This window comes from Microcebus murinus, chromosome 1, assembly GCF_040939455.1.
Source record: "Microcebus murinus isolate Inina chromosome 1, M.murinus_Inina_mat1.0, whole genome shotgun sequence".
Classification (NCBI taxonomy): domain Eukaryota; kingdom Metazoa; phylum Chordata; class Mammalia; order Primates; family Cheirogaleidae; genus Microcebus; species Microcebus murinus.
The window spans coordinates 131,809,149-132,385,864 of record NC_134104.1 but is presented as its reverse complement, the minus strand read 5'-3'; the positions used below and the strand labels follow the sequence as shown (position 1 = coordinate 132,385,864).

At 38.8% G+C, this 576,716-nt stretch overlaps 2 protein-coding genes and 3 non-coding genes across 5 annotated transcripts; 1 reads left to right on the top strand and 4 right to left on the bottom strand.

The window, feature by feature from the left end:
• Nucleotides 1–28,639: 28,639 nt before the first annotated feature.
• LOC142875322 (U7 small nuclear RNA) lies at nucleotides 28,640–28,701 on the bottom strand. Its single transcript, XR_012922715.1, has one exon. It is a non-coding gene; the product is annotated as a U7 small nuclear RNA (small nuclear RNA).
• A 76,741-nt stretch (nucleotides 28,702–105,442) lies between these two features.
• On the bottom strand, nucleotides 105,443–105,546 carry LOC142875490 (small nucleolar RNA U13). The gene has a single exon (XR_012922849.1). It is a non-coding gene; the product is annotated as a small nucleolar RNA U13 (small nucleolar RNA).
• Nucleotides 105,547–179,152: 73,606 nt separating this feature from the next.
• On the bottom strand, nucleotides 179,153–512,840 carry LOC105860521 (ubiquitin-conjugating enzyme E2 E2). The gene is made up of 6 exons (XM_012745322.2): nucleotides 512,599–512,840; nucleotides 507,019–507,202; nucleotides 498,145–498,195; nucleotides 260,797–260,929; nucleotides 226,249–226,396; nucleotides 179,153–180,006 (listed from the first exon to the last, which is right to left on the bottom strand). The coding sequence occupies exons 2-6, from the start codon at nucleotides 507,192–507,194 to the stop codon at nucleotides 179,909–179,911; spliced, it is 606 nt and encodes a 201-aa protein (XP_012600776.1). The 5' UTR covers nucleotides 507,195–507,202; nucleotides 512,599–512,840; the 3' UTR covers nucleotides 179,153–179,908.
• LOC105860518 (glycine cleavage system H protein, mitochondrial) lies at nucleotides 281,824–282,255 on the top strand (the record flags this gene model as incomplete). Its single annotated transcript, XM_012745321.2, has 1 exon — nucleotides 281,824–282,255. A coding segment is annotated over one exon (432 nt), but the record flags the coding sequence as incomplete, so codon positions are not given.
• LOC142875311 (U7 small nuclear RNA) lies at nucleotides 402,303–402,364 on the bottom strand. The gene has a single exon (XR_012922705.1). It is a non-coding gene; the product is annotated as a U7 small nuclear RNA (small nuclear RNA).
• Nucleotides 512,841–576,716: the final 63,876 nt, after the last annotated feature.

The window sequence follows — 576,716 nt, the reverse complement described above, 5'->3', positions numbered from 1 at the left end:
CAGCCTCCCAAGTAGCTGGGACTACCTGGGGCCTACTAATTCTTTTATTTTTTGTAGAGATGGAGATCTCTATGTTGCTCAGGCTCGTCTCAACCTCCTGGCCTTAAGTGATCCCTTCCATCTCCCAAAGTACTAGGATTACAGGCATGAGCCACTGTGCCCAGCCTGTTTTTCACCTTTCTGGGACCCAGTTGCTCGTCTACAAAATAAAGATGGGCTCAAGATTGTAAAGATTGAAACTTAGCAGCAACTTTCTAAATATCTCTATATAGGACTTTTCTGACGTTTGAATAAATGGCCCTGACATAAACGGTAGCAATAATTAAACATTGGTTTTCAAAAAATTATCTTTAAATGATTATAGATGAAATACATACTCAGTACAGAAAATTTTAAAAATAAAACATAAAAATTCCCCCATGCATCCACCATTCTGAGATAACCTCGGACACATTTAGTTGTGTTTCCTTTCAGTATTTTCTCTACATATATGTGCATGTGTATAAACATATATATATATATATATATTTTTTTTTTTTTTACCAAATTGGGATGATTTTGTATGTATACATTGGTATCCTGATTTTTTTTCTCTCCCCATTTATAGGATGAGCATTTTTGAAATAGTTTAAACCAGTGAACACACAAGCTGCTTTCCAGGGCTCAGATCTGGATCAGAAAGTTCTTTCCATTTAGTTTTAATTTCTTCAGTTGCAATTTAAAACTTATGACTGGACTTGCCCGGTGCTTGAGTCTTTCCTTGACAGACCCTGTGGTTTAGGGAGAGAGAGCCACATGGGGCCTGGGGCTGAAGGCGGATCCAGGAGACCCTCAGGGCTCAGCAGCAGCCGGGCCTGCGGAGGGCTCATGTCTGTTCTGGGCAGTGCAGCCCCTTTCTTACAGCAGCTTTGACCTTTGGAACACAGAATGAAAAGTGGCATTCCAACTGTACAAGCTCCTTCACAGTAGGAATTGTCTCATTTTTTAGTTTTTACTTTTTTTGGGGGGGGAGCAGAGTCTCACTTTGTTGCCCAGGCTAGAGTGAGTGCCGTGGCATCAGCCTAGCTCACAGCAACCTCAATCTCCTGGCTCAAGTGATCCTCCTGCCTCAGCCTCCCAAGTAGCTGGGACTACAGGCATGCACCACCATGCCCGGCTAATATTTTGTATATATATTTTTTAGTTGGTCAATTAATTTCTTTCTATTTTTAGTAGAGACGGGGTCTTGCTCAGGCTGGTTTTGAACTCCTGACCTCAAGCAATCCGCCTGCCTCGGCCTCCCAGAGTGCTAGGATTACAGGCGTGAGCCACCACGCCCGGCGAGTTTTTACTTTTTTTAATACAGAGTCTCACTCTGTTGCCTGGGCTAGGGTACAGTAGCATCATCATAGCTCACTGCAACCTCAGACTCCTGGGTTCAAGGGATCCTCTTGCTTCAGCCTCCTGAGTGGTTGGAACTATAGACAGGCATGTGCCACCACACCTAGCTAATTTTTTTATTTTGTTGAGACAGGCTCTTGCTTTTGCTCAGGCTGGTCTCAAACTCCTAACCTCTATCCTGCTCGTAAAAATGTGATCCAAAAAAAAAGGAACAAACTCCTGATCTCGAGCAATCCGCCCGCCTTGGCCTCCCAGAGGCGTGATCCAGGCCTGTAATCTTAGCCCAGCCCTGTTCTCACTTTTGTTGCTAAATCTCTGTACCCCAGTGCTCAGAACTTGGCCTGGCACGTAGTAGGTATCCAATAAAGTTGATGAATGAATTAATGGATCAACAAGTTAGTTCGTGAATGAATGAATGAATGAAGTGGAAAAAGCAGACAGCTACCTAATGACATAAATTGGACATCTTCTTCCAATCCTACTTCAGCCCAAAACACCTCTTCTCCATGCCTCAAGTTCCACCATGAGATTATTTCTTTGCACCAGTCTTCAGGGGGCCTATTTTCAAAAGCATGGATCCCTAGGAGGGCTATTTCCATGCTGATATTGTAGGAAACAGTCTTTCTACAGTTTGGCATAGTCACTACTATTTTAGGTAAATCAGCTCCCCTAGGCCAAATTCTCTGTCCTTTTGAATATTCATAAATCAATGGAATGCCTATTAAGGGTGTTTTCCCCAGGAGTGAGGAGACTTTGCCCTTAATAGCTCAGGGAAAGGAGAGCAGAGAAAGCAAGAGAGAGGCCCAGCACTTCCCACCACCTTCTCAGCTACCCTCCCAGTCCAAACTGCTATCACCTCTTACATGATTCTGAAGTGGACTCCTAAGGTGCTTCCCTGTTTCCACCTGTGGGCTCCTACAGTCCCGTATCTACACATCATAACAAAGATCAGGTCACTTCTCTGCTCAAAACCCTCCACTGGCCTTCTAGCCCTGAGCAAAATCAAAACTGAAATCTTACAAGGTCACCTATGATCTGGCATTGCCTGCCACCTTTCCAATTTCATCTCCTGTTATCTTTCCCTTGCTCATTCCACTAGAGCTGCACCGGCCTCTAGCCATTCTGTAATCTCGACAGGCACGCTTCTGCCACAGGGCCTTTGCCCTTGCTGGTTCCACTGGCAGAGCCCATTCCCTTGTCCCCACCTCTAGCACCCCCTCCCCCATGTGTCTTCTGTCACCCCTCACTTCCTTCAAATCTCTGCTCAATGTCACCTAGCCTCCCTGACTGGCCCATCTAAAATAGTTACAACCCCCCCCCAAAAAAAAAAAACAACTGGCTCTCACTATCCATCCCATAATCTGGATTTATTTTTCTTTGTAGCATCTCTCACATGATATTCTATATGTTTATTTATCTCCTTTCCGACTAGAATAAGGGTTCCATGAGAACAAGGATGCTTGTTTAGCTTCGCTCACTTCTGTTGCCTAGAATGTTTTCTAGATCCCATTTTTTCAAAAGTGAATCTTAAAGAACAACAATGGTATAATTTATTTGATTTTTTTTTTTTTTTTACAGTTCCATTACCATTCTTCCAATACAGTATCCCTCTCTTTTATTTTTATTACAGGGCTTTTCATTTCAAAGGAAAATCTAAGCTCAGAATGACTACACAGTAGTAAATAGATTCTGAGGTGTAATAAAACATGTAATGATTTTTTCATTTGCTCCACAAACAAGGCTACATAATAGCTGGGATCTGATTCTGCTTCATGTGCCTGAGTTTCCTGGTTTAAGGAGGGCAAAATACCATAAGTATGGGAGAACATCTGACATTGTCATTTCAGGTTTAGCCGTAGGACTTTGGGGCAGGGTCCGGGATCTAAAGGTTAAACACCAGAGTTCAGAGCAGTCAGGGATTTGAGAGATGGCCTTCCTTAACTTGACTTTCAGAAAATATTTGGAAATCCATTTAATTTCATGTAAAACTCAAAATAACATATATCATATTTTAGTTAAGCTTACATTTTTAAAAAATTTGTCTAACTTTAACAACAATGCAACAACTTTGGCCTGACAATTTTCTTTACATCTATTTATTTCTGTATTTACAAGACAGGGTCTTGCTCTGTCACCCAGGCTGGAGTACAGTGGCATGATTTTATCTCCCTGTAGCCTCGAATGTCTTGGCTCAAGGAATCCTTCTGCCTCAGCCTCCCAAATAGCTGGGACTAGAGGTGCAACCCCACTACAACCAGCTAATTTTTAAAATTTTTTATAGAGATGGGGTCTCCCTATGTTGGTCAGGCTAGTCTCAAACTCCTGGCCTCGAGTGATCCTCCTGCCTCTGCCTCCCAAAGTGCTAGGATTATAGGCGTGGGCCACCATGTAAGACCACATCTCTATATTTATTAAACCTACAATTTAATTTAATGAATGGCATTTGTCAAGTTACATGCCAAAGGAGGGAGCATATTCCATGAGCTGCACGCATGCTAATGGTTATGCCTCTGAAATGGCCCTTCACACCCTCACTCCAGCCCCTACAGCAATGCTTTTCAAACTTGCCTATGCATAAAAATCACCTGGGGAGCTGGGCGTGATGGTTCACGCCTGTAATCCCAGCACTCAGGCAGGCAGTGGCCAGAGGATGCTCAAGGTCAGGAGTTTGAAACCAGCGTGAGCAAGAGCAAGACCTGGTCTCTACTAAAAAATAGAAAGAAATTAATTGGACAACTAAAAATATATAGGGCCGGGTGCAGTGGCTCACGCCTGTAATCCTAGCTCTCTGGGAGGCCAAGGAGGGTGGTGGATCCTTTGAGTTCAGGAGTTCGAAACCAACCTGAGCAAGAGCGAGACCCCATCTCTACTATAAATAGAAAGAAATTAATTGGCCAATTAATATATATAGAAAAAATTAGCCGGGCATGGTGGCACATGCCTGTAGTCCCAGCTACTCGGGAGGCTGAGGCAGGAGGATTGCTTGAGCCCAGGAGTTTGAGGTTGCTGTGAGCTAGGCTGATGCCACGGCACTCACTTTAGCCTGGGCAACAGAGTGAGATTCTGTCTTTTTTTTTTTTTTTTTTTTTTTTTTTTGAGACAGAGTCTCGCTTTGTTGCCCCGGCTGGATTGCCGTGGACCTTGAGCAATCCTCCCACCTTGGCCTCCCAGAGTGTTAGGATTACAGGTGTGAGCCACCACCCCCAGCCCAGACTCTGTCTTAAAAAGAAAAAAAGCTAAATCTTTTTCATTTTATCAAGATAAGTTTGGTGATGATAGATTCATAATGACACCTTTTAAAATTTGAGAATGTCTTGGTATCCAGTCAATTATTGAAGGGGCCCTCTGGACCTATTATGCTTATTTTTTTTTTTTTTGAGACAGAGTCTCACTCTGGTGCCCGGGCTAGAGTGCCATGATGTCAGCCTAGCTCACAGCAACCTCAAACTCCTGGGCTCAAGCAATCCTCCTGCCTCAGCCTCCTGAGTAGCTGGGACTACAGGCATGCGCCACCATGCCCAGCTAATTTTTTCTATATATATTAGTTGGCCAATTAATTTCTTTCTACTTTTAGTAGAGACGGGGTTTCACTCTTGCTCAGGCTGGCTTCGAACTCCTGATCTTGAGTGATCCTCCTGCCTCGGCCTCCCAGAGAGGTGTGAGCCACCGCGCCCGGCCCCTTCCTTACTGCCCAATTCTGGTGTTACCACAGTGACAAAGAACATGAGCATAGCTCTCCCACCAAAGAAGTCTAGTTGCTGATTCTATAGGATTGAAAGAACCCAGTAATGCCAACCCATATGCTCTGAGCCCCATTGTTGTCTGTGAAAATTATTCTGTTAAGAGGTGTGATAGGGGTGGTATAATGTTATGTTGCCCCCTCCACCCATTAATCCAATCTTCCATTTTGTTTTAAAAAGGCACAAATCATGCATATCAGCTCTCTCTTTACAAACACAAAACAAAACAAAACAAACCCAAACAGAAGTCTATGAGTCAAAAGAGAAAATCCCCTTCAATCCTTTCCCACTTCTAGTTCCATACTGAAAGTAGCCGTGGTTACTAGGTTGGTGCATGTCATTCCAGACCACTTTCTTTCTTTTTTTTTTTTTCGAGACAGAGTGTTGTTTTGTTGCCCAGGCTAGAGTGAGTGCCGTGGCGTCAGCCTAGCTCACAGCAACCTCAAACTCCTGGGCTCAAGCAATCCTCCTGCCTCAGCCTCCTGAGTAGCTGGGACTACTGAGACTACTCGGGAGGCTGAGGCAGGAGGATCGCTTGAGCCCAGGAGTTTGAGGTTGCTGTGAGCTAGGCTGACGCCACGGCACTCACTCTAGCCTGGGCAACAAATCAACACTCTGTCCCAAAAAAAGAAAAAAAAAAAAGTTAGTTCTTCAGAGAGGCCTTCCCAGCCCACTCTAGAATGATTTCCCCAATCACTCCCTTTGACCACCCACTTCATTCTTTCATAGCGCTTATCCCAAGCTGGGATTGTCTCGTGATGTATTTATTTACTCATTTGTTGTCTAGCACTCCCACTCGCTTTACCTTCCCTGCTCAATCCCCATACTCTATCCCAGGACCCACTGCACAGCCACTGGTCAACGTGTTTGTTGAATGAATAAGAGAAATGGGAACACACCAGTTGGGACTTTTTCATTTTTTCACTAAATGCAGTTAGAGGTCTTTCTATGTCAGAATATATAGCTCTGCCACTTTTAATAAGGAATTGTCATGTACATTGTACATGTATTATTACCACATGTACCTAATCATGCCTATATTATAGGACATTTGGGTTGTTTCCATTCTTGTTTTTTTTACTATTGAAAAGACTGATGAAAGAAACTTCCTCTCACGTGTATCTTTGTGTGTACATGCAATTATTTTTGTAAGTTAGATTACTTGAAGTAGGACTGTTGGGTCAGAGACTATGAACATTTAAAATTTTGATGGGGGCCGGGCGCGGTGGCTCACGCCTGTAATCCTAGCTCTCTGGGAGGCCGAGGTGGGCGGATTGCTCGAGGTCAGGAGTTCGAAACCAGCCTGAGCAAGAGCGAGACCCCGTCTCTACTATAAAATAGAAAGAAATTAATTGGCCAACTAATATATATACAAAAAATTAGCCGGGCATGGTGGCGAATGCCTGTAGTCCCAGCTACTCGGGAGGCTGAGGCAGGAGGATTGCTTGAGCCAGGAGTTTGAGGTTGCTGTGAGCTAGGCTGACGCCATGGCACTCACTCTAGCCTGGGCAACAAAGCGAGACTCTGTCTCAAAAAATAAAAAAAATAAAATAAAAAAAAATAATAAAATAAAATAAAAAAATAAAATTTTGATGGGCATTGCCAAATTGTCTTCCAAAAACAGCTTTGCTAGCTTCTACCATTAACAGCATATGAGACCTGCTTACCCACATCTTCACCAACACTGTATTTTATCAACCTTTTAAACTTACCAATTTGATGAACAAAAATGCCTGATTTAATTTGTATTTCCCTAATTGCCAAAGAAACTGAGTGTTTCTGTTTATAGGCCATTTTTATTTTTTTCCTATGAATTGCCTATTCTTATCTTTTGCTCAGTGTTCTACCAGGATGTTTGTTTTTTATTTATCAATTTATAGAGACTCTTTGTATAATATGGATAATAATTCTTTCTTTATGTAACTTATAAATATTTTCTCTATTATTGGTCTATTATTGGTCTTCTAACTTTGCCTCTGAGGAGACTCATAATAAATAATTTAAGGCTTTCTTCTGTTTCTTGTATTAAGTTAGATGACTCTCTTCCATGCTATTCATTTTCCTCAAGTATCTGATAATGTTTGGTTGCCTGTTTACGTTTGTGGCTGATGGTCTAAATGGAACAGTACACTCCTTGTACTCCTCTGGCCAATGCATGTTCTGACAAGATGGGCCTTTGCCCCTGTAATTGTGAGAAACGGAAGAGGTAGTGCATGCAGCCAGGTGGTCTCTCCTTTCCAGTGTCCCCTAGACATGGAGCTACCTGGTCCTCATGGCAGCAAAGGTCACCTGGGGTACCACCCAAGGAGGAGTGGGCCCAACACCCATTCAGGGAGTTTCCTGAGGGGAACTTCCTTTGTACAACCAGGTCTTCACAGCTTTAGTCAGCTTCTGAGGAGCAGGATCTAGTTTTGCTGCCTTTTCACTAAATATCCACTTGATAATGACTCCTGCTGCCTCTTTTCTTGGGGATTTTCCATGGCTCTGCTGGGAAATTTTACTTTTGGGGGGAACACTTTTTCTGGGTTATATAGGGCTGAGACCTTCAGTTTCGTGAGATTTTGCTGTTCATCTCAGCTCAAAATTCCTCCCTGGTCTCATCTCTTGGTGGCATTCCACCTAGCTCCCAACACTGTGACAGGTTAGTGCAATTGTTATATTTCCTCTGCCATTTAAGTGGGATTTAAGTAGTGAAGAGACGTAAACACACGTTTGGTCAGTCATCTTGAACCAAAAGCCCCTAGATGATGTTGAAATTTTTAAATTAACCATTTTCACCTAATGTAAAATAGGGAATATTTAAAAGTACAATTATGGAGGAAGTGTAACCACGGTGAATTTTTTTTTAATTAAAAAAATTCCAGCTTCAGGAATGAAATGAAATTACTTAGTAGGAATCCCATTTGGTACCTTTCCCAAATGGCCATGCCACCCAAACTCTTATCTACATTGTAACCAGCCCTCTGCCTCACCATGGCTCTCAGGTTCAGTCAAGTACAGTCACTGATGCTATCTGGATTCACAAGGATTTCCTAAAGTGTGGCCTCCCTGAGCAACAGAATGGCTAATGTGGGGGAGGTGAAGCCATCACTTCCATGGGAAGATTTCTACCAGGTTCTTGTCTCCCTGGAGGCTGGGACTCTAAATCTGGTTCATTTCTGTGTCCACAGAGTCTACATAGTGCCTGGCACCAAGTAGGCATAAAACATAAAACACCTCTCAAATTTGGCCATTGAATTTATGCCCAAGTTGCAGATTTGTGAGCAAAATAAGCATTGTTGTTTTAAACCATTAAGTTGTAGGGTCATATTTATGCAGTAATGGATACCTGAGATAGACATATTCCATTAGCTTAAGCATAGAAAGCAGAGCTTGCAAGGCAAAGGATAGGGGTGGGGGAAGGATTCCTGGGTATGAGAGGAGGAATGTGGGGTTGCCCTGAGTGAGTGCAGGGCATGGGGCAAGACTGTTGATGAGAGGAGGAAGTGCCCATTTCAGGCTCACAGACCCAGGAAACAGTCATTCACCTACCTACAGCAGAGAAGTTCAGCCTAGTCCTTTCTATCAGAATAACCAACATTTATGAAGCCTTTTGTCTGTGCCAGCCACTTGATAGTCCTCCACACACATGATCTCTTGTCCTTGCAACCACTTTTAATAGAAGGTGTTATTTTATCTGTTTTATTCCAGTTATGGGGAAATTGAGGCTAAGAGACTTCAAGAAAACTGTCAGAGGTCACAGAAGTAGGAAGTGGCAAAACCAGGATTCAAATAGGATTCTGTTTAATACAACCATGTTTGTTAATGATCACTTTTGTCAAGTTACCTAAGTGCTCTTAGCCTCTGTTTCTCTGTTTGTAAAATAGGAATAGTAATCGTTCTCATCTTGCAGGGAGGATTAAATACAACATGTTAGAACTGAGCTGTCTAATAGGACAGCTGTTATCCACATGTGCCTATAGAACACTTGAAATATGGCTGGTCTAGATTGAGACATGCTCTATGTGTAAAATACATACAAGATTTCATAGACTTAGTAAGAAAAAAGATTGCAAACTGTCTTAGTCTGTTTTCTGCTGCTATAACAGAATACCACAGAATGGGTAATTTATAAACAACAACAGAAGTTTATTTGGCTAACAGTTCTGGAGACTGGGAAGTCCCACTGAGGGACCTGCCTCTGGTGAGGGCCTTTGTCCTGTGTCATAACATGGCAGAAGGGAACATGAGCACTTGAGATAGAGAGAAGAATGGGAGCCAAACTTCATCCTTTTAATCAGTAGCCCACTTCTGCAATAACTAACCCATTCCCACAATAATGGCATTAAAGCATGACTAATCACCTCCTAAAGGCCCCACCTCCCAATACCATTACATTGGCAATTAAATTTCAACATGAGTTTTGGAGAGGACGTTCAAACCATAGCATAAACTACCTTATTAACTTTCTATATTGATCACATGTTGAAATAATAATAGTTGGTTAAATAAGATATGTTATTAAATGAATTTTACCTGTTTCTTTTTACTTTTTTTAAAAATGTGGCTTCTAGAAAATTTTATTACATATATGGTTTGCATTATATTTTTATTGAATGTTACTGGGTTAGACCCTAAGAATGTGAACATTAACAGACGGTTACTATTCATGAGATAGCTTAGCTTAACATGTCCTACACCAAGACTTTGCTTTGCAATTGTACTGATTCTTTTATTTCCTTGGGTTGGAGACTTTTTCAATATGACTTCATTTAATTCTTATGATAACCATTCTATAATTTTATTATTGTTTAAAAAATTCTTACTCCCCATATTTGTTTACTTTCTTTCTCCTTGTCTGTCTTCCTGCAATTAGTGGGAAAAACATTCTATGAAAGGGGCTCATGGGCTTTTCTACAAGAGCCATAGGAAAGGGAAGACAGCACCTTGAGAAGAGGGGAGGCCTTAAGAGCTGGAGGGGATGATGCCAGGGGAAGAGAGGAAAGGAAAGTGGTCTTAGTTGTTGGGACTTGGGGCAAGGTAATGGAGAGATGACCTCTTCCCAAGAGGAGGGCCTGGGCACCCTTCAACGAAAGCTTTCCCTGAAGATGCTTGGTCTTAGAATGTCACAGGGGGCTTCCTGGCCTCTAAGTGAAAGACAGCCTACTGCTGCATGCTGACCTGGCTCTTTCCTGCAAATCCAGTTAAGCCGCTGTGAAAGATAAATGAAGCTACCTCTGCTCACATCAGGCTCACTGTTGCCACAACAGATTTCAGGTAATGACCTATGGGTTCAGGATGAGGGCTAAAGTAGATTTCAACATAGAATAGAGATAATGGTTCTTCTACAATCTGAGATAGTAAATTTTTTTTTTTTTTTTTTGAGACAGAGTCTCACTCTGTCACCCTGGGTACAGTGCAGTGGCATCATCGTAGCTCACTGTAAACTCCAACTCCTGGGCTCAAGCCATCTTCCTTCCTCAGCCTCCCAAGTAGCTGGGATTATAGGCTGGCACCATGACACCTGGCTAATTTTTCTGTTATTAGTAGAAACAGGGTCTCACTCTTGCTCAGGCTGGTCTTGAACTCGTAAGCTGAAACAGTCCTCCTGCCTTGACCTCCCAGAGTGCTAGGATTACAGTTGCGAGCCACTGCGCCCAGCCTGGGATAGTAATGTTAAAACAGAGCAGCACCAACAAATTGCCACTTTACAATGAATAAATCTGATTTTTTTTTAAGTGTCAAGTTGACGTTATGTTAAGCAGCATTAAAATATTTAAACTATTCTGCATCAGAAAACTCAGAACACCATTATCTCTCCTATTTCATGAAGTTTTACAATTAGGTTCTTTTTTTATGTGATAACGGGAGTTTTTTCCATTGATATGTTCAAGATACTGATTCTAATTCCCTGTCACTAGCAGAACAAAGTAGACTTTTCTGAAATGAATCATTCCTTACAGAAAGTAATCACATGCTTTGCTTGGGAAATTTGCAACCTCACACTGGGTCCCAAAGGGACAAAGGATAATGATTTCATGTTGTCTGGCTACTTACTCCCTAGTGGTTCTGAAACACAGGTTTTCCTTTGAAAGGAAAGATGCCTCGTCCTTTTTAAAGGGTATCACAAGGCTCTCTGTGGCACGGTTCAGCCCTGGCGTCCACCACAAAGACATTTGTGTGTCCTTCTGGGGCTTTGAGCCAAGCATACAGACTGCCCAAACTTTCTGCCCATCTGCCACATGGAGGGCAAATCCCTGGCTTCTGCCAGGCCACAGTGACAGGAACACTATTTGGGAAGAAAGACAGCCATTGCTCCTGTCCCAAGCTGCGGGTGAGCTGCCTAGGAATGAACCTTCAGGCTACTCATGCCTGACCCTGGGCATTAATGTCCAGTGCAGTGAGGTTAGAAAGGCTGGTACAGGCAGCTTACCTTGACAGATGGAAGGACAGCGTGTGGTCTGACAAGCGTGTGACATGGGACTGACAAGGAACGTCTCCTTTGCTGGGGTAGCCATGAAAGTGGTGGTGAGTTTTATAGGCTGAGCAGCAGAGAGTTTGTAGCAGCACCTGAGAAAGCTACCTCCTCCTCCTCACCTCTTTGAATCCCTATCCCTGCAAGCCCAGAGTTCAGGGTCCCCATGGGAGCTCCCAAATCGGGGAGGCAATTTGGCTTAGAGGTTATGAGAGTTGGCTCTGGAGAGAGACTTCACAGTACCAGTCTTGGCTCCGTTATCTACTACGTGTGCAGCCAAGTTGCAAGTTGCTCAACCTGTCTTTTAGTTGAGTCCTACCGTAAGATGAAGATTCAGTGCTGTCAGTTATTTGGGAGGTGAAGGAATAGGCTGGGAAAAGGGGAAGGAAAAGGAAGGCAGGTTGCATTTTTAAGCCAGCTACCATAGTGGTCAAAGGAAGCTTAAACCTGCAGGGATGGTGCGGAACACACAGCTCATAATCATCCCAGCCAAGTGGAGAGGGAGGTGGGGTATTTATGCCCCACACCTGACAGGCACATGTCAAGGGCTTCTTGAGGGGCAGTTAACTCCCAGACACTTCTGGGCCTGACATGTTCATTAGTGAAGTGGGTTTTTACTGCCCAAAGGCAGCTCTCAAGAAGATGGTGAGGATGGCTGGTGGGAGCCAGTGTGGGGTGCACCAAAATGGTAAGGGGATATGGCTGGAGCAATGGTGGCACCTACTGCACTCTCTAAGCCTCATGTACTACTTTGAAAAGTAAGAGTAGCTGGGTGCAGTGACTCAGGCCTGTAATCCTAGCACTCTGGGAGGCTGAGGCAGGTGGATTGCTCGAGGTCAGGAGTTCGAAACCAGCCTGAGCAAGAGCGAGACCCCGTCTCTACTATAAATAGAAAGACATTAATTGGTCAACTAATATATATAGAAAAAATTGGCTGGGCATGGTGGCGCATGCCTGTAGTCCCAGCTACTCGGGAGGCTGAGGCAGTAGGGTGGCTTGAGCCCAGGAGTTTGAGGTTGCTGTGAGCTAGGCTGACGCCATGGCACTCACTCTAGCTTGGGCAACAAAGTGAGACTCTGTCTCAAAAAAAAAAAAAAAAAAAAAAAAAAAAGTAAGAGTAATCTTAGTTTTTAGCTTATAGGAAGGATAAAATAAGGCCTGGGTTAGATCCTCAGCATAATGAGCCACTTGTAGCAGCATTTGTTAAATGTTGGTCGTTATTATTGGAACCCCTCAGCTGCTTAGCAGTTCTTTTGTTTTTGTTTTTGTTTTTTTGGGACAGAGTCTCGCTTTGTTGCCCAGGCTAGAGTGCCGTGGTGTCAGCCTAGCTCACAGCAACCTCAAACTCCTAGGCTCAAGCAATCATGCTGCCTCAGCCTCCCGAGTAGCTAGGACTACAGGCATGCGCCACCATGCCCGGCTAATTTTTTGTATATATATTAGTTGGCCAATTAATTTCTTTCTATTTATGGTAGAGACGGGGTCTCGCTCTTGCTCAGGTTGGTTTCCAACTCCTGACCTTGAGCAATCCGCCCACCTCAGCCTCCCAGAGTGCTAGGATTACAGGCATGAGCCACCACGCCCGGCCATGCTTAGCAGTTTTTGCCCTAGGATTTTGTTTGCATTTTTACCATTTCTTTTGTTTTCTTGGGAGTCCCTGACAAAAATGTTCAGATCTAAAGAAAGACCCTTATACTTTATTTTCGTTTGTTCACAGAATGTTGAAGATGTGACTGCCACCTTGTTGAATTGAGATGCAGCAAGTCAAAGGTGCAGGATAGCAACCAGCAAGAGGTGTCTTCTGCCTGGCACCCCTTCTGCCTACCTAGCAGGTGGGTTGGGAGTGGGGGTGCTGCTTAGGCGCCAGTGGGAACAGCCCCTCATTTATACACTGGGAAATCAAAGGGTAGAAAAAGCTGTCCTTGCTTCCAAACAACAGAGGGCATATGTAGAGGGCAGCTCAGAGAACCTGCAAAGTGGTTTGACCAGGGAAGGGTAGAACGTGGGCTTTACATTTACTCTGAGTATTGCTAGTTTCTTCATAGTACAAGTTTACAAAGCCTTGGCTTAAATATTGTGTGTGTGTGTTTGTACTATTCTGTACACAGATGCTCCTCCACTTATGATGGGGCTATGTCCTGAGAAACTCATTGTAAATTGAAAATATCATCTTGAAATGTATTTGACACACCTAACCTACCGAATGTCATAGCATGGCCTAGCCAACCTTAAATGTGCTCAGAACACTTACCTTAGCCTACAGCAAGCCAAAATCATCTAACACAAAGCCTATTTTATAATAAAGTGTTAAATAGCCCATGGAATTTATTGGATACTGTACTGAAAGTGAAAAACAGAATGATTGTATGGATACTTGAAGTATGGTTTCTACTGAATGTATATCGATTTTGCACCATCAGAAAGTCAAAAAATTTCAAGTGGAACCATCATAAGTCAAGGACCGTCTGTATATATTTCAACATGCAAAAGGGAACTCAACATGTCTTCAAGTTTCATATGTACAGTTATTTATAGATAATTATTTCTGGATGAGATCTATGAGTAATTTTTTCTTTTAAATGTGCCATATTCTACCTTTTCTATGGTGAGCATGCATTACTTAGGCAATACAAAATTGTGACTATTTTAAAACTATATCACAACTGACAGATCTAGAAATGTGAACAGGCCTAAGAGAAGGCAAGCTGATAGCAAATAGGAAGCATGTTTTGGTCTTTTTTCCTTTTTTTTAACCAATCACCTGAATATAAGATTCAAAGAAACATTTTTTTTAAATTTGAAAAGCAATGACTTAAAATATCCATTGACCCCCCTTCTCTGGACTGCATGCTCATGTGTTTTTGTCAGGTTTGTGGTCAGTGACACAGGTCTCTTCTAGAAAAAGGCACTGAAACATGACTGGGCAGTGCATTTATTGCAAGCTGCTACAAAATGGTTAGAAACTGAGCCTACAAGCTGTTAGGCAATGGAAAAAAATTTTTTGTAGTAAAATCAATTTGAAATCATGTAAATCAAGTAAAAACACAATGGGAACTCTCTTTTCAAAAATTTGAGATTTTACATATATATGTTATTCTTTAACTCTACATTACATTTTTACAATTGTTCCAGCACTCAAAATTAATAAAGTAACACAGTATGATAAATACTTGGAAGTTGCACAAGAGATATATTTTTGTCAGTATGTTTTTTTTCTCCCTCTTTTGACAATTCACACTGGGAACAATAAAAATTAATCACACAAGGGAAAATAAGTAAGTGAAAACAAGTACATTGGCAGTCATATAATAGCAGTTTAACCATGCCTCTCAGTTGCATCTCTTGGTATTCCAGGAGAGGCATGGTTAAATAGCAGTTTATAATGAGTGAGATGTGCACCATCTGGGGGATGGTCATGCTGGAAACTCAGACTTGTGGGGGGAGGGGGGGAAAGGGCATTTATTGAAACCTTAAAATCTGTACCCCCATAATATGCCGGAAAAAAAAAGAGCTAGTAATTCTTGCCACATTCTTTAGGAAAAAAAAAATAGCAGTTTAACCATACCTCTCTTGGTATTCCTTTTAATTCGAGTTTTATTCCAACAATTCAAAGAATCAGTCCATTAAAAATATTAAATGGACTTAAATAATTTCTTTTGAAAGAAATTATTATTTTAAAAGCACAAAATATTGAAACCGAGTTTACAACAAAACTCTGAACATGACCCTGTATATTATTATTTCAGCTCTTTGCTTGATCCAGCTGAATATTCTAGACTCATTAGTTTTAGTGTTTGTAAGAGAGTTTAACAACTGCTTGGTTCTCACGGCCAAAATGATTATACTCTGTTCTTGGTTCTCAGACAGCTCTCTTTTGCTTTCAGCTTACAGAATTGATAAAAGAAGTAGCTACTATAATGGATAGAATCAGTACTCCAGATTTGAGGACTTGGGAACCTGTCTCCTCAACAAAGCAGTGAGCAAATTGAGGGCAGGGACTATCACTCATGTATATATAAAACTTTATATCCTCCCTGGACTAAGTAGAGATCGAGTCAATGAGTGAGTGATAAAAATATCAGCTGGCACCAAAAAATGATTTCATGAATTAGTTTTGTTATACCTTAAAAACAGCATACTCTATCATTAAATACAAAGAGAGAAAAGATAGCTTCACAGTGGAGAAACGTGGCAGATAGCACCTAATCCAAGTGATTAAAGTGGACATCACCAGCAATGAGACAGATTGATGTGATGCATCAAGAAGGACAGTGTCACTTCTGGGGTATTCCTGTCAAAGACGTGTAACCTGACTCTAGAAACCTCAGGCAGAGCCAAAATGAGAGATGGCCTACAAAACCACAGGCCTGTACTCTTCAAAAATGGCAATGTCAGGGAAAAGAAAATGTCTAAAGGCTGAGGAACAGTTGCAGATTAAAGGAGAGTAAAGAGACTTGACAGCTAAATGCATTGTATGATCCTAGATTCTGAACTGGCAGGAAGGAAAAATGCTCTAAATAACATCACTGGGAAATTGGAAAAATTTGAATATGGACTATAACTTAGGTAATAACATTGCATTAATGTTAATTTTCTGAATTTGATCATTTTACCGAGGTCCTTGAGATAATGTCTTTGTTCTTAAGGTATACATGCTGAAATATTTGGTTGGCCTAAATGGTTCAGGAAAAAAATGTATGTAGGGTCCCACAAATCTTAGTGCAGTTTTTAAAAATTGAGATGAAATTCACATAACACAAAATTAACCATTCTAAAGTGTTCAATTCAGTGGCATTTAATATGTTCACAGTGTTGTACAACTATCACCTCTATTAGTTCCAAAACATTTTTATCACCCCAAAAGAAAACCTCACACTCATTAAATGGTCACTTCCCATTTCCTCCTCCCACGAGTCCCTAGCAACCACCACTCTATTTTCTATCTCTGTGGATTTACATATTCTGGATATTTTGTATAAATGGAATCATATGCCATGTGGCCTTTCATGTCTGGTTTCTGTCACTTAATGATTTTGAGATTCATCCACATTGTAGCATCTATCAATATTTCATTTCTTTTTATGGTTGAATAATATTCCATTATATGAATATACCTATTCAGTTTTCCCATTTGTTCATTTTGATGGGCACTTGGATTTCCACCTTTCTGCTATTGTAAATGGTATTACTATGAACATTCACATATAAGAATTTGTTTCTAGGAAGTTTCTGGGTCACTTAAAAAAAAAGAAAAAAAAAAAGAATTTGTTTGAATCCCTGTTTTCAATTCTTTTAGGTATATAGCTAGCAGTGGAATTGCTGTTATGTGATAAATTTATATTTAACTTTTTAAGAAACTGCCAAATGTTTTCCAAAGTAGCTGCATCATTTTACTGCTGGTACTATTCTTTTTTTTTTTTTTTTTTTTGAGACAGAGTCTTGCTTTGTTGCCCAGGCTAGAGTGAGTGCCGTGGTGTCAGCCTAGCTCACAGCAACCTCAAACTCCTGGGCTCAAGCAATCCTGCTGCCTCAGCCTCCCGAGTAGCTGGGACTACAGGTATGTGCCACCATGCCCGGGTAATTTTTTCTATATATATATTTTTTAGTTGGCCAATTAATTTCTTTCTATTTATATTAGAGATGGGGTCTTGCTCTTGTTCAGGCTGGTTTCGAACTCCTGACCTCGAGCAATCCGCCCGCCTCGGCCTCCCAGAGTGCTAGGATTACAGGCGTGAGCCACTGCTCCTGGCCTACTGCTGGTACTATTCTTATAACTCTTCCAAAAGTCGGAAATTATTTCAAAGCACCACAATAAAAAAAAAAGAAAAATTACTGAGTGCACTCAGGCAGAAGGAAACCTAAGTTCACAAAAGGATGAAAATGATGACGAAGCTTCCTCCAGCTGGGCAGACGTGTGTGTGGGACGGTTAGAGTGACCACCAGGGGCAGCTTGATGGGAGATTCCAGAGTGGAAATTTTTATAAAGGATGACACAGTGTGAAAGTGCTACCGAAGCTCTCCCATGATCAGATACGCAGCCCCAGGCAGGTGGAGAGAACGCTGGTGTGCCTAGCCTTCTTCCTCTCCTTTGTGGATACCGTCAGCAGCTCTCAGGGTGCACAATCCGTTTGCTGACTGCAAGCACAAGTGAGCATGGGCCTGGAACTCCCCTTTTACAAGTGGGCATCCATGGGAAACCGCAATTTTCCTTGCAGAAATCCACCTGGCTGCCATGTCGCTGTGACCCCCATATGTTAAAAAAAAAAAAGGATGATGTCCACCTCAGATGATTGTTTTGATGGTTAAAAGAGGACACACAGGTGAAAGTTCTGCAAAGCACTGATAGACAATGAGGATTATAACTAAGGCCTCTGAATTCGGTGCACATCATTGTTAGTTATTCTTGCTGCTCAGAGTGTGGATCCCCAGCTACTCGGAGTTCCTCTGGGAGCTTGTGAGAAATGCAGACTCTCAGGCCCAGCCTTGCTGGCCAAACCCTGATCTGCACTTCAACAAGATCTCTGGATTGTCATGCCATTAATGGGACTCCTTGTTAGAGAATTCCCATTTCCTTGCTTCCCATAGTAGAGATTAATGCGGTGAGGCCCTAAGAAAGTGAATTGTTAACAAGCCTCCAGGAGAGTCTTCTGGTCAGATAATTTTGGCAAGCAAAATTATTGGATACCTTAATTGCATAGTTTTAAAGACAAGCAGAAACCTACTTCCTGGAGAGCGAGAATCTCTGAAATGCACTGGGGTTCTGGAGGGACTGCCACCCTCATGGATCACCACTTTCATTTTCTCATGTAGTCTTTATTGTCATGCTGCAAAGGAGTCTTTAGCTCCACTGCCATTCCATGGAGGAAGGAATCAGGGCTTACAGAGGCTAAATTACTTGCTCAAGGTCACCTGGCTGCCAAGAACAGCACCAGAATGAGTCCACAGCCTTCTCTACTGCCATTGCTCTGTCATGGCTGTTCTCACGAGGGCCAAGCATTAGTCACTCCCTTTGGAAATCATGTCTGAGTTAATTTATAGCTAAGGGCACCGTATCAGGAAAGGGAGGCCTGGATTTTGTGGAACTCTGATTTGGAATGATGATACATATATGCATGGAGAGACGGATGTGTGCAAATCAGTGCTGGGGAAAGTTACCCACTCCGGCAAATGTATTTAAAATCTCACATTCTAGGTCGGGCGAGGTGGCTCACGCCTGTAATCCTAGCACTCTGGGAGGCCAAGGTGGGCGGATTGCACGAGGTCAGGAGTTCGAAACCAGCCTGAGCAAGAGCGAGACCCCCGTCTCTACTATAAATAGAAAGAAATTAATTGGCCAACTAATATATATAGAAAAAATTAGCCGGGCATGGTGGCGCATGCCTGTAGTCCCAGCTACTTGGGAGGCTGAGGCAGTAGGATTGCTTGAGCCCAGGAGTTTGAGGTTGCTGTGAGCTAGGCTGACACCACGGCACTCACTCTAGCCTGGGCAACAAAGCGAGACTCTGTCTCAAAAAAAAAAAAAAAAAATAACACAAAAACAAACAAAATGTTAAATTCCAATGTGGCAAATAAAATAAATAAATAAATAAAATAAAGAAAAAAGAATAAAAGAATAAAATAAAATCTCACATTCTTATATACAATCATTTTTTTTCTCTCTTCTGGTATCACTGAGGGTTTATTACCTATAACACATGTGAGGGAAATTAATTCAAGTTATTTATTTTCCCCAAATCAGGGACGAACTGTGGGGGGTTCTGGTGGAGAGTAGAAAGGACCCTCATGGAGCTACAATATCCCTATAAATATTCTGAGATGCAACCACACGGTTTCACAGCCAGGAATGGGAAGGAAACCTCTGCATTAGGGAGCAGTGAATTACCAACCCCTTCTTCAGTAACTGAGAAAGCGGCTCCCCTGGCTGCAGGGAGCTGGGCTGAAGGAGCCCTCTGAGGCTTCCTGGAGGAATGTCCCTTCCATTCCTTCCCATTTCCCAGGCTCGGATCAACACCACCATTCACGGTTGCGGGAACCCTCAGGAAATAGCTGGTCTGGGAGCCTTCTCTTTCCCCAATCTACCATGTACACCCTTAATTTTCAGGAAAAAAAAATTAATTTTGAAAATAATGAGGTAATCTTTAAAAGAAGTATATTTCCAGTGGGCAGCCCTAGCTTGGTACAGAAGCATTAGGGCCACACAACCCGGCTTCTGAATCATCACCTCTTGGGTCTGCACCTTTTTTTCTTTGTTTTTTTTGCATGCTTCCTATATATCTTTGCCAAAGGAGATTTGAACTTGGGAGACATGTGAGCGCCTCCATGGGCCTGCTGGGCTCTGTTAGCTGGGTGTGCTAAAAATAACTGGAGAGGTTAAAAAAAAAGTTGGAGCAGATTTAGGGGCTCTTCTGGAAAATGAAACACAGAAGCTGGGCCCTGGGTGGTTCTATTTAAAGCTGATCATCATCCCATCCATTCCTGTGGATTTACATGTGAAGGCTTTATTCCCCAGGGGCGGCTGAGGGAAGGAGGGCCTGATCTGCACGGGGACTCACCTCCTCCCACGACCCTCTCTGCAGAGCAGCAGCTGTCCAGAGAAAGAGGAGCCTGATGGGGCTGGCAAGTGGCTCAGTGCTTTACTTCCACAATTACCCCTTTGAATCGAAGAAAGCGAAAATGAAGTTTTCAAGACCAATTTCACAATCTGATCTTCTGTGAAAAGCCAAATCAACGAAGCTATGAAAAATTACAAGCAGTTAAAACACTTTCCTGTCATCTTTCCCAGAGAGAGAGAGAGAGAGACAGAGAGGAAATCAGACTGCTTTGTTCAATGCAACCGGCCAACACAATCCTTTTTTTCTTTCTTTTCCCTTTTTTTTTTTTTTTTTAACACATCTGGTCTCGATCTTTATACACCAGTGGACAAAAGCAATTAGAAAGCTCTGCTTTCCACGTCATAATAATGGAAGTCATATATTTTCCATGGCTGTCTCATTTGGTTACCCAGCCCTGCAGAAAGAGCTTAAATGGAATTTAAAATGCAGGTCTTTGCTTGACAATCCTGTGAGTGCCCCAAGGGATAAGTGCTCCAGGATCTTCCAGAACCCACAGAAGAGAAAGTAGATGTTACAGGTGTGCTAATAAACCTCAACTGTAATATACATGCCTGTGGGATGCTATTAGAATTGGTTCAGATGCAGAAAGATCTCTTGAGGAATCTACTAGAGGATGCTAGAGGAGCTTGCATACACAGTAAAACTTTGACTTTCTCATTGTATTGGTCAGGACTCTTGGTGGCAAGGGATAGAACTCAACCCAACCCAGCCTGAGCAAAAAAGAGAATTGGTTCATATAACCAATTTAAGGGCCTGAATCTGGTCAGACTCAACTGATTCCAAGGCTTCACACACAATGCCATCTTCTTCCCCTCTCCCTCTGCCTCTTCCAAGATTAACAACCCCAGGAAGAGGGCTGGCTCAGTACCAATAGTTTCAGCAATAATTCTGGAGTTAAGGCTCCTTGAGTCAGGTGCCCATCCTTACACTGATTACAGCCTGAAGTCACTGGTCCATTCCTGTAGATGGGAGTGAGGTCTGCTCCCTCAAACCACGGGACTGAGATTGGGTAGAGGTTAGTTCCACAAAAGAAAATTGTGTTTCAGCTTTAAAAGAAGCAGATGCAGCATGCCATAGCTAGCCCATGTGAAAACCCTGTGAGTTAGAAGCAGGCACCCCTCTGGGCTGAGGCAGCCCTGTGCTCCCACTACCTGGGGAGCAGATGGCATCGTTGGCCCACCTTCCTCTGGGCAGAAGCAACCCCACACCCAGTACACATGGCTGAGCGAACAGAACTGAAAGTGGATATTATCCCACTTGACTCCTTGGCAGGACACCGTTGTGCTGTGTGACATCTAAATACCTGTAAGGGGTGGCACTAGTGGACAGGCACGACCAGCACACATCCTCCACACTGACCCAAACCATCTTAAAATTGATACTTCGCCCCAAAGCTTCTTGCCTGACATGCGTCAGCTGTGGTTTATGCATTAAAACATATGGATTAGCCGTTTTACCACTTAATGCTTGGGTGTGTAAGGCTAACCTTAGAGGCTTGCATGCTGGGGTGGAATGTGGGGCTCCGGAGGCCTGGGTCTGACTGCAGCTCTCTGTTTTACCACCTGGGCATGCTTAATCTAGTCCTGATGATTGTTTGGGTATCAGCTTCCTCATCTGTGGGACAAGAGACCCTTCCAAAAACCATTCCCTCCTACCCAAAGTCCAGATTGGGAAGAGGCTTGTGATTTGGGTGAGGGTCTTTCATTTCTCCCAGTTTCCCACTGTTTGTGTCAATAAATACAATTCTTCCTTCTCCCTCTGCCCCCTTCCCCCAGCCTGGTCTCCTCAGATGTGTGAAGTTGGTGGTTTTACCACACTTAGTCATAGCCAGACACCTCCAGGGCATCTGCAGGTTGTAATTTCCCTCCCCAAAGACACTGGTGACACACAAACCCCCTTTATGCTTGTTAGGCAAATTAGCACCCACTCACCAACCTGGGCCCCTGCAGAAGCTGGCTGGGGACAAACACAATGTGCCTGAAAGAGTGAAAATGCAAAGCACAGCAGCGGCTGACTTCTGTCCTAGGAGAGTCAGGCCCTCTCAGCTGAGCAGAGAGGACCATTAAATAAAGGTGTCTGTGGCTGACACCCTGGGGTGCCGAGAACAGACCACCGCCAATAGTGTGGATGGATTCTTAATCATCTTGGGTGTTTAAGAGCTCTGTTTGCATTTGCCAACAATAAATTCCAGTGCCAACATGGAACCCCACAAATATCCTAACTCCTCTGTGATCTATCAGAAACCAAACTTCCTTTTAGGTGCATGGAAGAGCGAGGGCAGAGTGAGAACAGAACTAGAGCTGCTAGGGGAGGGCTTGGGGCCCACAGGAAATGTCCTGTGGGGTGAGTTAGTCCACTTTGGTTTTACTACTCACAGCCACCTTGGTCTTTCAAGGCCAATAGCTTAGGGTCCTTGGTCTGAGTGGGGCTAAGCAATGCCTGTGGGTGCCACTGGGTGCCAGTAGTGGAGTATTTTGGGGTCCAAACAACTCATCACACACATAAGGAAGATCTGTTAATAATTTCTGCTCTATCGTTCAATGTCTTTGGGAATTCAGAGCATACAGGGGAAAGGATAAAAATAATGATGCCTATATTCACAGAACACCTTTCAGTCCTCAAAGCCCTTGTATATCCAGGATAGTTTAGCAATTAGCTTGAACTACGACTGGATTCAAATCTCAACTCCTCTGAAGACTGAAGAAACGTCAGTACATTTCTTAACCTCCTGGAGTCTCTGTTTTTCTGTAAAATGCAAGATAATAATAGCCTCTATCTTTATAAGTCTGGGGGGAGTTAATTGCAATAATCTATGTAGAGCTCATAGCATATGGTTAGATGTAGAATAATGGTTCAATACATGTTAGTGACTGCTGTCATTATCCATGAACTCATTTGACTATAAGAACAACTTGTTGTGAAGTTGGTTGGGCTGTGGGATATTTTCCTCTTTTGATAAATGAGGGAAGTGAGATCAGAAAATACAAAGCAAGCATGAGGGCAGGGGAAGCGAGGGAAAGGGAAGGGGATGCTCATGGGACGACTGGGAGATGGGTAACATCTCCCAGTGTGCAGTGCTGTTTCCTGCTGTATGCACAGGAGGGCTGCAGATCACTGGCACCATGTAAGGCCACTTAAAGGAGACCCAGTTACAGAAGGGACTGAAATTTTACAGTAAATAGAGAGACAAAAATTGATTAGCATTTTATCCCCCAAAAAAGGGACACCAAGATTTTGATAATAACTTTACCCTCCAGCAAAATTTAAATTATGGTTTTAGCTGCTGTGTGCTATTTCAGAGAACAAAGAGTCCAAACATTTTTTTTTCTGGTAAAATCCTACGGTATCCTTCACTTCATTTTTTACTTTTATGTCACATTCATAAAGAAGGTCATTTTTTTCCCCCACAAAAATATTTGATGGCCTTATTAATTTTTAAAGGCCTTTTCTGAATCCTTGTTATTCACAGCGTCTCATCATCCTTATCTATTTTCTCTTGGGTAGTCGTTATCTGGTCTCACTCAAGGCTTTGAGCAGTCCTGCTATGGTACTTTCACGAACTTCATGAAACTCTGAGACTCTGCAAGATTTGCAAGTTCACCTGTGAACCAATTTGTATTGAATTCAAATTGTGATTCCACAGAAGTGTGGACGAGATGGATGGGAATGGTTGCTAGTGTGGAACAGAGAGAAAATTTGTGTGCAGATTGTGTTATGATCCATTAGCAAATAGTTTCATGTCATGACAACTTTTGCTTCATAAGCAAGTCAGAACTGTAGGCCCTTGGGTAACACAGATTCAGATAACAACCATCCTCCTGTGTAGGAATGCAGCACAAGAGTTTTCTTTCTTCATCTATTTCTCTTTTTTTTCCTTTTATCTTCTCCTTTTTCTTTTTATTTATTTTTTGTCTCCTGAAATAATGCAAGCACAGCACAAGGTTCTGATAAACACAAATTTCTGTGGCTATAAAGCTCTTTTCATAGGCAACTGTAGTGGGATGGCTGAGATATCAGGGAGAGCAAACAAGCATTGATAGTAAAAGATTATGTATGTCACACTGGATAAAATAAGAAACCACTAGTTCATTCCGACATAAATAAATGACTAGAAGTTTGATGAGGAATGAAATATTTACATAGTTTCCAGGGTTTCCACAAAGTACTTATGAAAGGGAAAGGAGTCACTGTATAGACGAGGAGTTTGGCAGACATAGCTCCAATCTAGGGTTCCAAGTGAACTTTAGCGGGAATGGAACAAATTGGAACCACGGACGGCACAGTGAGATGCAACTCAAAGAATCCCAGGTCGTATCCACAGTATTCCTGCCTGAATCTACTCAAGAGGAAAAAATCAAGTCAAACCAAAATTGACGGACATTCTACACGTCTGGCCTATAGTCACCAAAAATGTCAAGGACATAGAAACCAAGGAAAGAATGGAAAACTGTTCCAGTCTGAAGGAGCACAAAGAGCCATGGCAACTGGGTGCAGATGGGATCCGAACTGAATCCTCTTACTATAAAAATCGACATGACATATGTAGAGAGCTAGCAAAACTCAAATGGACTCTTAGGAGTCATTGTAATATACCAATGTTAATTTCACAACTTTTACAATGTATTGTGTATGTAGGAGGATGTGCTGGCTGGTAGGAAATATATACTAAAATTTTCAGGGCATCATCAGGTCAGGTCTGCAACTTACACTCAAATGACTGAGGAACAAAAACTCTGTACTGTACTGGTAACTTTCTTGCAAGTTTGAGATTTTGTTGTTCAAAGAGCAAAGGAGGCCATTTTGTACTGAGCAGTTGGCAAGTTCACTCAAGGGACAGGGATGGAGTTGAAGGGCAGCGTCAAGGAGTGGCAGAGGCCAAGCTGCATTTGGGAGGGTGCCTGTCAGCTGTCGGGGGGTGGGTATGGAGGGGGGCAGCAGAGAAGGGGTCCAGGAGACTGGAGGTAGGTAAGAAGGGCTTGAGCTTAGACAATGATAACGTATAAAGCGGAAGACAGATTTGAGACCAGTTGAGGAAGGAGACTCCTTAAGATTCAGAGAAAGGGAGGAGAAGATGCCAAAGTTTTCAAGCGTCCTAGAGAGGATGATGTGGGGTCAGGAATGAGATGGGGCCTGGAGGAGGGGGCTTGGGAGGAGATGATGGGTCCTGTCTGGGGCGTGCTGAATATGGGGACAGTCTGGCTGCAACATTGGGCGCCTCTCTGATCTCCAGGGTGTCAACTGAAGTGGCTCTTCTTCCCAGATGTGGAATTTGAGATCTTGGCATGACATTGTCACCGAGACACTGGGAAACAATGAAATACGATCTGGAATCAAAAACAAAGATCACAGCAAGCAATGTGGATTTGAAGGCGATTTGCCTGGAAGCCAAGAGAATGACCGGGATTAGTGAGGGAGGGAAGAAAGCCCTTGGAGAAGGCTGAGGGAAAGGATATTATGCTAAGTGAAATAAGGCCATCACAAAAGGTCAAATACTGCGTGATTCCCCTTATATGAGGTACCTAGTCAAATTCATAAAGACAGAAAGTAGAATGGTGGTTGCCAGGGGCTAGCGGGAGAGAAGAAAGAGAGTGACTGCTTAATGGGCATGGAGTTTCAGTTGTGCAAGATGGAAAGAGTTCTGTGGATAGATAGTGGTGATGGTTGCACAACAGTGTGAAAATACTTGATGTCACTGAAGCATACACTTAAACTGGTTAAGGTGGTAAATTTTATGCTATGTGTGTTTTACCACAACTAAAAAAAACTTTTTTGAATGCAGATTCTGAGTCGGTAGTTCAGGGGTGAGGCCTGAGATTCTCCATTTCTATCAAACTCTCAGGTGAGGCCGATGCCATTTGAACCATACTTCTTCGTGCTAAGGAGACCACACCTTGAGTTGCAAGATGCTAGAAAGCTAAGCCAGGTTCCTTTGGTTCCTTTTAAGTAAGCCCAGCACCTGCTTTGCATTAAAGCTGTAGTAACTGCTTGAATGAAATGGAATTGGGCTCTAAGCCCTTTGAGAACTCTGGCCTCCTTATCCCACTCTCAGAGAACCTGCCAAGAAAGCCCTCATCACACCAGACACAATCACAGCAAAACACTTCTATAGCCAGAATTATTTTCTGATCCTCTGGGGCTGGCCTACTCACCAGCAAATTACCTCCAGCTCAATAGCACATCTGGCCAGTTACTAGGGAGTTCTTTTGCTGGGTTTTAGCCTGCAGATTTTCTTGGTTAGCCCGTGAAGACAGGGATCAACTCTGTGATGCTCATGGCTGTATCTTTAGTCCTAGCCCAGCAACTGGTCTGTAGTAGGTGTTCAATAAATATTTGATGAATGAAAATAGCTAACACATATAGATTGCTTATAAAACAATGTTCTGAAAATTTTATGTGGTAGATTATATTTTATAAAGAAGGCCATAAAAGAAAATATCTCTCAGCTTACATGTTCTTCTTACAATGTGACTTTGATATTCTCCCATTGAAGAATGCTGTTTATGTCCCCTCCCCTTGAACCTGGGTAGGTCTTTGTGGACCAAATTGGCAACTTGAAGGAAAAAGCATAAGACTGCTTACACGAGTTTGTGTATGCTTTATCACTGGAGAGAAGATCTTCCCAGTATTGGAGGGTACCTTCCTCTTGTATTAACCAACTATTGCCACAAAAATGCTGCATAATAAACCCCTCGTCAGTGGGGTTGGCAATACTTCATTCTCTAGGGTTCACTAGGGCTTGCTGAACCAGGTCGTGTTCAGCTGGAGTGGTTTGGTTTAGCTGCCCTTGTCTGGTATCCTTCTTTGCAACCAATAGGCTAGGCCTGAATATGTTTTTCCCATTGCCCTTTGCAATGGCAAGGGCTCAGGGGCGCAAGCCACATCATGCAAACAATTTTCAGTCTTCCCCTTGCACCACATTTGCTTATTTCCCAGTGCTCAGAGCAAACCTCATGGCTGAACCCAGATTGAAAGGATGAGGAAGACAGTGAGTATTTTCAACAATAGTCACACCTCTTTGCAAATACTAAAAACATATTTACAGGTGTTTAGAGGTCTTAAAATATACGGTGACCATTTCCTTATTCCTTTCAAGACACTTAGCACATCATTTTCAAAGGCCGTGTGGCACTTCATCATATAAATGTGTCATCATGCATTTCAGCACTGCCCAGTGTTTGAACATTTAGGTTGCTGCCTTTTATTGTTGCTGTAATTAACATATTATAATGAACATCTATACACATAAGTCTTGGTTCACACACCCTTATTATTGTCTTAGGACAAATTCCTAGAAGTAGAATTTCTGGATCAAAGGGACTGAAAAATTTAAGGCTGTGGACGGCATCAATGGCAGAAAGCTTTATTTGAACTCCCTACTAGAAAGAGCACACTCTAACTGGTCTATAGGAAATGAAACCTCGCTTGCCAATTAAACTTTTCGATGTAAAACATTGAAGTGACTTTTAGCCACTTTAGTTCGAGTTTGGTGGCCTATGCCAGTTTTGCCTAGGAGTGATCACATCAGGAAAATGGAAAGACTTAAGTTTTACTAGGGAGAGAGATTTTGTGCTCACACTTACATTTAGAGTCAATATATTTATTTTAGGCCATGCGTGGTGGCTCACGCCTGTAATCCTAGCACTCTGGGAGGCCCAGGCGGGAGGATTGCTCAAGGTCAGGAGTTCAAAACCAGCCTGAGCAAGAGTGAGACCCCGTCTCTACTATAAATAGAAAGAAATTAATTGGCCAACTAATATATATAGAAAAAATTAGCCGGGCATGGTGGTGCATGCCTGTAGTCCCAGCTACTTGGGAGGCTGAGGCAGTAGGATCGCTTGAGCCCAGGAGTTTGAGGTTGTTGTGAGCTCGGCTGATGCCACGGCACTCACTCTAGCCTGCGCAACAAAGCGAGACTCTGTCTCAAAAAAAAAAAAAAAAAATATATATATATATATATATTTTTTAAACACTATGGAGGAGTATAGAAGGACAAAAGATGCTTTCTGTCCTTCAGAAGTATATATTTTTGTAACAATTTGATTAATAAACCACATTTAAGGAGTAAGATATATTACATTTATTTTTAAAAGTTAAAGTTCTGCCCCCTTACTCTCAAAGTTGGTGAGAAGTCCAAAGTAGTCCATTTGAGAGGCTTAACATACACACACACAGTGCCCAGTCAGGGCCGCCATATGGATGGCACTCAGGTTGTGCACTTACAGCTCTGCACAACTGCAGGAGGAATTATACTGTAGACTGTGTTATAAACAGTCCCTTCCAGAGTTGCTGTAATTCAGTGTAATGCTCTCTACCCCACCCCACACAGGCTGTGCAAGAACTGTGGGCCTTGTGTCAGGCAAGGACATGAGGTAGGCTAGGCCTTTGGTGGATGTGGTCCCTGCTGCTGTTTGTATTCTTTTTTTTGTAAATTTTTAAAATAATTTTTTTTTTGGGGGGGTCTTCTGGTGAGGACCAGAAGACCTGCTAGACAAATTCTAAAAGAGCCGTAACACTGATGCTATTTTTATTCTTTGCCCATTTCCATTTCAACATGGGTACCTCTGTGGGCAGCTCTAGGGGTGCCCAGCTCAGCCATGGGGGTTTTCACCAACACTCTCAAGGCGAAAGCACTTATAGCCCAGTCCTTGCAGGCACCCACAGAACCATCTCTATCCCTGCTCCTGCCCCCTTGGGAGGGTAGGTCAGAGTAGGCCCAGGTTCTCAAGACCCATGGAGTAGCCATGCCCTCTTTCACTCTTTAAAAAAATATTTTTTTTTCTTTGAAAGACTCTTTTACCAAGGAGATCCTCTTTCACTCTTGAAGCTCACGACCACTATCTCCTTTCTCTTGAATGCCTCAGATCAACTGGTCTAAGCAGAGATTGAAAACTCAGATGCTTAGGAGAACAGGCAGGTAACCTAGGAACATTGCAGGTGGTGTGAGCCTTAAGGAGTGGTGGGGACAGTGGCGAAATGGGAAGCACACGGCCCGTCTAAAGGGGACCAGCCTGACTCAGATCCTACCATTTTTTTTTTGCCATGTGAAAATATGGGCCCAGAGATGCTAAATCTTTGAGTTTTTCCAGAGAACCCAGAAATTAGATTTTCTTGGGAAATCTCCTACTTTTAGAAAATTGCAACTAATATTTAAAATTCCTACAAAATACTTCCCAGGCCCCATAAAAGAGACCCTGAGTCACCAATTTTCAATTTTGGAAAACAAAGGGGGAGTCCATCCCACCAGGCAGCTTCCCTTTTTCCCACAGCAAATACACAAAAAACGCTGTTAACCCTCCCTGGGGCTGAGGAAAGTCAGACTTCCAGGACACAAAGGCCGGGCCACCTTCTCTCTGGGGAGGGAGGCGGGAGGGGGTGGGGGAAATACTTTTCATTCTTTCTGAAAGAGCCAAGGAAGAGACAAGTCCTTTCGCAGCCTATGTAGTTAATGGAGTGCGTTACAGTCCTGATAATTCGGAGGGCTATTAGTTGGGGAGTCAGACTTAAATAACTACGTGCAGTAATTACACGGTAGCATTCAGATGGGCCGGAGCACAGGCCTGCCAGACAGGGGGCTACGGCATAGGAGCAAGCCCTGAGGTGGGGACGCCGGCTGCCTGGGGGGTCACAGGGGTGCGGTTGGGCCAGAGGCTGGAGGCTAGACTGGGCCAGAGGGCCTGCATGTGAGGCCAAGACGGCCTTGGTTTTTATCCTCTAGGAACAAAGAGCCACAAGGCTATTGTTGTGAGAATCATCTCGAAGATCAGTGCTTGTGTGCGGGTGGATCAGGAGGGAAAAGAAGGGGACGGATGGGGGAAGACAAGTTTGGAAGCTGTGGAAACTGTCCAGGTGTGAGCCAAGGGCTGACCTGGGTGCAGGCAGGGAGAACGGAAGGGGCACGGGAAGTAATCAGAGTGGCAATCTGTAGACTCTCTCTCCCTTACTCAGGCCTCTCAGGAGGGTGCACAGACGAAAGGGACAAGCGACAGTCTCAAAGGGTTTGTGAGTTGCCATGTTCATCATCACCAAAGCAGAGAGAATGGACTCTCCCCTTTCCAAGCCAACCACAGCTTAGCAGTTCTAAGATGCCCAGTTACTCACATTTTAATGTCTCTGGACAACAACCTACGGCACGTGAGAGTTTAATTGGTGGGTGGCACATCCCTGCAAAATCCAATACCTCATAACGTGACTGCATTTGGAGATGGGGTCTTAAAAAGAAGTACTTAAATGAAAATGCGGTCTTTAGGGTGGGCCCTAATCCAGTCTCATTGGTGTCCTTAGAAGAAGAGATTAGGGCACAGACACACACAGGGAAGACCACGTGAAGACCAAGGTCAGAGGCCTCAGAGGGAACAACTCTGCTGATAGATATCTTGTTCTTATACTTCTAGCCTCCAAGAGTATGAGAAAATTCGTTTCTTTTTTTCTGGAGACAGAGTCTTACTCTGTTGCCCTGGCTAGACTGCAGTGGCATCATCATAGCTCACTGCTGCAACCTCAAACTCCTGGGCCCAAGCAATCTTTGTGCCTCAGCCTCCCGAGTAGCTGGGACCACAGGCGTGTGCCACCATGCACGGCTAATGGCTAATGTTTTCTGTTTTTGGTAGAGACAGAATCTCACTTTTGCTCAGGCTAGTCTTGAACTCGTGACCTCCAGCGATCTTCCCGCCTTGTCCTCCCAGAGTGCTAGGATTACAGGCATGAGCCACCGCGCCTGGCTGAAAATTAGTTTCTGTACCAGTCCCCCGTGGTATTTTGTTATGGTAGCCCTAGCAAACCAATACGGTGGGTTTGTTTCTTTTTTTAATGGTATGTGACATGTGGCCGTTCATCTTATAAATGGATGAAATCTAAGCATCTGAGAGTCTGTGAAGTAAGAGTATGTCATCATTTTCCTTCTTGTGATTTACTGTTCTTGTTCCTATAAACTTCATTTTGATTAAGGTAATTCTGTAATTCATCATCCAAACTAGGATAATTTTAAGAGTAAAAAGAGAGGTGCTATTAATAATTACTCAGGGACGACAGGGCTATGCTGGCATTGTCCCAGGAAATGGACATCTAGTCACCCTCACTAGGACCCATTTGAGAATGTCAGGCAAGTAGTGGGTCACTCACCTCAGAGGGACCTCATGCCTAGATTTCTCTCTGAGTGCTGTGTCCCAGGCCACGACATCTGCCCTAATGACAGCATGAACAATAACATCACCATCTGAACAAGCCAGGAGTTGTTTGGTCACAAATAAAGCCCCAGATTCAGGGTGGATCTTATTTTAAACATTGTACCAGAAAAAAATCTCTTGGTGGCATGATTGTATAAATTTCCTGAAGGCCCTGGTGCAGAAAGGCCCACGTCTTTCTCAATTGATCTGCCACAGTGTGGGAAATTCCCAACAGGGCTTCCTCTTTTGAGTTAAAGCATCAGAGATTCTTGAGAAAATGTGAAAGCAAAAAATTACCCATGAAAAGAGACAACACATTCAGCTATTAAACCTTAACTTACGTGGGCTCATCAGAAAACCATTGATTGAGCACTAACCATGTGTTTTATATATATCGTCTCCTGTAACTCTTACAGCAAACCTAATAGAGTAAACACTATTATTCCATTTTTTTCAGATAAGGAAATGGAGACTCAGAGAGATCCAGTGTCTTGCCCAAGGCCATACACTTAATGCCCAGTGGAGCTAGGATTCTCATGCAGGTTCATTGACTGAAGATATGTCTTTTCTGCTCTGCCATCTGATGTCTTTTTTCTTTTCTTCCATCCTTTCTTTTTCTTTCTTTTCTCTCTAATTTGTTTTTGTTTATCCAGCTTGCAGATATTTCATATATTTATCATATTTAGTACTTTATAATAAATAAGGAAGGGTTGGAGGGAAGATGGAGAAACACACGTAATGAGTTGAAAAGGAGAGGAAGAAGGGACAAATTTCCTGGCTTTGCCTAACACTGGCTCAAGATTTCTCTCTGCTGTCACGTTCTACCAGAATTAGATCTTCTTCACCTGATTTTCTAAGTGGTATGTGTACAAAATGTAATGTTAGCTGACGTTCCCAGAACCTAGTTCTGATACCTTTCTTTGGTACTGAATTGAAGAAGACAGGCAAACACTCCCCACGCTTTCCTTTCATTTCAGAAAGCAATTATCTTATAGTTAATGGTTTAAATGTTATTAGGGTTACAAGAGGCCCAGAAAAAGACATGCAGAGTAGTAATCAATCACTTTAATACAGCTTCACCTTATAAAACTAGACAGGATTACTTTTTCCCCCTTATGCCCATGCCCTGGTGAAGCAAGTTTTTATTCTATTGGAGCAAAAACATCACTCTAACACACTTTCAGAGTTACAGCAGCTGATAATAAAATGCTAGGGCAGAAATCAAAATAGATATTTTAAAATGCAAAATATAGGCTTTTCTACAGTAAGGCAAATCTCTCATTATTCCCACATGTTCACTCTGGAGCAAAATTGCCAGACAACTCTCGTATCATATGGGTTATATATACAGTTCTGCACTTTTTAACATACTCAGGTTTAAGGGCCCTTCTACTTACATCACCTGAAGAATCTGCATTCTGCCTGTATTGTTCTTTCTCTTGCTCACTTGTTTTTTTGCTCACTTGGTGTTCTGTTTTAGAGACAGCGTCTGGCTCTGTCACCCCAGCTGGAGTGCAGTAACATGATTGTAGCTCACTGCAGCCTTGAACTTCCCAGCTCAAGCGATCACCCTGCCTCAGCCTCCTGAGCAGCTGGGACTACAGGTGCACACCACCATGTCTGGCTAATTTGTTATATTAATAGGGACGGAATCTCAGTATATTGCCCAGGCTACTCTTGAACTCCTGGGCTCAAGTGGTCCTTCCAGCTTGGCTTCCCAAAGGGCTGGGATTGTAGGTGTGAGCCACCTCGCCCTGTCTGAACTTTAAGAAAATATTTATTGGAGAAGCAGTTCCATTTTGTTCATTCTTTTTTAAATTTTTTTTTTATTTTTGGAGACAGAGTCTCACTTTGTTGCCCAGGCTAGAGTGAGTGCCATGGCATCAGCCTAGCTCACAGCAACCTCAAACTCCTGGGCTCAAGCAATCCTCCTGCCTCAGCCTCCCGAGTAGCTGGGACTACAGGCATGTGCCACCATGCCCGGCTGATTTTTTTTCTATATATTATATATATTAGTTGGCCAATTAATTTCTTTCTATTTATAGTAGAGACGGGGTCTCGCTCTTGCTCAGGCTGGTTTCGAACTCCTGACCTCGAGCAATCCGCCCACCTCGGCCTCCCAGAGTGCTAGGATTACAGGTGTGAGCCACCGCACCTGGCCTCCATTTTGTTCATTCTTTAGTGACCATATTGAAAAACACAAGGTCAAGCTTTCACATGGAAACAATATAGGCTTTCTAGTTGTTAAAAAAATCTCTCTCTCTCTCTCTATATATATACATATATTAATATATTATATATTAATAATAGTTACAGGCTGGGCGCGGTGGCAGAGGGCGGATCACTTGAGGACAGGAGTTCAAAACCAGCCTGAGCAAGGGTGGGACCCCGTCTCTACTATAAATAGAAAGAAATTCATTGGCCAACTAATATATATAGAAAAAATTAGCCGGGCATGGTGGCGCATGCCTGTAGTCCCAGCTACTCGGGAGGCTGAGGCAGGAGGATTGCTTGAGCCCAGGAGTTTGAGGTTGCTGTGAGCTAGGCTGACACCACCACAGCACTCACTCTAGCCTGGGCAACAAAGCCACACTCTGTTTCAATAATAATAATAATAATAATAATAGTTACAAACAAAGACAAGTAGCCCAGCTTTGAGTTGTCTTTTCCTCCTGGAATTTAGTTGGAGCCCTGAGCTCTATTATTTGGTGGCAGCTTTGAAAACATTGGTAGTTTCATGTCCACTTTCAATCCCCTGGCATTGCAAAGCAAAACTGATGGTGTGACAGACACTTTGTAAATGCTCAACCATGCTGCTGGGAAGGAAAGGGGGGAGGAAGGGAGAAAGAAGGGGAAGGAAGGGAGGGAGGGATAGAAGGGAGGGAAGGAAGGAAGCAGGGAAATATTTTCCGGAGGAGTCTATTTAATTTGCATTTTTAATGACTAATGAAACCTGGAGAAGTAAAACTTAAAACGGATTTGGTCACAAGTCCAGGCACTTGAGTCACCAAGGGCTAGATCACCACCAGCCCAGGTGGTTTCCCTGTCCCACTCTTCCTTCCCCTAATTTCTTCCTTCCTGTGGGGCACATCATTGCTCATTAGCACCTTCTCCAGATGGTAGGCTGTGAGCAGTGAAACTCAACTCAGTAATTTATTTCTTGGTGTTTCAGCAGCTCTTGAATCTCCCAGTGAGGGAGAAGTCTGAAATTAATGGCCAGAATTAGTTATTTGGATTATCTCAGGTTTCCACATACACATTTTTTTACTAGCTAGATGGGCTATTGAGAGTTATATCTTATGAAGAAAGTTTCCCTATTTTAAATGACTTGAGGGAAGAAGAAAGTTTCTCTATTTTAAAAAACTTGAGGGAAGTGGGACCTGATTAAGATACAAAAAGGCTTGGCGGGGTTCATGCCTGTAATCCTAGCATTCTGGGAGGCTGAGGAGGAGGGAGGATTGCTTGAGCTCAGGAGTTCAAAACCAGCCTGAGCAAGAGGGAAACACACCCCCTCTCCACTCCCCCTCCCCCGATGAAAAACAGAAAAAGAATTAGCCTGAGAGAAAAGGAGAACCCTATTTCTACTAAAAATAGAAAAACAATGAGCCTGAGAAATAGGGAGATCCCCGTTTCGATGGAAAATAGAAAAAAAATTAGCCTGAGAATGAGGGAGACACCCATCTCGAGTAAAAATAGAAAAAAAAAATTAGCGGGGCCTCGTAGCATGGGCCTGTAGTCCCAGCTACTTGGGAGGCTGAGGCAAGAGGATCCCTTGAGCCCAAGAGTTGGAGCTTGAGTGAGCTCTGATGACACCACTGCACTATACCCAGGGCAACAGAGGGAGACTCTATGTCCAAAAAAAAAAAAAAAAGAATTGATGCTGAGAACTTCCAATCACCATTTCTACCAGGAAGTGAATTAGTTTGAATTTGACTACAACTTATGGCAAATTTTCACCAGAGCTATCCAATTTTACCACATTTTTCTTTGTGTCTTGACCTTAGTCTTTTTTAAAAATATTATTATTTTTTTATTTCGGCATATTATGGGGGTACAGATTTTAAGGTTTCAATAAATGCCCTTTCCCCCCTCCCTCCACAAGTCTGAGTCTCCAGCATGACCATCCCCCAGATGGTGCACATCTCACTCAAGTCTTTTAACCACTGGAGGTGTCACAGACAGAGGTGGGAGGCTAGGGACTCTATAGCCAACGGAGAATGACCCAGGCAAAATCTTAAATATAAGACCTTTGGGTTTTAAAGCACTCTTTTGTCTCCAAAGAAAAGCAATGTACCAAACTACATCTCTTGAGCGCTGGATTTTAATGAAACTACATTATTAATTCTGGGATTCGGTTTCCCATTTTTGTAAAAAGATGAGCTTGCTCTCTTTAAGTATGACATTTTGTTAGGGTATTGGGGGTGTGTGCATGATTTTTATTACTTGAGTGATGTGCTTAAAGATGGGCCAAGCAGGGCACATTGGCTCCACAAGCCTGTAGTCCCAGCTACTTCAGAGGCTGAGGTGGGAGGATCACTTGAGCCCAGGAGTGTGGGGGCCAGCCTAGGTGATATAGCGAGGACCCAGCTCTACAATATATATATAAAAAACAAAAAATAAAGATGGGACAAATTAAACGTTTTTTCTCCCCAACTCCATTTGTTGCCACTGGAAAGTTGAAGAAAAAAAGGACTAGAAGTCTGGGTAAAGGGAAAAAGGCAGATCTTCCCATTTGCCTTTTTTCATCTCTGTTATCTCCGTGTACGCTCACACGCAGTTTCATCCAGACTTGGAGAATCAGTCTTGGCTTTCTGTTCCTCCTCATGGCCATTTACAGCTGGTCTTTATTTATTTATTTATTTATTTGAGACAGAGTCTCGCTTTGTTGCCCAGGCTAGAGTGAGTGCCGTGGAGTCAGCCTAGCTCACAGCAACCTCAAACTCCTGGGCTCAAGCAATCCTTCTGCCTCAGCCTCCCAAGTAGCTGGGACTACAGGCATGCGCCATTATGCCTGGCTAGTTATATATATATATATATATATATATATATATATATATATATATATTAGTTGGCCAATTAATTTCTATTTATAGTAGAGACGGGGTCTCACTCTTGCTCAGGCTGGCTTGGAACTCTGGACCTCGAGCAATCCGCCCGTCTCGGCCTCCCAGAGTGCTAGGATTACAGACGTGAGCCACTCAGCCACAGCTGGTCTTTAGAATGGAGTCCCTGGCATCAGCCCACCCTGCCTTTAACCTAAGCCCCCGGATTAGATTGACACTGACAGCTGAGGAGTGACTTCTCAGAGGGCAGGGACTTCAAGGGTTTGGGATGATGGGGGTAGGAGAGGGTGGAAGAGGGAGGGAGAGGGCGGAAGGGGACTCTGGAAGTTCCAGCCTGTCCCCTGAGGGTGAGGCCACCCACAGATTCTTATCCACCGAGCTGGCTGGAAATCTCAGCCCATAACTCTGATAGAAGATAAACACAACCTAATTTAAAAAACAACTTATTCATTTCCATTTGAAGTCTTCGTTCTAGTGTGGTGGGACCTCAATTTGCATCAAGTTTCTCCCTTTCCCATGGGAGTTACATATCATCAAGGTATGGGGAAGGGTCACAGGGTCCTGTCATCACTCTACTCAGGTCGTGCTGGGACCCCGAGCTGCAGCTGGGTCCCTGTTGGTTGGAGGCCCCATTCTGCTGCTCCCGTGCCTCCCCGTGGGGTGGAAATGCAGGGGACACAGAGACTGCTCTGCCTGGACACACTGCAGAGCTGGCTTCTCCATGGGGTCTCGCCACCCGTGTGGCGCTCCGGGGGAAGCCGTGCACTGGAGCCCGCACCCCCCTACTCTTGAATTTCACCAACCTCTCTCCGGCTTTGCTGATTACCTAGGCTCTGCTAGGACCCAGGGCATATGGCTTCTCTCTCCTCACTCCCCGCTCTCTCCCCTCCCTCCAGCCCTGGAAGAAGATCCCCCTTCAAACACCCAACCCTCTCACTTCTTGCTTCTGCAAACATTTTCTTAGCTCCTGGAGTTTAATCAGGGAAGAAGCCTTTGTTTCTGCTTGGCCCAGACACACCCTTGCCTCGGGGGCGATGAGCTCCCCCCACCTAGCCTAACCGGCCAGAAATGGTGAGGGGTGGGATGGGGGAAAAGGCAGAAAACACGGGTGGGAGCCAAAGTTACTCCTCGGCAACTTTAAGCCGCTCCAACGGTAGCGGAATTGGCCCCTTTGACCCCTTCATGTGTCTATCTTTGCATCTATCCTTAATGTCTCCCTGACACTTGGTGTGACTAACCATCCGAGTTTGGGGTAGATGACTGAACTAGTTCCTGGACAAAAAGTAGCCCTGAATCCCAAAAGGCTCATAATTGTGCCTCATTGTCTTAAAGAAGGGGAGGGGAGTTCCCTCCCAGCCACTCTCCAAGGGCAGGAGAAAGGGCAGGCTCCTGGAGCCTGCAGAGTGCAGGGAGCCTCTAGGGAGAGACACTGGAGGGGTGAGGGTGGGGCCATGGCGGAGCACCGTGGATCTGCATTTAATAAGTGCTCCCTACCAGTTTTTTAGGATCTTGGTGACAGGTTTATTACACTGAGGACTGGAAATTTCAGCGGACCCAAGCGCTCCTGAGGGAAGTCTCACAGTGGTCCACTGAAAACGAAGTGAGTGAATGAATGAAAAAGTGCTTGAATCCCATTCCTTAAGCCTCTGGCACCAGCTGCAGCAGCTGCAGCGCAAGCATTATCCAGTATTCGTTAGGTATTTTGTGAAACAGAATCATAAAATTTTGCACATTTACTTAAATATACATTACAGTAAGACAAAACAAATAAAAATTTAAAAACTGAACGAGTGACTATAACTGAGATAACAACTGTCTTTGCTTTTGCCTGGGAAGATAGCCAAGTGATAGGTATCTTGGATTAATTTTTTAGAAGGGAAAACAAATTAATTACTTAGTAAATACAGCATGCTAGATAAGATCTCTCAAAATGTCGGACAAAAATGCGAAAAAAAATGGTCATTAGTGATTCAAGCAAGGTCTATTTATTGTTTAAAAGTTGGTTACATTAGTGTAAGAGGCAAATATTTGCCTTTTATGTTGGCCTTAAAAGTATTGATATATTTGAATAAAGATTAAGCTGACAATTAATCAGTGTTAACATCTAAGGTTTGCTTGAAGCCGGAATTAACTGAAGTCACTAAACTCTGGGTCAGAATCAAAAGCCTGACTCTGGGAAATTACTGAAAGGGTTAGGGGGTCGCAGTATTGGTAGGTCTTCCTGGTATGGGGATCCCGTGCCTGGGAGCCCTGATTTGGCTGAAAGGATGGCGAGACTCAGTTATTCCACTGTTTGATTTCACCTATATGCGTTTCTTAAGTATTTGAGGAGAGCAAATTTCCGGATTCTCTTGAACTGCCACTTCAAAGTTTGCTCTTGACCTGCAGCTGAATGTGAGGGAAGCAAGCTGGGGCTGGCACATTTGTAGACAAAGGTTTATTTCCCCCTGCGACCCACCAGCAGAGGGTGGTCACCAGTGAAAGAAAGAAGAACTGAGTCATTAGGGCACTTGCGTCTTACAGCTGGAAGGGTCCTTAGCTTCATCTCGTCCAGCCCCCTCTATTTATAGATAAATAGAGTTGTCTGGAAACAGGCCGAGTAACAGTGCAGAGTCCCGTTACTACTGAACAGGCTTAGCATCCAAGCCTCCTGTCCTAAATCCCATGCTCAGGCTACTCCATCACGGTTTCCAGAACTGGGTTCCTCGGAACACCATTTCCGCACGACGTTAACATATGTCCCCCTTTCTCCCCAAAGGGACTCTGGGGTCAAATGCTGGTTACAAGTGTAAACAGACTGCTTTTCCCTCCTCCAGGAATTCTCGGAAGCTTTCACATATTAATATACACTGAAAATCTCTAAGAGGAAAGACACGTAACCTTAAAAACGTTAAGACGATGTCATGATTTTTCACATATGTAGCATGTGCTTTCCTTCCAAATAGCTTGTAGAAGGGCTGCTAAGAAACAGTTCGTATGTTAAAGATGAATTAGTTCCCAAAGCTGAGGAGTCTATAGTAGCGGTTTCAGGGATACAATTTTCAGGAACTATGAGAAGAGTTCCTCGTAAAGTATGATAGAAAAAGAGGGCCTCATACCCACTTTTAAGTCATTGTTCACTCACTCCCCTCTCTGCCCTGTTGCTTGCTGTTTTCAGTAAAACCTCCTTGCAAGTGGAGGGCTGGAAGAGCTGGCCCCTGAATACATTAGAGCCCTGGTACAGCTGGCTGTGAGGCAGCCTGCAAAGGTCTGAGGGAGCATTTGAGGAAGCGCTCACTCTCTGAGTTGCACAAATGCCAACCTGCACTTCCAGGAATCCAAGAGTGAGTGCCTCCTTAAAGCAAGCACCCTGGGCTCTGTCCCTTAGTTTTGGCTGGCTTGAGTGGTGTGTCCACTAGGGCATTGAATGAGTTCCTTTGGGACTGGGTAATCAATCCAGGACGTGCTGAATCAATCTGGTGAATAAAGAGAAATCTGGCTGTTAGGCCAATTCCCTGGGACACACAGGAAAAATCATGGTGGCAGGAAGTAGCCCAAACAGGAGGCTGGTCTGGGTCTTATACCATCTATAAGAAAGTGACATTGTTTTAAAAAGTGCTGGTCTTACTTTGTGCCTCTGTGGACCCATTATCGGAAAGGGTATGAGACAGTAAATACCTGAGTCAGCAAGGAAGGAGTTGGGCTACCCGGAAGAAAGACTGGGAGTTGGGAAGAGAGGGTGGACAATACCAGGCTTCCTGATGCACAAAAAATCCACCAGTAGATGAGACACAAAGTCTCTCTCTCTCTGTCTCTCTCTTTTTTTTTTTTTCTTCAGAGACAGGGTCTCCCTCTGTCACCCAGGCTGTGGCTCAATCATAGCTCACTGCAACCTAGAACTCCCAGGCTCAAGCCATCCTCCTGCCTTGGCCTCCCTCCCAAAGCGCTGGGATTATAGGCATGCACCACCTCGCCCAGCCAGGGGCTCTTTTTCAAACTCCTGACCTCGAGCAATCCGCCCGCCTCAGCCTCCCAGAGTGCGCTGGGATTACAGGCGAGAGCCACCGCGCCTGGCCAAGGGTATCTTTTTCTATGAAACAATTTTTACGGCTTCCATATGGGGAGTCTACTGCTTAGATGATTCAGAAGTGGGCACTGTGTGTAGATTTTATGAGATACCCTCAAAGGCTTATTTTTATAAACTAGAATTTAGCACTTTGCATTTGCAGAGCAATTAATAGTGTATGTGTTAGTTAATATCCCTTTTTTGGTTCAAGAGCAATATTTTGTTACTTAAAAATTAATAGCAATATCACAAAGGGCTTATAAAAAGAGATATATTACTCCAATAGGCAATTCCATATAATGGTAAGTTTTTATTTGCCATTACTTTAATTACTTAGATATTATTTTATATGTTTTCATTATTTTAAAGTGCCTTGGGAGTATGAAAGATGTCTTACAGATAATGTATTCCATTTTAGCCAGAACAGCCTAAACATAAGTAGCTGTAGATTAATGCATTTATCACTTAAAATTTCTTTTTAATGTTCTGTAAGCAAGTGAAATTGATGTCTTGGAGAAGACTGATACCTCCCAGGCCATGGAGCTCCTCCTCAGCAAATATTTCTTCATTAGATTATGAATATTTCTGGAAAAGGAAAAGAATAAAACTAACAATAAGTAAAAAAGAACCCTACAGCAGCATGATAAACATTAGTAAGAGCTAGTGCTTAGAAAACACTTCACATCCTCTGGACGTGGAATATCTATTTTAAACTGAATTGGGAATTCAAATTCCACATGCTTCTTCTCTATTTCCTCATCGATGGGTTGATGTCCCTGTGTGTTCTGCAGAGGTGGCAATGCTTCAGGGAGGGTTGAAAATGTTCACAGAGCCATGCGGTTTTCCTTCAGCAGGCAAACTCTGGAGATAAATGTGACTCATGGTCACGATCCCTCAATGAGGATTTTTAAAAATAACCTATAGCCTCTATTTTTAGAGAACCTGCCAAGCTGCAGTGCTGCGGGCTCCCTTTTTTTTTTTTTTTTTTTTTTTTTGCAGAAAGTAATTAACAATCTCGAATCCCTCAGGAGAATGGATATCACTGAAATTCCTGGTACGGAAACAAAAGTGCACGGTCTTAACCGGAGGACACAGCTCCTGGCACAAAGAGGGCCACCCTCTTTCCACTGCGTGCCCTGGAAGAAGACAGCTAAATCCAAGGAGCAAATCAATCAGAGAAGAGCAAATAGTTTTAAACGTCTGAGAGGTCTTATAAATAAGGACGGAAGCAAAACTGTTTAAAAGCAGCTCAGTCCTTTCTTTTCAAACAAGAGTTTCCCCCTGACTTGGGCTCATTTGTTATTCAATTTCACTTCCCAGTCAATGCTAAAGGTCTGAAAGCTTTCGGCAGGTTTCAGTGGAATAATTTAAGTGCTCTAATAGAAAGACCAGAAGGGCAAATTATACAAATTTATTCCGAGTCGACTAAAAGTTTTACAGAATAAGAGAACCTGTGGTTTGAGAAGAGAGAATGTATTAAAATATCAATGGATATCCTTCTAATGGACAAGGACTGTTGGTCCAGTTGACAAACACCTCAGGTACGTGGCTCTGCCCAGACTCTAATTTCACACCTTCATATAAATTGAGCCATCCCATCATGACTGTGGTGGGATGATTTCTGTGCATGTACTCATTTTCAGTGAAGTTCATTAAAATGTTACAGAGGTTATCCATTTGCAAATGTTCATTGGTTGACACTTTCTTTGAAGAGGATCAGAAGCAAAGTTACTATTTGTTGCACATGCACGTTACAAGTATTTGCACAGTAAGTGTTCAATAAACGTGAATCATGATTAATACTTGTTTTTCTTAATATTACATTCTACCAGTTTACTCTCTCATTCCTGTTTTCTATTGCTTCTCCAGGCACTCCTCTTCTTAAATGTCACTTTGTTAGAATACATTCTTTAGCAATCTTTTAAAACACGACTTGTGAATGGTACAAATTCTGAGTTCTTCCTGTTTTGAAATGCCTGTATTTGTTCCCAGGTGAATAGGAATGATATTTCCACTTGAAATTTATGCTCACCTTTTCCCATCAGAATGTTAAAGATCTAGCTTCATTGTCTGCCATCAACTATTGCCATGAGAAGTATGAGGTTAGTGTGATTCTCTCTCTCTTTTTTTCCTTTGCAAAGTCTACTTTTCTCTCAGGAAGACTTAGGACTTTTTGTCCTTGGTGTTCTGAAATTTTGCCATGATGTCACCACGATTTATGTGACATTTTTCATTTTCCCACATGGGTCTTGTTGGGTATTTTTGTTCTGTTGATTCATGTATTTCACTAACTTTGGACATTTTTCTTATCTCTTATTTTCTCCCATCTGTCCTCTTTGTTCTCTTTCATCCTGAAAAATGTTGCTAGCTAGATGTGGGAACTTATGAAATTATTTTCCATGTCCCTAACTTTTCTATTGTACTTTTCATCTCTTTTCAGGGAATTCTTTAGTTCAGTCTTCTAGCCCACTAATTTGTTCCATGGTTGTTTCCATTCTGCTATTTAGTTCATCTAGTTTTTTTTGTTGTTGTTGTTAAATGTCAGTGATCAAAGATTTAATTTTCAAGATCTCTGTTTCAATAGATTCAATCAGCAGATGTAGTATCTGCTTCTCTGTCCACGAGGATATTGATTCAACTTATTCTAGAGTCGTTTTCTGTCTTTTTCAATTAACTTTGTTTTCTCAGATGTTTGTTCTTTCACTTGTTAAATTTGATGTCTCCTTTCATGGGGTTAGTTTTCACTGAGGTTCCTGTTGTGAGCTTGAAGCAGGAGCTGGCAGGGCTCCATCCACCTGTCCTCAAATCCCTTCACCATTTCAATCTAAATAGGCTCCCTGTATAGATCTACTCCCAGCAGCCAGCATCTGTGTCTCTGTCGTGGCCCAGACCTCAGCCTGCTGGATGGCACTTTGCCAGTATACACCAAGAGCCAGAGTGCCTGGGAGTTAATGTCCCTGGAGACAGTTTATGTACTGAGAGGTGCAGGGGACATAAATCTTCTGGGTCCCTCATTGCTTGATGGGACACCCTTGAAGTGTGACCTATACTATCTCCAGAGTTCCTGGCATTAAGCAAAGTTATCCTCTGAGAGTTCATCACACCCTTGGGTGGCCTTCTTCTTCCCTGGTCCTACTTCCCCACATCCCTACCCATTCTTCCTAGGAATATTTCTCAATAAATTAGCTTCCTACAAATCTTCATCGCAGTGACTTATTCATAAGAACCCAGCCTAAGGCTGTGCTCATCTTTAAGTGCAGGCCCTGCAGGGCTCTCTGTGAAGGCTGTATTTGTTTACCATGGCCTAGATCCAGTGACCTGGGGGAGGGGCTGGATAGGGTGTGCGAACACACACATATAAATGGACATATAATGGAAGAATGTGTATCTTTTACGTCTTTTCTAGGAATTGGACAGGGAGGCTTAAACACACGCTCAGCCTTCCTTCTTGGTCCGATCTCCATAAACATCTACTTAGTTTTTGTTCTTTTACTCACAAGCCAAAACTACAAAGGGAGAGTGATATAAAATATTCACTTCTGACTGGCAAATTTCTGTCCTTTGGAGCACAACAAATTTAGTTGCAAATCAGTCTTAAGCTGCAAAGCTTGAACTTGGAAGGTAGTTTACTCATTCCCTTATTGAGCTCCTACTGTGTGCCAGGGCTCTGCACTTACAACAATTAGCAAAACAGATAAGTACCCTACTTTCACAGAATGTTATGGTTCATATTTTTGCCTGCTCATATTCTTACGTTCGTATCCTCTCTCTCCCTCCCTCCCCCTCTCTCCCTCCCTTTTCCCACCATTATCTTCTTTCCTACCCCTTTTGGAAAACAACTTGGCAATTTGTTTCGTAAGTATTCCCTTTAACACAGCAATCTTCCATCTCAGGGAAATTTATCCTAAGGAAATTATACAAAAGAAAAAGGAAAAAAATGTGTGTGTAAAGATGTTTATGCTTGTAAGTAAGCATGAAAATTTGTAAAGCAACCTAAATGTGCAACAGGGGGAAAGTTAACTACTCTATGCTAGGCCCACTGGATGGACGATAATGAAGAAATTGAGAATTATAATGGTCAGGACTACAATGGTTATCACAGAAAATGTTTATAATGTGAAGCAAAAGGAACTGACTACAGAATTGTACATGCAGTTGATTATGATCCATTATACAAAATACACTTGCATGCGGGCCCAGGCTGAAGGGAATACACTCTAACTACAAACAGAAATGTTGCTAAGGTAGTAAGATTACAGGTGAATTTTCTCCTGTTTTCAGATCTCTTTGTTTTCCTACTTAGATTGTTTTTTTAAGTTTGGCTGTAAAAATGTTACTAAATGATTGTTAGAGTTAAGGACCTGGAATGCTGTTCTTCTAGAATCTAAACCATTATACTTCTGGCTCCTCCTTGACCCAGGTCCCAGGTCAAATACCACCTTCCCCGAGCAGCTACCTACTTACTTACCCCTGACTCCCAGCTCCCCACCACTCTCCCCCGCATTCCTGCTTCCTTTTCCTTCAAGGCTGAAGAGCTCTATCTAGAATTCTATCTTATTTATGCACCCTGTGTACTTGTTTACCCTTGGTCTCACCCAGCCAGACTGTAAACCCCATTAGAAGAAAGACTCCATGATCTTTGTTACCTATAGCCCCAAGGTCTTCAGTGCCAAGCTTTGGAGAATATTTGTTGAATGCATGTATCCACCCAATCATTCATTCCATGGTCTTGACAAGCTAAAAATAAAATACCCTTCACTTCATAGACTGTAATACCTTCCATGATCTGACCCTTGCTTCCTCCCTACTTTCACCTCCTGCTGCTTCTGGCCTCCGATTTTAAGCTCCAATCACGCTGACTGCTCGAAGTTCCTTCATATGCCCATAGACACTTCTCCCCTCTTACCCAGTGGCGTGTCTGCCCAGTGTGCTCTTTCCATCTCAATTCACCTGGCCAACTCTTCCTTGAGGTTCAGCTCAGTGGTCATCTTCTCCCCCAGTTGCTCAGCTGAAACACGTGCTGCCCTGACTCTTGGGACACCCAGTGCCCTGACCTCCATCACCACATGTTACGAAGGACTTTGTGTTGTGCTTCTGTCAGAATGGGGCATCTTGTCCTTAGGATGACCTACTTTCTGGTCTCAGTCTCTGGCATACAGTAGGTGCTCAATAAATGTTTGTAGAACTGAAATAAATTATACTACAGAGACAGTTTAATATGAGCCAGGCATAGTGCCGGATGGTGTGGCATATTAGCAAGAGTAACTAGAAATAAAGCAGATTATAAGAAGTTAATTAGCATGTGCCAGTTTCTTCTGGAGCAGAGAGCACCAATCTTTGGCTAATATCTAAATATTAAGAGATTTTGCATAAAAATACACGTTTGGCTTCTTCTAAAAAATGAATAGTTCTGGTGACAGGGCAATGACTAATTAGAACTAAACGGAAGTGCTTTCCTGATTATATGGGCATGCAATTGTCAGTTTTCCGCTGGCTCCACCACTCCCCATGGTTTGCCATCTGAGGTCAGCTGTGAATGTATTAAGAAAATTTGGAAAGAAGGCGACAGCATGTTTTTTCAACATCACACTAGAGCACAGTCTATTAGGCCTGGTAGGGATTATTTAGGACTGCACCATCCAATACTGTAGCCACCGGCTACTTGTGGCTATTTATATTTGAACTTAAATTAAAATTAAATAAAATTTAAAATTCTGTTTCTGAGCTACACTAGCCCATTTCAAGGGCTCATTAGCCACAGGTGAGCACTTGAAATGTAGCCAGTGTATTAGACAGCACAGATTAAGAATATTCCATCATTGCAGAAAGTTCTATTGGAGAATGTTGACCTAGGAAATGTATTAATACCTTTGTTTGATTTACTATTGATTAGGGCCTGGCATCTGTGAAGTCACGTGTTAACTTATAGATTTTTGCTCAGAAATATTTCTGTCTGTGGGAAAAGATAACCCCAAAGGTTACAGTTTTATTGCCCTGTGAGACATTAACCATTCAATTTGTGCAAAGCTATTTCAGCATGCCTTTGTTCAATGACTAGGTAAACCTCTGTTCCTCAAATTTTCCTTTGAATTAACTTTACCATCCCGTTGGTTCTTTCATTAATGAGTGCAATGGGTTGAATGGTGGCCCCTGAAAGACATGGTCAATCCTTGTGAATGTCACCTTATTTGGGAATTGGGTCTTTATAGATGTAATTGAGTATCTCGACATAAGATCATCCCAGATTACCCATGTGGGCCTTAAATCCAATGATAAGTGAGTGCCCTTATACGAGACAGAAGAGGAGAAGACAAAGAGACAGAGAACAGAAAGATGTGGCCCTATGTCCAAGAGGTGAGGGAATGCTGGCAGCCACCAGAAGCTAGAGAGGCCAGGAAAGACTCTCCCTTAGAACCTTTGGGTGGAAGAGGCCTTGTTGACACCTTGATTTTGGGCTTCTGGCCTCCAGAACTGTGAAAGAATACATGTCTATTGCTTTTTGTTACAGCAGCCCTAGGAAACTAATATAATCAGTTAACATTTGGTATGTGCTCATTTTATATTTCTATGAGAGTCATGTTTTTAACTTTTAAACATTTTATTGTGAGATTTGTCATTTAAAATATTCAAGTTCATGATGTTCTTTTCTCTCATACGCTTGTACTTATTTTTATCTTCCTGCCCCTCACAGTGTTTAAGAATGAGACACGATCCTTGACCTCATGACCCAGCCTGGCAGCTACAAACAGCCCGGAGACATACAGAGTAAGGAGAGGCTGTTGGTTCCAGCACCCTGGCCACAGTGGCTCTCTGTGGCAGAGGCCATCTCTGAGCAGGCTCACGGCGGGGGCTGCCCACCAACAGGCTCCTCCCAGCAGCTGCACACCAAGTCCCTCGCCGCCGGCTAGTCCCTGGGCCACGTGTCACTGGTCCACCATACTCTGTAATCCTCCCCTAGGATGCCTTCATGTTTCAATATCCAGGGAACCTTGAGAACTGAGAGATTCTGTCCCAGTATAGGCAGAGGGTGGCATCATCCTTCCTCTCCCTGACTCTAGGTCACCTATCAGTGTTAATATCTTCGGTCCATTCCTCCCTCCAGCTGACAGCCACCCCCAGCCCCTTCCTCTTGCTTTTCAAGGTTGTTCTTGGTGGGAGAAGCGGAGGGAATCTGGGGGAGGGAAGCCACTGTGAGCTGAGAACTCCCTTCCCTAGAACAGCCTGAGCTTGCCACATTGTGCATTCATCAGATGTGTGTCCCCGCAGGGCGCTGGGCCAGCCACCCCACCCCTGCAGGAGGAAGACCCTGTGTGCATGGGGTGGCCCTGAGGGCTGCCTTTCAAATAACCCAAGGAGCAACTCTTTAAAAGCTTAAATTCCAAAGGGATTAATCTTGTCAGGGGAAAGGAATAAAAGGAATCCACTCCTGTAAACATGAAACAAAGATCAGAATAAGGGTTTAAAGTAATGCTCAGCTAAGCCATGGAAAGACATGGAAGGTTGTACCATGCCCTGGGCTAGGTTTTTGTTTCTGATCTGAAGAAGAGAGAAATGGTTAAGTGAATGGGTTAAATGTAGGATTCAGCTGGTTGGAGAGGGGAGAGGTTTGAGATGGAACAATCTCAAGCTCCCTGGTTGGCCTCGTTGGAAGCAGGAGAGAGCCGTGAGCGGATCTGTGTGTTCCTCCTCATGCTAGTGAGCCCATGGCATCCCCTAGGTGCAAAAGGGTGGAGACAGGCTGGGCACGGTGCCCCATGCCTGTAATCCTAGCACTCTGGGAGGCCAAGGCGGGAGGATCACTTGAGGTCAGGAGTTTGGGACCAGCCTAAGCAAGAGCGAGACCCTGGCTCTACAAAAAATAGAAAGAAATTAGCTGGACAACTAAAAATATATAGAAAAAATTAGCCGGGCATGGTAGCACATGCCTGTAGCCCCAGCTACTCGGGAGGCTGAGGCAGGAGGATCGCTGAGCCTTTAGGAGTTTGAGGTTGCTGTGATCTAGGCTGTGGGCTAGATTGCTGTGATGCCCTGGCATTTTAACCTGGGCAACAAAGTGAGACTCTGTCTCAAAAAATAAAAAAAGATGGAGACAAAGTCACAGTGCTGGAGGGAGGCTGATGTTATTAATGTCAGTTCTGATGTTGTCTCTTCTCCCTTTGCCTGGAGTGAGACTGACTGGTTCTAATCCTCATCCTGCCACCTAGGAGCCTGTGTGACCCCAGGAGAGTTACTGACCCAGGGCCTTGGTTTCTTTGTCTGTACAATGGGAATAATACCTGTTGTATCAGTCACGGCACGTGTGCAAGTACAGAAACCAAGTCTGCCTGCATTAAACAAAAAGGGAAGTTATTGGAATTGATGGAAGCCTGGAAGCGTGGAAAACTTGCAGGAAGGTGGGAGGCCAGGCAGGAATCCTGGCAGAGGCTACACAGCAGGAAGAATCTTCTCTGTACCCTGCGGTTCCCCTGCACTGGGTCCTTACCTCACTCACTCAGGCTTCCGGAGTCCCTGAAGAGAGCATCAGACTGGCCAGGCCAAAGTCACCCCCGGTTAAGAAGGAGGAGACTCTGATTTCTTGTGCTTTGCTTCTCACTTAGACCACAGAGGATGACAGAGCCAGGTGTTAAGACGACCAAGGGCTGATACTGGACAGCAAAAGACAAAATCACAAATAAAAGTCCCCCACCAATGGCCATCATACTCTCCTCTGATGGTTCTGAGGCATGGTCTGGGAAGTGCTTAACATGGTGGTGTTTGGCAATAGCGAATGTTCAATAAACAGAAGTCTCTATTAATGGATTAACAAGTTGTGTTGTGTTCATACAATGGAAATCAGCCCAGCAATTAAAAAGAATCAACTATTAATACAAAATCATGGATGATTTTCAAAGACATTAGGCTGAATGAAAGAAACCAAAACCAAAAGAGTTTGGTGAGGCTAGACGTGGTGTCATGTGCCTGCAGTCTTCAGCTACTTGGGAGGATGAGGTGGGAGGCTCGCTTGAGCCCATGAGTTTGAGTTTGCAGTGAGCTATGACCATGCCACTGCACTCCAGCCTGGGTGACAGACTGCGACCCTGTCTTTATTTAAAAAAAAAAAAAAAAAAGTTTGATGATTCTAAACTATGCGATTCCATTTATATGAAGTTCTAAGAGTTGTAGAGAACTTCTAGAAGAAATCTGAGCCATGAAGACGGAAGTGAGAGCGGTGGCTCTCACTTGGAGAGGCTCTCTCCTCTGGAGCAGGGACACAGGTTCAGGAAGAATGCCTGGAGAGGGACAAGAGGGAGCTTTCTGGGGTGATGAACGTTTTCCTTAACTTGATGAAGGAGGCGGTTACTCAAGTACAGGCATTTGTTAAAACCTATCAAAATACACATTCAAAAGCTAGGCATTTTAGCATATTTTAGTGTATCTAAATTATGCCTCACGTAAGATGTTTTAAAAAAGTGACATTTTTCTTATCATCAACTGATGTCCACCGCCTTCCCACCAATGTCATTATAATGAAAACATATCTGTATAACAAATTTGCTTCAACCCTTTACTTGAAACCACAGGTGAAAAGTTGGAAGAGTTTGTTTTGATGGGTGCTATGGCCTGAATGTTTATGTCCCGCCCCCCCCAACATTCACGTGCTGAGACATCATCCCCAGTGAAATAGTATTAAGAGGTGGGGCCTTTAGGAGGTGGTTAGGTCGCGAGGGCAGAGTCCTCATGATGGGTTTAGTGCCCTCACAGAGGAGTCCACAGGGAGCTTGCCTGCCCCTTCCACGATGTGAGAACACAGCAAGAGGGCGCCATCTGTGAGCCAGACACTTCCGCTGGTGAACTCCTTGCTGGTGGACTTTTTTTTTTTTTTTTTTTTTTGAGACAGAGTCTCACTTTGTTGCCCAGGCTAGAGTGAGTGCCATGGCGTCAGCCTAGCTCACAGCAACCTTAATCTCCTGGGCTCAGCGATCCTACTGCCTCAGCCTCCCGAGTAGCTGGGACTACAGGCATGCGCCACCATGCCCGGCTAATTTTTTGTATATATATTTTTAGTTGGTCAATTAATTTCTTTCTATTTTTGGTAGAGACGGGGTCTCGCCCAGGCTGGTTTCGAACTCCTGACCTTGAGCGATCCGCCCGCCTCGGCCTCCCAAAGTGCTAGGATTACAGGCGTGAGCCACCGCGCCCGGCCGCTGGTGGACTTTTGAGCCTCCAGAACTGTGAGCAATAAATTTCTGTTGTTCATAAGCCACCCAGTTTATGGTGGTTTTGTTCCATTAGGCTGAGTGGACCAAGACAACGGGTTTGGCTGTTTCAGCAGGATGATCTCTTCCCCCCAGAAACTGACAGCAGGCGTGTAGAACATATTCATAGCAAGTTGACACAGTGTAGGATTAGAGGACTCATCTTTTTGAAAAAGGAATCGACTAGGTTGGGTATGGCTGAACTCCTGTGGTTATTACAGTGGAAACACATATTAGTCTGCTGTAAGTTGGAAAAAAATGTTATGTGAGAAGCACTGTTCTAAGCTACCTTACTAGCTTCAAGCCACTCAGAGAAGAGCTTCCCACCCCTCTCGATCCTTTGTTATCACTGTAATCAGTGTAGCCCACACGGAGCATGCGCAAGTGAATCCTTGTGCATTTGTATTGATCTTGGGCCTGAGGCTTCTGGACAAATAAAGTTGTCAGAACCAGCCTACTCCAATCCTTAGGATTGTCCTCCACCCAGGAGAAGCCTGGACAGAGCAGGGAAGCCTAGACTAAGCAAGCATTCTCTTTGGGTCCTAGAAGAGCTTCAGCCTCAGCTGTTCCAAGGCCAGTCCTATCTTCACTTTTTTTTTTTTTTTTTTTTTGAGACAGAGTCTCACTATGTTGCCTAGGCTAGAGAGAGTGCCGTGGCATCAGCCTAGCTCACAGCAACCTCAAACTCCTGGGCTCAAGCGATCCTGCCGCCTCAGCCTCCTGAGTAGCTGGGACTACAGGCATGCGCCACCATGCCCGGCTAATTTTTTTCTATATATATTAGTTGGCCAATTAATTTCTTTCTATTTATAGTAGAGACGGGGTCTCGCTCTTGCTCAGACTGGTTTCAAACTCCTGACCTTGAGCAATCTGCCCGCCTTGGCCTCCCAGAGTGCTAGGATTACAGGCGTGAGCCACTATGCGCGGCCTGATCGTCACGTTTTGCTGAGTGAGGACCTGGCTAGTTGCCATCCCCAGGATCCCTTCTCCACTGTCTCCCTACTTCCTCTTTACTTGCTGGGCACGTTGTGACCAAGAATAAAATACTGATTTCCCAACCTCCCTCACGGCTAGATATGACTGTGTGACTTGCTTCTGGCAGGACAGATTCAGTGGGACTTCCAGAAAGGCAGCCGAAAGAGAGCTGAGTCAGCAGGGAGGGGCCTCTTTTGGCCTGTCTGTCTGTTCTCCTCCTGGCTTGCAACTCTGGCAGCCCATGTTGACCCTGAGGCCACCGTGAGCACAGAAGCTACCCTGCTAGAATGTGGCAGCTGAAAGCTCAGTGAGGTCTAGGTCCCACTGGCTCTGGATGCCTGCTCTCTAAACTTTCTCTGTAGAAAGAAGAAATAGGCTTCTAGCATGTGTAATCCATTCTTGTCTTAGATTTTCCTATTTCATGCAGCCAAGTATAATCCTAATTCGTGCATAAGCCAAAATTGGCCTTTTCTCTTTTATTCACTGACAGTCATCTAGAAAGCAGCCCTGCCTTATCTGTCTTTCATCCTGGAAGTCGCTGAGGAAAGCAAACAGGTAGGCCGGCAATCTGATTACATACTGTCTCCGGCATATTTGCGCTGACAAGAGGACCACCAGAAAAAGCAATGTGTCACCCAAAAGGAGCATTGTGGTACTAAGTGATAATGAAATTCAGAACCTTTCAACTTTTCTATATAGATCTGAATACATGTAGGAGCTCTGAGAAACGTATAAAGTGCATCCTCTGGCCTTTGGCAGCGACAGGCGGGGATGTGGCCACAGATATGAGAAGAAAAATAAAAGTTAACTAGTTACTTTTAAGATCCAGCAAGCGTGTTTGGAAAGGCTATCTACGAATGACTTGTTGGAGGGCGATATTATGTCAGTTAATTTTCCACATGCCTCAGAAGACATTTGCAAAGGAAAATTATATATCTGCAGGTTCACAAAACAACTATTTCCCATATCAAACATTTTAAAGAAATGTTTCTCTTTTCCAGAACAATTACATATAAACTTTTTTTTTTTTTTTTGAGACAGAGTCTGGCTCTGTTGCCTGGGCTAGAGCGCTGTGGCATCAGCCTAGCTCACAGCAACCTCAAACTCCTGGGCTCAAGCGATCCTCCTGCCTCAGCCTCCCGAGTAGCTGGGACTACAGGCACGTGACACCATGCCCAGCTAATTTTTTCTATATATTTTTTAGTTGGACAATTAATTTCTTTCTATTTATAGTAGAGACGGGGTCATGCTCTTGCTCAGGTTGGTTTCAAACTCCTGACCTTGAGCAATCCGCCCACCTTGGCCTCCCAGAGTATTAGGATTACAGGCACGAGCCACTGCGCCTGGCCCACATTTACATATAAACTTGAACTCTTCTCAGAAAATAATTGAACATTTTACAGAATTAATAAAGAAATTGCTTCTGAGTACAGAAATTGAAAGTTCCAAGGTTTACAAATGACTGGAGAAATTTATTCACTGAGAAGTTTCTTATACAACTAATATAACAAAAGCCATCATTCCTCTAAACATTGTAATTTATATACAGCATCTGGGTTTGGTATTCAGAAACTGATTTTGAACACCTGGATAAGGATCAGATTGGAACATATTCATAATTGAAAAATAATGCTGCAGACTTCTCTAGCACCTCACCTCCCAATTTAATAGGCCAATGAGTCCCTCCTTATAGGTGGACTTCCTCCATTTGAAGAATGAGAGTTACTGTAAAGAAAGGGACAAAGAAAGTAATTTTTGACGAACTACCGGGTAGAACAACTTGCAGCAACATTAGGTTATTTACATTCAACTTTTCAAATTCATTTACAAGACATTTTTTTGGTTGGTATAGTTTCCTCTTGAGCTTGCTATTTCTTATAGCCCATCTCTATTAGGAAAGGAGTGAGCTGGGCGCAGTGGCTCACGCCTGTAATCCTAGTACTTTGGGAGGCGGAGGCGGGAAGATCACTTGAGGTCAGGAGTTTGAGACCAGCCTGAGCAAGAGTGAGACCCTGTCTCTACTAAAAAATAGAAAGAAATTAGCTGGACAACTAAAAATATATATAGAAAAAATATTAGCCGGCTTGGTGGCGCATGCCTGTAGTCCCAGCTACTTGGGAGGCTGAGGCAGAAGGATTGCTTGAGCCCAGGAGTTTGAGGTTGCTGTGAGCTAGACTGATGCCACAGCACTCTAGCCCAGGCAACAGAGCCAAACTCTGTCTCACAAAAAGAAAAAGTAAGGAAGGAGTGGTATAACAAGTTAAATGCCTCAAAGAAGCATTATATAATATGTTCAATGACAGTTGACTAAGAGAAGTCTGAAAAAGTAGTTTCATTTGTGGTGTTTTTCTTTTCTCTGATAGGCGCCTTTGGTGCTATGAGCTGGTATGCTTAGGGCCCAGCCAAAAATACAAGGCCAAGCCTTCAATTGCTAATCAAATGAATAAGCCTAGATCCTGACTGTAAACTCCATGTCTTTTACAATAATCACAGTTGAACAGGCTTGGCTGGACTTCAGTCATTTATTACCAGCAGTTTGCACTTGCACTTGGGAAGGTTTTGCAGATCCAGTTCCCCCATCCTCCTCCTGGCCCAAGCCCATCCCTTGGCACTTCCTCTCCACCGACTGTGGTCAGCGCAGTGGGTCCAAGGCCTCAGCTTGCCGCGGCTGCCACACCCAAAGCTGGATTGGCAAGCCTGGCAGAATGAGTGGATGAGTTCTTGGCAACAATCACAGGGATCCTTCCCACGGACACCTTCTGCTCTGGCTCTTTATTGCTTTTTAAACACTTCGTCCATTGTTTTTGTTTGGTTGTAATGTTACTTTGCAGAAATAATACAGGCAATGTATGATTATATTCCCTTTGTAAAATAGGCATCTGAACTCAATGGCATCATTAATCAACTGGATAGAATCGACATCTATAGACTACTTCATCCCACAACTGCAGGGTACACATTTTTCTCAAGCTCACATGGAACATGCAACAAGATAAACCATATTCTGGGCTGTAAAACATACCTTAACCAATTAAAAAAATTAGAGATCAACATACATAATGAGTGAGATGTGCACCATCTGGGGGATGGTCATGCTGGAAACTCAGACTTGGGGGAGAAGGGGAAAGGGCATTTATTGAAACCTTAAAATCTGTACCCCCATAATATGCTGAAAAAAAAATTAGAGATCATACCACGTGCACTGTCAGACCACAATGTAATTAAACTAAAGATTAATAATGGAAAAATAGCTGAAAACCCCCAAATATTTGGAGATCAAACAACACACTTATCAATAACACCTGGGTTAGAGAAGAAATCCCAAGAGAAATTTTTTAATATTCTGAATGAAATAAAAGTGAAAATATAATTTATCAGAATTTGTGAGATACAGAGAAAAACAGTGTTTAAAGGGAAATTTATAGCATTGAATATTTATATTAGAAAAGAGGAATATCTAAAAATCACTAATATAAGTTTCTATCTTAGAAAACTACAAAAAAAAGAGCAAATCAAATTCAAAGTAAGCAGAAGAAAATAATTAATGAAGAGTAGAACAGTGATAAATCAGTGAAATTAAAAACAGGAAATCAATAGAGAAAATCAATGAAACCAAAACTAGTTTTTTAAAAATATCAAAAAAAATGATAAGCTTCTCCAAACTAAGAAAAAAAGAGAAAGGATATAAATTACTAATATCAGAAATGAGAGGGAAGTCATCACTACAGATCCCATGGATATTAAAGGGATAATAAAGGAATACTATGAATAACTCTATGCCCACAAATTTTTACAAACTAGATGAAATGGACCAATACCTTGAAAGACACAATCTGCTAAAACTCACACAAGAAGAAAGACAATCTAAATAGTGTTACATCTATTAAAGAAATTAATTCCATAGGTAATAATCTTCCAAAATAGAAAGCACTAGTCCCAGATTGGTTCACAGTGAATTATACCAAACATTTAGGAAACAAATTGCACCAATTCTCTACAACTTCTTCCAGAAGAAAGAAGCAGAGGAAATGCTTCATAACTCATTTTACAAGGCCAGCATTACCCTAATACCAAAACCAAAGACATTACAAGAAAGGAAAACTACAGAGCAATATGTCTCATGAATATAGATGCACAACCCTCAACAAAATACTAGCAAATTGACTCCAACAATGTATACAAAGAATTTTACAACACAACCAAGTGGGATTTATGCCAAGCACACAAACCTGGTTCAACATTCAATAATCAATTAATGTAATCCAGGCTAAAGAAGAAAAATCACATGATCATATCAATAAATGCAGAAGACATATTTGGCAAAAATCCAACATCTACTCCAGATGCAAAACTTTCAGCAAGCAAGGAACAGAGAACTTCCTCAACTGGTTAAAGAATATTTATTTTAAAAAACCTACAGCTAATATCATATTTAACAGTGGGAAACTAGAAGCTTTCCTGCTAAGATAAAGAATAAAATAGGGATGGCCTCTCTCACCACTCTTTTTCAACATCATTCTGGAAGTCTTATGTGATAAGACAAGAAAAGGACATAAAAACTGGGAAAGAAGAAGCAAAACTGGCTTTGTTTGCAGGTGACATGATCGACTATATAGAAAGTCTGCAAGAATCAACCAAAAAACTCCTGAAACAAATAAGTGATTATAGCAAGGTTATAGGATACAAAGTTAATATACAAAAGTCAATTGCTTTCCTATATATCATCAACAAAAATGTGGGATTTGAAATTAAAAAATTATCATTTACTTTAGTATACTTAGGTATAAATCTAGCAAAATATGTATAAGATCTATATCAGAAAAACTACAAAAACCTGGTAAAAGAAATCAAAGAGGAACTAAATAAATGGAAAATATTTCATGTTCATGGAGAGAAAGACTCATTATTATCAAGATGGCAGTTCTTCCCTACTTAACCTACAGATTCAATGCAATCTCAATCAAAATCCCAGCAAGTTATTTTGTAGATATTGACAAACTGATTCCAAAACCTATATGGAGAGGCAAAAGACCTAGAATAGGTAACACAACATTGAAAGAGAAGAACAGAGTCAGAGGACTGACACTACCTGACTTCACGACTTACTATAAAGCTGCTGTAAGTAAGACAGTGTGGCATTGGCAAAAGAAAAGATAAATAGATATAAGGAACAGAAGAGAGAGCCCAGAAATAGATATATATAAATATAGTCAACTGACCTTTGACAAAGCAGCAAAGGCAATACAATGGAGCAAATATAGTCTTTTCAACAAATGGTGCTGGAACAATTGGACATCCATGTGCAAAAAAAGAAAGAAAGAAAAAAAAAAGAATTTAGACACAGACCTTACAGTCTTCACAAAAATAACTTTAAATGGATCATATACCTAAATGTAAAATAAAAAACTATAAAATCTAAAAATTTTAGGGATTGCAATGACTTTTTAGATACAATACTAAAGGCATGAACCATGAAAGAATTGATAAGCTGGACCTCATCAAAATTAAAAACTCTGCTCTGTGAAAGACATTGTCATGAGGGTAAGATAAGACATAGACTGGGAGAAAATATTTACAAAAGACATATCTGATAAAAGACTGTAAACCAAAATTTACAATGAACTCTTAAAACCCAACAATAAAAGAAGCACGATCTAATTAAAAATGGGCAAAAGACCTAAACAGATACCTCATCAAGGAAGACATTAACATGGCAACTAACCATATGAAAAGATGTTCAACATCATATGTCATTATTGCAAAATGACATATTTTGCAATTATGAATTGCAAAAGAAAACAACAATGAGATACTGTTACACAAACCTATTAGAATAGCCAAAATACTAAACTCTGACAATACCAAATCCTAGCAAGGATGTGGAGCAAGAGAAGGTCTCATTTATTGTTAGGGAATGCAAAATGGTACAGCCACTTTGGAAGACAGTTTGGCAGGTTCTTCTAAAACTTAAACATTATTTTACTATATGCAATCCAGAAACTGTGCACCTTGGTATTTACCCAAAGGAGTTGAAAACATGCACAGAGATGTTTATAGTAGTTTTATGCATCATTACCCAAACTTGGAAGCAACTAAGATGTCCTTTCACAGGTGAATGGATAAACAAACTATGGTAATCCAGACAATGGAATATTATTCAGCACTAAAAAGAAATGAGCCAACAAGCCATGAAAAGATTTGGATAAAACTTAAATGCAGATTACTAGGTGCAATAAGCCAATATGAAAAGCCTACATACTGCATGACATTCTAGATAAGCAAACCTATGACGACAGTAAAAAGATCAGTGGTTGCGACGCATTGGGAGGAGGGAGGGATAAACAGTTGGATTACAGAGGATTATTAGGGCAGTGAAACTATTTTGTATGATATTATAATGTTGGCTACAAGTCATTATACATTTGTCTAAATCCATAGAATGTATAACATTAAGAGTGAAGCCCAACGTAAACTATGGACTTGGAGTGATAATGATGTGCTAATGTAGGTTCCTTTATTGTGACAAATGTACCATGCTGACATAAGATATTGACAGCAGGGGAGGCTGTGTGTGTGGCAGTGAGCAGGGGGATATGGAACTTTCTATAGTTTCTGCTCAATTTTGCTATGAGCCTAAAACTGCTCTAAAATAACAAAGTCTATTTAAACAGAAAAAAAACCAACATTATAGTTAAAATTCCTTTTAACCACCGTCTCCAACTTCAATCCTTCCTGGAAGGAACCACTGTTCATGGCTGGGTGTGTATCCTCCCAGAATTTTTTCTATGCATTGACACAACATTAGATTGAACCATAGGAAATCACCATTTTTGTCTGTCAAAAATGGTTGAATATTGGCAATTTCATATGAATTTTATGTGATGCAACCAAAAACATATACTGATAGAAAATACATGGTATCAATGGGCACTGTGTTTATACAAACTGGAGCACACTGGTCATATTAATTTTAATTTTCCATTTTTTTTCCACTCAGTTTTTCTTGGAGTCATTTCCACATCAGTATGGTATGCATAGTTCTACTTCACTCCTTATAATTGTTTTAAGATACTCCATAGTAGAAGTGTTTTACTTCCAAATAACTATTTGCAGATCTTAGACCTACTTTTATTAATTAATTTTTAGGAGCATGGGAATGAATGGGCAAACCCCAACAGAAAGGAAAAATATATCCTGTTGTTCCATTTGGGCCAGGAAGATTACTTAGAGGTGATAATGTAGATAAATGAAATATAAAGAATGCTTTAATTCATGCATTTCTATAAAAACTCTTAAAATATCTTATATATAATAATTGGTTTTTCTTTCTCATCTTCTGTAGGAGAGGAATATGCTGTTTGAAGCCATGAGCCTGACTTTAACATCAGGTATCCTGAAGATGGACTTGATCTGGATCGTATCACATGCACCCATCATTCTACATGCCCTCCCTGCACTTGAAGTTTAAACCCATTCCTGATGACATGGTCATCATTGTTCTTAGCATCTGCCCAGAGCTCTGCTTTTAGTCATCTTACAAGGCTCCTCCTTGAAGGGCTGGGATAGACCTCCTCCTCCTCCTCTCCCTTCCCAAGCCACGACCTGCACTGGAGTACCAAGGGCAGACAGAAGGTCCTGGGGCCTGCCGGGTCCTTTAAACACTGCTTGTCTACACAACCAACCTTTTACAAATGGAATGGTTGTGGCCTCCGGCAAGCAGCCAAGGATTTTTTTAGAGGTGAAAGATCACCTCTGACTTCTGACTAAATATGGCAGATTGAACATACACTTTTTTTTGAGGGGGGTGGACAGGGTCTCACTCTGTTGCCTGGGCTAGAGTGCCGTGGCATCAGCCTAGCTCACAGCAACCTCAAACTCCTGGGCTCAAGCGATCCTCCTGCCTTAGCCTTCCGAGTAGCTGGGACTACAGGCATGTGCCACCATGCCCGGCTAATTTTTTCTATATATTTTTAGCTGTCCAAGTAATTTATTTCTATTTTTAGTAGAAACGGGGTCTCACTCTTACTCAGGCTGGTCTCGAACTCCTGAGCTCAAACAATCCACCCGCCTTGGCCTCCCAGAGTGCTAGGATTATAGCCGTGAGCCACCGCGCCTGGCTGAACACATACATTTTTAATTAAAAAAAAATTTTTTTTTATTGGGAGGTTGTGAGGAGTGGTGCTCAGTTGCCTTGTTTTTTTTTTTTTTTTTTTTTTTTTTTTTGAGACAGAGTCTCACTTTGTTGTCCAGGCTAGAGTGAGTGCTGTGGCGTCAGCCTAGCTCACAGCAACCTCAAACTCCTGGGCTCGAGCGATCCTTCTGCCTCAGCCTCCCGAGTAGCTGGGACTACAGGCATGCGCCACCATGCCCGGCTAATTTTATATATATATCAGTTGGCCAATTGATTTCTTTCTATTTATAGTAGAGACGGGGTCTCGCTCTTGCTCAGGCTGGTTTTGAACTCCTGACCTTGAGCAATCCGCCCGCCTCGGCCTCCCAAGAGCTAGGATTACAGGCGTGAGCCACAGCGCCCGGCCTCCTTGTTTGTTTTTGTTGAGACAGAGTTTCACTATGTTGCCCTGGGTAGAGTACAGTGGTGTCATTGTAGTTCACTGCAACCTCCAGCTACTAGGCTCAAGTGATCCTTTTGCCTCAGCCTCCCAGGTAGCTGGGACTACAGACACGCTGCAACACCTGGCTTGGTTTTTTATTTTTTCTTTTCTTTTTAGTAGAGGTGGCGTCTCACTTTTGCTCAGGCTGGTCTCAAACCCCTGAGATCAAGCAATCCTCCTGCCTCAGCCTCCTAGAATGCTAGGATTACAGGGGTGTGCCATCGTTCTCAGCCAAACACACACATTAATTCTGTCCTATCCCCACATCCTACTAAAATGACAGCAAATTAAAAACAATGATATAAACCCACATGGATTAACAATAGGAGAACAATAGGAGTTAACAGCAGATGAACAATGTCAATAAAATTTTGGAAAAGCAAAAACAGATTAAAAAAATGATAACTGACTTAGCAGAACAGAAAAACTGAAACCTACTTCCTATGAACTGGGGACAGATTTGCTTCGCAGAACTCTAGAAAGTCTCAGAATTTAGAGGACCAAATACCTCTAAATGCTGCGGTGTAGGGTGGGACTAAGGCCAGGATTGGTTAGAGATTTAATTGATGAGAAGTTAGACATCTAGATTCTCTCCTCCAACCCATCCAGCCAACAATTCTTCCTGTGTTAGTTATCTATTGCTGCATAATAAATTACCTCATGGCTTAGTGGCCTATAACAAAAGTAAACCTTTATCATCTTGCAGCTTTTGTAGGTCAAGAATTCTGGAGTGGCTTTGCCATGCAGTTTTGACTCAAGGTTTTATGAGCTAGCAGTCAAAAGGTTGGCTGGAGCTGCAGTCATCTGAAGGCTTGACTAGAGCTGGAAGATCTACTTCTGGGATGGCTCACTCACACAACTGGCAAGTTAGTATTGTTTGTAGGCAAGAGGTCTCGGTTCCTCACCACACGGACTTCTCCACAGGAGGAGGACTGCTTGAGCTTCCTCACAACATGGTAGCTGGTTTCACTTCGAGAGAGTTGTGCCAGACAGGGCAGAAGCTGCAATGTCTTTTATGATCTAGCATTGGAAGCCACAGTCCATCATTTTTGCAATGTCCCATTGGTTACACAGGCCAGCCCTATTCAATATGGGAGGGAACTACACACAGGAAGTACAGATATCAGGAGGTGAGAGTCACTGGGTGCCATTTTGAAGGCTGGTTACTCCCTCATCTCTTTAATGTCTCACTCTTTTTTTTTTTTTTTTTTTTTTTGAGACAGAGTCTCGCTTTGTTGCCCAGGCTAGAGTGAGTGCCGTGGCGTCAGCCTAGCTCACAGCAACCTCAAACTCCTGGGCTCGAGTGATCCTTCTGCCTCAGCCTCCCGGGTAGCTGGGACTACAGGCATGCGCCACCATGCCCGGCTAATTTTTTATATATATATCAGTTGGCCAATTAATTTCTTTCTATTTATAGTAGAGACGGGGTCTCGCTCTTGGTCAGGCTGGTTTCGAACTCCTGACCTTGAGCAATCCGCCCGCCTCGGCCTCCCAAGAGCTAGGATTACAGGTGTGAGCCACAGCGCCCGGCCTAATAATGTCTCACTCTTTTTAAAAATTTTTTTAATTTTAGCGTATTATGGGGGTACAAGTGTTAAGGTTACATATATTGCCCATGTCCCCTCCCCCCTCCAGTAAGAGCTTCAAGCGTGTCCATCCCCCAAATGTTGCACAATGTCTCACTCTTTAACATGAACCTAGAGCCAAAGATCACTAGACATTTGGGGAAAGCGTCTTATATATATATATGTATATATATATATATATATATATATGCACATATATATATATATATGCACATATATATATATATATAAAAGAAGAGACCAAAACAAAGGGAAACAAAGAAAAGAATTCAGAGAGAACAGAATATGCAGGAAGCAGAAGGGAACGTTAAAAAAAAAAAAAAAAAAAAGAAAAAAGAAAGAAACAAATTTCAGAGAGAAAAGCTAAGATATTACAACCATGAAAAAAGACCAGGATATAATAATGATAACAAAAATAACAATGAAACCCACAGAACCCTTTACCCCCAACATCACTTAGAGAGTCTACACAATGTGACAGACTTTCTTATAGACAGGACTGTTCATGTATTAACTCATTTAATCCTCAAAACAACCATCTTGGAAGGCAGGTTCTATTACTGGATTTATTATATAGAGGCATTAAGTAACTTCTCCAAGGTCACAGCTGATAGGTAGAAATGCCTGGAGTTGAACCCAGAGCTGGGGCTCTTAGAAAAGAAGGCTTTGGGTCCTATAAACAGATCGCTTCATGGGAAAGGAAAGAACATTGATTTCAGAAGCAGACCTGTGAGACACTCAGCCAAGCCTTCGGAACAGTCCGGGTGCAGCTCAAGGTTCGGGGTGAGCCCATACGTGGCCCCACCATAGTGCAGGGCAACGACACGGGGTGGCAGCACAGGCCTGGCCCACCATGCAGCCCATCCCCCCCACACCAGTCCCTTAGTGGACCCCGTTGGGCACATTCTTTGTGGAAACTTGGGAGCAGAATGAGAAGTCTAAGAGGTTAGAGGTGAGAAACTGGAAGTCATGGCTATGTCATGGCCTCCCTGAATTACATCTGCTCTTGACCACAATAATAGCTACCATTTAGTAATGGCTCAATCAAATCACTGTAATCTTCACCACAGCCCTATTTTGTGGATAAGGAAGCAGTGGCTCAGAGAGGTTATGTGACTTTTCCAGGGTCTTCTATCTGGTAAGTGGCTAGGTAGGTGGAGGCCCTCGGCTTACCTGGCTTTTGTCTGTGCCTTTTTCCAGTATGACACATTGTTTGGCCCAATTCTTCACCCCTCCATACCCCTTACAGTTCTGTGTCCTGATTTTGTGTTTGACCACATGACTCACTTTGGCTCATGGAACATTAGCATGTGTGATGTCACCAAAGGCTTGAAAAGTACCGTGCATTGGGTCTTCCTTTCTTGTACCTTTGCCATCACTATGACAAGGGCCTGCCTTGGCTAGACCACGGGTGTCAGGAAGAGAAAGAGAGACACATGGATTGGAGATGCCCCAGCTGCATCGGCCTATATTATCAGCAACTTCTTGGCTGACCCACAAAGCCACGAGAATGAACACTTAAAGTTTTAAGCGACTGAGTTTTGAGGGGTTGGTTACACAGCATTTCTGTGGCAATAGCTAACTGATATACCATGTCATGAAGATAAATGAACAGATGATCAACGATGACATGTAATAAAAAAAAACTCAGGGTCTGTCTGGCTAGGGTTGTCAGATTTAACAAATAAAATACAGGACCCAGATCAATTTAAATTTTAGATAACATCAAATAATTTCTTAGTATAAGTGTGTCTCATTAATATTTGGGAAATGTTAAAAAATGGTTATTTGCTTTCCACGTTGGGCATCCTGTATTTTATCTGGCAACCCCATTCTGGCAGATTTGCAAGAGTCAAACTGTGCAGAAAGCACCTGTGTGAAAAATTGCGTCTGGGCTAGAAAAGAAAAGATGAAAACAAGAAGTTGTTTCCTCTGTTCTCCATCAGGCAATAAATGTATCTGTAGGGCAGGCTTTTTAGGTCTCTCAGGTAGCTGCTGGTAGAGGGACGGAGTCAGAGAAAAACCTGCCTGAAACATTAAAACGTTGCCAGTGGTTCAAAAGAGTCTCTTTCAGCTGTGGTATTCAAGCGCTCTACAATCAGGGATTCACGGGGCGCCCTGGCTTTCCCGGTTCCGGCAGCATGAGGTGCTGCAGAGAGCATCTCCTGGAACAACCCAAAACCTGCATCCCTTAGCCTGGATCCGGGAGGCGTTTCCCGGGCTACTGCGCCATCTGTCTCCCAGGTGCCCGCAGGGGAAAGGCGCTGTGGGAGTGGGGAGAGCAGGGCTGTGGCCCTGGGCTCTGCAGGGGACTGTCCAAGAACCGTTTGTGGAGAAGTCAGGCCAGTTCCCGAGAGGGACCAGGGAAGCCAGGGGGCTGGATGATATAAGAGAGAACAAACCGAACACCGCGGGGGGGCGGGAGCCCCGAGCAGCTGAATGTGGGAACTTGGTCCACCCTCTGCCTTCATCTCTCTCTAACAGATTCTAGCAAGCCACTGTTTTTGGCTTTGCACAGCCTAACTGGCTATTTTTGTGAGTAGTCGCCAACTCGATCCAGGAGGAAATTCCGTGCCGTCAGCCAGCAGCACAGATTGTTGCAGGAAAAATGACACAACTCATCCTCTGGGCAAACTTGCAAATGAGTACAAATTTCCCCATCGCTCTTCCACTCACACAGCTGGCTGGAGAAGGGTGTAAATTTTTCCATGGCAATAGGAGACTCTTCCTCCAAATAATTTCTTGTGATGAAACGAATCCCTGTGGCTCTTGATTTACTTTCATTTCTGGTTCCCTTTCCCCTGACATTGAACTAGAACCCACTCGGGCCACGCTCCAGGGCACTTCCCAGGACTCCGGCACCAAGCTCTCCCACGAACGACCTTGCTACAAAGTCACATTTCCGACAGGGACATCGGCCGGCTGAAATTCTGTACCTCCCGATAAATGGCACTGTGAAAACCAAACACGCACAACGTGGTCATCAGTGCAGAACAGTTTTGACATAAACCACAGCTCACTCATCTGAGGACCGAGGTTGACTGCCTCTGCCTCTCCCTGCTCACAGTGCTGCTTACTCCTGACCCAGGCTCTCGCTCAGATGCAGCTAGTAGATTTCATCCACTCTTCCACTTGGATTCAATCCAGTGGATAATTATGGAGCCTCTGCGGTGCTCATCATACTGCGCTAGGATCCAGGGGAATGCAATAATTAATAATGCACAGGATCTAGCTTCAGGAAGTTTGTTGTTAAAAGGAAAGGAGATCTACAAGTTGCTATAATGGGAGAGGTGACCATGAAGGACCCGCATGGTAGCAGCGACAATCTGAGGAGGGGATTTGAAGAATTGCTCTTTGGCAGGGGAGGCCCGGAGATGTCTTGTGGAGGGGGCAGCATTGGAGCTGGGCTGTAGAGGGCTTCAGTGATGGCCTCTGGGGGGGGTGGGGCATCTGGAAAGTCTAGTCACCAGGACAAGAAAAGAAAGCCACCCCAAAGAATAGGGTTTGCAGGGAGCAGGGAGAGAAGGTGGGGTTTAGAAACAAGAAGCTGAAGCCCAGATGCACTTCTTTGGAGAAGCCAGGCTCTGTTCTGTGATCTTAACTGGACTCCAGATGCTGGGGACATCTCCAACCCACGCACACAGTCCACTGCTCGGCCGATCCACTCTTATTGAGAAGGCCAGATTCTAAAATACCTTACTCTGATAGCTTAAAGGATGAATGTTTTGCATATCAATGTTAAGTTAAAATCAGGATTCCTTAGGCTGTTTCTTTAGGAGACCTCGAATAGTTCTGAGCCCCAGCTGTCTCTGTGGATAATGAGAAAGTAAATTCTCCCTGTTGCAAAAACTTTCGGAACAGCAGGAAACCAACCTGTCAACTGAAATTGATTTATTCACTCAACTGGAATGACCCGACCCACTTAACACGTCCCCTGAGAGCTCGCAGTTTACTTCGTTCACCCCATAGGATCAGGCTGATTACCATATAATAACATGACATCTTCATGAGTAAGTCATAGTAGAAATGGCCATTCCCACTTAATAAGCAGAGAAAATTAAGTACAACTTTCACAGTCATACAAGAGAGGTACTCACTTTTAGCCTATAATGTGTTCGCCAGATCATCACAGTGCATCGTTTCCTTAGGTGCAGGATGAATTCCAGACTCCCTTTGCATCTCTATGTGCATATTTCTCTTAACCAGAAAGCCAGATGCCAGGGCTTCTTTAGGTAAATTTCATAGGTAAATCTGGCTTTGGACGTTCTCTGGACTCATTTCTAAATACCTGTTAGTCTCTGTTTTCTTCCCTTCCCTTCAGTTCCTTCCAACCTCTCTTGCTCTTGCTTAGAATAACTCTTTGTCAGTCTTTTCTGTTGTTTACAGCCTGTAGGCTGAAAGAGAGCCTGGAGTCCCAGGAAGCTAAGTTTGATTCTGTAACAAGCTGGCTCCAGGCATTCGGTCCCCGAGGAAATGACAAGTGTGCAGCCACAGCAGCCTCCAAAACATCCACCTGGCCTTGATCACCCAGGGTCTCCAGACACTTGTGTGTGTTGATCTTGGGATGCAAAACGGCTGCTGGCCTCTGAGGCGTCTCGGTAACTATGGAGACAGGAATGTAAACAGCAGTGAGTCTGGCGGGAAGCAGGTGGGCAGTCTTAGGGCTGATGTGTCATTGTCGTTATGTGCTGCACATGATGAAAACAGGGCTCCCAGGTCTCTCTCTTAACGAATGGGGTGATTGTAGCTTTATAGTGAGACTCCTCAGCATGGCTCCCTTTTCATCCAATTGCCTAGTTGTTCATCCATTTATTCCACAAATACGTACTGTGGGGTTACTAGGTGCTGGGCACTGGTTCAGAAGTGAGTAAGGCAAAGTCCCTGACCACAGAGAACTTCCACTCGAGTGGGGTGACCAACTGCCCCGGTTTGCCCGGGTCTGAGGGGAGACCCAGTACGTGGGACGGAGCTAAAACCGGGAAAGTCCTGGGCAAACTGGGACACGTTGGTCACCCTACTGGGGCAGGCACACATTAACGAGCACACAAACAAATATAACTATTTCAGATAGCGGTAAGAGCAATGAAGGAGGTAATGCCGAGTGAGGCAAGGCTGAGCGGCTGGAGGGGGCAGGAGGGGGCAGGTTTTGCTGACAGCTGGGCAAGGAGGGTCTCTCTGAGGGGGTGACTCTGAGCTGGTGCCTGAAGGGGCATGGGGGAGCCTTGCAGGTTGAGGGGACAGGGACAGACTTGACCATTTGAGGTAAAGAAGGCAGGCCAGTGAAGCGGGCGTGGAGTGGGACGAGAGAAGCTGAAGTCAGGGAGGTGGCAGGGCCTGGGCAGGCCATGTCTTGTAGGCTGTGGTCCAGAGTGGAGATTCTGGAACAAAATGAATCCAGCAAACCTCGCCTCTGCTATGGACCAATAGTCCTCACAACAAAGGGAGATTTGTATCATTATCCTCTTGTGACAGGTGAAGAAACTGAGGCACAGGGAAGCCTGAGGACTTGCCCACGTCCACATAGCAGGCTTCAGGCCCTGGGCAGTCTGGCTTCAAGGCCTGTCCTGTTAACCATGTCCCCTCATAGCCCGGTTCTAGGCAGGGGGCACCACGATCGGATGCATATTTGGGCCAAGCACTGTCTGTAGCTTCCCTTTTTGTCTTCCCTGCCCCCAGACCCGTCAGATCCCAGCATCTCCTGGACTGTGTTCAAGCCCCAGAATTTCAGCCGGCTGTGCCGCTTTAATATTTTTATGATGGGCTTTATGTATAAGAAACCAGGGAGGTGAAAATATTATGGCATATTGCTTAACTTCCTCTGTGCTGCTCTATAACCACCCTCGACATATTATTCTTACCCCTTGTTGAATATAGAAAACAACATAACCATCCGACTGCAAAGGCTGTTTTATCAGCTACCAAATTGCTTTATCGGGAGTAGTTAACAATGGGTTTTCTTTCTCCCACCATTTCTGATAAAATGTTTGCACAGCATTATGTGGGGAAATATAGAGCTACGGCAATAAAAAGAGAACAAGGATAATTTGTGTGTTGGCATTTCCACAATAGAATGTCAAATATTTCATACCCCAGTGATATTAAGCCTTTCTGCGCTTGCTGCTACTTTTAAAAAACATGCTTTATGTTCATTTTATTATTAATCTTAAACTGCACATATACATTATATATACTCTTTTTAAATGATATGTTTCCCAAACAATATTTTAAAGCCTGTCATAAAAATAAATATGTCTTGAGCATTGAAAATGCTATGTCAGGTACACCAGCAGGCAGTTGCAACTGAGAGGGAACATTCTTTCTAAAGACCACCCTGTCCTTGTTTGATGTCATGTCCCCAACCTTTTTCAGAATTCCATGCAAAGATCATTAATGCAAAGGGAGTTTGTTGCTTTTTTAAGAATGTGGTGATTAATCCATGTGGACTCATTTTTTCTCATTATTTGTAGAATTCTTCTTCATACAGAACTTTCCAGGTGGTAGATATGGATAATCAGATCCCAAATTAAACTAGAAATCATCACATTTTAAGAGTACTCAACACATCACATATTGTGAAATGAATTGGAAAGTAATCTGTATGCATCATTTGAATTTTAGGGCTTTTGTATTCTTAAAAAATAGCTTTTAAATTAGACCACAATAAATATTTTATTTTATTTATTTTTTTTTGAGACAGAGTCTCACTTTGTTGCCCAGGCTAGAGTGAGTGCCATGGCTTCAGCCTAGCTCACAGCAACCTCAAACTCCTGGGCTCAAGTGATCCTACTGCCTCAGCCTCCCAAGTAGCTGGGACTACAGGTATGCGCCAACCATGCCCAGCTAATTTTTTCTATATATATTAGTTGGCCAATTAATTTCTTTCTATTTACAGTAGAGACAGGGTCTCGCTCTTGCTCAGGCTGGTTTTGAACTTCTGACCTCCGCCTGCCTCGGCCTCCCAGAGTGCTAGGATTACAGGCGTGAGCCACTGTGCCCGGCCCACAATAAATATTTTAGATAAAAAAGCATTAAGAGGGACAAAAAGGCAGAGAGACCTGTAGCTAGCTCTGGATTTGTATTTCATATTTCCAAATGCAGAAGGGCCAGCTGCCAAGTCTCCCTGTGGTGTCTAGGAACCTGGTGAAGATCTTGCATGGTCCATGGAGACATTTGCTCTCTGGGTTCAAAGTCTGAGGGAGCCAAGATAGAGGTTCCTGAAGCCCTCCTGAGGGAAAGAGTTCTGGAACCCAGGGTGACATGTTCTTGGGAATTGCCAACAAGACTGAGTGATTGCCTATGTGAGTACAGACATCACATTTGATATCAAACAAATTTTTTATTTTCCTTTTCATGGCAAAGAGAGAGAGACAAGGCACCTTCAGCATCCCTGAGTGAGCAATGGGGAAAGATGTCATAAACACCTGTCATCTGACAATTGGACACTTGGTACCCAGACCATGGGAGTGGGGAATAGAGATAGTGGGTATGGCAGGTTGAAAAGGGCCTCTGAGAAGTATGTCCATGTGCTAATTCCCAGAACCTGTGATTATTACCGTATATGGCAAAAAGCAAATCTTATATAGCAGAAGATGTGATTAAGTTAAGGATGTTCAGGGGAGCCCATCCTGGACTATCAAGGTGGGCCCTAAATGCAATCACACATGTCTATAACAGAGAGGCACAGGGAATTCGGCACAGACCCACACAGAAGAGTAAGGGTTGTGATGACAGAGGCAGGGATGGGGGTGACACAGCCACAAGCCACCAAACACCTGCCCCACCAGAAGCCGGGAGAGGTGAGGAAACTCCACGGAGTCTCTGTAGGGAATGCGGCCCTGCCAACACCCTCATTCCAGACTTCTGGCCTCTAGAACTGGGAGAGAATATATTTGTGTTGTTTTAAGCTACCACATTTGTGGTAATGTGTTACAGCAGCCACAGGAAATGAATACGGTGGGTAACAGGTATAGGGAGATAAGGAGAAAAGGAAATTATTTTTTAGCTGCATACTCAAGACTAGATTTTTCCATTAAGTCACTGTACAAAGATTCTGGGAGTTGGCAAACAGCCCCTGGTGTCACTCTTGTGGTTTGTTATTTTACGTGGCAAGGGGGTTTTGCAGATGTAATTAAAGTTACTAATCAGTTGATTTTAAGATAGGGAGATGATGTGGTGGGCCTAACCTAATCACACAAGCCCTTTAAAATGCAGGATTTTCTCCAGCTGGTAGTGGAAGAAGACGCAGCAAGACTACTCCAGCTGGCCTGGAAGACAGCAGACATCCATGTTGTGAACTGTCAAGGGAGCAGGTGGACTCTAGCAGCTGAGAGTGGTTCCTGTCTGACAGCTAGCAGGAAAATGGGGACCTTAGTCCTGTAGCCATAGGGAAGTGGATTCTGCTAACAACTAGTGAGAGTGGAAGAGGACTGTGAGGCCCAGATCAGAAACTAAGCCTCAGTCAATACCTGGATTTCAGCTTTGTGATACCCTGAGAAAGAATCCAGCCACAATGTGCTTAACCTACAGACATGCAAGCCAATGAGTGGGTGTTGTTTGAGCTGCTAAGTTTGTGGTTAAGGAGCAGTAAGTAGCTAACACACATTCCTGGGGTATTGAACTGATCTGGGATGGGCAGGGAGGGTGCAGGTATGAAAAAGTTCCCTCCAGCATCCTGCCTCTACTCATCCCATCTTCTTCCACCACCCATCATATACACACCACTATGTGCCCGGACTGTCAAGGGTCTACCAAAGTCCAGGACACATTTCTTATTATCTGATTTATCCAGGTAAATCCTGATGAAATCGAGTTCTTAGTCCAGCAGAGGTTCCAGAAGGCAGGAGCTAAAATCATACGATATGGAGAATAAACTTGCTCATTTCCAAATGGGGCTCCATGTTATTGTGCAACACACACACACACACACACACACACACACACACACACAGGTACAGCGAAATGCTAGCATGTATTTTGCCCATTTTCAAGGAAAAAAAATCTATAGACATTCATCCTCTAACCAAGAGAAGGAAAACTGCACTGGACTCAAACCTTATCTCTCTCCACCAGCTCCAGCCCCACTAATGTCCTTTAGGTTTCTGGAATATGCTGAGCTCTTCCCTCTGCCTGAATATTTTTCCTCCACTCTTCAAAGAATCTTTGGGGAGGTAATATTTAAATTGAAACCCACCTGTAAGGTTTCAATTTAAATATTACCTCCCCAAAGACTCTTTTCCCTGACCACCCAATCTGAAATTGGTCTCTATTACTTGTCTCTCCATAGCTCCTTGTTCTTCTTTGTCATGGCACTAAATCACATTTTGTAATTATATATTGATTTCTCTGTCTACTTGCCTGACCACTAGACTATAGCTTTATATATTATTCAGCACTCTTTGGTTGCAAGCAACAGAAACACCCCCTCAGCTTGCTTAAACTATAAAAGAGAGGTAGCTTGTGGAATTACAAGAAAATTCATGTCTCAGCAAGGACAAGAATGATGAATATCGTAGGAGTTTTTAGATCTTCTCTCACAATTCCAGCCACTTCAGAAATCTGGGAGGCCTCCACTCGTATTTCAAGTTCCTGGGGGAGAGATTCGATAGGTCAAGATGGGCTGAGCTTCTGCCCCTGGATGTCACTGAGAGTTCCTATGATGGGTCAGTCTTAGGTCAAGAAAGCACAGTTTGACAGTTTGTTATCAGAAGGGAGGAAGTGGTGAAAGTGGATGGTTCTGAGCAGGGAACATAAAAGCATCACCAATTTTTTTTTTTTTATTTACACTAAACCCCCCCCCCTTTTTCTTTGTACAGACAGACTCCTGGGCTCAAGTGATCCTCTTGCCTGAGCCTCCAGAGTAGCTGGGACTAGAGGTAAGCACCACCATGTCCAGCTAATTACTTTTTATTATTTGTAGAGGCAGGGACTCTATATTGCCTATATTGCTATATTGCCTCTGGTCTTGAACTTCTGGCCTCAATCAGTCCTCCCACCTCTGCCTCCCAAAGCGCTGGGATTAGAGGCATGAGCCACTGCACCTGGCCACCAATTTTTATTGAACATGGATTCTGCGTAAGGCTCTGGCCTCAGCACCCACACCGTATCTACGGGTTTCCAATTTCTTCGGTCCCCGCAGGCCGTTCAGCATTTGGATGGCACAAGTCCCCAGCAGGTGTTGCCGCCATTGAAAAGCTTTGTGCCACTGTGCCTAGGTGAACCAGACACCGTAGGATAATCCAACCTGTTGGGTTTCACAGAGCTGGAGGGGTCCAGACACACCCTTGACAAGACAGTCAGGACATCAGGATATAGTGAGAAAAACTGGGGCTCCAGAGAGAATCTTGAGTGTGGATCTTGCTTCGCTACTGTGAATTTGGCCAAGTCACTTAGCCTGTCTGAGCCCTGATTTCCTCATCTATAAAATGGATATAATTATATATACACACATACATACACGTATGTATGTGTGTATACATATACAGTTGACCCTTGAACAACATGGGTTTGAACAGTGCAGGTTTCAACCAAATGTGGACTGAAAAAATACAGTATTTGTGGGATGTGAAACCTGCTTAAATGAAGGGTTGACTTTTCATATATGTGGGTTGCACAGACTGCAGGACTTGAGCATGTGCAAATTTGGTACACACGGGGGGCCTGGAACCAACCTCCAAGTACACTGAGAAATGACTGTGTATATATATATATATACACACACACACACATATATACACACACATACACATACACACACATATATATATGTATATGGATGCATACATATATATGTACACACATACATATATAATTTTGAGGGCATTGCTTTAAATGGCTGGCTAATAAAGACTTTCATGGATTCCTTTCCACCACATTGTCTTATTGTATTTTCCATGTACCTCCTATCACCACGAGGTTATTTTATATGTGTATTTATATATTTGGTGCTGTCTCCCCACTAGAATGAAAGTTCCAGGAGTGCAGGGACTTATCTGTCTTGTTCAAGGCTATATTTTCAGTTCTTGGCACATAAAGTAGCTGCTTTATAGATTTTTTTAATAAGTGAATGTGCAAATGAACAAAAAAATGGGGACCCAAGAAGGGAATACAATAGGGGTCATCCTTCTCTGGAGTCTTATATGGATGGAAGGGACTTAGGAGTTCCAGCAAATGGGCTGCATCCTATAGCCATAATTTCCAGGTTCATGTTATTCTATTTTCCTTTTATTATCTTTCTACCTTAGTCACTCTTGTTTAAACACACCATCCTTGTGTCAGCAGTGCTACTGGTAATAAGAGGAAGGTTGAGGGTCAGAGGAGCCCCCACCTCTGAAGATGCCAGGACTCTAGTGACAATAATAAGTCAGGAATTTTGATGGAGGTGCCCCTCTCCATCTGGAATCAACCTGGGAGCTTCTTGGTGGTCTACTTAAAGAAAGCAGCAATTTTCTTAACATTTCCTTACAAGCGAGAGGATTAAATGGCATAATGTGTAAGTAAAGCACCTGACACATAGTAGGTCCCACAAGAATGTCAGTTCTAGGAATTTTCTTTTAATTCTACAAGCTACCTCTTTTTTATAGTTTAAGTAAGCTGAGGGGGTGTTTCTGTTGCTTGCAACCAAAGAGTGCTGAATAATATATAAAGCTAGAGTCTAGTGGTTCCTAGTCTAGTCTAAGACTCCACGAGCCCAGCCAAATACATGTTTTTCCTTTGGAAATTGCTAAACATTGCTGCTGAGTGATAAAATGCACTTTCTCAGAATGACTGTCAGCTGGGGGCCGTGGCATTCCCTCTTTTTCAATAAACATATTCCCTTACTTTTTAGCAGCATGGCAAACTCAGCTCAAGAACAGGAAATGCATGTTGCACAGGGAGCCGCCAACCTCCAGTGTCATCTAGTGGCTCCCCTGTAAAGAAGTTCCATAAACAGGGGAATAGCTGACCCTTTATTCTGGAGTTTCCCACCTGCTTTGTAATTAAACACCTGTTTATGGACCCAGGGGAAGGACAAGTGAGCTGCACTATGCTACAGTAAGTTTTCAGGAAAAGCTTCTTTATAAGAAGCTTTCTAAGCTGGCAAGAAGATTGCTCTGAACAGTCTGGGCACCCCTCTCCCATTGTTCTGGGCTCAGGGGAGACCCAGATGGATTCATGGCTGCGAGGACGCTGCCCAGACAGTATGCGAGGGGCCAGGAGTGTGGTTTCCTAAGCAAACTTGAATAGATGCAGCATGTCACCTAGCAGCCAGGAGATTTTACTGGCTGAACCCCCTACTTGTGAGACCTGAGACAGGAGAATTACTTTGCCTCTCTGTAAAATGGCAATAATAATAATAGTAAGCATCTCATGGGTGTATATGATGGGATGGCATGATTTAGAACAGTGCTTGAAACACTGTCATTCAATAAATATTTCTTCCCTATTATCTCTTTCTCTGTTTTACAAAATGATTATCTTTATTGATTGCATGGGAAATACATGAAATGATTTAAAAAAAAATCAAACTTACATGTGGATTACAGTAAAAAGAAATTCTTCTTCCTATTCCTCACCTTTATTCCTCTCCAAAAAAAGGATTCCGTTTCTTGTATATCCATCTAGGTCAGGGGTCCTCAAACTTTTTAAACAGGGGGCCAGTTCACTGTCCCTCAGACCATTGGAGGGCTGGACTATAGTTTAAAAGAAACTATGATTAAATTCCTATGCACACTGCACATATCTTATTTTGAAGTAAAAAAACAAACGGGCAAAAACACCCACACGTGGCCCGCGGGCCGTAGCTTGAGGACGCCTGAATTTTAGATAGTCAATATAGATATATATTTGTGCTTGTAAATATGCACTTTTAAAATGACAAATGGTTGCATACGACACACTTCTGTGACTTTCTTTTTGAAAAGAATAACAGATTTATTAAGATATAATTCACATCCCATACAGTTTACCCATTTAAAGTGTGTCTTGCTTTTTCATGTGCCATTTAGCATGGAGATTTCCTTATCAGTATGGCTGCATCCATCTCATTCCACAGTAGGGATGCCCCATAATTTTATTAATATTTACTCAGTCCTATTTTGTTGGACATTTATTTAGGTTGCTGCCAGTGCTGCATTGAATAATGAATATCCTTGGATGTAGGTCTTGGCGCATGTCCAAATATTTCTTTGAAATTTCTTTTCCCACCCCCATCTCTTCGCTGGGAGTACTGGCCTACTCTTCTATTATCGTCAATAACAACGTCACTAACAAACCAACATGTACACAGTGTTTGGAAAATATACTTTCACATGGTTCTGTTGCTGCCATTAGCTTATGGTTTTAACATATCCTAGGCAACTCATACATTATCATCATCATTATTATTACTGTTATTAATGAGACTGTGCATTATGACAGGGGTTTGGCAGAAAAGCGACAGGGAAAATTGAGGGGATATTTGTGGTATAATTTTGATGGAACACTATTTACTAATTGTCAAGTCTGGGTTTGGCAAGAGATAATTGTGGACGCAACATGCAGGTGGTAAAGCCAATTTCTCTCAACTTCTCTTCCCTGCTGCACTCAGAAATTAACTTATACAGGCATGCATAGAGCTCGTCCTTAGTTATTGGAACAGTTCTTGACAACCTGAGGCTAAAATGAAGACTCCTGAGAACTTGTCTGACAAGAGACCGGAGGCATTTTTCAGTCTGTCTTATAATAATAGCAGGAAATACTTAACAAAAGCTTTTATCACTGGCCAGGCACAATTCTAATCCCTTTTCATGTATTAACTCAGTCGTTCCCTATGACAACCTCAGGCGACAGGGGCTATTATTATCACAATCACCACCATTTTACAGATGAGGAAACAGAGGCACGTAGAGGTTCTACAACTTGTCCACGGTCTTCCTGCTAGTGAGTCGGGAGCCAAGAATTACCTGGCGACCTGACTCCTTCATGTGGCTGACTGCCCCTCGCTACTGCTGTAGAGACTGCAGGTGCCAGGGCTTTTGTGTCTAAGTAAAACTATGTGAGAGAATCCAGTCCCTAGCACAGTGCTGGGCACACAGAAGACGTGTGATACATATGATGATTATTATATTATTCCCAACACATTCTCCTGCTTTATAATCAACTCTCCCATCTATTTTCTTGAAGGCTTTTAGGAATGTCCTATGAAAACACAAATATACCTGGGAAAAAATAAAGAGTCCCTGGGAAGAGTTCAGAGAAAGGAAAAGGCACTGGGCTTAATTCTCAGCTCTGCAACTTGCTAGTTAGGTGGCCTCAGGCAGGTCCCTTCATCTTTACTTTAAGTTTTAGTTTTCTTTTTTCTTTAGAGATAGGGTCTTGCTCTTTTGCTCAGCCTGGAGTGCAGTGGCACCAGCATAGCTCACTGCAGTCTGGAACTCTTGGGTTCTAACGATCTTGCTTCAGCCTCCTGAGTAGCTGGGACCACAGGTGGGTGCCACCGTGCCTGGCTAATTTTTTTCATTTTTTAGAGACGGAGTTCTTGCTTATGTTGCTCAGGCTGGTCTGGAATTCCTGGCCTCCCAAAGCACAGGCATGAGCCACTGCACCTAGGTGAGTCTTAGTTTTCTTATTTGTAAAAGTGGGATAATAAGAGTGACACCAATGTCCGTGAATTGCTGTGAACACTAAATAATGAACTTCAAGTATTCACATGGGGCTGAAGCAGGGAGGCTGTGGAGAATGGTGGTTCATCCACAAACCCTGGGCTCTAACTGCTTGGTTTCAAAACTCACCTCTATCATTTGCCACCTGGGCTGAATTGGGCCACTCGTTTCTCCTCTCTCAAAGCCTCAGTGCCTCATCTGTAAAATGGGCTTTTAATCAGACCTGCATGGTAGCATTATTAGAATAGGCACATGAGATATACTTGCAATGTAACCTAACAATGAATATTGGATAAGGTGTGGCTATCTTTACTGTCTGGATTTTCTTTTTCTTTTCTTTTCTTTTTTGAGACAGAGTCTCGCTTTGTTGCCCAGGCTAGAGTGAGTGCCATGTCATCAGCCTATCTCACAGCAACCTCAAACTCCTGGGCTCAGGCAATCCTTCTGCCTCAGCCTCCCGAGTAGCTGGGACTACAGGCATGCACCACCATGCCCAGCTAATTTTTTCAATATATATTAGTTGGCCAATTAATTTCTTTCTATTTATAGTAGAGACGGGGGTCTCGCTCTTGCTCAGGCTGGTTTCGAACTCCTGACCTTGAGCAATCCACCCGCCTCGGCCTCCCAGAGTGCTAGGATTACAGGCGTGAGCCACCACACCCGGCCTGGATTTTCTTTAAATGGTTGTATTAGGGTTGTCCAGAGAAACACTTTGTTGCTCACTGTATTAGTTTGCTAGGGCTGCTGTAACAACGTCTCACAGATTGGATAGCTTAAACAACAGAAATTCATTTCTCACGGTTTGGAGACTGGAAGCCCAAGATCAAGGAGCTGGCAGGAGGGTTTCTTCTGGGGCCTCTCTCCTAGGCTTGCAGGCGGTTGCCTTCTCCCTGTGTCCTCACGTGGCCTTTTCTCTGAGACCCTGGGGTTTCTGGGTGTCTAAATTTCCTGTTCTTATAAGGACATCAGTCAGATTGGCTTAGAGCCTACCCTACTGGCCTCATTTTAAATTAATCACCTTTTTAAAGAACCTATCTCCAAATAAGTCATATCAACTGGTTCTGGGTGTTGCAGCTTCAACATATTAATGGGGGGGGGCATGATTCAGCCCATGGTCTAATATCTACTGGAAAGAATTATTCTGAGGATTAAGGAAACAAGGCACATGACAGGTTTGTGACAGTCTGTCCATAGCAGGCACTCAGTATATGTTATTTTCTTTCCCTCCTCCTAAAAAGCCTTCAGGGTTATAACAGACGACGAGCTTAGCCTTCAGCTGGTGGGGACCGCAAGGGAATTTGAAAAATTGATGGAAACCCTAATCGGCTGAAAAGCAGAAAGTTTTCTTCCCAGTATTTGCCTGGTGGTTCTCACACTTGAGCACGCATACAAATCCCCCGAAGGGCTTGTTACTACCCCAATTGCTCACTCGGGGCATCTGGACGGGGGCCCAGGACTGGCATGGGTAGCGAGACTCAGGTGATGATGCTACTGCTGGTCCAGGGGCCACACTTTGAGAACCACTAGCCTAGTGTAGTTCTCGTGCAATTAGAGGCTAGGAGTTAATAACACAGGGGCAGGAGCGTGCAGAGTGCTCCAGGAAGTAATGTTCACACAGGTGTGCTGGACTGCATTTCTGGGGCGTCCATCGAGATGACCTCAAGTTAGCTTCTGCCCTATTCCTCCACTGTTCCCAGGACAGGAACTAGGAAGATTCTCCAAGCAATTTGCAAGGAGTTAATCCTGCTCACTCCTGTTCTCCCCCTTTGCTGCCTTCCTGTCCTCCTCCTGCCTGGCCCATGCGGGCTAAAGCCCGGTGGGTCAGCAGCTTAGCTCCCCTCGCCTGTCGGAGCACCTAGGAGAGAGGGACTCTCCGAGCAAGCTGGCCCTTTCAAAGGCAGCAGCTCCTGGGGAGGGGACAAAATAGGAGTCTCGAGAAGTGTCGGCTTTTTCTTTCGAGTTGACTGGATGGTGGCAGAAGGGAAAGATTTTCTCTTTCTCAGTTAAGTAGTTTTTATGTGTCTAAAGATGTTTTATGGAAACAGAAATTGTACCTGATAAAGTGCCAGCATTAATCCATTTGATGTGTTTAAGGAAGGCATTTTCACAGCAACATATCATATTAATGTAATGCTGATGGATAAGAAATGGCAGAGGCTGATTTCAAAAGATTTTCTTTTTAAACACAATGAGAAAAAAGAGACTTTCTATTTTATTTCTTCCTGCAAATAAATGTATCTTTAAACCTAATAGCATTTGTCGAAATACAGTTTTGGGTAAAATCCAAAGGGAGTTTTCAGAGTGGGGCAATTTTGTTTTACGTATGCCTTACTGACTCAGCCATCAGACAACCAGTTCTGTTCAACAAACATTTACTGAGCTCCTGCTGTGTACCAGGCATTACACTACAGTCTAAGGAGCTCAGAGGTGGGCCAGGAACCCAACGAATGCCAATGGTGTGTAACAGCTGGGCAGATCCTCCCCTCTACTCTCTCAATTCATGAAGTAATTATTTCATTAAATAATTACTGAGCTTCCAGTATGCTCTACACTGTGCTCTACCACAAGGAATTACACCATTTACTCAGCTTGTACTAAAATCTTGAAAAACTCTGTATGTTTAAAGGCATGTCTATCCCAAGCAAATCCCTGAACCTCTTCATGAAAGGAAACATACACTAATTACATTTTCAAAGGTGTTTTATATGCATGTTAAAGTTTGAGGTCTCTGGTTTAGAATATATGCAATGCATTTTATGCATTTTGATTCTTTTTTTTTTTTTTTTTTTTTAGATAGAGTCTCACTTTGTTGCCCAGGCTAGAGTGCCATGGCATCAGCCTAGCTCACAGCAACCTCAAACTTCTGGGCTTAAGCAATCCTTCTGCCTCAGCCTGGACTACAGGCATGAGCCACCATGCCCAGCTAATTTTTTTCTATATATTTTTAGCTGTCCAAGTAATTTCTTTCTATTTTTAGTAGAGACAGCGTCTCGCTCTTGCTCAAGCTGGTCTCGAACTCCTAAACTCAAATGATCCACCTGCCTTAGCCTCCCAGAGTGCTAGGATTATAGCTCACTAGGTGAGCCACCCCGCCCGGCCCTTGATTCATTTTTAAGGAAACTAGTATCTTACTACTAACGACCCTTAAAACATCATAACTGTCAAATGATTGGCTTCTGTTTTCTTATATCAGAGGGGACTCAATGCCACTGTCACTCACTTGCATGACAACGTGCCCACTGGGAACAGCCCACGGCGCCCACTATACTCATGGGAGTGGCCAGAATGAACCTCTCATCCATCGTGGGCAGTTGTGGAAGAAAATCAGGCCAGGGGCAGCTGACCTAGGCAGGGCAGGGTGTGTTCCAGGCCAGGATTTTCAAAGCAGGACATGTGGGCATGGGTAAAGGAAGGCTAAGGCTCTGAGTCAAGTTACACCAGGAAACACTGAAAAGAAACCAGCAGCGTGGAGAGAGAAGGTGGTAGAGTATACAAGGACAGAGGAAAGGGAGAACAGAGAGGAGAGAGAAAGGTCACAACTGAAGTAACTTTTTTTTTTTTTTTTTGAGACAGAGTCTCACTTTGTTGCTCAGGCTAGAGCAAGTGCTGTGGTGTCAGCCTAGCTCACGGCAACCTCAAACTCCTGGGCTCAAGCAATCCTTCTGCCTCAGCCTCCCGAGTAGCTGGGACTACAGGTATGCATCACCATGCCTGGCTAATTTTTTCTATATATATTAGTTTGCCAATCAATTTCTTTCTATTTGTAGTAGAGACGGGGTCTCGCTCTTGCTCAGGCTGGTTTCAAACTCCTGAGCTCGAGCAGTCCACCCGCCTCGGCCTCCCAGAGTGCTAGGATTGCAGGCGTGAGCCACTGTGCCTGGCCACAACAGAAGTAACATTTGCAGAATCTTCCTTTGGGTTTCAACTCCAGCGTGGCAGAAAAGCCAGCTCCTAGAGATACAGCCTCCCAGAGTTTGGGATTCAGTAATCATAGCAGGGTACGTACATTTTCATTTCCAGTGAAAACTGTTTTCAATCTTTATGGAGCTGGGCCATTCTTTTTGAATTAGGACTGGGTCTTTTGAGCAGGGGTCCTCAAACTTTTTAAACAGGGGGCCAGTTCACTGTCCCTCAGACCATTGGAGAGTGCGCACTGTGGGCCCGGGACGAGTCGGCTGCTAAGCAGGACAGGCAGCGGCGGCAAAAACACCCGGAGGGCTGGATAAATGTGCTAGGTGGCTCATATGTGGCCTGTGGGCTGTAGTTTGAGGATGTCTGCTTTTGAGAGTTACCAGACATAGGCGATGTGTCTGGAAAGAGTTTGTTAAATCATCTTTCTATTTTCTAGTGACCCTTCAAGGAAACCTGAAGCCTGGGCCAGAGCCACTGTCCGCTGTCGAATGTTCTGCAGAGAAGGAACAGCCATCCTGAAGATCCAGAGTGCAACGACCCTGTAAAGCTCTGAATGAAGTTGGGTGTCTGCAGGGTGGACACCTCAGGCCCCTTTCCTTCTTTTTCTTTTCTTTCGGTAATTTTCCCCTCTCCACTCAAATGCCCAATTGATTTCCTTCCTCCTTCCTCACCAAGCACTTTGTGAGCACAGTGCCATGCACCGTGGACACATGGAGCAGGTTAGTAGGGTCACGGGCCTGCCATCGAGGCTGTGCTCCTCACTCTGACGACTGGGTTTGGGGGACAAGGGTCAAGGGCGCTTCCTGGAAGGGCCAGTTGGGCTGAGCCTTGCAAGGGAAGTTGGCCTCAGAAGCTAAGGAGGAGCAGGAACAAAGTCCAGGGGAGCTGGGCAGGTTCCAGGGCTGCGTGGAAGCCAGTGGCTGGTAAAGGTATCGGGCAATGGGAGGCTGCAGGAGGGAGAGATGGGCTGGAGTGTCTCACAGAAAGCAATGGGAACCACTGGAGGGTTTAAGCAAGGGTGTAATTTGATTTGACATTTTAGAAAAAGCCTTCTGGCTGCATTTTGGAGATTGGATGGGGGACAGGCTAGTGGGAAGTAGGAAGGCCAGGTAGGAGCATTTCACGGAGATTTGTTAGAGATGTAATGTGCTACCATTCTTAGGGATGTTATATTCTTAAAAGGACCCTGAGGAGAGAGTGATGCTCACCACGCAGAGAGGAGCTGCTGATGGTGGAAACCATTGTGCCTGGAGAGAGATGTCTGGGAGCCCGGATGCCTTCCCCGCTCTTGGCAAACCACGCTAAACACACTAGAGAGCTGGCTCACACCTGTAATCCTAGCACTCTGGGAGGCTGAGGCGGGAGGATCACTCAAGCTCAGAAGTTCAAAACCAGCCTAAGCAAGAGCGAGCCCCCTTCTCTACTAAAAATAGAAAGAAATTAATTGGCCAACTAAAAATATATAGCAAAAAAATCAGCCGGGCATGGTGGCGCATGCCTGTAGTCCCAGCTACTTGGGAGGCTGAGGCAGGAGGATCGCTTGAGCCCAGGAGGTTGAGGTTGCTGTAAGCGAGGCTGATGCCAGGGCACTCTAGCCCAGGCGACAGAGTCTCTGTCTCAGAAAAAAAAAAAAAAAAAAAAAAGATGCTAGAGAGTATCAGCGAGGAAAGGGGGTGGAGAGGATGCAGTTAGGGTGGAGGCTGTGGGGCTGGGGGAGAAGCTGGAGGGGAGACTCTGGGAGAAAGACGAGAGCAGTGGAATTACCTGAGGGCCTCCCGATGCTGATGCCTCCATCTAGACCCGTTGAATCCAAATTTCTAGGACCGTAGCTTGGGCATCAGCGATTTTCAAGCTTCTGCAATGATTCTGATGTGCAGTCAAGATTGAGAACCACCGCCCTGAAGCAGTGACCCTCAAGGTGTGGTCTGTGAGCCAGGAGTACCCGCACCACCTGGGAGTTTGTCAGATGTGTATGTTATCAGGCCCCGCCCAGCCCTGCTGAGTCAGAATCTGCACTTTCCCAAGACCTTGGGTGATGCTGTCACCCCAACTGCACATGGGAGTCATTTGGGGAGCTTTTGGAAAAAAGAAGAAAATCTCAGTACCTGGGTCCCACCTCCAGAAATTCTGATGTTCTCCCATCTCTCTCCCTCCCCGTCAGACCTCCTTATTCCCTGAGACACAAATATCAAAATTAAGCCAGATAACAACCCTACAATGGCCTCTAAGTGTTGAAGTAAAAGGAAGAATCACAAATCTCTTACTTTAAATCAAGAGCTAGAAATGATGAAGCTTAGAGTGGAAGGAATGTTGATAGCAAAGACAGGCTTAAAGCTAGGCCTCTTGCACCAGTTAGTCAAGTTGGGAATGCAAAGGAAAAGTTCTTGAAGGAAATTAAAAGTGCTACTCTGGTGAACACACGAATGATAAGAAAGTAAAACAGCCTTACTGCTGATATGGAGAAAGTTTTAGGGGTCCGAAGAGAAACAGCCACAACGTTCCCGTAAGCCAAAGCCTAATCCAGACAAGGCCCTGACTCTCTTCCATTCTGTGAAGGCTGACAGTGGGGAGGAAGCTGAATTTAAAAACTTGGAAGCTAGCAGAGGTTGGTTCATGAGGTTTTAGGAAAGAAGTCATCTCCATAACATAAAAGTGTTATTCTTATTTATTTACCACTACAAAAATCCTAGGGCCCTCAAGAATTTTGCTAAATCTACTCTTCCTGTGCTCTATAAATGGAACAGTAAAGCCTGGATGACAGCACGTCTTTTTATAGTATGGCCTATTGAATATTTTAAGCCTACCGTTGAGACCTACTGCTCAGAAAAAAAAGTTTCCTTTAAAAATATTATTGTTCATTGACGACACACCTGGTCGCCCAAGAGCTTTGATGAAGATGTACAAAGGAGATAAATGTTGTTTTCAAGATCTAGTGGACGAAGTAGCTGTAAATGTGGTAGAAATAGCGAGAGAAGTAGAAGTGGGGCCTGAAGATGTGACTGAATTGCTGCCATCTCATGACAAACCTTCAATGGATGAGGAGTTGCTTCTTATGGATGAGCAAAGAAAGAGGTTTCTTGAGATGGAACTTGCTCCTAGTGAAGATGCTGTGAAAATTGTTGAAATGACAACAAAGGATTTAGGACATTACATAAACTTAGTTGATAAAGCAGTGGCAGGATTTGAGAGGATTTGACTCTGACTTTGAAAGAAGTTCTACTGCGAGTAAAATGCTATCTAACAGCATCACATGCTCCAGAGAAATCTTTCCTGAAAGGAGGAGTCAATCAGTGCAGCAAACTTCATGTTGTCTTATTTTAAGAAGTTGCCACAGCCACCCCAACCCTCAGCAACCACCACCCCGATCTGACGCAGGCGTCCCTATCAAGGCAAGACCCTTCATCAGCAAAAAGATTATAACTCACTAAAGGCTCAGATGATTGTTAGTATATTTTAGCAATAAGGTATTTTTTTTTTTTTTTGAGACAGTCTCACTTTGTTGCCCAGGCTAGAGTGAGTGCCGTGGTGTCAGCCTAGCTCACAGCAACCTCAAACTCCTGGGCTCAAGCAATCCTCCTGCCTCAGCCTCCCGAGTAGCCCCATGCCTGGCTAATTTTTTCTATATATATATTAGTTGGCCAATTAATTTCTTTCTATTTTTATAGTAGAGATGGGGTCTTGCTCTTGCTCAGGCTGGTTTCAAACTCCTAACCTTGAGCAATCCTCCCGCCTCAGCCTCCCTCCCAGAGTGCTGGGATTACAGGCGTGAGCCACCACGCCCAGCCTGTTCTTTAAATTAAGATATGCACATTTTTTAGACTGAATGCTATCACACAATTTAATTGACCACAAAAGTTAGTGTAAACATAACTTTTATGTGCACTGGGAAATGAACAACTTTGTGTGACTCACTTTATTGGTATATTTGCCCTGTTGCTGTCATCTGGAAGCAAACCCGCAATATCTCCGAGGTCTGCCTGTCTAGACGTAGATATAGATATCTCTATCCATATACGTCACAGCATGGGTCATAAAACCCCCTGGAGCAACTCCTCAGATTTAAAGCAAGGCTGTGTGCGAGATGGGCTAGCTCCCACAGAGCAGATCTCTCCCACCAACACTTAACAGCTCTGACAAGGGCTTTCTGTGTTCTATTTAGTTCGTTACCCATCTTTGCAAAGGCAATCTGCTACAAAGTATTCCCTGCTTCTATTATTATGGTTATCACCAGGAGTAGTAACAGTTGCATCAGTATCTCCACCACGTGGGCCTGGGGTTGGAGGGGGAACAGCATTCCTGGCACAGGGATTTGGTGCAAGATGGATCTGGGTAGAATCTCAGGACTGTCTCTTCCATGGGTTCACCTTACACACACCACTCCCTCTCTCACTGTCTCAGTCTCCTCACTTGTAAAATGGGGACTGTAATACCTACCAAGCAGTGTTATAAGCGTGCAGGGATCTATGAAGCATCTAGCTCTTGGCTAGCATACAAAACATGACAGAGTCATTTAGAAAATGCACTTCCTTAGGCCAAGCAGGGAGGAGAACTTGAGCCAAAGGCCTCCCTGCCTTCCTCCCCCACGAGGGGGGGTGCAGTCCAGGCTCACCGGAAGGCTGCCAACTCTGGGCCTGGCTAAGTGTAAGCCTCAAGCATTAAGGAGGTCTGGCTTCAGAAGCGAAGGGCTGAGGGGAAGGGCCCGGGCACTATTAGCATGCAGCTGGTAAACGCTGCCCACCGATCCAGGCTCAGCTGTTACTCCTCTTCCCAGAGCCAAAGGAGAGGATGAAAAACAGTGGTGAGAGCTGTTGGTGGAAGGGGTCTCTCTGTGGGAGCTGTTCCATCTCATATACAGCCCTGATTTAAATCTGAGAAGGAGCCCCTGGAGGCAGTTTTGTGAGCCCTGCAATGCTAATTAACTCCATTGTTATATTTCAACATTACAGTCCCTCTAGGATTGGAGCACGTCTTTCTCTCGCAAGAATTTTAAATTTGCACCAGTGTATAAACATCGTTGCCAACACTGTGGGCACGGGGGCCTGGAAGTGGTGTCTGCAGAATGCTCTGGGTGACAGTTCAGGTGGAAAGTCTGGTCTCAGTCAAGCGAGAAGTTGACAACACACCATAACCACAGTCTTTTGATTTTTCACTTTATTTAAACCACCATCCAGCTTCCTGAGTTATGTTTTAATGGTTAGAGCTTTTTAAAGGAAAAACGGGGGTGGGAAGGCAGGGTGGGAAATCCCAAACCAATGAACTAAACTCTGAGAGAATGGAAGCCACGTGAAGGGCCCGGTTCATTTGTGCCAAATTCCCTGCAAAAGCAATTCCAGAAAATTTAAGTTCCCTCTGCCAAATGCCGGGACTGTCTGGGAGCCAAAAAGGAAAGGAGGGACCAGATGAGAGATCTCAGCAGGGCGCCCTCCCTTGCCTGGGACAGAACCAACGCCCCCAGCTTGATCTGATCCCGGAGAGGATCAGGTGATTCAAAAGCTAGTCAGGAAGACGATTGTTCCAGGGCCTTCTGGATTACTCATAACTCACGCTCTGACTCACCAGCCTGGCCTCGCTCCAGGCAGAGAGGGAGTGAGAGGTTCAGGCGAGTGCACAGGACTGGCCATCCAGACAGTGGCAAGCCAAGATCCTGATCTAGACAACAGGGACAGGGTCGGTGAAACTTGGATTTTTGTCCATGGGGTGAAAGATAGTTGCTGTTTATGAGGGTGGTGATAAGCCCCTGACCCCAAGGCTGAGTTGGCAGGGGGGCTCAGACAGATACTGCGATAACTGGTATCCTAAAGGGGGCATAGCTTGGCTGCCCCTGACTGGGACGGTAGGGGGTTTATTATCAATAGGAAATAAGAGCAGCCTGGCCATTTCATTGGCAAGAGAGAGACACTGAGAGGTCCTTTACACCTGTGTCAGCCAATATGGTTGTCACTAGCCACGAGTGCCACTGAGCACTTAAAATGTGACTAGTCCGAATTGGGAGGTATAACATAACAGATTTGAAAGAGTATGAAAAAACAATGTCATCCTTATTTATGTTGATTACATGTTGAAATGATAAAATTTGGGCTAGGTACAGTGGCTCACACCCGTAATCCTGGCACTTTGGGAGGCTGAGGTAGGAGGATCACTTGAGGCCAGGAGTTAGAGACCAGCCCGAGTAAGAGCAAGAACCCTGTCTCTACAAAAAGTAGAAAAATTAGCCAGGCATGGTGGCAAACGCCTATAGTCCCAGCTACTTGGGAGGCTGAGGCAGAATTGCTTGAGCCCAGGAATTTGAGGCTATAGTGAGCTGTGATGACACCACTGTACTCTCACCTAGGTGACAGAGTAAGACCGTGTCTCAAAAAAAAACTAAATAAATTTTTTTATATACTGGCTTAAATAAAATTATTGAAAATAATTTCATTTTTCTTTTAAAATATAGCTATTAGAAAAGTTGAAATCACATATGTGACTCATATTTTTGTGGCTCACCTTTTATTAGTATTTTATTGGACTGCTTTCAACCCATTAAGGCTCATCCCTTCTAAGGCAGAGTGATTAAGAACACAGGCTCAGCCAGTCGCAGTGGCTCACGCCTGTAATCCTAGCTCTCTGGGAGGCCAAGGTGGGCGGATTGCTCAAGGTCAGGAGTTCAAAACCAGCCTGAGCAAGAGCGAGACCCCGTCTCTACTATAAATAGAAAGAAATTCATTGGCCAACTGATATATATATATATAAAATTAGCCGGGCATGGTGGCACATGCCTGTAGTCCCAGCTACTCGGGAGGCTGAGGCAGTAGGATCGCTTGAGCCCAGGAGTTTGAGGTTGCTGTGAGCTAGGCTGATGCCACGGCACTCACTCTAGCCTGGATAACAAAGCGAGACTCTGTCTCAAAAAAAAAAAAAAAAAAAAAAAAAAAAGAACACAGGCTCTAGATCTTGACTATTTAAGTTGGAATCTTGGATGTGCCACTAACTGGCTGTAAGATTTTGTCAAGTTACTTAAGATTTCCATATTGTAGTTTCCCATGTCTAAAATGTGGCTAATATTAGTATTAGTAGGGGAACCTTAAATGAGAAGATATACTGCAAAACACATAGAACAGTGTTTGGCATACAGTAAGCATTTAATAGTAATACGTAGTTGCCTTCATTACTACCTAGTCTTAAAGGTTTCCCATATGATGTGGCGGAGTAAGGGGTATGGAGGCATGAGATTGTTGCTCATGGTGTCTATCTTTGACCCACTCGTCCCACCATATTAACTCATGAAGAGAAGCTGCCTCCTCAATGGGCTTCATTTGTAAATTTGGAGACTGAAGATCAGAGAGGCTCTCCGCCTTTCTCAGTGAGGCAGAATAAGTCAGCCTGTTCAGAATGGGACATGTGGGTTTCTGCCCTGAAACTGAAATGGGAACCTGGAAGCCCTAGGCGTGGGGAGAAGACTATCTGACTTGGTATTAGAAGACCTGGGCCTAAATCCTGCTGTTTGACTCTCGTGCAATTGCTCACCTGCACATAAGGGTCTCTGGGAATGCTTCCGGTTCTCTACATCACTTAGAGAGGCCACAAGGTCTCTGTGAGCACCCACTATGTGCCTGGCACTATGGGAACACTAGGACACCATGAAGAGCTTCTAGTCCAAGAGGGAAGACATTAAACAATTAATTATAAACATTCATATTTTTTAAAGTATACCAAGGATGGGAAGGAAAAATACAGCAAGCTGGGTATGATCATATCAGGGGGTCCTAACTAAGGAATCAAGCAGGGCTTTTCTAGGGTATGAGTCTTAAGCTGAGACACCAGGTAAATAAAGAGAGGGGAAACATTGCAGGCAGAGGGAGTACAAAAAACAAAGTTGCCAGAGACTAACAGAATGTCCAGGCAGCCAGGGTACAAGAGAGGAAGAAGTATGTGATGGTTAATATCACATGTCAACTTGGGTAGGCTATGGTGCCCCATTGCTGGTCTAGATGTTCTGTGGAGGTATTTTGTAGAGTGATTAACATTTAAATCGGTAGAATTTGAGTAAAAGAGATTCCTTGCCATAATGTGGGTGGGCCTTGCCCAATCAGTTGAAGGCCTTATGAGAAAAAAAACCCCGAGGTTTCCTAGAGAAGAAGGAATTCCATCTCAAGACTGTAACATAGAGATCCTGCCTGAGTTCCCAGTCTGCTGGCCTGCCCTGTGGACTCAAGACTTGCAACACCAACTCTTGCCTAAATTGTCACTCTCCAGGTTTTGAGCTTGCCAATCCCCACTATCATGTGAGCCAATTCCTTAAAATCTCTTGTGAGCCAGTTCCTTAAAATCTCTCTCTGTATAGATACACACATATACACATACATCTGAAATGCATATGCATATATATGCATGTGTGTACCCTATCGGTTCTGTCTCTCTGGAGAACCTGACTGATATGAGGGTCACAGATGAGTTAGGGCAGATCAAGGGGGCTTTGCAGGGTGAGGGGAGGGGTGGGAGGTGCAAAGACAATGCCCGGGCTTGTGGCTGGAGCCAGGAGTGGCGATGAAAGTGCCGTATTACGATTGGTTTAAATATATTGGGGCTGTGTGTAAATCATGAATGCAGCATTATAAATATTTATTCTGTGGTCCTCACAAAATACCTGGGGTAGACTGATAACATTGGCGGCCTCTTTTTTTTTTTACTTGTATTCCATGGTCTTTGCCAATTCTTCTCACTAAAGAAGCTGGTCTTCTTCCCCATCCCTTGCTTCTGAGCTGGCCTTGTGACGTGGACAGGCAGGTGTAACGTGGCGGACACCCTGGTGTGCCAGTTCTAGGCCTGGGTCTTAACAGGTCTTGCATGTTTCCACTTGAGTCCTTGAGTCTCTGTCTTTGCCGGAAGAACATGCCCAGGCTAGCCTTGTGGAGGATGAGAGACACCTGAAGCAGAACACGGTTGCCCTTGTCCTCCCGGGCAAGGCCAGCCTAGATTAGCCAACCACAAGCTGACCTCAAACATGTGAACAAGTTCAACCAAGGTCAGCGCAACTGCTAGCCAAGCACCTCCGCCACTTGAGCGATAAATGTGTACTATTGTGTGCCCCGAGGTTCGTGGTTGGTTGTTATGGATCATTGCTGTGGCAAAGGCTAGCTAATACAACATGTAAATGTACCTGTGAAGTAGGCACTTGGGCAGGGGTCCTCAAACTTTTTAAACAGGGGGCCAGTTCACTGTCCCTCAGCCCGTTGGAGGGCCGTTGGAGAGCGTGGCACACATTCCACACATGCGCACTGTGGGCCCGGGCCGAGTCGGCTGCTAAGCAGGACAGCCAGCGTTAGCAAAAACACCCGGCGGGGATAGAGGTCCTCGGCGGGCTGCATGTGGCCCACGGCCATAGTTCGAGGACACCTGCACTTGGGTATTCAAGTCTGGAGAGCTTAAGAGAAGTCTGGGCAGGGGAAGGAGCTCTGTCAGCAAGTGTGAAGCAATGGCAGCCGCATTTCTGAGGAGAAAGTATACTGTGAGCAGAGGGAGCAGCTGAGGAACTTGCAGAGAAGGCCGAAGGTCAGAAAGGCAGGAGGAAAATGAGGAGAACCTAGAACCAGAAAGCTGAGGAACTCAGTCGCTGACTCCGTTGAGAGAGGCCTGCACACAAAGGCCACGCCTGTGTATCCTACTTGCGGATATCTGACTAGTGCTTTCCAAGGGAAGTGCCTTCTCATCCACTGCCATTATTACTGTCCTCTTCCTGTACAGCCAGAGAGGAGAACCTTTCACCCTCCGCCTAAGGCACGGCCTAGGGTAGTAGACTCCAGTGGGCCCAATTCATTAAAAGAAAGTCAGTCTTCCCCTTGACTCTGATACGTTGCTAGGGGACATGAGCAGGTCACTTCATGAAACTCTGCCATTAAGTGCTAACCCCCAATAGGGTCACCAAGCCCCACTGATCCCATCTCTGCTGTCTCTCTAATCCACCAGTTATGGACTGATTGTTTGTCATCGTCCCCGGCAGGCATATGTTGAAATCTAATCCCCATTGTGACAGTATTTGGGAGTAATTAGGTCATGAGGGTAGGGCTTAGTGCTCTTCTGGGAGGGGGCCAGAGAGCTAGTTCAGCCTCTTCCCACCATGTGAGGGCACCAGAAGGGGGCAGTCTGCGACCTGGAAGAGTCCCCTCGCCAGAACAGACTGTGGGCCTCAGGAACCGTGAGGAATAAACATCTTGTTTAAGCCACCTCGTCTATGGCATTAGTTCTAGCAGACACGACGCCATCCTCTTTATCCACCGCCTGCACCCAGGTTTTCGGCGCAGGCTGGCACTGCCATGACACCTGAAAGTGTCCTGGATCTTCTCACACCTGTGTCCTCTCCTCAGCTCAGGGCCCCACAATGCTGCCAGACCAATGGGTTAAAGTCATAGATTCGATCACGAAGCTCCCTGTTAGAAATCTTTTTTTTTTTTTTTTTTTGAGACAGAGTCTCGCTTTGTTGCCCAGGCTAGAGTGAGTGCCGTGGCGTCAGCCTAGCTCACAGCAACCTCACACTCCTGGGCTCGAGCAATCCTGCTGCCTCAGCCTCCCGAGTAGCTGGGACTACAGGCATGCGCCACCATGCCCGGCTAATTTTTTATATACATATCAGTTGGCCAATTAATTTATTTCTATTTATAGTAGAGACGGGGTCTCGCTCTTGCTCAGGCTGGTTTTGAACTCCTGACCTCGAGCAATCCGCCCGCCTCGGCCTCCCAAGAGCTAGGATTACAGGCGTGAGCCACAGCGCCCGGCCCCTGTTAGAAATCTTTAATGGATCCTCAGTGCCCAGAGCAGTGACCGTCACTGTTCTGTGACAGAGCTGGAAGGGAAAGGAGGAGGAATGAGTGTGGGTCAAACCACGGCCTTCAGAACAGAACATGCCATTCTTCCTGCTTTGAATAACCTCTCCACCTATTTCTACCCACAGCCCTCCTTGTCCTGCATAACCTAGCTCAAATACCACTCCTTTCAGGGGCCTGTGCTCAGTGCCTCTGAGATCATCTAGAGCAGGGGTCCTCAAACTTTTCAAGCAGGGGGCCAGTTCACTGTCCCTCAGACCGTTGGAGGGCAGGACTATAGTTAAAAAAAACTATGAACAAATTCCTATGCACACTGCACATATCTTATTTTGAAGTAAAAAAACGGGCAAAAACACCCGCATGTGGCCCACAGGCCATAGTTTGAGGACACCTGCTCTAGCGTTTGAAACCCTCTCTCTCCAAGCAGTGGTTCTCAAAGTGTAGTTCCCAACCAGCAGCAGCATCAGTGGGGAACTTGCTAGAACCACAAACTCTCAGGCCCTACTCAAGACTTTCTGAATCAGTGGCTCCGGGCTTGAGTCCCAGCCAACTGGGTTTTAGTAAGCCTTCCAGGTGATTCTGATGTACACTGAAGTCTAAGAATCCTTTTAAAGCATTTATGACAGTGTTTTGGGACCTTGTGTCCTGTTTTCAGCCTAAGAATCTAATCTTTTTGAGGACAGGGACTGTGCCTTATTTTATCTTTTTATTTCTGGTGCCTGGCACTGTACCCACCAAGGGTAGAGCCACAGTCAGGGTTTATGGTTGAATAAAGACAATTTGAAGATGAATGTCATAAGTTCCTTTTCATTTTCCTGTCATTGAGTACTTACTCTTGAGATCAAATATAGTTCTTATAGGCTAGACGATTGAACGCAGAAGGAAATAAAACAGAAAAATTCATCAACTCTCAGGTAGTGGGGAGGGTTGGGAGGGGGAGAGTGCCAGAAAACTCCTAATCATAGTTTTTAAAAGTTATTAAAATGTAGCACCAAAATAATCTTAGTCCAGTGTGTGTTAGTTTCCTAGGGCTGCCGTACCACAAGCTGGGCGGTTTTATTTATTATTTTTTTTTTCTATTTTTTTTAAAATTGTGAAACTTCAAGCTGGGCGGTTTTAAACACTACCTTATTCTCTCACGGTTCTGGAAGCTAGAAGTCCAACATCAAAGTTGTCAGGGCCATGCTCTCTCTGTAGGCTCTAGGGGAGAACCCGTTCCATGTCTTTTAGTTTCTGGAATTATTGACAATCCTTGGTGTTTCCTGACTTGTACACACATCACTGCAATCTCTGCCTCTGTCGTCATATGATGTTCTATGTGTCTGTGTCTCTTCTTACAAGGACACCAGTCACATTGGATTTATGGTCCACCATGCTCAGCATCTTGACTTGATTGCATCCGTAATGACCCTATTTCCAAGCGAGGTCACATTCATAGGTACAAGGGGGCAGGACATGAACATATCTTTTTGGGGAGATACAATTCATCCTACAATGGCATATGAATTTTTTAGATGAAATTACATCCTGTATTTAGGGACATATTTACCATTCTCCAGAAATTTAGAAGTGTCAAAGAACAATAAAAATGCAATCATTTCGGACTCAAAATATCACGTAAGTTACTTGCCTCCATATCTAAAAGGTATACTTCTGATAAAATCGCTGTTATTGCTGTCTGTTTTAGCTGAACGTTAATGAATACTGGAACAAAGCCCTCACAACTTTCGTCTGCCACTGGGAAAGCTGTCCTCATTTCTGAATTGTCAGCACCAGCCGGGTCTGGGTTTGGCTAATTGGCCCAGACACTTATTCTCTGTGAGCACCTAGGCCTGGGCGTGCAATGGCTAAACAATTAAAAGATATCTCAAAATTTCCTTTCCTTCTAAGAGCAAGACAAGGAAGTTTTGGCTGCTTGCTCCCACTTGGTTCATACTCTGCACTCCCAGTGATCCCTCATGGGCTCAAGGTCAGTCATCTGGGGAGATTTTTAACACTTTTTAAAAATTCATTTTCAGTCCACTCAGAGAATTTTACTAGGGAGTAAAATTCATATTACAAATAATATGGCTTTTCATATCACAAGCCATTTATTTGTTTTGGTTGATTTTCATTAAGCTAAATATTTTACATATTAGTTCATTTAGTCCTTACAACAACTCTGATCTGGGTATCAGTATTAGCTCCAATTTACAGACAGGAAACTGAGAAACAGAGAAGCATTTGCTGTGGGCCTCTCAGCCAGTGAGCGGGTAGAACTAGTGTATGAATATAGGCCTACAGGACTTTTGATTCCTGTCCTAACCATTTGACTTTACTGCTTTTTCCTGTTCCCCAGGTCTTAACTGCTGGCTCACAGGCCAAACCCATCCAGTAGAGAAGTATTGGGCAATGGATTTTTTTGTTTGTTTGTTTAAATTGAATACTCTTAGGCAGGCTTTGCTTTCCAGTTCTTTCTCATTCCTACTTACTTACACTGTATTACTTTATATCTTTGTGGTGGGACCAGGAATGTATTTGATTTTTGCCTGTATCTGCCCCTTTATTCTAATACAATTTCAACCTAAATAACAAACAGAGAGGGGCCCTCTAAAAGAAAATGATAGTTACCTAGGAATAGGGCATTGCAATGGGAATACACTTGTCCTAGTAAACTATGTGTATACACAGGGAGGTAAAGGAAGACAGAGTTTAAAGGAAAAACGAGGAAGATTACATAATTAATTTGAAATAATTATCCCTGGCTACAAAGATCAATAACAATGGTTACCCCAGTCTGAGGTTGAACAGGCAGTTGCTGGGCAGATGTCCTTCTAGAAGTATTTTCTTGGGTAAGGAGCAATGGCCTTTGTGCAAGGTTAAAGTTTTTGCAGAGTCTTTTGTGATAATTCTTATCATCAGGAATTCATGCATGGGAACCCTCCCTTCATGGCCCGCCTCAGCTTGATTTTTCAGGGCTTTTTTTTTTTTTTTTTTTTTAAACACAAGCGACTTCACTCTTTTCATTTTGTATTTTTAAAGGGGAGCAGTGACTTCATTCTGATTCCAGCAATGTTTGCAGCAAGTAGTTCAACATTTTTTCCTGTTTTTTCCCTATTTGTTTAGCCATTTTAAGATTGTGTTGAAGTGAAGCATTTTTCCTCTCGAATTGTGACATCTGTGACAACTAACATCACTATAGTTACAATTGCTCCTTCTGATGTGTACATATGTTCACTAATTAGCAGGTAGTTTCATTTTCTCACAGATGTATTATCTATTTTTTGTTTTTACCTGGTTAATCTGTTATGTGGCAATTAAAATATCTAGTTATATTTAAAAGAACATGACAGGAATTTGAGGGGGTACCAAATCCTATGTTTGGATTAGGAAGCTAGTATTCCACACAAGCGGAAATTTTACACACTCAAATATATAACCTTATACAATAATCTTCCAAATATCGCTTGAGGATATTGGGGAAACCTGTGTGAAACTACTTTTTAAGCTCATAGTTGTCTTTCCAAGCCCACTCAGGTTGAACCAAGCATACACTCCTTAAAATGTACTCCACCCCACACCCTAAAGGGGAACAAAAGAGTTTGGTTTGGTGCTGTTTATAAATAAACAACTCATTGATTTTAAAGATTTCTAGGGTCCATAAGGCCAAATGCCCTATATCAAGCAGCCCATGATCTGTGTATTACATAACATATAGTTCTATATTGGCTATCAATAAGTTTGACATAAGTTAATTATTTATTATTGGCATAAATAAGGTGTAAAGAGTGTGGACATAATAAAAAAACATATATTTGGTCTCTGCCCCTGGCTCCCAGCACAGAACTCCTGAATCCCTTGAAATTTCCTGGATGATAGGAGCATCTTTCGTTTTAATAAGGTGACTCTGGGTGCACTCCTGGATGGGGGGTGGTCACTGGAAAGACCAAGACATGATTAGAAGCTTAGAACTTTCAGCACCCTCTCTCCTCATTCTCCAGGAAGGGGAGAGGGGCTGGAGAGTGAGTTGATAATGGATCATGCCTATGTGATGAAGCCTCCATAAATATCCCTAAAAGACAGGGGTCAGAGAACCTCTGCATTGGTGAACGTACCCACATGCCACAAGGGTGATGCACCCCAACTCCATGTGGGCAGGAGTTCCTGTGTTTGGGATCCTTCCCGACCTTGCCTGATATATTATCTCTTTCATCTGGTTGTTCATCATTTGTAATATCCTTCATAATAAGCCGGTAAACAAAAGTACGTGTTCTCCTGAGTTCTGCAAGCCATCCTAGCAAATGATTGAACCTGAGGAGGGGGTTGTGGGGACCTCTGATTCATAGCTGGGTGGTGACAACCTGGAGTTGCAATTGTCGTCTGAAGTAAGGGCAGTCTTGTGGGACGGAGCCCTTAACTAGTGGGATGTGACGCCAGCTCCAGGTGGACAGCGTCAGAAGTGAAGTGTTCTGCAAGTGTTGGATGTTGTGAGAACACAGAATCGTTGTTGTTTCCTTTATAATGGTTATCTGAAAAGCCCCAAGGTCCTGAACACTTACCAGAATGAAAACTGCCTTTGAAAGCCATGACAGCCATCTTGTGGAGAATGAAGTGTTCTGGGATGCAAATGAGGGGGAGGGGCTCCCCATAAACACCAGGAAAGGTCACGTGATGAACCCAACATGGAGGAGAAGTCACGCTACATCCCCCGCTGTCTTGGGCGCAGGGCCCCATGTCCTTCACGCGTCCAATCGCGCATTCACAGCGCTCGGGATGGAAATTACTTCCAAAACTTAAGCTATGTACTTTCCCTTGCCAATTACATTAAAAATCAAACCAAAAACTAATCAGCTTCTCTGCCTTCAACGAAACACATTTAATATCTCATTAGCCTTGGAAAGTTTCACAGCAAATTGGCGTAAATAGACACTCTAGAAAGAGAATTATTATCTTTCTGTCTAAATAGCTACTGAAACTCTTTGTTCTTTTTTTCTTTCTTTTCTTTTCTGTCTTTTTTTTTTTTTCCTTTTTTCTTTTTTTGACAGTGCACTCTGCATAGAGGCTTTATAGAAAGAGTGCACGTAGCGGTGTTAGCTCACTTGCTTCGCTCTCTCTCATGGCCAAGATAGACAAATAGGGTGTCAGGCAACTGCATTTCCTCCTACTGTTCTCCTGTCTTCAAACAGTACTGTGGAAATTAACTTGAAATATTATCAAGACCTTTTTTGCTCCTTTTAATTCCAGGTAAAGGAGTTACGGCTCATTGTACTTATTCATTCCAAACCCCGAGCTCCTTTCCACAGTTGTTAGGTAAACAGTAATTGCTCAGCAGTAACTCTTGTGTACACACCCATTGCAAAATAAAACCCAGAGCAAGGAGATCTCAATTTCAGAGATTCCTTCAAATCCAGGAGTCTGCCCAGCAGAGATATACCACTATACCTAAAATAAATAAATAAATAAAATAAAAATTAAAAGTCAGACTCTTCTCCAAAGAAGAGCAAAATGAAAAGTAAGAAATGTCAAGTTAGAGCTACAGTGGAAAGAAGCCTGTTGGGGTTGCAGCAGATAAGGTTTTTATTCTCCTATTGATTACTGTAGGAGAATCATAATAGATTTAGGGACCCCTGGCAGAAACCAGACAGGCCAAGACCACATCATCTAGTAAGATGGTATCTACACCATCTTCATTCAGCTTCATTCACAAGTATTTCTCAGAGTTTAATATGTCCAGATTGTTCTGCCTGTTCTAAAATTCTTCAGTAACACTAATGCTCTCAGCCACTGTTGCAGCAAACCATAACTCTTACAAAGCAGCAGCTGTGGGTGATGGAAGGCAGCCTCTATGGAAGGCAGATAGAAGGAATTTCTGCCTGAAGCATGTTGCTACAGTTATAAAACTGGTTGAAGACACCACCTTTTATGATATGTGATGTCTATTAGTTTAAAGTTTATAAGATAAATTTCTACTTAAATTTGGAGACAGGAAAAATGTTGCCTCTTCAGATAATCTTGCATGCTTCCTTTTTAAGGATAAAAGAAGCTGTATTTGCAACATTAAGTTAAATTTAATGTAGAAGGAAAATAATAATCTATTCCAGGAATCTGGAAATACCTATATTTTGTTCATTTTACTTAATTTGTTTTCTGCTTCTTTTTATATCCCATTTCCATGCCATTAAATATTACAAGCCATCTCATTTTCTCGGGCACAGAGTTCCACATTTAAAAAATAACTCCAATTAAAACAATTGCTTATCATTACACATCTATTATTATAGAATGGCTAAAAATCCAAAAAAAACAACACTATGAATTATTGATGTCAATGGAAAAGAACCCAAACTCTATAAAATAATTTAAAGAGGTTTATTCTGAGCTAAATATATGTGACCAGGCCTGGAGAACAATGCCTAAAAGGCCTTGAACCAGTGGTCTTGTCCTGGTTGGGTTACAGTTTGGTTTTATACATTTCAGGGAGACAGGAATTACACATAAAGTCATAAGTCAATATATGAAAGACATACATTGGTTTGGCCCAAAAAGGAAGGACACATCTTGAAGCAGAGAATTGTAGGTTATAGGTGGGTTTAAAGATTCTTCAATTTGTGATTGGTTAAAGAAATTAAGCTTTGTCTAAGGCTTGGAATGTTGTCAGTTAAGGAAGTCTGTTAATCAGAAACAAGCCATTGGACAGATGTATACACAGACTCAAGTGATCTGTTATGTAAATTAATGACCTGCAGGTGTGACTTAAGCTTTGTCTAAGGTCTGTTAATGAGTTACAAAGGATATCTTCAAGAAGGGAGGGGGGCATGACCTCCATTCTCATGGCTAGCAACTCAGCTTTAGACTATTTCTGGGGTTTAGTCAAAAGTGGGGATGATTTCGGTCAGCTGAGATTTCATTTTAGTTCACACTGGTGAGAGTATGGAGCAACAGGAACTTTTTATTCATTACCATGGAAATGCAACATGATACAGCCACTTTGGAGGACAGTTGAGCAGTTTCTTACAAAGGAAACACAGGCTTACCACATGACCCAGCAATCGTGCTGCTAGGTATTTATCTGATTTGAAAACTCATGTCTGCATAAAAACTTCCATATGAATCCTTATAGGAGCTTTATTCATGCATGCCAAGAATTGGAAGCAACCAAGATGCCCTTTAATAGGTGAATGGATAAACCAAAAATCATGGTACATCCATTCAAGAGAATATTATTCATCAATAAAAAGAAATGAGCTACAAGCCACAAAAAGTCATGAATGAATCTTAAATACTAATTGCAAGAAGCCAGTCTGAGATGGCTTCATTGTGCATGATTCCAATTATATAACTTTCCAATTATATTACAAAACTATAGAGACAACACAAAGATCAGTGGTTACAGGAGACATGAGAAAGACTGAATGAGCGAAGGACAGGGGATTTTTAGGGCAGCGAAACCACTCTGCGTGGTACTGTAGTGGTGGGTGCATGACACTCATTATGCATTTGCAAAAATCTACAGAAGTTTACAGCACAAAGAGTGAAGCTTCATGTATGCCACAAGCACAAAAAAATCATTTAGGAGGCTGGGAAATACCTGGATGGAATGTTGAATGTGACTAATCAAACTCACTGTATCACAAATCTATGAAAAACCTTATTGAAAAGGCTGGGGGGCCGGGCGCGGTGGCTCACGCCTGTAATCCTAGCACTCTGGGAGGCCGAGGCAGGCGGATTGCTCAAGGTCAGGAGTTCGAAACCAGCCTGAGCAAGAGGGAGACCCTGTCTCTACTATAAATAGAAAGAAATTAATTGGCCAATTAATATATATAGAAAAAACTAGCTGGGCATGGTGGTGCATGCCTGTAGTCCCAGCTACTTGGGAGGCTGAGGCAGAAGGATTGCTTGAGCTCAGGAGTGTGAGGTTGCTGTGAGCTAGGCTGATGCCATGGCACTCATTCTAGCCTGGGCAACAAAGTGAGACTCTGTCTCAAAAAAAAAAAAGAAGAAGAAAAAAAAAAGAAAAGGCTGGGGGGAAAAAGTACTGACCCAAGTGACTTTGGAAATGAGTGGAGTCTGTAAGACTAAAGGCGAAAATAACTATATAAGCACTGTGCTCTAGTTAACAAAATTGTTTGGGGTATATTTTATTTCTGATAGTGCTATATTTATATGCTGAATTGAACAATTAATTAAATGGGTGGTAGGAACGAGGTTTCTCATTGTCACAGCCAAGAAGTTCCTAAATAGACATATCTGTGTGTTAATGGATTAGAATGGGAGACATCAGTATGGATTCACATTTGGCTTATAATATAGTTACCTATAGAAATATTTAGAGAACTTGTGTATGCACAGGTGAGCATGCACAGGTGAGTATGCACACATTTCCTTGCTCTGTTGGCTGAGAGGGCCTATGAAACTCCAGTTGCAATAAGCACCCCTAGCAGCCAGATCTTGGGTTCTAAGACCATTCCCCAATAAAAGAATCAGGGAAATCACTGATTCTAAAACTGGGGCAGGAAATGGACAAGACGAGTCTGGAGCATCTTGGAACATCAGAAAGTAAGGAAATGCTCAAACAAAAACAACTGCACGGTGATGAGGACACATCAAAGAGACATAGGAGCTGAGTAATAGAGTTTTCGATGGCCAAAGCTGGAACAATTTGAGCAGTAAAATAAAGTAGTATTGGATTATAACCCAAAATACAAATACCCATGAGTCTAGACTAGTATAAATAAATGACTCAATAAACAAATAGAGAATAGGCAAATCTCCCACAAGGAAGAATTCCAAATATTTTACGTAAATACTCTGCTTTTGAGGTATGGAGCATAACTCCCCACTCCTTCAGTGTGGGCTGCACATGTGCCAAGTCATGTCGATAGTATGTACCCTTGATAGGATGTGATGAAAATGGCACTTTACCTCTGTGGTCTTCATCTCAAAAACGCGTAAGCCCAGGCTAACCATGAGAAAAACAACACCCAAATCCTAACTGAGGGACACTCTACGGAATACCGGACCAGCACTCCTCAAAGCTGCCAAGGTCATCAAAAACAAGGAAAGTCTGAGAAACCGTCACAGGCAAGAGGAGCCCAATGAGACATAACAATTAAATGTAATGCGGTGTCCTGGATGGGATCCTGGGACAGAAAAAAGGGCACTAGGCAAAAATAAAAGAACATTCTGAATTCTGAATAAAGCATGGACTTAATAATGTCTCCATATGGATTCATTAGCAGTAACAAAGGTACCTTTCTCATGTAAGACGTTAAGTGAGGAAACTGGTGCTGGGTTTACAGGACCACAACTCTCTGTATTATCATCACAATACTTCCAGAAATCTTAAACTATTTTAAAATTAAAGGTTCATTAGCAAAACCATGCAAGTACCTCCAAGAGCACAGGCTTGTGTTTCAGAGGCGAATCTTGTGAGGCCGTCAGGCAAACACTTGGAGCAGCCAGGACTCTGAGCAGCGCCTCAGGGAGCAGAATTCACACGTGCCCTCCCAATGGGGGGTAGAGAAGGGGTGCTGTTCTTACCCCACACGGTGTCAACCCTCGACTTCTCCCTCCTTTCCAATGGGGAGAGTTCACACAGCAGGGAATTATTATAATTTAGCCTGAGCGAGTGGAAGAGACTTAGGGAAAAGGATTGTTAATTCACATGAAATCAGACGCAGCCCACATGCTGCAGCTCTTGTCACCTTTCCGGGTGGTGGGCACGGGCACCACCCCCTGGGAAGCATTTGTGTCAGGCTGGCAGTGCCTTCCCCTGCCTTCCGCTCCCTGAGGTGAGACTCTGGAGAGCGGAGGGCATTGAGGGCACCTGTGAGTCAGACCTCAGTGAGGTGATTCCAGACGCCGTTCCTGGGCGGGGCTGGGAGCTTCTTGGGGACTGCAAGGCCCATGTCACCGTGGACCCGGCTGTAGGACAGGAGGCAGCCCTGCCACCAGGCCTTCCAATTGTTCATGAAAAGCCAGACACGCTGCAAATGCTACATGAAATCGCACCCCTTTTAAATGCAGGCAACTCAGTCAACATCTTTTTAAGAAAACACCAAGCCGGCTAAACAAAACACACCTGACAGCCTTCCTCAGAGGGTGGGCGCCCAGCGTGAGGCTTTTGAGAAAGAAAGAGAAACTGTCTCCACAAGGCTGAGTTCTTACATTATTTATTTAAAACCCAGGAAGATTTTGAATTTAAGGTGTATGTGCTGTTTGTAACCTTATGTAGAATGCAGGTAGGGTGTTGACATTCTGAATCTTACATGTAACAATTAAAATTTGGAAGCTACTTCACTCACCTGTTTAGTGTGGGGTTGGAGAGAATTTACAAGTCACTCATTGGAAGAATAATTGTTTGCAAAAATATATTGGTTCTACTTTGCCTGGGGGAAAAAAAAACCAGGAAGATGGAACAGAGCTGGGGTGAGAATTTGACATATAGCTGTGCTGTCCACCATGTTAACATATTAGCCTCATAGGCCGGGCGCGGTGGCTCACGCCTGTAATCCTAGCACTCTGGGAGGCCGAGGTGGGCATATCGCTCAAGGTCAAGAGTTCAAAACCAGCCTGAGCAAGAGCAAGACCCAGTCTCTACTAAAAATAGAAAGAAATTAATTGGCCAACTAAAAATACATAGAAAATATTAGTCGGGCATGGTGGCGCATGCCTGTAGTCCCAGCTACTCAGGAGGCTGAGGCAGAAGGATCGCTTGAGCTCAGGAGGTTGAGGTTGCTGTGAGCTAGGCTGACGCCACTGCACTCTAGCCTGGGCAACAGAGTGAGACTGTGTCTCAAAAAAAAAAAAAAAAAAACAACTCAAAATATATTAGCCTCATGGGACCTGTGGCTATTTAAAATTAAATTAAATTAAAAATTGACTTCCTTGGTTGCACTGGGCACATGTTAAGTGCTCAGTAGGATTTTTTATCTTTGTGGAAAGTCGTATTCAACAGCACTGTTAAGTATAAGGAAATATTGGACAATTGGCAAAATTTCAGTACAAAGTCTATATTTGTTGGTAATATTGTACCCGTGTTAAATGTCCTAATTTTGGTCACTATAACGCAGTTATATAAAAGAATGTCTTTGTTCTCAGGAAGTATGTGTGGAAGTATTTAGGAGTAAAGGGGCCATGATGTCTCAACTTAGTCTTAAATAGTTCAGGAGAAAATACGTACGTAGATAGAATGATAGAGCAAATGTGGTAAATTATTCACGACATTTGGTGAATCTGGGTGCTGTTCTTCCAAATTTGAAATTATTTCAAATATTTCATCTGACATTTTTAATCTAAAAAAAAAAAAAAAAGAAAAGAAATTATTTCAAATATAAGAATTAAGACAGGAAAAAGGAAGAAATATCAAAACCTCCAGGGAAGCCAAGAAAGTTACAAAGGTGACTTTAATGAAACACTAAGAATGTATCCCAAGTGGCAGTCCTCGGCTTTTGGTGGAGACGCCCCATCTCACAGCACACTTCTATAGGTTTAATTGCACACAGAATTATTCCTGCTCAAAACCTTGGTGGCCTTTCAGAACTTCTCACTGCCCTCCTGGTGCCTTCATACTCACAGGGGAAAGTTGCCTAAATTCCAGCAAACTCAATTCTTCGTTTCCAGGTTGACATCGTGCTACAACTCTTCCTGCTCAAAGTAAGGCAGGACCCAGCTCTAGACCCCGTCCCTTGAACCTCAGTGGCCAACATTCCACCTGGGAGAGAATCATGGCAACAGTCCCTGTTCTCAGCCGCCCCCACACACTTCGTGAACACTGATTTCCACTGGGAGGCACACCTGAGCGCTTTGGCACCAGGGTGCCTCCACCTACCCATCTGGGGATCCCTGCGCTAAGAGTTTTTAAAAATTGGTTTATGTTTACATCCTCACGTATAGTTTTACTTAAAGGTGCAAATGTGTTGACGTATGTGGATTTAATTTCAATGTAATCGTTTTCTTTTGCCTCCACAATACCTTCCTCTCTTCCCTGCTCCCCTCACCTCTGTGCGACCCCCACGAATCCCCAGCCTCACACACGCAGGGCGGTCTGTCCACGCACCGTACTCTTATTAACCCTGGTTGAGTAGCGGGGCACGGGGTGTCATAGCGGCCAAAGAACCTGCATGATGCTGTGATCAGATTCAGCAAACATTTGGGTCCAGGCACTCTGCCAGGTGCTGCTGATAAAATCATCGTCAATAAGACCCTGCCCTTGAGGAGTTCCCAGGAGGAAAAAACAAAGACTACGATGATAAGTGCTGTTTTTATTAGTGCTAGAAGCATGGTCTCAGCTAGGAGGGGGAAACCCCATCTTCTTCACTGCAGCACACTCCTCTTAATGTAGTTTCTCCTCCTTGAACTTGCACATGTAGCGAGCATCCGCGATACTCTCACGCTCTCCACCTTTCTAGCTCCCGACTAAAAGCCAGATCCAAGGCAGACCAATCTGAGGCCCAAATAAAGGACCCAAGGCGTCTGCTCCCAGAAGCTTCTCTTTGTATAAATAGAAATGGTTTATTGCTCTAGCTCTCTCCTCTTTTGTGAGAGTGCCGTGCTTTCTTTTCAAAATAGCTCCTATCCTTTTCAGAGTTTTCTAGTAGCTCCCTCCCACACCCACTCTCAGGCTTTGAAGTTTATAGATAATTCAACACTCCTTCTCTGTGTGTATAAGAAACATTCTGAGCTGAGTGTCGGGGCACACACCTGTAGTCCCAGCTACTCGGAGTCTGGGGTGGGAGGATCTCTTGAGCCCAGAAGTTCAAGGCTGCAGTGGGCTATGACAGTGCTTATGAATAGCCACTGCACTCTAGTGAGTGAGACCCTACCTCTAAATAGTGAGACTCTACCCCTAAATAAATAAATGCATAAATAAAATTAAAAAAGAAGTACTTGCGTGTGACATCAGATGAAATACCCAAGGCTTGGCACGTGCATTTTCTACACCAGATCAGCCAGCAACAGCTTAACTATACAAGGAAGTGACTGTGACTTCCTGTGCACATCTCATTAAGCCCAAATTAAATGTATTCCAAGCGTAACAACCCCTTAGCAGAATTTCCAAAAATGCCCTAGGGCACTCCGACACCCACCACTTGATAGAAGGGGAAGTCAGAAAAAGAGACAGGCATCCTAGGAAATCCCCCCAGTCCCAGAAAAACTGGGCTAGTTGAAGGTCTTACCTTGGGTTCTCAGAGGGGGTGTAGACTTAATGACACACAGGCTTTAGGACCTTCATCCCCTGCCTGCCTTCCCAGCACAACCTCGAACACCTTGACCTTGTAAGCAGTGGAAACCATCTCAGGTTGACGTAACAGAAAAGGGATTTACTGAAAGGATATTTTCCTCTCTCCACTTCTTTGCCTCCCACCTTGAGAGGTAAGGCCTGGGTGGGGACATCTGATTGCCATACTGAGACACATGTCAACAGACTCACAGTTGGGGCGGGAATGAAGCAAGAACTGCCTTCCTTTTTGACTTCTGTGATGGGTGGTGGGCCCACCGATTCCCAAACATATACAATGTTTGAGTCCATTCAGGCTGCTGTAGCGAAATACCTTAGGCTGTGTAGTTTATAAACAACAGAAAGCAGAAATGGATGGATTGCTCACAGTTCCAGGCTGGAGAGTCCAAGATCAAGGCACTAGCAGAATCAGTGCCTGGTGGGGACCCGTTCCTTGTAGGTGGCACCTCTTGCTGCATCTTCACGTGACAGAGGGGGCAAAAAGGCCCCCTTTTTATAAGGGCACTAATCCATTCATGAGCGTGCGGCCCTTGTAACCTAATCACCTCCCCAAATCCCCACCCCTTAATACCACCACCTTAGAGGCTATGTTTCAACACATGAATTTTGGAGCGACACAAATATTCAGACTAGAGCAGTGGGGAATCTCTCACATTTAGGAATGGGGTTCAGATGATTGCCATGCAAAGAAGCCACAAAATCAAAATGTTGCATGGTCCTGGACCACACGATGACATTTCTGTCAACAATGAACCACATTTATGACGGTGATCCTGTAAGATTATAATGGTGTTGAAAAATTCCTATCACCTAGTGACATTGAAGTTGACTTAAACGTCATAGTAGGATGCATTACTAACGTGCTTGTGGTTATGTTGTTGTAAACAGACCTACTGTGTGGCCTGTTGTATAAAAGTAGAGCACATACAGTTATGTACAGTACGTGATACTTGCTAATGGTAGTAAACAACTATGTTATTGTTAGATATTTACTATATTATATTTTTATGATTATTTTGTTTTTTTTCCATGTCAGACAGGTAATGTGCTGATGTCATAGCAAGGTTTGAGGGAAGCACTTCTCACACGTGAGCATGAATACCCAATCATCACACTGATGAAATACAGAAGGGTCTTTTAATCATTATTTTAGAGTGTAGTCCTTCTACTTATCAAAAAAAAAAAACAAAAAAACCAACAACAACAACAACCTTAACTGTAAAACAGCCTCAGGCAGGTCCTTCAGGTAGGTCTTCCAGTAGAAGGCATTTTTATCATAGGCGGTGACAGCTCATGTGTGTTTTTGCCCTTGAAGAACTTCCAGTGGGGCAAGATGTGGAGGTGGAAGGTAGCGATATTGATGATCCTGACCCCGTGTAGATCTAGGCTCATGTGTGTGTTTGTGTCTTAGTTTTTAACAAAAAAGTTTTAAAAGTTAAAAAAAAATTAAAAATTTTAAAAATAGAAAAAAGCTTATAGAATAAGAATATAAAGAAAGAATATTTTTGTACAGCTGTACAATATGTTTATGTTTTAAGCTAAGTGTTATAAAAGAGTAAAAAAGTTAAAAAATGTTAAGTTTATAAAGTAAAAAAGTTATAGTAAGCGAAGTTTCATTTATTATTGAAGAAGGAAAACAATTTTTTTGTTTTTGTTTTTTGAGACAGAGTCTCACTCTGTTGCCCAGGCTACAGTGCCATGGCGTCAGCCTAGCTCACAGCAACCTCAAACTCCTGAGCTCAATCTATCCTTCTGCCTCAGCCTCCCGAGTAGCTGGGTCTACAGGCATGCACCACCATGCCCAGCTAATTTTTTCTATATATTTTTAGTTGGCCAATTACTTTTTTTCTATTTTTAGTAGAGATGGGGTCTTGCTCTTGCTCAGGCTGGTTTCCAACTCCTGACCTTGAGCGAGATGCCCACCTCTGCCTCCCAGAGTGCTAGGATTACAGGCAGGAAAACAGTTTTTAATAAATGTAGTGTACCCTAAGTGTACAGTGTTTATGAAGCCTACAATAGTGTCATGTCCTAGGCCTTCACGTTAACTCACCACTCACTCACTGCCTCACCCAGAACAACTTCCAATCCTGCAGGCTCCATTCATGGTAATCGCCTTATAAATGTGTACCATTTTTTATTTTTATAACATATTTTTACTGTACCTTTCCTATGCTCAGCTGCACAAATACTTACCATTGTGGTACAACTGCCTGCAGCCTTCAGTACAGTCACGTGCTGTGCAGGCTTGTAGCCCGGGAGCAATAGGCTGTTACCACGCAGCCTAGGTGTGCAGTAGGCTGTCCCACCCAGGTTTGTGCAAGTACACTCTATGATGTTCACACGATGAAATCATCTAACCATGCATTTCTCAGACCGGATCCCCATCGATAAGCAACACATACTTGCACATGAGTCAAGCACAAACAACTGCGGGACAGAGGATGGGAGGCAAGCTACGTGTGTCAAGGTCAGTAAGAGCAGCTTTCTGGAAGACTAACACCTGCCTCATAATCTCTGGATGGCAATGTGGGGAATCCGGGCTGGGATCCACGTGCTGGGATCCGTGTGAATGCAGGAGGGCAGCCAGCCTGGAGGCTGGTAGGAGAAGGATCAGGAACACGATGACAATGTTCTGATCATAAGGTGCTCAAGGGCTTAAAGGCAGGGGCACTGAGATCCTCAGGGACTTAGGGAGGAAGAAAAACAAGATCCCTGGGTTTACTTCAGAGGTCTGCTAAATTGCTTGGACATGTTAGATAAGGATTTTGGACCTGGCTCATAAAGATAGTGTCACAGGGGACATCAGATTGGGGAACTTATTAATACATTTTTCTTTCCAAGGGAAGTAGGTGTTTAGTATTTTTTGCTACTTTGAGATTGTCAATTTCTCCCCCACCCCACCCCAAGAGTATTAGCTGAAGTCTGAAATTCAGTGTTTCCCAAGCCCCAGCTGGCTCTACTTATTCATTCTATTTTCACATCCAAAAGTCTTTTAGTTTGCAAAGTCCTCAATGCATAACTGCCTGGGTCTGTTTCTATCGTTAGCTATTTAGTTGCACAGATAGGTCCCTGGATGTTTCCAGAGAGTAGCAATTCAAGCCAAAACCCCCAAGGCAAGCTGGGGACAGTTGTGCACACCTGTAGTCCCAGCTTACTAGGGACACAGAGGTGGGAGGACTGCTTTAGCCCAGGAGTCAGAATCTAGCCTGGGCAACATAACAAAAACCTCCAGGGCTTTGCAGGGGCAATTTAAGCCTAAATTCCACACATACTTTCTTAGCTCAGTGTTTTCCTCTGGTTTCTTTCCAGCTTCTGCCCTTCACAGGGAACCTCTTTTTCCCAGTGTGCGATGTTTCTGTTTTCTGTGGGGACAAGACACGCTTGTTTTCCTGTTGAAATGCACTTTTGCCCTCTCACCCTTTGAAATCCCTCCTGTTCTTCCTGCCCCTGCTTTGCTGTTTCCTCTTCCTGAGAGACCTGCTCTTGGCCTCCCAGCTGGAAGTAAACTTTTTAGCCTCCAAAAACTCTAAGAACTTCACATAAACCAACGATAAGCAGGGTCTCCGTGTCCCTTAAAATCTAGACCTTGCTACTCTCTTGACCAGCGACATCAGCGTCACCTGGGAGCTTGTCAGAGCCGGGGAAGCTCAGCCCCACCCTGGATCCGTGAAGCGGAATCATCACTTTAGCAAGATCGCCGTGTGGTTTGTACGAATGTCAAAGTTTGAGAAGCACTTCTCAAGACCACCGGTTTTCAACCGTAACTGCATCAAAATCCCCTGGGAAGTTTTAAAACATCCTGATGTCTGGGTCTTATCCCTAGGGGCTCTGATTTAAATTAATTTGGGGCATCACCTGGACACTGGGATGTCTATACGTTTCCCAAGCGAGTTTAACATACCATAGGGTTTGAGAACCACTGGCTTAGGCATGATCTGCCCAATCCTTGTCCACCCTCCCTGAAATTCTGGAGCTTTCCTTGACATTTCGGCTCTGAACCTGTTTTGGGGGGGGGATATGGGATGTGGGCACATTCTCCTCACCATCATCTAACCCACATAGCACATGCTAGCTCTGTTCATATTGCATCAGCCTGGCCACTTCTGTGACCACCCCACCGCCCACCAGCCAAAGAAAAAATCGATGCATATAAGACATCAGTGAGCATGGTAGGCCACAGAGCCGGGAACTTGGTAGGAACAGGGCAAGCACTTACATAGCAGCAATGCAAGCAACCTCCAAGGGGAATTGTCAGTGGCTAAGACAATAATATGTTTCCTCAATAATTTTTTTTTTTGAGACAGAGTCTCGCTTTGTTGCCCAGGCTAGACTGAGTGCCATGGCATCAGCCTAGCTCACAGCAACTTCAAACTCCTGGGCTCAAGCAATCCTCCTGCCTCAGCCTCCCGAGTAGCTGGGACTACAGGCATGCGCCACCATGCCCGGCTAATTTTTTCTATATATATCTTAGTTGGCCAATTAATTTCTTTCTATTTATAGTAGAGATGGGGTCTCGCTCTTGCTCAGGCTGATTTCGAATTCCTGACCTCAAGCAATCCTCCTGCCTCGGCCTCCCAGAGTGCTAGGATTACAGGCGTGAGCCACCGCGCCCGGCCCCTCAATAATTTTTATGTACACAATAATCCTTCCTTGATTTTACAGTTCAATGGGGATATATATCTTAACTAAATTCAAACTCCCTGAGGGCAGGAACGGTACCTTGTTAATGAAAGTGTCCCTCCAGCTCTTACCCTATAGTTGGTTCTCAACCAGTGATGACTGAGTAACTGAATTAATATCTGAGATATAGAAAAAAATTAGCCAGGCACGGTGGTACGTGCCTGTAGTCCCAGCTACCCAGGAGGCTGAGGCAGGAGGATTGCTTGAGCCCAGGAGTTTGAGGTTGCTGTAAGCTAGGCTAACACCATGGCACTCTAGCCCAGGCAAGAAAGTGAGACTCTGTCTCAAAAAAAAAAAAAAAAAAAAAAAAAAAAAAGAACACAGATGTGGGAGAGGAACTGTCATTTGATCTGAGATTACTCTTCAGAAATAATCTCTATTTCAAGGACAGAAGCAGAAGGAATGAGGTTTCTGAGAGAGCGGCATAGTTTAGGGACAGATATATCTTTCAACTTACACTGTCCAATATGGTAGCCACATGCAGCTCTTCAGCACGTGAAGTGAGTCCAGATTGAAATGTGCTGTAAGAGTAAAATACACACCAGATTTTAAAGGCTTAGGGTGAGAAAAAAGCGTGTAAAATATCTCATTATTGATTGTATGTTTTCAACATACAATCAATAATGATAATTTTAGATACATTAGATTGAATAGGAAATATTATTAAAATGAATGTTACCTGTTTCTGTTTACTCTTTAATGTGGTTAAGAGACAGTTTAAAATTACATAAGTGAAAAAAACTACATATGTGGCTCACATTACAAGTCTACTCAGCAATGCTGCTTGAAACACTGCATTTCAAGAGAAGCCGGACAAACCAGGGGGTGGCAGGGGACCGGCCCAGGGACCTGCCATGCTGATGGGCTCCTGTGCTGTCCCCACAACCAACTGTGCAGTCAGTGGTATCATCTCCACTTTACAAATGACTAAGTGGAGGGTCAGGAAATAGCTCCATACCGCATCTCCAACCACACAGCTGGTCAGAGGAAGAGCTTGTATTAGAGTTTAGGTTCACCAAATTCTAAAGCCCAGCGTCGGGTCTAATCTCAGGAGGGGAAACCCTCTGGGGAGAAAGTCAGAACCAAGCCCCACGGGAAGTGTTTCGGCAATGAGAGGACGTTTAGTTTGGGGAAGAGATCTCAGGAGAGACCCATGAGCGCCATCTTCCAAAACCTGAAGGTTCTCGCTGGTGGTTAGATGGTCTTTGTCGCTCCAAGGGGTAGGAGGAAGAGTCAGTAGGAAGAAGCTGTAAGGAGGAATATTTCCACTCAGACCGAGGATGAATTTTCCAACAGTCAGAGAGCTGCCCAAATGCGGCTACTTGGAAGGCAGTGAGGGCCGGGTGCTGGGGGAGACCAAGCAGAGGGGCCGGACACCACAGCCCTGTGAGGTGGCTGTCCACGCTGTTCTGTGGCATGGCTTCATCACGATCACCTGAGTGTTATTCAGAATAGGCAGGCCCATCCCAGGCCCAGTGATTTTTATTTCAAACAAGCGCCTCCGTTATTGTGACGCGCAGCCAGGTCTAGAGCCACTGGCACCTAGAGGACGTCCAAGCACCCGTTCGGTGGCTGGGCCATATAACTTTTTAATTTTCTTCCAAGGTTGAAATTCTAGTATTCCATGTCAGCTAAAGCTTGCCAACAAAATCATGGTGAGTGATCTTGGCAAGATGAATCGGTTCCTTATTTGGCCTGTTTACTACTTAACAGTTAAAGTGCCAGTTGCCCACATCCATCGAGATGCATTAGATTTTATTTCTCCACCCTTGGTGAGACAGGAGTTCAGGGGAAGGGGCAAGGTAAAAGAATAAATGTTTTGTCATCTTTTTTGGTGAGTAGAAATGTCAAATTTTAGCAACTCTCTGCCAGGAATCAACTCCAGGCTCTTTTATAAAAGCCACTTTAGAACCCTGGGTTGAAGGGGACAGCAAAGGGCTGCAAACTTCAGCCTGTGGAATGAAGCCGCGTTAACAATTTCCACGGAAGCGGCTTTTACAGGCTTGATTCGTAACATGCCATTGACTAAGAGAAACGAGTGCCAAGTCCCATCACGTTGAGGTATTGTTGAGAACACAGCTGGGACACAGACCGAGTTGGAAAATGCAACCAGAGAAAAACCAACAGCAGCAAACTGAGAACTAGGAAAGGGGCCATTTATTACCGAAAAAGAAATCTGCGGCACTCAGTCCAAATAGACAGAAAGCCTTGAAGACCGAATTTGGGGTCACAGCACATCTGCATCACCAAATCCAGGTGTTGCACGCTGCCCTCTTGGTCACAGTGAGGACCATAGGAAAAGCAGAGGGGCCCTTCTTCAAAAAGCAACTGAAATTGTTGCTGCTTTGCCCAGAAGGGCCGAGAAAAGCCCGTCATTTTTTGTTGCCTTTTTCATTAAAAGATTGCCTGAAGGACAGGTACTGAACTCAAGAAATTAGCTCAGGAAGCTGACGTGAGGCCAGGTAAAAAGAAAACGTGGTGGTTAAATGTCTTAACTCGATTAAGTTTGAGCCGATAGCTGCTCAGTCAGGAAAAGTCATAAATGTAGAGTAGGCAGTTATTGGCTTCAGCTTCTCTATTTCTCCCTGAAGGGCATTATTTTGTTCTTTGCTTCATTCAGCCATTAAACATGGTCTTTTGAGAACAATTTCTGGATTTAAGACACGTGGAATCCATTTTTCCCCCCTAGAACTTCAATCAAGTCATTTGTCTCCACTCTTGCTGGCTTATCATATTTCTGGCACAGTTACAGCGACTGTTGTATTGTTTCTTACAGGATAATTCGATTCTAGTCCTCACAGCTCCTTCCAGTTCTACATTCAGATGATCTCTTTCTAGATATGGGAGGGGGCCGCAGACTCTGCAGATTGGAAGCTGTGGTTTGTGTGCCCAGACAAGCTGCTGCCATGCGGACACAGTTCCGAAAGCGTCCACGTCGGGAAAGATTGGGGAACAGCTCGTCTTGCGTATGCAGTTGGTGATAAACGCTCCCAAATATTCCCATACTAGGATTTCTATTGGGAATTCAGACAAAGCCAATGTGTTCTGACTTTTCTTTTTGTTTAAGAAAGTTGCTCTCATTCATTTTCACTGTAGTTAGCTAAAAAAAAAAAAAAAAAAAAAAAGAAAATTGCTCTCAAAGTCAAGGCTCTGGTGGCTGTGAGCTAATTAAAAAATGCAGCTCCATCATTGACTTCCATTTTTATGTACCATTCAGGTCCAATCGCTAGTAATTTATAAACGTAAAATTAGCACCATACTTGAGGAGGCAGAGAACTCTACTTTGTCCTCTCCCAAGATGTCCAGCTGTGACAATACTTGGCATCACTACTTTGTCATTTTTTTTTTCTTAATGAATAGATTTCATGCATTGTGGTTCTGAATTAACCAGAGCTACAGCAAAATAAAACGTATACATCTCCATGTATGTAGTAATGGAGGAATGTAAGTAACAATTCCTTATTGCTGTTATATCTAGTTGTTCTTCCATTGGAAGGTTGAAATAGGTGGGTTATTGAAGTCTTGTGTCCCAACCAAATGGTCAGGAACCAGGAAATTTCGTAAGGCAGTAGTCTAAAACAATGGGGTGTAGGAGAAATAGAATGCATTTTGGGAGTCAGATCAACCTCAGGCCAAGCCTCCACATACCAGTAGGCAGGCTGTTGTTGCCCAAGAGCATCTGTCTGAGGGGTTCAGGGAAGTCCAGCCTGCACACTGCCAGCCCAGCCCCTTACGTGGAGCTGTGTCTACCCTGGGAGAGAGGGTAGGGGTAAGGAGCTGTCTTTCTCATCTAATATACACGAAGCCATGAAGACCAGCTGCGGCCCTGGTAGTACATCTTAGCAGCAGCGTGACTTTGGGAAACTGCTTACCCTCTCTGTAGTTCAGGCTTCTCATCTGAAATTGTAGACTAATAATTCCTACTCTGCAGGACTGTTGTTGGGGTAACTAGATCAAATATGTAAACTGCATGGTGCGTGGTAACCAACACTCCTACAATGGGAGTTCTGCTGAAGGTCACCGTCTAGTCCCAGCCTGAACTCTAATGAGTTGGGGTGGAGCGACTTCTACATAGAATGAGAAAATCAGTTCATCATTCTTTAATTTATGGGGCAAAGTAGAGAGGTCAGGGTCTTTGGAGACAGACAGGCTTTAAGTGTCAGTCCCAACTCTACTACCCACTCACTATGTGACTTTGAGCAAGTTACTGAATTCCTCTAGGTCTCCAATTTCCCCATCTGTAAAATGGGAACAAAATAAAACTTATTTTGAAGTGCCACTGAGATTAGGTGATCTAATAAGCTAAGCCTATGATATGCCTGGCACATTTTAGATGCTCAATAAACATGAGTTCCTTTCTCCCACATGCCCAACCCCTCTTAATCTAATTCTTTGTTTTATTTAACATTTACTAAACTGTCCAAAAGAGAAGTGCAGTCCCCACCTTCATCAGTGCTCTTCCCTGAAGCCAAAAATTACAGCTTTCTGTATAAATGTTGATTAAATCAAATAGCCACTTCATTGATGTGTTGTATCCTGGCAATATCTAGATAAACTAGATAGAAAAGTCAGGAAAAAGATTTAAAAAAAAAAATGGTACCGAATAAAGAGCCCCCATACCATCCTAGATATATTTGGGACTTGGGGTGGGATAGATTGTCCCAAATTAGATATCGGGACAGCTGGCTATCCAAATGGAAAAAATAAAATAAAATTAGATCTCCACCTTGCCCACCATATGGAAATAAATTCATAGTGGGACCAAAGACTCATATGAGAAAAGTAAAACTTTATGATATTTTTATAACCTCAGGGACAGGCAAGGGTTTCTTAGACACAACACAAAAAAAGCTGAACTCAGAAAGTGAATACATCTGAGTTCATCCAAATGAAAAACATCTGTGGACGCATACAGCAGACACCATAAAAGTGTTAAAAGACTGACGACAGGCCGGGCGCGGTGGCTCACGCCTGTAATCCTAGCACTTTGGAGGCCGAGGCGGGCGGATTGCTCAAGGTCAGGAGTTCGAAACCAGCCTGAGCGAGACCCCGTCTCTACCAAAAATAGAAATAAATTAATTGACCAACTAAAAATATATATACAAAAAATTAGCCGGGCATGGTGGCGCATGCCTGTAGTCCCAGCTACTCGGGAGGCTGAGGCAGTAGGATCGCTGAGCCCCGGAGATTGAGGTTGCTGTGAGCCAGGCTGACACCACGGCACTCACTCTAGCCTGGGCAACAAAGTGAGACTCTGTCTCAAAAAAAAAAAAAAAAAGACTGACGACAGGCTAGGAGGCGATATTTGCAACAAATAAAACACATGAAGGGTTATAGTCAAAATACACAAAGAACCATAAATTACTGAGGAAAAGACAACGTGATAGAAAAATAGCAAAGGTCAGGGACAAACGGCACACGGGAGGACACCTGAGTGACCAACACCCCAGTGGAGCGTGTGCTCCATCTTCCTAGTCACCAGAGAAATGAAAGTTCGAACCCCAAAGAGCTCCCATTGGATTATCAGAAATCAAGAAGTCTGACAAGATCAAGTGCTACAGGAGCTGCTAGTGGGAGGGTAAAGCGGTTACAACCACTCTGCAGAGCGATCTGGCCGCTGAACGCACAAAAGTTGAATCCATGTGCACTCTATGCATTTGCGGCATCGCTTGAAATACCAGCAAATTGGAAACAACCTGAACAGTCATCCAGATGGGAATAAATACACCAAGGAACGTCCATGTGCTGAGTACCTCCAGGGCAGTTAAAGGAATGCATGCCGTCTCTATGTACCCACATGGCTCGCAGTGCTGAGTGAAAACAGCAATTTGCAGAAGGATGTACATTCATGTCAAATGTAAAACAATAACACAGCCATACTCTGCACTTTATGATCCATATGCATACAACAGATGAATAGAACAAGAACTAGGGACACACCAGGTCAGTGCTCACCCCTGTCCTCAGGAGGGAGGGGATGAGATTAAGTCAGGGACCAAAGAGCCTTTCATTTGATCTGTAACATTCTGCTGCTTCTAATTTTTTATTTTATTTTTTATTTTTTTTAACATCTTGCATATTTTTTATTTCTTTTTTCTTTGTTCTTTTTCTTTTATTTCATCATATTATGGAGGTACAAATATTGTTAGGGTTACAAATATTGCCCCTGCCCCCTCCCCCCCCTTTTTTTTTTAATAACAAAGTTTCAACCTTTTTCCATTCTGGGTGGTGGGCATGCTAGTGTTTTTAGTCTGTTTCATTAAAATTTTTTTTTCAAGCAAGTAGAAAGTATTACTTAGAACTTTTTTTTTTTTTTTTTTGAGTCAGAGTCTCACTCTGTTGCCCAGGCTAGAGTGCCATGGTGTCAGCCTAGCTCATAGCAACCTCAGACTCCTGGGCTCAAGTGATCCTCCTCCCTCAGCCTCCCAAGTAGCTGGGATTACAGACATGCACCACCACGCCCGGCTAATTTTTTCTATATATTTTTAGTTGTCTAGCTAATTTCTTTCTATTTTTAGTAGAGATGGGGTCTCGCTCTTGCTCAGGCTGGTCTCAAACTCCTGAAAACGATCCACCTGCCTCGGCTTCCCAGAGTACTAGGATTACAAGTGTGAGCCACCGCACCCAGCCTATTACTTAGAACTTTGAAGATGAATGATGAAGATCAAGTTTGAAGATTGCCTGAGGGGATTCAATTTATTAATAGAATGTTTATGGGGTTTTTAAATTATTTAAAAAATTGCTTGGGGGGAAGAAAAGAAAGGAAAGGAAAGAAGAAAGAGAAGGGAGAGGGATAAGACAATCAGAGGCAGTGTCAGGTGAGGACTTGCTTTGGCAAAGCTGCTGAACACCGGGAGTGACAATGTCCCAGCTGGGGACTCAGGCCCTGAAGGACACTTCTCTGCTTCAATGCCAAACAGGGGTGTGATCATTCACAATCTCTTGTGTTTAACCGATATGTGTTTACCCTAGTTCCCCAAGAACTTTGCTTCCTCTAGTCTGTGATCAGCTCGTGGTGTCATTTAGTTTCTCTCTCTTCCTTCTTTTCCATTTAGTAATTGAGTTGAGGCCAAAATTCACTTTTTCTTACCCCTGGAAGTTTGTGACCAGGGTTTTTATAACAGCTTGTATAAAATGATCCTATTATTTATTTTATCTCAGAGTTTCTTAAAATATCATCAATTTATCCTGAAAAATCTTTGTATACCGACTTAGAGCCAGGCTGGGTGGATTCCATGATGCTCGTGATATAAAATCCCCATCCACACCCATGTTCCTTAAGCACCTGCCGGGTACCAGCGCTGGGGGGCTGCCCGTGTAAAACACCCTGGCAGGCCAGCTCATGCACTTTTATTGTGTTATCTCTATTTATATGAAGCTCTTCTCCTTTAAAGCACCCCGGGATCTAATTACATGGTCATAGCCGGGGACTTAAGTATATAATAGATCCAATAATTTGTTATTAAGTACGTGGATATGCTAACCACTTGCATAGATTAGAAGCGCCATGGAGGATGAAGTTAGAGGCAGTGAAAATGAACCCAGCAAGGTGCAGGCATCCTCAGAAACCACACTTGAATAATCATGGCCTTAATAAAGTATTTTATGCTTCAATACATTTGTAATTGACCAATGATTTGTTTCTATGGGCTATAATACGCAATAATGAAATCCAAAGACTAGGACCTTTATCACATAATTATATATCTTTAGTTCTGTTGTAGATAGTTCAGAGTGGGGTGTGTCTGGGGGTGGGTGGGTAATGCTTAATTTTAATTTCTCATAATTTTTAAAGGTTATTTAATAGAAGCAACCCAACAGTCTTCTTTTTATGCATTTTCTCCCTGAGAAAAGCATAAATGCTACAGTTGTACACCTTTCCTATTCCCAATAGTTGCATATATCTAATGTATAAAAAAATTACATTTCATTTATTATTTAAGAATCGGAAACTTTACTTAAAGGGTATATTTTTATTTTACTTAAAGGATGTATTTTATCTTCTATCTTTTTGCTCATACCTGATGCTTTTTTTTTTTGAGACAGAGTCTCGCTTTGTTGCCCAGGCTAGTGTGAGTGCCGTGGCGTCAGCCTAGCTCACAGCAACCTCAAACTCCTGGGCTCGAGCGATCCTTCTGTCTCAGCCTCCCGAGTAGCTGGGACTACAGGCATGTGCCACCATGCCCGGCTAATTTTTTATATATATATCAGTTGGCCAATTAGTTTCTTTCTATTTATAGTAGAGACGGGGTCTCGCTCTTGCTCAGGCTGGTTTTGAACTCCTGACCTTGAGCAATCTGCCCGCCTTGGCCTCCCAGAGAGCTAGGATTACAGGCGTGAGCCACCGCGCCCGGCCATACCTGATGCTTTTAAAGAAAAAAAAAAAGGAAAAAATGGGGAAAGAAATATTAAAAGTTACCAAGAGAACATGTTTCTTCCTGGAATCTGTCAAGTGATAAAATATATTAGGTTGAGCCATTTTTAACCTACAAAGGCAGCTATTTCATACTTTTAATATTTCATACTATAGCTATGGCTCAATTTCTGTAAGTGCACAATGTTGAATTGCTAATTGTAATGTGTTTAGCTCAGCGCCCCGACCGTGGGCTGGGGAGCCTCCCAGGGCAGAGAAGTGGGGCCTCTTTATGGCTGACAAAAAGAAGGCTTCCTTCCAGCCCTCTCTGAGGTGCCTCCTCTGCAGAAACGGGTAAATCCTTGCGGTACGTGAGCAACTTTGTACCTGGCACAATTACCATCCCTTTATTCTTTGGGAGAGAAGTTTAACAAGGAGTGTTAGGACAAAGTGGTTCTCAGTCTCAGAGGGTCTTGAGTCAGTAGTTTCTCATAAGTGTCTTCTTGCTCATAACAGTCGGAGACCGGAGTTCTGCACAAGCTGTACTTAAAAAGTGATTGGAACAGAGAATAGGGTCTCCTTCAATGACAACCTCGCGCCAGTGTGCCTTTTCAAAGGAAGACGGTCTCTCGCTTGTCCTAGCCACAGCACAGGCCTTGCCTGGTTGTGCCTGCACAGGTCACCCAGGGCGTGTGCCAAGGCAGGAGAGACTGGGACAAGCCTGAACTCGCAGCATTTGAACTTTCCATCTGCTATCTACGCATTACTCCTACTTTAAACCTGGGGCATTGAGACCTGAACAGGTTAACTGACCCTGCCTGAGGTCACAGACCCCTGAGGGAAGGATCACATCAAGCCTCTCTCTCTTTCCACCACCCCACCTTCACCTCCCTGGTCAGCTTGGCCACAAGTGGGTGGACTCTAGCTGTGTGCCAGGACCGACTGTCCCTAGCTGGGGCTGCTCACCTCTGTTCTGGGTCCTTTCTGCCTGAGCACCCTCTTTTTCCCATCGCTAATGGCCTTAGCATGTGGTGAGGGGTGCAGGGGTGTGGAGTAGGATCTCTTTTTCTCACCTCTTCCTGCATTTCCCCATCTGATGGCATGAACAGTTAGATAGTTGGCAGTTAGGAAGACCTCGATTTCAATTCTGAAACTGCTACCTACCAGCTGTGTGTCCTTGGGACCCTCTTTGTGTCTCAGTTTCTTCCTTAGTAAAAATGAGACTATAAATATCTTCTCAGAGTTGTGACGATTCAGCAAGTTAATGGAGATGAGTGGCTGCAACATGATAAAGAGTAATAGATTTGATTTCTCCATTCTTCTCTTCTGAATATTATTCGTTTTTTTTTTTTTTTAAAGGACAAGTCTTCAGACAAAATATTATTCGTTTTCATATGCACCAGAGGGAAAAGTAGTCTGTAGCCATATAGTATCAGTTGCTTTCTTATACAATTCTAAATAATAAAGACTTCATTAATTTGGATTCCATTCGACCTTGGTAGAAATTCATCCAGGACCGTCCCCTGTTATATCCATCAAGAGAGGGATTGCTGAGCTGAAGTGTATCAGTCAGGAATGGCTAGGCTTGTGCTGCAGTGACAGACAACCCCAAGTCCCAGAAAAGGTTACTTCTCAGGGACATGGAGCCCATGGCAGGGCAGTGGCTCTCCCAGGCAACTGCTTCCACGCGGTGAGTCCGTGGCTGTGCCGCCCTCCGGGGCTGAGAAGTGTATTTTCCGTGTTAGAAAGAAGGAACGATACACAGTAGGGTGAGGCGACCATATAGCATCGCCCCTATTATAGAAAGGTAATCAGGAATTCCTGGAGAACACAGAATATTAAATCAGGTTTAAGTCCCTATAAATATGCTCTTAATATCTGTGTACATAGGGAAGTTAAGATACTGAAAACAACCACCAGCAGTGAATGAATTAACAAATGGTGGTCCATACAATGGAATACGGCTGGGCAGAAAAAGGAACTGTTGACATGTGCAACAATGAGGATAAATCTCACAGTAATTATGCTGAGAGAAAGACGCCAAAGGAAAAGGACCTATACGGTATGATTTCATTTATGTAAAATATTAGAAAATGCAAACAAATCCATAGTGACCAAAGTAGATCTGTGTGTGGTTTCCTAGAAACAGAAGTGAAAGGAAGAATGGATTGCAAAAGGACACAAGGAAACTTTATAGGGTAATGAAGATGTTATCTTGATGTGGGAGTGATTTCACTGGGGTATACACACGCCAAAATGGACCAAGTTTTACAATTAAATGTGTGCAGCTTATGTGCTTCAAATGATAGCTCAGTACAATTGAAAACATTAAGATACTGATTCAAAATTTTATCTATTATTTATACCAGGAGAAGGTGCTTTTCTTTTTTGGTGTTTGTATTTAAAAGCAATAAAAGGGAATTTCAGGCTGGGCGCGGTGGCTCACGCTTGTAATCCTAGCACTTTGGGAGGCCGAGGCGGGCGGATTGCTCAAGGTCAGGAGTTCAAAACCAGCCTGAGCGAGACCCTGTCTCTACTATAAAAACAGAAAGAAATTAATTGGCCAACTAATATACATATATAGAAAAAATTAGCCGGGCATGGTTGCGCGTGCCTGTAGTCCTAGCTACTCGGGAGGCTGAGACAGGAGGATCGCTTGAGCCCAGGAGTTTGAGGTTGCTGTGAGCTAGGCTGATGCCATGGCGCTCACTCTAGCCTGGGCAACAAAGCGAGACTCTGTCTCAAAAAAAAAAAAAGGGGGAATTTCATTCACTACTGAGTAGTCTACTTGCCACCTCCATGCTCTTGCCTGCTCATCCTGACCCACAGTGCAAGGAGTCCAATGCCCAAGGATTTGCAATGAAAAGAAAAATCAGATTCAAATCCAGGCTCACCACTTGCCAGCTGTTTGGCCTTGAACAATTTATGGAACTTCTCTGAGACACTAGTGTATGGCCTCACAGAACTGCATGCAAGTGTGTCAAGTTCCTTCCGGTGGCCCAAGCAGGTGCCCAAACCTCAGTTACCTGCCCCAGGTGTCTTGCTACCTTCCTGCCACGCCATTTGAAGCTTCCTGTTAGGGTTGCTCCTCTTGTTCTGAAAATGGTCATCTTCAGTGATTTGCCTTGTATTAAGTACAAACAAAATTTAAGGGCTTATCAAAAAATTCAGTAATCAAAAGTACTATTTAAATAATCATAACCTATACAAAATTCACAATGAACAAGGTATCAGAAATGTAAATAAAGGCAGCTCAGTTCCAACCTAAATTCCTTTTTAAGCTCTTTCTCCAATTCTGCCAATTCTTATTGATTCCAATTCCTTCATGCTTTGCTCTTGAACAATTACCTGAAAGTCTTGAGATATAACTCATTTATTTCAGGGGTATTTACATTTAATACCTTGGGTGTGAAGGAATTAGATTCAATAAGAATTGGCAGAATTGGAGAAAAGGCTTGAAAAGGAATTTGGGATGGGACTGAGCTGCCTTTATTTACATTTCTGATTATCTTGTTCATGAATTGTTGTATTCATTTTGATTTTAAAAAATATTTCATTAAACTATTATTTTTTTTTTTATTACTGAGGTTTTGAGAAACCCCTTAAGTTTTGCAACTGAGGTGCGTGCACCCTAGTTCTAGCCTGCCAATACAACTTACAAACGTGATCGTCCTAGTTTTGTCTGGGTAAGTAGAATAGCAAAAGGAGGTGTTGTACCTTGTAGGGTTGTACAGGACTTGGATGTAGAGGCCTGAGTTATTTTTTTTCTGCCCCTCTCACTAGCAGTGTGACTTTCTATGTGACCGGCTATGGGGTGGGAAGGGAGTAGGATTGTTACATTGTGGTCAAGAGTGTAGATGCTAAACCTGGTCCCTGGGGTTCAAACCCCTGCTCGGCCACTTGTTATTCTTGTGCCTTCGGTTTTCTTGTCTGAGGCAATAAGAGGTGTTGCCAATAATATGGACTTCAGAGGATAAACTGCGTGGATGAAATGAGTTGACACATGTAAGGCTGGCAACTAGGATCTGGCACAGAGTAAGCACTCAGTAAATACTTGCTGCCATCCTTATCGCTATATAGTTGTTTTAAGGATCAAATTCTTACTTGTTCGTAAAAATCCTTTTGCAGGCTGCAGATTTGCTCTGTTAGCTGTCATTATCCCATGGCCTAAAACTGCACGTAAAATGGAGTCTTGAGTCACCTCTGCTGCTTGGCTGACTTTTGGTAGAGCCCAATGACTTGCCAAGGACAAGCTTTAAATATGACAGGTTGTAACTGAACGGAGGTACTACAGGTCTCAAGTGGTGTCATTTCGTTTGACTTCCTTTGTTACAATGGTAAGAAAAAACATCAGCTCCTGGTAGGGCTGCTGTCCCGTGAGCTTGCACGTTCTCCCCGTGTCTGAGTTTCCTCCCGCATCCCAAAGATGTGCACGCGAGGTGACTGGCACGTCTCAGTTGTCCCAGTGCGAGTGTGTGCAAGTGGCCCTGTGGCGGGACGCCTCCTGCCCGGGGCTGGCTCCTGCCTTGTGCCCTCAGCTGTCAGGATGGGCTCCGGCCAGCTGTGGCCCTGAACTGCAAGAGGTGGGCTTGGAAATGAATGAACGAATAGCAATTACTGTCCAATAAAAATCTGTGAAGTGTGATAATCACACACATGCCCGGCGACAATGGATGCCCTACAAAAGCACACCGCATCTGCTACCGTTTGTTTCTGAACTGCCTGGTGCTCCCTGCAAACTTTGTTTTGCAAACACTTATTCCTTGATTTACCCTACCTCCGCTACGACCGCTGGCACTCACTGATCCCCCCCCCAAAAAAAAAACTGGGTAAATAACTCTCTTACTTGTTTAGATCTTTCTTTTTTTTTTTTTTTTTTTTTTTGAGACAGAGTCTCGCTTTGTTGCCTAGGCTAGAGTGAGTGCCGTGGCGTCAGCCTAGCTCACAGCAACCTCAAACTCCTGGGCTCAAGCAATCCTGCTGCCTCAGCCTCCCAAGTAGCTGGGACTACAGGCATGTGCCACCATTCCCGGCTAATTTTTTTTCTATATATATTAGTTGGCCAATTAGTTTCTTTCTATTTATAGTAGAGACGGGGTCTCGCTCTTGCTCAGGCTGGTTTCGAACTCCTGACTTCGAGCAATCCACCCGCCTCGGCCTCCCAGAGAGCTAGGATTACAGGCGTGAGCCACCGCGCCCGGCCTAGATCTTTCTTGAGCTCAGATTTATTTCAGTATTTAATATTACAAGTGCTTTGGTCTTTATTGAGAAGTTTAGTGATATTTGTGTGATCAGAAATACACCATAGGGACTTAACGCTTGTTTATATCAATTAGCCTGTGGTGAAACTGGTTTCCTTATAGTCCGCGTGGCTTCAAGGTGCAGTTTCCAAAGACCCATGGGGGCCGCTGAGTGAGGGCGCTCTGCACGTTGGTCTCTAACAGAGAAAGAGGGGTCTGCCTTCTCCCCACTGGCTCAGCTGGCCGTTTTCCACAGCCCTTCCTGGCTTCCCCCTCCTTTGAAGACAGCACTTGTAACCGCCTTTGCGTAACTGAATCTTCCAAAGTTTACAGACCCATAAAAGCAAGCAAGCAGCCAAAACGGAACCAAGTTAAATGAAGCTGCCAAGGAAAGTCTCTGTGGCAGTTTTGGAGGCGGAGGACTTTCGTCGATTAGGAACTGAAGCTGAACACTCGAAAATGTGAAGGACACTCAGGTGCTTGTTTTTTGTTTGTTTTTGTTGTTTTTTGTTTTTAAGTAATTGGAACACTCATATTAATAGGAAAAAAGAAAGTTGGTGAAGGTTTCCTCAGCTAGCTTCTTTCTACAGATCTTGAAAAATAACCCCTGAAATAGAATTTATCATTAAATCTCTCTAGATTTATATATTCCCATGAAGGGACTGTGTACTAAAAACTCAGTGACAATAAGGAGGACTTTTTGGGGCAGAAATAAAAACGATAGATGCATAGGCTGTAACTCATTATACAAACACATATGGGGACATTTAATAAGTGGGAACGTCCTACAGATTAGTCTTGTTGTATTTGGTAGAAATTTGAGGATTTAAGTTTGGATTTAAATTCCTAATCCTTGGGAAAGTAGCAACATTTATGTTCAAAATAAAATCAGCAAGAATGTGTCCCCGGGGCGGGGGGGTGCACAGGCACCTCTGTCCCTGTCAGGCAATGGCAGGGGACAGCAGGCAGAACAGCCAGGGGTTGGAGGGGCCGGGAGCTGGAGGGGCAGGGTGGCCGGAAGGGCAGTGTCTCAGAACACGCTGCAGACAACCAGGAGCCTGCAGAGCGGTGATGTGGCGATGCCAGGCTTGGTCCCCTTGCCCATGCTATGACACCAACTCATGACAAACGCAAGGTGGTTTGTGAATCACAGAAGGATTACGAATAACTGGAGAGAACTGCCTCAAAGGCAAAAAGTATTTAACAGGATGCTTAATGTACGTGACTTTAGAGTCACGTCCAAAGGCAAAAAAATCAAGCTCTTCAGAAAGGTTCCCACATGGGTTTATGGCTTTGTTCTGCCACCTTGGGGTCACCCTTCTTCTCCTCTATTTGTGCACTGCGCAAAATCTTCACACTTTCACCTGCTTAGGAAGGAGAACCTCACCCAGGCTCCCAGGAGCTAGTCTCACCTCAGCCTGTTCAGGCACAGGACGGGTGACCCCAGTGACATGTCCCCACGGTCCGGACACTCCAGGGTAGGGCTTGGCACCCGTCACAGCCACCTCCTCTGCTGGGGAGGTCAGGCTGTGCCTTTTTATTCTTTTTGGATTTCATTGCCTGCCTCAGTTGTGAGCAAGATTTACATTGTCATAAAAATGTAAATAGTAAATGTTTACCCGGCCAAAACTCATGCTGTAACTATGTTGGGAAGATGGGAGAAGGGAGAGTCTGTGTGTTGGGGGGAGACCACGCTAAACCCTCATTTTCTGCAACAGGAAGAAATGGGATGATATTTATTATAATATTGAAAAATCAAGAAATAACGGTATCACATTATTTAGAAAGATAAACACCAGAAGCAATAGCCGGAAGATCTTGCCCCTGAGGAGCAAGCTGAGGCTAGAGCGGTCAGGGAGGAGAAGGCTGTTTCTCATCATTGGCCTTAGAGCTCTACTGAACTCTTAAAGTGAAACAACTGTGTGATTTTGCAAATAAGAAGTTAAAAAACAAACCCATCGTCTCTTGAAGGTCACCTTTTTGCTACAGAAAACCTTGAACTTACCCCTTGTCTCTCTCTCGGGCCACCTGGAAGTCACAGGCAGGATGTGTCTTCCACTTCCATCCCAAGTGAGTTAGGGTGCCACCCTGCTGGGGGCGTCATTTTCTTGGGAGTAGAAAGATAATAACGGTAACAATGATACATTGCCACCATGTGTCTTTTAATGAGCTGGTATCCATTCTGCTCTGGAGAACAGGGACTTTGCGTTTATAACAAAAACATAAGCATGACGTCAATGCGGTAGGAGGAACTTCCTAGCAATGAGAGTGGAAAAGAGTGACCCCCTCCCTGGAGCATCTCCAAGGGAAAGGTAGATGACCACGGGCAGAGGGTATTCTAGAAGGGACCCTGGGTGGGGGACTAGACCAGCTGCCCTCCAGATTCTGTTCAATGCTGAGATTTCAAGTTGTTCTAGAAGAAGGTCTTAGACTATTGTTCATTATACTGCTGCATTCACAATCCTTTAACCCACAACGTGAAAATTCACTGATGGCTCAGTGCCCCTTCTTAAATACACTCTTCCCCCAAGGTATGGGACATTTGTCAACTGTGATAAGAGAAAACTGGAAGCCACGAGCTGGTATATATTTGTTTTATTTGCTGTCGTCATTACTGCCCCCCCCCTTTTTTTTTAAAAAAAGGAGGGAGAAAAAAATACTGATGTCACCTTGAAAACCAGTAATAAATCTGCCTGATTTGGCATGACTGTGATTCGCGAAAGCTTCTGATGTTCAGGATATCCCTGTTACACAGCTCCGAACTCACAGAGGAAGTGTGAAAAGTTCAATACCAGTTTCTTATTAAGTTAAGCATGTTTGAGCTGTTCACATAATCTTGAAATGCACGGATCAGCTCTCCCGGTGAATAGCCAGATTAATTGCAGGGTGTGGCACCAACAGTCATGCCTTGCTTGGGTCCAAGCCCAGCTCTTCCATGCAGGCTGTGTGACCTTGGGCAAGTTACTTCATATCTCTGGACATCAGCTTCCTCATCTCTAAAACGGGCATAACACTTGGAGCAATTAGCAGTTTAACATTAAGTCCAACCACGTTGGCTTGAACAATAAGGAAATTGATGGGCTCCTGTACAGACTGTGAGGCCTTCGGGGTGGGTGGTTCAGCATCTCAGTGATGTCCTCAAGGACTGATTCTCTCTGACTCTAAGGCTGCCGTCCACACTGCTGGCTTCATGCTAAATGAGGCTCTGCTCTGGGTCACAGGGTGGCAGCCAGAGCAGTCAGCGCTGCTGGTTTTCTTAGATAGGGCTAGCTCTTCCAGTGGTTTCCTCTTTAGCCCGAGAAGAACATTTCCCAGAAACCCCAGCAACCTTCCCCTGAGTGGCACTGAGCCAAATCTGTTGTGAGCCCATTTCTGGGCCAGTGACTGCCAAGGGGATGAGATTACTCTGATTGGCTTAGATGCTTAGATTCATCAGGCCCACCCCATGGACCTGGTACCCACATCCCTAACCCTATGGCTGCCACACGGGGGAGTAGAGTAGACGCAGGGAGAAGAACATCAATGCCTGGAACAACACCTGCCACGTGCACAGGCCATTGGGAAGATTAAACAAGAAGTCACAGTAAAAGCACCTGGTACAACAGGTAAAACAACAAAAGTCATGTCCTGTCCAATTACATAGTGTCAGCCCTCTGAAGAAAATGTAAATACTTTTCTGGGATGGAGAAAATGAACTGCACAATCGGTATGATAAGATGCACCAGGCTGAGCTATTAGGAAGCATTCCAGGTGACCTTCGGGGACTGTACCAAGACTTGATGACCCCAAAGTACCAGGATGCTTCTGCTGGTGGCATAGCGGGCCCAGGTGTAACTGCTCAGCACAGCACCTGTGTGAGCCTGAAATGCCCATCTTAGGGTCCTCCTCTGGGGCTCGGTGTTGGACCTCCGCAGTGAGCACACAACTGTGGTGGCTGACCCAGTATGCCTCTTCAACTTTTCTCTAAGTCCCCTTGCAGGGGTGCCGGGAGCCCCAGCCCTAGCCAGTGAGACCCCAGAGAAGGCTGCTGGGATTTCATTCTCATGGGAGAACTCAAACCCCTACTGGCTAAGCCATGTGGTGGCCATGACAAGGTGCCACTCACATCTCCTGCTGCAGGGAGCACAACGGGTGGCCCTGCTTGGTCTCCCCTTGATGCACCACCACAGTGACGCTGAGACCACGCTCCCCACAGGTTGCTCCTGATCAGAGACTAAGCACGGCCAGAGAGCAGAGGCGGCCCAGTACTTCTGTGAGCCCTGGGGTCCACCGACGGGCAAAGCAGCAGCAAGGACTCCCCATCAGCCGTGGCCAAACTCTCTTGGACCTGCACTACAGTCAGAGATGTCTGTGTTCCCTCCCACCTCATCTCTCTTTTCTTCATAAGGGTCAGACGGTGGCTCCCTCCTGTCCCTCCTTCACTGGCATCGCTCTGATGGGTCACTTGCACATCTCACCTGTCTCGGCATCTGCTTCTCAGAGGACCCTCCCAAACTAGCATAGCCACTGTGGCCTGTTTTTTGGTTTCTTTTCTATCACAAACTTTCCTAACTGAGATGGCTTCAGAAGACCCCCTAGTTTAAGAATAAAAATATTTATGTGAAAGTAAATCCTTAGTTGAAGTTTTAAATGTCAAAAAAAAAAAAAAATCACACCCTTTGCTTCCTGATTGTGAACTAAGAAACAGATCTATCAGTCAGTTTCAGGATCAAAAATGTCAATTTTATTACCGTAGAAGCTGGACCTGAAGCCCAAATGGTTGCCCCATGACTTTGCACTGAATATTGTTCTTACACATCTGAGCTCACCTAGAACAGCTGGAGGACTTCAGGCTCCTACACTGTGCTCCCGGCCCAGGGCTAGGGCCTGCCTGCAGGGGGGAGAGCCTCAAAGTCACTCAGCAACAAGAGAAAGAGCCCATGAGCCAGACGGCAGCAAGGGGAGCAGGGTCTTTTAAAGAGTCAACCTCACCCTGCAGAGAAAGTGGGTCAATGGGCTGCCTCCCTTGTCAGCTGAGTCACTCCTCTCCCCTCAGGGTGGAGCCGCTGGGCGGTGCAGAGAAGGTAGCTAGCAACTTCTTCTCCAGGGCCTCAGAGAAGTAGAAATTCCTGTTTCATGAGCTGGTAGGATAGAGGGGACAGAGAGAGGGAGAGGATGCACGCTCCTTCGTAATTATGTTCGCACAACGAACAGTTGTTAGATACAACACGTGGGAGAGACAAAGACACTGACAGTCCCCGGTGCCCTGAAGTAGCCAGCAGTTCAGTGGCACAGATAAGATGTGCTCAGAAGCGACTTTGATACCAGACAGTCATAATTTTATAGCTGTGGCACAGACAAAATGCCGCTGGCTCTTTGTGTACAGAGATCTGTGCTGGCTCCACTCAGTCTTTCCTGTTCTCATTTTCCTGTTGTCCTGATTTACCCTCCTGTCGATTTCACATTTTATCTTATCTTTATGTGTTTCTGTGAACCACTGTGAATACTTCCTGGAACAGGTGTGGGTTCCTATAACTAAATGTGTAAGTACATCCAATAAGCAATTCATGTAAATACATGTATGGCTTTAGGTCTTTAGGGTCAGGCTGCTTTTGTTCTTTTCCACTGTGCAACCTTGGGCAAGTCTGTGCCTCCGTTTCCTCATCTGTAAAATGGGCATAATAAAAAAATATTTACCCCGGTGCCCAGAAGTGAGAGTTCCATGAATTAGGCCATGCAAAGACCTTCACAGTGCCCAGCCCACAGTGAAGCCTCTACAAATGCCAGTTATGGTTTTTATTATCGCAGGCACTGTCTGGTGTCTTTCCCCGCCCCCATGGATTCCTGCCTGCAAGGGAATGAGGCAGAACTTCCAGAAGATGGCACATGCACAACAACTATCGTCATATCACTGATGGATCTTGGACTAGACTGGCCAGAGGAGAAAAGCCATTCTTGAGAAAACGGTGGCATGAGAAGTGGATCAAGGGTATTTTTCCAGGGAGGGCAGAATGTGTTTCCTCCAGAGCAGCTGAAGAGCATAAAGAGCCGTGTGTGAGGGGGTGGAGGGGTGGAGGAGTGGGGGTGTGGGGGTGGAGGAGTGGGAGTGCGGGCGTGGAGGAGTGAAGGTGGGGGTTGGAGGAGTAGGGGTGTGGGGTGGAGGAGTGGGGGTGTGGGGGTGGAGGAGTGGGGGTGTGGGGGTGGAGGAGTGGGGGTGTGGGGTGGAGGAGTAGGGGGTGGAGGAGTGGGGGTAGGGCATGGAGGAGTGGGGTGGGGGGTGGAGGAGTGGGGGTGTGGGGTGGAGGAGTGGGGGGGTGGAGGAGTGGGGGTGTGGGGTGGAGGAGTGGGGGGGTGGAGGAGTGGGGGTAGGGCGTGGAGGAGTGGGGTGGGGGGTGGAGGAGTGGGGGTGTGGGGTGGAGGAGTGGGGGGGTGGAGGAGTGGGGGTGTGGGGTGGAGGAGTGGGGGGGTGGAGGAGTGGGGGTAGGGCGTGGAGGAGTGGGGTGGGGGGTGGAGGAGTGGGGGTGGGGGGGCAGTGTCTGAGGAGGTGGCGTGGCTGCAAAGGGAGGGTGTCACTTAAAGAGAATGATTTGGGGCTACGGCAGGGTGGGTTGTGTGTGGGAGGAACAGGGACGACGGGGTGTTCTCCCACGCAGCCCAGTCAGGAGGCCTTGCCATCACGCCCTAACGGGGTGCAGGTGTGAACAGCCTGCTTCTGGAATCAGCCGCCCCAAGCAGACATCAAGTACCCAGTGCACAGGAAAGAGACTGCAGCTTCCCTGACTGTCTGATTTAACCTGGGAACAGGGAGAATCCTCTTTAAAATATGCAAAATACCTCGGAAGAAAGAAAGGCAGACTAGCTCAGAGCAGTAATTCTGTTGCTAATTCTGTCTGAGATATTATGTATAAAGAACATTAACAACTGGGAGTGTTGTGAGTTTTTCAAAAGCCTAGAAATTCAATCAAGGATCCCCCAGCAAGAGTAACCAGGCCTCTCTTGTTTGATGTGCAAATTATAACGAGATTTTTCATTACACTGAAGTAGAAACTTACAAGCTGCCGATGCATATCTAAGAGTGTCAGGTGAGAAGCGATTTGAACACACACGTACACTTAAAGCTATTTCCAATGTCTTCCGGAAATAGAAACACCTATAAAAACACTGCTTAAGATCACAGAAACCCTTTAAAAGCCCTACCTGGAATATGGGAGGCTTCCACCTCTCCTGGATCCGGCTAATTATATAACTCCATCCACTGTAAATCACAGTGAACGGAGTCAGGCGGGTGAATCACACTCTTTTCACTGTAATGACAAGACATAAATTACCATAAAGACTTTCAATTCCCAAAGTGATGCAATTTGATAGAATGTGCTTGTCTCTTTTCCCACTTGTTATTCACAAAACTCCTGTCTCAGAAACGAGTTTGAATATCCATTGTCTCACTTTGACAATGGATATTCAAATAAAAATCAAGTCCCAGCCCCTGTACCCATGGAGGTGTCTGGAACTAGGATAGCTAGGTCTTCTAATTTTTTAAGAGAAGCTGGAACTCCTAGTTTTTTTTTTTTTCTTAAAAGAGTAAAACTTTCTGATTTTTAAGTATTGGAAACTTATTACAATTTCTATAAAAATGTAGTAGGGTCAACAAGACACACCTGGGGCTGAGTCTGGAGTTTGTGGTCTGTCCGTAGGATTTTCTTGCACGTCTGCCTGCCTGGCCCCAGAACCCTGGGGGCATGTCACCATGTCCTAATCCACTTCTGGGCACCTCCGATTTAGAGAGACACGGAGCACTACTGTTGTTTTAGGCCTTCACATGTCTATGTGAGTTTTGGTTTTACTGGCCCCTTTAGTCTTAGGTTTTCCCCTTCTGTGTTGGTCTGCTCTGGCTACCATAACAAAATACTGAAGACTGGGTGGCTTAAAGAACAGAAATTTGGCGGGGCACAGTGGCTCATGGTTGAAGTCCCAGTACTTTAGGAGGCTGAGGTGGGAAGATCACCTGAGACCAGCCTGGGCAACATAGCAAGATTCCATCTCTACAAAACATTTTTTTTTTTTTAATTAGCCAGGCATGGTGGTGTGTGCCTGTCATCCCAGTTAATTTGGAGGCTGAGGCAGGAGGTTCACTTGAGCCTAGGAGCTTGAGGTTGCTGTGTGCTATATGATCATACCACCACATCACTTCAGCCTGGGCAACAGAGCAAGATCGTGTCGGAAAAAAAAAAAACAATCCAAAAATAAAAAACAGTAATTTATTTCTCATAGTTCTGGAGGCTGGATGTCTGAGATCAAGCTGCCAGTAGAGTTGTCCTCTGAGGCCTCTGTCCTTGGCTTGCAGATGGCCACCTCCTTAGTCCGTCTCCACAGGGCTATAGCTCTGTGCATGTGCTCCCTGGTTTCTCTCTGTGTGTCCTCATCTCCTCTTCTTCTTCTTCTTCTTTTTTTTTTTTAAGACAGAGTCTCACTTTGTTGCCCATGCTAGAGTGAGCGCCGTGGCATTAGCCTAGCTCACAGCAACCTCAAACTCCTGGGCTCAAGTGATCCTCCTGCCTCAGCCTCCCAAGTAGCTGGGACTACAGGCATTTGCCACCATGCTCGGCTAAATTTTTCTACATATATTAGTTGGCCAATTAATTTCTTTCTATTTATAGTAGAGATGGGGGTCTTGCTCTTGCTCAGGCTGGTTTCGAACTCCTGACCTTGAGCAATCCATCGGCCTCAGCCTCCCAGAGTGGTAGGATTACAGGTGTGAGCCACCGCGCCCGGCCATCATCTCCTCTTCTTATAGGGGGACACCAGTCAGATTGGATCAGGGCCCACCCTAACAGCCTCCTTTGAACTTAATTACCTATTTGAAGAACCTGTTTCCAAATGCATTCCAAGGAACTGCAGATTAGGACTTCAACGTAAGCATTTGGGGGGGGGGAGCACAGTTCAGTCCCCAACACCCTCTACTTCATTTCGCCTGGCCCCAATTCCCACTTCTCCCCAGAGGTGAGAAGAGTGGGAATATGGACATGACTTCAACCTGCTGAATTTCTAGAGAAGTTGCATCCAGAATTACTATTACCAGATCACACCCTCACTAAACTTGCAACACTGAACTGATCTCTTTTTTTAAAAAAATTTTTTAATTTTTTATTTTATTTTATTTTTTGAGACAGAGTCTCACTCTGTTGCCCAGGCTAGAGTGCCGTTGTGTCAGCCTAGCTCACAGCAACCTCAAACTCCTGGGCTCAAGCGATCCTCCCGCCTCAGCCTCCCGAGTAGCTGGTACTACAGGCATGCACCACCATGCCTGGCTAATTTTTTCTATATATTTTTAGTTGGCCAATTAATTTCTTCCTATTTTTTAGTAGAATCAGGGTCTCGCTCTTGCTCAGGCTGGTCTCGAACTCCTGACCTTGGGCTATCTGCCTGCCTCGGCTTCCCAGAGTGCTAGGATTATGAGCATGAGCCACCACGCCCCACCTGAACTGATCTCTTTACCACTGGCTTGGACCCTCAGAAAACCACACACAGCCAATCTTTCACCTCACCCCCCCTCCTCTGCAGGTCTGAAGTGTCCAGGTAGAAACACAAGGCTCCTCTGTTATAACTCCCTCGGTGGTAGCCGGCCTCCAACAAGCCATCCGGTCTAGAATGAGCACGTCCCTTCTCCCGTCTAGAGGTGGAGCCTGTTTGCCCTGCTCATAAATCCCAGTTGTCGCTTGTGACCTGCTCTGACCTGTGGAAGGCAGCAGAAGTGAGGTTGTGCCAGGTTAGCCCTCAGGACGCCTGGCAGCTTCTACTTTTGCCCCGTCAGGACCCTGAGGCCGCCATGCTTTGTAGAAGCCCATGTGGAGGACAGCCACCTTGCCCCAGACAGCAGCTCCAGCCCAGCCAGCAGCTCCAGCCCAGCCAGCAGCTACTTAGAGTCACAAAAGTGACCCCAGGTAGGAACACAGAGCAGTGAGAAATAGCTAACTGAAACACCTCTTCCCAGTTACAACCCTCCTCTATCCTTTCCATTCCTTATACCAAGATTTCAATCACTGTGGTCAGTTCAGTGTAAGGAAATTGCCTTCATAGAAAAGAGAGGTAAATTGCATTGCAGAACAAAAGCTGCGTGGGAAATTTGTTACAGCTCATGTCTCCCCTTGTCCTCCTAGCCTTCATTCTTAACTTCCATGCTGTTATGTGTAGACAACATATGACAGGGTTGTTGTTCATACAGGAGACACAAGCTACACAGACAAAGAGTGGAGACAATATTTATTATGTGGGAAATTTTATTGTAACCAGACTCCCAATGTGCTGTGCTTTTAGTCCATCTATGAGGATATGAAGATAATTGTTACATAGAGACTCTTGGGAGAAAGGTGTCACTAGAAGTACCATATACCACTCTTGCTCTTTAAAATTTTGTATTTATTCTGTAGCCAGCTGGTCTTTGCTGTGTCTTATCGAGGTTGGAAGGTGTTTTGTTTTGTGTGACGTGAAAACCACGGTACAGAGAAACTGAATAACTTGCTCAGAGGCAAAACACCGGTAGACATCAAGCGGGGCTGTTACATTCTTGATGTCAATGTTGAGTCAGGGCTCAGTGGGGGGCCGGGCGTGGTGGCTCACGCCTGTAATCCTAGCCCTCTGGGAGGCCAAGGCCGGTGGATTGCTCAAGGTCAGGAGTTCAAAACCAGCCTGAGCAAGAGTGAGATCCCGTCTCTACTATAAATAGAAAGAAATTAATTGGCCAACTAATATATATAGAAAAAATTAGCCGGGCATGGTGGCGCATGCCTGTAGTCCCAGGTACTTGGGAGGCTGAAGCAGGAGGATTGCTTGAGTCCAGGAGTTTGAGGTTGCTGTGAGCGAGGCTGACGCCACGGCACTCACTCTAGCCTGGGCAACAAAGTGAGACTCTGTCTCAAAAAAAAAAAAAAAGACTCAGTGGGGGAGCAGACACCATGTGCAACAGGAAGGAATGCAAGGGGCCAGGAGCTGGCATATAAATGCCCTAAGACAAGGCCTTCTCTTGTTCGTTTTGTAGCTCCTGAAACACCTCGGCAACCAGTGTGCATTAAATCCCAACTGACTTTCACTCTGTCTGGAACACAAATTTGTATGGATATACCTGGGTTCATTCCCTGGTTCTAGAACCTACTCCCTGGCTGTGATGCTAGTCAAATCAGTATGTTCATGGAAGGCCCAGTTTCCTCACCTCCAAAATGAAACTACTGATACTTTTACTACTACTACTATTAATGCTACCACCACCACCACTACTGTTACTGCCTCCTACTTCAAAGGATCGTGGTAAGATAAGATCTAAAAAAGGAATGTGAAAACCCTATAAACTGAAAAGTCCAAAAATGTCATTGTTATTTTAAATATCCTTTTGCCTATCTCATATTCTCAGGTGTAATTTCAGCATGTAATGTGCCTTATCACAGAGGGAGGGGCATCCACGTAGAGTTGAGAGACTTGGGTTTTAGTTTTATCTCCATCAGTTATTGACTCTAAGCATATTAGAAAAAAATCATTTAATCTTCCTGTGCCTCAGTTTCCTCAGAGGTTACAATCTTAGCATTCTATGGTTTTCTAAAACACTACTCCTCCTGCATTCTATGGTTTTCTAAAACACTACTCCTCCTAATTGTTTTTGCAGAACGCTATTAGGCATTATCAGACAGTTGCCCAGTCGCCTGTGCTGAGATGTATATGACCATGGCAATGGACAAAATTATTAAAATTATCTTCAGTAAACTATACTCATATCTATATACTACATTCTTATGTAGGTAAAAAAATTGGAAGCTCTGTGAATGGAAATATGTTAAAATATACCATTAGAGTTATATTGCTTTTTTAAAAATGAATTCACAACTTATGAGACTCAGTCACTACTATCCCAGTGGAGCAAGTATGGCATAGATTATCAAATATTGTGGTTTTGTTGTCCTCAAAGAATTATTTCTTAATATGATTCATTTTTTTAAAAAACAGAACTGACATGATAACTGTTTTTAAGTAGAGAATTATCTTTCTATTTTAAAACGTTACATCTGAGTGCTTTAAGACTGCAAACTGGATTTGAAGAACGTCAAAATCGTTGCTGATGTGAGCGGATGTCTTAATTCAGCTCTCTGTCTAGGGCCCTGTGTCTCAGGAAAGAAAACACATTCTTCGGAGAATATAAAGCTTGCCGTGATCCTGCTGAGTTATAAATAATTCGTGCTATCCAGAAACAGCACTCCATTTGAAAATACCATTTTAAAGACATCATTTGTTGTTTGACTACCATTTGCTAGTTCATACAAGATTGGAAAACTAGAATAGCAGGCGGTGTTCTTGTGGGACTTATATCCTCATTTGTTAGATGTCTCCCTCTAACTTGAAAGTATTGTATGTCACCTATTTGTGATAGGAGATGATAGTGAGCTACTGGCATTCTGTCTTGATAACTCTGCAGGTTGGGGTGGCGAGGAGGAGGAAATACATGACATCATCTGAAGTTTTAAGAGGCAACCAGAATTTGCATTAAGCAACTGCTGTTTTCAGGTGACATCCACAAGTCATCACTTCTCATCCTCATCCCAGCCCTTAAGGACTTTCTTAGCTTTCAGTCCTCCTGCAGGGAGCAGTCAGGGATCATCAATTCAATTAAATATGGAAGTAAAAAAAAAATCCATGAAGGACAGGGCGTGGAGAATGGTGAAGTAAGGAGCTCAGCAGACCCTCTCTCATGCAAAACAACAACTTAAGTGGTGACAATAATAAGAAACCAATAATTTAAAGTCTTTGGAAATTGTTCAGAGAGCATGCAGGAAATGGAGAAAAAGTCATTCAAGAAAACATATTAAAACTTATAAGAAGGGTGAGAGTCTGTGGCATTTGAGCCACATCCTGCTTCCTAACCTACTGCGTCCACAGCTCTCTGTTACCGCGGTGCTACCTACCCTGGGTGCAGGGGGTGCAGCCAGGAAAACGGGGGCTCCCCCTTCCCCCAGCTCCCAGTCTGAGGCTGTGGTTTCACCCTAGTGGGCAGGCCCAGGCCTCCCAGGCCCATGTTGCAGAAGCTCTATTCTAGGCAATACAGCCAAGATGACCTTGCCTTCCCCACCCTACCCCCTCCCCTGCCCCCAGGGGAAGCAGGCTGAGAATACTGGGGCCCCTGTCACCCGGCCCCCACCTGGCTCACTCACTAGTAGGAGGTGGTTCCATGCTGCAAGGGATATGCCAAATAGAACAAGGGCTGCCATAGCCCCCAACCCTGCTACCCACTTGTGGAGAGGGTGCATGTATCACGCTGGAAAAAGTGGGTTCCTGACCCCAGCTCCTGGCAGTGGTGCCAGGGTTCTGCCCAAGCGGGAGGACGGGCTGGAAGACAAAGGGACTGACTGTTTTTGGGACAGAGGGTGGAGAACTCCGCACCTAAGAGTGTTGTCAAAAACAATGCAGGTCTTGGTGGAGAGTAATTAAGAGGAGGCTGGTAGCTCTGATACAAGCAGAGCAGCTAGAAGTTTAATACAAGCAGGAAAGAGACAGCCAAAGGGAACATCTCAGGGTCACAAGTCAACTCTATGGTTGGGAAGGCGAGTGGGCTGGGCTGCCCCTACTCAGGCATGATCGAGCAGGGTGTGGAGAAGACTTGGAAGAATTCCCCAAGTTCCAAACAGACCCTGCAATGGGGAGCCACACAATTCCAGTTTTCCTGGCAGTCTGGAAGACCGTGTGTGCATCCAAGCCAGCACCCTCCCAGGGAGCAATCAGAGAGGAGCAGTCACAGAACTCTAAGATACTGGAATGTGGAACCAAAAAGTACCCCACCTCTGCAACTGTGCTAGCAACCTCTGAGCCTCGTACTTATACCACAGCAAAGGGTAAAATTCTAACTGGCTACAGAGGCTTCAGCACAACTGTTAACCAATAGGGAAGTGACCCACCTGAAGCGATTCCTGGCAAAGTAGCCAGGATAAAAGAAAATAATAAGATCAGAGACATCTGAGGTCAGATGGCAGAGGCTGCACAAGGCAAGGGAAACAAGACTTCACAGGATGATTTTAGTTAAGTCGTTAAACAAACCAATAAATAATAAACCCCAGCAAACAACAAAAATAACAACAATGCCACAGCATTGGAGTCACTATCTATAATTGCTACAAAATATTATCTAAAATATTCAGTTTCCCAAAAAAATTGCAAGATATGCAAAAATTAAAAAAAAACAACCAAAAAACAGGAAAGTGTGACCCATACATAAGGAAAAAAAAAAAAGCAATCAATAGAAACTGTCTTTGAAGAGGTCCAGATAGTGGATCTAACAGACAAATACTTCAAAACAACTATTACAAATATGTTCAAAGAACCAAAGAAAATCATGTTGAAAGAACTAAAGAAAAGTATGATGGCAATTTCTCATCAAAAGAGAATATTAATAAAGAATTAGAGACTATCAAAAATAACTAAATAGGCCGGCACAGTGGTTCATGCCTGTAATCCTAGCACTCTGGGAGGCTAAGGTGGGTGGATCGCCCAAGGTCAGGAATTCGAAACCAGCCTGAGCAAGGGCGAGACCCTGTCACTACTAAAAATAGAAAGAAATTAATTGGCCAACTAAAAATACATAGAAAAAAATTAGCCGGGCATGATGGCACATGCCTGTAGTCCCAGCTACTCGGGAGGCTGAGGCAGGAGGATTGCTTGAGCCCAGGAGTTTGAGGTTGCTGTGAGCTAGGCTGACACCATGGCACTCTAGACTGGGCAACAAAGTGAGACTCTGTGTCAAAAAACAAAAAACAAAACAACTAAATAGAAATTCTGGACTTGGAAAGTGCAAACAGAAATTAAAAATTCACAGAGGGGTTCAACAGTAAATTTGGGTTGGTAGAGACATTGAAAGAAAGCAGAAAATACTTTGAGATGAATGAAAATAAAGGCACAGCATACCAAAATTTATGTGATACAACTAAAGTAGTGCTTAGAGGGAATTTTATAGCTGTAAATGCCTATATTAAGAAAGAAGAAAGATCTCAAATAAACAACCTAAACTTCTACCTTGACAATGGAAAAAGAAGAGCAAACTAAACCAAAAGCAAGCAGAAGGAAGAAAGTAATAAAGCTTAGAATGGACATTAATAAAATAAAGAACAGAAAAACAACAGAAAAAAATTAATAAAACCAAAAGCTGGTATCTGAAAAAATTAACAACACTGACAAAGTTTAGCAAGATTGACCAAGAAAAAAAGAGAGCAGACTCAAATTACTACAATCAGGAAGAGAAGAGGGAATAAAGGCTTTGTAAGGGAATCCTATGAAGAATTGCATGCCCCAAAAGTAGACAATTTAGATAAAATGGACAAATTCCTAAAAGGACATGAACTACTGAAACTGATTGAAGAAGTAGAAAATCTGAATAGACCCATATCAAACAGAGATAAAATTAATAATTTTAAATTAAAAAATTTTTATAATGGAAAACTCAAGTCTAGTTGGTTCACTGATGTATTCTACTAAACATTCAAAGAAAAAAATAATATCAATTCTTCGCAGATTCTTCCAAAAATAGAGGGAGCACTTCTCAACTCATTGTCTGAGGCAAATAGTACCCTGATACTAATATCAGACAAAGACATCACAAGAAAATTGAAGACTAGTATCCCTTATAAATATAGATACAAAAATTCTCAATAAAAAACTAACAAACTAAATACAGCAACATATAAAGAGGATTGTACACCATGAACAAGTGGGATTTATGGCAGGAATATAAAGTTAGTTTACAGTCAAAAATCAATTAATGTAATACACACTATTAATAGAATAAAGCATCCTTATTAGAAAGAATTAAAACAATTTTTATTTATAGATGAAATGATTTTGTATATAGAAAATCCCAAGGAATCCACTAAAAAGCTGTTAGAATGAATAAACAAGCTCATCAAGGTTATAGGATATAAAATGAATATACAAAAGTCAGTTTTATTTCTATTCACTAAAAATGAATATTCCAAAAAGGAAATTAGAATATAATTCCATTGACAATAGCATCAAAAAGAATAAAATAAGCATAAATTTACAAAAAATGTACAACTTGTACACTGCAAACTATAAAATATTATTGAAAAATTAAAAGACCCGAATTAATGAATCAGAATGGTCTGAATTATGGTTTGGAAGATTCAATATCATTAAGATGGTAATAGTCCCCAAATCAGTTTACAGATTCAATGCAATCTCTATCAAAATCTCAGGCCGGGGCCGGGCGCTGTGGCTCACGCCTGTAATCCTAGCACTCTGGGAGGCCGAGGCGGGCGGATTGCTCAAGGTCAGGAGTTCAAAACCAGCCTGAGTGAGACCCCGTCTCTACCATAAAAATAGAAAGAAATTAATTGGCCAACTAATATATATAATATAAAAAATCAGCCGGGCATGGTGGCTCATGCCTGTAGTCCCAGCTACTCGGGAGGCTGAGGCAGAGGATCGCTTGAGCCCAGGAGTTTGAGGTTGCTATGAGCTAGGCTGACGCCATGGCACTCACTCTAACCTAGGCAAGAAAGCGAGACTCTGTCTCAAAAAAAAAAAAAAAAAAAAATCTCAGCTGGTTTGTGGCAAAAGTGGATGAGCTGATCCTAAAATTCATATGGAAATGCAAGGGACCCAGAATAGACAAAACAATCTTGGAAAATAAGATAAAAACTGGAGGACTCATGTTTCATTTCCAAACTTGCCACAAAGTTAACAGTCATCAACATGGTGTGGTACTGATATAAGGATAGTCACTTAGATCAATGGAATAGAATTGAGACTCTAGAAATAAGCCTTACGTTTATCATCAATTGATTTTCAAAAATGGTGCCAGTATAATTCAATGAGGAAAGAAAAGTCTTTTCAACAAATGGTCTTGGGAAACTGGATACCTTCATGCAAAGGGTGCATTTGGCCCCTCTACTGCACAGCTTGTACAAAAATTAACTCAAAATGAATCGGAAACCTAAATGTACGAGCTTAAACTATAAAACCATTAGAAGAAAACAGATAATTTTGTGACCTTGGGTGAGGTAGTGGTTTTGTAGATATGACACAAAAAGTATAAGAAACAAAAGAAAACATAAATAAATTGAACTACATCAGAATTAAAATCTTTTATGCTTGGAAGGACATTATGAAGAAAGTGAAACTGCAACTACAGAAAGGGAGAGAACATTTTCAAATCATTTATCTGATGAAGGACATGTTTCCAGGACACATAAAGAACTCTTACAACTCAATAATTAAAAAACCAAATAACCCAATTAAGAAATAGGCAAAGTTTTTGGGTGGATATTTTTCCAAATAAGATATAAAATGTCCAATAAGAGCATGAAAACATGCTCAATATCATTAGTCATTAGGGAAATACAAATCAAAACCACAAGATACCACTTGATACCCACTGGGATGTCTATAGTGAAAAATACAGACAACAACAAGTGTTGGTGAGTATATGGAGAAATTGGAACCCTCATGGGTTGCTAGTCGAAGAGTACAATGGTGCCACCACTGTAGAAAACAGTTTGGCAGTTCCTCAAAAAGTTAAATATAGAATTACCATATGACCCAGCAATGCCACTCATGGGTATATGTCCAAGTGAATTGAAAACATACATCCACACACAAACTTGCACATGAATGCTTATAGCAGCATTATTCACGATAACTAAAAAATAGAAACAATCCAAACATTTATCAACTGATGAATGGGTAAAGAAAATGTTGTATATCTGATATGGACTATTATTTGGCAATAAAAAGGAATAAAGTAGAAGTCCCGAAACATGCTAAAACTTGGATACACCTCAAGAACATTATGCTAAGTAAAAGAACCAGTCACAAAATATCACATGTCATCGTATAAGTCCTTTTATATGAAATGTCCAGAAAAGACAAATCAGTAGAGACAGAAAGTAGATGAATGGGTGCCTAGGGCTGGGCTTGGGGGTGGGGATGGGAATGACAGCTAAAGGGTACTGGGGTATTTTTTTCTTTTTTTGGTAATAAAAATGTTCTAAAAGTGGATTGTGAGGGTGAGTGTACAACCCTGTGAATATATAAAATATTAAATTATGGACATTAAAAAAGTGAATTGTATGATCTGTTCATTATATCTCAATAAAGCTGTTTTTTAAAGAATTAATGTTTTCCTTGATATAGAAAGAACTAATTGTCATCTTCCAAGCAGTTTAAAAATCTCCAAGTCTCTTACTTAAAAAACATTCATCCTAATGTAAAAATAGTATTTATGGTTCCAGAATAATCTTTACTAGGGAAAGATGACTAGAGCAATTTTCCAGACACATAAGATTGAAAAGCAATGGGAACAGGTGGCACAAATTTAGTCCCATTGACTGCTACCAGACAGACTGCAAAAAGGGTTTCTGGAAAACAATAAATTAGAAAAAAGCGCCTTATTTGTCTTAAAAATAACACAATTACCAGGAGGCCGTGGGTTTATATTTGGAGAGATCATTTTACATTACCAGCTCTTGCTATGAAATGAAATCTCTTTCAACTAAAAATTCTGGCAGATTTTTTTCTTTTTTTTCCCTCATGGGGATTTTAAAATTTTATTCACATGGTTTTTAAAAAGAGAGAAACTTCTTTGTAAACATGACCTGTTTCTCATACTTTCCAGTGGCTTGATTGTATCCACATTTTTAAGCAGATGGCGGCTGAGGATACTAACAGAAAGAAAACACATTTTAATTTCCTTTATTAAATCGAGGTAGGAAGATAATCTTAGGATGATTAAATTAGAGAGCTTAAGTAACTCATTCCTTAGGAAAATCATGGCCGGAGCCACAAAACTATTTATGTAGTGACAATGGAAACCAAGTGGTCTCAGGAAATGGAGAAAAGACTTATCTTCTTTAATAAAAAATAAGCAGCAATGATGGTCTCTAGACAGCGCATCTCCACTCATACGCTATGTACAGCGCCAGATGAGACAGGAATTGCTGAAGGTCTTGGTGTTTTGTGCACACACAAAAGACGGAAAACCTTAGCAGATGACGATCTTCGACTTGGCGCACTTAGCACTTTCTCTGGTTACGACTGAGGAAAACATTAAGGGTTTCCTCGATTTGCCACCATCCCTCAGAAGAACGCCACGTGTGTGATGTGACCATTAAGAGCGCCCCACTATTCTCTTTCAGAGCAAAAAGCGCCATAACCTCGTCTTCCAAAGGCTTTTCCACTTTATTCCGTTTTCCTGCTCACTTCTGGGAGGGATATGTTTTCTATCAGGACAAGGAGAGTACGTCTTTTGAGCTGTCAAATAGGATATTGCCTTTATTTCTTCAAGGTATGAATTGCATCTGCTTCATCCTGGGAATATAAACGAGCCGGACAATAGGTCTTTCTAGACATGTGAAGGAAGAATGGGGCGCCCCCTGACCTTTGCCCAGTCTGCTCTGAGTTACAGTTTAGTGAGGAAACTGCATGCAGCTGGCGCCGATATACCCGAGGCCCCCGACTGGATTGTGGGTTCATAAGACACAGTGAAGCAAGGGATGACCTAGCCCACATCATTGGCGAGAAAAACACTCTAGAGGTTTAGAAAATGAGACTTGGCTAGATTTTTAAGACTGCTTGTATATTCGGGGTTTTAAGGGCTGATAATATTGGAACACGTTAACAAAAAAAAAAAAAAAAAAGCATGGTACTAGTTGCTGTGCAGTAGTGGAAAGGTACAGCAACTTTCATTCCTGTTCTGCTTTACTAGTCATTCTCGTATATTCTGATGGGATTCAACCAGTTAAAAAGAATCAACTCTTCTTTCAGGACAGAAAGAATATCCAGCACATTGTTAGCTTTTCAGGATCTGGGGTGGGCTGTAAATCGATTCCATCCTACCCACTCTCCTTGCCTTGTGAATTGCTACACCTCCAGCCAGAGGTAGAGTCTACGTTCTCTCTCCTTCAACCTGGGCAGACCTTTGTAACTGCCTTCAACAACAGGATGAGGAAGAAGTGATGCTATGTGACTTCTGAGGTCGTGAAAGGCAATAATGGCTTCTGCTCGAAGCAGGGGTCTCTCGGGGTCACTTGCCCTGGGACTCAGCCACCACGTGGGAAGGAAGCCCGGGCCACAGCCAGCACCAACTGCCAGACTTGGAAGAGAACGGCTCTTACGGTGACTCCAGCTCCCAGTCTTCCGGTTTCCCAGCTGAGGCCCCAGATGTTTATAAAACAGGAGAAGCCACCCTCACTGTGACTCCCTGAACCACAGGGGTCAGGAGAGATACCCGGACTATTGTGTTAAGTCATGTTGTGTTTTTATGAGTTGCTGTGCAGCAATAACTAACACAAGACAGATCTGTGCCTCTTCCTGGTAGGGAGCCACAAGACAGGGGAAATTAGAAATATTGCAGGACCCAAGATAACTACCTCACTAGAAAACGTGCGATTTTTAAGGCTGGGCTCATTCACAAAAACGATCTGCTTTTCTCACGGAGCCTGATTCTCCCAGGACCCAAGTCAGTCATGCATTTATTTACACACTATATTAATGAGTTTTCGTTTACTCATCCTTTCGACAAATATCTGTTGGGTAATTATTAAATATTAAGCATAGGAATAAAATATAATTCAAAATTTGCCTGTAGTCTAGTCTGCCTGGGTTCGTGTCTTGCCTCTACTACTTATTAGCTGTGTGATTTGGGGCAAGTTACTTAACACCTCTGTGCTGCAGTTTCCTTGTCTGTAAATAGGGACAATATTAACATATACTTCACAGATTTTTTTGAAGTTAAAAGGGGTTAATACAAAGTATTTAGAACAGTGCCTGGCACATAATGTGTTAGTATAATTATAATTATCATGTGTAATAATTTATTTCTTAAAATAAGACTCAGAGTAAATGCAGCAAAGTGTTGAGGTTTGTTAAATCCATGTGGTGTGCTTGCGTTATTATTGATACTTTGCTATATGTTTGAAATAATGAATAATAAAATGAAATTACACACAAAAAAGTAGGATCTCAGTTCCAGAGCAGTTCACATGTTTGGGAGGTAGAGAAGTAACCTGTCCTGGAGAGCAGTCACCGAGCACGTGGGTGTGCACACGCGCACGTGCACACGCGTGCACAATGAACTGAGATTTGCATCTCACCACCTGGCACCAGAACTCCTCTTCAGGAGAGAATAGTGTTTGTTTTGAGAAAACAACTTGATAAGCCACTTCAGCTCGGGGTTGAAGGTGGGACCTTGAGAGCCGGGTGTTGGCAGGAGTCCAAGTATCAAAGAGACAGAATTAAGCTGCTCTGCATGAGAACCTGAAGGGAGGAAAGTGGAGAGAAGAGACAAGAGGGAGGAGAAGAGGGGAGGAAAGAGGGAGCCCTGACATGCGGGAGGCGGGGCTGTAACTGGGCGAAGGGTGTCTCTGTCAAGCACGCATTCAGAACTTACAGAAAACGGGACAAGGACATAGACAATTAATCAGGTGTTTGTTTTCCTCTGATAGTGAGTGTTCCCGAGGAAGTTGGTTTCTGGCAATGTTTCCATGATAGTGTTGTGGCCAAGGGAGTCTGCCTCACAGATTTCCAACTGCAGAGGGCATAACCGGCCGAGGGCTCCAGCTGTTGCACTTCAAAAATCTATTGTGTCGTTTGGGATAAAGCCATGCCTTCCTTGGGCAGCCCCAGCCAAAGGCTTGGTGCAGCAGGGACACCAGGGAATATCGGCTCCTGACAGCCGACTTTGGTTTGAAGACTCCCCGGTGGCTTTGCTAAGCTTTCCTTGGACTGTAGAAGAACAGCTTAAGATGTGTTCACCCAACCTTCTCTCCCTCTCTTCTTCAGTTGGAGCGAAGGGGCTTCCCAGTCTTATTCAGCTCCCTCCTGTTTTCCCTCACACAGGCATATCCCCTAAGGACATCCATGCCCATTTACTTTTATCTAGGCATTTGCTTCTTGAAGGATTTAAACTAACGTGATTGGTAATGCCGATATTTCATGGTTGCAAAAAGGCAGCCAGAGCTCCTGCCATTCCATCCACATTCAAAACTCGAAGAAGGGGTGAAGAAAGAAGGGCTGTACCCATTGCATCCAATCCTTTTATCAGGAAGGCAGAAGCTTTCACAGTAGCCTTCTCATACTCATATCTAAACATCCAGTGAAGTCAGTTGGAGTATCCTTTCTTGGGCATCTTAACTGTACCATGAGGCATTGAAGAAACAAGTCAATTCATGTAAGAGTTGCCTCTGAGAGCATGTCACACACGAAAGAGACTGCCTCCAAAAGTGTGCTGTTGGGCATGTAACAACTCAGTAAATGTATTCATTTATTGCCAGCAGTGTGTAAGAACTCTGTTAGATTTTGTGTATTTTGGGAATATTCAGTATTGTTAAAAAAAATGTTTTTATGACCACTAAAACTCTAAAAGATTTCCCTAACACTAATGACACTAATAAAGCTTTTACCATATAGCTGTTGGCTTGGAGGGCTTAGGAAATTTAAAAGCAACTGTGTATTTCAACAGCTTCTAGGAAAAAATAAATCTCTATATTTAATTTTGTAGCTTTTAAAGTTTCATGAAAGCATTTATCATTTAGTATAAAAGGCCCCCCAAACCATCAAAAAAGCCATCTGATCTATACACATTACTTTTTTGGAATAAGTCTTCAAAGATATTAAGATCACAGGAAATTATTAAAATGTATTTCCCCCAAGGAATTTGTAATTGGTAGAATTTATCCTACCAAAATGCTAGCCAGTATAGGCCTTTAAAACACAGCTGCTCTTTGGAAAACATAAGCTTGCATTCCATGAACGTTTATTGAGAAGCATCCATGTGGGAAGTGCTGGACTACAATTTGGATGAACCGCACACACAGGATAGAGTTCTCTATCCTTAGGGAACTTACTTTCCAGTGGGGGGTGCTATGGTTTGAAAGGGTCCCCCAGGTTAATTCCCAATTTGGGAACTTAATTCCCAAATTCATATGTTGGTTGGAGGTGGGGCCTTGGGGAGGTAATGAGAATTACCTCCCTTAGGTAAGGTTGTCAGGGTGGGGCCCCCATGAGGGGACTGGTGGCTGTATAGGGAGAGGAAGAGAGATCTAAGCTGACACACATGCTCTTGCCCTCTCGCCATGGGATGCCCTCTGCCACTTTACGATGCAATCAGAAGGCCCTCACCAGATGCTGACGCCATGCCCTTGGACTTCCCAGCCTCCAGAACTGTAAGAAATATTTTTTTTTTCTTTATAAATTACTCAGTCTCTGGTAGTCTGTTATAGCAACAGAAAATGGACTAAGACAGGGGGGAAGAGAATAAATAAGCAAATGAATACACCGTAATAAGACAGTTAACATACGCAGCAGGTGCCATGGAGGAAAGGAGCTGGCACTGTGGCGGGCCTCCTTTAAATACATTGGTCATGAATGGCATTTCCCAGAAAGTGACATTTAATCTTAAAGACAAGAATAGCCAGGGAAAGAACTCTGAGGAGAGGGAACTGTCTTTGGTGTGCTCTGGGAAGGAGAGAAAGCTGGAGGGCTGCCTGGGGAGAGTAGAAAGCTGCGGTGGGACATGATCTGATTTGCTGTGGACATAAATGTGGACTGCAGTGGACCCAGAGGACAGCAAGAAGCTGCTAGAGGTGATTGTCGTGGATGTGCAGAGAAGTTGGTGAACTTGCTTCCTGTAAGGTGTAAATGGTACTGAGGACAAAACATCCTGGCTACTGCTGTTGCTGTAAGTCATAAACTATTGTCTCTGACCCAGGGGTCTTGTGTCTTTGGTCAGCATCCAAAAAACCGGCGGGCTAGGTAGGGTAAAGATCTCAGGCCCTTCACGTTCTTGACAGTCACTTAACCTGGACTCTGCCCTCAACCCTCCCCTGTCTCCACACACAAATCTCCTTGTCCCCCAAGTCCTTCCCTCTAAGTAATGGCATCACTGTCCACCTACCTGCTCGATCCTGAAACCTGAGACTCATTCTTAGTTTCTGCCCATGCATCCAATCCCCTCAGCAAGTCGTCTTGGCCCTTTCTCCAAGAACAAGAGGGCAAACCCAATCCCATAAGTGCCTTTGAGGACTTTGCCACGGCATGCTAACATTCCATCAGCCAAAGCAAGTCACACGGCCCAATCTAAGGTCAAGGGACAGGGAAGTAGACTCTGCTGTTAATGAAAAGAATTGCAAAGTCACATGGCACATGGCATGTATGGGGAGGGGTGATGAATTTCGGCCATTAATAAAATCTACTACAAGCACCAAAGTGATTTTTTTTTTTGCTAAGGAGTAGCCTATTGTTCAAAATAGTCCACACAACTTAACATATAATCTGCTCTGACTTCAAAATGGCATTTTGAGAAACACTCCCAGAAAAGGGGCTATTTGCCCACTGAGTGCTCAGCAAAGCTGGAAATAGGGTATTTCCTCAGGCCTGTGTGCTGGGAATACAATGGCAGTCAATGCCTGGCTCTGGAAGGATTATGTCACCACCACCCCTGCCCTCTGGCCTTAGGACTGGCCCAGGCACAGAGAACACCAGCAGGAATGGACATTCCGGGCTCAGGCTTCCCAAAGCCTGATTAGTCTATCACTGGTGGTGTGTGTGGTATTGATTTTAGGCATGCGTTAACTTAGAGATTCACATAGGGAAAAGAAATATCATTTTTTAAATCTTTTACTTCAAAAACATTTTGACAACTTTATTGGGGTATAATTTATATATCATAATATTTACCTCTTTTAAATCTATAATTCAATGAGTTCCAGTGTATACAGTTGTACAGGTTGTACAATAGACTTACATTTGTTGGCACCTTGACCTTGGACTTCCCAGCCTCCAGAACTGTGAGAAATAAATTTCTGTTTATAAGCAACCTAGTGTATGCTACTTTGTTATAGCAGCTTGAATAGACTAGGACATTACCTCAAATCTGTTTCTGAGGGTCAGGAATCTGGGAGGTCCTGGCTTAGAGCCTGTCATGAGGCTGCAGTTAAGATGTAGCCAGAGCTGCAATTATTTGAGGGTTTGTGGCTGGGCGAGGTGGCTCCCCCTCACGGCTGTTGGCAGGAGGGTCAGTTCCTCGCTGACCTTTGGCAGGAGGTCTCAGTTCTCACCGCATGGGCCCCTCTGTAGGGCAGCTCATGACACGGACACTGGCTTCCCCCAGAGGGAGTGAGTCAAGACAGCAAGAGAGAAGAAATTAACAACATTTTTTATGATCTAATTTCTGAAATCTCACACTGTAACTCTGGCTTCCTTCTGTTCCCTAGCAGCGAGTCACTCCTACTAATCCAGCCCACGCTCAAGAGCAGGAGAATTAGGCCCCACATCTTGAAGGGAAGAGTATCTGTCGAACAATTTATGGGCAGGTAGTGGTTTTAGACCAAAGTTCCCCTTTAAAATATATTTAAGTTAAAAGTAAACGAATTTTTAAAAATTAAAAAATTAATATTTTAATTATTATTTAATATTATATAGCAAATATATAAAATAGTATATTAAATATATGTTTATAATATATTATAAAATAACATTTGCTACTTTTAATAATTTTAATTATTAATTAAAAATTAATATAGTACAGGTAGCAGTACAGCAGTACAGTACAGGTAGCATATAAGACCAAGACCATAAATACATAAATGACCAAAGTTTGGGAGCACAATGTTAGGCCATGACTTATTTATTGATTTTAGTGCTTGCAAAGTCTTTTTAATAATAATCTGTGTTTATGAAAAATTTTTTTTAAGCTAAGGGTTACAGTAAGCAAAAAAGTACTTTGAATTAGGTCACTCTTTAAAACTCTCAGGGTTTCCCACTGCCTAAGGAACGAAGTCTAATCTCTTTGTTACCTTGTTACACAGAACCACAATGGTCCAAGCTCATGTTCTAGTCATATCTCCGTAAGCGCGTCCTGTGGTCTGACTCGGCATTTCTCAAAGGCAGTTCTGTCCAATTTCAGCCACGTGTTACTTGAAAGAACAGGACCTGAGGCCAGATGAGCTTAGGAAACAGCAGGTTAAACAAAGTGAAACTGGTTTATTTCCTGCAGGACTTGTCAGAGCCTTTGCTATGCTGATCCACACTGGAGGATGCAAAGAGAGCCTAGCACACAGCATCTCCCCTCACTTAGAAAAGCTGTTAACCCTCTTGCTTTTGTGTGTGAGCGCCTCACTGGACCAGCGTCTCTGCACTCCCGAGATGCTGCTGACAGGCAGGGCTGCTGTTGCCCCAGCGCGACCACACTGTCCCGCTCTGTGCTATGGGGCTCGTGGCGCCCGCTGCCCTCTCCCTGCAGAGCGAACTGCCAGCCCTGTGCCTCTCCTCTCTCTGCTTTGCCTTGTGCTTTTGCAGTCCTGCCCACCAGCGGTAGAGTCCGTTTACCCACCCGTGACTTCAGACTGTGGACCGAGCCGCACAGCAGAGGTCTGGGACGTGCCTGCATGTCACCGTGCCAACTGCCCCAGGTGGACAAACGTGGAGCAGACCCGAGCCCTGCCAGGCTGCCCAGCCATGCTGCAGACCCGAAGGAGTTAGGGGTGGTGTGCAAAGCGGCTTTACTGGGACAACAGCTCATTCACAACCCCCCCCCCACCACCTGAAGTCTGCCCCTGCCAGCGTTTCTGCCTCCCTCACGGCCCCCGCACGGCCTCGACTGTCATTCCTCCCTTGCCTGAACTCCAGCTCGCACCAGGACCACCCCCCCCACAGCTCTTCTCGGACACCCCTGCTGTCTGCCCCACACCCTGACTCGGCCGCGTCCCGCTTGCAGACAGGAGCTATTACGTCTTAGTCCTCTTCCTGCCCCATAGTGTCTCCTGCCTGGCACTCTGCTCAACGAGCCTTTGCAGAACCAAAGGCAAATTTAGTTTATTTCACCATTCTGCCTTCGTGGGCTTTGATAAGAAATCATGGCTCGATGTCATTGGTGTAAAGAAAAAGGAAAAAGTGTTCAAGATAGAGCCCTTTTTTAAAATCGGAGTTTATGTTTTCCCCACCCGGTGACCTCCTTTGCTCATTGCCTTTGACAGAAGATGCTGATGACATCCAGGAAGCGCTCCTAAGCTTCAGAACCGAAGACACGGCCATTCCCCGGCCAGCTCCACTTCCGGCAGGAGTTGCTTTTCCACGGGCACCGTTTGTGGCTTCCCTGCTGACTTTGGGAGCTGAACTGTCGATTTTGAAAATGCTTTAAGGGAACACAGGATGGTAAAACGGAAACAAAACAAATGCCTGGCCTAAGAGGCTGCAGCACTAACAATCCTCGTTTCCCTGCGCAGCGCACGGGACAAATGTCTGGGTTTTTCATCCTTCAAGGGAGTAATTTGGAAAGATGAGTCACCGACCTTCTGTAATATCTACTCTCCAAGGACACGCTGCAGTCTCGTGCCTTTGTCCCACGCGAATGACGCAGGGACAGGCCGTTGCTCAGGCCTTCCCCGCACCTCGGGTGGGGGCTTATGAGCCAGACGGTCCCCTCGGTCCCTGCGCGCCGCCCGAATCAGCCTGGTCTACACAGCCCTGCGGCCTCCTCTGCACCTCACAGCCTCTGACACAGCAGGCCACATGTCGCCCGTGGAGCTGCCAGCCACACAGACAATTTCTGTGGCTTTCAAAGCCCTGGTCACCATGAAAGCAGCAGCAAACTGGCAAAAGCTCTTAAAATGGGGAGAGAAAGAAGCCGGAAGTGGACAGGAAGGAACCAGCAGGCCTCCCCCTGCGTCTGGGTAAGGAAGAGGCCATCGGCTGTGTTCTGCTCCTGTCTTGATGTGTAATTTTAATCCCGGCCCGGTGTGGAGTCAGTACTGAGCAGACACATTCACCCGGGAAGGTGTCGTAGTGTGGGCACATCCAAGTAAACGTGAGGCGCTGGTTCAGGCGTGTTCAGTGACAGTCCGAGTACCGCAGGTGACTTCCGCCAATACTGCCACGTGAGATAACGTGAACTTCTGGCTTCCACTAGGAGATTTAAGGGACTGTGAATGATAAAAGTCAGAGAAGGTTCATGGAGCCCAGGCCCAGGGCTGCTCAGCTCCCCCGTCTCCTCCCCATCCTTCCTGCTAGTGACTGTCACAGCTACTCAGTTCTGCCACTGTCTCCCGAAAGCAGACACAGGCAATACACAAGCAAATGAGCATGGTGTGTGCCAATAAAACTTTATTCACACAAGCAGGCGGCGGGTCCTGGTTTGCACACCTTGCTTAGAGCGTCACCCTGGGACAGTCAGTTGCTCACGTGGAGAGCACAGAGTGACGTGTGATTTCTTCTGCTGGCAGAGAACAAAGAAACCCTTTCCACAATAATCCCAAGGCAGAAGGCTACCTTGGTTTTGACTTCTAAGCAATAACGTCTATTTTTAAAGCGTAAGCATAAAACATCTCCTGTACTCGGCGGTTTTCCTCCCCTGATCTCTTGGAACATTACTGACAGCATTCACAGAAACACCTCCTGGGGGCGTCCTGGGGCAGTGGTGAAAGGAACCCCAGGATGCCCCAATCAATCCCCTTGTTGTATAGTCTGTGGAACTGGGGCTCAGGTCACCACGGCAGCTGGTGACAGAGCAGGGACAAAGCACATTTGCCCTTCCATTGTGGGTCACCAATTAATGAGCGCTGTCAAGCAACACCACTTTTATTGGCGGCGACAATGTGATGAAAGATGTGCATGTATCTTAAATCTCCCGTCACATTATAAATGCCACAGGGGCAAGAGCCTACCTCATGCCGCTTTTTATTAAGTTCTTAAATGAAAATAACTTTTTACAAAAATAGCACACGCTTATAAAAAAATTAACGAAACAATTTGGAAACCTATAGAGTAAAAAGAGAAACTCTCCTTTCATCCACCCACATCCCCTCGCATGGCCTCTAGAGAGGTAACCACATTTTCCCCCTGACATATTATGAAAAATTTCAAATACACAGAAATAATTTTGCAGTTTAGTACTTGTGCACCCCAAACCTAGATTCTACAGTTAACGTTTTTAACGTTTTACTACACTTGCCTTAGCACATATTTGTCCATCTACCCATGCCTCTGTTCACACATCAGTCCATCTTTTATACGAACTCAGAGTAACCTACAGACATCTGCAATTTGCTTCCAGCATTCCCCCAAATCAGGGGTCCTCAAACTATGGCCCGTGGGCCACACGCGGCCCACTGAGGACATTTATCCAGCTGCCCGGTGTTTTTGCCACCGCTGCCCGTCCTGCTTAGCAGACAACTTGTCCCGGGTCCATGGTGCGCATGTGTGGAATGTGCACTGCACTCTCCAGTGGGCTGAAGGACAGTGAACTGGCCCCGTTTAAAACATTTGAGGACACCTGCCCCAAATACTTCAGCATGCATATCAACTAGAATTTAATATTTCTTTTGTTTTTGAGATAAAAATCTATATTCAATGAAATGCATAAATCTTAGGGGTACATTTGCTGCTTTTGACAAATGCAAGAAATAAAACATAAACATCACCCTAGAAAGTGCCTACCTCTGTTCCAGGCAACTACTGTTATGGTGTTTTTCTTTTTTTTTTTTTTTTTTTTATTTTTTTTTTCTCTTTCTTTTTTTCTATTACTGGAACATTGAATGTTATGGTGTTTTTCTACCGTAGATTATTTCTGCCTGTTCGAGAACTTCATTTAATGGAATATTACATAGACACACATACATGTGCTCTTTTGTATAAGATAGCACCTTTTGGTTGTCTCCTCCCCACCCACCCATACCCACAAATAAAGAGGTCTGTTTTCTTTTTACCAAGCAGTCTCACTCTGCACACTGTCCTGAGACTTGCTGAGTTGTCAGCAGTTGACAGTATGGAGCTGAGTGTCTGGTCGGAAACCCTCCTCTGACACTAGCTGAGCAACTCTGGGCAAGTGATTTAACTTCTTTGTGCCGGTTTCCTCTTCTGTAAAATAGGAATGATATTTCCAGCACTGGCCTCTCGGGCTGCTGTGTGGTTTATGTGGCTGATGCCCGGAAGCACCTGGAACAGGGCTGGCCTGCAGCGGTGACTGCAGCGATCCCAGGGGTGCCCCACCAGGCCCCTGGGATCCTGTGGCTGGCTCTGCACCTGTGTCCAGGTTCTGTGCACTTTCAGCTAATGTCAGACGCTTGTGACCTCCTTCGGGGACTGTCCTGAGGTCACTGGAGCCCCCACACCACATACAGAGACAGCTAAGGTGTCTGTTTTCTACTCATATCACAACATGCCACACAGCAGACATCAAATGGATGGATGAATGTAGCCCCACACGTATGTTTCATGGGCATTTATGTCCCTGGGTGGCCCGTACTGAAGGTGTGGGAGCAGGAGCTCAGCCCCTTGCCTTGGGCCGAGATGAACTGTGGGTAACAACCTACACCCTGTGGGATCAGGCTGAGGCTGAACCGTCACTGAGGTTGCACCCCTGCCCGCTTTCTTCCCGCCTTGGTCTTGCTCCCCCTTCCCTCCCAGTGTCGCCTGGGAGTGCTTCCCTAATCAATTCCTTGTCCACGATCCTTGTCCTAGGGTCTGTTTCTGCGGACCCCACCTAAGATGATGTCTTAATCCTTTTGCACTGCTATGACCAAATATCAGGGACTGGGCAATTGGTATGTAAAGGACAGAAATGAATTGCTCACAGGTCTGGAGGTTGGAAAGCCCAAGATCGAGGTGCCCGCAGGTCAGCTTCCTAGATGCTGCCTTGTGGCTGCATCCTCCGGAGGAGAGAAACGCCGCGTCCTCACGGGCCAGAGAGCCAAAGGGCGAGCAGCCTCTGTTAGCACGGCCTTAACCCCACTCACAGGGAGGAGCCCTCGTGGCCCAACCACTTACAGGCCCCACCTCTTAATTCATCACACTGGCCACTAAGCTTCAACACCTTAACTTTGGAGGCGATGCCTTCAAACAGCGCAGATGGTGCTCATTTCTGCAATTCAGCTGCCCCGTGGGCAGGCCCAGCCCGGCTCCCCCACTGGCGGCAGCACGGCCCGAGGCAGGGCCCACCCTTCACCCTCCAGAACCTTCTTTGTCTCTTAGGCGGAGTGGGGGCCCGAGAATCTCATTGAGGGACTCTGTGAATCAGGTGGGGCTTCCTCAGAGCCACCTCACGTGAACGTGGCCGTTTACTGCAGATACAGACTTGAGTGGCAAGGGAGGCTTGAAATAACGTTCAGAAAGCCAGGGGTGTGGCCGGCCCCATGGGTCGTGCCTGCAGTCCCAGCATTGTGGGCACCCAGGAGCTGGGGCTGCAGTGAGCCATGATGACACCACTGCACTCCAGCCTGAGCGACGGAGCAAGACCTCCTCTCCAAAAACAAAGCAAAAAAAAAAAAAAAGTCAGTAGTGCAACGCTGGGCCTGAGAGAAGGCGATGAGTTAGAAAGAAAGGAGGTCACTCTTACAGAGTCAAAAGCATTAAAAAAAAAATCAAGTGGAGGTTCTGAATCGACCAGAGGGAGGCGTGGACAGTTGGTGTGGGTGCGAATGGGAGCCTGGGTGACATAGGGGGACAGGCAGGAGTGACCACAGGGTGGCCTGCATGTGAGGACCTGTGGCTGACGCCAGAGTAGCACACCTGTGATCAGCACCTGCGATTGCCCGGTCGGGCCGGTCGGAGTGAGTCAACTCGGTGACAGCTGGGAGCGCCCCTGCCTCTGGGCTGCTCAGTAAGGATGGCTGCTACACTTGCTCACATGGACCCAAGAATCCTTCTAGCATAGCGCAGTGGTTTTTAGTCTCAAAAGTTACCTGACTGTTTCCATTTGGAAGACTACAGAGAGGGACCCTTGCTAAAAGTCAGGAATAGATTTTAATTCAACATTCTCTGATTCAAATGAATAATGAGCAACTTTTCTGGTTCGCACACCCTGGGGGCTGTGCAGCTATGATGAGCTCTAGAGTGGGGTTCTCATACTCAAGAGCTCCCCATCTGGTCTGGGGGAGGTGCTCATGTGAGTTGGGTGGGGCACATCCCCATTCTTGGGGGGATGCAGGGGAGGTGCTGGGGCAGGGCCTCAGCCGTGTCTGCCTAAATCCTCATCCAAGAAATTTGTACCTGAGCACATTGCTCCTCGCCTGGGTACACGGAGCCCCAGAGGACGTGCAGCCAGGGCCGGAATAAAGGAGACGCTCCCAGGGGTTGCCACCTTCCAGAGGTAGAAGATTCACCCCTACCCAGGCTTATCCCCTGCCCTTGGGAGGCTCTCAGGGAGGCTGCTCTGCCCATGAGAGTTATTGTCCTAAGGAAGGTGACAGAACAGAGCCCAGGGAGCCCTGAAGTGCCAACCCCACCCACTCTCTTGAGGGGTACACGGGATGGAGAATGGAGGGATGACAGGGTGAGTTCTGTAAGACACCTGGCCGGCTTGGGCACCTCGCCCCCCGCCTCAGCCCGCAAGGAGAGGCCAACAGAAGAAGTTATGTGGGATCTGCCCCCGGGACAGGGGACAGAGTCACAGAGGGGGGAGAGCTGGAGAGGCTGGGAAGGGAGCAATGTTTTAGGAGGGTCCACGAGCAACATGGTCTACACCTGTTCTCTCACAGGGTCCCGAGGGAGAGGCTCTGGGCTGCAGCCAGGCAGGTCGCCCAATCTCCGTGAAGACCCCCATGTCCGAGTGTGGCCCAGGAGGAGCAGAACTTCCCATATTCAAAGACCATCTATGGGGAAGGGGGCATGGGCAATATAAGTAACCTTAACACTTGTACCCCCATAATATGCTAAAATTTAAAAAATTAAAAAAAAAACAAAGACCATTTTGACTGAGAATGAGTTCATGAGTCATTGTCAGTGAGGGCCCTTTCCGACCCCCCCTACCTCCCCCCCACAAGGACTCAAGACCTTGGGGGGGCAGGGGGGGTGGGGAGACACAGACTCCTGAGACTTAGATTAGATTTCTCCACTTTTTGGCAAGAGGGCATGGGACTCAGAGCTGATTAAATTTGATTCAGAGAAACAAGTAAGTATGACATGTGTTATATACCAAGCTGTGGAGTTTGTGCTCGTAACCCTACACCCTGCACTAAAAAGAGCTAGATAAATATTAACAACTTAAGTCTACACTGTAGGAATCAAATAACGACAGAGAGGAAGACACACAGCTGCCCATAGTTAATTACAGAGTGAGGAAGTGCCGGATGGAGGGTTGCTCAGCTCCTGGGGTGGGGGTGGGGGGCAGGCCAAGGGGCTCCTCCAGTGGCCAGTCCTGGTATGGGCTGTTCCCTCTGCCTGCTGATTCAACCCCATCCTCCGGGGCCCAGTTTAAATGCCAAACTTTCTCACCAGCGCCCAGACCCCCAGCGAGGTGGCTTCCTTGCTGCTCTCTGCTCTGCACACGCTCTGCTCAGGCACATGCAGTTACAATAAGTGCATGGATTTGGGGGGAGGGGGGGAAATGGGCATTTATTGAAACCTTAAAATCTGTACCCCCATAATATGCCGAAATAAAAAAAAAAAAGAAAGAAAAAAAAATAAGTGCATGGATTCCTCAGGGGACTTTAGCTGGAGGATCTTGTTCCCAGCATTGTACAAAGAACCTCGTCTTCCCTCCAAAATAATAGGTGTAAAGTGACCTCCTAGCTAGATGCTGTTTTGAATTTTTACCCGATGTCCTTTCCCTCCTGGCCACGCTGCCCTCTCCCCGCCCTCCCGCTCCCCAGCCCTTGACCTTGAAGCCTGGAGATGGGCTGAGGCTTGTCCTGCCAGGGAAGCAGGAACCCATAAAAACCCAAAGCAAAATTCTGACAGAACAAAAAACGTTTTGTGCTGATGGCAAACGTTTATTATCTTGATCGTGGTGATGGTTTCACCACGGGTGTATACATAAGGCAAAACTTATCAAATTGTACGCTTTACATATGTGCGGCTGACTGTACATCAATTATCTATCAATCAGACTGTTAAAAATAATAAAGCATAGCTTTTGAGCTCTCAGATGGCTTTTTGAATATTTAAAGCAGAGATAAGGTTTGAAAGCCTGGTGCTTAAGACTGAATTTGAAATTGTAGACTTTGCTTAAAATACCAAGAGATGGAAGTGGTGGATGCAGGGTCACCTGGGGGGGGGCTCCTTAAAACACAGATTGGCAGCCCAGCGCCAGGGACTCTGACACGGCAGGTCTGGGGAGCCCAGGATGGGCCTCACACGTGCTCAGGGGGTGCCGATGCTGCTGGCGCAGAGACCACACTTTGAGAACCAGCAATCTGCAGTACAGGAGTGAGGATAGCAACACGACTCTCCCATCTGGACAGATGGGAGTTAAGGAGCAGGAAGGGAGGCAGACTGGCAGTGGGCAGGACTAGAGCTTTCAGGGGGTCCCTGAGAAATGCCCAGTGTTCTGTGAGTCCTGTTCTGAGCAAACTCCAAAGGCAGGTGGAGGGGAAGGGTGAGTGTCTCAGATGGGTCAGGGGACTCGAGGGTGAAACTGTAAGGGCCTGGCTGTGCAGGGTGCAGCCTGGGATGCCTCACCCTCCCGGAGAACCCTGAGGGGTGTGGGGGGCTGGCAGTGGACTGGCAGTGTCTTGGGGCGGGGGCTGGACATGGGTGGAGCCTCAGAGGCCTGGAGGATTAGTAGTGGCCTTGGGGCTGGGCCAAAAAGGACAAGGAGGGCATGAGCCTGGCCCCTGCAGGGCGAGGACCTCAGAGCAGTTAGTGACACACAGACAGGGCAAGTCCCACTGGCAGAGGCCAGCAAAGACAGAGCGGGCAGACTTGTGCACAGCCTCTCAGGAAATTTTTTTTCCATCATTTTATTTTTTTTATTTTTTATTTTATTTCTTTTTAAAAAAACTAGACCTGGAATTTAAGGAAATTTTTTTTTAAAGAGTGGGGTCTCACTTTGTCGCTCAGGCTGGAGAACAGTGGTGCAATCATAGCTCATTGTAGCCTTGAACTCCTAGACTCAAGCAAAGTCTGCAATTCCTGCCTCAGGCTCCCAGAGTGCTGGGATGTGCCTCCTCCCAGGAACTTAGATCGCCTGAGGAGCCGTGACCCAAAAGAACCTGATTTTTAAACTGGAAGTCCCCAGTTGTTTTGAATTGGCAAGATTTAGTTCTCCACCTTCAGCAAAAACAAGTGCATAAGAAACTAAGTTAATTTTAGGAAGAGACAAATAAAGACAGCTCCATCTTTGTGCATTGGAAATGCTGACATTGGGGTTATTCAACTTTTAAACTTGTTCGGAATAAATTAAGTTGGCCTTGCTGTGGACTGAGACTAGCACGTCTCCGGGAAGGAGTTCAAGTCTTGGAGGTCTGTTAGGACTTTGGGCATCAGAAGGAGAAACACCAAGAAGCCCAGAGACACAAAGGCCCATCCCCTAACCTTGACGTGGGTAAAGGAACTACAGGGACCCTGAGTTCTGCCTGTACCTCCCACGTCTCCAGAAGGTGCAGGCCGCTCCCAGCCCGGGCGCCGAGCAGAGGTGGGGCTGTGGGCGAGTGCTGTGGCTGCATGGAGAGTGCTGGGTCACCCAGGGACAGTGACAGCTGTCAGTTTGTGGGCTGGTGGCGCCGATTTAGGGTTCAGTTGGGATGGAAGCTAAGGAAGAGGTACCTGAGAGGACAGTCATCTTCGGCATCTAGTACTTAATCAGTCATTGCTCATTCATACTCCTGATTCAAGTCTCTACTCATGTTGTAACACACGCATAAGACACATCTTGTTCTGCTAAAAGGAAGGATTTAGAAATAAATGGCACAATATGCAACAATCAAGTAGCAGATGTTTGGTCCTCTGGGAAGAACAATTACTTTCTATTTGTAAACCTTTATTGATGATCCGAGTGGCCACATTCTTGACACCATGAGATGCCACTTCCCACTCACTAGGGTGGCTCAGATGGAAATCGCGAGGATTGCCAAGGGTGTGGAGAAACGGGAACCTTCATACACTGTGGGTGGAAATGTACGATGGTGTAACCACTATGGAAAATGGTTTGGAAGTTCCTCAAACAGTCAAACATAGTTACCACAGCAGTTCCACTTCCACTTCTATACACCTGAGAGAACTGACGACACAGGTCCACACAAAACTTGCACATGAATGCTCATAGCAGCATTATTCATAATAGCCCTAAAGTAGAAACAACCCAATGTCCATCAACTGATGAATAGATAAATTAAATGTAGTATATCCCTAAAACGGAATATTACTCGGCATAAAAAGGAATGAAGTACTGATACATGGTATAACATGGATGGACCTTGAAAACATCCCAAGTGAAAGAAGCCAGACATAAAAGAATCGTATGATTCCAACTATATGAAATGTCCAGAACAGGCACACCGATAGAGACAGAAAATAGATTAGTGGTTGCCAGGGGTTGAGGCTAGGGTGTGGGAAGTGAGTGCTAATGGGCATGGGGCTTCTTTTTGGGGTGATTGAAATATTCTGGAAGAAGATAGTGGAAATGGTTGCATAACTTCATGACTATACTAAAAAACACTGAATTGTACACTTTAAGAAGGTGAATTTAAGCCAGGTGTGGTGGCGCATGCCTGTAGTCCCAGATACTCAGGAGGCTGAGGCAGGAGGATCGCCTGAGGCCAGGAGTGTGAGGTTGCAGTGAGCTATGATGATGCCACTGCACTTAGCCAGGGTGACAGAGCAAGACCCTGTCTCTAAAAAAAAAAAAAAAAAAGAAAGAAAGAAAGAAAAACAAGGTGAATTTTATAGCTTGTGAATTATATCTCAATTTTTTTTTTTAAACAAAACTCTCTTTAAGAACACATTTGTACTCCAGCTTACACCCCCTCAATAGTCTCTGGTGATTGTGACAACAGCAACTTCTGTTAATGATTTTTTTTCTTTTCTTCTGGTAAAACTCACAAGAGGAAAAATGCTGCCCCTTTCTACATTGCTCACTGGAGTGACTAGAATGGTGTCTCATAAATTCTTTTTTATAATGAAAAGGCAAGAAGCTTCTTTTATGACTTAGGGCATCTGTTGAAGAGGGCAATTGTCACACAATCATGTTCCTGTCTTACAGAGGGATTTAAACAGTTCCTCTGATCTTTTAAATATTCAAAAAGATTATTTTTTTTGAAACTGACGTTTAAATGGAGAAAGTAGGATTTAAGAAGTTGCACCTTCAAAGCTCTATTCATGAAGCCATATAGAAGTTTATAAGTCACTATCACATAATAAAATTAAAGTGTTCCTACCAATTATAAAGGGATTCCTTTGTGACTAAAAGAATTTCTTACATCGTTCGAGCATATTTTTGGTAGAGTACGGAGGAACGCAAGAACATTTTACATGTAGATTTTATTTTATAGGAATGAAAGTGCCTTTTGGGTTTTATTTCATGGGGATTTTTAAAAATCAAGGAAATATATATGAATGTGCTTTGCTCCCTCTAAAGAAATGTGACACATATAAATGCAAAACATTATCTAAATTTAATAAAAATTTATGGAAGTGATATAAAATCACCGGGTGAATTCTAGTTTATGCTCAAGTTACCTACACAAAACATTTTTCACGCACTCCATAAAAGGGTTACAGCCCTGTTTCTTTTCATTTATGTGAGCTGGAAATGAAATAAACCCAACCCCAGGAGGCGATGAGAGCAGGCCTTGGGAGAAGGGTAGCCTGACGGTGGAAGTCACAGTGACACCCATGGCTCTCATCTCATGCCCTTCACCTCACCGCACTCTGAAACCAGTCTGTCTTTATTCTAAATTGCTGCGTGAGAAGTTTGACTTACACGATTTTAACACACTAAGGCTGAGCAAATTGTGTTCTAGGCTCCTCTCCCCACCCCCAACCCTTTAACAGAACCCACTTAACTGGACAGTGGCTTTCTTTTTTTTTTTTTGAGACAGAGTCTCACTCTGTTGCCTGGGCTAGAGTGCCGTGGCGTCAGCCTAGCTCACAGCAACCTCAACCTCCTGGGCTCAAGCAATCCTCCTGCCTCAGCCTCCCGAGTAGCTGGGACTACAGGCATGCGCCACCATGCCCGGCTAATTTTTTCGATATATTTTTAGCTGTCCAAGTAATTTCTTTCTATTTTTAGTAGAGACTGGGTCTTGCTCTTGCTCTAGCTGGTTTTGAGCTCCTGACTTTGAGTGATCTTCCCACCTGGGCCTCCCAGAGTGCTAGGATTACCGTGCTCGGCCTGGACAGCGGCTTTCTTGAAGCGACGGAGAGCAGAGAGGCAGGTGCTCTGAGAGGCAGCAGGCTCCGGGGTCAGGGCCCTGGAATTTTCTGCTAACAACCACCTGCTTGGAGTGGGCTCTGCCAAAGGAGTCCTCTGGGGCTGGGCTATCAGAAAAAAGGCCCAGAGATGTCCGTTCCCCGAAGGATGCAGGAGTCTCCCTGCCCTCCGCCTGCTCCACGCAGACCCCCACCGCTTCCCCAAGACCCCGACCCTCCCCAGTGACTGCAGCAGCGCACGCACCGCACTCGGGCATTTTACCCGGGGACCCCCGGCATTAAGGCCCACGTTGGCTTTGTGCCCACTACCATGGGCCATGGGAAAGGGCAGCTTTTTCTTCACTCACCCTGCTGCACTTCCTCCCGCCCCCCAACGACTTTGCTCGGTTTGCCTTCCTCGGTGAACTGAAACCACCGGATTTATATGTTATAAAAGGGCAGCATCTGACAGACCTACAGACACTGGCACCCTCCCCCGCTTTGCGCCTTGGCAGGAAGTTTCACACTCACTCATCTGGCCCCGGAAGCAGCTTCCTCTTTCTCAGATGCGAGACCTCCTACTCGCGCTGGGATCCCTCCACCGGACATCACCTGGCGCTCCCTGGGCAGGCCCCAAAGGGAAAAATGACTCATTTGCAGATACATTTTACATATATATATATTGCAGACTGTCCATCAGTAGTAACAGATAAAACCACCCTGGGGGCTGTCCCTGGGCTCAGGCACAGCAGTGAGTGACCAGTTTCCCAGGAGCTTTCTCTGAAAGCCACTTTCCCCGGGAGAGAGAGGAGCCGGAGGGGGCCCCGCTGGAGCAGAGCGCTCAGCCTTTTTTGCACACAGGCTCCTCCGCTGGGTGGCTGGCTGGCTCTGGTTTTATTTTGGCCTTGTCAAATTCTGGCTAGGGCTTGTGCTGGTATTGCCAGGCCATTCGTTATGCCCATAAAATGCTAATGCTAGCAATAATAGCAATGAATAGTAATAACAACAGTAGATCCCATTTACTCAGTGCTCACCACGTGCCCACCACTGGGCTAAATGTTCAACCTAAATTTTCTCATTGAATCCTCATAAACTCCTAGAGGTTAAATAACCTCCCTAAACCCAAGCTAGCCAGGAGGTTTCCTCCGAATCCCAAACCCATGGAGGACTCCGTTCTTGTGTGTATGGCCTGGGCCCCTAAGAAAAAGGCGATATTTTCAAATCTCCAGAGAACTTTTAAAAGGCTGTGTCACCCCAGGCCCTGGAGGCTGGGAGGTCACTGAGGGGCTGTAATTTTTAGTGAGGTCCTATGCACAGACAGATGGCAAAGCAATAGACCCACCTCTTCCAGTCAACGGATAAAGGAAATGTCACTTTCTCTCCAATAAAGTATTGGAAAATTATGAAATTGATTAATTGATATCAGAGCAAAGTCTACCTTTCACATAGTAGACACTTAAAAATCATTTTGTTAAATAGAACCCTCTTTTTGCTACACTTAACCTCTTTTATGCTTAGTAGACCCTTTTGCCCTCTTTGTAAGGGAAACATTTTCCAAGTTTATTTTCTTTGTGATGTCTCAAGTGCTTGAGCCATAGATTTTCAGGTCATGTAAAAATGTACCTGGAAAAACTATTTCTAATTTCTTTTTCTCTATCATCTTGATATTTAAAACCTTCCTCAGAGCCCAAATGATTCAGGTATTTTGTTAACTATCATAATAATGTTAACCATAAATCAACAGGGAATTATTTTCCCAGGGCTGGAACATTTATTGATTTCAAAGCCTAAACATTTCCCAAGAAAGTTTTGCAAACTAATATTAGCAAATTATAGTTTTGCAAACTAATATATATATTTTTTTGAATAACCATATGTACTAATTTAATAAGACTGGAAAAATATGTTTAGATGAAAATCTAACCCTAAATTATGGTATCTTGAAACAAGTGGCTGCATCTAAGGGCAGTCTGTGGGGCAGTCTGGGAATTTTGCCTTCTGGAAGCTTGAGCTCTCTTGAGATGTGATTGCTTAAAGAGACAAAGAATGCAACTTGAAAATAAATATATTCACAATCTGTGGAGTTACATTCTCCTCACCACGCCCACAATCTTGGGAGTGCTCAAGAAACCCAATGACTAATATGAGCAGGGTCCTTAGATTCTTTTTAGAAACAGGTACTGAATGAATCCTAAATATAATATAAAGAGTAGAAAGCAAAACAGGACAAACCCTCATCAGATTTTGTTTTAAACAGAATCCAGATACAAGACTTCCACTTGGGAGTCTTCAGCAACACACCCCGGCTTCTAGGCCCCCACTGCATGCAACAACATGGATGAACTCCAAATGCATGCTGAGTGAAAGAAACCAGACACAACAGAATACATATCCCATGTATATGACATCTAGAACAGGCAAGCCAATCCAAGGAAACATAAATCAGGATGTGTTCCCTGAGGGGGGGGGGTGGAGGATTGACAAGAAAGTAGCATAAAGGAATCTTCTGGAATGAATGAAATGTTCTACTTCTTGTTTTGGGTGGTGGTTACACAGGTGTGTGTATCAAAATTCACCTTCTAAGATCTGTGCATTGTAGGCTTAAAACGTTTAAAATAAAATCAAACCCAGAAAGAATCCAAGAGTCCCTTACATTGCTATTACATGTGTCCCCGAATAAACTTTATAGGCTTTGAGGTTAGAAGGCCTGGGTTTGAATTCCAGTCCACCCCTCTAGGCTGTAGGACCTTGGGCAAGTTAGTTAACTTTTCTTAGCCGCAGTTTTCCCATCTATAAACCAGTGGTGAAAATAGTACTTAGCTCATAAGGGCCTGATGCCCACAAAGCTTTTAGTAAGTGACAAACGAGTATTACATTCCTCCTCTTCCCTAATTTTAGGGGCATTCATTGAAGTCCCCCCATCCTCTTCGGATCGTCACCATTCATGCCTTTATGCCACCTCACCTCCAGTCTGTCCCTTGTTCCTCAGAGGCTCTTCCCCGATCCCCGGGCCCTCAGTCCCATCAGTCTGGCACAGTCGCCTGTGTCTCCCAGCAGCACGGGGCTCAGGCCCTGCCATCTCGCGTCTGCATATCTCCTGGGGTTTCCCGCAGGTTCCCCTGCCGACAGGTTCTGTTGTCGGCCACCCAGCCACACAAGCTGCTGCGCTCAGAATGCTCCGCCTGGTGGCTCTGTCCCCAGCCACTCTCTCCTGGAATTCTCGTGGCTCCAGGGCACACCCAGCCTTGCCCGGCCCTGCATCCTTGTTCTTTGTAGTCTCCTCACCTGGAATACACCCTCCTTCCACCTGCAGTGACTTTCCCTTATCTGCACACTGTGGCTTTGCCTTTAATTCAACTCCGCATTGTTCAATGCATATATGTCTTCCGTAGTTGTTTTTGACAAGCGTTATTTTCATGTAGTTCCAAGAATGAAAATACTTTTTAAATATGCTTCTGTATTCCCTCATTGTCATGCACCTAGGAAATCCTCAGCAAATATTTGCTGAAAGTCTCTTATTATTTTTATGATTTCAAAGCCCTTCCATGCAGACAATCTCCGCAGATCCTCACAGCAACACTTCGCGAGCCCAGGCTGGGCCTTCTACCGTCTACTTCTCTCCCTCCCCCGGCATGAGTGTGCCAGGACACTGCCTGGTGTCCAGTGGCATCTCAGAGGGTGGCACTGAGGCTGACGGCACTCAGTGACCACTGTGAAAAAAACAGCATGTTATTGAGTCCATCTGTGCTGCTATAACAGAACCCCACAGACCGGGAAACTTACAAGGAACAGAAATTCCTCTCTCACAGTTCTGGAGGCAAGAAGTGTGAGAACAAGGTGTCAGCGGGGCCTCCCTCCCTCCCAAGGCTCTAGGGAAGATCTGTCCCTAAGGATTCCTCCCAGCGCTGGCAGCAAATTGGCTGTGGCAGCAGGACTGCAGTCTTCACGTGGCCTCTCCCAGTGTGCACGTCTCCGTCCTAACTTCTTCCCTTTTGTCAGGGATTGGGGCCCGCCCTACTCCACTGCGACCTCATCTTAACCAATTGTATCTGCAAATAACCCTATTTCCAAATAAGATCACATATTGAGGTACTGGAGGTCAGGACTCAACACAGGAACTTCTAGGGTACACAATGCAACCTGTAACAGTGTTCCTTAAATTTCAGGCATTTTTAGACCACCTTTGCAGTTGTTCTCTTGAATAATATGGTGCCTATACTTTTATTTGCTATTAGCTCTTATTATTATTATTTTTACCTGATACCATAATACTCTATACTTGTGGAGTATATTAGTCCCCCAGGCCTGGGACCAATACTGGTCCTGGGCCGGTGAGGACTCGGTCCGTGCAGTGGGGGGTGAGCAGTGAGCAAGGAAGCTTCATCTGTATTTACAGCCACTCCCCATCCCTGGCATCAGCACATAAGCTCCGCCTCCTGTCAGATCAGCAGGGGCATTAGATTCTCACAGGAGCACAAACCCTAATGTAAACTTCACATGCCAGGCATCTAGGTTGCGTGCTCCTTATGAGAATCTAATGCCTGATGACCTGGGGGGGAGCTGAGGTGGTGATGCTAGCGCTGGGGAGCGGCTGCAAATACAGATGATCATTAGCAGAGAGGTTTGACTGCACAGTGAGTGTAATGTGCTCGAATCATCCCCAAACCATCTTCCCCCTTCCCCCGCCCTCATCCATGGAAAACTTGTCTTCCATGAAACTGGTCCCTGGTGTCAAAAAGGTTGGGGACCACTGCTCTATACCATAAACAGAAAACCAGCATCACATAGCATGAGGATGTTAACATGATCTATAAAATACATTGAAAAACATAAATAACCTGATGTAATAAGCATAAAAACATAACTATTAAAATATGTGTTTGTCAATGCACTACCCCAAATCATTTTCTTATCCCCTGTGACTGAAAACTCCCTTTGGAAAACACTATATTTAATCTTAATGGGGCCTGGGAGGCATCTCTAGCAATTACATCAGAAGGAGGCACTGTCAACACAAGAATTCCAGGCCCTTTGGTAGGGTGGGAACAGAGAGAGGCTGTGGTCTGCCAGGGCTTGGGAGGGGAGAGTAAGGTCTGAGCACTCTACTGACACAGACCACAGATCAGAGGATCAGAGAGTGACCTTACAAATCAGATTTTACAGAAGAGGAAAATTAGACCCAGAGAGGGGAAAGCTAGTCAGCACCGGGACAAACGCTGGAGCCTGACCCCTTGACCTTCCACTCCCACTTTGGTTTAGTTCACCCTTTGGTTCTCTCAAGCCCTTAACGCCCAGGGCTGGAGGAAGCCCATTTCTTTGCATCCCACAGTAGATTAAAGACGAAGTTTGCGCTTGCAAACTCTGGGCAATTGTGCATCCATCTTTTTTTTTTTTTTTTTTTTTTTTTTGAGACAGAGTCTCACTTTGTTGTCCAGGCTAGAGTGAGTGCCGTGGCGTCAGCCTAGCTCACAGCAACCTCAAACTCCTGGGCTCAAGCGATCCTTCTGCCTCAGCCTCCCGAGTAGCTGGGACTACAGGCATGTGCCACCATGCCCGGCTGATTTTTTATATATATATCAGTTGGCCAATTAATTTCTTTCTATTTATAGTAGAGACGGGGTCTCGCTCTTGCTCAGGCTGGTTTTGAACTCCTGACCTTGAGCAATCCGCCCGCCTCGGCCTCCCAAGAGCTAGGATTACAGGCGTGAGCCACAGCGCCCGGCCTGTGCATCCATCTTTCTGAGCTAATTTTGGTGTCCTCAAACTGTTTGATGAAGAGAATTCTGCGTTGTTTTTGGTTGGCAGCTTTCTTTTTTTATTTAGAGACAGAGTCTCACTTTGTTGCCCGGGCTAGAGTGCCGTGGAGTCAACCTAGCTCACGGCAACCTTGAACTCCTGGCTGCGTTCAAGCGATCCTCCTGCCTCAGTCTCCCAAGTAGCTGGGACTACAGGTGCGAGTCACCACACCTGGCTAATTTTTTGTTTCTATTTTTAGTTGAGTGGATAATTTTTTTTCTATCTTTAGTAGAGATGGGGGTCTCGCTCTTACTCAGGCTGGTCTCGAACTCCTGAGCTCAAGAGATCCTTCCACCTCGGCCTCCCAGAGTGCTAGGATTACAGGCATGAGCCACCGCGCCCGGCTGGCAGCTTTTATTTTTTGGAAATATAGTAGTTGCATATGGTTAAAATTCACACAATGCTAAAGGTATGTGGTAAACGTTTTCTCCCTGGTTCTAACTTACACACCTGAAACCCCCTCCCTACAGGTGCACGCTGTGACTGTTTCCTGTGCCTCCTTCTACAGATAGGAAGGTGGCGTGGTAGCTTAGACATAGGTACCAGTGAAATAGCTGAAACAAATTTTACTGGAATTCTGTAACTTTTGGAAACAACCCTTCAATCTCCACTGATTCAGTGTTTCTACCCTGACCCCTATTTAACTCATTTTATTTCTTTTTTCTTTCTCTTTTAATTAAATTTTAGTCCTTTTACATTCCTGGGTTAAGAATAATACGGAATAGGAGTCAGGTGTGCAGCTCCAGCCACCACCACCACCGGCTTGAAAAGGAGATTCTGGCTGGCACATACCAGGGGATCGGTAAATCTTGTCAGAATAAGAATGTGGGAAAGGGAAGAGGTGGATAATAACATTCATTCAGCACCAACTATTTGACAGGCACTTTAAAATATAACCTCATAAAGTGGGTGTCTTTATTTCCAGTCTGTAGAAGGTGCCCAGGGGTGAGGGAGGTTATGTAACTTGCGAGATCCCAGCTCGTCTGATTCCAAAGCCCGTCCTCTCTTCCCTGCACCTCCTCTCGGGGGTGGGGAACTGTGGGGGGTCAGTTCTGGAACTATTTTCATTTTGGGGGAACAAATGTACGTGGTATCAGACAGGTTTGGCTCTGTACATGGTGAGCTTTGTCTCTTTCTCTGCGGTTCTCCTGCAGCTGCGCCTAGTCTAGGGGGGCCATGAGCGCACTCTGAGTGCCCAAGTCACCCACTAGAGAGACGGGGACAGCACAGGAAACCAGGAGCGGACACAGTCAGGAGGTACGAGAGTCACCTTTGGGGCACATGGGATTCAAAGCTGAGCCAAGGGAGAAAAGAAGTTCAGGAAGGAGAGTTGACGTGTGGAATGCCATGGAGGCCTGAGGATCAGCTTCTAGAAGATTCTGTTGGCTCTGTTGACTGGTGATCTTTGAGTGAGTGGATTCAGTGAAGTGGTAGAAAGGAAGGCAGATTGTGTGTATCTGTGTGTGTGTGTGTGAGAGAGAGAGAGAGAGAAAAGAGAGAGAGTGGAGAGAAGGGCACTTAATGTTGATGTTCGCCTGGAGTCTTGTTTTCGGGCTACTGCAACTTTATGAGGTTGGATTTACCAGGCCGTTATTCTGAAGCCTGGCATCTCTCCCCAGAGTGCCAGTTCTGCCTAATGAGGGCAACTCAAGTGAATCCACAGGAAAGAGAAAGGAAAGTGACATTTTAATTTTATCCAGCCTGAAACACAACCATACGCAAGGAATGTGCCTGCGATTCTGAATCATAAATGTATCAATGCCTTATTTTATGGAATAGAAATGTGCTGTGCCCAAACTGGCTGTGAAGTGAATAAACATTATTTTTCCACTGAATTCAGCTATAAAATGACTGGAAATCTTTCCATGGGGATTAAGAAAAAAGCAAAGAAAAGAAAAACAGAGAAACCTACTGCCAGAAAGAAGAGGAGACATGACTACAGGGCTGACTGTGGCCGGCTTCAGAAGTACAGAGGTGACTCCACGCTTTCTGGGATGGATTTGGGATTTGTGTTGCTTTCTTCCAAGTAGCCCAGACTATTTTCCCTTTGAGAGGCTATTAAACCCAGTGGAGCTGCATGCGATATTTTGTTTACTTGAGGTCTGTTTAACACAAGGCTGAACATTCTTTAGGGTCAAGGGTTTTGGTTGCATAAACTCAGTCATTTCCTACCTCGTCAATTAGTAAATTCACAATTATGCATATCGAGTTTACCAGGACTGGGGGTGGTGCTTTAGCATGTGGGCTTCAAGCCACACAGACCTTGGTTTGAAACCCAGCTCTGCCCCTCAGCAGCTACATGAGCTGGGATCTATTAAATTCTCTGGGTTTCAGCTTCCACAGCTATATGATGGGGATAATAATACTCCTCTCAATGGATTACAGAAAGGATTAAATGAAATTACATGTGTATATATACACACACACACACACACACATATGTGTGTGTGTATATATACATACATAATGTGTTCCACACTTTGTGCTGAATACTTACTGGGTAAATATTCAGAAAGGGGAAGTAATTATTGTGATGATGGTGATGATGATGCGATAATAATAACAATGCAAATATAGAATCCTGTCCCAGTAGCTTACCCTTTTTATTCATTAATCATAATATGAAAATGAGCCAACAAAGGAGAAAAAGAAAACCTCAATGTTCTGCCACCAAAATCTATTTTTATTACCCAAAGGCACTCAATTTTCACAGCTTTCTAGAATCTCAAGCCTTCTACATTTGTAGTTCTAAAAGAATTTTCCCCCTAATTGGAAGGCCAAGATTTTTTTTTTTTTTAATCTACAGATAAGAAATGCTACCATATGCTCAAGAGCCTCCGCCTTCAGCAAGTCACCTCACCACCCAAGAATGTACCGCCCAGGGTGTCTCGTTACTTTGTTAGCTAAACAAAATGTGGCCAGGTCTGTGGAATGTGTGCGCGGGCCCAAGTGCACTTGCTTGCACATGTGATCATCACCTAAGCCAATCTTTTCCCAGACAGTGGCAGGAAGGTGTCAGAAAACGGGCTTGAATCCTGACAAGGTCGCTCTTCCTAGCTGGGGGACCTTGGATAAGTTACTTAACCTTTCTGTGCCTGTCTCCTCACCTGTAAACTGGGGGGTGATTATGCCTCTCTTACGGACCTGGTCCTAGAGTTTGGAAGAGGATGTAAAAAATCTGATGGAGGCTGTCCTAGCACTCTGGGAGGCTGAGGCGGGCGGATCCTTTGAGCTCAGGAGTTCAAGACCAGCCTGAGCAAGAGCGAGACCCTGTCTCTACCAAAAGTAAAAAAAAATTAGCTAGGCATGGTGGCAAATGCCTGTAGTCCCAGCTAACTCGGGAGGCTGAGGCAGGAGGATTGCTTGAGCCCAGGAGTTGGAGGTTGCTGTGAGCTAGGCTGACACCACGGCACTCTAGCCCGGGCAACAGAGTGAGACTCTCAAAAAAAAAAAAAAAGAATTTAGAACTGCCAGCATGTTGGTGATTGTTCTCTTCCCGTTCTCAGGACACTCAGTAAAACCTTTACCAGTAATTCAGACTACAGAATTTCCCCGATTTTCAACACGAGCAGAGAGAGACACTAGCACACATATCCAAACTGCACACAGAGCTTGAATCACGTGGACAGAAACTCTTCTATTCAGAATGCAAGGAGATCTGTTCTGGTTACAGTAATTTAATTATGTTGTCAATAATCAAACCTCAAAGACTAGTCATACAGTGAAATGTGTTAATGCCAGGCTGCCCATTATTTAAACAGTAATCACCACCTTCCATTCGTTCCTTGCCTTTAGACCCTCGCCGCCAGGGTGGATTTGAGGGTCCACCACTAAATCAAGTATCCTTCGTTCTCTTGTCTGCCTCTCTGCCTCCCGCCCACGTGGCCTGGCAAAGCCATTCTTGGTTGCCTGTCTGCTTTCTCTTGCTTGTGCCCCGAGCAGCTGAATGTTGCTGGACCAAGTCACACAACCTGGCCGAGTAGTTTCAGCTTCTTTTAGCTCATGAGCTCACACTTCCCTGTGGACGGACGCCCAACCTCGGCTGGTAATCCTATAATGAGGTCACTCTCGCCTTCCTGAGATCACTATTTCTCACTCTCTCTTCTCAAACCTCCCACATCTCCCCCCCTGCCTCCTAGAAGGTGATCTTGCTTTATTCCTTACTCAGAAAATAGAAGCGGTCATGGCAGCTCCCTCATCGTTCCGTTTCCAAATCAACAGAGCTCCCTGCACCTGCAGTTGCCCCCAGGATCCTCCTCCCCGCTAAGACAGACAAGCAGCCCTACCTGCCTAGCCCGTCTCCCTACTGTGCTCCATCAAAGCGGTTTTCCAACGTTCATGTGAATGTGAGTTGCCTGGGAGTCTTGTTGAAATGCAGAGTCTGTCTCTCCGGTCTGGGCCAGGGGCCTGAGATTCTGCATTTCTAACCAGCTCCCAGGTGATGCCAATGATTTGAGTAGCAGGACTACGTTTCCATCCGTTCTTTCTTTTTCAGGTCATTTTCATCATCATAAGAAGGCTCTAGCAAGCTTCCATTTTTAAAACTCCTCCTTTGGTCAAACATCTCTCTAAAACTATCACTCCAATTTCTTTATCTTGATTTAAAGTAATTTTCATTAGCTAGGCGGGGTGGCTCACGCCTGTAATCCTAGCACTCTGGGAGGCCAAGGTGGGCAAATCGCTCAAGGTCAGGAATTGGAGACCAGCCTGAGCAAGAGCAAGACCTCGCCTCTACTAAAAATAGAAAGAAATTAATTGGCCAACTAAACATATATAGAAAAAATTAGCCAGGCTCGGTGGCACATGCCTGTAGTCCCAGCTACTCGGGAGGCTAAGGCAGGAGGATGGCTTGAGCCCAGGAGTTTGAGGTTGCTGTGAGCTAGGCTGATGCCACGGCACTCTAGCCCGGGCAACAGAGTGAGACTCTTTCTCTAAATAAATAAATAAATAAATAAATAAATAAATAAAATAAAATAATTTTCATTGAAAACATTTTCTTTTAAGGCTACCTCCACCCATTCCAAATTTTACCTTTTTGTTATGTCTTCACCTTTCTTCTGATTACAAAAGTAACACACATTCACTATAAAAAACTTAAGCTTACCAGAATGTAGCACACAGAAACTAAACTCAATTCCCCACCCCTTAAGTAAGGCTTACTTATGATCTATTTTTTAACCTTAAAATATATATTTTTTAATTTGGCTGGGCACGGTGGCTCACGCCTATAATCCTAGCACTTTGGGAGGCTGCGGTGGGAGGACTGCTTGAGCCCAGGAGTTTGAGACCAGCCTGAGCAAGAGCAAGACCCCTGTCTCTACCAAAGATAGAAAAAATTAGCCAGGTGTGGTGGTGTATGCTTATAGTCCCAGCTCCTCAGGAGGCTGAGGCAGGAGGATCACTTGAGCCCAGGAGTTTGAGGTTGCTGTGAGCTATGATCACGCCACTGCACGCTACCTGGGGTGACAGAGTGAGACTCTGTCTCAAAAAAAACAAAAATTTATTTGGAAAAAGATTTACATTTAGAAAAGTGCAGATGATAATATAATAAACATCTGTGTATTCAACCACAGGGAATGTGTTAATATATGTCATATTTATTGGCTTTATATCTCTGTAAAAAAAAGAAATAAAACGTTAGAGATAAAATTGAAATATTTTCTGTGTACCTGCCTAGTGCTATTTCCTCCCCTCCCACCGGCCCCTACCGCCATGAAGTTGGTGAGTGCGTTTGTTAGCCTCGGATTGGCTGCAAGTGTCTTAAAGAAGATAAAAATAGACTTGCCTCTCATGTGAAGGCCGGGGGAGGTGTCCAGGGTGCTCTAGTATCAGGGACCCAGGCTCCTACTATCTTGCGGCTCCACCATCTCATAGCTCAAGGCGGCAGCTCCAGTCCCTGCATTGCAGCAGCAGACAGGAGGTTTACCTGGAACGGCTCTTACCTCTGTCGCTTTCCCTCCTGTGAGTTTTACTCTGTGCATTTCTTCTTTGACTCTGTCAGTAATTCCAGTTGTTCTGTCTTCCCATAATCCCTCAGAGTATTTCATCTACTGATGGCATTCTTTTTTTTTTCATCAACAGTATAGACATGTTACTTTATTTATTTATTTTTTGAGACAAGAGTCTCGCTTTGTTGCCCAGGCTAGAGTGAGTGCCTTGGTGTCAGCCTAGCTCACAGCAACCTCAAACTCCTGGGCTCAAGCAAACCTGCTGCCTCAGCCTCCCGAGTAGCTGGGACTACAGGCATGCGCCATGCCCGGCTAATTTTTTCTCTCTATATTAGTTGGCCAATTAATTTCTTTCTCTTTATGGTAGAGAAGGGGTCTCGCTCTTGCTCAGGCTGGTTTAGAACTCCTGACCTCGTGCAATCCTCCCGCCTCAGCCTCCCAGAGTGCTAGGATTACAGGCGTGAGCCACCGCGCCCGGCCACATGTTACTTTAAATATAAACATTTTAAAATGTGTTAACATGTCATTTCGGGACATTTGGGCAGGCTCGATGGCAAGCCGTGTGATTCACCAGCAAGGCTTGGTTCTGGCCCTCTCTCTCTCCTCACTCTGCCCTCACTCTCCCGAGGAGATCTCTTCCTGCCCCGCGATCACATTCCTTTCCATACTCTGATGGCTCCCAACTTCACAGCTACAGTGCTGGATACTGAGCTTTCCCAAACGTAAGACTACTCCATCGGGTGGCCGGACACTTCTACATGGATGTGTTCAAGGTACTTCAATCTCAACACGTTCAAAACTGCAGTTTTGCTGTCTTGCTGCCCCATATTCTCTCCGGTGTTGCCCTTGGCGACATGGTCACACCTGGCTCACCTCACTAGCACTCGCTTACGTTTCAGACCACGGGAAAGGAAGGGGGGTGGCGGTGGGGGTGGAGAGGTTCATTCTACAGGGTGAGATCTCGAATTTGCTCCTGTCACTTCTGTTCATTTCTTTTGGCCAGAATTGTTTTCCTTGGCTGTGCCCAGCTGTAAAGAAGTATATTAGTTATTGCTGTGTCACAAACCACTTCAAACTGAATGGCTTAAATGCATGGGTATCATGTATCATTGCTCACAAGTGTAAGAATCGGGTGGGCAGTTTTCCTGGTGCTGGGTGGGTTGGTGCACGTATCTGCTGTCAGCAGGCAGCTCTGCTGATCTTGGCTGGGCACCCTCATATGTTGGCGGATTGCTTGGTCTAGGATTGTCTCAGTTCTTCTCCGTGTGACCTCTCATCTTCCAGTGGGCTAGCCTGGGGCTTACTCTCAAGGCGTGAAAGGATTCCAAGAAAGTGGGGAAGGGCACATGGCCTCTAGAGGCCAGAGCTTAACACTGGCACAAGATCACTTCCACCAATCTCCTGGCCAAAGCGAGTCCCAAGGCCAGTCCCATTCAAGGGGGTGGGAGCGGGGGTTGGGAGCGGGGGTTGGGGGGCAGCCTTTAACTTTTCATGGAAGAAGCTGCAAAGGATGTGGACATTGGGAAGGACTGGGAATTGGGACTGTTTTTTGGTAATTAAGCTACCACAGGGAGACTGGGGAATTTAGTTTCTAGTTGGGTGGCCATGTGCCCAGCTAAACTCCAATATTTCTATTTATAAAGGGAAGAAAAGGAGAATGGATATTAGGAATAATTTATAGACTCTGCCTCAGAAGGAATTAGAGTTCCCTATTCATCTTTTCTAAATGGAGGATATGCTCTCATTCTCTTGCCATAAATAATAATATTACCACTCTGACAAAATTTCTAGTCTTAATGAGTGCACATTTTTGATTCTCCCTTGACTCTGCTGACCTAGCGACTAACTCCAGGGCCTCTTAATCCATAAAACAAATCAAGTATAAATTGCTTACAAACATTTTGGTGGTTTAATACATATAGTCTTCAGGTCATTTTGCAGTACCCAGCAAGGCTGCATCTTTATATAAACCCATTTTTTATATAATGGGTTTATCTAAAATATAAATATTTAAATTATATAAAATATTATATTAAAATATATTAATATATTTATATAAATATGTAACTATTTATATAAAATAGTTATTTATATAATTATATATTTATAAAATATATTAATATATTAAAATATATTATGTTAAATATTATATTAAAAATATACACTCCCTTTATAGAAGTTTTGTTATATGAAAAAACAGTTTTTATATAAACCTATTTTTCTCTTTTCCATTCAACTGTTAAAAAAATACCAAGCAATAACCAACATCACCATTCCCCCAAAATCTAGCAGCTCAAATCTGGACTGACAAGTACATCCTGGTATTTTATTACACACCACTAAGATCGCTAGGGAATTTTGGGATTCTTTTATATGGACACACGTTTTACATTTAAATAAAATTGCACAGTCATGCTTGAATTTAAAATAATTCCTCATATATTGCTTAAAGTAAATGGAGTCTCTCGGGGATTAATAATAGCTCCTGGAGTTTCTCATCATGGGTTTCTAATAACTGCTCATAAACTGCTCTGATTCTTAAATCATAGTACTTGGGGAGCTGCATGGCGCTGAGCACAAAGTCAGCTGTTGGTCTAAAGGACAGAGACTAAAACTGTGGATGTTCGGGGTGGTGGCCATCTCCATTTATTTATCTGTTTGTCAGTGGTTTCAAGTTGGAGAGTGGACGGACAATGAAGAATGTTATCATCTCACTTCTAGGCAATTTCAGCAGAGGCAGGCTGTGCCGGGAGAGTGTGACCTCTCACTGCCCCTCTGGACTGTTCTTGAACTATGGATTAAGTAGAAGCATCTTGCTTGGTGTTTTTCAATATGCTCAGAGGCACCGATTGTAAAGCATCTGTTACTTTTCTGCTGCATAGCTTGACAGAATTTCTCAGGAGGTCTAAATTTCCTATAAACCAGGATGTGATTGTCATCCTGAACTCTAACCTCCCATCTAATTTTTTAATAGATGGATGAGGGCAATGTTGTGTAGGAGGAGGGAATGATTTGAGAGTGGGATTAAGGGTCACACAACTCCAAAAGATGCCAAGCTTATTGGGTAAGGTGTTTTTCTGTAACCAGCAGAGAAACTACTTCTGTAATTTCTATCATCAATAGATTCCTATAGAAGAAAAGACAAAGAACTTTGTTTATTTGCTGCTTTATGATAAATTAAGGCCACAACCGTATGAATGATTTAATAAGGCCTTAAATACAATCTCAAACCACTTTCTTGATAACCAAGTCTTGCCTCAGTGGAGGATCTGCCAACTGATCCTGGGAGTTCTGGAGTGGATGGGGTTGGCCCCTGCTTTGATTATGGGGATTTATAAATAGGGAATAGAGATCAGTGGTTACAGTATCTCCTCCATTCTCCTGTGGGTAAGAGAGTTTTAAAATTCAGGAATGTTTCTTTCTAAAAATCCTCTCAAAAAGCTTATCAGGCTTCAGACGTACTCCTTCACAGAGAGGCATACATACCTTAAGACGAGTTTGGAGATGTAAAGGCAGGCTACAGTTGGTTTAAACCCCTCACCTGCCCTCAGGAGCAGGGAATGAGTGAAGAGGGCTGATGTGAAAGCCACAGAGAGGGACCGGGTTCTTCAAACGGTAGAGTGCACGTCTCTTCTAAAGGGATTGTTGTGCATCAAGGAAAACACTGTCCTTGAGTCAAACATTTCTGTGGGCCAAACAGGTCCTGGGCAATGCCTGAGACTTTAGGCTGGAACTTAGTCTTAGCACAAAGCTTGCATGACCAACAGTCCTGGTTTGTCCAGGACCGAGGGGGTTACTGAGACGCAGGACTTTCCATTTTAAGGTCACTCTAACCTATAGGACCAGTGTTCATAGTGGAATGTGAGGGAAAGGTGCTTAGAGAAGGAATGTTCCAGGCTCAAGGAACCAGTTGGCTCCTGAGAGGACAGTATGGACGTGGGGAAACACACGGCTACCATGGAAGGCACTCAGAGGCCAAGCTACTCTTAGCCCTTGATGGTCTCAACTCCAGAAGATTCCAGATCTGATGTAGCTTAAAGAGCTATGGTCCAGAACATAACTAGGTGTGTTCCACATTTCCTCTGGGGACATTTCTAGGACTAGCTGAGGTATCGGGTGTGCTCATATGCTTGAGGTCCCGGTCCATGTGCCAGTGAGCCCTGTACAGCAGGGACATAGTCATAACGCCACCTTGAAATAAAATACAGTAGGTCAGGATCCTCTGGTACGGCTTTAAGGTGCGATTTCAACTGTTTTTGGTTTTAAATATGAATATCTCTCTTTTTAAAGAGAGAGACATTTAAAAATCCCACATTCTTATGGCATAGGCTGACTTATTATGGCCTGGTATTTCTATTCTATTCTGAATAGAAATTTCCTTTCTTCCTAATTCCTAAACCAGTAGTCCATGATGAACTATGTAAAACTATGTTTACTTCCTAATCTTAGGATAAGAAATGATCGACTACTTCTGTAATTTCTATCATCAATGGATTCCTATAGAAGAAAAGACAAAGAATGTTCTGTTTATTTGCAGCTTTACAATAAATTAAGGCCACAACCATATGAATGATTTAATAAGGCCTTAAATACAACCTCAAACCACTTTCTTGATAACCAACGGTCTTGCCTCAGTGGAGAATCTGCCAACATTTTATTTAACACAGCTACAAAATACTATATCTACCAATATCTGGTGTGGAAAGCTTAGTAATATTAGGATACAAAATCACTCCTAAATGTTATCCCCATAATTTAATCAAAACCATTTAGCTTCCTGAGTGCCAAACTACTTATAAATCTTATTTCACATTTTCAAAAACTTATTGAAATTATATTGCCTGCTGTGATTATAGATTTCAAGTAAAATTAAAATGTTATCTGGAATATAGACTTAGGCTCTAGTAAGGTTTTGTTGGTCTCTGTGGAGTTTCTTGAGCCTTTGATGGCAAGTACATTTGTTCGTCATGAGGTATTTAGAATTCATAAAGATGGGGAGAGAAGTTTGGTAGCCTCTTCATATCACAGATTGGCATAAAGCCTAGAAATGGCTCACGGGAAAGAGAATATAGATTAGTGACAGGATTTCCTACTAGAATTGTAATCTCTGGCTCCCAAATAATATACACTTTTAAATGATCTGACATACAAGGAGATATGAAATGTAGAGTATATTTATTAGCATATGTGTCCAATGAAGTTAACATTTTAAAAGAAAAAGGCAAATTGAATTTAAACATTGCCTATAAATGTCAGTATTAGTATCATGAGTCCGGTTTGATCAGTCCAAAGTAAAAAATAAGCAGGTCAATAAAATTTCATTTTACAGTGGTTCAACACTTTTAGGGCTGAATTTTTAAATCTAAAGTACTACAGCAAAAATAAAAACCTTTGTGGTGAGAAAAATCTGTAGGCAATAACACATTCTGGGTAATTTTCTAAAAATTAGTGTATTGCATTAAATTTATTTTATGAAAATTTATTTTAAGAAACACACAGTTATGTGACTCCCCCCCGGACTTCCTAGTCTATGGTAGTCTATATTAGTGATAGGCAAACTATAAATCACAGGCCAAATCCTGTCGTGCCTGTTTTGGTAAATAAAGTTTTTATTGGAACACAGCTATACCCATTCATTTAAATACTGTCTGTGATTCCTCTTGCTACAACTATAGACTGAAAAAGTTGCAACTAGACCACACATACAGTGTTTTGGTATGTTAGAAAATGTTTTAAAATAAAATGAATGGCAAAATCATTACTAAAAAGAGAAAAAATATTCCTAGGTGCTTTGGTTTAAAAGTAGCATTTTTAAGATTCAAATACATTTTCTTTAGGATTTCTTTTTAACCACTTAAAAACAAAAAAAAATTCCATCAATATTTAAAACAGATAGAAGACTTATAGGTAAATGACTAATATTTTTAAATTCTACTATATAGCAGTAGAGATGTTAACGGTTCCTTAAATGAGACTAAGCAGTGTGGTGGGTCTGTAACTGTATTTAGTGGAGCATGAGTTTCCAGTACGCCTTGTAACACAAAGAACCTTGAATATCAATCAGCAAGCCAGTGCGTTTTAAAAACTACACCACCCACACATTTCCTCTGCCTCCTATAGCCATACACTAACATGGGCTGAAGTTCAAGCCAGACGGACATACCCTTGTCAAACAATGTGTTGACTATGACTGATAAAGTTGAGTTTACTTTGTCCACTAAAATTATGGAGAACAAAACAGAACAAAACAAAGCTTGAGGGCAATCACTGCAACAAGGGGTAAAAGAAGAGAAAAATCAACTCAAAAGTGGTGGAACACGATGATTAGCTCAGACTTCAGTTTCACATGAAGGCTATTTTTTTGAGCCACACATTTTAATAATAACTGTTGAGTAAAGAAGGTTGTAACAGAAACACTGTCCAGCCAATATGTAAAATGATAGTGATCTGGTGACACAGCAGTAAAATCACCAGGCTACTGACAGCTGGAGAAATTCCACATGCTAAGCAACTCAACTACAAAGAAATATTAGAGGTCTGAGATGAAAAATACACTTGAACCTGTAATTGAATTAGACAAGCCTCACTACACACAGGGCTACGTTGGTCACCAGGACACAAAGCAAACGCCAGATTACCAGAAGTGCATTTATCAGCCACAGTGATTTATTGAGTGCTTTAATAATACAAGTGTACATCAACTGATCCACAGTCAAAAGTGGCAGGTCCCTAAGAAATTTACAAGCACTTTAAGTAAATCAAAATACATATTATTTTGTTCAATCCAACAGTCTTCTGCGTGGGAGACAGAAGGCTAGTGATAAACAGAGTCTCAGTAATGCACAGTGATTCTGATTGAAGCTTTTGTACAAAAACTTGTTCCCAGTAGCATGCACCCACCAATAAAGACTTCAGTACAAAAAATTAATCCTAAGCACTACATTTAAGTAGAAACAAGATATAATTCTGAATCTGTGTTTTCCCGAAGATCACATAAAAGGAAAAAAAAAATCAAAATAAAACAAACAACAACAAAAAAAACAAAACCACACAGTAATATAAAGCTTTGTAAGAAAGCTCTTACTATTACAGATCCAATATTGTTTGCACTGAAAACAAAAAGTTCCCATCCATGTTGAGGTGGGAAAAAAAAAATCCCAAATCTTTCAAGTTAACAGAATCAAAAAGGGAATAAAATGAGAAAGAAGAGAGAGGGAGTGAGGAAGGGAGGAGGGGGGAGGGAGGAAGCAGTAGGTATGGATGATATACCATCACAAAACAGTTCCAAATTTACTAAAAATAGGAAAGTAAGAACCAAGGCCTGGAGGGGCGGGCAGGGCTATTGATGCACTTGGTGAATGTGCTTGCACAGGTCCGGCGGGGGCGCGGGCAGCGGGCCCCTATGTGGCGTACCGCTTGGTCCACTGTCTGGCCATCCGGTCGTGCTCCGCTCTGTTGGTCATGTACTGTGTGGCAATGCTGCCCACCAGAGGGTCGGCTGCAAGGGAAACAGAGTCAGGAATCAGTAAATACCAGGACCTCTGCCTCTTTCTAAGTTGGAAAAGGAGAGTCCAGAAAGCTGAACTTTGTTCAAGGAGAGGGAGGGGAGGTAAGAAGCTGCTGTTCTAACCTGGACCACCATCGCTATGGCAGAGCCAGTGACCTGCTGCTGTCGGACCACCTGTCACACCCACTGCCTGGACTCATCTACCTGTGCTTTACTAATATCTCTTGTCATTTTTCTTCTCAAGTCTTATTCGCTCTCCCTGTCCCCACCACGCACCTCTCACCCTGCTCCGCTTGTCTTCAAGCAGATATTTCACTGAGAAAATGCAGGTGGCTGTGGGAGAGGGACTCCAGGGGCCCTGATGAGCTCTCTGGGAAGAGGCTCAGATGGCTTGGGCAACTCCTTACCCCTGGCCAGTACCACAGGCAGGGTACTCGTGCCCCTCACTACCTGCTCTGAGGGGACTTCAGAGTTTTAGGTGAATACAACCCCACAGCAGCTATTAATTAGATCAAATGAAAGAGCGGAGAGATGGTCTATTTCCTCAAAATTTGGGAGCATCAAAATCTACATAGCTCATTATTACAAAAATATCAATAGATGTTAATAATAGCTAGGACTCACCATGATTTACCAAGTCCTAAAACTTGAACATATTAATGACATAGATCTCTGAGGGGTCTACAAAATGAAACTGTAGTGTGTATGTAGAATGAGTCACTCGCCCACCATGGAGAAGGGGTGGAGCCACTCCAAGCCCACTTGGAGCCAAAGTCCACACTCCTCACTACAGGGTGCTAGGAGATAGTTCTCTACTCAGAATGTTGATGGGATTAATGTTTAATGAAAAAACAAAACAAAGCAAAACAACAACAACCCCCCCCACCCCAAGCAATTAAAAAAAAGTAATAGGTTCCTAGAGATCCCAGACTCTACTCCTTTCCCTCCAATTCTCTAATTTCACTCGTCCCCTGATTTTTACTTCCCCTATTTTTGGTGTTGAGAATTTGGATGTATTATAGCAGGCAGGTAAGAAGGAACCAAAAAGGAAAATGAAAAAAAAAAATCAGCAAAAGCTATTGTTTTATATGAAAAAAAAAGTAGGGACTATGTCAGTGTATCTGTGGTCCAATATCACCTGTAACTTGGGAAGATTGAGACTCTAATCTTGTAAGATATTCATGGTCATACTTTCTCAATGTGAAATTATAGAAACACCACCTTTTATTGATCTGCGGAGGCAGATGAACAAAGCATTTGAAAACCTGTTCAACAAGACCTTGCATGTTTTCTTGGAATTGTGCTAAGCTTGTTATGATTATTCTAGGGAGAAGCCAGTTTCCTATATTCACTTATATCGAACATAAAATAGACTTCCTGGTCCTCTGAAGTTTGTTCAGAACTTTTGCCTTTCTGCCTACTCTCTGTGATTCTTATTCATTTTCCCAAAAGCTGAAACTAAAACTCTACTATTTAAACCAGCCCAGCCAAGATTCAAAAAGATTTAAACCAGCAATACTGAATGTAGATACAAAAAAACTAAGAATTGACCAAGATACTTTTTAAAAACTGTGGTCTTTCAGTTAAGACTAAGTAATGACCTTACAGTCTAAAAAGGCCGAAGTGAAATCTGAGCCATATTTCCCTTCCTTTGAAAAATATTATCTTGTTCCAATTCCTAGCAGTCTAGAATGCAAAGCCTAGGGAGAAACTTGGACATTCTCAGTAGCTTAAGTCTACATCACTCAAGACAAGTGTTTAATTAAATACAACTTATATTAGTGAAACATACTAAAGATTCATTCTAATTTACTGATCGAGGTAAGGCTTACTGTCAGAAGAACAACTAGCGACATTTATGTTCTATCTCAAACAGTATTCTCACTCAGTGTGTACATACTGGGAACAAGACAAGTCTGTCGTTTCAGCTCAAAGGAGGTAGAGGGAGACAGATTAAGGATAAAGGGAAAAGGAAGACATAGGGAGGGAAAAGGTATTCCATAAAGTGTTAACAGAATTTCAGTAGGGACAAGAAGGGGAAACAATCTCAAAAACAAGTTAGAGTACTGATAACACGACATGGACTGTGCACTAATTTTTTTGCCTGCTAAATAACATTTTATTTCTTTCAGGGTTCTTTTACCTTTTCAAATTTGATTTTAAAGAGAAAAATATTTTTCCACCTGTAAAGTTATACATCTAAATTTAAAAACAATAATAATAACTTAAAAAAACACATCAGACAATATACAACATAGAAAGTTGAATGTGAAGACAGTCTGCAAATTCACTCAGAGAAAACGACTGTTAACATTTTGACATATTTCTTCCTACACTTCTTTTCTAAACACAAGATGTAAAAAAAGGGGGCTTAACTTATAGCCTGGTTTTGTAATCTTAAAAAAAAATCACTATATGGTGAATAGCTTTTTATATTAATAATTATAGATCTACTCTATCACTTTTAATATTTACCTGAATTAAAAACCAATTCTGTTTATAGATATTTGGGTTCAACTTTTGCTTTACAAACATTGCTGTGAGCAACATTACCGTGCACGCATCTTTGGAAATTTATGCAAATTTTAAATTTGTTTAAAGTATAAAATAAAAATATAAAGTGAGGGAACTTAAAAAATCATGTGTTATTAACCAAGTAGCTCTTAATGCTAAAAAGGTTTGATGAATAAAAGGATTGCAAGAAAGGACTGTAAGTAACTGAACTGAAACTATGCAACATACACGTAGCCAATGACCAGCACAGTGAATTTAACGGCACAAGATACTTTTTTTGTAGTATCTTTATATTATAATCCTAAGTAAGGTGGAATCTTCTTTCATTATTTTATGGATTCATATATACCAAGGATGAAACAACAGTCTTCAAATAGAAATTAATTCACCTTATTTCTTTAACCATGTCTTTCTGAAAAGGAAGAAATACTTCCCATCATTTTGAGTTTCCACATTGTTACTACTTTCACAAGTCTTTATTAATCTTAGAAATTATCACTTATGAGATTTCCTTTTTACAAAAGAAAAGCCACAAAATTAATCAGTGGATAAGTAAATTTAAATCAAAGTCTCCTACATTTTCTGCCTTTGTTCAACAATTATTTGAATTTTTGAAAAGAGAAGCATATTCAGACTATACAGAACAGGGCTAAATGACTTGAAGTACCACTTAATTCTCCCAAATACCAGTGTGGCATGTATTAGAGGTTCCCTAAACAGCTCCACAGTGTGGTCAAAAGACAATCAAAGGAGTGGGAGTTAGGCATACAATGGTTTTCTCTAAACCACACTGCCTCATCTGTTTAATAAAAATCATGTCATTTTTGTTGACACAATACTAGCCATAAAATACTAACGTGAGTGAAAGTGTAAGACTGAAAGATTATTGATGAAGAACGACACAAGTTTTTAGCCATCTCTATTTCCCACATCCCACCTCCACCTCCCTACCCAGTTTCAGGAGCAAAGACATGCTATGCTGTTCAGTAAATACTTGTGGACTGAATAACAATCACTGTTATTTATATTTGCAAGTGAATGAAAAATCATCATACTGCATACTCTACTTCTCCAATTTTTTTTTTCTTTTTTTAGATTTGTGGTATGTGCATCTTTGACTCTAGAAAAGGAAGCCTCAGACAACTCCTGCCTTGCCTCTCTCAAGACTAAGTCTACACTGGGTACCCTGGAAGTGAAATGGTTTATAGCACCATCTAGAAAAGGGTAGATAAAGACAGGGATCAAGACTAAAAGGGACACGTAGCAGCTGAATGGTAAGAGGGAAGTGAATCCTGAGGGAATGAAGAAAAGACAGACTGCTGAACAGCTGATTGATTCTATTTGCAAGGCTAAAGAACATTCTATCTTAATTGGTAGGTGGCATAGGAAAAATTACCTGGAAAAATTTTTTTCTCCCTTTTCATAAGAAAATATACATGCATACATAAGAAACACACATAGATAAGAAACATACATGAAGAAACACAAACAAAAATAGTATTTTTCAATAGGTGAAAAGGATATGGGCGTTGGACCAAGAATATGTGGGTTTATACCACAGTTCCACCACTAACTGAGTAACTTTGGGCAAATTAACTTCTCTGTGCCTCAGTTTCCTCAAATGCAAAATGAAGACAATAACAGTAACTACTCCATAGTTTGTTATAGGAATTAAAGGATTTAATCCTTGCAAAGTACATTAAAAAATGGAAGACAGGCATTTACGTAATCTTTTTTTTTTTTTTTTGAGACAGAGTCTCGCTTTGTTGTCCAGGCTAGAGTGAGTGCCGTGGCGTCAGCCTAGCTCACAGCAACCTCAAACTCCTGGGCTCGAGCAATCCTTCTGCCTCAGCCTCCCGAGTAGCTGGGACTACAGGCATGCGCCACCATGCCCGGCTAATTTTTTTTATATATATATATATCAGTTGGCCAATTAATTTCTTTCTATTTATAGTAGAGACGGGGTCTCGCTCTTGCTCAGGCTGGTTTTGAACTCCTGACCTTGAGCAATCCGCCCGCCTCGGCCTCCCAAGAGCTAGGATTACAGGCGTGAGCCACCGCGCCCGGCCATTTACGTAATCTTTTAAAAGTAAAAATCTGTCTTCTTGAAGACATTCTCTTCAGATGAAATCCAAAATCATGGCTCCCAAGGTCTCCGGTGAACCATACCTTACATTTTTGGCCTCCTCCATCCATGCCTGACTGTAATAAATGACTTCCTGCTTCTTTAATAAGCCCTGCTCTTTCATGGCTCTGTATGTTTGCTTATGTTGGTTCCTCTGCCTGGAATAACCCTTTCCACTTCTTTACCAGGCAGCTTTCTACTCATTTCTCAACATTTGGGTCAAGTACAGCCTCTGTGAGGTTGTCTTCCTAGCAGCTTTACATGTCCCAGGTCTGTTTTATCTGTTCATACGTCTATCATCGCACTGCAAACACAGGCATACTTTGGAGAGACTATGAATTTGGTTCCAGACCATAGAAATAAAGTGAATATCATAATAAAATCAGGCACACAGATTTTTTGGATTCCCAGTATATATAATAGTTATGTTTATACTATACTGTATTCTATTAAGTGCACAACAGCATGTCAAAATAAACAATGTACAGACCTTAATTAAAAAATATTTTATTGCCAGAAAATGCTAATGATCACCTGAGCCTTCAACAAGATGGTGGAGGGTCTTGCCTTGATGTGAATGGCTGTGGACTCATCAGGGTGGTTGCTGAAGGCGGGGTGGCTGCGGCAATTTCTTATAATAAGACAACAATGAAGTTGGTCATATTAAATGACTCTTCCTGTGATGAAAGATTTCTCTGTAACATGCGATGCTATTAGACAACGTTTTACCTGCAGAACTTTCAAAACTGGAGTCGATCCTCTCGAATCCTACCACTGCTTTATGAACTAAGTTTATGTACTATTCTGAAGCCTTTGTTGTAATTTCAACAGTGTTCACATCATCTTCACTAGGTTCCATCTCAAGAAACCTTTCTTTGCTCATCCATCAGAAGCAACAACTCATCTGTTAAGTATCATGAGATTGCAGCAGTTCAGTCACATCTTTAGGCTCCATTTCTAATTCTTGCTCTCTTGCTAGAGACATTTCCTTTACATCTGCAATTTCTTCCTCCACTGAGGTCTTGAAACCCTCAAAGTCATCCATGATGGGCTGGAATCAACCTCTTCCAAACTCTTCCAAATGTTTTGATCTCCTCCCATGAATCATGAATGGTCTTAATGGCATTTAGATTGGTGAATCTTTTCCAGAAGGTTTTCAATTGACTTTGCCCAGATCCATTAGGAATCATTGTTGATGGCAGCTACAGCCTTACAGAATGTATTTCTTAATAAGATCTGAAAGTTGAAATTACCCCTTGATCCTGGGGCTGCAGAATGGATAGTGTGTTAGCAGGCATGAAAACAACGTTTATCTCCTTGGATATCGCTGTCACAGCTCTTAGGTGACCAGGTGCATTGTCAATGAACACTATTTTTAAAAGAAACTTTTTTCTGAGCAGTAGATGTGCTGTTATCCAGGCTTTGTTGTTCCACTTATAGAGTACAGGCAGAATAGATTTAGTGTAATTTTTAAGTGTCCTAGGATTTTCAGAATGGCAAATAAGTACTGGCTTCAACTTAAAGTTACCAGCTCCATTACCCCCTAACAAAAGAGTCAGCCTATCCTTTGAAGGCGGGTGTTAACTTTTCCTTTCTAGCTATGTAAGTCCTAGATGGCATCCTCTTCCAATAGAAAGCTGTTTCATCTACATTGAAAATTTGTTGTTTAGTGTAGCCGCTTTCATCAATTATCTTAGCTAGATCCTCTGGATAACTTGCTGTGGCTTCTAAATGGGCATTTGCTTCTTCACCCTGTCCTTTTTATTTCCCCTCCCTGACCTTGCACTTTTATGTTATGGCAGACAACTTCTTTCCTTAAACCTCATGATCCAACCTCTGCTAGCATCCAACTTTTTTCCTGCAGCTTCCTCACCTCTCTCAGCCTTCATAGAGTTGAGGAGAGTTAGGGCCTTGCTTTGGATTAGGTGCTGGCTTAAGAGAATGTTGTGGTCAGTTTGATCTTCTATCCAGACCACTGAAACTTTCTCCATATCAGCAATAAGGCTGCTTCATTTTCTTATCATTCGTGTGTTCACTTGAGTAGCATTTTTAGCTTTCTTCAAGAACTTTTCCTTTGCATTCACAACTTGGCTAACTGGTGCAAGAGGCCTAGTTTTTGGTCTGTCTCAGCTTTTGGTATGCCTTTCTCATTAAGCTTCGTCATTTCTAGCATTTTATTTTAAGTGAGATGTGCAACTCTTCCCTTCACTTGAACACTTGTAGGGTAAATTAATTGGCCTAATTTCAATATTGTTGTGTTTCGGGTAATAGGGAGGCCCAAGGAGAGGGAGAGAGATGGGGCAACACCCAGTTGGTGGAGCAATAAGACACATATGACATTTATTGATTATGTTCCCTATCTTACACAGGCATGGTTCATGGTGACCAGAAACAATTACGATTGAAACATGAAAGATCACCGATCACAGATCACCATAACAGATGTAATAATGAAAAAGTTTGAAATTTGAGAATTACCAAAATGTGACTGAGATGCAAAGTGAACATATGCCACAAACCTTCAATTTGTTAAAAAAATGCGGTATCTTTGAAGCTCAATAAAGTAAAGCACAATAAAACATACTTTATATGTTTACTTCATGGATGGATGAAGAATATAAATAAGGTACACACACAATAACAGCCATAAATAGCACAGTTACTCCATAAGGCAAGAGCTCCTCTATAGCACTGGCATTATATCAATAAACAGATTTTGTTGTAGAAGTTTGTCCTTTATACATGAATTATTAGCAAATGAGAGACAGAGATGTGGTGGTGATTTGATGGTTCTCTTTCATTTTTCTCCTGGTTGATTCTTTTTAACTTAATTATTTTATTATTGAAATTTGTGGTCTATACTTTGCCATGTCTTCGATTCTTCAAGGCTACAACCCACTGCTTCTCCAGCTGTTTTATTATATCTTTGATTGACATTATTCTTTTAGCTATCCACCAAGTCACTGGAGGCTTTCTGGGGGTTGGCTTTACAATGAGGAAAAATAATTTACTTTCTTTCTTTCATGAATATTTTTTGTCCGTGGTTTGGTCTAGCCTAGTTTTATTTTATTTAAATCTTTTATAAAATTAAAAAGTAGTAGACTGGATGTGGTGGCTCATGCCTGTAATCCCAGCACGTTGGGAGGCTGAGGTGGGAGGATCACATGATGCCAGGAGTTCGAGACCAGCCTGAGAAACATAGCAAGACTGATCTCTACAAAAAAATAACATTTTACAGTTTTGGTAAATACTACCAAACTTTCAATAAAACCATGTACAATTTATTCTTTTTCTGGATGTTCTTAATATCACTACATTATCAGTTTTTAAAGTGTTTTGCAAAGCTATCAGAAAAAAAATATGTCATTTTTGTACCTGTAGTGATTTTTAACTTGATGACTACTGAGGTTTAACATTTTGTCATGTTTGTTCTCTTATATTTCCTCTTCTGTGAGGTGATGGTTCATGCTCTTTGTCCATTTTTTCCTCACTACTATGAAGGAGTACTTTATATATTATAAATATTAAGAATTCACTGAAGTTCAACTTTGGCCTCAGTATTCAGCTGAAGTCTACTTTAGCCTATGGAAAACTGAATAGCCAAATGCCTCCTTCAATGTCACTTCTAGGTTTATTGAACTTATGGAAATCAAAGATCATGTAAGTTACCACCATACCTAATAAGCATAATATCATCGCTTGGTCTTACAAGATTTTTTTTTTTTTTGAGACACAGTCTTGCTCTGCCACTAGAGAGCAGTGGTATGACTGGAGCTCACTGCAACCTCAAACTCCTGGGCTCAGGTGATCCTCCTGCCTCAGCCTCCTGAGTAGCTGGGACTGTATGCATGTGCCACCATACTCAGCTAATTATTTTATTTTTTGTAGAGATGAGGGTCTCTTTTAGATTGCCCAAAATGGTCTTGAACTCCTGGGCCCAAGTGATCCCCCCACCTTACCCTCCCAAAGTGCTGAGATTACAGGCCTGAACCACTGTGCCTGGCTGGACTTATTGTTAATATCTGACTCCTGGTTTTTAAATATTGGTAAGCACTCTGAATATAATTTGGGACTGAAAATCTCTTGGCCAAATACAAACTGTGTCACATGCAAGGGAAATATCTGAAACAGTCTACACAGATGCTCAAAATGAGACGGAAGAGCAGCTATCACACATTAAAAGGCTGCTGGAATAAGCAGGTCTTAATATTATCCATTGCAGATGCTAACACAGGGTAAGTATCCCTAACCTGAAAACTGAAAAGCTCTAACAAGCATTTCCTTTGATCACTATGTCAGCGCTCGAAAAGTTTCAGAGTTTAGAGCATTTCGGTATTGGGATTAGGGATACTTAACCTGTACCAACAGAAAAAGACTTGGTACAACCAATGGCTGCTGTAGATTAAGTAGTGCATCCCATGATTGTGTGAAGCAGCAAATGAATACAAAAATATTAGAAGTAAAAATGTGGCTGGGCATGGTAATCCCAGCATTTTAGGAGACTGAGTAGGAGGGTGGCTTGAGGCCAGGAGTTTGAGACCACTCTGGGGAACACAGCGAGATACCATCTCTACAAAAAATAAGAAAAATCAGCCAGGTGTGGTGGCATGTGACTCCAGTCCCAGCTACTTGGGAGGCTGAGGCAGGAGGATCACCTCAGCCTAGGAGTTTGAGGTTGCAGTGAGCTATGAGCGTGCCATTGCACACTACAGCCTAGAGAACAGAGAGAGATCCTTTCTCTCAAAAAAAAAAAAAAAAAAAAAAAGTTTAGGCAAAAGTTTCATGTCTGCCTTTTAAATATCCAGGAAGTATTTACTTTTTTCTCTCTCTTTTTTTTTTTAAGAGATGGGAGCCTTGCTGTTTAGCCAGGCTAGAATGCAGTGGCTATTCGCAAGCATGACTATAATGCACCACAGCCTTGAACTCTTGGGCTCAAGCAATCTATTCTGCCGCAACCTCCCAAATAGCTGGGGACTAAAGGCATGTGTCACCTAGCTTGGCTTAGAAAGTGTTTTAAGCACTGTACAGAGCTTCAGCCTGTGGAACTGCTTCACAACACTGCTTTGTGATCATCAGCCAGGTTTTTATGTCGAAGAGTTGAAGAGAGAAGTCTTTTCCTGTTACTATTTGAGAAAAATGAAAACGTATTGACCTGATAGCAAAATTTCCATTAACAGTAACTCATAATGGCATACATAGCCTCAAAAATTGATGCTTTTCATCTGGTGACAACGAGCATCTATTACAGTATCACACATGTGCAAAAGAGCCACCTAGCAGCTGGCAGTGCTGAGAAATTATATTGCTATACCATAATAACGGATTTTAAAAACATATTAAAATTTTAGTAATAAAATTATAATATTACTTAAATTCTTGAAAATAAATTTCATATTTATTCTTGCATCTCAGAAGTTCATTTTATGATGGGAACATTCAGCTTTGCCTCAGGCTGTTCACTGATTTTAACACTAGCTGTTCAGTATTCAGCCAAAATAAGATTAGGGCACCTCTGAGGATTATGTGTGGAGAAAATATTTTCTCCCAGTATATCATTTGTCCTAGTTTATGGAGTCTTGCCATATATAAGTTTAAAAATTTTAAGTAGTCAAAACAGTCAAACTTTTATTAGTATTTTCTGGTTTGATGTCATATTATCTCTATTTACTGCAGTATTATTATAGAAATATTCTCCTATATTTACATTCTTCTACATTTATAATAACTTTTATGTAGTGAAGTGGTAGCTTTGTCATAGAAAATGTGTCCATTATATATCTGGACCTGATTCTGCACTTGCTATTCTTTCAATAGATTCATTCGTCTTTTGGTTTATTCATTCTTCCTGTTTTTACCACTATAGCTTTGTAGCAGGGCTTTGATGGATGCTAAGGTAAGTCCTCACCCTACCTCATTCCTTTCCTTCACTATAATTTTTTCTGGAGAACTCTAATCTTGATGAGATCAAGACTTGGAGCAATTAAAGCTACTTTACTCTAGGGATGTAGAGCTTTCATGTCCATTTAAAGAATGTTATCAAGATTTAGGAATACTGGAATTCCTCTGAGTCTACTAATTAAAAAATCAAATGATTAGGACAAAGTTGGTTTTATTGTATTTTGGAATGTGGGGAAACCAGACTACTAATTATAGGCTTAACTCAAATAAGAAAGATTAAGTACCCTGAAAAGACATATTATGTGTGATTCATAAAGTGAATAAGGGAGAAAAATGATCATTTCCGTGACTTAAATCACATAGTGGACATTATTAAACTAGATGTAAAATTGAAAATGCTAAACAAAACTGCATACAAGTCTAGCAAGATGTGCTTTTACTCCAGAATTGTTAACTAGGGATGCTAAAAGAGTTTCAAGTACCCCAAATTCTAAAGAGACATTAATGTCACCCTTAGGAGTCCATCACAAAACATGGGAAAAGGAGCGAAAGGTTTGTGGGATTCCTGAGCTACCAACTTGGCAGTGTAGTGTGTGCAGTAGTAGAGGTGTGCTGTTCTCTGCTCTCCCACAAAAATGAGGAGAAGATGGCTTCTCTATCTCAAAGCCTCCTGAGGAGGGTAGCAAGAGAGCTGTTAGTAAAGACTGAGGGTGCTGGCAAGGAGGAGACTCTTCAGTGCCATCACTGGCTGGAGATTTAAATCAGGTGTACGCTCCTTAGGCAGTTGACCTGTTGATCCACCCCTGGACTAGCTGAGTAGAAAGGAGGAGCAGCAAGGAAGCATTCTGCACTATCCTTGCTATCTTGTCCGAGTGTTCTAAGAAGGTAGCACACAGGGTGAGCAAAGATACTCCTGGGAGAATGCTGTGTGAAAGGGGCAGTGGTGGTCTGGAGCCTGCTTACTGGATAATTTAAGTTTTTAGTATTTATACAGAGCCATTATTAAAAATTAAATTATATAAACTTATAATTAAATAACATTACAAAGGTAATAAACACTTAACTCACCACTTCTTAATCATTCTATTGCATTTCACTATTCTCATCTATGCTGGTAGTTTTTTGTCTCTTCTATTTGCATGGTGGACAGAAGTCTACTACTGTGCATCTTGTCCCTGTGCACTCAGTAAGGGTCATGTCGGTAGGTTGAAATCGGCAAATGCTACAAATCAGGAATTAATTTATTGTTCTGTTGATTGTTTAGACTTAAGGAAGTAATAAAGAAAAGGCTAATAATGCAGATTAAATAAAAATTAGGGGATATATTCTTCTAGTATTTGAAAACTATTACCTGATTCAGCAAAGAAGTTGCTCATGACATTAACTAATAAGTCAAGTTCCAACTTCTACCTTTATTTCGCTTTTGTCTTATTGTCTAAATAAAAATATCACCCAACATTCATGTTAAAACTATACTCATTTGTTAGTTACAACCATACGATGAACACAGATAAGAGTTTGGCAAAAATCAATGAAAGCCTTCTGGAAGAATCAATTGGCAATACGAAATTTGCATTAAAGAGTATTACATATTTTATTATTATTTGTAAATTATGTACTACACATTCTTTACATCAAGAAAATGTATAATAAACTTATATAAATACATACGTACATACCACTACCCTCCCCCAGCTGGTTGTTAAAGATTTACTAGTATACCACTGGGGAAGTGGTTGGTCAGGGAAGCTGAGTGAGGGTAGGGTCTTCGATGTCAGGAAGCTGGGCAGTGAGCTCTCCAAATTACCTAATGTGAAGCGGTATTTTGACACCTGTCACCCAGAGGGCATGGGTGGCAAAGCTGTGTTTGCCAAAGATGCAGGGAGGATGGTAATCATGGAAAATTAGGTAAAGGGAGACTGCTCTTGCCCACTACCTACTCTAAACCCCCAAAGAGTTAGGTCTTGGGTAGGGAGAGGAAAGGAGATATCTGAAAACCACACCATGTTAAACCCACCCTGATGGAGTGGAAAGAGGAAATTAGATTTAATCAGATATAAGATGGGAGTTTTATTTATTTATTTAATTTCAGCACATTATGGGGGTACAAATGTTAAGGTTACATAAGGATGGGAGTTTTAAAATGGACCAGATTGACCTTCTTACAACTGAAAACTGACCTAAGTACCGTAAGATCTGCTAGGTATTGTTGTGGGATAGAAAAGCAAGATTCAACAAAACATGGCCTAAGGCAGTGATTGGAGAAAATTAAAACCATCCCAAATTAATGCCCCTTAAGATGAGACTGCTTACTGGCTATAAAGTATATACTTGATAAAATATTTGTAAAAACTTAAAACATCCTGTAACTCTACATAGCAGTGCCATGTACATTAAATCAATGTGTTTTAAAATATAAAGTGTTCTGCTAGAATAGACTCATTTAAAGCACAGCACAGATGGTACATTCCCACAGAGAAGCTATCAGATTGCAATTCCAGTCTTAGTTAAGCAATAATTCCTAATGAACTCTCAGAAAATGTCCTTACAGTACAGGACTTAAGACACCAGAGATGCACACATTACTTTTCCCAGATACTACCTCAGCAAGTAGTCCAGGAAATAGGCAAATGAGGCAAGATGTTGGAAGGTAGATTTTAAAAGTTAGCTTTATGGAGACATAATTCACATATCATACAATTCACTTGTTTAAAGTGTACACATCAATGGTTTTTAGTATATTCACAGAGGATATACAACCACTACCACAGTCTATTTTAGAATATTTTCATCACCCCAAAGATAAACCCTGTGCCCATTAAGCAGTCACTCCCTATCTCCCCCAATCCTCCAGACCTAAGGTATAGGTATTCGCTAATTTACTTCTGTCTTAAGATTTGTCTATTCTGGGTATTTCATATAAATGGAATCATAATATGTGGTCTTTTGTGACTGGCTTCTTTTATAAAGCGTAGTGTTTTCAAGGTTCATCCCCGTTGTAGCATGCGTCAGTACTTCATTCCTTTTTATTGCCAAATAATTTTCTATTGTATGAATATAAAACTTATTCATTCATCAGTTGATGGATGTGGGTTGTTTTCACATTTTGGCTATTATGCTGCAATGAACATTCATGAACAGCTTATGTGGACATATGTTTTCATTTCTCTTGGGCATGGATCTAGTTGTGGAATTGCTTGGTCTTATGGGAACTCTGTTTAACTGCATAAAGAATTGCCAAACTGCTGTCCAAAGCAGATGTACCATTTTACATTTCCACTAGCAATGTATGAAGGTTCCAATTCTCCACATCCTCACCAGTACTAGTTATTATCTTTCTTTAAAATTTAGCATATAATATTATCTTATTATTATATTATTTTATTATTATATGCTAGATTTTAAAGAAAGAATAGCTAATGTCCCATTGGCCTAACACATCAGGTATCCAGATGTTTTTTTCATATATATATTCTCCACAAACATTTGTTCCTGCCAACCATATAAAAAATAAATTCTCTTTAATTGGAGTGTTTTTCTCATGGTCTCTAACCACAAGAGACAGATTATCCTCTCTTCCCTCTATTTCTAGCCCTGATGGAAGTAAAAAATGACAATAATAATCTGATGAGACTTGTTTGTAATGCACACCTTTTCTTCAAAACAACAACAAAAAATTTTTCCACAGTCCTCAAATGTAATCCACCCACCAGAAACCAGTACTCTAGTACATCAACTCGCTGCCACCAAGTCTGCTCTGTTCGTACTCATTTTCAGTGGCTGAGTGGGACGAGAGATGGCAGTGAGAGTGGGTGTGAACACAACGTCATGCTCTGGATGCCATCATACATGTCCAGTCTCCACCCACATGGGAATCTGAACTGGAGCCCAGAGATATATATAATCTGGCTCGGAGCCAGAGCTAGACAAGAGTATCAGTGGTTTGAGTTTACTGGACTATTCTGCCTCCCTTTGATGCTAGAAGTATGTGGTCAAGGCAGCCTAGTGAGTCATATGGATGCTGTCCATGCTTAGGAATGACTGTCCACTGAAGGTGTGGCCTTTGATTTGGGCAGAGGCCTTGCTCTTATTCTCTCCTGCTAGAGGATGTTACTGAATCTTCTGCTGAAGGTGGATCTAACATTACCCTTAGCAGGGAGGGCACTTAACCCACCCTGTGCTTGCCAATTCCCCCCCTCCTTGATGGTAGCAGTGTCTCTCAGTCTTGTACCACAAAACCAGAATCGTGGCTATGGCACTACAGATGACCATGCAATAAATATTTGTTTAATAAATGAAGTGAGTAGTCAGACTCTTTGGTCAGATTGAATTTAGTTAGTAGGTGGTGGCAGGGTCCTGACTAGACATCCTTCCTTCTTCCCATACTTAGGCCTACATGATATTTCTATCTATAGGATCAGTGACTCTCCAAGTAACTGGCTTGAGGTTATGAGCATTTTGGCAGGCCTGGTCTCACTTTTTGGGGTTTAATATTTAGCTATCTCTGCTTTGATTCTAAAGCAGATATGATCCATTTCCTATAAATGACCTCTTACTTTGTCCTCAAGATTCCTTGCAACCTTCTTCTTTCTGTTCCTATTCTTATAAAGATTCTCTCACTCAGTCTATATTCAGTAATTTCCTGCTTTACTAACATCTGGCCTGAACTTGAACCTACGGTTGTTTTAACCCCTTGGGCAGCATATTCCACCACCAGATCAAACTGTCTATATACACTGCTTCTCCCCTATTCCTGCCTCAGACAGGCGGGCAGTTCTAGCGCTAGGATTCAAACTCCTACTGTACCTCCCTGTTATAGGTAAAGAACCATGTCCAAACAAATTCTAATGTATCATAGGCAGCATATTGTGAACCTTGTTTTCCACTTTTTCTGCTAGCAGAAAATGGGGGATGGCTTGGTGGGGTGACAGGAGAGTTAACTCACTGGGTACCATGAAATGACTAAATAACATTCATTGGTCCTGGAATACATCTTCGTACCTTACCAAGACTGGCCTGGAAATTTGTGAGAGACCAGGAACTGTCAAGTTCACTTTCTTAAGAGTGGGACACAGTCATTACTGGTGCTGCCATAGTGGTCAGAAAACTAAGTCCTGGGGGTTTTGAGTCTCAAGTATCTCTTGGCCTTTCTCCTCTTCCTCTTTACTGCACCTGTCATCTCTTACCTGGGCCATCAAAATACCCTCTGGAATGTCTCCTTGTCTTCATTCTCTCTACTTCTAGATGAACTAAGCTTTGGTCTTTATAAATACAAACTTGGTCATATAACTTGCCTCTTTAAAAACCTTTTACTCACCCCCACCCAGAGGATATCCCCAATGGCAAGGCCAACTACACATAAAGATGTATTTTTGCCAAAAACCTGATGTCCCAGATGCTTTTTACCTATTAGTTTTCCCCCCAATATTATCATACTGCTATCTTCAATAGGGAATGCCTCAATGCTTTCTCCTCCTCTTTAGTTCTGTTTCTGGAGGAAATGTAAGAGTTTTCAAAAGAATCTGTTAATGTGAAAGGACTAAGAATAGAGTGAAATCACTATTAAAAAAGGAAAATACATGGCCCAAAACTTTATCCTCTGTAAGCATGAAGTGCTGGCCCGTATGTTTAAACAATGCATCAATATGAAGTGGTTTCCATCTTAATAACCTCACAAGCTACAAATCCAAGCAACAACTCTGGACAACAATTTAGTTAGTCTACGCTGTCATTCTAGTCTTCCCTAAGGACACCAACCTCCGAGGAAGAAAACAGAAACCACTGATCTTCTGAGGTGGGTTCCTACCCACAGAAGGGAGGAAAGAAAAGAGGTGGCAGAGCACTTAAAGTGATATGTGTACACACTACCGCCTTTAAAATAATGCTGAACTATTACGGGGACAACTGATCTTGTCCCGTATGTGAGAAGGGAAAAATAAAAAGACAAATTTACTGTGGGATTTTTCTAATCATCATTTCAAACTGTATTTTAAATCTTTGAGTGGAGCCTAGTTTTCCATAGACAGATGGCCCCTGTAACCTCCCTACAGTGGAAATCCCAACCCTCTGCCTCCTGCGGCTTCCCTAAGTAGGTCTTTGATTACTCCTAAGAAGTCCTGTTGCACAGGCCACAGTATTCTACTGACCTCTCTCACCTTAACACTTCCCAGCCCAGCTGCAAACCTCTTTCACCTGAAAATAATGCCAGGCCTATTTTGGGACAAGGACAGACAACAGAACTCTCCAAGCTTCTCACTCTTCATGAGAGTGTAGCAATTCAAATTTGGGCTTCTCTCTAAATGACTGCATAGCAACTTTGTAAAGCAGTAGAAATCCAGCTTTCATGTGGTTGCTTCTCTCCCTCCCCATTTGGGGAGGAAATGTTTGTAACCGTCTCCATGAACCCCTACAGGTTTTTAACTACTTGATCCTTTTGAGTAGTTACCCAGAAATGATGGACTTGAACTCCTGGCCTAAAGTGATCCTCCCAAAGTGCTGTGATCATAGGCCAGAGCCGCCACACCAGGCCTGAAATGATGGATTTTCTACAAGACAAAGGAGTTGAGATACTGAAGGCCCCAGGGCAGACTTACTGACCCAGGACTTACCATCCCCTTCCACTTGCCCCGAGGCATATGGCACCTCCTTAAAAAGCCCATGATCTCCCTTACTTAGGGAGATTTGAGCAGCTTCTCCCATTCTCTGGACAGGACAAGACATCAGGGTACTAAAAACTCCTTTCTTCCTTGGCAACCCTCATTGTTTCAAAAATTGGATCTTTGTGAGATGAGCAGTTGGAGCCACACTGAAACCCCCTTGCGATTTGACAATATGTCCATATACCTTGACTCACATCATTATGTGACTGTCACCTAATGGGCCATCTTTTCCAGGAGGATGTACATTTTCAAAGAACTTCACATTTAAAACAAAGCACAAAATAATGGGAACAAAAGAGTATGTGCAAGTGTATAATTTTGCTTTTTGACAGGGAAGAATTCTGGTTTCCTCGAGCCACATAGCTGAAAGCCACCATCCACCTTGCCATTGTAAAGTACCCAGCACAGTGTCTGGCACACAACTGTACCTTGTCCTTCCCCTTCTAAAATATGCCTGGTTTTGATTATTACTTCTCATGTAACTGGCTGTGACAGTCATTCTCCATGAAAATTTGACCCTCATTGATGCTTTCATTTTTAAAATTGCATTTTAATATTCATATTATACTACTTTAATTCTTTCTCCAAGATACATCATTAAAGATAAGGAAATGGGTTGTAGAAACCTGGCTTCTTGGTTGTGATCACTTACACCCTTCACACGGAGGAAGGACCATGCTTTCTATCCTGTGGATGACTCTCACCTATAGGGGCCTTGACTCACCACTGTATTACCAAGACTGTTCAAACCACAGAATTCTTTTTGGAAATTCAAAGGCCATTCAATTCTGCACTAAATGCAATATGCTGGGCCCTAATTTTTAAATGCTTGCGTGGTGGGCACAGGCACATGCAATGAGGCAAATGAAATGCCTCCTTTAAAGTATATATTGGAGGCTGAATTTGGGTGTTAAAAAATGAACATGGTAAGAAGCACTAAATTGCACAGATATATTTTAAATTCTAAAATAGTTACGATTGTAGGGGGAGCGGGGAAAGGGCATTTATTGAAACCTTAAAATCTGTACCCCCATAATATGCCGAAATAAAAAAAAAATAAAATAGTTACGAATGCTTAAGACAGCTCACCTATTTTTCTATAATTGGCTACATTTGTTTCCACTGTAAATATGCTGACTAGATTTGCATAGTGATTATGTATATGTCTAGGGTTGTATTTTGGGAGTGAGATGGCAGGGTGGGAAGAGGAAAAAAAAGGAAGCAATGAATAGACCCACTGTCCCTAAGTAAGAATGCATTCACATTTGCATGAACAATTATACTTTCACTTGCAAATTAGGTATCATTTGTACCTATGCTGTTTTCCTTATTTAAATAACCATTCTTCATACACAAACACAGTGGTTGTTCTTAGAATGATTTAAAAGAATATATTTTGCAACCCTCTAGACCAGTAAGTTTTGTTCCATTTTGTTTGAGGTCATAAGAGCACATTTTTGGCCCTTATAAATGCTATATTGTCTTACTTAAGTCTAGGAAAAACCAAACAAAAAATGCAGCCCTATGGAAAATATATATTTCAATAACTATGGCAAATAATATTAATAGAATGGATGCCCTTTTACATTTTATCTATTCGGCAACATTTCAATCATAACATACTTTTAGTGAGGATACTTGCTTATATCCTTAAACTATCAATTTGAAATTTATTGAATTCTTCAAAGGATGTAATCCAGATAAAACAAAGAAGTTAAAAGCTTCAAAGAGAGAAAAACATTAAAGAAAATAATATGACCTGCTGAGCACACCCAGAGATACTTCCAGCTCCTTATTAATAAACAGATACAGAGAAGGAGGTGCCTCTGCCTCTCACACTGATACTAAACAGCCTCTTGGCCTCTAAATGTGAGCACGCCCATTTATTTCCATAAACTATACTTTTACTTGCAAATTAGGTCCAGCATGTACCTACAGGGCTTTACATATTTAAATTACTCAGTCTAGGATAATCATAAAAAATCAGTAATAAGTCAAAATAATATTGGAGAACTATTCTTAAAAAGATAACAAAGGCTGAGCACAGTGGCTCACACCTGTAATCCCTAGCACTTTGGGAGGTCAAGGCAGGAGGACTGTTTGAGGCCAGAGGTTCAAGACCAGGCTGGGGAACAGAGACTCTGTCTCTACAAAAAACAGAAGAATTAGCCAGGCGTCATAGTGCTCACCTGTAGTCCCAGCTACCTGGAAGGCTGAGGCAGGAGGATTGCTTGAACCTAGGAGTTTGAGGTTGCAGTGAGCTATGGTGATGCCATTGCACTCTAGCCCAGGCAACAAAGCAAGAGCTTGTCTCAAAAACAAACAAAAAACCACAATAACAAAACCACACACATATATATTTATATATACATATATTTTTATATATTTTACATATAAAACAAAAGAATTCAACATCAGCATTTAACTTAAGAAGTTATTTCTAATGTACATGACACCAAGCCACTGTGTCAATTTGTGTTAAACATTTTAAAGAGACTTTAAAATTCTTATTGGAGTAACAAGTGGAGTTGGTGACCTTAATTCAACATTGTACAAAAAAAAAAAGAAAGAAAGGAAGGAAGGAGGGAAGGAAGGAAAGAAGGAATAAAAAGGAAGGATAATATAAACTGCTCATGGCAAGACAGGGCTGCTGGTATTAGTTAAACATAACTATCTTTTATTTCCTGAGGCAAGTATTTAAATTTTGATTAAAATCGGAAGTGAAAATTAGCTTAGTAATTTAACTCTAATTCTCATTTGTACTAAGTTCAAGTCTCTAGTACAGTCTTTCTGACACAGAAGGGCTAGGTATTCTAGTGGGTGGGTGGGGACTGAAGGGTGACAGGTCATGGTTAAGGTTGATTATAGGGCAGAAAAACTAGAATGTTTAATGTCTTCCATGCAATGCCTCTTTGAGATTGCTTGCCCCTGGAAGTGTGATGTTAAAGGCTTAATCAAATGCACTTGGATTCCTTAAAAGGTACATGGTTGTACTAAGAACCCAACCCTCAATTTATAATCAAGTTATAAACCAAAATAAAAATGAATAATTGTTTCTCTAGGGATAACACAGAAAACTTTAATGCTTAATTTCATTAGCTGGTTATTTTTAATCTGTCAAAACTAAAGTCCATGGAGTTACAATATGTTCAGCCCATATCTATAAGCAAATCATTACATTATGCTTGCGATAAGACTTTAGCTTTCCAGTGACTTAGTTGACTGACCTTGTTAGAATTTCTTAGTAAATAATAACTTATCATGAGAATAAAGGTGTCTATAAAATTTGGTTTTAGCACTCGAACTGGTTAATAAATAACATTTAAAAGAACAGATTTTAGGGAAGAGAAGTGTTGAAACAGGGACACTAATATGCTCCTCCTGGATGAACAATACCCAGCTGGCAAACGCCAGGAAACAATGCCATATTCAAAAAGTTGGCAAATGTCATCCCTCCTAATTTCCTTCAATTTACCACAGGTTAGATTAAGGATGAAATTCTATAAATAAACCATGAAGAGTCTATTTGAGGAAAAATCTGCTGATAAGTTGGTATCCTAAACCTTTTCTTGAAGATGATTTTAGGATGGTCCAAGCATCATTGTCGGAACTCATTTACCAGACTTGCTTTTACGTAAGTCTGAGACTCAGGCTTCATGCTGAAAGGACATATGTACATGCCTAAAGATATATGTCTGTGCATATATGTTTGCCTGGGTTTATAAATTGAGGGGCAGAGGAGGGGCAGAAATAAAGTGAAATGTGAAATACTGTTTGCATACTTGCATTTATCTACACTTTCACCCTATCTTATAAAATAAAAGATATTAAGCAACGTACTTTTGAGGTCTGAGAGTGAAATGTGCAGATCAGACATGGTAAGTTTGAGAACAGCTTGAAGTCATGGTGAAATATTTAGACAAGCAGATTTTGTCAGGGCATCAAGCTTAGTAGTGGTTTTGGAGGACATATCTCATTAGGTGGAACCAACCCTTGCCCGGCTACTATTGTTGATATGCCTTTGATAAAATGATCTGTAATATGACCTTCAAGGGATATCACCCTAGAGAATGATGATGAGAAATGCAGTAAGACAGCCATTTTGACATGCTTCTTTCAGACACAGGCTGACCTAGTGTGTTGATGTCAAGACAGACAAAAAGCCAGACTGACTTTCTAATGGAATTTGTCAGACCCCTATAAACTCCAAGGAAGACTACTTAAGCCTGGTTTGTGGGCAAGAGGGTAGAAAAATACAATGATAGAGTGACTTGCTAATAAAGAACATTACCTTTGGAGAAAATTTTAGATGAGCCTGCTATGCTCCTTATATTTGGAAAAGAGTGATCAGGAAGTTGAATCTCAGTATGAAATTACAGCAGGTTCTTCAATAACATCATTTGGCTCAACATTGGTTTATGAGAGAAAAAAAAATCAATTTTTGCTGGGGCTTCTGTCTGTGTGGACTGGCATGTTTCTCCCCATGCCTGCGTGGGTTTTCCTTGGGTATCCTGGTTTCTTCCCGCATTCCAAACGTGTGCATGTTAGGTGAACTGGCCTATCTACACTGTCCCCATCTGAGTGAGTGTGGATGATGGAACGGCCTCTTGTCCAGGGCTGGTTTCTTCCTTGTGCCCTGAGCTGGCAAGATTGGCTCTGGCCACCTGTTACCCTAAACTGGAATAACTGGGTTGGAAAATAAATTAATAAACAGAAACAAATGATTGCAAAATAAAAATTCATAAAGTCTATAATAACTGTACAAATGCATGACAATACAAAAGTGCTCAGTGAGCCCACCCTATGATTAGTGTTTGTTTCTGAACTGCATGGTGGGAGAAGGTTCTGCTTACAATTATCGCTTTGCAATCTTTATTCCTTTATTTAACCCACCACCACTACTACTGCCATCACTTACCGATTCCCCCAAATTGAGTAAATAATTATCTTACTTGCTTTTATTAATCTTTCTTAAATGTATGGGTAGCTCACATTTATTTCAATATTTAAGATTAGAAGAGTTTTGGTCTTTATTTAGAAGTTTGGCAATGTTTTTGTGACCAGAAATATGCCATAGGGACTTATATCAATTAGCCTATGGTAAAATTGGTCTCTTTACATGCCATTTTACTTAAGGTTGTAGTTTCCAAGAACCTATCGATGGTGATATTAAATGAGGACTATATATTACTGATGGGTAAAGAAAGGAATAATTTTTTACTTCTGTACTGCAGCAAAAAATAAAAAAAAAAAAAAAGAAAGGAATAATTGTACAGAACATGTCAATCTTTTCCTCATTGTGTTTTTTGGTGCCCTTGTTGAAAATTAGTAGACCATTTATGTTTGAATTTATTTCTAGGCTCTCTACCATTCTCTTTCATGGTCTATGTATCTGTTATTATTATTATTTTTTTAGAGACAGGGTTTCATTCTGTCACCCTGGCTAGAGTGCAGTGGTGTGATTGTAGCTGAGTGCAACCTCAACCTCCAGGGCTCAGGTAATCCTCCTGCCTTAGCCTCCCAAGTAGCTGAGGCTTTAGGCATATGCCATTTCACTTGGCTTTTTAAATTTTTTTTGTAGAGACAGGGTATCATTACATTGCTCAGGCTGGTCTCAAACTTCTAGTCTCAAGTAGTCCTCCTCCCTCAGACTCCCAAAGAGCTGGGAGTGGAGTTGTGAGCCACTGCGCCTGGCCTATGTATCTATTTTTATGCCAGTATCATACTGTTCTGATTACTATAGCTTTGTAATAATACAACTTTAAACCAGGAAGTGTGATGCCTCCAACCTTTTTCCCCCCTCTCAGAAATGCTTTGGTATCCAGGTTTGTTTGTGGTTTCAATACAAATTTTAGGGTTGTTTTTTCTATTTCCGTAAAGAATGCCATCAGGATTTTGCTAGGATTGCACAGAATCTATATATTGCAATGGGGAGTCTGTACATTTAACAATATTAATTCTTTCAATCCATGAGCATTGAATACCTTTCCATTTATTTATGCCTTGGTCAGTTTCTTTCATCATCGTTCAATAGTATACAGGCCTTTTAACTTCTTGGTTAAATTTATTTCCTAAGTTGGTTTCTTTTTGATGCTATCATAAATGAGATTTTTAAAAATTTCTTTTCCAATTAGGTTATTGAATATATAAATGCCATGATTTTTGTACCTGGATTTTCAATTTTATATCCTGCAACTTTACTGAATTTATTTATTGCCTGGATATAGCTTTTTTTTTTTTTTGAGACAGAGTCTCGCTTTGTTACCCAGGCTAGAGTGAGTGCCATGGCGTCAGCCTAGCTCACAGCAACCTCAAACTCCTGGGCTCAAGCAATCCTCCTGCCTCAGCCTCCCGAGTAGCTGGGACTACAGGCATGCGCCACCATGTCCGGCTAATTTTATCTATATATATTAGTTGGCCAATTAATTTGTTTCTATTTATAGTAGAGACGGGGTCTCGCTCTTGCTCAGGCTGGTTTCGAACTCCTGATCTTGAGCAATCCGCCCGCCTCGGCCTCCCGAGTGCTAGGATTACAGGCGTGAGCCACCGCGCCCAGCCTGGATATAGCTTTTGAAAATGCTTCTTCATGTCTAAAAAAAATCCAAAGGACTATTTTGAATGATGGAAAAAGTGAATATAAATGGAGCCAGGCATGGTGGCTTACACCTATAATCCTAGCACTTTGTAAGGCTGAGGTGGGAGGATTGCTTGAGGCCAGGAGTTAGAGACCAGCCTGGGCAACATATTGATACCCCAACTCTACAAAAAAATAAAAAATTAGCTGGGCACGGTGGTGGGCACCTACAGTCCCAGCTACTCGGAAGGCTGACATGGGAGGATAGCTTGAGCCCAGGAGTTGGAGGCTGCAGTGAGGTATGATCAGGCCACTGCACTCTAGCCTGGGTGACAGAGACAGATCCTGTATCAAAAAAAAAAAAAAAAAAAAAAAAAAACAGAGAGAGAGAGAGAGAGAGAGAGAGAGAGAGAGAGAGAAATAATATAAATGGAATAGAGGCATTAAGAAAACCAAACCATTTCCTTTCTAAACAAATGTCCAATTTTGGTTGGTTAATGTACAGTCTACTTTAAGAGTTATGCCAGTTTATTCACATAAATTGTAGGTTAAATATCACTGACTAAAACAAAAGGCCCTATAATTATGTCTACCAGTATACTCAACTTAAACAAGAGACTGAAAACAATGACAATGATCTTGGATGGGTAACCATTTCACTACAAGCACAGAAGTTATGCTTCTTTGAAATTATCTTTTTTCTAAAGGTCATAAATATAAAGTTTATAATATAATATCACTGATTTTTGATATAGCATTTTGTTTTACTAAAGTGTGACCAAAAGTTTCCTTTATACTATAATTTATTGATTTTACCTTAAGTAAGCCAATAGGCTGATTTTATGACTGATACAAATAAGAATGTTTCCTTCTTGAAATCATCTTTAACTTTTATCCATATAACCCCAGGTGGATATAATCAAGTAGATTAAGAATCAATTAAGAAAATGTTTACTTAAGCTTAGAAAATACAGGTCTTTTTTCTTTACATTTAAAAATTTTATATGGAAGATACTATTAATACATTTTGTAAAATTAATTTCGCTATGAATGTGTTGGTAGTTGTAAGACTGCCTGAAAATAGCAGGGAATGAAGAAAAACAGGACTTTGGAATTTTAGTTAACATAGAATTCAATATTTTCTGTAAGATTTATGGACATAGCTGCATGTTCAAAGCCTTGAATGGTAGTTGAAGAGCATTTCAGACTGTACTTGCATTCATGTGGCAAAAACTGATGGAGAGCTGGGGTCAGCTAACAGGTATGCCACAAAACCTTACATGCTTAAAAGTTCCAAAGTACCATTTGTAAAGAAGCTATAAGGAACAGTGATGCAGGGTCTATTCGTAATGAAGAGAGCCAGAGTTTCTGACTATGCAAAGATAATGAGCTGCAGAGTAGGCACGCACAAATGTATACCTTTTTCATGTGACCTCCTAACTACTTATTTCTTGGAATTATAGAAACATCAAACCCCAAACCTCTTCTTCTATTTATTTATTTATTTATTTATTTATTTATTTATTTATTTATTTATTTATTTTTTTGAGACAGAGTCTCGCTTTGTTGCCTAGGCTAGAGTGAGTGCCGTGGCGTTAGCCTAGCTCACAGAACCCTCAAACTCCTGGGCTCAAGCAATTCTTCTGCCTCAGCCTCCCAAGTAGCTGGGACTACAGGCATGCGCCGCCATGCCTGGCTCATTTTTCTATATACATTAGTTGGCCAATTAATTTCTTTCTATTTACAGTAGAGACGGGGTCTGGCTCTTGCTCAGGCTGGTTTCGAACTCCTGACCTCGAGCAATCCACCCGCCTCGGCCTCCCAGAGAGCTAGGATTACAGGCTTGAGCCACCGCACCCGGCCCCAAACCTCTTCTTGACTGTTCTTGTTTAGGTCCTCTTTACCTTGTGTCTAAATAAAGCAACATCTTAATTCAGTTAACCATGTTTATCATGAAATCCAGGTCTAGTCAACACCCTCAGTCCCCTGGGAATTGGTTTGTAACGCAGAATATTTTTACTAACATTCTGACTGAAACGTTAAATACACGCTGAGGTAGTCTGCTCGGGCTGCCATATAAAATACCATGAACTGGGTGGCTTAATCAACAGAAACTTATTTCTCCCAGTTCTGGAGCCTGGGAAGTCTAAAAAAAAGGAAGGTGCTGGCTGATTCGATTGCTAGTAGACTCTCTTGCTGGCCTGCAGACAGCCACCTTCTGGGTGTGTCCTCACACAGGGGAGAAAGGGAGAGACAGAGAGAGAGACAGAAGAGATAGAGACGGACACACAGACACAGCAAGTGCTCTTTTGGTGCCTCTTCTTATAAGAACATTAATCCTACTGGATCAAGGCTCCACCCTCATGATCTCATTTAACTTTACCTCTTTATAGGCCTTATCTCCAAATATAGCCAAATTAGGGGTTAGGGCCTCAACATATTAATTTGGGGGCTGGGAGAAGACACAATTAAGTCCAAAGCACACTCTCAGACACTGCTCTACCTGAGCCTAGAACAAGTTACAGCAAACCATGTTTTACATCATCTCCATCATCCTTTCCTGACGTGCAAGGACCTCCAGTCAGTCATCCTTTTCACATTCTCATCCCCACATTTCTTTGTCCTCTACTCCAGGATAATGGTCTCCCAGTTGCCCTTATTCTTTCTAACACCACCCTCTCTAAGCTCCAATGAGGCAACATACTATTTCTGTACTTTCCTCATATCCCACCCATCCTCCCTTAGATTGTAAGTGTCTAGAGAAGTAAGTCCTACAATATTAGCAGTGAGAGTAACGACTGTAGAATACCCTGTAGTGCCTAGTACAGTTCCTTCCAAAATTTTTTTTGAGAAAGAGTCTCGCTTTGTCTCACTAGAGTGAGTGCCATTGTGTCAGCCTAGCTCACAGCAACCTCCAACTCCTGGGCTCAAGCAATCCTTCTGCCTCAGCCTCCCGAGTAGCTGGGACTACAGACATGCACCACCATGCCCGGCTTATTTTTTCTCTATATATTATTTGGCCAATTAATTTCTTTCTATTTATAGTAGAGACAGAGTCTCGCTCTTGCTCAGGCTGGTTTCGAACTCCTGACCTCGAGCAATCCGTCTGCCTCGGCCTTCCAGAGTGCTAGGATTACAGGCGTGAGCCACCCTGCCCAACCCCAAATTTTGTTACTAAAAATAAGTATCTGCTTAAAGTGAGTACCTGAGGGATGCTCTAAAATAATTAATAACAAATTACAATAGCTATTTATTAATAGGCCAATTTTAAATGACTAATAGTGAATAGAAACATTATTTTATACTCATAAATCTGTGAGAATAGTCTGTGTGAGGGAGAGTATGTCAACTGAATACCATTAAAAGGTTGGGCTACATGTAGCCAGAGGCATCTTAGAAAAGACACTGGAATCTTAGAATTATCAGACATCAATATTGGCAGATATATTACTAAACAGAGAAAAAACCCAGATGCTATCCAGAATAAATGCAGGGAAGATTTATACATTACTCTTGGCTTCTATACACAAGAGTCTGAGGTATTTCGGAACTTCAAAGGCAGCTTTTTCTTCGACCTCACCCTAAATTGGCCAATCCTGAGCCCACAATTAAAACTGCGTTCCTGGAAGAGACCATGAGTGCATGATGTGCTTTTGAGTGTGAGTTACAATGGATTTTTTGTGATGAATAAATCAGTTAAGAACAATTTCATGTTTGACAGTAATTTGCCTTAAACGAGCTTCTGCTATCTTGCCATAAAGAGCTTTCCTCTTTCTCTTCATGCTCCCTTTGTAGACAGTGCTAGGGTCTTCTGAATAAGGGGGTTCAAGGAGACAAGGCACCTTTGCTGGGGGGAAATGGAAGGGTGGTGGAGTGTATTGTGGAAATTCGCCTCTGTGTCTCACACATTTGGCTATTAAGGACCCACCCTGTAAGGGGAGCTAACGACCCAGAAAGAGCTGACTTACTGCTATACCATGTCCCAACTCTGTGTCTCACTCTTGACCAAATCCAGTTGTGATAGTCTCCTGCCCAGAATAGATACTGCAGAAAAGCTATAAAAGCATTCAGAGTTCCCTAATAGGGAGCACCTCATATCCTAGCCACAGCAACTGTGGGTGCTGAGTGCTCTAACTGCAGAGCATCTCAGCAGAACAGGCAGTCTCAGGCAGAGGACTCCAGGCCCTCGGGCGAGCACAAGTCTGGCCCCAGCTTCTGGTTTTAAGCGATTTGTTTACAGTCAGACTCTTGTACTTTAAACTCCTTAAGAGCAGGGACTTTGACCTAAGTTGTTTTTTGTTTCTTTTTGTTTTTGAAACTACCCCCTCTCTCTTCCCCTGGCTCTGGGCCTAAATCAGAGTTCGGTAAATATTCATTCAGACATATGAGTGATTCAGCTTAAGGCATCAATGTGGTACCAGTACACAGAAGCAGCATCTCAGCTGTTTCACACGCACAGACCACTGTCAGGGCAGTTGTCAAGAGCTCAAGCTCTGGAGTCAAACTCCTTGAGTGTAAATCCTAGTTCTGACTCTTATCTGGACAAGTTACTTTAACTCTCTGAGCTTGTTTTCTCATTTGCAAAATGCAAATAACATTACTGCTCACCAGACAGGGTGGCTGAGAGGATTAAATGAGAAACCTAATGAGAAGCACTGAATACAGCACCTAGTAGACAGTAGGCTCAAAAATGGCCAGCCGCCACTGTTATTATTACCACATTCATTATCATTTCCATCACTAAACCTGGCAAAAGAATAGGAGAAGAGTCAACAGGTATTACTTATCCTCACTGCCACTTGGGTGTTAATGCTGCAGCATTCATCTCATTTTAGCTGCAGTGGAAGAGAGGGCTTGCTTCTCTACTTTCCTTTCCTGTCCTTCCCAACCTGAACCAACCTGTCCCTCAATAGGTTCACCTTTAGGGAAAGCTGTTTGTTGTCCCTAGGGAGTTGCTTTCAGAAAGTAAATGGTGATCATTATTACGATAATATATATGACATACAATTTACTACCTTAATCATTTTTAAGCATATAGATCAGTGGCATTAAGTACATCCAAACTGTTGTTGGATGATAATTCTTGAAGGGCAATGTTTTACAGTTTCCCTAGGAACAACTTCCAAGAAGTAATTCCTCAACACAAACAGGGAAACTCCTAAGAGTGAAAGGAAACACAATGATGCTTTAAAACTTGCTGGATGCGGTGCCTGATGCCTGTAATCCTAGCACTTTGGGAGGCTGTGGCAGGAAGATGGCTTAAGGTCAGGAGTTCGAGACCACACTGAGCAGAATGAGACCATGTCTCTACAAAATATATCCCTGTCTCTACAAAATAAAGAAGAATTAGCTGGGCATGGAGGTGTGCGCCTGTGGTCCCAGCTTCTTGGGAGGCTGAGGCAGGAGGATTGCTTGAGCCCAGGACTTGGAGGTTGCAATGAGCTATGATGATCCTCTAGGCCGGCCACAGAGTGAGACCCTGTCTCAAAAAAAAACCCCCAAACCAAAAATAAACTTTGTTAGGGTGGATCCAAGGTAGACTTTAGTTGAGAGCTATTATAATTTATTCCTATTAATAAGGCAGTATCTTCTGATGACTATATGCAAACTTAACAAAAGACTCAAGGGGATCATCCCTCTTTAGATTTCTATAGCTTACTCTGTGCAGTCCTTCTTCTCTAGGCTTGTGCCCCACAAATACTAGCCATCTTGATCTTCCCAAACTTCTATCTCTGTCTCGCTAGGATTCACTCCCATCTTAACTAGACATGGTCTTTAACTTCCGGGATTTTGTTACCCAACGGAATATCCTGACATATTGTAAGTTGTCTTTTATTCCTGAGACTTATACAAGGTAAGAGCAAAGGAACACTAGGGGTGGGAGTAAAGGCTTGGGCTTGAAATAAAGCAGTTTCTTGGGGATTTCTTCAACCAGAGGGGATTACATGAGGAGATACAGTGTATGCATTTTGGGTGCTGGCAATAAAAAGTACATTTTGTACATGACAAAGGATAATCCTAAATAGTTAAGTTCTTGAGATAATAAAGATAAGAGCCTAAAGCTAATTGAAATCATTAAGCCAAGTTAAACTTACAATTCATTCTTCCTATTAGTTTTCCTTACAGAAAGTAAATTCCATCACATATGAAGCTCCATACTCACAAAACTATGAAGAAGCCATCTAAATATTTAATGCAGGGAATGAAATGGCTTTTTTAGACATCTCAAAGGCAAGGTCATCACACCTGACACAGCTAATATGAGCCTTCGGTTCAATAACATTACATATAATGATACTCACAGCCTTCAAAGTGTTTACAGAGCTCTACATACACCATTTTTTTCCTTACAGTAATGCTGCAAGATGGTCAGGGTCAAAAGTATGGTCTTCAATTCACAAATGAGGGCACTGATTTATCTAAGGTCACCAGCTAGCTGGTGAGAGAGCTAGGTCAAGGCTCCAGTTTTCCTGACAGCTTCAAAACTCAGTACAATTTGGCTCCTTTGACTTAATCCTTTTAACATGGCAAGGTATAACCTTGCATAGTACTCATGATCTTAACACTGGTGAGTCTAGCAAGAGGCATCATAAGGTTTGTTGAAAAGATGCATGCCAGGGCATGTCACCATGACTCAGAGAAGTCATGCATAAATGCAGCGAAGATAAGGGCAACAGCTTAGAGCTAAACAATATAAAATGACCTCACACTTTGGATCCAGTGCATTCACTTAAGACCTTGCCTTGCACACAAAGAAGTTTAGAAAACTGTAATCAGATTATTAAGCTATGTGCACGATACTGCTTTAGCAGTACTGCTTACACAGAGCATAGAATTTTATATGTAGCAGTACTGCTTACATAGAGCATAGAATTTTTAAAATTTATTTTCCAAACTGAGTTTAAAAAAGAAACTGTTTAACAGTTTTACAGGGGAAAGAGGTCATGGATTTAAGAAGGTATGCACTGGCTGAGACTGGCAAGAACTACAACATTATTCACAGTGTTCAGCCACATTTTCAGAGTTGACACTATGTAGCCCCCATGAGAGTCGATGGGGCCATTCTTGCCCTGGCACACCAGAAGAACCGCAGCTACCAATGTGGCATATAAAATACAATGGGATATTCTAAGGCTATATTATTTGAATAGATGCTACAAGCTAAGCCACACGTTTATGGAGATAACTATAAAGTTATTTTAAAATAAAAATAAATAAAAGATAATTTGGATTTCCTTCTTCTTTTTTTTTTTTTTTTTGGTTGAGACAGAGTCTCGCTCTGTCACCCTGGATAGTGTGCAGTGGTGTCATCATAGCTCACAGAAACATTTTTAAACATTTTACTGGGTGTAAGAAAGATTAAAAGAAGTTAAGAGGGAGAGCAGCAGATAACTAATAAGGATAAGAAAAGAGAGAAAAGAGAAGCAGCAGCAGAAAAATCCAGAGGATGGAAAGGCAGAGATAAGAGAAGAGACAAGCTAATGGGACAAAGGACAAGGAGGAAGGCATAACCAAGGATATATCACAAAGTTCTGTCTTAAAGAAAAAAATATGTGGCCCACTTCACTTTGCCATTGGTTCCAATTTAGTGATTCATATGGAGGTGAGGGTTAAACTCCTGGTTTGAAGGCGGAGTCAAATCAAAGCCTGGGATGAAGATGGAGTTTGTATATATGTACTCTGAAAACACATATGATAGAACAATTGTTTTATATTACAAACTATTAATATAAGAAGTAAAGCAAAATGCAACAGAGTCCCTGGGTTAAGAGGGATAGGACAAAGATGAGTAAGGAAGATTTGCAGACTGTGACAAAAGGCTGAGAACATAGCTTTATGTAACATCCTAGTATCTGTTGTGAGAAATGATGTGGATTATAATACTTTTTCTGTAACCTGTGATGTGGCTCATTCTTTTTCTCTTAATTGGTTTTTCTACTAGGATTCCTGAAAGAGGCAGTCTTTAGAAAGCAGTCATGAACAAACTTTGTATGAACATAAGTAAAAGCCAGTGGTTCACAGTGATTTGGCTATTTCTATTTGCCAACAGAACAAGAGACTCTATTGCTTCACATTAACAGTATCACTCTTCCCTTCAGTATTCATACCTGGTCCCTGAGGACATTAGATAGCTATTAACAAAGTATGAGAAATAGCTTCATTAACAAATTCTCTGGGTATAAAGATTCTCTGGGTATAAAAGTCAGTGTGGGCTGGGCACAGTGGCTCACGCGGGTAATACTAGCACTTTGGGAGGCTGAGGCAGGAGGATTGCTTGAGCTCAGGAGTTTGAGACCAGCCTGGGCAATAGCGAGACCCCAGACTCTACTGCAAAAAACAAAAACAAAAAAGCTAGTGTGGTTATCCAGTGGCCTCCTCAGTGATGGGCAGTAGTTTCAGAAGGCGGCATACTTTGAAAGGTCATTTGAAAGGGGACTGTGATAGCCATATGGGGAACTGTACTGAGATAGAAAAGAGTGTCTCCTGCTTAGGAAGAGGAGATCAGGGCACCAGGGCCTCTAAGCTTTGGGAGCCTTCTGAGTGCAGGGTGATCAGCCAATATCCTGGAGGATGTTTAATGCTGTGATAAAATTTTAAAATATATTCACTTTTTAAGTTTACATAAAAAAATCCGTGCTATGTTTATAAACCAGGTACAGGTGTTTCTGACAACAGATTTCATTAGAATGATTCAGTTAACCAATAACAAGCATACTGTATTAACCGATCACCACATTACAGATGTGGACTGAAAGGAGACAGAAATCTAAATTACAAAGTAAATTAAGCAACAAAGAAATAGCACTTGGAGTTTAAAAAGTAGCATGTGGTGATGACCTAAGAGAATTATACAGACCATAGTCAGCTACTTAAATAATCTCATCACTTTATTTTAAATGGTGGAAAAGACACACCTGTGGCAAATCCCTGCCTGGAAATAATATCTGAAACCGTCCTGTCTGTGTAGAGACCAAGAGCCTACTGAACAGCTGGACAACAGACACAAGAAAAATAAGTCTTGTTGGCACAAAATTGCTTAGCTAAGCCTGACACAGTAATGTCTCTCTTGAGAGAAGCTGTAAATATACTCAAATAGTGAGTGCTGGGTAGCTATGAAATGTGTTTCTTGAGCCTATTACATGCAAAAGAGTTTAATCTTTTATTTACACAACTCACTTTGCCAAACAAGAGTCAATTTGCGATAAAATATTGATGCATATGCTCAACAAAATGATCAAAACAGAAGCAGAATAATCCTGGTCATAAAAAAAGCATGACTAAAACTGTAGGAAAAAAAAAAACAACATGTTTCATGAGCATATATACTAATTACAAAGGTTAATGTAGTGATTGTCATTTGGCATTAAATTAGTGCAGTGTAACCTGATGGCCCAAGCAAAAAAAATGAACAAATAAATAAGTAACTATGGAAGGAAAGAGGACTAATTTTAAAGAGGGACAAACATTTAACTGGTCCTAAACTATTAAAAAAAAAAGGAGGCAAAAAACTATGAGTTTATTAGAGGAATAGGAAAGACTTCTAACCTAAAACACAATTCCTGCATAATTCTTTCCTTGTCATTTAAGAAAAGGTCCTTGTAGTCTAGAGTGAGAAGCATTAATCATCTGAGTTTTTCTGCTACTGTAATCTTTATTATAATTATCTTCATTAAAACAGTTTTTTTTAGAAGTTCATTAAAGTCTAAATGTTCTTGACTTTTCAGATATTCTTCAAGTAAGGGAAGAAAGTCTTTGAAACATTTCTTGGGCCAATAGTTCTGAGTAAAAGACATATTCACATGTGAGTAAAGAATGGTGTTTGTTTATACTGAGGATTTGCTTCCCTTTCCAATTTCTTATTTGTGTTTTCACAGCCTTTCATTGAAGACTGCAGATCAGGTAGCTTTAACAGCTATACTAAATTTCCCTATAGAGCATCAGACAACAAAGATTCAAAGATAATTTGAATGGTGGGAGAAAGAAACCTAAGATATAGACACACTATATGACATTTTAACAGTGAGAAAGACATTGATTTCAGTGGAGGAAGACCTCAGCTTTGGGAGAGTGTAGAAACTGATGATAAGTACTGATTCTAGACCATTTCCTTCTTAGTGTTTTTGCGAACAAAAAACCAAATCATTGGTGATTTCTAAGAAGGAAATCTAAACAATATCTTCTAAAAAGTAAATTGAAGAAAATTTTCATCATAAATTAAGATACAACTTTTTAAAAATGAGATCAACTTCAAAAACAACAAATCAGAGGTTATTATTGCAGGGAGAGTAACAGGCTTTGCAGCAGAAAATATGTAACAGCAGCTAATCCATGTCTAGACTTATATTAATTATAGGGCAATAAAATTGGATAGGGAAATGCTAAGCAGAAGTAGGTCAAAGTCAGGGCTAAAAGTTGAGGTCAGTGTATATAAATTTACACAAAGATTATAATGAGACAAAGGTACTTCACTGAGTCCCATCAAATTTGAGTTTATGGAACAAGCAGCCTCAAATAAAAACTTAAAACTTACCTTAAAAGATGGTTGATTTAAAAGAAAAATTAACTACCAGATATTATTTTTATGAGAAAAAACAATAAAGATATTTCCATTTTGAAAAAAAAGAAAAAGCCAGTACAGACACATTATCAAGGACTATAGCTAGAACTGTTTTTGTTTCCACGGAAGATACCATCTCTTCACCATTGACACTGTGAATATACACATGGTCTGAATTCCCCAAAGGCAATTCCCACATATAAATCAAAGACATCTTTGCCTAGTTACAATACTGAGAAGTTAAATAATTTCTCCAGAGAATTAAACAAATAAGCAAACAAAAACCTCCCCCAAACAGTAATCATTCACTTAAAAACTTTTACCAAATTGGACACAGACTATTAACTTTTAATAATCTCAACCCAAAGCTAACCACAAGTTGATTGTGAATCTACTGAAAAGATGCATTCCATGCAGGCACAGAACCATCTGGAATAAGGCTGAAGTTAAAATATACCAGTCCTAGTATACCCTAAACCAAGATAAAAATATATACATTCCTCAGGAAATGTACTCTCCTACAGAGGACCAGGGGTGGCTGGCATTTATGTGCTTTTGCCCCAGTGAATCAGAGGTACTCATGTAGTGTCAGCTGAACTCTTTTCTAGAGTTTTTCTTATAAAAATATAATGCTGACATCCCAATGCTAAACTATAAAAACATCTCCTCTAGGCCTCCAAACTTCCTAATTTCCCTCATCTATTTAAATTGTACTGTGTATGAACGTACTTTCATCACAGGAGCCAATATGAACAAGAAAGTCAGTCCCTGAAGTACATGTGTGTACAGCACATATAAAATGAAGGCGGTTCACTTCCCTGGTATGAACAGTTGCCCCAAAAGGTACCACCTACACCAGCCTACAGGCATTTAGTTATATAGGCATTTGTTGGCTACTCTAGGCACTTGACTATCACAAATAATATAACTTATTTGGGAAAATGCCTTCAGATGATAAGCAGTGCTGAATTAGAGGGGGGAAAATCCATTGTATTTTCAAGAAAAGATAGAGACATTCATTATTCAGCTTTATAAACACTTCATCTGGGAATATGTTCACCTGTAGGATACTCTTAAGCAGAAAGTTCTTCAAATATATTTAAACTATGTTGAGTTATACTTTCTTTCCAGGAACAGATGTGTTGTGGAAAGAAATATGCCTATAGTTAAAAGGAACTCCTATATTGCTTTTTATGTGAATTCTTCACTGATATGAAGTAATGAAAAATTCAGCTCCCATAATGTAAACATTCAGCTCCTGGATCTCTTAAAATAAGAACAAATATGAAGAGAAGAAAGAGAGAAAGCAGTTATGGCAGAGTTGTGTAGGAATAATTAGCCTGACATTGCAGAAGTGTCTTTTTAAAAAAATAATTATTGTGAGTGTTGTTACTGATAGATAGCACCTTGCCTGGGGCCAGATACTGAATGGAAAGCTGAGTTAGAAAATAAGGAGAAATAAAGATAACTGCTCAGTTGTTATGGGCTCCAGAATAAGACACTGGTAGGGTTATATTAATTCTTTAAATTTTTATAATTATGGTATTTCTCCCAAGATACCATATGATCTCAAATATTCAAACTGAAAAGGGAAAATGTTATTCAATCATTTGGATGTTTTGTCCACATAAGTCAATTTCTGAATAATTAGAGGAGTTTTATTATGTTGTTTCAGAATCAAATTTCCATAGTAAATACGATAGTGCACTATTATAATTTCAAATATGTATTATTTAAGTATGTTGTTTAAATAATTTATGTTCGTTCCTCCTTAAAAACCCCTTAACTTTACTCAGTGGTCTACTTCCTACAGCAACACGTGCTGTACCTTTTAGAAACATATCCTTAACTTGATCAGTGCTAATTTAATGTTATAATAATTCTGATGCAGCAAACTCTCCTGAAGTTTACCATAATATCTTGTTTAAAAATGGTTGCTATGAAAATTAATGTATAATTTCATAATGTATAAAACAATATTAGCTGGATGTGGTGGTGTGCATCTATAATCATAGCTACTAGGGAGGCTGAACTGGGAGGACTTTTTTTTTTAGCACTGCAAATGCTCTTAATAAGCCAAATATTCTCAAATACCTGACTCTAGCAAAAGATAAGTATCGTAATTGTTTAGAACCTTAGTCGAAAGGTTTTTTTTTTTTTATTTCAGCATATTATGGGGGTACGAATGTTAAGGTTATGTATATTGCCCATGGTCCCCCAAGGAGGACTTCTTGAAGCCGGGAGTTCAAGACCAGCCTGGGCAACAGAGACTCTGTTTCTAAAATAAATAAACAAACACACAAAAACTCCCCGATATTATCTGAGAATATTTGGACTGTCTAATAAAAAAGTCCTTGATAACCTGTAAAGATACCTAAACCTTACTAAATGTAGGTAAGTTTTGAAGTTGGGTGAGGGACAGACATATTAGGGTTCATTGTATCCATTTATTCTATTTTTGTGAATGTATAAAAACCCCACTTCAGCATTTTCCTTGATAAAGCAGAGGACATCTAATTTAAACACTTTACTAATATTTCCTATAGGTACTAAAAGTATTAAGTCTTCACTCATTTAAAATTTCCTAGAATCTGTTAAAAATATAATCAGACTGCTCTTTTCTCAATTATACTGAATTGGTGAGATTTTACTGTACATGCTGTTATAGGACACACCAATCAGAATTTTAAAAAGCATGCATGGACACCTCTATAACAGTCAAAAAGAAACAAAAGGAATCACAGATTGCCACCCTGATGTATTCATTTTCCTACAAGCAAAGTTGACAGCTAATCCCTGGGTCAAGGGTAAGAAAATGTAAGTGAGAAAAAGACACACGAATATGATAAATATAACATTTTACTTTCTTCTTTATCAAATGAGAGCAATTTCTCCAAAGGTCCTTTTTGTTAACATAAGAAATGAGGGTGAAATTTTTTCTATTTTTTTTAATAGAGATGAGGTCTCACTCTTTTGACCAGGCTGGTCTCAAACTCCTGGCCTCAAGTGATCCTCCCATCTTAGCCTCCCAGAGTGCTAGGATTACAAGTGTAATGCTCTTTTTCACCGAGGCAAATTGGGTGCTCAGGAAAGAAACCAAACTAATGGTTATGGTAAATAAGACTTGCCTACATGAAGCAGAAATACCATGGGCTATATATAGGAAATTCTTGCTTTGTCATGGAGTCATCTATCTACTGAAGCCACCAATCCTTTCCTGGCAACTCTGAGTTACAGAAGAATCCTTTTCACTTGTTACACAACTAGGCAATCCAAGATCTAACCATATAATCATATAATTTCAATGTTCCTTATTATTTCCTAGAAAATCATTCCTTGATAAAGTGCTATAAATAACTGGATCTTTTTGTTTGCATTATTATATACTAGTATTCCTGTAAGATAACCAAAGAGCTTATTTTTACAGAATTGACAAAGTAGGGAAATGATCCTTTTAACCACTTTGGTACGAGCGCCAACTGTGGCTATAGCTGATAGCCACAGATGAATGTGCACGGCCGAGAGTCGACTTTAGCCGACAGCCAAAAGCTTTTACTTTTACAGCGTTTATCTCTGCAGTTGCAGTGTGTACCTTCAGCTAATAAGTTACTATGAATCTGTGACTTTTTAACAAGCCCTTAGTAGGAGTTATTATAGTACGCGTTTGATTCGTGTAAGTAATATAATTTACCTATTTCCGAGATTTTTCTGTTTTTATTTTTTATGTTACATCTTAGTTTTATATTTCTAAGACCCATAATGGATTCTGACACATCAAGTGAAGATAGCATCGTTTTGAAACGTAAAAATGTTACTTCAAAAAGGAGGAGGGAATTAATTCTATCGTCAGATTCAGAAGCAGAAGAATTAAAAAAGAAAAAAGAAAATTCGGTAATAAATACGTGGTTGCGTGAAAACTTGGATCCACACATATACACGTTTGTTGATGAAGACAGTGCAATTAAAGCAGAAAATATTAATGATTCATTCAATGTTTTGGATTATTTCAAAATATTCTTTTCTGAGAATTTAATGACAGATGTGTAAATGCGAGTTACTATCGATATACAGTTGCACATGGTGACATATCTCTTTCATTATAAAATTGGTCTGAAACAGCAACAAATGAACAGTATACTTTTCTTGCACTAACGCTCATAGTGTCTCGTGTGAAAAAATTATCCATTAAAGAATATTGGAGTACTAATGAAGAGCTTAGAATGGATATATTCAATAAACATGTCACAAGGTAGACATATAACGTTGGTAAAGATGCTTTGCTTCAGTGATAAAGAATCTGAAAGTTCGGAAGACCGACTGACAAAAATCCGTGAACCTTTTGATAAGCTGCGTGAAACATTCAAAAAATCATTTTATCCATTCAGGATTTTATGCATTGATGAGAGTCTCTTCCTTTTTAAAGGACGATTATTTTTCAAGCAAGATATACCATCCAAGAGAAGTAGGTTTGGGATAAAATCATTTGTGCTGTGCGATTGTTTAATAGGATACGTTTTGGATACAATTGTTTATACTGGCTTAACTACTGAAGTGCAAACATTTTCTGAAAAATTAGGTAAGAGTGGCAATATTGTGGTAACATTGATGCAACCTTATTTAGGAAAGGGTCATCAATTATTCGTTGATAATTGGTATTCAAGTCCTGCACTATTTTGATATTTGGACACCTTTGCAACAAACGCACGTGGGACAGTAAAAAAGCAACGGGAAGGTATGCCAAAAATGCCAGAAAAATTAGAAAAAGGAGAACTTAGTTTTAGATCATCAGGAAATTTGCTTGCATTGACAAATGTGAAGTTTGGATGTTGTCCACAAGTCATTTGGCTGAATATAAGGACTATGAATAGAAAAATGATCAAATGGCTTAAAATATTCAAAAGCCTTCACCTATTATAGACTATAGCAAATCGATGGGTATAGTTGATAAAAGTGACAGAATTATAAATACGGTTTCATCCACAAGAAAAACACTGAAATGGTACAAGAAATTCTTTTTTCACTTATTAGACATTTTAATATGGAATGCATATTGTCTATATAAATTTAACACAAAAACAACTATATCAATGTCCGCATATCATTGGGCGTTAATAACAAAACTTCTACAACAGTACTCTGAATCGAGGCAATACAACCCTTGTACTGCATCAGAAAATCTCATGCGTTTTAGAGAAACAATTTTCTAGCACCTTACAATAGTGATAAAACAAAAAGGAAAAATCCATTAAGGAGATGTATTGTATGCTTAAAAAATAATAAAAGGCGTAGTACTAGATACTATTGTAAACAATATAATGTTGGCCTATGTGTAGCCCCATGCTTTGAAATTTATCATACCAAAGAATAAAATTTATTGTAATATTCAAAAACTTGCCTTATTTCTTTATGATATGAATAAAATAAAACTATAATTTTGAATTAACATTTCTAATTTTTCATTTATCAAAATAAAATTGTGAACATTTAAAAATAACGTAATGAAAACATATGTATATGTTACCTATTCTGATTTACATTGCAAGTAAAGCTGCCTGTAAAGTAAAACAAGCCTTCAGTGCTTTAAAGCTTTCCTCATCACACAAGAACAAAACGGATTCGTTGTCAATGCACAGCACAAATATCGTGCAGACTACGAGTGCCAGCTGTGGGCAAGGTTTTACGGCTAGTAAGCGCCGTACCGAAGTGGTTAATATCAATCACTTAAAGTTCGTGTTTACAAATGCATGGATCAAGGTGAATATCTCAGAATTGCCATTTTCTGTATTTTTTAACCAAATTTATGATGGCACAGAATCACTTCCATGAATCTTCTTTAATTCATAAAACAGAAATGTTCTTCTTTTTATGATGTGTATTCCCTGATCTTATTTATCCCTCTCAATGAATTCTCAATTTTTCCAGAACCTCCATAGCAAGAATAGCATTATTTCCAATTTTTTTTTTGGAAATATTCAATTTGGAAATTGATCTTCCCTACAGGAAACTGTGGGGCAAAAGGGGGCAGTGTCCCAGGATTCTACAGAGAATACTGAGCTAGAACCCAAAGTCTTTAATAAAGTTTTTGGACTTCTTAGTATTAAAAATATCAGGTAAATTGAATAACAGTAGCGATTTAATGGTTACTTAAACAACAGGGGCGAAGTACAAGAATAAGCATAAAGTTATAAAACCATAGGTTTCTATGCATAAGTTGTCAAAAAAGTTAAATGACAATCAATTATACACTATATCCACATTTTAAAGTACTGATTTGAATGAATTTTGGAATTTAGCATACAATAATCTAAAAGAGAAGCCAATTCTTTAAAAATAAAGAAAACAGCTTTAAGTTAGTTGTGCCATATATTTCTACTTTATATGTTTCTCACTTTTAAAAAAGTCATAGGCATCAGAAGAAATATGGTATCTATATAGCCCACTATAGGGGCTGTTCTAGGAAAAAAAGTGTTTTTTTTTTTCATTCCTGTTAAGTTAATCCGCTTTGAAAACAGATAGGCCTTTAATTTTTATAGGTTTCCCTGAATTACAGTTAAAGAAATAGGTTTTATTTTTGCCAGTTATCAAGTATAGTAGAATGGGATATGTAGAAGGTTCATGTTATCATGTAAGTGCTAGAATCTTATTGAAGTGCTATATGTATTAATATCTTTCATCAGTCTAACAGCTCACAAACTTGTATAAATAATGTACACAAATATAAATGTACTGAAAAAAAAACTAATCCTACTTTATGGTCCCCACCCACCAGCTGCCACCATCAATTATAACATTTTCATATTGAGTAACACAATTTATTATCTAATCATAACTAGACCAAAGACAAGCAATTAATAATCAAAGCTAAGGTATCAGAGACAATTTATGGATAAGCATTGTATTAGTTGTTTAACAAACAGGCCTTAACTGATTGGAAACAAAAAGTTGTGATTTTGGAGAATGAGGAAGGGAACCATTCTCCCAACCTTTTATAGATCACAATAAAAAAAGCCACTGGGAGCAAATTCCTCTTTTCTTTTGCTCAGTCCATTTGAGAATAAAGCTCTTACCAATGAAGCTGCAGCTGAGCTCACCCTCAGCTTAATCACTATATAAGGCTGCGGGTTAATTAGCTGCCATTCTTAGCTCCATTTGTTGTTCTAATAAAGATTTGCATAAATCTAAGACTGGGGTAACTGATATTTGATTTTTATTTGAAAGGTAATGTGGGGAGAGGGTGCAGTTCATCTACCCTGAGTGTTAATGTTTGTGGGTATGCTTAGAGCCATTTTTATTTGACCTGATCTGTATATTTCTGCCTGTTTGAAGACTGGCAGACAAAGACTTCATAGTTGCTTATGAATGCAGGCCCCTGCTGGCCCAGGCTGCACCATAAGGCAGCCTATGTCTGAAGGCAGATGATGGAGAAATGTAACACACAAGCTAGGGTCAGAGCCCAAATGATTCCCTCTCAGAACAAAAGAGAGCCAAATCACACACTTTTTACAGATTACATTAAGTCCTCACCAAAAGTGGTCAATAGGGGGGAAGGGCGGCATGGGCAATATACGTAACCTTAACATTTGTACCCCCATAATATGCTGTAATAAAAAATAAATTAAAAAAAAGTGGTCAATAGGTTCTTGGAAACTTTGACTTTAACTTTACCATAGGCTAACTAACATAAACCACAGTTAAGATCCTATGGCATTCTGCTTAAAGTCGCAGTTTCCAAGGATGTACTACATATTGCTGGTATGTCCAATATTCAGCATTAAAAAAATATTATGAAAAATTTCAAACATATTCCAAAATATAATAGTATAATGAACTTCCCCCATGTAATCATCACTCAGACACAACAACTGTTAACAGTCAATCTTGATATCTTCCTTATTTCAACCCACCTCCAATCTTTCTCGATTATTTTGAAGCAAATTCCATATATCAAAGAGTTTTATTTTCAAATAATTCAGTATATTCTAAATTCTAAAATGTAAGAATATGTAAAAAATTCATAATCACAATTCTATTATCAGGTCTAAATATTTCGGGCAATAATTTCTCACTATCATAAACTTTATTTTCAAATTTCTAATTGCTTCATAAGAGTGATATATTTTTGGAGTTTTTAATAATACAGCATCAGAATTATATATACAATGAAACAAGCTCATAACACATTAAAAAGTAATACTAGTAGAGGAGAAAAGTAGAATTAAGATTAGTAAAATGCCAGATGATATGAGGATTTACATATTTTTCAGAAAAAGAAGGGAAAAAAAGGTTAGAAATGTTTCTAGACATTGTTCTGTAAATAAAGCATTAGGTACAGAAAAACTGTTGATATTGTTTTATCTCAAAATTGTCAGTATTCTCAGGATAGTTGATTTTGTATGAGGTAAGAAAACTCATTGTTTATAGATCTACAGACCATAACGTAAGCCCATTTTAAATAATATTTAAAGAAACAGATTTCATATAAGGAATATTACAAAACATCGAAGAGTCTTCTAAAAAGCCAACAAAATAGCAAAAACAAACTTCAAAAGATGAAATCAAATAGAACAGAAGTTAAATCTTATATATGCTGAATAATTACTTGAGATGAGAGTATTTACAAATAAGAGTATTGCATGAATATGGACATTTAATTCCTTAATAGTATTCTCAATTCTGGCAACTTATGAATTAAATCATGTTCGCCAAGCAGGACTAAACTCAGAATCTGCAAGGCTGGAGCTGACCTTTAGGACTTATTACCCTCTACTCCTCTCTGCTGTTACTCTGTTTTGGACTGTGTGTCACAGCCAGACTCTGCAGTCAGGTACTATAATAAACACCACTATGAGGCAGTGGCCTAAGAAGAGCAGCAGTGAGATATACCTAGACCACTGTATAGAAACAGAACTGATTATCACTGGCATATCCACCAACTGACTGATGCCATGTGGACATTTGCCACCTAAGAGATAATTCTTCTCAAGAGAAAATACAATAGACAGTACTAATTAAGGATTAGGCTTTTTAATTTTACTTACTTACTTAATTTACTTACTTACAGATAGTCTCATTCTGTCACCCTGGGTAGAGTGCAGTGGTGTCATCGTAGCTCACTGCAACCTCAAACTCCTGGGATCAAGTGATCCTCCTGCCTCAGTCTCCAGTGTAGCTGGGACTACAGGCCTGTGCCACCAGGCTCAGCTAATTATTTTTTCCTATTTTTTTTTGTAGAGATGGGATCCCACTATGTTTCTCAGGCTGGTCTTGAACTCCTGGCTGCATGTGATCCTCCTGTCTCAGCCTCCCAAAGTGCTGGGATTATAGGCGTGAGCCACCGTGCCCAGTCAATGGGGTTGGTTTGTAAATCCACATCTGCTGCCTACAAATATCATACTGATAAGGATATGTGGCCCCACCCTAAAAATATATAACATTTGTTTTTGAATATACCAACAATTTTTGAAAGCGACAAATGTAAATTACAGGAGTATGAAAAAGATAAAAAAATCGGTTTTTATAGGGATAAGAGTGAGAAAGCATTTTTAAAATTTGTTAAATCCATGTTATTATCCAAGGCCTACTTTTGAGCTGAAAGCATTTCTGGTATAAAAACAGCTCTACAGATTCAGATTAGGAAAATCTTATTTATTTATATTCTATCAAACTTATATCTATGATAATTTGAAGACAGTTTAGACTGAAATTTAACTTAATTCTAAAGTGAAAAAATCTAGGATTAAAATGTACCAGATCACTGTAGGGAATAAGTCCATTAAACAAAAGAATGGACATTTTGACTTTAGATAAACAACCTTATTTAAGACTCTAGAAGTGTCATCATTCATAAAAATAAAGTGCCAATTAGGAAATCTTTTTTTCCCCCCCTAAGACAGGGTCTCACTCTGTTGCTTGGGCTAGAGTGCAGTGGCGTCATCGTTCACTGCAAGCTCAAACTCCTGGGCTCAAGTGATCCTCCTACCTCAGCCTCCCAAATAGCTGGCTGGGACAACAGATCCTCCCAAGATCTTCCTGCCTCAGCTTTCCAAGTAGCTGGGACTACAGGCATGTGCCACTGTGCCTGACTAATTTTTCTAATTTTTGTAGAGATGAGGTCTCACTCTTGTTTGGGCTGGTCTCAAACTCCTGGCCTCAGAGCGATCCTCCTGCCTCAGCCTCCCAAAGTGTTAGGATTACAGGTTTGAGCCACCAACTCCAGCCACGAAACCTTTTTTCTATGTGTTAAAGTGTGATAAACTAAATGTTAGTGTGTATTTTACAAATACTATTCTATTTTCATATCAGGCAGGCTGTCTCTGGTTTTAAGGGACATTATTATTTTTAGGCTTATTCTTACTATAAATAGCCTTATTTTCAAAATCTATTTCTTTTTCTTATGTAATTTTGCTTTAGTTGAGAGTGATTTTTGTTTTTTACAAAATGCACCTGTAATTTCTGAGACATAGCAAAAGAAAACTACTTCACTGAGCAGAAATATTTTTGATTGCTGAGAGGCTTTAGTAGGATGAATCTATTCCTTTAAGCAGGGATATTTGTACAGAGAACAGACTCTCACATACAGGCTTAGTCAGGGTAACAGGCCCCACTTCAGCTGACTGGAAAGCAAGGCAGGCCAGGCTCCAAATCATCACACACAAAAAAACCCTCTTGGGACATTACCTCCAAATGAGGTTATACACAGTCATAGACAAATGGGACTGAAATAGGAATAATAGGATTAAAAGAACAAAATCACCTTTAAATTAATGTAATATTACTGAACTTTACTATGGGGGGGGTGCAGTATGAATTAATTTAAAAATATTTTATAATGATTTTGCAAAATTCTTTTTCTTTTTGGCATTAAAACATTAGTTTGTTACTTTAAAATATTTTAGATATATTACAGTTTTATTAAATTCTGTTTTTACATTTCTTCATTAAAAAAAGTTTTATTACTGAAAAATAGAACATATACAAAAGTAGAAAATATTATAATTTCTTCATGTTTTATAAACCAGCCAGGAGGCAAAGGGACTCCAATTCACGCTTGTCATTTCTCTTTTATCTAAAATTTTACTTATGTAGTCAATAGAGCTTATTCCTGAACATGAACAATAGACTCTCATACAATGTTAAAGCTATTAAGTACTTAAAGAAGAATGTTCCCATTGAGAACATCAATGAAAACCCTATAACTATCTTTGGATTTTTGGATTTTCTAAAATAAACCCAAATATGTAAAGAATTGGCAGTTGGTTTGTCTTTTAGTTAAAAGAAACTGGTCAAAGACACATAATCACAAATCTAGGAGCACATAAGAAATAAGAACTTTCCGTGTTAAGTATATCAGCAAGCCACAAAGGTCTGGTCATTAACCCTTTAGTTTTTCTGGGAAGTTGTATTTTCTTGTTTACTTTTGGGGGCATTTTCTAGTTCAGGACCACTCAGCTTTTTTTTTGGTCTAATAGCTTGTCAAAATGCATAAGTATTAGGATGCTAAAAAGGTCACGTCTATGTGATGCTGTCTGGTTGTTATCAGATTTTAATAGCCCACATTTCTCAAATTAACATTTTTTGGTTGGTATCTAATTAAAGATTAAGCCATTCAATTTGAATTTTTATTATTATTTGGCAGGAGAATTTAATACAATCTTTAAATGTACTTTCACATCTAAAATGATTTCTCATTAATTTTTGTCACACTATGCTTTTTCCTTTTTGGCAAATAATGGGTCTTAAAAAGATTAAAGAGAAAACCCAATTTAAAAAGAAAATAGTTACACACTATGAAAATTTTAAGTCAATAATAGTAGTAATAGTAGTAGAAGTAGTAAGCAAGTTACAAAGGTCTGGCATTTTAAGTGTGGAAAAGCTCCAACTCAATACTAGGTTTAAAGTCTCTTACCAGGGTTGCAATCTGTAAGAAGGGAGCAGATGGAGAGGAGAACTTTAGAAATGGTTAGGGCCGGACTCCAGTTGTCCTTTAGGATGTCCAGACAGATCACACCTTGGCTGTTAATATTACAGTGATAGATTCTTGTTCGGAAGGTAACCTAGAAGAAAATGTAAAGTTGTTATAGGTACATCTTTTATTAGACAAAATAGTCCAGGCCATTGGCTAAAGTAAACCTGATTTTTCCTTAGGTGTATGAGAATAATCAATAAACAAAAATCATCATTTTAGAACTTGTCATTCTGGGCAAATTTGTCGTTCTGTTTAGAGAACTAAACACCAATAGCAAAATCATGACATTGTGCTTCTGATGAAGAGTACTGTTATTTAATGTTTTGGAGACTGAATTTACTTTTGATACAATTAGAGGAATATTCATGAGGGGAAACTGACTCTGACCTCTAAAAATAATTTCAAAGAAAAATTTTTTTGGATTCCAGTCACTTTAAGGATTTTATATATTTATGAGATTCAAACACCAAAAAGCACAGAAATACTAAATGGGAATGGGAATGAAAATAAAATAAATATTACTCTATAGCATGGTTTTAAAACATGAACTAGGGCATATTTGTAAAGAATATATCTAGTATATGCAACTATATTAGTTATAACTTATATTAGCTGTATTACTATATACAGTTGGCTTTAATTTATAAACCTTTTCCTTTAATTCTATTCTTTTCCTTAAATTCTATTTTTTAAATGTACTATTAGTGCAGCATACCTTTTCCCTTTGATAGCTAGATTGCCACTGTATGTTGTTTATATATAATTTTAAAATATAACATTTTTTAAAAACTTCAATTGAAAAAAATTTAGTCCAAATCAGTTTTATAAGTGCTAAAATTCTATTTAATAAAAGTTTTATATAAGCAATAAGATTTGAATATTATTTTTTTTTTTTTTTTGAGACAGAGTCTCGCTTTGTTGTCCAGGCTAGAGTGAGTGCCGTGGCGTCAGCCTAGCTCACAGCAACCTCAAACTCCTGGGCTCGAGCGATCCTTCTGCCTCAGCCTCCCGAGTAGCTGGGACTACAGGCATGCGCCACCATGCCCGGCTAATTTTTTATATATATATATATCAGTTGGCCAATTAATTTCTTTCTATTTATAGTAGAGACAGGGTCTCACTCTTGCTCAGGCTGGTTTTGAACTCCTGACCTTGAGCAATCCGCCCGCCTCGGCCTCCCAAGAGCTAGGATTACAGGCGTGAGCCACCGCGCCCGGCCGGAATATTATTTTTAATATTTTGTTTATAAATGTTCTCAAATGTGTAAGTTGAAATATACGAAAATCTTGTTGTTCTGAAGACCAGTCTTCTAGTTCCCTAAGTTCAAAATGGCTCTGAAGCAAGAAAAACACACATGGCAGACCTTTGTAGGTGTTGCCACTTCACCAGGGCATGTAGTATCCACTCACACAGCAGGAAATTTATGTAATTTATATGATGTGAAGTCTCAAGAAAGGGCAGATCCAGAGCCTTACACAGTTGTTGAACATCACAGCACCATTCTCAGGCTAGATAAGTACTTCTAATGAGAACTACTGTTCTAGCATCATACCAGACCAGATAGCCTTGATATCCTTCCCTACACATACACATCTGCAATACCCAAAAGAAAATATAATCAACATTCTTTAAAACGCATAGCTGAATCTGCAAGGGGAATCCTCATGGACCAGAACTAAAAACCAAAAACTACAGTAAACATCCCAACTGACACTGCATGTGCACAAGTGGGTTTGGGGGAAGAGGGAGGGTAATAAAGGATGGTAGTCAGTTTTAATAAAGTAGAGGTTTGGGTTTTGGTGTCCTCATGGAAAAAGAAGATGAAATCTTAGGCCTATATGTGGCAAGGGGTTGTAATTGAGAGTCCTTATATAAATTAAGGCACTTGAATGGCTAGTCTTTCAGTAAATGGATGGACTTAGAAAGATACATCTTATGTGAGAGATAGCAAAGAAATTTGCTAGAGAAAGCCTAGGTTTTTGATTGAGAAAAGAAATGTCTTCTGTGAATTCTAAATCATGGACACATATACTATGTAAACACTAGATTAAAAAGTTTAAATGATTATATTACTATCAGATCAAATATATGTTTTTTTTTTTCTTTTTTTTCTTAACACATAAACGTCTTTCTTCTATAGATCAAATATATGTTTAAGGCAAAAAGCATTGCTAGGAATAAAGAGGCTTACTACATTATGATAAAATGAACAATTTACCAAGAAAATAATAATAATTCTGAATCTGACTAATAATATAGCCAAAAATATACAAAATAAAAACTGGCAGAATTATAAGGAGAAAATGACATACCTATAATCAAAGAGGGATACTTTTACTATAGTAACTGATAGGCCAACCAGACCAAAAATTAGTACAAATACTGAAGATTTGAACAGCCAAATAAACAAAATTAAGGAACTGAATAAAGGTAAAATTCTATACGTAATTAAAAAACACATTTTTAAAGTATGTAAGTAACATTTATTAAAAATGCTAAGCCATAAAAGAAGTTTCATGTAGATTCCCCCCATTATATATTTAGAAACTGAAAAACTCATTTTCAAATAATTCTTGGAACAAAGAAAAAAATCAGCCATATTTATAGCTGAATGACGATGAAAATGTTGGGTTGCCAATACCAAAATTTTGTGATTCAGCTAAAACAGTTATAAAAGAGTTACAGTTTCACATGCATATATTAGAAAGGAAGAAAGATATTTAATAAGTGTCAAACTCATAGAGGTAGAAAAAGAACAATGGAGTAAACCCCATGAAAGAAGAAATAAAGACACGAGTTAATGACACAGAGAATACCTAGTGGTATTAAAATTTTTGCAAAAAAGTCAGAGTGCCTATCCCTTTAAGTGCTATCCCTTTAAATGAAAAGACAAAAATATTTTTATGATCGAATATAAATGATGAGTGGTTTATATAATAGTGATATTTTAAAATCCTATCAGATGGCTACTCCAGTCATGGCTACTCTGAGCTAGCTAATCCTAAAAACAACTCAATGAGAAAAGTATTAACGAACTCACTTTAAAAAGGATGAAACTGAGGCACAGGGAGGTTAAAGAATTGGCTCAAGGTCCCACATGGAGTAAGTGGGAGTCAGAATTTGAATACAATTTTGCTGATCCAAAAGCCTATGGTCAACTACTCTCAGCATTAATGCCTTAAAAACAGAAAACAAAAAACAAACCAAAAAAACGACCTTGACATAGGTTCTTTTCAACCAACATAATTCCCTGTAATTCCAAGTTGTTGCATCTGTCAATAATTTGTTCCTTTTTATTGCTGAGTAGTATTCCATGGTACAGATGTACCAGCTTGTTTAACCATTTACCCATTGAAGAATATCTGGGTTTCTGTGAGATAGAAAAAAATCAAAATGTTTTTTCTAGTCTTACACTCAACACAGAACACTTCTGTGACCAATGTACGGTGCAGAGTTTCCCTCAACAACCAATTTTCTGACACCAGCTGGGTGTCCCACAATTTAATTCAATTCTGACACTGTGCACCTGGAGTGGAGAGGCAGATCCCACAGGTTAAAGGCTCAGTCCCACAACACTGCCCTCAGTTCAGGTGCCAATCTCAAGTCTGGGCCTCTAAACTTCTGGCAACTTGGCTATAAATTGGGAGTTCCCACTTGGGTTTAATCATTTGTTAAAGGAGCTCACAGAATCCAAGAAAATGCTTTACTTATGTTTATTGGTTTATTACAAAGGATGTTATAAAGGATACAGATGAACAGCCAGATAGAAGAGATGCATAAGGCAAGGGATGGGGGAACAGGTGTGGAGCTTCTATGCCCTCTTGGGGCATGCCAACCTTTATGAGTTCAGCAACCTAGAACCTCTGAACCTTGTCCTTTAGGGTTTTTATGGAGGCCTCATTATGTAGGCATGATTAATTAAATCACTGGTCACTGGTGATCAACTCAACCTTTAGCCACTCTCCCCTCCCAGAGAGTTCAAAGGCGAGGTGGGGCTGAAAGTTCCAACACCACTGAAAGTTCTAATTCTATGCTGGTTCCTCTAGTAACTAGCTTTTATCAGGAGGCTGTCCCTCAGGAGACCCCAGCAGTCAGTCACTTCATTAGCATACAAAACACTCTCCTGATATTCCAAGGATTTTAAGAAGCTCTGTGCCAGGAATGGGGACTAAGACCAAATAGTATATATTTCTTATTAGACATCATAGTATCATAAGGTTATTTCTAGATTTTTAGCTATTACAAATAAAGCTGTTATGAACATTTGTGTATGTGGTTTTATGTGAACATAAGTTTTTGTATCTCTGGGATAAATGCCCAAGAGTGTAATTGCTGGGTCATATGGTAAACTCATATTAAGTTTTATAAGAAACTGCCATACTCTTTCCTAGAACGATTGTACCATTTTATATTGCCACGAGCAATGTGATCCGGTTTCTCTGCACCCTTGCCAGCATTTGGTATTATTACTATTTTTTATTTTAGCTATTCTGATAGGGTATAATGATACCTCACTATGGCTTTAATTTGCATTTCCCTGTATACTAATAATGTTGAATACTTTTTCATGTGCTTATGTGCTGCCTGGATATCTTCTATGGTTTGTCATGTCTTTTGCCCATTTTCTCAATTATGATTTTTTTTAAACTATTGACTCTATGGTGTTTTAAATGAAGATATTTCATTAAAACTGAAATATAGTTGGATGAAAAATAATAATGCACGAGTTTACAAAAAATCTCGTGAATATTTCGGACAGAGTTTTACATTGAATGTTTTATAATGCTAATAAAAAGGATCTATTTTGGTGATGTTTGTAAACTTCTATTCTGACAGGTATTTATGAATTAAACCACACTGAATTAAAACAGGCAGACTGACTGTCTCTATAGGTTCTAATGCTAAAGATTCCCACAACTACCACCTTTTGAAGCTGGGAAAAAAATCATGATCCCAGAGTTTTAGGAAGTGTCAAGCATTTACCTACTGTAATATAAGCCATAAGCTCTTCAAGGTTCCCTGCCACATTCCTACTTCTAATACCACTCTTGCCATAAGACCTCCTCACTAAACTGTGAATTGGTCTTGAAAGTATTTTAACTGATGTCCACCATGATGCCTGGCATATAGAAAAGCCCACTGTTTGCTGAACAAATGCTAACACACCACAAGCTAGTACTCAAAGAGACAAGTATCTCTCTGAGGGGTTGTAATGTAACATCTTATTGTTCTTTAGGTAAAAGAGACTTTTAGAACCACAACTTAAGAATAATTAAGGCTGGAAATCAAGAATATGGTGAGGAAGCACAAGATATTTTTTAACATCTTTCTGCCCCATGTTAGTTTACTACATTTTTCTAAAGATTAAGATATTATTTCAGAAGAGATTTCATACAGGCTAAACCAATAATAAAAAATAATAAATATTTAGTAAGCACTCAATATATGCCAGACATTCTAACATAAACATTTTTTATCATTACAATTTTCCATTTAAACCCTAAAGAAAACCTAAAAAATGAGCATCCCGACCGTATCAGCAAATGTGTTTCACAATCATGACAAAAAACTCACTAATAAAAGCTCTTGAAACAGCCAGCATTCTTTTCCAAGCTCTATCAACAAACTTAGGGGAAATGAGACAGAATACATGCAAACTGATAAGGAATTATCTGCAGTCCTTAGATATTAGTGATTCAGAAATAGGAAATGATGTTTTGAATACTGACAAATAACAAAAGATTTGCAACTGCCAGAAGGAGATTTGGAGAGGCTAAGAAAGCATACTCCTCCCACCCCTCACCCTATAGAAGACTGCTCTGCTCTCTGACTCAATTTTCCTGAAAGCCCATTACATTATCTAGTTCAGGGGGCTGGACAGCTGTATATCCTTCACTTCATATTCCTGGCAAAGAAACAAATGATAAAAAAATGACCATAAAGTAAATTGCAGTTCCTTTGTAGGGGTTAATACCCATTGAGTTCCATGTATTAAACAACTTACACCTACCTTTCCATTTATAGCTGTATTTGAAGCATAGGTTAATAACTGATGTTTAACAACGATAGCCATTGTTCCTCAAGGAAAGGTATATAGAGAATACTTTTCAAAGGCAGGGAAGAGAGCACCTTTTAGAACATATTCCGAATATAGGCAATTTTAACAATATGATTTGGATATAATGATATAGAAAACTTATTTATCTGGAATGGCTAATCCCAGATGAGTGTGGATGAGAAAGGTTTTAATTTATGTGTGATACACAAACACCTACACCGGCATGTGTGAGTGCACGTGTGTAGCAGACAGAAGAATGCCACCTACCCTGAAAGATGTCCATATCCTAAACCCCTAGAACCTGTGAATATTACCTCACATGATAAAAGAGATTTGTGATTAAGTGAAGGATTTTGGGATGGAGTGATTATCCTGGATTATCTGGGTAGGTCCAATGTAATCACAAGGGTACTTGTAGGAGAGAGGCAGGAGAATCAAGAGTCAGCAGTAGGGGATGTGATTATGAAGAAGGGGCCATGAGTCAAGGAATGCAGTTCTAGAAGCCAGAAAAGACAAAAAAATCTATTTCTCCCTAAAGCCTCCAGAAATGAATTCAGCCGTGCTGACACCTTGATTTTAGTCTTCTGATCTCCAGAACTGTAAGATAATAAATCCGTATTGTTTTAAGCAACCAAATTTTGTGGTAATTTGTTTTAGCAGCAATAGGAAACTAACACAACATGTATACATATACACATATTTCCCAGTTGCTTCATTATTTTCTCTTAAAATGTACTTCAAAATGAAGCTGTTTCTGTACTTCTGTACAGAAGTACATAGAATCGCCTCTCCTTAAAAATAGTTTTAGAAAGAGTTAGCAATTCTTTATGTTGACTGTAGCAAAAACAAAGCTACTAAGTAGTGGCTGATCTTGGATAAGTCACTTTGCTACTCTGAGCCTCTATTTCCTAACAAAATTAGAGACTTATTTATTTATTTTTTTTTGGAGACAAGAGTCTTGCTCTGTTGCCTAGGCTAGAGTGCTGTGGTGTCAGCCTAGCTCATAGCAACCTCAAACTCCTGGGCTTAAGCAATCCTTCTGCCTCAGTCTCCCAAATAGCTGGGACTACAGGCATGCATTGCCATGCCAGGCTAATTTTTTCTATATATTTTTAGCTGTCCAGCTAATTTATTTCTATTTTCAGTAGAGATGGGGTCTCGCTCTTGTTCAGGTTGGTCTTAAATTTCTGACTTTGAGCAATCCTCCCGCTCTTGTTCAGGCTGGTCTCAAATTCCTGACCTTGAGCAATCCTCCCACCTTGGCCTCCTAGAGTGCTAGGATTACAACCATGCCCAGCCTAGATACTTAAACTAGATTATTGCTAAGGCCCATTCTAGTTCCATGATCCAGGAGTTATACTGTGGAAAGAATATATGGGTATGAGAGTTATCAGGACTTGGGCTGAAATCCTGATTTTTGCATGAATCACTTAGCATCTCTGAGATTCAGATTCTTTATCCACGGAATGGAAAATAACAGCTATACCCTTAGTAGCTATGAAGAATGAAGTCCACAAATGTTCTAATAGCATGTCTGGCACCCAGCAAGGTTCAATTAGCCTTACTCTTCCTTTCCCTCTCTTACATCCCCTAGTTACTAGTTACAAGATTTGAGAATGCATGTATTCATGTAATAATCCCCTCATCACTGGCTTTTAAATGTGTTTTCTTTATACTTCTCCCTTGCTCTAAGGCGTAGACAACACTCCATATATAGATAAAAAGATGGTTTTATAAGGGGAGAGAGATCAGGTAGGGCACAAATACAGATACAAAAGTAAATATTTTAATACGGTACTTCTGACAAACTGATTTTATATGTAATTTATTAAAAATAATTTTTTTTGAGATAGGGTCTCACTCTATCATTCCATCTAGAGTACAGTGGCATCATAAGAGCTCACTGCAACCTCCAATTCCAGAGCTCAAATGATCCTCCTGTCTCAGCCTCCCAAGTAGTTGGGACTACAGGTGTATGCCACCATGCCTGGCTCATTTTTCTATTTTTAGTAGAGATGGGGTCTTGCTCTTGCTCAGGCTGGTTTTGAACTCCTGAGCTCAAGTGATCCTCCAGCCTCAGCCTTCCAGAGTGCTAGGATTATAGGTGAGAGCCACCCCACCCAATGGATCTTTGCTTTAGGCTTACTGTGAAACTGTAGTTTATTTGAACAAGTTGTTAGTACACATTTAAAAAACATCAGTACTTCTCTCTTTGAGATTTCAATTGAAGAACACTGCATCACTAACATATCCTAAGATGATGATGATTATTTTTGAGACGGGTCTCATTCTGTTGCCTGGGCTAGAGTGCACTGGCATCATCATAGCTCCTTGCAACCTTGAACTCCTGGGCTCAAGTGATACTCATGGCTCAGCCTCCATGTGTGTGCCACCACGCCCGGCTAATTTTGTTATTTTTTGTAGAGACAAGGTCTCGCTATGTTATCTAGGCTGGTCTTGGAATTCCTGGCCTCAAGTGATCCTCCCACCTTGGTCTCCCAAAGTGCTAGGATTACAGATGAGAGCCATTGTGCAAGATTAGAATATGTATATCTAAGAAATAGATATCAGCAAAACAAAACACCCCTCCCCTTCCAGTCCCCCCCCCCCAAAACAATGAAAATACATTTGGCCCTTGAATAACTTGCAGTGATAGAATTAAAATTAAGCATCACCTACAAACCCATCATGCATAAAGATAACACCTACCCAGCTGTGAATACTACATGCTAAAGCATGCTTCATGATAGAGCTATTTTAAGATTTCAAGCACAATTTAGATAGTCAAAAATAAAAGACCTTTATACCACAGATATTTTTAAACTGGAAAAAATCTCCCAGTTCTTTTAATGTACAGATGTAGAAAAACATGCAAAAAGATTTCCCCCATCGTAAGTAGCAAATCTCTTAGAAGATAGGAGCATCTTATTCAATTCCCAGAGAGTGCCTTTTCCTATAATACAGCGGCAAATTACTCTCAACTTCTGCAAAGCAGGATGCTTGGAATGACTTGATAAGGGAATAATTAGATTGTGTTTTTAATTTATAAAAATTCAATTTATATAGAATGTTTCTGGAACATGTCTTCAATGAATAACACTCAATTTGGCTCTTCTCCAAATTTGTGTTTTGTTTGTTTTTAAATTAGCAACTTCTTTCATATTTTGTTTTCCATCTTTTTCTCTTTAAACAATTAACTTGTCTCTGTTGACTTGTTCTGTTGTCTCAAGTTTCAGGAATGGTATACCGGTGCATTGTAATCTTTGAGTGTGAGTTTATCCTCAGTGTGCATTGTTTATTTTTCTGTAGAAGTCTCATGTGTTTTGGATTGTAGAGTGTTTTGCATTTGTGTCTTCATGGGCCACTGCAATAACACTAGTTTGAGACCAGATTGTACCATATATGCCAAAATATAGGGCAATGAAATCATCCCTTAGGAAAAGAAGAGTTGATTTACATTCAAATCTTTATAAAAGTCTCATATTATAGATGATGTCTCAATTACTTTGTTTTAAACAGAATTCTAACTGGTAAAGACACAGTAGCCTAAAACCAGCTCATTCAATGCTTCTTTGGCTTGCAAATAAGTTTCTTTTCTTGAGCTGTTAAAAAAAAAAAGGTGATGGTAGTGTGGGGGGAGATATAGAAATTTAACAAAGCTCTAGGAGTATGACATTCCTTAGAGTACAAATTCACCTTTTAAAGGCTTGGATTTTAATAAGCCTTTTAAAATTCACTTAAAAAAAGTAAAATAGTAATTTAAAACTAGTAAGGACTTAAAAAAAAAAACAACCTGGCTATATAAGTTTCTACAAATAAGTTGTGGCTTGGGACAAATTTTCCAGTAACATAATCATATGAATTTAGAAACTGCTGAATCCCAAACAACTGAGGTGGAAAGGAAGATGACTGGTTCTAGATTTAAATAGGTACACAAAGAATCATTTAAACATTCCCACTGTTTTAATTAATTGAGCAAATACATAATCAATAGGTGCTCAATCAATGGGGACATGAGGTTATCACATCAGAACTCAAAGTTTAATCTCTTAGTTTAATTAAACTCTTAGTTTAATTTTCCCTCCAGAGGCATCAATTCCCCCCAAATCAGATACTTGAATAGTTAGTTGCTCTTAAACAGTGAACTTAACAACAATTATGGGAGGCTATGTTGGTCCAACAACACTTACTTATTAATTAATAGTGTACAGAGAAGATAGTTTAATAGCTGTCCAAAGAACCAATATCTCTTAGACAAGATGACTCATTTTTGCTTTACAACTGCAAAAGTGGCTCGTATGTAACAATTAATTAGGAAGCACAACAGCTGATTTACTGAATGGATTCCACATAAAGTATATAATAAATGACTGACCATGTGACACTTGTTGTTAAAAACAGTAACACAAACAGAAGGAGAATGCCCTCCTTTTCATTTATTTATTTATATTTTTATAGGTCTCACACTACCTAAGTCAATTCTATAAGATGCAGCATAATCACAGATTTACTAAGTGTGAAATGGAAATAATATACAGGATTCCTTCATCCTTCAGGAAAGAAGTGTTAAATTTTATGTCTATAGACACGAAATGGCAGTTATTTATCTCAAGAGATTAAAAACTCAATTTATATACACACAATACAAAGTATCTGTCATAACTAGCTAGAGATGACAATTTGGTTTTTCATATAGCATACAACAGTGTAGAAGTAAACTATATTTTAACACAATCTTTAATAAAACAATGACTAATTCTGTTAATGATGCAGTAAATTTACAGCAATTATAGAGTTGGCTGAATGCCCACTTTCTCAGTGAATGCTACATGTATAACACACAAAAGAGACATTCTTTCAAAGTGAGAAAAAAAAGAGATGTTCTTTAAAAGTGGCAAGTATTCACAAATATCAAAAAGTTTCCAAACTTTGAGGGTAATGATATTTCTTTCCTATGTTTACACCATGAAGTTTAAAAGTACTGTACATATTCAATTGTAACCAAAAATGAGACACAGACAGGTTCAGAGAAATTCAAATGCTCATAGTACAGTCAATTTTAATAATAAGAAGTTATAAAAAAGGGAGATATGACACAAATGAAAACACACACACACAAACCCACACTCTCAAAGTTTTCTGAAAACGATAGAAAAAAGTAAGATGACAATAAAGAAAATTCTAGATCTTAACAGCTTGACTTCAGACAGCAAAACTAAGAATACAGGGATTCAACATGTTTCTCAGATTGAGATCTGACAAAATGATGACACATGTAAGTGTTTAGCAAAGAGAAGAAATGTTTAATGATAATTGTTATTATCATTGTGAGAAAAAAGTAAACAAATGTTTTAACATGGCTTGAAAAATGTCACTTAACATTTGTCCAATCTATGAATAATTTAAATCTCAGCATATAGAATATTCTAGTAAATACTCTCTAAACATGTGTGGAGAACAGATATAATGAACCAACTTGATACTCATGATATTATACACTGAAACTGATAGCTAACCAGGCAGCATACTTGAAAAGTAAGAAATGGTACCTTTTATGAAATATTTGAATGTTTAGTTTGTTTTATGACAGGCATGACTAATACTGTGTGATGATCCAAATCAGATTCTACAATAGAAATGACACTATATAAGCCTTCTTTATAAAGGGATATAATAGCAAAAAACCAACTTGGTAAAGTAGAAGATAAGCATATTTATTTCTCCAAGCTCGTTACTTCTCTTTGAGATTGTGCTGATTCTGATGTATCAGTCCCCCCTGTAACAATCTAACATGCAAATATTAGTTTACTCAGAAATGGTTAGAAAATAAGATTGCAGTCCTATTGAAAGAGTGAAGGGGTGGATGCTGAATGAAAAACTGAGGAGCTGGTCTCATATTCTGCAGTTTTTGATCAGGGGAATGCCATGATGAAAGGGGTATTTTAGGAATCTGTAACAGGATTGTTAGTTACATAATGTTCATTCTTAAATTAGCCTCTTGTGGAACAAATCCTTTGTGGTATGTGACACTAACTTATTCCTACATTTACAAAATGGCTTTTATATGATCAACACCATGAAAGCTTTTCTTTGTATACTAAGGGCTGACCAAACCAAGAGAGAAACGAATACATGTGAAACAGAAAAAAGAGCTGGGGAAATGCAGAACGCTGGGCAACTCAACTTAGTTCACAATCTGAAGCAGGCATGGAGGAAAGGAGGGACCAGGTACTGCAGGCAAACAGTAACCAGAATTGACTGAAAAACCAATTCTCATGGACTTCACCACCTCATGAGAAGATCAGAGGGAAAGGAAAACTAAATTATGAGAAAAGCCTAAGGTAAGCATTCTGACTCTTTTGGTCAAACACCCTTATAAGGAGGGATATAAATTTCCCTCCTCACCAAAAAAAGAGGTAAATTGGCTCTCAGTTCATTTCAAGAACTATCACAAACATCTCTTTTTGCCTTCCTGGCAAGTATTCAAGAATTACTTGCTAGGGTTTTTTTTTTTTTTTTTCTTCTTTTTTTGGTAGAGACAGGGTCTTGCTATGTTATCCAGGCTGGTCTAAAACTCCAGGGCTCAAGTGATCCTCCTGCCTTTGCTTCTCAAAGTGCTGGGATTATAGCGTGAGCCACTTCACCCAGCCCACTGTTAGTTTTACTGAAGGAATATAGAGTGTTATGAGTAATGTCTTAAATTTTATTTTTACCTAAATGTTAACTACATGTATTTGTTTTCCATTTAAATTTTCATGCCTAATTTTCTTTTATCCCAGGCAACCTTTCTTCCTCTTCTGTCCCTCTCATATTCTCCATCTGTTCACAATCTAATCACTACTACTACTCTTGTGATTTCTGACATGATTTCTCTGTCTCTATTTCCAACTTCTAGGATATCTTGCTTCATTCACATCTGAAGCCTGTTCTTTTGGCTTTATCTTTTTCCCTCCAGTATTCTCTGTAAGACTACTCCCCTAAAAAAAAGCAATTAATTTTCCCTAAGGCTGTGTGGAAATGTATCAGATAGAAACATGAAAAAAGGAAAAAGGTGGTTGTGGGGTGGGGGGAGGGGGTTAGAAATAACAATAATTCAGAATTTTGCGGAAAAAAATATATTCCCATTTACTAATGTTCTATTCTTTCTGCCTAAATCTCCTATCCCTAAAAGATATCTGAAGTAGTATCTTAAACACTCAGGCCGCTCATTTCCTTTCCTGATAATTTGCAACATTCATCTTTGTACTATATAAAATTGGCTGCTGTGGTATAACAAACAAATGCTACCTTTTAAAAGCAAACAACTGTACCACATGTGGCTTTTTAATAAATAACTCTGACTTCATTTTACAAAACTGATAGCTTTATGTATAGTTAAACAAGGATTTTAGAAATAAAATTTTGCAGACATGCTAGCAAAATGTTTATTTACAAAGGGAATACATTTATATAAGAACCTTAAGGACAGGGATTGTATCTGATACTGAATTTTATCCCCTCTAGGAAAGAGTAGGATGTTAACATGTATTTGTTCAATAAACAAATTAGCTGGAAAAATACTGAATACTTACATTTGAAAGGAGGCCAAACATAATCACAATTAAAAATGACAACTGAGAGCTTCTGATGTTCCAGCAGTTAGGTTTACACTGCTTTTTTTTTTGGGGGGGGGTGTCAATGACAGATGTGTAAAATTTACTGTGTAAAGTTTATAAAGGGAAATGCGTTTTATTTAAATTTTGATTTATGACATTTTCAAAGTCTTGTAGTTAATATTTTAGTCAGTAGAGATTATGAGAGTCTTAAACATTAATTGTAGAGTTGAGATTAAGAATATTTCACAAGTTCTTTATATTAGGAAACAGAACTCAAAGACATTCCAGAAGCATGGCACATAATATTATATTGTGTCTACACTGTGTCTACTTCAAATAAATATTAAAAAAAAATTTAAAAATCTGGTATGTCTAGGTAGAAATGACTATGCTTTTTCCCATTGGAAGAAGATTGATGTACTTCTGTTCTGACAATATTAGAAGAATCTACTTTTCTTCAAAAGTCTGTATGGGTCAATGTTTCATTTTTTTCCCCTCCTTTTTTGGGTCAGAATTTTTTAGTGATATATAGATAAAAGACAAAAAAATCAACATTTTGTTTGTTGAAAAAACTAATATGTCTTCCTAGTAACATGGTGATGTTCACCGTCAACTGGTAAACTGTAAGGCTTTTAAGCACATGAGGTCTATCTGAAAAGTATCCAGACACTGTTAATATAATGAGAAGGGTTTGCACGACATGGATATAACCTGGCAACCAAGGAGAGTGGACTGGGATGCACATGTGTGTACAATGACAACTTCACTGCATTAGTCAGTGGGGCACTAGATGCCATTGAGTGAGCATGTGTACTGTGTGGTCTTGGCATTCAAAATGACTGAGTAGAGCAACAAATCTACATCAAATTTTGCATTAAGCTTGAACGTTCCTCTGCGGAAACTATTCAGAACATTCAGAAGGATTTCAGGGACAATGCAATGAGTGCAGTGAAAATAAAAGTGTGGCACAAATGCTTCAAAGATGGTCGAGAATCTGTTGAAAGTAATCCACATTCTGGAAGGCCCGCAACAAGCAGAACATCTAAGAATGTTGAATGTGTACAGGTTAGGCTAAGAGACACTAGGAGAACTGTGTGAGGTCTCAGGTGCCTACTTTGAAGGGGACTGAAGCATCATTGTCCTATGTACAATGTTTCTTGTATCTTCTTCAATAAATGTCTCTATTTTTCATATTACATGGCTGGATACTTTCTGGACAGACCTCGTATATATTTTGAGGTCATAACTATAATGGATGGCTTTACTTTCTTAGATGTGGTAAAACTCTAAATTAATAAGATTAATTTCTCAGTTATGTTCTTAAAACCTGCACCACCATTACTTTATAGTCACATAATGGAATAATTTGGTCTGGTTAAGAGTAATTATGTCCTTTATTGGCTATAAAAATCAATCTATTAAAGAGGTTAATAATTGAGGAGACAAGAATAAATTTAACATTTTATTCAAATTTCTAATTATTACACTATAACTATTAAATTTTTTTAAGAGTTACATCTTCAGTTTGATATTATAGGAATAGTATTTTCTTAAACACTGTTGATTGCTTTAATGTATATTTGCTAACTTTATACCGAGCTTAGTGGAAGAATAAGATATGTTTTGTTATAGATAATGCTCGTATAAGATTCTGCTGCCATAGAGTTATTAAGCTTTCTTTCTTCTCTAATAGTAACTGAGTAAAGTAAAAACGTCTCTCTTCTTCAACAATTTGCCTTGCAGCTTTGGTCCTTGGTGATAATGCAATTTCACTTACGTAATGTCACAAACTCATGTTTTATATACTACTTTAAGAAGATGCGTTGAAAATTTTCCCAACAAATCATGCTATTGCCTTAATATATATATGCCTGTATTTGTTGCTTCATATAATCTCTTCAGAAAAAAGTTGTTCTTAAATCTTAGATCTAGAAATGTGGCAAGGGAGTAATGTAGCTGGCACTCAAGATACTACAATTGTCTCTGAATTCCCATCTGCATTTAAGCTTTCAAAGTATGCATATAAACTTCAGCAACTTTTCTGCAGTACAATGATGTAAAGAAACAGACTCTTAAGAAACATTAATCTGGTTACTCTTTTTATTTTTATTCATATCACTTTTATCATATTTTTTTCATTAATGAAATAATGAAATACATTTCCAATGTCTCTTTCTTATTTTTATAGTGAATATGTAATGTTGGTGATACCTCTACACTAATGTTAATTCTCAGGAAGAGACAGTGTCCATGCATGAGGAGGAGGGAGAGCTTGTACTTTCCATACTCCAAAATACCATCATTCTGCACCTTGATAAATCTATCTTTTCTCTTCTCTTTATTGAAATTCTATCATCCATCCTGGACTAGCTAAATAACATTTCCTTAAGAAAGATGTCCCCTGCCACTTTCAGTTTGTCCATTAGTAGCATTTCAAAATGTTGGGTATGTACGTGTTGTGCACGCCTGAAGGAGGAAATATTTCCTACTTCATTTTTTCCATTGTTTTTTTCAACATTTTATTTAAAAAAAGAGCAGATTTTGGCCCAATCCTGAGGCTAAAGACAAACTGGATTTTATTCCTACTCCTTAGCTATCTATTCCTTAATCCTTTTTTTTTCTTTTTTTTAAATGAATAATATTCTACTTATTAATTTAAAATTTTTTTCTTTATTTTTTTGTTTTTTGTGTACCAATCACACAGAATATTCCTTAATCCTTAAGTCATATTTCATTCTTATACTCTTATTACATTCTTGGAGTTCACCAATTCATTATCTTGGTCTCCATTTTTAATCATTTTGATTTTTTGTTTGAATGGGACCCCTCCTTTTGATCAGACTTCCTAAGAAATCTCTCCTCAATTTGTTTCAGTTTGATGCAGTTCTTTAACTACCTTTTTGTGCTTTCTCAGTATTCTCTGCTGTGTCTCCTTCCATCTGTCATTTCTCATGTTGTCAGTACCTCGAACCTTTGTTATCTTTAATGCTGATATTTCTTCTATTTTCAAAGTTCCAAACGAGCTCTAAATATATTGCTCTAGATGTGATGTCTCTCTGAATTAACGTTCCACATGTGCAATAAATTACCATGATTAGGACTTGGTTAGCAGAACAAGCTTGCTTTTTCTACACTTCAAAGTTCTGCCATCCTGCATCTTGATAATCCAGTGTCTTCTTTTACTATAGAAATGTTTTATGGATACTTCTTTTATGAAGCTTTCCCCTGCAACTTCCACATTACAGTATTGAATCCTTTCCTGAACTTCTATTAAATTTAAACTTACAATTTTGTGTGTATATATATTTCTTTTTCCCTACCTAGATTGAAGGCTGAGGTCAGTGAGATTTCTTTCCAATGTCCATGGCACTGTCACACATCTAATAGGGCTTGGATACTTATTTATTGAGTGATTAGATGGTAATCCTGTATAAGTCTTTAACTAAATGCTTGTGTTCCCCTCCTTAACTTCCAATAAAAGGTAGGAATGGAAGTAAAAGAGAAGAAAAATTTTCCCTGAATATATTTACTGATTTTCTATCTGATTTGCATTCAAATTTTAATCTGATCTAGGTATTTTAGGATGTTTAACCTTAGGAGTATGCTAACATGATCAGACAGTGGTTTGTGATATTATTTAGAGTTATCTACTTTGAGTAGTTACTAAGCCCCCAACTAGGCTCCAAATACTTGCTCCAAATATAACTTAGCTTACTTGTTAGCATTTATACAAGTAAGCATAACCTAGGAAGAGTGAGAATTCTTTTCTTAAAAGGTGTCTGAGTGAATATATGTCACAAATTTTATTCCTTTCTTCTTTTTCCTTATTTCAAAGTAATCAACTGATCTATTAACAAACCAAGGAGGTATTTATTAAAGCCTACAGTTTACACAGGTCTGAATTAGGGTCTAGGAAAGATAACAAAAGAAATATAAATACCCCCGGCTCTAAGAAATATTTGTCGTCAGTTATAAAGATTATACAGTGGCTCCCATCTGTAATCCTGGCACTCTGGAGGATGGCTGTAGCTCAGGAGTTTGAGACCAGCCTGAGCAAGACCAAGATCCCTTCTCTACAAAATATAGAGAAATTAGCTGGGTATCGTGGTGCATGCCTGTAGTCCCAGCTGGGAGGCTGAAGCCAGGAGGAATGCTTGAGGCCAGGAGTTTGAGGTTGCAGTGAGCTACAACGACACCACTATACTTTACCCTGGGCAATCAAGTGAGACTCTGTCTCCAAAAAAAAAAAAAAAAAAAATACAAAAACCAAAACGAAACAATAAAAATCTTTGGTTTGGAACAAATGAACATAAGGAATAGACATTCACTTATTCAACAAATACCTACTGACCTTCTGCTATTTTCAAAGCGCTATGCTGAATTGAGAAACATGGGGGATGATAGGTGAGAGAGAGGGAAGCTAAGATAAGTAAGTTGGGTCCTGGCCCTTAGATATTTGACTATCTAGCAGAGAGATAAGAGAATCACACAAATAAATACCATAAATTATTACATGAGAGAACATGGGCCTCTATAGTTCAAATTAGAAGAGATGATACATAGCTGGAAAGAATCTTAGAAAATATCAGAGAAGAGTTAGTTAAAAAGTGAATTTTGAAGAACTGGAATAAGAAAGATTTGCTGATTGATTTCTTTCTCTCTCTTACCCCTCACCCCCTAAATTGCTCACCAAGAGAAAGATGGGCAACTTCAAATGTGTCTACATAAAAAATTCTCACTAGCTTATGTCACACTGACCTGCAGCCTTAAACTCCTTGGCTTCATACAGGCTAAGATGCAGGACAACGGTTATGCACAAAAGCTTTAATTTTCAGAAAATATACACGGTAATATTAATGCATCCTGCAAGAAACTTGGAGTATTAACACAATAGAAACATATGGAATAGACACTGCCCCCTCAATTTCTCTATCTACTTTTTCAGTCTCCTTGCCACTACTCTAGTTTGGGCATTTTTCATTGCTAGATGAGATTATTGCAAAAATTTCTTTCATGACACTCTTATTTTTTTTTGGTCTCTCCTCTTCACCATCATGTCCCATATTGCTTCAAGGGTGATCTTTTCTACTTGCAAAAACATTCAATTGTCTACTGCTTGCAGGGCACACTCTAAACTCCTCTGCACACCTGCCTACCCTGGCAGAGTCCTGGTTCTCTATGGACCATGCTTCCCTGAAAAGGTCACGCACTTGCAGTCCTCTGTCCATGTGTCCTTTTGGCTAGTAATATCTTCTTTCCTTTCTCCAAGGTTACTGCTACTATCTGTCAGGTCTTGCTCTTAATCTCTTCTCTGAAGACCTGCCTCCTTCAAGCAGATTCAGGTGCTCTTTCTCCATTGTTCCCACTGCACTGTTATCCTTATGACAGTCACTATCTATCATAGATATCTATGGCACATATCTATCTCCCCACTGGTTTGTAAGTTCCAGCAGGGCCAGAGTTTGGTCTCTTCTTTATTCTAGGGTAGGTGCTATTTTCTACTTTTACTTTGCCATTATAATCATTTCATGGGTTTAGACAGATCCAGAAATGAGTTTTGGGGAAAAAAACGCTAAAGAAAATAAGGTCTTTTCAAAAGTATGAATGTGGCAAATTAAAGAAGAGAATCACTGCTTGGAATAGATGATAGTGAAATGTTAATAGATGGCAAAGAGGAGGCAAAGTTTTTCAACTTAATTCAATTCAATCATATTATATTTCTTTGTTAATAATAATAATATAATTTAAAACAAAGTTCTAGGAAGGATCATTAAGCAGATGATTTGTTATTACTTTGAAAATGATGTGGTAGTCAAGTGAATCAAACACAGACATATCAAACCCAAAATGTACCATGAGTAACTCCATTTCCTTTTCAGTACAGTTATTAAAATTAGATTAGGGACCAGATGTGGTGGTTCACGCCTGTTATCCTAGTACTCTGGGAGGCTGAAGTGGGAGGATTGCTTGAAGCCAGGAGTTTTAGACCAACCTGAGCAAGAGTGAGACTGCATCTCTCCAAAAAACAGAAGAAATTACCTGGGTACAGTGGCATGTGCCTATAGTCTTAGCTACCTGGGAGACTGAGGTTGGAGGATCACTTGAGGCCAGGAGTTTGAGACTGCAATGAGCTATGATGATGCTACTACATTCTAGCCCTGGCAACAGAGTGAGACTCTGTCTCAAAAATATATGTAAATAAATAGAAATAAAAATAAAATTAGATTAGGGGAATAAAGCAGACAAAGTACATTTGAAATCAAGGATAGTTTATGATGAGGTCTTTTAAAAGACTTAAGTCATGTCATAGATTAAGGGTCACATGCAGATTCTTCTTAAATGACAGTGTTGTGCCAAACAGTTACACCCCTGAGGTGATCACACCATTGCTAGTTTACACCCACTAACAGCATCTTCCTTTTTTGATAAGACAAATAGACATTCAAAACTCTCAGATGTTTTCTTTCTTGTTATGGTCAATGGCACTGGCCTAGTGCCAAAACAAACAGACCAACATGGCAGTCATAAATTTGAGTTTTATGTATGTGGGAAAGTATTATTTATGACCAAAGAGATTGTAAACAGTAGAGTTCAAAAGCACACTGGGCTGTTGCAAACTCCAATTTGAGTGCATCCTTGTGGGCAAGAGAGAGAATTCTAGACTGAATGATAACCCAGTTTTGGCAGATGTGGAAGAGGCTTAATAAGAAAATTTTAGATTTGGCCAAACAACCAAATAAATTAAGTTGACAGAAAACAGCTTTCTAGTAGGAGAATTTGTGATTAGTTCTTTATCAACATTTTACCAGTGATTTAAATGGTAAAATGGATTTAAATAAATGGATTTAAATAACCAGAGACATAAAGACATACTTATCAAAGCTATGGTTAACATAAAGCTGGACAAACAGTTAACACACTAGTCAAAAGTATGACAACAATGGAATAAAATAAATAATACAAACTTAACAGAAAAAAACAAGACCCACATTTAGGTTCAAAGCAATAATTTTCACAAGATGGAGAAGGCTTGGCCTAAATGTAGTAATATAGGGATTTAAAAATAGAAATTACTGAATAATTGAAATATAGCATATAAAGAAAAGTATACAAATCATCAGTGTAGATAGCTTGATGAATTTTTACAAGTTAACACACTTGAGAACCACCATATAGAAAAACATATAGAATACTGCCAGCAACCCAGAATCTCCCTTCTACCAGTCACAACCATTCCGCCAAATGTAACCACTATTCTGACTCCTACATGGTAGTTTTTTCTGTTTTTGAACTTACATAAGTGGAATCATACATTTATATATGTAAGTACTCTTCTGTGGCTTGCTTCTTTCTTTCAGTATATTTGTGAGATTTATATGTATTGCCCTTTGTTCTACATTTTTATTTCGTTGTTATATAATATTCTATTGTATGAATATACCACAATTTGTTTTTCCCTTCTACTATTAATATTATAAATGTTCCCCGCCCCAGGAATTTTCTGCTTAAATAAAGCTAACAAGTGACAATTGTAAAATGTGACAAGGTGGCAGCAAAGACAGAGTTTACATACTTTCTTTGCCTTAGTCTGGCCTTGAAAACAAGTACATGCATTGATTTGGCTTTCATGACATGACTTCATGAAGCTGTAAAAATGACACAGAAAAATGAATATGTTCATACTATATAACTGAAGGGAAATATCTACAGAAAAAAGTACTTGATTCTTGGATTATATTATTGTGCTTTGCAAAACTTGGCCCATGTGCTGAGTATTCTTTGAACCTATATTTAGAGATGCAAATTATTTGCTTATAATTTTTATTAACAGATGGTCTGCATAAAATATGGTCTAGACACTTTATCGCACTTAATTTTAAGCATTTTAAGATAAATTGTATCACCTTTCACTGTTTTAAAATAAAAAAAAACATTACTTCCAACTGGGTCTACTGGATGCCCTTATGGAAGGCATCTTCAAAAAAAAAAAAAGGGAAAACCCTGTCTTCCAGGTGTATCTAATTCTTAGGGGAATGGCAATGAACACACATCCACACTTACTGAACATTTCAATACTACAATAGAGCAAAACAGGTTTCAAAAGTGACATGCAAAATGAACATCATTTGCTTCAGCAATCCTATTTGGTGAGCACTATAAGACAGATAAGGTCTTTGTTCTCATGGAGCTTAGAGTCTAGTGTGGGTAGGCAGAAAATAAAGCCAGCAGATAACATGAATGTGGATAGTTTCATGAAAGAAATGATCAGGCTGATGTGGTAGAAATAACCAGTGTGGGGTATTTATATCAGGTGATCAGGAAATGCACCTCTCAGGATCTAACACTGAAGACTAGGCCTGAAGAATGAGAAGGTATTGGCCACATGAGGAACTGGATCAAACATGTTCCAGGCAAATGGATCAGCAAATCCTAACTTCCTAAGAATAAAAAGGAGGCCTAGGAGGGCTACAGTATGGTGAGGCATGGAGAGAGATCACACAGGGCTTTGTAAGAAGAGGAAAGAAGTTTGGATTTTATTCTAAGTGCAACAAAGCCACTAACCAGTTTTAAGCAGGGCAGTGACAAATCACTGATAGTTAAAAAGATAAAAGGAACTTCAGAGATTGTTAAACCTTTCTATAGGTGAAAATACTAAGTTCCAAAGATTTTAGGGACATCAAAGTTGTAAAGTCATAAGTTTGGACTCTTTTCAATAAGAAAGAGACCAACTTTGGACACATGAAAAGGTATTATTTTACTTATAATGAGAGAAATGCAATTATAATTAAATATCCTTTTCTCTACATTAGATTGGTAAAGTTTAAATATTTGGTGACACATAGCACTGGTGAGAATGTAGGAAAAAAAGGCAGGTGCACCTACCTATGTTGGGGGTATAACTTTGTGTAACTTATTTGCAGAGCAATCTGGTTAGTATCTATTAAAATTGAACACATATATATCTTTTGTCCTAGTAACTCCAATTCTAAGAATTTATTCTATAGATATATTTGCACAAGTCCACAAAGACAGAATGTACAAAGATACTCAGTGAAACATTATTTGTGATAGCAAGACTGGAAAAAACCTTTATGTGCTGGAAGAGCTTAAGTAGGGAAGTAAAAAAAAGAATAAAATTAAAAAAAAAAACAAAACCCTACATGTCTGTCACAGGGAACCTGTTAGGTTATTCAATGAATATTATGTAATCTTAATAAAAATCTACATATATGAATATGAAATAATCTTCAAGAAGGTAAATGCAAAAAGCAAATGGAGAAAAAAGACGTCTTTGGGAGAGTAATGAGAATGCTGAGCAATGGTGAGGAAGATTAATTTACAATTAATTTCACTGTATACCTTTTGTGTTGTTTGAACTTTTTCTTGTATACATATATTACTTATTTAAAGCTAATTTAAAAAATAAAATAGTCTGGTTTCAAAAACAAATTGTGGCTGGGCATGGTAGTTGATGCCTATAATCCTAGCATTCTGGGAGGCTGAGACCAGAGAATAGCTTGAGCTCAGGAGCTTGAGACCAACCTGAGCAAGAGCAAGACCCCATCTCTACTATTAATAAAAAGAGAAAAATTAGCCAGGCATTGTGGTGTGTGCCTGTACTCACAGCTACTTGGGAGGCTGAGAAAGGAGGATCGCTTTAGCCCAGGAGTTTGAGGTTGCAATGAGCTAATACTCTACATGGAAAATAACTTTCCAATCCCCAAATAATGAGAACATAATGGAAAAGAGAAAATGTTGGTTCTGTTAGTCTTTCAATTATCAGTCTTTTCCTTTGGGAAACCTATTCTGGAAATTTATAGGTCCAGATATTCAGAATAGGTTGAAAATTCACATTTATATGGGTGAGATGATTTATTCTAGACATTAACCCCCAAATCTGTACCTGCTAAATCCCAAATCTGTATCTATAGTTCATATCACTCACCTGAACACCAGATCTATAAAACTGTCAGCTGAACATTTCCTACCCAGATATTCTATAAATTCCTTGTAGGCAACATGTCACCACATGGTTATTCAGTTCAGAAACCAGATAGTCCTCCCTGATGACTCAAATCAGTCACCAGTAGATACAGATCAGGTGATCTCCTTCCTTCAGGGGACATTTGCCAGTATCTGGAGAAATTTTTGTCTGTCACAATGGAGACAAAGGGAGATTGCTATTGACACTTAGTGGTTGCAGGCCAGGGATGCTGCTGTGTCTCCTATAAAGCAAAAGACAGCCTGCTACAACAAAGAATTATCTTTTTCGAAATGTCAATTTTGTGCCAAAGTTGAAAAATCCTGTTCTATCATATCTTAAATGTAAAATGTATGCAAGAAGGGGCACATTGTGTCCACTTCTATGTGTTTAGTATCTGGACCACTGCAAGGTACATGCATATTTATTGAATAAAGAAATAAAAAAAGAATTCATACGTTATTCTCCTTGTTTTTATTCTCGCAGGTTAGCCTTAGTTCTTTTCTGGCTTAAACTACTGCATTAGTTGCTAATCATTCTCTCTGTCTCCATTTCCCCTAGGGTTGTATCTTATTCATCTTTATATAACAAGGGCCTAGAAAATAGTAGCAGTTCAATAAATCTCTGCTTTATAAATGAGCCTTAATATAAATATTTTTATTTTTTTATTTTTTTATTTTTTAAAACGTACCTGAGCTTGGAATATATAAATATTTTTAAACGTGACTAACCTATAAGAACTTCTGGCAGGTCTCTGCTAACACAACTGCTAAAATACTGATACCATGGTAAAAATGTAACTGATGGCTTAGAACAGCTGTACCTATATGAATCATTATTAAACAATCTATCTGATCCTAGAGTCATTTTATTTACAATCTTTACTCTCTTTGTTTCTCCTTATTTTCTACAAGGCAAGACCTGCATAATACCTGTAAAAGGTCAGTTGGCCATATCTTTTCTCTAATTCAGTAACAAGCCATGATTACACACTGACTCTGATTTTGGACAGCTGGGAACATTCCTTTCTCCCTGCTTCATTTTCTTTGGACCTGTCTGAGCTAGTTTCTAAGAGATCCAGCTCCAACTCTAAGGAAAAAAAAAAATCAAGGAAACTTGATCATTTGCCATAAAGGAACTGATATTTGATTTGGCAGACAGTCTTAAAAATGAACTGAGACCTGCCCACTCCATCCAAGCTTCAACAAAATAACATTAAATATAGCTATCCAAGCGAGTATCACATTTAAATAAAGTGAAGAATATTTCATTATTTTCTTACACATAGAATATTATTTCCCTATTCCATTTCTCAAATGGACAATAACATAGTTTCAACATAGGGTATGTGTTCCATGTTTTGACCTGGGTCCACCAGGGGCCCTTTCCTACAAAGAGGAAGAAAATGCCAAATTTCCAGCTCAGTCTTACAGAAGGTTTTCCCTTTACAAGACTACCTGTCAATATCACCCATTGCCCTTGAACTTTGAGATTCATGGTGTTTCTCTCAAAGAGTTCCCAGTGTTCACTGTTTTCTGGGACCAGTGAGTGAATCACTCACTACTCTTTGATATACCAGATACTGAAAACTTCACCTTGAATTGTTACCCCACCCTTTTCTCTTCAGAAAACCCAAGTGAGGGGAGGGTGTCACTTGCGTAGATCTGTAAATGTTTCCTTGAAAAAGGTGCCTCTCTCTAGTAAGTGGGTTGCCATCTTTCCCTGGTCCTGACTGCAAACAAGCTGCTTGTTTTCCAAGCATCTGAATGTTTTACTTCAGTCTCCTCTGTTCACATAATTTCAATACAGAAGAACATCCTTTGTGAAGGAAGGTAGGCCTGTCTACCCTTCCCGGTTATGCTAACAATAACAGCAACCAACACCAACTTCCATTTGGAGTAAAGTCACATCCACAGACAAAGGAACTCCTGAGTATGGATGGGCACAGCAAAATAGTTTGAAACCCCCATCTTTATGGCAGGGCTTTGATAAGGGTGTGCCAGTAGATATCAGAGGGGCTAATTACACATCACCTCCATCAGAGCTCATGCAAAAGTATAGATGGCTGAGTTGATCCAATCTGTTTAGATTAAGCTGGCTTGGGTAATACACATCCCAGAGGAGATAATGATAAACTAAAGGTCCTTCTCTAAAATTAGTGAACTGCAGCAGACTACAAAAAACTAGGGAGACAAGGATTCAACCATGACACTCCTTGAATTGATAAATGAATTTGGTAAAGTCTCAAGATACAAAATCAATACACAGAAATCAGAGGCATTCATATACGCCAACAACAGTAAAAGTGAGAACCAAATTAAAGACTCAATTCCCTTCAAAATAGCAACAAAGAAAATAAAGTACCTAGAAATATATTTAAACTAAGGAGGTAAAAGACTTCTAAAGGGAGAATTATGAAACACTGAAGAAGGAAATAGCAGAGGATGTAAACAGGTGGAAGAATATACTATGCTCATGGGTCAGCAGAATCAACATTGTTAAAATGTCTATACTATCCAAAGTGACCTACAGAGTCAACGCAATCCCTATTAAAATACCATCATCATTTTTCACAGATATAGAAATAATAATTTTACTCTTTGTATGGAACCAGAGAAGACCCTGCATAGGAAAATCAATCCTAGGCAATAAAACCAAAATAGGAGGTATCAATTTATCAGACTTCAAACTATACTACCTGGCTATAGTAATTAAAACAGCTTGTTACTGGCACAAGAACAGGGACATTGACCAGTGGAACAGAACAGAGAATCCAGATATAAGCCATACTCATATAGCCATCTAATCTTTGACAAAGCAGACAAAAGCATACACTGGGGAAATACATGGTACTGGGAAAACTGGATAGCCACATGTAAAAGACTGAAACAGGACCCACACCTTTCACCTCACACAAAAATCAACTCATGCTGGGTAACAGACTTGAACCTTAGGTGTGATACTATTAGAATTTTAGAGGAAAACATTGGAAATACTCTTCTAGACACTGGCCTACGCAAAGAATTTATGAAGAAGACCCCAAAGGCAATCACAGCAGCAACAAAAATAAATAAATGGGACCTGATCAAATTAAAAAGCTTCTGCACAGTCAAAGAAACTGTCAAGAGAGAAAACAAACAACTCACAGAATGGGAGAAAATTTTCACAAGCTACATATCCGATAAAGGGCTGATAAATAGAATTTATTTATAACTCAGGAAAATCAACAAGGAAAAATCAAACAACCCTATCAAAATGTGAGCAAAGGACATGAACAGAAATTTTTCAAAAGACGACAGATTAATGGCCAACAAACATGAAAAAATGCTCAACATCTGTAATAATCAGGGAAATGTAAATCAAAACTGCAATGAGGGCCGGGCGTGGTGGCTCACGTCTGTAATCCTAGCACTCTGGGAGGCCAAGGCAGGCGGATTGCTCAAGGTCAGGAGTTCGAAACCAGCCTGAGCAAGACCCCGTCTCTACCAAAAATAGAAATTAATTGACCAACTAAAAATATATATACCAAAAAAAATTAGCCAGACATGGTGGCTCATGCCTGTAGTTCCAGCTACTCGGGAGGATGAGGCAGAAGGATCACGTGAGCCAAGGAGATTGAGGTTGCTGTGAGCTAGGCTGATGCCACAGCACTCACTATAGCCTGAGCAACAAAGTGAGACTCTGTTTCAAAAAACAAAAACAAACACAAAAACCAAACCAAACAAAAAAAACTGCAATGAGATATCACTTATCTCCAGTAAGAATGGCCTTTATCAAAAAGTCCCCAAACAATAAATGTTGGCATGGATGCGGAGAGATAGGAACACTCTTACATTATTGGTGGGACTGCAAACTAGTTCAACCTCTGTGGAAAGCAATATGGAGATACCTTAAAGCGATACAAGTTGATCTACCATTTGATCTAGCAATTCCACTACTGAGCATCTACCCAAAAGATCAAATGACACTCTACAAAAAAGACACCTGCACTTGAATGTTTATAGTAGCACAATTCACAATTGCAAAGTTATGGAAACAACTCAAGTGACCATCAATTCATGAGTGGATTAATAAAATGTGGTGTATGTATACCATGGAGTAGTATTCGGCTTTAAGAAACAATGGTGATATAGCACCTCTTGTATTTTCCTGGATAGAGTTGGAACCCATTCTACTAAGTGAAGTATCCCAAGAATGGAAAAACAAGCACCACATGTACTTACCAGCCAACTGGTATTAATGGATCAACACCTAAGTGGACATATAGGATAATATTTATCAGGTGTCAGGCAGGTGGGAGGGGGGGAGGAGGGGCTGGATATATACAAACATAATGAGTGAGACATGCAACATTTGGGGGATGGTCAAGCTTGAAGCTCTGACTCAAGGGGGGGGGCATGGGCAATATACGTAACCTTAACATTTGTACTCCCATAATATGCTGAATAAAAAAAAAAGCTAGGGAGAGAGGTATCTTCCCAAAATATAACTAAATGGAACTTTCTGTCAGCCAAATGGCTGGTTTCCTATTAGCTTATAGGTATATTTAATTTGGTTTATAACAAAAAGTCGGTATTACTTACCCAGAAAACAACCAAAATCCAATCCTACTTCTTAGTAATTCCTAAATTGGTGGTAGCTGGGAGTGGTGGCTGGACACACAAACACAATGTGTAAAAGCACAAAGGACAATGACACTATTTTGATTTATTTTTGATCATTACATTCATTTGGGAATTTCACCCAAAATTAAAGAATAGTATGACACTTTTAAAGGTTTATCAAAAAGGAGCATGGACCAAAAAGAAAAATTACTGACTCATGTGATGTAATTAATCTTATAGCCCAATCAGATACTGAGGATACAAGGCTGTTTTGATACTAGTTAAGTGTGAAAATATGAAATGACTTCTTCTTTAGCTAAAAGCTGAGAAAATCCAAAAATCAGTATTTATTATTCAATAAAGATAGTTTCTGTGAATTAGGAACACATTGGAGAAAAGCCCCCAATGTCTTTGGAAAGAGAGTCCTTGGCAAAATGAAAGACAGGCACTCAAAATCTAACATTCTTTCCTCCTTATATCACACCTCTTCCTCTCTCTACAAAAATACCTGGGGAATGGTGTGACATAATTAATTATACCAAAGTGTATAATCTAGGAGCAAATGTTCTTTCTTCCAGGGATATAAGCAATTTAAATTTCCTCTATAAGTGGAATGAAAGTCCCAATTTACAACTGGGTTTGGATTCTAGTTTTGCTACCTACTTCCAGTGTGGCCTGTTTACCACTCAACCTCCATGAACTATAGTTCTCTGATCCACTAAGTGGGGCTTAACTAACAGTTTTCTATGGCACAGCTATATAGATTAAATTAATTCAACACATTTTTACTGAATACCTACTAAATCACCAGAACTTCTACCATATCCTGGGAATACAGGAGTGACACCAAAAGAGACAAAGTCTCTGTGCTCATGGAGCTTCCATGCTAACTGGGGAAAGGGAAACAAAATAAACAAATAAAGAAACATATAATGCCAGGAGGGAGAAGTGCTATAGCAATAAACCAAGTATGGTGGTGATGGTGGGGAAGCTTATAGGGAACATAAGGAGGCTGGAATTTGTCACGCAAGAGCCTTTCTGAAAAGGTGACATTTGAGCAGACTTGAAGGGAGAAATGGAGTAAGCCATGTGACTTTCGGGGGGGGGGGAGTGGATACAAATGTAGGCAGAAGGAAGAGCAAACAGAAAGATTTGTGAAATAGCATGCTTAGAGTATTTGAGTAAAAAGTGATGGTTGGTAACTTTGAAAAGTATATTGTGGTGATACTTCAAGAGCTGAGAATCAGTAAAGAGTTTTAAGCAAAGAACTGATGTAATCTAACACATTATAAAAGGAGTCTTTTGGTGTAGGGTAAACACTGCAAGAGGGACAAGGGCAGAAGCAGGTAGCCCAGATAGGTGAATTCCACAATAACCTGGGGAAGGAAGCATGTTGTAGTAGCTTGGACCATAGTGATATTAGGGAGAGGTGATGAGAAATGTTTAGATTCTGGATTTATTTTGAAGATTGAACCTGGGGCACTAGGTCTGCTCAGGTTGTGTGAGAGAAGTCAAGATGATCGCAACATTTTTAGTTTTGGCAATTGGAAAAACAGAGATGATATTCTTTGAGATGATGGATTAGCTGGAGTGGGACAGGAGCTGGACTAGCTGGAGTGTGTAATTAAAAGTTTGGTTTTGGACTTGTAAAATTTGAGATGACTATTGGATGTCCAACTGGAGATGTCAAATAGGCAATTCAAAATGTATGAAAGGACCTGATAAATGGCGATGCTGTATGTGAATGTATGAACTCTGGTTGAAAACAAGTTAATTCATGTTACTCCATAATAAATGTGTGTTCTCTAGCCAAGGCTAAGTGGGCACTCGGCTTACACATGTAAATCACTGCTCTTTCTGAAAATCCTGGGAGACACATTCAACTTTCTTCTTTGAGAAAGCGCGTAATAGTAACCAAGTTAGGATAAAGTTGTGGAACTCACTGCTTAACTTAAGTTACAGATCACTGTCTGGCTTTTAAATGTTAGATACCAACTAATTAGCTACTGTATTCATGAGTAGCCTTGACCTGCCAATTTAAGTAAAAATCTCATGAGGAAAATAAAATGAAGACTTTGAAAACCTGATGACCTAAATTGTCTATTTCACTGTCTGAAAGTAGTTAAAGCCTTTCCTATTAGATGACATTTCATTAGTAAGCAACCTACAGTTGGAACAGAGATGATAAACAATAACAACCAAATCCATAAGAATAAGATATGCTCTGATCGCTAAGATTTATTTAAAAGTATATTTGATAAAATTTGTAGTGCAAGAACTATACTAAAATGGTTTTAAATATTATTCTTAATTTGTCTCAGACAGATACTTTTATATATGTATGTAATTTTTTGTTTTTTTTTTAAACACTTAAGGTATGAATTTTATCATTGCTTTTTTGGGAGAATTTCCTCTGGCAGATACTGTCTTGCCATTACCAAAGAAAACAACATTTTCTAGAAATAGATATGAATACTGATACAACATGTCTGACTTGAGCCTAGGTTGCCTGAGATCCTGAAAATAAATAACAAACATACTTGACTGTCCTGTCTAATCTTCAATCTATTTAGAATGCTTACTTATTTTTTATAGCATGTCCAGATTCACAGGAAGAAAGAAAAAGACAAATTAAGAATGGGTTACCTCTGTGCATTTCAACTGTGAAAACAGGTATCTGGCCTATTAACCGACATGATTCCCTAGTTAGGATGTCTGTCATTAGAACCTCTGAGTCAAAAAACATTAGACACAGAGTGTCAGAGTATTTTCAAAGTTTTTTTTGGTAGGGAAAAAAGTATAGGAATATAACATACTCCATTATTTTGTTTCTGAACTCAAGTACTCTTGTTAAATTTTACTTGGTGTAAAACTTTTAATAAAAAATACTTTGATATTATTCACAAAAAGAAATAACTGGACAATAGTATACATGAAAACTATTATACATTTCATTAGTAGTCAAATAAATGTAAATTAAAGCAACCATAAGATATCATTTTTCATCTATTGGACTGGCAGACAGCAGAAAAATTTGAAATCCTCAAAGCTGAGGAAAGTATAAGGAAGTATTAATACTATATTATCATATATTGATGGCCATGATGTAAATTGATACAGTTTTTCTGGAGGACAATTTTTCAACCTTTATCAAAAACTCTTAGAGGCCAGGAGCAGTGGATCATGCCTATAGCACTCTGGGAGGCTGAGGCGGGCGGGTCGTTTAAGCTCAGGAGTTCGATACCAGCCTGAGCAAGAGTGAGAGCCTGTCTCTACCAAAAATAGAAAAAATTAGCCAGGCATGGTGGCGCATGCCTGTAGTCCCAGCTACTCCGGAGGCTGAGGCAGAAGGACTGCTTGAGCTCAGGAGTTCGAGGTTGCTGTGAGTTAGGCTGACACCATGGCACTCAAGCTGGGGCAACAGAGTAAGACTCTGTCTCAGGAAAAAAAAAAAAAACAACTCTTAGAAATATGTTCAAATTCTTTACACAAGAATTCCATGTCAACAAATTTAGCTTCAGAAAATAATCATACAAATATATGAAAATCTAATTATAAGGATGTTTATTACACATTGCTGATAATAACAGAAGCAATGATAAGAACCTAAATATCCAACCACAGAAACTTTATTAAATTTTGGTAAATTTATATAATGAAATACTATGTAGCCTCTATAACTGTAACACAATTAAATACTTACTAGAAAGACATACAGTGTTGGGCAAAAATATATAATGTTAGGTAAAAAAGTAATTATGAAGCCATGGGGAGTATGGCTCATTTTTGGTAAAAAGATGTAGGTATGTATGCATTCATATTTATATGTATAAATATATATGTGGAAAATAAAAATCTCAAAAGAGATATACCAAAATGGCATGAATAGTGTGAGTTTGGGGGATATGCTTATAGGTAAATATTTTTCCTTTTGCTTATCTATAATAGCTTTTTATTCTATAACAGATATGCAGACTGCCAAATTAAAAACATTAAAATATTCACATATTAAACTTCATTTTAAAAGTATAGATTTTGAGCACTGAGGAGTTAGCCATAAGAAATATAATCCCCAACAAAAAAAAAGCAACTTCTACTTTATAAATAAATACAGATCTGAATTATAACATTAAAATATATGTTCACACTGAAAAATAAATATGGTATTGAAAACCTTTAGACATACCAGCAGTTTATTACACTTTTCTTCTTGGCCATAATGAGTTACAGTTCTATCTCACAAGTATTTTCTCAGAGAGAATACTATCATTGGTGGTTAAGTACTCAGCTGAAGACTTGGCATCAAATACAACTAACAATGTCATACACTCGACCTACACCACAGTCCTTGAAATATATGAGGACAGACACTCGATTCCTCCCATGACCTATGTTTACTAGTAAGCTTCTCAAGGGTAGCTGTGTATAATTCAGAGGTAAGGCACATGGTCCTTGGAGTCAGAGTTCAGTAGATTCCTGGTTGTATATTCTTGGAAAGCCTCTTTAAGCCTCATGTAACTGTCCTCATCTGTGAGAGGGGAACATCCTAGCCTTACTCTAGTATTTTAGTGAAGAAATGAGTTAGCACAGCTGATGTCCAGTACAGGGCTTGATTCAGTAAAGAAACATAAGAATATTAATGACTCTCTTCCCCTAGCTTTTCTTAGCTTTGTTTCATCTACAAATTTCTGCCATGCAGAACTTGAGTAAGACCACACATTTTCTGAGACTTCTATTTCACAGAACAGACCTCACCAGATTTACAAGCAGCTCAACTGCCTGGTCTGATTTTTCCTTCCTTTTCCTCACTCTGTACATCCTTTACTTCAGAGGCTGTCAAAGAAAGATCCTCACATCACTGGTAGTGCTACAGATACTCCAGGTGATTTATGGGCTGGTCAAAAGTAGAAAGTAAATGTTGTAAGGTTCCCGTCCAGTAAAAGGAGAGAAGAAGTATTAGATTTACTATGGCTTTATCACTGGCAACCTACCAAATGCAAGCTCTGTGTGGTCACCGGTGCCACCAGCCCAGTAAACTTGAATAAAATGTATTGTGTAATGTAGTAAGGAGAATGGGCTTTGGGGCTAGACTCCCCAAGTTTACATCCTGACACCATGACTGTTGCATAATGCTGGGCAAAAGTTACTTAGTTTCTTTGTGCCTTTGTTTTCTCATTGGCAAAATGAAGATAGTTATAAATATTACTTATGCTCTAGTATCAAAGCACTATCCAAGCATTAATGGAAAGGAAGAAAAAAGAGAGAGGAGGAGGGAAAAAAAGGAGGGCGAGGAATTACAGAAAGTCATGGTGAAGGTCTATTCTTATTCTTGTTTTTGAAAATTGTTTATTCCAACCCACAACTCAAAGTTGTTTTATTTTCCTGTGCATTGAGAAGTTATGTCAGGACCAGATGGAAATTCTTTCTAAGTAGCCAAACAAAATATAGTCAGTATCCTCATGATGATTTTCTTTGCCATATTAGAAAACAAATGCTAATGGAGATGGTATTTATAATAGTCAAATGACTGAATTATAGGCAGTAAAAGGAATATAAAGACATCTTAAAGCATATAATCTTGGCTTAAATAAATGAATTACTGCATGTTCTGAATGTACTGCACTCTTGCACTTTCTTTTGACATGAACATAAATGACATTTCATTAATCAGTTTTATTAATAGATTATTATAAATACTTCTTTACTAAATTTTCTTGGCATATTTAAACCTCTGTGGGTCACACTTTCCATGCTAGTGCATGTATATTTTATGTAAGCAGCTAAACCTTGGAGGCACCAAAACTCAAAGTTCTACAGCTAGGGCTATGAACTCTGCCTTGGTGAGGTTTCCTCTGCCTTTAGCCTGGCTTCTGAGCTTGGCTCTGGTTACGGTTCCAGCGCCGGCAACAGGCTATGACTGGTTCTCTGGGCTCTGGTGTTAGTCCTGGCCCAACCTCACTCTCCCATTTCCACCCATAAAACATGGTGTTTTATATTATATTAAAACATACCACAGAAAGGAGACAATAAGAAGGGATGAGGAAAACAATGAAACTAGTAAAAAGCTGGGATTAGGTAATAACCTATAATTTTTCGCACTGTTTTCTTTTATACACTATCAGTCCTAGGAAGTAGTCTATGCTAACAGAATAGACATGCATTCCTAGATATGTAAATTTAAGAATATTATATGTATATACACATATAATCATACATATTGCTAAAAATGGATGAATACTTCATACTGACCTTAGGGGGTTTAAACGGATAGTCTGGTGAAAAGGTAATATCAAGAAAGAACACCCCTCCTTCATAGACAGATCCTGGGGGTCCCAATATAGTTGACCTCCATTCATAAATGTTGTCTCCTTTGGGTCCAGCACTGAAATAAGACATACAAATGAAATGTGCTTAGAAATTATATAAAGCCTGGAATTTAAAAAAATCTATTTATGGTAACAATAAATTGAGCAATTCTATAAAAACAGAATGAAGTTAACAGATTCTCTATTACAATTCATATTGTCAGTATCATTGCTCTGTACATGAAATATGCTGATGTTACTTAATAAAACAGAACCAAAAAGATCCTGTTTTGTCATTCACAACCCTAAGCGTATGTTACGGAAGAATCCAAGGACCACAGGCCAGAGGTAGGAAAACAAATGTTTAATAAAAGTACGAAATTATCCATCAAGGCGAAGAGACAAAATTTTTAAGTGAGAGAGGCTGCTGGAGCACAACTATGCTAACCCCTTTGCTAACAACTGAGAATACAAATGAGGTCCATGGAGATTAGTAAATACGTATCATGCAAAGACTCAGCTCAAATATCAAACCCCATCTAAATCTTTTTTTTTTTTTTTTTTTTTAAAGACAGTGTCTTGCTCTGTTATCCAGGCTGGAGTACAATGGCATGATCATAGCTCACTGCAACCTCCAACACCTCAAGCTATATGCCCTGCCTCAGTCTCCCAAGTGGCTGGGACTATAGGCACGTGCCACTATGCCTGGCTAATTTTTTTCTATTTTTTTTTTTGTAAAGATGAGGTCTTGCTATGTTGACCAGGATGGTCTTGAATAATCCTCATTAAGCAATCTTCCTCCCTCAGCCTCCAAAGTGCTGCGATTATGGATGTGAGCCACTGTACCTGGTCCTTCCATCTAAATCTTCTTTCTTTCTCCCCCAAATGACTCAGGACCCATAAATCAGAGCAGTGAGGTCTAGGGATGATAAAATGTATCATTTTCTTTTATACCTATGTTTTGTAACTATTGCTTCTTCTGTCCCTCTCTAGAAGTCCCTTGAGGAATAGGTTTTGCCTTGCCCTTAGTGTCTAGTAAGGAAATGTTCCTTAGATGATAGCAAAGCAAGTAAAGAAGCGACATGGTTGGTTATTAGCAGCAAACCTATACTTCTGACTCTTAGAGAAATTCGCTGGGGAAAATAAAGCCCACATGAGTCAACTGAAATTTGTTAGTTCTCTCAGGTGAACAGATTGACAAAACGAGATTAGGATTCATTTTTGTGGTTTTCTTTTTGCTTTAATAAGCTATTACCTACATCTAATAGCTAGAAATTCTCCTACATCTTGTAGCACAGTGGGCAACACTATTAAGGTGCTTGGGAAAGAGTTTATCGCCGGCAAAGATTTAGCTTCTTTTCCCTCTTATTTTGAAATCAATTTATATCTACAAAAACCCAGTGTTGAGCAACCATTTTATCATGAATAGCCATTTATGATAAAAAGAAAAAACTCAGCAAAATTGAAATAGAAGGAAACTTCTTTAACTGAAAAAGGACTATAATAAATCTCACAGCAACTACTGTATTCGATGGAAAAATATTAAAAGCACTCCCTTTAAATTGAGGAACAAGACAAAGATGCCCACTATTTTTACTTCTAATCAGTACTATACTAGAGATCATATTCAGCAAAATATGAAAAAGAAAAATAAGAAAAAATAAAAGGTATATGGATTAGAGTGGAAGAAATAAAGCTCTTAGCATCTGCAGTATTTATGTTCACAGAAAAAAATACAAAAATATATATAATTTATTAAACTTAATAAAAGAGTTTAGCAAAGTGGCTAGATACAAGATCAATATCCAAATATCAACTTCATTTCAATATGCCGACAAAATTAAAAATGTATTTTCAAAATGAGTTATACCAGTATTAAAAATACAAGAAACTTATGAATAAATTTCATAAAAGACATATAAGGTCTTTATGTACAAAATTATAAAACTTATTGACATATACTTAAGAGGGCTAAATAAAAAGAGAAAGATACCAAGTTTATGGGTAGGGATGTAACAGTGGAAGGCAGGCTTAACATCACTAGCTCCATTTTGCTTCTGACCCCCTGCAATAACATCCTTTAGCTTAAAAACTTCTGCTTAGCTGCACATAGGCCAGCTAATTATAGGAAGAATTTATTTTGTAGTTCAACTCTAGAAGGAAGATGATAACCATCCTTTTCCCAAAACTAACTCCTGGGGAGATAAGGAAAGTATGCACACAAGTAACAATGCTATGTTAAAGATTTATAGGAACATCTTGACCTGGCCTACATCCTCCAAAGTTAACTGACCAAGAACAATGAAGTTTTACAACCTTCTAGGACTCTCCCTGATGTCCAGATGTCTACAGTCCTCAGTTACCTCTTGCAAGCTGCCCCCCACTTAAACATAAAAAGGAGCCTAAAGTTCATACAACTTAGGAAGTTCATACAACTTTAGGACGTTAGTCCTCCATCTTCTCAGTTTGCTGGCTCTCTGAATAAAAGTCATTTTCCTTGCATCAACATCTTGTCTTTCAACTTACTGGCTGTCCTGTGGCGAATGGCACAAGCTTAGATTCGTTATAAGGAGACTTGATATTCTATAGAAGTAAATTTCCCCAAACTGATCCATTACAATTCCAGTCAAAGTCTAACAGTTTTTAAAAAAAATGAAACTTTACAAGTTGATTCTAAAATTTGTTTGGAAGCTCATAGAAACTCCTCAAACTTTTCAACACACATATGGAAACCTGATTTATATCAGAACTGATGGGACTAGGAACATAGTTTTTGTATTTGGAAAACAGAGAAATTGAATTTTTATCTTTAACAAATATACAAAACTCTCCTGCAGAAGGATTAAACACTTAAATGTATAAGTCAAAATTTTAGAGTTTGACTGATGGAAGTGACAAGGCAAGCCAACAAACAGAAAAGATAGCTGGGTCATATAAAACCAACCAAATTCTAGTGTACAGAACATACAAGTTTCTAAGATCAATAAGAACAAACCTAACTCCACTAAAAAAGACATGAATAGACATTTAAAAAAAAAAAAAAAAGGAAACACAAATGGCCAATATATCATGAAAAATGCTCAGTTTCATCCAAATCAGGGATATGAAATCTAAAATTCCAATTCTACAATGTTATTTCACAAAATATACACGCTAAAATAAATACCTGACAAAAACCGTGTGCTGATGAGAATGTGGAAAAACCGTAACTCCTAAACATTGCTGATGAGAGTTCAATCACTTTGGATAAGAATGTAGGCTTATCTAGTTAAGTAGAATATACAGTTGGCCCTTGAATAACACAGGTTTGAACTGCATGTGTCCAGATAAACACAAATTTTGTTCACTAATTTTACTGCAAATTTTTTGAGATTTGTGACAATATGAGAAACCGTCAGATGGACTACACAGTCTAGAAATATCAGAAAATTAAGAAAATGTTTAAGTATGTCATAATGCTTAAAATAAATGTAGATACTAGTCTATTTTATCATTTACTTTTTATCATGAAATATACACAAAGCTCTAATGAAAAGTTAAAAGGTATCAAAACTTACACAAACACTTATCATATGTGGAACCATTCATAGTCAAGAGAAATGTAAACGAAGATGCAATATTAAATCATAACTGCAAAAAATTAACTGTAGTACATACTTTACAATTGTAGTAATATTGCAGCCAATCTTTTGTTGCTACTGTGGTGAGCTCAAGTGTTGCAAGTATCTGCTTAAAACACCGTGTGACACTAGTCATCTCTGCATGAGCAATTTTTCTCTCCAGTAAATTGTGTATTGCAGTAAAAAGTGATCTCTCACGGTTCTTGTGTGGTTTTCATTGTGTTTCATGCAATGCAGTAAACTTAAATAACACCAGGGGACCCATAAAAAGTGCCACTAGTGATGGTGTAAGTGCTCCCAAGAAGCAGAGGAAAAGTCATGTCAGTACAAGAAAAAGTTGAATTACTTGACCTTAGGATTGAGATCTGCAGTTGTGGCTGCCCACCATTTCAGGCAGAAACTTCATCTTGTAAACAGATGATATAAACTTACAGTATTGATAAATACATTACAGTACTGTAAATGTATTTTCTCTTCCTTATGATTTTCTTAATAATATTTTCTTTTCTCTAGCCAGCTTTATTGTAAGGATACAAGTATATAATACATATAACATACAAAATATGTGTTAATTGACTGTTTATGTTATCAGTAAGCCTCTGATCAACAGTATGCTATTAATAGTTAAATTTTGGGGGGATCAAATGTTATACATGGATTTTTGACTGCACAGTGCGTCAAGCTCCTCTAATCCCCATGTGGTTCAGAGGTCAACTGTTCTATTTTACAACATAGAAATTTCACTCCTAGGTATATACCACAGAGAAACTTTGACACGTGTGTACCAGAAGACATGTATACGAATGTTCTTGGAAGCATTATCTGTCATAGCAACATTGGAAAGAACACAAATGTCCACTGACAGAAAAAGGGATAAATTTACCCAAAGGAATGCTATACAGCAGTGAAAATATATGGAGTAATAACATGAATGAATCTTAAAGATATACTGAATAAAAAAAGCAAGTCTAAAAAGAATATATACAGTATGAAATTATCTCTACAATGCTTAAAAACAAGAAGATATATTGTTGAGAGATACACAAACATGGGGTAAGGCAAGAAAATGAATAAGAAAAAAGTTCAGAAGAGTGGTTTTCTGGGTGGGAGCAGAGGCTGGAGGAGCAGCACACAGGAGCTTCGAGAGTTCTGGGTACTTCTTCTCAGTGTGTGGTGGATTCAAGACTTACCTGTTTTATTACCAGGCTTCATAACCTACTTATGCACTATAGATATGTTCTTACATTTGCATCAAATTTTTATATTAAGAAAACGTATGCCAAAAGTGTACCACAATGCTATGTGAAAAAAGCAAGTTGCAGCATCTGTACAGTGTGATCATACTGTATAAATTAAAGAAAGATCCTAATGTATAACTACTTTATATTGTTTATGGATACATATCTTTGACAAAGTCATTTAAGAAACAGACTGGAAAGACATACCTAAATTTATGATCATGGTTGTGCAAAAAAAAGAATGGGGGGGGTGTGAGGTGAAATGAGGAGATGGGAGGAAACAGAGCTAGAGATGAGAAATGAAGCAGAGTTCAATTTTATTTCTAGTGTTTAATTTTTCTTATTTAAGAAAAGATGAAAACATATCACAGTTATCCTGGCTTAGTGCAAATGGCTGAAATATATTGAGAAGCAGTGGTGCAAGGGTCCAGAGTATAACACTACTGCCCTTCCCTCTTATCTACCAATCCTGAAGCTGGCAGTGAGGCACAGAGTATATTCAGCCCGGATGACAATAAGGCTCTGGCAACCTGCCTCTTGTTGCCAGACAAGCTCACTCACTCAGATGAATAATAATACACATGGTTACGCCCTGAGCTATAATTAAACTCAATATGAATAGATAAATTTATCAAAAGGAAGAGCTTAGAAGTAGAGTAAATTATAGGTTTATAAGTTACAACATTACTTCAAGGTAGATGAAGAAATTTAGTTAAAAAATACGCATAGGAGAGTACACAGCTATGAAACAATGTGCACAAATACTTTTCAAACACAAAGATATAATTTCTCTGAGCCACTTTGAGGAATTTTTAAGATGAGCTTACAAGAATGGTAACCACAGTTAGTTTTATAATACAGGCTAAATAAGGAGTCATCAAATAGTGTCGTTGAGGAAGAGACTCAGAATTTTAAGACAGGAGGTATCTCACCAAAGAGGGCAGTGTTTGAAGATAATGTAAACTCAATTTGTGTCCATTCCAAGTTTTATTTGGCTCTGTCAGAACTCCAAAGTTTACTGGTTCTTTGAATTTAGTCAGCCATCTAATAGTAGACTAAAACAACATAGCCAGTATTATTATTCTGAGTTGGTTTATACTTTTAAAGTATGCATTTTTAAGAAATACTAAACCGGCAGCAACCGACTACCTTGAAAACAGATTGGTGTTATAAAACCAGTATTTGTACATTGCGTTTTAGCAAGCTGGCCTCCTCTACCATTTTAGAAATGGTATATCTGCATCACCTGCAATCCCAAAGCTAACAGCAGTGGTTCTTGAACTATAGGGCCCTGTGCCCCACTCTCATTTGCATATGTCCCAGTTGGGAACCCTTGGTGTAAAAGTCTAGAACTTGTTATATAATATGGCTAGGGAGCACTTGAAATGTGGCTAGAGCAAACTGAGATGTGCTGTAAATGTGAAATATATACCAAATTTTGAAGACAATGCAAAGGAAAAGAAAATATCTCATTAATAATAATTTTAATTTAATAATCACTTAATATTTATCTATTTAATTCTTTATAATAAATAATTACATGTTGAACAGTACTGTTCTAGACTACTGCTACCCCATAAAGCTTCTGTGATAATGGAAATATTCTAGTTCTGCTTACCTTTATCCAATATGGCAGACACTAGCCACATGTGGTCATTAGGCACTTGAAATGAGGTTGGTGACATCAGAACTAAAATTTCATTTGATTTTAATGAATTTAAATTTAAATAGCTACATGTGGGGGCTAGTGCCTACTGTGTTGATAGGTCCAGTCTAGAGGCCCATATTGACCAAAATTATTTTTAATATGTCAGATTTAGATCTATTCAAAACAGAAGAATGGGCTTATATATACTTTACTGAATCAAAGAAGTGAGAAACAAATGTTGTAGACTGTTTTATATTTTTAACAATTACTTCTCCCCTAAATTGATCAAAATAAAATTTGGTGCCAAAGGACACTTGCAGTATAGAGAAGTGGTAAAGAACATAAACAGGCTCTAGAGTCTGACTTGCTCATCTGAATCCTAGTCCTGCTATTTAAAACCTGTTATGACACTGGTAAATGTGTATTCCTTGCAGGTCTTAAGTTCCCTCATCAGTAAAATGGAGTAATTACAACTTCAACCTTGTGAAGCAACTACAAATTTTTGGTAGTACTGCACTCATAGAAGTCGGAAAATGGACCCTGCAAAAAGCACAAATAGCAAGCTTCCAAATGTTAGCTCCTATTGTGGTTGCTACTGCATATTGCAGATGATACAGAAGTTTACAAACACACTCAAAAGGTTAATGGCCTAGTAAATTTATATAAATTGTCTCACTCTGTCGCCCTGGCTACAGTGCAGTAGCATCATCCATAGCTCACTGCAATCTCAAGCTCTTGGGCTCAAGCAATCCTCCTGCCTCAGCCTCCCAAGTATTTGGGACTATAGGTGCACAACACCATGGCCTGCTAATTTTTTCTATTTTTTATAGAGGCGGGGTCTTGCTCTTGCTCAGGCTGGTCTCAAATTCCTGAGCTCAAGCGACTGATCGGCCTGCCTCAGTTTCCCAGAGTTCTAGGATTACAGGTGGTAGCCACTGTGCCTGGCCCCCTACATTTGTATTGAGTAATTAAAAAACAAAGACTACCAAAATATCTTAGGAAGCTAGGACATAATAGCTGATAGTAAAGATCCATTTCATATACTGAACTCCAAGCAGTACTGGATTGTTAATCTTTTATCCTTCGTGAGTCTTCTTTCTAGTCCTTACGTGTCTGGTCCTAATTCTCCTGAAGTATTCCAAGAAAAATAATTATCTTATATTTTTCCACAATGAGTGCTTAATAAGTGAGAAAGATATTTATCCTCAATCATACTTTCCAGATCTGAGATATAAAGATAAGGAAAAAAATGATTTCAGCTGACTGTAGTTACCTTTCACCAAATCTTAAAGTTACTACTGTTAATCTATTTTGTTTGTATCCTTTGTTAACACTGACATTGTTAGCAACTTAGCAGAGAGGAAGAAACAGGAGGAAAAGAGGATTTTAAACAAAAAAATAACTACTTCTTAATAATCATAGTATTTCCTTTCCCCAGGGTAGTAGCTAGCAAGATGGCATGCTTAGTAGTAAACTAGCCCTCTATAAGTCATTGAGAAAGGATGACTTTCTCAGTAAGTTCATGACACCCCTAGCCTTCCCTGGATCTTTTTGTGTTACCTGTGTATTTAATTTTCCCAATCTGTGATATATTACAGTGAGTGCACGACTATGCAACAGACTTGAAATTTTAAGAGACATAACTATATAAAGTAGTGAGCAGGGAAAAGCAGAGAAACTGGGAAGCAGGAAGACTATAGGGAGACTTCCTTTTCCTTTTAAGCTACATTTTTATAATACACATTCACTTGTAAGCACAAAGGCAAGCCACAGAGTCAAATAGGTTAAAATCAGAAGAACTTTGGAAATCATCTAGTTCAACTTTTTCATAACACAGAAGCATGCATTAGAACTGGACTGGAAGTCCACTGAGTTGGACAAATAGGCATAAAGTCAATAAGAGTTACTTAAAATACTGAATTATAAAATTTTTAATCTTTAATTGAAAGGACCCTAGAAATGAGTTGAGTGGATTACAATCTTTTTGTTTTCCTTTCCAATATACCTTCTTCTCCTTGCAGTAAAAATGACCCACTTCAGCAGTGATTTTCAGTATGTATATGGGAGAAGAGAAAAGGAAGGAACAATTAGAAAAAATGAAAATGCTCCTCCCTAAGACTCATTTCTACCCAAAGCCTTCATTTCAAAGGTGATAATATTAGGGGCCAGCAAGGTGAAGTGCTTTGTCCAAGGCCACACCGAGTGAAGAAAACCTGAGCCTCTAATTCTAAAGTGGAGCTCTTATTGTGTCACAACTCCTGCCAATTTAGATATAAAGACTCTAGTAAAAAAAAAAAAAAAAAAATCTGCATTGTTACCATTATGATAAACTGCCTGGCTGATGATAGGAGACCAGAACTCAAGACCAACATCTGGATATATATATATATTTTTTTGTGAACTAAAATCCTCAACCCCTACCGGCTGGCTGAATGGACCCCCTCGTGGCCAGAGGAATATTCAAGGGCAAAGTTGCCTGCCAGGAGGAGGGAGGTCAGACAGGCCTTATCATGCCCCTCTCCCTTCTTGGAGACTTCCTTTGTAACCCATTAACAGGCCTGAGGGTATGCAAGACAAACCTGCAGGCCTTCTATTTACAACAAATGGTGGCTTACCTCTGGTAAACAGTTTATGTTAAAACATTCCACCTCTTTAGACAAAGCTTCATGTCTTTAGCCAATTACAATCTAAAGAATCTTTAAACCCACCTATAACCTGTAAGCCCTCGCTTCAAGATAGCCCTCCTTTTTGGGCCAAATAATGTATACCTCCCACATTGATTGATGGCTTTACCCATAACCCTTGTCTCTAAAATGTATAAAAACCAAACTGTAACCCAGCCACAGCGAGTCCACTTGCCCAAGGCCTCTTGGCAGTGGCTCTGGGTCATGGTCCTCAAATTTGGCTCAGAATAAATCTCTTTAAAATTATTTTGCAGATTTGGCTTTTTTTTCCGTCGACATTTTTGAGACAGAGTCTCACTGTCACCCTGGCTACAGTGCAGTGAGCTGTCATAGCTCACAGAAACCTCAAACTCCTGGGCTCAAGCAATCCTCTTGCCTTAGCCTCCAGAGTAGCTGAGACTACAGGCATGTGCTATCATGTCTGGTCAATTTTTTCTATTTTTTGTAGAGATAGGGTCTCACTCTTGCTCAAGGCTGTTTCTCAAACTCCTGAACTCAAGCGAACCTCTCCTTGGCCTCCTGGAGTCCTAGGATTACAGGCATGGATATATTCTTTAACCTTTTCATTCTGGACATGTTTTAAAGATTTGTTAAACACCATTTTTATCTCAGCTACCAAATTCTTTTTGTAGTTTTTCAAACTAGAAACTCACTGGCCATCTTTGAACCACTCTCTTCATTTCTTTGGCAAATCTACCACACTTCTTCCTGTAACAGTGCATTTCTTGCCCACCTCCTGACCTAACTTGTGCTTTTAAACTCTATTCTGTGTGAGAAATGAAAGGCCTCAAGGTACTCAGGGCTTCCAGAAATAGCCTCTCTTATCAGTACTGTGAGAACACTTTTGGCATGTGAGATAGCCAATGTAGCAAGTAATGTTTCTTTATTATTTAATTTTTTCCCTCCACACATGTGTTAGAACAGGAAGGCTATAGAGCTTTAATGTGTCTACTGATCTTATCTGCAGTGTAAACAAGCTTTTGAAAAGAGTGCAAACCACTGCTGCCCCTACACAGTTTTTAGGAAGCCAAATTTCTTCTAAAAAATTTTCAATTCTCAAAAATGTTACCATGCATAGATAACAGAATATAAGGGGGGGGGGAGAGAGAGAGAGAGAGAGAGAGAGAGAGAGAGAGAGAGAGAGAGAGAGAGAGAGAGAGAGAGAGAGAGAAGAGAGAGAGAGAGAGAGAGAGAGACAGACAGACAGACAGACTGATTGACTTTCTTCATGGAAGAAAGGTTAAATGTTGTAGGGAAAGAAAGGTGGTAGGTGGTTAAAATAGATCCTACAGGCTGGGCACAGTGGCTTACACCTATAATCCCAGCACTTTGGGAGGAAGAAGCAGGAGGATGACTTGAGGCCAGGAGTTTGAGACCAGTCTGTGCAATGTAGCGAGACCACACCTCTACAAAAAATAAAGTTAGCTAGATGTGGTGGCACCCATCTGTAGTCCCAGCTCCTCAGAAAGCTAAGGCAGGAGGATTGCTTGAATCTAGGAGTTGAAGGTTACAGTGAGCTCTAACCCATGCAACAGAGCAAGACCCTGTCTCCAAAAATAAATAAATCAATAAAATAACAAAATAAAATACAAGACCCTGTAAATAATCCAGCAGTAAAAGATACTGATTGATTTCCAACAAGAGGTGATGTTTAGCAGATTTAATTCAAAAGTTCCTTATGATTACTTCAGGAAATCAAGACCCCCCAGAGGACCAAAATACTGGCTATAGGGGTGCTGAGACTTATTTTCAACAATTACCCACTTTTTCCTCACTGCCTATTATGTGTAAGGCACTGTACTGAGATCTGGGCAAGATAAAGAGATCCCTGAGGGGCTTCCTGTCTGAGCAACAAGAGAGAAGGCAGGATCCATAATCAAGATGCTACAGGAGCCCTGCAAAAAGAATGATTTCCCTTACTGGTGGGTGAGCTGCTTTTCCCTGTCTTACACCACAGCAGTGCCATATCTCATTTCAGCAGTGACCAGTGAAGAAGAAACATTAGCGTCTCAGAGTGAGCGTATGGTTTGAACAAGTCCCACAGGTGGTTCTGACATAAACTGCACCTCCTCTAGGGAAAGGGTTCATAAACGGGTGGCAATTAAGCTGGACTGGAAAGGTAAAGTGTATTTCAATACGTACAGGAAGATGGGGCATAACAGGTTAAAGTCACCTCATGGAAAAAAAAGCAGGGAGGAAGAAAGTGGGTGTCCTGTCGGGAGAACGGCAAATATTATATATCACGATGGCTGAGGAGAGATAGTGGTGTATGGCCTTACATGCCATGAAAAGGAATTGGAATGTATTCTGGAGAACTGTGGTTTTCAAATTTGTTGCTCGGAGGAGCTGCAAAACTCCACTGAGGTCTCTTGTGGTCACTAGGCTCTCTGCTACCTCTCCACCTGAGATTCAACCAGAGAAACTCCACTGTGTACGTGTGTACTGCCAACACATGATTTCTTCGAATGTTCTTTGAATAAAGGAGTTCAAGGCTTAAAAAAGAGCTTGAACTGCTTCTGGAACTCCCTCATCCCCTCAAAAAAGCCTAGATCTGAACCCAGAACAAATGAATCAGAATCTAATGAGCACCTGGAACCACTGTGAGAGAACCACTATCTATCTCATACCACGGAGTCACTGATGGCCTGGAAGTATGGTCCAGAGAGTAGCAGCATTAGGCAAACGTACTGAACCCACTGAATATTTTTAACAAGATCTTCAGGTGATTGGTGTATACATTAAAGGTTGACAGGCACTGATGGAAGGTTCCAAGTAGGGAGCACACAGTGAAATCCATGTGATGTAATAAGATCCACCATTTACTGAGCATCTTTTATGTGCCAGACACTGTGCCAGCTACTTTTCATACCATTCTGAGCCTGTTTTCTTATCTGTAAAAAGGGAAACATTTTTACCTTGTGAAGGTATCATAAGAATTAGACATTTAATATATATAGTGTCAAGTGTAGTACCTGGCCAAGAGTGAGTTCTTTAAAAATGATAAATATTAACATTAATATATATTCCTTCAAATTATGGCCACTCTGCAAACCTAAATGTTACCTAAAATTAAAGGTCAAAGAAGTTCAATGGCTTGGCAACAGTTACACAGTAAATGATGAAACTGAATTTCCAATGTACACTAAAGTGCTCTTCTTTCCCAACCAACAGTCTGATAGGAAGGCTTAGTGCTCACTGGAAGCAGGAGAAACATAAGACCCTGGCAGCACTGATAATAAACTAAATGGTGTCAGCATTAGTTTGCTATATTTCTGTTTCAATGACTAGAATTGGCCCAAATGACAAACAAATGCCAATAAATAGCAGATTAGAGTTATTAAGGTCTGAAGAAAACATAGGTATGTCTTATCATCTAAACACTTAGCAAGTTAACAGTATTTACATAATAATATTCAGTTATTTATTTAGCAATTTATTTAACAACATTTAATCTCTGGATAGGTTTATAGAGTTGGCAAAGCATTTTCACATGCATCATCTTCTTTAACCTTCTGCACCACAACTATGTGAGAATAAGATTACTATTCTCAAATGAAACTACTCTACTTTCTCTCTCCTTAAACCCTATTTAATCTCATAAACCTGGATTTCCTAATATCCCTTCTAGTGGTTTTCATGAAAGAATCAGGCTTTGCATTACAAAAAAAAAATCCTTACTCAGTGACATGCACAGATTTCACCTATCTTTCCTTCTTCCCTTCAGCCCATTAGCTAAGATCAGGAAGACAGATAGGTTTCTGGTCAAAGGAGGTCAAGAACAGGATGGGCAGCATGACATAGGTTTAGCTACCTTATCTGTTCCACGGAAAGGGATGGAAGGTACTTGAATGAGCTCTGGGGGGTCTTGGTGGAAGTGCTAGAAGTGAGTTTTTAGGAGATCAGTCACATAGAATACCTTGGTAGAAAGAGGGAATGGATAACCAAATAGAAGACTACGAAGTATACCTTTCAGCTTTTGGTATATTCACATCTATTTTCCTTGATAAGATGAATTATTTTTCCTCCATATCAATTGTGGTATTTCTATTACGAATTCTCTTTAAGAGTTTACAAAATTGCTCATTCCATGGCTGTAAATACACATTTTCAAAAGGGAAGCAAATGAAAGGCTCTAGAAATATTTTGTTCCTCACAATGCTCACAAGAGTGGAATTATGACAGCACTTTCACAGTATGTCACAGTCCACCACTCAACTGCTCAGTCACCTAACAATGGTCCAGGATGTCCTACTTTTCATGTGAGACTTTGCAGTCTGCACTTAGTAAAACATTTACAGAAGTGACTTCTAGGCCAGGCATGGTGAGAGGATCACTTGAGCTCAGGAGTTTGAGACCATCCTAAGCAAGAGCAAGATCTTGTTTCTACTAAGAATATAAAAATAATAGCCAGGTGGGTGGTGCTTGCTCGTAGTCTCAGCTACTTTGGAGGCTGAAGCAGGAGGATCACTGTAACTCAGGAGTTTGAGGTGTAGTAAGCTATGATGACGCCACTGCACTCTATCCTGGGTGAGACTCTGTCTCAAAAAGAAAGAAAAGAAAGAAAGAAACAGTAATTTCTAGCACTCAATTTAGTAATTTAATATTATACAAAGTTCATTAGTCATGGTAGCTACATCAATTTTCTACAGTAGCTATTACTGCCTTTCAGATTTCAGCTATTGCCGTCTCTTTTGTAAGAAAAACAAACACATATTTTACAGAAGATCTGCTATTTAAGAACCACCAATCTGTAGTATCCCTTAATAATTCCTGTCAACGTGCGCTATCTTTGAGGGATTTAGTGGTTTTTGTTTTGGCAGTGCTGCAATGGTGGAAATAACTAACACTGCCCATCCCCATCTTACAGTGTCTGCTAACATGTTGGTTTGTTGGCTGCCAAGCAGATTTAATTTATCCACTTCTCAGTTTGCATTAACCTTTGCATAATAAAGCACAGCTGAGGCTGCTGTAAGAAACAAACCGAGGGATGAATAATTAAAAACACCTTCTCAGGCTTGGAAAAACCAATCCCTAACCATTAGGGGAGCTTTAATTGTCACCGAACTAAACATTAAAAAGGCTAATTGTACTCTTTATAAACTGAAATAAATGCAAAGGACATAGTGTGACTACAATATATGTAGTATATGAAAAGCAAAGCTCTGAAAGCACCAAGTAATTAGTTCAAATGAAAAAGAGGAGCTTGATTCTTAAACAACTTCCTTCTAAAGATGGGACTGTCTACATTCAGAAAAAAATTGCTACTACTTATAAAAAGCTATTATTCATTTGATACAGGTGGACTGGCTAGAGTAGCATTTGAAAGGATAGAAATGTTAAAGCCGAAACAAAAGGTTCAGAATAGAATATATTACAGAAAAGCCCCTATCTTTTTTTCAATCTGTCAAGTGCTTATACCAGCTAGGCTACTTCTTTGCTTTGATGGATTTAATTTTCCTTTGGAAAGATCAAAATCCAAATTCACATCTGTCATATTCATGTGTTAAGATCACAAAAGTGACTGATATTTCATATACTTGCTAAAATGTGGTTAGTGTTTAATATCATTTTCAAACCAAAGAGTGCCCTATTTATCTGAATAATTAAAAACAATTATCTGTTTATAACCTCCAACAAAAAGCAGCAGATCCCTCTAAATCACAGAGGGCAGTTTCACTCATTACTGACTTTAAAATATTTCTTTAATTTTTCTTCCACTATAAGTTTTTTCTAATGCTTAAGTTTTATTTTCTTTTTCTAAACTTAAGGCCTTTTCTTCTACTTCTATTCAAAACGCCACTTTGTTCATGCCCTTCTGATAACCTTTGATTTACTGGAAAGTCAGAAAGTAGAAATCTTTTTTCTGTACTAAGCAATTTTATGGTTTTTAAAATGGTTTTTATTTTCATTTTTATGATTTTCTTGGTTCTTTGGATCTTGTCTAGTTTTTTGTATACCTAACTTAAAGATGACTCTCTGCACATAAGAGGTAAAAGGATGACCAGATGATAACAGAATTGGATTTACTATTTTAGTAAAGACCAGTTTCTCATCTAGAGGAACAGAAATATTATCTTTGTTCTTGCAGGTTATATTCTTAGTATTTTCCTGTTTCACATCAGTTCTTGATGTGAGAATACGAGTAAGAAAACTAACTGTTGATTTATACTGAACTTGTTCCCCACTGGGACCTGGAAGTCTTTCTGTTCTATTTGTCACCACTGGATACAGCTGTTTCCATTACTCCTTTCTTTTGAACATTACTATGCTTTTACTATCACCCTCTAATTGTCATGTATTTGTTTAAATTTCCTTTGATGGTCTCTCCATTGCCATTTTCTTGGAGTTAGCCACTTTGTAACACTTGGTTTCATTCCTGCCCAGCAAAATAAATGATCCCTACCCCTGGTTTTGCACAGGCCATGACTTCTATCTCTACTACGGCACTTATCCCAGGTTATGTTGTTGTCTGTCTTTTACAGACTGGGAGTCCCTTGAAGGCAGCACTTTCTCTTATTCATCTTTGCATCCCAGGTAGCTGTAGTGGTGTCTGGAACACAGCAGATATTCAAACAGCATATTTTGAGTGGATTTGTGAATTCACAAAAACCTACACTTGTAACACTGACAAAAAGTGTTGAGGACAGAGTAAGTACTGAATAAATATATGATTAACTGTTTTTTATGGGGGGAGGGTATTTTTAAAAATAAACTTTTTACTTTGAAACTTTTAGATTTGCAGAAACACTGCAAAGATAGTACAGAGTGCTCATATACTGTACATCCAACTTCCCCTATTATAGACATCTTACATTAGTGTAGCACATTTGTCACAAATGATTAACTGAAGTCCCTATTTCATTGCGATTTTCTTAGTTTTTGTTTAATGCAATTTTTCTGTTCCAGGATCTCATCCAGGATACCATACATTTAGTAGTCATGTGTTCCTAGGCTCCTTTCTTTAAAAAGAATAATAATAAAATAACTTAGGTTGAGAAACGGGTGAGGGGTTTACAGAAATGCTTTGTACTATCTTTGCAACTCTTCTGTAAATCTAAGGTTATTCCAAAATAAAAGGTTAATTTAAAAAATTGAAAATGAGAATGACAATATCTTTCTTGAGACTTCTTTAAAGAAAATTCCTAAGTGTACAACTATATTCCTATATGCAGTTCCTATGTGGACAGTATGTTTAAAGTTTAAATAAAAATGTATGATCACTCATTCATCTCCCAACATGGAGATTTTCCCCAAATACTTTGAAAGATTTTATATTAGGTTTATCCTAGTTCTATTAATGACACTGGTAATGTAATAGTGCTCACCAACAGTATTATTAAATAGTAGAATATCAAAATTTATAATTACTTGTTTTGGGGGAAGGAGAATGACAGGTATGGGGAGAGGCTGAGGGTGGGGACATTTCAACTAGATCTGTTCACACTCCAGTTAAATTGTCCGAATTCAGTTTGCTTGATCCTTTGCTCCCTGGGCCCTCAATTCCTTAGTTTTAAAAAAAATTTTACTAAGCTGAGTGAAAATGGATATACAATAAAAGTTAGCTGGGATACCAATGGTTACTTTCCACTATACTAGGTCATGATATTTTAGGAACTCAAAATACTTTCCTATACCCACCTTCCCTTTATCCAAAGACTATGGAGGAGCTATGTCATTCAAGATTTTGTCTGAAGGAAATGTGTCAGTTGAATACTCAAAAGAAATAATGTAAAACCCCTAAATATAGTTATGGTTTGGTCAATGGTCAGTTATCAATTCTGTAGGCCATGCCACAGTCCAAAGTGTCCAGATGTCCATTCCTGTACATTTCTGTAAGTAAGCAGCACAGAACCAATCACCATCACCACCATTGCTCCAATACAGTAACATCAGTGATAGTTGCTAAAACCACCTTTTTTTTTCTTCCCCCGGACAGAGTCTTGCTCTGTTGCCCCAGCTAGAGTGCAGTGGTATCATCATGTCATCATAGCTCACTGCAACCTTAAACTCCTGGGCTCAAGCGATCCTCCTGCCTCAGCCTCCCCAGTAGGTGTAACTACAGGTGTGTGCCATCACACCCAGCTAATTTTTCTACTTTTTTGTAGAGATGGGGTCTCATTCTTGCTCAGGCTGGTCTCGAACTCCTAACCTCAAGCGATCCTCCCACTTCTGCCTATCAGAGTGCTAAGATTACAGGCGGGAGCCACCATGCCTGGCCTAAAAACCACTTCTTAATATTGCAGTCCCAAAGTCCCTCCTTTCCTTATCATACTTGCCCATCAAATGTCTGCCAATGAAGATCAATACAGAATAGAAACTGGTAAGAATGATAAGGTTTGAGAAGAGACCTGAGAAAGAATTGGGATTGACTAGGCAACAGTTACTCCAGCATTCCTGAATTTTGACCATTTATCCCTTCATCAAGTCTTGCAGCTATATATATAGGAAAATAGCAAAGAAAAGAAAGGAAGAGAAAAAGGAAGAGATAAAAGGAAGAAAAGATACAGAAAACAAAGTAGGGGTAAAATATAGCTGTTTGGGTCCACTAAAATGTGGTAGGATAGATTTGTAATTTACTATTATATTTTTAAAAGATGGCAGAATTGAACATTTTTATCCTACTTCAGTTTAAGCCATGATGAATATATAATCTAATTTTGTTTAGATGAAATGTATTGTATAATATACATAAAAGGAGAGAAGCTGTTCAACAACAACCATCTGAAGCTGGGCAGGGCTGCAGGGTAGAGGCAAAAATGATTGAAAATTATCTAATTATAAGATTCTCATTTTACTCAATGGACCCCAAAGCAGAGAACATTAGCTTCACATATGTTTCTGAAAAATTAGTACATATAACTAGCGAACTGCTAGCTAACAAAATAAAGAACGAGGACATTAATCACGCTGTTTTGCAGGAATGCATGACATCCTCTAACTACCCTTCACCAGAAAATTCAGAGGCGTTTGTCCCTAGCAAGTCAGTCACTCATCCTCACTTCTGAGTCCAACTACCTGCCAGGGGAATGTCCTGTTCCACATGGAGTTGTAGTGGTGAAATTTTTGTACCATGTCCAACTGTACTACTCATGGATATATACATGCTACCTACAATTTTCCTTACATTAGATGATAAACATTCTCCAGTTTCAAGGGGACTTTTTCATCAGGAGTGCTATCTTTGTGAATTTAAAAGAATAAAGTATATTAAAAGGCTTTGGTCCTTATAATCTCCCCTCCTCCCAGAAAAAAACCAAGACCTCCAAATTGGTGGATCAGTATAGAATCTAAGAACAGGCAGGGCCGGGCATGGTGACTCACACCTGTAATCCTAGCACTTTGGGAGGCCCAGGTGGGAGGCACTCTTGAGGCCAGTTGTTTGAGATCAGCCTGGACAATAGAAAGACAGTGAGACCTCATCTCTGCCAAAAACAAAACAACACAACACAATAAAAAGCCAGGTAGCATATGCCTGTCGTCCCAGTTACTCAGAGGTTGAAGCAAAAGAATTGTTTGAGCCCAGGAGTTTGAGGTTATGGTGAGCTATGATGACACCACTGTACTCTAAGTGAGGCCCTGTTTTCAAAGAAAAGAAAAGAAACAGAAAAAGAAAAGAAAAGAAAAAACAAAGCAAAAAACCTGTCACTTACAATCTTCTTCAACAAACATGGAGTTACTAAAACATCTTCATCAGATTTGATTTACATTTAAATGCAAACCTATACTTTGCTGTACCACGATTTCTTCTTAAAAAGGATATTTCACTCCTTAATAATAGGAAGAAATCCTAAAATATGGTTAGTAAAAAGAAAAAAGATAAAAAATAAAATTAATTTACTTGTTCATTTATTCACGTATTCAACAAATATATTCTAAGACCCTTTCATGTGTTGGGCACTGTTCTGTGTGCTGTGCTTTTAGCAGTGAACAAATCCAAAGTTCTTCATTTCTAGTGAAGGAAAGATAATAGTAAGCAAATAAACACACACACATATACATATTTATTATATATATACAAAATGCCTGATGGTGAGAAATGATGGTAAATAATAAAACAAAGTTGGTGAAGGTAGTGGTTTCAAATTATTTTTTAAAATACCCCCCCTAAACACACATGTAGTGCACATTTAGCTATTACTTTGTGAAATTATCTACTTCCACAAGTTGCATTTTTCCATTCCAAAAGGAATCATACAAAAGCTCCTAAAAATGCATTAGCACATGATAAATTGCTTTTTCTGTGAAGTGTAATAGTATTTAGTCATATATTCACAGCTGGCTAAGGATTTGCAAAACATCAAGAGGAATTCTGTCCTAATTCTTATAAGAGTTCTTTCTATTTTAGGCTAACAATTTATTCACTGCAAACACAATTATACTGTTTATGACCAGAGCATGCTAAGTATTCACAATGTAAATTTTTAAAATGATAATTTAGTTAATAATCACATCTCTTTAGTTCAGCAGAATGTTAAATAGAGAATATTTTCAATAAAAGAAACAATAAGGAATTTAACTCAAGCTTCCAGAGTTAAATCAACACTACAACTGAAATACTAAACTCTGGGACTCATCAGTTAAAATGTTGGTACAAACTCAATTTGCTTTTTCTTGTTGTATATATGATGTGGGTAGCAGCAACTCAGATGACAGTTTTTATAATACATAGAAGTCACAAAGAATAGTTTATTAAACACTGAGTGAACATAGTAAAATTAAAAATCAAACCACTTAGATTCATAAAATTTAAATTGTAAGTCAGTATCTTTTAGTGGTGTTCTACTGCCAATTTCTGTTTTTAAAAACTTATTTATTTATTTTTAATTTTTGTTTTTTTGAGATGAGGTCCTGCTATATTGCCCAGGTTGGCCTTGAACTTCTAGAATCAAGTCATCCTCTTGTCTCAGCTTTCTGAGTAGCTGGGACTAAGCCCGACCAGATGCCAATTTCATAAATCTTAGGGTATCTTATATTCAATGTCTACGCCCATAGAAGCACTATCAATGTTAAGAATATACCTACAGGTTATCAAAACACCAACTATATTTCTTAAGTTTCAGTAACAATGGCAATACCAAAAACCTCAGAAACAGGTGGTAATCCTACTGCTTATCAGCAGGCAGAAAGGCAAACTGATATTGATAAATGTTGGATAAAGGAATAAAAATTAACTTTACAAAGCAAATTTGCTTGCTGGGTCACTCAGGCAACACAGAAAACAATATGGAAAGGGGCAGAAGAGGCAAATGAGCTTTAAACACTTTATACCATTAAACATTATTATAAAATAGATTATAACTCATATAGTGACTAAAAAAGGAATCCTTGGTATTCCCTGCTTTTGCCTGGATTGGTAGTAGCCCATTTCTAAACCCCAGTATGTAGCCACAGACTAAGTGACTCCTTTAATTTTAAATTTAGAAACTTATTCAAATGGCAGATGACAGGTCAATTTATGCTTTTAACTTCTCTGTGTAAAAAGGTTCAACTTGGGGCCAGGCACAGTAGCTCATGCCTGTAATCTCAGTTATTCAGGAGGCTGAGGCAGGAGAATCACTTGAGCTCAGGAGTGTGAGACCAGCCTGGGCAACATAGCAAGACCCTGTCTCTACAAAAAATAATTGGCTTGGTATGGTGCTTCATGCCTATAGCCCTAGCTACTCAGGAGACTGAGGTGGGAGGTTACTTGAGCCCAGAAATTCTAGGCTGCAGTGAGCTATGATTGTGCCACTGCACTCCAGCCTATGTGACAAGAGTAAGAAGCCATCTCTAAAAAAATAAAATGGGCGGCTGGCTGCGGGCGCCGTCCGGACGCTGCGTACGGGACCCGCTCTGCTCTCAGTGCGTAAATTTACAGAGAAACATGAATGGGTAACAACAGAAAATGGTGTTGGAACAGTGGGAATCAGCAATTTTGCACAGGAATCTTTGGGAGATGTTGTTTACTGTAGTCTGCCCGAAGTTGGGACAAAATTAAACAAACAAGAGGAGTTTGGTGCTTTGGAAAGTGTGAAAGCTGCTAGTGAACTCTATTCTCCTTTATCAGGAGAAGTAACTGAAATTAATGGAGCTCTGACAGAAAACCCTGGACTTGTTAACAAATCTTGTTATGAAGATGGTTGGCTGATCAAGATGACACTGAGTAATCCTTCAGAACTAGATGAACTAATGAGTGAAGAAGCATATGAGAAATACGTAAAATCTATTGAGTGAAAATGGAACCCCTAAATAAACTAGTGTGAAATAACTTAACCAAGCATAGTTGTCTTAAATTAGTGGTGGACAGATGACTTAAAATAGCAACTACTCTCAAACCTGCTAATGGAAGAAAATACTCCTTAACTTTCTAATGATTTAGATAAACAAAATATGCATCTTTTTCACAATACTCTCTGATTTTTAGACTAGGCTCTAGTGTTCAGAATTCACAATTATCCATGGTTGAAAACCAGTTATAAAAATCATGTAATTCAAGGGTAACATTGTTATCTTAAGCCTTATATAATACTGTAACTTGCTTACATCCATACCAGGATTTGGGCTGAAATACTTAATGGTCTTTCCATTGGAATGATGGGGAGTGTTGAAGTTTTTTCTTGGTTGTACAGTATCAAATGAAACAATATTATCTTAATTTTGCATATACTGCATTTGCTGGTGCTATTTTTATACAGTGAGCAACAGCTTTGCAGCAAAATAATAAAATATTCAACTTCATTAAAAATAAAAAAATAATAAAAAGGTTCACCTTGCTACAGACACATTATGAGTATTCACAAGTTCACTCTTAATGCTCTGCTTGCCAACTTAATGGATTTGTATGTTCATTATGGTAAGTAGCAATAGATGAGAAGGGTCTATTTTTCAATAGTTATGATATTATGACATATTAATCACATTATCAGTATTCTTCCTTTTACTACAACAGTCTCAATATCAGAAAAAAATTAAAGACCTGCTAATATTTCTATGTTTGGCTCCCATGAATTTCAAAGAGAGTTGTATGTCTTACTGAGAAATCCAGAATAAAACAACTGAGATCTATTTCTCTTTCATGGTTAATCATGCTTAAAATATAAACTCTACCAAACCTTTATTTGTAAGATTCCTACTACTCCATAACCCCCAAACTAGGTTCTGATTTTACTGATTAGAATTATAAAAAATGCATTTTACTCAATTTAACTATGTTGTATTTCAATTATGCAGTTATAAATACAGACCAAGAGTAATAAATTAAAAGAAGAACTGAAAAGTGAACGGGATACTCAGTTCCCAACTGTTGCCAAGGACTTCAAATAGAAAAATGGTTTCAAACACCAAAGCTCCAAAACAGGCTTAGTGGCCAGAGAGACTAGAAGCATACCAAGAACAGGAAAATCTAGATGAGATCCTATTAGGTTTGACTAGTCTTTCTGATGCTGTAACAAACATCAAGAAGGCTTGAAAAGCATAAGTTCTCTGAGCAAAGCAGTGCTCATCACATACCCCTGATGATTAAGTAAAGGATAGAGACGTAGGAGAAATGAAGATAATTATCACAAGTTTATCCCTAAGTAGAAACCTTATGGGAAGGAGAGATGACAGGCTGATACAGACCAGAATGGGGCCAAACAGAGGAAAAGACACTCAACAGTGCATTCAGGCTTGACTTACAAAGTGGCTGTTCAGCAATAAGGTGTAAGAGAATATCCAAAGAATATATGGACTAGGTAGTGTCAGAGAGGTTGTAAGCATATTACTCTTTCTCTCAAATCACTGTCAGTATCTATAAACATTAAAATTCTATGTCCTTCTACATATAAGTACAAAGGTAGATTTAAAAGCAATCTGTATCAGTGGTGGGATACATAACCACCATGTTAATTGGAATTTTAAGCATTACATCTAAAAACAAAAAAGGAAAAATAATGTTTTACATTCACAATTTGCCCACCCTATACATTTCTTTGTCTTCTGAGGTTTAAGAACCAACAGTTCTTAGGTAAAATTTAAGTACAAATATATTTGTATCATAAGGTCATTTTTTTGTTGTTTCTCATTTATTCATTTTAATTGATTTGAAGTCACTGTAACTGGATGCATGAGGTAAAGAAATTTATACATACCCATAGGAAAAAAGGAAAACAAAATCTTTTCCTGGGCTTTACAAGAAAAAATGTTAGGGAATTCAGAAAAGTTTCCTAGGAATTTTCACAGAATTACTAAAGGTAAGGTTTTTTTCACACATTTAAAACTTTGGAAAATCTTTTTTTCTTTACAAAAACTCACTACATTAGAAAATGAATATTCTATGTATTTCACAGGTCCAAGGAAGTTTATATAATTATTTAGTTTTTCAGAAGGCTGGAATCTCACCCATAAGGTAGAACTATGATAAGATCCCAAAGACTAGCTGTGTCCTAGCTTGAGTTCTCCTGTAGTAAAGAAAGTAAAATGTTTTCATTAAAACCAAACAGGGTACATCAATTCATCCATTAAAGAAACCTGCAGGTGCTAGTTCCTGGGGACACCACAGTAAGACACAGCTGTGACTCTCATGCAGCTCAACATCTACTGGGAGATGCACTATGAGAAGTGCTATCTGCAATAGGGAGTGTTTCTGGAAGCGGAGAGGAAAGGCTCCTCAACCCCATCATGAGATTTGAGATCTGAGATTCAAAGAAATTATCTATGCAGGAGTTAAGGGGAGAGCGGAGTGGAAGATGTGGTGAGGAGAAGGGCAGGTAGGAGAAAAAGCACAGGAAAATCCTGGGAGGCAAAAGAGAAGGGCAAGTTTCTTTCAGAAAGCTAAAAGGACTGGGTGATACTGGGTCAAGTGGTGAGGCCGGAGAGGTAAGCAGGGCCAGACCGAAAAAGCACCTTTCATGCAGTGCTAAGGTGGACTTATCCTGAGGACAGTGGAACCTCTGATGGGTTTTGAAAAGAGAAGTGAACACGAACAGCTTTTTATGTTAAAAAGATCACTTTGACAACAGTGAGGGAGGGGCTGAGGTTGGGGACACAAAATCAGTTAGAAGGCTTTACAGTAAAGGAGTATAAGATGATGGTAGTAATAGGGTCATGGAAAAAATTCAGTGAATCTCCGAGTTGAGACACAAAAGAAACATGCTGAGTTTGAACGGTCTGTAGGATATTCAGATATAGCTGCCAGCTGGGGGTGAAATCCAGGTGAAAGGGCTGTGTTGCAGAGATTTGTGAGTCAACAGTACACAGGAGGGTTTGAGAGCTCCAGGAGTGGATCAGGTTATGACAGAACCAGCAGTGCAAAAGGAGAGAAGTTAGGGCTGAGTTTTGAGAAACATCCATTGACACTTACAGGTATGGACAAAAGATAAGGAGAAAGAGCAACCAGACAAGAGGAAGTTCAGGGGCTTGTGGTATCACAGAAGCTGAGAGGGAGGACAGCAGTTCAATTGGGAGAATGTGGTAAACAGTGTTGTATATTGCAGAATGGTAAAAGAAAACATGGAGAAAAGGTCCATCGTGTTCAGTGAAATTGAACTAGTGACTTTGAGAAGAGCAGTTTAAGAGAAATGCTTGGCACTGGTTGAGGGTTAAGGAATGGAAAAGAGATTAAAGGAGAGACAATGTGTTTCTCTTTCTAGAAGTCTGGATGTGAAGAGGCAGAGAGGAATGTAGACTGAGGAGGAGACCAGGAGATGGGATACAAAGTGCACAAACAGGGGGAGGATTAAACCACAGACAGAAGCACTGACACCTGCTGTCACAGGAAGAAGATGGAAGACTGTGTAAGACTAGAATTGGTACAATGCATGTTTTTATCACGTGTGGAAACTGTGTGGTTTTAGCCTAGACTGTCACCCTGGTTATGTGACCATGGATAAATTTTTTTTTTTTTTTTTTTTTTTTTTGAGACAGAGTCTTGCTTTGTTGCCCAGGCTAGAGTGAGTGCTGTGGCGTCAGCCTAGCTCACAGCAACCTCAAACTCCTGGGCTCAAGCAATCCTCCTGCCTCAGCCTCCCGAGTAGCTGGGACTATAGGCATGCGCCAACCATGCCCGGCTAATTTTTTCTCTATATATTAGTTGGCCAATTAATTTCTTTCTATTTATAGTAGAGACGGGGTCTCGTTCTTGCTCAGGCTGGTTTCAAACCCCTGACCTCGAGCAATGCGCCCGCCTCGGCCTCCCAGAGTGCTAGGATCACAGGCGCGAGCCACCACGCCCGGGCAACCATGGGTAAATTTGACCCTATGTAAATTCACACTTTTCTGGTCCTTAGTTTACTCTTATGAAGATGAGGACAGTTGATTAGACACTGCTAAGGTCCCCTTCAGCAGTAAATCCCGTGATTATACATTATGTCATAATCCCATGAGTTATTTTTTGTGACAGATTATTAGAAATGTACTAAAATGTACAGAAATGTATTTACTTGTATCTGAAATCTGCATGGTCCCCTTGGGGAAGGGCACTTTGAACCAAATTTGCCCTTTAAAGTGGGAATTAGAACAAATGTGAGACAGAAATGTTCACTTTGGTCTAGTATGCCCAACCACAGAAATTAAACACAGGTTAGTGCTTCTTTTGACCCCAGGGGATAACTAGCAAAGACCACTGAAACTGATTTTGAATAACAGAAAGCTAATAAAACATTCAGAATAAACTAATGTCCTTTCTACAAGAGCATTTGAATAAAATTCATGTTTTTTTCTCATGCTTTTTTTCATTTTCAACACAATAAAAGTTTATTTCTTGCTCAAGTCATTTCAGTGTGCGTTGATGAAGTGGGAAGAAGGGACTCTGCTCCTATATTCATTTACAGACCCTGTCTCTTTCCATTAAATCCAGAGTTCCTAATCTCTTCTGTGCCATGGACTCATTTGGCAGTCTGGTGAAGCATATGGACTTTTTCTCAAAATGATGTTTTAAAACCATAACAGAAAATGCATAAATGCATAAAAACAGATTATATTGGAATACAGTTATCAAAGGATTTACAAATTTGGGGTTACAGATGTAATTCCTTATTAAATGACAAAATCCAATCTAATCTGCTAGGTCTAATAATCATTGTAATTTCAAAGTAGTAAAGCATAAACATTATTTTGAGATATCTGTACTAAGTGTGAAGTGATTTCTACTGATGACAAAGAATACTTTGCTGGACTCTTTGCACCAGCTGATCAATTATTGAAGAGTATGTGGAGGACGGTGCCTGGAAATACTTTGTATTTCTGCCACTCCGTGTCAGGGCCAGAATTCAGTCATACAGATCTCTACCTAAGTGCTAGGAAACACAGAATTTCACCAGCCTTTGCTCTGATGTCTTTCCAGCTTTTGTTTTTCATTTTGGTTGTGTGAAGCTCATTCTCTAGATTTCTCAGCAAGGGCTCATGTGAACAATATCTGATTCTTGGAGTGTTCATCCTATTTGTCTGGGGTAGTAATACTTAAGGTAAGTCTGGCTGGATAAAAAGTAAGAGGCTCACGTTTTCCGTTCTTGATTATCTTAAACATGCTGATCTCCATGGAGTCTTCTCCAATCACCTAATTTCTGAGTCTTTTATAATTTTGATTTATATTTCTTTCCTTTTGTTCTATCATTTAAAACATTTCTTTTAGCTTGTTTTGAAATAATAGTTTTCATCTATTTTATGGACTTTTGGGGGCATGTTTTCATTGTAGAAACATTATTTTTCTTTTTCTTTTCTTATAGTCCAGGATAGGTTTTCCCAACTTCATGATTCAAGAGCTCTCTTTTTGATTGTTTCTACAAAGTGATTTAAAACAATAGGGTCTCCCATTTTGTGGGATTGCCTCCTCTGTTGGTCCTCATCTATTTTTTATCTGGACTTTCTTTTTCTTCTCTCCACTGTATTGCTCAATTTGGACTCTATTTTAAGCAGCTTTCCTCAGTGACAGCATTTGTTTTTGCAGAGAGCTTTTGTTGGCTTGCTTTAAGAGTTTATAAGGTCCAGACTGCTCTAGCACCATCAATCTGAATTGATTTCCAGTTGTCCTGTATTCATCCACAGGTTAGATACTATAAAAATGCCTGTCCAGCATCAGCAGCTGCCCTGTGACCGCCTTGCTGTGCTTCCCCATGAGTACTTGCTGGCAGTTTGAGGGCCCTCCTTTCAGGGCCCATCAGCTGCCCTGTTTCTTTCCTTTGCTTTCTCCCCTATTGATCTTGTAGTTGGTAGTTTGTCCTTACGCGCTAGTATTTGGGGTTAGAAGTAATACCTGGTTTTGAGGTAGTTACTATCTGTATGTTTTTAATTTTGATATCCTACTTGCTCTTTCTGTTTTTACGGAGAGATTAAAGAACAATGCCACTGCTGCCACCCTCCTTCAGTAATCTTTTTCCTAAAGTATGTATTTTTTAATTTAAACTAATTATTGCTCAAGGTCTACTTCAGATGCTAAGAACAGAAGCTATCAGTCATTTTAATGAAAGATAGTAAAATACCAGTGATTTTCAAACTGTAATCTTTGGAACCACAGGAGATTTATACACATATGTGTGCATGTCTGTGTGTATACATGCACTTGTTTTCATTGCTTCACCCCACTTCAAACAGGGGATTTTAGACATTGTATTTCCATGAAATATTTTGTGTTAAGAAAGGGTTACATGGTTAAAACTGTCTGAATACCACTGTTCAGTAGTCATTCTTTAACATCAGTACTTAAGGCCAGGCGCAGTGGCTCAAGCCTGTAATCCTAGCACTCTGGAAGGCTGAGGTGAGCAGTTTGCTCGAGGTCAGGAGTTCGAAACCAGCCTGAGCAAGAGCGAGACCCCATCTCTACTATAAATAGAAAGAAATTAATTGGCCAACTGATATATATAGAGAAAAAATTGGCCGAGCATGGTGGCGCATGCCTGTAGTCCCAGCTACTCGGGAGGCAGAGACAGGAGGATTGCTTGAGCCCAGGAGTTTGAGGTTGCTGTGAGCTAGGGTGACGTCACGGCACTCACTCTAGCCTGGGCAACAAAGCAAGACTCTGTCTCAAAAATAAAATAAAATAAAATAAAATAAAATCAGTACTTAAAACCTAAGTAGAGTGAACTGATTTCCATAAAACAGATTTGAAGAGATAATTTGGGCCAAGAACTTAAACTCCAAGACCTGGAGTTTATCTTTATAAAAATAAACCTTCATATTTCTGAAAGGCTTAATGAGAGAGTATACACTTATTATATCCTTTTACGTTTCTGTTAAAAACTGTTTTTCCTAGTTTTACTCTTTTCCAATTTATTATTTATATGCTTCCAGAATTTCAACTGTGGTGGTATCAAATGCTGTTCTTAAGTTTTCCAACTATTTACTTGGAACAAATGTGAACATTGAAACTGAAGTTACACAAATTTAAGGTAATCTCAGAAATGATCAACCAAATTAGATTTTTCTACTTTGCTTCATCTATTTAACATTTGGGTTTCCCTTAGAGATGTTATGAATGAAATATTAAAACAAACAAACAAACAAAACAACTTTAGGAAAAATAAAAACAAACCAAAGCCCTAAATGTCAGTGTTTTTGGAGGAAGACATGATTGATTCCTTCTTGGTAGGCCAAACATTCCGGCATATACTATAGTATAGTATATACCACACAACCATGGACTTGGATCATAAGGACTTGTCTGTACACCCCCTGGATCAAAGATGGCAGGATCTGAAACCTTTTTGTGAGCAAAGACTTTTTCATTTCCCTAAATAGTGAGATCCCTCAGGAAACAGAAAGGGTAGTACTATCCTCGGAACTGTGGCAAATCAGATAGGGAAAGGGTAGAGCACAGCAGCAACATTTCTTCTGGAGACATACAAGTCCCAATTTTAAGATCAACTGGTGGATTCTAATCTATTACTTGGGGCTTCATATTTGATGGTTGGTAAACATGCCTTTCCAGGAAATCTCTTATTCCTACAATCCTCTTAAGTTTTCCAATCTGCCTGAGAGATAACCAGCTTCTTTTACCTGAAGATTCAGATTAGTAGTATGTGAGCCTGGAAACATTTGCCAACATGGTTATTTCCCAGATAGAAAAGGTATTATAAACCCTTATCCAGAAACTTGCCAGAAAAGGACTATATTCAAGATTTGTATATATAGAAAGGTTGTGAAAATGAAGGGAAAAACCCCTAAATTTGTATTTTAGAAATCAGGGCTTCAAATACAAAAACCCACTGACAGATTACCACATTTTTCTCTTCAATAGGCAGAATCCTTCACTGAAAAATATAGTGAATCAATGTTACATTTTCTTGCTTGTTTAATCATGTATAATACTAAGAGAAGTCAAACCTGATGTACGCATTATAAAATATAGTTCTTCTTCTGCCGGTGAATTGCCTGTCAACATTACAGGTTCAACTCTGCTTTAAGTTATTACTGACATATGTGATCATCCTAAGACTGCAACACACAATTCTTACTGGGCAGAATGGAATGTCAAAACCTGGGGGTAGGGCCGGGCGCGGTGGCTCACGCCTGTAATCCTAGCTCTCTGGGAGGCCGAGGCGGGCGGATTGCTCCAGGTCAGGAGTTCAAAACCAGCCTGAGCAAGAGCGAGACCCCATCTCTACTATAAATAGAAAGAAATTAATTGGCCAACTAAAAATATATACAAAAAAAAAATTAGCCGGGCATGGTGGCGCATGCCTGTAGTCCCAGCTACTCGGGAGGCTGAGGCAGCAGGATCGCTCGAGCCCAGGAGTTTGAGGTTGCTGTGAGCTAGGCTGACGCCACGGCACTCACTCTAGCCTGGACAACAAAGCAAGACTCTGTCTCAAAAAAAAAACAAAAAAAAACCTGGGGGTAAGATGCCACAGATGTCTATTGGTATTACTATAAGGGTAAAGACATCATGTGAATAATAAAATACATTTTACTAGTACCTTATTTAGTTTAGATGTATCTATTTTTCTTTCTCTATTTGCTATAACTGTCTACTTCCAGGTAAGTCAGGAATCCCAGGTGAGCTTAAAAATAACAATATCCATTCTGTACCTATCATTATATATTCTCTGTGAGGTGGCTGACATAGAATGCTAGAGCTTGTTATAGACTGAATGTTTGTGCCCCCCTGCCATTTATATGTTGAAATCCTAACCCTCAATGTGATAGTATTAGGAGGTGGGTCCTTTGGAAGGTGATTAGGTCATGAGGGCAGAGTTCTCATGAATGGGATTAGTGCCCTTATAATAGGGACCCCAGAGAGCTCTCTCACCTTTTTTTTCAGTATGAGAATACAAGTTGGTAGTCTGCAACCAAGAAGAGTACCACACTGGCACTCTGATCTTGGACATCCAGCCTCCAGAACTTCAAGAAATAAATTTCTGTTGTTTATAAGCCACACTATCCATGGTACTTTGTTACAGTAGCCCGAACTAAGACAGACCTCAACGGGATTTCAGTAATTGTCTAACCTATATCCCTCATTTTACAACCAAGGCTATGTTTTATTTAAAAATAAATACATCATTTAGTACGTGCCCATAATATACCAGGCATCAACACATACACGTTCTAATTTAATCCTAACAGCCCTGTGAGATGGATTTTGTCATGCTTAATTTAAAGATGAGGGAAATCAAGAGATGTACGACTTACTCAAGAACATACATGTAGCTAGTTCCAGAGTCAAGACTTAAATCTTTAGAGTACAAGTCTGTTTTTTTAAATTAGTTATTTGGTTTGTTCTGCCCATCCCCTCTGCACTTCTCTCCCCCCATTTTACACCTAAGGTTAGATGACTTGCCTAAGGTCATGCAACTAGAGTAGCAGAATTTGAATCCAGGTCTTCTGACATCAGTAATTCAGTGTATTTCTTCTTTTCTCCATTGTATTTCCATTACTGGGTAGTTAGATACCTCCCCTAAATTAAGTAGATTTAAAGACTATTTCTTCAAGACTGCTATAAGTAAAGTACTATGGCAGATGTTCATTGTAGTATAACTATCCCCAAACTAAATGTATCAGAATGTGTTGTGCTTTCCTTTTACTTTAGGACCATTGTCTACCCATTTTCTCAATGGGTCTGATGTAATGCCTTTTTTGGTTTTGGCACTATGCTAGACAACTATGAATAATATGGGGAAAGTATAGGATTATAATCTTCTTTGTTCTTGAGTACTTACAATTTGGTTGGAGAAATAACATTTGAATTAAGGAGAGAGAAAAACCAACTGTTAAATTGTGTGCTATCAACTGGAAGTCCAGAGAAAACAGTAGTAAAGACTGAAATAAAAAGGAAAAATTAGATCCAGATCTGATGGAAAAGGAGGTGGGTAGAAGAAATGGCTTGAAAATAGACAGTTGGTGAGTAGCAAAATTTAGAATGGTCTACGTGGAATAAGAGTAAGCAGGCTTTGTAAGGGAAGCTTGAGAAAAGAAGGCTGCCTAGAAGTACACTGAGGCTTTGAATGATGGGGTTATATATCAATAGTTCATGGTGCAACTATAGATTGCTGAAAACAAAACTAATAGCTACTCTGTCCCAACACTGCAGCTTGGCATTTATAGATTTAGAGAATCCACATTAATCTTTTTATTTTTTTTTTGAGACAGAGTCTCACTGAGTTGCCCAGGTTGGTCTTGAACTCCTAGTATCAAGTGATTCTCCCATTTCAGCCTACTGAATAACTAAGATTATAGGTGAGAACCTGGCTCCCACATTAATCTTGATTGCAACCCGACGAAGCTGGGATTTTTAGGCCCATGTTCAGTTTCCATAATTGAAGCTCAGTTAGCCAACTTGCTCAAAGCCACAGAGCAAGTCAGTATTCTAAATCAAGTTAGACGGATTCCAAAACTCACATTATTTCTGACATTGGTTTATCACTGAAAAACAACAGATAAAACAACAAAAAACTTTCCCAAAGCACAATTCTTAGGCCTTCAACTTAAATTATTTTCAAATACAGCCACAAAGCGTAAAATATCCTTATAAGATCAAAAGTCAGGGAAAAAAAAAATCTTTAACTGTGAGGTTTCTCATGCAGCCAAATTAAAAAAATATAAACACATGTAATAATGTATATTATCCGATCAATAGTTACTTTGAAATCCCAATAGAGCATATATTTCATATGTAAAAGAGCACTTATATATTCCTTGTGGCCAGCTTCACTTACTGAATACCTATTTTTTTTCAGGGTGAAAGAGTTTTGAAGCTTTACCTTAGACTTTTCCATAGTGATATTTCATTTAAGTTACCAAGAAAAATAATTGCCGTTTTGCATTCATTTTGCAAACACATCATAGTAAACTCTATGGGGCCTCCCCCATTGTGAAAAAGCTGACAAATAAATACATTGTTCTAAGAGAAATAAGCAAACAGGACTATGGGATTAACTGCTATTTTGAAGCTGGACAAAATATTCTGTCCTGAGCTCACTATAAAAGGTATTACCCATCTAAAGGTTTCATTATAGACTGTTATAAAGGCTGGATCATCAAGACTCTGTTATACAGGACACTGCACTATAGAAAACTGTCAGTCTTGGGCTGATGTTTTCCACATCTCATGTGCATACTTGCCTATTTCCTTTTATAGTTTTTTTTTTTTTTTTTTTTTTGAGACAGAGTCTTGCTTTGTTGCCCAGGCTAGAGTGAGTGCTGTGGCATCAGCCTAGCTCACAGCAACCTCAAACTCCTGGGCTCAAGCAATCCTACTGCCTCAGCCTCCCGAGTAGCTGAGACTACAGGCATGCGCCACCATGCCCGGCTAATTTTTTTCTATATATATTAGTTGGCCAATTAATTTCTTTCTATTTATAGTAGAGACGGGGTCTTGCTCTTGCTCAGGCTGGTTTCAAACTCCTGACCTCGAGCAATGCGCCTGCCTTGGCCTCCCAGAGTGCTAGGATTACAGGCGTGAGCCACCGTGCTCGGCCCTTGCCTATTTTCATGTACTAACTGTAGTATTCTTCATTTAATATTTAAACTTAACTTTTAAAAATACCTATTCCATTCCTTTATAAAAAATAAAATATCTAGTTTAACCTCAACTAAAACAAATCATGAAATCATGGCTTTGGTGTATTAGGTATACACTTTTTCTAACATAAATTAAAATTAACATATGTAATTATAAATTTTTAAAATGTTACTTATTATTTATTGCCATATAGAAAGATATGGCTGAATAAAATGTTTATTTTTTACTACCAGCAATCATTCTACACATTCTTGGTGGTAAAGTGCCACACTTTGGGTGATATCTTTGTTGTTGGTCTCCTAATACAGGAAGAGTTAAAAAGCATTCCTTAATAACTATGTTAATTGTTATGGGAAGCTATTCAACTCTAAAGAATATGTACCAATCCTTATAAGTGCACACTATTGCTCTGAGGGTAGAAACTTGGTCAAACAAGAAATTTTGTGAAAATGTGAGACACACTGCTTCTTGGCCTTTTTGCTAAGATTAAGTGAAAATGTGAGGCACACTGCATAACTCTCACAATTAACTGAATACATTTTTCTTTTGCTATCTACTGTTCAGGAGGGTTTTTGTAGGCATCCGATTAAAATGGCTTAAGCAATTCTTCTCATTAGTTTTTTAAAAAAAGACCAGTTGTGCTCTAGCTAGGCTTGAGCTAGGAAACTGAAGGGTGTGTGGGATTTGGAGATACAGAGAGTTCTGCAGACCTGGTTTGGGAGGAACCAGGTAGAAAGTGAAGGTAGAAATTAGCGGGCTCCTTCTACCAGGATTTCTTGTTCTGGCTAAAGAATTTTCAATTTGGCCAAAGTACAACCAGTGGTGGTCTCTGAGAAACCAGAGAGTCATCCACTTTCATCTTAAAGTCAGGTAACGAATTTGTCGGCTACCCTTAATTAGCAAAAGCTGATGGGTCCTTTTATGGCTAGAAGTTATGGTACTACCAGTTCTAAAATTATGACAGTAGGCTTTTAAAATTTTTATGACTTTTGGGGGGGGTCTTTAATATGAGATGAACAATATTATACCTAGTTTGATTCAAATTGCCTATTTCAAGGGCAAGTGGAGCTGTCTGGCTTTGGAATCAGAGCTCTTAAATTCAGTCTTCACTTCACCATTGTGTGATCTTGGATAATTCTTTAAGTAATTCTATTCTAGTTCCCTTGATGGGGCTAATAACATTACCTACTTCAGAGGACTGTTGAGGATTAAATGAAATAAAATGTAGAGGTAAGAGTTGAATAATAGAAATATATAAAAAATAGTATGAAGTCAATAAACGAAGCAGCATCTCTTTGAATGACATAAAAATTAAGATGAAAATTTGAATGTCAATGATAGCTTGGGTTGCAAAATGCTTGCCTTTCACAAGATATTAGGTAAAATGATCTTCCAAGATACAGATGTGTACAGTCTATATTGCTAATTTTATCATTTAAGACTTCACATACATTTGAAAAACACTTGGTAATTAAAGAAGCATTTTCTCATATATTATCTCATTTGATTCCTACCACAAACCCCAAGAAGCAGTATGAGAATTATTCACATTTTGTAAATGAGGAAACTGAAGTTCAGAAAGGTTATTTAATTATCTCATAATTACAGTAACTGGAGCATAGTACTTTCTCACAACACCAACTCTGCCTATAATAACTATTTGTTTCATATTTTAAGGTAAAGAAATAGGTACTACATAATTAAATTTTGATTTAAGGTCAGGATTAATTTGCTTGCTTGGAATTTAAGTGGAACTTTACACAGTATTTTCCAGCACAGTAAAATAAATTTCTAAATGAATTCTTAAAGTATAGCTTTCCACATTTTTCCCCCTTTTTTCATCCCAGTAAGTTGAAAATCTACATTTTATGTATATTTAATGGGGATATCCTTATTAGGTTTTAGAATAGGATCCCATGTTTGGAAGGTGCTAAAAATAAATCTAAAAATTTATGTCAATAGCTGATGTTATTCATATGCTAAATAGGTGTCCTTTCTAGACTGCTTGAGGGGAGTTAATCAAGAGCACTGCCCCTGCTGCCCCAGATAGTGGCTTTATTTTGTTTTCTTAGAAAAAAGTAGAAAGTACATTTAAATAATAGATTAAATAGTCAATCTACCATAAATGAGAAAAAAAGCTTTGACAATATCGTTGCTTTAGAGGTCAGGTTCCAGCTTACCTTTAAAGACTGTCCTCATTACTACCACAGATAATTGTTTACTTGTGCTAAGAGGCTAAGCTCCTCTGCAGGAGTTGCTGATTTTCTGTTAAATGTAAGCCAGGGCTTTATGACAATTAGAGGTGCAAAACAGCCACAACAGTGACATGTAAACATGCTATTTTGAAATGAAGCCCAATGTCACAGTTCACATGTTCTGCACATTTTGATTTATCAAGAACATTAAGGTCTTTAACATATTAATTAAATTGGCTTAATGAAAACGGGTAGCATTAATTCCTCTAATTCCTTTGAGTTGAAAACTGAGGACCATGCTATGTTACAGTAAATGACAACCGCTGAGCGTCAATGGAGTTTAGAACTGTATTGGCATAAACTTAAAATGGATTCAATCTGAAACATATTTAATGAGTTAGCCAATTGTTACCACATTATACTCAGTGGTAACGAGGAGGACTAATTAGCAGTGTATGTACTATTTTTAAAAAGCTAGCCAAACATTTTAGAAAAACAATGGGAGGGGAGAGAGCCACTCATCAGATCAAGAAGCTACTCTGAGGACCTCTCTGAAGACTTCTGGCAACTGGGGACCTAGGAGGTCAGGGCATCTCAAGTCCTTGACATGAGGGTCTCCTGGCCTAACTATCCCATGAGACCTGGAGGTGACGGCTGTGACTACTGCCAGTTACTAGGAATAAATTTATGGTGAAACTCAATTTGTGACTTCTCATTGCTTAAGACAATATTTTCTTTGATGTGAGAAGTTAAACTTATTTGGGTATCCAGGTTTTATTCCGCTTCCTAATTCCAGATTGCCTAGAAGTCTACCAATTAATATGATCGAAACAGAAAATATACCTAGAGTGGGAACCCTAGTCATTCTTACCTTAGTGTGATTTGTTTTAAATGATTATCACCTTTTTGCTCTTACACCCTTGCTAGAGTATATACTGAAAGAATAAATGTTTTAAGGGAAAAAAGGTAATCTTTTTTGATTTTAGGTAATTCATTTATAATGCCTTATTATCTTAAGTTATAAAGAGAATAAGGATTTTGTTATATAAAAACTATCAAAAAAGTGTCAGTGAAAAGACTTGACCTCCCTGAATGGTGTTGAATGGCTGGGGTAAAAATGCCACAGAGCACAGAGGTAATTTTGAACAAGTAGGGGCAACTTGTAAGAAAAGGCAGGTCTTTCACTAATGCAACATTCACTGATCCTCTTCTAGGTGTGCATTTGAAATCTTATCCACAGATGGCCTTAATCTAAATTGTAATATAAATATTTTATTATAATACCACTGCTGCTAACACTTCTATAGTGTCTGCTATATGAGTGTCTGCTATATGGTAGGCACTGTTAGATGCATTTTATATCCCAATTAGGATGGTGCACTATTACACACCACCCCAATTTTACAGACAAGCTAACTGAGGCATGGAGAGATTAAGTAATTTGCTCAAGGTCACACTGCTGATAAGTGGCTCCATAGTCTCTGATGATAACAGTTACCCTATGCTGTAAAAGAACTCCTCTGTTAGATATGGAGGTAATTAGGAGTATTATGGGTAATGAGAGATGCAACAGATGAGGTGGGAAAGCATCTAAAGTGATTTTTCCATATTGAAATTTGATGAAGAATTGGTCATTGGTCTGGCTCTTTCCTTAACTTGCAAATGCACAGGTATGTCTTAATTCTTCTCCTGTCCTGAATCCCACTTACTTCCTTTTGTCTGCCTAGAAGTGTGGCCTAGCAAAGAGAGGTAGGGAAAGGACTGAGAAAGTTCCCTGAACTGGGGTGGAAAAACACAAGGATTCAGTGTTGGTCATGCATAGCAAACAGAATGTGTGAAAAGCTGTATTTTTTCATCACACATCGCATTCCAGTGTAGACTAATAAAAATTATCAATGGAGGAAAATATAAAGATTCATTGGACTTTTAAAGTAAATTTAATAATTTCTGGAATATGTTACCACATAATGAGAATTAGCATTTTTAAGCTCCCAACAAGTGTCCTACACAAGACTGATAGTTTGAAAGTACTTCACTTCTAAAACGGTAACCGATGTTGTTGGTATTAGCCATACACTGGTAACAAAGACATATATTCATACATAATGCTCAGCAATATTAAGAATAAGCACAGAAAGTACAGAAAGTGTTAGACAATGAAGACATCAAGTTAAAATTAATACAATATAGTGATAGCATCAGGAAAACATTTTTGAATTATGCTATATAACAATATAGTTCCTACTGAATAATGATGATCTTATAGTAGTAAAAAATGAAAACTATGTTACGATGCATTCCAAACAAATTCCATAATGGGATACTTTGGACAAATCACTGTAGCTCACTCTCAAGTTTACAATGCAACCAGAACTGGATAGCATTTAGTTTGTTAAATAGAAAACTCTATATAGTAGATGAAAATCACATTTAATATAAATGTCACATCATATAGTCATTTTCCTCTTGAACTAATAGTTTATTGGAATAGTTTGAGTTTTCAGAATATGCAATGTAATTAAGACAGTTCACACAAAACATGTTAACTCCATATTCAAAATGTAAATGTACAACAGCATAATCATAGGAAACAGACTATATTTATCTAATACCAGAGATATCTATCTCAGAGATTTGATGAAAAAACAGGAACTTTTGTGGCTTATTACATCAACTAAAATATATTATAAATACAACTCATGATGTTTTATCTACATTTAAAAAACACTAAGAAGGAAATCATATTAATGGTAAACAAATTGTTGAGCATACTATAGTCTAGGAGTAGATGCCTATTTCAATGATTATTATGAATTTATAATTTCCTAATATCAATAAAGAAAAATCTCTGTTTCTTATTTTTTCAAATATTATTAAGCTATAGGATTCATCTATATACTGCAAAACAGCTCTAAGACCTGATATTCATTCATCGGTCATTCCAATTTGATAAACTAAAGACAATGATGTGTGAATCAAAGCTACATAGCCTAGTTCTTGCCTGAGGTTTGCTAACTGTGGCAAAATGCAGCAAAGACCACAAATAGTGTTAATAAAACACATGATTTATGGCTGCCTTCTAGATACTATCACTAGCTACTTGTGAGTTTGTGGTTACATTTATAGTGGTGGTACCAAATTTACATGGGGTCGCTTAAACCTTCTCCTGCTCTCTGAATATGGCATACATTTTAGGAAAGCAATCTTGCGCCAAGGTTGTAGCTGATGGCCTTGACACAGAGCTGTAGAAATAAATGAAATTTAGTGCTTGTAAACTGGGCTTCTCCCATTCTACCAATGGCTGCTGGAAATAACAAAATATCTTACTAGTTTTCTGTACATATTAAAAGTATTTTGTTTGTTTTAACAAAAGTATTGTAAGAATTTCCAGTACCTAAAATAGTACGGTATGTTCATATAGACGAAGATATAAGGCCAAAAGATGAACGAAATATAATAATTTCTGAAAATCAATATAATCACTGTGACAAAATACTTAATTTTGTTCATGCTCTTGGTTTTCCTTGGATGTCCTTCACCACTTTCAATTCCTCCAGCCTTGGCATGTCCAAATCTTTATTATCCTTTAAGGCCAAGCCCCCAAACTATCTCCTCCAAGAATACTCCTATGACAAACCAGGGGGAAATAATCCCTCCTTTCTGTAATTACCAAATAACTTTATGCTTATTGAACCTATACCCTTTTACTTTATATTATAGGTACTGATGTACATATTTTATCTCCTCTGATTGCATATCAATATACAGTATACCTGCTACTGCTATTCCCATTTATAGAACGATTATTAAATACCCCAAATCATGCTAAGAGTCTTACAAATAATCCACAAGGTAGGGACCATTTTCATTTTACATATGAGGAAACAGAACAGAGTTGGTAGAGCCAGGATTTGAGCCTGAGTACAAGCTATACCACCTCTGTCATAAGCATTCTGTATGGCAGGCAAAAGAGGCATGGTTTTCACAAGGTCACTATGATAGTTGTAGGAGAGACTTGAATCAGATCTTCTGAATTCAACTTCGGTGTTTTCTGAAATGCTTTATATCTTGTATCTCTGGCTTTCATGCTGACTCCAACTGTGTGCCAGAGGACCTCTGAGAGGCAGCTCAATGGCTCAAAGTGCCAATCAGACACATCTTGTCCAAATAATAAAAATAACTCTGGAGGAGTCATCTACTGTGTTGCTGCTGCCTAGCACTGCTATGTACTGAGACAGTTGGCTTAGTCACTTAACCTCCCTGCCAGGGATTCTTCATCACGAAAATGGAGGCAAGCACTTGACCCCTACCCAGACTCAGAGGATCTGAAGTTAAGGTGGAAAAAAAATCCTTTTCGTTATTCAGAAGAAAACTGTTTGGCATAAAGTAAATTTTTAAATCTTTTTTCTTTCCTTTTTGACATTTAAAGCTAACGCAAATATTTGAATTCATTATATAGAAAGTATGCTGAGAAAAGGCAGCTTCATTCTGGTCTGTGGTTTTACAGATCACAGAAATTCTAAGGACTATGCAATTAAGACAGGCAAAATAGCTCTCTACACCAGCTGGTGGACCTTCCCCAGAAACTTCCCTAACAATTTAATACGGCCTGTGGCACGAATAATTTGCTCACATGCTGAGTTTGTGTGGCAGACCTCAGAGCAATAAATAGAAGGGTTATTACAGAGGTCCTGGAGGTGTTTATATAGCTCTCCTACTATACACCAGCCTTTCTCTTCCTTTTCATATTCTGGAGTTTAAATGTTTCATAAAGGTGTCTACCTTTGTAAAAACGTTATGGTTCTGTTACCACTCACTCATTTTCCCATGGTAAGAAGCTGGAAAAGAGCTAAAAGTTATCAATTAAGCAGCTTTTAATGACTATTAAACTATTTTGGGGTATAATTCATAATTCAACTACTGATGTATTGGTTACAAGTTTCATTCTTAGTATCTACTTTCTCATCCCTCTTAGCCACATCTACCTTGTCAATGAATAGAATGCTTACAAAAGAAAAAATTAATTTTGTTCAATTAGCTACAAAATAACTTAACAATGAAAAACAAATTTCAAGAACAATACCCTTGGTCAAAGGGTGGCCCTCACAGGATTTTCTATCGGTAGATTTGCTTATTTAAAAAAAAAAAAAAGCATTTGGCAGGCTTTGAAAACACAACAGAAATCAATAATTTCTGACCACAGAAGAATCTGTGTTAAATGTGTGTGGCCATGTAATTAAGGCTGAAAATTGAATCCAAATGGTTATCTAGTTCAAACCACTGTTAGCAAAAAATGAGATGGAATTTGAATTATCAAACCAGAATATATGCAAAATATAGGCAATTCATATTACCTTACTTTCTGATGTACTGACATTTACAGGCCTGCCTTGTTTTATTGTGCTTTGCTTTATTGTACTTCTTAGATACTGCATTTTTTACAAATTGCCGGTTTGTGGCAACCCTGCATCAAGCAAGTCTATCAATGCTGTTTTCCAACAGCATGTGCTGTTCACTTCGTGTCCCTGTCACATTTTGGCCATTCTTGCAATATTTCAAACCTTTTTATTATTATATCTTCTGTGTTGATCTGTGATAAGTGAGCTTTGATTTTACTATTGTAACTGTCTTGGGGTGTCACAAACCACACCCATAGAAGACTACAAATGTAATTGATACTTGTGTGTGTTCTGAAGGCTGGAACTGGCTGTTCCGTCATCTTTCTGCTGTTCCTTGGGCTTCCCTATTCTCTGAGAAAATACTGAAATTAGGCCAATTAATAACAATCAATAACAATACTGAAATTAGGCCAATTAATAACCCTATAATGGCCTGTAAGTGTTCAAGTGAAAGGGGAAGTTATACATCTCTCACTTAAAATCAAATGCTAGAAATGATGCAGCTTAGAAAGGCATGCCAAAAGCTTAGACAGGCTGAAAGCTAGGCCTTTTGTGCCAGTCAGCAAAGTTGTAAATGCAAAGGAAAAGTTCTTGAAGGAAAATTAAAAGTGTTACTCCAGTGAACACACAAATTATAAGAAAGTAAAATAGATTTATTGCTCATGTGGAGAAAGTTTCAGTGGTCTGGATAGAAGATCAAACCTGCCACAACATTCTGTTAGCCTAATCCACACAAGGCCCTAACTCTCTTCAATTCTGTGAAGGCTGAGAGAGGTGAGGAGGCTGTATTTAAAAAGTTTGAAGCTAGCAAAGATTGGCTCCTGACGTTTAAAGAAAGAAGCCATCTCTATAAGAAAACAGTACAAGGTGAAACAGCAAGTGCTGATGTCGAAATTGCAAAAGTTATCCAGATCTAACTAAATCATTGATGAAGGTGGCTACACTAAATAACAGATTTTCAATGTAGATGAAATAGCCTTCTACTGAAAGAAGATGCCATCTAGAACTTTTCTAGCTAGAGAGAAGTCAATGCCTAGCTTCCAAGCTTCAAAGGACAGGCTGACTCTCTTTTTTGAAACTGAGTCTTGCTTTGTTGCCCAGGCTAGAGTGAGTGCTGTGGTGTCACCCTAGCTCACAGCAACCTCAAACTCCTGGGCTCAAGCAATCCTCCTGCCTCAGCCTCCCAAGTAGCTGGGACTACAGGCATGCGCCACCATGCCCGGCTAATTTTTTCTCTATATATTAGTTGGCCAATTAATTTCTTTCTATTTATAGTAGAGATGGGGTCTTGCTCTTGCTCAGGCTGGTTTCGAACTTCTGACCTCGAGCAATCCTCCTGCCTTGGCCTCCCAGAGTGCTAGGATTACAGGCGTGAGCCACCACACCCAGCCCAGGCTGACCCTCTTATTAGGGACCAATCCAGCCTGCAACTTTTAGTTGAAGTCAATGCTCATTTGCCATTATGAAAATCCTAGGGCCCTTAAGAATGCTACTAAGTCTATTCTGCCTGTGCTCTACCAACAGAACAACAAAGCCTGATGACACCACATCATGGTTTACAGAATATTTTAAGCCCACTGTTGAGACCTACTGGTCAGACAAAAAGGTTCCTTTCAAAATATTACTGTTTATGGACAATGTACTTGGTCACCTAAGAGCTGTGATGGAGATGTACAAGTAGATGAATGTTGGTTTTTTTTTTTTTTTTTTTTTTGAGACAGAGTCTTGCTCTGTTGCCCAGGCTAGACTGCCATGGTATCACCATAGTTCATAACAATCTCAAACTCCTGGGCTCGAGTGATCCTCTTGCCTCAGCCTCCCGCGTAGCTGGGACTACAGGTGTGTACCACCACACTTGGCTAATTTTTTTGATTTTTAGTTGCCCAACTAATTTATTTCTATTTTTAGTAGAGAATGGATTTTGCTCTTGCTGAAGTTGGTCTCGAACTCCTGACCTCAGGTGATCCTCATGCCTTGGCCTCCCAGAGTGCTAGGATTGCAGGGGTCAGCCACCATGCCTGGCCATGAATGTTGCTTTTATACCTGCTAACAGAACATCCATTTTTGCAGCCCATGGATCAAAGAGTAATTTCAACTTTCAAGTCTTATTATGTAGGAAATACATTTTGTAAGGCTATAGTTGCCCTACATAGTGATTCATTCCTTTGATGGATCTGAGCAACGTAAATTGAAAACCTTCTGGAAGGGACTCACCATTCTAGATGCCATTAGGAACATTTGTTATTCATTAAGAGGAGGACAAAATATCAACATCAACAAAAGTTTGGAAGAAGTTGATTCCAACCCTCATGGGTGACTTTGAAGGGTTCAAGACCTCAGGGGAGGAAATAACTGTGGATGTGATGGAAATAGCAAAAGAACTAGAATTAGAAGCGGAGCCTGAACATGTGACTGAGTTGCTGCAATCTCATGATAAAAGAATGAAATGCAGTTTCTTCTGCATCAAAAAAGATGAGTTTTTTCTTAGGGATAAGCAAAGAAAGCAGTTTCTTAAGATGGAATCTACTCCTGATGAAGAGGTATACCAGGTATGCTCTCAACATTGCTGAAATGACAGCAAAGAGTTGAGATTACATAAAGTTAGTTGATAAAGCAGTGGCAGGATTAGAGAGGACTGACTCCAATTTTGAAAGAAGTTTTACTGTAAGCAAACTGCTATCAAAGAGCACTGCATACTACAGAGAAATCTTTCTGGAAAGGAATAGTCAGCTTTTCCTTTTCTCTAAAGAGATGAGGTCCCATTCTGTTGCCCATATTGGTCTCAAACTCCTGGCCTCAAGCAATCCTTCTGCCTTGGCCTCTCAAAGTGCTGGGACTATAGGCATGAGCCACCACTCCTGGCCAGGAAGAGTCAATTGGTGCAGCAAACTTCATTGTTACCTTATTGCGAGAAATTGTCATAGACATCCCACCATTCAGCAACCAACACTCTGATGAGTCAGCAGCCATCTACATCAAGCTAAGATCCTCCACTAGCAAAAAGATTTACAACTTGCTGAAGGCTGATAGGATCCTTAGCATTTTTTAAGCAATATTTTTAAATTAAGGTATGTACATTTTTTTAAAGACATAATGCTACTGCATACTTAATAGATTAGAGTGTAGTGTAAACATAACTTCCATATATACTGGGAAATAAAAAAATTTGTGTGAGTTGCTTTATTGCAATATTCGCTTTATTGCTGTGGTTGGAACCAAGCCAGCAATATCTCCAAGGTATGCTTGTACTTTATTTGTTTGGCAGAAACAAAGGACATTTCATATTAACAGTTACGTTAGGTTGTCGAATTGCTTAATTGTAGTCTATTGACAGTTCTGCTTCATCTACTTACTTTGCATACTGTGAAGTCTCTGGATACCTAAGCCTTTCAGGCCTCAGAAAGAGGAGGGAGCAAAACCTGAAGTTTTTTTTTTTTTTTGTCATGCAAAGGCATGGGTTAGGCAGGAAGATAGGAGGATCCTAGTGAATTCTCTGACTACTTAGGGATTAAGTCCCCACAGTTGGCCTCAATGACTCCTCAGAAGAATCTCTGACACACCACAGAGAAGGAACACTACAAAATATAAACCAAATAAGCAAAAAGTGTTTCTAACATTTTCCAAGCAAAGTAAAAAATTTGAGATCAGCTTCAGCTAAATTAGAAAGTACATTGTACAGCCATTTACAAGGAGGTTGTGTTTTATTTTAGTATTCAAATTTGTATGGTATCAAAAAATAGTTTGGCATTTGAAGACTCTCACTTATATTTTTCTTTTTTCCTGCAATCTTCCTCAGAATGCAAGGACTTCCACTTAATGCAAAAACAACTTTAAAAGAGTTGTTAGTCTAGGTGCATTTATACAGTATTATGTCTCATGTAGGCATGCTCGGACATAACCCATAGATAGAAGAATGCTGTGGGACTCTTAGCAGGATGAAGCACAGTGTGTGTTATCTGGTTTATGAGGTGACATTTCTTGTTGTACTCTAAGTGAAGCTACTGTGAAGAATGCTCATCCCCATTACATCTGCTTGTTACCTTCCTCTGGCCTACAACTGTGTTGTCTTAGGCTTTCTGGCAATTTATGAGACTAAAGACACAAGGTAGAATGACACTTAAATCAGATTTCAGCAGGTAGATGGAAAGCTCTCAGATTTGAGACCCTTCCCAAAGGTTTGATTCAACCATTCTTTTTCAAAGCTTTCTGTTCTTTTAAAATAATAAGTTATTTCTAATAGATTTTCTACTACAAATTAATAATATAAACAGATGGCATGAGATAAGTTATTAAATTTATGTACTAATTAGTTTACAAAGTATTAAAATCAATTAAGTTTAAGAGCAGCTAATCGGCATCTAAAAAATTCATTACTTTATCAAAATCCAAACAGAGCAAAACTGAAGAAAGTAAAACGTCTCTTACTCTTCCCTTTAAGTTCTTAATAGGCTATGATTCTAAAAAGTTAAATACTCACACTTAACATCATAATTTTACACAATTTGGAAATAGAATGCTGCCTCTCTTCTATGAAACTGAAGAGTACAGAAAACTGTACTTTTAGGTTATTTTATAGCAGACATTCTAGCTTGTTTGTTCTTAAACGATCTTAAGGAGGTAACTAGCATTTGTACTGCTTACCAAATGCCCCATTTTTTAATAGTGTATTTAGAAAAAAAATCAGGAAAAGTTTCCTTCTGAATCAAGGCAGTAATAATATCTTAACACTTTAGAGATGCTTCCTAGGCCAATGTACAAATACATCTTGAAAATAAAACTATAACACATTGCCCTACAAGAAAGCTCTGTTGGTTGCAGAGGATTAGGAAAATCTGTAGTGACAAATTTACTCATTGTTTTATAAAGTGGTTTCCATGCAATCTTGATTTATACTTTATTAAGATCATCAATGATTTCCTTTCCAGACTCAGAAAAGCATGGAAAGGGATTTTAAATATCTCAAAACTACAGTTCTATGCACCTCAGTTCTAGTCTTCTAATATTTATACAATTTTTAAAGTGAATATGTAGAAAGAGAAAGTAGGCTAAAACTTAAGTCTTTGTTTTCCATTTGTTAATGCTTCGGGTATTTGTTCTGTTTAATTTCCCTAAAATCACTTTTATAGCAATCCTCTTTTTAAAAACAGTTTAAAGATATATTTTCTCTTTTGCTCACTAAGAAAAGCAGAAACTGAGAGCTTGAGAACATGTTGTTTCTAATAGAAATAGATAAATTAAAAAATAGTCTGTGCTTATTTAATAGAGAAAGTTCAAATTTTTAGTAATGTGTAGGAAACAGCACAACCAGGTTCATTTAGCTGTCACATTTAAAATGATATACATTAAACCAGGATATTCTACCAGAGATAGCACTTGCCAATTACAGGAAGGCAGATTCAAACTTAATATTTAAAAATATTTAATATTTATGATTTATTTTGTACAGTACTCATTTTTCTAAATATACAAGTAAAAAATGGGACATATGATCTAAGTGCATGTATGGGAAAAACAAGATGAAATACCAAAAAGTTGGCCTCTTCCAGGAAATCCAGGACATACGGTTACTACGTGAGCAAAGGGGTATATCCCTATGTGCTATGGAGAATTGAACTCAATGAGAACCCAAAGGCATAATAAGAACTTGTCGATTCTACATGTTGAATCACAGGTGTTTTGGAATAAAATATGGTCATTCCAGGCTTTTTCCTCCTTATTGCCCTCAACAGACTCTTTTGCCATATTCTGTCCTTTTTAGAATGACAGCATTAAAATGCCATTCTCCCATCAGGGATAAAGCCTCCCTTATCCTTTGCCCAGAACAACGTTATGCAGTAGTAACTCACAACCAGTTCAGGAAATATGTTCACCTCGGGTACATATTACAATTAGATCAATTACAATCAGATTGTAAGATCATCACAATTAGATCATATTACAATTAGATTACAGTTAGATCAATTAAGGGTGTCATTCTAAATTAACAATCTAAATTTAATCTTTAATCGGTCAGTCTACACTGGAATTTAAAATCCCTATATTTTGCAAACTTGACTTTTGCCCTGAACTTTCTACGGTCTCTCAAAATTTAAAAAGTGGATTTTAAAATAGATATTCTTAGTAAGAAAACACAATTTTCCAAATTCAAATAATTTGCACGAGTCAATGAAGGAGTACTAGCTAGTCCAAAAGCAAACTAACCAACTGTAAGAATTGCACTTGTTTACAATTCACATTTTCTTAAAGCACTTCTCATTGCATCTTTTGCTGACAAATAAATGCATGATCTTAAATCCATGCAACAGCTAGATATATCATGCTGCTGATAGTGGGTATATAATATTCACTAAATGAGAATATGAACTAACATATTCTATCTGCAACAACTTTTGAAATATGCAACTAACTCCATCTTTTTACTTTCCCATTTTCACCCAAAGAAATACACTCCAAGTCCCAAAAAAACATGTCAAAGAAATGTTGAAAATTGACACCAACCTTTCCCATATTTAAATTTTAACAATCTAATCTCCATAATTTGGCTGGGCACAGGTACCTCATGCCTGTAATCCTAGCACTCCTGGAGGCCATGGTAGGTGGATCACTAGAGCTCAGGAGATCTTCAGCCTGAACAAGACTCCATCTCTACTAAAAACAGAAAAAGTCAGCCTGGCCTGGTGATGCTAACAGTAGTCCTTGTAGTCCGAGCTACTTGGGGGGCTGAGGCAGGAGAATCACTTGAGCCCAGGAGTTTGAGGTTGCTGTGCGCTACGATGACGCCACTGCACTCTCACTGGGGTGACAGAGTGAGACTCTGTCTCAAATAAGTAAATAAACAAATCTCTATAAATTAACATCAGAAAGAATAACATTGATAGGCATATGCTTAAAAATAACCCTGTAATAATGTCATAAAAATAATATGCCACATAGCACTTAAAACTTTATCTTTATGGGAAAAACAACCACAACCATTCCTATCAGGTACCGCTCTAGTCGTTTCAACCTTGGTTACTATCTTAGGGAAGCATAAGTATATATTTTAAAACTCCACTAGTGTTTTCTTGTTGAGAGAATATGAACATATTCCTCACTCATAAAAATAACCATTGTATGAGAATAAAGTCTGAATCACTGTAACAGAATTAAAACATACCTTTATATTTTTTAAGCTATAAAAGTAATTTATTAACAGGGTATTAGCTTATTTTAAATAACCTTTTTTGTAGTTAAAAGTTTGTCCTGCTACACTAGAAAGACCAAATCTTACATTGCAAAATCAAGACTCCTTAAGACAGGGGTCCTCAAACTTTTTAAACAGGGGGCCAGTTTACTGTCCCTCAGACCGTTGGAGGGCCGGACTATAGTTTTAAAAAAACTATGAACAAATTCCTAAGCACACTGCACAAATCTTATTTTGAAGTAAAAAAACAAACAGGCAAAAACACCCGCATGTGGCCCGCAAGCCGTAGTTTGAGGATGCCTGCCTTAAGAGGTAACATAGTATAGTAGAAGCACTCATTGGAAACTTAAATTTCCAGGGTTCAAATCTTGTTCTGCCACTGATCACCTGAGTAACCTTACTCATATTACTATTTATTTCATGCCTCAGCTTCCTCACCTGTAAAATGATGATAATAGTATTTCTCAGGGATGTTTTGAGGATGCCATGTCATGAGACTTATGTAAGTACTACCTATTACTAATCTAATAATTCTTATATTAAATGCATATACACCTAAATTAACGAATCTAAATGGCTAGCAGGACAAAATTTGCCATGAGCAATTCTTAAAAATTTTATTATTTATTTATTTAGAGATGGGTCTCATATGTTGCCCAAGCTGGAGAATTCCTAGGCTGAAGTGATCCTCCTGCCTCAGCCTCCCCAGTAGCTGGGACTACAGGTGTACACCACTGAGCCCAGCTAATTTTTAAAATAAATTTCCAAATAGTTTTAGGTTTATAGAAAAATTGCAAAGAAAGTACAGAAAGTTCCCATATACTCCACAGTTTCCCTTATTAACATTTTATGATGTAAGGAACTATAAATGATAGCCCAATAGTGGAAGGACATTTACTTTCTACAGGTAAAACTACAAATTTAATTAATCTGTAATTTCAGTAACCCACCTACCAGAACCAAACTTTGAAACTTGTAAGTACCACATTTTATTTAATAAATGATAAATTTAATGTTTCAGTAATAGCACTGCAAATACTGTACTAATGTAAGATATTTTATAGTCTCATTAAAAAGGGATAAAATGAAAAAGTAATTTTAATGTGTGTAATTACTTCTATATACATATTGAAGTCGCAAATTAAAACATGTAAAGTAGGAAATAAAGCTGGGATATTTATATAGATATTTCATAATTTTAAAATTGAATAAATTTCCTTAATATCATAAAGTAATTTAAACTACACAAGGGCAATATGGGTGAATAAATTTTGAAATGAGATTTTTAATTTAAATATTTTCTTACTATTAGAGAATCATTATTTATAATACTATAAAACAAGGCAAATTTTTCTGAGTGCTAAAGAAACAAAGGTAAAAAGGTACATCTGTAGAAATGGTTTTTTTTTATTTGACTCAATACCACTCACAATATATAGAAATGTTAAAAGAGGCTGAATAGCTAAGGCATACAGCATTAAATGTAGACATGACTGTCCAATTTAGTAGTCACTAGCCACATGTGGCAAAGTAAATTTAAATTATTAAATAATTAAAATTAAACTAAAAATAAAATTCTTCGTTTGTACTATAGTCACATTTCAAGTACCCAGCAGCCATATGTGATTAGCAGTTACCATTTTGGAAAGCACAGATATAGAACATTTCCATCAATGCAGAAAGTTCTAGTGAACATTATTGCTTTACACAGGAAGAGATTGTTTTACTAGTAACAGTTAACTGAGCCTTAACCAATAGTCCTTCAGTAGTTCTAACCTCTCATCCAAACAAATTATTTTTATTAAACTTGCAAAAAAGAAGCAAGGGGATAAAAGGAGACTTTTATATCCTTTCTGAAATGTTTAAGAGGATGAAAAGGAAGAGGGCCGGGCCAATTCTCATACCAGACAAATGGCCACCAAGAAATGGAAAAATTGCTGAGGTCCTCAAAGCCATTGTTGTACTCACGTGGCAGGGTAGCAGTGGACCCAGTGGCCAGGAGGGCTCCTCTTCAGGAGTACATTTCCTCACTAGGGAAGGGATCCCCATGTGGGGCCTTCGCACTGGTGGGACCTTCCCCTTTATGGGACTGGGGTTTCTGCCAGTGAAAAATGGGAAATTTCATTGTTAGCCAGCTTGAAACTTTTCCCCTTTGAGATATTAAAAACACTGCTTACTGGATTAGTTAATTCAAAGCAAGGTTATACATTAACCATAATGTGTGACTGATTCTGCCTATCCCTCAGTCCCCTAGGAAAAATAACCTGCAGCATTACTGGAACTGTCATTAGAATCTCAGATCTTGTTAAATGTTGAAAAGATTAGATAGAACCAGGTAATGGTTTTTCCAATCAGGATAGAAATAAGGATAATTATCTCTTAATTATCAGTAATGAGCAGTGGCAAAAAGAGAAAATATAATCAGATATAACAAAAGCCTCACCAAATTCCGTAGCTTCTCATTCTCACTCTATACAAACTTTTAAATAAGAGTTGAAAATGAGAAGTCAATGTTTGAATTCCATCCACTTACTTACTTATGACCATTCTGTGATTTGGTACTAAATAATGGTGCTGAAACAAGAATCTGTTGTGTTGTTCTTTTCGCCCCTCCCAAACAAATTTTCAGAAATCCATGTAAGCAGTTTGTTGATATCTAAAAATGTGGCTAACAATAAAAATCCCCCATGAACCCTTTTATTTACAAAAGTTTCCCACTTCTACAAGATGAGCATTTATTTTCGTTGTTTTAGCTTCAACACACACAATTACAATGTACAATGATAAGTGTATTCCTACTGATGTTATGGAACTCCGTAACAGTTACCTTAATTTCTTCTAGTTTAAATTCTTTCTGCTAGTATATTTACAATGGCACACCATGGCATACCTTTGGGCAGTTTAGGTAAGAGGCCCAATTTAATAGAACCCTATGGATACTTCTGGTTAATGACCATCAAGTTTCTAAAAACCACTGAAAAAAATCAGAAAACTTAAGGTTTGAGGTGAACTCTAAGAGAATAGATACAGAAAGAAGTAAACAGAAGTTGTGCACTAAAACTCACGACATTATTTTTCCCACCAGATACTAAATCCTTGATGTTGCCTGACTTACTCTTTGGAGTTGCAGTTTCTAATCTTTTGTAATTAACTGTTCTCCCACACAGCAATTCAGAGGTCAAGTTACTACAAACTGCACTTCTCTCTCTATACTACAAACGGGGTGGAGAATATAGAAAGAGATCATAAGCAAAAAAGGTATTTTATATAAAATTAGGTGATGCATTTAATGTAAATTATATAACCTTCCAATTCATAAGAGAAATTTATTTCAGATAGAAGGTATCTAGAATCCAAGTACTTAAGCTCCTGTAAGTTTAAATATTTCTACAATAGGAATTAATATCATTCCTGATTACCTTTCTATCAGAATCCTTAGGTTAAGCCATGCATAAAAAAATATTAATTTAGTAGACTATTCCTAATTGCATCCAAAATCTCCATTATATGGGTAACTTAGGCTTAACTTCTGTTGGTTGTGAAAATTAAAGTTTGCACACCATCGGTGTAAAAACTAGTTCCAAATTCCAGAGTACACGGTCAAACAAAAACATTGCCAAAGACATAAAAATAAAGATCTACATCAAACATCAAAGGCAGGCATTCCTTTCAGGAGTTGACCAAAGTTCCTGGGGGTGGGACTGGAATGCTTCTTTATTCTGAAAAGATTTTGAGGTCACTGACCTGGATGGACTCAGTCAAAATTAAACTGCCAGACTTCCTGTCTACCCTAAAACACTCTGATATCCACAGATAAAAACTTCTTCACAAGAGGCTTAACCATTAGAGAAAAAAATGCTTAGAATGATTTTAAAAATAGAAACTTATTCTTCTGAATATTGATTTGATACTCACCTGGCTATACAGTCAAAGTTTACCTATAATCTTTCTTCCAAGTCATATCATTCAAAGACAGGACAGTAATGTCTAAAACCATACATAGATGTCTTTTCTAAATTCTAAGATAAAATTATTCTTTGTAAGACATACACTGCCTTAAGGATAGCCAAGCCTACTGCATGTGGTAGTGCTGGTTTTCCCCTACTCAAAGGGATGTAGTGGAGAGATGCTAAAATCTAGATTGTGCTATTCTCATCATTCCTGTCATATCCAGTTGCAATGCTGTTATGGCCTAGAAAAAGGAATGTCTTTCTCTAAATCACATAAAATGTCATATATGTTAAAGAAAGCTCTGAAGACAACCATATAATACCATATTTCATGCACCATTATTTTATGAACTACTAAAAACGAAAAACTCATCAAATTAAACTATAACATAGTGATGTCTTATCACATAAAATGATTTTATACTTATTAAAAGAGATCTCTTGATAAGCATAAGTATTATATTTGAAAATATGTATCAATCTTGAGCACAAAAAAGAATTAGGTGAGCAAAAACAGATCATTACCAAAACTTCTTCACATTCAGAGTCTGTTTTTTTTTTTTTTATCATTTCTGAGCTCAGAGATCACTGTTTCTCCACAAAATACAGTCCTTTGTGTCATCAAGAACATTGTTGATATAGTGCATATTGAAATGCTGCTCCACTACTGTTCTTGGAATTTTCTTCCAAACTGCTGACATTCTTTTTGCAAGTTTTTTTTTTTTTTTGCATGTACAGACATTAATAACCAACAACAGCTACCTGACCTGAAGTAATTGATATTAGAAATGTTAACTATGGAAAAAACAGGCTTCTTAGAATCGATGAGATATAGTAACAGGGCTCCTGATGTTGGGACAAAATATTTCTCTTTCATTTCCTTTCATCCATCTACCATTCATTCCTCAAATAGTTATTTATCACCCAATATGTGACCCAGACACTAAGATTAGGGACAGAGCAGTAAATACAACAGACTTCCTTCAGAGAACTTACGTAGAAACTGGCATTAATTAAACACAGAAAATTAACATAAAAGTACAACTGCTATAAGTACTTCAAAATCCGAGACACATTTTGTGCAGTAACACATGGCTGATCTGACCTAGTCAGGGAAGTCTGATAATAGCTAAGGAAAAAGCGAGGGCAATGTCAAGCAGAGGAACTAGCATGTATAAAGGAGGAAGAGAGCAAAGAACTTTTTTGCATGGATAACTGCACTGTGGAAAGAAAAGACTGTTACAATTGAGTTCCAAGCTATACCAATACTGGACCACCTGAAATACTATTATACTCCTCTGGTTAGAGTAGGGGCTTATGAAAACCAGTTAATTAAAGTTTTGGCCCAAGTCTCTATTACAATGAGTCCAGTGCAAATCTATCCTGGAATTATTTCCCCAGCCTTCAAGTGCATAATTGGGAAATCCTCACACTGGCTCCCTGACATAGGTGGTATTTTTAAAAGAAGGGCTGAATATAAACTCTGGAAACTTTCCCCCACTATTCTATCCCCAGTCAAGATAGTAAATCAAATCATCACTGTATATATATTGGGAAGAACTGCAGAGATTTGCACAGCTATCAAAGACTTAAAGATGCAGGAGTAGTGGTCCTTATATTCTCTTTCTATACCTTTCATGACCCTACAGAAAAAAATAATGGATCACTGTAATCTCAAACTGGCAGAAGCCCCAGTAGCAGTTGTCATGCCAGATATGTTATCACTCTGGATGGTACTCAGCTACTGATGTGGTAAATGCTTTCTTCTTAGTCCCTATTAGTAGAGAGAATCAAAAGTAGACTACCTTCAGAATGGCAGGGAGAGCTTAACACCTTGCCCCACCTTTTCTAATCTCCCTCAAAATTCAGTCGGCTTGGATCATTTTCACATTCCACTATATGGATGACAGCATACTAACTGGATCTGGTTAGCAAGAAATGAAAAGTATCCTAGACGGCCTAGTAAAACAAAGAGTAGACACTTCCCCAAAATTATGGTGTATGGTACACTGCTTAAGTTTTTAGGGAGTCCAGGGCTCTGAGGCATGCTGAGAACATCCCATTTAGGATAAAGAACAAGTTGTTGTATCTCTCAACATCTACCATTTTAAAAAAAGGTCAGCCTCTTTAGATTCTGAAGGTGGCATATTTATATGCAGTACTTTATAATACTGTTTTGATCCATTTATCTGAGACTCAGAGGATGTCAGCTTTTAGAATGACCAAGAGCAACAGAGAGGATTCTGTAGCAGGTCCAAGCTATGAGGTATCTGTGACCAGTGGATCTAATGGTATGAGACCTATCCTTGATGGATGAAGATGATGTGGAGTCTCTGGCAAGCAACAAGAGAAGTCCCAACACAGACCCCTGGTGTTCTATGGCAGAGAACTGCTTTCAGTTTAAAAACAAATCAAAAGTAAAGTGCTGTTGCACTGCAGCCTTATTCAGGAGTAGACTTAAAAAACTATGGTAAAGAAGTCTGGTATGTCAGAACAACTAGCGAAGTCTATTTTTTCATCAATTTCAAATGGTGAGAGAAATTACCTGAGATACAGATATACCTTGACTCCTGGGCAGTGGTGAATGGTGTTGGCACTTTGATTAGTGGCGTGATAAACCAGTCTGGGAAAGATGGACTGGGCACAAATCAGGGGCATTTTTGTGTCTCACAATAATCCCCAGCAGGAAGCATCTACCAAAATGTCCATGTGTGTTGTCTAATATCAACAATGATGTGGATAAGATGACTCATTCTATGGCTGTCAGCCAGCATCTCACTTAGGCCACCAGAGTTGACACAATGAGCCCATAATTGAGTGGCTAAGGTGCTTCCTCTCACCAATGTTAAAAAAGCTATTGCTAAATGCCTAACCTGCCAGCAAAAGAGACTGATGTCAAGCCCTCAATATAGCACCATTACTCAAGGAGACCAGTCAGTCACTTGGCATAAGGTTGATTACACTGGGGGAGAGGAGAGCAGCAGCAATGATTTGTCTTTGCTGAATTAATACTGAATCTAGACATGGATTTGTTCTCCAGATCCCAGTACCTTTGCTACCACCAGTATCCCAGGGCTTACAAAATAACTGATCTATCAACATGGCATCCCACCTTAGGCCAAGGGGACCCATTTAATAACTAAGGAAGTGCGACAATGGGCACATCCCCTTAGAACCCATTAGTCTTACCATAAAAATCATCTGTAAATAAATAGTTGCCCCAGTAGGTAGGTATACAATGGACTATTAAAAGTATCAGCTGAAGAATCATCTTGAAGACAAGTTCCTGCAGAGTTGGAGCACTACCCTCCAGGATGTGGTATATATATTGAAGCAATGGCCAATATATGATGCTGTGTTATAGATAGCTAGAATGGTTAGGACTCTGGGAATCAAAAGATGAAGGTAGGATTGAAGCACTTACAAAAATCTGTGTTTCCCATCCATGCAACTTTAGTCTCTACTAAGGTAGAATAGTCCTGCCTCCCAGGTAGGGCCAGGGGATAACTGTTTCCTCCAGTGAACAGGAAGTTCCATTAAACTTGAAGTTCTGACTACTGCCTTGGTATTTTGGGCTCCTCATGCCAGTATACCAGTAGAAAACAAGGAAGTCACGTTACTGCTGGGGATAGTGAACCTGACTACCAGAAGCAGCAAAGACTATGGCTACACAACAGAGGAAGAAGGGATATGTCTGGAACTCAGGGGATTCACTGGGTTATCTCTTGGTGCTTTCATAGCCAGTGGTATTACTATACGGGAAATTTCAACTGGCTCAACAAGAGCAAGAGAACTAAGGGTTTGGACAATTGAGGGATGCAATTCAAATCTGATCCCAGCAGGCAAGCAATTCGAATTGGTAAAATACTAGCCATTAGTGAAGGAAATCTAGAATAGGTGAAAGAAAAAAATGTTGTATATCAATCACAGCCTCAGGGTAAGATGCAGTAGAAGAGACTATTATTTGTTTTTCTAACTCTCTTCTCTGAAGTCTTTCAGAGATTATGGCAGGGCTCCACCTTAAAGGGTGATTCAGTTGCTGATTGCACTTTTACCTCTGATCTCAGGGAAGAAGTGAGAGTATCTTATTCTCACAAAAATGAAAGCCCCATATTGTGGTATAGAAGCTGGGTATAGTGTAGGGCATGAATGGATCTGAGTAGTAAAAGGGGTATATTATACTGGACACCATTTATGTGCCACTTCAGATCCTCTTGGCCTCACTTGTGTTTCATTCCAGCTGTCTCATCAGCATCAATTTCACAAGGTATGATCTGACAGTGTCATGCCTCTCACGTGGGAGGCAGCTCTTGCCTCTCACTCTGTGGCATCTATGTTGACATTGCTTTGCTATTTTCTTTTTATTTTTCCTAAGAGATGGGGCAAAGGGTCCTCACTGTGTTGCCCAGGCTGGTCTCGAATTCCTGGGCTCAAATGATTATCCCATTTCAGTGTCCTGAGTAGCTGGGACTGTAAGTACACACCAATGTGCACCTAGCTCCTGTTGACACTGCTTTAAATCCCCACTTGCACAGCACCCTGTGAGTTACTTAGGGGTGTGGAGGAGTTAATATACTATAGGGTAAATCTCCGACCAAGGGAAGACAGAAACTAGCAGAAAAAGTCTTCCTCCTTCCTCCTCTCACAACACATTCTTAAGACACAGTTTACATGATTTCTCAGGGACAATCCTATAAGATTGAGCAGTGGCAGATAAAAATCAACATCTTATCCACAAATTGGCTCTTCCCTCTACCAACTACCTTCTCCTTGTCTCTTACTCTACTTCTTGGGGCTGTATTCCCTAATAAACTGCACCTGGCTCTCTATTTCAGGCTCTTCTTTCTGGGGGAAGTTAAGGTAAGACACACCTGATAATCTGTGGTGCCTGTATGATTCATTCTTCTGGAGTTCAGAGGTGTAAGTGAAACTATAGGCAGAGATGAGCTCACTCAGAGAGGGAGACAGAGTGGGATGGGAAGGGGACCTAATACTTGCCCCATTAATGGCCATCAGGAGAATAAAGGCCAGAAAAGAAAATTGCACAGTGGCCAGAGAGGTGAGTGGAAAACTGGAAAGTACTGTTACTGTGAGAGAGTTTAATAGGGTACACAGGTAACATACATCTAATAAATTGTTGCTTTTTAATTACTAAATTTGGTTCAAACCATACTGCTATGGATATTTGATATGCTACATTATCAAAGAAAATTAAATAATATGCAAATAAGAGTGGTAGAGGAAAGTTTTTTCAAACCACATTTCGCTGAGGGAAAACCCCAGGCAGAACTGTGCAAGAGTGAAACAATCAGTAACCAGTGACCAGACCCCCTTAATCTGTGCCTCTCTGGAGGGCAAACTGGCTGTGGATACAGATTGAGGAAGGGATGATTTGGCTGGCTAAGTTATTAATTTACAAAATTTGACCTTTTGAAGAGTTCTTTTGGATTAAAAAACAAGCTTTGACATCAAAAAATAAAAGAAAAAAAGCCCATAAAATAAGCTTTTATAAGAAGATCTTACAGAAAAAACACCACAGAGAAGCTCAGAACATTGTGTAAGGCACTTCTGTATACTTAAAATTGTATTTCATAACAAGCCTTTCTTCCTTACATACAGAAGGGCATAAGGTTCATAAAAACGCTTTATATGAACACTTTGGATCTGAAACAAATCTTCCTTAACACTTGGAATTTATCACAAGGCTAAGGTACAAAATAATGTCACCCTCTCTTGCAAGTTGCAGGATTTGATTTTGTTTTTTAATTTAGAAATGTTTTGGTATTTTTCTTTAGTCCATTAAAAGGTCTCTTTAGTTTAGTGTGGTGTAAACAAAAACATCAGTTCTGCCTGATTTTCATCCTGGTTTCCTGTCTGTTTCAGTCAATATTCCTTATCCTACTGTTAGTAATGTTTAATGAGTGTACCAATACTCCAGCTCTTCATTAAAATACACGTATGTTCATTTATTCCCAGACAAGTTTTATTTTTATAGCATGTACTACACAGGTCACATTTAAGCCCAAAGTTATAATTAAAATATAAACATCAGGAAATTAAAATTTAAATGTATAACTAAAAATATGAACACAGGAGAACTTCAGTGTTTAAATCACAAAGTAATGTTTTGTAATAACATTATAGAAGTACTTAAATATGAAACATCCTTGAATATAAGTATCACAGCAATAGTAAATATAAGTATTTCACAGGACCCACGTAGAGAGTTTGATTTTTGTCACAGCATTCAGTAATTAAAAACAACATGATATATTTAAAATCTTTAGCTTATAACATTGCCTCAAGTGTTGTACAATTAACAACTGCCTTTCAAAAATAATAGCACAAAGCTATATTGAATGTAACTTAAAAATATAACTGAAAAATAAGATAAAATCAATGAAATGTTGAGGGCCTTCCCGCCACCCCACAAAAGCATTAGGGCCAAGTCACTGGGCTCCTCTCATGAAGTCTGCGCTTCTTTGCAATAACACAACCATTTGTCTCCCTACTTAGAGATAGCAGCATATCCTCCACACATCAAGCTTTGCTTCCCCAATTCTTCGATCCATGCTCAAGTAGATAGATGGTATTCAAACAATTCTAACACACTTGGCAGGCCTGACGGCTGCCTGCCAATAGCACAGTGGACATTAGTTTTCATCTGATGCTTCAGAATACCCAACTGACACAACACCAGGTCAAATGACTTAATCAGTTTGAAAGTTGGCCTAAAAACTCCAGCACTTTTACACTAGTGCTCAGTATCCAAACAATCCACTCTCTCTTTAGAATTCTAACTAAAATGTCAGTGGCAAGGGATTTTTAAAATAGCCTCTAGGTGTTTCAAGTTTCCTGTGCTTCTTTCAGCAGACTACTGACCTGTCTAACAATAAGCAAGTCTCTCAGGATTTAAATATCCAGCTACACTGCTGGGAGTCAACAAGAGCCAGTTATGGGAAGAGGAGGAAAAAAGTTAGGAGGCAAGGAATCGGCAGGAAATGTCTCCAGGATGCTTTTTTAAGTTAAAATCCAAGACAATAATTCAGCTGTTTATAGTTGTATAAAATCTGAAAATTATTTCCCTAAAAAGTGAAATTTATAAGTAGTACATAAATCGACTTAAATAGATTGAAATATTTAGGCAGATCTTAATCTTAGTATCTTACCTAATGGCTGTATATTTCAAAGTGCTGACAGATCTGTTTAGCTGGCATGATCTGTGACCACTTCCTTTCTATCAAGAAACACAATTTCCTCTTTTGATGCTAAAAGGCTTCTATTCACACAATATGAACCTGAGTCTCTCTATAGATTTTGAGGTAGATATGTTAAGATGGAGATAATGAAGGTCAGTATTTTACATCTTATTAGGCATTTATTAGAAAAGATAAGAATATCTAGAATTAATAAGCATAGCTTCTCTAGCTTCACTGGTGGCTCATTCAGATAAACTGGTGCTATCAGGCAAGTTTTACGGCTGTGGAAACTCAAGTTGTGTAGGTTAAAACACAAAATGGGCCAATCATTGAGAGCACTACAGTACTCTAGCTATACATCTGGATTGGGAGATGGGGTAAGAAAAACAATGCATTTTGGCTGAAGGTGTTAGTCTATATAAACACATTAAAATAAAAGTAAACAGGCCAGCTCATGCCTGTAATCCTAGCACTTTGGGAGGCTGAGGTGGGAAGATGGCTTCTGGCCAGGAATTCAAAACTAGCCTGGACAATATAGCAAGATCATGTCTCTATAAAACATTAAAAAAAAAATTAGCTGGCTGTGGTGGTGTGTACCTGTAGTTCCATTCACTGGGGGTAAGGGAGCTCTGAGACAGTGGCTAAAGCCCAGGAGCTTGAGGTTGCAGTGAGCTATGATGACATCACTTCACTGTAGCTCAGGTGACAGAGCAAGATCCTGTCTCAAAAAATAAAGTAAAATAAAACACATAAAAATAAAAGTATATCTATCCTTCCATTTTCAAAAGCTGGTGCTGAATGATAGGGGTTCCAAACCACTTGAGGAGAGGGGTGGAGGGGGCTGCTAGAGGATAGGCTAGCTAGAGAATGTTCATTGTAAGAGCGTTGTATAATTAATTCCAGAGAGGCTTTGGGCAGCTAGCTATCACCAGGGGCTCACTTAAAATTCTAATTTCATTTCCCAGTTCTACCTTAATCCCAACATTAAACCATGAGAATCTTTGGCACAATTCTAGGGTTCAGACCTAGAAGGGAGAGGTGTCTCTGAGTTTGGCAGCATATCCTGGCAAAGGTACAATGACATATACTCTGTATCCTTTAGTCCTTGGATTCCTGACATCTGCCGAGTAACAATCTGTGATGACCAACTAGAAAGGAAAAGCAGTCACATGGTTTCCTTCTGCAGTGTACATGAGGAATATGCATGAAGGAACACAGTCTCAAATTATCCAGAGAAGTATCCTATATAAATAACCATAATTTTTCAAAATCCCATGTTAAAAGCAAAACTTCACAAGCTCAATGTCAAGAAATAGACTATATTTCTTTTGATCAACCTATGTTACTGAATTCCCCTCTAAACTTCATATTCTACTTAGATTTCCCTGTTGATAAAAACAATCAATTATTTGGGAGCAAATCTAATAATATTCATGCATTCCTTAAAATAAAGACAGCAATACTTAACCATTACGTCGTGTGTTGAGTATTCAAATATGCTTGCAAAGAAGCTATAAATCTTATAAGAATACTGATGTGTGGTTGCTAGAAAATTTGTAGCTATGGTGCTAAATATGATAATCTAAACCTATAGTCATTCTGATTATTTTATGGTTTCAGTCTGAATACAGCTGAAACCAAATGTTTCAATTTATGAACTATGTTAATTTTCTCTTTTCCCTTTATATGTGGGATGCAGCAATATCTAATTTAGTAAATATTTAAAGCATGTATCAAGTTCATGGTGCATATGAGAAGGAAAGGTTTTTTTTTTTTTTGACAAAATACCCTCAGATTCTATGAAGGAAAGATTTAAACACTTATTACTCAATATAGAGTATATGACTAAGAGCTGTTGCCAACTGTCCATCTCAGTGCTGTAAAATTGACTTAGTACCAATTAATAAAACCTCAAAATTGTACAATTACTAAAAGTGGCACATAATTTGAGAACATTTGTCTCTTTTAGTTCAAACATTTTCAAACTTAGATTTCAGGAATTTGTTGTAACACCACAGAAAAGACAGAAATGTACTCTATTCCTGAGTACTGCTTCTGCCAAATCCTTTGTTTGAACCTTCCACAGGCTCCCATTAAATAAAGGCCATGTTCTAGTTCTGGTACCCTAACTCCTACATAATTTGGGGCCCCTTACTTCAGCCTTACTTGCTATCATGCCAGCACGGGGAAACCTTTTTTCTAGACAATCTAAATTCCTAAGAACCTTCCCAACTTTGTGACTTTTACTTGTGCTCTTCCGGAAGATTGTCCAGAACACCTTTCTTGCTTCTCTCTACTCACTGACGTCCCATGTGAATCAAGTTAAAATGCTTTAAGGAAACTTGTATTGGTTCATGTTTGTATTCCCATAATTTTTGCTCAGAGTGAAGTGACTGTTTTCAAATATCTGCTGAACTAAAATGACTCTGCAGCCAACTTAAGACCATAGCAGTCTGCCCCTCACTGCTCCAATGTGGCAATTTCCAGTAACTGATCTTTGGGGCCATTGTGTCCATATTGCATTCACTACCCACACTGAAAATGTTTTAAAAACACTGATTTAATGTCATCTTTGAGTTTTCTTATATTAAGTAAATAAGTAAGGCCATCTATCTAGTGTGTAGGGAATAATGCTACCAGAGTACAGAGATACAGGACCATCCTTTCTGTGATAATATACATTCAGTCTATGATATAAATATCAAGAGAAAAGAACCAGAAGGTCATAGAAATTCAAAAGAGGAGATAGGGTGCCTGTGTGAGGGAAACATGCAAGACTCTAAGGCAGTGATATTCAATTCTGCCCTTACATGGAAAGTTTTCATGGTGATTCAGGGCTTCAGAGATTTCTCCCCTTTCTGATCTCCTATAGTACTTACGGTTTACATTATTTCTTTTACCCTTAATGATGAAGATGATGGTTAGAAACTGATTGCATTTACTAAGCATTCATTATATACCAGAGACCCATAATTAACATTTATTTACATGTACTGATATAATTAACTCTTTCAACAATTTAATCTATTAAAATACTCCTCTTTTACAGAATGGTAAACTGTGGCTCAAAGAAATCAATTATCTTGGGACAATTACACGAGTAGTAAGTAGTTGGCATAGGAACCACTATGCATGGAAAAGTCAGAAGGGCCAGTTTTAGGAAGCATGGTCGAGGAAGAACTCTCCTTATAGGTAACACTTGAAACAAGACCTGAAAGAAGAGAAGTAGCCAGACACATAAGGAAGTGTCTTCTAGGCCAAGTGAACTGCAAGGAAAAAGGCTCTGAGATGGGAAAAATCTGGTGTGTTTGAGAAGTAGAGAGAAGGCCACTTTCTCCAGAGCCAAGTGAAAGCGAGAAAGAATAGCAGATGAGGCTGCAGAGGTAGGCAGAAACCAGCTCACAGATGTTCTATGGGCCTAGAAGTATGGGTTCTATGTGTATTGATTTATTTTTACGTTATGCAATTCTTATTTCTTGTTCTCCATAGTAAGAGTCTCAATGGCAGAAACCAGCTCTTACTTTTTAAAATCTCTCTTGGAGCATCCATTCTACAGTATTATGCAAAGTACCCTAGCATTTCCTAATTGAGATAAAGAAGAAGGTGGGTGTAACTGTGTAGGAATAATTGAAAAGGTCCAAAGTAGGAGATGCAACTGAACAGAGAGGCATCAGACTTACAGTATGTCAGTTTCATGGCTATGGAGGGAAAGTAAAAAAGATGTAATAGAAATAACATGGAATATGAGGAAACATGATTTTGTTTTGAGGAGTGAGGATAGAATTCTTGAAAGAAAACCTTTCCTCTGTGTGGAAGAAAACTTTAAATCAAGATATAATTAGAACTTATACTCAGATTTTCTTTAAAAGGAAAACAAGTCTTCAAGTTCTCTTTCAAACAGGAGTGTTCTAGTGTTTTATAAGAATACAATGGATGCTACAGTGTATGAATTCTTAAGAAAGTATGACTGAAAAATGCCCAGCGAAGAAGGGAAAGTACTGTTACTAATAATATGTTAACAGTGATCCTGGCAAGAGGAAGAAATACCATGGAACAGTGGAATGAACACGGGCACTGGAGTCAGAAAGTCCACAATTAAAATCCCAGTTTAGCTACTGTGGTGTAACACCTAAAATTAAGGTTCAATATTACGTGCTGCTCTGACATTAGGTAAAATTGGAAAGGCCTCAAATGACCTAATCTACAAGTTCCCCTCCCTACTCTGCTCTTGCAGACAAGGGTCCCTAGCTAAACAATTCTCCTTACCAAAGGAGTCAGGTGTAGTTCCTGCTCCTGCTTATCCCTGAGTAGCAGGTTTCAGTTCCCTGGGAGCTTGTGGAATCATTTAAACAAGCTGATCACATATTTCCATAGAAACCAGAGGATATCTCAACCTCCTGATATTACAAAGCCTGCCTCTTACAGGCTTTAGTTTTCACTTTGTTCCCAAGTCCAACCTCATGTGAGCCTGCATGGTTGCAGTGCTCTTCTTGCCTTATCTGTGAATATATGTGACTAATAAACTGCTGTTGAGCTCCTCTGACGAGTCCCAGGTGTTACATGTTCAGCCATCCCCAAACCCTATGGCAGGAATCTTTCCCTCATCAAAGGGCTGAAGAGGAAGTGATCAAAACAGCCACTTACTGGGTGTGAATCAGACCTCATGCCAAGTAACTTAACTTTTATCTCCAAGCTCTTTATTCCATAAACTAGGATAACCATATTTACTACTCTGCAGGTTACTATAAGCATTGTGTCTAGTAGTGCTGTGCTACACTCATGACTGATTCTGCTAACAGAATCTAATCCCACCACCTGCCCCTATTACCTGCCCCTATTACCATGACTATTACTATTGATTTAAAATTTATAAAGTTAAAATAATAGAATTTGAAACAGTGAGTGGGGATGTAAATGACAGATTGGCCAAATTTGGTTTAAAGAGCAATCTGGCTTACTTACTAGAAATAACTTAATTCTAGCCACCACAAAAATAACTATATGGAGAATTTATAGAGTTTGGGAAAATAATGTAAGTAGACATGAAACTAAGACTGTTTTCAAGATAGTGAATATTGGTTGAACTGTGCTTTGAGCCCATGAAACTGGATATACAAATGGTGCTATAAGCTACAGCAATAAAAGGTTTTTTTAATAAGCTAACATTCTGTGTGAAAATGCTTTATTTTTAAGCAAATGAAAAAAATTGGTTGCTTCAGAAAGAGACAGGGGGAAAATGGAGCTAATAAAGCTTTACCCTGGAAGAATTTCCTTTTCTATAATTTTTTCTTCTTTCTCCATCTTAATTGCAACTACTTGTTTAAACATACACTCCAATGCACCAATGTTTCCTCAACTCAGCAGTGCATCCTTATGCCTTTCAATTTTTATGCAATTACCTAATTTATACAAGTTTGTATATTTATGTATTTGTAGAGGAGGGAAATTATAAAATATATACTCATTAAAATGAAAAATCAGAACTATAAAAATGGGAGGAAGAAGACAATATATTAGAGACCCCTTTGGACACACATGGGGTTGATCATTCTGGAGTATCTTTTTTGTACTAAGAAGTTTTTGACTTTAAATTTTGTCTAGTTCAGTAGAGCTAAAGCACGATAGAGTCATTTGGAGGATGCAAACTGTATTCTCTTCAGAATTCTAGTACGATATTAAAATATTACTTATTATAAAGTTTGAGATAAATCTCAGTCCAGGTTATGTTATTCAGTAAGCAAATGGATGCCATATTGAGATTTTTTTTTTTAATGTACCTTTTAAACAGCTCTTTGGCTACCAAATTCACTAAATATTTAAGCACTAGTTTAAAGTGGATTATCGTTAAAATCTAAGAAAATTTCACAGTGATAAAGCTTGTAATAAAAACAAGCAGAACACCCACTGCTCATACACTATAGTTAAGTATATTAGCTGCTCTCAAAAGCATTAACTTTTTACTCAAATAGCAGCGGTATTCCATCCAATCTATTAGCTTCAGACAGTGCACATTAGCTACAGACTATTGGAAATCTTACGTTTGTATGTTCAAATAAAATGGGTTTCCCTCCTCTATTCTAAATAGTTACATGCAATATTGAGGATACATTTTAAATGAAAATGAGAAAGAAAAGGAAATCTTTTTTCCTTGCAAAGAAAGTAGATTAAAAATTTACCCTACTTAGTCTACATGTATTTCTATATTTTACATGTTTGGAAAAAGCAAGACATGATGTAGTTCTATTAATTAGCTTTTCTTAAGGGTTGTAAATTTACAAAAGGAAACCACTAATAGGACAGCTTTTCATTTACTCTCATTCTATTAAATCTGTCTTTCCCTTGGGCTGAATAGCTTGGGAATATTAAACCCCAAACTTGGCTCAGCGTTTTAAAAAAAAAGGCTTAAAGCTTAAAGACAAGCTGTTTTCTTGATTCCTTAATATTGTCTGGTATTTCCAACATTTAGATATCACATGTTCTGGTTAATTATGGCCAATAAAATGTCATCAGCTCATATAAATATATATCAATTTATTTAAAAAATTAAAAACAACCAATTCATAGTGCCAACCATGTTGAAAGATCATATACATTCACAGTTGACACTGGTCCAGAGCATTCACCTTTTTGAAAAGACTTCATTAAAAACCTAAGAACTCTAAGAACGCCATTAAGAACACCATTTATCTATAACCACACACAAAACAGGATTCCAGCTTTAATCAGTTCATTTTCAGTGTTTTTTTTTAAGCTATCAACTTGTGATGTTTGTTTATTATCATGAAGTTATTCTAATTCTTTATAGAGGAGCAAATTGATAATATAGCAATTCAGTTGGGAGAAAAGATAGACTCATGAGAGCAAGACTATGGTACACTGCAGTATCTATCCCAGGTGCCAAAAACAGTGCCTGGCATAAAGAAACTAGCATTCAATAATTATTTGTTGAATGAATAAATGCATGGGTATATGCATTTATTCCACCAAAAAGTAGTATTTATTTTTTGCTTTCATTAACATCACATATATGAATAGAAATTATCTGTTAAAGGCATCAAAAGCTGAAAGTTTAGTGTTTAATATATTTGGTTGCAGTCTAAAATGAAGAATCTTTTTATCATAATATCGAACAATGTCTATTCTTACAACACACATAAATATATTAATATTATTTTATATATTAATGTTAATTATATTGATACTATTAATGGTCTATTAATGTAAGCATTTGCTTGTTAATTTCATTATCAACTACAAGAAAAAAGTAACAGAAAAATAGTTTGTGTTTTAGTGCTATAGGGAAATGAATCCATAATCTGTATAGGGCTTAAGGGGGAGGGAAGTACTTTTAAAAGTTCAATTAAGTAAACCTTGATTGAACATGAAATATTCAAAATTAAGAAAACTACTAGTAAATTGGGACACAGAAATAGTAAGAAACATACTTAGGTACTAAACCTGTTGAGACAAGAAAGTAAAGGAAAAAAACATATTAGATTTGTGGAGAGAGTTACATAAGCGATTTATCAACAAAAAGGTATAACTGATACATATGAATGTCCTTATATAATATGGACATATTATAGGACATATTGTCCTTATATAATAAAAGCCTTCTAAATATTAAAAAAAATCTCAACTGATGTAAAACATTTTGTTTCAAGTCTACTACAATAATCATTTTTACAAATTTGCTTTCAAATGCTGATACTATTTGTTATAATTTTTGGCTTTTTCTTTTATTCTACCTTTTGCCTTTTAAACATGAAGAATGTTCACACAAATAAACACTTTATGACAATTTGTGATTTGCACTTTATGACATCTTTCAGCCCAGAATCTTAAAGCATTAACTAATTAGTTAAGAAGGAACTATTTATCCTAAATTAGGGTAATCAGAATTAAGAAAGGCAAAGACTTTGTTGCTTTTTTCTCTACACCTACCATTTTAGAATTTGACACTGCTTGTGATATAATCACTATATTTGATAAAATACAGGAAATACTTTACAGAAATTACTGAAAAGCTTATTTCCGGGTATAGCTGCAGAACATTTATCCAAATCTTCCAGATTGAAAGTTGTATAGTACGTGATCATGATTAGTAGGGTTTGCCCACATCCTTTTCAGCTAAATCATTAGATTTAAAAGTGGTTTCATATTATGAGTTATTTGCAAGAGCTTATTTAGTAACCTTACATCATAATCTTCTGATTACTGTCTATCAGCTTGTACTACATACAGTATGTTGGGGCCAATTTGGCTATGTTCTTAATGAAAATATTTTGAATTAATTTTAGTCCCTAAATATTGAGGCTTTATTTTCACTAAGTATCACATAGCTACATTTCTGCATATGTCATAATTTATGATAATATAACAACCAAACTCAGGCCCCTGACCTCCAGCTTGCAGAGGTTAGTAACTCAAATGAATAGTATTGAGAACAGGAAGAAATTTCTATATACAGTGGTTAATACAAATAAAGTGGTTTTCAGAGACTAAGAAAAATCTGTTTATATTATTTTATTCTTACTGTAAAGCTCTACTTAGTATTTTTAAATAGAAGATCTAACGATATGTTGGAAGTGATGGTAAGCCTATAAATTACCTTATTATGCAACTTATAAGATAGCTCTATTAAATATAATATGTTATCAAGGACAAGAAAATTAACAGGTAATATATACCACTGCTCAAGAGGCATTAGAGAATTTTTAATGATTTTAATCTATCCATAATAATTATAGTATACTGTACTCAAGCCATTATCTTGAGAAGCTGGAAGGCCAGTTGATGGCAACTATTCCTTTAAGCAACCTACTGCTATCCCCCGGGAGAAATCCTTCAGGTGAGCATTTCTTAACAGCCCCATTGGCCCTGGCCTTGAGTGGACCTCAATCATATTAAAAAAAACAAATCCTCAGGAAACACACTCATCTTTCTGACTTTTTCTTGTCCTATCAGTAGTACCATTTTCTCCTAAGTCATGTAGGTTCAAAATAGCAAAGTGCTTTTATTTTTGCACCAAAGCCTGTCAAACTTTCCTTTGTCACATCTCAAGCACCCATCTCTCTCCAACTTTTTACTTCTATTGTCCAACTTTCAATTCCCCATAAAATACTAAATTAATTTTCCTAAGAGACCCCTTTGTCCCATCTCACTCTACTGTTGGAAAGTCCCCACTGACTCTACTATCTTTTGCAGTTTCTCAAAGTAAGGTTGTAGGACTACCTGCAGCAGAATCACCCATGTATTTGTTAATTAAGTTGCACTGGCCAAATCTATACTCAATCAAAAGTTCTGGCAGTAAGATCCAGAATTTCACAAACTCCCTACTTGATTCTTATGTACACAGAAGCTTGTGAACCTACAGAATGAAGTAAACACCACCACCACCAAGAATAATACCCAACTTATTAAGTGCTTAATGTGTGCCAGGCACTGTTCTAAAAATAAAAACTTTACATGATAAATTTCTAATCCTTCTAACAACCCTATGTGATAGGTAGGTAGTCTTAATATCACCACCTGACACATAAGGAACAAGGAAGAGAGAGGTTAAGTAACCTGCCCTCCATCACACAGCTAGAAAGTAGGGGAGGTAAGATTAAACTCAGGCAGTCTGCATCTAGAGTCTATGTTCTTAAGCACTACTGCTTCAGTTCATCATTCAAGAGGACTGAATCTCAAAACCTAGCCTTCCCAGAATGAATTCCTACTACTATCCATTGTGAATGTGCTCCAGGCAGATTCTTATAGTATCACAGAGGTCAACAGAACTTCAGACCGAAACTGAGCTAAGAAAGCATTCATTATGTTTGATAATAAGTTCAGGAGAACAAACTTTAGAATTAGTTTGTCATATCCACAAAATAACTTGCTAGAATTTTGATTGGGATTGTGATGAATCTATAGATCAAACTGGAATGACTGACAGCTTGATGACATTGAGTCTTCCTATCCATGAACCTGGAATATCTCTCCATTTATTTAGTTCCTCTTTATCAGACCTTTGTAGTCTGCCTCAGACAGATTTTACACATATTTTGTCAAATTTATAGCTAAATATTTCATTTTTAGGTTGCTATGGTAAATGGTATTGTGTTTTTAAATTTAAATTCCACTTTCACTGCTGGCATATAGAAAGTAATTTATATTTGTATGTTAATTCTGTGTCCTGCAACTTTGCTATAATTGCTTATTTGTTCCAGGAGGTTTTATTGATTCTTTCAGATTTTCAACACATATGATCATATCAGTTGTGAAGAAAGTCTTATTTCTTCCTTCCCGATATGCCTTTTTTTCCCTTTTGTTGTCTTATTGCATTAGCTATGACTTCTAGTACCAGTACAATGCTGTAAGGGAGTAGAGGGGGATATCTTTGCCTTGATTCTCATCTTAGCAGAAAAGCTTCTATTTTCTCATCACTAAGTATGGTATTAGTAGGAGGTTTTTGTTGTTCTTTATCCGGTTGAAGAAGCAGCTCCCATTTCTAGGTTTGCTGAGAGTTTTTATCATGAGTACTGACTTTTGTCAAATACCATTTCTGTATCTATCGATATGATCTCGTGAATTTTCTTCTTTTGCTTGTTGACAGGATGAATTACACTATTTTTGAAGGTTGAACTGGCCCTGTATATGCAATATAAATCCCACTTGATCATGGTGTATAATTGTTTCTACACATAGTTGGATTAGAGATTTGCTAATATTTTGTGGCAAATTTTTACACCTATTTTCATGAGATTTTTTGGTCTGTAGTTTTCTTTTCTTGCAATATCTTTGTCTAGTTTTGGAATCAAAATGAGGCCAGCCTCACAAAGTGAGTTAGAATGTTTTTCTTCTGCTTTTATCTTTTGGAAGAGACTGTAGAAAACTGGTATACTTTCTTCTTTAAAGGTGTAGAATTCACTCTGAACCAATCTGGGCCTGGTGCTTTTTGTTTTGGAAAGTTGTTAGTATTTATTCAATTTCTTTAATACATATAGGCCTATTTAGATTGTGTATTTCTTCTTGTGTGCATTTTAGCAGATTGTATCTTTCAAGAAATTGGTCCATTTTATCTAGGTTATCAAATTCTGGAGCATAGAGTTGTTCATACTGTTCTGTTACTATACTTTTACTGTTCATAGAATTTGTAGTGAAGTCCTCTATCTCTTCGCTTCGCTTTGCTTTGCTTTGCCAAGTTCTCATTCTGTTGCCAGGCTAGAGTGCAGTGTCATCATTATAGCTTACTGCAACCTCAGACTCCTGGGCTCAAGTGAGCCTCCTGCCTCAGCCTCCCAAGTAGCTAAAACTACAGGTGTGTGCCACCATGCCTAGGTAATTTTTTTATTTGTGGTAGAGATGGGGTCTTGCTCTTGCTCAGGCTGGTCTTGAACTCCTGATCTCAAGAGATTCTCTTGCCTTGGCCTCCCAAAGTGCTGGGATTACAGGTGTGAGCCACTGAGCCTGGCCTCATTTCCAATGTTAGTAATTTGTGCCATCTTTCTTTTTGACAGGTTTATTGATTTTACTGATGTTTTCTAAGAACATTTAGGTATCATTGATTTCTGCTCTAATTTTTATTATTTATTTTCATCTGCTTACTTTGGATTTAATTTGCTCCTCTTTTTCTAGTTTTCTAAGAGGGAAGCTTAGACTAATAATTTCAGATATTTCTTCTTTTGTAGTCTATGCATTCAATGCTATACATTTCTAAGTACTGCTTTTGCTGTATACCACAAATTTTGGTAAGTTATGTTTTCATTTTTACTCAGTTCAAAATATTTTTAAACTTCTCTTAAGATTTTTTCTTTGACCCATGTATTATTTACAATCATGTTGTTTAATCTCCAAGTATTTGAGAATTTTCCAGCTTTTGTTATTGATATCTAGTTTAATTCCACTGTGGTCTGAGAGCAGATACTATATAATTTCTATTCTTTTAAATTAGTAGTAAGGGTGTGTTTTACGGCTCAGGATGCAGTCTATCTTGGTGAATGTTTCATGTGGGCTTGAGAAGAATGTGTGTCATGCTGTTATTGAATAAAGTAGTTGATAGATTTCAATGATACTCAGTTAATTGATGGTGCTATTGAGTTCAGCCTCTATGTCCTTACTAATTTTCTGCCTGCTGGATCTGTCCATTTCCGATAGAAGGAAATTGATGTCTCCAACTTTAACAGTCAATTCATCTACTTTTCTTTGCATTTCTGAAAGTCTCACTGATTTTGATACTTTGTTGTTTGGCACACACATGTTAAGTATTGTGTGTCTTCTTGAAGAATTGGTCCTTTATAATTATGTAATGTTCCTCTTTATCCCTGATAACTTTCCTTGCTGTGAAGTCTGCGACTTGTGCAATTAATATAGGTATTCCTGCTTTCTTTTAGTTAGTATTAGCATGATGTGTATCTCTGTCTGGTCACTTATTTTTAATCTACATGTGTTTTTATATTTAAAGTGGATTTCTTATAGACAACATATAGTTGGGTCTTGATTCTGATCCACACTGACAAACTACTGTCATTAAATTGTTGTATTTAGTCTACTGCCTTGAAAAGTAATTATTGATATAGCTCAATTAACATCTACTATATAAATTACCATTTTCTATTTGTCACCCTTTTACTTTTCCTTTTTTGTCTTTCACTCTTGTTCTCCCTTTTGTGGTTTCAGCTGAGCATTTCATATGACTATTTTCTCTCTTCGTTTATCAGTTTTACTTCTTTTTTTTTTACTTTTTTTAGTGTTTGTCGTAGAGTCTGCTATATAGATTTACAACTAATTCAAGTCCACTTTCAAATAAATATATTTCAAACAAATATATACCAATTCATAGGTAATGCAAGTGCCTTTTAACAAAATAATCCTAATTATTCCCTTTCATCCCTTGTTATCTTTGTTATCATTCATTTCACTTATATATAAGCATATAGATATGTGTGTATATATACACACACACACAATCAAATATATTGTTGCTATTATTTTGTACAAATTGATCTGTTAAAATCAATTAAAAATAAGAAAAATAAAAGATTCTTAAAATTTTACCTGTATTTACTTACTTTGCAATGCTCTTCATTTCTTTTTTTTTTTTTTCTTTTCCCCTGTTTAAGAAGTTTGATGCTCTTCATTTCTTTATGTAGATCAGATATATCATTTTCCTTCTCTCTGAAGAACTTCTTTTAACATTTATTGCAGGGCAGATCTGCTGGCAACAAATTTCCCCAATTTTTGTTCATTGGAAAGCCTTTATTTCTCCTTCACTTTTGAAGAATAATTTCACAGGGTATAGATTTTTAAGTTGGAGGTTTCTCTCTCTCCTCTAATACTTTAAAAATATTTCACTCCACTCTCTTCTTATTTGTACGGTTTCTGAGGAAAAGTTGGATGTAATTCATGTTTCTTTTCTCACACTGGCTTCTTTCCAGATTTTCTATCTTGGATTTCCTGCAATTTGAATATGATACATCTATGTGTAGTTTTTTATTTTTTCTGTTTTATTTATTTATTTTTTTGACATTTATCCTGCCTAGTGTTTTCTGGACTTCCTGGATTTGTGGTAGCTCACAGTAACTTGGGAGGAAATTACCGTTGTTATTGTTTCAAATATAGTATTTCTTCTGTTCCTTTCCCTTTCTTTTCCTTCTGGTATTTCCATCGTGAATATGCTACACATTTTGTAGCTGTCCTACAGTTCTTGGATATTCCATTTAATTTCTTTCAGTCTTTTTTCTCTTTGCTTTTCCATTTTGGAATTTTCTAATGACATATCTTGAAGCTTTGAGATTCCTTCCTCAGCTGTGTGATGTCTACTAATAAGCCCATCAAAGGCAGTCTTCATTTCTGTTAGTGTTTTTCATCTCTAGTATTTTCTTTTTCATTTTTCTTAGAACTTCCCTCTCTTTGCTTACACTGCCCATCTGCTCTTGCATGCCATCTACTTTATCCCTAGAGCCCTTAGCATTTCAATCATAGTTGTTTTAAATTACTGGCCACATCTGAATCTGGTTCTGTTGCTTACTCTATCTCTTTAAATTGTGTTGTTATCTGTCTTTTAGTATGTTTTGTAATTTTTTCTTGAGAGCCGGACATGATGTACTGGGTAAAAGGAACTGCTGCAAACAGGCCTTTAATAATGCGGTGGTAAGGAATGGGTGGCGGACGGTGGGATTCTGGAGTTCTATGATTAGGTCTCAATCTTTTAGTGGGCATGTGCCTCTGAATTGTGAACTTCAAAGATGCTTCTCAGGCTCTCTTCACCTAGGATGGCTAGTGTGGGCTGGAGCTGGGTACTTCCTTTCCCTCTAATAAAACCCCAATTGTCTAAGCTCTGGTAAAACAGTGTCTCTTGAGGGCAGGCATTATAAGAACAAAATGTTCTGGCATATTTCAAAATGGTTCCTTTTCTCTTCCCCCTGTCAGAAGCCCAAGACAATCTTTCTGTGATGAGCTCCTGGAGGTAAAATTCACAAAAGTGGTCACCCATGAAGCTTTTCACTCTCAGCCCTGGCAATTTGTCAATTACAGTTTAAGTTTTCCCACCCTGGCACTGATTCCCATGGAGGTTTCTGCTCCTATAAGTCATCATTGTCTGTATTTGCCTGCCAGTCTTTTCAATTTTGAGGGTAGTGGTTTATCCGTAACACTGCTTCTATGAAAGATCTCAGAAGAGTTGTTAATATTTTAGTTTGTTCAGTTTTTTTGCTGTTTACTTCTTGATGGAATGATGACTTCCAGGCTCCTTATGTGCTGGAATGGAAACTGGAAGTCTCCTTTTTTAAATTATAAATTTTATGGATAGGTGGGACAATTTAGTTTGATCACCTCTTTTTAAAAACAAGAGAGCAGAAAGACAAGAAAATTAAAGGTTTGTCCAGATCTATTTAATGCCATCAGAACCTGGTTAGACTCCAGTAGTCCCTACTTCTTATCTGCAACTAAAAAGTAACTGTTTTAATGGTACCAGTTATGTTGAAAGAAAAAAAAATAGTCCTTATAGGGATACATACTGAACTATTAATACTTACAAGAACATGATTTGATGGAATTTGCTTTACAATGTAAGAAAAAGTAGAGTTATAGTTAAAACACGATTGTCCATGAATCATAAATATGATGAGTAAAATCTTTATTATACTAATTTCCTACATTGTATATGATTTAAGTTTTCCACAGTCAAATGTTACAAACATGGTAAAGTAGAAAAAAAATGAAACAACTGCTTATTTTGACTTTAATTATCCATTTATTTCTACTGAAAGAAATGATGCTATCATTAGAAGGTTCAGGTAAACACACATTGAAAGCTAATACCAACTAAAAAATCACTTGGCTTAGTATAGCTACCAAATCATTGAGGTAAAATAAACTTTACCTTACCAATTTTGTAAATCAAACTGCTTTTATATAAAATTTACAGTCATATTTCTCTAAAGTTCTCCATTATTTTAATATCTCATAGCTATCATAGTACCTTAGCACCAACTGAAATCAAACAGATATCATCTTATATACTTAACTATGAACGAACCTCTTATACAGTATTAGCTCAATTTGCTTTTTCATTCTTAAATGAAATATTTTGCCTGTAGCAGAGGAACTTTCAGCAATGGTATAATTTGCACAAGATTCTAAAAAGAATGCTCATTAATCCAAACAATAGAATTGAACTTCCTGTATTTTACCCTTAAAAAGCCAAAGAAAAAGCCATCAAATTCAGTATCAATAAAGCAAATACAGAAAATAGCCAAAGGTGTTTAAGTCAGTTAATATTTGCTCTACTCCCAAGAAGGCTTCCCCAGGAGAGTAGATACCCCAGCTGACTGCTTTGTTAGTCACTGATGGTAGATAAATTCATTCAGTTATGAAATCATTTGTACTTTAATATGATAACTGCAAGTCTCTGCTATCTTTTCATTAATATTATATTAATACTACAAAGTATGTAGTTTTATTTCTTAGACTTATCTGGTTGAATATAGAAAAAAAGCTCCTTAAAATTTATGTCTTATTCAATTGGGTATTTTCTGTAGAGCCTGGCAGAATAAATAACTTTGAAATTAAATAAGACTATCAAACACTACTTATTTTTCTAAATTAGGGAACAAAAGCTTGAAGGGATATCCTTAAAAATTTCCACTTACACTCAGTACTCTCAAAATTCTCAGTGGTGTCCCCTTCAAGACTTCAACCACCAGTAACTAAGTCAGGAAAAATAAGCCTCCCTAGAATCATAAATTGAAGGAGGGTACAGGAAAGGGGAGGTAGATACAACAATGTAAGGTATGTATTTTTAAGTGTCTAGAACCTATTACAATAACAGATTTAGAAATGAATGTATATACTGACCAGGTGAGCATTATACATATCATGCCATTAGTGTGTTACAAATTAAATAAACAGTTATAAGTAAAAGGACTAAAAGCTCTTATCTAGGCTAGCAATATATTAACTCTCATCCTGATAAAACAATTTTGAACTATTAAAAAAGTGTTAGAGAATGAGAGAAATAGAGACTTTCCTATATGAACTCGACAAAAGGTTATGTATATAGAGAAAAGAAAAATGAAATAGCAGAGCTCTATTTCCATATCCTTACTATTAAGATAACTAATCATTAGAATGTAAGATAAATCTAGTTAAGAATTTTTAAAAAAATTATTTAGTTCACTTCACTTTGTATTGCTAATGTATTAGACCTTCAAGAGAGCTACAGGGTTGGCATTTGAATAAACTGGCTTTACTTAAAGCACTAGCCATCAAACTGTTCTATATATGGTTAGGAGAATAAAACAATTACAGCTTTAGGCTCTAAATCTCTGATTTTGGGTGTTGTGATTCCATAACATGCAAGGGACATTTTTAACAAGAATTGCAAACCAATGAGCCTTCATTATGTATAAGGAGAAACAGAGAAAAACCAAGCCTTTAAGAATAATGTACAGACTTTCCCAGTATGGGAGGGTGTTAACTCACTTGTGAACATAAAGGTGAAGATGAGGAGAACAGCTCAAGAGGGACCTAGATCTTGCTGATTCAAGAATCTCAAGACAGAAAGGAACTTGAAATGTCATCTTGTCTAGACCCTTCACTAGACACTCCTGACAACTCACCATCCAACACTGGCTTGAACACCACCTTCTAAAAATAGAATTTCCAAGCAAACAGCCTATACTATTCTATTTGTAGTCTGCTCTAATTGTTAGTGCCTCTTTGAGTGAAAATCTGCCTTCCTGCAGCTTTTAGCCACTAGTTCTTGTTCTTCCTTCTGGAAAGAGAACACGTCAAATCTGGCAATCTGGCTTCCACCTGATAACCCACAAGTATTTGAAGCACCCCCTCTAGTTTCCTCAAAGACTTTTTCTTTATTCCTACATAGGGACAAGGACTCAGAAGACACCATTATAGGAGTCACAAACTGATGGACAAGAACATTTTGTCCTCAGGCATGTTTGTTTACCTGCTTGGTATTTTTAAAATTTAATGAAGAAGCATGGATTCTTGGCTTCTCTTGAAAAACAGTGGACTGGTGACAGTGAGCTGTAGCTGTGTAATGGCAGAGTATACTCTTCCTTCCGAAGGGACATTCTGCTCCAGTTCACCAGGCTCTACCAATCAAGTGTCATCTCTCAGAAAGAACCTATCTGCCCAACCTTTCTAAAAATAGTCATCTTACCACCCCCACTCTCTTCTTCTGTATTTTTTGTCAATGCTCTTCTAAAGTAAAATAATTATCTCTTGAAAAAATTATCTCTTAAAGAAACTTCTACTCTGATGTGGTCCGTTCAACATCAAGTACACACTTCTACTTATCTCTCTTGCTGTGTAATATAAATATATATTTATAATTTTTTAAACTGTTCATTCATTCAATACCACATAACAGCATATTAGGGTTTTTATTTGGCAGCCTCCCTAATGTTTTGACTCATTGACCAACAAATCTCCCAGTCTTGGGCCAAGACTGGTAAACAAATCTGCCGTGTTATACCACATTTCTCTCATTCAATAACTGTGCCATCATTTGGAAAAGCCAAACTTGGTGCCTTGCATTTATTCCTGATACATTTTATCTTTTGTCTCCTAAGCCATGTAACGCTAGACTATAACAGATACCAGCCACCACAGAATTATGTAAGAGTTTGTGCCTACTGCAAAGACGCACTAAAATGTTTTCTGTTACATTCAAGAACTACAGATTGTAAGATCATTTATTTAGCTGACTTTCAAGCTAATAAACACCCTACATAACAATCCTTGAGATGTTTAAACACTACTAGCCCACGTTATAAGGTAGAAGAATTCTCCTGAATACTGAAGTCAAATTTGGTTCTTCTAACTTTTGTCCTTAAGTATTTGAAAGGAAAAGGAAAAATGATGCTATCTCTTTTACATGATCCATATGACCTTTTTTTTTTTTTGAGACTCTGTTTGCCAAGGCTGCAGTGCAGTGGCACTAAACATAGCTCACTGTAATCTCAACCTCCTGGGTTCAAGCACTCTACTCACTTCAGCCTTGAACAGCCTACACAACAGGTGTGTGTCACCACACCCAGCAAATTTTTTTTAAAGTATTTTTTGTAGAGACACGGTCTCACTATGTTGTCCAGGCTGGTTTCAAACTTCTGGCCTCAAGCAATCCTCCTGCCTCAACCTCCCAAAGTGATTGATTATAGGTGTGAGTCACTGTGCCCTGCCAACATTACCTTCTTTTTTACACGTCTGAAAACACTTATTTGTATCTTCCTCAAGTTTATTCTGTTCCTGAGTAGGCAACACCTAACTAGGGGCTTTGTGGGGTTAATTAAAAAGGCAGAAAGATATACATATAAAGATCAGTCCTTTGCTGGAGAACAGAAATAGAGTATCATGCAAAGGCTTCCTGAAAGAGGCAGGACTTAAACCTTCAAGTACATGTATCAACAGATATATTAGTACCATGATTCAACCCTTAGTGAATATTCTTGCCTCTTTAAAGGTGGTGCTAGTGTAGATGGTGAAGAATACTATAAAGATCAAAGCTCTGTCTTGAAAGTTACAACTATGAACATCCTTTCTCCTGACAACACAGATACAAGAATACTCACTGATAAATTATATGGCATTGTTACTATAATTAGAAGTGCTTACCTCCTGCTTTATTCTCTATTATTCCTTCCAATTATCTTAAGTTTCATTTCCAACACTCTTATAAAGAAACCTTATATGGACTTAAATTATATATACATTTTAAGAACATAATGCCACTCAGACAATGGACTTATCATTTAAAATTATTTTTCCAAATAACATCATAAAAAGTTAAGCAATAGAGGGAACCTCTTTTAGAAGTTTTCCAGTCTAATTCCTTCATCTTATTAAAGAAGAAACTCAATAAGCATTTCTAGAGTTCCTCTGGGCAATGTGATCCACTTAAAACTTCATTAAACATTTTCAGGGCTCCTACTATTATATGCAATGCACTATGTCAGATACTATGGAGGTTACAAATATGACTAGACATTGATCCTGCCCTCAAAGAGCTTGCATTTAGCAGATACTTGAAACAAATAATGTCAATTCAGGCTAGGAAACAGTAGATGAAGGCTGCCAGTTCTAATTTTTCTTCATGGACTCCTTCCCTTAAGCATCTGCCTCTGTCTAAATGCCTAACAAATATTTTGTTTGTTCTTGTATTTACATGCTCAAACTTAGCAGCCCACCAACAGTAGGTATTTTGTCAGCACCCATTCAAGTCTGACTGCTGGTTTTGAAATCTCTTAATTGAGGAGAAAGGCAGGTGCCCCCCACCTGCCTGTGGAATAATCTCTTCAGGGCCACTACATAACAAAACAAATTATCAAGCAACACCCACAACTTATTAAAATCTTCCTGGGTGATTCTAATGAGGTACTTCCCTGCATACTGAGTGACTTTCACTCAAGGCATTGATGTGTTGGACCTGAGGGAGATCTGGTAAGATAAAGTGTGCCGCATGTTGGTAACTCATCACTGTATAGGTAGAACAACAAATGGAAATAGCACATTTTGAGGGTGAAAGGGTGGCAACTCCTCTCTGTATTAGAAGCATCTGCATAGCCAGAGACAGCAAAGCTTGGGAATTATTACGAGTTAATTGAAAAGTAACATTTGTGAAAGAGAAAAATCAGGAAGACTAGAACAGGTGCTAAGGCCTTTAATCTAACATCCTTACCGCCAAGGGTATTTTAACCATATTTAAGTATCATTGCAAAGTAACAGCATGACTTAAATACTGCTAAATCTGGCACTTAGAGTCATTACTGCTGTAATCATCTCATCACATGTTCCTATTCCACTGTTGTTCTGAAGATTCACGGAGTCTATATATTAACATGAAAGATCTTATCATAACAGTGATTTTTAATAGCTCCAGAAAATAGTCTGTTGTTGATGGAATGCCTAGCTTAAGACCTGCTTTTCAACAAACAAAACTTTTTCTTTTTCAGTTATCATCTTGGCTGACAACTCTGTATGAGAAAAATGTGATTTAAGAAATATGGAAATGGCTAAATTTCATTTACTGAAATGATCCCCAAGAAGTCAGTAAATTTCAATCCATTATAATCCTAGGATTAGCTAAATTTTTAGATGTACATTAACTGTACTTTACTTTAAAATACTGTTGATTTGAATCATTTTTCTCCACAACTCACAGTAAGAAATACATTTTACATCATTAAGCAATGACTATACATATAACTGAAAGGAAAAAGTTCAAAAAATATTTATTACATGCAATGTACTCCTATCTCATCCTATCTTACCCCATTTTATACAATGGTCACAAAAGATTTTGGTGTCACTGATTTGATTTCAGAACCCAGTGACAGATCACAGTTGCAATATGCAAAAATACCAATACAGACAGTATGATGTATTTCTGTGTGCAAGTTAGCACGTGAAGGACCTAATCAGCAATTACTACTCCAGGAGTGAGTAGTTAACAAGTAAAAGACTTTAATCAGCATTTTAACTCCATAGGCATATGAATACAATGTTTTTGCCAGAATCTAATATCTTTATCTGCATTTCAATGAAAGATTCAACTGTAAAGCACAAAAGATGCTAGAAATAAATTTTGTTGTGGTAATAAAAGGTATTCAAAATGTGTGCCTGGCCAGAAATATCATACAAGCTCCTCCATCTTTGTATGAAGGGAGAATATCTGGCATGTCTAGCAGCACCTTTTGAGTTGCAAACATCATTGAACTCTTCAGATCTTGTTTTCCTGCAATAAACACCCTGTCTTAGTTCACTGGGGCTGCTCTAACAAAATACCCTCAACTAGGTAATTTATAAACAACTGAAATTTATCGCTCACAGTTCTGGAGGCTGAAAAGTCCAAAATCAAGTTGCCAATAGATTCAATGTCTAGAGAGGGTCTGTTGCTCATAGACGGCACCTTCTATGTGTCTTCACATGGCAGAAAGAGTATGCAAACTTCCTTAGGTCTCTTTTATAAACTTCCTTAGGTCTGTTTTATAAAGGCACTAATCCCATTCATGAGAGCTCCACCTTCATGACCTAATCACTTCCTAAAGGCCCCACTTCTTAATACTATTGCATTAGGGATTAAGTTTCAACATATGAATTTGAGGGCAATACAAACATTCAGACCATAGCACCCTTTCCCAAATTGTAGAAGATCCTGATGACTGGTCAGACCACAAAGTTAGTTCACCTACTATCTGAATGTTATCTTCTTGCCTTGATGCTGTTCAGAGTGTGTTTAAAAGGACAAAGCAGGAAATTTACTGGCCTATGAAACAGAGTTCTGTAATTATTTTTGTGCCTTCTTGCTAATAAAGATTTGTAGGGTGGGACATAATTTTGTTTGAGACTTTAGTTCACCTGTAGCAAGGCTGTGACAGTTACCAAAGGAACATGAAAAATATGAATGAAAAAACTGACTTAGGTAAATTGGTAAAGGTCTTTCTGCTTTATTTGTTGCTAATACACTTCTTACTTAATAAACAAATCACTATTATTTCATCAAACACTTAACTTATTTGATGTGTTTTAACTTGGGTATAGGATCCTTAAGCAAAGAATTTTCTAGGTCTTTAACTACTCAGTTTCTTTTCAATAAATGATTTTACTATATCCTAATACAATTTTGCACAAATTTTGTTTTTCAAACTGCAAAGGTCAGATGCTGTGTTGAACTAAAATTTGATATATGGAAGAGAAAAACAAAGAGGTGGAAGAACATAGCCTATAGTGAAAGAGATCAGAAAAGCTTCATTCTTTCAAGGAAAAAAAATTTAATACCAATGGCAAAAATTAAGCTTGACTCCTAAATTACTTCTAGTTTGTAAGGTTGGAAGTTTAATATTTGTTTTATAACATGGAACAGATGTATCCTTTAACATTAAAATGTGGATTGTTTAAAATGAGACACTATTTTAAAAATGTTTCACTTGTTCATGTAATTAAACAGAATGTGCATTTATTACTTTTTTTTAATTACTATGCTTTCAAACTTTTTTGTTTTTGGTTGTAGAAGTCTTTATTTAAAGGAATCTTCTCTAACCACCCTGTGATAAACACCACAATTGAGTTCCTAGCAGTTTAAATCTCCATTTAAATGGAGTAAACAGTACACTGTAGCCTTCCTAAAGCATCCTGGGAGTCCTAGCATTCTCTGAAGCTTGGTCTGATAACCATCGCTATAGCTTATATTTGTGTAAAATTTTTAAAAATTATACATACCCCAACTATATGTAATAACAGTGCTATTAAAATACATTTTCTAGTTGTACCACACATAGATGTTAGAGCGAAGTAGCAGACTATGTGAAAAGAACATGGTAGCAGTGTTGCTCAAAGTGTAGTCTTTAGACTCATACCAAATTAGATTCCTTGGGGTTTGGATCTGGCAATTAACATATTTAAGAAGAAATCCAGAAAGTTACTGACCATACTACAGTCCGAGAACCACTAAACTAGAAATTTGTGGATAACACAGATACGACTTCAAAACAGTTTACTCCACATAATTACTTGCAAAGAAAATGCAGTGTGTTATCCAACTCAACAGATAACTTGAAATTTAAGAGGGGATACTAACAAATCCTTGAAATAGTTAAGTAGAAGATAGGGTATGATTAAGTACTAAAAACTATAAAATAGATTATACCATCACTGCTATGAAAGCAGCACCCATAAGAAGGCATCAAATAAGAAGGAGTTAGTTTTGTAAAGGAGGTAAGACTAGAAGTGACTTGCACGTGGGGGCAGTGTTTCAGGAAGACTGACTTAGTGGCAAAGTTTAAAAAACTGGCAACATCAATTGAGAAGCAATCACCTGTTTGTGTGGCACTAGGTGCCTGAATGAGGCTGATACCAATGAGGATGGAAAGAAAGCGGTGATGGGATAGAAACTTTGAAGAAAGAATTCATAAGACTTTGTGTCTGATTTAATGCAGAAGATGCAAGAGATGGCTGAAGTATATTAAAAAAAAGATCTTCAAGTCTTTTGAATAAGCATAAGACTAGTCTCCTAAGCCATGTAATGTTAGACTATAATGGATATCAGCCATTACAGAATTATGTAAGAGTCTGTGCCTACCACAAAGACGCACTAGTGGTATAATGTAGGGAAAGAGACAATCATGATAGATAATAAAGCAAACAGGAGCTTTTGAAAGGAGAAAGAAGATTTCAATTTCGAGCATGCTAAGTCCAATACTGAGATATTCCCAAGAAGGAAGTTCTTGTAAGAGATTGGGGTGGAAAGACACAAAAATGGAGATAAAGATTTGAGCCAAAGTTGAGAGGTAATTGTTGAAGTTGTTGTAGAAAAGCCCTTCATCAAAGGGAAGAAGGTATGAACAGCAAAAGGCCAATAGCTTAGCTTTGGTGAATGCCCAATTAGGGAATTGAAGAGTAACCAACTCAGGAGTCAAAGAGGAAGTGGTTGGATAAAGAGGAGGACAAAAGAAACAACCACATCATGGAAAGAAACAACCACATCATGGAAAGAAACAGTTTTAAGAAAGAATAAGTCCTCCATGGTGCAAAATGCACAGAAAGATCAAAGTAGAGTAAGAGTTTTGAAAATGTCAATCTAAATCAGAGCAACAGGATCATACAATGTTTTTTTTTCAGGATTGTTAAAAACCAGAACAGAGGGAAAGATCTGAGATGCTGAAGCAGGTGCTAGATGATATCTCAGATGCTTGGTTTACAAATTTGCTTAAGCCTAATCTAAGTCAGTTGGCAACAGATATTTAACAGACATAACTAACAATGAAACCTGTACCTGGCACTCTTTCTACTCATGATTTGAAAATTGCTATCATACGTATGTATTTCCTTCATCTAATTATTTGGTAAATAATTTTCACATAACACAGAAGAAAGCAAAATGGAGAGAAAATTCTTCACTCACCTTTCCCTATGTACTTAACCCCAGTATTTCTATTTTCTCAGGTCCTTCACATGAGTTGCTTTCGGCTTCAAAATCTCCACCCCATGGAGTATATTAAGCAGAAGAACTAACCCACACACACACAGTCAGTGATTTGACATATCACCCCTTACTAACCTTTCATTTAACCACCACCCTACACACACAGGAAGAAAAGACCTAATCTAAAGAATATACTTTTAATGGTTCTAAATCAAGCCCTATGGCAGGGTAAGCAGGGGTTGAGGAAGATTTGGAGAGCAGACTCCCTTAAATTACACCTGGTGGGTGGTTTCCTATTTCATGCATTCATAAGGGCAGTCTTGACTTGAGGCACATTCTTTAATCCTCCGGAAAGTTTAGGATTACATAGCAAAACTGTAAAGTTTAATTTAGCAGGATGGCAGAACCAGGTACCCCCAAAATGTTCTGTAGGTATTGCTAAAATAAATTTCCTATGGAAAACCTTTCTTAAATGCAATTTTCCTTTCCCACTGGACTAGGACAGAACCTGATGCTATTTTAACATGGCTCCCTTTTCTTGGGGGAAAAAAATGTAGTAACAATAGTAAATGTCCAAAAAGGAAACTTTAGAAAATATAGCTAAGAGGAGACGGAGGAAAGTTGTCTTGAAATAACTTGTTTCATGTTTTTCCTTCTGAAATTTTTTCTTTGCTTAAATAACAGATAGTTGTATAACCACCTCCCTCCTCCACTTAACATTATGCAAATCTTTCCATGTTTATATGTATGTCCATACTAACATTTTAATGGTTGTCTATTAATTATTTTGAATAGATATACCATAATTTACTTCACTAAGCTCTCACTACTAGAAATTTAGGCTGCTATTACACAAAATGCTGCATGATTAGCCATGGACAACTGCCTTTGCATTGTTGTCCAATTATTTCCTTCATAATTTCAGAGTCTTAGGATATTTACTGATCAATTGCCAGCTAGAAAGATTATACCAGTTTACAGTTTCACCAACAGTGTGTGATGCTGCCTATATCTCCAAATCCTTTACAAGTTGGGCTTTATTTTTGTAATCTTTGCCAATCTGCTTGGTGAAATACAAGTATTTGGGTTTTTGCTTCTGTTGTTTTATTATTAGTTTGGTTAAATAAAAACATTTCAGGTTTAGAACACAAACAAAACCAAATTTATGGTATAAGGTTAGTTCTTTTCTTTCCAGGATTGACTGCCGAATCCCTATGGGACTATTTTTTTAAATTTATAAAACAATCATAATTTCTAAGAACAGATACCTTTAAATCAGCTTTAATCATAACATAATGAGGTGGATGATTGAATTAACCTGCCAATTTGGCATGTAGACCTAGATGTACTTTTTTAAAAATGGGTAAAACACTATTGCTTGAGCTACTAACACTCATTTAACCCATAGCTTTGTTTTGCCAAACATGAGAAAATGAAATCCACACTATGAAATTTAGCTTGTAAAATAACATCTAACTAATAAACTTCAGAAGTTGAGGATTAAGTTGTGCTTGCGTACTTCCCTTGATAGTTAATGTATTGACCTCCCCATTTTCAAATGTTCCCATGGCCTCCTCTTCATAGAAATGGCATGCCATATGTTTCAGAATGCTCAAATGAGGGAAGCAATTCACATTTATTTACCACTTGCAGTATACCAGGCACCGTGTCAGGTGCTTTAACAAAGTGTGCATTCTTTACTTACTGGAAACAGAATTTACTGTTCTATGAACCAGCAGGAATTCTACTAACAGCCTACCTCTAATTTCACAAAGAGTGGTTCAAATTTTTAGCTTTACAAAAATGTCTAGCAAGAAACATCAGCTGAGAAGAGCACTGTGCCTTTGAAAACTCTCTGAAACCAACACAGTCGTGCTGCTGCCACTACTACAAAATGTAATTTTATGTGTTCAAAATGATCTCATATACAAGTAAGCTCCTTTATCAGGCAAGAGTATTTGTAACATGGACAAAAATTTTTTCTTTAAAAACACAGCCAATAAGTTCTAAGATAGTGAAAATTATCAATAATGATAATACATTTCATCAACTAAGGTCAACATTTACATAAACTGTTACATCCTATTTATTATAATTGGATATGTGATTATAATAATTGGTAAATAATACTGCACCATCTCCGGGAAGCTTGCCACCACTTCCTTGAACACAGGTTGGTTATGTACGGGGTCCATACCATCATTTAAACGTGCTGCTTGCACAACAATCTTAATTATCACAGAGCTAATTGTATGACCAGTCTGTACAATTAACTCTTCTCTATACATATGTACATTGTAGAAAAGCAAACTTGATTTCACTTTGGCTCCAATTATAACTATTCATTTTAAGATTGCATGGCTAACAAAAATGTGTCAAAGATTTTATAAACTGACCAAATCATTATGCATAATAATTCTAACAACAGTTAACATTCACTGAACCCTTAGAAGGTAACAAGAACTGCACTAAGTACTTAATTTTCACGCCCTCAATCTCAATCTTCTAATTGAAGGAAATGAGCCACAGAGAATTTAAGTAGCTTGCCTAAGATGATACTGCTATCAAGTAGACAAGTAGGGCATTTTTAGTATGGGTTTGATACATCATTATAGAATAAGAAACTACTGGAGTACTTCAAAAGTTCTAATATTGAGAAATTAAAATGTTTAATTTAACAAATATAAATTTGATCTCAATATCCAAAACCTCTCAAATCCCTTTGGGAACTCATCAATAACAAACACACATGTTGGTGAGACCTGAAATTATCATGATATCTCCAAAAAAGAGAACAGGAGTGGAGCTTCATTTTATTCACCATCATGCAAGAGCCAAAGGACCAGCCATAAAAAAGAAGGTTTGCCTTTCTCCCCAAGGTCCAGAAGCCTGAAACAAAGACCAGCAGATTTGGAAGCATCCACAGCCCAGGCCTCTAGACCCCTACACAGTGGTCCCCAACCTTTCTGGCACCAGAGGCTGATTTCATGAAAGACAATTTTTCCACAGACCTCTGCTTTTGGGATGATTTAAGTGAGTTACATTTATTGTGCAGTCAAACATCTGCTAACGGTAATCTGTATTTGCAGTCGCTCCCCAGCACTAGCACCACAGCCTCAGATCATCAGGTATTAGGTTCTCATATCCAGCGCACAACCTACATCCCTCGCATGCACGGTTTACAATAGGGTTCTGTGCTCCTATGAGAATCTAACGCCACCACTGATCTGACAGGAGGTGCAGGTTATGTGGTGATGCCAGGGATGGGGAGTGGCTGTAAATACAGATGAAGCTGCTCACCTTCTGCCATGCAGCCCTTTTTTTTTTTTTTTTTTAAACAGGCCACAGACCGATACTTGTCTGCCACCCTGGGGTTGGAGACTGCAACTCTCTATAGGATCTAATCCTCCCAACCCCAGGTGACTTCCCCTTCATGAGCCAAACTGCTCTGGACCTAGCTGACCTTCACTACCATGTGTAGTTTATGTGCAGAGAGGGTTCCATCCACAGCCTCAAATGAAGGGGAACAGTGTACTACCTGATTCCTGGGTTTCCCTAGACCTAGAACAGATGTTGTCTTGCCCTTTCCTAATATTTTTGCACTGTGTTATAAAATATTTGCACTTGATCTTTCAGAACACATTGCAGTCATAATTCTCCTTTTTAGTATGTTCAATGAACTTTTAAAAATTTACATACTAGGCCAGGTGCAGTAGCTAATGCCTGTAATTGTAGCTCTTTGGGAGCTGAGGCGGGAGGATTGTTAAAGCCCAGGCATTTGAGGTTGCAGTGAGCTATGATGACAGCACTGCATTCTAGCCCAAGCAACAGAGAGTGAGACCCAGTCTCAAAAAAAAAATTTTTTTTTTAAATTTTTATAAACTACAACCTAGTTCAGGGAGGGGAGGAAAGGGAAAGAAAAAAGGGGAAAAAGGAAGAAAGGAATGGTCTTTGTTGGTTCTCTAAGTGCTTTTCTTCAAGAATTTTCCCTTTTTTGTCAACCCCACTACTTGGTACAAAAGTACTCCTACAGATATCTCTACCACTCACATTGCATTATACATAATTGCTTATTACTTGTCTGCATTCTGCACTCAGTTGTAAATGCCTTCAGAGTAGGGGACACCTGATGTTGGTATTTTGGCCAGGATTCATACTATCTCTACATATACTTCAGTATTTCACCTTTTAACAGGAAATGATACCATATTCTAACTAACTTCATAGGGTTCTTGCAAGTTAGGTAAAACTAGTAGGAAAGAAAAACTGAAAGTACTATACACTTCATATTATTCAACTTTAATCCCCATAATAAACTAAAAGCTTTATTAGGACAGTCATAAAACACACGCCTCATTACTTTATGAGTACACTAAACATTAGCCTTTACAGCTAAGTCCTCTCTCACTCAATCTTTACTCTCTTGAAACATAAATGCTGGAACTCTGTCAAGTATGTGAGCAATGCAAAATAAAGAAAAGGAAAAATAAGAAATCATAGCCTAATGGTTACAACTGTTGTTTAAATGCTGTAAAGAGAAAAAATATCTAACCAAACAAAATATTCTACACAAAGTAGAATCATCTTTCACTTAAAAAAAGTTCCCATTTTCAGAGAAGACATATACTTTTTAAATCTGCAACAATTTTATAACCAAAAAGAAATAAAGCCGTATCTCTAAATCTACACTGAAAACTCATTCTCCTACTTATTTCTGATCATGGCCTCTATACTGGGTTGAATGGTGTCCTTCAAAAAGATATGTCCCTCAAAAAGATATGTTCAACCCCTGGAACCTGTAAATGTGATCTTATTTGAAAATAGGATAATTAAGATGAGGTGATACTAGATTAGGGAGGGCCCTAAATCCAATAACTGATGCCTTTATAAGAGAAAGGAGAAGTGTGTTTGGACACTGAAACACAGACATATACAGGGAAGAAGGCCATGTGACAACAGAGATGGAGATTGGAGTGATACAACTATAAGCCAAGGAATCCTAAGGACTATGGGAAGCCACCACAAGACAGGAGAGTGTTTGCCTCTGGATTCTTTTCCAGAGCCTTCAGGTGGACCATGGGTGGCATCCTGACACCCTGACTTCAGACTTCTAGTCTCTGGAACTGTGAGAAAATAAATTTCTTTTGTTTCAAGCCATCAAGTTTGTGTAACTTGCTAAGCAGCCCTAGGAACACACATCAGTAATAGTAAAAAGCATGAAAAATAAAGAAATAGTTACCGCATCCATTTTCTCAGTTGCTTTATACAGTTTGATGGAAAGTATCTGGGAAATAGATTTCACATATTGTCTTTTCATCTTCTATCTAAGAGCATGTTAATAACAGAGTAGCCAGAAGGCTACTTTTAGAAATTTCTACTCAAAGGGGTTCTTATGTTCTATCTGTGTATACTGGATTGCTTTGTGTATGCCTGTAAACTACACTGATTTTGGTTCGGCACTGTATCGCAGCCACAGAAATCTTTCACTCTGGAATCCAATACCTGTTTTCTAACAGTTAACTATGTAATTCCCTGCTCAATGCTGGTTTTACTGCTTTAATGATGTGTTGAATGCTTGAACGTGTTATAGATGCATACCTTCCTGATCTTTTCACAGTCTTCTACCTACAGTCATACCAAGGCAATGTGCCTGAAAGAGATGAGACAGCACAATCCACTTTCCAGTACTGCTGAGAAAATAAAGCCAATGATCAGAAGTATAGCCCAATAATGCCATCAGAATGATCTTCTTTAATTATTAAGTAAGATAAGAACCAAATTCACCATGGTGTAATAATCATTAATCTACTTTGGTTACTGTGGCTACTCAGATTTAATAACTTCCTACAAATGTAGAAATTAAGCATTATTCCAAATACAAGGGCTCCTCTTTGAGCCATGTAAAAACCATTAGTGATTTCTGATAGCATTATTTATAGCAAGTCATAAAGGCTAATACAACCCTGTTCACATGTTCATGTTTGATATTCCCTCCAGGTAAAGCAAAAGAACAAAAACTGACAGGCAATACTCCAAGTAACAAGTATACTTCTGAAAGAAAATAAAATGAGACTACAGTATCAGCAAAATACTGGAAGTTTTTTTGTGAATTGTGGCTCTTGCTTATAGCCCATGAGGCCCAGGCTCAGAGCTGCTTCAGTGAGCAGCTTTCATTGTTATCAAAATTCTGCTTCCAATTTCCAACTCTCATGTTAAACTGGTAAAAGTACACTTCTAATTCAGGTTCTATATATCTTTGCATAAAGATGTATGAACTCCAAGAGCCAGCCATCAGAGTCATATACTTCAACAAATCTAAAGCTTTATCCTGCTCTGGCACACTTACCAGCTTTAAACACATTAAATTCTCCACTGGGAAAAACTACTGCAGGACCATGGTAGAAGCCTTATGTTTTAATTTAAAAGGTTTAGGTGCTTGGTATAACCCAGAGTTGATGATTTTCCAGATAAACTGTATCCATTTTTCAAACAAATAAAGTAACTCAGCTCAATACTAAATGATCTTCCTTTGAAAATATTTCACTAACACAAAAAAGGAGAAAAGCTTTATTTCTTTATAGACACTGTAAGAGACTGATAACTTGATCTTGAGGACACAAATATATCATATCTAGCTCCAAATGAATGAATTTTATTCTCTTCCAAAAAATGTGTAAAACATTTATTTATCTCAAGGTTTTCTGACTTGGAAAAAAAAATAAAAAAAAAAACAAAAAAACAAAAAAAAACATTTATTTAGTCCATTTCTCAATGGCTTTGCTTTTACTAAATACAGAATTGGTAACAGAATTAGCTCAGTTTTATGCTACACAGATACTAACATGAGTGCTAGTGTATTTTTATAGATTATTTATCAAGGTTATATCATCTTCTACATATGTACTTTGATTTTATGCAGGCCCCAGAATACTCCTTACTCAGCATCAGGATCTCTGGGCTAGGAACTCCTTCAAAACTTTAAGAAATAACATCATCCACCCCTACCACCATAAAAAAAAAGTACAACTACACATACGAGCAAAAATCTGCATTTAATTTCAGAAGGTTTCAATATCTATTAGGGGTTCCACAAACTTCACATGAAAAATTGTTGGAATGGTATTATTATACAATCAGAAATCTTTGGAAAATAGATTTTTTTTGTATTTCCCATATTACTGGTAATTATTTCCAGCAGGGATGAGGGGAGGCAGAGGCTAAAGCCTTCAAATTTTTAGGTTTTATTTGAGATATATAATGAAGGTTAGGAGTAAACTGGTGTGAAGACTGAGATTTTCTCTAAAATACTACACTCCCTTCAAAACAAAAACCATAAAAAGTAGAAGGAGGAGTACAGAGGAGATAGATGAAGTAATATAGCAAATGTTGACAATAGTAGAAGAAGAGTGAAGGGTACATGGAGGTTTAACTCTTAACTTTTGTGTATGTTTGCTAATTTTCACAATTAAAAGCTTAAAATTTTTCAAGAAGAACACTCCGATTAATCAAGATGTCATTTTACATTTGTGGACACTGAGATCCTAGTTAAGGTCACAGAACCAGAGCCAGGTTGTCTCAGATCTCACCTGAATCTTCAACTTCTTTCCGGAAAAAAACACAGGAAAAAATGTGACAGGTTAGTTTTAGATAAGGGCTCCTGGAGAGAAGAAGGGAAGTAGGGTATGAAGGTTGATGCCAACTTGCATAGTGGCCTTCTTTGTCAGGCCATTCAGAAGTCAGGGCTCTCCAGAGAAAAAGAGAGAATATATCACCATAGTGACATCCTTTGGAGAATATCTTTAACATGTGAAGCTGAAAGAAAAAAAAAAAAAGTCTGCAAAATAGTTGGGGAATTGGAGAAGAAAATAGCCTATGAATTAAAAATATCACGAAATATGGTTGCTTTAAGATTTCGAGTGGGCTTTCCTGCTGACTCTCTTTCTGCCCGTCCCCCACCCCCATTCCTCTCAAGAGGACACTAACTTTGTAAAGAAGCTATGCCAAGAAAGATAAGTGAATTAAATTGAATACTCTGTGGCACAGTTTAGCAAGCAATTCATCACCAGGGAAGTCTCAAGAACTGCTGGCTGAATTTAAAAGCACTTTCTCCAATAAGGCTGGACATGAATGCCTCTGGGCATACAGATTTTCTTTAAGTTGGCAGAACTGTTTCCTCATTCCATCTTCCTCACAGTCATCTCAATTATCATCCTCACAGAAGACAAGGTAAGCAGGGATAACCCCATGAACTATCTTTTAGAAAACTCATTTTGATCGTTAGTTTCAATCTTTTTAACCAAAACCTTTCACCTTAGCAACTCATAAATCACCCAATTTATTTATTTGAGCTTTATTATGTCTTATTAGTCCCTACAGTTAGAACTGTATGCTTAACAACAATACTAAAAACTTCTATTTATTGAGGTCTTTTAATCTGTCTTCTCATTTCTTCCAATAATCTTAATAAAGTAGGTATTATTCTTGCCGTTTTACAGATAGGTTTATTCCTCTGACCAAGTCTCCATTTCCCTGTCGGTCTGAGGTCACACAAGTGGTATGTGACAGTCAGACTCTGAACTTAGGTTGGCCTAACCTGCTCTATCCAGTATGCTGCATTATTTCCACAGAGAAGGAAGAAACCAAAAAGAGGAATCAAAATAGGAAGGCAGCAAGAGAAAAATTTTAGAAGGGAACTGGGAAATTCTTTACCAAATCTATACAAAGTGGAAAGACTGTCTAACCACTGTCTTTTATGTTGTGGTTCTGCCTTCTAGGCAGTCAATGTGAAATCATAGCACTTTTAAGTGACCTATTTTATACTCAGGTTATTTTTTTTTTATTTATTCATTTTTTAACAAACATATATTTAGATCCTTACAGAGGAGCTCTTCATTGAGAGAAGAATCATTAGAAGACGCTAAGATTAACCTGGGCTTCGTTAAGGAAAACTCAATGGAAAAATCAATGTTTTTTGTGTGGCCAATTTATGGCATTGGAGACTGCATTGCCATGGAATTTTTTTCATTTTGATCTAGATTTGCATTGGGGATAAACAGTTGTCTCAAAAAGGAGAAGTATGCAAATATATGAATGTCCAAAAATAGATATTACAAGTACAAAATTCTCAAAATAAAGGTCAAAACTAAATAAAATGTAAAGGCAGGGTTTGGTGACTCATGCTTGTAATTCTAGCACTTTGGGGAAGCTGAAGTAGGAGGACTGACTGAGGTCAGGAGTTTGAGACCAGCCTGAGCAAGAATGAGACCCGACCCCATATCAACAAAAAACATAAAACAGACCACAGTGTGTGCCTGTAGTCCCAGCTACTCCAGAGGCTGAGACGGGAGGATTATGTGAGCCCAGGTGTTTGAGTGCTTCCAGTGAGCTATGATGACACTACTGCACTATAGCCAGGGAGACAGAGACCCTGTCTCAACAAACAACAAAAAACACAAAAAACCAAAGCCCTAAAGAAAACGTTAAAGATCGTGATGAATGAACTTGCCCAAGTCTCACTCAGACCTGTTCTTCTTCCTCTCATGCTTACCATTTCAGTGGATGGCCCATTATCAATCACCCAGCCTGGACATCTCTCTACTCCTCCACTCTCTTTTCACCTGGCTCTTACTAACTTTTTAGAGTTCCTGAGGAAAGTCCCTAACAGAATTTTATAGGGGAAAATTACTTGAAAAAAGTAACTCCACATAACCGTTTACCAGAACCCAGACCCCCTGCTAACCAGAATTAACAGACAATGTGCTGTGGTTGAAAAAGCACTTCTCCATGTCAGAAGAGCTGACTTTTTGATTCATGCTCTGCCACTAATATGCTCTGGGACTTCAAGACTAAAGGAAAGCACTAGGCACTGTGTTAGTTGTTTTATATAACCTTATTTCATTCTTACAACTCAGTGAGGCAGGTACATCACCAGCATTAAAAAAAATAATAACAACACAAAGAGGGTTAGATGCCTTGATCAACCCAAGAGACAGATTTAGAATTCTAACCTAGATTAGTCCACCACATTATACTATTACATGTGACTTCTCATCTGTAAAATCTTAAAATGAAAGCAAACCCAAAAATATTGTATAGCAAACAGATGCTGCAATGTATTTTTTTTTAAAATGCACTGACTATAGCAGTCTCAACTGTCAATTGACAAAGTCCTAGCTTTGTCCCACACTGTTTCAGCATCAGAAAAACATCTTCACACCTGAGTCAAAGTCAAAGCCAGATTTCATAATCCTAACAAAGTGGTTGAACTGAATACAGTAGTGAGAAATGGACTGTGGTAACTACTTATATCTCAGATATTCCTGTATTCACTATACCTGCAACTGTATAATATAATTTGACAGTACAGAAAAGTGAAAGAAATTTATCAGCAACTTCTCTGTTGCCATAGAAGTATTAACCACAGACAGACCTATATTGACAAATATTTAAATGCTACAGTTGGTGATTATATGAAACATAAAAATCATGCTTTTTAAATTGTAAAAAAAAAATGCTGACTTCAACAAAAATATATGGGGCTGCCACATATAAACTCATAAAACAGAATTTAGAAAAACAGTTGAAAGTCTTAATCCATCACTTACACAATTCCAAATGCTATATTTCTAATAGTCACCCAAGCAGTATATTCATCAAATAACAAGAAAAATGAACTCACAGCTCTCAATCTCTGCTAATGTAGAAACAATTGGGTTATCTGATAAAGAATGATGATAAGAGTTTGTGGGCTATGACTAGTAAGTCTAAGGTGACTACTACCTGTTACAGAAACACTCCATTGATCTGGACATTTATTTTTGATGAATGGATGTCATGTTGTAGAGCTAAGTATGGATGGAGGGTTAAAGGAATAGATCAAAATATAGGCATGAAATCTTACTGTAGTCATATAGCAAGCCAATGTTCAATAAGCACCAATATAGATGTTCTCATTATATGATATTCCAACTTGCAGAATCTCATTACTACTGAGTTTATGAATAAACAAATTTATTATTCTGTGTATGTGTGTGTGTAATCCAACACCATGCTCTTAGAAAGTAATGTCAAAGGAAAAGTGTCTAGGGAATGAAGGTAGGGGGTTCTGTTCTAGATTACAGTCATTTGTACTCTGCATACATTTCTTGCTCATGACTGCAGAGAAAATGAGATGACATTGGGAAGAAGGCAGGAAGGAAGAGAAACAAAGAGAAACAATAATGACAGATGTAGCAATGGCCTAGTTTTTATTTACTCACATGGTTGATTCTTCCTCTTGGATGGAAGCAGAAAGTGCTTTTTGTTACTTCTTCTTTTCCTTTTTTTTTTTGAGACAGAGTCTCACTCTGTTGCCCGGGCTAGAGTGCCGGGACATCAGCCTGGATCACATCAACCATAAACTCCTGGGCTCAGGTGATCCTCCTGACTCAGCCTCCCAAGTAGCTGGGACTACAGGCATGTGCCACAATGCCCAGCTAATTTTTTCTATACATTTTTAGTCAATTAATTTCTTTCTATTTTTACGTAGAGATGGGGTCTCGCTCTTGCTCAAGCTGGTCTTGAACTCCTGAGTTCAAACGATCCACCTGCCTTGGCCTCCCAGAGTGCTAGGATTATAGGCATGAGCCATTGCACCAGGCCCTTCTTTTCCTTTTTAAAATTTTAATAGAATTAGGAGGTACAAGTTGAATTTCATTACATGTATATATCGAGAAGTCTGGACTTTTAGTGTTCCCATCATCCAAATAGTGTACATTGTACCCACAGGTAATTTTTCTTCTCTGACCCTATTCCCAGCCTCCCCGCTTTTGAGTTTCCAATGTCCAATATACCACTCTGTGTGTCCTTGTGTAGCTATAGTTTAGCTCCCACTTATAAGTGAGAACATGTGACATTTTCTGTTCCTGAGTTACTTCACTTAGGATAATAATCTCCAGTTCCAAACAGGTTGCTATAAAAGACATTAGCTCTTTCTTACAGCTGTGTAGTGCTCCATGGCATATAAACACACCATGTTCTCTTTATCCACTCATCGGTTGATAGGCATTTTGGTTGATTCCCTATATTTGTGACTGTGAATTGTGCTGCCATGAACATACAAGTGCAGGTATATAATAATTTCTTTTCCTTTGGGTAGATATCCAGTAGTAAGATGGCAGGATCAAATGGTAGATATACTTTTAGTTCTCTGAGAAATATCCATACTGATCTTCTAGAGGTTGTACTAATTTACATGTCCACCAATAACATATAAGTGTTCCCTTTTCACTGCATCCATGCCAACATCTATTGTTTTTTGATTTTTAAAATAAAGGCCACTTTAACTGGAATAAGATTGTATCTCATTATGGTTTTAATTTTCATTTATCTAATGATTAGTGGTAATGAGCATTTTTTCATACGTTTTTTGGTCATTGGTATATCGTCTTTTGAAAAAATGACTATTCATGTATCTGCCCACTTTTTAAAGGGGTTGGTATTTTTATTGCTAAGTTGTTTGAGTTCCTTGTAAATTCTGGATATTAGTCCTTTGTTAGACACATAGTTTGAGAATATTTTCTCCCATACTGTAGGTTGTCTATTTACTCTTTTTGGCTATTTCTTTTGCTGTGCAAAAGCTTTTTAGTTTAATTAAGTCCTATTTGTCTATTTTTGTTTTTCTTGCATTTAGTCAAAAATCATATGATCACCTCAACAGATGTTGAACAAACATTCAATAAAATCCATCATCCCTTCATAATAACTTCAATCCCTTAATCCCTTCAATCCCTTAAAAAACTCAGCACAGAAAGAGTATACCAAAATAATAATAAAATAATATTATTTTAATATTATATCAAAATAATAAAAGCCATATATGACATACCCACAGCCAACATCACACTAAATGGGGGAAAGTTGAAAGCATTCTCCCTAAGAACTGGAACAAGATAAGGGTGCCCACTTTCACTGCTTCTATTTAGCACAGTACTGGAGGTACTAGCCAGAGCAATCAGGCAAGAGAAAGTAATAAAGGACATACACATTGGAAAAGAGGAAGTCAAATTATTTCTGTTTGCTGATAATATGATCTTACACCTAGAAAACCCTAAGGACTCCTCCAAAAGGCTCCTAGATTTGGTAAGTGAACCCAGCAGTCCCAGGTTATAAAATCAATGTACAAAAATCTATACATTTCTATACACCAACAATGACCAAGCTGAGAACCAAATCAAGAGCTCAATCCCACTACAACAGCTGCAAAAACAAAAACAAAACAACTCCCTCTCCCCAAAAAAACAAACGAAAAAACCTAGTAATAAATTTTTTTTTTGAGACAGAGTCTCGCTTTGTTGCCCAGGCTAGAGTGAGTGCCGTAGCATCAGCCCAGCTCACAGCAACCTCAAACTCCTGGGCTCAAGCAATCCTCCTGCCTCAGCCTCCCGAGTAGGTGGGACTACAGGCATGCACCACCATGCCCGGCTAATTTTTTCTCTCTCTATATATATTAGTTGGCCAATTAATTTCTTTCTATTTATAGTAGAGACGGGGTTTCGCTCTTGCTCAGGCTGGTTTTGAACTCCTGACTTCAAGCAATCCACCTGCCTCGGCCTCCCAGAGTGCCAGGATTACAGGCGTGAGCCACCGCGCCCGGCCTCCTAGTAATAAACTTAATCAAAGTGGTGAAAGATCTCTACAAGAACTACAAAATATTGATGAAAGAAACTGCAGGCAATGCAAATGAAAAAGCATTCCATGATCATGGATCAGAAGAATCAATATTATTAAAATGACCATACTGACCGAAGTGATGTACACATTCAATGCAATTTCTATGAAAATACCAATGTCATTTTTCACAGGAGTAGAAAACACAATTCTAAAATTCATATGGAACCAAAAGTGAGCCCAAATAGCCAAAGCAATCATAAGCAAAAAGAAAAAAACTGGAGGCATCACATTACCTGACTTCAAAATATACTACAAGGCTAGAATAACCAAAACAGTATGGTACTGGCATAAAAGTAAACAGAAAGATCAGTGGAACAGAATAGAGAACCCAGAAATAAAACCACATACCTGTAACCAACTGGTCTTCAACAAAGATGGCAACAGCATATACTGGGGAAAGAATGCACTATTCAATAAATGCTGCTGGGAAAACTGGATAGCCATAGTCAGATGAATAAAACCAGATCCCTATCTCTTACCACAAACAAAAATTAACTCAAGATGAATCAAAGACTAAAATCTAAGACCTGAAACCATAAAAATCCAAGAGGAAAACCTAGCAAAAACTCTTCAAGACATTGGAGAATGTCCCGAATTTATGTTCTCTTTGTTTTAAAAGTCATTATCTTACAATGGCATTCAATGCATATAATCACTCTAAGGATTTAATCTGCTGATGACAGAGTTCTGTTATGAAGCTGCAATGTTATTCCATGAAAAGCCAAATATGTGTATTCAGAGCCAACAAGTAGTTTTTCACTAGTGTTACATCATTTGACATTGAAAATTTACAAAGTAAACAAACCACAAGGTTGGATTTAAAAACAAAGCCTTGCCAAAAGAATGGAAAAGTGAAACTGAAAATGTTGGAAAGATGTAAAATTTTCATCTGCTTTTGACAATCACTGCAATGTCCATGAAATTCTGCCTACAAGGGTGTTTCTAGGAACACTTAGATCAAGTATTACAAAGTGCAAGTTAAACAATAACAGTGCAAAAATAATTATAGTTGTCCAAGAAATCAAATGAATTTTAGTTTTATTAGGCTTTAAAAAATCTTTGCATAATTTTATAAAATAATTTTTTGTTAATTTGATTCTAAGTAAGTACAAACCATTTACATGCCAATATCCAATATCTTCCAGGCAAATTGGCCTGTCACTCACTTTTTAAAAGAAGCATCCAATCTGCACCTGAAGCTGCCATGTACCCTCCCCTCTCAGACAGCCTTTGACCCATAAAGCTTGAGGTATGTCAAGTGTGGCCTAGCTGTGGTTGTACTCTCACTGGGCTTAACCACATCTCTAGTTTGGTGTCCAAATAGGCATCAGATCAAGGCCATGGGCTTATCCTGGGTCTTTGAGTGTCACAACCACTAAATAAAGGTCTTGTGCTGAATCAAATGGCAACATTTTGAAAAGTTACTGAAATCAAAATGAGCCTTTGCATTACTGCTATATAGTCCCATTTGAAACCATATAACTATTTATTGTATTTTAATACTGATGATTTCACAGCTATATACCTAGAGACAAATATCAGATAACATGATTTTTTCTAAGTATCTAAAAAAAAGGTGGTCATATATGTTGTTTGCAAATAATTTCCAAACTACAGATGATTGAAAATCTTCAGGGCAAGTATAATAATAATACTAATATATTTTTAAAATACTAAATATCAGCTCTTGATAAAGTTTTCTAAACTGTATCAATCCTGACACTCATCTGGTATTCATTTTTGGGAAGTGTCCACTGATTTGTAGTGGAACTAAAACATTTGAAAATCATTCTGGCCAAAATATTTTGTGGGTTTGTTTCCTCTGGCAAACTTACCCTAAAGTACTAATGATTATCAAGTAGGATCACTGTCCTGGGTCTGATGTCACTTGGAAGTTGTTTCATAATGTCCTAGTCGTGTTCTAAGTTCATATTCTTTGCAAATAAAGATATTGTACTTAAATTGTCAAGTACAAAACAGGAAAAATAAAATAAAAATAAGATTGGAGGCTGGGCGTGGTGGCTCATGCCTGTAATCCTAGCACTTTGGGAGGCCGAGGCGGGCGGATTGCTCAAGGTCAGGAGTTCAAAACCAGCCTGAGAGAGACCCCGTCATTACCAAAAATAGAAATAAATTAATTGACCAACTAAAAATATATATACAAAAAATTAGCCGGGCATGGTGGCGCATGCCTGTAGTCCCAGCTACTGGGGAGGCTGAGGCAGTAGGATCGCTGAGTCCCGGAGATTGAGGTTGCTGTGAGCCAGGCTGACGCCACGGCACTCACTCTAGCCTGGGCAACAAAGTGAGACTCTGTCTCAAAAAAATAAATAAATAAATAAGATTGGAAGGCAATTTTAATAGAATACAATGAGCTTCTCTGGTTATGTCCTAGGTCGAGTATAATGGAAGAAGACATTATTTGGAGGGAAGAAGGAGTCAGGAGGGGGAAGTTAAGAACAATATAAATTGCTTACAGCATAGTAACTGGGAGCATAGCTTTTGGAGCCCATTGGACCAGAGAGCAAATAAAAATCCCATTTTTTTCTCCCCTTCATAGATAACATGGTCTTGAGCAAATGGGTTCTCTCTGAGCCTTGGCATTCTCATCTGAAAAGTGGGGGTGACAATATTAAACTAAAACAATTGTGAGAATTAGCAAATATACACTAATGTGCATAGAGTATTTGGCACACAATAAGTGAGTCAATAAACAGTACCTGCTACCATTCTTATTCTTATTTTATTTTCATCCATACTTGGGGGTAGCCTACAAAGCATTTCATGACCTACTTCCTGGTCATCTTCCTAGGCTCACCATCTTTTCACCATACTCTAGTTACCTTATCTTTCTGTTACCTTGTGAGCAAAGCAGGTTCTTGCCTTCTGTACTGGTTGGTTTCTCTGCCTAGAATGTTCTTCCCAGAGATAGTAACATGATGATTCCTTCTAAGACATTCAGGCCATTACTTAAATCACCTTCTGAGAGAGGCCTTCCCTAACCCTCCATTCTAAGGGAACATACCAGTGATTCTTCAGCAGAACCTTCTGTTATAATTATCTACAGAGCACATCTGATATTTTCTTATTCATTTATTTGATTACAGTCTGTCTCATCACAGTCACTGAAAACAGGCTTGCTCACAGCTGTATTCCTAACACCCAGAACTAATCTTAAGTATCCAGTAAATCTTGGTAGAAGGAGGGAAGAAAGCAGAAGAGAAAGAAGAGGATAAAAAGGAGGGAGTGAAGGAAGTCAGAGCCTATAAAAAGGTGAATTTGAAACTTTAAAGGCTACAATTTGATAGGGGTCTGATTTTCTATGTAAGTAGATTGTAAATGAATTCCTATACCTAATTACAGTACTGAAAGGCATGGGATCATGTAAATGTTTGTGTGTGTGTATATATATTCATTTATTCTCCTTTCTGTTCACCTGTTCATCTTAGGATGAACTTTAAGAGGTAACTGCTGGCCATATGTTCCTATTCACAGAATGCATGAACTCATTCACTCCTATTTCTCTGCATCTGTAAATTCAATGGCTACTTCATTCCCTTTCATCTGTTTTATATTATGACAAAATGTGGTTAATCAGACAAAAACTGGTAAAAACTCTAATCTGTAGAAATATTTATGTTTTTTCTAAAAGGAATATGATTTTTCAAGTTTGGTATTTTGGCAAACCTTTTTTATTTTGCAAGCTATAAGAATCCCTGCAAAACTACACTAGTGGAGTTTCACAAGACTTCATCTGCAGCATTTTTATTAGACTTGTATATGATAGTTGTATTTTTTTTCAGTCTATTGTCAATGAAAGAGCAATATTTCAGATAAAGATATTTTGCCTTTTCATGGTTCACAGTATTGTAATGTTCAAGGGAAGGGCAATTAAAAGTGACCTGCTGGGTAGTAGTAAAGAGCTTCATTTTCAACTCAAGTGCCAAATAAGGATGCAATCACTTCAGCAAAGTGAGGAAGAGTATAGAAATCGTCTACATAATGTTTTTTTCTTCTACATTCCACTACCAATACATTAATACAAGTAAAAATGTTTCATGATGTAAATGATGAAAAGTGAATTATAATGTAAGGTTTTGCTTAGCAAGAGAAGGAAACTGAACTATACATACAGTTTTGTAAATATTTAAATTCGCTGTTACATGCTAAATTTTTAATTTTCATTTTACAGTAGTGCCCTTCCCCATCTGTTATTTCATTTTCTAAGATTTCAGTTACCCAAGGCCAACTGTGGTAAAAAAATATTAAACTGAAAATTCCAGGAATAAACAATTCATAAGTCTTAAATTGTGCACTGTTCTGAGTAGCATGATGAAATCTTGTGCCATCCTCCTCCATCCCACCCAGGATGTAAGTCATCCCTTTGTCCAGTATATCTATACTGTATATGCTACCCACACACTATTCACTTGATAGCCTTCTAAGTTATGCAGCCTCAGTTAATCGGGTTGACTCACAAGATTCACTGGAGCTTGTGTTCAAGTAACCCTTATTTTACTTAATAGCAGGTCCCAGAGCTCAAGCCATGGTGGCAATTAGGGTATGTGAAAGAGAAGCCATAAAGTCCTTCCTTTAAGTGAAAAGGTGAAAGTACCCGATTTAAGAAAAATTTATGTATGTTGAAGTTACTAAGATCTAAGAACAAATTTTCAATGAAAGAAATGATAAATAAGGAAAAAGAAATGCGGTAAGTGCTTAGTTAAGATGGTAAAAACATTAATTTACGGGAGGAAGACATAAATAGAAATGTGTGCTGATTGTCGGCAATGATGTCTGGTACTGTCTGAGGTTTCAGGCACCCACTGGGGCCCTTGAAACATACCCCCCACACATAAGAGGGACCTATTGTACTTCCGAATTCAACATATACAATTTTTATCTTTATCTAAGAAAAAGTTTGTATTCTACCAGATTTCTCATAATTACATTAATATTTAATAAACTATTTGACTCATGAAGTTTTTGTTTTGGGGACCTGATTTCAAGGTTTAAGTCCAGACTACTTTAAAGAAATAAGATGTACTGCCCATGTGAAGGCACTGCTATAAAACACTTTGTCTTCAGATTTTCTTGAAATCTCCTGGCAGAGGGATAGCATTTCTAGCCGTTTGGGAAGACTTACACTACTGGTAAGAGAAAAAATAAAACTAACTTGTATCAACACAGAGGTAAGACGAAATGGTTGCTTAAGCACACATACTTTTAATACACATAATGTATATAAGTTCTCCTCAAGCATTCATGGAAAAAGTAAACTTGTCTTCTAACTTTTCCCACCCCAAGTTATCACTATCACATCTCCACTAAAACCTCAATTCTTAGGCTCCCGATGATAAGCTAGCCATTCCCAAAACTGGGCAGAGCAGGAAGACCAAGATGATGAAATCAGACATTCCAAAACACAGTGACTACTCTGCAAAACTCAAATGGTGCTGAAGAATCCTACTTCCCAAGTTTCTTCAGAGCTCATTTAAACAATAAAAATCAATAATGTAAGAAGTGGTTGTACAACAGACAGGAGAAAAATGATAGTATTTATTGGTCTACAAAGCATTATAAACAAATTAGCTATATATTTTTCATTCCACACAAGGGAATAAATATATGTGCTAAACAAATCTTCAAATGAATGAAAGTAACAGAGTCTGAGAATAGAAAAGGAAACAGGCATCTCCTGGAATCAAGAGCTTAAAGAAACCATTATATTTAAATATTCATCAGTAGTAGAATAGATAAATGTATTATATATATAAATGGAATACTTCATAAAGCAAAGAAAATGAACAAACTACAATTCCACACAACATGAATGAATCTTAAAACCTTAATGATCCACAAAGAAGCCAGACACTAACATACAGTGTACGATTCCACATACATAGTTTTAAAACAGGTAAACATTATAATGTTTAGGAATGCACAATGAGATGATAAGACTGTGAAGAAAAGTCAGGAAGTGATTATCGTAACAGTCAAATAATGGCTATCTTTGGGGTAAGACTAGTAGTTATGAAATGTGGAGGACTTGGGGAAAAGTGGGTACACACAAATGTTCTATTTTTTAACCTGGGCAGTGGTTAATGGATGTTCACTTTATCATAACTCATTATGCTATGCATTCATTTTATCTACACTTTTCTAAATGTTTTATTGTTCATAATTTTTTTAAAGTTTACCAATAATTATTAATAGTAATTTGTAGTCACCATCTTGCCATAGAATCTGAATTGCCTTCTTTTATTATTTAGCCATTCCATATGTGTAAGCTTCTCGATGACAACTAGTTCTTCCATTTCCTCTGTACTCTCACCAAAAAAGTAATGAAATGCTTTGTATGCTTTGTAAGTGCTCAAAAAACTATTTATTTTACCTGGAATTCTTTTACCATAGAACTGTAGCATGATCATATATGACATGATTAGGGGTCTGAGGACTGAGGTTCCAATCATTACCCTCTCTGGATCTGCAAATGGGAATAATCACACTTTGTGGTGGCACTAGGGTTTGGGAGCTAGCCACTTCTCGTGAGCCAGCACACTGCACAAACCTCTACTTACAGCAGGTATAACACTATATTATTTACCTTTCTACCTCCCACTTGTCCACTGTATTAGACTGTGACCTCATCTCCAGTATCTAGCACAATGCCTGGATATAGCAGGGATGGAGTAATATAGATAATATTTTATTCTTGTCAATAAGAGTATTAACGTTTATTGAGTGCTTACTAAGAGCCAAATATTGTTCTAAATACTTTATCTGTATCGTACTTAATCCTATATAGAATTTACTATTATCTCCATTTTATAAAGGAAATGAAGCACAGAAAGGTTAACTTGTGTATAGCCATACAGTAGAAAATGGCAGATCTAGGACCCTGACTCAGGTCTACTGATCTATTGGATTCCAAAGACCATGCTATTTCCACTATGTTGTTCTACTGTGTCATGAGACTTCAAGAGGCTTAGTAAAGCCTATTTGAGAATTTTATCTATCTCTTTTTTTTAAATAAAATGCCTGGAAAATATGAAGGTGAGAAGTTTGATTTTGGCCCTAGTCCCAAGAATTAAACTCAATCTTGAGATATTCTATTTTCTGGAAATATTTATAAATCCACAGACAAAATTAAGTTCTGTCATCTACTAGAATTATAATTACAGCCATTATACTAATTTGTAAAATGACTAAATACAGGAAATACATTCAAAAGTCTTAAAAAGCACAGTAATCAAAAGAAGAGAACTATTCTTCAAAACACAGAGGTGATGATTAATTTGAACACACATTCTTTGTTAAAGTAACAATGTAAGAAAATCTCCCAAATTTACCAATAAAATTTAGATAATTAATATGGTAGTAAAGAAGGTAATTTAATTGAGTTGAATGAAATTCAATTTCATTATATTCACTTGTGTACTTAGTGAAGCTATAATCAAATCAAAAACATCCACACATATTTTACTTTGAATGTCTTTCCCTTTGATCTGAAATAATGCTCACACACCTACTTATGCTACTAGTCATGAGAGTTGACAGAAAAGAGAGCACTAACACCCAGATTCTCCATCCTAGCTTTGTAGCTCACCACAGAATGTGGTCAATAGAAAAAAAACTTAAAGATTATGCCCTTGTTGGCACAAGAAAAGAAGATTCTGGACTCACCCTTAAAAACAAACAAAAAATAGCATGATTTCCAATACATGATTAGGAAGAGAATCAGTGTGATGATTCAACAAACTGGAAGAATAAACTAAGCTCATTCACCCAAATATGTTGCAGAATGCTTCTCGGCTTGGATAACTTATAGATAGCTTATTTTAATGTTCCATAACCCACTTGTATGTTTCAAACAAATTAGGAACACTTTTAACTACTCTGGAATAAAAAGGAAAAAACAAAAATGAAACCAACCGCCTCTCTTATCCTTCATCCCAAGGCAGGGGACTCTACCTCAAAGGGATATAACTGGTGTCAGGAAATGACCTTACTAGAATCCAGACTTGATGCTGAATGGCCCTTGTTTTTTGTTTGGCTTCTTCTTAAGAGGAAAGTTGCAAGGGATACAGGTGGTATCAACACATCTAAATAAGCACCAGGTCTCAGGCTTCTTACAGACTTCTCACCCTTATCCTCCATGACAAGAGAAGCGGCAGGTTACTCACTGAAATAGTCCTTCTCTCCCTCTCCTGTTATTTCAGAAGAGGGTTTTTCTGTCCCACAGGCTTGATTACCCCCAGGGTCTACTGGATCTAATATTGGTCTCAATAGCTTTGCTGATTTAGAGTCTGGTGTAACAATGGCAAAATTAAAGCAATGCTCTGGCAGATAGTCTTATTTCAATCAAGAATTCAACTGACTGAAAACTTGGCTACTCAAAGTTAGAACACGTTCTGAGTGTTGCTCTACCTTTTAGGGGAGTCTCAAATGAAAAATATTGGTGTTTACCTGGACCACTCCTTCTTAGCCATCTCTGGATTCCAGTTTTTAAACTCTGGCCCCAGAATAGTATCAGAGCTCTGCTCAGATTCTTGGCCACTGCAGAGAATTAGCAAATGAATTAGGGTGAAGAGTAGTGCCAAACGTTAAGCATCTCTCCCTGTACTTCCCCTTCTCTACGATCCTGGTCCCTCAAGTCCTCACTGCCTTATCAGTTCTCCAATGCTTTCAAACAGACTTTGTTTTGCTCAGTTTTTCTAGTTGTTCTTAGCAGAAAGGCTGGTCTACAACAAGCTTATCTACCATTACCAAAAACAAAAATTTCCAAAGTTCAATTTTTTTCCCCATGATAGGATGGAACAACAAACAATAAAGGCATACTCATTGTGAACATGCTTGAGGACTTCAGAAGACCATTTACACATTTAAGTGAAAATACAGATTTTTACACAAAGTACATTTAATACCAAAATAACATTACTGTATAAAATAAACACTATTGAACCATTTTCATAAAAACTACTTCCGCCAAATAGATTGCAAAAAGCACCAGGCAAGTTACTTACCACCTCAGGCAAAACTGCAGGTTCTTATTCCTATTTTTGTGCCAATACCATATTGATTTAATTACTACAGCTTTGTAGTATAGTTTGATATCTGGCATATTAATGCCTCCCATTTTGTTTTTGTTGCCTAGAATTGCTCTTGATATTCGGGGTCTTCTTTGGTTCCATATGAAGCGTAAAATTATTTTTTCTATATCTGTGAAGAATGCTGATGGGATTTTAATAGGTATTGCATTGAATCTGTAGATCAGTTTGGGTAGTATAGACATTTTGATGATATTGAGTCTGCCGATCTACGAGCATGGTATGGATTTCCATCTGTTTACATCCTCTGCTATTTCCTTCCTCAGTGTTTCATAGTTCTCCCTGTAGAGGTCTTTTACGTCCTTGGTTAAGTAAATTCCTAGGTACTTTAATTTCTTTGTTGCTATTGTGAAGGGAATTGAGTCTTTGATTTGGTTCTCAATTAGATTGTTGTTGGCGTATATGAATGCCTCTGATTTCTGTGTATAGATTTTGCATCCTGAGAGAGAATCCTGATATAAAACCATCCTCATATAGCCATCTAATCTTTGACAAAGCAGACAAAAACATACACTGGGGAAAAGAATCCCTTTTCAATAAATGGTGCTGGGAAAACTGGATAGCCACCTGTAGAAAGCTAAAACAGGACCCACACCTTTCACCTCTCACAAAAACCAACTCACGCTGGATAACAGACTTAAACCTAAGGTATGAAACTATTAGAACTCTAGAGGAAAAAGTTGGAAACACTCTCCTAGACATCGGCCTGGGCAAAGAGTTTATGAAGAAGTCCCCAAAGGCAATCACAGCAGCAACAAAAATAAATAAATGGGACATGACAAACTACAAAGCTTCTGCACAGCCAAAGAAATAGTCATGAAAGTAAACAGACAACCTACAGAATGGGAGAAAATTTTTGCATCCTATGCATCCGATAAGGGACTGATAACTAGAATATACTTACAACTCACGAAAATCAGGAAGAAAAAATCAAATAACCCCATTAAAAAGTGGGCAAAGGACTTGAACAGAAACTTTTCTAAAGAAGACAGAAGAATGGCCAACAAACATATGAAGAAATGCTCAACATCTCTAATCATCAGGGAAATGCAAATCAAAACCACAATGAGATATCACTTAACCCCAGTGAGAATGGCCTTTATCAAAAAATCTCCAAACAATAAATGCTGGCGTGGTTGCGGAGAGAGAGGAACACTCCTACACTGCTGGTGGGACTGCAAACTAGTTCAACCTCTGTGGAAAGCAATATGGAGATATCTTAAAGCGATACAAATGAATCTACCATTTGATCCAGCAATCCCATTGCTGGGCATCTACCCAAATGATCCAATGACACTCTACAAAAAAGACACCTGCACTCGAATGTTTTTAGCAGCACAATTCATAATTGCAAGGCTGTGGAAACAGCCCAAGTGCCCATCAATCCAAGAATGGATTAATAAAATGTGGTATATGTACACCATGGAGTACTATTCAGCTCTAAGAAACAATGGTGATATAGCACATCTTATATTTTCCTGGTTAGAGCTGGAACCCATACTACTAAGTGAAGTATCCCAAGATTGGAAAAACAAGCACCACATATACTCACCAGGAAATTGGTATTAACTGAACAGCACCTAAGTGGTCACATAGGTACTACAGTAATAGGGTATTGGGCAGGTGGGAGAGGGGAGGGGGGCAGGTATATACATACATAATGAGTGAGATGTGCACCATCTGGGGGATGGTCATGATGGAGACTCAGACTTGTGGGGGGAGGGGGGAAATGGGCATTTATTGAAACCTTAAAATCTGTACCCCCATAATATGCCGAAATAATAATAATAAAAAAAAAAAAGAATGGAAAAAACAAAAAACTGCAGGTTCTGGGACTGCAGGCCCCTATGCAGCAGAAAGCAAAGACCATGTTGTTTATACTCATCTTTCCAACCATGCATGCTTAGACATCTGTCCCTCAGGCATAGAGCCTACATTCTCTGCCTAAAGATCAGGGCATTAAACTCCCTATGCTGCTCTTCTCTGTTTTCATCAGTCATCAAATACAGTACATTTTAATGCTTTAAGGTAGGTGTGAGCAAACTTTTTCTGTAAAGGGCTAGACTAATTTTCAGCTTTGTATGCTTTCTGTCACAACTACTCAACTCTTGAATTGTAGCACAAAAGTAGGCATAGATAAAATGTAAATTAATGGATGCAAATGTGTTCTAATACTTTATTTACAGACACTGCAGTCTGAATTTCATATCATTTTCATTTGTCAGAAAAATCGTTTGATTTTTTTCCAACCATATTAAAAAACTGTAAAAAACCATTCTTACCTTGTGGGCTGTACAAAAACAGGTGGTGGACCAGATGTGGCCCAATGGTTACAGTTTGCTGACCCCTGCCCAAAAGCACTATCATCCCATAAAACCAATTACATTCTTGGCTTGACTCTAACATTCATTTGTCCCTCTTCCTAAACCTTCCCGCCATGTCTCTAAAAGCAACAGTTCTCAATTTTTATCGCAAAGCGGAATCACCAGAGGGCTTGTTAAAACATAGATTGGAGGGTCCACACCAGGGGTTTCTGATTCAAAGTCCAAGGTGGGACCTGATAATATACATTTCTAACAAGTGCCCAGGTAACACAAATGCTATTGCTCCATGGATCACACCTTCAGAAACACTGCTCCAGAATTTCTTCAATATTATCAGCAAACTCTTGTACATCCTCAGTCTCTTTTCTCAGAACATTCTTCCTACTTTCTTGACTTATCTATAATCTATTATCTTCTACCCGATACCTTGGGAATCCTCATTGACATTTCCTCTTCCTCATACTTCATACCCAATGAAACTGTCGTGTCTATTTTATCTTCTAAATACATTCTGATTTCTCCACTTCTATCCACCTTACTCCAACCCTCCATCATCTTTTACTTTCCATGGCCTTCTGATTGTGTTGCCCTCATCTACTCTGCCCCTTTCCAGTATGTTTTTGTAGAATGCATGCAGAGGGATCTTTGTAAGAAGAAAATCTTATCATGTCACTTCCTTGCTTAAAACCATTCTTCACAAGCTTCCCAAAGCTCTATAAGATTTAGCCCCCATCATCTCTTCTGCCCCATTCTCACTTAACACTTCTGGCTTATACTTGCCATTCTGACTATGCTCCTTCCTGGTCTTCAATCTTGCTGTTCTCAGGCTGGGATTTTCTTACTCTACTCCTCTCCCTACTCAGTCAACACTAATCTTTCACTTAGACTCAAATTACATCTCTAAGAAAGTCATCCTTAATCCTCCCAAACCAGGCCAAGATCCCCATTCCCTTAATGTGCAATTTTTCTAATTATCTGTCCCCATATGAAATAAAAATACCTAACATTATATTAGGCACTATTCTAAGCTCTTCATACATTTAGTTAATCTTCACAACACCCCATAAGATATATGCTATTAAAATCATCCTCCTTCATTCTCTTCCTGCTATTTTTTTTTTTTTTTTTTTACTACAGGAGCGAACTGGGGCATAAAGAGGTTAAAAAGTTCACCCAAGGTTAAGCAGCTAGTAAGTGGAAGAGCCAGAATGCAAATTCAAGCCATCTGTCTCCAGACTATAAATACTGTCTCTTGAATAGTAGAAAACTTCACTGGATTTCAATTTCCATGTGGCCAGGCACCAAGCAGACAGAGTTCACACAGAGTCTCGCACATATAAGGTACTCAGTTTGTTGAATGAAGGAGAGAATGAATTGGTTGAGTGCATTTACAGAATGTTATATATTATTCACTAGGCCATCTTATAAACACTTGTTTTAAAAAGGAGCTTTCCATTCTGCCACTGATCTCAGCATGACCCATAACGGACTCTCTTTTTTAAAAACTATATTCTTGTTATATGGATCAACTCCTTTAATTCTTTTCACACCCAATATTTATATCTACAGCTAACTCATTTCACCTATGTATATGTAAATATAAGTCAGCACAAATAGAACATTAAGATACATAACATAATCTAGTTATTACTAGACACTTATTATTTTTAGAGAGAATAGGTATTCTTGTGGAATATCTTTATATTTAAAAAGTACATAATAAAACAATGCTAGAAGGGGTAATAATGTCTTAAATCGCCATTTCATTCTATTTATTATTCTTTCACTATTAAAACATCATACACATATCCCTCACAATCCAAACTCTCCCTAACTGAATTCATACTACCCAAACTCAGGAAGTGAATGAATGAACTTGAGATGCAGCTGTTTTCCTTTGCTATGCAATCTTTCATCACGACCCAATATACAAACCTCAGTGAGTAAAAATATTTGGATAATGAAGCATCTCTCACTATACAAACTCAGGAAACAAAGAAAATGGTAAGAACTACCTGAATTTAATTTATTTTGAGATTTCAAATTAAGGAAGGCAAGGGATTTTGTTTGTTTATCCAAGAGAGCTATGAGTAAAAAAAAAAAAAAAAAAAAAAAGATTGAGACGCATCTAATTAGATTTGTAAGTCTCCTGAAGACAGTGACCATATTTTAAAATTTGTCCTATACCGAACTCGTAGTAGATGCCTGATTACAAATTTAATGAGTGCTTAATGTGTTAATATATAGGCACATTGTAACCTCATTCCTGAACTATGGTTTACATGTACATTGTAAACTTATTTCAAACCTACCATTATTACAGAAGATTTAAAAATATAAAGCTTAACTAGCATTTCATATACTTGGCAGCTCAGCTGATTTCTAGGAACTGCCTAATAATTAACTTATAGCTACATAGTTAAGAACCCTGGCTATGAGTGTGATAAAAATGCTATTGACTGGCTGTAGGACTTTGGGTAAGTTTACAACAGTGCCAAGGCTTTAGATTTCTCATCTGCAAAATGGGATAATACACCTACCACACAGGAGTATTGTAAGGATTAAATGTTTCTAATGTGTATAAAGCAAATAACATTCCACAAATAAGTAATCAATGAATAACCATTCCAACAAGTAGCTGCTATATATAACTACTGTCATATATATACACACAAATATAAACTTGCATATCTACATTATCACCCATTAGCTTATTAAAATGGGATGGTTACTACTGTAATTTAGATATAGGTGTAAAAGCAAAAAGCAAAGATATAATATTTCTTGTCATTGCATAATACATGGAAAACCATAATAATAGTAAATCTGAGCTTTACATACCCTCTCAATGGGTAGGCTGTTCAAAGTAGAAAAGTATCTACAAAGATAAACCAGAAAGTGGTTTTTAAAAGATATGTTTTTTTGTTGTTTTTTTTTTTGAGACCGAGTCTCGCTTTGTTGCACAGGCTAGAGTGAGTGCCGTGGCATCAGCCTAGCTCACAGCAACCTCAAACTCCTCGGCTCAAGCAATCCTACTGCCTCAGCCTCCTGAGTAGCTGGGACTGCAGGCACTCGCCACCAAGCCTGGCTAATTTTTTTCTATATATATTAGTTGGCCAATTAATTTCTTTCTATTTATAGTAGAGATGAGGTCTAGCTCTTGCTCAGGCTGGTTTCGAACTCCTGACCTTGAACAATCCGCCCACCTCAGCCTCTCAGAGTGCTAGGATTATAGGCATGAGCCACTGCGCCCGGCATAAAAGATATGTTTTAAAACAATCTTACTGGCATCTGCTCAATTACCCACTCTGAAAAAACAATTATGTCAGCTAAAGAAAACTATTAGTATATACAGATGAACAAAATGTCCCTATTTTTCAGAAATATATTCTATACAAAATAAACCATACTGAATCATTTTTATAAAAATAATTTACCAAAACTTTCCCACAAGACCTATTTTATAGAACCTCTAGATTGAAAGTATTAGAAACTGACAATTTGGTAATATGAAAACAAAAACTGAAATTCTATGAAATAATTTTAAATTTTTATAAAAATATATGTTAATGAGTCAACTAAAAATCCAAATGCATAATGGTACAAACACTTCATTAAATTGGGTTTCATGACCTAGCTTCACACAGACAGATACCCTTAGATACCAATTTTGGATGCTTCAGCCTGTAAAGGCAGTCCAGGTGTGCCCATGGTTAAGTTTTTGTGACTTGGGCAGTTCTTGCTTGCTTAGACCTCACCTACAGGGTGGGCCATTTGCTGCTATAAGGCTACATAGCCCTACTATAAGGCTCTGGCCCACAGTGGCTTTACTCTCACTTTGCTGACTACTTTCTGGCACTTTGCCAATGGTCTCCCTTAGCATTCTGTTTATTTTCAGGTTGTTTTTTTTTTTTAATTGAAAGTAATTGATTATTTATTGTGGTAAAATAGACACAGCACTTACCATTTTAAGTGTACAATTCCATGTCATCAAGTATACTCACAATGCTGTACAACCCTCACCATTATCTAACATATTTATCATCCCAAACAGAAACTACCCATTAAACAATAACTCTCCATTCACCCTTACCCCCAACTCCTGGTAATATTTTTTGTTTCTATGAATTTGGCTATTCTAGGTAACATAAGTATAATCATATATTTGTCCTTTTTATTTACTTTTAAGACTTTTTAGTTTTATTTACTCTTAAGTGAGCACTGACAACTCATACTGATCTTACCTGATTACAACATCTCACAGAAATAGGGAAGGAGCTCAGGAAATTTCATCCCAAAATATGATTCCTTGGTATAAATAGTATTTTGAGTAAAAGGCCCTTAGAGATCAACAGGCATTGGAAGGGGCTTTCCCTTTTTCTTCATAAAAAATCAGACCCATCAAAAAGAACAACTGACTTCCTTTCCCTTATTGTGAGCTGATCCTTCAGGAAACCTCTGGGTGAAGGGGAAGTTTCCCCTCACCTCCACAATAGATTGCCAGATTATTAGATTATTTCAACCATACCCATTCAGTCAGAGTAAAAAACCTAGTAGACTTCCATAAACTGTTGTGCTAGATATAGTATTTGGCATATTTCAGGATAGGATGATTTCGGATGCATGACGTGATGATTTTGATAAGTTGCTCATCTTTGCTTCCCTGAGCCTTCAGTATCCTAGAACTCTGTCCAGCCCAACACAAATCTACTTAAACAAATTAGGAGGATGCATAAATGCCTACCATATAAACTAGTGAACACTTTCATATACTCATGGCCATTCCTATCAAAATGAGAAGCAGGTGAACTTCATGTCCAACTATCTGCTGTTATTCAACTTTCTCTCATCTCATGATGATCCCATGATACTCACACAGCTGAGTCCTCAAAGCCTTTCAGTGGCTAAGCCAGCTACCCCCCACTGAAGTACCTCTGGCTTGAGAACCACATTATTATGCTCACAAAGAGATTTTTAGTTCTCAGATAGTTGACTTTGACATAGTAGTTGAGGAAGCATTCTAATTATAATGATTCACACAAGACTGAAAGAATTTACATGGGGACCAATGTATTATTTAAAGAACTATGGAAAAAACTAGAATGCCAATAGCAAATCAACCAAATCCCTTAATTTTCAAAAGGATAGGTTCTGCCTAGCCTCAGAAAAAGAGGCAATGATTACTAGGACCCAGGTATATTTTTTAAAGAAATCACTAAAAGATCCAAATTTTCTGCTTTTAGTTGGGATATTAGACTGAAGATTGAAGGAATTCTAAGGATATGGCATACAAAGATTTCCACAAAATATCTGATAAAACTGTCATTTGATATTCAAAATTGAGAAATACAGGCATACCTCAGAGATACTGCAGGTTCTGGTTCTAGACTACTGCAATAAAAGAATCACAAAAATTTTTTGGTTTCCTAGTATATATAAAAGTTATGTTTATACTATACTGTAGTCTGTTAAGTATCTAGTAGCATTATGCCTAAAAAAATGTACATACCTTAATTAAAAATACTTTATTGCTAAAAAGTGCCAACGATCATCTGAGCTTTCAGCAAGTCAATCTTTTGCTGGTGGAGAGTTTTGCCTAGATGTTGATGGCTGCTGACTGATCAGGGTGGTGGTTGCTGAAGGTTGGGATGGTTGTGGCAATTTCTTACAATAAGATAATAATGAAGTTTGCTGCACTGATTGACTTTTCCTTTCATGAAAGATTTCTCTATAGAGAATGTATGTGATGCATTTTACCCACAGTAGATCTTTCAAAATTGGATTCAATTCTCTCAAACCCTGCCTTGTTTCATCAGGTTAAGTTTACGTACTATTCTAAATCTTTCGCTGTCATTTCAGCAATGTTCACAGCATCCTCACCAGTAGATTCCATTTCAAGAAACTACTTTCTTGCTCATTCATAAGAACCAACTTTTCACCCATTCAAGTTTTATCATGCAGCAATTCAGTCACATCTTGAGGCTCATGCATAATTCTAGATCTTTTGCTATTTCTACCACATCTGCAATTACTTTCTCCACTGAAGTCTAGAACTACTCAAATAATCCATGAAGGTTGAAATCAACTTCTTACCAGCTCCTGTTAATGCTGACATTTTAATCTCCTCTCCTGAATCATGAGTGTTCTTAATGATATCTACAATGGTAATCCTTTCCAGGTTTTCAAATGACTTTGCCTAGATCCATCAAAGGAATCACTGTCTAGGACAGTTATAGCCTTGTTAAATATACGTCTTAAATAAGAAGACTTGAAAGTCAAAATTACTCCTTGATCCACGGGCAGCAAAGCCTGTAAGGGTTTGTTTCCTTTCTTTCATTAGTTCATTCAATTGTTTTTCAGTTCATGCTCTGGCAAAGGAACATGCTTAGAAAGTTGAATTTAGGTTTAAAAATGGCAAAAGAAAATCATCTTAACATCTTCAAAGTACGTGAAACTAAAAATCATAAATCAGGAATCTAATTCAATTATAAGTTGCACATTCAGACATTTTATATCACATTTCAGTTCTATAATACTATAATACTAAAAATGTGGATATTGTTTTCAATTTAAACAAAGTTCAGATAAGAAATATTTAAGAGTCTCAAAGAAGGATAATTTTCTTTTGTTTATCCAAGAACACAGTTTAAAATACAAAAGAGCTTTCAAAGTAAGCTGACTATAATGAATACTTGTATAAACATCTGAGGTAAATTCAATAGATATCTGTTGAATAACTTTCCTGAAAGAAGTGATCTGGTTTTTTGGTTAATAAAGATAGCTCTGCTTAGTGTTACAAAATGGCCTTAAGAAATTAATAAAATGACTATACAAGGGAATATCACATAATCTTTAAGAATTTTGTAAGTTTTATAATGAGTTATTTTAATAGTGAGCAATAAAGGAACACATATAGGTGTCAAAATTAATGATGAAACTAATCTAGCAACTCTGATCTTTGCCTTTTTAGTATATTTCCATTTGCTTTCAAATATACTAGTTCAATATTAAATAAACAAAAAGGAAACTGATAATGTCATAGAATTGTGTTTTCTAATGCAGAAAATAGTCTGAAATATTTCATTAGCATTAGAGTATTAACATGTAGCTTTGCAATAAAATGAAATATTTCATATATTTTTCAGGTACTAAGAAAAGCTTTCAAATCCCTCAGACATTTTCCTCTAAAATTAGCTTACAATTCAGTAAAAATGCATTTGTAAATAGACATCATCATACTGTTATAAGGATTTCAAGTGAGGTTATCTTTTCTCCTTTAAAGTTCTATAATTAACAGGGTTTTCTATGAACAGAGATGTATGAAAACAATGTTAATTAAAATATAGAATATCCACAAACACCAATATTTTAAAATAAACCAGCAATGAGAATTCCACCTGTGAAATATGCTACATATTTTACTGTAAAGGATAAAAAATAATTACAATGTAATTACAGGAGCAGGTAAATATTGAGAAATATTGTTTAAACAGTATAAGCAGTCCTTTTTTACTAATAGTCTTAAAGTATTTACTCCAAAATGATGATGAGCCAAGACTGCAAAGAATGGTATTAACACACAGACTTGTATTGACTTAATTTCTGTGAAAAATGTTTGGTAATTTTTCTTAAATAGCCGAGAAATTACCAGGTGGTTTGGGAAAAGTAGACATAAGGTCACATTCCATTCATTTGATGCTAAGTTTCAGTTTTTCAGGAATTTAATTATTGTTTGTCCTCTTTATTATCTATTCGTCACAGTAACAGTCATTCTAAGGAAATATATGGTTGCTTTTGTCCAAATGTCTGTTCTGTGCAATTTTATAGTATGCTATTTTTAGGTCACATTAAAAGACAATTCTAGACGTGACCCCACTAGCAGCATTATAGGGAAAAAAAAGTCTAATTTCTGTTGAGCAGTTTGACAAGCCATTTTAAAGGTCCACAGGAATTCACCAGAGACAGAGATGGTATCGTATCAAGAATAAGAAAGACTGGAACCTCTGCCACAACTATAATTTATCTTGGTGTATTTTCAATGGACTGTCAGGCACTTCAATACTCAGACCTCAACAGCTGAGCGCTTAAAACAATACACCTAACAGCAAAAGCAGACATGCAAATAATTAAGGATGGTTTAAAAAAGGGAGAAACATGAGCCATTGATAACAGGGACTAACTTTATATAAAATTGCCAGAGTATTTGGGGGTCTTGTCATGATCTTTTCTGGTATATAATTTCACTTAAAAAAATTTCAGTGAACATCATGACAAGAAAAGACAAACATGAGAAAATCATGTCTTACAGATAAAAAAGGATATCACAATCACAGTACTTAAGGGATACAGCAAAAGCACAAAAATTGGTTTTTACAGACACGACAAATCAGTAGATTTTGCATAGGTTGAAAGTGGAGGGTTTATCTGAGATTAAGCAAAATCCAACCCAATTCACCTTTTGAAAAGAACTAAAGAATAAATACAAAGATTAGTGCTTTGTGCTTTATATGAAAATGATCTCATAGCCTCTGTTACAACCTCTGACCTATACCCAGAGTAATCTATAACCACAATCTACTTAAACCATCAGGAATACTATATTTAAATCTTCCCAGAAAAAAGTCCTTCTAGTAGCACCTGCATATGCACACGCATGTCTTACATTCTGCCTCATTCTGAACCCGAATCCTACTCCTAAACCAAAAAGTCTTTGTAGGTTATCAGCCTCAAATAGAGTTCCTTTTCATAATCCTTCATAGATGCTTTTCAAATAGCAAGTATTCTAAAATACATTCTAACTCAACAACTTGGGTTAATTTTAACTGGTCAGGTCAGGTAGCAGGATTAATAGCAATTATATATTCTGACCCAAATATCAAATATGGGGTTTGACAACAGGTTAGAATCTAAGAAAAGTGAATAACCAGAAAATCTTAATTATAAACCAACTATATCAACAGAGAAAAACATTTACTTTTATTTTACCTCAAATTTAAAATCCTACTTTCTAATCTGAATGAACTGATGAGCATACTTCCAGAAGTAGTATCTATGTAAAAACTATAATTTGACAATGGCTCTTAATATGTGACAACTCAAATATGCCTGCCTTGTATTAAAACTTCATGATACATTTAAATAAATCTATGAAAATAAATCTAGTAGCTGAATAGTTTTGGTTTTATAATACCAATTAGACAAATATTTTTGTTATTCATCTATAAACTTGGGCCTTTTAAGAATTGAACTTCCTATAATTATTTTTATTCCTTTACAGACATTCTATGCTATGGTCTGAATGTCTGTGTCCCTCTTAAATTCATATGTTGAAATTCTAATCCCAAGGTGATGAAATGGTATTAGGAGGTGGGGCCTTTGGGAACCCTTATGAATGGGATCAGAGCCCTTACAAAAGAGGCCTGAGGCAGCTTGGTGGCCCCTTCCATCCTGTGAGGACACAGGGAAAAGATGCTGCTCTATAAACAAGGAAGCTGGACACCAAATCTACGATGCCTCAATTTTGGAATTCCTAGCTTCCACAACTATGAGAAATAAATTTCTGTTGTTTATAAGCCACCCAGTTTATAGTAATTTGTTATAGCAGCCTGAACAGGCCACGGCATTTTATAATTGTTAAAGATAACTACTCATATTGAACAATATCATAGAGATAAATAGCCTGAGCATGCGGACATAACTCAGAAGAATAAATGTTTGCAATGCTATGTGAACACTGCATCAAATGAGTTGGAGAGATTCAGTGTATTTTGAAAAATTCCACCCCAACACACAAACCAACTTTCCTTCCCAATTTCTCCAATTCTCACAGTCATAATAACAAAAATAAAATGATGATGATGATGGTAACAGCTAGCCCTATGTGCCATGTTAAGCTGTTACCGATTCTTAGAATGTCCTTCTCCTTTCTCAGACACTTCCAATTCATCCAGCATACAGATGTGACATGCTCAAGTGCCATAATCTCCAAGAAGCCAGTGCAAAAAGTCAATAGCTTCTATGAATTACTATGACTTTTTTGGTTACAAGATAATCTAGCATTTCATGACGTAGGACTTGAGAAGTTCTCTGGCTATTTTGTGAATGTAAATCTATTTTCTCCTAAAAATAAGTGATATGGCTTAACACTATGTTCTTGTTCCCACAACTTCACTCATAGCATTGCTCTGGAATACATATACCCTTAAAACAAATACATACAAACCTTAAAAAAGAGCTACTGACTCCCCCATTTTGCTTTTAATGTGTATTAGGACTCCCATTATTTTAATTTTCAAAAAAATGTTCCCAAATGATTTCCTCATCCTCCTGACTTCAATACTTTATCAGTAAGTCCCACAAGAAGCCTAGTTCATTAGACACAAGTTTAGGCTGAACTTGAAAGAACAGAGTAACTTTGAAATGCCAATAATGTATGGTAATAAACTTTCAGATACAGTTAATATTTTATGACACATTTTAAGTTGTGAGCTTTCCGAATATGCCCATCATTTTGAGCCTCAATACTAACCAGAATAACACTTCTCCAAATCCAACCAGAGCTCCCCAAATACTTAATCATCCCTTTACAACCAGGAAGGGTCTGAAGGGGGGAGTCTTTTCCATTTTACAGATAAGGTATTTAAAATACACAAAGGTTAAATGGCACTTAACAGGCTTTCCATACATATTTGGTCTTGTTTACCAAAATGTTAGGTAAGTTGATGAAATGGGTAGAGATTAAAGAAAGATCATCCTGACCTTTAGCTTAAAGCTCCTTCCTTAAGAAAAGCTAAAATCAAACTGTAAGATGTACACCTACGTAGCAAATCAAGAAAAGATGTGTTCTCTTGCAAATCTTTGACACAAAAGGTAACAATCTCCTTTTCAAATTGTTTTGGGTCCCTGTCTAAGCCATCTCTCTTTCTCCACAAAATGAAACTGTTTTTGTTTTATGACTTCAATAATAATTACAAAAATACCTACTTCATACATAATTTGAATTGGATAATTTTGCTTAGCATTTTCAAAAAGTTTTGTAGATTTCACTAAGTAAAATAAAGGGCAAAAGTTTTGTTGTTATTGGTTAAATAGTAACCAAAATTAAACCACAGTCCTAGAACCATTAAAGCAGTAATTGTTGCATCTTAGCTCTGTTATACTTTGTAAACTGAAGCAACATACTGATAGACCTAATTTCTTTCTTTTTGAGATGTTTTTCACAGTTTCCTATAAACAGGTCCTAATTAGTAAAGTTTTTTAAGTCCCTGTCCTTATACCAAGACTTGTTAGAATTCCAAGCAGAAATAGTATGACTGCATGAAAAACTGACCCAAATGGCAGGGAGAGTTTTTAAAAAATCTTTAAGGGGGGGGGGTTCAGATCTACACATTTTGATATCTACTAACAGAATGTATGCGGATGGAGTACAGTTTGTGAGCTAAACCACACCAAGGAAATTCGGTTTGTTCTGAGGGTAAAGATGTCAGCTCAATACTGATCAGTAAATGCATCTCCAAAGTCAAAAGTATGAGAAAATGGACAGATGAATAAAAAAGATATATTAGACATTAAAGAATTGTGCAGCTTTCTGAAATAGTGTATCTGCCCTGAAGTTGATCAAAACAGAACCCAACCCTACATATCAAAGTGAAATTTGGCTCTGCTAAAGATCATATCTGATTTCTTTAAGCAGTTTCATCAGTGTCAGCTGTGAGATACACTTAACATTAAATGACAAGGCAGGATTACAGCACAAGCCCTGGAGTCTAGCCAATTTATCATCCTTGAAGCCATGTGGGATGCTATACAGCACTATTGAAAATAGATGACAGAAGGCTATCCAAGCAGCTGCTACAGGGTGATCTAAAATAGAGAGACCACAAACCAGGCAGACAGAAGAAATGCTTTAAGGGCACACTGAATCACAACATCAAATGATAAAACACAGCTCAGGGCAGCCAGGAAACAATCGTTTCTGTAAATGCAATAATCAAAAATGAAGTGATTCCTTTACAGCAAAGCCACTGAAAAGAACATGATCCTAAAACAATTCCTTGCACACAGGGAGAAAAATTACAAATAAGAGATTCAACTCAAATCAAAGGATGATTTAATATAAACATTATGAAAAGAATTAATTAGATTCTTTAAAGCAATTCAGAAACATCAATAGAAATACCTTTCATAATTATCAAGGTGCAATAATCTAAATCACTCTAAGACAGAATTTAAAGTTATGTTAGCTTGGTTTAAAAATAACATCCAATGTCCAAAGAGCTAATTTTCCAGTATAGAAATGTTCCTCCCTTCACTAGTGAGACATCATTTTCATCATGGTAAGTGCTTAAATTGATGCATTAAGTTAGTAACAGTTTTATACAACATGAAAGAAACTTTTTTTCCTTTTAATCAGAAATAATGCATTTCACACAGACTATTTTCCTGCTCATTTGCCTATGAGTAAGTAATACTGGTACAATAACATAAAATAATTTAATTAAAAAAGTCCTACAACAGAAGGACAACTATTATCAAACTTCAGAAATTGGGGAATAGGGATCCAGAAGAAAGTATATTTTCAGACACAGCCATGCTCCTAATTTACAAGTTATATACCCCCAAATTTCTTCAAACAACAACAACTAAGCCAGTGCCTTTTCCTAAAGAAATAATAAATAATGCTTAGGTTCACAGAATGACCCACAGATGTCAATTTAACCCATAATAATGTACCTAAAATAATATATATTTGCATTGAAAAAGGTAATCTTCATTAATGCCTACCAGTTAAAAACATGAAAAAAATTAAATACAGGGATGAAATGGTTATTATAGAAATAGTGATCTCTCTGCAGAAAAGCCATTGAAAAGAACGTGATTCCGAAATAACTGCTTGCAAACAGAGACTGAGAGTATACAAATAATGTATACAAATCTGTATACAAATAATGGCTGCAACTCAAATCAAAAGATAACGAGTTCATTTTGAAATCTGTGTTGGAAAAGGACAGATACTTAAGAAATTATGGGTAATGGCCCTTCAAAATGCTTTTCATTATGATAAAGGGAAATCAGAGGCCCTAGTTTTCCTCAGCTCATCTCTTAAAACCCAACTGACTTCTATTTCAGCTTATATAGCTGTTGATGACTTCATCTTCCCTGTATTTGATCATCATTTGCTAGACTTCTAAATCTATACTCCAAGCCAAATCTTTCCTCTAAATTTGTCAAAATATGTGTTCAACTGCTTAACTGAACTTTTCAACTTAGATGTCTCAGACACCTTAAATTCAGTATGTCTACAGAGGAATTTATCTTGCTATACCCCTCAAAGCCTTAAATGTTTGTGCCAGCCACACACAGCCTAAGTCAAAATCTGTAAGTCCATGACCTCTCCACACCGATATCCAATCAGTTCTCACTCATATTAATACATTAACATCCTAACTGTTCTTTCTACTTCTACTTTTCTTCCTTCAAATCCATTATTCAAATTCTACCAGTACATCCTGAAATTCCAAATGGAAAATGTTACTCTTACTTAAAATGAAAACTGTTCAGCTGCTCTTTTTTGCCTTCAGTTAAAGTAAAAATTCCTTAACATGGACTACAATACCCTTCACAATCTACACCCATTTATTCCTATTGTCCCTTATACCTCCTGATACAAAAAAAAAAAAAAAAAAAAAAAACAGCAGATCTTCCCGCAATTGAATTTTTTTTAAAAGTGACATCTCCTTTCATGCTGGGTCCTTCATTCCAAAAGTAGTATAATTTAAATTACCTTGTTGACGTTTCACAAACTATATACAGTGAAATTGTTAATTCCTGTAAACTGACAAGGATAGGTAAAATTAACAACCTCTCAAGTTAAAATAGCTGTTTTTAAAAATAGGTTATATCAGAATAAATTATCCCTAGGATGGGATAGGAGCAGGAGGATGGAGAAAAATCCAAATGAAGCAGCCACTCCACTCCCACGACATCCTTCTCTACTCTCCAGGTCACAGTGGCCTAAAACACTGGGAAATTGCCATCTAAAAGATTATTTTTAACATAATCAACACAATGCCAAAAAACAAAACAACACAAAAACTCCTTTATTTTCACCTAAAAGTAAATCAACATAGATGAAACTAAGGACTTTGTGAAATCATGTTCTTAATGAGAATGAATGGACTGTAAACTGAATTCTTACTGATAGAAAAAAAAAATAGGCACATACTTCTAAAGGACATTTGTAAAATGTTATGAGTATCTTTTAGTAAGTAATTTGTCCCTTCTTTACTGATATTTTACTTCTTTACTGAGTGTAATTTAGGAGTGCAAGAGATGCTCTTTCTGCCAGAATTTTGGCCGGCCAGGGTACTAGCAGGAAGGACCAGAAGAGTATAGGACTCTGAAAGAATGACTAACACGCTCTTTACTTTTAGGGTTTTTTCCTAAACAAATTCTATCCTACAGGTACTTGAAAAAATACCCCTAGCCTATATTCCTCTGAGACTTTTGCATAAACTAATGGATTATGATCAGCTGACATTTTTTTCTTCTTCATGGACAGTGAAATTTATAGATTGAGATTTTGAATAGTTTTCCTCACTTTGCTACCAGGTACATCTTTCTACACATTTCTTCCACATTTCCCTAGAAAGAGATCATATCTGACCATTTGATTTTAATCCAGTGCTAATCTATGTCTTGACCTTATCCTTAGCTGATAGATGTAAGCTGAAGATACAATCTTCAGATTGTTTTTATTGTGGGAAAATAACAACAAAAGACAACAACAGGCAAATTTACAGGAAGATTACCTAAAAGACTTCATTAGAAAACAAGAATTAAATAAAGGATTCTTTCCAGTCAGGAGAGCAGGAGGCATGAAGGCTCTATTCATTCCAATCACCATCAATGACAACAGTGTGGACTCTCACAAGGAGCCACAGAACAAGACTATTGAAAATGAAAACACAGTTGAATTCAAACAGTGCTCCACTTCTAAACCAGCTATATTTCAAAACTTGTTCTATCTACCTGAGTGCTTAAAGCTTGAATTCACTTACCCAATTAAATTATTTTGTATACAGTTCTTAAAATCCCATGACAGCTTGTAAAAAATCACTTAACCCACAATGTACCTGAAATACATAATATTAGAGAATCCAATTCTAAATCAAGAGAAAACATACTCAAAGGTATAATAAAAGATATACCATTTATATGGACTGAGGACCCCTCCCACCCTTATGCAGAGGTGCATAAGCAATGTCAACAGAGCCAAACAGGGAACAAGAAAGGTGAAAACAAGACTACAGAAGATAAAGGTCGGGGAGACCAATTCTCAGCACATGTTATCTGACTGCACTGCCTGCACATCAAATATGAAGAGGATGCACAGGACAGGAGCCCTGTCGAAGAAGAAATGGGAAAGGGCTGAGCACTGGGAACGAGGTAGGATGTTGGACAAGCTGGCTATCCTCAAGATAGTCCCCTTTCCCTTCCCCCCTGTCCTCTTTATGCTGTCACCATTACAGGTCCTGTCATCACAGACCCAGTTCTGTATTTTCTTACTAGATTCAAAGGAAGACAGGGGAGGTGTGGCACTGTGGTTACAGGCAGCAGCTGACAATACAGGCTGAGAAGGAGAGGGAAATTCAGAGGCACTCTTAGGCCAGGTATGGTGGTTCATGCCTGTAATCCTAGCACTTTGAGAGGCTAAGACAGGAGGATCTCTTGAGGCCAAGAGTTCGAGACTAGCCTGGGCAACATAGCAGGCCCCATCTCTACCAAAAAAAAAAAAGAAAAAGAAATGAAAACTCAGCTGGGTGTGATGGTGCACACCTGTAGTCCCAACTACTCAGGAGGTTGAGGTAGGAGGATCACTTGGATCCCAGGAGACTGAGGTTGCAATGAGCTATAATTATGCCAGTATGCTCTAGCCCAGGCAGCAAAGCAAGACCCTGTCTCAAAACAAAAATCAAAAAAAAAAACAAAAAAAAACCTTAATTAAAAAAAAAAGATGAAGCAGTGTTAAAGACTGAAGGGATTCCTGAGGTACCTCTCAAGTGGCCATTTGTCTGTAGGTGAGTTGAGCAATTAGAGACCCTACTTACAGCAATTTCAACAAAAATGCTATGGTTTAAAAAAAAAAATTCCCAAGAGAGAAAGTTCAGCAATTTTATGAGTTTTTTAAAAAGGTATTCAATTTTCTTAACGTTTCTCCCTTTAAATTCAAGGTAAAGTAACAATTTTAACTCTACTGCGCTTTCCTCAAGAGTTAATTTATTACAAAGTGACAGTATCTAGGAGAAAGAATTGTCCTACTGATGTCTGCATACTTTTCCAACACCTTATCTCTTACTTCTCTTCCCTTCATTCACTGGGCTCCCACTGCACAGGCTCTTTTTGAGTTTATCTAACAGATCAAACTCCTTTCTACTCTAAGTCTTTGCATATTTTCTTTCTGCTTAGACTGTACACCACCTGCCCTACCTCTTTTGGATTTTCAATTTAGAGGTCATTTCCTCAGAGAGTTGTCTATCTAACATCTGTCTTTCCCATTACCTTATTTTGTTCAACACTACACTCAGAGCTAAGCACCATGCCTGAGATATAATTAGAGCTCAATAAATATATAATCTCAAAGAAACATGGGGAAATCTCTGTGAAACATTTCTTCAGGTACGAGGAGCTACTTTATAATTATGTATTTAAAAATCTTCAGTACTTTGATCAGAGACACTCGATCTCACAACAAGACAGTTAATCAGTATTTTGAAAGGGAACCCCTCTCCCAAAGATTTATATAAATATAGAGCAGCACTAATTTTAAAGAACACACTTCAGTCACTGATAAGTATATGGGGCCACAATATAGGGTTTACATGAATGTCAGCTAATCACTGCTACTAAAAACATAATAGTTAAAGGAAGTTACAGAGATCTGTCAAACAAGATAGGTATTAATGTTATTCTTCTCTCAAGCAAAATTTAGGTCTGCCAAACATATTTTAAGTTAAATTACCAACCATCCACCTTCATCTATTTAGTTCAGAGTGTCTAAAACTTCAGCCAGTTTAGTATAACATTTGTACTTTTTGCCCTTTCCTCATGCTAATTTTCATACTAAATTTTTTAGCCAACACATTTTTTAAAAAGCGTAAGTAAATGCATTTCAAAAGAAAAATCTATCAATTCAAAAATGAAAGCCAATTCACATGCAATTAATAAAAGTGATTGTAAAATTCATTGCACATTACTCTAAAAAAATTGAGAGCTACCTATAATTATTTTGCATAAGTGTACATGTACTACCAATCGTTCACATAACCAAGCTCTGAGAAACATGGGTTTTGACTTGTTTGTCCCTGCAGAGGATAGGATTTGGTGACATAATATACATGCTACTACCATTTATAAGAACAAAGCAGCACCTCAAATTCAACTCCAGCTTCATGTATATGTTTTAGAGTATAATCAACACCACAGAAGAATTATTCAGCTGAAGTACACATAGCTTTGAAATTTTTTAAAGAAATACTTTACAATGAAATTACTGTATATTCTAAGAAAGATGTAAACTGTGGTATTTTTTTTTTACTCCTTATTTGTGGTTAGCTTTAAGTATATTCTGCTCACTGACTACATTTCCTTTTTAGACATGTATATAAACATTGTGTGTCTGAGCTCAGTGTGTATTCTTATTTTAAGAAACTTGTGTGGTTTCCTGTTCTGCTTTTAATACCTCTCAGCTGTAGTCATATATCTCACAGTATAGCAGATTAAGAAAATATCACGGAAGGAATAATTAACATAAAGATTCCCAAAACAGGTGTTGTAAGTGGTGGGGTGGTGATTATGTGTACCTGCATAAGCATGAATATATACAGTTATATATCTATTCATTCCTAGGGAGAAAAATAAACTATAGGCTTTCATTTGGCAATACACATGCACATAAGAGATGTTCATAAAAGTTGTTGAAAACTTAAAATTCAAATATTATTAACATTAAAAAACAAATAATACTTACTAAGCTCTTATCATATACCAGGTATTATGCTAAGCATTTTATCTGTTAATTGTCTCAAAACCCTAAGTGAAATAAAGAAGTGAGGCTTGAAATGTTTAAAGTAACATGCCGGAGGTCACCCAGCTAGTAACTGGTCACCCAGTTACTAGCTCAGCCTGAGCTCTACATATTTTCGATGCCAGATCCTAAATACCATCTTTCTTCAGGTCCTCCCAATATTCTGTATAATGGCCATGATCTAATAAAGAGACCACTGACCTAACAGACAGAGAAAACCATCATTCTGGCTCTGCCACTGGCTTTCAAATCAAGGCTTTTCCAAATCCTTCAAATTCTGCTCTCCTAAAAGTGGAAATAATACTGACTTCATTATGAAAATGATCAGGCAACAATTAATACCATCAACATTAATGTTAATAATTACCTAAAAATAACCATACATTTAAATTTTCAGAATGATTTAAATAATCTTTTCTTTAAAAAGGTAAATTAAAAGACATAACTATAAAACATGTCTCCTAAATCAATACCTCTACTTTTAATCATTCTTTCCCCAAATTTAACATGAGTTAAAAACAATGTTTCAAAATGAATACCCGTGATTGGTTACCTTTAATTAAAAAGAACTAGAAACAAGAAAAAAATTTAATATTCTTTTTTTTTTTTGAAACGGAGTTTCACTCTGTCACCCTAGGTAAAGTACAGTGGCGACACCATAGCTCAATGCAACTTCAAACGCCTAGGCTCATGTGATCCTTCCTCTTCCCTCCTCAAGACTCCCAAGTAGCAGGAACTACAGGTGCTAGCCAAAACACCTGGCTAATTTTTCTATTTTTAGTACAGATGGGGTCTTATTCTTGCTAGGCTGGTATTATACTCCGGAGCTCAAGCAATCCTCCAGCCTCGGCCTCCCAGAGTGCTAGGATTATAGGCATGAGTCACCATGCTTGGCCCTAAAGCTGAAATTCTTAATTGAAATGTTTAAGTATTCTGTTATGAAGATTTTATATTGTTACAGTGGACTTAATGTTTTAAATATTAGGTGGTTATTTCACAATAATTGTACATGTGGTGCTATAGATATCATGTAGGAATTAGACTCCCTGAACAAAGAATTTCTTTATTTACTTTTGAAGAACATTCAATGAACATTTACATTTAGAATATTTTTGAACATCACCACCACCACTTTAACTTTGAAATACTTAATCCCATAAGTTTACATTTTGGGCTTTTGTCATACAATCCCCACGGATTAAGACGTCCATTTTTGTTATGACTAGAGTGACCGCATACCATCCAAATTTCTGGGGAGTAAAATGGGATGCAATTATTAAAAATAATTATACCAGGACAACAGGTATAAACCAGATATATGTTGCCCTAGTATAAAAGTAGACTATTATAATATTACAGTACAATACCTGGGTTATTACACTCCCTGATCACCAAAGCAATGCGCCTCCGAAGAAATGCTTTCGGAATCTGTTTCAAATAACAGGAGTGTGTGTTTCCCACACAGTGGGATCTGGGTCTCCCTTAACTCCACTGGACATGTTTTTTTGTTGTTGCTTTCACTTTGGTGTTTTCAGCATCTAGCAGAGTCCCTGGCACATGAGGTTGAAACCAGTGGAATCTCAGGTTACAGCCTAGGAGAAGAGTATGCTGGAGATGTGCAAGTGGTGGTTGGAAATAGAGGCGGCAATTAAGAGGCAGAGGAACTGGGAAGCTGGGCTCTCCTTCCTGTTCACCCCACAAGTATCCCATTATTCTTGTTCTTACAAGATCTCCAGAATTTGAGCCAGCCCTCCTCCTTTTCCATTTCCACCAATCTGCTGTTTTACTCTGTACACATTTACAGAAAGACAAAGGCCACTCATAAGAGTAGTGAGTCTTTAAATTCACCAGGATTCTATGAGGATTAGCTCAGAGGAAATAGTTTCCATGAGGGGTAGGGAAAGGGAAGGGAGAGGTCTGGGGTTTAAGTGTCCCTCTTCAATAATGCTATCCTGCTGCTGAAGACTGTATTTTGAACAGGAAACACTCAGAATTTACAGGATAAAAGGGCCATGAAGGGGAAGGGGGTTAGTTAGAGGGGAGAAATTGAAAGTAGTGGTGGATTTGGTCTCAGGTCATAGGAAATTTTGTAATTTTAATGTGGAGGAGGGAAAGGAAGTACTTCTGGCAAGATACCCTCTGTCCATGGGTAGCTACAGGCACAGCAGTCACAGACATGCCCCTCTATCTGGACATACAACCTATAATTAATCCATACTTACATAGTTCTTACATATTTTAAACAGGCCTATAATCCTCACAAAAAAATAACAGCATGAGTTGGCTTACTCAATTTTTCTCTTGTTCTAATGATTTTCACAGCAATGCCTCTTCTCCCAGAAAAAAAGAAGTCTTGCAGCTTCCTACCATCTTTAAATGTGCTTTTATTGTGTGCTTATCTGCACTACAGTCTTTCACTGTACAGCCCCCATGGTGCATGCACCATCTTTAAAATGAGGGATCCATGTAAGGAAGTTAACTGAAGAAAAAAGATAAAAAAATTCAAAACAGGATACAAATAGCAAGGTTAAATCGAGTGCTGTTAACCCCCTGCTGACATCTACTAATAGTGCAGAAGCAATAGCAGGAATCTGAAACAGAGGTCAGTGTTGGGAAATTTCAGCTCATAACAGTTATAAATGAAATACCAACGTATTAGTTTTTAGTTTCCTAGGGTTTTTCTTCCTAGGGTATCACTTTAAAGAACATTTTAAAAGCAACATCAAAGATGCTACTAGGTGTATATCTAGCAGAAATAATAAAATAAAAACAGCATCTCAGGCCGGGCGTGTGCGGTGGCTCACGCCTGTAATCCTAGCAGTCTGGGAGGCTGAGGTGGGTGGATGCTCTGAGCTCAGGAGTTCAAGACCAGCCTGAGCAAGAGCGAGACCCGTCTCCACTAAAAACAGAAAGAAATTACTCGGACAACTAAAAATATATAGAAAAAATTAGCCAGGCATGGTGGAGCATGCCTGTAGTCCCAGCTGCTCGGGAGGCTAAGGCAGGAGGATCGCTTGAGTCCAGGAGTTTGAGGTTGCTGTGAGCTAGGCTAATGCCATGGCACTCTAACCTTGGCAACATAGTGAGACTCTGTCTCAAAAAAAACAAAAAAAAAAAAAAAAAAAAACCCAAAACAAAACAGTATCTCAGTCTGAAGCACCCATTAAAATTCAATAAAATTGTTTATTTTCCTATATTAAAAGAACTGACAGCAAAATATATAATTCACAGACAGCAAAATATATAAATTTTAACACACTGACTGCCACACTAGGAATTTTCTTTCCTTGAGGTCACTGGGTTTTATAATGAAAATAGGATAAAAAACTGTGAAAACAAATGATCCTTTCTAATTTAATGAAAAATTTAGTTTTTGTTTTCTGTGTTTTTTAATAAAAAAGTAATATAAAAACTTAAAAATTAGTAATGTGAAAACTTGAAAAATAGTTCATACAGGTAAAGTGTTTTTCTCGACTTGTCAGGCTTAAGTGTAATTTAAACATAAATAGAAAAACAAAATGTATTGATTTCATTTAATCCACAATTTTATTTTATTTATTTTGTTTTTTTTGAGACAGAGTCTCGCTTTGTTGCCCAGGCTAGAGTGAGTGACGTGGCATCAGCCTAGCTCACAGCAACCTCAAACTCCTGGGCTCAACCTATCCTCCTGCCTCAGCCTCCCGAGTAGCTGGGACTACAAGCATGCGCCACCATGCCTGGCTTATTTTTTCTATATATATTAGTTGGCCAATTAATTTCTTTCTATTTATAGTAGAGACGGGGTCTCGCTTTTGCTCAGGCTGGTTTTGAACTCCTGACCTCGAGCATTCCGCCCACCTCAGCCTCCCAGAGGGCTAGAATTACAGGCGTAAGCCACTGCGCCCGGCCCACAATTTTATTTTATTACAATTAAATTTTCAATATTAATTGTAACAATAAGAACATCAACAAATAAGATTTTCACAAACAAACTGCAGGGTTTTGCCCAGGAGGGCACCCGTCACGTAACATATATGCTGCAGCATGGCAGCATGAGCTGTCTGCACACCACACCGCTCCCAAGGTAAAGAGATGTGTGTGTTATATATGTTTCAGGAGACCCCAGGCTCAAAACTGGTGTGAGTTAAATAGCTAATGTGTTAAATTTTACTTATACTTTATACAGCTCAATGGCTTTTAAGATAGGAATACACCCATGTAATCAGCACTTAGATCAAAGTACTGAACATTATCACAAACCAAGCAAGTTCCCTCATGACTGGCAAAACTATCTCTATTCTTATTCAGAAGTTTTTGTTTTCTAGTTATTTTCAATTTACCTCCAATTCTATATAAACTACCCTATTCGTTTTAAAATTGCAGGCTTGCTGAATCTGCCTCCCACTCCATCCCCTACTCCCCAATATAGTTCCAGAACAATTCTCTTTTTTCACCTTATTCCCTCATATTATTTTCCTGCTAAATGAAAAATTGCTATTTCATAGATGTCAATAATTAAATAACAATAACATAGTTGCTTTGGTAGAAAACTTACTACTTTGAGAATGCATTTAATTGAGAAAATACAAAGAACTAATCAATAACACTCGGTGAAAAATATAAAATATCCATAATGATGTAGAGTGTAGGTGTTCAACAAGTCAAAAACATATAAAAATATATTCACAGGCCGGGCGTGGTGGCTCACGCCTGTAATCCTAGCACTTTGGGAGGCCGAGGCGGGCGGATGGCTCAAGGTCAGGAGTTCGAAACCAGCCTGAGCGAGACCCCGTCTCTACCAAAAATAGAAATAAATTAATTGACCAACTAAAAAAAAAATATATATATATACAAAAAAAAAATTAGCCGGGCATGGTGGCACATGCCTGTAGTCCCAGCTACTCGGGAGGCTGAGGCAGTAGGATCGCTGAGCCGCGGAGATTGAGGTTGCTGTGAGCCAGGCTGACGCCACGGCACTCACTCTAGCCTGGGCAACAAAGTGAGACTCTGTCTCAAAAAAAAAAAAAAAAAAAAAATATATTCACAATTGGTTGTGGATTCCATTATGTATAAAAAGTGCTAGTGACTTATGTTCTAATTTAATTACTACCCATCTTTTGGAAATGTCTTAAATTTTATAAGCAACAGCCTCATTTATTTTTCTTTTCTGCTTTTACTTCCACTGGCTTCCCATTTTACAAGAAAGCTACATTCAAGTCTACCTTTCATCATCTTCCTCCCGGAATCTTCTAACGTGGTATCCTTTGGTTGTCTTCTTCATCTCCAGAACTCAACACATCCTCTTTCTACTCAAATGAATCCAGGAGTTATGATTTACTCCACCTCCATCCCAAGTCATTAAATATTAAAAAGCAATTCTCACAGTTCCTTATTTTCTCACCATTTCACAGAACACATTCACTCATTCTTCCTTTTACACAATTCCTATGAAAATATAGTGAAGTCCATTTAAAAAGCTTTTAACTGTCATGAATTTGATTCTGTACTTCCTATAATACTTTATATAGAAAGGCTATGTAATACCAGGGCATGTCCTTTTCCTAAATCCCCACTTCTATAATGGAGTTTTCTTTGTTTTAAACTTAACTAGTCAATGTTTCTTTAATTACCTAAATTACCATCATTATCTAGTTTATCCATTTCAACATTTTATGTTTTGCCTTTAAGCTGCTGGTGGCAGGGATAGGTGCCTACATAACTCTGAACAGCACCTCACTGGAATGCCAAAGAAAAAGTTGATAGTGATTCAAAAGAGCAACAAACTTAAAGACAGAAAAGGAAATCTGTGGTAGAACAGTAAAGCAAAAGTGAGAAAAGACAAAATGTTTCACAAAGAATATGAACAAGAGAAAAGAAATTAAAGAAGCAGGGTCATTAGAGCCATTAAAACAAAATGAAACAAAACCCCTGCTTTTTAGTAAGAAGATGGGAACACACAGCATAGCAGATATGTGCTCTAGTGACTACTGATGTAGCTTTTGAGAAATTTTCACAGATCTAAAACAGTATAGGGAGGAGCGTACATTTTCCATTTTCCACATAAAGACAGAATCGAAAGCAGTAAAAAATATTAAACATCTAAGAGATTTTAGAGGATTTTTTAAGATTACATAAAATTAACCTAAAATTCCCCCTATACAAGCTTGGTTTAGGTTTAGAGACATACATAAATACATACATAAATATGAATATAGCTGCAATTACACATAGTAGGCCCCAATTACAAAAGATCAGTCCTCATGCTTCGGGGCATAAAAACATCACTGGATACAATCAAATGAAATTTCTCTCTTCTGTACATTATTGTCCAAGTAGGTGACTCACAAGACCTTAATGCCTGCCTCTAATGCCAGACAAAAATGTGTTCAAAGCAGAAAACCAGACATGATGGCTGGATGACTGGCTTCAATATGGCAACTTCCATATTCCCTAGAGCTTATCAAAAGAGTATGCTTAATGCCTCAAGAGGTTTGGTAGTTTTTTGAGGCATGCTGAGTGACAAATAACAATAGGGCAAGTCCCTGGGGACATCTGTACCAAAAGCGATATGTATGTGAAATAATAACTTGCAAGAAACTGGCAGCTTTAAAGAATTCAATCCTATCATTTTTCTTAGGCGAAAATGTAAGAAACCAAAAGATCTAAGCCTAAAAGACAATTCAATGACATATTATGGCTATATATAAGAAATGTATCATTATTTAATCACACATGGTAGAGGACAAAAAACCCCCAAGGCAATAAAGCAGTAACTTCCGAAGTTTTACTGATCTCAAGAGACATATTTCAAGAAGGCCATCATTCCTGGGACCACAAAGCTCTGTGTGCCTAATAGGCTAATTGTGGACTCCTTCCTCATATACTGTTTGTTGCTGAAGAGAATTCTTTTTTAAACAATACAAACAGCATCTTTGACCAAAGGCCATTATCAAAGCTACTCTTTGAATTTCGAGAAATAAAACTTTCAAACAACTGAAAAATACACCATAGGCTAAATCGAGACTAGTATCTGAAATTCCAGACTCTGCAGTTATAGAAAACTATATATCTAAATTGTATAACTAAATATCTAAATTTCCTTCATTTCAATTCATGCATATACCAAAGCTGCAACCTAATATTTCAGAGCAATGGTTTATAAAAAATACGCATTGTAAAATAACTGCAATTGCAATGGCAATCACAGGTTTCCATTAAGTGGTCACTGGAAAATGGCGCATCATTCTCTCTTTGAAAATAATAAGCTATTAGAATTGGATGCATTTCATACAGCCAAGCAATTTTTTAAAACATTACACTATATTTTAAGATATTTTTGTTGTGAAAATCCAATTTCATCAATTCAAAATCTTCCATTCCATTTTTACTCAAATCTGCTGAAACAGGAGTATGTATTTGTGAAATACTTCTCAATAACAAACACGAGTAAGAAACAATTTTTACAAGATTATTAATACCTACTGTATATAAAGCTAGAAATGTATTCCTCCAACAGTAGGCTATTCAAATTTTTATGAATTTTATATTACATGCACAAAAATATAATTTAATTTAAAACACTAAAGTAAATGTTTTACAACAATGAAAGCCATAGTGTAGTAAAAAGTGCACAAACCTGAGAATTATAATAGTTTGTCTTTAACTCCTAAGACACCCATTACCTCTACAAATTTCCTCAATTTCTTTATCCATGAAGTCAAATGATTAACACTGACCTTTCTCAGGGTGTGGGAAGAATTACTATGTAAACTGCCTAGTACAGCAACCAGCAGAGGAACAGAGTAGAAGCATCACAAATGGCAACCATTATCATTGTCATAGGAGAAGGCATCGTCATCATTTTTGTCATAATCTGGCTGGTTTCTCAGATTATATTTTTTGTGAAGTTAGGACTATAAATAATTATATAATTAATTACATGAAATGTTCTATCAAGTGTTAAAGAAATATTAATATACACCAGTTCTGACAGTTAAGAAATAAAGCACAGGGAAACAAATGCCATCACAAAATGAAAATGCTAATAAAATGACAATTTACAAAATTAGTCCTAACCCAAAGGTTATTTCTCTGTTTCATACCAATGTCTTTATATATGTTCACTCAATAAAAAAAAGATTGGTTTTCAACAAACACATGGCAAATTAATTCAATTATAAAGTGAATCTGAAATCATTCAGAAGATTTCATGAAATCAATTAAAGGGATAATGGAGAACAGCTGGGACCACATTCAAAGCATCTGATAAATGAGAAAATCAACAATGATAACAGAATAAGTTCTTCAGAATGACTTGTCTATCAAAGGTCTAAGGGAGGCCCTTAGGAAAACCAATGAAGCACCCTAAATTTTTTGTAAAACTGATGTGCTATCATACTATAAAAGTCAAATATGTACTTAAAAAGTTCAAATAATATGCTATCATACATACAAAAAATGCCAATAAAACACTCAATTTTCATTATTTTCCTATAACTAGAACACAATTTCAATTATAATATAATTTTCTTAACTGAACTAAAATCAACTTATTTTTCTAAATTTTAGTGTAATTTTTCACAATTCACTCAATGTCTGATGCTAGTTTCAAGTGAATTCACTTTAAGGTGTCTTTTCACGGAATTATTCTCATATATGTACCTACTATATTTAAAGTTAAGTTTATATAAAATTATTAAAAATTTTATATTACATAAGGCATTACCAACAGTGCTCCTGTACTATCCTCACTTAGCATTCAAATACATGATTTTATATCAAATGGTTCTATGGCTATATAAAGAAAGAATTTCTTCTGAGTTCAAATTTCTTCATACAAAATTTAGAAATGTGGCTGATCTTCAATATTTCTCTGACAATAACTACCTTTCATTCAAAACAGGCTAACATCCCAGAGGAATAATCATGGTAAACCCCGAGCTGGTAATATTTAAAAAATATAGTTGCACCTCATTTATCTCACATCATCTATTAACTGGAAAATTCCCTATGAACCCAAAGCTGGTCCTGACAGATCCCCCAATACCTCCCTCAGAAAGATTTATTTCATTATTCTTTCTTCTTCTATGCTCTCCAGTAGTATTTTGAACATTACTATTAAAAGACTACATCATATTCTAATTATTTCCTTATATGTCTATTTGAACCACTACACAGCAAACTCTTTGAGGACAAAAAGGCATGTTTTATTTATCTTTGTATCCACAGCGTTCAGTACTGATCTGGTACAAATGGAAGTGCAATTAATCTCTTTGTCACATAAAGGAAAGAGATAGGAAGAAAGGGCTCAGACTTTTTTGAACACTGACTTTTTTTAAAAACAAATTTTTCTAAATTACAGCACACTGGCTTCTTTTTTGTTACTATACAGAATAAAAATGAAAAATTTTTTTGGATGACTAAAGGCTGTTGGATGAAACATCAAATACCACTCTGTGCTATAATAATGATGCTTTCTAATATTACTCTAATACTTAAGTTGCCTTTTCCAAGAATTCACCTATTGTGGGACCTTTCCAGCTGGAGATATGTCTTCTAATGTGCAGGAAGAACTGAAGGTTACCAAGGAAAACCAGTTAAACAAGCAGGTTAAACCAGTACCTTTAACACTGAGGACAGTCCTTGATCACCCCTAAGGCATTAAGTGAAGGGGCTGGCTTTGCAACAGCTCAAAAGTTTTCTCCATATCACACAATGTATTAATCCATCATGAATTGATGGGCAGTTGGGTTGATCCCACATCTTTGTGATTGTGAGTTGTGCTGCAATAAATATTCTAGTATAAGTATGTTTTTGATAAAATGACTTTTTTCCTTTGGGTAAATACCCGTAGTGGGATTGCTTGATCAAATGGTAGGTCAACTTTTAGTTCTTTCAGGAATCTCCATTCTATTTCCCACAGAGGTTGCACTATTTTGCAGACCCACCAACAGTGTCTAAGTGTTCCTATCTCTCCACATCCATGACAGCATCTACTGTTTTAGGACTTTTTGATAAAAGCCATTCTCACTGGGGTTAGGCAATATCTCATTGTGGTTTTGATTTGCATTTCCCTGATGATTAGAGAAGTTGAGCATTTTTTCCATATGCATACTGGTCATTAGTCTATCTTCTTTTGAAAAGCTTCTTTTCATGTCTTTTGTCCACTTTTTAATGGTATTGATTTTTTTTTTCTTGCTGATTTGCTTGAGTTCTTTGTAGATTCTGGTTATTAGCCCTTTACTGGATGTACAACACGTGAATATTTTCTCCCATTTTGTAGGCTGTCTCTTTGGTCTGTTAACTGTTTCCTTGGCTGTGCGGAAGCTTTTTAATATATACCATAAAGCACTACTCAGCCATAAAAAATGAACTAATACCTTTTGCAACAATCTGGATGGAACTGGAGACCATTCTCCTAAGTGAAGTATCACAAAAATGAAAAAACAAACACCACATGTACTATTAAATTGGAACTAAATGATCAGCACTCATGTGAACAAATGGAAGTAAAACTCAATGGAAATTAGGCAGATAGCAGGGGAAGGAGGAGATGGGTGAAATCATACCTAATGGGTACAATGTACACTTTCTGGGTGATGGGCACACTTAAAACTTTGACTCAAGCAGTATAAAAGCAATCCATGTAACCAAAACATCTGTACCCTTATAATATTCTGAAATAAAAAACTAAAATGTGCTCTTATTGAACATAATAGTAATGTGCACTGATTAAACAATCTGGCTGCTGAAAATTAAACTATTTAAACTATTACTGACAACCAATATCGTATCTTCATCTTAATATTCTATCAGTGGCTTCTTTTCATTCTTTACTTCCAATAAAATTTATGCTACATCTACAAAAAAAAGTTTTCTCCATATTCTTAAAAGATTCAGAGATTTTTTTCTTACATTCAGAGTTTAGAAAGCTAGTTCAGGCTGGGCATGGTGATTCATACCTGTAATTCTAACACTTTTGGAGGTGGGAGGATTGCTTAATGTCAGGAGTTTAAGACCAGCCTGAGTAGTACAGTGAGACCCCATGTCTCTACAAAAAATAGAAAAATTAGCTCGGTGTGGTGGTGCACACCTGTAGTCCCAGCTACTCGGGAGGCTGAGGCAGAAGAATCACTTGAGCCCCTGAGTTTGAGGTTGCAATGAACCGTGATTATGCTATTAACCTCATGTCCAGGCAACAAAGCAAGACCCCGTCTTAAAAAATAAACAACAACAAAAAAAGCTAGCTAACTCATACTTAATTCCATCACCTGTGTTTCACAAATTTTTCCCTTCTAAGTACAATAGAATTACAAATTTTCCAAGTGTCCTCAGAATGCAAGTATAATTGCAAGTAATAAAGTTCTTAATTGTATAAAAACCAAAAACACCTCAGTGCTCAGCTAAGAATTACATAAAGATAAAAACGTATCATTAGGGATGTCCAGAGAAAGGCAAAAAAGCCCTGCTTCTCAAGTATTGGTTTTTAAACATACTACAAATGTTTATTTTATAGATCAAAGTTCATTTCAAATATGCTAGCATCAAAGAAGTTTGCACAGTCTGCAGATACCATTACAGAGGTCATGAAAAGTTATTCAGAAGTTACTTTTCATTTAGGAGGAACAAGGAGATAGTGTTTTGTTTAGAAAATAAATTTGTACAATGAGCTAACACCAGCCTACTCATAACTAACACCAGCCCATTCATATCTGACCTGAGGAACCTAAGTGATTGTTCCAGGCCTCACTGCCTATGAGGGCCTGCAACAAACCTGACCTTGTCAGTCTACAGTCTAAAAATCTGCCAGAACCATGTTTCTCATTTATTAAAGATGACATGACCAGTGCCCTGAGACTACCCTTAGCAACACCATTAGACTTGGAGCATGATCCTGAAAGACTAGAAGAAACATTGGCAAAGATAAAAAAGTAGTCATTTATCCAGGATCTATGAAAAGCAGCAAAGAAAGAACTATGACAGAAAAGTAAGACTCACGATGTTAAACAGTTGAAAAGAGGGCTGGAATCAGATTATGGGTCCTGTGTGATCATGCCCTTGTCCCTGGCATTCCCAGCCCGCCCCAAATCTTAGAAACAATATAATTAAAAGAATATATATATGGGTTCAAATTTTGCTTCTAACACTTAGTAGTATGTGCCCTTCGGCAATTTATTGAATATACGTAAGCCTCTATTTTCATAGGGTTATAAGAGGATTAAATGAGATGGATAATAAATAGGTTACCATGCCTTGACACAAGCAAGCATTCAACCTATTTTAGTCTGTGGCACATTAATTTAAAGCATATGATAAGCTGTTCTGCTTTCCTTAGCAAAAAATATTTAGATATTTAAAGACCCATTTTCAGTTTTCCTTGCATTATTCTGACAGCTACTTTTTAAATAAAGGAGATGGATATAAGCAAAATAAAAAGCAAAACTGTCTTTAACCATATAACAAATTACTTGGTAATTTATAATTGTAGAACAAGTATTTTAATTTGATTCTGACAGATATTTTTTTAAGTCCTAAAAGAAAAGTCTAACTGGTTTTTTGCAAAGGTACTTACTGATATTTGATGGAGCTGTTAGAAACTAATTCTTACCACTTCTTTTAAAGAAGCTTGTTATATAAAACATTTTATTGTGACAAATATATTAAATGTTTCTAGAATAATATTGGCAGGGGTTAGTGAATGCTTAAGCATCATTGTGAACCAACACCACTAGTTTTGTGAACCATCACACACAAAATCATTTTTTTGAAAAACTTAGTTCACTGTGTTTAGTGTTTAATAGTAGTGTTTAGGTTCACTATTTAGGTAAATTTCTACCTAAATGTAGACACTGTGTTTACAAATCATTAAGAGTCAGACAGTGTTGCTAGAGTCAAATCACCCCTCAAGAGATATACCTATGCTTTCTCTAGTTCTTTTCGTCATCATTCAATATATTTATTTTCTGAAAACAGTAACTGCTGACTTAGAGCTCTCATTTAGAATTAATGGCTTTAATGGAAAGGCTATATCCCCAGACCCCTCAAATCCTCTTTGGACTGTAATTTCACATACATAATTTTAAGACAGCAGGATTTTTGGGGGGGAAAAATCCCAAATCTGCCTGTTAAACTAGGTACTAAGGAGCTGAGAAGGAATCGAATACTTAAATATTTTCTATAGATTTGCTTGCAAACTCATTTATGTGTATGCATTACATATATACAAGCTAACACACAAATATACGTCTCTAGGCACTGGTATCTCAGGACTCAACAAATTAAATGGCCTATTAGAAGAAGGAATCTTAAAAGTGATTATATGACAGGTAGGGAAAAAAGGACTTAGGGAAACAAATATCAATACAATTTCTTGCTTCTCAAAAATCAATAATCATTACACAAACCTTACATTGCCCAAACAGGTGTGATGACTTTAGTATTTATTCATTCTCATTCCTATTCCTTCTAGCCCATACAAGGATTATACTTCCTCATGGCTTTCTGCAGTTAAGCAAGACCATGAAACTGTTTCTGGCCAATGGGATTTGAGCCAGGTCAAAGCATTTAATTGCCAATGTGAGATCCTCAACTTTCTCCTTCCCTGCCATAGCGACTGTAGTGGCATAAGATCAAAATAACTTGGATTACTAAACTACCAAGATGGAAGTTGGTCTCATTCCAGAGAATCACCCAGATAAACAGTGTATCTGTGTGGTGAGAAATAAATTTTTGTTATATTAAATAACTGAAATTTTGATGTTGTTTGTTATGCAGCATAAGTTAACACATGCTGATTAGAAACAGAAATTTAGTGATTCCATTCTTCTACCCAAAGCCAGCTGGAGTTGTTAGGTATTCTAGAAGAGGAGAATAGTCTTGGGCAAAAATTTTACAGAGTATAGGACACTGATGAGGAATAGAGAAAAAATTAGGGTGATATTTAGAACAAAGATGAGGAGTTAAGTCAGGGAATGCACTAGGGTATAGGAAGACATGAGATAATAAACAAAAGTAAATTCTGAAGAAGAGTATTCAGTAAACATATGAAAGTGAAGAATCTGGTTAGTGCCAAGATGTACCACCATAGGCTGATATCAAGATGAAGCCTTAGTCTTAACCTCATACTATTCTTTCACTTATCTAACAGTGCCTAACTGCAGATTTAGTCTGCTCAAGTCTGGGATTAGTTTTTGAACTATCATGAAGTATCTGTCTGCTTCACAACATTTTTACCAGTGACTCTTTCTTGTCCTGCAGCCCTGTAGGGTACTGTCTGGCTTGAACTTTTGATCATCTAAATTCAAAGAGTGTATACCACATCACATTTCCTGACTCTCTTCCTGGTTTTGGACTCTCTGCTTTCCCCTGGTCCTTAGGACAGTCCAGAGACTAGCTTGACTGCTAAACCACAGTAGCACTTTGGGTTTAACTGAGTAACAGGTCTTCTTTGATACTCAGTGCATCCCTTTGTTTTTCCAAGCCTAGCTTACTATTCAATTGCAAAACTTACCCCATCCACATTTCCAGCTTCAATAAGTAAGCAATTCAATCAGTTGATATCTGGAAGCCTCTTACATAAAATAAAAACTTTAAGAGAAGGCAGATTTCTGCTTAACAATAAAATTCATAAAATCTTAGATCATTTACATAAGAGCTATAATTTTTCTTAATGTAACAGAGTGGTATGTATAGGTACATGTATAGGTATATACCTACTGCATACAATGCTTTACATGGTCAAGTACATAGAAATACAAGAATGATAGCATAATATTTTTTTTTTATTTTTTTTAGGGGCCTTCCGGTGAGGACCGGAAGACCTGCTAGACAAATTCTAAAAGAGCTGTAACACTTTAAATGCTTTTTTTTTTTTTTTTTTTTTTGAGACAGAGTCTCGCTTTGTTGCCCAGGCTAGAATGAGTGCCATGGCATCAGCCTAGCTCACAGCAACCTCAAACTCCTGGGCTCAAGCGATCCTTCTGCCTCAGCCTCCCAAGTGGCTGGGACTACAGGCATGCGCCACCATGCCCGGCTAATTTTTTCTATATATATTATTTGGCCAATTAATTTCTTTCTATTTATAGTAGAGACGGGGTCTCACTCTTGCTCAGGCTGGTTTCGAACTCCTGACCTCGAGCAATCCGCCCGCCTCGGCCTCCCAGAGAGCTAGGATTACAGGCGTGAGCCACCGCGCCCGGCCAGCATAATATTTTTTATCCATTAAGGATAATGCTGTAGAAAAAGGAGGAGTCATATTACTGTCCACATAATACAGGTTTTATAGATCAGGAATTTTAATATCTAAGGAGATTGTGATAATAACTTATAATTTGAAGTTTTCTAGCACAGTAGGTATAAACTGGCTAGCCACAAACTAGCGTATGCCAAAAAAAATTTAACTTTCTTTTCTAAATTAATTTCTTTCTAGTTACAAGCCGCTATTCTAACTCATGGTAGAAAATACTCAACCTTGCCATTTAAAAAGGTATCTCAGTATCTTCTCATTTAAAGCACTTTGCCAGGGGGGTAGGCTATTTGGTCTATAAAAGTTTCTCCCCTCTCTATGATTATACCCTCCCTTCTTAACAAGTCTGCATTTGGCTGCAGGAAGACACACTTTTACAATCCTCCCAGTGAGGCTTTTCATGGGCTTGACTTCCAGGCATCAGGTTTTATGCTCAATACATGCACCTGGTCAAGCATGCAAGCCACACCAATAGTTGCAGAGGTGTGCAATCTCTCTATTCATAAGAAATCTGTACTCAGCTGCCTCCTCCTCCCTCTTGAAACCATGTCAATTTCAGTCCTGCAGCCCACAAGCCCATGTAGCACTTTTTTTGGTCACCCAAGCTGGAACACAGTGGCCTGATCATAGCTCACTACAGCCTGGAACTAATTCCTAGGTTCAAGTGATTCTCCTACCTCAGCCTCCTGAGTAGCTAAGACAATAGGCAGCACCACCATGCTTGGGATATGCAGCACTTTCAAACTCTTCAGAGGGACTGCAAAACTCTTGGTTGCTTTCTCTGCATTACCCTGGAGTATGAAGAATCCTGTAAAAACTGCCCTTTGGTCTCATACTTAATTCCTCTACCATTACTACAATGCCATGATAGATAAAGCACTTTGCCCCAAACAAGACTTTCTGAAAGGCTGGTAGGTTTTGCAGGCTATACCCAGAGAAACCAAGTGCCAGCCTGAAGTTTTAGGGATTACTCTTTGGATTGTTCTCAGGTTCTATTTTACTATACCTCTAGTTTGAAGAGAACTCAGTCCTCATCCTAGCTTCATCCACTCTGAATTCCTATATGTACCTCGACCCTCCAGTACCTGAAAGGAATGGACAGCTCTTTCCATGGTATGTGGAATTATTCTTCTTGCTGTAATAATATAGCCAATCCTCCAAATTTACTTTTTGTTATGTAAAATCTCAGCTCCAGAAGTTCTCAGAAAATCATTTAACCACTTGAAAGCCTGGCTATTATCTATCTAGCTTGGAACTTCTAAAAAAAAAAAGTTTTTACTCTGTAAGTAAAAAATGCTGAAAGTATACAAAAGTTCCATATTTTTGCCGTGTCATAAATTATTAAAATTTTACCAATGTTAAAGGAAAATAACACTAAGGACAGTGTAGGGGCACTATTTACATGAGAACATCTTATTAATTAATATGCAACGTACTACAGTCTTTAGTAAAATAGTGAATGGCTTTGTTAAGTATGAACTCTTGTGTAGCTAAAAATTTCACTAGCTATCCATCAAAATAGCACCATGTCTCAACTATTAAACTGCCTGCAGGCTTCAGACAGCTAAATAAACTTCACTGAAAGTTATGCCTTGTTAAATAGGAAAATGTCATTTTCAACCTACGTATGATGATGTGATGATCGTATCTGAAAGGAAAATCTGGACCCAATAGGTTAGTAGTAGATGAAAGGTACTTATCTTTTACTATTTTAGGATATTAACAACTCATCTGAAGGCATTTAACAATGTCAAACAAATTTTCACACAGCTGAGTATTTTATTTTAGTAAAGAATATCATTTTTCTGCGTCCTATGAAAGACTTCTGTTGAAACTGGCTCCCAGTTTTTCTTTCACAATTAATTATTAGCTTTAAAAGAAACACAGAGTTAGAAACTGTCTTTTAAGAAAAAGGGAAACCCAGAGTTAGTGGGGCTTAAAAATAACAAGGGAGTAGAATACATTCCAACAAAATAAAATATGAATCACACAGAACTGCTGTTACAGCACTGTGATCAATTAGATCAGCAACAGATGAAAACCATTAGTTGCTACTGACTGCTGTTGGTGAGATGTTTTTCTTCCACCTCTATAGTCTACTGTCAGTTTATCACCTTCCTAAGTCAAACAGTGCCTGAGGCTCTCCTAACCTTATATACAAATTTGAAAAGCACACACACACAAAAATGTTAGCAATCAAAATGTTTATATATCAATCAAACATATAGCAGCAAGTGCTCAAAAAAGAATTGTAAAGAATATTTTGTAATGGTAAATTTAAATGCTATTTAATACAACAAAAATAATTTATTTAGTGCTTTCTAATTGATGTCTACAATTTTAATTTCTTAATTTCAGTGACTTCCTATATCCATTTTGCCCATAACTATTAATTTTGTGGTAAGTCAATCCTATTATGTTAAGATGAAATTCAAGTTCCTTTTTACATAACTCCTAAAACGTGTCAGTTTTATGATAATTATTGCAATCAAAACTCTAAAAAATGTTTTACTATGTTATTTTTCAAAGCACATATGGTAAAAACATGTAACAAAATGATAAACACATAAAATGTTATATTAGATTTAATGTACTGAGTTAAACTCTGTAAAACATTGTATTCATTAACATGTCATAAATTTTAATAATCAATAGAAGTTTAATACCAAGTGTCCAGAGGAAGAAAAATTCACAGTTATCAAGAGTGTGTGGACCTAACTTCCCAATGTGTACCCATTCAATTTTCTGTTTGCTACAACCAGTTACACTCACTTACAAAAGTCAGGTGCAATTTTAAGTGCACATTTAGGCAAGTGGTCTACAAAATTGAAAGGCACTGCTGTTGCTCTCTAGTCAGAGGCAGAGCTAGAAATGTACAAATGAGTGTACCTGTACTAACAATCACCTGTTTAAGGGTGACACTTCTCTCCTTCTCTTCCAGGATCTCATGAGGATGTTTCCATCATTCAAGACCGCAAACTTGGGGGAAAGTCCATAGTGCAAACTTGAGGGAGAGTCCACAAATAAATTCAGAAAAGTAACACCCCACATATACAATGTTTTCTCTTCCCACAAACGTTTTCATTTTTTCTCATGCCTCAAACATTTATTGATCACTCATGGGCTAAGTATACAAAATTTAATATTATAATACCTCCCCACCCCACCACAAGGAGGTCAGACAAACATGTCAGCAAACAGTAGCAGAAGAATGTGATAAGTCTATAAGACTGTGGAATAAACATAAAAGGGTTTTTCCCTTAGATATCTTTGAGAAGTATATATTTTTAAATTCTTTATTTTTAATTATTATGGGTACATAATAGTTGTATATATTTATAGGGTACACGAGATGTTTTCACACAGGCATACAACGGGTATTAATCAAACCAGGGTAACTGGAGTATCATCACCTCAAGCATTTAGTAGAGAAGTATATTTTTAAATGTACTTAAATCACATTTCGATAATTTGCTTAGGATCCTACTATGAAGACTGTTTATCTCCAATAAAGTCTGTGTAGGCAGTCCTTAATTTTTTTATAACTGCCTTTTTTATACTTTATACTTGCTTTTTTATACTTTATTACAACTTCATTAGTATATATTATATGTTATATATTAATAGTTTATTATAAGTTTTATAACTGTCTTTTTTATATTTTATCACTTAATGCACCCAAGCTATCTCTTTACATCCATGCTTTATTTCTCAATGTCTTCCTTCATTCACTCATTTCCTGAAGGAAGATTCTTTAGAGAAGTAACTCAGAGAGACAGTGGAAAGTGGAAATAGAGTATAAATGATCATAATCCTTATATTAAAAAAAATGCTAAGGCATTACCTTGCTTCATAAAATCTGCCCCAAATTACATTAATGACTAAGGTGGAAGGTTTTGTGGCTCTGAGGCTTTTTTACACACGCTTATTTATTACAAACAGCAGGGGTTGCCAAATATTGTGACCTCTGGATTAAGTTTTTTTGAAGAGTTTATGAGGTTGGGAAAAGGGAAGTGAGCTGTCTGTCTGTATTTTAATAATAAAATGGCAAAGACTTCAGTAGAAGTCAGAGAGAATGAAAATCTCTGAACCAGATAAGTCAAAGTACTTATACTTGGAAAAAAAATAGATTAAACATAGTTGTTAGGCAGGCACCACATCTGTAGGTGGCAGACACAGGCCAGGAGGCCAGTTCCTAGGGACGGAGAAGCCCCGGGATGAGACTGCAGGAAAACACAGCTAATCACCACAAAGAGCAGGAACTTGAGGTTTTGAGGCACACACATCTGTGGAGCTGTAACTTCGTTATAAGATCACCTGTCAGTAATGTATATCAATCACCTGGTCACATCCCACACCTCCTGTAAGCCCTTTCCTGCACCAGGCCAATAAAAGGAAACCAACTGGGAGTCCTCAACGTGTTTCTCCACTCGTGGAGACTGACCCCCACTGCTCTCTGGAACATACCCTCACTTCGTGTAGCTCCTTCCTAGTCTACAATAAAATCTGTTTGTGTGAAATTGCTTCCTGTCTGTGGCCACTCCGTCACACGGACCCTGCTTGTGAATTTTCCAAGCAAGGAGCCAAAGAACCAGAATAACAGTCCACCAAGAGGCCAGACCTGTCCTGAGGCTGACTGACTGTATCGTAAAACAGCAAAGACTTCAGTTAAAAAAGAATGAAAATCTCCGAACCAGTAAGTCAAAGTACTCAGGCTTGGAAAAAAGTAGATTAAAGATAGTAATATAGACACCTGAAATCTGCATATTCTTGGTAAATCAGGACTGAAAAAAAGCATGAAACTTGAATAATTGGCATAGTAAATCATTTGCCAATTTAAAGACTGTTCATTTGAAAGTTAGATTTAGTTGATATTTCTGGTTTTTAAAATCCATTTTTTATTACAAAAGTAATAAATGTTATAAGCTCAACCTGGGAACTACCCAAATGCCCATAAACACAAACTAGATGAATTATGAAACAGTCCCAAAATGGAATATTACACAGCAATAAGAATGAATAAAAAACAACACAAAATGTATATGAATCTCAAACAACACTGAGCAGAAGCTGGACACAAGAAGGTACATATTGTATATAATTTCATTTACACACAGTCCAAAAACAGTCAAAACTTATCCATGGTGGTAGTAAGAGGCAGTGATTGGAAGGGAGTGCTAGCCATGTTCTTTTATTAGTCTGGCCACTGGTTACACAGTGTGTTCACTTAAGAATTCTTATGATTATGCACTGTTTTGTATACATGTCATACGTCACATAAGTTTACTTAAAAAATAAAATACATGTTCTCTTCAGATTTTTGTAATGAAATATACTGCATATTCAGTTTTGAATATTGCTTTTTTTTTCATTTAACACCAATTCCTAAATATATTTCCATGTCATTTAACATTTTATGGACATAAATGTTAATATCTTCATGTATCTTAAGACATTTTTAGGCCAGGAGCCGTGGTGGCTCATGCCTGTAATCTCATCACTTTGGGAGGCCGAGGGGGTAGGGATCACTTTAGGCCGGAAGTTCAAGAACAGACTGGGCAACATAGCAAGACCTTGTCTCTACAAAAAAATAGAAAAATTAGCCAGGCATGGTAGTGCTTGCCTGTGGTCCCAGCTACTTGGGAGGCTGACGTGGAAGGACTGATTGAGACCAAGAGTTCCAGGCTACAGTAAGCTATCATTACACCACTGCATTCCAGCCTGAGTGACAAAATGAGACTCTGACTTAAAAAAAAAAAAAATTTTTTTAAATACGAAAATGTAACTTATATATACATGTATTTACATACATAAACACTGATATGCAAGGTTTTAACATAAAACCATAGTTTCAAACCCAATATAGAATAACTTTTTAATAGTTTTTCATGTTCAGACCACTAGATTTATGCTACCAAAAACATACCATTCCTCCAGTATAGTAACAGTAATGACAAGAGAAAAGTTCCCCAAAGAAAATATACTTCTCATAATTTGTCCTGAAACAGTAATTCTTTTAACTGTAAGACCTTGGTTGTTATAGTTTTCTAGAGTTATAAAATAATGAAAATAATATAAAAATTTATTCTTGCCTTTAGGGCTATTAAAGGAAGTTTTCCCTTCCATTTCTAGTAAATTCACTTGACCAACTCAGGCTGATATCAAATATTAATTTATATTCCATGTTTCTAATAAAATATATATAAATATGTATTCTTGGTGTCAGGAAAAAAGTCAAGAATTTAAAGAGATACACAAAGCTGACCATAAATACACACACTGGTGCACTGCACAAAGCATCTGCGTTAACTAGAGGCATATTTTATACAGTGTTAAACTGTAGTCTATGACCACAGAACAGTTCATGAAATCTCACAGAGATTTAAATGTTTTAAAAGCAAGGAAGAGAATATTTTTATCTCTGGAAAGAATGGCTCTTACCATCATAGCCTCCTGTGCTAAATAAACTACATAATCAGATCAGCTAAAACAAATTACCCCGTAATGCTGAAATTTCCCTTTTGATCTGCACAGAAGTAAACAGTGTTTTTGTCAACACCTCTCCTCCCCCACTAACTTAACCCAATCTGAATTTCAAATTCAAAATCTCTGCTGTAAACCATCAATTTCATAAAAAACCTAATGCTTATGCAGGAAGTCAACAAATATTGTCCTCTTTCATTTACATTACTATCAATTATTTGTTAAATGGAACAATATACACAGTTACTTAGTCTTTAAAGTCTTTTGTGGTTGGGATATTGGTTTTGTCATAATTTTTACATTATCTCTTTGATTTCTTTTGAAAATTAAGATAACAGTGGGGCACGGTTGCTTACTCCTATAGTCTCAGCACTTCAGGAGGGAGGAGGATCATTTAGAGGCCAGGAGTTGGAGACCAGCCTGGGCAAAAAAGCAAGACCCCATCTTCACACAAAAAAATTAAAAGTTAGCTGGGTATGGTGGCATGTGCTTGTAGTCCCAGCTATTTTGGAGGCTGAGGCAGGAGGATTGCTTGAGTCCAAGTTACAGTAGCTATGATTGCACAACCATACTCCAGCTTGGCTAACAGAGTGAGACCCTATATCTCATAAAATGTTTTTACAAAGATAAAATGATATATAGTAATTTATAGCTGTTTACTTTTCACAAGGAAGAAAAATTATCTAGATGCTTTTGCAAGCAAACAGTTTGATCAATGACTATACTATTAAAATCATTAAGGCCTCTTTAGGGGGAGAAAAAAAGAAAGATGTGAAAGTGAAGGAAAGAAAGGGGAAAAGATTATATTATGCTTGGAATATAGCTTATGTACATAAGAGTGGCTGTTCTAAACACACAGTTTTAAAATGCTATCTTTAGGCCAGATGCCCTGGCTCACACCTGTCATCCTAGCACTTTGGGAGGCCCAGGTGAGAAAATCACTTGAGGTCAAGAGTTCAAGACCAATCTGGACAACAACAAGATTCTGTCTTTACAAAAAATAAAAATTAGCTGGATGTAGCGGCACATGCCTGTAGTCTAGCTACTAGAGAGGCTGAAGCAGGAAGATCTCTTGAGCCCAGGAGTTTGAGGCTGCTGTGAGCTATGATGAAGCCACTGCATTCTAGCCTGGGTGACAGAGTGAGACCCTGTTTCAAAAATTAAAAACATTTTTTTAAATGCTACCTTTAATTTATATTCACAGCTGTCAGCTGGATTAAATGCTTAAATGTAGGGCTTATCCCAAAACTTACCAACACTGATATGTTTAGCTTGTAGTCTTGAAGGTTTAAGATGAAGACAATTTAAAAAATATATACTATATTATAAATAAACTACCAGGGTTCATTAGTCCAAAATGAGACCTACAATACCCTCAATAGTGTGGCTTTAAGTAAAGTTATCTAATTATGACTCAATTTCCTCATCCATAAATGTGGATAAGGTGAGTGCTTACCCTTTGCACTCAGATGTCGAGTGTGACTTGACACAGTTAGCAAAAATTATAGAGATTAAAATTACTCTTTGAATGTATCAATAATTTAAAATATAAAAAATCCAAATAAATAAGTTTGTCTGAAAAGAAGCTCCAGTTTTTTATTCTACTGCCACACTTTGTAAAATCTGGGGTATTTAAAAAATTAAATCCCGAGAATAAAGGAATCGAGAAAAAAGCAAGCAAATGCAAAAGGTTAAGACTGTAAAGACTGGGTTCATACAGATCAATTAGTATAGTGTCCTGATCAACACTTAAGTGCACCTAGTAATAACATTCATTGGGTGTCAGGCAGATGGGAGGGGGAAGGAGGGGATGGGTACCCACCTAATAGGTGCGGGGCACACCATCTGGGGGATGGACACGCTTGAAGCTCTGACTCGGGTGGGGCAAAGGCAATATATATAACCTAAACATTTGTACCCCCATAATATGCTTAAATTTAAAAATAGTGTCTGGCACATGGGAAGTGCTCTATAAAAAAAGCTCACCATTATTACTCCAACATCACCACGAATAAGATAATGTGTTGCCTCCCAGTCTGATTTCTAGGTTTGTAGTCCCACCTCGAATATTTAACATTGCAATTGGGTAAAAAAAAAAAAACAACTGAATTTTAGGCTATTAGCAAGACTTACACCTTCACAATGCAAAGCCTCAGACTCTGTGATCACACACTTCTTGGAACCATGGTCTGCATTTCAAAAGAAACATTCATTTTTACAGGTAAAGATCATTTGATCTATTCATTTGTAAAGGTAGAAGAATTTCCAAGGAAACTAAAAAACTCCCACTAGTGTTGATCCCTCACTCCTGGTGGTAGGAGAGGGCCTTCAGTGAGCCAAAAGAGTATAGAAAAAGAAAATATAGGAAATGAGTAAAAACAATGGGAGGGGAAAAGTGCACTGCCTGAAGAGAAGGAAAAGAAATGGTTCATATGTCTGCCCTGAGGACCCTACTTAACCTGACCATCGTTTGCACATGTTTCTGGTTCTCAGTAATTAACAGGGTTAACAAACGTATTCAATGCTGCCAGCACTCAATCTTCCCTATTTTGGCTTATTTAGAAGCTACATGAGAAAATTTATTTCCAGTGCTGGCCAAGAAGGGTTTTGCAACTGCTGGGTTTCATTTTGGTTTGTTTGTTTGTTTGTTTTTAAAGAATTCTCACCATGGACCCACCTGGCATCTTTCTCTCAAAAAAAAAAAACAACAACTTTTCATGTGTCTTTTTAGAATGCCTCTGTTTGACATTTTAAAACATGTATATTAGTGTAGTTAAGTACATTTATTTTAAGGAGGATTAGGTGTGCCAGTGTGCTTCATAATGGCAACCTGTAATTATTTTTATAAGCATCAACTGTTCAGATTTCATATTTATTTTTTCAAGAGCATGACAGGCACTTACAATCATTTCACAAGAAAAAAAGAATACTGTACACAGCAGATGCAAATTATTTTTCCTCACTTGTCCAACACAAGTTTATGAATACTCTGTATTTTAGCTAAAAACTTAACATAAATAAATGTTAAGAATCTTGCACCTCAAAACATGATTACCAAACAGAAAAAAAACTTTTAAAAAAAGACTAATGAGTTTTCAAAATTCAGCACAGTATATATATACCCTTTATTCATTACAGTACTGTGGGAAAATTTGGAACATGACAAACCTATGTTGAAATGTCACTTCCAGTACATGTTAACTATGTGCTCCTGGCAACAGTTAAGGTTCTAGCTTCAGCTTATCCATGTGTTAAATGGGGTCTAACAACTGATAATTCACAGTATTGTCCAAATATTTAAAGATCTTAAATGTTTTCCCTCTTTTTATCCTAACTACTTTTCTCTATTTCAGTACTTACAGTTATTCCCAACAATTAAAAATAAACAGCCAGTGGGTTGGCTCACACTTGTAACCCTAGCACTTTAGGAGGCCGACAGGGAAGGACTGCTTGAGCCCAGGAGTTCCAGACCAGTCTGGGCAACATAGGGAGACTCTGTCTCTACAAAATTAAAACACAGCCAGGCGTGGTGGCATGCGCCTGTGGTCCCAGACACTGGGGACACTGGGAACCCCAGGTGTCTGAGGCTGCAGTGAGCTACGATCTACGATCGTGCCACTATACTCCAGCCTGAGTGACACAGCAAGACTCTGTCTCTTAAAAAAGCAAAAACAAAAACCCTAAAACAAACATAAAATTAAACACTTTGACTTCTTTGATTATTTACTAAGTCAGGTTATAATTAAATCGTTCTGGAAGCGCAATTACTATATTTTAAGAAAATATTTTAAAGATACATGCTGCTAGCACAATAAAAATACACCCACATTCCCAGAGAATGAAAAAATCCTCAACTGAGGTAAATATTCCAGGATCACAATTATAACTGAAATATAATACATAATTATAAAGTAAAATTTAACAAAACCAACCCCATTGTATTATCTCCCCTCCCCCTTTAAATCAAAGAAAACATTAAAACCGGGGACTCTAAGGTTTTTTACTTTTGAAATAATTTCAGACTTTTAAAGAATTGCAAAAATACCATAGAGTATTCCACAAAGAATTCCCATATGCCTGTCACCCAGGTTCCACAAATGTATATAACATCTTATATAACCACAGTATAATTCTCAAAACTAACATTAGTTAGTTAGGAAATTAACGTTATTCTATTAACTAATCCACAGACTTTATCAAATTTTGTTAATTGTCCTAATAATGTCCTTCTTCTGGTCCAGAGCTCGATCTAGGATACCCCATTGCATTTAGTTACAAAATCTCCTTCATTTCCTTTGATCTGGCACAGTTCCTCAGTTCATCTTTTATAATCCTGATAACTTTTTAAAAATTTGATCACAGCCTGGGCAAGACAGCAAGACCCCATCTCTAAAACAATGGAAAAAATTAGCTGGGCATGGTGGCACACACCTGTAGTCCTAGCTACTGGGGAAGCTGAGGGGGAGGATCACTTGAGCATTTGGAGGATCAAATGTACAAATGACATACCACACACACATTCAATCAATGCAAGTATAGCAACAAACATTTCCAGTCTTACCCATTTTGGTGGCATATGGCAAAATCAGAAAGAAATCTGGAGTCCTCTTTTCTCACAGTTCTCAAGACTTATTCACTGTAACACCCAAACAGCTCTCAGACTGCCCACTTTTCTTCTCCCTGAGGTAATGCCATCTCTCAGATAAGCCACTGCCACAGCCTTCTAGTAAATCTCCCCACATCTAATTTTGCTCCCCTCCAAATCCAGTGGCTTAGGATGTTTACATATCCTTTAAATATACAAATCTAATCATTTTACTGTCACTCATTTTGATGGCTTTCTCTATATTTCAGATAAAGTCTAATGTCCTCAACACAGCCTAAAACATACTGCATGATCTTCAACCAATCTTTCTACCTTTAACTCATGCAATATTCCCTCCCTCATTCTCTATACTCAATCCATATTAACCTTTTATGAGTTATTCTTTCATACTCCAATTCTTATACATGTTTCTATTACTCAAAATGTATTCCCTTCTGCCTATGTCCCCCCCAACCCTTAGTCCTGCTAACTTAATATAAACAACATTCAAATCTCCACTTAAATTATTACTTCCTCAGTAAAATTATCGCTGAACTTCCAGTCTGGGTTCAGGACTCCCATGTGAAATCATCCCAAAGCACTTGGCATTTCTAAATAACAATTTGTACTAAACAGATTTGTAATTACTTCTTCAAAGTCAGCTTTCCCAGCTAGATTATAAACCCCTTAAGGGCAAGGACTTTGCAATGCACACTATTATATTCCCAGGGCTCAAAACAGTATATTGCACACAAACAGGGGATCAACTAATACTGACTGAATGACTAAATAAACATATAACTAAATCAAAAGATATTGTCAAAAATGTTAGGTAGAATGGGAACCACATAATGATTGACAGTTATGCCAGCAGAGCAATTAAACTTTCTCTATTTTTAATGGATATGGAGACTTCTGGATCCTTTCTGCTGCATATTACCTAGCTAATATTGGAACTATCACCATAAGGTACAAACCAACCCTATTCTTATCCAGCAAATGGAGAAAAGTTAAAAGTCTAGAGCCAAGATAATAGTAATAGCCTAAAACTTAAACACATAATAAAAAAGCATCATCAACCATTTCTTTCTTAAAGTTCATTATTTTAAAAAAATGATGGCTAGCATAATACAGTATCAAATTATACTATTACTAGCCATTACATACTTTAAATCTAGTTGTGCTGAGATGCACAATATCCATATTAGCCTGCTTTGTGTACTTGCTACAATTTCCATTCAAGATAATTTATTTTGGCTTAAGCACTAATATAGGGACCAATATGTTTAAATGAGATGGTGAATGGAAATTTTTAGATATTTTGTCACTGCCATTGATTTTGTATTCTCAGTTCAATAAACTTTCTGACAGAACTTTTACTATCATGTGATTGAAGAAAACCATGACCAAGCATAAATGAGCCTTTAAATGTACTTTACCACCAAAATAATTTAATTTGCCCATAGGAATCTGGGAAAATCTATGACTTTTATTCTTGTAGATACAGTGTACTTATATAATCGAATCAGAATCCTATTTTTCTCCTCAAAAGCGACACATTAGAGGGATGTGAAACACTGCAATAGGTTTCTTCGCCACCCCCTTTTTTTCCTTCCTTTCTCCCCTCCCCCCTTTTTGGTACAATTATTATTTTCCTGCATCTCAGGAAACCTGAACCAACATATTGGCAAACTAATGATTTCAAAACCATAACATAAAAGCTAACCAACATTACTTTTCATAAAGAACTTTTTAAAGCAGGCCTGGTACAGTGGCTCACACCTATAATCCCAGCACTTTTAGAGGCCAAGATGGGAGGATAACTTAAGCTCAGGAGATTGAGACCAGAGACGCAATGTAAGTGAGACTACAACTCCACAAACAACAACAATAATAATAAAAATACTAGCCAGGCACAGTGGCACACATCTGTAGTCCCAGGTACGCAGGAAGCTGAAGTCAGAAGGTCACCTGAGCCTAGGAGTTAGAGGTTGCTGGGAGCTATGATGATGCCATTGCACTTCGCCTGGGCAACATATGAGACAGACCCTATCTCAAAAAATAAAACAAAATCAAACCATAATGTTCCTCTCCATTACTAAAGTGAAATGAGATAGTCTTGGTCAATAGCACAGCACGTATCATAAGAGAATGAACCAATCTTGCTTTAATCACTGATGTCTGAGAATGATGAAGACAGTATCTGGCATCAAAGAGGCTTATGCTACCTATTATGTCACAAGTTTTTTGAGCAAAGAGCTAAGTAAGTCATACTGTACACTTTTTACTTTGTTCATAATAACTGTGACTTTCCAATTAAGAAATTATCCATTAAATCTAATTTTACTAAACAGTAATTACACTGCATAAAATTCAAAATGCATTACTATAGATATTGCTTTGTAAAAAATAATCAAATCCAAGAAAAAATATAGTTTGTATTACTTCATAAATCTGCCCCAAAATGCCTAACATTTCTGTGATTTGGTCAAAATAAATGTCTTTATTTAAACCTATAAAAAGGAAGGGCAGTATGGACTAGACCACATGAAAATCACAGTCAGTCTCCCCAAATTTTTCTTTTTTTTTTTTTAACTTCACCATCATCATCAACTTTTTCCCCTATGAGATTTGAGCAGAGCTAATAAAATGATGATAAAATTACTTTCTCTTCAAACTCCAAGGATTCACTACACGCTTAAATAAGTATTTTTGAGAACGACAAAGTGACCTATTTGAAAGCACAACAAAGGAGAAATAAAGATGCCCGGGTAATCCATACAAGTGGAAATAAATCCTTGTATTTAGGAATGGTACTCATTTATGTGCATATTTAACGTGACATTTGCCAGAGTTTTGAAGGCCCCAAAGCCTCGTTTCTTTCAAATTTTCAAACAACAAAAGTCTTGGTTATATCATAAATGTAAAGATCTCTATAGACAGTCAAGGAAAAAAATGAAAAGTCAGCTGGATTTTAAACAGAAGAGACAGCTAATATGGATACTTCACATCTCAACAGCAGATCTCCCAGCCTGAATCACACAACTAGCTAGAATCTTTCCAGAGCCTGTGGCTGAATGTGTTCCTGTCCAGAAAAATACATTACAAGGGCTGATCCCAGAGGTTTGAAAAATATCACCTTAGCAGAAAGAAAAACATAATACATTTGGTCTTTAAGTATCACCAAAATATGCTAACATAGTTTACTAAATGTTTGCCATTATTTTCTTTGCATTCTTGTTCAAAATGTATCCTTATTGTCCAAAAAAATCTAGATTATTTAAAAGATACTTGGAAGTTATAGTTTCTTCACTTACCATATTTTATTTTAGAATTTTTGGTCATTAAAAAAGGGTGAAACATAAATATCCTGGTCTGTTTTTAGTATACTGAAATATTCTCCTATGAGTAGGTACCACTGAAAAGAGAAATCAATTCAGACAATTTTATTACTAAAATATGTCTTGTTACTACATGATAGCCCACATTTCAATTCAAGTTTTGGGTAAGGATAAAAACTGTTTCTTTTCTAAATAATTTGAAGAAAGAAATGAATGTTGATCTTTCTCTGAGGACAAAACGTACCAAGAACTGAAACTTTTAATTTAACAATGACACAGGTGAAAGAACATGACATCTGAAGTTATACCATCTAAACTTCAGTCTTAGATTCTAGTATTTACTAGAATGATATCTTAGGCTAGTTACTTAACCTCTATAAAGCTTGATTTATTCATCTGTTAAATGGGATCATAAAAAAGATATCCATATCTCTCATATATGGTTATACAGATATATATCAGATATATCTCTCAGATATGTCATTTAATACTAATAAAACTGTAAACCTTTTGTAAACTGTAAAACTACTATCTAATACTACTGCTTTTAGTATTACTACTATTATAACAATAATAACAATATATAGGATTTTAAATAGTGCCAAATTACTTTAACACTGTTATTCACTGCTCTAATCAAAACAAATGAATGCTAGGGAAGCTTTATGCAGTATTAATTTTCCTCTTGCAGGTGAAAAAACTGACACAAGTAGGCAGGTGCTGTGGTGTTCTTGTGCCAAAAAACTCGTCTCTAAGGTTCTCCCCTTCCTTTTGCTGATCTGGAACATCAAAACCTTTTTTAGCCATAACTCTCACGGTTCTCTAAGAAAAAAAATCCAAGGCTGGTCACTCAAATGTCCTATAACTTACTCCCTCAGGCTTTTAGCCTTCCAAGGTGACAAGAACAAATATCACACGTAATAAACATTAAGTATGGATTTTAAGAAATATTTAAACTGAAAAAGAACCCTTTGTTCAAAGCTCTAGATGTTCAGGATCCTCTGCATGTGGTATGCCTCTAAGACACCCTGGAACACAGTTTGAAACCCACTAGTCTCAGAGAATTTTCCAGGTCTGTTAAGTATTTTAGATTAAGGCTGAAATTATGATCTATTCAAGAATGCACCAATATAGAGGTAATGGTGGGACCTGCAGATAGGGAAGGAAGTGAAGGGGAGGAATAAAGGATAAAAGGATCGCACCATCAGGAAGACATAACAATCCTAAAAGTGTGCTAACCAAAAAACAGCAACAACAACAACAACAAAAACCTCAAAATATATCAAAGTAAAACCTGAGTTGGGAACCGACAGGTTTACTAAACAGATACTCAAGACAGGAAAAGAGGAGCTGAACAAATAAATCACCATCAAGTCATAAATGACATACATAAAAAACACCACAATTACACATTCTTTTTAAAAGTCCATGGAACAGTCATCAAGATAGACCGTATCTTGGACCAGAAAACAAATTTTTTAAAAATTTAAAGGAATTTATATCATACAGTGTGTGTTATCTGCTATAGGGGAATCAAACTAGTAATCAACAGACAGATAACAGGAAAATTCTCAAATACTTAGAAATCAAACAACATATGCTTACAAATAACCCATGGGTCAAAAAGAAAGTCTCAAAGGAAATGAAGAAAAATATATAGCACTGAATGAAAATGAAAATATACCGCATTAAAATGTGTGAGGTGGAACATATAACTCTCTACCCCTTTTACATGTGAGCTGTACATAGTGACTTCCTTCCAAAGATCACAGTATGGGAAGGAGGTGTGTGGGTAACTTTACAGTGGAGAAACCTGACAAACACTACCTATGCTACGTGATCAAGTTTAACATCATCATTGATAAGTCATGTTGATCACACATACCCTTGATACATGATGAATGGCACTTTAGCTCTGTGGTCTTTCTGCCAAAAACCCTATAACCCTAATCTAGACATGAGAAAAACACTGAATTCCAATTGAGAAACATTCTACAAAATACCCAACCCACACTCCTCAAAACTGTCAAGATCTTCAAAAACAAGGAAAGTATGAGTAACTGGCACAGTCTAGAAAAGCCTAATGAGACATGACGAATAAATGTAATATGGTATCCTAGATAGGTATCTGGGACAGAAAAAGAACAAAAAATCTAAAACTATAAAACTCTTAATACATAGAGCAAAAGCTTCATAACATTCAGTTTGTCAATGACTTACTGGATATGATGCCAAAAGCAAAAGAAAAAACAGACAAGTTCAACTTTATGAAAATTGAAAAGTTTTGTGCATCAAAAGACAATGTAAATAGAGTTTAAAAGGACACATATGGAATGGGAGAAAACTGTACTTGTGCATATATGCCCAAAATAATTGAAGGCAGCATCTCTCAAAGAGACACCATATCCGTAGCAGCATTATTCACAACAGCTAAAATGCAGGTGCAACCCAAGTGTCCATCAGTAGATGAATGGATAAGCGAAATGTGGTATATACATACAAAAGTATATTATTAGCTTTTTAAAAGGAAAGAAATTCTGACACATCACAGGATGGACGAAACTTGTGGACATTATGCTAAGTAATGAGCCAATAAAAGACAAAAGACACAAAAGACAAATATTGTATAATTCCATTTATATCAGTATTTTCAGAGTAGCCAAAATCATAGAGACAAAAAGTAAAATGGTAGTTGGTTGACAGGGGCTAAGAGGAGTGGGGAATAGGAGTTATTATTTAATGGGATACAGCTTTCGTTTCATAAAACAAAAAGTTATGGAGATGGATGGTGGTGATGGTTGCACAACATTATGAATATATTTAATAACACCAAACCACATAATTAAAAATTATTAAGATGATAAACTTTGTATTACCACAATTTTTATAACTGAGAAAAAGACCCCAAGGAAATCTGAATAAAATATGAACTTTACCTTATTAAGAATCTATTAATACTAGTTTATGAATTGTGACAAATGTGGCATAATAAAGTAAGAAATTAAATTTAAATTTAACATCCCCTCCCCCTCCAAAATCTTGAGGACCTAAGAATAGGCAAAGGATTCTTAGACTTGACACCAAAAGCATTATCCATTAAAGGAAAAACTGATAAGCTGATGATCCTCATCAAAATTTAAAACTTTTGCTCTGCAAAAGACTCTGTAAAGACAATTGAAAAGACAAGCTATAGACTGGAAGAAAATATTTGAAAATCACCTACTTGGCCTTGTATCCTACATATATAAAGAACTCTCCAAACTCAACAGTAGAAAAGCAAACAACACAACTAGAAAATGGGCAAAAAAGAATGAAGAGACATTTCACGGAAGAGGCAAATATGGCAAATAAACCTATAAAAAGATGTTCAACATCATCATTAGCAATTAGGGAAATACAAATTATAACACAATACAGTATCACACACCTATGGAAAAAATAGTGACAACACCAAATGCTGGTGAAGATGCAGAGAAACTGGACCAGTGATAAATCACTGGTGGTAATGTAAAATGGTACAGCCACTCTCGAAAGTAATTTGGCAGTTTCTTATAAAACTAACCTCAAACTACCATACAACCCAGCAATTGCACCTCTTGAGCATATATGCCAAAGAAATGAAAACTTATGTTTACATAAAACATACACGAATATGTATAGCAGTTTTACTTGTAATAAACCCTAACTGAAAACAACCTCAATGTCCTTAAACAGCTGAAAGTGACTGTAAAATATCCACATTAAATACTATGCAGCAATAAACAGGAACAAATGATGAATACACACTTTTAGTTGAATCTTAAAAGCAATTATGCTGACTGATAAAAGCTAATCTCAAAAGGTTATATACCATAGCATTCCATTTATGTAACATTCAGAAATGACAAAATGATAATGGGTATGACTTGTAAGAGTGTATCACGAGGAATTCTTGTGAATGGAACAGTGCTGTATCCTGACTGTTGGCAGTGTTTACATGAATTTACACATGTGATAAAACTGTGTGGAACTAAACACAGACACAACTGAGTACGCATTAAATTGGAAAAGTCTGGAAAATGGTGGTAGCTTCATTGATGTCACAACTGTGATATTGCACTACAGTTACACAAGATGTTACCATTGGGGAAAACAGTGAAGGATGTAAAGAATCTCTATGTTTTTTTCTTATGGCTGCATTTGAATGTACAGTTATCCGAAATTTAAAAGTTTAATTTAAAAAGACAATACCTGTATGATAAAATGGAAAGGTAGATATTTAAGGCATTGGTAACTTCTTTCAAAACGAATCAGTACTAAAGGATTGAAAGCTTAGTACAGGGACCAACACAAAGTAATAAATAAATGTTAGCATGTCCTATCACTATTATTTGATAAGAAAAAACTAAAGGGATAACAGTTTTCCTTTGAACAGGCAGTATATAAACATGTTTTGAGAAAACTTTTTAATTCCACTGACTTTTTTTAAAACTAAATGAATCCATAAGACATTTAATGTTTTGTGTGTATAGCCAAGTATCAGAGGATAAATTAATTTTTAAAATCTTTTGAAAATTACTAATTGTCTAAAAATACTTGCCAACCATTTCCTTAAATTAACATGTTCTACTTTGAAAATCACAAGTAATAACAGAATTACATGGTGTCCAACTAACCTATCAGTTACATTAATAAACTACCTAAGTGTTATGTAATCATAAAAGGATAATTAGAAATAAGTGGTTTAACAATGTCATTCTCACCTTTTTAAATAATAATAAATCTTTCCTCATGTACTTTTTTTTTTTAAGATAAAGGGTCTTGCTCTGTAACCCAGGCTGGAAGGAGTACAGTGGCATGATCATAGCTCACTGCAATCTAGAACACCTGGCTCAAGTGATCCTCATGCCTCAACCTCCTAAGTAGCTTAGACTACAAGTGCGTACCACCATGCCCAGCTAATTTCTAAATTTTTCTGTGGCGATGGGAGTCTCACTATGTTACCCAGGCTGGTCTCGCTGGAACTCCTGGTCCCAAGTGATCCTCCTGCCTGGGCCTCCCAAACCACTGGGATTAAAGATGTGAACCACTGTGCCTGCTTTTTCTCACATACTCTTACTGAGGAAGAATAAATAAGCTCTTTGCGTATAACTATGTAACCTTAAATGTGTTTTCTGAACCCAGGATACTAGTTTGAAAATATCTTAAAAGCAACTTTATAAAACAAATACAACTGAAAAGTTCAGAGCATTTTAGAATGCTAAATCATTTATCCCAAAATTTATCTAGTCCACTCCCAATGCATAAAGCTGCTAGGTACTCTGCAGGGGGCACCCAAATCACTCTTCCTTGTAATTTCTACACTATTCAATATATAATGTGGACCACAGGACTAGATCTAGGTAATTTCTCTGGTACTTATTATGTACTAAAATTTTAAAGACAGCTATCATCTACCTCCTACACAATAAATGTATACTGCCTGCAATGTTGAGTAAACTTACTTTTGATAATTCCTTATTTGTCAATGTTTACTTCCACTCAATAAAATGACAGAAGAGCTTTTTCAAAGTACTATTTCTAAAAGCCTGGAAGTGTACTAATAGAGACTAATGAGCTCATGTAACTGAAAACATGATATTTAAAGCTGTGAAAAGAGAGTACTAAGTTCAACTTCAAAGTACCTATTTACAGACCAAATTCATTTAAATTTGTTTGTAAACACTGCAGCTTTAAAATCCTTTCGAACTTCTAAATATTTTAGGAGTTCTAGGTAAGCTGGGGAAAGGCTGGCTTCTAGAGTATGTGTTTTTTACCATGCCTACTGCATTAGAATTTATGGGGTAGTTCCACAGGAATCTAAATTTTTAACAAGATTCCTGGGTGTTTTTATGCATAATTAAGATTACTATTGGCTGCTATGTTGTAAGACACCACTTAATGCAGAAGCAGGATGCTTTGTAATAATTTTTATTCTTGTCAAATAGGGGATCTCTCCATTTTTCCAGAATGATCTAGCTTCGAGATCACTAAAATATATTGAGAAGGCAGAGTGCAAATTGCATCAGTATCACAGACCCTGATGGTGGTAGGGATTTCCTGGTAAACCTCTCCTTACACCAAAGTCTCATGTAAGGCAAAGCTCTCCAGAGAAGACTAAGAGGAATTTGCAAATAAGACTACAGCTAAACCTTGATGGAATACTTCCTGGCCAGCAATGAAGCCAATCATGCCACCCTACACCAGGTGTGCCAATGGTGGCAAGCCATCAGTCACTGGCTCCAGTTAGTTGTTATGTCTAATTAGCTTGCACATCAATGGAAACAACAGTGACGAAACTGAACAATCTCTCATCAAAGCTTAATATTTAAATTCCTTGCATCAACTTACTGAGAGCCATTTGGCAGAGAATCTGCGCTTTTGCCTACCTACATACCAATTTTCTACCTACTATTCTGTCTTGTTAGTTTGGCAAAATTTAAGCATTATATTTACTTTTAACTGTTTTTCACAAATTCAAGAAAAACTACAAAGACAAATTTATATGCGATTTTACCACCCATAGCACCTGGTAAAATGCATCAAAAGTTCACACTTCTTCATGCCCATTCTGAGAGAGGGGCCTTGCCCCCTGTTAGAAGCTTCATAAACATTCATCTCTTTGGTTTGACTTTTCAATATAACCCTGTAAATCTCACGTTTTAGCTACAACTAGAGTTACCTATTATCAAATATAAAAATTTATGTCTGTGAATTCTCACTTTAATTTTTATATCACTAAACACTAAAATTTTCATCAAAAACTATTTTGTTATATTTTCAGAGAAACCAAAATCCACTTTAGCAAATAAGATCCAAGGGAAGGGGCAAACACATAAGTATAAATGTTGTATTCAGTTTAAATACTGCATGTGCAAAAGACTACTGAGATCAAAAGCATTTTAGCTAAATGACAGCACTCTACACACACTCCAAGTTATGATGGTGTTATGTCCCAATAAACCCATTGTAAGCTGAAAATATCCTAAATTGAAAATGCATTTAATACACCTAAAGTACCAAATATCATAGCTTAGTCTAGCCTGCCTTAACTGTGTTCATAACATTTACATTAGCCTACTATTAGGCAAAATCATCTAATACAAAGGCTATTTATAATAAAATGTTGAATATATCATGCAATTTATTGAATACTGCACTGTAGTACAGTTTCTACTAAATGTTTATCGCTTCCACACCATCATAAAGTCAAAATATTTTAAGACTTAACCATCGTAAGGGCCATCTATATTTTATAGACTCAGCCACAGAGGTAGAAGGTACTTTTTAGAGATTATCTAATTTTTTATTTTGCAAATTAGGAAACTGCCTGTCAAGATTACTGGCATGCCTCATATTTCTTTTCCTTTTTATCATACCAAATTATTCAGAATTGTTGCACTGACTTTCATTTTGGATCACAAAAAAGAAAATATTTGATTTCCTCAATATCTATTAATATATCATGACCACTGTTCTATTTTTACGGTAATAAATAAGAGGTGAGTCAAGTATAGCTTACAGTAATTATTGTTAAACAAGAAATCAGCATGTATCTATCATCCTACACCTGAGACTGAAAGAAATCTAGAATGACATTTCAGGCAATCAGCACCCTGAAAGACCTCATCTTCACAAACTCCTACAACACTTCAACTCCTTATCTATGCACAGAGGTTTTGTTTGAACCTTATGAGCAGGTTTACAACACTTTTTTTCAGACCTGTAAAATGTTTCACTAGTCTATAAAATTTTATTTAGCCTTCCCCAGGGTTCAGATGAAACAAAGCCGGAGATTTGGCTTACGTTTTATAACTCCTAACACTTCACCAGAATACATCTTCTTATTTCAGGCCATCACTGATTTTTCATTACTTCATCAGGACTGCGATTCTACCTTCAGTGCCATCCTCAACCCATCTTTGTACCTGAGGCTTATACAATAATTCTATAAATGTTGCTTGCCCAAGTCTTCAGTATTAGTTGTTCTTCTGGTATGTATGGCAGAGACAAGCAATGACAAGAGGCGCTTTACTAAGCAAGTTGTATTTGTTTTGCCAAAGAGAAAGAGAGAATGAAGTTATATATCCTCACTGTCCGAAAAAATTAGAAATAACAATTCCAGAATAATGTCCTAACTGACAGTCTCCAACACTAACTGCAGCCACAAACAAACCTGCTATAAGTACAATAAACAAGCTTATCTGTATTGGCTTACACAAGTGTTTCTCCTACTTAAAAGGCTGCTTAAAGAGTTTCACACCAGTGAAACGGAGTGGATGAAGGTAGGGGAGAGGGGTAGTAGTGTATCAGGTTCTGAACTACAGACTAAACTTTATGTGCCATTAAAAGATTTCTGAAAAATTTTTGAAGTCAAAACTATATATGACCTCAAACGTTTTTAGAAGATATCTGCCATTAATCAAAACCCCTCTCTCTGACTTTATACTCAATATTCCTAGTAAAATTCAATGATTTATAAAAAACAAGGGACTGACATATCTTAAATCTTTTAATCGAACCAATTTAAGAACATAGAAGTCTCAGCAGCTGCTCAAAACTTAAGAAAAATAAAATATTGAAAAGCCAGAGAATTGGTACCCTTCTTTTTTGTCAGATTATAGTTAATAAAACATCTATAACAAGTGAAAATGACAGAGGAAATTATTTGGGAGTTTCCAAGAATCAAATGACATCCATTGCCACCTGAACCTGAGTTCAGAAAGAGTGTCAGCTTTAAGATATTTGTTCTTTCCCCATCCCTAGCTAAATTAATTCTTCTCTTTCTAAGTTTCCATATGCTTTATTTGAAGTAACCTAATCCTTAAACTGTCTGATATTTATATAGTTATTTATAGTGTGACTATATATAATAACTTATCATACAAACCAGGACATGTGAAAGTGAAAAGGGGTGATATCATAATAATAATTATGCCAGGATAAGAGGGGTCAGGCCATGTGGGCTCCCTAATTATTCTCATAATTCTCTCTCCTCTATTAGAATGGAAGCTCAATGATATGGGGAATTTGGAAATTCATTATTATATTTCTCACAGTAGTACATTATCTTAAACTAAGCATTCGAGTGCTACATCCTGGAAAATGAATGTACAAATAAACTCTAGAGGATTTATACGACTACTTAAGGAAGCTCAATTGTATACATTCTGACTCTTTTGGACAAAGACTATGTTTGTAAGCCTATGGGTCTAGACTTTAAAATCTAAGAAAAGAATGAGAATGGAAATTACTTATGCTATTCCATTAAATATATTCTAATGTTTCTGCATAACATTAAAGGACCTAAAAGTGTTCAAATCCTAACAGCAAAATCTTAATAGTCATCACTATTCCAGCTTCTGAAAATATGCTATAACCCTAGCAACTGAATGATCTAAGAATATAACTCTCTCCTCTAGCCCAGCACCAGATTAGTATGTAAACTGTGAAGAGAGTATACAAATTGAATATTCTTATTTGCCTTTCAATATATTATCATTTTATGACTATCTACTATATAAAACACATTATTAAATCTAAATCCTTGTCCCAAAGGAAAAAAAAATAAACAGCTCTGTTGTGACTACCTTAATTCTTAGAAGAGTAAAATAATCTAATATTTACATTCTTAGTGATCAAAATTAATCTGTGCCTAGCAGATTCAAAACTGCTACAGTTTTCATGATACTAAACAAAGACCTATCCTGTCCTGCTTCCCATTAACTTTGTATCAGTAGATCTACTTTTCATTAGGACTAGTTCTGGTTGGTGGCAGAAAGCAATTTGGTGTTGTTAAAGTATTTATAGTTTCATTTCAGTTCCACTGTGGTTTGTTGAACAGACATAAAACCACAGACTTTATCATATGTGTCACTTCCTGTAATTTACAACTGAGCCCAATTCTAACACACAAGTTAACAAAACAAAAAACAATAAAGAAAATAATTAGAATTCATTTAGGTCTTTTTTTTCTTTAATTCTTTTCCCCAAAAGAAAGGTGTGAAAAAAACCTGAAAACCTGAGGAAACATTTCCTAATTGCTTTTCTCTCCTGTAATTTTAGTCAGTTATACATAAATCATCTGTGATAATGGGAGCTATAAATAATAAGGATATAGCACAAATAACCTACCTTTATTTTTATTGTTCTTCACACCTAAAATTTAAGGAATCTGCTAACAAGCAACAAAACTGAAAGATGTGAATTTCATTTTCTAGTCCACTTTCTGGCATTAACGGGGAAATGGTCAGAAGCTAATAAACAGGGAAATGGTCAGAAGGTGGCTGGTATAGGAGAGAAGAGAAAAGCACAGAAAACACAGGAACCAGTTAATGAGATGATAATTACACTTTCCTGGATGCATACCCGTTAAACTCCCTTCACAATTCACAACAAAGTTTGGTCCTTCTTAAATTCACTTCTGGGATAGTCAAGAATATAGTTATTTTAAACACATTTTTTAAAAATATTGATTTCAAGTGACAACTTCATTTTTGTAAGATATTAAATTTGCTGAATAATATCTTTTGTTTTTAATAAAGTCACAGATTCAACTAATGCAACATTACAAAAAAAACTGTTTCATCCAGGTCCCAAATAAACATAAGTGATGAAGTGGAACAGGAATAAACTGGCCCAGTACCAACCGAAGACTTCAGAACATTTATGCAGCAAAGAAACAAAATCGCATAGTACATTAGTCAAAACAAATTTTTAATACTGCACAGTTATTCCAGAATCAGGGAGTATTCACACTTGGCCTAACAGTTTACAGACACATATCAAGCATCTATCACTTATGCATCCATTTGTTTTAAAAACATTTAATGAAGTCCACTATGGTTCAATCAAGGCTATGGGGGAGTGAAGAGGTATATCACAATTTTTGCCTTCAAAGAGTTCAATAATCAATCATGAAAGTGCTACGAGAGAGCACGAGAGTAAGATGTTTTTGCCTCCTGTGCAAAAAGGCGGGCCTCGCAGAGAAGGTAACATTGAGCTAAGACTGGAGAAAAGGATAGGAGTTTGCTAAAAGGGGAAAAAAGGAATCCTGGCATTCAGAGAAGCTTTATTTACACAGGTTGGGATTAGAAGTGATTAGAATTTTAGATTTTTCTTTTTTGGATTTTGGAATATTTGCATTACATGGACCCATTAAGCATCCCAAATCCAAAATGCTCTAATAAGCATTTCCTTCCAGTATTATGTCAGCACTCAGAAAATTCAAATTTTGAAGAATCTCTGATTTTAGGATTTCGGATGCTCAACCTGTATTCCTTCCACCTGGACTAGCTTTGAGGTCATGCTAAGTGACTCAAATTATTTCCCTTAAATCCTTTAGAATAAAAATCATTAAGACTTTTACATTCCCTGGAAAAAACAATATAGTAAGTACTACCATGAATAACGAGTGACATGCAAAGAAATAGATAACTATAGAAGTAAATTATAAATGTCACAAAATTTAGGCAAGTTAAAACACCACACCTGATTCTTTACCTATAAAATGAAATAAAAATCATCTAACTTACTGTCACAAAGTATCTATGAAGATCAAATAATATATAGAAACCTTTTTTGGCAACTATATTGCACTAAACTAAGCAATTATTTGTTAAAGCCTAATGAATCTTGATGTTAATTTCTGAGTCATGATTCTGATTCATGATTGCAAAAAATTATTATCTGACATGGACAGATAATATATATACTTATATTAATACTAACTATTGACAAGTTATTTTATGTTTTATCAAACCACAAATGTTTAGAAAGGAAACAAGGAAATGCTTGTCTACTAGAAAAAAATACAAAATGCTTAGGACTCTACGGTTAAGTTATGCCTAAAACCAAATTATTTGGCATAGATGCCAAATTAATGCTAGATAAAATAATTATTACAATATTAAATTATAGAGAAAAATGCATGGTATTTCCTAAAGCTTCCTGAAAAAAAGACTACATAATGCTTCATGGATTTTCGGAAGTGCTATGGTTTTGTTCTTATCTTTATAGTTATATGTGTAATCTTAGATTGTAAGGCTTAGAAAATTACATAACCTCTGTGGATTCAATTCATCAAAATGATACGGTTGGATTAGTCAAAATTTAAAGTTCAAACAATCTCTAAAATACTACTAACAGCATTAGTAATTAATGAATATATATGGAGATGTAGTTGCCGTCTTATAAGATACAAAGTTTTACAGAAAACACTAAAAAAAAATACCTTGTGATTATTCCTCATTATTAATGAAGTCACAGACTGATTCCATCTAAAAAGCAGCACTTTGGTCTGGGAGAAGTAATAGAGATTTCTCATAGCTTCCAGTTTCAGACTTCTCTAACTGTATTATTCAGCTTATATAAAACCAGTAACTTTAAGAATACTAACTCTACATAAATACATTTAGAGTTTTTTTGAAAAAAGTTTTCAAGATATCTTGCTGGCCCTTTCAACTAATGGAATAAGACACAAAATTTGCAGCCCAGATGGTGACATTTACATCAAATGAATACCCATGAAAGAGATGTGTAAGTTCATTATGAAAAATTCCAGTTTCTAGCTAAATGAAGACTTTGTTATATAATTTATTAAATATTTCAAGAACAACTTTACTTATGGATAAAAGGTTAACATTCTTTTAACCACTTGAGTTTTTCTTCTGTGTTTTATGCATAGGTGCAAAAAGCAGGCTATTAAATTTAAAAATAATTTCAATCTTTATGACAAAGGATTGTAAAACTTTTTAATAGCTGAATATGTTAAAAGATAACATCAGCAATAATGTAAATCATTCTCCTGTGGCCTAAATTGCCTGAAGAGTTATATCCCATCCCAATCCTATTACATATCGTCCTAATCCATATCCTTGAAGGTGGTGCTTTAAAAATTATTCAATGGGCAGGACTTCTAGAATGGGAGTATAAAGAGCTTGGAGATATCTCCTCTCCTCCCCAATATTTATTAACTTGCAAAAATTGGCAAAGACAATGATTTACAGTCTCAAAATTGAGGAAAGGTCTTGGAACAAATTGCAAAACATTTATTCAACAAAATCTACAGAAACTCAGTAATAGCAGTGGGAAGGCACAGCATTCAAGCTAGAAGATGCACCCAACCCCCCCAAAACTCTGTGTTATGGAAGAGATGTTCTAGTGGCAGCTGAGTGGCAGTTCTCATCTCCCACAAATCCCAGGAGTGGAAGAGCTATGCCTGGCAAATTTGGTAGCTGGGAAACATCATCAAATATCACTTTCCACAGCTCCATGCTACAGAAGATCTATATCAAGCAGGTAGTAGTAGCAGACAGGCAGTGCCTGTTTTGCAGCTCCTAACTCCCACTACTAGATCCAGTGGGCTGGATGGCAAGAGCAGTTTCTATCACCTCCACACACACACACATACATACACACAGCTCCTGCTCCACAGGGCAGATCCTGGTGGGAGAGCTGGTGAAGAGCAAGCTCCCTGTAACTCCCCAGTTCTTGACTCATAGTACAAAATACAGGAGAAGGTTTAAGCAAGCCTCAAAGACTGGCAGCATCCTAACCCTGCCAAGAAGCCAGACTCTGGATCATACTGTGGAGCAATTTATGCCCCCAGGAATTACTGAAAACAAAAGAACAACAGCTAGTGTTATAGGTTAAATTCCACCCTCCCCCAAAGATGCTAACCCCTCTCCCAAATCTGTGAATGTGACCTTATTTGGAAATCAGGTCATTTAAAGTGTAATCAAGTTAAAGTTAAGGTCATCATAGTTGGTTGGTACTAATTCGATACATTAATAACTGATGTCCTTGTAAGAGAAGGAAATTCAGACAGGGGTGGACACATGAGGAATGATGCCAAGTAAATACAAAGGCAGAGACTGGAGTGATGCATATACAAGCCAAAGAAGGCCAAGGGTTGCTGGCAAATACCAGAAGCAGTAAAGAAGGATTCTCCCCTACAGGTTTCAGAGAGAGAATGGCCCTGCCAACACCTTCATTTTGGACTTCTAGCTCTCAGAACTGAGACAATAAACTGTTGTTTTAAGCCATCCAGTTTGTGGTTGTGTGTTACAGCAGCCCTAGGAAACTACTACCGTTAGGACTTAGTGGAGGCTAACAGATAAGTAGGCTATCAATAGACACAGACTAGCCAGAAGTTTAATAGGCGGAAAAAAAGTCAAAGAGAACCCAGCTAAAACCACAATAGTCCTTGGTGGTCCAGAGGGTAGCACACATGTCCAAGGCTGCATCTTCTGAGGAACAACCAAAGAGAGACCTTCTGTGATACAAGTCCCTGGCTGAACCCAGGGCAAACACACAGCCTCGCTATACAGTAAAACTTGAAAACATTGTATAAACTAAAAAAAGGCAGTCACAAAAAACATGTTGTATGATTCCATTTATATGAAATGCCCAGAACAGACAGATCTATAGAGACAGAAAGTACATTAGTAGATGCCTAGGGCTGGGGGTATAGGGGAAGGGAGTGACTGCAAGAGAGTACAGGCTTTCTTTTTGGAGTGATGGTTGCATAACTCTAAATGCTCCAGTCGGATTTCATACTTTAATGAATTGTATAGTATATGAATTATTAATACATCTTAATAAAGTCTTTACCAAAAAAAAGCTATTAAAGCCTACAACCTGCGAAGAATGACAGCGGAGTAATACCTAAGAGAAATGAAGAGCAAGGTCTATCACTTAAATAGGTCAAGCTGAAGATAATGCTTGAACTCTGCCAATGGGCACACGGAAAAAGGAACTAATAAAGTGAAACACTGTTGATACAACAATAGTATTTAAGATTGGATGTGAGGAATTAAGAAGAGAAAGATGGCTGTAACAACCTCCAGGTTTCTGCACTGGGTACTTTTACATTAGGCACTGTGACAACCCAAGTAAAATCTGGTTTTCTCCTGGGGAGGAGACTTTCAGATATGGCTGCTATGGGTGTGTGACAAATCTGCTTCTTGAAAGAAAACTACTAAGATCACCACAGGGGACAAACCACGAATGCTGGCCTGGTCCTGGGGATCTTGGCTATCAGCATAGATGCCAAAGGAGAACGATCTGTAAAAAAAAAAAAAAAAAAAAAAAAAAGGAATATAGCTTTTGGTCACAGGGTTGTTGTAAGAATTAAATGTGTTAATACACATAAAAGAACTCGGGATCGATGCAGCGCTCACGCTTGTAATCCCAGCACTTGGGGAGGGCCTACGCAAGTAGATCACTTGAGCCCTGAAGTTTGAGACCAGCTTGGGTAATATAACAAGACCCCAAGTCTATCAAAAACACAAAAAATTAGCTAGGCATGGTGGTACACACCTGTAGTCCCAGCTACTCAGGAGGCTGAGGCAGGAGGATCACTTGAGCCAAAGAATTTGAGGTTACAGTGAGCTATGATCAGGTCACTGCACTCCAGCCTGAGCAACAGAGCAAGACTCTGTCTCTTAAAACAAACAAACAAACAAACAAAAATTCAAAATAGTGTCTGGCACATGTTCAGTGCTAGATAAACATTAGCTATAAAATGAAGAGAATTAGTGTATTACCACAGCCAACACACAAAACAACATTTCTACAAAGGTAAAGATTAAAACATTTAAGGAGACTGTGTTCACCTGTAACTCTTCTCACTAAGAATGTAAGTTTTGACAGAATAGCCAGGTCCATTTCAGACCAAAGAGATCACGAAGGCCAAAGCAGAAAAAGAATAAGAAGAACATTAAGTCCCAACTCCTTCCTGTTTACTTTGGAAGATTAAAAAGCTTATAAAACCAAGTTTTAATCAATTTTAGTTGACACAGTCCAATACAAACTATTAATACAAAACAAATTTGGTTTACAATTTAAGAAGTCATAATTTGTAAAACCTTTACTCCTTTATAGAGTAAAAGACTATCGATTTCTCTCAATTTAATGTATACTGGCTTCTTAAAATTAACCTGTCTCATGAAAATATTTTTAACAACTGGGACGCTGGAAAAGATGCAATCTTAATAGTAAATGGTGTATAAATAGATAAATAGAAATTAATTTACAAGACAATGCATAGGCAGATTGTTAATTACACAGATATACTGGCAATTTTAACTCCTTCTTTCCAGTAAGTTTCAGAAAGTGTTTCTCTAAAAACCATTTTCAAGTTATAACCCACTGACGAATACACTTTTAAAAATATGTATTAAGTGAATAGCAACTTCAGTCCTAATTGTATAACCTGATTTGTGACAGGTTTCTATTTAGTAAGCATTTAGCTCTGTCCTTTCCTAAAAATTAAAGACACTAGAGAAATTGGAATCACCTATTAGAAACAAAAAGTAGGGAGGAAACTTGTTTTTTAAAATCCTAGATAAATTCAAACTGTGCCAATTATCTAAGTTGTAAGTTTCTTTCCAAAACATAACATGTTAGCATTGGAAATGATCTAGTCCAACTCATTTCATTTCCCTAATTAAGAAAATAAAAGCCCACAGAATGAAAGTAACTTGACCAAGCTTGTACAAGGAGCCATTGGCAATCCAAGTCTCTCTGATTACACTAACAGTTCTCTTTTATTGCTCACTCAGAGTAGAGAGCTATACTCTCTACTGAGAATCACACTATGCAGTCTAGGAATAATGGCATCATAACTATTAATATCTTACCCTTACTATTGCTTCACACAGTTCTAAGTGCTTTCACACTCATTCTGTCTGTTGAGGTTATCCTTCAACTTCTCCCCTCTGCCTTACCCAAAGAGATCTTACCTCTTTACTCTTTATTCCTTATTCTCCAAGAGCTTCTCCACAATGTAGCAAACATGGTAATATCTTTTCCCTCTCTATATTTACATCTAAGAGAATTCCCTCTCTACATATAGGTCTAAATATAATACTTTTTTTAATCCCATAAAAAACAGCTTCAGAAAAAAACTGAGAGCAGTCTCTCTTTGGTTAAATCTTTCCACTTTCAGTGAGAAGGACTCAAGAAATAGATCTTTAAAAAAAAGAAAGAAGAGGAAGAAAGACTAGAAGGTAAAGCTGAGAGCAGATATCAGACATTGAATAGTTAGAGAGCTAATAAATCATCCTTTGGGCAATGGGGAGGGGGACAGGATTGGGACACAAGAAATGGAGTTTGGAAAGATGGATTTTAGCCATTCTAGAGGACTGCTTGCAGTGTGGTGGTGTTTTAAAAGATGGCTCGCCTCAAATCAAAGTGCCTGGCAGAAAACTGTTAACAATGACAAACAGGAAGTTAGAGGGCTGGCAGAGCTTTTTGAATGTGAGAAGATGGTAGGCACTTTAACTCAAAAATGCCCCAAATTAGCAGCACTGTTGTTAAGGTGGGCAGGGGGTTGGGGGTGGGATTTCCTTTGTGTATATTGTCTTATGGCATTTACACTGGTAACTCTAATTTAGTATTAGATAACACTAAATTATAGTTACCAATGAACCTATAGTCTCGAGTTACCATGTGACACAATATCTAAGAAGGAAAGATGTTATATTGTGGTGATTTTTAAATATATCCATGAATTCTTTGATATTTTTCCCTTCAAAAGATAAAGTCTAATTCCCCTCCTATTGAAAATGGGCCAATCTTAAGTGATTTGCTTCTGACAAAAAGAATGTGACAAAATTGATGTTATGTGGTTTTTGAGGGTATTCTTTTTAGATAGCTACTGTGACTCCCCCTTTTCATTTCCTTTTCTCTTCCCCTCCACTTTCCCTTTCCTTTCTCTTAACTGCTTGCTCTGGGAGAAGCCAAACGCCATTTCATGATGGCACTCAAGCAACCTGTGAGAAGGTCCTCACAGAGAAGAAATGAGACCTCCTGCCAACCACCAGCACTAACTTGGCAAGCGTGTGACTGAGCCACCTTGAAAGTAGATCCTCAGGCCCTAGTCAAGCCTCTGAATGACTACAGATTGTTACTCAGCAGACATCGTTTTTATTCTAACTTTACTAAGGTAAAACTGACAAAAATTGTATATATATTCAAGATATACGACATAATGTTCTGATACACATATACATTGTGAAAGATGTCAGTAGACATCTTGACAACAACCTCATAAGAGACCCTAAGCCAGAACAGCTTAGCTAAGCTATGTCCCAATTCCTAACCAACAGAAACTATGAGATAATAAATGTTTAACACATTAACTGACATTTGAGTTGCATTTAACTCATGCTAGTTTTGAGCCTGAGGCCTCCCTCATGAAGCAAAACCCAGGCAAAACCCTGCAGTTGGTTTGTAAAAATCTTACTTGTTGATGTTCTTATTGTTACAGTTAATATCAACAATTCTAAAAATGCGGATTAAATGAATAAAAGTCAATACAATTCATTTTTCTATTTATGTTTACCTTTAAATTACTCTTAAGCCTGACAAGTAAAGAAAACCACTTTTACCTTTACGGACTATTTTTCAAATTTTCACATTACTTTTTACATTACCAATTTTCAAGTTTTTATATTACTTTTTATTGGAAAAAACAGAAAATAAAAAATAACAAATTTTTCATTAAATTAGAAAGGATTGTTTTGTTTTTGAAGTTTTATTCTATTTTCATGAAAAAACACTGTAGCCCAAGGAAAAAATATTTTTCTAGTGTGGCAATGTGTTAAGTGAATATATTTTGAAGTAGTTTGTTATGCAGCAATAAATAATTAATACATTTCTTCACCATTGTAGCTACAGCTCTAATACAGTACTGAAGACATTGTTGCCAATGAATGAATGAGGAATTTGAAATAATACCTGGCATCTAAGCTATTATAACTGTACTCACTATGCTCAGTGTGACAGTTAATATTAGGTATCAACTTGATTGGACTGAGAGATGCCTACATGGCTAGTGAAGAATTATTTCTGGGTGTGTCTGTGACGATGTTTCCACAGGAGATTGACATGTGGGTAAGTCCAGACTGAGAAAAGTAGACCTACGCACAGTGTGGGCAGCCACCATTCAATTGGCTCTGGATGTGACTAGAACAAACCAGGTGGAAGAAGGAAGACATTCAGCTTGCTTGCTCTTCTTTTTTGGCTAGCTAGCACTCTCTCCCCTTCTCTCTCTTTCAGAGTAGTATGCCTTTTCCTCCTCCTGCCTTTCTACTTCAGATGCCAGGTTCTTTCTTCAGCCTATGGACTCCTGGGGACTCTCAGGTCTTCAGCCTCAGACTGTAGGCTGCACTGTGTCGGCTTCTCTATGTTTGAGGCTTTCAGACTTGGACTGACCTATGCTACTAACCTCCCTGGGAGCCATGCTACAAACTCCTATCATTCTCCAGCTTGGAGATGGCCCATAGTGGGGAATTTTCCTCTGTAACCGTGTGAGCCAATTCTCCCTAATAAATTCTCTTTCTCATATATATCCTATTGGTTCTGTCCCTCTGGAGAACTAATAACATTCAGATAATATTGTCATCTATCCAAATGATAGCAAATTTTAAGACTAACAGATGTCAACTGTCTAATATGAATGCCTATCTTCAAATGATAAAAACTCTAATACAAGACATGGTAAAACATTTAACAAAGATTATTAATAACAAAATCATTTTTATTACCTTAACATTTATTAGTGTGAAAACAATATCGTTGTCTTTAAAGTCATCTTCTAATTTTGATAATTCCATATGGTACATAATGGATTCTTTACACTGGAGTAAAACCACAGTAATAAGAATAAGCACAGAAAATGAGGGAGAATTAACATCCATCATCCTGAAGAAATAAAAACTAGACAGGGGCTTATAAAGTAAGAAACTAATATCTGAATGTCTGCTACTGCTCTAGGTTATATACAAATTTCACCTCATTTAATCTTGACAACAATTCTAAAACAAAGATATTAGCAGCATTTTACATCTTGTCCTTCATAAGTAGACACAGTTACAAAGTCATGGAGCTAGAATATAAAGCCAGGTATAGCTGATTCTAACATCTGTGGACATTCCACTATTCATCCAAAGTCTACTTATTTCTACAGTATTTAGGAAAATTTGTGAAAACTTAGGGCTAAGATTCTTGAAACTCCCTTCCCTAGAAGGGTTCACTTGATTAGTAAGGCAAGAGAAATGTACAAGTATGCAAAATTAAATGTATCCAGAATCAAGCTAATTTTGCCCTCCTATAAATCTTTCTAAATTGTGAATTACAGCTTAAGTTGCAGAGCATTAAGATGTCCACTTCTGTTTACATTTACCTCATTAGAACTACCTAATCATTAAGTAAATAAAAATGTTTCTTTTTTAAATAGTTTATAATTTTAAAAATCCCATAACGTTTTAACAAAGGGGAGATAATTTTAATACACATGGAATAATTTATAAGTAACATTCTTAAAACCATATGATTATTTAATGGGATCTCTAACAATATAAAATATGATTGCTAAAACAATTTTTTAAACCATCATATTGACATTTAGTACTTGCTAGCTGAATTCAACTCCTGGTTTGAATAAGAATTGTATAGATCAGCAGTCCCCAACCTTTTTGGCACCAGGGACCGTTTTCATGGAAGACAATTTTTTCATGGACTGGGGAAGGGGGAATAGCTTCAGGATGATTCAAGCACATTACATTTATTGTGCACTTTCTTTCTATCATTATTACATTGTAATATATAATGATATAATTATACAATTTGCCATAGGTTGGGGACCCCTGGTATAAATGCTATAATTTAAATAAGCAAATTATTTCAAGTAAAGATGAGAACAGAACACACATTGACATTTGTTACTTACCAAAGTCCTATTAAAATGACAGAACAAAAAATTAATTTAATTTAATAAATATATCATTATGGAGGTAAGGGGGAAAGAGGTAAAATCAATATATTTTGGAAGCTGGAAAGCATATAGACAAATAATGAAGATTTAGCAGATTCAAGATGCTTGGCCCATATATATTATAAATAAACTCAACCAACCAAAGATTACTAGACATGAAAGACAAGAGTCAGAAAAGAGTAACATGGAGAAAGACTATACAGACAGAGGGGGGAAAAATCTTATTAAGATCCCCAGAAAGAGAAAATATTCACAACTATAAAATTACAACAGTAAACTATTTTCAAGAAATAAAAGAAACAGTCACAAAATGGAAAGGGAAGAAGAAAGTCATCAAAGATATGCACCACCTCCACCCCAAATATCTCCAAATTAGCACACTCCCTTTACATTTCTTTGAATTATAAAGATTACAAATATCAGTTTGCTGCTTTTTTTTGTCTTATAAAGTCTATAATGTCTTTAAATTTAAACAAAAGGATTCCTATGAACGTATTGAAGAAATGTGTCAATTTTCCTTACTTGAGTCAATCAAGTAAGATTTGCTTAATTTCCTCACTGAATTAATGTTTAATAATAGAATTTAGTTTAAACAAAATCTAAAAATGAGTAACAGGTCTGTCTGGATTGTTAGTAAAATAGTCAAATAAAATTCTTCCACATTATGCGTTTATCAGTTGAGCCAGGTTCTAAAAGCAGTGCCCATGGTTCATGGTGGTTCTTGCTCTACAGCTAACCGCTGGTTCATTTACTTGTCATTCCAGATGGGAAAATGGTACTATAAGGAAGCCAACCAGAAGTAGTTATGTGAAAATGTACACCTGTATAGCCATAGGTCATAAATCAGTGCCACTAAGCAACACTGACATTTGTAATATAAATGAAGTGACCATAACCAGATGATTTATTTACCTCTTTGATTTGTTTTGATTGGACTCATACTAATACCTATAATCTGAACCAGAGCATTTTTGGCTTTGATAGATAGAGCTGTTTGGCACTCAGACACTTACCATTGTTCTTTAGATAAAAGTCGCAACTAAAATATTATTAGAGGGTTTAAGTAAAGGATTGGGTTTCTTTCCATGGAGGCTTACTTTAGTTCCTGGATATACATACAAAAATTCTAGCAATGTCAGCCATATAGGGAACTAAGAAAAGGACAGTCAAATGACTTGCTCAAGATAACAACAAACAGATTTGGAATTAGATTTAGGCACAAAAAGCAGTTGATTCTCACTCATCATTATAAAATGAAAAGATACTTCAAGTTTCTTGAAGTTCGTTTCTTTTAACTATTTCAGTTGCCAGGTAGTTTTCTAGTATAAGTTTTCCTAAACACTTTTTCAGTCTCTTTTTTATCTACCACTTAACTTCTGAAGGTTCATCCAAGAATAATTATTAATATGGCATGCCAGCATATAAAATAATAAAGGCCTAGTGTTCAAAAAATGAACAGTTTTCATAGTAATATTCTCTGAGAATACCGAAGCAAATAAAAGAATGGCTATAATTTTTTAAATAATCATAAGAAAAGGGGACCTCTAAATATTATACTCTACCAGGGTTATAAGTATAATATTCAAGTGTGCCACACAGACCTCTCAGCATCCCGGAGACCCTTTCAGAAGGTCAATGAAGTCAAAACTATTTTCATAATAATATTTAATCTCATTTACCTTTTTAACTGTGTGGATATTTATACTGATGATGCAAAACAAGAGTAGGTGAAACTGCTAGTGTCTTACCTCAAACCAACACAATGGCAACGAACTGTACTACCAGTAGTTTAAAAAGCAGCAAAAATTATTTATTGTATTAAATATTGTCCTTTGAGCATGCCTAAATATGATGGTCATCTCCAAGGAAAGCACCTGCACATCTGTTAAGACCGCAAGCTGAGTTAGCTGCTTTTATTTGAGCAATGTCAGTTTTACTTGAAAGAATGACTGACAAGCTATGCTTATTCAAACTATGCTTATTCAGCTGATATTTTCTAAAAATAATGACTGAATGAGCCTTTCACATCAAGAAAAATAACTGACAGTAGTTGTCACCAATGATAAAATCTGACCTTACAAACAAAAATCAGAGTTTTGGAAAACTCGTATCTGTCACCAACATGTAAAGATTTTTCTGATGAAATCAATGGTGTTATTAAAAATGACACTGTTTGATATTAATATAATGAATGTAATATATTAATATAATGAAATGTACCAATATTTGGAAAGCTTGTATAACTCAGAGCTTGTAATTTCCAAATGATCAATACTTGATATTACAAAACGATGCATGGGTAAAAGATTTATTCAAAGCGCAAGGGGAAAAAAACAAGAGTTAAATGCATACAACCCAATGAGTAAGAGGATGCATGCATGCAAAGTACAACACAGACCAGTGAATTTTAATGTGACAAAGTATGAAAAGTTCACTGATACGATTTCAGATTCCAAACTGCAATTAACTTGTAAGAATTACCACTTGTCAACTTTTGGTGTATTATCAAAGAAAAATATCCATGGTAATTGGAAAAAGCTATTAAAATATTCTTTCTTTTTCCAAGTACGCATTACATTTGAGGATATTCTTCACAAACTTCAAATAAAACAACATATCACAACAGACTGCAGAAGCAGCTATGGTATCTAAGTCTGAATTTAAAGAAATTGGCCAAACTGGAAAACAATGCCACTCTTTTCAAGATTTTACAAAATACAATTATTTTTCATAATATATTTATTTAACCATAAGTTTACTATTGAATATTTAAACAATAAATGTATCCTAAGTTTGTTTTAATTTCTAACACAGCAAATGTTCACAGATATAATCCAAATAATTTTTCAATGCATATAAACTCGGTCATGAGTTTGTAAGATGACAAAAGCTTGAGAATTGCTGATTTTAATAATGTGGTATAAAATAGTGATTTCTGAGCATCAAAAATTAAAAGGTGTCTATGTTTTTTATTCCAACACCTTTATTTGAAAATTTTTTTTCCATTTGCTACAATTTCACCAAGGTTACATCTTTGACCTGCCCAAAGTCAAACTGACTTGTCAAGGTCAGTTTCAATCTTATACAAAGTAAACAGTGAAATGAAATATATACTATGCTGAACATAAAATGCCAATTCTTCCATAGAGGACAGTAGTTAACTGTGCAATAGTAGAAATGAAATTATCCAACAGTCAAAAACTAAAAGATAAGGAGCCTTCTTTAGAGTAGTGAGTGTACTAAGCCCAGTGCCCTGGGTAGAATCCAGCTCAGATACTACATTCTATGGATAGAATACAGGTAAGACTAAGAGCATAATGACATTAAGGAATCTTTCCAGCATAACAAGGTTAACAGTCTAATTCGTATAAAGAGAGCCATGAGAACCTTGAAGACCAATAGTGATCAGGAATTATTGTATCTCAACAGACTTGAGTAAATGAATCAAATTGTACCTGAGTTCTACTTCTATTATATCTCTTGTAGTAACTTATTGTAACCTTGGTTCAGTAACTTTACCTTTGTTTCATTCCAAGTATCTGGAGTATGAGAAAAACCATTTTGCAGATTTAAAGTGCTTCATCTTGTTTCTTAAATGCCTTTGTCTTAAAGGAAAAAAAAGTGCTCTATCAGTCATTAAAAAGGCATCACACCCCTCATTCATGCATAGCATGCATCTATTTTATAGATTATACTTAAAAGCATCCTCATTACATAAGAGCAATGTTTTTCAATTTGAACATTATTATACGACTTCTAAGGTGAATTAAACAGGAAAATTTATACCTGACAATAAATTACACTACCTTCTTTATTTGATGATGCTTATAAACAAAAGTGTTAGAGGTTATTGTTGTTTATATGTGTTTCTTTGTTCTAAAACCAAAACAAAGGAGAAAAATTAGCTGAGATAGTTGTTAGTATTACTCTAGAACAAGGGTCAGCAAACTATGGTCCATAAACCAAAGCAGGCCTGAAGTCTGTTTGTGGTTATTAGTTTAAGTATTGTCTATGGCTGCTTTCACACTACCTCAGCTTAGTTGTATAGGAAATTATGGGATAGTTCTAGTTTGGGCTCTGCTGTTCACTAACATGATCAAGAGTAAATCACAAATGTTCTATCATTTAGAATATAAAATGCATAGTGACCAGCTGTCTCTAAGATACTTTCCAGCTCAAAAAGTAGCTAGGATTTTAGGTGATAAGCTATGTAGCACTCATTAGATGTTAACAGAAATTTAAAGAAAGGAGAAGTCAATGTAAGCTGGGGTCACCAGAGAAGATTCCTGGAAAGCATGGAATTGAGCTGTTAAGGACGTGTGGTTTTTGCTAAAGGAATAGAAAACAAAGATATTTCAGTGGTGGGGAAATGGCAATAAATAAAGTCAAAAGGCATAACTGGCAATAAAGCACTTTCCTAATTTGTAGTAATGACTACTTCATAGTAGGAAGTATGGTTGGCTAAGGTAAAGGCAATATTACAGAAAATCTGAAAGAGAAACATTTTTAGCAGGCAGGAAATAAGAACCACTGGGGCTTTTGAAAAGAGAAGTACGATGGTCAGAGTTTTGTTCTAAGTAGATCAGATATGGCTGTGAGGGAAATCATAGATGGGGAGACGGAGAGACTAGAGTAGCCACGGAGAGCAAATCTGGCTGCCAGGCCTCAGGAAGTCCTAACTAGAAGAAAACATAAAGATATGAGATATATTTACAAGGAGAAATAATAGAGCCAAGAGGATAAGTGAACTTATCAGTAAGTCAGTAACTTTTCACAAGTCTGACTTATCAGGAAAATGATTAAAGACAAAGAAACTGAGACGTGAACTAGGCTGGAAAGAAAGATGAATTCAATATGAGACATGCTAATTCCAAGCTGACAAAAAGAAGAAACACTAAAGTTGTGAAATGTTCCAGAAGTGATTGAAAATATAATATGCGAACTATTATGAGAGGCCAGATAAGAAATCTTTAAAATAGTAGAATCTTGAATTTTAGAACTAAAAAGGTCCTCTGGCTGACAGGCAAACTGAAGTGCTTCCAATTTAAAGATCAGCCTATACTGAGGGCCAAAGAAGTGTGACTCTATCCAAATCCCCAGGCAAAAATTTCTTGAAAAGGAACCAGAATTTAGTTCTCTAATTCTATTTAGAAATGTTAAAAGAAACGAGAATAGCTGAACTCCCCAAGATTCAGAGTAGAGGAAACAAGTTAGAGCCCAGAGTCATATTTGTACAGACTGCAATGTTTAAAAAAAAAAAACACTGGGTGATGCGGCTCATACCTATAATCCTAGCATTCTGGGAGGCTGAGGCAGGAAGATTGCTTGAGCTCTGGAGTTTGAGGCCAGCCTGAGCAAGAAACCCAGTATCTACTAAAAAAAGAACAAATTAGGGGGGATGGTGGCACACACCTATAGTCCCAGCTTCCCAGCTACTAGGGAGGCTGAGGCAGGAGTATGGCTTGAGCCCAGGGGTTTGAGGTTGCAGTGAGCTGTGATGATGTCATCACACTGTACCCAAAGCAACAGAATGAGACTCTGTCTCAAACAAACAAAAATAAAAATTTGTTTCTAACATTTGTGGCAGTAAAGGGTGGCTTGGGGGACATGTACTCCAATCATCTCCAACAACCTTTCCTCCAGGGCACCCCCAAACAATATGCATACAAATTACAGAATGTGTACTTGCTTTGAAAACACAGCTTTAAGGCAATCCCTAGGACAATTTTTATGGTAGTACAAGTGGTACAAACCATAACGTAGAATACAGACCTAAAGGCTATACAATGTATGAGTTACATAAACCCCCTTCCAACCAGAATACTCCTCCAAACCCCTCTCATTTGGGTATTTCCAAACTTCGGTTCCTTGCCAGTATTTGAAATCTGGGATATTTCACATAAAAATCTAGACTTCCCATACCTTTCTTGATGAATTAGAGGATCTGATTACAGTAAACCTTTTCTTTCCCACCTACTAGTAAGCTGAAGCCAAACAGTGTTGTCCCCTTTGCACAGAGATCTGTTCTTTTATGAACTGTGTCCCTATATAGCCCATTCATTGCTTCATACCACTTGTGGCCCTCTTTAGGTGAATCTCCAATTGTAAATCGGAGAGAAACAGAGTATTATGGCCTCGACTTTAGAAAATACTTTGAGGCATAAAAGGAAACCAGAAAGATAGCAAAAAAAAAAAAAAAAAGACGATCAAAGAGTAGCAGAGAAAAGTACAATGCTACGGAAATCAAAGGAGAAAATGATTTCAGAAAGCAAAAATGGACACTAGAATTTACCATGGAGGAGGTCACTGACAGCCTTTGGGAGAGTAGATTCACCTGATCTATATAATCCATTCCACACAGAGTGAATAAAAAAAGGATGCAAAATGACAATAACAGCAAAAGAAGGGAGAGATGGATATTAGTGTAAATAGGTTTGTAAAATAATATTTTTAACTGTAAAGATTAGCATATATTTGAATGTAAAAGAGGAAGTAGGGAGAAGTATGATTTTAGACTCAGTTTTGGGCAGCTGAAAACAATGAAGTCTCTGTATGAAGCACAGTAACTGGCTTTAGAAAGTAACTGTTAGATGGAGGCAATAATTACCTGCCTCATTATATTTTGGGTCATAACAAATTTGAACAGAGTATCTTTAGAGCAAATAATGATGAAATAAAAAGATACAACAAATAATCTAAATGCTGAACTTAATACAGAGATGATCAAGATAAATGGAAATCAGATAAGTCATTTCTTAATTATCTTTTCATTTCTGGTAATCTACGATTATAATCACAGAAGGTAGATGATAACATCACAAATTGGAAATTAGGACTTCTCATCAATAAGCCTCATGTCAAATAATCTATAGTTATACAACTAGCTCACCATATATACAAACTACATTAGGACGAAGCACATAATAAATATTAGCATCTTTCTTAGTTTAACCACAGACACTGATTTATTATTATGGCTCAGTAAGAATTGCTTTGTGTCTATCTTTATGCTATGAATAATGTAAGTTCCACCAAGGTCATTTAAATATTTTCTTCTAAAAACATCTAGTTGAAAATGTTTCATTCAGAAATAAAATCACTACACAATTATTCTTGTGGAACTATGTTTCTTAGCATTTTTATTCAGTGTCCTAATAAATTATTCGAGGTAAACCAAACATGTCTCTTCTTTATAGATTATACTATGAGCATCCTCATTGCCTAAGAATTGTTTCCCAATTCAAAAGAAATATTATTGTACACTTCTAAAGTTGAATTTAAAAAGATAATTTAGACCAGAGAATAAGAAAAATGAAAGTGCATCTCCTATTTCACTTCTAAATAAAATGAAAACAAGATAAAGCCAACATAGAGAAAAGCCTGCTATTAACAGTTGTTAGTCTTACTCTAGAGGTAAGATATATATTTATGTGATTTTAATATAGCTCATTTGATCTTTTCTAATAAGTCACAGGGAGAATACTCATAGATGATCAATTCTTATACTTCAGTGAGTTCCCCATTAAGGTCTCTATAACATAGCTACAACCACTGTTTGCTCTCTTTTTTATTTAAGTTAAGGCTATGTTATCTCATAAAACTATAAGGTTTGGCCACACGTTCAACAGCTATTTACAGAATACCTACTATATGCCAGACATGATGTTAGGCATTTGAGATGTAGTATTAGACAGAATGAACATGATCCTGGCCCCTTCATGTGAGTAGCTTTGGCAAGTCCTAGACGAAGTTCACTATGAGAGGATCTTTAGGGTAATGTTCCTAAATGTATTACATGTAAGTATCACCTAGGAAGCTCATCAAACACAGAGGGACTGAAACAGAATTGAGGTGGTATGTCAATTTTTAGTTTCATTTGTTGCTTTCCACACAACTGAAATTAGGATAATGATGATGAAGCAGCCGAGTGATTATTATGCGACTGGCACTGTGCCAAATCTGTAATAATCACAAAAGATTATCTTCCTTTTAAAAATAAATATAAAGAGATACAAATAAGTTATGTAACCTTGTAAAAGCTATGTAATGGCCATACCACTATTAAGTGGCAACACTAGGACTGTCTCTAGTTCAAGATCTTAATTACTAGGCTACTTTAGCCAGCAGACCATTATTCCAAAGACCTGGAGTGCTCTCAGGAAGAGGCAAATTTTCAGGAAGTATTACAACAAAGAACACTGTTGGTAACTATTTATGAGACATGCAGGAGACAGGTGAGTGGGTCTCTGAGAAGTAAGAGAAGTAAAAGAATGCTATCATTTTATCTATTTCCAAATTTTATGAGGTCCAGCCTTAGTCTTTCCCTTCTTTCTTAAAGACCAGGAAGAGAAGTCATTTCTTCCTTTGAAAAAATTAAGGTCAGAAATAAGAGTAGCATGAGCATGTGTGCCTGCACAGAAGCACACACACAAAAATATACCTCTTATATACTGCCAACCCTTGTTTTATAAAGATACTTTAACACTAAAAATAATAATGGACAAAGAACTGTCCCTTAAATAGAATAAATGGATAAATATGAAAACCTCACTACGCTGTCTTATTTTTCTCATGTTGCCTGATATTACAAATTTGAGAACCACTGCCCTAGACTGCTAAATCTGTGAAGGTAGCTATTTTCTAAACTAATACAGTCAACAGTGTGCTGTTTGTATATAGTCTGCATTTTAGTTAACCTACTGAGTTAACAGATGCAATATTATTAATGACTGTTTTTAAGTATATTAAAATAGTGAAGAAAGAGCCTCTTCTTATTACAACATATGAAGAGGTAAAGATTTCTTGCTTTGCGTAGACACTTTTTAAACTTTCAAATTTTTTAATCACTATAATAATTTTAAATGCCCTTTCCTGTGCTTTAAATGTCCTTTCCTTTTCTGTGCCCAGAAGTTAAACAAAGGCAGGATCAATCAGTAATCTGTGGAGTCTGTACACTGCACAAAAGCCCACAGCCCAGGGAGTAAGTGCAAGGTTGCACCTACCTAGGAAAGGCCCCTCGACTGCAAGTGATGCATCTATCCCAAAGAGCATCTGCATCTAGTCAGTAAAAGATATTGTATAGGCTAGCAGCAGCCCGAATCAAACAATATTTTTTAAATGCAAGAAAAAATAAAATTTGATGTATTTTAAAGTCAGTATAAATATATTATCTGTAATCATATTTTGAGGCTTCGAATTCTAAATCACAATTATGATAATCTTGTCCTTGGCTCTTCAAACAATGGACCTTAGTGGGTGCAGTGGCATATGCCTGTAGTCCCAGCAACTTGGAAAGTTGAGGCAGGAGGACTGCTTGACCCCAGGAGTTCCAGGTTGCAGTGAACTATGATCGTTCCACTACACTCCAGATGGGAAGACAGAGTGAGACCCTCCTCCCCTCCCTGAAAAGAAATAACTGAGTGGTCCTCAGACCCACATTTGACATATTCTACGAACTTGTTAGAAATATAAAATGTCAGCCTGAGCAACAGCAAGATCCCACAAGCAAGCAAGAGAAGAGTAGAGTTAGCTGCAATGGTGGTGCATACCTGTGGTCCCAGCTACTTGGGAGGGTGAGGCAGGAGGATCTCTTGAGCCCAGGAGTTTGAGGTTACAGTGACCTATGATGATGTCACTGCACTCTAGCCTGGGAAACAGAGCAAGACCTTGTCTCAAAAAAAAAAAAAAAAAAAGAGAGAGAGAGAGAGAGAGAGACAGAGAGAGAGAAGTAGAATCTGCTGGGCATCATGATTCATGTATGTAATCCCAGCACTGTGGGAGACTGATGTGGGAGGATTGCTTAAGCCCAGGAGTTCGAGACCTGCCTGGGCAACACAGCAAGACCCTCCCCCCAACTCTACAGTATTTAAAAATTAGCCAGGCATGGTAGTGTGTGCCTATAGTCCTATGTAGTTGGGAGGATTGATTGAGCCCACACACACACCTTAAAGAAAATTCAGGATGGGCACGGTGGCTCACATCTGTAATCCGAATGCTTTGGGAAGCTGAGGCAGGAGGACTGCTTGAGTCTGGGAGTTTGGCACCAGCCTGGGTAACACAGCAAGATCCTGTTTCAATGAAAATTTAAAAAAAATAAGCCAGGATGTGGTGGTATGTACCTGTAGTCTTAACCACTTGAGAGGCTGAGGTGAGAGTATCACCTGAGCCCAGCAGTTGGAGGCTACAGTGAGCTATAATCACACCACTTCGTTCCAGCTGAGATGACAGACCAAGATCCTATCTCTTAAAAAAAAAAAAGAAGAAGGAAGAAAAGAAAGGAAGGAGGAAGAGGAGAAACGCAGACTCTTAGACCTTATCCCAGATCTACTAAAACAAGGTCTGCATTTTTAACAAGATCTCCAGGTGATTCTTACCTACGTTAAAATTTGAGAACACTAATCTAGACTAGTAGAGATGGCAAGCCTTGGGTCCTATGTAGTCCACCTTCAAGAATGGCCCACAGTCTAATTTGACCTAACAAGATACAAGACACAGCAGCTGCTTGCTACCTTATAGTTACCAATCTAATTGTTTATCAGGGTAAATACATATTTGGATTTTGTTGTGACAAGTAATTCCTATACATATATTCTAAAATGCCACCTTTCAAAACCACATTATTGAGTGGTCTAATTACTGACTTATAATACCTTTTGTATTCACCCTTTTGTTAACTCAAATTTACCTTTAGAAATGTTTTAAATGAGTTCTCTTCAGTCAATTTTGAACACATACACCTTGAAAGTTTTAAATCATCTATCAATTCTTCATGCAAATGTATGGCTGTATAATATTTTAAAGAAGATATATCACAGTAAGAAAAATCACTTTTACAAAATTATTCTGTTCCTACAATAGAAATTTGAAACAAAACAACTTATTAAAATTTGATAGTGAAAGGTTTTAATGTAATATGACTGGTGGACATCATTCCTCTACAATTTTATAACTTAAGTTCAACTAAATAGTAAGAAATACTTAAATGTTTTTAAAACTAAATAGTAGGCATTTAAAATTCCTAGCACTCAGCTAATATGTGTATTTAAAAATATAAAAAGGAAAAGCATTAAAAATATCAAAAAGATGTTTTAAATGTAGCAAGGATCTGGAAATGCATGCCATTTTATTTATGGTAACATAGTATGGTATTTTAAAGTGACATTTTAAACAGTATTTCCTCCTGATTTGCTTTTGTTTGCTACTTTCTAGTCACACACCACATTTGAAAAATTATATCTGAAAGTGGCAAAGTATCAAACTGCTTTTTTGTTCAGAAAAGTTTTCTTTTTATAATATAATACGTGTGCCAAGAATGTTAGCTAAAGTAACAAACCTTCATTGTGTGAAAAACACACTGTTGCTTGTTTTTTCCTTTCAACTTCACATTACGGAAGATTTAAAACATATTCTTAAAGAGTAAAACACAGCCTCATATACCTCTCATTCAGTTTCAACAATTATCAACTCATGATTGACCATGTTTCCATTCTACTAGTTTGTTAACTTTCATTACCTTTCCTTCAATTACTATATTTCAAAGCAAATCCCAGATACCTATTAAAGTATTTACAAATGAAATTTAAACATACCCAAAATATCATCCTCTCTCTCCCTCTTACACTGACACACACAAATGAACAATAATTCCTTAATAACAAATATCCAGGCAGTTCAAACGAAGATTGTTTTCTGAGAATGAATCAAAGCATTGGGAAATAAGATCACCTTACACTATTTCAGCAAACTCTCTTGATAACTAACCAATATTCTATTAACACAAATAAGCCCAATAAGAGATTTGCATTTTAAAAATGGCATATAATTCATTACATACTGTAACTTCTCTTCAAGGTAAAAAATAATCATCTGTTACTTTGAATAATATAAATATTATGTAGCACAAACTCTACTTCCCTCAACATGGCTAAGTCTAGAATAGAAACATTATGGCTGACAGCTTTTTTAAAAAACAGTAAACTAGATAAACCAAATTTAGTATTTAGATTGTTTCTTAAAAACTTTTCCCTACAGAGACTGAAATTGGAATAAAAGTGTTAAATTAGGCTGTACCTGAATTATAATCAACTAGTCACCAAATGAGTTTATCTCAATCATGGCCAAATTAATTGCTCTAAGTGGGAACATATCTGTCTACATTGTGCAAGGGCCCTCTCAACAATGTTATTTTTCAAGTTGGAAAGATATCTAAAGCAGCAGCTCTCAAACTTTTACACATACCAGAATCGTCAAAAAGGCCTGTTAAAATAGACTCCTATCCCAGACTTTCTGTTTCAGTGGGTATATGTGGTGGGGCCTGATACTCTGTGTTTACAACAAATCCCCAGGTGACACTTAATGCTGGTCTACAGACCAGACTTTGAGAATCACTGATCTAGTGTTTGTAATCTTGCATATCTGAATGATTTGGCATTTCTTTTGACCTCACACAAAGTAAAGAGCATGGGTTTTAGAATCATCTGGAGGTGGGTTCAAGTTTCAGCTCTCCCCTCCTTGCTCCTTACAAATTTTGAGAACAAATGACCACTCTCCAGAGCCTGTGTTTTACCTGCAGTTATCAAGTTCCAAATATCCTAGAAAAAAAAATCACTTTATTGGATGCCTTTGGGACACTATGGAACATTACCTACTAATCTGCACTCATGAGTGGGAAGGTAGCATTTGTCAACTTCTCTTTGGATTAGAGTTATAACAAAGAGCAGCCTGTTCTAGTTGTCCTGAACAGTTTTGTGATCTGTCCTGAACAGATACTGTTCTGATTCCATCTACCTATGGAATCATTGGGCCTCACAGATTTAGTAACTATCAATTTTCTAGACTTATCACTAAGATAACATTCAACCTGATTCTTTTTTAAATGAAGTTTGGTCTTCTCCATGTTCTGCCTGTTTTGATATATTTATGTCACTATCTTATAGTTCCAAATCTCATCCTGCCCTGAGCCTTTTCTCTACAAATTAACCTAGTTCATTACCAAATTAATTCACCATTGCATTTTTTTATCGTTGCTTCTATAAAAGATTATATAACATGTGCCTGGTATAACAAGCTGAACCAAGTTAATTTCATATTCCCTAGTTTTAACAATATGCTGACAGTATTTAACTTCAAATTAATTTTTAAATCATTTTTGTTGGCATATAAAAGTAGAATTTTTATCCTGAAAGAGGATAAAACTAAATTTCACACTGCAGAATACCAGGCTTGGGACAATTAAATATAGTCTTACCTTAAAGCATACAAAGTAAATTGTATTTATAGCTTAAAGTGAATTCGAACTTGGCGGGGTATTATCTCTCAAAGGACCCTATAAATTTATCAGCTACCAACATAAGAATTTTATGTATGTGTGCTTTGCTTTTATTAAAATCATAATCTAGTAAGAGAACAGAAAAGTAAATCATTCATAATAGGATAGAAACTGATACATTACTTTATCAGAAAGTAGGCCTGTGTTATTAAAGGAATGGCCATGCTTTATTCATTACACTCGATATTCATCCAGGGCCAACTATATGTGGAAGACAGAAGAACCTGGATAAAAACTCACAAAATGCAATGTAACAAAACAAAATTTCTCAGAGGAGCCAATACTGACACTATTTTCTAGTTTTATTCACCGCAATGTGGCCACTTACATAGAGCTGCAAAATTTAGATAATCCCCTAAACTTTTAGAATCATTTTGAGAACTAGATTAAAATTGCATTCAAACTATATGTGGCACAAAGAAAGTATTCAATAACTGGCAGTTGATATTTTAAACAATAAACCTACTTTTGAAAATCTGTCCTATATCTCAATAAAAATAATTTAAACTATATTATATTTCATATTTATAAGGGATTTAATAAATTTCTAATATTATTGCTAGTGAAATCCTCAGAAACAGTGTTTTCTATTCACAAGATTACTGATTATTCTTAACATGTTAACATGTTTAAATAACATGTTAACATAAAACTAAATTAAAGACAATTTAAGATAAGCAGATATTATTTCTTTATACAGTGTTTAGTTTAATACTGGACTACAACTGTATTTTTTATATTTTAGAAACATCTCATTCCCATGGTTATAAGTAGATATATCTAAAATAAACATGAAATCTTTTAAAATTCTCCTTTAGATGAAAATACAACTTTTTCCTTAAAAGTTTTAACTATAACCTTCATAATACAAGTGCACACACTTTCTATACAAAATATATCCCCCCAAAACTAATGTAGCTTCTGATTTGATGTGTAAATAGCATATTTGGAAAACAAACTACATTGTTCCATTTAAACTCTACCATCACAATAATCCCTGTCCACCCATGAGTGATTGATTCCTCAAGCCTCCAATCAGGCAAGCCAACATTACAACAGGACTTTGCACCCTAATCAAAGGTAACCCACTAAAGGTTGAACAGAAGAGAAAATTCTCAATGATACATTTGGAGGTGAGGTTATTGGGAAGGAATTTGGATAGATTAGGTCATGAGGATGAGACCACCCCCCATGATGGAATTAATGCCCTTACAAAAGACGAAGAGACAACACGAGGTCTTTCTCATACAATGAGAAGACCACTGTCTGCAAACCAGGAAAAGTGCCTCACCAGACACCAGATCTGCCAGCACCTTGATCTTGGACTTCCCAGTCTCCAGGACTTAGAGAAATACATGTTGTTTAAGCCACCCAGACTATGGTATTCTGTTACAGCAGCCTAAACTAAGACATGCTGTAAGAAAATTATGAATGTAAAATTGGAAAGGCAGCAATATTAGTGGAGAAAAGCAGAATCAGTAAAAGCAGAAGTAAGGAGGAGACAGAGAGAGGCTAGTCTTCAATATTCATTCTTTATTCAGTAAATATTTACTGAGCCAAAGCAGTGGATTGATTACATGCCAGCACTGTATTCAGACAATTATGGCAAGTACCAACAAAAGTGCACCATTTTTGACAACCATCTCTGAGTGAATAAGAAAACAGAGTCATCAGGGTTGCTACTGGATCAACAGGCTTCCCAGGTAGAGGGCAACCTCAACACTGTAAACTGCCAACTACAGATGAGGAAAAAGAGGGCAAAATGTGAACAAAGTAGGGCCAAAGAGATTGTGTGTTTAGATTATACACATCTAGTACCATTCATAATCTCTCAAAACTTTAAAGGAGCACCACTGTGATCCTGATACACGTCAGCATTTCTCTGTAGGGAGAAGCAAGACTATGGCATATGTGCAAGACTATGGCATATACATAACATTTATTTCCCAAAGAACATTGGCACTGTCAAAACTCTCACCATTAAAAAATTACACTTAGGGGTACAATTCTTAACACCAGAAAGAGTTATAAATAAAAGAGTTAATAAAAACACCTTTCAAAACTATTTAAAAGGCCAGGCGAGGTGGCTCTTGCCTATAATACCAGCACTCTGGGAAGACAAGGAAGGAGAATAGTTTGAGGTCAGGAGTTTGAGAACAAGAGGTCTCTACTCATTGATAGAGACTCCATCTCTATCAAAAATAGAAAAAATTAGCTGGGTGTGGTGGCCCATACCTGCAGTCCCAGCTACCTGGGAGGCTGAGGCAGGAGAACTGCTTGAGCCTAGGAGCTTGAGGTTGCTGTGAGCTATGATCACACCACTGCACTTTACCTGGTGAGACAGAGCCAAGACTCTGTCTCCAGAAAAAAAAAAAAAAACTATTGATATTTAAGGGACTTAATCACAGGAATTGCCCTAGGCAAAATTTTAAAGTAGTTTGTTATAGGTTTTCTCTTTGGTACCCACAGCATACCTTTGCTGTAAGTAAGCACCACACTACCCACATAATGATCTCTTATCTATCAAAGCCTCCTAAGAATTTGGTATCAGTAATTTCAACTTTAAAGTGGTAATATGTAAATGTGTTTTCTCTCCCAGGGTTACCTGCATTTATGGCAGCCTAACGGGTGAATGAAAGGCACTGTCTACTATTAACTGACTTTAAGCATCAGTGAATGGTGACAAAAGTACTGAAGAGAGAGTAAGTTAAGCACTGCCTGAAATGACATCTCAACTACTGAACCAAATCTGTCAATTTATTATCTAAAAACTAAAGATTGGTACAATTATAAAAATGACAGCTGTTTTAAAACCATGTTTATAATAAAAAAGTTAAATGGTGATATTATTCTACCAAACCTCCTACTTTTAAAATATTATTCCATGACTCAACACTTGATCAGTAAATTGCATATATTAGATCATTAAATATGAAATGTCCGATTTTGAATCAAAAGTTCAGTTTATTAAATCTCAAACAAGAAGCAGAACAATTAATCAAAGTATGTGCCTAAAGTATCGACACAGTTTTGTCATCTTAATGGTAGCTTATTTATACTAGCAGTAAAGAAGCCTGGAGAGCCAGTGGTGATGAAATCACTAAAGGCTTTTTCCACAGCTTGTTGAGAACTGAGTATTTTTCCTTGCAAGAAGTGCTCCAAAGCCTGGAAGAAGTGGCAGTCAGTTGGTACAGGTCTGGTGAATACGATGGATGACAGAGAGTTTACAAGTCCAGCTTCTGTTTGAGCAGCACTGTTTTTGTGATATGTCGTCTTGCAGGAGGACTGGCATGCCTCTTAAAAAACAATCTTGACTGCTTAATCGCAAGCATCCTCATCATTTCATCCAATTGGTTGCAGTAGACATCTGCTGTAATCAATGGATCAGGTTTCACGAAACTGTAGTGGATAATACCAGTGCTGGACCACCAAACAGACACCATTAGCTTTTTATGAGGAATATTCAGCTTTGGACTGTGTTTTGGCACTTCATCTTTATCCACCCATTGTGCCAAATGCTTGGAATTGTCAAAAAGAATCCATTTTTCATCACACAGAACAATACGATATAGAAATGGTTTGCCTTTATGCCATGACAGCAAAGAAAAGCAAGCTTCAAGACAATTTCTCTTCCGATGCTTGTTTAATTCATGCAGTACCCATCTGTCCAGCTTCTCTATCTTGACAATTTGTTTCAAATGGTCCGATATTGTTGGAATAATAATGTCAAACCTTGCTGCTAATTCACACATAAGTTCAGAGGGTTCACTTTGACAACAGCTTTCAGCTCATCGTCATCCACCTTGGTCTCGGATCACCCACATGGTTCATTTTCAAGATTAAAATCTCCAGAACGGAACTTCGGAACTTCTCAAACCACTGATGTACTGTGCATTCATTAGCCAAATCCTTCCCAAATACTTTGTTGATATTGCAAGCTGTCTGTACTGCATTGGTTCCACAACGGAACTCATATTAAAAAATAACATAAATTGTTTACTTATCCATGGTTTCACAAAAATTGCTCTCAAACAAATAATTGAAAGATAATCACAAGCCAAAATGTGCATTTAGAAAGAATGAGGATGTACCTTCACCACCAACAAAAAAAGTGTCAAAGTGAAATGTCAGAGATATCAACTGTCAAACTTAGCACTTAAGGAAGTCGGACATTTCAAACTTAATAACCTAATACATTCTAATAACAGTAAAGAAGTGACAATTTAGTATACTAAAAAATTTATCACACTACCCAAAAAAATCAGAAAATAAACATATTAATGTCTCTTTAAATACTATCAGTAAGTCGTAAATCATATCTAATATTTATTATGACTGGTTCTATGCTGCTGTAGTTTTGGCAATTTAGGTTTCCACAATATATTTATGTAAAATTTATTGCTGGATTCTACCACACATCGATTCTTTTTATTATTTTTAATTGGTTTCAAATTTCATTAATACTAATCATTTGATTAGTGTTTATAATTTAATGTAGCTACACAATTGCTCAATACCTTTTGATAGCTACATTTAGGAAGCAGACATTTAATTCATTTCAACAAATGCTCCTGTGTACCTACAACATGTCCTAGACATATAACACATTAAAATAAAGCTATAATGAGAGCTAAGTAGACATGTTTATTATAAGCTTCTGTTTCTTGGCACATAAAACTTTTCAAAATAACTCCTCTTGGATCTAGAATATTTTTATTCTTATGCAAGAGTATAGTTTTAAAAAGATTGAGTAAGTTATCTCATTTCATATATTCAAGGACTTATCAAACCTTTAGAAATTATACTGTCTTACATGAAGACCTGTTAGGTGCTACTTGTACCTTAAAATGGCAACAACTGCTTCTTTTTCCTAAATCAAATATATTTCTTAATTCTCTAGATTTAAACTAGTCATGTACTACACTGTCCTAATTAGGTTAGAAAGATCAAGAATATGAGAAATTTTATATTATTTCTCATGTATGCATATAACTCTATTATGTGTTAATATACAAGGCATCTAAGTACACTTAATGCATATTTATTTGGAAAACTGCTCTCTGAAATGCAGTTATTCTTTTCTCAGAAAGTGAAAATTGATCCATATCATTTCCATACCTTTTCCACTCACTTATCTTAGCTATTTTCTTACCTTAATACCAAATCATAACACCTGACTTAATAATATTTCAATATTCACTTAGAGTTGTATTACCTTAATAGCTTTAGAACACTGCCTAAAAATGGCTATCAAACCTATAAATATAAAAATGCTGTACATATACATACAGTTTATACAACACAACTGAGAAATTCAGACTGTTTTTGTTGTGCCTATTTTTCAACAGTCTGGAAATTAGTCCTCAAACTTATGTAATTAGACTGTTATCCTCAATAGAAATTCTCGGCACATCAAAGTAGTGCTTTGAGTGGGGCTGATATCTTTACTGTTTTGGTCACTAATATAGCCCTAGAGCCCAGAACAGCCTACACATGGTAAAGCATTCATGAAACATTTAGTAAATGAATCTAATTAAACCCTAAGACCTAGTTATGGTTAATAACAGAATTAGAATTAATTCACAATCCCCTAATTTCAGGCTCTTTCTTAGGTATCATCTATTAATTTTTCATTATCATGGTTTTTTTTTTAATAAAACAAAGGGTGAAACAATTACTTTGCTATGACCTATTTCTTAGAGAATACTTATGTTGATCCTAGGAAAAGTAAGCAGTGGTTTTGGCTTTAGTGCTGTGATGGGTTGAACAGTCTGTGAGGTTTACACAGCAAACACAATATGTAGATACAAACGTTGACCTTTGAAGCCTGCAGGAAATCATAACTGCCTGAAACCCACACCATCAATTATCAAATGAAAATCGTATTATCAGCACGTCTAGCTTCTGGCAGTAGCCAATCTTTGAAAGTATAAATCAGCATGGATTTGAGCAGGCTACTGTGTGAATACAATAGTTTTATATGTTGCTGTGAAATAATGAACACTTTTGATATATTTTTTAGTTTTGTATTTAATGCAGCTGATTTAAAAACTGATTTTATTCCCCCACCATATTACTATTCGTCTAGTGTACAGCTGCCAAGCACAGTTAAATCTGATTAGGCCCCATGCTAAGTTAATCAATCTGATAATGTCAGACATTATTAAGAAAGCATACATGATATGGTCACACTACAATCAGAAGCATGTACACCAAAGCCTTTGTTTTCCCAGAACACTGCAATTACCTATATTAGCTCAGTTTTTTTTTTTAAAGAATGAAAGAAAAAGGAAAAAAAAAAACTCTTTTTCCTTAGGCAGGTACAAAAAAGTATTCTTTTAAAATATTAATATTAATATTCTTTTAAAATATTAATACTATAAAGAACTACAACTTTTTGTTGGTCTTTTTTTATATAATGAAATAATCTCAAAATTGCAATCAAGATTAGAATTAAAAACAAAGTTTTATAAAAGTACAATTGTTCACAATATAAAATAGTATCTCAAGATAATATTTCCAAGTAATACATTTCTATTTTATTTTTGTACATAATTATTAAAGACCTCAAAACATAACCCACACTCTCTACTTCTGATTTTTATACATCTGCTAAACACAAGGTTAACTCTAAGTAAAAAGGGAAAAGTACCATGATCATTTGAACATACAAGTCTACATCATGATCCCACTCTAAAAAAGGAGTCATACATTTTAGAAGGTAAAAGCATTATGAAATATATTAACATTTTTGCAAACTTTCTAAGCTTTTATTCCTTCTGAAGACATGAAAAGATCCAAAGAAGATAAATGAAGTTCTATGTAAATTAATCCCCCCATCATTTATATATTAGAATTTTTTCAGTCAAAAGTTATTTTTAACTTACTCAAGAGCAGCACAATTTTAGTTCACTAGTATTCAACTTTAAAGGGTATGTTTCTTGAAATTAAAATACAAAAGCAAAAATTAGAATAAAGTGTGTTTTTACAGAACTATAATTCTAAGAAATGTGATTTACTGTCTGGAGGGGGGAGTAAGATGTAGGTAACTTATTGAAGGAGCTGTCTAAAGGAAATGAATAATTGAAAATCACGGATCCTCTCTAACAACCAACCTGTGCACGTGCCAGATAGCCGTCTGACTTTCATTGGCATCACAAGGCAGATAAAAAGATACAAATATTTTTTTAAAATAACCTTATCTCTATTTGTCTCCCCCACACCCTAACTTATCAAGCTGCAAAGTCCTTGGTATCTCTCAGTAAGTCCCTTAAGTGACATCCTCTCAGATGTCATCTGTGGAAATCAGATGAGATGGAAGCAAACATCACTATGAACAGAAAGAAACTCAAATTCAGATTTTTAATGAACAGGAATCTGCTGGGCAACACACTCTGCCTCTAATACAAACTTAGTCTTCCAGACACTGTGACAAAAAGGGATCGGGCATTTTCTGACATATAAGCCTGTGAATCATCTTTTCCTTCTACTCCCAAGCCACTTCTTTTAACCTCCCTCCTACCTCATGATTATGGATTTCTTTTTAAGCTTTTGGTTGCTTTTAATTAAGAAACCTAAGCACTTCTACCTATCAAACTATAATAAGACAACAATTAACACTGTTGAAACTATACAAGGTAACAGAAAATTGCGTAGATTACAAACCCCTTGTCCAATAATAGGTAAAGTGTTCTTTTTAAAATATAAATCATCTTAGGACTCCTCCACTAAAAACACTTCAAAGTCCTCCCATTACTCTTAGGAAAAAGAACTAAATACTTAAAGTATCCAGAAAGACTCTGTAGGATCTAGCCCCAGCCTTATCTTGAGCCAATCAATTCAAGTCCTCAGGATTACAGTCACACTTGGTCTAATTTCCATTTCTAGAATACACCCACCTTTAACCCACCCCAAGGCCTCCATACATGCTGCCTCCTCTGCCCAAAACACTTCTTTCCACTTTGGCTACTCAACTCCAAAGGTGTTTTTACAAAGATGATTTCATTCTTGCCACCCCTCCTCTCACCCTATGTAATATACTTCCCAAGTGAGCAAAATTTCTTTCATGATCTTTCTCACAATCACAATTAAATAAATTGAGAGTAGTTGCTAACCCTCAATTATTTTCCTCTAGAATGTGGGCATTGGCAATGGTTGTTTTGTTCATTACTACAGTCCCCCTGACTGACACAATGCTTTGCACACAGTAGGCACTCAGATGTTTCCTGATGAGGATGTTAACAGCTCCCTCAAAGGTTATTTTAAGGCTGGGCATGGTGGTGCACACTTATAGTCCCAGCTCTTAGGGAGCCTGAGGCAGGAGGATTGAGTCCGGGAGTTTGAGGCTGCAGTGAGCTATGATAACACCACTGCACTCCAGCCTGAGCAGTAGAGCAAGAAACTCATCTCTAAAAAGAAAATTTAAAAATAAAGGTTATTTTGAGGATTAAACTGAATTCACATAAAGCCCACATCCTAACCGGCACTATACACAAGTTACTATTGATTTTAGATGCCTGAATAAATAGGGCAATTAGGCAATATTTATCAAAACTCTTTAAAAAAATGAATCCTATTTGACATAGCTCCATTCCATTTATTTCCTCCACAGAATTTATTGTAAAGAAATAATGAGCACTATGCAAAATATTCATAAATAATATCCAGTGTATCATCATTTTTTAAAGTAAAGAATTCTAGTGATAGATAACTTACAGAACACAGATGAAGGAATATGACAGTGAAAATATTTTTCTTAATGAATCCATGCATATTTTCAACAATATAAGTTTTCATAACTTAAAAGATTATAAATAATTGTTTGCATTTACAGGCTGCCACTAGTTTTAAACATAATCCAAGATCAGAAATTGCCACATGTAGAGATAAATATAACAGCAGAGCAATTCATAGCTGCTGTGCTTTAAAAATAATTTTTTAATCAATGGCCCAGTCCTACAATATATTAAATATTTGACCTTCTTTCTTTTATCAACAACACTTTTTTCCTTCCATTGTATCAAAGAGTTTCTACACAATGATGAGTCAGTCAGTCAGCAGAGTCAAGTTTAACATCTGGATTACATTTTAAACAGCATGTACTATGTCAACTTCAAATAAAAATAACACTGGAAAATGGGAGGATGATTCATAATTCAACAACTTTAAGTCCATTCATTTTTCCATAATATTTTAAAATTATCACACAGTTAAGTCCTTAAGTAATGTTGTTGGCAAGTTATTGGAAACTGCAACTTTAAGCAAAACAACATATAAGGAAACCAATTTTTTTCTCATCAATGTTAGAACTAAATATCATTCGAGGACCTGCCACCCATCATTTCACTTAAAGTCACAGTTTCAAAGAAGCTCTCAATGACTTAAGTGAAAACTTATTGTTTTGCTTTTTATTATATAATGTTTTATAAGTATAAACCATCTATGATGGTTTTATATTTATATATATATATATAATTATATAAAATAATGTTTTAGAAGTATAAACCATCTATGAGATTAATTTTTATGTTTCAACTTGACTGAGCCAGAGAGTACCCAGACATTTGGTCAGACATTGTTGTAGGTGTGTCTTTGAGGGTGTTTTGAATGAGATAAACATCTGAATTGGCAGACTGAGTAAAGCAAATTGCCCTCCCTAAAGTGAGTGCACCTCATATAATCAGTTGAAAGGCCTTAAGAGAACAAAAAGGTGGATCCTGTCCCAAAGAAGAGAGAACTCTTCCCATCTGACTGCTTGAGCTGGAATATCAGTCTTTTCCTGCTTTGGGACTCAAACTGAAACATGTGCTCTTCTTGGGTCTTAAGCTGGCCAGTTTTCAGACTGGAACTTACCCCATTGGCTATCCTGGTTCTCAGATCTCTAGACTCAGGCTGGAACTACACCAACAGCTCTCCTAAGTCTCCAGCTTGCTGACTCCATATCTTGGGACTATTCAATCTCCTTGATTGCATGAGCCAAATTTCTTATAATAAATCTCTCTCTCTACACACAAACAGTTGATGTGTTGGTTCCCTAGAGAATACTAATACACCATCCCATACTTCCATTTCTAAACCCCCTTCCACACATATACAACAACACACTCACACTCAGTCTTTTGAAGGCCCATCAGAAATTACAAGTTCCTAAAATTCAAGGTCTATGTCTCTTCATTATTGCTATCATCTTAACTTTTAGTGCATACTATATGTTAATCATAGCAAATAGAGAAGTGAGTAAGTAAGATAAAGGCTATTCCTTCCAAGTTACTCAGGGGTTAGACGAGATGCAAGTAGATCCAATTAGGAACAGCCTGTTAACAAATGAAGTATTAAGTCCAGTTATCAAGAGGATTTCATAAAAGGTAGATAATTATCATTCTTAATCCAGGACTTGTGATCAAACACTAGATTTGCTTGAGAAAAACAACTGCACATCTAAGAGAATCTGTTAAATGAATTCCTGAAACCATGATTAAACGTTATATAATTAGTAACCAAAATCCACACAAATGAGAGCTGATGGGGGACTTTCTGACACATGGAGCTAGAAATATCAGAAACCACTAATAATCCATGCAATCAAACCATTTCCTTCTTATTTTTCTCAAGGCTTAGAGACTGAAAGCTTCAGAGACAGTCACTCAGTTGGTATTTGCATCAGAACGTATCCTGTCTGCTTCTCTGTGTACTTTACAGTTCCCAAGGGCCAGACACAAACGTTTGGCTGGAAGGAGAGCAAAACCAGGGAAGTGGGCAAAGCCTTTCCCCAGGGTGTTTGTGAGCCAGGCTGTTTCCCATAACTACAACCCTTGGCTCTAGACTCCTTCCTGAGGTACAGAGTAACCTTGGCTCACAGGGCTCTCACAGAAAGGAGTACAGGGGCCAGGTGTGGTGGCTCACATCTGTAATCCTAATACTGTGGGAAGATGCAGCAGGAAGACAGCTTGAGGTCAGGAGTTTGAGACTAGCCTGAGAGCAAGAGTGAGACCTGGTCTCTACAAAAAATAGAAAAATCAGCCAGGCATGGTGGTGCTAGCCTGTAGTCCCGTCAGAAGGCTGAGGCAGGAGGATCACTTAAGCCTAGGAATTTGAGGTTGCAGTGAGCTATGATGATGCTACTGCATTCCAACTGGGAAACAGAGCAAGACCCCATGCCCCAAAAAATAAAGAAAGAAAAGAGTACAGGATCAGCCAAGACCTATACACACAAACACACCATCCCAGCACATGCACTGCACCCAAAGGTAACCCTCCCATAAAACAATGGACTGAGAGTAGCTTCAGGAGAGAAGGAGTCCTGAGCCTCACCCTCAATGGGGAACACCTTGTGGCAGGGAAAGCACACTGGACAAAAGGAGCACAACTGGCCATTGGTAAAGTAGAAAAAAGAAAGGAGTCTTGACCACAGAGTCAAGGACCCACTACTACTGGGGCAGTAGCCAGACAGACAGTGCATGAGTTACTCAGGACCTGCACCAGCACAAGGCATTTCTGGGGTCCTACCAGTTATATAGAAGGGGCTCTCATCTAAAGTTTTCAAGGAATTTCTAGTTCCTGATATTATTTTGACACCTATTCTTAGCCCCCTGGGGCTGGCTAGGGCCTGAGAAAATATGTTGTTCACTTATAAAGAACATTTCCTCTCAGTCCTCTTTCCCCCACCCTCCAATCCTGTCCCATTGGAAAGTGAAAACTGATGCTGTTTCTACTAAATTACCCAAGTCCTGTCTCTGAAATGTAGTGGACACTTTTCAGTCCTTCTCTAATCTGGCGTCTCTATGCTGCATTTTACAGGACTGAAAAATTTACCCTCTTGGCTTTTAAACAGTCCCCTAGACCGGGATAATTACCCATGCAACTGCCACTATTTTCCTTTTTGTTTTTTTTTTGTTTGTTTTTGAGACAGGGTCTTGCTCTGTCATCCAGGCTGGAGTACAGTGGCATCATCATAGCTCACTGTAGCCTCGAACTCCTAGGCTCAAGCAATCCTCCTGCCCCAGCCTCACAAGTAGCTAGAACTACAGGCCTGGTTGAGTTTTGTTTTGTTTTGTTTTGTTTTTTAATAGAGGGGGGTTGTTGCCCAGCCTGGTCTTAAGCAATTCTCCCACCTCAGCCTTCCAAAGTGCTGGGATTACAGGAGTGAGCTACTGCTCCTGGCCTAGTTTTCTTTTAATTAAAACTATAGTATGAAATATTCTTGGCAGATTGAAAATAAGTGCTATTCAGCATAGGCTGACAATTCACAGCTACTTTTCAATTAAAAAACATACAGTATTGTAAACATACATAATAAATGAATCAAATAATACTATTTTTAATTGCATAATATATCCATCATCCTTATTTATAATGATTCATTAAACAAAAAAGAATATGTTAGAAATTTTCTTTGTAAGTCAGATGCTTTCAAAGACAAACAGATCTGTAATTTTTAACTCAACAACATTATGCACATATTTAGGACTCCATTGTGATGATGAAAAAGATAAATCAGGGATGTCAGATTTTACTCTAATATGTTATTTTAAATCACACAAAAGGAAGAACATTTAAATGTATTTTTGTGGAAAAAAAAGAATTTTAGACAAATATTATATTTAATGAACTTAAGTAGGATTTTGCAATCTACTGACCTAAATCTATATATTTTAAATTTGTATCCTTCATTTTTTTAATGTTTAATTATTATGGGTACATAACAGTCAATATATTAATAAGGTATTACATATTTTCCATTAATAGCACTTGTTGACACTATAAAGCAGAGAGAGGTAGCAAAACTAGTGAATTTTACTTTTGTTTCTAAACTGAGAAAACTCTCTAGGGTCCTTTCACCCTTAAACGTTCCACTGAAATTTTTCATTTGAGGAACTGGGGCTCCATCAATCTCTTCCAATATGTTGAATTACCTAAACAATTTCGACAGAGTAGATATGTTATAATGTAATTTTCTACATGTTATATATACACATGTAAGATAGAACAGAATTTAGGGAGACCAAAGCCTAAGAAAAATTATAATGTTTGAGTCAATGATTTTTTTAAATACTGTTTTTTCATAAGAAAAAAATTCAATAACAATGCAGTACTTTCACTAAATGTTTAGAGAAAAGAGAAAAAACCTAACCTCTTGCCAAATCATACCAAAAAGATAACTTAAATAAAAATGAGCACAGCTACACTTCATGGGCATATACACTACATGCACATGTATGAGCACACACATATACATACTCTCTCACAAGGACCATCAAGGAAATACTGATTTAGCTGGCCCCATTGGATGTGGAATTGCTGCCCTGTTTATTTTAGGAAAGAAAGGATGGCCCTTCAGAGACTCTTACATAGATACAAAAGAAATCTCACAAAAGTGCTGGTTGGTAACATTTATGCCTCTGGTTCCACACATTTTCTACAACCTAAAGTGACTTTGTGAATTTTTTTCCACTGCTATGTTCATTTAAAAAAGATTTTGCCCGTATAAAATTCGTCATTTTAAAGAAAAACTGTTGAGCATTTTCTGTGTTTCAGAAAAAGCCTTATTTCATACAAGTCAAAACATTATGACAAATACCTTATCCTTTCATGGGGGTGAGATTCATTTTTATAAGGTCACTACCAAAAGAAACATGTTTGTTATAATACACATAATGATCTAATTTTTGGTAGACAGCTCATTTCACTATTGTAATTAATGAAACTGATATACAAAGGCAAACTATTATACTTAAAATCAGTCCATTCGAAAGCAGTACATTAAGGTGACTTTTTTCAATGGGCCACACTGAAGTCAAATACATTTTGACAGTGATACAAACACATTTGTTTTTCTTCTTTTTACTATCACTATTAACCATACTTATATCAAAACCATTTCCAATACCATAACTAACCCTCTCTCATATTCTACTCTCAATTGTTGGTGACATCTCTCCCTTTTTGTCCTACTAAAAACATCTACTAGTCACCACCTTTGCTCCCCTTGTCTATTTAATCAAATGCTAGTTCTTGGTCTTACCTTCTTTTTGCTCAATAACAAGATCTAATCTTATATTTTTAGTTGCCAGTCCATTCCACTAGCATTCCAATCCCATCCCTATGCTAGGCTTAGCCTCCATCATCAGTATAATTAATTCATACTTTACAGAGCAATCACATGGTTCTATACGTACTGTCATCTCTTCTCATTAACCTTTTTCTTTTTAAATCCATTTGTAACAATCATCTCTCCTAGGAAGAGAGCTTTTTAATGGCAGTTGCTGAATAGATGAGAGAGACAAATCTATACGAAGAAAAGGCAAAAATATAGAGCATAAGGAATTACATCAAGTGTAGATTTCTTAAAATTCTGATTATTAATTTATAATCCAGGAGGATTATGAAGGTAAAACAAATGCAAGCCTGTATACACGATAAATCTTTCTACAAAAACTGATATTTTCTCCAAATTAAAAAAAGAGATAGGCCAGGCATGGTGGCTCATACCTGTAATTCTAGCACTTTAGGAAGCCAAGACAGGAGGATCACTTGAGCTCAGGAGTTCAAGACCAGCTTGAGCAAGAATGAGATCCTGTCTCTACTAAAAATAGAAAAATTAGACAGGTACCATAGTCCATGCCTGTAGTTCCAGCTACTCAGGAGGCTGAGGCAGGAGGATCTCCTGAGCCCAGGGGTTGGAGTTTTCTGTGAACTAGGCTAACACCACTGCATTCTACCAAGGACGACAAAGTAAGACTATGTCTCAAAAAAAAAAAGAGATAAAAGTAATTCTGACAAGCATAGACTAGATAATGAGCACGTCTGAGTTTCAATACACCATGAGTCAAAAAATAGTTAGCCACCAAGGAAAATCCTAATATATTACACCTGTCTTCCTTAAGCAAGATAAAGCAGGGTAGCTCACTAGGTATATTTATTTTGTTATAGACCTCTAATTGTGACATTAAGCCTTAGAAATATGAGAAGGAAAGCTCTGTTCATGGTTTAACAGTCCTGGAGTCAAGGAAACAGTGAAGGGCTAGCCGTGCTCCAATGGAGAAGACATGGATAGAGGAAGATCACCAAGAAAGAGCTTAGCCTGAATCAAGTTATGTGGATGTCATTACACCCATCCCACTTAGATGATAACCTGCATCCCGGTTCTGGTGTGGCCACTACTGAAAGATGAAGACCCACACAAAGGAGCCATGGTTCAGAAGGATTTACCATAGCTTCTCCCACAAGCTACATCCATCCAAAAGGAAAGAATGTAGGGTCTGCAAAAGCACACTCTTCCCAAGACTTGAGTTAGGAAAGTAGAGAAACGAATGAGTTGGAGGTAGCATGTGCTACCACCTCCTAGCTAAAGACCAAGCTGCTCTGCAGGAGTATTTCATTCCCAGCTGCTGGGAAAATTATCCAACAGTAAAATAGTTTAGATTAAAAGAAGCTAAATCTGCTGAAAATCAAGAAAAAGGCACCATATATGATAAACGGCAAAATGTTCAGAAGCTCATACTTTTGTAAAATAGAAAAAAGGAGAGAGCTTAGACCAATCAATCACTTCCCACCTAGAACAGTGTTAATTATCTGGAAATGCCCTTTTTCTCTCTACTTTGACTCTTTCTATACCTGTATTTCTCAATTCCCTTTAGCTGCCTTACTAAATCCCTGGATTTTTGCTTTCTGTTCATATAGCAAATCATTAATAAATACGAAACCTCTTTTACCTCTCTTTTATATTGTGCCCTTTTTAAGTCCCTGATGTTAATAACCATTTAAATAAGTTAGTTCTTAAATTGACCTCAGTGATCTCACAACAAGATGTGTTGAAGATGGCCAGGTTATATGACATCAGAAACCACTTACAAAGCACTGGCTTACCCCTTTTGTTACCAAATTTCTTTTAAACATGGCCATATGCTTACCAACATATCATAAGGCATAAGGAAAAAAGCCTTAAAGAAACTGAGTTCCTAGGTCAGGTGCAGTGACTCATGCCTGTAATCCCACCATTTTGGGAGGCCAAGGAAGGCGGATCACTTGAGGCCAGGTATTCAAAACCAGCCGGGGCAACATAGCAAGACCCCATTTTAAAAAAAAAAAAAACCACCTTTTTTAAAAAATTTAGCTAGTGTGGTGGTACACACCTGCAGCCCCAGCTACCTGGGAGGCTGAGACAGGAGAATCTCTTGAGCCCAGGAGTTTGTGGTTATTGTGAGCCATGATCATGCCACTGCACTCCAGCCTGCACAACAGAGCAAGATTGTCTCTTTAGGAAAAAAGAAAAAGAAAAACTTGAGTTCCCAAATCCCTTTGAGACTATATAACCTTGAGAATTGTCTGGCCACACCTGACTTTCCATTTTTCTCTCCTTTTCACTCCCATCCTCTCTTCTAATTTCTACTTCTCCTTCAAAACCCAGCTCACTTATGGCCTCCTACAGTAAGTTCTTCTTGGTTAGTCCTCCCCCTTTCTTTCCCAGTCAGAACCAAACACCCATCCCCTCCTATGTCATCTCACAGTATCCTATGATTTCCTTTATAATGAAACAATGTCGTAAATCAGATTTTTATGAACAGAAATTTTAATAAAGCCAGATAAACCTCAAAATAAAAATGTAAGCCAATATCTTGAATTTTAGTTAATTGTTGGTCCTCATACTGAACATATTCCTTAGAAACAGATTTTTCATCTCTGTATTCCTAGTGACTTGCACAAACTAGTTTGGACCAGCTTCCTAAACATTGGCTAATGGCTCTCCTATCACTGCCCCACAAACACCTACTTACATTTCCAGAAAAACATGGCAACTAGATGTTCCCTAAACTTAGAATTAATCCCTCAGGTAATTAATAAATTACCTCTCTTCCCCATGCCTTCAAGTCATTCTTTTTTTTTTTTTTTTTTTTTTTTGCAATCACACAAGAGGAGGTTTATTTTCTGGCTAGCCAGGGTCCAAGCCCCAGAGCACCAACGCAGTGGCCACTCTCGCAGGCAAGGACCAAGTCATTCTTGATATAAACATTCATTGGAGTATTTAATAAAGTATGACTGGTATCGGGATCTAATTAGGTGCAAAGATGGGTCTCTTCAACTAAAGCAGAGCTCCCTTGGAGCAAAGACCACATTATTCATCTTCATTCATTTACAACACCAGATGTATTCCTGGAGAGTTTATAAACACTCCATAAAATACAAAACTGTATTTAAGAGTCTTCCCAGAACATGTAGTGACTTATGTCTCTCTCATGTCAATAGCATATTTTTTTTTATTGTAGTTCTATCCTACTAGACTGGTAGTTTCTCAAGAACAAAAACTACATTTTTTTTTTTAATGAGACAAGGTCTCATTCCATCGCCTAAGCTGGAGTACCGGGGCATGATCACAGCACACTGCAGCCTCCAACTCCTAGGTTCAAGTGATCCTCCCACTTCAGCCTCAGCTGGAACTACAGATGCATGCCACCAGGCCCAGATAATTTTTTTATTTTTTGTAGAGACAGGGTCTCACTATGTTGCCCAAGCTAGTCTTGAACTCCTGGCCTCAAGCAATCCTCCTGCCTCAGCTACCCAAAGTGCTGGGATTACAGGCATGACCACCATGCCTGGCCTTAGATCTTCTTAAAAATATAAATCTACATTGAAATTTTAAAATTAATATAACACTATTTAAGAGAAGTCAAAAGAGAGAAAAGATTACCTGTAACCTCATTACTATAGCACAAGGATTTTAAATTATTTCCCTTTCAAATTTTGTTATATTTATATTTTATAAACTTTTAATCATAAATTACATGTAACCTATTCCTTTTTATATGTGTCTTTTCATATTACTATACAGTTTTCCCATTTATTTTTATGGGATACATAACCATCCAATGAATAGATTAACTTTAATTTATTTAGCCATTTCTCTTCACATAACATTGTTCACTTCCACAATTTCATTGTTACAGGTAATAGTCCATATTTTTAATGATTTTCCATATGCTAGAGCCCCTTATATTAAATTACTGAATTAAAGGTTATGAATGAACACTTTTATTGCTTCTGAAGCACAGTGCCTACATGCTTTCACTTTAGAATTATATCTTTCACAGTCCTTCAGCAACAGTAGTAATTTCAGCAGCACTATGTATGATTCCTTGTTTTAAATCATATTTCCTAGATTACGAGCAAGGCTAGACATTTCCCATATGCCTGTTTCCTAACCATATTTCCTCCTTTGCGAACACTATTTGTGTACTGTGACCATTTACCTGTCACAGTAATCATGGTTTTCTTACTGGTTTGTCATCCTCTGCCTGTCTCGCTGTGAATACAGTTTTCCAGTTTGTTATTTGCCTCTTTTGGAGGATCTTTTCCCCTCTCTTCACCCAACATACTTTAGGAAGCATTTTAGTTTGTAATTTTATCTAACCAAATTGGTTATTGCTTTCTTTATAATTTCTTCTAATACTTCTAGAAGTCTAACTCCAAATATATTTTCTCCTAGTTTCAGTTTTCTTTTACAGGAACCCTTAACATAAGGGTAAAAAATATATCATCTCTGCATGTCCCCATAGAACCTATTTCAGTATCTTACACTTGCTAAGCTTGCAATGAATGCTTCTTAAATATTCTCTCTTTAAAAGATAAAATAATGAAAACACTAGCCATTATTGTAATCTTAGTAGTCTCTTTACAAGTTAACCAACTTAGATACAAAAGTAAAATACACTCCATAATGAACAAGACAATGCTGCAGATTTGGTTTCTTTCTATTGTGGGAATATAAATTATATGTTTTAAGAAAATCTGGTTTTGTTGGCAAACCAAATTTTAATGTCTGTGGTAAAGTCACACAAATTCTTTTTCACATAAATAGTCTGCAGAGTAGCAAGCTGAATGATAGTGTATTATGTATGCATTTTTCTAAGTCAGTCCTCAGATCACTATTACAGTGTTCTATAACTGTGGAGGGAAGCACTACTGAATAATTTATTACAACTCACACCATCACTTACACTGCTGTACAATTCACAGATACAACCACTCTTATTATGACTATACCTTGGTAGTTTTTTAGTTATTAACTCTTTAATGGAAAAATATGTATGTGTATACAATTCATAAATTTAAACAGCCAAGATATCACACGCTGAAGAGCAGACAGCTTTATTCCTTTTTTCCATCTTAAGTAATTATTTTTTTGTTGCAGAGAAATAGTCAGGCCAAAAAGCCTACTACAATTCAAAACATACTGCATGTGCTCTTTTGGATTATAGCATATTTATGTGGAGTACTTGTTTAATTGCTGGTAACCCTCCCCTACCAATGTATTTTGGAAGAGTTCTATCTCCTAATACATAAATAGTACAGAGAGTTGCTATGAAATTTATAATCTTTTCTGTTTATCTACAAAACAAAGGGAGATGTAGTAATATTGTTTTCACATATACATATATTTTATGGTTTCCATATATTAATTCTGAATATAATAATAAATCACTTTACAAATTTACTATTGCCTATTTAAGGTAATAAACTTAAAAAAGACAAGCTCCTTCAATAGAAAAAAAACATAGTATATACATGGTTTACATGAAAACATCAACTACTCTCAAGATTCTAAGTGTTTTTAAAATTACAGAAAGGCTGCTTCTTAACTTTCCAACAAAACTGAGAAACAGGATGACGATTTGAATGTAAAAGTAAGAAACAGGATGATGATTTGAATGTAAAAGTAAAAATTATTGCCAAATAGGCTTAAAATAAGAGACTAAATACAATCAGTGCATTAAATTATAAGATAAAAAGTCAAGGAGTCAGGGAGGTCATTGAAACTCTGGGAAAAGCCAAGCACACTTCCCCAGATTCCCACTGCACGCAAACAAGTTATCTATCTTTTCAGGGGGGGTCATTAACTCCCTGAAGCTCACACACACACACACACACACACACACACACACACACTGGATTAAAAACTCCTGCTACAGAGAATAGGAGAAAAAATTATCCATATCAAAATCCTAGGCTAATAAAGTTACTACAATTAAAATAAAATATAACTCCAAGCTTCCTTGCAGCCAAAGCAAACAGAAAACTCAATGGACTATATAATTCTCGATGGCTGATAGAAGAAAGTGTGCCAGATCATAAGGAAAGAAACTTCCCTGAAACTAAATTCTTAAAGAATTTATCATGTAAACTCTTTCTTATAAAGGGAACACTGAATGTCATAAGAAATAATGTATTCAAAATATTATAGTTTAATGGGAGATGTAGAAATATTTTTTATATAATTGCATCTTATAAAGATTGATCAAACATGAGAGAATGATACTAAAATATATGACTAAATATTAATAGTTTTCTGGTGATCTAGTTTGACATAAAGTTATGCCAACACTCTCTAATCTCATGCTCATAAAATAACCTCTGATACAAAATCAGAAAATTTTCACTGAGTGCAGACCTTGTCTCAAAATCTCCATGTGAACTTTCAGTGAACTGAAGTGGGCATGTGAAACCTTTATCTATGAGAAAATAATAACATAAACAGAAAATCAAGAATCAGCATGGAAGACAAGAGTACATAAATGGAGCCAGGCAGTCTGAATTTGAATCACGGCTCATCTACTTAATAGCTTTGTGACTTCGGCAAGTCTCTAATTGTGACTATTTTACAGTTTGTCATCTGTAAGGTTCTGATAACGACAGTCCTTACTCTCATGGAGTTACTGAGAATTAAATGGGTTAATACATATAAAGCTCCCAGAACAGTGTCTATCTACCCACCTAGAATAAAGGGGTAAGACAGGCAAACCACTTATATCAGGGTCTGACATATAACTTAGAAGCTATTATGCAATCCTTCAAGAATGCGTATTTTTTTAATTCTAGGTTAATATAGATGACTTTTTATTTTAACCATCAGATTTAATTAAAATAGCCTAAATTTTAATTAATATAGCCATTTATTTTCAAGGTCATTGCAATCCCTAATCTTGGCTAATTTAACTACATTTATTCTAAATCAGTCTAATGCTTTCCACTTATTTTCAGTGACCCAAATTTTAAGATTTGGAAAATATACTAAACAGATTTTTTTTCCTGAGACACAGTCTCACTCTGTCACCCAGGCTGGAGGGCAGTGGCATCATAGCTCACCGCAACCTCAAACTCCTTGCCTCAAGCTATCCTCCTGCCTCAGCCTCCCAAGTAGCTGGGACTACAGGCACGTGCCACCACACCTGGCTGATTTTTCCACTTTTTGTAGAGACTGCGTCTCACTATGTTGCTCAGGCTGATCTCAAACCTCTGGCCTCAAGCCATCCTCCTGCCTTGGCCTCTCTCAAAGTGCTACGGTTATAGGCGTAAGCCACCATGCCTGGCCCTAAGTAGCTTTTTAAAAAATCTGTGAGGCCAGGCATGGTGGCTCATGCCTGTAAACCCAGCACTCTGGGAGGCCAACGCAGGAGGATCACTTGAGCTCAGGAGTTTGAGATCAGCCTGAGCAAGAGTGAGACTCAATCTCTACCAAAAATAGAAAAAAATTAGATGGGCATGGTGGAGTACGCCTGTAGTCCCAGCTATTCGGAAGGCTGAGGCCAGAGGATTGCATGAGCCCAGCAGTTTGGGGTTGCAATGAGCTATGATGATGACACCACACTCTACCTGGGACAATAAAGTTAGACTTTGTCTGAAAAAAATAATAATTAGCCAGGCATGGTGGTGCACACCTGCAGTCTTAGCTACTCAGGAGGCTGAGCCAGGAGCAATGCTTGAACCTAGGAATTCAAAGCTGCAGTGAACTGTGATTGGTGCCACTACACTCCAGCCCTGATGACAGAGCAAGACCCTCATCTTCAAATATATATATATATATATGCATATATATATATATTTAATTAAAGTTATTTCTCTACACATATATTACTAGATACCTAGTATTTTTTAAAGTGATTCATTTTCAAAGGCTTCCATTCACTTTGGCTCTATTGATCTTGTTTGTCTTTAATTCATATATTATGGCAAAGTCACATCTTACTTAAAAATTAGATTCTAAAGTCACTGTAAAAGGCAAAGCTGCACACACTCAATATTATTTTGAGTATCTCTTAAAGAGACTGTAAAGTATTGTTCCTCAGCAGTGTTCCCCTAGCACTGCAATACATTACTGTTCATTCAGGTGAATTAACCAGATGAAATAGCTGACCAGTTTAGGAGAGACTAAAATCACACTCTGGAAAGGGGGATGTTTACACTATGAAAGTCAACTGAGAACTGAAAGAAATTCCATCTCTCACTCAGGGACACATACTCATTGATCAAAATGAAAGGAATGCTGAATGGCTCTCACCTGCACTTCTTAAATTATATTTCTCTCAAGTATGCTCTCTCCTTTTTGTAAGGAAGATTAAGTATACATAATTGAATTGACAGAAGTTAAATAAAGTGCAATGCATGTTGAGACATTGCCACTAAAAAAATCTAAAAGTGGTTCTGATATAAACAACTTTATATATTGTTAATTTTATAACGTGGCACATTCTTTTTTGAGGATTACATAAGCAAATTGATCAGATGTTATTGTGCTGAATGTTCTAAATTTTCAACATCGCACTTAACTAGCAGAACTCAGATTTTGTGTAACAATTTCAAATTTCACCTGATCCCCTACTCTTCCATCAATTGGGTTATAGCGGAGAATTAAGGCAGTCTTAGGAAATGACAGAGAAATTCCTTCCCTATTTATAAAAAGTAGTGAAACACCAGTAAGGATATGGGGTAATTCTGGCCATGTTGTCTAATGAGTGTTCTCACATTCAAAACAACACAATCACATAGCTGTCTGTCATGAAGACTGTCACCTGATCAAATCATCTGCAGAAATGTGTGAAGTTGAAGTACATCAGATCGGCAATTGCTTTTTTTTTTTTTTTTTTTTTTTGAGTCAGAGTCTTACTCTGTTGCCCAGGCTAGAGTAAGTGACATGGCGTCAGCCTAGCTCACAGCAACCTCAAACTCCTGGGCTCAAGCAATCCTTCTGCCTCAGTCTCCCAAGTAGCTGGGACTACAGGCATGTGCCACCATGCCCGACTAATTTTTTCTATATATATTAGTTGGCCGATTAATGTCTTTCTACTCATAGTAGAGATGGGGTCACACTCTTGCTCAGGCTGGTTTCGAACTTCTGACCTTGAGCTATCTGCCCGCCTCAGTCTCTCAGAGTGCTAGAATTATAGACATGAGCCACCGTGCCCGGCCTGGCAATTGGTTTTTTGATGGAAGAAAGAAAATATTCAATTACAAAAAAAATGGGCAACATGATCTATACTTTTGCAACAGTGAGAAATGAAGACAAAATTTATTAGAATTGGGAATTGGAGACAAAAATGTACTTGTTTAGCATATGCAATGGACTCGCTAAAGTATGATGCTAATCAAAATTTTTACATGGCAATATTATCTTTCTTTTAAAATGCAAAATCTAAAGACTTTTATAATTTAGAATTTTCAGAGTTGCTATTTGAATACAAAAGGGAAAACCACAAATGAATTTGCAAGTGACTTTATAAAAGTTATTCTCGTTAATAAAAGAAGGAAGACCAGAAGGAATAAATGTCAGAATTATTTTATAAGCTTATTTCCAAGGTGTGGTGGAAAGAAAGTACCTTTGCAAATGAGCCTTCAAATTCACCTCACTGTCAAAGAAATGCATGTTTCATGTTCTATGGAAGAATTCTTCCTCTTTGAGCCCAAATACCCGTTAAAAAGATAATATACTCATAGACATAAGTAACATGTAACCAGGTTATTTTCTAATTTTAATATCATATATTAAAGAGTAAGGCAATATAGTACTAGAGCTATAATAAAAACCAGTCTAGGTGCAGTGGCTCATGCCTGTAATCCTAGCACTCTGGGAGGCTGAGGCACAAGGCTCATGTGAACTCAGGGGCTCAGCCTAAGCAAGAGTGAGACTCAGTCTCTATCAAAAATAGAAAAAATTAGATGCTACTCAGGAGGCTGAGGCAGGAGGATCACTTGAACCCAGGAGTTTGAGGTTGCAATGAGCTAAGATGATGCCACTGTACTCTATCCCTGGTGACAGAATGAGACTTTATCTCAAAAACAAACAACAACAAAAAAACAATGTAGTCTTATAATATTTGAGCAATTAATAAATTCTCTTACTTTTTGTATTCTATGGGAACTGGCTTTTTGAAAAAAATGAAAAAAGAATAAAAAGTCCAGAAAATCTCCATTGTGGTTATTCATTCACTCATTAAGTGAATGAATGCCTACTATATGCCAGGCAATGATCCAGATGCTTTGTTGTGTTAAATTATTGGGGAAGACATACATATACTACTATAGTTTAAAAAAGAACTAAAGACGTATAAAATGTTTCATTAATTGATTTAATTGATGATAATCAAGTACTCAAAGCTCAAAATACATTTTATTGCCCTTTTTCAACAACTTATAGGTAGTTATTCACCCAAAGCCTCTTGCATCTCCTTTAGAAATCTGTCCTGTTATTTATCCTTTCATCCATCTATCCAGTAAGTGGCCAACCTCGGGTCAAATAGTTGGTGGAAGGATGAAAAATGTATGTGTGTAGATATGCAAAAGATAATTCCTGAATTCAAAGAGGTCTTGTTTTTCCTCATTTAGAAAGGTCAAGAGGGAACAAAACCAATTATTTGGCAGATTTCATAAAAGGTTTAAGGTACAAAAATAACAGATATGAAAGTGCCCTTTAAAACTGCAAAATGCTATTCTAATATATTATTACTAAACAAAATTGCCTGATTACTCTAATGACTTCAATTACTCATGCTATTATTATGAACATCAAAAATCCCTTACTACGGGAATACATTTAAGAACCAAATAAGGTCTATAATATTTTATTTTGATAAGTTTAGTTGTAGTTTTTAATTAAAGATATCAAATTCAATTTGAAAAATTATATCCTTTAAGGATTTCTAGTCATTCATAATGATTTAATAAAAGAAAATGGAATTTAAAGTTAGGATTTGAATTTTGGCTTTGTGTGACCTCCAACAATGTAAATTCTCTGAGATTCAGCCTCCTCAACTGTAAACTGAGGATGATAATGACATGAAATCTTTAAAAAGGAGAATATGGCAATATTCAGCATAATGTCTAACAATTATGAGAACTCAATATTTCCTTTGTATCTTCTTTTAAACAGTGTCTAACTTACTTATCAATTACAAACCGTCTTTTATAGACAGTAAGTGTGCTGTAGGGTTTTTTTTAACCTATGACCCTCTATTTTTATGTAAATGAACTATAATCTCATTATTTTTCACTATCTCATCTTTTTCTGTATCTACACAGTGCCTAAATATTGGTTAACCACAATTCACTAGACCACAATGAACAGACTCAAAGGATATTCTGATTTCTAAATGTATTTATATAAAAGAAAACAAGGAGTATCTGAAATCAGGACCTTCCCAGAAAATGTGAGATGAACAAAGCCCTAAAATCTCTTAATGGTATTAGCCCTATTGGAAAATGTTATTCTATTATTGAATAGTCTATTATTGTAATGTATCATTTTTCTTCAGATCTAATTCAGAAGTCATAAATAAAATGTGTGCCTTAGAATGAGTTTTCTTTCCCTTTCCAACACTATCCATTTAAGAGCTCAAAGTCTTTTAGAACCCAAGTATACACAACATTTCTCCAATATATTTATCCAAGCAAAATTTCCATTATTTTCTTATAACAGTGTAATAGAAATGGCAATTAAAATTAGACAATTTAGTTCCTATTATCTGAAAAATGTAAGCATGTGCTTACAAATTCAAGAACCACCCAATAAAGTCATTATTACAATTGGCCGGCCTTGCACACATTGTGTTATTTACTAAGCTTCTCTATATGTTTTCCTCTTTGAAGCATTGTTCTAATACTCTGCTATAATAAACAAACCTTGTATAGTTAATTATGCTGCTGCACTAACAATAAAAAGTTGGCCCTCTTCCACTTTGACTATAAAAATCTTCATTAAGGAAGCTAAAGAATACAAACACTGAAAAGTCAACTGCACGAAGATGCATGTCACCTGTTAAAAAGAATGTATATTACAGACCGGAATTCACACAAAACTAGACACTAATCTATCTTTATATGCAAATAATGCATGCAAATATGAATTTGCCAACATATGCTAAGAACATAGTTATTAAAGATCATTTAGTCTTTTCTTGGTTAAAATTTCTGCACAAGGCTTATTCAGCTTGAAAGTTTCTTCTAAATATGCTTTTGCTTAAACCTTAAGTACGTTTTTAAATTTTTCTCATTAATACAATTTGTTATTTTTTTCTCTCAAATGAAACTCAGGCATGTTTTTCTACCTATAAAATCACCCTTAATTGATACAATAATAAGAAATTTAAAGCTGTACTAGCGTTTTAAAAATAAAACCTCCATGGTTGGAGAAGGGAAAAATCATCACCTGCTACTGATCATGGTAGCAACTAAAATACCAAGTAAAAATAAATACACAGGCTTAAGAAAGATTCCTCAGGCATCATAATTTTCATTTAAAAGGTAAAATATTCTCTAAATTGTCATTAGGTAGACATTCTCTAAACTGACATTAGGCAAAACAAAATCTGCTGCATCCTATTATGTTTTAAGTATTCTGAAGAGGACTACTTAGAAAAAATTCATTATTAAAGTCCTAAGGCCAAGAAAAAGAAATACTAGTTGTAAACAACTTATTTTAGATTTTCACAATACCACAAAGGTACTCAGAAGTTCAATTTGGCTAACCAACGCTTGAGAAAAAAGATGTAAACTTGCCGAGACAATTATGCTTGAAAAGTAATTTTTTGTTGAACCATAAAACGGTATTATTCTTAACAATAAATTATTTTCTTAAATAAAGCCATAACATGAATATAGGTTACTCTTCAGAGAAAATTCAGAACATAAAATACAAAATAAGAACTAAGAAGAAGCTGGGCTTGGGAGCAAGATGTAGGGTAAAGGGCACAAGATCTGAGGTCTGAGAGAAAAACTGAGGCTCATAAACTGAACGCATTTAGAAAAATGAAATAGTAATATCTGCCCTTATAGAACTGCTAGGAACATAAAAGATGAATCATGAGACTTGATAGCTAATGAGTGCTCAACAAATGATGACATTATTAGTATTAAAATTGTTTGTCCATATTACTGGATCCAGTGCAGCAAGTGAAGAATTTTATTCACCAAAAAACCAAACTAGGATAGTATCCTTTGCAATTTCCTTTAACTTCAATAGTTATTATCTCTACTCAGTGATAACTATTTTCAAACAAAGCAGTTATGGCACATTATGACAACCTGATATCCATCTGCAAAGTGCTCCATACTGTCCATAGAATAAAATTATTATCTAAATCATAAAGATTCTGGTAAAATGTGAAAGCTTTCATTCCTGTGATATTTGTATTTATAAGAAGCAAACAGTCATAATATTCTATTCTATTAATATTAACATGGAGCATTCAGAAGGCACCTATACATAGTGGCTAAATTTTTTTTTTTTTTTTTGAGACAGAGTCTCGCTTTGTTGCCCAGGCTAGAGTGAGTGCCATGGCGTCAGCCTAGCTCACAGCAACCTCAAACTCCTGGGCTCGAGTGATCCTTCTGCCTCAGCCTCCCGGGTAGCTGGGACTACAGGCATGCGCCACCATGCCCGGCTAATTTTATATATATATATCAGTTGGCCAATTAATTTCTTTCTATTTATAGTAGAGACGGGGTCTCGCTCTTGCTCAGGCTGGTTTTGAACTCCTGACCTTGAGCAATCCGCCCGCCTCGGCCTCCCAAGAGCTAGGATTACAGGCGTGAGCCACAGCGCCCGGCCCAGTGGCTAAATTTTAAATGAGAGGGTTTATTTTATAGAGACACCTAAACAAAAAAATTAAATAATAAAATTAAACGTCAAGTGTTAACATTTATTAGATACAGAAGTTTGTAGAAACAATTTAAAACACATTTCCATAAATTCAAGAAATAGTCTTTCTGTTTCAACATACATTTTGGCTTTGTGGACTGCTCATGACTACACTGGAAAATACATGATAAAAGGATGTTGTTACTCACACCTAACCTGAAGAACAAAGTTCTATGTAACAACAGACTACTACTATGCAAAAGACCTTTATTTGTATGAGAATGATCATCATATTAAAAGTAACTGTAAAAACCATCAGACTTGGGGAAATGTATGAATAGAAGGGAAAATACGGAAGGCTTCTGAGGTGCTCATAATGTTCTATTGCCAAGAAAGGTCATTAAAGTACAATTTATTGAACACTTATTATATTCCAGGCACTATTAAAACTATCAGTATCTTTAGGATACTCACATTCTAAAGAGAGAGTACAAAATGCACATAATAATAAGTAAATGACAGAAGTAAATTTAGATGTTAAGTTCTGTGGAAAGAAAAAGAGTAAAAAAAAAAAAAGATTGGGTGCGCTCAAGTAGGGTGATCACGGTTGGCCTCAAAGAGATGACGCCTGAGGAAAGACTGAAGGTGAGGGGAAGAAGTCATGCAGCTGTTAGGAAAAGCAATCCAAGCAGAGGAAACAGCCAGAGCAGAGACTCTAAGGTGGAAGCATGTCTGGCATCTTTGAGAAACAGGGACCAGGCCAGTGCAGCAGGAGCAGAGTGATCAAGAGAATAAATGGGACCTGATCACTTTCAAAGGGAAAGTATGTAATGGGAATACAAGGAGTAATGCAATCTGACTTTCATTTTAAAAGGATCATTCTGGCTGTCATACTAAGAATATACAGAAGGAAGGATAGAAGAAGAGAGACCTGTTGGGAGGGTGTGGCAATAACTCAAGCAAGAAATAAAGATGGCTTGGACCAGAACAGTTAACAACGGAGGAAATCAGAAGATATTAGCCTCTAGATCTCTTTTCAAGTAGAGCCAAAAGGATTTGCTCACAGCCTGAATGTAGAGAGAGAGAGAGAAAGAGAGAAATCAAAGATGACTCCAAGGCTTTTGGACTAACTGGAAAGACATTTTTGCTATAAACTGAGATGAAAAAGGCTGTGGGTGAAGAGATTTGCGGGGGTGAAGGAGACTGGAGGTGGGTGGGGAAAGCAGGAGTTCAGTTTTGGACTTGTTACTTTTGAACTGTCTACTAATATTCACATGGAACATTCAGTGGCAGCTATACATAGTGGCTAAATTTTAAATGAGAGGGTTTATTTTACAGACACTGAAACAGAAAATTTAAATTAATAAAATTAAACCTCAAGAGTTAACATCTATTCAACTAGTTAATCAACATAATAAATTTTCACTATCATTAACCTTTATTTAGCACATCTATGTAATGCTCCATCAGAAAAGGTCACAAAACCCCACAAAAAACTCACTGAATACTAAGATTCTCTAATGAAATGGGAATTTTTACCCAAATTAAAAGTGAATGTGGAAAAACAGAGAAAATCCTTAGGCTACCAAGTAAGCTCAAAGAATCACAGCTCAACAATACAAAGTGCTTAATTCACCCCTATGTTAGATGTATAATGCTTAGAAGTAAAAATGTCAAAAGATCCTGTCAGATTTCACTGGTAGCTTCCACTACAGACATAAAGCCCTAAAGATTCATAATGGCATAAATAGTGCTGCTGTGCACTGCAGACATAAAGCTGTTTCACGACAGATTTCCTCCCTAAACAAACTTGATCATTACCATTTATTAAGGATAATATGGTAAAACCAGAACTGACTACTGATAGTTAATGTAAGCACAGGGCCATGTATCAATTTTATCACCCAAACTCACTGTTTACTGAATAAACAGCTAAACTAAACATCTTACCCGATAAAAAAAAAATTTTAACTGGCTGATCCACTAGTACAGCTTTAGAATAATATAGCACAAAACTTAATTAATCTCTGTAAGAACTGCTAAGATAAAGAATTAAAATTTAGATAAACAAGTTTAATGGGGGCATGGGATTATCTATGGAATAAATGAAAAAAAGATAGTTACTGGTCAATAAAATGTGAATGTTTACCCAGTTAGTCTAACCTTAAATATTCAACAATAAGGTATGAAGAAAACTTCTTGAGATACCTATTTTCTCAGTATATAGTATTTCCAAAATTCAACCTGGCTACATTATGACACATAAAAACTATAACCCAGGACAAGGCTGGCATCATGTGGCAATAGCCTTATATACCTCAAGAAATGGAAACTGGGCAGAAATGGAAATTGCAGTTTAAAAAAGGAATAAATCATAGTAGCCAAAAGTTGACTGATCTGCTTTCTAACTCCTTTTCAAAGAGTTCATTCTGTAATTTTATACAGCAACAGAATACAACTGTCCTTTCTATTCAAAGTCCAAATCATCAATCAAAGGATGAAAAAAACCAGCATACCTTTTAGAATCTCTTCTGCCCTATCACCCAACATATTTAGCATAGTGCCCAGGCTTATAGATACTCAACATTCACTAATTCTCAATTTCATCTGATCTCATCTCATCTCCCTCTTATTTCACCTTCCTTCTTTCATAGCATCTCTCAAACCTCCCTACCCCCACTCACTTATTTAAGTAGCACTTTTATTATAAAACTGAATGCTTTAATTATGCTAAGTGAAAGAAGCCAGACACAAAAGGGCACACCTTGTAAGGTTCCATTTATATGAAGAGTCCAGAAAAGACAAACCCTTAGAGACACAAAGTCGATTAGTGGTTGCCAGAGGCTGGGGGGATGGGAGAATGGGGAATGACTGCTAATGGGCATAGATTGCTGAAAATGCTCAGAAAGTAATAGGGATGATGGGTGCACAATTTTGTGAATACACTAAAAACCACTTGAATTGAATACTTTAAAAGGGCGAATGTTATGGTAGCTGAATTATATCTCAATTAAAAAATGATAGCAGCCTGAGGTCCTTTTTAAGGGCATGAGGCAAAATCCCTATATACCTCAAAATCTCAGGAGTTGTATAATTGATCATTATATCACAGTATCATAACTGAGGTTGAGAATGAAGTTCTAAACTAACAGGAAAATGTTACACTCAGTATACTCTCTTTTAGAGGGGAGGGAAATGCAAAACTCATTTTAGAGATACATTTATCTTTAAATAATAAAATATAAAAATTTGGAACTTGAAGAGATATATTTCACTTGTTCAACAAATTCACCTATGCAGAACATTTCATGTTCCAAAAAAACATGATTGGATAATTTTCCCATCGTATCGAAAACGATCTTCTCTCTCCAACTATAGGATGAGCATCCCTAATCCAAAAATCCCAAATCAGAAATGTTCCAAAATCCAAAACTTTTTGAGTGCTAACAGGACACCACAAGGGGAAAATTCCACACCTTACTTCATGTGGTGGGTCACAGTCAAACTACAGGCACACTTCGGTATTCCCAAGAGAAAAAACAAAATTACGTTCAGGAGATGTATATAAAGTGTATATGAAACATACATGAATTTCACGTTTAGACTCGGGCCTCATCCTTAAAATAGCTCATTATGTACATGCACATATTCCAATACCTGAAAAATTCCAAAATCTGAAACGTTTGTGGTCTCAAGCTTTTCAGATAAGGGATACTCCACCTATATTTCATTAATTCTATATACTGGCTTTTAATAACAGCCTTTTACTCCTGATGTTTCCTTAAGGGGAAAATTCTACCCACTCTATTCCAGCCCTCACTATTTTGTTCCTTTTAATTACTACCATACACATGGTCTCTCCCAAATAACATTACATAACTCTTTATATTTGCATAACGCTTTAGTGTCTAGAATCTTTCATATACATTATCATATATGATCCTATGAGGTAGGTAAAGTCAGTAAAAGAAGGGAACTTGCTCAATTTCAGTGGCAGATCTTGTACTAAAACTCAGAGGTTTTGACTCCAAGGAGAAGAAAGAAAGTACTCAGTAAGTTTTTGGGGAATAAATGAACAAGATTGCTAGATGAATCTTACTACTACACAGTTCCTTTTCTATGCTTTCTAATATTCTTCTGTAATTATTTCAATTGAGCTGGGCTTTTTTCAACAATTAAGATTATAAATTCCTAAAATCAAGAAGCCATATCTTACAGTTATTCTATGTCCCCACAGCACTGACCACTTGTGATTGGACTGATTAAAATGACAATCTACCTGTGAGTACTGAATGTATTCATGGTTGCTGAGCTGTATCATCAAAAAAGGCAAACTAAACTGGAAAATACTATAAAAATTTTTTTCAGGCCGGGCGCGGTGGCTCACGCCTGTAATCCTAGCTCTTGGGAGGCCGAGGCGGGCGGATTGCTCAAGGTCAGGAGTTCAAAACCAGCCTGAGCAAGAGCGAGACCCTGTCTCTACTATAAATAGAAAGAAATTAATTGGCCAACTGATATATATATATAAAAAATTAGCCGGGCATGGTGGCTCATGCCTGTAGTCCCAGCTACTCGGGAGGCTGAGGCAGAAGGATCACTCGAGCCCAGGAGTTTGAGGTTGCTGTGAGCTAGGCTGATGCCACGGCACTCACTCTAGCCTGGACAACAAAGCGAGACTCTGTCTCAAAAAAAAAAAAAAAAAAAAAAAAAAAAAAAACAAATAAAAATTATAAAAAAAATAAAAATAAAAAAAAAATTTTTTTCAAACTTTAAAAAAAAGAAATTTTTCCCCTTAGGAATTTGTATGACAACTTAAAACTAAATTTAAGCTCATGTTTTGAAGAAATATTAACAAATGTAATAAGACCTTATTCATAATTGCATTGTACAAAATATTTTTTGGCTTAGTAGGATCTTACATCTTTCAAAAACTATTTTTTTTATTTCAGCATATTATGGGGGTATAAATGTTTAGGTTACGTATACTGATTGCCCTTATCCCTCCCACCCCAGTCATAGCTTCAAGCATATCCATCCCCTAGACGGTGTGCATCGCACTCATTATGTATGTATATATATCCATCCTTTCCCCTTTAAAAACTATTATTGTTCTAAACTACTAATGGTCTCTGCTAAGAGACATAAGATCCGTACAATTCACATACATTTGAGAATAAAGCAAAGAACTTCACACTGAGTATAATATAAAAAACCAAAGAATACATTATAAGGGGAAAAAAAAGTTCTAGCTGACAATAAACACAACCCCAATTAATGAGTTTTGCAAACATGAAAAACTAATGATTTAATTTCATGATAAAATAGTCAATAAAACCTCCTAATGAATTTTCTAATTATCTTCCTTTTACTAATATCAGCCCAGTTGATGAGACCTCCACCCACAGATGAAAATGGAAAACTTTTATCAAAAGATGTTGACAGCCAAGCAATCTAGGGTCACACACAATTAACAAGATACTTATCTTAGAGAAAAATAAAACATGCCAAAGTTCTCTTAGTGACTGAGTAAAAATATTTAAGTGCCTATTATATCCACATACTCTATTAAGAAGTTAATGAATAATATGTCACATGTCTTCACATCCTCAAAACAAATGAAGAAACTAGATGCATGCAAGCCTTATAAATAACCACAGCATCACCTTCTAATAAAATATTGAGCCAGACACTACTCTGAGTGCTTTACATATATTAATTCATATAAAACTCACACAACCCCATGTGATTTTACAGATGAAGAAACTGAGGCACAGAGAAGTTATGTAACCAGAGCCAGAGGTTATAAATATGTAATCTAGACAGTCTCTCCAAAGGAAACCACTGTGCAATACTGCCTCTAACTCAAAGTAACAGGTGCTGTGAGTACACTGACAGCAGAGAAAATTATAGAATGAAAGTGAAATTTGAGCTAGGCCTTAAAGTCCAAATGGAAGAGTTAGAGAAAAGGTCATGCTTGTGCACATATGTAGGGAAAGGCTTCAGTCTCTGCTACTACTATGTGGCCTCTGCACACACAGAACACAGGCAGGAGTCATGACAGAGATAGAGAGACTGGTGGTCCATACATCCATAAGAAATGTTTAAGAGCACACTTAAGCCAACCCTGGTTTTGAGGGTAGCCGTTGCTGTTCTCCAGATGTAACATTCCTGACAGCTGTTTCTCAGTGGCAAAAATGAAGAAGAGGCCGGGCGCTGTGGCTCACGCCTGTAATCCTAGCTCTTGGGAGGCCGAGGCGGGCGGATTGCTCAAGGTCAGGAGTTCAAAACCAGCCTGAGCAAGAGCGAGACCCCGTCTCTACTATAAATAGAAAGAAATTAATTGGCCAACTGATATATATATAAAAAATTAGCCGGGCATGGTGGCGCATGCCTGTAGTCCCAGGTACCCGGGAGGCTGAGGCAGAAGGATCACTCGAGCCCAGGAGTTTGAGGTTGCTGTGAGCTAGGACACCACGGCACTCACTCTAGCCTGGGCAACAAAGCGAGACTCTGTCTCAAAAAAAAAAAAAAAAAAAAAAATGAAGAAGAGTATATGCTGACCATACTTAACTGTGTGTTCCCAGAGATGGAAGCTAGACAGATATAAACTGACATGCTACCAACAATGATTTCTTCTCTAGTGAGAAATACACTACAGTAAGAGAAAGACAATAAATAATGACACATACACAACCAGCTGTTCTGTCCATAGGGGAAAAGGAAGGAAAGGAAGAAAGAAAGAAAGAAAGAAAGGGACCTATGAGTTCTCAAAAGCATTCCTAAGCCCCTGAGCCTGACTGGGCAACAGTCAGATGGGCAGAACCCCGCTTCCCTAGAGAAAAGCCTTCCCTCCTGAGCCCAATTACAGAGTCTGGTTGAACAAGTAATATGGATAATCTTAGAAAATTACCAAAGAAATTACTCCTGAAATCTCAATGCAACTAGTCAGTCTTTATTTACTTATTACTTTCCTAGTGAGGAGAGTACTTACAATTTTATTCCACTTTTATATTCACTTGAAAATTTCATTAATGATTAATTTTAGATGTACTCACTAAGAACTAGGTACTCTTTCTCAACTTCATGGAAACCTTTCCTGGCTTTCCTCCTAACTCCTAGATGTTGAACTCCTTTGGTCTCCTCTGCTGGCTGCTTGTCCTTCACCCATCTCTAAAAGCTATGGTTTCAAAGGACGTGGGTTTGAGTCCTCTTCTCTATCTATACTCTTTCCATACACAAATCCATTGATTCTTATGGACCTAAATGTTTCTATGATGACAACTTCAAATTGGTATTTCCTGCTCTCCACTGAGCTCCAAACTCATATTTAAATGACTACTTGACATCTCCATTTGGATGTCTCACATTCATTGCATAATTAGTGTATCCAAAACAGAACTACTGATCCTGTCCACCAAATCACTTATTCCTACAAATCTTCCCAATCTCAAAACAGGCACCACCATTTCCCCAAAAGACTCAAATGTGCCCCCTTGATTTCTTCTTCTAACATTCCTCCTAACTCTGCCACCTATCCATCAGCAAATCCTATTAAATTTGCCTTCAAAAAGTATACCCCAAATTACCCTCTTTCCATCTCCCCTGCTACTACCCTAATTCAGAATACCATCCTCTTTCACCTAGATGAACATCAGCCTCCAGTCTCATACTCTCCTCCAGTCTAGCAGCCAGAATGATCTTCATAAAACCCAAACTCCGCTTGATTTGGCCCCAATCTCATTTTACAACCTCATCTTCTGCCATAGCAGTCCCCTGCTAATCCCCACTCCCAGTATCCAGCACCATGCTGATCACATACCAGCCCTTAGAAAATATTTGTTTAACATTAAATGAATATTAATCTCAAAATAGATCTTACTCAGCTGATCTTATTATTCACTTAGCCTAGTAGCAGTTATTAATATTTTCTGAAAACACAAGCACCTCACACATTCTTTCAAGAAAATAACTTTAGTATTTTGTTTCCCAGGCCCCCAATACCATTTTGGGCCTATCCATGGATTTCACTATTAATCTCTGACCAGCTATTTTATCAAATATGGTGACTATTCTCATTCCTGTGACAAATTCTTACCTCTTAACAACATGGTACATGCATTTCTGCTCCATCCTACCCTAATCCAAGCCTAATTCTAATAAGCATTCAAAAATAGACACTTACCTGAGCCCCTAGGGATCAGTACAGCAAGAGATTCCCCTCCTTCCAAAGCCTCCAGAAGACTATAGGGCATTAATCCCAACAGTGCCTGACTATGTCTAACTTATAAAGCTAATGTTGTAAACACATAAATATCAATTTAAGCCTACCTAATCTCTCCTTAGAAAAATGTGTCTACCAGAATACAGGTTCTACTTTGTAAATGTCAGAACTCCCTAGCTGGATTCCTAGCTGATGGGCTGACCATGGAGGAGCTGACGGTCACTGGGTGAATTGAATGTATGTGTTCAACTGACAAGTATGTGAACAGAACATTCATCTCTGACTATCTTCCACACAGAAGACTAAAAATCTGCTCAACCAAAATTTACCAATATCTCTGAAGGCCAGTCAGGAGTCTCCACCTGGTGATTAAATAGTTACAAAGCTACACTCAGTTTGGTCATATTCCACTCCAAACACCTCACTTTTCAAAACAATGGCAAATGGGAATGAAAGAGTATTTCAATATTTCACACATGGAGAATGACGACATCCGAAACTACATGCAACTCTCTATACAGAGATTCTGTCAGCAACCAACCCACTAATCCACACCCTGAGAAGCTCAAAAACTGAAAGCACTGTTAAATAGCTTTTCTCACACTTGAAAGTTGGATTCATCTGACCCATACAAAATTTGAGAAAAGCAGAAGAGTCAACTCTATATAACTGCCATTTGATAATTTTAATAAATATTTATTAAATGTTTTATAACTCCCATATTTACATATTTGATAGAGGTTATTGAAGCCCTAAATTTAGTATTTAAAATAGTGTCCATTATATTTAGAATATCATCTGTGACTCATAATCCATGATTATGTAGTTTTTAAATACTATGTATTTTTACCTTATACTACATAGTATATGTAGTCTATTAATACATATTAATTTCCCATTAATGCAGATTATCAAGAACCAAATAAGTCTTCTACCTAAATATTGGAGGCTATTTCTAATGTTATCTTTGGGGTCCATTTAACCTTTTAGGCAAAGCTAACTTATTATAAGGTTCTTTTGGTACTGTAATAACTAAAGCAATTGAGAGATAGTCCCAAGCCATTTAGGTAGTCTCAGAAGTGCCTTATGACCACTCAAATTAGAGTAAAATGTACAAGGTTTTATTCCAATGTTTTAAGAAATCATACAAAAGATAAAACACCTATTATATCAACTCTAAAAATTTCTAAAGGATTTGACACCAATGCAAAAAGACAGTAAATTTAATTCCTTTGTTTGCCTCCTCTTAAAACACAAATTTGTCTGTCCTTTTCTTCCACTTTAAATCTTAGCTGTGTGCAAAGTAGGACCATAACACTGCTTAATATCATTTATGAACCAGGCTATTGCAGGGCATATACTGAAGTGATGCACAAGGACTTAGATGAGAAGGCAAATCTTATACCTTAAGCTGGAGAACATGATAGTTAACTCATAAAAAACAGATAATATTCCTGTCCAATCCTCACCCACCTTAGTCAAGGGGGCTTGATTCCCAAACACCTACAGTTCTACCTTCTCACTCATTCACCACCTCACTGTGCCCCTACAGTCTCAAGCTAGTGCCAAACCCACCCCGCCAAACGCCCTTCACTTACTACTTGTGCTCCCTTTGCCTGGTAACTTGAGCCTGACACCAAAACGTTCATGCTTAAAGCAATGAACAGTTGTGCCACTCTTCTGAAACTCTGCCCTTCCCACAGGCAGATTTCCCTTCAGCACTTGCAGCTGACGCTGTCACCTTCCAGTTCACCATTTGCATGCAGGTCTCAGATCATCCTGCTCTGATAAATTAGGCCACAGAATTTTGCCCTTGCTTACAGACATGATGGTCATCTTTTCCTAGGATTGGACAAAAGTTTTAAAATAAATGTCTCAATTAGTAGAGTATAAATGAAATAGGCAGTCCACATGTATGTATTAAGAGCAGTGGCGGTTTCTTTAGTGTATTCTGTCATCTGAAATCCTCAAGAAAACTTTGAATTCTCTTTTAATCCTAAAATTTCTTGGCTCATAGAATATTTATTTCAGAAAACGACACATTCCAAATAAATCATACTTTCTAAGGATGTAAGTAATAATTTTTCCAGGACCAAAAGAATGAGGGGAAACCATGAGGATTCTAAATAGTTTATTACATAGTTTGATAAATGTGAAGGTATGTATACTGACCAAACAAATATTCAAAATATTCACATTAGATGATGAAATTGATTTATGTTAACATTTGACTAATAATATTTTTATCTCATGAATATGTCAGGTAAATGGAGTTTATGAAACATGTAATAATCTGGGACTTAAATAAAGTGATGGATACTAATTTACATCTCTAGCCTCACACCAGACTCTTATTTCCTCATATTCATCATATATCCTCCTCTTCTTAGAAATTAAAAGTTTTAAGTAAAGAAGGAAATAAAAAGCCTCACTTACCAACTGAAATATGAAACAAGTAAAGAGGTTGCTTTAAATAGGCCAATAGAGTATATAAATTACCTAACATAGGCTCCAAGAGGGCAAAGAAGACAGGAAAAATAAATCACAATCTATGGGTAAAGAGGACAAAAGCTGATAACAAATATGTTTCATTTTGTCTAGGGTCCAGCAGCTAGGAAGTACCATTCTAGTATTATCTCCCATCTAACACCTGAAAATCCCTCTGAAATAAGCAAATGGATTCATTTTTAGTTCCTCTAGAGATGGGGCACTCATTATCTACTGAAGTCTCCCACTATTTCCCTGGACAGCTCTGACTGAAGATGAAGCCTTTTTAATCAAACAGAAAATGGTTTCCCTCTAACTTCAACATAGCAGTGCTAGCTCTACTCCCCAAAATCACAAAGAACAATTTTAATACAGAATTTTATAGCTCTGAAAAAAGGTGAACACAAGTACCATGCCCCCTTCACTTCTCCAGGAAAAAAAACTCCAATTCCTTTAAAATGTACCTCATGATCATGGATAAGAATCCCAATTTACCATATTTACATGAGTTGTATCTAAATTTTCTAAGTGTATAAAATACATTGACATTTATCAAAGAAACAAGCAACACACTGAACTATCAGGACTGAACACTAGTCATGGCTTTGTCATTAAACAGTATAGCGTACCATTTCTCTCTGGGTTGGAGAGAATGCCAAAGCATAAGCATTCAAGTTGCAATAGCCTCTAAGTCTATACATATAAAAACAATGGTTTGCATTATCACTTTTATTCTGTTAAGAAATTAAAAATGTCTAACCAATTAATACTTTATAATATTAATAAAGGTACTTTACTTAATTAAGTGCCTACCACAATATTTAAGAGTCCCTGATTCTTATGGTGAATGGTGGGGATGCGATTTGGGGGAGAAGGGAGACAAGTTATGTACATATGTATGTATGCACTTTATCTAGGTGTAAACACATAACTACAAACACCATCCAAAAAAAGGTCAAAATGACCTTGACCTGATATAAGAATAATTTTATTTTTCTAGATCTATGCTGTCCAAAACAGTAGCTACTGATCACATATGGCTATTTAAATTCAAATTAGAAATCAATTACTCAGTTGCACCAGCCACCTTTCAAGTACTCAATGGCCACATATGGCTAATGGATACTGTATTAGACAGTGAAGATAAAGCACACTTCCATCAAAAGCGAATATTCTACCAGGACCGTGCTGTTCAAGACTGATTGACCCACATCTATTCTGCAAATGGAAAAAGAAGAGAACTGCCTCAGAACACTTGAGCCTTGAGTCAGAAACAAAGCTGAAATACTAGTTCTGTCATTTACTTGCTGCCTGATCTTGGGCAAATTACTTAACCTCTCTAAGTTTGTCTTTCCTTCTATAAAACACTGTTTAAAACTAGTCCTCAAGGATAGTCACCAAGATCAAGTAAAATAATGTTGCTAAAGCACTTCACACACTGCCTCAAACACTGGAAGCATTCAATAAATAGCTGTTAGCTCCCTACTATAATAAATTGTATTTACTCATTAATAGGTATATTGAACATCAAATGAATATTACAATTTGAAATATAGGCATTAAAGAAAGAGGTCCAACCCAAGTGGGTGAAACAGGCAAAACAGCTGTAATAAGCAGCATCAGGGCTGAGCTTGGTGGCTCGTGCCTGTAATCCTAGCACCCTGGGAAGCAAGGTGAGAGGTCTGCTTCGGGCCAGGAGTTCCAGACTAGCCTCAGCAAGAGCAAGACCCCAACTCTACTAAAAATAGAATGAGCTGGGCATGGTGGCACTCACCTGTAGTCCCCAGCTACCTACTTGGGAGGCTAAGGCAGGAGGATCCCCTGAGCCCAGGAGTTTGAAGTTGTAGTGAGCTATGATGACACCACTGCAACAGACAGGGGAGGGCAGAGGAGGAGGAGGCCTGCAAAGGGCCGGGGCAGAGGTACTTGACAACAAACAATTACATATAAAGTTCCCCATCCAAAATTAACAGGCAAATGGCTCTTTAAGGCTCTGTGTCAGTTGTATCCCAGGTGAAAAAACCTCAAAGGTAAAGGCAAAAAGAAAACCATACATATACTCTTGGCAGTAATGAATGAACTCATCTTAAAAATCATACAAGAAGGTACGAGGCAGGCATAGTGGCATGCCTTGTAGTCCCAGCTACTCAGGAGGCTGAGGCAGGAAGATCACTTGAGCCCAGGAATTCAAGATCAGCCTAGGCAACATAGCAAGACTTGGTCTCTTAAAAAAAAAAAATAAGGAAACAAAGGTATAGAAATGAGAACATAAATAAGCTTGAAACTTGAAATTCTGAACTGCCAACAGAATATAAGGCAAGACCATGCTTTCTCATTTTATGTCACACTGTACACATGCCCCTACTCTGCAGCTATACAACCTACAGATGCTATTCCAAATAATTTTTAACTGTTCTAGTCACTTAGTACATTTCCAATGTTACCTAAAGAGTCTTTTGTCTTCATAAAGTCCATGCAAAACCACTCAACACTGCAGCAACTGAGTCAAGAACTCAAAGGAATAAATAAAAAATACTTCTCAATTACCAGTATTGAGGAAAGGAGAGGTGAATACGAATAATTCAGTATCCTATATAACATAGGCCCTCAACATATATTTAAGTTGTATAATGCTAATGACACCTCTTAAAAAACATGCCAGGATTCTGCTAACCAATATACATTCACATAAACTTTCAGTTTTTCATACTGTATATTTACTATAATAATAATATGCCTAGTTCCAGAAAGAGTATGAGCTAGCTTACAAAGATTTATGTAAAATGAAAGTATTAATACAATATGAAGATACGGATAGAAAAGGGAAAAAAAATACAACCAGAAGGTTGAGGTTTCTACACAAAATGCAGTTCATCACTAAAACTGAGGGGCAAATAAAGCTATGAGCTTCCAGGCAGCCAAACTGAAGAGGGAAGCATTATCAATTTTAGGATTTGCAGAGGCCATAGAGACAAATTCGTTTCTGCCAAAAGTGTCACCATTAACTACCCTAGTCTACAAATGTCACACTCTTTAGATTCATCTTTGACATCCTTAACCATGTCTCTCAAAACCTTACCAGCAACAAAGTCTTCCAGTTCGAAAACAATTCCCATTCCACTGATTTTTTTCCCCCTCTTTCATTCTAGTACCATATCATCAAGTCATATATTACCTGGAAACTGTAGTCATAAACCAGCTTTCTTAGTTAACTTTTTATATCTTCCCCTCCTTTACCTCCTTCTCTACTCCGTATTATATTACATTAGCAGATTAATTTGTATGACACACATTTTTATCAAAACTTCAATTCCATTCTTTTACTCAGTATTTAGAGCTCAAACCATAGCAACTGGTAATCTCAATACCTTTCATAGCTCCCAAAAAATCTTACTTCCCACATGAGAAGGAGGCCAACCTGCTGACCTCACCGTCCCAACTCTACTAAATTCTCCCCCTTCCTGTTTCTGCATGCACTCATTCTCTTCCTTAAAGCCATCCCTTCTTCCTTTCAAAATTCTACCTGTTCTTCAAAGTCTAGTTCACCTCCTCCCTTAAAGAAGCTTTTCCTCATTGATTTCTCAACTTTTATGAGCTTTTATGAATCAGGCTAAGTAATAGTGAAAAACGAATGTGGCATTAAAAGTGCAGACATCTGCAAACACTGAGTTAAGAACTGTCAAATGTAAAGAAATTTTTTACTTGGACAAGTGCTAGTAATAATAACACTAACACATATACCCACACAGACACATGAAGGGGTATGGAGTAATCATTACACTCAAAAACTATTTTTCAATATATTCCAGCGAATACTGCCTCACAGAATTCAAAAATATAAATCAAACACAGTATAAATTATATTTTACATTGCTTTGCATGCTGTTTTTTTGCTCGGCCTCTTTTACTCAATTGAACCACAAATAGCTAGACACAAACATAATTTTTAATGTATTTCTTCTATCTAATTACACATGGAAAAATAAAGAATGAAAGATCAAAAAACCTGGGTTTAAGTTCAAATCAACTATTTTTAGCTGTGCAACTCTGAGAAATTAGGAGTCCCACAGAGTGGCTGAAAAGACTAAATAATATTACATATGAAAATCCTTTAAAAGCCACAAAATACTGTACAGATATTATAATAACCAGAAAAGGAAAACAATTATTGACAATAATTAGGTTTTGCACTGGTTCTTTTTTTAGAGATCACACCTATCTAGGCACTAGTTCCAATTTCTGTCTCAATGCTTTCCTGTTCTATGACAGTTTCAAAAAATTTAACCCCCACATTTTCCCTACATACATACTTTCAGTTACTATGATCTGGTAAATACACTTTCCTCTATTAAATGGCTCTCATGATCAGTAAGACACGACAATAGTCAGGTTATGTCCAATCACAGCCTCTTCTATGCTGGGAATGTCTTAACTAATGAGTAGAGACAATGAAAAGTAAACCAGTTGGAAGACTTAAACTTTCTGATTCAAAATTTACTACCCTGATGCAGTGTCTCACATCTGTAACCCTAGTACTCTGGGAGGCCAAGATAGTAGGATTGCCTGAGGTCAGGAGTTTGAGGCCAGCCTGAGGAGGAGCAAGACCCTGTCTCTACCAAAAGGCAGGAGGACCGCTTGAGCCCAGGATTTCAAGGCTGCAGTGAGTATGATTGCACCACTGCACTCCAGCCTGGGTGACAGAGCCAGAACTCATCTCTTTAAAAATAAAAAAGTTTTAAAAAATCTGCTTTTGACGATCTGTGAAGAATTGTGAAAGTCACAACATGCAGTCACTTATGAGGGGCAGCAATTCTGCCTGTTAGAGCTCTGTAAAGATAGAGCATGACTCTGACCCACTCTGTCCAGCTAAGATGGTGAGCCATTGTAGCCAACAGCCCAGCACCTCTAACTCAGCTGAGCGATATGAAAACATTTATGGATCTGCAGAGGCCTCAAAATAGAGCCCTTGCAAGTGTCAGTTATGTTATTCAACATAAGAGTTGAGGCTAAGAAAAATATACTCTATTATTTATGGAAAATACTCTAGGCATATAGCAAATTTCACTTAATCTATAATTTTCTATATTTGTTGTCCTACAGACTCCATGATTTTATGAGCAGAAACTTTTTTCTTAAATATATCATAAAGTTTTGTTTTTAAATATTTGCTCTTTAAATTGTAATATAGGAAGAAAACAATGATAAAGACAAATTTAAACCAACTTCAAAAATAAAACCATATTTTAATAAATAAAACTATATTACATTTTTACCTCATTGAAGGACAATAAAAAGTGAGAAAAAAATTGAAAGATATGAGGCTTTATTTCCTATTGGAAGAAATAATTCAATTTATTAAATTCTTTGTAGATTTTTTTTAAATAATATGGTTTATTCAAAAAATTTGAAAAAAATTTAACCAATACTATAGTAGAGTAACTTCCTCTAAAAATGCCTTAAACATATCTATCTACACTGAATGCTATGATTCAGGGAGACTATATTTCCAACATGTTCATATAACAGACTTGCAAAACACTTAACACATACTAGTTCATTCATATAATTCCAAGAGAAGCTTAACTAGACATAAGAGATGCACCAAAATTTAGAGGTCTCATCTCCAACCTGGCACACACACAGTATTAGGTTGTGCTACTGTTAAGGTTCCAGGAAACAGGATAAACCACACTCTAAATGGAATGTGACACATGCCCAGACAAACAATATATAAAATCCTCCTCTACTCTCTGCCCAAACTGACTTACTAAGTAAGGGACTCTGACTCCTTCTATTAGGCAAATAACTCTAATTTGCTATATTTTTATAAATTAATTCATTATCGTCATCTGGCAGCATAGCACATTTAAAAATCAACCACAAAAGCACTTTTAGCTTTGACCAAAAATAAGCCAAACTAAAACTACGCCCTGACTTCTCTCTCTTAAGATAGTAAACACATTTTCATTGAAATATAGATGGGCAGATTTACTACAAACCACAATCAAATATTTGACACCAAACAATCCAAAGACCACAGTAATCCACTTAACAACCACACCAAACATCAACATAAAATAACACAAGCACACAGGGAACATACAACTAATCACCACTTAGTTGTGATTACCACAGCCACAGCATAGAGGATCCTCTGCTTACCAAAGGGAGCACCACATAAAGGTAGATGATCTTTCTCTCTGCCTGACCCGGTGCAAGCAACTATTTAGAAAGAATAAAAACAGCAAAGCCACCACACTGTAGGCCTAAACTTATTAGCTATTCAATGCTAAGACCACAAGTGAATGTCCTTGCAAATTCCCATAAGCCAGAAAATTAACTAAAGTAGGCATCTTTCCCGAAACCATCTTAAGGGTTTATTACGTGTGAGACTTCTACATTTAAAAAGGAAAAATTATTATATATATTTTACTTTATTTATGAAAAGCTTACATATGAACCAGTAACAGTATCATTAATTAACATTCAATGGAAAAGTAAACTTCCAAATTTCTGATGACACTATAAATTTTTTTCTCTTTTCCTTTAAATAGAACTGTGGTTCAAATATTTTGGTTTATTTAAATAATAACCATTATATAATTCCTTTCCTCGGTCTCTTAAGTTTTCATGCATGCTTACAATATTGGTTTAATGAAAGTTAAACAATCTATAATGAGTCAAAGCGAAACTAGACTATCCACTGTATTAGAAAATATTTAATAGCAAAGTTGCAAACAGTCTACATGGCATATTATATGTGGATTTCATTTATCAAAAATGAGCCTTAAACAAGCTCATTACAACAAAGTAGTTTATTTTGCCAATCATCTGTCATCTAAATTTAGCAAAGAAGTGTATAAATTAAGGACACATCCTTATCAATTCAGTTGTTCATAAAAAAGGTTATAAAAATAATATATGTGAATAACAGTTTGTTTTTTAAAAAAAGATTCAGACCGTTACAATAAATGCTATCTAAGAAACAAGGGTGTTAAGTTTAATTCAAACTGGAGTTTTTCCACAAATCAATCCACTTATATGAACCAGCCACCAAAAGCTAAACAATGACCTGCTACCTGAAACAGCTTTGATGTAACATAGTCTTATGGGTAATAAAAAGTCGTATATTAAAAAGCTTTACCTAACATAGAAATATTTGTTATATGAAACATTCTTTGAACATTATTATTGCAAGTTTACATACTTGTACATGACTCTCATATAAAGAACCATATTAGATTCACCACAAACATAATAAGCCTTATTAGAATGTTTCCTACACAAAACAGTTGTCAACTAGCCAACTATCAATATAGCCATCTGCAAAATTTTCATTTTTATTATTATAGTTATCTCTGTTTTCACATAAAAATAATATCAGTAAAATCAAAAGTCATACCAAACAATACATTGTACCTGCATTCAATATTGAAAACATTTTCATTTAATCTGCCCTCTCACCTTCAATGCATAAAGACTATCAATTTAAACTAAAAAATACTCCAGGTTGGCATGGCTCCAACACTGACCTCATATCAAAACAGAAATAAATGTCTTAAAATAGACAAACAGCCATCTTCCAACTATTACTTAACCAGACTCAAAATAGCAGCACAAGGTAGGAGGCTAATTTTCTCCTCTTTCTCTATTTCTCTGCATAGCATTAATCATGTCCAGGCAAGCACTTTTATTTCCTGTAAGTAAACACTGACCAGAAAATTGGGGCATGTGGTCATAAAGAAAGGTGCTTTATATTCAACACCACTGCCTCAAATCACCCATTCTTAGTCACAACCAATGGCCATCAGAAATAATGCAAACCATGAAGAAACACTGTTTAATGCTCCTGCATTTTTAAAAATCAATTTCCAACAAGACAACAATTGAATAATTATCAGATAGCAAATATTTTAGCCACACTATCATTCTATCATTAAAGAAATAATTTAAGAACCTAATACCTCTTTCACTAGAAGTTAATGAAATTGTAGGGTAAAAATTACCTCATTTTTATTGCATTGCACTATTTTTGGCAACTCCACTCTACCACTACAAACACACTTGCTAAATATTACATTTCTGCACAGAGATAATAACCATCACTGTCTTCCACGGTCATTTAAGTCCAAACCACAATGATGTTTATACTAATTAATCAAACTACAACAAGGGCACATCAGACCAACAGTCCAAACGTACCTTCTGCAAAAGATACAAGTATATAAAAATCCGTTAAGTACTTACCTACAGTTGGGAGGAGGGTCTAATGTAATTTCTGCAAGTTCCTTCTGAATTCTTTAAAATAAAAACAAAGAAAGTGATGTTTAAAATGTTTTAATTCTGAACATTAATCTATGTTATTAAAATGTTATACTTTAACAATAACATTTCCCTTGGTATGCTTTTAATTTGAAATGCTAATACTGTATAAAATGTCATATTCAACAATAAAGTAGTTAATTTCTTTTTTTTTTTTTTTAAGACAGAATCTTGCTCTGTCACCCAGGCTAGGGTGCCGTGGCATCAGCCTATCTTATGACAACCTCAAACTCCCCGGCTCAAGCAATCCGACAGCCTCAGCCTCCCAAATAGTTGGGGACTACAGGTGTGTGCCACCACACCTGACTAATTCTTTCTATTTTTAGTAGAGACAGGGTCTTGCTCTCACTCAGGCTGGTCTCGAACTCCTGACCTCAAGCAATCCTCCCGCCTCAGCCTCCCACAGTGCCAGGATTACAGGCATGAGCCACTGGACCAGGCCAAAGTAGTTAATTTCTGCCACAGTTTTGAGGATGCACTAACAAAGGGTGATAAGATTGGCCACTACCAGTGCATGCAGCCTATGGAAGCAACACTTGACTTCATTAAACCATCAGTAGCACTAACCAAAATTCCTCGTTTAAACTGGAATTTTCTGCCACACAGAAATGGATCATTAGAATGGATCTTTCTGATTTAGAAGTTCTGTATTCTGTAATAGAACAACCCCATATAGGATGGAAAACTTATCATATTAAGTTGAATCCAAGCACCCTGACTGATCCAATCAAATGGTGAAGTAAAGAGTATCAGGATCTCATGCCAACATCTGAAACTGGCATCAAAATACATATGGTATTCCTTCCTGGAGCCTCTCAGCTGGAGAAGGTTGGGGCTTTCCAATTTTGACACTATTCCTTCTGCTAGAACTATCCTAATATTACATGAAAATTATTTTAATGTCATTACATGAGCTTCATGCAAAGAAAAAATATTTTTTTAAAACGTACTTCCGTCCTCATTGTTACTCTCTACTTTGATTTTTAACTACATCTAATTTCCTACATACATACATAAAGGCTGACAGTGCCACACGGTTCTCGAAGACTATATTTAGCAATCTCTTAACTCTCATTCATGCCTTATTAAATTTAGGGTTTGTTAAATCATATACAAAAACGAACTCTCAAAACCATTCCTTCTCCTTCACTTTTCTAAATATGAGATTATTAACAGCTGGATGCCGGTTATCCGGTAATTACTGTGATAGTATATGTACGATAGTTGACTAAAGTACTTTAAAAAAAAAACAAGAATTTGAACAAAAATATTTACGCTCAACAATAATTTCACTCTACATCTTTTTTCAAGACAACAAAAAGAACTACTAGAATAAATGGGACTCCCTCAACAGGATTGGTATCAACTCCCTAAAGGAACTGCATACTACTAATGTAATTTTCACTTCTCTAAACCATAGGATTCAAGATTGAGGAGGCATTATGCATAAAAGCAAGGCTAATAAATTCAAAGCCAAAAAACTTACACTGCTCACACCTGCTCTCTCTATGCCTCAGTTTTCTGTTCTATAAAAAGGTTAACTAAAACAAACCCCATGATTTCTTTTATCTCTGACACACTATAATTTCCTCCTAATATGGTTCCTATGATGTGGCCACATGCATACAAAGTACATATGGCCCATCATTATATAATAGATGTCTCAAAGATCTAATATAAATGAACATCTTTTATGGATTTCACACAAAAGTATTTTAATATAAAACAGACACTTCAAAACTCAATGGTAAAGTCCAGGTTAAAGATGGCAAACTAAGCATACACATTCACCTTCCACCCATACAGGACCCCACTGGGAGGAGATGGGGAATACAGAAAATGCAAAAAGGAATAAACAGCAAAGAGAAGGGGTGAGGTCGTCAATGGATGAGAGATGTGAATGCATTTCGGCAAGACAAAGCAAATGAGTGTACATCAAACAGGTTGAGAAGAGGCTGCAGAGTGTTAAAGGATATAATAAAAATATACTATTGCATTAAGTAGAGGGAAAAAAAGAAATCAGAAATCCCAGAAGAAAAAAAAAGATGTGTAAGAAAATCATAGATCAAATATGTAGGAAACGTAAATGTAAAATAATTGTAATTAAGTGTCAGGTGGTAAGAGAAAAAAAAGTTTGACCTTTTTTGCCTAAATGCTATGACTCATTAGGTAGCCCACAGATCATGACACTGGACTTGCAGGAAATCTAATCCTAATACGATGTTTGGTCTGGCATTAAATATCTATAGCTATAATAAATGTATGCACAATTCATTGGTCTTTTACTTATAGACACAGCACAGAAGATGGGTTGTAGCTGCACCCATATACAATGTAAATGCTACTAACCTTAAAGATGTAAAATTAAGTAGAGCTAAAATAAGCCAGCTGAAAGTGGATGGAGAATGAAGGTGTTAATATCTACATTTTACAAAGTAGAGAATCAAAAAATCTGTTGAAATTTTAAGAAGAAACAGAAGCTTAAATGCATTTTTTAGAGTATAAAAACAACCAATAATCTTTTTTTTAAATGCAACTATCATTAACTGGGAAGAAGGAAAAGGAAAAAAGAAGAATACGTAAACTAAATCCTCATATTCCAGAGCAGGGAGTCAAAGGATATTATTTTAGTTAACAATTCAATAAATAAGAAATAAGTACACTATTTAGAGTAATGCAGAAAACCAATAGAATGACTAAAACCAAAGACAGCTAAAACAGTGTGCCTTTAGGGAATGGAATTAGGACCACTGATGGGGATAGCGGGGGACAAAAAACTGTTGCTCCCCATTAAAAAAATCTGTGAACTGTAGAATTGGCTAACAGATACATGAACAATTTTTATAAATTGTTTTCAAACTGAGAGGACCAAAATAATAGGCATTCAAAAAAGCATGCTTAAACTGTCAAAGGAAAACTATTTTTAACATAAAAAAACTTTGGGATTTTCAAACAACTCGTCTTGCTTTATACTTATACTGATCCTTTTGATTTAAAAAAAACTGATAAATCTTATTTTTTGTCATAGAATTCTGTAACAGAATTTGAACCCCTCCAGATGCCTGTAATTCTAAATCTGCATTATTCAATAAAAAAGCAATTTATTGATAAATTTGACAACTCTGAGCAGTGAGTCAATATATTATATTTTGAGCCACTGTTACCTAAGAATGGTTCTATTTTTCTCAACAGAAAAGATTATACTAAGAATTGTTATTTAAAGGTCTGCAAGATGTCCTGCTGTTTTCAATGACAGCAATTCAATTCTATCTCAAAAGTTGTGATCATGGCATGTATTAAGTTTCTCAGTCTTGACGTGGGATAAGGAAATAGCTATTTGAAGCACTGTCCCTTAGGGTGAGGAAAAATGAAAAGTACCAATAATTCACACTTACAGTATACCTTTCACATAATGATCCCAAGCCATTAAAATGAATTAGATAAATCTCACAGAATTCTGTAAGTATCTGTTTTATCAGTCCCCATTTAAAAGATAAGAAAACTAAGGCAAGTTGTTTTACACTGCTAAGGCAAAAGACTGAGGCAATTATCTTGCCAAGTCAAACAAACAAAAAGACGTCTCTCTTATCAGACCTTTTAAGAAAAAAATATTTTAGACATAAATAACTAGACAGTTGCCTAATATTCCATCAGGCAGTGCCACTTCTTAGGTTATTATGGTACAGAATCAGCACTTGCACACAGTTACCGAGACAAGTCAGGAGCAATATACAAACTAAATTTCAATTTGTATGACTCTAATACCTTAACTGGTCCTGGAATGAATAAGAGTACTATAAGAGTACTGTGTGGAGGCCGGGCGTGGTGGCTCACGCCTGTAATCCTGGCACTTTGGGAGGCCGAGGCAGGCGGATCGCTCAAGGTCAGGAGTTCGAAACCAGCCTGAGCAAGACCCCGTCTCTACCAAAAATAGAAAGAAATTAATTGACCAACTAAAAATATATATACAAAAAATTAGCCGGGCATGGTGGCGCATGCCTGTAGTCCCAGCTACTCGGGAGGCTGAGGCAGTAGGATCGGATCGCTGAGCCCCGGAGATTGAGGTTGCTGTGAGCCAGGCTGACGCCACGGCACTCACTCTAGCCTGGGCAACAAAGTGAGACTCTGTCTCAAACAAAAAAATAAAAAATAAAAAAAGAGTACTGTGTGGGACTATCATTTGCTTAAAAAAAAGGCAGGGAGATCTTAACAAGTATAATTTGTTCAGACTTCGGTGAAGAATATGGTGCTGAAATTATACAGAATGGAGAAGACATGAAGCACTCATTTTAACACAAGAAAAATACAGCAGTATATAGGTACCTACATGTTTAAAACACACACACACACACACACACACACCTTGGGTTACAGAAAATTCAAGCCAGGTGTAGTGGGTCACACCTATAATCCCAGCACTTTGGGAGGCTGAGGCAGGAAGACCACTTGAGCCCAGGAGTTTAAGACAAACCTGGGCAACATAGTGAGACCATGACTCTACAAAAAAACTGTAAAAATTAGCTGGGTGTTGTGGTGCACACCTGCAGTCCCAGATACTTAAGAGGCTAAGATGGGAAGATTACTTGAGCAGAGGAGTTTGAGGTTACAGTGAACTATGATCTCACCACTGCACTCCAGCCTATGTCAGGGAAGGAGGGACGGAGGAAGGGAAGAGAAAGAGGAAGAGAAGGGAAGGAGGAAGGGAAGGGGGAAGGGAAGGGAAGGAAAGTGAGTGGGAGGGAGGGAGGGAGGGAGGGAGGGAGGGAGGGAGGGAGGGAAGAGAAGAACTCAAAACCTCACTCAGGGCCAAGTAGACCATGTGTGGACATGGAGATTCACAAAGTGATTTCTTAGCAGTTATTTAAAAAAAAAAAAAAAAACTTCATCCCACTTTCTGTATTCCCTTAAAGACTGCATTCTTGGTCACCTAAGAACCCCTGTTCTAACCAATGGAATCAACTGGTCAAAACCTTCCAAAATGAATTTAATCTCTCTTGTTTTACAATAGTCCTAGGGAAAAAACTGAAATTATTCTCAAGAAACCATCATGCAACTATTTATCAAAATTCGGTAAATATCAAAGCAGTTTCTAGAAAACATACTGCCATAGAAAATAATAAGCCCAGAGTTTAATTCTAAATGGTCATATATACTATGTATCTATGATTCTAAGAGACCACTGATTTAAAGACACATCACCAAATAATTGTGCACATCAATTGTAAGATGCATCCCTATTTCAGAAACATTAAAAACTTTTAAAATGTACATTTAGAATCAAGAAAAAACAGTAATTACAGAAGATTATCTATAAACAATACTACTTCATTTTCATGTGGAAAACAAATTCAGATGAGCTCATATGATAAAAGTTCACACTGGAATACGCTGGAATCAATCTGTCAACCTAACAAAAATTTAGAATCTGAAAGCAAATATTATTCCTAAAACAGTATTACATTGAGTGTCCAAAAAAAAACTCACACCTACTCTGAACAAATTTAGAATAAGTGCAATCTAAAATTCACATTTACAGATGTGTCAACATGTGAAAGCAGAAGAATCAATTCAACAAAGACCTCAAAATAGATGTTTTATTGAATTCACTAGTCAATTTAATCAAAATCAGCTAAATGTATCACTGCAGACATACTGCAATTACATACTTGCAAATGTAACTAGAGTGATATAGACATATCAAGAGAATAGGCTGTGATAAGAGTACATCAATTTTTTAAGAAACAAATTCTTGCTAAAGAAGAGCAAAAATGTATCAAAGATGTAACTATAAGCTTTCCTTTTAACTCTAAGAAAGACAAATTAATTTATACCACTGTTTCCCCACTTAAATGTTTTGTGTATCCTACATTACTATTTTGTAATATCTCAAAAATTAGATTTTTTAAGAAAGCATATTTCTACACCAAATTATTAATTCTACAATTATAGCACATTTTATATAACAATTTAGCACCTATGTGTAAAGCACTTTTCCTGAGTTACTTTAAGATGTATTTAATTACCGTATCTGAGTATTTCTAGCTTAACAATAGCATTAAGGCCTCCATGATTAATATATACTTCATTTTCCCAAAGTTTGTACCAAAAGGACTTGAAAAATATCACTGTAGACTTTTACTGACGAAATCTATAACTCTCAGCATCACTTTCTGAGAGCTTACCATGTGCCAAATAAATGCTTTATCACATTTTGTCCTCACAACAACCCTGTGAAGAGGGTACCATTATTGTCTTCATTTTACAAAAGAGGAAACTGAAGCTTAAAGCCATTAAATTATGCATCCAAGCTCACAGGAATGCTAAGTGATACAAAACTAAATTCAAAACCAGATGCTTTCTCTAGAGAGTTCAAGCTCTTCACTGATACTGATTATCTCATAAAACAACACTATTTGGGGAAGACTTCTTATCAGAATAAAAATCAATTGTCAATTAAAAAAGTATAAATTAAAATTTTATTTTGAAATACCACTAACTTTGAACCTTCAGAACACACTAGTACTGAGATCCTAATATCCATGCAAAATACAATCCTTATAATAAGCTCATGGTTCTAAGGCAACTAGTAAATAAATACTGTTATCCTACCATGTATGCTAGGCATTGTGGATATAATGGCAAAACTAAAAGATGCAGGTCATCATGATTCCCAACTTTTTTCTAGGTTCTTAAAACTCAAGCAGAGATGAAAAAAAAACAACTAATTTCACCATCAACTGAATTGGGGGAAGGGAAGGAGAGGGTAAGAATAAGCTTTTTTTTTTAATAAAAAAATAGTGGTGAAGCAGCATTTTTATATTTAAAACAGCAAATGGCCTGTAATCCTAGCACTTTGGGAGGCTGAGGCAGGATGATCACTTCAGGCCAGGAGTTCAAGACCAATCTGGGCAACAGCAAGACCCCATCTCTACAAAAAATACAAAAATCGGCTGGGCATGGTGGCACATGCCTGTAGTCCCAGCTACTTGGCAGAAGGATCGGTCAAGCCCAGGAGTTTGAGGTTGCAGTGAGCTATGATGATGTCACTGCATTCTAGCCCAGGAGACAAAGCAAGACCCTGTCTCAAAAAAAATAAATTAAAAAGTAAATGACTAAGTCACTTCATACACTGTCACCCATACACCAACTACCTGAAAACCTTTCTAGAAGAAGATCATGAATCACAATTTGAAAATCACAGATTCATAAAAATGAATTTGCCAATGGACAGATTCTTTCAGCCAGGAAGCACTCAAAAGATACTTCTTACTTTCGCCAATGCAATAAAACCATTTTCTATTTAGTGCCGATCAGTTCTGTTCTGGACTCTTCGTACACACCATCTCTAAACTAATCTATTTACAAAAGAAACAAATACGTTCTTACCATATTTTAACCTCATGAAATCTATCAGTAAGTTTGAATATATAATTGTATTTTCTATATACACCATAGTAAAATGAAATAAAAGATGACCCATGTATTTAAAAAATTCACATTCACACATTAAACAGTATATCCTCTTTAATAAGCAGAATTTGGTCTTTGATACATCACCCAAGAAGTATGATTTCGAGGTATTTTGTAGTGGTGCTCCCAGCTAAGGGAAAGGGTAGGACCTGGCCAAGGCAGGTGGAAGTCTTTGCTAAGGAGTAGTCATAAGAAAACAGAGTACAGGTGCAGCAGAACTCTATTCCTCAAAGACCTGGCCAACACATCCTTCCCCTCTTCTGATAAACTGAAGAGGCCCTGTGAAAACTCTCACTATCAGAAGCTAAGGACTGAGAGTTTCCTCATCTATGCAGAGCTACAATCTGTACTTGAAAATCTCTTACCCACCCACCCCAACCTCTTTTCTTTCATCTTTGGGAAATGAGTTCCCCCAATCCACACCATCCAATAACATATAAAGCTATCATTCAATATTCAGACATTCCACTATGCCTAAAAGTTACAGATTGCTTTTATTTACACTTCCTATTCCATAATACAAAACATATTAAAACAATGCAAGAAAAATAAAAACACGGGATCAGCAAAGACTCTACTAAATTTACCTTTCAAATTATTTTCCAAGAGATATTCTATAATGTAACAACATCAGTAGTAGAAAATAAACTGTCACCCAGGACAGTGGCTCACACCTGTAATCCTGGCACTTTGGGAGGCCAAGATAGGAGGATCGCTTGAAAACAAGAGTTCGAGACCAGCTTGGGCAACACAAAGAGATCCTGTCTCTACAAAAAAGTTTTAAAAATCAGCCAGACATAGTGGTGCACACCTGTAGTCCCTAGCTACTCAGGAGGCTGGGGTGGAGGATCATTCGAGCTCGGGAATTTCAGGCTGCAGTAAGCTATGCACCACTGCACTTGAGCAGAGTGAGATTGTCTCAAGGGGAGGGGAGGGGGAAAAGAAAAGAAGCTATCACTAACTATTTCAGTAGATTCTTAATATCTATTCTATGTAACTGAACAGAAAAAAATATTCATGGTCAAGTAAACCATAAATAAAACTATCATACTTTTACATTCAAATGCACTGTATATGCTCCCCTAACAATATATAAACATACACAAATACTATAGACACATATTTATGAACCAGCCATAGCCTTTAACTGACTTTAAATAAAAGTTCCCTATGGTTAAAACCATATAAAAAAGGTAATCTTGAAGAAAAAAGAAAAATCCATGATCTTTACAACCCACATCCCAGAAAGATAATTAAATGCAACAGAAAAACAAAACTTAAGATGATAAACTGATACCAAAACCAAAAAGGTTACGATAACTGAGGTACCTTTTAGCACTCGTTGACAATTTAGCAGCAGTTTTGCTGGATATTTTTCCCTCCTTTTTCTTGGGCTGGACTTGCTCTCTTTCTGGTTCTTGCTGAACACTTTCACGCTGGTCTCCATCGGAACTTCCTCCACTAGTGCTTGGACTGTCATCAACTCTTTGTGCCTCAGTGGACATTTTAGATCCTAAATTAAAGAATAAAAAATTATTTATTCGTCTATGAGGAAGACTACTATAAAGTGCCTCAAGCATAGAGAGAAAGTGAGTCTCAAGGTAGAACAAGTAAAATTCAATATATTCATAAAATGGATGTTGGCCATTTACAAAACAAAATGGTTTTGGAGACTGCTAAAACTTTCTGTCATTCATTCAAAATGTATTATGAAATAAAAACATTCAAAGTTTACACATAAAACATTCATAGCAACATTATTCATAATAGCCAAAAAGTATTAGAAACTCAAACGTTCACTAACTGATGAATGGATAAACAAAATGTGGTATACCCATACAGTAGATTATTACTTAGACATAAAAAGGAAGTTCATGCTACAAAACACATGAACCTTGAATGGTAAGTGAAATAAGTTAGCCACAAAGGACCACAAACTATATGATTCCATTTACATGAAATGTCCAAAATAGACAAATCCAGAGAGACATAAAAGTAGGTAAGTGGTTTCCAGGGGCTAAGAGTGAAAGGAGAATGAGGAGTGATTGCCAATACGTATGAAGTTTCCTTTTGGAGTGATAAAAATGTTCTTAAATTAGATAATGATGCTGTTGTACAACTCTGTAAATATCCTAAAAACCACAGAGTTGTACATTTTTAAAGGGTGAATTTTACAGTATGTGAATTACATCTCAATAATGCTCTTATAAAAAAAGAAGTAACCTAAACATTTGTACCCCCATAATATGCTGATATTTAAAAAATTATAATAAAATAAAATAAAAAATAAAAAAAAAGTAAGAAATGACTGAGGGCCTACTCTCTACCAGGCACTCTATTAAGCCCTTTGGCCCACAACTGCCAAAATTTGGACTAGAGGGCAAGCCAACTTGCTAAATACCATAACAGTGGTTAGTACAAATGGCCACAAGAACAGAGAAATGAAACAGGGCATGGGGGGAGGACAGCAACAGGGCACTTTCCAGTCAATACATCCTGAGGGCTGGGGTAAGGTTAAAATCCTCTAAATCAGTAATTTTTTTTAAGTAAGCCTTATGATAACAGAACAGAGGCCTGAGTGATTCTAAATAAAAACTGAACTACATGATAGTATCCACGTTGATCCAGCTATATGCTAAGCAACCATGTTTCATAAGAGATAGACATTGTATTGAGACACTGAAGTATTCATTTTTTTCCCACAATCTAGATGAAATATCCCTCAAGGCTTTCAAATTCCCTTTGCTCTGAGTTCATGCTCCCCAAGCAGCTCTGATTACCAACTCAATTTCCTCAATACCTTGATACTTAGGTAACTGTTATAACCTAGATAGTAGATAAAAAAAATTCCAGTACGTGAAAGGAATATTTGAAAGGAATATTGCTTCTCAACCGTCATCCTATCATAATCAATTTGAGTTTGATAACTATGAATATATCCCTTATGACCCAATTAGCTTATACTGTTCTGACAAATCCAGAAATGAACTGACAAAACTCATGCCCAGACTCTAAAAGGCCTTGTGCTCACCATGGTACTGGCACCTATTAATCACTTTCAGCACCACACAGCTACCTTTTCAGACACTTCTTCAAAACACAAAACTACCTATGTTTAAGAAGTGCCATTAAGATCACAAAATATGCCTTGCAAAGTCATAGGTAAAATGAACAAATTCCTTTAAAAACGATACTTTGGATTACTTAATTAAATTAGGACTTGAAATAAAACTGTTTCTGATATGAACAAAATAAGAATAGGTAAAAGAAAGATACCTCAAATAAAGCATAATTTTTATTACTTATAATTTAGTCCAAATGGATGGCTAATTGATACTGATAAAAATTCATCATCACCAAAGATTTAACTTGTAGTGTGATCTAAACCAAAGCAATTTTGTAATACAGATCTTTAAAGGATTGAAAATTTTAAGTAAGACAAACCAAAAAGCACTGCAAAAGAATGGAAGAATCAGAAAGCACAGAGAGGTAAACTCTCAGTAGAAAATACTAAATGCCTTTTCTGACACACCACATACCCCACTACCCTCTCTTAACCCCAACAGCTTTCTTCCCCTATGACAAACAAAAACAGGTACACCCAAACAGCTCTGAAACACACTGATGGGAACTCTACTTTTCTACCTATTCTGTAAATGGAGAGCATCATTCTCTACAGCTGTGACATCTTTTATGAGCACTAAAGTCACTTAATAGAATACTGAAATTTTATATCAGTATGTTTCACGTCTAACTCTAAAAGTCCTAACATATTTCCTGCTATTTTTTTCATTTTTATTACACTTTAAATTCTCATTCTTAGATTTAACATTGGCTTTTTTCATCGTACTTCTTTCAGTTAAAATATATCAGAAGGTTAAAACCTTGTAAGTATGTACATAATAGCTTATTAGATAGAGTAGATATGCACGGGAGTGAGAAAGAGAACAATTCTCAGGGAAAGGGACTAAGATATAGCAAAATGCTGCCAGCAATATTTTAAGAAATGTGAAATTAGTGAGAATCATTTCATACATTTTAAGTCAGAAGGAATCCATTACATGACAAATATGCAGGAACTTAAATGAAATAACATTCTTATACTGAGGCTGTATCTTCAGTTTAATAAATTATGATTGAATAAACTATGCCCAGAGTTTAAGTTGTATATGACATTAATTATAAAGCTGCACATTCTTCTCAATATTATTTAAGTGCATTTACATACTAATAATGCTATGATTACATAATCACTTAAAAAGATTTCTCAATGATGTAATCTGAGCCATAATCTGAAACTCAAATTTCATAAACTACTCCAGAATATCAGAGGAAAACTAAAGTAAAAATTAATCTCACTAGAGAACTATTAAAAATACTATTAAAATGTACAAATAGAGGCCAAATTTCTATACAGTCACAATAAAAAAAAATTATTTCCACTTTTGACCTAAAATATCTTATTTCATCCAAATCCTAATCTACAAATAACAAACTCATTTGAGGCCACTGATAACCACTACAGAAACTTTTAGGAATAAAGTTTCCATATCTTTTTTTCAAATAACAAGAATTAAGGGAATTTCTACTGGTTTTGTTTTTGAATGCCTGATTACAGAAAAGATACGGGAAAAAAATGACTATTGCACTCAGGTGCAAATAATTTTTATGAAGAAAAAGTAGTCTATAAATCATTTTAATTAGTTATAAGTATAAAATTGCTTTTTTCTCTCTAAAATACAAATGAATAAAAATTTTCTGAATTACAACTCTTTAAACGTTATCTCCTAAATTAGCGTTTTTAAATTATCTTTAAAATTAATTCCTAAATAGCTAATTTGAGCCGATTATCTCATCTACAGGGAAGATAAATTGAAATGCCAGGGTTATAAACACAAGGCGCAACTTTCCAATGATAGTTTCAAAGACAGATATACACACTGATATGCTTACTTCAAACTCAAAGGAACTCCTCCTTTTAAACACCAAATAGTAAGGTAGTCCTTTCTAAAACACGTATTAAGAGTTCAAATATTATTCCTTCTTCAACACACAAATTGTCTAAGTTTGTGTTAGCTGTATGCTCTATGTTGCAATTACAGTCCTAGAAATGATCAACATAATAGTAAATGAAACTCACGTGTTCCATAAAAATGAAATTATTTGGCTTGAAATATTAATGATAACATAAAAGCAACTATAGGCACTCCATAAATCCAGATTACTATCCAGATAAGTCTTCTAATAGTATCTAATAATATAAAACTACAAAAACACGTGTTCATTTGAGCTCTCATAACAAGAAAGCGTTTTATTCTGTCATCTGTTATCTCGCTGTCTTCCTACTCACGTTTCCAAACTTTTCTAAGATGTAGAATAATTCACATTATATACACAACATCTAGCGTCTATCCATCTTTAAACTTAACTGTAAAGGAGTTTAGGCACAAAATTATAGTGGAACACGCGATTTTGGAGGAAAGGGCACTGCAGGAGAGAGAGAATGGGCTATGACATTATATGAAAACACTCCATCTTCGGCATCAGCCCACATAAGGAACTCCAGAGAGCCAAGGAGCATCCAAACTGTCTCTGAATAAAGGCAAACATTTAGATTCTCGAGGTCCAGTCTGAATTATCACACACTCAGGAAACATACTTTTTAAAGAATCAGGGATTAAAAACCAATTAGAGCTTAAAACCTTTCTGAACCGCGAGATAATCTGAGGGTAAACCCCAGCAGCACCTCCTTTAGCAGTTTTAAATAAAAATCTTTGAGTGGACTCTCAAGAATACACAATACAAAACGATGACTCTCGAAAACATGCAAATGGGTCTCACAGCCACCGAGCACAGGATGATGTCTTTCTAAAGCGGCCTTAATTTCCTTAAGGGAAGACGGATTGGACATTTCTGGTGGGTCGTGGGGGGGTGGGGGTGGGGGAAAGCCACGAGAAGCCACGCTTTATCTTCATTAGAAATGGTAAAGGGCAAAATGATCAAAACATGAGGAGAGAAGGGAGAGGGGGAGAAGTGGGGCGGTGGGGGTTGGGGGGAGCAGGAGAGAACAGAGGGAATCCAGTTTCAAACCAGGCCAGTGGGGGCTGCAGAGGAGACACCAGAGGAAAACGGGCTTCGTCGCCAAACTGTGACAAGCACCAGGAATCACAAAAGACCAGGACAGCACACGCTCCACACCAGGGCACACACACACATGCACCCCCACAAGGTCTTCCCCGGGCGGGCCACCGGGGTGCGGCGGCGGAGCCAGACCCGGCACTCGCCAGCAGAGACACCATGTGCGGCAATTATGCAATTAGGGGAAACAGCGAAAGATCAAGCCGGGCACTTTCCACCGTGACATTTTATCCTGTACTTTTGCGAAGACTTAGTTCCAGCACGCGGCTGGGAGAGGGCAGGGGCTGCGGGGTGCGGAGGGCTGGGGAACTGAGAGCGGAACGGGGTAGAAGAAGGGCAGAGAGGGAAGGAGCAGGAGGGGGGGATGGGAAGGAGGGGTAGAAAGGGCGAGAAACGGGGGCAGGAGGCTCGCGGGAGGCGGCGCAGGGAACCGGGCACGCCGGGGCGCGAGGAAGGGGGGACGAGGGCGCCAGCAGTCCGAGCGCAGACCTGCGGCGTGGAGGGGAGGCTGGGAGAGTAGGGGGGACGCCCGCGCAGGGGAGGCACCGGCGCAGCCCGAGCGAATACCTGAGGGAGGGGTGTCCCTGCAGGTCGCGGGCTCGCACCGAAGCCCGGGAGAGAGGGCTGCCGAGGCGCGAGGGAGGAGGGGCCCCGGGGAGGCCCCGGGGACGGGATGTCCCCCGCGGACCGTCTAGTCACCGAAAGCCGGACCCACGCACCGCGCACCCGACCACGCCTGTCCCCGCCGCGCTCGCGCCCGCCCAGGCTCACCCTCAGCGCCGCCGCCGCCGCCGCCCCCGGCCGTTCCAGCTCCGGCTCCCGAGGCTGCTGCCCGCGGCTGCCGCTGTGGCTGCCCCTGAGTCCTGGAAAGTGAAGCCACCACCTCCGGGAGCCGCCGCCGTCGCCGCCGCCGCCCGGCCGTCCGCGCGCGCGCCCGCGACTGCGCGTGCCCGTGCGCGCCAGCCCGGGAGAGACCGCGAGAGCGCGAGCCCCACGTCGGCCGTGCGGCGCCGCGCGCCTCCCTCCGCCCCCCACCCCTCCTCCGGCGGCGCGCGGCCGCGAGGGGGCGGAGGCGGGCGCGCGCGCGGGCGGGCTGCCCCGTCGGCCGGGAGAGGGGGCGGGGAGGCTGTGGGGAGAAAAGTAAAGTGACAGCCGGGTCCCGCGCGCGGGCCGGGCTGTGGCGGGGGTAGGGCGAGGGGCGTCCCACGGGGAAAGAACGGCAGGGACGGGGAGAGGTGGGGGAAACCGAGGCTGAAGGGGCGGCTTGAGGGGAGGGGACGCGGGGACCTTGACGGGCACGCGCATTAAAGGGAAATGCTGGGTGGGGGTTGGGGGTTGACCGCAGGGGGCAGCGGGGAGAGGGGAGGCCTTTTTCCCCTGCCACCAACAGCCCTTTGGCTTAACACTTGCCGCAGAGCTTTCCCAAAGCATCTACAGGGACCGATCCTGTTGACACGCTAACCCAAACTTGTGGACGCGTGGTGCCCACATGCACCCAAGATAGGAAAACTTCACATTGGCCTGGAAAGTTAGCCCAGGCTAAGCCTGACTCTTCACCCGACACTGCAGCACCAAGGTCCTTCTGCCTTTTGGCTCACCCTGTCCCAGAACGCATGCCATTTAGCCCTGGGGTATTGGGAAGAAAGGTGAGGGGACAGAGGTGCTGCACTATCAGAGCTAGTGGGAAGCTGGCTTAATGCCCAGTTGAACGGTATGGGAGCAGTAGCAACACTGTGAGGGAACATTAGTTTCTCCTATAATCTTTACCCCAAATAACCATTAAATATATATATACTGTACTTGCTTTTGCAAATCCACCTTGCACGAAATTTCCCCTACCCCCACCTCCAGCCCCATCTTACCAATGGAGTGCTATTGCTGATCCTAAACCAATACTATGTAGAGACTCTGGCTATACGTGAAAAAGTTGTCCTGCCCAAACAGAGCTGAAGACAGAACCACCCACCATCCCATGAAAAGTGATAGACCTAGTGTATACTAAGTCCCTTGAACATAATCTAGTCACATACGTAATTAGGTGAGGAAAGCAAGCCTACAGGGTGCCCTGAGCCAAGCATGGGGCAATGAGCAGAGTTGAGAGCAACTTAAGCAGCCTGAAGACAATCGGTGCAATAAGACCAGAAGGCAGGAACAAGTCAGAAGCCATGCGTATGTCTGCAGCTGAAAATTCTTTTATCAAATGCCTTCTTGAAGAATTGACTATTGCTTTATATCATCCATGAAAATTGCTTCAAAAAAGTATTGGCTTCTAACCTCTTAAAATCACCACTGAGCAAAAAGTGGACCCATTCTTGTGTATCACTTCTGTGTGTCACTCAAGGTTATCAATAGGCCGTGTCACCCTTAAACTCTAAGATATACATTGGAGGATTAGAAATTAACATATTTCAGGATCATCAATTTTATAGCCACCTGTATCTCTCACATGGTGCAATATACTAGTAGGCATGGTACAATATATTAGTAGGAAAAAAGAGCATATTTAGAATAGAGCATCTCATAGACTGCCTTAAGTGTGCGTATAATTTATTTTACCTCATAAAACCTCTGTACATTATTATTTTCATTTTATCGACTGTGTTTTAAGAATATAGAAATATCAAAGCCTTCCATGTGCTTTGAAACTAGTGAGGATAGATGACAGAATATCCATTTCCTAGTTCTCTATCCTATTCTCCAAATAATCTATATAACATTTATATATACTCTTCTGTATATAGCCTGTTGATTTTTTATTTGTGTACAATGACTATTTTATAACAAATGTTCTTCAGTTACAGAAAGTATCAAAGTTGTTTTTTAGTCATTGGTCACTGTCACCTGGGCCAGGAATGCAGCAACTTCTGTCCTTGTGGAAAGGATTGGAGGAGGTTTCGCTGCTTAATTGCTAAAACTGTGGTTGCTACAGTACTTGTTTGCCTGCAGATGTTTCAACTGCTATTTAGTATTTACTAAGTTCAAAATGAGTATAATACAAACGAGAGTTACCATTTTTATTCATTCAAGGAATGTTTATTGATACCAGGCACTGTCTAGGTGGTAGGGATATGACATTGAATAAAAGAGAAAAATCCCTGTCCTCAGAGCTTCCCTATCTCTGACCCTTCTCTGTTTTACACTCTACATACAATTCATCAGCAAATTCTGTTGATTCTGCTCTCAAAAATATATGCTGAAAGTGTTGACTTCTTCCCAACCCTCTACCCACTGCTAATGCCCTGGTCCAAGCCACCATCATCTCAATAAATGTCTCCTACCTGATCTTCCTACTTCCCACTGTCCATCTTCCCTCCTGCCCCCACCACACACACTGGCAGTCTGAATGTACTTTGAAACAAGGTTAGATTATGGCTCTCCTTTCCTCAAAATTTCCAGTGGCTTCCCATCCTAGCGCAATAGCCAAAGTTCTTATAATTGCTACATTCCCTGCATGATCTGCCTGCCACCCCCAAGCAGGACCCTTCTAACTTCACATTATACAATTTTACCCCATCCTCATCTCCTTCCAGCCACACCAATTTTGCTATTATAGAATACCCCAAGCATTCTTCAGCCTCAAGACTTCTGGACTTAATTCCTATCTCTAGAATATTCTTCCCTCCCACCCTTCCTCCAAGACTTTCTCTCCCTTTCCTCTGCTTTATTTTTCTCCATGATCATCATATAACATAATATATTTTTCACATGTTTATCTCAGTCTCCCCCTTCTTCTACTTCCTTCTTTCTTCATCCCACCTCCACCCCCACATAAAAGCATCTTGCAAAAAAGGATTTCGTTGGCTGAGGTTCATGGCTATATATATATTCAATGTTGGTTGAGTGAATGAAATTGACCTTTTTCAGTTGATGACATAATAGATACTGTTTTAATTTCTTCAATAATAATAATTAGCACTTACTGTGTTCTTAGTTTATGCTGGAAATGTGCTAAGCACTTTACATATACTGAGTCACAACCATCACATAGGTTGGTTTCATCCAATCAACCCCACTGTAAAGATGAGAACACTGAGGTGCAGAGGGATTAAGTCAGTTGCCCAAAGTCACACACCTAGTGAGGAACAGAGCTGGGATTTGAAATCAGCAGTTTGGCTCTGGAGTCTGAACTTCAGGATACTTTATCATGAGTTCAGTGTTACAAACAGATTTTTATTTGATTTTTCTCAGTTTCTCTCCCCTGAGACACAAACTTGGTCTCTAAGACAAATAGCTCACCTTTCTTATATTTCCTACTCTGGTCCATCAATCTGTCATCATAAACTCACTCTCTCCTTTCCTTCATTTCTTACTTCTGGGTATTAATATAGAGCCTACATTTCCCCCCCTAGAATTGGCAAATGGGAATGTTTTAAAAGGGTCCTCCTTATAGCTTTGTTACTGCCAACGTTGTGAGTTGGTGGAGTCAAAATTAGTCTTCCAGTTGGACTGGATAGGTGATAGAAAATATCTCTGGGGTGGGGGGAACTGGGCTGGGTTTCAGCAGAAAGCATTAACCTAGTAAAGCCCTGATGCTTGTTTAGGCAGCTTCTATGCTTGTTAGACACCCAGTGATCAGAGGTTATTAAATATTTGGATTATACCCCCGAAATAAATTTCATATTAGCTCAAGATTACCAAAAGATTAGGACCCTGAGAGAATGGGATAGAAAACAATGATCTTTTGCTTACAGTTTGGCTTGTGAGCGGCTATAAGCACCCTGTAGACCCTGAATGTTTTGGATACTTAAGAAGAGCAACACTGCTGTGGAAAAATTGAAGTTCCATTAGAGCTGAAACTGCATTGCCTAGTACAATACTGACACAAAGGTACAGACCAGGTGCTTAACAAATGTTTGTTGTATAAATGAATGAATGAATGAATGAATTTCTAACAGGGAATGGAAAGAGTACTGAGGACAAATTCTTCTGACTTCCTCACTTAGTGGGGAATTGCTTCCTGGACCACCACTATGTATGATTGTACATGTTGTACACTGCAAGATGTCAGCAGGCGCCATTCATATAAATTCAGATGGGAACAGAGAGGTGTGGCTAATCCTCTGGCTCCTAGCCCCTGCCCAACCAAGTACGGTAGTCAGTCTCTAAGAAGGCCTTAATTATCCCTGCTCCTGATACTCCCACTCTTGTGTAATCCCCTCCCACATCATAGCAGAGTTGATATGATGCTGAGAGCTGACGGTATGTCACTTCCTAGATTAGTTTATAAAAGACATTAGGGCTTCCAAATTGGTTGCAGGTACACAACCTGCATACTGCAGGTATGCAGTCACAGTTTCACGTGCGCATGCTCACGCGCACTCTCTCTCGCCCGCTCTCCTCTCAAGCTCTCTCTGGGAGAGGCTAGCTGCCATATTGTGAGCAGCCCTATAGAGAGACCCATGTGGCTAGGAAAGGAGATCTGCTAACATCCCTGTGAGAAGCAAGTCCTTCAGCTAAGCCTTCAGCCCTGGTAACATCTTATCTGCAGCCTCATGAAAGATCTTGAGCCAGAAACTCCGGTTAAGCCATTCTTGAACCTTGAGATGTTTGTTGTTTTCAGCCACTAAGTTTTTGTTTTTGTTTTTGTTTTTTTTTGAGACGGAGTCTCGGAGTCTCGCTTTGTTGCCCAGCCTAGCTCACAGCAATTTCAAACTCCTGGGCTCAAGCCATCCTACTGCCTCAGCCTCCCGAGTAGTTCGGACTACAGGCATGCGCCACCATGCCTGGCTGATTTTATATATATATATATATATATATATATATATATATATATATATATATATATATGCTGGCCAATTAATTTATTTCTATTTATAGTAGAGACGGGGTCTCGGTCTTGCTCAAGCTGGTTTCGAACTCCTGACCTCAAGCAATCCGCCCGCCTGGGCCTCCCAGAGTGCTAGGATTACAGGCGTGAGCCACCACGCCCCGCCTAGCCACTACATTTTGAGAGTAATTGTTATATAGCAATAGATGATGAATACACGATGCTCTCTAATGATGAAGTTTCCCAAGTCCTCCACGTATCAAGGCTGCTGCTGTGTGGTAGTTTCAGCACGGTGAGGAGTCCCATTCACTCCTGAAATGGGCTGTTACATCCAACTTCCCAGAAACACAAACAGAGAGGCTTAAGTAGGTGCTGAGATATAGGTAAAGGGTGTCAAGAAAGAGCATGGGCCAGGAATGGAAAAAAGGAAAAGTGGTTCAGAGAGGCCATCTTTAGACACCACAGAAGTAAGAAAGGAAGAATCTGCTCTGGAGGAGACGATCAGAACAGAAAGGAAAGAATAATGACATATAAGAACCAGAGATTTGCTGAGCAATGAGATTGTAGTTGAGGTTTTCTTTGTTATAGTTATTATAATATTATTAGTACAATACATAAAAATATTTGTAACTTAGAGAAACCTCAGAAAGAAACAGACAGAAAAAACAAAGACTTGCCCTGGCTCGTGCCTTTCTTGGGCAGTGCAGAGATGCTTTGGAACTGAGCTTTCTGGATTCGTGATCCTGGCTCTACCCCTGCCTTGTTATGGGATCATAGCAAGTGACTTAATTTATTACTGCCTCAGATTTCTCCCCTACAAATGGGACTTAGTTTAATAGCTAATTCTTATGTAGGGTAAGAGAGAAGATTAAATGAGTTAACATATGTAAGCAACTTGAACAGAGCTTGAAGCAAAGTAGTACAACAGAAGTGTGAGTTACTAGGCTTCCTGGTGCTTAGATAAGTGGGAGATCATGTCACCCACAAGTCTGGGTGTAATTATGTCACTTGAGTTTGCCACTTTCTCTTGCAAATAGTCTCCTAGGTCTGTCACAGCAGCATATTTCCCTGCATCATGTACTGTTTAAAAGTCTATGTCTCCTACTTTGCTGTGGGCTCCTCACAGAGACAAGGCCTTAGTCATCTCCATGCCTACACATTAGTGTAAAGAAAAGGCACCTTAAGGGTTGGAGAATGAATGAATATACCTGTTTTTTCAGCTGCCATGTCTCCACATTATGGAACTCTAAAGATGAGTGTCATTGCTCCATGTTATTCATATCGACAACAATTTCAAAGAATACATAAGCTCTTTACTATTCTCTGTGAATTCAGAAGGTATACTAATGAATATTTCTCAATACTTCATGAACACTCTGGCTGTCTCTGCATATTCCATAAAGAAAAAAATCTCCTTATGGCCAAATGAGAAAAGATTTGTTGTTGTTGTTGTTAGCTGTCTGTCTTTACCTTATTTTAATTTTCTTCTACTTTTATCTTAATACTACCTTCTATACTTGGAAGTGCACAATTTTTTAACAATAGCTTTATTGAGGTATAATTCACAGACCATACAGTTCACCAATTTAACTTATATAATTCAATCATTTTTAGTGTATTTACCTATTCGGGGGAGGGCAAAGCTTTTGTGAAAGGTGAAAAATAAAGACTCTTCTGCTCTCTTATGTTTCTATCTATTCTGTTATATTTTTCTATTGTCAAGGGATTACTATGAGTGCCCCATAGGTAAACCATTTGTTTAGGCTCTCTGGGATTAATATGCAAACCAAGGTCAAATGAAAAATTAGTACCAACAGAGAAGCCAAGTGTTTCATCTTACTAGCCTGGCCCTATTCAAGTTGAATGATCAAATACTGGGGGAGGTGATCATAATCCTGAAAGACACAATCCTGACTGCCATAATCCCTAATGTTGAAATCCCAAAAGATCACAATTCCTAAAGTCTAAAATCCTAAAAATCACAATCTGGAAAGATCAAAATCCCCAAAATATAATTATAGAAAATGTAATCTAAAAGATATCTATTTACATTTTTTAATTTGAGAGACATATAAAAACCCAACAGAACACATCATAGACCACTTTACACAATAAGATAGGCAAAAATAACAGACTTATTTTTGCAAGCCTAAGTATTCAGGTATACTAATGACAGTCACACAGCTGTAACAGTTATGAGCAGATGAACCACATTAATAAAGAAATAGGTCAAAAAGGAAATGTATAAACATATATATCACTACAATTGGTAATTGTGTGTACCCAGCTTTATAACTGTGGTCATCTGGAATACCATGACAAGCAACCTAAGTCTTTTGAAGATGAATAAAAAACTGCAATGTAGATGAACAAAAAGGGCATCCCTTCATTATTGAGGAAATTTCAATGTTTTTGTGTATATGCACAATGCTTATGCACAAAACCGACATTGTGATAATGCATTTTCATGGAATCAAACTTGCAAAAAATGAATAAAACAAATTTGAACTCTCTAAAACTTTCCACACAATTTTTACCTCCAGTATTGAAAATGAGGCAAGGATGAAATACATATCATAGCAAATTACAAAAAATAATGCTGACAATTTAAAACGGTGAGAATAATTTAGAAAAGCAAAAAACTAAAAAGAAAATTTGTCATATGAAAAAGTGTATTATAGGGATGGCATATGGGCAACTATACAGAGGTAGTCCATAAGAGCTAGCCAGCTTTCATGATCATTATCTTGCATCATGATAAATAGCTGCTTTTTTTTTTTCTTTTAGAACATAGCTCTTGTCAGAGAATATGCTCCCAATTCATTTTTTACCTGGTGCTGCTTTTTTCTGAAATTCTTCTGTGATTCAATATACATCAACATGAACATTCTCTATTAAATTTTCTCATCTTCTGCGTAAGGAGTTTGATATGAGCCTCACACTGAAGTGCAGCCCTGAGGAAATCTTGTCCACCCTAACAAAAAGGTCCAGTGCAAAGATCACCCACAAACACTAGGCAGAAATTGCCAGATTCTAGTGCCCCCATCATGTTCGGTCATTTACTGGGACTGCCTGAGGAGAGCATGTCCTTGGTTCAAAAGCTAAAATGGGTCCTGAAGGCACTTAGAGCTGGTAGGTGGCAGCAGATAACTGCACACCTCACATATGATAGGTAATTTTTTCTTGAAGAGTGATCCAAGCCATGCATTTCCATAGCTGTGCACTCCCCTTGTCCCTTTGTCATCAGAACTGCACATTCACAAACATAATTTGACACTTCTCTGCCTTGGACTTGCTAACCTGGATGACCTCCTTCATTATGCTATTGCTTGCCATCACCGCTCTAACCTAGTTTCTCAGCTTTGAGTTTCTGATCATAGATATCCTGTCCCTAATTCTTCCATTTACTCAGTAGTTGATATATGCAATCCTGTACCATGCTCAACTTTCATCAGACTGGCCTCAGAGAGTCAAAATGCCTGAATTCTTCTTTGGAGGCTTAGAGTGTATAGAATATCTAGCTTTCTTACTAATTCCTATCATTTCTCTGTCTTTTACAGGTTAAGAGAAAGCATCCCATTGCAGTATGCTCTGAAGAATACTTAAGAATTCAAACAATGGACTCCTTTTGGCCCCTAGCTGGTTCCAAAACTACATCCCTGAGGAGTTATACACCTCTAAGGAAGGTTCAGATGGAAGAGCTAAATACAGTTTATCTCTCCACTTGTTCAGAGTGGAGGACAGACATATATTTAACCTCATTTAACCTCAGCATAACTTTGCCAAAAACACTGGCAACAAACTGCTTTTAACTTAAGAGTTAGAGAGCATCAGTTGATCCATATAGTGTATTTGTAAATGTCTTTATACAGTATATATATAATTTATTAATGTGACTCTCAAAAAATTATAATTAGCATTGAATGAGTGTTAAAATTTATTTTGCAAATACTATCAGCAAGCTCTTGGATTATTTTTCCTGATTTATGGATTAGATTTTCATCAGTGAAATCTTATGACAAATGACCAATCATATTGTCATTCCTGCTAAATGCTTGCTAAATTCCAACAGTATTTCTTTCAGCTATACTATTTAGCAACATAAACGTCATACTGAATTATTTTTTTAATCCACTTAAAAATTTTAATTAAGTCATCCACACCATATAGTTCTTTAGCTTCCCCTATCATGAACCATTTTTTCATCTGTTATTTTTATTTTCCTCTTTCTTTGCTCTCACCTGTCAATCACAGAATCATATATGATGGTGGAAGAGGGGGAAAGATCGGAGAAAGAGAAGAAAGGGCCATAGCTTGAGTCTAATCTGTCTCAACCCAGGATTCAGAGCATCAGGTATGTACTGAGGGTGGTAGTGCAAGCCCTGGGTGAGGAGTAGGATATGTCAATGAGGAAGCAAGGAGTGTCCTGAGAAGAACTGACCCTAAGAAGAAAGAGACTGGAGACATAGAAGAATTGCTTAAGGATCATGATTACATCGTTCTGGATAAGGGCAATTTTAAGCAAGACCTAAAATCTGTTGCTTCCTGTTTTTCCAACTTAACCCCTGTAGACATTTATATACCAAGGGGGAAAAGTCTATGACTAAGAACTAACAGCTATTTGCCCACAAAATTTTTTTGACAATTGCACAGTGTAACATAAACGAGGGAGGAAGTCAGGCATTGCCATGTTGAGGGAATTGACAGAGTAGGAAAGTGACCCCAGCACTATCAGTGGCTTGGCCCAGTGGTACAGCTTTTGCACAGGGAAGCATTGGGGCAGAGCTTTTTGGGACTTATCAGTGGGAGATGAGAAAGGTTCTTTAGCCTGTGGTAGAGAACAAATTCATATGCTTTAGAGGTTTCAGGAAATGCCATCACTTGGTCACTTGTCATTTATGGGAGCCACAAGTGGAAAGAAGGAAATAGGCTGTACTATGAGCACACATGACAGCACACCTAGTGATTCCCAGAGGTGATAATACAGGGGGGCCTCTGAAGGAGGTCAAAGCTCTAACAATAGTGGAAAGGACCTTGCAGAATGTCAAATTCAACCATCATTGGATTTAGAATTCTTTCCAAAAACTTTGCTTGAATGTCTCCAGTGACAGGCATAAGAGTCCATTCCATCTTTGCATAGCTTTGACTTGCTTCACCCCAAAATTCTCCTCACGCCTCCCAATTCTCTTCTTGATATGCTTTATATACAGAAGAATGCTAACAGCACTCTGCAGGAAAGCTCTTTTCTCATTTAAAAATGTCAAATATGCTCCTTGAGGGTGTGTTTTTCCCTGAAGTAAACATTTCCCTTTTCTTCACTTGTCCCTCATGTCCTCACCATCTAAGTCACTCTCTTCCAAACACACTCTAATTTGTTTATGTTTCTCTTAAAATTTGGAGTCAGAAGCTGAATACAACATTCCAAGAGGAATCAGCTGAGGGCAGAAGGAAGCTATTCGTCACCTGCTATCCCCATCCCAGGAATCTTCCATTCCCAGATGCTAAATATGATATAACATCCCATGCTGCACAGGGATGTTGTTTTTCAACTACACATTAGATTAGTGTCAAAAGAATTTAAAAAAAAAAAACAATTCAGGAAACCCACAAGCCTAGTATACAATCTTGGTGTATCCATTCACTATATTCTAAATCTTTCTCTCTCAAATTCGCATGCAGTCACCACTCCTAATGCCTGTAGAAAATAAGATTGTCAGCTTTAAAGAATAGTCATAAATTTTACTTCTTTCAGGAACTCCTGTCAGGAACCAGGAGTTCTCTTAGAAGTGTGTGTTTAGCGGGGAAAACATGGGTATTGATGACAGGTCGGAATTATGTATTTTTATCCCAAGAATATGAGGGCTTATCTCCCACAGAAGAATTCAGGCAGGTTTTGTTTGTTTCTGAAATTATATCATGTTTCCGCTTTGGTAGTAAAAACAATAAATTGATTTCTTTTGGAAATTGTCTACTTCCTGTACAGCATACTACAACAGCAGATTATTATATTTTCTTTTCAATAATAATTTACCTTTTTATAGCAAGAGAACTTTTCTATATAAATACCTTTACAATTTATGTCTAGAACATTTTCTGGCAGAGTCCAGAATAATAACTAATCCAAGCATGGTTGACTACACAGTACAACTTCATTACATTTACACTACCAATGGTTTGTTTACTAAACTTTTTTCCCTCCACATCACAAATTTCACATTCTCAACATGTCCCATATTTTATGTTTTTATTTCTAATAGCTGAGTTGTACATAAACATGACCTTATTTGTGTCATGTCTCCAAACACCAGGCTGCTTCGTACCTCTTTACCTTTGGTTATTGTTCTTGGGAATCTATTGCTGTGTAACAAACCACTCCAACAGTTGATAGTTTAAACAATAGCAATCATTGGCTTATCTCTGCTCTACACAGTGATAGCAGTTTGAGGTTAGAAGACCTGCTTTCAAGACAGCTCATTCACAAAGTTGGCAAGTGAACTGCTGGTATTGCTGTCAGCTAGGATCTCAGTGGGAGTCATGGTTGGGGACCTCAGTTCCTCCCCACCAGGACTTTCCATGGGCTGCTTGTCTTCCTCACAGCATCACATGCTTTTGGTTGGGTTCCAAAAGCAAATATCCAAAGAAAACCAGACAGAAAATATATAGCCTTTTTTAATCTAGCTTCATAAGTCCTATAGTGTCACTTCTCCACATTATACTCATGGAAGCAATTCTATAAATCCATCCAGATGGCAAAGAAAAGGGAATTGGACTTCACTTCTTCATAGGGGAGTGAAAAGTTTCTAGAAGGTTTTATGGGGTTAGAGATACTGTTGCAGCCCTTGTTGGAAAATACAGTCTGCTGAAGATGTATTATTCCCTTTGCCTTGAACACCGTCTCCTTTTGATTTCTATGAAACCCAGTTCATCCCTCAATGCTCTGCTCAGACTTTATTTTCTTTGTGAAATATTTATCCAACAAAGTGTTAATCACCACCACTGCTGTGTCACATATGTGCTTCATATATATCTCTATTATTCCCTGTTACACAATGTCTTGCCATTATTTGTTTATCTAGCTTGCCCATTGAACTATAATCTCTTTAAGAGCCAATAATGCAAACACTGTTTTTTGGCCTTATCAGCCATCACCAATGTGTTCAGTCCTAGATGATGAAGTGCTGAGGGCTCCAAAGTAAGCTTCCACTCCCATAGATATCACTCCCCTTCCGCAGTGGATGTTCTGCCCTAAGAACCAGCTTAGTGAGGCCCCTTTTCTGTATCTTGGGCTTTATAGCTTTGCTACTCAAAGTGTGGTCCACATGCCAGTAGCAGATTATCACCTGGAAGCTTGTTAGAAGTGTAGACTGTCAGGCCTTATCTCAGACCTACTGACCTACGTTTTAACAAGATCCCCCGTGATTCCTTTGCATTTTAAAGTTTGGGAAGCATTGGTTGGAGGGCACCTCTTTGGCTCTACTCTGAGGAGTCAGTGGGGCCTAGTGGATGTGCCCACCTGGAGCCCATGCCTCTGCTTCTAGACCATGTGCCAGGTGAACAGAGCTGCGGGAATCTCTTTTCCAAATGGCTCCAAGAGAGTTTTTCCCAGCAACTGCTTGGATTTTTACTAGTATTCACAGCCCTAGGTTAAAGAGGTGCCCAAGGGGAAGCTGTTTGTGATGAGGCTACGGGAAGAAGGTTGGAACTTGTACCTATGGGCTAGGATGTACATACATAACACACACACGTAGAAACATGAGCATGTATATGTGCATACCGGCACATGAGGCCCCTCCTGGTGTAAGAGTCAGAGGGTGGAAAGAGAAGAGAGTAGGCTATGGCTAGGACTTCTACTCATATACTTGCCCCTGGGCCCAAAGTTATTAGGGGCAAACTAACTATTAATATTTTAGGAGAGAGACTTTTCCAGCATCTTCAGTAGAATTTTGATAGGTAAATGCATTGAATTTATAGACTGATATGAGAATAGCCACCTTGACAATTTTGAATCTTCCAATTCATAAATATGAAATGTCTTTGCATTTAGGTCTTCTTTAATTTTTTTCAGTGACGGTTTGTAGTTTTTTGTGTATAAGTCTTACATTTCTTCTGTATTTTGTTCTCCTTGATTGTGCAGGAATTGTTTTCTTTTTTTAAATTTCTGATTGTTCATTGTTATATGGAAATACAAGTAATTTTTGGAAGGCAGCTATCCTAACCACTATACCACCAATGCTAATTTTTGTATATTCATCTTGTACCCTTGCTACAGACTTTATTAGTTCTAGTAAAATTCCTTTTCTTTTCTTTTTTAAACACACTGCACCTCTTTCCAAGGAATTAAAATTCCTTTGGATTTTCATACACCATGTTATCTGCAAATAAAGACAGTTTTACTTCTTTCTTTCCCATCTAGATGACCTTAATTTAAAAACAATTCTTTAAATTGCACTAGCTATAGAAACTTCAGTACAAGGTTGAATAAAAGCGGCAAAAGCAGGCATACTTGCCTGGTTCTTGATCTTAGAAGGAAAGCATTCAGTCTTTCAGCATTAAGAATGATGTTAGCTGTGAGTTTTTTATAGATGCTCTTTATCAGGTTGAGGAAGTTCTATTGTTAGTTTGAGTTTTTATTATGAATGGGTGTTAAATTTTTTCAAATGCTTTTTCTGCATCTATTGAGATGATCATGTGGCTTTTGTCCTTTATTATATTAATCTAATACATCTTCTTTTTTAAATATGCTTTGAGGAATTTTTAGGGCTTCCTGAATTTCAAAGCCAAAAGTTGTTAAAGTTTCACTTCCTCTGTTTGTCCTAGAGGAAACTAATTTTCTATCCTGAAATAAATAATTTGATTGTCAAATGTTTCTCCCAGTCTCCTGCTGGAATGAATCTACTTTCTCTTCCTCTCTTGAGCTTTAAGTTATCTCAGGACTTTGTTGATATATTCTAAAATAAATTTTTACTTGCAAGGAACAAATTGGTTTAAACTGATGTAAAATTTAAACACAATCAGTTAAAACCTACCTTTACTCCAACTCCTTCTCTGTTACTGTTTTTGCAAATCACCTCAGAACAAGAGAAAAATAAGTGTCCAGATATTGCTGATCTACTAGAAAATAGTTGTAGAAATAGAATTGAGAACTGGAGGAGAGAGATAATGTATTGATAAAGATTCTAGAAAGAATGTGGTTGGGTGAGCACTTTAATAAATAAAACAGATTCTTCATTCTGATAACAGCAAGCATTTGCTGAGTGTTCACTTGGTATTTCAACTGTTCAAAGTATGTTAAGTGACATCATTTAGATAGCACAGCAACCCTATGAGGTAAGTATTATCAATGCCTCATCTTACAGCAGAGGAAATTGAGGCACAGACTGATTGGGCACTTTGCCCAATGATGTGCATCTAGTAAGTAGTAGAGCCAGTATGTGAACCCATGCTGAGTGACTTCACAATCTTTTTGCCTAATTACTATGTTTACCCAAACAGAGCAAGGGCAATGGTAGTACTGGTTTCCTGTTTGCAGCTTATACAGAGGTAAAAATTCTACCTACCATATACAAAATTAGATACCACCCTTGACTACTGTGTCTGATGCCCATCATCGGAATCCTTTGAGTTCATTTTCTTAAGTATTGTGTGTGTGTAATGAAACAAAACCAATTTAAAATGAGCAAAATATTTGAACAGGTTCTTCAGAAAAGAAGTATACGAATGGTAGTAAAAACACATGAAAAGATGCTTATCATCATTAGTCATCAAAGATGCAAGCTTAAATCATAGTGAGATACCACTATACACCTATTCAAATGGCTAAAATCAAAAAGGTTGACAACACTAAATGTTTATGAGAATGTTGAACAACTGGAACTCATACGTTGCTGGTGGGAATGTAAAATGATACAATCACTTTGAATAATTGTTAGTTTCTTATAAAGTTAAACATAAACTTAACATATGACCCAGCAGTTCCATTCCAAGGTATTTGCCCAAGAGAAATGACAATATATGCCAAAGAAAAATTGAACACAATAGTGCTAACAGCTCTGTTCATAATAGTTCCAAACTGGAAACAACCCAAATGTCCATTTACAGGAGAATGGGTAACCAACATGCATGCAACACAAATGAACCTTAAAAGCATTATGTCGAGGGGAAGAAAGCTAGACCATGATATGATTCCATTTATATGAAACTATAGAGTAGGCAAAATTCACCTAAAGTGACCAATAAGGGATTAGTGGTTGCCCATGGCTGGGAGGTCAGGTGTGGGGTGAGTTTAACTGCAAAGGAGCAAGAGGAAACTTTGAGGATGATGAGGAATGTTATATGTGTTGATTGTAGAGATATTTGCACAGGTGTATATTGTCAAGCCCTTTGACTGGACACTTAGGTGAATTTTATTATATGTAAATTATCCTCCAAAAAAAGTTGATTTAAAAAAAAGAACTACATACACCATGAGAAAAACTAAAAGATAAATTTTTCTCAGTGATTTATTCTTTGTTTTTGCTTGTTGCTATTTGTTTTGTTCACCTAGAAGGCAGAACAGAAAGGTTTTTATGGAAAGAAAGAGAAAACAAAAGGAATGGCTCCTGAGATGCATTGTCCCAGAAGGAAATTTGGGTGACCTGCTATCTGGGGGACATCTGTTGGGTGACTGGATGGCTGGAGGAAGAGGAGCAGGGGATGAAGAAGAGGTGTGAGGTGGGAAGAGAGGGAGGCTATAACAGAGACAGACTGCCTGCCTGTGTGCACAGTTCTCCCTGATGGTGTCTGGCTGAGAGTCATTCATTCTACATTCATTGTTACATTTTTACCATAATTTTGTCTTTAGTTTTTCGATTTGTTGAACATCATCTCCTAAAGGGAGTGAGAAAGAGAACATGAGAGAATAAAACAGAAAGATGGAGTGGGATTGGATGAGGGGCCAGAAACATTCAGACAATGATTGCCTAATTATGTCGTAAATAATTTACTGCTGAGAAAGAAGAATGGGAAAGACCTTAAAGGAGTAGAGGGGAGGGGCTGGAGTGTTCCTGAGGCCACAGGAGCTGGTGTACCACCATGGTTTAATCTTGTATTTTTCTTTTTGTATTTGTGTCAAGTAGATCTTGGAAAAGCTATTATCTTAGTTTATTTAATTTAGTATGTAAATCTTATATAATAACTTATAGCAATGACTTTCAAACTTAAATATGCTTAAGACTCTTATATTGAAATGCAGACTCCTAGACTCCCTCCCTAAGATTCTGATTCAATTGCCTCAGGATCTGCATTTTATACTAGATGGTTTGGATTCACTCTCCCCATGGACTGACTGCACTTTGAGAAAAAGTGACCTAGAAGATTATAGGTGAGATGGAGAAAGCATAATTTTGATGAACATATTCACTCCAGAGAAAAAGACAGAAGTGACCAAAAGAAATCTTAGATTAAGAAAATCATTAGCATTTATTTGCATAAGATATTTGGATATTTGTGTGCATGTGCAGTAGGAGAGAGCTAAGAGAGCTAAGGTACTGGGCAGGAGGTTTGAGGCCTTCGGAATGCCTTACTACTTATCCCACTGCCATATCTGTTCTTAAGGATTCTTCTCTTTACTAGCTATACTTCAAATTCTTTTTTTCCAAAGCCCATCGAATCACTAGCAAACGTGAAACATTTGCTGGCCTGTCCACCTAATCCATCATAGTACAATACAAAAAGATACAACGAGACTGGGGTGGATAAAGGAAATCAATACCCTTCTCCTGTTCTTTACCTTAAGATCCTTTGTCTGGTTTCAGTATGTCTTCAACAGAATAAGAAACATAGCTCAAATTCCCAATCAAAATCAGATAAAACACAGGCAATAAGATGTTGTCTCTCTCCTTTCTGCAGATAAGAAATTTGAATTATAAGGAGGCCAAATTGTCTGAGCTGACTGCAGTTTTTTACTTATTAGAGGTTTTTGTGTGTTTCATAGTAATTTATAAACTTAATCATAAGATGTTTAGAAACAAAGCCAATATTCCAGCAATAGAATGTTAAGGAAATTGAACAAAAAAATCTAACTCTCCCCAAATTACAGGTAATCCTACATACCTTCCAATTTAGATTGTAATCGGCTGTTGTAAATCCCTGAATACTATTAAACTGTATGTACCTGAACAAATCTAAATGCATTTGTACTTTGCATACTTTACCTATTGGACAACATAGAAAGCTAGTTCTTTAGTAGTTTCTAATCTGCTGACCTCACAAAACAGTTCTTGCAAAATGTTTCATAAATTGCCTTTAATTTGAATGGTCTGATTCTTTACAAATCATGTTTTTAAAAAATATTTTTAGATCTCCAATCTAAAGGCTTAGAAAATTATATGCTTATTACATAGATACTACATTTTTCAAGTAAATTATAATAAAGATTAGTAAAATAATCAATAGAGGATTTCATTTTTGGTATGATATCAAAGTCGCTGCTTGATATCATACCAAAGCCATTTCTTCAAAATGCTAAGACAGTGAAAGAGAATAAATCCATTTTCTTAGCCTTTATATAGAAATGTATTTAGTATTATACTTGTAGACAGGATTAATAAAGTTATAGAAGACCCTAAGCTGGAGAAAAAGTCTATTTACAGCAGGTCTAACAAAGCTTGTGTTCCCCCTTGGACCCCACCTTTCCCACCTACAAATGGGTACCAACAGTTAAGTGTAGTTAATGTTGGCTTCCTTTCATTTTGTTTATCATTATACAGCAAGGGTGGTTCCCCCAAATTATCCTCCATGAAAGAGGGAGTTGCTAAATATCCAAATCCTCTTTCTCCTATTATGGGGCTCTGTCTTGGGTTTTAAATTTTGACAACAAAGTACTATTTGTGAATGAGATGTTAGCCTGAAATGACCCACCATAATCTGAGTCTTGGATGCTAATAGAAGTCATCTGATAAAATAAATTTAGAAGAAGGCAAAGAAATTAACACAGATATAGTAATTATTACTGGGGGTATGACCTCACAAATACTTGTATTGAATATTATTCTAAAAAGCTCTTTAAAATCATCACTTTGAAATAAATTCATAAAGATATTGCATTGAGATCACTAGTAATCCTTCCAGGATGTACTGAAGGGAAAATTTCCTAATACTACACAAATAGGCACATGTGATTTGGGATACATTCTCCAATAACATCATATATAAATTTTAAAAGTGCTGTATTTAAAAAACCTACTTGAAGTAAAGATGATGCATTTTGAAAAAGTGTTGGCTGAATATAAGATAAGTACCAGTCATGTTGGTGGTGTATTTTGCTGATTTAGATTAGGACTGCCTTAACCTAAAAATTATTGCTTGACTTCACGCTAAGTGTAAATGTGTATGTATTTTCTAAGCATTTGCTTACAGGAGAATGTGTTATTATGCTAAGAAAGGCGTGATCAGTCAATTTGATTATATCCCTTTCTCAGGTTGGAGCAGAGACATGACAAGGAACTGGAGTAACTGGGCTCAGATCCCACCTGAGAAACACTACGTGTGGGTTTATTAAAGACTGGTGAGCCCAAACTTTAGATTGTGAGTTGTCCACCCATAACCTCCCTGGACCCTTTACCATTTTAATGCACATGGGTTCCCTGTGTGCTTTCACTTGCAGTAGAGGCAGCATTTGTGTCTTTTTGAATGATTGCCCCATGTGGCTGGAATCCAATTTGCGTGCACTTGAGGAGTTGAAAGTACCTGTGATGTTCTCCCAGAAGCAGTCTGTAAACAAGGGCTGATAGATGTGGGGTGGCATGTGTATAAATATACCAGCTTCCTTGCCTTTGGAGGGGGATAATTATGAGGAACTACCTATGCTCTCTCCACATCTCTCCTGTAGAATTGAACCAATGTTGCCTGCAATAGGACTTTGCTTGATACCCTTGCTTGGCCTCCTTTCTTTTCTAGTCTTACTTCCCCGCTCCCTGCTGGTTTGTTTTAGAAACATTTCCTAATAAATCACTTTCGGATGAATCCTCATCTCAAGGTCTATTTCTAGGAACTCCTCCTAAATCAGGTGGTTCACTGTGGACCCTTGCAATTGCCTTGCCTGGGTCATGGAAGTCAGACCACACACTTAAATGAAATGGCTACTATCCCTGGATCAGGAAATAAGGCTTTCTTCTTTATAGTGGATGGTGCCCAGATTGCTCATTCAGAACCTAGGCACTCATTCCCCCAGCAGTTGGGAGCCCTGGTTCCTCACATCCTTCTCTATGAATTGCCATTAGCCCGAGGACAGCCCTCACAGCTTGGCTGTTCAATGTGGGAATTCAAATCCAGGCCCCCTTGTCTTACTTTAGAACAACTTTGAAGAGCTATCATAACTCCAGAGCTCCGTGTAGTGTCAACTGAGGACTCTGTTGCAATTCATTGCAGCCCAAATTTCCCCTCTGCCCAACCTTGCTGTTCTTGCACCCCCACAGGTGTTGTTCTCAAAGGCATTCTTCCATAAAACCCTTGTTAGGAAATCTCTATCTCAGAATCTATTTCCTGAAGGGAAAACCTAAGGTATTCTTCAACCCAGAGAGGGAACCAGCCAAGAGATCTGAACTCTGAGGTTTAGGGAGGCTTGGTAACAAAGGCTCAAAGACGTGAAGTAGCTTGCCTGAGGTCACACATCTTGTGAGGATTTAAGAATTGACAGTCTGACTCAAACCACCTGGGTTTGAATCTGGACCCCCACCCCCACCCCCTCCACCTTCTATTTGCACTTAAAACACCCAAAATATGTGCCTAAATTTTATTTTCAAAGATAAGTAAAGAGTTGCTTTATTTTCTATCTTTAATAGTATTTTTAAATATTTTATTTACTTGTTTTTATTTTCTTCTAATGAAAACAAGAACAAACTGAATACTCTTCAGGATGAAGGACCATTTTTAACTTTTTCTCGACCAAGTACACTTTTTATGTGTGCTCTCACCAAGATTAAAACAGGAGTATTCTGGCAGCCAATACTCAGAACAATATCCAAGTAATACTGTGTACTTTCAGGGTAAGCTTCTGTAAGTTGGAAGGAAGATTCCATCATGTACTAATGATAGCATTTTCATTTGGAGCAGATGCCCAAGAGACCAGGATCTTAATGGGAGAACTTTCATTAACTACTCAGACAAGTTCCTATTAACTACAATTAATGACAAAACATACACGTGGGTATGAACATACACACACACACATACACACAATGGATCCAAACTCTCTTCCTTCCACCATGTCAGGCTCTGTCAACTTATGAACAGCTAGGACTAAATGAAAAATGTTCATTAAGTTATCTATTGTGCTTAGCTGTGCTATGCCTGTAGAAAATAAATAGGATTATGCCTGCTGTTTTGCCAGATATGACATAGTATTAATAAAAAGAAAGACATAATCTCCTCTGCTGTAAAGCTTTAGAAGAAAATGAATTCTGAAGAAAGTATTCTTGATAACATTTAAAACTAGGTCTACAATATTTTATTGATATTTATTAAATACATTTCATTAGTACTATCAAAATGGGAGAAGAAGTAGTAAAAGAGAAAAATGGAAGATGACAATACAGATTGTCTGGCAAGAATGAGAGAGTGAGATTGATAAGGGGGCCAAACCTGCTGTTGATTGGTTTTCCCTAATTTAATTCATTTTCTGATCCACTGTGGCAATTCTTCTTCCTTGAGTTTAAGAAGATAATAATAACAATGTTCTGCCACTACCCAGTAGAACTTTCCTATATCTGCCATGTCCAATATGATAGTCACTAGCCACATATGGCTATTGGGTACTTGCAATGTGACTAGTGCGACTGAGGAATGGATCTTTAATTTTAGTTAATTAATATTAAAATTTATTTATTCTTTAGAGATGGGGTCTGGCTCTGTTGCTCATGCTGGAGTGCCATGGCATGATCACGGTTCACTGCGACCTCAAACTCAGGAGCTCAAGCAATCCTCCTACCTACCTAGGACCACAGGCATACACCACCACACCTGTTTTTTTATTATTGTTGTTATTGTTTTTGTTGTTGCAGAGATGGTGTCTCTCTGTGTTGCTCAGGCTGACCTCAAACTCCTGACCTCAAATAATCCTCCAACCTCAGCCTCCTGAACTATGGTGTGTACCACTGCACTTGGACATAGTTACTGTTATCATACTCAGTTTAGAGGCAATGAGTCTAGGCACGCACAAAGAAATAAAGTAACTTGCCAAGAATTACATGGTAAGTGGCAAGTAGAGATCCAAAGACATGGCTGTCAGCAGGTGCTAAAGCATCCTTGTAGAAGCATAAGCCGCTTGGCATAAAATTAGGGAACATCTGAAAAGATGATGAGAAGAATGAGAAAGAAGGGGAGGACTGGGACTCTGGGGTTGAAAGCCCATGAAGCTACAGGGAAGGGACTAGAGCTGTGCTATAAATAAGGTAGCCACTAGCCACATATGGTTATTTAAATTGAAATATGGTAAAATTAAATAAAGTTAAAATTTAATTTTTTCAGTCATACAGGCCACATTTTAAGTGCTCAAAAGCCACATGTGGCTAGTGGCAACTGTATTAAGGCAGTAGTAGAACATTTCCATCATCATAGAAAGTGCTACTAGACAGCAGTGACTCAAGGATAGTTCAAGGATGTCTGCATCTACATGACTGCAGGAGGTGGTTTTCAGCGATGTGAGGCAAACCTCTTTTTTACCCCCAAATTGCCAGCAAACCCCATTCATTTTATGCATGCTCTATAAGAGTGAGCATAAATTGAAGAAAGGGCTGTATTTCTCGCCTAGATCAATATGACATGGTATATGGGGTGTACCTCATAAAGCAAGAGGCTGGAGTCTGAGGTGGTCACATAAAGTTGCAAAAAAATATTATTGGGGCATAAGGGGAACTTTGAATTCCTGTAAACTGTGGAATTAAAAGAATGGTAGTGGTTCAAGCTGTTTTTTACTAAAATTTGTGGATACTGTGACCTTCCCCACCTCCAGCTAACAGTATTTGTGTAAACACTCTTATAATGTGGAAAAGGAGAACAATTTTCTGCTCAATTCTTGATCTCAGAGTCCTTAAGACAAGGACGCTGAGGTTTTTTGAAAGCCACAATTTGTGGTCTGTTTGTATCTAGCCATCCTGTTATTGATTTTAAGTTACCACACAGGTGGCATTCCTGGCTCTCAATAATAATAGTGGTTAGCAATCTAAAAGCAAAACACTGCTTTAAGCACTTTATATGTATTAAACCTATTTAATCCTCAGATTAACTCAAAGAGATAGTTACTATTATTATCCACATTCTAGAGGCAGTGAATCCAAAAAACAAAGAGATTAGGTTACTTGCTGCTATTCACATAGGAAGTGGAAGAGGCAGGATTTGAATGAATTTGTCCCTCTACTCCAGTAAATGCCTTCCTTATGCGTCAATAGGCAGATGACCATAGTGTCTCATGGCTTGTTGGCTTGGTCCCTGTTGGAAGGCTCCTGGTTGTGCTGCCTTCATGAATACATCACAGCAAGAAGAGCTAACTCTATGGGTTAATTCCAGACATTAATCCATGTGCCCATGATCTCTGGGAGGGTGAAATTGGAGGACTGAAGAACACCAGGGACACCTTGAACTCTTTGTAGCTCTGAAAGTACCAGCCTCTACCCTTTGGGTGGAAAATAAAAGTATTACTGGCCATCTGGGCAGCTCTTTTAAGGAACTGGCTGCTAAGTTATTGAGAATGTCTGGCTGTTGCCTGAACATCTGGTTGACACTATTTCACCAGCCATGTTAGAGAGAAGAGAACAAGGGGTAGTGATATAAGCAATCCATAATTAATTGCACATTGTGGACTTGAAGAATAGTAGTGCTGAGAGGGACTGTAGCATTCACCTAGCCCAGACATTTTCAATAACTAGGCTTTACACCACGGTTCAGAATCATTCAGGAAGGCTTTTAAACACGCAGAGCCTAGGTTCTACCTGCTGAGACTTTGATTCAGTATGTCTGTGGTCAGGTCTGGGTATTTGTTCTTTGAGGAGATATCTATTAAAAAGAAATTCATTAGTCACCTTTGGAGGATGTTGAAGAAATAATTCAAGATCTGGTGTGGTGGCTCATGCTTGTAATCCTAGCACTTTGGGAAGCTGAGGCAGGAGGATCACTTGAGCTTAGGAGTTCGAGACCAGCCTGACCAAGAGTGAGACCCCACTGCTACAAAAAGTAGAAAATTAGCTGGGTGTGGTGATGCATGCCTGTAGTCCAGCTAATTAAAAGGCTGAGGCAGGAGGCTCGCTTAAGCCAGGAATTTGAGGCTGCAATGAGCTGTGATGATGCCACTGTACTCTAGCCTGGTGAAAAAGTGAGACCCTGTCAAAAAAAAAAAAAAAAAAAAAAAAAAAAAGGAAAGAAAGAGAGAGAAAGAATTAATTCATTACTTTAAAATCTGACAAATAAAGAGGAAAACTTATGCATTTATCCTGCTTCTCATTTAGCAGATCTATCAGGAAAATGATACAGCTTTTTAGGCACAGTTTCTCTTTATGGAAGATTGCAGCTAGTAAGTAAAGAATGTTAGAATATCACCATTCTGTAACTCCTAATGAAATCAGTTGAGCTAGGCAATGATCGTTAATATCTGAGAACAACAAAAAATGTGTACTTGACGGAAGTATACAACACCACATAAAAAGTGTTCTTGTCAAAAAACTAAACTGGGCCGGGCGCGGTGGCTCACGCCTGTAATCCTAGCACTTTGGGAGGCCGAGGCGGGCGGATCGCTCAAGGTCAGGAGTTCGAAACCAGCCTGAGCAAGACCCCGTCTCTACCAAAAATAAAAAGAAATTAATTGACCAACTAAAAATATATATACAAAAAATTAGCCGGGCATGGTGGCGCATGCCTGTAGTCCCAGCTACTCGGGAGGCTGAGGCAGTAGGATCGCTGAGCCCAGGAGATTGAGGTTGCTGTGAGCCAGGCTGACGCCACGGCACTCACTCTAGCCTGGGCAACAAAGTGAGACTCTGTCTCAAAAAAAAAAAAAAAAAACTAAACTGGAATCTTGTCAAGTCTCTATATCTCACTTTCAATTCATAGATGATACAGAGGACAGGGGAACACGCTATATGACACCATGGTGATCCGATAATCAAAATCCAGACTGTGAGGAACTCTACAGGTCAGATGATCCAGTTTCTTCATCAAATACATTGCAAGGGGGAAGAAAGAGAGAGAGAACCAATTGAGTAAAAGAGACTTAAGAGACATATCAATCAACTGAAAAGGCTCTTTGTTCAATCACACAAATTTTAAGAAATTGTTAATTTTGTCCAGTGTGATAATTGTATTGTGGGTATATTTTTTGAGATACTGAAATATTTATGGATAAAATGAATATGAATATTTGTGAATAAAAAAAGGATTAGTTTTAAAATAATTCAGAGGAAGAGAGGTAGATAAGGAGATAGATGAAACAAGATTGGCCCTAAGTTTATAACTGTTGAAGATAGGAGATGGATACATGAGAATTAATTATGTTATTCTTTTAAAGTTTATATATAGTTGAAACTGCCTATCATGAAAAGTTAAAAATTAAAAGTTGTCTTCAAAAATGCAAAGGTTCTAGCTTTTATCAGGGGTCAGGAAACTATGCCTCTCAGGTTAAATCCAGTCTGCTGCCTGTTTTTGTAAATAAAGTTACATTAAAACACAATAAACCACATCTATTCATTCATACATTGTCTATGGGTGCTTTCACGCTCCAATGGAAAAGTTGAGTAGTTGCATCAGAGACTGTGTGGCTCAAAAAGCCAAAAATATTTACTATCTGGCCCTTTAAAGAAAAAGTTTGCCAACCTCTAATTTAGAGGAAGTTTTAAATCGAAAAAAGAATTAAACACTAATGTTTTTGTGTTTGGTTATTGTTATACACACAATTTCTTGTGTGTGTTTTAAAATTTCTTCAACATTTTGAATAATGTTAGAAGGAATATTAAAATTAGAATATTGCCATTCTCTAACTCCTAATGAGTCAATGGGTCTAGTCAATGGTTATCAATAACAATAGATCTAGGTATTAATCATCAATGAATAATACATATGAATATTGATGCAATGTACAAGATTATGTATGAATAAATACTTTAAGCTACTGCCCTAAAAAAAAGATGCCCAGATGATTCTGATGATGGGCCCAAGTTGAGAACATTAATCTCCATCCTTTTCATTATTTACATGAGAAAACAAATAGTTAAGTCCTGGAACAGATGCCAAAATAAGGCATTCACTCAAAGAGCCAAATATGTCTCATCATGCAGGTCCTTGCCCTTCGTCCTATGGTGTACCAGAGTGTTTTAAAAAACAGCGTATAAATCCTAGCAAGGTATGCTTTGCATCAATTTTCTTGATCTTAATTCTGGTAGTTCCTACTGACCATTTTGGTCAGTAAAATATCGTGTCTCACAGCATCATTATCTGTCAAGTGGAGTGAGAAAGGACGGTAGATAGTGTAATTACTGTCCCTACAATGATGGTCCATGTATTATCTATATAATCTTCTAAAGATTTGGATAGTACCGAGGCTAGAGTAAGTTTTAATATTCTGAAAATTAGCTTTTCTTAAGGACAATCATATTGCTAATTTAGATAGCAACTGAAGCGGGAGGGGAATGGTAGGAGAACCACTTTAAGGACTGCAGGGTACTCCCAGGCTTTAGGAGCTAATCCTGGAGAAGCTGAAAAACGCTTGGAGCTAAAAGACTTGAGTTCAAGCCCTGGCTTTTCTCTTATTGCAAGGCCCACTTAACCTCTCTGAACCTGTGTCCCCTGATGTAGCAGGTTGTCCTCACCAGTTTGTCATGAAGATTAGATAGAGTACATTTATGCAAGAATTTGGTATACTCCGGAACACAAGGTAAACATAAAGGATCATTACCCAGGCTCATTCATTCTGCCAATGAACTAGATCCATCTTTGACAGTTGCCAGCTTCAGGAATGTTAAAAGAACTTTTTGCCTTTCTTGCAATTGGGTGATTTTCATTGAATCTAGGCTGTATTACCGTCTTTATCCTTGGCTAGACTATAATCCATAATGTCTTTTTAGAACAAATAGCTTAATTCACATTTATTCTCTTGTCCGTAGGGAGCATAAAAGAAAGGAACTGGGGAGGGTGGGATATCACGGAGAGAAAGCATAGAATGAAGGAGAATAAAGGAGAAACAGGCTGTTGCATATCTCTTTTAGGAAGCAATATTTCTCTATAATTTGGCTGAGAGAAGCTAAAAAAAAACCCCTAAAAAGTAACATGCGAAAGGAAATCAAACTGAGAAGGGAGGAGTGAGGAAGGCAGGGAAAACAGACATGTGTCGAGATTGACATGGGTTTGGGTCCTCCATAACATGCTATTCCAAAGCCAAACACAGTTTCTTGGTTTCGTGAGTATCGTGAGTGTCCTACCAGCCTATTTACTCTTCAGGGTTCTTCTACACTGCACCTAACAAAGTGCCATACACATAGCAAAAACTCAATAAGTATTTGTGGAATGAATAGTCCTTCCACTGAAGTTGAAAAGAATTGAGAGTTGGCTACACATGGTTTATTTCTTTCTGTAAAAGACTTGATAGCTCAGAGGAGGGCTGAGCCATTAAAACAACATTGAGAATTCAGTCCAGGTTTGAAGTGATTAATTATCATCCGGTTTTCTATGGCTTGGCCAGACACTCTAACTACTTTTAAGTGTTCTGTACAGCTCATGTACAGCTACTGACAGGCTGAAGAGCAGCCTAGGAAACCACTATTATTGCCTAATAACTTTGCAGACGTGTATTTTTTTAATTCCTCTTTTAGAGGCATAATTCTTGCTCTTGTATACAGTCTAATTGCTACTCAGACAGAATATTTTTAATTAGTGCATCCTTTCTACCTCGCCTGCTAAATACATAAGTGAAATCTTTTGCTTTTTTTTTTTTTAAATAAAGAGTAAGGTTTCTCCAGAGGTCATTGCTGTATTAGAATTCTGTGATCCTCTCATGTCTTACATAGTAAATATTGTTATAGATAGTAAATAATATTACAGATATCAACCTCATAGTCATTAAATAATAGTATAACTATTAAATATATATATATTATATAGAAAATATTGAGGTTTAACTCAGGTGACCCCGGCAGTAATTGTTCTTTTTGAGAAATTTCTTGTTTAGGATTTGTATTAAGTTCTTTGAATGATTTATTGGAAGAGTGTTCCCAGAAGAAGTGAAGTGCAGAAGCAGAATAAGATAAGGGAAGGAGCTAAGTAAGGATGTGGTCTCAGCTGGAGACTACTTTCAGCCTGATCCCATAGGGGGAAGATCTGAAACACAAATTACACCACAAAGTTAGATGCCCCTAAGAGGCAAGGGGGCCAGCCTTTGATACCCTAAGGCTGGTCAGTCATTGGCTAGGGACTATGGGATAGGAGGAGATGCATACAGCCTTCTGGGTCAGGTGGTTCCAGTTTGGCCAAGGGCAATGCTCAGAGAAAAGAACAGCTGTGAGCCATTAGCAACCAACACTCTGCAGCTGGACTGTGGGCGAACTAGAGGCATCTGGGTGGTGTACCAATGACCCCCACCCATGGCTCCTTTTAAATGGCAAAGGAGTCTTGAAAGCTCAGTGAATTTTGTAGTCATTTTACTTGACCCAAATTTTCTAATGAAAAATCAAATAAATGAAGGAGAAAAGAATTCTGGAAGCTCACATTATATAGCATTTTCCACCTTTGAAAATAGAGTTTCTGTTCTTCACACTTTTTCTTTGGTTAAAGTAATCTAGGAATAGTTCTTTTAATCTCTCATTATTATTATTTTTTTTTTAAGAAAGGGATGAAGGTGGGTGAACTGACTACACTAAAGTATATTGATCAAATTAGTACTCTGGAATCAAACCGTAGAAACTAATAAGACTTCCAATGCATAAATAGTATGGCAACTTGAGTGTGCATATTCGATTTTTTAGTTCCTAGTAAAAAGTAAACTTTCAAATTTAAAAATAATCCATGGTGTGGTTGTTAGATAAAGGATGACAATTAAGCAGCAGCTTATAAGATGCATATAGACAAAATGTCTACCAACATCAGTATTACAAATATTATGTTATAGGTATCTAGCTAGGAAATTCTTTTTATTTTTTTTTGAGACAAGGTCTCACTCTGAGCTATGTCATCATAGGTCACTACAACCTCAAACTCCTGGGCTCAAGTGATCTTTCTGTCTCAGCCTCTGGAATACCTGGGACGGCAGGCGCATGCCACCATGCCCACCATGTCTAATTCTTCTATTTTTTGTCTTGCTACATTTCTCAGGCTGGTCTCCAACTCCCAGCCTCAAGCCATCCTCCTGTCTCAGCCTCACAAAGTGCTGAGATTACAGGTGGGAGCCACCGTGCTCCACCAGGCGAGGAAATTCTACCAGCCTGAGTGGATTGAGTGTTGCATTAAATTTCTTACTTGAATAAAGTTGGTGACAATTATTTCAGTATTAGGAGGGGGTGTTAGTGAGCACAGGTTAGGGTTGCAACAATGATGGGTTAGATTGGTAGATTTTTCTACAGCTGAATAGAATACACACATACATACATCCCCATACAGTGTCATTTCATATCCATTTCACTGCTAGCACCAAAATGGAAATAGCATTTGTTACCTAAATGGGGTTAAGAAAAAAATAGATTAGAATTCATACAACATTTTGCATGTGATAATGTGATGAAATCTGCCAAAATTACACATTATCTTTGCCCATCTTACCTCTTTTTAATTTCTAAAAACAACCCAATAATTTATGCTACCTCTAAAGATGTTATTTTTACTTTTTATTCTTCTACTAATTATTTTCATTATTCCAAAATTCTTTTTTACATGTGTGTACAAAAAAGGTATGAAAGGGCTGTACATACAAAGCCAAAAAATTCTTGGTGTATGATACAATCCAAAATACTGTATACTCACAGAAAGACAAATAGGCATACGTCTGGACCCAGAATAAAAGATACATTTCCCTATGGGAAATACAAAATACATTTCCCTGTGAAAATAACAAAAATATCCTAAAGGATAGGGGAATAGGAGAGTTGGGAGACTTTGAAGGCAAACTGGAGTATATAAAATATTACCAAGAATTCTGGCATAAAGTTCGCTTAGAAAAGATCAGAAAGATGGTGGTTTTAAGGGTAAGCAGAATTACGTGAGAGAACCTAAGGGAATTAGCAAAGTGCAGTGCTGGGATCAAAAGGGAGTATCACTATGGAAGAAGGAAGCTGAGGGCAACAAGAAGAAGAATAGAATGAACTTGGAACAAACTCAGGGGGAAGAAGACAGTAAGGAATTGGCTTTACTTTTCTCTAAACATTCTTTTCAATCATGACACACCCTTTTCCTTTCATTCTTTAACAAGATCTTGGGTATGTTCTATTCTAGTCACTTTCAGCTGTGTAAAAGTTCTTATTTAGGTAATTATAACTCATTTTCAGGTGTTAAAAGATTCAGCTCAGTCTAACATCAAAACATCGATGCCACATCCAGGGGACCTACAGTGTCCAAAGAGCCTTTCCCTTTTTCTGAACCTTTCTCAGTTAGATGAAGAAAAGCAAGTTTTTGTTTTGTTTTGTGGTCATTGGTGCTGATATTGTACATGTTGGTTAACAGCATCTGCTGCTTTCATGAGATGTTTGTGCGTTCTTTGGACTTCTTCCTGTGAGGTTTTCCAGAGGGATGTGGGCAGCACATTCCAAGTGACCTTTGGGTCCAGCCTTCTTAGCTCTTGCCTTTGGCAGTCTATCCCATAGTCTCTAAGGCCTCAGGCTTGCTCTCCCCATGGCTGCTTTATTAGGTAGGTCCTATCAAGATGGCTTAAACGTTCTTACCTTCCATTGTATCCATGTGGTCCATGGGAAGATCTTGCATCCTTAGTACCCAGAAAGTGCAGATTGTTCCAACTGCTGCTCTCTCCTTGCCTTACATGGCAAATGACTCCAAGCAGCCTCCTGCTTTTTGTAGTTACCAGGTGGTAAGCAGACCCCTGTCACAGTTTCACCCTTTTTTCATTCCCCACATCCAATCAATCCCATGTCATTCTGATTTTACTTCCTAAATATTTCTCAAATATATTTCCTCCTATATTTTCTTGCCTCCATTTTATTGGGTTAGTCTTTCATCTCCTTTCCTCCCTGACTTATCTTGTCCTCTTAAAACCTACCCTCTATACAACTGCCAGAATGAGCTATCAAAAATGAAAATTGGATCATATTACTATCCTGCATAAAGTGTGTTGATAGTTCTTCACTTGGCGTTGCCAAGTTTTTTAACTTGTTCTAAAAACTTCTACACGATCTGGTTCCTGTTGAGTTCCCTTGTCACCGCTTGTGCATGCCAAGCTACATCTTGGCTGCCTTGAATCTTGCTGTCCTTCTTCTGTTGGAAATGCTTTCCACCCACCATGCTGTTTTCCCCTCTTGCTCCACCCTACTCCCTGAACTCATTCATTAAGGCTCAGCTTACTCTCATCTCATCCAGACAGTTTTCCATGAGACCCACCCCTGTCTGCACTCCCACTGCCCCTGAGCTGTTAGGAGCCCCTCTTCTATGCTCCTTAGTCTCCTCGGTCACTGCCAGTTCTATTACTGCGTACTGTGTGCATCCCAGCAACTAAGAGTCTGTCCCCCCATTAGACTGAGTGTCTGCAAGCAAGCACAGGATCTTTTTCATTTCAGACCTGCCTTGTTGCCTGGCACATGATAGGCACTAAGATATTTGCTGAAGGAATACATGAACAAATGAAAGAATAAAATAAGTCTTTGTGATAACAAAGGGCAGGAAACAAGGTTGGGAGAGAGAATTCCTGCCCTGCTTTCCCTTCTTCTATTATTCTTGCTGCTGTTCTGAATCACCACCAAGTGGGCTTTCTCAACAGCAATGAGGAGGGCCATCTGTACTCCCACCATTTGTCTGAAAGTGTTTCTTTTCCTATTTAAGAAAAGACAGGAACAGAGTAGGTGATTACTACATTTCCTTCTAGCACTGTGAATCCTTGCCCCAGAGGATCATGATGGGTTAATCTGAGCTGGTGCTTGTGGGTTTACTTGGTGGATTCCAGACATGTGGAGGGCAGGGGCAGAGTCTGAAGGTCCCAGTACTTTCATAGCATTTTCACAGACTTTTCATGACCACAGCTGCCAACAGGAATGGTTGAGGTTTCTGGAGGGTAGGACTGAGCAGGAGGATGGGCAGCCATGGGAACCCAGGCCAGGATGGGTAGAAGACCTGGAAACAGAGTGTTCAAGATGACGCCATTTGATGGGGACCCTACATAGAGGGTTAGGGGAGTTAGAAAGAGGCTCTGATGGCACCTTTTACCTCTGTCCACGTTTAATGTCTAGCACTGAATCTGGGAAATATTAAACATCTGCTAAGGGGGAAGATGACACAGGACTCAGCAGTGTCTAGGATTATTTTTAAAAAAAAACCAAACTTGTCCTCAACCATGGCAGTCACTGAAAATAACTTACTCTTGCAAAAGTATGGACTTTCTAAATTAAGAGAAATAATTCTGGCCCTTGCTTCTTGCATATTCCTCAGATCATTGTTATATAAGCAGTAAGATTCTCTCCTATAAAACTCTGAAGAAACACCAATGTACTTTTGCAGCCAGCTAGGCATTCATTTACCCCTTTCAGATAAAAAAGCCCAGTTTTTCTTTGGGGGGAATTCATCTTTCTCCACGGTCAGTCCGTGTGGGGTTTGACCCATCTTTTGGCCCGAGGAGTGGGCATGTGGAAGACCCAGGACTAGACAATAAGAGGGGTGCATCCTCTGGCCATGGTGATTTATTTTGGGGAGAGAACACAAGTCAGACCAAGGAGAGACAGGCATGGAACTTATCTTGGATTGATTGTCAAAAAGGCTCATTCCAGTGGGGTGGCTACTATGAGAAAATGCAAGCCTAGAGATGCTGGGGGCCATATCTAAGGAGAACCTGCCTGGAAGTGATGCCAAGTCAGAGGAAAGGAAAGCCTACTGGTGGAGACAATCTGATTCCTGTTGATACTGTGTCTGTGCCTAGATCCAGCTAGACCTGAAACTAACATAACCCTGGACTTGCACATTCCAAAAGCCAATAAATTTTCTCCTCTTCACCCTCCATCCTGCTTGTGTAAGGCAGTTTTAATTGGGTTTTCTTTGACTGCCAACCCAAAGAGTACTAACAGCCAGAACTTTGCTTGGGGTGGATAGAGGTACACTGCTTCTGTGTCAGTCTAGGAAGTACTTTTTCTTATACCCCCCTTGTTCGGGTACGAACAGTGCAGAAGCCGGAACGATGGAAAATGACAGGGGTTCCTAAGATAGAAGCTGGTTCCGTTTACCCTTCTTTATAGACAGATATGCAAGGTAAGGAAACTAACATTTATTTGAGAAATGACACTTCCTTTTAAGGTTACTATGAAACTTTGAGCACTTTAAAAATGGAAAATAATTTCTCAGTTTACCCTGAACCTCTATTTCTTTTCTGAAGACAGAGGGTAAGAAAAGCTCTTCTACTTTGTGTCTCGGGTTTTTCTCTCCGTTTGTCCTTCCTTCCAGTCCAACCCACTTCCCAAGTCCCCTTATGCAGGCCACACTCACAGTCATGCGTGGACTGCCATGTCACCAGGGCCCACACCATTTCTAAGCTTCTGAAATAGTTCGCTCCGATGTGATTATTCTAACTCTGTGTCTCTTTTACTCTCTTGTTTCCATGGAAATCAGTTCTGTACTCATTCATTTCCCAAGTATTTATTGAGCACCTACTGTGTGGCGAGCACAGTTTCAGGCACTTCAGATACATCACTGAGCAAAATTCAAAGATCCCTGTTCTCACAGAGCTTATATTTTAGTGTGTGTACACTGAATAGGCAACAAATAAACATAACAAATAGGTAAATTATATAGTATTTTAGAAGGGTTATGAAGACAAAGGAAACAAAAAAGAGCAGAAAAAATAGAGAAGGGGGATGAGAATTTCTGGGAGTAAGAGTGGCTGCAACTTTAAATAGGCTGCATTGAGAAAGTGAAATTTGTGCAGAGACTGGAAGGAAGGAAGGGATTTACCATTAGAAATTAGGGGAAGAGTGTCTCAGGCAAAGGCAACAATCAGTATAAAGTCCCCAATAAACAGTGCACCTGGCAGTGTTTCTGGACAGCAAAGAGGTCAGTATACCTGGGATGAAGAGAGGAAAGGGGAGAGTAGCAGAAGGTGAGGTGAGGAGGCGAGTAGTGGAGGACAGGTAATGGGGTCAGTGTCATGTAGGACTTTGATTTTTTTCTCTAGGTAAAATGAGGAATCACTGCAGTATTTCAAGCAGAAGGGGACAAGATCTGACACAGATTTTACAAGGATCACTCTGGCTGCAGAGTCAGAAATAAACTCCAGAGGAGCAAGAGTGGAAGCAGAGAGTATATGGGTATTGCAGGAATCAATGCCAATGCCTGAAGGCTTGGATCATGGTGGTGGTAGTGGAGTAGGTTGGAAGTGGCTGGAAATCTGGGTCTGTTTTGAAGACCAAGTCATCAGGACTTACTGACAGATTTGATGTGGAGAGTGGGAGAAGGAACAGAAAAAGATTTTTTTTTTTTGAGACAGAGTCTCGCTCTGTTACCCAGGTAGAGTGCATTGGTGTCATCACAGCTCACTGCAACCTCAAACACCTAGGCTCAAGCGATCTTCCTGCCTCAGCCTCCCAACTATCTGGGACTATAGGCATGTGCTACCACACCTGGCTAATTTTTTCTAATTTTATTAAAGATGGGGTCTTGCTCTTGCTAAGGCTGGTCTCAAACTCCTGACCTCAAGCAATCCTCCCGCCTGGGCTTCCCAAACTGCTAGGATTAGAGGTGTGAGCCGCTGCACCTGGCCTAGAATAAGATATTTGACTTGAGCATTTGCAAGGATAGAGTTGCTATCAGCTGAGAAGGAGGAAGAAGGAGGGTAAAGCACCTTTGAGAGAAATACTAACAGTTTGATTTAGGACAAGCTGAGGAGGAAGTTTGAGATGCTGAGTAGGCAGCTAAGCACTGGGTTTCAGGAGATAGGTCTGGCCCAGAAAGCTAAATTTGGAAGTTATTGCCACCTAGATGGTGCTTAAAACCTCATTGTAAACTGTAGGTCTTTCTTATATAACAAGCTGCCTATTACCCTTTTGACTTTACTAGCAGAAAGAAGTTGAGAGCATGATGCAGTGGAAAAATTATGGGCTTTGGAGCTGGACAGACCTGGATCAGAGTACCAGTTTTTCTACCTTAATAGTCATGTGGCTTCAGGTAAGTTCTTTACCTTGTCGATTTGCAATTTACTTATCTGAAAAATTGAAGGATAATACCTACTTCCTAGGGTTGTTGAGTTTATTAAATTAAATAATGCCTGTGAATTATTTAGGACCTAAGAATTAGAGGACCACAGCTTTAGTGTCTTCCTATTTATAAGCTTCCACCTGACCCCAAGTGTGTCTTTCTCTGTTCATGATCCTGCATAGCTGGCTATTGTCAGAAAAAGTTACATTAATCAAGTTGTATGGGTTGCTGCAAATTCATTCTATCTATCCTTTAGCCCTAACCTCTCAGTGGAGCCTAGACTTACACTTCCACATTAAATAAAGCTGTTCTAGAAGATACTCAAACTCAACATGGACCTAACAACTCACTCTTCCCTGTTCCCATCTTCTTCAAAAAACAAAACTGACTCTAAAAGAATTCCAACTTCCTTCTCTCCTCCTAGGTTCCTTTATTTTTTGGAGACAGATTCTCACTCTCTTGCCCCGGGTAGAACGTAGTGGCATCATCATAGTTCACTGCAACCTCAAACTCTTGGGCTCAAGCAATCCTCCTGCTTCAGCCTCCCAAGTAGCTGAGACTACAAGCATATGCCACTGCCACCAGCTAATTTTTCTATTTTTGTTAGAGTCAAGGTCTTTATATTGTGACTCTTTGTCTTTTTTTTTTTTTTTTTTACCATTGTTGATTTAAAGTTTCTTTTATCTCATATGAGAATAACTATTCCTGCTCATTTTTGGTTTCTATTTGCATGGAATATTTTTTCCATCCCTTTAACATGAGTCTGTGAGAATCTTTCTGAGTTAGATGGGTTTCTTGGAGACGGTATTTTTTGGGTTGTGTTTTTTCATCCATTTAGCCAATCTAAGCCCTTTAAATGGAGCATTAAGACCGTTTATGTTCAATGTTAGTATTGATATGTGAGATACTGTTCTGTTCATTATGTTCAGTGATATCTAGTTGCTTTGTTTTCTTCCTTGTGTTACTGTTTTGTACAAGCAGTGAGCTTTAACTTTTGGGTGTTTTTATACTGGTAGGTATTGATCTGTTCCATATATAGAGCACTTTTAAGCATTTCCTGTAGGGCAGGTCTAATGGTGACAAATTTCCTTAGTGTGTGCTTGTCTGGGAAAGACTATTTCTCCTTCATTTATGAAACTTAACTTTGCATGACAGAAAATTCTAGGCTGGCAGTTATTCTATTTAAGAAAACTAAAAATGGGACTCCATTCTAGCTTGTAAGGTCTCTGCTAAGAAGTCAGCTAATAGTCTGATGGGTTTTCCTTTGTAAGTAACTTGTTGCTTTTGTCTCACAGTTTATAGGATTTTCTTTTTCACTTCACTTTGGCCAGACTGGTGACTATATGCCTTGGTGCTATCCCACTTGCTTTGAATCTTCCAGGTATTCAATGACCATCTTAAATCTGGGTATCTAAATCTCTAATGATACCAGGGAAATTTTCCTCAATTATTCCCTTAAATAGGTTTTTCTATGCTTTTAAATTTTTCTTCTTTTTCCTCAGGGATACCTATGATTATTACATTAGCTTGTTGTGCACAGTCCCATATTTCTTACAGTGATTGTTTATTCATTTTTCTACATTTTTGACTGATTAGGTTAATTCAAAAAGCCTTGTCTTCAAGGCTTTGAAATTCTTTCTTCTGCTTGGTCTAGTCTGTTCTTAAAACTTTCTACTGTATTTTGAAATACCCTAATGACTCGTTTCTTTAAGTTTTGTTATATCTTTTCTTATGTTATTTGTCTCATTAGTGAATTTTTCATTTATGTCCCCAATTATTTTTGGTTGCTTTGTGTTGGTTTTCAACTTTCTCATCCATCCCTCTCATCTTATTTGCCATCCATATTCTGAATTTTATGTCTGATATTTTGACAGTTTCCTTTTGGTTGGAGTCCATTGCTAGCGAACTATTATAATCCTTTTGGGGTGTCCAACCAGCTTGTTTTTCATGTTGCCAGAGTTCTTATGGTTGTTCATTCTCACCTGAACTCTCTTTTCTCAACTCAAGACAGAAAAATGCAGTGCACCTGTTCTCCTCTGCTGGGAACTCTCCTACTCAGTGAAGAGAGGGAGAGGTATTTGGATGGAGAACTTGAATCCTACTCTGGAAGATTGACCCAACAGGAGAGGGGCAGATGCACTGTGAGTGTTTAACACTGCTGTTCTCCCATGTCTCACAACTCACTATTCCCCTACGGTTGTCACAGGCAGTTTGCATGCTGCAGAGTGAGTGTTCAGCCTGCCTAGTTCTATAAGCTGTTGCAGTTGTCCCCCACAGGGGTTTGAGTACTGCCCTGCCCACGTCTGAGGACAGCTTTGTTTGTCAGCCCATGGCAGCCCAAATGTTTGCCCTGCCCAGGTCCCTTAGTTGTGGTGGGAACAAATGGCTGTTGCCCATGGCATATGTGAGCATGCCCAGTCTCCCCGCTCCCTCTCTGGTCTGGCAGGGATGATTGGGAGGCAGTAGCAATGAATCTGACTCCTGGGTGGATATGGTGTTCTGGGTTTGGAGTCTCAAAATGGTGCCAGCGTCAGCTCCCAGGGTTCATAAGCCCATGGGTCCCCACTGTGCCCTCTTTCCAGAGAAATGCTTCTGTACAGTCTCTAGTCAGCTCCGTAATTCAGTCTGGTGGCCTGCTGTGGTGGAGGGACCCTCCTACAGCTCGTATAGCAATGACTCCAGGGAAAGTGTGGAGCCCTGAGATTCTCTCCTTGCCCCTTCCCCACGTGCAAGTGCCTTCCCTGTGTACCTTTGATCCTGCAGAGCTGTTCTTTCCTTTGGGAGCCTTCTGTGTCCTGTCTTTGATTCCCAATGCTCTCTCTTAGATGATCCATCTGGAGATGAATATCCTTCCACCTTTTTCAATTCCCTCTATGAGAGCGGTGAGTGCAGGCTGCTTTGAGGCTGCATCTTGCTCCTGTCTTCCAGTTTCTTTCCTCCTTTTCATTCTCATTGCCATAATCCTATGTGTGGTCTTTATTGACTTTTCCATTTACCTTCATTCCCGGATTGATCTTCTAACTTGTATCTCTGTCCTTTATCATGTCTCACTCTAGATAATTTTTTAACTTGGTTGCCTGAGTTGTTTTCTCTAAACACAATTATAATGGCTACTTTCCTATATTCTACTAAAGTCCAAATTCCTTAGCATGGCATTCAAGGTCCTCCAGAGTTTAGACCAAATCTACTTTTCTGGTCTTTTTTTTAAAAAAAGTTATATCCCTTCTATGTACCAGTTTCAGATTGGGTTCTGTGGAAAGCAGACTCTGGGGTTGGGGGGAAGGGAAGAGAAGGAAACAGAGTGGGTAGAGTGAGATTTTAAGCTATGATGCATTCATGGCAAGGCAGGGTGGGCTCATGCCTATAATCTCAGCACTTTGGGAGGCCAAGGCAGGACCAGTCTGGGCAATATAGTGAGACACTTTCTCTACAAGAAATTTTTTAAAAAGCTAGTTGAGTATGGTGGTGCATGCCTGTATTCCCAGCTACTTGGGAGGCTGAGGCAAGAGGATCACCTGAGCTCATGAGTGTGAGGCTGTAGTGAACTATGATCAGGCAACTGCAGTCCAGTCTGGGTGGCAAAGTAAGACACTGTCTCAAAAAAAAAAAAAAAAAAAAAAAACTAACAAAGGCCTCCGGCAACCCTGTGGTGAGCACTGACCATAGATGACCTTTCAAAGCTGTCCTGAGTCACTGTGAGAGGGCTGAGTCTTTACATACTCACAATAACCAGTCATTGGATGCAGGCGCCCACTGGGGAGGAGCATGGTCTTGGGGGAGCAGCCCTGTGCTGCCGAGGGACATGCCCAGAGAGAACTGACGCAGAGAGCTGTCAGCAGTCATGGTCCCAGCAGCTGAAATAGATCCTTTAGTTCTGAAGGAGAGGTCAGGGTAGCACACTAAGTGTCCACTAGAGACTCACATGATTCTACCCTACTTGTAAAACAAATGAGGTAACTCGCTGTGTCTTATAGTCATACCAATTCCCCTTATAGGCACTAACCTGAGACACTTATTGAAATCCAACCTACCTTTTCAAAATTGTTTTATAAAAATAGCATTATGGAAATACAATTTGCATACCATACAATTCACCCATTTAAAGTGTATAATTCAGTGATTTTTTTTAGTATGTTCACAGATACGTGCAACTATCACCATGCTCAGATTTAGAATATTTTCATCATCTCAAAACGTCACCCATACCCTTTAGTTTCCTATCTCCCTTTTCCCCAAGCCTTAAGCAACCAAAAATCTACTTTCTGTCTCTATTTCCCTCTTCTGGTTATTTCCTATAGATGGAATCATAAGATAAGTGCTCTTTTGTGTCTGGCTTATTTCACTTATAATGTTTTCAAGAGCCATCTGTGTTGTAGTGTATATCAGCACTTTATTCCTTTTTATGGCCAAATAATATTTCATTGCATGGATATAACATATTTGTTTATCCAAATTTGTCAGTTGATGGGTTGTTTGGTGTATTCCTACAATTTGGGTATTATGAATAACATGGCTGTGAACATTTGTGTACAGTGTTTGTATGGACATTTGTTTTCATTTCTCTTTGGTAGATACCTAGGAGTGGAATTGCTGAGTTCTAAGATAACACTATGTTTAATTATTTGGGAAACTGCCAGACCTTTTCCCAAAGTGACTGCTGTAAAAATGCTATTTTTTTTCGGTGAAGTTGACAACTACTTGCCTGCCTCCTAAGTCGCTCTCCTCCAATCACAACTAAATGCTCTATTTCTATACTCCTTCAACACTCTTTGTTACCTTTGTTTCAGCCCTTTTTACACTTAACCTCATAATGTTATTACAATGGACATCTCTAGTTTTACATGCATCCATTCTCCTTCTTGAATGACATCCCCTTTTCTTAGTGGAACCATCCTTCCCACACTCTCAGTCTGCTAGCCTGGCTACGTAATGAATTCTATCGCTATAGTCACTGAGAATGGTTCCGGGGTGAGAATGTGACTACAGTCAGGCCAAATTAGCATCAGTTCTGAGACCTTTGCTAAAACTGATGGGCAAAGACTTTAAGCTGCTGACATGTAAATCTGGAGCTATGTGTGGCATTGTTATAACCACAAGGAGAGAACCTGTATGAGAGTGAAATCAGTCCAGAGATAAGGAAAGCCCCACTGTGGAGTGAGACATATTGCCTGTTGACTTTGCTTGGTCCAGTCATGCCTGAAATCTACACCTAGAATATTCAGTTACATAAGCCAATAAATTACCAACACTGAAGTTCTTGTGTGGCTTCTGTCACTTAAAATGCAAAGAATCCCAATTAATAGACTGCTTAATAGTGTATTCCCTCTTCCACTGGGTTTTAGGCTTCTTAAGGTAGGGACCATGTCTTTTTCATTTTAGCATGGTTATTTGTACATGGAAATTGCTAATAGATAGCTGTTTAATAAGTGAATGAACAAGGAATGAGTTTATCTCTTGCTCTGCTTGGAACCTCATTCTATGGTTTATGGCCAGCAATAGGGCTTTCCCTTCATGCATAAAGAGACTAGGCTTTTCTCTCTCTCTCTGTGTGTGTGTGTGTGTGTGTGTGTGTACATATATGTTTATGTTTTTCCTCTAGGCTAAAAACTGAATTAAACAATCTTATATGGGGAGTTGGCTAACAATCAAAGAAATTTAGTTCCTCTCTTTGGGGTCCTACCCTAGACCTCTCTTCACATGCTTTTGAGGAAAACAGAGCCACTTTTGTTTTCACAGAGCAATCAATGTAGCTTCATAAATAGGTCGTCTGCTACTTTATGTTTTTTATTTCTAGATAATTGACTTTTGGGGAATGGAAATGAAGATCTGTTTTTCTCACTACTTGGGAAAAATAAGAGTTTATTTTTTGATTCCAACTCTTTAAATATATAAAACAAAATTATTTAAGAAATAAGTGGGAGTCTTCATAAGGGGGCTATATGGTAGAATAAATTCAGAGATACGTAGGAGAATATAAGTATAACCCAAAAAAAAAAATTGTGAAAAATAAGAACATCTGGAGTGTGGATTTTGGTAATTTTTGGTACCATCATTTGCATTTTAAATGGGTGAACAATAAAATAGCAGCTATTCATGTATGTCTCTACAAGCTCAACTTAAAAAATACATTTATGATTTTATGCTGAAAGCTGAAAAATTCTTCAGAGCACCATTTTGTCCACTTCTGTACCCCTGAGACACATAATGTGAAGGCAAAGTAGAGGCTTTTTGAGGCCAATAGCTATATAAAAACTGCTGGATGAAACCCTGGGACTAGAGAACTTAGGTTTTAGTCTTTTTATCTTCACAAAGTTGAGAAGTTGAGATCTTTATTGCCTGCCATATTTGTCTGTGCTCTGTGAGAGAACTGGTGAGAACAGAACAGCAGAACTCACAGGGCATTTGGAAAGGGAGGTTCTCCTCCCTCGTCAGATTATGTTTTTCTTCCCTTTCTTATCAATGCATTAAAAGCACTGGAAAGTAAATGTCCCAGAAGAATATGATCTAACCCTAATGACTCACTTGAGAGATTCTTTAAAGTAAGGGAATGTTCCTCAAAATAGAAGGGGATTTTCACTTTGAGGGCAAGAAGGTTTTCCCTCCTTACCCTTAGTCATTGAGGTTATGCTGTTCCTGACACATCCTTCCTTCCTTCCTTCCAGCTCAGCTTCCTTACTCATATTTTAGAAACACCAGGGAATATATCTCATTATCTAAAACATTTTCTCCACACATTTGATTAAAGGCTAGTATTTTCTGTGGATTAAAAAAATTTAGGATTCTAGTAGTACAATGTAGATGCTGCTCATGGAGTACATCTAGGGACAGATCTTTATAATTCAAAGTGGTAGGGGGAAGCCTTTTAGCTATTGCTTGTGGTGGAAGAGCAACCTCAGCGGATGAGCTTCACAGCTCAGAACCATGTTAGAGAGTTTTTTCTGAGTGTCTTCTATGAACCATTCTGCCCCCATGGGAATACTGTATAATACTGTCAAGATACCCACTTTGCCAAGACTTTATTTTCTAACCCTTTCTTATGTATTTACCAATTGTACTTAGTCTCCTTTCTACTTATTCTCACGTCAGCTTCATGCCTCCAACTATGCAAGATTTGGAACATCTTTTCACATTCTTAGATTTTAGTTTCCTTTGAAATGTTGGGTACATTAGCTTTAATATCTATCAGCTGTAAAATTCTATAGTTTCTTATCTGTGCTTCTGTGTTCTGATGCATTTGGCTCTGGTCTTAATTCTTAAACTAATCTTGGTATTTAAATCTCATTTGAGATAAATGTCACAAGCAGAGAGAGCAGGAAATGGTTATCTTGGTGTTTTAAGTACAGGAATTAGAAGCTCATGAATCACAATGAACCTTCGATTAATTGATGGAGAAGTTACCTTTATATCATTTTGCCTCAGATGATTTGGGTGTCAAAGAAGGAATACCAGGGATGTAATTATGAATGCAATACAAATAAATAATGCAAGGACAGTGGTAACATTTATGACTATTATATGAAAACCAGTCTTGGGATTATATTGTCTCTTGTTACAGGTACAACATCATGGGGAGTTTTAGTAGAAGTCTGTGTATGCTTATACTGGGAATGCTGAAATCAACTCCATCATAAATTAAAAGTGAGGAAACCATTTATCCTAGGAGCTTCTGTAAAATCAAATATAGTCATCACTTACTCTCATTTAAAATTTTATGTGTTCTAAAAATAGTCATATATCACTTTGTGGCAGGATTGCAATTCAACCCTTAAGATAGTACCTTTAACGCCAGGATAAATTTCTACTTAAAAAATTATATTAATTATTTGTAAGACTTGAAAGAGAAAAATAATTTTTGGATGAGAAGGAAAATGATCTGTTGAGTTTCTTTTTGCTTCATTGTGTTTTTGTTTTTTGAGACAAGAGTCTTGCTCTGTCACCCTGTATAGAGAGCAATGGCATCGTCATAGCTAACAGCAACCTCAAACTCCTGGGCTCAAGCGATCCTCCTACCTCAGCCTCCTAAGTAGCTGGGACTACAGGCATGTGCCACTATGTCTGGCTAATTTTTCTATTTTTGTTAGAATTAGGGTCTCACTATGCTCAGACTGGTCTCAATCCTCTTGTCTGGGCCTCCCAGAGTGCTAAGATTACAGGCACGAGCCACCATGCCTGGCCTCCATTGTTGCCTTTAAATAACTTCATTGATTTCATTGTCTAATGATAGAGTATTAGAGAATAATTGATATCGTTTGGACTATTATATAAACATTAGCACAAGTAGGTTGAGACAGTTATTTTGAATAATGTCTATACCTAATCATAAATTAAAACACTGAAAGGAAATTATGTAAACATTAAGACAAAGTTGAGACAGTTACTTTGAATTATGTCTATACTTAATCATAAATTAAAATACTGAAAGGACATATAAACATGGATTTTTTTCTTTAATGCAGAACATTATAGGCTGCTTGACAGTCAGAAAACCACAGGTTTATCTGCAAAGTAAGTTGTAGTGATTGTTAAGGTCAGTGGTTCATATTTTAAACAATCTGAGCATGCAGTATGTGTTTACCAAGACAATGTTTAAAAACATTCATAAATATGTATTTCCCAGATATACCTATTAGAGAAAGTCTTGTCAACTTTCATGCACTTTTATGACAGATTGTTTTTCTTTTTCACACAAATGATACACGGCTGATTCAAAGCTCAGAACAGTTCAATAGGAGTTATATGATACCATGACAAGTTCTATCTAAGCTTGTTTAAAAATATTCCTCAGGGAATGCTTCAAAGAATGGCACACAGTGACAACTGCAAGAAAACTGCTTTATTAATAGTTGGCAATTTTTACAAATTCCAGGCGTGTTGCACAGCTTCTGCTCAGCCTAGCCATTTATTACAGTTAACATCCATCTCTAAAACAAGTGCTTAAACATTGTACAAGTTAAATACTTTTCTGCAAGCCAAGTTTTATCTTAAATAAAATAAATGGACATTAAACAAACAGAAGCAATGTGAAATATAAGAAATTATCCTCTCTGATTAAGAATTTAGTACTTCCTTTTACCAGAGTGGGAATAAGTTGGTTCCAGCTGAGGATCTTTTCAACAACTCTCCAGGTGAAAGAGAATTTTTGATCTCCAAATTTTCCTTCTCTGCCTCATTCTCATTTCCCCTTTCTTCCCTTTTCTTATCATCTATTCTGTTTTCTTTCACATGACATTCTATTTCTCCTTCCTCCGTTGTTTCCTCTTCTCTTTTTTCCTCTTTATTTCTCCCTCCTTGCATTTGCTTTCTTCCTTCCATACTCTCAATTCTCCCTGCCAATGTTGAAATCATTACATGCTAATAGAGCCAACTAAATTGAAACTGCAAGGACATGACCTGATGTCTACAGCAGAAAATGTATGAATTACAAATTTTCCTTTTGTTTAATACAGGTAACTACAAGAAATTAAATGTTAACTTTTTGAAGTCATGCCTTAATCAGAGGTGTTTATACATAAAACCACTACATGTGAAATGCAGAGTGGAATTAACTCTTTTTTTTTTAAACAAATATTATTTCATTTATTAGTAGCAGTAGCCACTAATGGCTATTTAGACTCAGCCTACTAGGTAAACAATCAAACGATTAGTTCATTTGTTTAAAGTATAAGTAGCCAATAATCAATGAATAATTGTACTTTCTTGTTATGGCATATTAATAGGAAGCTTTTAAAGTAGCAATTTCTCAGGTCTATAACAAATGTGTTCCCTATTAAACAAAACAAAAACAGAAAACAAGACCTGAAGTTGTATTATACAAACCAATCCTTGGAATTAATCTGATCAAAACAACCTCAGCTCATTGAAAAAAGGTATAGTTGGTGTATGGTTTGAATGTGTCCTCCAAAGGTTCATGTGTTGGGAACACAATGCCCAATGCAACAGTGTTGGGAGGCGGAGGTGATTCAGTCAGGAGACTCTGCCCTTAAGAATAGATTAATGTTGTTAGCACCAGCTGGGTCAGTTATCGCGAGAGTGGGCTTTGCTAACAAGCCCACTCTCGCGATAAGAGTGGGCTTGTTAGCAAAGCGAGTTCTGCCTTGCACTCTCCCTTCTGCCGTGGGATGACCAGGCACAAAAGTCCTCAAAAGATGCGGGCACCATGCTTTTAGACCACCCAGCCCACAGAACTGTGAGAAATACATTTCTTTTCTTTATAAATTAGCCAGTTTGTGATATTCGGTTGTAGTAATACAAAATGGACTGAGGCAGCTGGCCTGCAAGCGTAAGCAGTCTGAATATTGAGGAAGCAATAGGTTTTATTCTGTTTATGTTAGCCCCTAGAAAGCAAATAGTGAAATGAAAATATTATGATGTTAGCATCTGTGTCTCCATGTGAACTAAAGTATACTACATTTTTACAGGGCATGAAATATTTGATTCTGTATCCTTTTCCCTCAGAATCTCAATATAACTGAAAAGGCCAGGTGTGGTGGCTCATGCTTGTAATCCCAGCACACTGGGAGGCTGAGACAGGGGGATGGCTTGAGCTCAGGAGTTCAAGACCAGCCTGAGCAAGAGCTAGACCCCATCTCTACAAAAAATAGCAAAATTAGCTGGGTGTGGTGGTGCGGGCCTGTAGTCCCAGGTACTCAGGAGGCTGAGGCAGGAGGATTGCTTGACCCCAAGATCTTGAGCTTGCAGTGAGCTATGATGACTCCACTGCACTCTAGCTGGGGCAACAGAGGGAGACCTTGTCTCAAAAAAAAAAAAAAAAAATTACTTGTAAATACTAGAAATGTGAAATGAAAAGGTACTATTGGTACTCAAGACATTATTTTAAAATAAGAAAAGTGATACAATTTGAAGAGTGATGTCCTAAAAATTTTATTTCACATCTATAAAGAGTGCTGATTAGACACTCCAGTGTTTTTCTCATCACTATACAGGTTGTCTTTGTAAGGGTCTCAGAAAGACATTCAGCTAATCGATGGTACATTGCTAAGTCATCATTATGTATTAAATCTACTCTATTGGTTGTACTATAGTTTGGAAGTTATTTTATTAAAACATTTCAGTGAATGGCCTTAAAAATGTTAAATAATGAAGTCATTTGAGCAAAATTAGCTCATAACATTTTTCAGTCCTGGATTAAGATGAATTTCTAGCTTATTTTGATATTAACCTATACTATTTTGAGCTGGCTTAAATTATTTTTTCTGTTTTTCCAATCAAGTTGATAGCACACTCTTTCTGTGTTAAAAAAAAAATCTTTTTATTTGAAAATAATTCCAGCATACTGAAAGTTGCAAGAATAAGTACAAAGAACATCTATATGTCCTTTATGCAGGATCATCTGTTGTTAACATGTTACCCTATTTGCTTTGTTACTTGTGCATACTATCTCTGTGTGTGTGTATATGTATATATAGATACATGTAAATTTTGTTCCTAATTATTTGAGAGTCAGTTGCATATATCATGATCCTTTGCCCCTCAATATACAGTTTGGATTTCCTAAGAATAGGGGCAATATCTTACTTAACCACAATATAGTTAAAACTTCAGCAAATGTATTGATATAGTTCTTTTATCTAATCTGTGCTAATCTTGTCTGTAGACAATGTCCTGTTTAGCTCCCCTCCTCCACCCCCCAACCTGGCTCCCAGGACAAAATAGGATAGGATGTTGCATCTAGTTGCCGTGTCTCTTTAAGTCTCCTTTAATCTAGAACATTTTCTTAGCCTTTCTCAGTCTTTTGTGACAAAAGTTCCTCATGTTAGGTTTGCCTGATGTTTCTTAGTGATTAGATTCAGGTTATGCCCTCCTAGCTGGAATATTGCATAAGAGACATTGTGTCCCTCTCATAGTGTCACCTGGAGGTCCACAATGTTTCTCTGTTCCACATCAGTGATGTTAATTTTAATCACCCAGTCAAGTGCTGCCTCTGTGTCTCCACTCTATATTAATAGAAACTTTTTTTCCTCTTGCGACTAATAAGCAATCTTGTTGTGTGGAGCTGCACTGAGATCATGCAAGTATTCTTCCCTTTTCAAACGTTCCCCTAGATTTAGCCTTCATTGATGATTCTTGCTTGAACCAATTTTCTTTATGATGGTTGCAAAATGATGATTTTCTTTCGTTTTTTTTTTTTTTTTTTTTTTTTTTTGAGAGAGAGCCTAGCTCTGTCACCCCAGGTAGAGTGCAGTGGCGTCATTATAGCTCACTGCAACCTCAAACTCCTGGGCTCAAGCAATCCTCCTGCCTCAGCCTCCTGAGTAGCTGGGACTACAGGTACATGCCACCATGCCAGGCTAAAATGATGATTTTCTAACTCTTGCATTCCACATTTACAAGTTGATACTCGACATTCTACCTTAAACAAGACCCCTCCTCTCTCCACATTTCTTTATTTATGGATTTATTAGTAGTATAGACTTAGGGATTCCTTTTTCCTACCTATGGTTATAATTTATTATAGTCTTTACACATTTTGGTGTTCAAACTGTCCTAGATTTGGCTTGAATCCTTTTGAACTGAATCCCATGCCTTTGTGACTTGTCCTCATCATTTTTGGGAGCCCTTCTTTATCAGCTATTCCAGGATCATCTTGTACCTATGTCCCTCAGCCCCAGAATTATTAATTTCTTTGAGGAACCCTGGTTCCTTTCAGTGGGGAATGGTATTAAAAATGAAGATCTAGGTGCTAGATATGTTCATTGCTATTAAGATATCTTTGCTTCTAGGGCCTTCAGCAGACAAAGCTAATAAATATATGCATGTATTACACATATATTAATACAAACATGTGCATATATACATGTACATATACATATGTATGTATATGTGCATATTTCATGTACATATCTTAAAAATCATGAGTTCATCAATACCTCTGAATCCAATCCATTGACACAGTGTTCTTTCTTTCCTTCTGCCATTCCATATTTGTGTGTTCTTTCTTCTATAGTGAGAACTGTGGCTGCCAACAATATCAACACACTTATTCCTTTAATGCTATAATTTATCCAAAATAGTTTCAGTATTACTTTGCCCATACCACTATGATAAACAAACCTACAAAAAAAATGTAGGTTTTGTGTGCAGTTTTTCTCCTACTCCACAGCATTGCACAAGACTGAGGATATATATTTGCAGTCAAATATTATGTTAACACATAACAAATATGTGTTATTTAGATTAGATTTTTCTTTTCCCCTTCACTATGAATATGGCATTCATTTGAAACATAATTGATTTACTGTTTTGGTTTGCTTTCAATTTCAGGTTTTTAATTTTTCCCCTTCTGATCTTTGCCAATTTAATGTAATTTAAAAAATATGTACAGTAGAAACATATTTTCAAGGTTCAAAACTGTACAAAAAGGTACAGTAAGAAGTACCACTCTATCTTGTATCCCTTCCACAACCTTCCCTTCTAGTTTGTTTTGTGGTCTTACCCTTTCTGTGGTCTTATCCTTTTTACGGTAAATATAATAGATACACGTATATTATCTTATTTCCTCCTTTTCCCCTTAACAAGAGCATTCTCTATCCTATTGCATTTTACTTGTAAACATTATTTTTGTTTAACATTATTTTTTAGGAATAAATTTATATCAATGCATAAAGATCGTCCTCATTCTTTTTATAGCTTCATGGCATTCCATTTTGATAACATACCATAGTTTATTCGACCAATCTTCTGTGCTTGGGCATTTATGTAGTTTCTAATATTTCACAATTACAAACAGTGCTGTAATGAGTAACCTTGTGCATGTGTACCTCACATTATTAGAGGCATAACTTCAGAATAAATTCCTAGAAGTTGAATTGCATATGCAGATTTGTTAAATGTTGCCGAATTTACCTCTACATGTGAATTCTCCTTCATTTTGCATTCCTACCAGCAATGCATGAACATGTCTATTTCCTCATAGCGTCACCAACAGTGTGTTGTCAAGCTTTTTAATGTTTGCCAGTCTAATAAATCAGAAGTGATGTCTCACTATAGTTTTAATTTGCATTTCTTTTATTGTGAATAGTTGCTATAGACTGAATATTTGTGTCTCCCCCACCATTCATATGTTGAAATCCTAACCCTCAATGTGATGGTGTTAGGAGATGGGGCCTTTGGGAAGTGATTGGGTCTTGAGAGTAGAGCCCTCATGACTGGAATTAGCATCCTGATAAAAGAAACTGGAGAGAGCTCTCTCATCCCTTCCACCATGTGAGGACACAGTGAGAAGACAGCTGTCCATAAACCAGAAAGCAGGCAAATCTGCTGGTACTTTGATCTAGAACCTTCCAGCCTCTAGAACTGTGAGAAATAAATCTGTTGTTTATAAGCCACTCAGCCTATGTAGTTTGTTATAGCAGCCTGAAATATGCAACAGTAGTATTGTACTGTTGTGTAAGGGTCATTTTTATGACCTAAATTTTTTTTCTATTTATATTTTCATCTATTTGGGACTTCTGTTTTTTTATCCTCAATTTTAAAGCATTCTTTGTATATTACATTTATTGCTCCTTATCTATGATATATGTTGCAAATATTTTCTCTTGGTTTGCCATTTGCCTTTTGTGTGTGTGGGTTGTTCTTATATTTTTGACTATGCAGACATTCTTTTTTGTTTTTTTTGAGACAGAGTCTTGCTTTGTCACCCAAGCTAGAGTACAGTGGTGTTGTCATAGCTCACTGCAACCTCAAACTCCTGGGCTCAAGTGATCCTCTGGCCTCAGCCTCCTGAGTAGCTGGGACTACAGGTACATACCATCATGCCCAGCTAATTATTTTATTTTTTGTAGAAATAGGGTCTTGTTCTTGCTCAGGCTGGTATTGAACTCCTGAACTCAAGCTATCCTCCTGCCTCCACTTCCAGAGTGTTAGGAGCCAGCACGCCCACCCAATATTTTGATTGGATTATTTCAGTTTTTCCTATTGAGTTGTTGGTGTTCCTTATATATTCTAGTCAGTAATCCCTTGTCAGATGTGTAGTTTGTTAATACTCTCTTCCATTCTATGGGTTTTCTCTGCCCTTTGTTGATTGCTTCCTTTGCAGAAACTTTTTACCTTAATATGATTCTATTTGTCCAATTTTACTTTGGTTGCCTATGCTTCTGAGGTGTTACTCAAGAATTCCTTGCTCAGACCAATGTCCTAAAGTATTTCCCCAAAGTTTTCTTTTAGTAGTTTCATAGTTGTAGGTTTTATGTTTAGGTCTTTAATCCATTTTGATTTGGTTTTTGTATGTGGTGAGAGATAAGAGCATAGTTTCATTCTTCTGCATATGGCTGTCCAGTTTTCCCAGCACTATTTGTTGAAGATACTTTCTTTTCTCCACTGTATGTTCTTGGCACCTTTGTCAAAGATAAGTTCACTGCAGATGTGTGGATTTATTTCTGGTTTCTCTATTCTGTTCCATTGGCCAATGTGTCTGTTTTTATGCCAGTATCATGCTGTTTTGGTTACTACAGCTCTGTATATAATTTGAAGTCAGGTAATGTGATTCCTCTAGTTTTGTTGTTTTTACTCAGGATGGTCAAGATTACTTTTGGACAGCCCATTTTTCTTTATTTTTGACACAGAGTCTTGCTCTGTCACCTAGGCTAGAGTATAGTGGTATCATCATAGCTCACTTCAACCTCAAACTCCTGGGTTCAAGAGATCCTCCTGCCTCAGCTTCCCAAGTAGCAGGGAATACAGGTGCATGCCACCATGCCTGGCTAATTTTTCCATTTAAGTCTTGCTCTTGCTCAAGCTCGTCTCAAACTCCTAACCTCAAGTGATCCTCCCACCTAAGCCTCCCAGAGTGCTAGGATTACAGATGTGAGCCATGGTGTCCAGCCCTGGACAGCCCACTCTTAATCAAAGTGAGTGATAATGTTAGTTAAGATTTAATTTTTTTCTGGTATGCTTTAGTTTATTTATATGGTGGAATGAATAAGAAATTTAAATGGCTGTGGGAAAGGAAAATAATGTTTTTAAAGTCACTTTTAGGTGTCATGTGCTATGCAAAGTGTTATTTTATTCCTCCCAAATCATGAAGCTATTTTTTTATTTCAGCATATTATAGGGGTACAAATGTTTAGGTTGCATGTGTTGCCTTTTCCTCCCTTCCCTCCCCCACGCACAAAGTCAGAGCTATCATGAAGCTATTGATTTGACTTTCTACATGGATGGGAGAAGGGAGCATTCTTTCAAAAAGCTTAGACTCCCATCTGTGTAGCTTATGTAACTTCAGAAAAGCTAATGTAACTTCCCTGAGAACAGTTAATGAATAGAAAGAGTGAGACTCAGACCCTGTTTTTTGTGCCATCAATGTGCATTTTCTTTAAGTTCATTAGCTACTAGAAACCAACAATGATCACTCCTCAAGTAAAAAAATAAAAATGAAAATATTAAATAATATATTGTCTTATTTGATTTTTAGAACTACTGTGAAGTCAATAAGGCATGCATAGACTATTATTAAACTAATTTTCAGGTAAGGAAATTGAGGTTCTGGAGAGGTTAAATGTTCCAAGATTATGGTTAATAAGTGTCACAGTTGATTCTAGAGTGTATGACCTCTAACCCTGCTCTTTTCAGGGTACCACACCAAACCTTAAAAATTCAAAGGAAAACAATTATGCCTCTTCCCATCAGTCTTAGACTTGGATGATTTAAAAATGAATTTTTTGAAGTTGAACCACAATGCATTGCACTTTTGCCCTATGGTTGGTGGGAAACCTTTCATTGTTCTTTGAATTAGTGGATCTCAACATTTCTGTACATTGGAATCACCAGGAAGCTTCAATAAATATAGACATCTGGGTTATATCCCCAGAGATTTTTATTTAATTGGTCCTCAGTGTGACCTAGTCTTCCAAATCTTAAAAAACTACCAATGTTGCTAACGTGCACCCACTGGCCTAGGTGATGTTTAATGTTCCTTTAATCTTAACATTTTATAATTCTGATATTTGTTCCATGGTAGTTAAGAGTACAAACTGTGGAACTGACTGCTGAAGGTTGGGTTTTTTCCTTACCAAAAGTTGGATCTTAGGTAAATTATTCAATGTCTTTAAACCTCAACTTCTTCATCCTTGAAAATTGGCACAGTTTTGCTTACTTCAAAGTTAAAAAATTCTTTAATAAACTTCAAACAGTTAATTTTTTTTAAATTAATAAACTTCATTTTTAGAGCAGTTTTAGATTTATAGCAGAATTGAGCAGGAAACATAGAGTTCCTGTATTCCTACGGTCCCACTGTACACTCAAATCTCCTCTACTATCTATGTCCTGCATGACTGTGGCGCATTTGACACAATTGATGAACCTACATTGACACATCATTGTCATCTCAAGTCCATAGTTTAGGGTTCACTCTTGGTGTTGTACATTCTATGGGTTTGGACAAATGCATAATGACATGTATCCACCACTATAGTATCATACAGAATATTTTCACTGCCCCTAAAATCCTCTGTGTTCTGCCTATTCATCCCTCCCTCTCCCTTACCTCTTGGCAACCACTGTTCATTTTACGTCTCCATGTGTTTGCCTTTTCTAGAATGTCATATAGTTGGAATCACACAGCATATAGCCTATTCAGATTGATTTCTTTCACTTAGTAACATGCATTTAAGTTTCTTCTATGTGTTTTCATGGCTCAAAAGCACAAATCTTTTTAATACTAAAAAATATTTCATTGTTCAGATGTACAAGAGTTTATCCACTTACCTTCTAAATGACATTTTGTTTCCAAGGTTTGGCGATTATGAATAAAGCTGTTACAAACATCTATGTGCAGGTTTTTGTGTGGATATAAGATTTGAATTCATTTGGGTAAATACCTAGGAGCATGATTGTTAGATCGTGTTTAGAAAAATCAAAGGACTCCATCAAAAAACTTTTAGAACTGTCAAATTTAGGAGAGTTGCAGGGTACAAAATTAGTATATAAGCTGAGTGCAGTGGCTCACACTTGTAATCCCAGCTACTTGGGACAAGAGGCTGAGATGAGAGAATTGCTCAAGCCCAGGAGTTAAAGACCAGCTTAGGCAGCATAGCAAGATCTTATCTCTAAAAAAGAAAAAAAAAATCAACATATAAAAATCAGCAGTGTTTCTATATGCTAATAGTGACCAATCTGAAAAATACTCAAAAAAGAAATCCCATTTATAATAGATCTTTTTAAAAAACCTAGGAATAAATTTAACCAAAGATGTGATAATGTTATTAAAGCACTTAACACAGCCATGTATATAGTAATTGCTCAATAAATGGTATCTATTATTTTCTTTCTGACCACCTGGTTTCTCCTTGTTATGCTGATTTTGAAGGAAGGAGAGTGAATTCCAAATTAGAGGATAAATCATGGGATTTTATCTGGTTTGTGAAATACCTGAAGTCAGTCTGCTTTGTTTCAACAGAACTTTGAATGTGCAGGTAGCAAGCAATAGAAAAGTACCCACTGGGAGAAAGAAGCTGCAGAGACTACAGGGGAGCCCGCTGCTCTCCTGGGTCATAATGCTGATACAAAAGGCATGGGAAGAAAAGTGACTTTGGGTTTTGGGGTGTGTGCATGTGCGTGGGAGGGTAGAATGTCTGTCTAAGTGCAGTTCTCTGTGTGTCAGGAAACAGAAGATCATGAGAGGGGAAATTCCAAGGAATTAAGGAAATGAAGAAAGAGAATACAGGAGAACGGAAGAGAAATACAGTTTTTGTTCTCTCTCTTGCTCCCTTTACCACCCACAGAATTTTGGCTCATTTTTGTGCACTCTCATGTGCATGTTGTTTCTTAGACATTGTTGGAAGAACTAGGGAGAATATGGACTTTGAAAAGTCACACAATACTGTATTGACAGTGGCACCAGTCACTTCAGTGTTATATATTTGAACTACTATACCTGAGAGAGTAGGCAGCCCAGGAATTTTTGTGGGATCGGATTCCATATCCTGGGACTATCCTGAAGCCTTTTATGGAATGAAAATTTCCCCAACTTTAAACATACTTGCTGGAACCCATTTTGATTCATTATCATAGATTGTAATGGTAACCAACTTTCGTAGTAAAAATAAATAGAAGGTAGGGGCTGAGGAACTTCTGAAGACATTCCTGTTTGTCCTATAACTTCTCCTTAAGTAAGCATAGAGACTGGCAAAGCAAGCCTCAAGATGCTGATCCATTAGTAATTGTAGAGAATAAACTTAAGTTATTGAATGGATGACATACTGAGTGATGAGACCTGACATGTATTATTGGGCAATATCCCCCAACAATCAGGACATTATAACACTTGTAGAACCAGATTCTTTTCTTGAGTAGGTTCCGACAGAGTGGTGACAGCTAGGATAAGTTTCTATTCACAAATTCTTTAAAGTTAACTGGGATAATAGTCAGTTTATTGTCAGAAACAGTGGTGGCATTGTATATTTTAGAACTTTGATTATTGCACCAAAGTTTGAGATGAAAATGTGGAATACTTTGAGCCTCCTTAAGTCATTGTCTCCTGTGAGTAAGAAGTTTCTCTGCTATGATAGTCCTCCAGAATTAGTATTAATATTAATTCTGTGGAACCAGAATATACTGGTAGAATAGTAAACTAGAATGCACATTCTCTCACTTCCTACGGGGTCTTTGTTGTTATGCAGGTAACTTGAATTGTGATATATTATTTTACAGTCTTAAATATCATGTTCAGTTGAAGGATTCCAGATGTATCTCTAACCTCCACTTGCATTTGAACAATTCCTGGTTATGTTTGTGGGTTGTCTGGCCAAAATAATATGACAACTGTCTTCTGAAACAACAACTTAATTGCTCCATGAAAGAAAGTCTTTATGGACTGCGAACTTATATTGACAGATTGTGCATGGATTGAATTCCTCAAACAGATCACTTCTTTACACTCAGCCAAAACACTGAAAAAACTGAGATTCCTATGCAGTTAATTTTGCAATTTGTTTAGCCTAAAGAATTAGGTCAAGCATATTTTCTAATATAAAACCTATCAGGTTCAGAATATAGATATTATATTTCATGATATAATTTGAAATTTTTAAGGGTAATAGCTCAGGACATCCCCAATTAAGTTTGCAAGTTTATCTTTAGGGAAGCGCTCCTTCCAAAAAAGAGAACAGATATAGAGCAGGGGTTCTTAACCCTGGCTCCGCATTAGAATTGGCTGAGGAACTTTTAAAAAGTATTGATACCCAAAGCCAGGTGCAGTGACTTACACCTATAACCCCAGCACTTGGGGAGGCTGAGGCAGGGGGATCACTTGGAGGCCAGGAGTTCAAGGTTACAGTGAGCTATGATGGTGCCAGTGCACTCTAGCCTGAGTGGCAGAGTAAGACCCTGTCTTTAAAAACAAGCAAACAAAACACCAAAAAAAGTTTTTAAAAACCTCACTGGTCCAGAGACTTTAACATTTTTTTTTTTAGTTATTTTTGCATAATTTATTGTATTTCTTTCTTTACTTAGTTGATTCAGGTTTTCTACTTTTTATATTTTTTCAATTTTTTAAAAGGTTTATTACTTCAACAGTGAATCATTTTGAAAAGGTGATAAAATTCATTTCTCTTCCTGTGGAGAAGGGACAACAGGGAGTTGCCCCAGGATCCAGGAGTGCTGGGCAGAGGGGTCACTGCCCGACCCCAGGGGAGACACCCCGCTGATGGGTCCCCAAGGCCTCCCCACCTCCACACCGGCACCTGAAATCTGAGGGTCCCTGGGTGGGGGACAGCTCAGGGCTTAGCCTGTTGCCACCTCAGCCAGGGAGTGGCCAGCTCAGTGTAAGGGACCATGTCAGTTTAGGCTGGAGGAAAAGGGCCTCTGACATGGAAACCCAGGGCCTGTGTGGAACTCAGGGCACTCCAGGTCCCGCCAGAGGGTGTGGAGACCGTGGGGGCAGCTGCCCCAGGCATCTGGGCTCACACCGCTTTCTTTTTTTGAGACAGAGTCTCTCTTTGTTGCCAGGCTAGAGTGAGTGCCGTGGTATCAGCCTAGCTCACAGCAACCTCAAACTCCTGGGCTCAAGCAATTCTACTGCCTCAGCCTCCCGAGTAGCTGGGACTACAGGCATGCGCCACCGTGCCCGGCTAATATTTTTTTTTGTATATATTTTTAGTTGCCCAATTAATTTCTATTTTTTTTTTTTAGTAGAGATAGGTCTCGCTCTTGCTCAGGCTGGTTTTGAACTCCTGACCTTGAGCAGTCTGCCCGCCTTGGCCTCCCAGAGTGCTAGGATTACAAGTGTGAGCCACCACGCAGGCCTCACACCACTTTCTGAGGCCCGGGCCCAGGCAGGTGGACAGCGCCCGGCAGGAGCTCGCTGAGCTCCTGCCCCCGCCTGGCTTTGGCACAGGAAGGCTGCACACCCAGCCCTGGCTTCCAGGACAGTGCCTGGCCCCTGGGAGTGAGAGGCCTGTCCCAGTGGACGAGCTACCAGGCCAGGGATGCAGGATTTCATCCTGATGGGAAGCAAAACCCTGAGAGGTGGCAGGAGTTGTGGAGAACCCAGGCCCAGTGGTTAACAGGCCAAGCTCACCCAAGGGAGGGGATGCAACACCCACAGCACGCATGGTCAGGCCTGGGGGTCACGAGGAGAGAAGATTCTAGAACAGTGCTTGTTGATGAGAGCCTCTCCCCAAATCCCTTCAGTAACAGCTCCATCCCTAAGTGTGTCTGCACACACCTGTGCACGTGTGTGCGCAGAGTGTGTGCAGGTGTGGCAATTGGGAGCTCAGGCTTTGGAACCGGCACAGAGAGCCCTGCAGGAGTGGGGTGTAGGGGCTGAGGATTGCTCCGGCCGGCCAGCAGGCTTGGCCAACTCCTGCCATCCTTGGGACACTGGCTTTGGGTCTGGTAGACAATGGGCATCAGCAGCAGCGCGCAGCCCCGGCCGGAGAGCACATACTATGCACAGTGCAGCACCTTGCGCGGTAGCACCAGCTGAGTGGAGAAGGTGTGGAGTGTCTCGCCCTCCATAGCCCCGCAGTGAGGAGACAGAATGCCGTGCACCTGAGCTGGGGTTGCAGGCTGTGGGCCCAGAGGGCAGCTGCGCCCCATGACAGCGTCCCCCGGTCCCATCTCACCCCTTCCTCACCTCTTTCACCCCTTCTGCACCTTAAGCTCCTGGGCCAGACCACTTTGTAAGTCAACTACATATACCTCTGGGAAATTACTAATATCTATTTTCTTAAGCTTTTCAATTTTATTAGCTTTGGATTAGATAAAATTTGCTTAGAATTAAATAAAAGCTTTATACTTTTTATATTCCCTATATTATTTGTAAATTATGTGTTTTTCCCTTGTTTTGTGTTGCTTTGCTTAATGATCTTGTCAGATCTTTTGACTGTCTTATTGATTTTTATATTTAAAAATAAAAGTCTTTGTTTATAAGTTCTGTTATTTTTCTGTCTTCCTTAGTTATATGTGTTTTTATCTTCAGTATTTTCTTCCTCTTGCCTTCCTTAGGGATCTTTTTTTATGTAGGTTTTTTTTTTTTCTTTAACTTCTTGATTTGAATGCCCTTTCTTTTTAAAAATAAGATATTTAAATAGGTATGGTTTTAACTCTTACCACAACTGTGATTAAATTCCATAAATTTATATATATATTAGTCCAATCTTCATTGTTAGATACCCACAAATTATTTAGGTGCATTTTTTAAAATGTCTGTTTAGAATTCTAGAAATATGTAGAATTTTCTAGATTTCTTCCTTTGAATTCTGGTTATTAGTTCATTGTTTTCTTCATCTCTTCTCCCTTACCCCTTTTCCTCTCAGTTGCCATTAGAAAACATGGTATAACATAGGAAGTTTCAGAGAATAGTTTTGCAAGGTAGTGGTGGTGGTGAAGGGTGTTAGGGGCATGGCTAGATGGTCCTTGTGTCTATGAAGCCCGTGACTGAGCCAGGGGAATGGGAGAGATGAGTCAGAACTTTTCTCTTCTCCAGAGCTACCACACTTGTCTGGCTTAGCTGGTACAGTGAACCATGGCTCTATTTTGCGTAACAGCCTATCACTGCTGCATTTAATGAAAGTATCTCCATATTATGACACATAATCTTTCAACTTAGAGAAGTTGTTTATGTGTGTGTGTGTGTGTGTGTATGTGTGTATGTATGGTAGTGGGTGTGGGTTTACTTCCACAGGTACTTGGAAAAGGGTGTTCCAGGTATTGTAGGTGCTATGGTTTGCATGTGTCCCTTTCAAAGTTCAGGTGTTGCTAAAATGATAGTATTAAGAGGTTGGAGCCTTTAAGGGGTGATTCAGTGGGATTAAGGTCCTTTTAAAAGAGGCTTCATGCAGCAGCCAGCTCACTTGCTCTTCCACTCTTCTGCCCTGTGAGGACATAGCTTATGTCCCCTCTGTTATGTGAGGACATAGTTTTCCTTCTCTCTGGAGGAAGCAGCAACAAGGTGCCATCTTAGAAGCAGAGAGCAGCATCACCAGATAACCAAACCTGCCAGTGCTTTGGTCCTAGACTTTGCCAGCCTCTAGAACTGTGAGAAATAAATCTTTGTTCCTTACGAATTACCTAGTCTGTAGTATTTTGTTATTGCAGCCCAAATGGACTAAGACAGTAGGATAACAACTTACTGCTTTTAGCCTCCTTTTAAAAATAGGATGCCCTTAGAAAATCTTTCTTTGGTAGTGGTGAAAAGGCAAAAATCTCTAAGAATAAGTCCTTTATTAGAGCCCAAATCACCTCCATGTAGCTGAATTTATTTTTTGTTTTGCTTTTTGATTGAAATGGGGTCTCTCTTGGTTGCTCAGTCTGGTCTTGAACTTCTGGCCTCAAGTGATCCTCTTCCCTCAGACTCCCAAAGTCCTGGGATTATAGGTGTGAGCCACTGAAGCTGGTGCAGATGATTTTCAAGTCGGTTATCTTCTATCCAGATTTTTTTGCTAAGCTCTAGAGGTCTCCCTTTGAATTTTCCATGTGAACTTCAAACTCATCATAGTCAACACAGAAGCCACCATCTTTCCTCCCAAACTCCCTTCTTCACCTCTACTTTTTATTTTGGTGACTACCACCATCTAACCAGTATCCAAGCCAGAATATTCCCACATCCTTCACTTCTAGGTCATGCAGAGGATGACCTAGATGCTGTCCAGCATTTGGATGCTGTCCCCTTCTCTCCATCCTCACAGCCATTGCCTTAGCCAGGCTTTTACTTGTCTGAATTATTATGGCAGCCTCCCACCTGAATTCCTGCCTTTCATTTGGTCCTACATCAAGCCCATTCCCAAAGCAGTATTTTTTTTTTTTCTTTTTATTTGAGACAGAGTCTCACTCTATTGCCCTGGCTAGAGTGCAGTGGTGTCATTATAGCTCACTGCAACCTCAAACTTCTGGTCTTAAGCGATTCCCCTACCTCAGCCCCCTGAGTACCTGGGACTATAGGTGCATACCATCACACCTGGCTAATTTTTTGTATTTTTAGTAGAGTCAGAGACTCCGGCTAGTCTCGAACTCCTGACCTCAAGCAATCCTGCATTGGCTTCTCAGAATGCTAGGATTATATATTATATACATATATATTATATATTATATATATATATATATATATATAGATTATAGGCCACCACGCCTGGCCCAAAGCAGTCTTTCTAAAATGTAAATTAGATTTCACCACTCCTTCACTCCACATGCATGAAGTTCACATTTCCCAACTTAGAAAAAGGCCCTTCAAGGATTTGCCTTTGCTTGCTTCTCCATCCACAGAGCTCACCACTTTCCATTTTACATCATTCTCTCTAGTCAGGTGGAACCACCCAAAGGCTGCTAAAGGCATTAATGTATTTTGAATATTAACACAAAAAACTTTTATTTTGCAATGGTTTCAAACTTACAGAACAATTGCAAGATGAGTACAAAAGCCCCTCATATATTCTTCACCTAGATTCACCAGCTGTTAACATTTTATCACATTTGTTTTATCATTCTACCTATATACATAGTATTACTTGTTTTCTGAACCATTTGAGAGTAAGTTGTAGACATTAAGTCACTTTATTCCTAAATACTTCAGTATGTATTTCCTCAGAACAAAGGCGTTCACTTATACAAACTCAGGGAAGTTATCACAATCAAGATATTTAACATTGATAAAATAGTGTTACCTACTTTACAGCCTTTACTCAGGTTTCACCAATTTTTATAGCAATTTTTGTGTGTGTACTCTGGGATGACTCCTCGCATGTGATTGTTACATCCTTGTGGTTTCCTTTAACCTGGACAGTTAGGGTTTTTGATGCCTCCACAGCTTCTCCCAGTCTCTTCTGTCTACATAGAAAATTTTTCCCTCTTTCTTCATCCAGTTAACTCTTACTTTTTCAAAAGTGGCACTCACAGCCACTTGCCCAGACATGCCTTACCAGACCTCCCAATCTGATTTTCACAAATCTCCTTTCCTATTGCACCACATGAAACTTTTGTCCTTGCTAATCATACTGCTTTTCTTATCTGATTTGTAAGCCACTGGAGGATAAGGATCAGGCCATATTCAACTTTTTATCACCATTGCCCAGCAAAGTGTTTGACATAAAGTTTGAGCTCAACACACGTATTTTAAATATTTGAATAGGTGACTGCTCCCATGAATGATTGTTTAACATTTAGAGGTTAATACTCTGATATCTGAAGAGTTTCTTCAGATTGATTAAAGTGTGGGAAAACGGGCTGGTAGGAGTGTGAATTGCTATCACCTACTCGGAAGGTAAGAGGCAGCATCTAAAAAAATTAAAAATTTAAAGAATGAAAAACTGCTGTTTTATAGGCTACATCCTGTGATGAAACAAGTACTAGCAATAGTATTAGTTACTATAAGGAGACAAATGCAAAGAAGTTTTTTTTTTTTTTTTTGCTCCCCAAGTTCTAGAATGCAGGAGTTTTCTTGTAATGTCATTTATTGAAATAAAAAGTACCAGAAACACTTGAAATGTTCATCAGAAATATAGTTGGACATATTGTGGAATATTCATTCAGTTAAAAAGGAATGAATATTGTGGTATATCCATTTAATAAAATGGATGAACTATAGCTATTATGCTTAACAAAAGAAGCCAAATACAAAAGGATGCAAACTTTATAATTTGTTTGTAGGAAATATCAAAAAAGGCAAAATCAGATCAGTGGTTAATTTGAAGCTTGGGGACAGGTTAGACTAAGGAGGGCACAAGAGAACTTTCTGGGTGGTAGAAATGTTCTTCTGTATCTTGATAAGGGTGTCAGTTGTATAGGTATATGAATTTGTTAAAGCTGATTGAATTGTATACATAAGGTCTGTGTCTCAATAACATTGTAAATTTAAAAATGTGCAATGCCCCTGAGTTAATTGCTCCGTTTGGGTGGCTACATCTTTTGATGTAGCCCCCAACTGCCTGTACATAAGGCTATATGTGCAAAGAAGTTTGTTGTGATAGTATTTGTTATAGTAAAACAACAACCCAAAACTTGAAAACATGCTAAATGTTCATCTCTAGAGAAATAGTCAAATATATCTTGATATAATAATCATAATGGAAAATGATACAACTACTTAATAAAATAAGTACAGTCTAAATGTAATGATCTGGAAGGATGTACATGATATATTTTTAAGTGAAAAAATACGAATTGTTCAATAGTGTATAGTATATTTATAAAAAGTAGGAAAACCTTTCTGTATAATTACAAATGTTTGTATAGCATATGGAGAAAGGTGTGAAAGAATTCGGAGCAAACATAACACAGAGAATCTGGTATTTCTACAGCGAGTTTGTACTATGTTTACAATTAAAAAAGCCCACTAAAATAAATTTATTCACAAAAATTCATGCAAGGTGAGTAAAAACATCCCAAAAACAAAAACTGAAAAACAACCACTCCTTGTTTTATATTCTGTGCTCTCACAACACAGAACACTTCTGTGACCCAAATGCATGGGGTTTTTTGCACACATATCAAGCAAGCAATCAATTTTGCAGCAGACAGCAGCTGGGGCTCCTGCTTTAATTCAATTCTGACACTATCTACTTGCAGGTAGCACAGGTTGAGGGCTCAGTCCCACAAGACTCTCCCCACTTCAGGTGCCAGTCGCAAGTCTGGGCTCCCAGAACATCTGATGACTGGCTGTAAACTGAGTTCATACACCCTCTTCAGGTTTGATTAATTTTCTAGAGCAGGACTCAGGGAGATATTTTACTTATGTTTACCCATTTATTACAAAGAATATTTTACAGGATGCAAACCAATAGACAAATGGAGAGATACATAGGTGCAAGGTCTGGAAGGGTCCTGAGTGCAGGAGCTTCTGTCCCCAAGAATTTGGGATGTGCCACCATCCCAGTAGGTGGACGTGTTCTTGTTCACTAACCTGGAAGCCTCCTGAACTCAGTCCTTTGGGTTTTTATGGAAGCCTCATTACGTAAGCATGATTGATTAAATCATTAGACATTGGTTTATCAGCTCAACCTTCAGTGCTCTCCCTCCTGGGAGGTTGTGGGGGAGGGGAATAAAAGTTCCAACCTGCTAATTGCAAGGCTGGTTCCCCTGGCAACAAGCCCCCATCCTGAGGTTATCGAGGGGACCTCAGGCACCAGTCATCCTGTGGGTATACAAAAGATAATCTTATCACTCCGGAATTCTAAGGATTTTAGGTGTTTAAGTCAGGAAACATGGAAGAAGAGCAAATATATATTTTACAATATCACACAAGGAAACAAGGGAAAGTAATATAAGTCTGAAATAAAGCTAGTTGGGAAACTACCTTTATTGTTGGATTGAGGACATAGTTTATGTTTGGCTCAATTCCAATTGTTTTTCTATTCCAACTGTCCTTTGCCTTTTTGTTCTTTGACCAATCGTTCTTTGTCGAATAAAACTGTCAAATGAATAGCATGAAATGAGTGACATAAGTGCTTCTGAAAAAAAAATTATGTGAAGATCATTACTCTGTGGTTCCATTGAAGTTAAGCTCGTAAGTAAATCAGTAGTTTAAGACTGGTGAGCCACCAATTTAACAAATTTAACAACCTTTGGCAAATATGACTTATGTTGTGGGGATGAGGCAGAAATGTTTTCATATATCTTGTATTTATCTGACCTAACATTGTTTTTGAGGGGTGCATAATTATGATGTACACAGAATGGACAAAGTGAAAACAAATGTTTGTGTGATTGGGCTTGTCCTTCTGGCTAAACCAGTCCAACAGTCCAACACACCCAAGCCTCCTTATGTTTTTATGGAGAGGCAGTGTGCTATAGGAGAAAGCGATGAAAACAAACGTGCAATGAAAATAAAAGACAAAGCCTAGGCTTTAGGGTTGGTCTGAAGCAGGGGTTTGAATGACAGCTCCTGCACGTAAGAAGAGAGCTGTGGCTAAAAACTCTGAGCCTCTCTTGCATCATGCACTGAGGCGATTGTGAGGTTTGCTGTGTTTTGAAAAGATATTAATAGCACAGTGCCTGACATGTCTTAGGTAATTAAATGTATTCACACACTTTCCTTTCTAGTTGCAATGTTGTATTTATACCTGTCTGACAACATCTTGGTTTTTTTTTTTTTTTTTTTTAAATCCCAATCTTAGGAGTGAAACTGGCTGAGAAACAAAGGCATTTATCTAGCCACGTTAGGCAACTTTCCATATTTCATCTATATTTGACATCTCCATTCCTCTCAATAGACTCTGCAACCTCGCATTATGAAGTTGGCTTTCTTCTGCCCCTACTTCTGCCTTTTTTTGTTGTTGTTGTTGAGCTGTATAGTTTTAGCAGGACAGCATCCTTAAGTCTGCATTTGTGATAAAGGAGGCAGCAGCTTCTACTAAAGTGGCGTTCTCTATATGTGTTGAGTCTGCCTGACTGATAACAGATCAGAAACAGCGAGTGAGTAGCCTTTGAAATTGAAGCACTGACTGTAGTGGGGAAAATGAAAGGATCTTATGTTTTTGATCAAAGGATGATATCTTCCAGCTTGGAAAAGGGGGTTATTCTGCCTGCCAAGGCCTATGATACTCTGTTACTTACTTACCCTAGGGAAGAAGATTCAATTTCATAGCTATTATATTGCTACATAGTTTTAAAATATATTTATAGATATACATGTTTCAGCTATTTTACTTTTCCCTTTTTAACTCCTGTCTTCCAATCTGGCCTCCAGGTAAATTTCCCGTGATTCTTAACCTAAGTGGCAATTAAACAACTTGATCCTTAGTGAACATTCAGTACTGAAGAGATAACAAGCTTTAAAGAAAGGGGGAAATTAAATGAAAAGAAGGGTGCCACGTTGAAGGGTAGGTACTTAGTGGGATGATTTCTGGTGTTGTTCTATAGCACATAGTTTCATATTAGTAATAAAACTGGCCAAGGGAGAGATGTGGGCATGTTAGGGGCAGGGCAGTGCCAACGCCAGTCTATGATTAGCATGTTAATCCATGGATGTCTGAATCTGAGGAGAGAGGCTTAAGAGAGTGAAGAGAAAGGTGAAGGATAGAGAAAGGGGTGTGAGGCATTAGACTAGAGAGGAGACTGTAACTGAAAACTTGGAACAGCATAACCAGAAATTGGGCAAGGGATGGACACAGATGGGAGATAACCAGGGATTAATTCCCCAAACAAAATATATTCTATTATTGGCAGCCCAAGCACTTTATGGAGGAGATGTTAAATCCTACTGATGTCAAATTATGCCAGTTGCTGGCTTACCAATCACGGATGCTGAATCTGCTTGCACCCAATAAGATTTATATTGTCTTATTTCAAGGTTGACCTGGCTTCTGCTTGTCAGTCTTATTATTTGTTTCTCCCAACT

Coding starts and splice junctions, on each gene's coding strand:
- LOC105860521 (XM_012745322.2), bottom strand. CDS start 507,194: ATGTCCACTGAGGCACAAAGAGTTGATGACAGTCCAAGCACTAGTGGA. Junction 498,196..507,018: donor TTGTCAACGAGTGCTAAAAG/GTACCTCAGTTA, acceptor TTTATTTTAAAG/AATTCAGAAGGAACTTGCAG. Junction 226,397..260,796: donor ATCCGTTTAAACCCCCTAAG/GTCAGTATGAAG, acceptor ATTTTCTTCTAG/GTTACCTTCCGAACAAGAAT.